Source organism: Aythya marila (assembly GCF_965140915.1).
Source record: "Aythya marila genome assembly, chromosome: Z".
Taxonomy (NCBI): domain Eukaryota; kingdom Metazoa; phylum Chordata; class Aves; order Anseriformes; family Anatidae; genus Aythya; species Aythya marila.
Genome location: NC_139080.1, coordinates 9198611 through 9764014, shown reverse-complemented (window position 1 = coordinate 9764014; position 565404 = coordinate 9198611). Strand labels below are relative to the sequence as shown.

The following is a 565404-nucleotide window of genomic DNA, read 5'->3' as shown; positions in this document are numbered from 1 at the left end:
CACAACCTCTCTGGGCAACCTGTTCCTGTGCTGTCAGCCTGACAGTAAAGCAATGCCCTCTCCTATTGCAGCGGAACCTCCTGTGCTTCAGTTGGTGTCCGTTGCCCCTCGTCCTGGCTTTAAATGGCGGCCTCCTGTACTGGATGAGACAGAAACAGCCCTTTTCAGCCCGGAGAATGTAATACACCGTAAATGTTTGTTTATTGTCTTTTGTAGTATAAAAGCAAGGAGTTCTGTTTGAGGAGGGGGAGCTGGGAAAGCTCCCTGCTGAAGGAAGGAGCTGTATAATGCTTGGCTAGAGACTATGAAACTTCTTTTGCTTAATGTAACAAAAAAGAGAAGCCCCTCCCCTTCTCTCTTTCTGCATCTCCGTTGCCTCTTTTGTTCAAAGACACTGTTGCAAAGCTCATGTAACCATCTCCTGATAAGTTGCTACACTAGGGTATCAACATCCTGCCTTCCTGTCTCATGCTGGGCCACCATGACCAAATAAAAAAAAAAAAGTTGAACCACAACACCGAGGAAGACTACGGCCTTCATCTTCACGACCACCAGAGGGACAGAGACGACCCACTAGCAACAGTGTGCACAGTCGCAGAACATACCAGGATGTGCTGCGTAATCCCGGAATTACCAAGATATAAAAAGGGACCCTGGCAGGGCTGAGGTGCGCGCCGTTGGCGGAGCCGAGACTCCCCGGCCGCCCAGCGCTGTTTTGCTTGCTGTTTGCTTACTCAGTAAATTCCTTTATAGGATTAATACAATGCTCTCTGAAAATTAATTACGGGGGCAAATTAGAACAAGAAGACCAACCAGCACAGCTTCTTTCGGAAGGATGAGGGGCAGGCAAGCAGAGAAGAGGAATTCCTGCAGCGTCATGCATTGTCCATGGCCTCTTCAGCTGGTCCTGGCATGGCCAAAGTGGCTGCAGGAACAGCAGCAGGAACACCTACAGTTGTGAGAAATGCTGAACATGGCATGACTGTGAGAAAACACAAATTACAGTCCCCCACTGACACCGACAGAAGCATGGGGAAACCAAGCATGGGGCTCTCTCTGCATACAGAACCAGTGCCCACAGAGCCTGAGACATGCAAAATATTCAAGATGGAGATTCAGGATTACAAGAAAGGAAAGAGCAATCAAGGGCCACATTCTGGGGTCAGCTCCTCCAGCCAGCCACCACAAAGACACTGAATTGTGCATGAGGGCATTCTCCACGCAGATGGAGGGCTGCCTGACAGGAGTGGGTTGTTGCAGAAACCTCCTGTACTTCAAAATAGAGAAACAGCCCTTTTCAGCCCTGAGAAGACAACAGCCACAGCTTCTTTTGGAAGGATGAGGGGCAGGCAAGCAGAGAAAAGGAATTACTATGGCCTTATGCATTGTCCATGGCCTCTTCAGCTCTTCTTGGCAAGGCCAAAGTGGCTTCAGGAACAGCAGCAGAACAAACAACAATCCCGACAAAGGCTGATCGTGGCATGTCTGTGAGAGACCACAAATTGCAGTCTTCCATTAGCACCACCAGAAGCATGGGGAAACCAGTAACACTCTCCATACAGAACCTCACACTTCCATAGAATCACAGAATATCCCAAGTTGGAGGGGACCCACCTGGAACATCGAGTCTAATTCCTGGCTCCAGAGAGGACCAAACAACCAAAGCCAATGTCTGAGAGCATTGTCTAAACACTGCATGAACTCTGAAAAGTTCAGTGCTGCAACCACAATCCCTGGGGACCCTATTCCAGTGCCCCCAGTACAAGAGGGACATAGAACTACCGCAGTGAGTCCAGAGGAATGCTACAAAGATGATTAAAGGACTGCAGCACCTGCTGTATGAGGATAGGCTGGTAGAATTTTGCCTCTTTATCCTGGAAAAGAGAAGACTGAAGAGATACCGCATCAATGTGTTTAAATTTCTAAGGGGAAGATGCCGAGAAGACGGAGCCCTTTTCCACACTCTGGGGTCAGCTCCATCATCAAGGGGGGTGATTGCTCATGAGAGGTTGCTTGAACAACAAGCAGGGCGATGTCACTGCGAGGAGGTGTCCATGGGGCAATGTCCAAAGATTGACCTATCCCTGCCACATCCTGGACAGTCCACAGCACACCCATTGCTTCCCAGCCCAGCCAACACAATTATGCACAAGGACCTGGGCTTCCAATCTGACTATGTTACCATCCTGGATCCATTTGTGCCTGATGCCAGGAATGGCAAAGAGCCCCCCACTGCAGAGCCTCTCAGGATCACGAAGCTGCAGCTGAAGGAAGAGCTCCGCAGCAAGCTCCGTGAGCACATAACAAAGAAGTGCCGGCAAGTACAGCTGCAACGCTTGCCTGGGCCAGTGCAGAGGTCCATGGAAATGAAGCGTCGAGCGCTGTCCAAAAATGCCCGTGCTGGGGCTTGCACCTTGCCACCACAAAGTCCCTCTGTACACTTCAGCAAGCCCAAGACCCTAATCCATCCGGACCAGGTTAAGCAGAAGAAGCGAGGGGCATGCATTGCCTGCCCTGAGGCCTCCAGGACAGCACGCTCCCAGCCCGTGCCTATTTTCACAGCCTTGAGGCCACGTTTATGCCTGAGGAGCAGCGTGAGGCCCTGGAGCTGCACATTCGTGCCAAGAAGCTGTAGATGCTTGAGAGACGTCTTGGCATGAAGCATCCATCTGAGTCAGCTGTGCCCCAGGAGGAGGGTGGCAGGGCAGAGATAAGGACTAGCGCCCTGCCAGCACACCCTGCAAAGCTACAAAGAAATCGAGCAGCTCCCGGAACCACGGATCCCAGCAGCCAGACTCCACTGAGGCAGTGCACAAGGACAAGTGGCAGAACCCAAAAGGTGGAAATCATCACCTTTATACGAGCTTTTGAGCTTGCAAACATTTAGACAGGTTTGCAATAGGGCTTTGTTGTGGTGTATGCACACAGGGCAATTTGGAAGGAGAGACGACTTTTACCTTCCTCAATTAAAGATGCAGAAGAGGCTGATAGCAGTTATTAGGGGACAAGGAAAAAGGAGGCCCAAACAGCAAGAGCCCTGGCTAGGCAAGGAGCAATGTGCCCTATGTAAGAAATTTGGGCATTGGAAAAACCAATGCGTGGAACAGAAAAGAAATGGCAAAGGGAACCGGGGAAGGGAGGTGGTGGTCTCACATGCAAAAGACAACTGAGGAAGAGCGCGGGAGTCTACCCCAGCAGATCCGTTGGCTGTAAAAATGAAGCTGGGGAAGGAGGGAAAAGAGGTGGAACTTATGGTGGATACGAGGGCAGCATATTCAGTTTTAAGGATAGCATCAGTACCAGTGGGGAAAGATTAAATTGTAGTGAAGGGGGCAACTGGCCAAACTGAAAGAGCATATTTCTGCAAAGCATTGAAATAGAAATATGGGAAACAGTGGGGCATTCGCAAGTTCCTATACGTGCCCATCTCTCCAGAGTCACTTCTAGGGAGAGATTTATTTGCAAAATTACAAGCAACCATTTGATTTAAAACTGGGGAGATTATTCTGGAGGGAAAGGATCAAAGGTATGTGGAAGTGTTGAGTCTGATGATGACGGCTACTGAAACTAACAAGGAAATCAGTGAAGAGGGAACTAGCCCAATAATGGAAAATTTCTTACAATTAGGCTTGCTAAAAGAGTGCCAGTCTGACTTCAACACTCCCATTTTACCTGTTTGAAAACCTGATGGATCATCTTCGGTCATGCAGCTGTACGAGCTGTTAATCTTTCCCCTGTGGTGGCAAACCCATATACTATATTAACATGCTTAACACCAGCGCGAACCTGGTTTATCATTTTAGACAGGAAGGATGCCTCCTTGTGCCTCCCTCTCCATTGAGCTAGCCAGAAAATATTTGTATTTGAGTGGGAAAGCCCTAAGCGTGGGCACAAAACACAGCTCAGGTGGACAAGGTTGCCTCAGGGCTTTAAGAACTCTCCCACCTTGTTTGGAGAACAACTTGCAAAGGACTTTATAGGGATCTTTTAAAGGGATCTTTAAAGATCTCTTTAAAGGCTGTTGCAGTACGTAGATGATGTGCTAATAGCCACCCAAACAAAAGAAGTATGTGCCCAGCTATTTTCACAGCCCTGAGGCCACGTCTATGCCTGAGGAGCAGCGTGAGGTCCTGGAGCTTCACATTCCTGCCTAGAAGCTGCAGATGCTTGAGAGACATCTGGGCATGAAGCTGGCAGGGCAGCCCTAAGGACCTGTGCCCTGCCCAGCACACCCTGCAAACCTACAAAGAAATCGAGCACCTCCCGGAACCACCGATCCCCGCAGCCAGACTCCGCTGAGGCAGTGCACAAGGGAAAGTGGCAGAACCTGCAGGAACTCTACTCTGCCCTGCAGGGCAAACCCACGGTCTTGGGTTGCAAGCTCTCCTCCTTCCTGTGCTATGATTATGTGCGTAAAATGGCAGCAGGCCATCACTCAGCAGAGGTAAAGCTGATGAAAATGCCCAAGAGAGAAAGAGGAGAGTGAAAGACAACTTTCAAAAGGAGAAGAGCCACTCTTTAGTGTACAAAGGCAGCCTGTAGAGTGAGGAAAAGCTGTAAGACAAGCAGCAGGACGAGTTGCAATGCCAAGGAAGAATGATCGTGGCATGTCTGGAAGAGAAGACAAATGGCTCTCCTCTACGAACACCAGTGAAAGAGTGGAAAAAACACGTGGGCTCTCCAGAAAGAATGAGCATCCACAAGGCCTGACAGACCTCAAACTTTCAATAACGGAGTGAAACCTGCTGCTGGTGGCCGGGGTGTGCGTGGAATGGCCCAAGTGGCTGCAGGGCTGGCAGCAGGACAAGCTGCGGTGCTGAGGCAGGGTGATCATGGCATCTGTGCCTCGCTAGCCCCTGGAGCTGCACTTTCAGAGCAAGAGGTCTGTGTGCAGCTCCAGGGACCATCCCCCTGCCCATCGTGTCCTGCAAACCTACAAAGACATCGAGCACCTCCCAGGACCAGGGATCCCTTTGCTGGGGGGCTGCCTGAGATGAACAGGGAGGTCCTGCGGCCTCTTGGGTTGCGCGTTGCCCCTTCAGCATTTCCCAGCTTAGCCAACAGGAAAAAAGGACTATCTTTGCCCCAGACAAATAGAAGACATGGCAGGTCTGCACCTGGCAGGGACACAGACTGTGCTCCTAGCGCCTAGGAATGTACAGGGAAACTGGGCGGGCTCACCAGGGAACAGCAGCAACCCAGGACTGAGATTTGGGGCTCCACGGGATGCAAGAACAATGTTCCATCAGCAAAGGGGATCATTGTTCACGAGAGGTTGCTTGACCCACAAGATGGATGGCGTCAGTGGCAGGAGGTGTCCATGTGGCAACATGCAGAGGATGACCAGCTGCCTCTGAAACTGTCCACGGCTGTTGCAGTCCTTCCCAGCCCGGCCAACACAGTTACATGCATGTAAAAAGACCAGGGCTGCCAAACTGACTATGTTATCATCCTGGATCCATTCGTGACTGATGCCAGGAATGGCAAAGAGCCCCCCACTGCAGCGCCTCTCAGGATCACGAAGCTGCAGCTGAAGAAAGAGCTCCGCAGCAAGCTCCGTGAGCACATAACAGAGAAGTGCCGGGAAGTACAGCTGCAACGCTTCCCTGGGCCAGTGCAGAGGTCCATGGAAATGAAGCATCGAGCGCTGCCCAAAAATGCCTGTACTGGGGCTGGCACCTTACCACCACAAAGACCCTGTGTATGCTTCAGCAAGCCCAAGACCCTTGTGTGTCCAGACCAGGTGAAGCAGAAGAAGCGTGGGGCATCCATTGCCTGCCCAGATGCCTCCAGACCACGCTCCCACCCCGTGCCTGTCTATTTTCACAGCCCTGAGGCCACGTTTATGCCTGAGGAGCAGCGTGAGGCCCTGGAGCTGCACATTCGAGTCAAGAAGCTGCAGATGCTTGTGAGAGATCTGTGCATGAAGCATCCATCTGAGTCAGCTGTGCCCCAGGAGGAGGGTGGCAGGGCAGCCCTAAGGACCAGCACCCTGCCCAGCACACCCTGCAAACCTACAAAGAAATCGAGCAGCTCCTGGAACCACGGATCGCAGCAGCCAGACTCCGCTGAGGCAGTGCACAAGGGCAAGTGGCAGAACCTGCGGGAACTCTGCTCTGCCCTGCAGGGCAAGGCCCACGGTCACAAGTGTCAAGCGAGAAAAGGAGTGTCAGAGGACCAGCGGCCAGGCAGCTCACTCCTCCGGTCCAAACAAATCCTCATCCTAGCCCCGGGGTGGGAGTGGTACCCACTTTGCATCCCTTGCTGTGGTGCAGGCTGTGCCCCTGACAGCAGGGCAAGACAGGGGTCATCATGGCCCACGCGTTAAGAGAAGGAAGCACAGAGGCTGAGGGGAGACCCCAACCCCACCGACAACTCCCACACCTTGCTGGTGCTGTGCCTCCCTGCCGCACTACTGCCTCCCCCAAACCTGCAGCTCACACGGCAGGGCAGGAATTGGGTGCTCAGTGCATGTGGAGCTGCAAGGGAGCCACATTGTGCCCAAGGCAGGGGCGCTGCCTGCAGGTTCAGATGGCAACTGAACCTGCCCTGACTGAGATTCAGGATCACAAGGCAGGAAACGGAGCTGAAATGATGTGCACGGTGGGCTGCTCCTCCAGCCAGCCACCAGCGCTGGGCAGCATGGTGCATGAGAGCCACCAGATGGGGTATGTCCCACCATCCAGCCAGGATCAACAGGGATGATCCTTCATGAGAGTCTTCCTGACGAGACAAAGGGTGATGTCGGTGGAAGGAGCTGTCCCAGCAGACTCTTGGATTGTCCACGGTCCATCCTGTCCTATGCCAAAAGGTACCTGTGCTCATGGCACTTGCGCCAAGCCTCTGGCACCCAGGGTACTGCAGCGGTACCAACCAGCAACAGCATCCACTCCATCTGGGCAGTACAGGAGGCCACGGTAATGATCCACTGATGTCGGGCAGGCGTCCATCAGGGCGGAGAATGCTCTCCTGCATAATGCAGTTCTTTTCTGCCTGCTGGCTGGAGGAGCTCACCTCAGAGCACAACTCTTCAGTCCTGTTTCCTGCCCTATGATCCTGAATCTCAGTTATTGAAAGTTTGAGGTCTGTCAGGCCATGCAAGGTTAGTGGCATTTTCCCCTGCAAAACCACATCTTTCATTCCCACAAAAGGGCACACGGCGACCCACAGATTACACAGCCTTCAATGCTGCCACAGCACTGGTCACTTTGTCTATTCCCAGGAGAACTGATAAAGTCTATTTTTCTGAGGAACAGGCCTTTCCACAGATGGACACAGTAGACCTGTAGGATGTGGTTTTTATGATTCCAATACTGGAGACAGAGAGCGAGGAATCTGCTTGTACCTGGCAGGGACTACAATATACGTTCACTTGCTTGCTGCAGGATTTTCGGCGTAGTCCTGCCACACTGGCTAGAGAGCTAGAAAGAGGAAAATTCCTTCAGGACATTTCTGTGGTTCATAATAAAACATAATCATTTTTGCCAAAATATGGAGCTTCCATTTTCAGGAACTAGAGGCCTACTTGTTTCTACATAACCAAAGCAAGGAAGAGCAGAAAACTGGTAAAGTAACTCAGCTCTTCAACACATACAGGCAGGTGCAACAGAAGGAAATCAAGCAGATTTCTGCCATTGTTTCCATGGCCCTACAAGTGGCAGGAAGATGTGATCATTGGGAAGCTATCCCCACCAACCTGAACTCCTAGGCATGAAACAGGGCAAGGGGTGCTTTAGGTTAGTTTACTGGCTTTCAAGAAGACAGGCCACCTTAGCTAGGCAAATTCAAAGGCCAGCACCCATCTGGCTGAAGACAAGAAACACAAACACAAATGCAAACAGCACTGACCCTCTGGTCAGTCTCCCAAGAAACTGGCACAGATTCACCAGAGGCCTCCTGCCACGGTTAGGAATAATGGCATGAGAAAAGGCAACGGCAAACCTATGAAGGGAAAGTATTATAAATGCTCCAGTAGAGTGCAGAAAAACTTCAGAAACAGAGATCACGTTGAGATTGCAAGTAACAATACAACACGCACTGGCATTAGACCACGTGTCAGGTGCCAAAAGAGCTCTTGGTGACCTTGTGAGCAGCAGGGCTTCCCATTATGTAGACCAAAAGAGGCAAAAGGAAAAGCACATGTAAAAAAAAAAAAAAATAAAATTAAAAGTGAAGGACCCTCAAAGGAAACACCTTCTTAGTGGTGGGGCAGCCAGGCACTGGTAGATGCTTTGAAAATGTTCTCAAGGTGTTGCTCGAATATGCATGCAGAGGGCTGGTGGCTGTAGCTGTAACCTGCATGTCTGCTCAACTAAACCCTGTCGGTGATTAGGCAGACTGCAGAGTGAGGAAATTCTCCAGTCTTGCCTGAAGTGCAGGCTTTGGAAAGGAAGCAGCCAGAAGGGGCTGCCTGAGTGTGTGGCACTCTGCAGTCTGCCTCTGTACACTGAAGAGCTGCTCTTCTCCTGTTGCAAGTTCTCTTTCACTCTGCTCTTCCTCTCTTGGCCATTTTCATCAGCTTTGCCTCTGCTGAGCGATGGCCTGCTGCCGTTTTACGCACGTAATCGTAGCACAGAGAGGAGGAGAGCTTGGGCTTGATGAAGCAGACACTCCACTGGCTGCAGGGGCACAGCCTGCTTCCCCATGGGCCTCACCACAGGCCGCAGGGGACTTCTGCTCCGGTGCCTGGAGCACCTCTCCCCCTCGGGGCCTTGGCGCCTGCAAGGCTGTTCCTCACTCCTCTCACTCTCCCAGCTGCTGTGTGGCACAGCCTTTTTATTTCTTCTGTCTTAAATATGCTCTCAGAGAGCTGGCAAACAATATCATTTCTTGGCTCTGCTCTGGGCAGCAGTGGGGTCCTTACCAAACATGGGGCAGCTTCTAGATCCTTCTCACAGGAGCCACGCCCATGACCCCTGCTACCCAAACCTTGCCATATAAACCCCCTACACTCTGTCACTCTCACAGTAAAGAAATGCCCTCTCCTATTGCAGCGGAACCTCCTGTGCTTCAGTTGGTGTCCGTTGCCCCTCGTCCTGGCTTTAAATGGCGGCCTCCTGTACTGGATGAGACAGAAACAGCCCTTTTCAGCCCTGAGAAGACCAGCCAGCACAGCTTCTTTCGGAGGGATGAGGGGCAGGCAAGCAGAGAAGAGGAATTCCTGCGACCTCATGCAATGTCCATGGCCTCTTCAGCTGGTCATGGCATGGCCAAAGCAGCTGCAGGAACAGTAGCAGGACCACGTACCATCCCAAGGAAGGCAGATTGTGGCATGACTGTGAGAAAACACAAATTAGAGTTGTGCACTGACACCGACAGAAACATGGGGAAACCAAGTGGGCTCTCTGTACAGAACCAGGGCCCAAAGGGCCTGAGGCATGCAAAATATTCAAGATGCAGATTCAGGAGTACAAGAAAGGAAAGATGATTCAAAGGCCACTCTCTGGGGTCAGCACCTGCAGCCTGCCACCACAAAGGGACTGCATTGTGCATGAGAGAATTCCCCACCCAGATGGAGGGCTGTGTCAGAGGAAGGGGGAGTTCTTGCGGCCCTATGGGTTGCCCATGCCCCCTTCAGCACTTCCTAGCTTGGCCAAGAGGGTAAAAGGATTATCTTTAGCCCAGACAAATAGATGAGATGGCAGGTCTGCAGCTAACAGGCACACAGTCTGTGCTCTTTGTGTTTGGCAGGCGGCAAGAGGCCTTACTGGTCAATTAGTCTGGACCACATTGTACACGAGTCCATCCTTTGCCCACATGGGGGGCTGCCTCACAGAGGGGTACAGCTCAGTCACCCCTTCAGTTTTCCCATGGACCCCCAGCTGTTCATTGTATGGCTAAAGTGGCTGCAGGACAAGCATCAGGACGACTTGAATGGGAAGGAAGGCTTCCAGGGACACTGAGAGAAGCATGTGGAAACCAAGTGGGATCTCCATACAGAACCAGTGCCTGCATGGCCTGAGGGTGCCCAAGGCATCCATGATGGAGATTCAGGATTGCAAGAAAGGAAAGGACACTGAAGGGCCACACTCTGAGGTTAGCTCCTCCAGGCAGCCTGCACTAATGGACTGCATCATGCGGGAGAGCATTCTCTGCCCTGATGGACAGCTGCCTGACAGGAACGTATTGTTAACTGCAGCCTTTTCTATTGCATGAGACAGAAACAGTCCTTTTCATCGGCAAGAGCTTCTATCCCAATGATGAGGACCAGAGAAGAAGAAAAAAGGAATTCCTGCAATGTCTGGGATTCTCCACGGCCTCTACAGCTGTTCCTGGCACAGCCAAAGTGCCTGCAGGAACAGCACCAGGACCACCTGCAGTACTGAGAAATGCTGGTCATGGCATGACTGTGACAAACCACAGGTCACAGTCTTCCACTGGCACCAACAGAAGCATGGGGAAACCAAGAGGGCCCTCCATACACACACAGTGCCCACATAGCCTGAGGCCTCCAAAAATATCTAAGATGGAGATTCTGGATTGCAAGGAAGGAAAGAGGAATCAAGAGCCTCACTCTGGGGTGAGCCCCTCCAGCCAGCCACCAGAAATGGACTGCATTGTGCATGAGAGCATTCTCCCCCCAGATGGAGGGCTGCGTCAGACAAACGGGGAGTTCCTGCAGGCCATGCCCCCTTCAGAATTTCCCAGCTTGGCTAGCAGGGATAAAGGACTATCTTTGCCCCAGACAAATAGAAGAGATGGTGGGTCTGCAGCTTGCAGGTGCTCAGACTGTGCTCTTAGTGACAAGGCATGCACAGGGAAACTGGGTGGGCTCCCCAGGGAACAGCAGATTGTTCATGAGAGGTTGCTTGAAGCACAAGAAGGGCTGTCCAAAAATGCCCATGCTGGGGATGGCACCTTGCCACAACAAAGTCCCTCAGTACGCTTTATCAAGCCCTAAGCCCCTCGTCCATCCGGACCAGGTGGAACAGAAGAAGCGTGGGGCATCCATTGCCTGCCCAGATGCCTCCAGGACACCACGCTCCCACCCCGTGCCTGTCTATTTTCACAGCCCTGAGGCCACGTTTATGCTCCCCAGGGGATCACCGGGGGGAGCAGTGCTGGCATGGGCAGCGGCAGCTTTCCTTCTGCCTCCTGCTGCTGGTGGCCGGGGTGTGCGTGGAATGGCCCAAGTGGCTGCAGGGCTGGCAGCAGGACAAGCTGCGGTGCTGAGGCAGGGTGATCATGGCATCTGTGCCTCGCTAGCCCCTGGAGCTGCACTTTCAGAGCAAGAGGTCTGTGTGCAGCTCCAGGGACCATCACCCTGCCCATCGTGTCCTGCACAGCTACAAAGACATCGAGCACCTCCCAGGACCAGGGATCCCCCCAGGCAGCTGGGCTGGAGGGCTGTCTGAGATGAACAGGGATGTCCTGCGGCCTCTTAGTTTGCCCATGCCCCCTTCAGCATTTCCCAGCTTGGCCAACAGGAAAAAAGGACTATCTTTGCCCCAGACAAATAGAAGACAAGGCAGGTCTGCACCTGGCAGGCACACAGACTGTGCTCTTAGCGACAAGGCATGCACAGGGAAACTGGACGGGCTCCCCAGGAAACAGCAGCATCCCAGGACTGACATTCGGGGCTCTACACGAATCAAAAATATTGTTCCATCATCAAGGGGGGTGATTGTTCACGAGAGGTTGCTTGAACCACAAGCAGGGCGATGTCACTGGGAGGAGGTGTCCATGCGGCAACATCCACAGGTTGGCCTATCCCAGCCACCTCATGGGCAGTCCATGGCACACCCAGTGCTTCCCAGCCCGGCCAACACAATTATGTATGTACAAGGACCAGGGCTGCCAAACTGACTATGTTACCATCCTGGATCCATTTGTGCCTGATGCCAGGAATGGCAAAGAGCCCCCCACTGCAGCGCCTCTCATGAACTAGAAGCTGCAGCTGAAGGAAGAGCTCCGCAGCAAGCTCCGTGAGCACATAACAAAGAAGTGCTGGCAAGTACAGCTGCAACGCTTGCCTGGGCCAGTGCAGAGGTCCATGGAAATGAAGCGTCGAGCGCTGCCCAAAAATGCCTGTACTGGGGCTGGCACCTGACCACCACAAAGACCCTCTGTACACTTCAGCAAGCCCAAGACCCTCGTGCATCCAGACCAGATCAAGCAGAAGAAGCGTGGGGCATGCATTGCCTGTCCAGATGCCTCCAGAACACCATGCTCCCACCCCGTGCCTGTCTATTTTCACAGCCCTGAGGCCACGTTTATGCTCCCAAAGAGATCACCGGGGGGAGCAGTGCTGGCATTGGCAGTGGCAGCTTTCCTTCTGCCTCCTGCTGCTGGTGACCGGGGTGTGCGTGGAATGGCCCAAGTGGCTGCAGGGCTGGCAGCAGGACAAGCTGCGGTGCTGAGGCAGGGTGATCATGGCATCTGTGCCTCGCTAGCCCCTGGAGCTGCACTTTCAGAGCAGGAGGAGGGTGGCTGGGCAGCCCCAAGCCCCGGCACAGTGTGCAGTGAGACTGGCTGCTCTGGCTTCAAAAGGGACCCAGTCGCACGGGCAAAACCCTGAGGACACCCTGGGGACTGGCAAAGGCCTGGGCAGGACCAGAGTCCAGCGTCGTCTCCCTGGTCCTCGGCACAGGGCTGCGAACTGCGAGCCTGAGGGCTGAGCAGCGGCAAGGGTCAGAAAAGCAGAAGCACCATGGACACTTTGTGGGACCAGCCCCAGGAGCCTGGCAAGGCCACTGGGGCAGCAGCACCGAGCAGGCCAGAGGCTCTCAGCTATGGAGGCTTGAAGGTCTTGGGGCTGGGAGACTCGGGGCTTTGGGAGTGGGGGCCAGGATGTGTTGGAAGGGGTCCCGTGGGTCCCTCCCCAGGTTGGTCACTGTGCTGTGCTTCTGTGCCCACAGGGTGATGGCCGACCCCGGCGATCTCTGAGACGACGACAGCAGCAACCACCGGTACTGAAGCCAGGTGAGTCCCCCGTGGGTCAGCCTCAGCAGTGAGCAGCCCGTCCCTATGGGCCTGAGGTGGCCCTGGTGCCTCTCTCCCACTGCAGCTCAGACTCCCTCCCTGTTTTGCAGGTGGAAAGAGGCGTTACAGGTCAATTAGTCTGGACGACATGGTACACGAGTCCATCCTTCGCCCACATGGGAGGCTGCCTCACAAAGGGGGGCAGCTCAGTCACCCTTTCAGTTTTCCCATGGCCCCCTGAGCTGTTCCTGACATGCCTAAAGTGGCTGCAGGACAAGCAGCAGGACGAGTTGCAATGCAAAGGAAGGATGAGTATGGCATCTCTGGAAGAGAAGACAAATTGCTCTCTTCTATCAACACCAGGAAAAGAACGGAAAAGAACACGTGGGCTCTCCAGAAAGAATGATCAGCCACAAGGCCTGACATACCTCAGACTTTCAATAACCGAGTGAAACCTGCTGCTGGTGGCCAGGGTGTGCCTGGAATGGCCCAAGTGGCTGCAGGGCTGGCAGCAGGACAAGCTGCGGTGCTGAGGCAGGGTGATCATGGCATCTGTGCCTCGCTAGCCCCTGGAGCTGCACTTTCAGAGCAAGAGGTCTGTGTGCAGCTCCAGGGACCATCACCCTGCCCATCGTGTCCTGCTCCACTACAAAGACATCGAGCACCTCCCAGGAACAGGGTTCCCCCCAGGCAGGCTGTGTCAGGCTGCTGTGCTGGAGCAGGAGCTGGAACCTGTGGGCCCTGGACTCTGCCCTGCAGGGCATTGCCCACAGCCTAGCCCGGCAGAGTTGTTTGTTGCCCCCCCATGTGGGATGGGAAAGAGAAGTGGGAGGGAAGAAAAGAAAAGAAAAAAAAAAAGTAAAAACTCGTGTTGAGCAGGAAGAAGTAATAATGGTGTTGATAATAAAACCTACAAAGCAAGTGCTGTTCAGTGAAATAATTGCTTGCCACCCACGGTCCGATGCCCAGCCTGTCCTCGAGCAGTGTTCCCCCAGGCCCAGATGCCACATGGTGTGGGACATCCCTTTGGGGTCAGCTGTCCTGGTTCTGTCCCCTCCCAGCTCCTTGTGCACCCCCTCAGTGTGAGGAGTCAAAAAGTCCTTGGCTCTCTGGAAGAGCTGCTCTGCGACCATTATCGCGGACAGAAGCATGGAGACCCTCCAGAGGCTGTCTCTCCAGACAGGCCCAGCACCTGCAGCTTATGATGGCACTCCATCTGTCAAGGACAGAGATTGAGAACTAAAAGATTTAGTCCAGCAATGGAGAGCAGTGTGCGCGAGAGCATTCTCTGTGCAGATGGAGGGCTGCGTCAGAGAAATGGGGAGTTCCTGCAGCCTCTTGTGTTGTCCCCGCAAAGCTGCAAGGCTTCCCTGGGCCAGTGCAGAGGTCCATGCAAAAGAAGCATGGGGCGCAGGCCAAAGATCCCTGTGCTGGGGCTGGCCCCCTACCACCACGAAGTCCCTGAATCCAGGCACCAGCTGGGCCTGAGGCCAAAGACTCTGCTGGCAGCTTCCACTTGTGGGCTGCAGCCGTCCCTCTGAGGGGAACCACCAGCACGGAGGGGACCACAGCATCTGAGAGAGCTGGGGCTGAGGCAGGCCCCAAAGGACACCCCATGACAAAGCCCTTGACGCTGGCCCTTCCAAAAGCCCTTTCTTAGCTGCTTCTTTCAGCACAAGTCCAGCCGTTGTGCTGAGGATTGTGCCATCAAGTGGCACCCAAAGTAATAAAGAGCTCCTTCCCAGCTTAGGGGGGGCTGAGAGGAGGCCTCGTGGCGGCCTGCAGCTTCCTCACAAGGGGAGCAGAGGGGCAGGCGCTGAGCTGCCAGAGGACAGCAACAGGGCCGAGGGAAGGCCACGGAGCTGGGACAGGGGAGGGTCAGGCTGGCTGTTTGGGACCACTTCTGCCCGGAGAGGGTGGTCCCAGAATGGCTGAGGTTGGAAGGGACCTCTGAGGATCATCCAGTCCAAAATGCCCTGCCGAGCAGGATCGCCCAGAGCACAGTGCGCAGGATGGCATCCAGGCGCCTCTTGTAGAATATCTCCAGAGAAGGAGACTCCACAACCTCTCTGGGCAACCTGTTCCTCTGCTGTCAGCCTGACAGTAAAGCAATGCCCTCTCCTATTGCAGCGGAACCTCCTGTGCTTCAGTTGGTGTCCATTGCCCCTCGTCCTGGCTTTAAATGGCGGCCTCCTGTACTGGATGAGACAGAAACAGCCCTTTTCAGCCCGGAGAATGTAATACACCGTAAATGTTTGTTTATTGTCTTTTGTAGTATAAAAGCAAGGAGTTCTGTTTGAGGAGGGGGAGCTGGGAAAGCTCCCTGCTGAAGGAAGGAGCTGTATAATGCTTGGCTAGAGACTATGAAACTTCTTTTGCTTAATGTAACAAAAAAGAGAAGCCCCTCCCCTTCTCCCTTTCTGCATCTCCGTTGCCTCTTTTGTTCAAAGACACTGTTGCAAAGCTCATGTAACCATCTCCTGATAAGTTGCTACACTAGGGTATCAACATCCTGCCTTCCTGTCTCATGCTGGGCCACCATGACCAAATAAAAAAAAAAAAGTTGAACCACAACGCCGAGGAAGACTACGGCCTTCATCTTCACGACCACCAGAGGGACAGAGACGACCCACTAGCAACAGTGTGCACAGTCGCAGAACATACCAGGATGTGCTGCGTAATCCCGGAATTACCAAGATATAAAAAGGGACCCTGGCAGGGCTGAGGTGCGCGCCGTTGGCGGAGCCGAGACTCCCCGGCCGCCCAGCGCTGTTTTGCTTGCTGTTTGCTTACTCAGTAAATTCCTTTATAGGATTAATACAATGCTCTCTGAAAATTAATTACGGGGGCAAATTAGAACAAGAAGACCAACCAGCACAGCTTCTTTCGGAAGGATGAGGGGCAGGCAAGCAGAGAAGAGGAATTCCTGCAGCGTCATGCATTGTCCATGGCCTCTTCAGCTGGTCCTGGCATGGCCAAAGTGGCTGCAGGAACAGCAGCAGGAACACCTACAGTTGTGAGAAATGCTGAACATGGCATGACTGTGAGAAAACACAAATTACAGTCCCCCACTGACACCGACAGAAGCATGGGGAAACCAAGCATGGGGCTCTCTCTGCATACAGAACCAGTGCCCACAGAGCCTGAGACATGCAAAATATTCAAGATGGAGATTCAGGATTACAAGAAAGGAAAGAGCAATCAAGGGCCACATTCTGGGGTCAGCTCCTCCAGCCAGCCACCACAAAGACACTGAATTGTGCATGAGGGCATTCTCCACGCAGATGGAGGGCTGCCTGACAGGAGTGGGTTGTTGCAGAAACCTCCTGTACTTCAAAATAGAGAAACAGCCCTTTTCAGCCCTGAGAAGACAACAGCCACAGCTTCTTTTGGAAGGATGAGGGGCAGGCAAGCAGAGAAAAGGAATTACTATGGCCTTATGCATTGTCCATGGCCTCTTCAGCTCTTCTTGGCAAGGCCAAAGTGGCTTCAGGAACAGCAGCAGAACAAACAACAATCCCGACAAAGGCTGATCGTGGCATGTCTGTGAGAGACCACAAATTGCAGTCTTCCATTAGCACCACCAGAAGCATGGGGAAACCAGTAACACTCTCCATACAGAACCTCACACTTCCATAGAATCACAGAATATCCCAAGTTGGAGGGGACCCACCTGGAACATCGAGTCTAATTCCTGGCTCCAGAGAGGACCAAACAACCAAAGCCAATGTCTGAGAGCATTGTCTAAACACTGCATGAACTCTGAAAAGTTCAGTGCTGCAACCACAATCCCTGGGGACCCTATTCCAGTGCCCCCAGTACAAGAGGGACATAGAACTACCGCAGTGAGTCCAGAGGAATGCTACAAAGATGATTAAAGGACTGCAGCACCTGCTGTATGAGGATAGGCTGGTAGAATTTTGCCTCTTTATCCTGGAAAAGAGAAGACTGAAGAGAGACCGCATCAATGTGTTTAAATTTCTAAGGGGAAGATGCCGAGAGGACGGAGCCCTTTTCCACACTCTGGGGTCAGCTCCATCATCAAGGGGGGTGATTGTTCATGAGAGGTTGCTTGAACAACAAGCAGGGCGATGTCACTGCGAGGAGGTGTCCATGGGGCAATGTCCAAAGATTGACCTATCCCTGCCACATCCTGGACAGTCCACGGCACACCCATTGCTTCCCAGCACAGCCAACACAATTATGCACAAGGACCTGGGCTTCCAATCTGACTATGTTACCATCCTGGATCCATTTGTGACTGATGCCAGGAATGGCAAAGAGCCCCCCACTGCAGAGCCTCTCAGGATCACGAAGCTGCAGCTGAAGGAAGAGCTCCACAGCAAGCTCCGTGAGCACATAACAAAGAAGTGCCGGGAAGTACAGCTGCAACGCTTGCCTGGGCCAGTGCAGAGGTCCATGGAAATGAAGCGTCGAGCGCTGTCCAAAAATGCCCGTGCTGGGGCTGGCACCGTACCACCACAAAGTCCCTCTGTACACGTCAGCAAGCCCCCAGACCCCCGTGCATCCAGACCAGATCAAGCAGAAGAAGCGAGGGGCATGCATTGCCTGCCCTGAGGCCTCCAGGACAGCACGCTCCCAGCCCGTGCCTGTCTATTTTCACAGCCTTGAGGCCACGTTTATGCCTGAGGAGCAGCGTGAGGCCCTGGAGCTGCACATTCCTGCCTAGAAGCTGCAGATGCTTGGAAGACATCTGGGCATGAAGCTGGCAGGGCAGCCCTAAGGAGCAGTGCCCTGCCTAGCACACCCTGCAAACCTACAAAGAAATCGAGCAGCTCCTGGAACCACGGATCCCAGCAGCCAGACTCAGCTGAGGCAGTGCAGAAGGACAAGTGGCAGAACCTGCAGGAAGTCTACTCTGCCCTGCAGGGCAAGGCCCATGGTCTTGGGTTGCAAGCTCTCCTCCTTCCTGTGCTATGATTATGTGCGTAAAATGGCAGCAGGCCATCACTCAGCAGAGGTAAAGCTGATGAAAATGGCCAAGAGAGAAAGAGGAGAGTGAAAGACAACTTTCAAAAGGAAAAGAGCCACTCTGTAGTGTACAAAGGCAGCCTGCAGAGTGAGGAAAAGCTGCAGTCTCGCCTGAAGAGCAAGCTTTGGAAAGGAAGCAGCAAGAAGGGGCTGCCTGAGTGTGTGGGTCGGTCCCGCCAGGCCTGCGGAGACGGCATTACTGGCCCATGACACCAACCCTTAATGAAGCCCTTCGTTAAGTGCTTATTTTAGCAAAAGTCAAGCTGTTGTGCTGAGGAATGTGCCATCAAGTGGCACCCAAAGTAATAAAGAGCTCCTTCCCAGCTTAGGGGGGGCTGAGAGGAGGCCTCGTGGCGGCCTGCAGCTTCCTCACAAGGGGAGCAGAGGGGCAGGCGCTGAGCTGCCAGAGGACAGCAACAGGGCCGAGGGAAGGCCACGGAGCTGGGACAGGGGAGGGTCAGGCTGGCTGTTTGGGACCACTTCTGCCCTGAGAGGGTGGTCCCAGCATCCCAGAATGGCTGAGGTTGGAAGGGACCTCTGAGGATCATCCAGTCCAAAACCCCCTGCCGAGTAGGATCGCCCAGAGCACACTGCGCAGGATGGCATCCAGGCGCCTCTTGTAGAATATCTCCAGAGAAGGAGACTCCACAACCTCTCTGGGCAACCTGTTCCTGTGCTGTCAGCCTGACAGTAAAGCAATGCCCTCTCCTATTGCAGCGGAACCTCCTGTGCTTCAGTTGGTGTCCGTTGCCCCTCGTCCTGGCTTTAAATGGCGGCCTCCTGTACTGGATGAGACGGAAACAGCCCTTTTCAGCCCTGAGAAGACCAACCAGCACATCTTCTTTCGGCAGGATGAGGGGCAGGCAAGCAGAGAAGAGCAATTCCTGCGACCTCATGCATTGTCCATGGCCTCTTCAGCTAGTCATGGCATGGCCAAAGTGGCTGCAGGAACAGCAGGACCATGTACAATCCCAAGGAAGGCAGATCGTGGCATGAATGTGAGAAAAAACAAATTAGAGTCTTGCACTGACACCGACAGAAACATGGGGAAACCAAGTGGGCTCTCCATACAGAACCAGTGCCAACAGAGTGTTAGGGTGCCCAAGGCCTCTGTATCGGAAATTCAGGATTACAAGAAAGGAAACAACACTGAAGGGCCACATTCTGGGGTCAGCTCGTGCAGCCAGCCACCAGAGAAGGACTGCATTGTCTGGGAGAGCATTCTCCACCCAAATGGAGGGCTGTGTCAGAGGAAGGGGGAGTTCCTGTGGCCCTATGGGTTGCCCATGCCCCCTTCAGCACTTCCTAGCTTGGCCAACAGAGTAAAAGGACTATCTTTGCCCCAGACAAATAGAAGAGATGGCAGGTCTGCACCTGGCAGGCACACAGACTGTGCTCTTTGTGTTTGGCAGGCGGCAAGTGGCCTTACTGGTCAATTAGTCTGGACCACATTGTACACGAGTCCATCCTTTGCCCACATGGGGGGCTACCTCACGGAGGGGTGCAGCTCAGTCGCCCTTTCAGTTTTCCCTTGGCCCCCTCAGCTGTTCCTGACATGCCTAAAGTGGATGCAGGAAAAGCATCAGCACGAGTTGCAAAGCAAAGGAAACATGATCGTGGCGTCTCTGGAAGAGAAGACAAATGGCTCTCTTCTACCAACACCGGTGAAAGTGTTGAAAAATCACGTGGGCTCTCCAGATAGAATGAGCAGCCACATGGCCTGACAGACCTCAACCTTTCAATAACCAAGATTCAGTATCATAGGGCAGGAAACAGGACTGAAGTGTTGCGCTCTGAGGTGAGCTCCTCCATCCAGCCTGCACAAACGGACTGCATTGTGCAGGAGAGCATTCTCCACCCTGATGGACGGCTGCCCAACATCAGTGGGTCATTACTGCAGCCTCCTGTACAGCCCAGAGCAGAATCAGCCCTATCCAGCCCTGAGAACACCATCCACAAGACCTTCTTCCAGAAGCATGAGGGGCAGGCAAGCAGAGAAAAGGAATTCCCACAGCCTAATGGATTGTCCGTGGCTTCTTCAGGTGTTCCTGGCATGGCCAAAGTGGCTGTGGGTCTAGCAGCAGGAACACCTACAGTAACGAAAAATGCTGAACATGGCATCACTTTGACAAACCAGAAGTTAGAGTCTTCCATGGACACTGAGAGAAGCATGCGGAAAACAAGTGGGATCTCCATACAGAACCAGTACCCGCATGGCCTGAGGGTGCCCAAGGCATCCATGATGGAGATTCAGGATTGCAAGAAAGGAAAGGACACTGAAGGGCCACACTCTGAGGTGAGCTCCTCCAGCCAGCCTGCACTAATGGACTGCATCATGCGGGAGAGCATTCTCTGCCCTGATGGACAGCTGCCTGACAGGAACTAATTGTTACTGCAGCGTTCTCTATTGCATGAGTCAGAAACAGTCCTTTTCATCCGCAAGAGCTTCTATTCCAATGATGAGGACCAGAGAAGAAAAAAGGAATTCCTGCGACCTCAGGGATTCTCCACGGCCTCTTCAGCTGTTCCTGGCATGGCCAAAGTGCCTGCAGGAACAGCAGCAGTAACACCTGCAGTACTGAGAAATGCTGTTCATGGCATGATTGTGACAAACCAAAGTTAGAGTCTTCCATGGGCACTGAAAGAAGCATGCAGAAACCAAGTGTAAGCTGATTATAATGGAAGGAATTGCTGGAAAAAATTGAATGCAAAAAGTTCTTTTGAACAAGGAAAAATGGAAATAGATTGAAAGGATGCCTTTTTCTGCCTGCCCATGGCAACGGAACGACAAAAATTCTTTGCCTTTGAATGGGAAAATCCTAAGAGAGGATCTTGGAGTTTGAAATACCCCTTTGGGAAAAGGGGACGCTGTTGCAATGTGCAAATGATAGCTACTGAAAAAGAAAAGAGGATGTGTATAATGGATGGACTGAAGTTCTCCAGCACTAGTTCTGTGAACCCAGCCTCTTTCCTTAGTCAGGATTGCATCAAGACCATGGACACGGTATACTCCAGCTGACCAGACTTCAAGGATACACCCCTAGAAGATGTGCAGGATTGGTATATAGACGGCAGCAGCTTTGTCTAAGAAATTCTGAGAAACAAAGTTATGCCTTACAATCAGGAGGAGAGCTAAGAAATATTGGGTTGTGCCTAATGATAGCCCTTTGGAAAGAATGATAAGGAATTGGAAAAACAATGCAGAAATTTGGGAAAAATAAAGGATTAAAAAAAAAAGGTTAGAAATTATGTAATTGTCTAGGCTAAAAAGCCAATAAACGAAACATCAGTATTTTGGCCAAAACACAGGTCTGATGAAAATTCAGCTTTTAAATTTATATGTAAACAATAAGACTCCTTCTTCAGAGGAGGAGTGGAGTTATGCTCCCTCTAATCCTAATACTGCACTGGAGGCAGCAGCAGATGCTGAAGGAAGGGAGACAGGGACTGCAATTGGCACTGACCATGCAGAAGGAGCTCACTCCAGGCTCTGGAAGAATTAGAGCCTTGTAGAAGAGATACTGAGAATTGTGCCTTCCCTGATACTAACAACACTAACACCAAATGTGTACCCTCTTAGGGAGGTTTGAGTGGGACGAGGACAAATAGGTTATGTGAACTACCCCTTACCAGCAGAGAGGTTAGGAGTTTTAAATGTGTTTTCTTTTTCTTTCTTTCTTTCTTTCTTTCTTTCTTTCTTTCTTTCTTTCTTTCTTTCTTTCTTTCTTTCTTTCTTTCTTTCTTTCTTTCTTTCTTTCTTTCTTTCTTTCTTTCTTTCTTTCTTTCTTTCTTTCTTTCTTTCTCTCTCTCTCTCTCTCTCTCTCTCTCTCTCTCTCTTTCTCTCTCTCTCTCTTTCTCTTCCTTCCTTCCTTCCTTCCTTCCTTCCTTCCTTCCTTCCTTCCTTCCTTCCTTCCTTCCTTCCTTCCTTCCTTCCTTCCTTCCTTCCTTCCTTCCTTCCTTCCTCCCTCCCTCCCTCCCTCCCTCCCTCCCTCCCTCCCTCCCTCCTTCTCTCTTCCTCCCTTCCTCCCTTCCTCCCTTCCTTTCTTTTTAAGAAACAGTCTTTAATTCAGGACCCTATATAACCAGCAGAACACTCAGATCCATTTCTAAGGCCTAATTTGTAGCAGTACAGATGCTACAGAACCAGCAGGACTGATGGACAGCTTTACCTCAGGGGTTTACAGAGTCAACAAATGTATTTGGGCAAGATCTAGACCAATTTTTGAGCAATTTGACCTCCAAGGGAGGCGTTGCTCTTACAGTATGTGGATGATCCTTTATGGTCAGGACAGGAGAAAGCAGTTGTGAAGGAAGCCACTAACAAGCTGTGCAACTTTCTGGGAAAATGGGCGTGAAAGGATTGGAAAATAAACTACAATAAGTAGAAAGAAAAGTCAAGTGTTTAGGGCACCTAATGTCTGAGGGAGAATGAAGAATGAATCCAGGGTGGATTCAGGGTACTGTTGAGCTCTGCAGCAAGCTCCGTGAGCACATAACAGAGAAGTGCCGGGAAGTACAGCTGCAACGCTTCCCTGGGCCAGTGCAGAGGTCCATGGAAATGAAGCGTCGAGCGCTGTCCAAAAATGCCTGTACTGGGGCTGGCACCTTGCCACCACAAAGTCCCTCTGTACACGTCAGCAAGCCCAAGACCCTCGTGCATCTGGACCTGGTGAAGCAAAAGAAGAGTGGGGCATCCATTGCCTGCCCTGAGGACTCCAGGACACCACGCTCCCACCCCGTGCCCGTCTATTTTCACAGCCCTGAGGCCACGTTTATGCCTGAGGAGCAGCGTGAGGACCTGGAGCTGCACATTCGAGCCAAGAAGCTGCAAATGCTTGGAAGACATCTGGGCAAGAAGCGTCCATCCCAGTCAGCTGTGCCCCAGGAGGAGGGTGGCAGGGAAGCCCTAAGGACCAGCGCCCTGCCCAGCACACCCTGCAAACCTACAAAGAAATCGAGCAGCTCCCGGAACCACGGATCCCAGCAGCCAGACTCAGCTGAGGCAGTGCACAAGCGCAAGTGGCAGAACCTGCGGGAACTCTCCTCTGCCCTGCAGGGCAAGGCCCACGGTCACAAGTGTCAAGCGAGGAAAGGAGTGACAGAGGACCAGGGGCCTGGCAGCTCACTGGTCTAGTCCAAATAAATCCTCATCCTAGCCCCGGGGTGGGAGTGGTACCCACTTTGTGAAGCGCCAGCAGACTTGCGCTGGGCTGTGCCTGCAGGCTGGAGGGGGGTGGCAGGGAAGGGGTGTCCCTGGGCAGGGGTTTCTTGCCCATTATTAGTCCAGTGTGAATTCTCCCACTCCTCTCTGAATTCAGGGGTATTCTGACACTGACTGATGGAATACCCTGGCGTACCATGGTAGAGCAGGGCTCCAAGCAGCAGCCCATGCAGGAGACCACTGTGGAGCAGGGGCAGAGAGGGACCGAGAAGGAGCGGCAGAGATAAAGTGCTACAGACTGACCGCAGCCCCCCGTTCCCCTGCGCTGCTCAGGGGAAGGAGGTGGGACGGGGCAGATGGGACAGGGAGAGGGAATCTTTCTCCCTGCTCTGAGTCTGCTTTGCCCATCATGATAATAGCTGAGAAATCTCCCCGTGCTTATCTCAGCTTTTGAGCCCTTTGCATGGTATTTTCTGCCCCCTTCCCTTTGGGGAGGGGGAGTGAGAGAGCACCCGTGGTGGAACTCAGCTGCCGACCCAAGTCAAACCACCACACTATACCACCTAAACTAAAGTCCCTTTGCTGCATCTGAAGTCCTTTCTTCCTTGTCTTAAGTGTACGGCCTGGGTGCTCAATACAGAACTAGGGCCCAAAGGGCCTGAGGCACGCAAAACATTCAAGATGCAGATTCAGGAGTACAAGAAAGGAAAGATGATTCAAAGGCCACTCTCTGGGGTCAGCACCTGCAGCCTGCCACCACAAAGGGACTGCATTGTGCATGAGAGAATTCCCCACCCAGATGGAGGGCTGTGTCAGAGGAAGGGGGAGTTCTTGCGGCCCTATGGGTTGCCCATGCCCCCTTCAGCACTTCCTAGCTTGGCCAAGAGGGTAAAAGGATTATCTTTAGCCCAGACAAATAGATGAGATGGCAGGTCTGCAGCTAACAGGCACACAGTCTGTGCTCTTTGTGTTTGGCAGGCGGCAAGAGGCCTTACAGTTCAATTAGTCTGGACCACATTGTACACGAGTCCATCCTTTGCCCACATGGGGGGCTGCCTCACAGAGGGGTACAGCTCAGTCACCCCTTCAGTTTTCCCATGGACCCCCAGCTGTTCATTGTATGGCTAAAGTGGCTGCAGGACAAGCATCAGGACGACTTGAATGGGAAGGAAGGCTTCCAGGGACACTGAGAGAAGCATGTGGAAACCAAGTGGGATCTCCATACAGAACCAGTGCCCGCATGGCCTGAGGGTGCCCAAGGCATCCATGATGGAGATTCAGGATTGCAAGAAAGGAAAGGACACTGAAGGGCCACACTCTGAGGTGAGCTCCTCCAGCCAGCCTGCACTAATGGACTGCATCATGCGGGAGAGCATTCTCCGCCCTGATGGACGGCTGCCTGACAGGAACGTATTGTTAACTGCAGCCTTCTGTGTTACATGAGACAGAAACAGTCCTTTTCATCGGCAAGAGCTTCTATCCCAATGATGAGAACCAGAGAAGAAGAGAAAAGGAATTCCTTCGACCTCAGGGATTCTCCACGGCCTCTTCAGCTGTTGCTGGCACGGCCAAAGTGCCTGCAGGAACAGCACCAGGACCACCTGCAGTACTGAGAAATGCTGTTCATGGCATGACTGTGACAAACCACAGGTCACAGTCTTCCACTGGCAACAACAGAGGCATGGGGAAATGAAGTGAGCCCTCCATACACAAACTGTGCCCCCATGGCCTTAGGCCACTAAAAATATCTAAGATGGAGATTCTGGATTGCAAGGAAGGAAAGAGGAATCAAGAGCCTCACTCTGGGGTGAGCCCCTCCAGCCAGCCACCAGAAATGGACTGCATTGTGCGGGAGAGCATTCTCCCCCCAGATGGAGGGCTGCGTCAGACAAACGGGGAGTTCCTGCAGGCCTTGCCCCCTTTAGCATTTCCCAGCTTAGCCAACAGGGAAAAAGGACTATCTTTGCCCCAGGCAAATAGAAGAGATGGCAGGTCTGCACCTGGCAGGCACACAGACTGTGCTCTTAGTGACAAGGCATGCACAGGAAAACTGGGCGGGCTCCCCAGGGGACAGCAGCCACCCAGGACTGACATTCAGGGCTCTACACGAGTCAAAAATGTTTTTCCACCATCAATCAAGGGGGGTGATTGTTCATGAGAGGTTGCTTGAAGCACAAGAAGGGCTGTCCAAAAATGCCCATGCTGGGGATGGCACTATGCCACAAGAAAGTCTGTAGCTTCATCAAGCCCAAGCCCCTCGTCCATCCGGACCAAGTGAAGCAGAAGAAGCGTGGGGCATCCATTGCCTGCACAGATGCCTCCAGGACACCACGCTCCCACCCCGTGCCTGTCTATTTTCACAGCCCTGAGGCCATGTTTATGCTCCCCAGGGGATCACCGGGGGGAGCAGTGCTGGCATGGGCAGCGGCAGCTTTCCTTCTGCCTCCTGCTGCTGGTGGCCGGGGTGTGCGTGGAATGGCCCAAGTGGCTGCAGGGCTGGCAGCAGGACAAGCTGCGGTGCTGAGGCAGGGTGATCATGGCATCTGTGCCTCGCTAGCCCCTGGAGCTGCACTTCACAGCAAGAGGTCTGTGTGCAGCTCCAGGGACCATCACCCTGCCCATCGTGTCCTGCACAGCTACAAAGACATCGAGCACCTCCCAGGACCAGGGATTCCCCCAGGCCGCTGGGCTTGGGGGCTGCCTGAGTTGAACGGGGAGGTCTTGCACCCTCTTGGGTTGCCCGTTGCCCCTTCAGCATTTCCCAGCCTGGCCAAAGGGGCAAAAGCACCATCTTTGGTGTAGACCAAGGAAAGGAAGGGCAGAGATGCACATGGCAGGCACATCGACTGTGCCCTGAGTTGCAAGAAAAGTGTAGGGAAACTGGGCAGGCTCCCCAGGAACAGGCAGCGCCTGCAGGCCCTGCTTGACCCAACCACCCAGGGACCCACATGCGGGGCTCCAACCCAGGCAGAGGAGCTGAATTGCTGCCAGCTGGGATATTTCCCAAAAGGAATCCATCAGCAATGGGGATGATCATTCATGATAGTCTCCTTGACCCGATGAGGGCCACTGTCAGCAGGAGAAGGCGTCCAAGGGGCGACATACACAGGAGGACCTGTTCTCACAGCATTTTGTATTGTCCATGGCACACCGAGTGCTTCCCAGCCCAGCCAACACGGTATTTTCACCGCCCTGAGGCCATGTTTATGCCTGAGGAGCAGCGTGAGGCCCTGGAGCTGCACGTTCGTGCCAAGAAGCTGCAGATGCTTGAGATATGTTTGGGCATGAAGTGTCCATCCCAGTCAGCTGTGCCCCAGGAGGAGGGTGGCAGGGGAGAGATAAGGACCAGTGCCCCAGGAGATCGGGTTCTGATGCGAATGTGGAGACAATCAAAGTTACAACCTGAGTGGGACGGAGCGTTCCAAGTGCTCCTGACTGGAACTGAAAGGGCAGCAAGAAGGGCTGCAAAAGGGTGGACTCATTACACCTGGTAAATGCATCATCTAACCCTGATACGTGAGAGACTGTCTTCACAGAGACTTTTAAGGTTAAAACAGTTTAATCTAACTCTTGTAAACCTTTATCTTCTCCTTTGAAGAATTCCTAACGAATTAATGAGTAAAAGGAATTGAATTACACAGAATTAGAGTGTTTCCAGGGAACACTCCCTGGAAGTGGGAGAAAAAGAAGGGTGAGGGGTGGGGTATTGGCATTGTGACCTTAAAGTCAGGAAAGTGTTACCGCTAGGATGGAAGGGAGCTTGCACCCTGGGGGCAATAATTCCAAACTTAACTCTTATTGAAGACCCACAAAGCCAACGCCCCCTTGAGAACCAATACAGAATTGAGAGGTCTCCTGATAGTCCTCTAGTAAAAAGAAACAGGGCATTGCACAGCTTTGCAAGGTGGTTTTCACCTTGGTTAGGGGGGAGTGAATTCGAAAAAAGCTATTTTGACTATCTCAGCTAGAACTGAAGAGCTAGAAAAGAACACTCTAGATGCAGTCCAGGCACTACAAGAGCTGGTAACAAGTTTGTCACAAAATTGTACTCCAGATTCAGATGGTAGTAGATTCGGGAGAAGCTAACTTTGTGGTTACCTGAATGGAATTGGCTCAAACAACTATTTGTTGGTGTTATAACAATAATGGCACTGTGTATCTGTCATCCCCTGGGACATCCAAAGAAGAATATTGCACCTTAACGTTGGAAAAACACAGGAGCAGAGTATATGAAGAGGTGCAAAAACAACAGGAGTAAGAAAAGGAGAGGGGAAATTCTAAGAAACAAAGTTATGCCTTACAATCAGGAGGATAGCTAAGAATAATTGGGTTGTGCCTAATGATAGCCCTTTGGAAAGAATGATAAGGAATTGGAAAAACAATGCAGAAATTTGGTAAAAAAAACTATATATGCTCTCTCTGGGAGAGCATTCTCCACCCAGATGGAGGGCTGCGTCAGACAAACGGGGAGTTCCTGCAGGCCATGCCTCCTTTAGCATTTCCCAGCTTAGCCAACAGGGAAAAAGGACAATCTTTGCCCCAGACAAATAGAAGAGATTGTGGGTCTGCACCTGGCAGGGGCGCAGACTGTGCTCTTAGCGACAAACGCATGCACAGAGAAATTGGGCGGGCTTCCCAGGATAGAGCAGCAACCCAGGACTGACATTCAGGGCTCTACACGAGTCAAAAATACTGTTCCATCATCAATCAAAGGGGGTGTTACCAATAGAGGATCGTGGAGTTTGAAATACCCCTTTGGGAAAAGGAGACGCTGTAGCAATGTGCAAATGGTAGCTACTGAAAAAGAAAAGAGGATGTGTATAATGGATGGACTGAAAAAGAAAAGAGGATGTGTATAATGGATGGACTGAAGTTTTCCAGTACTAGTTCTGTGAACCCAGCCTCTTTCCTTAGTCAGGATTGCATCAAGACCATGGACATGGTATACTGCAGCTGACCAGACTTCAAGGATACACCCCTAGAAGATGTGCAGGATTGGTATATGGACGGCAGCAGCTTTGCCCGCCAGGGATTTCACCTCACAGGATATGCAGTAACAAACATCAGCGCAAAAGGTGGAAATCATCACCTTGATAAGAGATTTTAAGCAGGCAAACATTTGGGCAGATCTGAAATAGGCCTTTGGTGTGGTGTATGCACCCAGGGCAACTTGGAAGGAGAGAGGACTTTAATCTTCCTCAATTAAAGATGCAGAAGAGGCTGATAGCAGTTATTAGCGGGAGAGCATTCTCCGCCCTGATGGACGGCTGCCCGACATCAGTGGATCATTACTGCAGCCTCCTGTCCTGCCCAGGGCAGAACCAGCCCTATCCAGCCCTGAGAACACCATCCACAAGACCTTCTTCCAGAAGCATGAGGGGCAGTCCAGCAGAGAAAAGGAATTCCCACAGCCTCACGGATCGTCCATGGCTTCTTCAGGTGTTCCTGGCATGGCCAAAGTGGCTGCAGGACCAACAGCAGGAACACCTACAGTTGTGAGAAATGCTGAACATGGCATGACTGTGACAAACCAGAAGTTAGAGTCTTCCATGGACACTGAGAGAAGCATGCGGAAACCAAGTGGTTCCCTCCATACACAAACAGTGCCCGCATGGCGCACAGACTGTGCTCTTAGTGACAAGGCATGCACAGGGAAACTGGGCGGGCTCCCCAGGAAACAGCAGCATCCCAGGACTGACATTCGGGGCTCTACACGAATCAAAAATATTGTTCCATCATCAAGGGGGGTGATTGTTCACGAGAGGTTGCTTGAACCACAAGCAGGGCGATGTCACTGGGAGGAGGTGTCCATGCGGCAACATCCACAGGTTGGCCTATCCCAGCCACCTCATGGGCAGTCCATGGCACACCCAGTGCTTCCCAGCCCGGCCAACACAATTATGTATGTACAAGGACCAGGGCTGCCAAACTGACTATGTTACCATCCTGGATCCATTTGTGCCTGATGCCAGGAATGGCAAAGAGCCCCCCACTGCAGCGCCTCTCAGGATCACGAAGCTGCAGCTGAAGGAAGAGCTCCGCAGCAAGCTCCATGAGCACATAACAAAGAAGTGCCGGGAAGTACAGCTGCAACGCTTCCCTGGGCCAGTGCAGAGGTCCATGGAAATGAAGCGTCAAGCGCTGTCCAATAATGCCCGTACTCTTGCTGCCACCTGACCACCACAAGGACCCTCTGTACACGTCAGCAAGCCCAAGACCCTCGTGCATCCAGACCAGATCAAGCAGAAGAAGCGTGGGGCAACCATTGCCTGCCCTGAGGACTCCAGGACACCACGCTCCCACCCCGTGCCCGTCTGTTTTCACAGCCCTGAGGCCACGTTTATGCCTGAGGAGCAGCGTGAGGACCTGGAGCTGCACATTCGTGCCAAGAAGCTGCAAAGGCTTGGAAGACATCTGGGCATGAAGCGTCCATCTGAGTCAGCTGTGCCCCAGGAGGAGGGTGGCAGGGCAGCCCTAAGGAGCAGCGCCCTGCCCAGCACACCCTGCAAAGCTACAAAGAAATCGAGCAGCTCCCGGAACCACGGATCCCAGCAGCCAGACTCAGCTGAGGCAGTGCACAAGGGCAAGTGGCAGAACCTGCGGGAACTCTCCTCTGCCCTGCAGGGCAAGGCCCACAGTCACAAGTGTCAAGCGAGGAAAGGAGTGACAGAGGACCAGGGGCCTGGCAGCTCACTGGTCTAGTCCAAATAAATCCTCATCCTAGCCCCGGGGTGGGAGTGGTACCCACTTTGTGAAGCGCCAGCAGACTTGCGCTGGGCTGTGCCTGCAGGCTGGAGGGGGGTGGCAGGGAAGGGGTGTCCCTGGGCAGGGGTTTCTTGCCCATTATTAGTCCAGTGTGAATTCTCCCACTCCTCTCTGAATTCAGGGGTATTCTGACACTGACTGATGGAATACCCTGGCGTACCATGGTAGAGCAGGGCTCCAAGCAGCAGCCCATGCAGGAGACCACTGTGGAGCAGGGGCAGAGAGGGACCGAGAAGGAGCGGCAGAGATAAAGTGCTACAGACTGACCGCAGCCCCCCGTTCCCCTGCGCTGCTCAGGGGAAGGAGGTGGGACGGGGCAGATGGGACAGGGAGAGGGAATCTTTCTCCCTGCTCTGAGTCTGCTTTGCCCATCATGATAATAGCTGAGAAATCTCCCCGTGCTTATCTCAGCTTTTGAGCCCTTTGCATGGTATTTTCTGCCCCCTTCCCTTTGGGGAGGGGGAGTGAGAGAGCACCCGTGGTGGAACTCAGCTGCCGACCCAAGTCAAACCACCACACAATACCACCTAAACTAAAGTCCCTTTGCTGCATCTGAAGTCCTTTCTTCCTTGTCTTAAGTGTACGGCCTGGGTGCTCAATACAGAACTAGGGCCCAAAGGGCCTGAGGCACGCAAAACATTAAAGATGCAGATTCAGGAGTACAAGAAAGGAAAGATGATTCAAAGGCCATTCTCTGGGGTCAGCACCTGCAGCCTGCCACCACAAAGGGACTGCATTGTGCATGAGAGAATTCCCCACCCAGATGGAGGGCTGTGTCAGAGGAAGGGGGAGTTCTTGCGGCCCTATGGGTTGCCCATGCCCCCTTCAGCACTTCCCAGCTTGGCCAAGAGGGTAAAAGGATTATCTTTAGCCCAGACAAATAGATGAGATGGCAGGTCTGCAGCTAACAGGCACACAGTCTGTGCTCTTTGTGTTTGGCAGGCGGCAAGAGGCCTTACTGGTCAATTAGTCTGGACCACATTGTACACGAGTCCATCCTTTGCCCACATGGGGGGCTGCCTCACAGAGGGGTACAGCTCAGTCACCCCTTCAGTTTTCCCATGGACCCCCAGCTGTTCATTGTATGGCTAAAGTGGCTGCAGGACAAGCATCAGGACGACTTGAATGGGAAGGAAGGCTTCCAGGGACACTGAGAGAAGCATGTGGAAACCAAGTGGGATCTCCATACAGAACCAGTGCCTGCATGGCCTGAGGGTGCCCAAGGCATCCATGATGGAGATTCAGGATTGCAAGAAAGGAAAGGACACTGAAGGGCCACACTCTGAGGTGAGCTCCTCCAGCCAGCCTGCACTAATGGACTGCATCATGCGGGAGAGCATTCTCTGCCCTGATGGACAGCTGCCTGACAGGAACGTATTGTTAACTGCAGCCTTTTCTATTGCATGAGACAGAAACAGTCCTTTTCATCGGCAAGAGCTTCTATCCCAATGATGAGGACCAGAGAAGAAGAAAAAAGGAATTCCTGCAATGTCTGGGATTCTCCACGGCCTCTACAGCTGTTCCTGGCACGGCCAAAGTGCCTGCAGGAACAGCACCAGGACCACCTGCAGTACTGAGAAATGCTGTTCATGGCATGACTGTGACAAACCACAGGTCACAGTCTTCCACTGGCACCAACAGAAGCATGGGGAAACCAAGAGGGCCCTCCATACACAAACAGTGCCCACATAGCCTGAGGCCTCCAAAAATATCTAAGATGGAGATTCTGGATTGCAAGGAAGGAAAGAGGAATCAAGAGCCTCACTCTGGGGTGAGCCCCTCCAGCCAGCCACCAGAAATGGACTGCATTGTGCGGGAGAGCATTCTCCCCCCAGATGGAGGGCTGCGTCAGACAAACGGGGAGTTCCTGCAGGCCTTGCCTCCTTTAGCATTTCCCAGCTTAGCCAACATGGAAAAAGGACTATCTTTGCCTCAGACAAATAGAAGAGATGGTGGGTCTGCAGCTTGCAGGTGCTCAGACTGTGCTCTTAGTGACAAGGCATGCACAGGGAAACTGGGTGGGCTCCCCAGGGAACAGCAGCCACCCAGGACAGACATTCAGGGCTCTACACAAAACAAAAATATTTTTCCATTATCAATCAAGGGGGGTGATTGTTCATGAGAGGTTGCTTGAAGCACAAGAAGGGCTGTCCAAAAATGCCCATGCTGGGGATGGCACCTTGCCACAACAAAGTCCCTCAGTACGCTTTATCAAGCCCTAAGCCCCTCGTCCATCCGGACCAGGTGGAACAGAAGAAGCGTGGGGCATCCATTGCCTGCCCAGATGCCTCCAGGACACCACGCTCCCACCCCGTGCCTGTCTATTTTCACAGCCCTGAGGCCACGTTTATGCTCCCCAGGGGATCACCGGGGGGAGCAGTGCTGGCATGGGCAGCGGCAGCTTTCCTTCTGCCTCCTGCTGCTGGTGGCCGGGGTGTGCGTGGAATGGCCCAAGTGGCTGCAGGGCTGGCAGCAGGACAAGCTGCGGTGCTGAGGCAGGGTGATCATGGCATCTGTGCCTCGCTAGCCCCTGGAGCTGCACTTTCAGAGCAAGAGGTCTGTGTGCAGCTCCAGGGACCATCACCCTGCCCATCGTGTCCTGCACAGCTACAAAGACATCGAGCACCTCCCAGGACCAGGGATTCCCCCAGGCAGCTGGGCTGGGGGGCTGCCTGAGATGAACGGGGAGGTCTTGCACCCTCTTGGTTTGCCCATGCCCCCTTCAGCATTTCCCAGCCTGGCCAACAGGAAAAAAGGACTATCTTTGCCCCAGACAAATAGAAGACAAGGCAGGTCTGCACCTGGCAGGCACACAGACTGTGCTCTTAGCGACAAGGCATGCACAGGGAAACTGGGCGGGCTCCCCAGGAAACAGCAGCATCCCAGGACTGACATTCGGGGCTCTACACGAATCAAAAATATTGTTCCATTATCAAGGGGGGTGATTGTTCACGAGAGGTTGCTTGAACCACAAGCAGGGCGATGTCACTGGGAGGAGGTGTCCATGCGGCAACATCCACAGGTTGGCCTATCCCAGCCACCTCATGGGCAGTCCATGGCACACCCAGTGCTTCCCAGCCCGGCCAACACAATTACATGCATTTACAAAGACCAGGGCTGCCAAACTGACTATGTTACCATCCTGGATCCATTTGTGCCTGATGCCAGGAATGGCAAAGAGCCCCCCACTGCAGCGCCTCTCAGGATCACGAAGCTGCAGCTGAAGGAAGAGCTCCGCAGCAAGCTCCGTGAGCACATAACAAAGAAGTGCCGGGAAGTACAGCTGCAACGCTTGCCTGGGCCAGTGCAGAGGTCCATGGAAATGAAGCGTCGAGCGCTGCCCAAAAATGCCTGTACTGGGGCTGGCACCGTACCACCACAAAGACCCTCTGTACACTTCAGCAAGCCCAAGACCCTCGTGCATCCAGACCAGATCAAGCAGAAGAAGCGTGGGGCATCCATTGCCTGCCTAGAGGACTCCAGGACACCACGCTCCCACCCCGTGCCTGTCTATTTTCACAGCCATGAGGCCACGTTTATGCCTGAGGAGCAGCGTGAGGCCCTGGAGCTGCACATTCGAGCCAAGAAGCTGCAAATGCTTGGAAGACATCTCGGCAAGAAGCGTCCATCCCAGTCAGCTGTGCCCCAGGAGGAGGGTGGCAGGGCAGCCCTAAGGAGCAGTGCCCTGCCCAGCACACCCTGCAAACCTACAAAGAAATCGAGCAGCTCCCGGAACCACGGATCCCAGCAGCCAGACTCAGCTGAGGCAGTGCAGAAGGGAAAGTGGCAGAACCTGCAGGAACTCTCCTCTGCCCTGCAGGGCAAGGCCCATGGTCTTGGGTTGCAAGCTCTCCTCCTTCCTGTGCTATGATTATGTGCGTAAAATGGCAGCAGGCCATCACTCAGCAGAGGTAAAGCTGATGAAAATGGCCAAGAGAGAAAGAGGAGAGTTAAAGAGAACTTTCAAAAGGAAAAGAGCCACTCTTTAGTGTACAAAGGCAGCCTGCAGAGTGAGGAAAAGCTGCAGTCTCGCCTGAAGAGCAAGCTTTGGAAAGGAAGCAGCAAGAAGGGGCTGCCTGAGTGTGTGGGTCGGTCCCGCCAGGCCTGCGGAGACGGCATTACTGGCCCATGACACCAACCCTTAATGAAGCCCTTCGTTAAGTGCTTATTTTAGCAAAAGTCAAGCTGTTGTGCTGAGGAATGTGCCATCAAGTGGCACCCAAAGTAATAAAGAGCTCCTTCCCAGCTTAGGGGGGGCTGAGAGGAGGCCTCGTGGCGGCCTGCAGCTTCCTCACAAGGGGAGCAGAGGGGCAGGCGCTGAGCTGCCAGAGGACAGCAACAGGGCCGAGGGAAGGCCACGGAGCTGGGACAGGGGAGGGTCAGGCTGGCTGTTTGGGACCACTTCTGCCCGGAGAGGGTGGTCCCAGCATCCCAGAATGGCTGAGGTTGGAAGGGACCTCTGAGGATCATCCAGTCCAAAACGCCCTGCCGAGCAGGATCGCCCAGAGCACAGTGCGCAGGATGGCATCCAGGCGCCTCTTGTAGAATATCTCCAGAGAAGGAGACTCCACAACCTCTCTGGGCAACCTGTTCCTGTGCTGTCAGCCTGACAGTAAAGCAATGCCCTCTCCTATTGCAGCGGAACCTCCTGTGCTTCAGTTGGTGTCCGTTGCCCCTCGTCCTGGCTTTAAATGGCGGCCTCCTGTACTGGATGAGACAGAAACAGCCCTTTTCAGCCCAGAGAATGTAATACACTATAAATGTTTGTTCATTGTCTTTTGTAGTATAAAAGCAAGGAGTTCTGTTTGAGGAGGGGGAGCTGGGAAAGCTCCCTGCTGAAGGAAGGAGCTGTATAATGCTTGGCTAGAGACTATGAAACTTCTTTTGCTTAATGTAACAAAAAAGAGAAGCCCCTCCCCTTCTCCCTTTCTGCATCTCCGTTGCCTCTTTTGTTCAAAGACACTGTTGCAAAGCTCATGTAACCATCTCCTGATAAGTTGCTACACTAGGGTATCAACATCCTGCCTTCCTGTCTCATGCTGGGCCACCATGACCAAATAAAAAAAAAAAAGTTGAACCACAACACCGAGGAAGACTACGGCCTTCATCTTCACGACCACCAGAGGGACAGAGACGACCCACTAGCAACAGTGTGCACAGTCGCAGAACATACCAGGATGTGCTGCGTAATCCCGGAATTACCAAGATATAAAAAGGGACCCTGGCAGGGCTGAGGTGCGCGCCGTTGGCGGAGCCGAGACTCCCCGGCCGCCCAGCGCTGTTTTGCTTGCTGTTTGCTTACTCAGTAAATTCCTTTATAGGATTAATACAATGCTCTCTGAAAATTAATTACGGGGGCAAATTAGAACAAGAAGACCAACCAGCACAGCTTCTTTCGGAAGGATGAGGGGCAGGCAAGCAGAGAAGAGGAATTCCTGCAGCGTCATGCATTGTCCATGGCCTCTTCAGCTGGTCCTGGCATGGCCAAAGTGGCTGCAGGAACAGCAGCAGGAACACCTACAGTTGTGAGAAATGCTGAACATGGCATGACTGTGAGAAAACACAAATTACAGTCCCCCACTGACACCGACAGAAGCATGGGGAAACCAAGCATGGGGCTCTCTCTGCATACAGAACCAGTGCCCACAGAGCCTGAGACATGCAAAATATTCAAGATGGAGATTCAGGATTACAAGAAAGGAAAGAGCAATCAAGGGCCACATTCTGGGGTCAGCTCCTCCAGCCAGCCACCACAAAGACACTGAATTGTGCATGAGGGCATTCTCCACGCAGATGGAGGGCTGCCTGACAGGAGTGGGTTGTTGCAGAAACCTCCTGTACTTCAAAATAGAGAAACAGCCCTTTTCAGCCCTGAGAAGACAACAGCCACAGCTTCTTTTGGAAGGATGAGGGGCAGGCAAGCAGAGAAAAGGAATTACTATGGCCTTATGCATTGTCCATGGCCTCTTCAGCTCTTCTTGGCAAGGCCAAAGTGGCTTCAGGAACAGCAGCAGAACAAACAACAATCCCGACAAAGGCTGATCGTGGCATGTCTGTGAGAGACCACAAATTGCAGTCTTCCATTAGCACCACCAGAAGCATGGGGAAACCAGTAACACTCTCCATACAGAACCTCACACTTCCATAGAATCACAGAATATCCCAAGTTGGAGGGGACCCACCTGGAACATCGAGTCTAATTCCTGGCTCCAGAGAGGACCAAACAACCAAAGCCAATGTCTGAGAGCATTGTCTAAACACTGCATGAACTCTGAAAAGTTCAGTGCTGCAACCACAATCCCTGGGGACCCTATTCCAGTGCCCCCAGTACAAGAGGGACATAGAACTACCGGAGTGAGTCCAGAAGAGTGCTACAAAGATGATTAAAGGACTGCAACACCTGCTGTACGAGGATAGGCTGGTAGAATTTTGCCTCTTTATCCTGGAAAAGAGAAGACTGAGGAGAGACCGCATCAATGTGTTTAAATTTCTAAGGGGAAGATGCCGAGAAGACGGAGCCCTTTTCCACACTCTGGGGTCAGCTCCATCATCAAGGGGGGTGATTGCTCATGAGAGGTTGCTTGAACAACAAGCAGGGCGATGTCACTGCGAGGAGGTGTCCATGGGGCAATGTCCAAAGATTGACCTATCCCTGCCACATCCTGGACAGTCCACAGCACACCCAGTGCTTCCCAGCCCGGCCAACACAATTATGTATGTACAAAGACCAGGGCTGCCAAACTGACTATGTTACCATCCTGGATCCATTTGTGACTGATGCCAGGAATGGCAAAGAGCCCCCCACTGCAGAGCCTCTCAGGATCACGAAGCTGCAGCTGAAGGAAGAGCTCCACAGCAAGCTCCGTGAGCACATAACAAAGAAGTGCCGGGAAGTACAGCTGCAACGCTTGCCTGGGCCAGTGCAGAGGTCCATGGAAATGAAGCGTCGAGCGCTGTCCAAAAATGCCCGTGCTGGGGCTGGCACCTTGCCACCACAAAGTCCCTCTGTACACTTCAGCAAGCCCAAGACCCTAATCCATCCGGACCAGGTTAAGCAGAAGAAGCGAGGGGCATGCATTGCCTGCCCTGAGGCCTCCAGGACAGCACGCTCCCAGCCCGTGCCTGTCTATTTTCACAGCCTTGAGGCCACGTTTATGCCTGAGGAGCAGCGTGAGGCCCTGGAGCTGCACATTCGTGCCAAGAAGCTGTAGATGCTTGAGAGACGTCTTGGCATGAAGCATCCATCTGAGTCAGCTGTGCCCCAGGAGGAGGGTGGCAGGGCAGAGATAAGGACTAGCGCCCTGCCAGCACACCCTGCAAAGCTACAAAGAAATCGAGCAGCTCCCGGAACCACAGATCCCAGCAGCCAGACTCAGCTGAGGCAGTGCACAAGGACAAGTGGCAGAACCCAAAAGGTGGAAATCATCACCTTTATACGAGCTTTTGAGCTTGCAAACATTTAGACAGGTTTGCAATAGGGCTTTGTTGTGGTGTATGCACACAGGGCAATTTGGAAGGAGAGACGACTTTTACCTTCCTCAATTAAAGATGCAGAAGAGGCTGATAGCAGTTATTAGGGGACAAGGAAAAAGGAGGCCCAAACAGCAAGAGCCCTGGCTAGGCAAGGAGCAATGTGCCCTATGTAAGAAATTTGGGCATTGGAAAAACCAATGCGTGGAACAGAAAAGAAATGGCAAAGGGAACCGGGGAAGGGAGGTGGTGGTCTCACATGCAAAAGACAACTGAGGAAGAGCGCGGGAGTCTACCCCAGCAGATCCGTTGGCTGTAAAAATGAAGCTGGGGAAGGAGGGAAAAGAGGTGGAACTTATGGTGGATACGAGGGCAGCATATTCAGTTTTAAGGATAGCATCAGTACCAGTGGGGAAAGATTAAATTGTAGTGAAGGGGGCAACTGGCCAAACTGAAAGAGCATATTTCTGCAAAGCATTGAAATAGAAATATGGGAAACAGTGGGGCATTCGCAAGTTCCTATACGTGCCCATCTCTCCAGAGTCACTTCTAGGGAGAGATTTATTTGCAAAATTACAAGCAACCATTTGATTTAAAACTGGGGAGATTATTCTGGAGGGAAAGGATCAAAGGTATGTGGAAGTGTTGAGTCTGATGATGACGGCTACTGAAACTAACAAGGAAATCAGTGAAGAGGGAACTAGCCCAATAATGGAAAATTTCTTACAATTAGGCTTGCTAAAAGAGTGCCAGTCTGACTTCAACACTCCCATTTTACCTGTTTGAAAACCTGATGGATCATCTTCGGTCATGCAGCTGTACGAGCTGTTAATCTTTCCCCTGTGGTGGCAAACCCATATACTATATTAACATGCTTAACACCAGCGCGAACCTGGTTTATCATTTTAGACAGGAAGGATGCCTCCTTGTGCCTCCCTCTCCATTGAGCTAGCCAGAAAATATTTGTATTTGAGTGGGAAAGCCCTAAGCGTGGGCACAAAACACAGCTCAGGTGGACAAGGGTACCTCAGGGCTTTAAGAACTCTCCCACCATGTTTGGAGAACAACTTGCAAAGGACTTTATAGGGATCTTTTAAAGGGATCTTTAAAGATCTCTTTAAAGGCTGTTGCAGTACGTAGATGATGTGCTAATAGCCACCCAAACAAAAGAAGCATGTGCCCAGCTATTTTCACAGCCCTGAGGCCACGTCTATGCCTGAGGAGCAGCGTGAGGTCCTGGAGCTTCACATTCCTGCCTAGAAGCTGCAGATGCTTGAGAGACATCTGGGCATGAAGCTGGCAGGGCAGCCCCAAGGACCTGTGCCCTGCCTAGCACACCCTGCAAACCTACAAAGAAATCGAGCAGCTCCTGGAACCACGGATCCCAGCAGCCAGACTCCGCTGAGGCAGTGCAGAAGGACAAGTGGCAGAACCTGCAGGAACTCTCCTCTGCCCTGCAGGGCAAGGCCCATGGTCTTGGGTTGCAAGCTCTCCTCCTTCCTGTGCTATGATTATGTGCGTAAAATGGCAGCAGGCCATCACTCAGCAGAGGTAAAGCTGATGAAAATGGCCAAGAGAGAAAGAGGAGAGTGAAAGACAACTTTCAAAAGGAGAAGAGCCACTCTTTAGTGTACAAAGGCAGCCTGCAGAGTGAGGAAAAGCTGCAGTCTCGCCTGAAGAGCAAGCTTTGGAAAGGAAGCAGCAAGAAGGGGCTGCCTGAGTGTGTGGGTCGGTCCCGCCAGGCCTGCGGAGATGGCATTACTGGCCCATGACACCAACCCTTAATGAAGCCCTTCGTTAAGTGCTTATTTTAGCAAAAGTCAAGCTGTTGTGCTGAGGAATGTGCCATCAAGTGGCACCCAACATAATAAAGAGCTCCTTCCCAGCTTAGGGGGGGCTGAGAGGAGGCCTCGTGGCGGCCTGCAGCTTCCTCACAAGGGGAGCAGAGGGGCAGGCGCTGAGCTGCCAGAGGACAGCAACAGGGCCGAGGGAAGGGCACGGAGCTGGGACAGGGGAGGGTCAGGCTGGCTGTTTGGGACCACTTCTGCCCTGAGAGGGTGGTCCCAGCATCCCAGAATGGCTGAGGTTGGAAGGGACCTCTGAGGATCATCCAGTCCAAAACGCCCTGCCGAGCAGGATCGCCCAGAGCACAGTGCGCAGGATGGCATCCAGGCGCCTCTTGTAGAATATCTCCAGAGAAGGAGACTCCACAACCTCTCTGGGCAACCTGTTCCTGTGCTGTCAGCCTGACAGTAAAGCAATGCCCTCTCCTATTGCAGCGGAACCTCCTGTGCTTCAGTTGGTGTCCGTTGCCCCTCGTCCTGGCTTTAAATGGCGGCCTCCTGTACTGGATGAGACAGAAACAGCCCTTTTCAGCCCTGAGAAGACCAACCAGCACAGCTTCTTTCGGCAGGATGAGGGGCAGGCAAGCAGAGAAGAGCAATTCCTGCGACCTCATGCATTGTCCATGGCCTCTTCAGCTAGTCATGGCATGGCCAAAGTGGCTGCAGGAACAGCAGCAGGACCACGTACCAACCCAAGGAAGGCAGATCGTGGCATGAATGTGAGAAAAAACAAATTAGAGTCTTGCACTGACACCGACAGAAACATGGGGAAACCAAGTGGGCTCTCCATACAGAACCAGTGCCAACAGAGTGTTAGGGTGCCCAAGGCCTCTGTATCGGAAATTCAGGATTACAAGAAAGGAAGCAACACTGAAGGGCCACACTCTGGGGTCAGCTCGTGCAGCCAGCCACCAGAGAAGGACTGCATTGTCTGGGAGAGCATTCTCCACCCAAATGGAGGGCTGTGTCAGAGGAAGGGGGAGTTCCTGTGGCCCTATGGGTTGCCCATGCCCCCTTCAGCACTTCCTAGCTTGGCCAACAGGGTAAAAGGACTATCTTTGCCCCAGACAAATAGAAGAGATGCCAGGTCTGCACCTGGCAGGCACACAGACTGTGCTCTTTGTGTTTGGCAGGCGGCAAGAGGCCTTACTGGTCAATTAGTCTGGACCACATTGTACACGAGTCCATCCTTTGCCCACATGGGGGGCTACCTCACGGAGGGGTGCAGCTCAGTCGCCCTTTCAGTTTTCCCTTGGCCCCCTCAGCTGTTCCTGACATGCCTAAAGTGGATGCAGGAAAAGCATCAGCACGAGTTGCAAAGCAAAGGAAACATGATCGTGGCGTCTCTGGAAGAGAAGACAAATGGCTCTCTTCTACCAACACCGGTGAAAGTGTTGAAAAATCACGTGGGCTCTCCAGATAGAATGAGCAGCCACATGGCCTGACAGACCTCAACCTTTCAATAACCAAGATTCAGTATCATAGGGCAGGAAACAGGACTGAAGTGTTGCGCTCTGAGGTGAGCTCCTCCATCCAGCCTGCACAAACGGACTGCATTGTGCAGGAGAGCATTCTCCACCCTGATGGACGGCTGCCCAACATCAGTGGGTCATTACTGCAGCCTCCTGTACAGCCCAGAGCAGAATCAGCCCTATCCAGCCCTGAGAACACCATCCACAAGACCTTCTTCCAGAAGCATGAGGGGCAGGCAAGCAGAGAAAAGGAATTCCCACAGCCTAATGGATTGTCCGTGGCTTCTTCAGGTGTTCCTGGCATGGCCAAAGTGGCTGTGGGTCTAGCAGCAGGAACACCTACAGTAACGAAAAATGCTGAACATGGCATCACTTTGACAAACCAGAAGTTAGAGTCTTCCACGGACACTGAGAGAAGCATGCGGAAAACAAGTGGGATCTCCATACAGAACCAGTGCCCGCATGGCCTGAGGCCAACGAAAATTTCTAAGATGGAGATTCTGGATTGCAAGGAAGGAAAGAGTTATCAAGAGCCTCACTCTGAGGTCAGCACCTCCAGCCAGCCACCACAAATGGACTGCATTGTCTGGGAGAGCATTCTCCCCCCAGATGGAGGGCTGCGTCAGACGAAGGGGGAGTTGCTGCGGCCTCTTGGGTTGCCCATGCCCCCTTAAGAACTTCCCAGCTTGGCCAACAGGAAAAAAGGATTATCTTTGCCCCAGACAAATAGAAGAGATGGTGGGTCTGCACCTGGCAGGCACACAGACTGTTCTCTTTGTCACAAGGAATGCACAGGGAAACTGGGCGGGCTCCCCAGGGAACAGCAGCAACCCAGGACTGACATTCAGGGCTCTACACAAATCAAAACTATTGATCCATTATCAATCAAGGGGGGTGATTGTTCATGAGAGGTTGCTTGAAGCACAAGAGGGGCTGTCCCAAAATGCCCGTGCTGGGGCTGGTACTATGCCTCAACAAAGTCCCTCTGTACACTTCATCAAGCCCAAGCCCTCCTCCATCCAGAGCAGGTGAAGCAGAATGAGCATGGTATATCCATTGCCTGTCCAGAGGCCTCCAGAACACCACGCTCCCACCCCGTGCCTGTCTATTTTCACAGCCCTGAGGCCACGGTTATGCTCCCAAAGAGATCACCGGGGGGAGCAGTGCTGGCATTGGCAGTGGCAGCTTTCCTTCTGCCTCCTGCTGCTGGTGGCCGGGGTGTGCGTGGAATGGCCCAAGTGGCTGCAGGGCTGGCAGCAGGACAAGCTGCGGTGCTGAGGCAGGGTGATCATGGCACCTGTGCCTCGCTAGCCCCTGGAGCTGCACTTTCAGAGCAAGAGGTCTGTGTGCAGCTCCAGGGACCATCACCCTGCCCATCGTGTCCTGCAAACCTACAAAGACATCGAGCACCTCCCAGGACCAGGGATCCCTTTGCTGGGGGGCTGTCTGAGATGAACAGGGAGGTCCTGCAGCCTCTTGGGTTGCCCTTTGCCCCTTCAGCATTTCCCAGCTTAGCCGACAGGAAAAAAGGACTATCTTTGCCCCAGACAAATAGAAGACATGGCAGGTCTGCACCTGGCAGGGACACGGACTGTGCTCCTAGCGCCTAGGAATGTACAGGGAAACTGGGCGGGCTCCCCAGGGAACAGCAGCAACCCAGGACTGACATTTGGGGCTCCACGGGATGCAACAACAATGTTCCATCAGCAAAGGGGATCATGGTTCACGAGAGGTTGCTTGACCTACCAGATGGATGGCGTCAGTGGCAGGAGGTGTCCATGCGGCAACATGCAGAGGATGACCAGCTGCCTCTGAAACTGTCCACGACTGTTCCACTGCTTCCCAACCCAGCCAACACAATTACGTACAAAGAGTCAGAGGTGTGCTTGCTTTGCAAAAGATCGCCAAGCGCCTGACTCTGAAGATTTATATAATTACTTATTGAAATAAAAGACCTTCATGTGGGTTCTGACTCAGTGTGCTTTTTGGTGCAACACTCTGCATACGAACGTACAGACCACACTGTCATCCTCTTTGTCATGTCTCAGGAGCCCTGGATTGTTAGCTCTAAGCCCACCCTTGGAAGCCCTGATGCATCTATTCCAAGCAGGAGATCGGGTTCTGATGCGAATGTGGAGACAATCAAAGTTACAACCTGAGTGGGACGGAGCGTTCCAAGTGCTCCTGATTGGAACTGAAAGGGCAGCAAGAAGGGCTGCCCTTAGATTCGGGAGAAACTAACTTTGTGGTTACCTGAATTGAATTGGCTCAAACAACTATTTGCTGGTGTTATAATAATAATGGCACTGTGTATCTGTCATCCCCTGGGACATCCAAAGAAAAATATTGCACCTTAACGTTGGAAAAACACAGGAGCAGAGTATATGAAGAGGTGCAAAAACAACAGGAGTAAGAAAAGGAGAGGGGAAATTCAAGAAACAAAGTTATGCCTTACTATCAGGAGGATAGCTAAGAATAATTGGGTTGTGCCTAATGATAGCCCTTTGGAAAGAATGATAAAGAATGGGAAAAACAATGCAGAAATTTGGGGAAAAAAAAAAAAAAAAAAACAACTATATATGCTCTCTCTGGGATAGCATTCTCCACCCAGATGGAGGGCTGTGTCAGACAAACGGGGAGTTCCTGCGACCCTATGGGTTGCCCATGCGCCCTTCAGCACTTCCCAGCTTGGCCAACAGGGAAAAAGGATTGTCTTTTGCCAAAGACAAATAGCAGAGATGGCAGGTCTGCACCTGGCAGGCACACAGACTGTGCTCTTAGCGACAAGGCATGCACAGGGAAACTGGGCGGGCTCACCAGGGAACAGCAGCATCCCAGGACTGACATTCGGGGCTCTACACGAATCAAAAATATTGTTCCATCATCAAGGGGGGTGATTGTTCACGAGAGGTTGCTTGAACCACAAGCAGGGCGATGTCACTGGGAGGAGGTGTCCATGCGGCAACATCCACAGGTTGGCCTATCCCAGCCACCTCATGGGCAGTCCATGGCACACCCAGTGCTTCTCAGCCCGGCCAACACAATTACATGCATTTACAAAGACCAGGGCTGCCAAACTGACTATGTTACCATCCTGGATCCATTTGTGCCTGATGCCAGGAATGGCAAAGAGCCCCCCACTGCAGCGCCTCTCAGGATCACGAAGCTGCAGCTGAAGGAAGAGCTCCGCAGCAAGCTCCGTGAGCACATAACAAAGAAGTGCCGGGAAGTACAGCTGCAACGCTTCCCTGGGCCAGTGCAGAGGTCCATGGAAATGAAGCGTCGAGCGCTGCCCAAAAATGCCCGTACTGTTGCTGCCACCTGACCACCACAAAGACCCTGTGTAAGCTTCATCAAGCCCAAGCCCCTCGTGCATCCAGACCAGGTGAAGCAGAAGCAGCGTGGGGCATCCATTGCCTGCCCAGAGGACTCCAGGACACCACGCTCCCACCCCGTGCCCATCTATTTTCACAGCCCTGAGGCCACGTTTATGCCTGAGGAGCAGCGTGAGGCCCTGGAGCTGCACATTCGTGCCAAGAAGCTGCAAATGCTTGGAAGACATCTGGGCATGAAGCGTCCATCCCAGTCAGCTGTGCCCCAGGAGGAGGGTGGCAGGGCAGCCCTAAGGAGCAGCGCCCTGCCCAGCACACCCTGCAAACCTACAAAGAAATCGAGCAGCTCCCGGAACCACGGATCCCAGCAGCCAGACTCAGCTGAGGCAGTGCAGAAGGACAAGTGGCAGAACCCAAAAGGTGGAAATCATCACCTTGATAAGAGCTTTTGAGCTGGCAAACATTTGGGCAGATCTGAAATAGGCCTTTGGTGTGGTGTATGCACACAGGGCAATTTGGAAGGAGAGAGGACTTTTATCTTCCTCAATTAAAGATGCAGAAGAGGCTGATAGCAGTTATTAGAGGACAAGGAAAAAGGAGGCCGAGACAGGAAGGGCCCTGGCTAGGCAAGGAGCAATGTGCCCTATGTAAGAACTTTGGGCACTGGAAAAACCAATGCGTGGAACAGAAAAGAAATGGCAAAGGGAACCGGGGAAGGGAGGTGGTGGTCTCACATGCAAAAGACAACTGAGGAAGAGCGTGGGACTCTACCCCAGCAGATCCATTGGCTATAAAAATGAAGCTGGGGAAGGAGGGTAAAGAGGTGGAACTTAGCTGGGAAGCCCCACCAGGAGAAGAAAGGCTGCTGCAGTACGTAGATGGCGTGCTAATAGCCACCAAGAGAAAAGAAGCATGTGCCCGTCTGTTTTCACAGCCCTGAGGCCACGTTTATGCCTGAGGAGCAGCGTGAGGTCCTGGAGCTGCACATTCGTGCCAAAAAGCTGCAGATGCTTGAGATATGTTTGGGCATGAAGCGTCCATCTGAGTCAGCTGTGCCCCAGGAGGAGGGTGGCAGGGCAGCCCTAAGGAGCAGCGCCCTGCCCAGCACACCCTGCAAAGCTACAAAGAAATCGAGCACCTCCCGGAACCACGGATCCCAGCAGCCAGACTCCGCTGAGGCAGTGCACAAGCGCAAGTGGCAGAACCTGCGGGAACTCTCCTCTGCCCTGCAGGGCAAGGCCCACGGTCACAAGTGTCAAGCGAGGAAAGGAGTGACAGAGGACCAGGGGCCTGGCAGCTCACTGGTCTAGTCCAAATAAATCCTCATCCTAGCCCCGGGGTGGGAGTGGTACCCACTTTGTGAAGCGCCAGCAGACTTGCGCTGGGCTGTGCCTGCAGGCTGGAGGGGGGTGGCAGGGAAGGGGTGTCCCTGGGCAGGGGTTTCTTGCCCATTATTAGTCCAGTGTGAATTCTCCCACTCCTCTCTGAATTCAGGGGTATTCTGACACTGACTGATGGAATACCCTGGCGTACCATGGTAGAGCAGGGCTCCAAGCAGCAGCCCATGCAGGAGACCACTGTGGAGCAGGGGCAGAGAGGGACCGAGAAGGAGCGGCAGAGATAAAGTGCTACAGACTGACCGCAGCCCCCCGTTCCCCTGCGCTGCTCAGGGGAAGGAGGTGGGACGGGGCAGATGGGACAGGGAGAGGGAATCTTTCTCCCTGCTCTGAGTCTGCTTTGCCCATCATGATAATAGCTGAGAAATCTCCCCGTGCTTATCTCAGCTTTTGAGCCCTTTGCATGGTATTTTCTGCCCCCTTCCCTTTGGGGAGGGGGAGTGAGAGAGCACCCGTGGTGGAACTCAGCTGCCGACCCAAGTCAAACCACCACACTATACCACCTAAACTAAAGTCCCTTTGCTGCATCTGAAGTCCTTTCTTCCTTGTCTTAAGTGTACGGCCTGGGGAGAAGTTTGTTCACTTCTTATTTGCAGCATCCTTATACACGCCTTGATTCTGCCTTCTCTTGACGTGAAAGAGTTCGTCCCTTAATCCAATGTTTAATCTCTCCTTAGAGACCATGTTTTCTCAAAGTCTGATCCTAAGAAGGCTCCTTCTTAGCATCAGACTGAGTGGGTTCTTTGGATGCTTTCTGCTTGGTGTTTGTGCTACTTGAAATACAATCCTCAGAAACGGTCACGGTTTCAGTGGAATTAATTCAGTGGAATAAATTCAGTGGAATTTCAGGGGAGTAGGCCCCAAGCTCTGGTTGGAGCAGTTTTCCGTCAGCCGTTCCCTCTAACCTTCTTCAGCCTGCTGATGGGAGCATGAGGTGGGAAGGCTTTAGGAAGGTGCTATATGGGTGTCTTCCCTGAGCAAGGTGTTACACTGTCAGAGGGAAATCACTGCACATAACCCATTGGATGATTTCTTTGAGTATTTTTGCAGGAATAGAAGTTTAACTCATGAGTTCAAAGAGTGAGATAATTTTCATGCCATTCGTTTAATTTTCAATTTAAGGTAGCTTTTCATACACTTTGCTCCCATTGGAGGGGCCCAGCCGTGACCGCTCTCCTCTTAAGGCACCTCCAGCGTTAAGGAGAAGTGCAAAGACTTTGGGAGTGCCTTTTGTGTCTTCCCAGTGGGATGCTGATGCTCGAAACTTTTCTTTCACAGACTGCGACCTGAATCTCCAAAAACAAACAACAAAACCAAAGCGAAAGGCTTTTGCTACTGTCTCCCATGACATCCTGCTAGCAAAGCTGAGGAAGTGTGGGATAGAGGAGTGGGCAGTAAGGTGGCTTGAGAACTGGCTGACTGGCCGAGCTCAGAGGGTGGTGGTCGGCGGTGCAGAGTCCGGCTGGAGACCTGTGAGTAGCGGTGTTCTGGGAGGGGTGGCTGACACGCCAGAAGGCCGTGCTGCCATTCAGCGAGAGCTGGACAGGCTGAGGAGCTGGGCAGGAAGAAACCAGATGATGTTTAAGAAGAGCAAGTGGAGAGTCCTGCACCTGGGAAGGAACAGCCCTATGTATCAGTACAGGCTGGGGGATGACCGGCAGGAGAGGCGCTCTGGGGAGAAGGACCTGGGGGTCCTGGTGGACGACAGCTTGGCCATGAGCCGTCAGCCTGGTGGTCAAGAAGGCTTGCAGTGCTTCCCTGGACCAGTGCTGCAGTCCACTGGAAGCAGCCGCATGGGTCCCTCCCATGGTTGCTCACTGTGTCGTGCTCCTGTGCCCACAGGGTGATGGCCAGCACTGGTGGTGGTGGAGATGGTGTTGGTGAGCGTTGGCACCAGGTCATCCCCTGTGGGTCGGCCTCAGCATCGAGGAGCCCGTCCCTATGGGCCTGAGGTGGCCCTGGTGCCTCTCTCCCACTGCAGCTCAGACTCCCTCCCTGTTTTGCAGGTGGAAAGCGGCGTTACCGGTCAATTAGTCTGGACGACATGGTACACGAGTCCATCCTTCGCCCACATGGGGGGCTGCCTCCCAAAGGGGAGCAGCTCAGTCACCCTTTCAGTTTTACCATGGCCCCCCCAGCTGCTCATTTTATGTCTAAAGTGGCTGCAGGAAGAGCAGCAGGACGAGTTGCAATGCCAAGGAAGGACGATCGTGGTGTCTCTGGAAGACAAGAAAAATTGCTCTCTTCTATCAACACCACTGAAAGAGTGGAAAAAATACGCGGGCTCTCCAGAAAGAATGAGCAGCCACATGGCCTGACAGACCTCAAACTTTCAATAACGGAGATTCAGTATCATAAAAATGATACTGAATTCTGGAAACAGGACTGAAGAGTTGCGCTCTGAGGTGAGCTCCTCCGGCCAGCCTGCACTAATGGACTGCATCATGCGGGAGAGCATTCACACAGAATCACAGAATCACAGAATTTTCTAGGTTGGAAGAGACCTCAAGGTCATCGAGTCCAACCTCCAACCTAACGCTAACAGCCCTCCACTAAACCATATCCCTAAGCTCTACATCATTCTCAGCCCTGATGGACGGCTGCCTGACAGGAACAGATTGTTACTGCAGCGTTCTCTATTGCATGAGTCAGAAACAGTCCCTTTCATCCGCAAGAGCTTCTATCCCAATGATGAGGACCAGAGAAGAAGAGAAAAGGAATTCCTATGACCTCAGGGATTCTCCACGGCCTCTTCAGCTGTTCCTGGCATACCCTGCCATGTTCCTTGCTAGCCCCTGGAGCTGCAGTTTCACAGCAAGAGGTCTGTGTGCGGCTCCAGGGACCATCACCCTGCCCATCGTGTCGTGCTCCACTACAAAGACATCGAGCACCTCCCAGGACCAGGGATCCCCCCAGGCAGGCTGTGTCAGGCTGCTGTGCTGGAGCAGGAGCTGGAACCTGTGGGCCCTGGACTCCGCCCTGCAGGGCATTGCCCACAGCCTAGCCCGGCAGAGGTGTTTGTTGCCCCCCCACATGGGATGGGAAAGGGAAGTGGGAGGGAAGAAAAGAAAAAGAAAATAAAAAAAAAAGTAAAAGCTCATGTGTTGAGCAGGAAGAAGTAATAATGCAGTTGATAATAAAACCTACAAAGCAAGTGCTGTTCAGTGAAATAATTGCTTGCCACCCACGGTTTGATGCCCAGCCTGTCCTCGAGCAGTGTTCCCCCCGGCCCAGATGCCACATGGTGTGGGACATCCCTTTGGGGTCAGCTGTTATTAGGGGAGAAATTAAAAGGAGGCCCAGACAGCAAGAGCCCTGGCTAGGCAAGGAGCAATGTGCCCTATGTAAGAAATTTGGGCATTGGAAAAACCAATGCGTGGAACAGAAACGAAATGGGAAAGGGAACTGTGGAAGGGAGGTGGTGGTTGCACATGCAAAAGACAACTGAGGAAGAGCGCGGGAGTCTACCCCAGCAGATCCGTTGGCTGTAAAAATGAAGCTGGGGAAGGAGGGAAAAGAGGTGGAACTTATGGTGGATACGAGGGCGACATACTCAGTTTTAATGAAAGCATCAGTACCAGTGGGGAAAGATTAAATTGTAGTGAAGGGGGCAACTGGCAAATCTGAAAAAGCATATTTCTGCAAAGAATTGAAATAGAAATATGGGAAACAGTGGGGCATTCGCAAGTTCCTACACATGCCCATCTCTCCAGAGTCACTTCTAGGGAGAGATTTGCATGCAGAGCTTGCTGTGCTGCTCTTGCCTCAGCTGCCTGCTGACAGGCGCTGCAATGTGGGGTTGGCTCCTGTCCTTGCTGTCAGCCACACACAATGCTGGGGTGGGGGTGAAGCCAGGTGAGTCCCCCGTGGGTCGGCCTCAGCATCGAGTAGCCCGTCCCTATGGGCCTGAGGTGGCCCTGGTGCCTCTCCCTCACTGCAGCTCAGACTCCCTCCCTGTTTTGCAGGTGGAAAGAGGCGTTACCGGTCAATTAGTCTGGACCACATTGTACACGAGTCCATCCTTCGCCCACATGGGGGGCTGCCTCAAAAAGGGGTGCAGCTCAGTCGCCCTTTCAGTTTTCCCATGGCCCCCCCAGTTGTTCATTGTATGGCTAAAGTGGCTACAAGACAAGCAGCAGGACGAGTTGCAATGCCAAGGAAGAATGATCGTGGCATGTCTGGAAGAGAAGACAAATGGCTCTCTTCTATCAACACCAGGGAAAGTGTGGAAAAAACACGTGGGCTCTCCAGAAAGAATGAGCAGCCACAAGGCCTGACAGACCTCAAACTTTCAATAACCGAGTGAAAGCTGCTGCTGGTGGCCGGGGTGTGCCTGGAATGGCCCAAGTGGCTGCAGGGCTGGCAGCAGGACAAGCTGCGGTGCTGAGGCAGGGTGATCATGGCATCTGTGCCTCGCTAGCCCCTGGAGCTGCACTTTCAGAGCAAGAGGTCTGTGTGCAGCTCCAGGGACCATCACCCTGCCCATCGTGTCCTGCACAGCTACAAAGACATCGAGCACCTTCCAGGACCAGGGATCCCCCCAGGCAGGCTGTGTCAGGCTGCTGTGCTGGAGCAGGAGCTGGAACCTGTGGGCCCTGGACTCTGCCCTGCAGGGCATTGCCCACAGCCTAGCCCGGCAGAGGTGTTTGTTGCCCCCCCATGTGGGATGGGAAAGAGAAGTGGGAGGGAAGAAAAGAAAAGAAAAGAAAAAAAAAAAGTAAACACTCGTGTTGAGCAGGAAGAAGTAATAATGGTGTTGATAATAAAACCTACAAAGCAAGTGCTGTTCAGTGAAATAATTGCTTGCCACCCACGGTCCCATGCTCAGCCTGTCCTCTAGCAGTGTTCCCCCAGGCCCAGATGCCACATGGTGTGGGACATCCCTTTGGGGTCAGCTGTCCTGGTTCTGTCCCCTCCCAGCTCCTTGTGCACCCCCTCAGTGTGAGGAGTCAAAAAGTCCTTGGCTCTCTGGAAGAGCTGCTCTGCGACCATTATCGCGGACAGAAGCATGGAGACCCTCCAGAGGCTGTCTCTCCAGAGAAGCCCAGCACCTGCAGCTTATGATGGCACTCCATCTGTCAAGGACAGAGATTGAGAACTAAAAGATTTAGTCCAGCAATGGAGAGCAGTGTGCGCGAGAGCATTCTCTGTGCAGATGGAGGGCTGCGTCAGAGAAATGGGGAGTTCCTGCAGCCTCTTGTGTTGTCCCCGCAAAGCTGCAAGGCTTCCCTGGGCCAGTGCAGAGGTCCATGCAAAAGAAGCATGGGGCGCAGGCCAAAGATCCCTGTGCTGGGGCTGGCCCCCTACCACCACGAAGTCCCTGAATCCAGGCACCAGCTGGGCCTGAGGCCAAAGACTCTGCTGGCAGCTTCCACTTGTGGGCTGCAGCCGTCCCTCTGAGGGGAACCACCAGCACGGAGGGGACCACAGCATCTGAGAGAGCTGGGGCTGAGGCAGGCCCCAAAGGACACCCCATGACAAAGCCCTTGACGCTGGCCCTTCCAAAAGCCCTTTCTTAGCTGCTCCTTTCAGCACAAGTCCAGCCGTTGTGCTGAGGATTGTGCCATCAAGTGGCACCCAACGTAATAAAGAGCTCCTTCCCAGCTTAGGGGGGGCTGAGAGGAGGCCTCGTGGCGGCCTGCAGCTTCCTCACAAGGGGAGCAGAGGGGCAGGCGCTGAGCTGCCAGAGGACAGCAACAGGGCCGAGGGAAGGGCACGGAGCTGGGACAGGGGAGGGTCAGGCTGGCTGTTTGGGACCACTTCTGCCCGGAGAGGGTGGTCCCAGCATCCCAGAATGGCTGAGGTTGGAAGGGACCTCTGAGGATCATCCAGTCCAAAACGCCCTGCCGAGCAGGATCGCCCAGAGCACAGTGCGCAGGATGGCATCCAGGCGCCTCTTGTAGAATATCTCCAGAGAAGGAGACTCCACAACCTCTCTGGGCAACCTGTTCCTGGGCTGCCAGCCTGACAGTAAAGCAATGCCCTCTCCTATTGCAGCGGAACCTCCTGTGCTTCAGTTGGTGTCCGTTGCCCCTCGTCCTGGCTTTAAATGGCGGCCTCCTGTACTGGATGAGACAGAAACAGCCCTTTTCAGCCCTGAGAAGACCAACCAGCACAGCTTCTTTCGGAGGGATGAGGGGCAGGCAAGCAGAGAAGAGGACTTCCCGCGACCTCATGCAATGTCCATGGCCTTTTCAGCTGTTCCTGGCATGGCCAAAGTGGCTGCAGGAACAGCAGCAGGACCACGTACCAACCCAAGGAAGGCAGATCGTGGCATGACTGTGAGAAAAAACAAATTAGAGTTGTGCACTGACACCGACAGAAACATGGGGAAACCAAGTGGGCTCTCTGTACAGAACCAGTGCCCACAGAGCCTGAGGCATGCAAAATATTCAAGATGCAGATTCAGGAGTACAAGAAAGGAAAGATGATTCAAAGGCCACTCTCTGGGGTCAGCACCTGCAGCCAGCCACCACAAAGGGACTGCATTGTGCATTAGAGAATTCCCCACCCAGATGGAGGGCTGTGTCAGAGGAAGGGGGAGTTCTTGCGGCCCTATGGGTTGCCCATGCCCCCTTCAGCACTTCCTAGCTTGGCCAAGAGGGTAAAAGGATTATCTTTAGCCCAGACAAATAGATGAGATGGCAGGTCTGCAGCTAACAGGCACACAGTCTGTGCTCTTTGTGTTTGGCAGGCGGCAAGAGGCCTTACTGGTCAATTAGTCTGGACCACATTGTACACGAGTCCATCCTTTGCCCACATGGGGGGCTGCCTCACAGAGGGGTACAGCTCAGTCACCCCTTCAGTTTTCCCATGGACCCCCAGCTGTTCATTGTATGGCTAAAGTGGCTGCAGGACAAGCATCAGGACGACTTGAATGGGAAGGAAGGCTTCCAGGGACACTGAGAGAAGCATGTGGAAACCAAGTGGGATCTCCATACAGAACCAGTGCCTGCATGGCCTGAGGGTGCCCAAGGCATCCATGATGGAGATTCAGGATTGCAAGAAAGGAAAGGACACTGAAGGACCACACTCTGAGGTGAGCTCCTCCAGCCAGCCTGCACTAATGGACTGCATCATGCGGGAGAGCATTCTCCGCCCTGATGGACGGCTGCCTGACAGGAACGTATTGTTAACTGCAGCCTTCTGTGTTACATGAGACAGAAACAGTCCTTTTCATCGGCAAGAGCTTCTATCCCAATGATGAGGACCAGAGAAGAAGAAAAAAGGAATTCCTGCAATGTCTGGGATTCTCCACGGCCTCTTCAGCTGTTCCTGGCACGGCCAAAGTGCCTGCAGGAACAGCACCAGGACCACCTGCAGTACTGAGAACTGCTGGTCATGGCATGACTGTGACAAACCACAGGTCACAGTCTTCCATTGGCACCAACAGAAGCATGGGGAAACCAAGTGGGCCCTCCATACACAAACAGTGCCCATATGGACTGAGGCCACCGAAAATATCTAAGATGGAGATTCTGGATTGCAAGGAAGGAAAGAGGAATCAAGAGCCTCACTCTGGGGTGAGCCCCTCCAGCCAGCCACCAGAAATGGACTGCATTGTGCATGAGAGCATTCTCCCCCCAGATGGAGGGCTGCGTCAGACAAACGGGGAGTTCCTGCAGGCCATGCCCCCTTCAGAATTTCCCAGCTTTGCTAGCAGGGAAAAAGGACTATCTTTGCCCCAGACAAATAGAAGACAAGGCAGGTCTGCAGCTTGCAGGCGCACAGACTGTGCTCCTAGTGACAAGGCATGCACAGGGAAACTGGGTGGGCTCCCCAGGGAACAAGAGCAACGCAGGACTGACATTCGGGGCTCTACACGAATCAAAAATATTGTTCCATCATCAAGGGTGGTGATTGTTCATGAGAGGTTGCTTGAAGCACAAGAAGGGCGATGTCACTGCGAGGAGGTGTCCATGCGGCAACATCCACAGGTTGGCCTATCCCTGCCACATCCTGGACAGTCCACGGCACAGCCAGTGCTTCCCAGCCCGGCCAACACAATTATGCACAAAGACCACGGCTGCCAGACTGACTATGTTATCATCCTGGATCCATTTGTGAATGATGTCAGGAATGGCAAAGAGCCCCCCACTGCAGCGCCTCTCATGAACAAGAAGCTGCAGCTGAAGGAAGAGCTCCGCAGCAAGCTCCGTGAGCACATAACAAAGAAGTGCCGGGAAGTACAGCTGCAACGCTTCCCTGGGCCAGTGCAGAGGTCCATGGAAATGAAGCGTCGAGCGCTGCCCAAAAATGCCTGTACTGGGGCTGGCACCGTACCACCACAAAGACCCTCTGTACACTTCAGCAAGCCCAAGACCCTTGTGCATCCAGACCAGGTGAAGCAGAAGACGAGTGGGGCATCCATTGCCTGCCCAGAGGCCTCCAGGACAGCACGCTCCCAGCCCGTGCCTGTCTATTTTCACAGCCCTGAGGCCACGTTTATGCCTGAGGAGCAGCGTGAGGCCATGGAGCTGCACATTCGAGCCAAGAAGCTGCAGATGCTTGGAAGACATCTGTGCATGAAGCATCCATCTGAGTCAGCTGTGCCCCAGGAGGAGGGTGGCAGGGCAGAGATAAGGAGCAGCGCCCTGCCCAGCACACCCTGCAAACCTACAAAGAAATCGAGCAGCTCCCCGAACCACGGATCCCAGCAGCCAGACTCCGCTGAGGCAGTGCAGAAGGGCAAGTGGCAGAACCTGCGGGAACTCTGCTCTGGCTTGTAGGGCAAGAATAGAACGTGTTTGTAAGTGTGGAAAGGAGTGACAGAGGACTAGGGGCCAGGCAGCTCACTCCTTTGGTCCAAATAAATCCTCATCCTAGCCCCGGGGTGGGAGTCATGGCCTGTTTGTGAAGCGCCAGCAGACTCGTAGTGGGCTGTGCCTGCAGTCTGGAGGGGGGTGGCAGGGAAGGGGTGTCCCTGGGCAGGGGGCTTGCCCATTATTAGTCCAGTGTGAATTCACCCATTCCTCTCTGAATTCAGGGGTATTCTAACGGGCACCTTCTCAAACTCCTAACTTGCAATTCCCAACTGGTAGCTCACAACTAGAGAATTCTAGAAGGTAATGGGGCATGTAGCAGTCATCTAACAGTTGACATGTGCAGCCAGGACATCAAAATACCTTCTTAGCATCAAAAGTGCAGCCCCACATGTTAGCCAATGCCCACGTGTGTAGGGTTCACTTCCTATGCCCCACTCAGATTGAGTACTCTAAAGCAGCAGCTGCTACATGCACTGAGGATGACGAATAGTCAAGCGATACGTGGCTCAATCCCGGTTCTCCTCATCCTCCTGACAGTGATGATTCAGATGATCTGGGCAAAGGCAATGACATGGAGCTGGCTGCTCCTGTGAAAGGGACTGAGCAAACCCAGACGCACCCCCTCAGACTACCGCAAGAGGCTTGACCTCCCTGGAGTTAACTCATCTCCAGCTATATCTGACGGACCGTGTGTGGGAAAAGGGGGCACATAAGGATACCCTTGTGAGAAGCAATCTGTAGGAAATAACACAGACTCAGGTGAGGATCTCACTGAACTACATTTTTTATTCAGGATTGTGGTGCCGGGCGTCCTGCAAGCAGGAGCGCGCAGCACAGGTATATCATAACCTTATATCCCCTATTAGCCGATGCTTGATTCCTCCCCTGTTTCCTCACTGGCTGAGTCCTACAGGTTCAGAACGTACTCAACACTTGTTACTATACCACATCTGTACAATTTTATTTGACTAACCTTTAATTTCTCCTTTTCCCTACTGTTTTCTTCCCTTGTGACTGGAGGGGCTAGTGACTTTTTGTTGTTGCTGAATCCACAACTCCTGGTGTTGTTTTTCTTGTCCATCCTCCTTGTTTTGGGACCCTGGGACCTTCCAACGCTCCTTTCAACAGCAATGTTCCTTGCAACAGCAATGTTCTTTGCAACAGCATCCACTCCATCTGGGGAGCGGAGGGGAAGGTGCTGATCTCTGCTCTGTGGGGAGAGCAACAGGACCTGAGGGAACAGCATGGAGCTGTGACAGGGGAGGGTCAGGCTGGGTGTTAGGAAAGGTTGTGCACCAAACAGGATGCTTAGGCACTGGAACAGGGTTCCCAAGGGACATGGTCACAGCAGTGAGCCTGTCAGAGTCCATGCAGTGTTTAGACAATGCTCTCAGACACTGGGTTTTGTTTTTTGGCCCTCTGTGGCCTCTTTTTTTTTTTTTTTTTTCCCTTCTTTTCTTCTGACTAGAGGGACTTCTTCTGCATAGACTAGAAAGTGGGACCTTCCACTGACCCCTTATCTTCTTAACATACTCGTCAGTGCTATATGCCTATAGTGGCTGCAGGACAAGCAGCAGGACGAGTTGGAATGCCAAGGAAGGATGATCGTGGCATCTCTGGAAGGAAAGACAAATGTCTCTCTTCTATCAACACCAGCGAAAGAATGGAAAAACACGTGGGCTCTCCAGAAAGAATGAGCAGCCACAAGGCCTGACAGACCTCAAACTTTCAATAACGGAGTGAAACCTGCTGCTGGTGGCCGGGGTGTGCGTGGAATGGCCCAAGTGGCTGCAGGGCTGGCAGCAGGACAAGCTGCGGTGCTGAGGCAGGGTGATCATGGCATCTGTGCCTCGCTAGCCCCTGGAGCTGCACTTTCAGAGCAAGAGGTCTGTGTGCAGCTCCAGGGACCATCACCCTGCCCATCGTGTCCTGCAAACCTACAAAGACATCGAGCACCTCCCAGAACCAGGGATCCCTTTGCTGGGGGGCTGCCTGAGATGAACAGGGAGGTCCTGCGGCCTCTTGGGTTGCGCGTTGCCCCTTCAGCATTTCCCAGCTTAGCCAACAGGAAAAAAGGACTATCTTTGCCCCAGACAAATAGAAGACATGGCAGGTCTGCACCTGGCAGGCACACAGACTGTGCTCCTAGCGCCTAGGAATGTACAGGGAAACTGGGCGGGCTCCCCAGGGAACAGCATCAACCCAGTACTGACATTCGGGGCTCCACGGGATGCAACAACAATGTTCCATCAGCAAAGGGGATCATTGTTCACGAGAGGTTGCTTGACCCACAAGATGGATGGCGTCAGTGGCAGGAGGTGTCCATGTGGCAACATGCAGAGGATGACCAGCTGCCTCTGAAACTGTCCACGGCTGTTGCAGTCCTTCCCAGCCCGGCCAACACAGTTACATGCATGTAAAAAGACCAGGGCTGCCAAACTGACTATGTTATCATCCTGGATCCATTTGTGACTGATGCCAGGAATGGCAAAGAGCCCCCCACTGCAGCGCCTCTCAGGATCACGAAGCTGCAGCTGAAGGAAGAGCTCCGCAGCAAGCTCCGTGAGCACATAACAAAGAAGTGCCGGGAAGTATAGCTGCAACGCTTGCCTGGGCCAGTGCAGAGGTCCATGGAAATGAAGCGTCGAGCGCTGCCCAAAAATGCCCGTGCTGGGGCTGGCACCTTACCACCACAAAGACCCTGTGTATGCTTCAGCAAGCCCAAGACCCTTGTGTGTCCAGACCAGATCAAGCAGAAGAAGCGTGGGGCATCCACTGCCTGCCCTGAGGCCTCCAGAACACCATGCTCCCACCCCGTGCCTGTCTATTTTCACAGCCCTGAGGCCACGTTTATGCCTGAGGAGCAGCGTGAGGACCTGGAGCTGCACATTCGTGCCAAGAAGCTGCAGATGCTTGGAAGACATCTGGGCATGAAGAGTCCATCCCAGTCAGCTGTGCCCCAGGAGGAGGGTGGCAGGGCAGCCCTAAGGACCAGCACCCTGCCCAGCACACCCTGCAAACCTACAAAGAAATCGAGCAGCTCCTGGAACCACGGATCGCAGCAGCCAGACTCCGCTGAGGCAGTGCACAAGGGCAAGTGGCAGAACCTGCGGGAACTCTGCTCTGCCCTGCAGGGCAAGGCCCACGGTCACAAGTGTCAAGCGAGAAAAGGAGTGTCAGAGGACCAGCGGCCAGGCAGCTCACTCCTCCGGTCCAAACAAATCCTCATCCTAGCCCCGGGGTGGGAGTGGTACCCACTTTGCATCCCTTGCTGTGGTGCAGGCTGTGCCCCTGACAGCAGGGCAAGACAGGGGTCATCATGGCCCACGCGTTAAGAGAAGGAAGCACAGAGGCTGAGGGGAGACCCCAACCCCACCGACAACTCCCACACCTTGCTGGTGCTGTGCCTCCCTGCCGCACTACTGCCTCCCCCAAAACTGCAGCTCACACGGCAGGGCAGGAATTGGGTGCTCAGTGCATGTGGAGCTGCAAGGGAGCCACATTGTGCCCAAGGCAGGGGCACTGCCTGCAGGTTCAGATGGCAACTGAACCTGCCCTGACTGAGATTCAGGATCACAAGGCAGGAAACGGAGCTGAAATGATGTGCACGGTGGGCTGCTCCTCCAGCCAGCCACCAGCGCTGGGCAGCATGGTGCATGAGAGCCACCAGATGGGGTATGTCCCACCATCCAGCCAGGATCAACAGGGATGATCCTTCATGAGAGTCTTCCTGACGAGACAAAGGGTGATGTCGGTGGAAGGAGCTGTCCCAGCAGACTCTTGGATTGTCCACGGTCCATCCTGTCCTATGCCAAAAGGTACCTGTGCTCATGGCACTTGCGCCAAGCCTCTGGCACCCAGGGTACTGCAGCGGTACCAACCAGCAACAGCATCCACTCCATCTGGGCAGTACAGGAGGCCACGGTAATGATCCACTGATGTCGGGCAGGCGTCCATCAGGGCGGAGAATGCTCTCCTGCATAATGCAGTTCTTTTCTGCCTGCTGGCTGGAGGAGCTCACCTCAGAGCACAACTCTTCAGTCCTGTTTCCTGCCCTATGATCCTGAATCTCAGTTATTGAAAGTTTGAGGTCTGTCAGGCCATGCAAGGTTAGTGGCATTTTCCCCTGCAAAACCACATCTTTCATTCCCACAAAAGGGCACACGGCGACCCACAGATTACACAGCCTTCAATGCTGCCACAGCACTGGTTACTTTGTCTATTCCCAGGAGAACTGATAAAGTCTATTTTTCTGAGGAACAGGCCTTTCCACAGATGGACACAGTAGACCTGTAGGATGTGGTTTTTATGATTCCAATACTGGAGACAGAGAGCGAGGAATCTGCTTGTACCTGGCAGGGACTACAATATACGTTCACTTGCTTGCTGCAGGATTTTCGGCGTAGTCCTGCCACACTGGCTAGAGAGCTAGAAAGAGGAAAATTCCTTCAGGACATTTCTGTGGTTCATAATAAAACATAATCATTTTTGCCAAAATATGGAGCTTCCATTTTCAGGAACTAGAGGCCTACTTGTTTCTACATACCCAAAGCAAGGAAGAGCAGAAAACTGGTAAAGTAACTCAGCTCTTCAACACATACAGGCAGGTGCAACAGAAGGAAATCAAGCAGATTTCTGCCATTGTTTCCATGGCCCTACAAGTGGCAGGAAGATGTGATCATTGGGAAGCTATCCCCACCAACCTGAACTCCTAGGCATGAAACAGGGCAAGGGGTGCTTTAGGTTAGTTTACTGGCTTTCAAGAAGACAGGCCACCTTAGCTAGGCAAATTCAAAGGCCAACAACCACCTGGCTGAAGACAAGAAACACAAACACAAATGCAAACAGCACTGACCCTCTGGTCAGTCTCCCAAGAAACTTGCACAGATTCACCAGAGCCCTCCTGCCACGGTTAGGAATAATGGCATGAGAAAAGGCAACGGCAAACCTATGAAGGGAAAGTATCATAAATGCTCCAGTAGAGTGCAGAAAAACTTCAGAAACAGAGATCACGTTGAGATTGCAAGTAACAATACAACACGCACTGGCATTAGACCACGTGTCAGGTGCCAAAAGAGCTCTTGGTGACCTTGTGAGCAGCAGGGCTTCCCATTATGTAGACCAAAAGAGGCAAAAGGAAAAGCACATGTAAAAAAAAAATAAATTAATTAATTAAAAGAGAAGGACCCTCAAAGGAAACACCTTCTTAGTGGTGGGGCAGCCAGGCACTGGTAGATGCTTTGAAAATGTTCTCAAGGTGTTGCTCGAATATGCATGCAGAGGGCTGGTGGCTGTAGCTGTAACCTGCATGTCTGCTCAACTAAACCCTGTCGGTGATTAGGCAGACTGCAGAGTGAGGAAATTCTCCAGTCTTGCCTGAAGTGCAGGCTTTGGAAAGGAAGCAGCCAGAAGGGGCTGCCTGAGTGTGTGGCACTCTGCAGTCTGCCTCTGTACACTGAAGAGCTGCTCTTCTCCTGTTGCAAGTTCTCTTTCACTCTGCTCTTCCTCTCTTGGCCATTTTCATCAGCTTTGCCTCTGCTGAGCGATGGCCTGCTGCCGTTTTACGCACGTAATCGTAGCACAGAGAGGAGGAGAGCTTGGGCTTGATGAAGCAGACACTCCACTGGCTGCAGGGGCACAGCCTGCTTCCCCATGGGCCTCACCACAGGCCGCAGGGGACTTCTGCTCCGGTGCCTGGAGCACCTCTCCCCCTCGGGGCCTTGGCGCCTGCAAGGCTGTTCCTCACTCCTCTCACTCTCCCAGCTGCTGTGTGGCACAGCCTTTTTATTTCTTCTGTCTTAAATATGCTCTCAGAGAGCTGGCAAACAATATCATTTCTTGGCTCTGCTCTGGGCAGCAGTGGGGTCCTTACCAAACATGGGGCAGCTTCTAGATCCTTCTCACAGGAGCCACGCCCATGGCCCCCTGCTACCCAAACCTTGCCATATAAACCCCCTACACTCTGTCACTCTCACAGTAAAGCAATGCCCTCTCCTATTGCAGCAGAACCTCCTGTGCTTCAGTTGGTGTCCGTTGCCCCTCGTCCTGGCTTTAAATGGCGGCCTCCTGTACTGGATGAGACAGAAACAGCCCTTTCAGCCCTGAGAAGACCAACCAGCACAGCTTCTTTCGGAGGGATGAGGGGCAGGCAAGCAGAGAAGAGGAATTCCTGCGACCTCATGCAATGTCCATGGCCTCTTCAGCTGGTCATGGCATGGCCAAAGCAGCTGCAGGAACAGCAGCAGGACCACGTACCATCCAAGGAAGGCAGATCGTGGCATGACTGTGAGAAAGCACAAATTAGAGTTGTGCACTGACACCGACAGAAACATGGGGAAACCAAGTGGGCTCTCTGTACAGAACCAGTGCCCACAGAGCCTGAGGCATGCAAAATATTCAAGATGCAGATTCAGGAGTACAAGAAAGGAAAGATGATTCAAAGGCCACTCTCTGGGGTCAGCACCTGCAGCCAGCCACCACAAAGGGACTGCATTGTGCACGAGAGAATTCCCCACCCAGATGGAGGGCTGTGTCAGAGGAAGGGGGAGTTCTTGCAGCCTTATGGGTTGCCCATGCCCCCTTCAGCACTTCCCAGCTGGTCCTGGCATGGCCAAAGTGGCTGTAGGAACAGCAGCAGGACCACGTACCATCCCAAGAAAGGCAGATCGTGGCATGTCTCTGATAAACCACAGATTAGAGTATTCCTTTGACGCTGACAGAAGCATTGGGAAACCAAGCGGGTGCTCAATAGAGAACCAGGGCCCAAAGGGCCTGAGGCCACTGAAAATGTGTAAAATACAGATTCTGGAGTACAAGAAAGGAAAGATGAATCAAAGGCCACACTCTGGTATAAGCCCCTCCAGCCAGCCACCAGAAATGGACTGCATTGTCCGGGAGAGCATTCCCCACCCAGATGGAGGGCTGCGTGAGAGGAAGGGGGAGTTCTTGCGGCCTTATGGGTTCCCCATGCTCCCTTCAGCACTTCCCAGCTGGTCCTGGCATGGCTAAAGTGGCTGCAGGAACAGTAGCAGCAGAACCACGTACCATCCCAAGAAAGGCAGATCGTGGCATGACTGTGAGAAAACACAAATTAGAGTCGTGCACTGACGCCGACAGAAGCATGGGGAAACCAAGTGGGCTCTCCATGCAGAACCAGTGCCCACACAGCCTGAGGATGCCCAAGGCCTCCGTATTGGAAATTTAGGATTGCAAGAAAGGAAACAACACTGAAGGGCCACACTCTGGGATCAGCTCCTCCAACTAGTCTGCACAAATGGACTGCAGCATTCTCTGCCCTGAAGGAGGGCTGTGTCAGAGGACGGGGGAGTTCCTGTGGCCCTATGGGTTGTCCATGCCCCCTTCAGCACTTCCTAGCTTGGCCAACAGGGTAAAAGGATTATCTTTAGCCCAGACAAATAGAAGAGATGCCAGGTCTGCACCTAACAGGCACACAGACTGTGCTCTTTCTGTTTGGCAGGCGGCAAGAGGCCTTACTGGTCAATTAGTCTGGACCATATTATACATGAGTCCATCCTTCGCCCACATCGGGGCCTGCCTCATGGAGGGGTGCAGCTCAGTCACCCTTTCAGTTTTCCCATGCCCCACCACCAGCTGTTCATTGTATGGCTAAAGTGGCTGCAGGACAAGCATCAGGACAACTTGGAATGGGAAGGAAGGCTTCCAGGGACACTGAGAGAAGCATGTGGAAACCAAGTGGGATCTCCATACAGAACCAGTGCCTGCATGGCCTGAGGGTGCCCAAGGCATCCATGATGGAGATTCAGGATTGCAAGAAAGGAAAGGACACTGAAGGGCCACACTCTGAGGTCAGCTCCTCCAGCCAGCCTGCAGAAATGGACTGCATCATGCGGGAGAGCATTCTCTGCCCTGATGGACAGCTGCCTGACAGGAACGTATTGTTAACTGCAGCCTTCTGTGTTACATGAGACAGAAACAGTCCTTTTCATCCGCAAGAGCTTCTATCCCAATGATGAGAACCAGAGAAGAAGAGAAAAGGAATTCCTTCGACCTCAGGGATTCTCCACGGCCTCTTCAGCTGTTCCTGGCATGGCCAAAGTGCCTGCAGGAACAGCACCAGGACCACCTGCAGTACTGAGAACTGCTGAACATGGCATGACTGTGACAAACCACAAGTCACAGTCTTCCATTGGCACCAACAGAAGCATTGGGAAACCAAGTGGGCCCTCCATACACAAACAGTGCCCGTATGGACTGAGGCCACCGAAAATATCTAAGATGGAGATTCTGGATTGCAAGGAAGGAAAGAGGAATCAAGAGCCTCACTCTGGGGTGAGCCCCTCCAGCCAGCCACCAGAAATGGACTGCATTGTCTGGGAGAGCATTCTCCACCCAGATGGAGGGCTGTGTCAGACGAAGGGGAAGTTCCTACAAACTTACAAAACTGCCCATGCTCCCTTCAGCACTTCCCAGCTTGGCCATCAGGGAAAAAGGACTATCTTTGCCCCAGACAAATAGAAGAGATTGTACGTGTGCAGCTTGCAGGCGCACAGACTGTGCTTTTAGCAACAACGCATGCACAGGGAAACTGGGTGGGCTCCCCAGGAAACAGCAGCCAGACAGGACTGACATTGAGGGCTCTACAGAAAACAAAACTATTGTTCCATTCTCAATCAAGGGGGGTGATTGTTCATGAGAGGTTGCTTGAAGCACAAGAAGGGCTGTCCAAAAATGCCCGTGCTGGGGCTGGCACCTTGCCACAACAAAGTCCCTCTGTACGCTTCAGCAAGGCAAAGCCCCTCGTCCATCTGGACCAGGTAAAGCAGAAGCAGCGTGGGGCATCCATTGCCTGTCCAGAGGCCTCCAGAACACCACGCTCCCACCCCGTGCCTGTCTATTTTCACAGCCCTGAGGCCACGGTTATGCTCCCCAGGGGATCACCAGGTGTAGCAGTGCTGGCATGGGCAGCGGCAGCTTTCCTTCTGCCTCCTGCTGCTGGTGGCCGGGGTGTGCGTGGAATGGCCCAAGTGGCTGCAGGGCTGGCAGCAGGACAAGCTGCGGTGCTGAGGCAGGGTGATCATGGCACCTGTGCCTCGCTAGCCCCTGGAGCTGCACTTTCAGAGCAAGAGGTCTGTGTGCAGCTCCAGGGACCATCACCCTGCCCATCGTGTCCTGCACAGCTACAAAGACATCGAGCACCTCCCAGGACCAGGGATCCCCCAGGCAGCTGGGCTGGGGGGCTGCCTGAGATGAACGGGGAGGTCCTGTGGCCTCTTGGGTTGCCCATTGCCCCTTCAGCATTTCCCAGCCTGGCCAAAGGGGCAAAAGCACCATCTTTGGTGTAGACCAAGGAAAGGAAGGGCAGAGATGCACATGGCAGGCACATTGACTGTGCCCTGAATTGCAAGAAAAGTTTGTGGCTCCAACCCAGGCAGAGGTGCTGAAGAGCTGCCAGTTGGGGTATTTCCCAAAAGGAATCCATGAGCAATGGGGATGATCATTCATGATAGTCTCCTTGACCCGATGAGGGCCACTGTCAGCAGGAGAAGCTGTCCAGAGGACAACATATACAGGAGCACCTGTTCTCACAGCTTCTTGTATTGTCCATGGCACACCCAGTGCTTCCAAGCCCGGCCAACACAGTATTTTCACAGCCCTGAGGCCACGTTTATGCCTGAGGAGCAGCGTGAGGCCCTGGAGCTGCACATTCGTGCCAAGAAGCTGCAGATGCTTGAGATATGTTTGGGCATGAAGCGTCCATCTGAGTCAGCTGTGCCCCAGGAGGAGGGTGGCAGGGCAGAGATAAGGACCTGTGTCCTGCCCAGCACACCCTGCAAACCTACAAAGAAATTGAGCACCTCCTGGAACCATGGATCCCCGCAGCCAGACTGTGCTGAGGCAGTGCACAAGGGCAAGTGGCAGAACCTGCGGGAACTCTACTCTGCCCTTCAGGGCAAGGCCCACGGTCGCAAGTGTCAAGCGAGGAAAGGAGGGACAGGGGACCAGGGGCCAGGCAGCTCACTGCTCTGGTCCAAATTAATCCTCATCCTAGCCCCGGGGTGGGAGTCATGATCTGTTTTTGAAGTGCCAGCAGACTTGCGTTGGGCTGTGCCTGCAGGCTGCAGGGGGGTGGCAGGGAAGGGGTGTCCCTGGGCAGGGGGATTGCCAATTAGTCCAGTGTGAATTCACCCATTCCTCTCTTAATTCAGGGGTATTCTGACACTCACCGATGGAATGGCTGCTAGTGATCATGGGAGCAGATTGAGCAAATCCAAGGTTACCGCTGCATCCCAGTATTGTGAGCCAGAACGGACCTGCTGATGACTGTATAAGAAGCAGGAGAAGGGTAAGAGGGCCTCTCACAATTTTGACAAGGTTCCCTGGGTAACATCTGCAGCTGCTGGAGGGATATTAATGGGAGTATTAATACATGGAATTGTATGTCTTATTTGTAGATGTCTGGGTGTCACATGTTGAAAGCATTTGTGTAAGTGTGTGTGTTTGAGACAAAGTCTTGTTGTGAAGTGAGTTAATCCACGAGGAACACGAATCCACGAGAGATGATACAGACAAGTTTGGTTATTGTATTAAGTGATATATTCTTGTGGTATGAATGAGAAGTGCAAGGGATCTCTCTGTGTGATTGCATGATTGTGCAATCGTCTTGGGCACAACTGAAAAAAGATAGGCTCTGTCCTCTCGGCATCCTTCCCTTAGAAATTTAAACACATTGATGAGGTATCTCCTCAGTCTTCTCTTTTCCAGGATAAGGAGGCCCAGTTCTATCAGCCTATCCTTGTAATGCAGGTGCTGCAGTCCTTTAATCGTCTTTGTAGCCCTCCTCTGGACTCACTCCAGTAGTTCTATGTCTCTGTTGTACTGGGGGCACTGGAATAGGGTCCCCAGGGATTGTGGTTGCAGCACTGAACATTTCAGAGTTCATGCAGTGTTTAGACAATGCTCTCAGACATTGGCTTTGGTTGTTTGGTCCTCTCTGGAGCCAAGAATTAGACTCGATGTTCCAGGTGGGTCCCCTCCAACTTGGGATATTCTGTGATTCTATGGAAGTGTGAGGTTCTGTATGGAGAGTGTTACTGGTTTCCCCATGCTTCTGGTTGTGCTAATGGAAGACTGTAATTTGTGGTCTCTCACAGACATGCCACGATCAGCCTTTGTCGGGATTGTTGTTTGTTCTGCTGCTGTTCCTGAAGCCACTTTGGCCTTGCCAAGAAGAGCTGAAGAGGCCATGGACAATGCATAAGGCCATAGTAATTCCTTTTCTCTGCTTGCCTGCCCCTCATCCTTCCAAAAGAAGCTGTGGCTGTTGTCTTCTCAGGGCTGAAAAGGGCTGTTTCTGTATTTTGAAGTACAGGAGGTTTCTGTAACAACCCACTCCTGTCAGGCAGTCCTCCATCTGTGTGGAGAATGCCCTCATGCACAATGCAGTCTGTTTGTGGTGGCTGGCTGGAGGAGCTGACCCCAGAATGTGGCCCTTGATTGCTCTTTCCTTTCTTGTAATCCTGAATCTCCATCTTGAATGTTTTGGGTGCCTCAGGCCCTGCGGTTCTGTGTGGAGAGTCCTATTGGTTTCATCAAGCCCAAGCTCTCCTCCTCCCTGTGCTATGATTATGTGCGTAAAATGGCAGCAGGCCATCACTCAGCAGAGGTAAAGCTGATGAAAATGGCCAAGAGAGAAAGAGGAGAGTGAAAGACAACTTTCAAAAGGAGAAGAGCCACTCTTTAGTGTACAAAGGCAGCCTGCAGAGTGAGGAAAAGCTGCAGTCTCGCCTGAAGTGCAAGCTTTGGAAAAGAAGCAGCAAGAAGGGGCTGCCTGAGTGTGTGGGTCGGTCCCGCCAGGCCTGCAGAGATGGCATTACTGGCCCGTGACACCAGCCCTTAATGAAGTCCTTCGTTAAGTGCTCATTTTAGCAGAAGTCGAGCAGTTGTGCTGAGGATTGTGCCATCAAGTGGCACCCGAAGTAATAAAGAGCTCCTTCCCAGCTTAGGGGGGGCTGAGAGGAGGCCTCGTGGTGGCCTGCAGCTCCCTCACGAGGGGAGCGGAGGGGCAGGCGCTGAACTCTGCTCTCTGGGGACAGCAACAGGACCCGAGGGAACAGCTTGGAGTTGTGACAGGGTTGTATAGGACAACAGGTTGTACAGGGTTGTGACAGTTGTGTGGTCAGGCTGTCTGTTTGGAAATTGGGGTTGGGAAGCAGGCTCCGTGGTTAGCAGTGGAATCCCTTCCTTATCACTGCAAGATGTGCACATCTTATTCTACTTCTTTCCAAAGGCAGAGTCCAAATGTCTGATTCTTGTGTGATTCACTGGGGCCTCATAATTGCCAGCTGTATAGGGACTACACTGTAATGGTTTCTGGTTTATGAGGGTTTCTCAAAAACAGCAGTTCAGCCTGAGACACCAGGACAAGCAGTGGGCTCAGGTGGTCTCACCAGAACGAGTGTCACTGTGCAAGGGACAGCTCCATCACTGAAAACAGGGTCTGGTGATAAGCAAAGTGGTTGGGGACAAAAAAAGTGCCTGAAAGCATGTGCTTTAGAAAGGTGTTAGAGGATGAATCCCAAACTGGTCCACGGAGAATTGGACACCACTGGTGGTTCAGCAGAGTATCCAGATGCAAGTGAGAAGGTGGGATGTATATAAAATTTTGGACTCTTGTGGGATATACGCATGGCTGACCACAGAAACGATGAGGAAGAAGACATACTTTATTACCAAAACACATCCTTTTAAGTCTTTTTTTTTTTTTTCCAGAAATGAATGAAAATCCTGTTGTGCAAAATACAGAAAGGGAGGCAATATCTGTATCCACTGCTTGGGAAGATGCAAGGAAGGCTCTAAAATGTTTTCCAGTTTATCAGGCATGAGAGAGGATGACATACGCTCAGGGCAAATATTTTAAAAGTAGCAGCCCAGATAAATTGTACCCAAGAGCCCTGAAAGAATGGGTTGAGGGATCTTAGCTGCAGTTGTATTTATTTCTTATACAACTGGAATTTCCCTGGATGGAGATGCTGTGGCAGACAAGCATCTGCTGGGTATCTCCCTGCTCAGGCATCCGCGTCCCCCTGAGCACGGAACATCCTTCATGAGAGTCAGGCACAGAGGGATGGCATGGCTCTCACTACAAGTGTCTTACAAGAAGAGTGCAAAAGCACTGCTTGTGCTTTCTAGGAAAAGCCAAAGCAAAGCAAAGCCTGTGCAACTCCCACGTGAGGTTTTAAAGGAGGAATGGGAGCACAATCCATGCAAAGGGGCCCCTCTCTGCTGTGCTCCCCACCTCTGCCTCCTCCTCCAACCCCAGGTTGGCAAATAAATGTGAGCTGCTGTGGAGAGAGATCACTTCTCCCCAGACAGAGGGTAGCCCCGGAGCTTGCTGCTGGAAGAGAGCATCTCCTTGTGGTGTGTATATGGACCTGACATTACACGGGTACAGTTTTCCTCTTGTTTGAGGCCATTCAGAGGGCACGTGCCGATCACCAGCCATCTAAACTGCCCTCCACAACGAGGACATTCTAATATTACTTACCTTCATTCTAATATTGCTTAGCTGCTGTTTCTTGACAATCTATCTCACAAAACCACGTGTTTTGTATAGCATAGCTTCCAAGTTGCTTTTCCCAGCCAGCAGCTTTTTGCATGTTCTTTGACATTCGCATAATCTAAACTCTGAGATCTCTCATAATCTTGTTTGCAAACTGTGCTTCCATTACTTGTTCTTCCCTTTGCTATGGGGAGGGTATTATGGATGCCCTAGGAAGTGTACCAGTGGCAGGGATCCCTGTGACAGTTTGGGGATTCCAAGTTGTCCTGGCTTGAATCGTGGCAGGGGGTGATTTGAGGAGGGCATGTGTACCCTGGGCAGCATCATCAACACCCATCAGCCTGTTCCTCTGGAACCAGTTCTGGGCATGATAACATTCAACATAATGGAAAATGAGTATTAAAGGGGTGAAGATGAAATCTGTAGGCACAAAGAGGCAAGGAAGGAGTTATAACGTTTAAAGGACGGGGCTGTCACACAGCTGCCAGCAAAGCTCCAGTCTGCGGTTATGCAGGAGGTGTGAAAAGCTGATCTGATGGCTCCCTCTGGCTGTAGGCTACGGGAATCTGTGGAAAATGCATCCTGGAGCTGCTCCATTCCTACAGACATCAAAATAGCTGGGGAATCTCTTTGTTTTCTGGATCTGTGATCTGCAAAAGGACTCCTCCAACTCTTCGTCCTAGCAGTTTTGGGGCAAAGCGCAACCAAGGGGGTGGTGCTGATCTGGGCATCATCCAGAAACTGAGGGCGCACAGGAGCTGTTGGATCCTCATTTCACACTGGTCTGAGCAATAGCCTCAGCAATGTGTTTGGCTTGCTAAAAGGCAGAAAGTCTCAGATCTTTCCTTTCAACCCAAGGGGGTAATCATCCTCCTTTTCCCAGCTCTCATTATACCACAGCTGGGTGCTGCATCAAAGTTTGGACTCCCACAGGAGAGACATTGAATAAGCAGGAGAGAGTTCAGTGGAGCTCACTGAGACGGTGGGTGCTGGAGCTAATGCCGTGTATGTGAGGAGCTGGGCTTGTCCTGCCTTGAGAAGGGATGGCTTTGAGGGGACCTGGGAGCAGACCCCAACACTTATGGGGAGATTATTGAGAAGGTGGAGCCAGGCTGTAAACGGAGGTGCACAACAGGGGGAGGAGAAAGTGGTCTAGCTTAAAACCTGGGGAGGTTTTTCACCACGGGGACAGTCAGCCGCCAGGAGAGGGACTCAGAGAGTTTATGTGATCTCTGACCTTGGAGGTTTTCAAGACCCAGATACACAAAGTCCTGAGCAGCCTGGTTTGATGCCACTGCTGCTTTGGGCAGGAGACAGGGCTAGAGACCTCTGTGCTGGATAGATATGTAATACTGTGAAAGGAGTGTGAGGAAGCAGGGGAAACCAGTAGCTGAAAATGGTTGTGGCCAAATGGAGCCTGAAAGAGGGATGGGGGAAGGCTGGAGAAAATGACTGCTGGTGCCTGGTGTGAGCCTGGAGGCAAGCTGGTCGTGGCAAGGGCCTGCCTGAGGCACAGGGCTGGTGAAGGAGAGCAGGACCAAATAGCCTGGGGAGACAAACACAGTCATGCAAGACATAAAGTTAAATCTGAGCATTTCTATCTAGATTCAAACTCATCCCAACCTGTGCTTCTGCTAGCTCCAAAGGAAAGGGGAAATTAACGGAGCTGTTTGGAAAGCATTTGTAAATGATTTGGGCTGGTGTGGCCACGAGCCCACGGGGAGGGCAGTGAGGAGGGGGTAGCTGCTGAGTTTGGATGAACTGACAAACATGCACAGGAAGGCCACCGAGTGCCTTGGCCCTCTGGCAGAGAGGAGCACTCTCACCCTTAGCCAGCACCACGATATCCTCTGGCCCTCAGGGACAGTCCCTGCCTCTCACCCCACCCCTGTGCATCTAGTTTGCCTCAGGCTGGTCTATCTCAAAAGCACACGAGGGAGTGTCTGTGTTATTTATCAGCCCATGCGGTGATGTTCCAGCAATGTCACTGCAGCCCAAGTGGTGCTCCAGGAGGATGCAGCCACTCCAGTGTCTCTGGTAATAAATCAGGAGATGCCAATGGGAGAGACCTTTCTGAAGCAATACACAGCCCCTGGTTTTGTGGTGGAGGTGGCAGGAGACCCGTGGCTGCAGCTTGGGAGAAACCAGAAGGAAAGGAACAAGCTGGAACTTGACTGCAGTTTCCCTCTGCTCAGCAGCGGCTGCTGCTGTCTCACAAAATTGAGAAATTGGCTGTGTGTGCTTTCCCCTTGCTCCTTTTATCTTCCCTTCCCGCTCATCCATCGACAGTCACCCAAAAAGTTTCTCTATCTGGTTATGTCCCTGTGATTTTCTGGGATGCTTTTCTCCTCATGACTAATGAGAAATACTCCCCCTCTCGTCAAGGTTGATGGCAAGGACATTGTCGGTGCTGCAGGTTCCTGGGGTCCCCTGCTCTGTGCTGGGCTCCCAGTGCTCCCCTGGCAGCTCCTCTGGCTGGAAAGCCCCTGCTTATCTCCCACCTGCTTTTCAGTAACATGCTCATTCCCCACTTCCCCCCTCAATCATCCATTCCTCCCCCCCCCCAAAAAAAAAAAAAGGAAAATTGAAAATACTTTTCCTATTTCTTCCTCCACTTGTGCTCCTCCGTAAAATTAATTGCGCTGTTTATTTGTTTCAAAATCTCCTCTCTGTAAGTCTGAGCAATCGTTCTGCTTTAACTGTCCTCGGATTTTGAGGACAAGCTGTCCTGTTTGTGTTATCGGCAAAAGCTCGAGGCTGTCGTGCCTGGAAGGCTTCGCCCTGGGAATGGCCCGCCGTGCCGAGAAAGGGATGGATGGGATCTTCTCTAGCGGGATGCCACAGACGGGACAGACAGCAGGCCCCCGCATCCAGGTCGTTCAGATCCCTGCTCCCACAGCTATCGCTGGCCCTCCTCACCCTGCGCCCTGCCAAAATCCAGGCGTGTTTAGCCTGAGCTTTTTGCTTTGCAGCAGTGCAAGCGTTGCCTGTTGCCTTCAAAATTGTGTGCTGGCAGGGGATGAGGTTCTGGTGTGGCTGCCGGTGTTGCCAAATGCCTGCAGCCATTTGAGCCTGCTGGTAAATCTCCCCAGCTTGTGTTGTGCTGGCTGTGGGGAGAATGAGGGAGCTGCTGGCAGGGAAGGGAAGGAGAGGGGGACAGACCACCCCATACAATTCACCTGGGGTGAATTCACCTGCCCAGGCTTGGTGGGTCTGTGCATGGCCAGGGAAATGGGCTGTGTGCTCTGCTCTGCTCCTGTCCCCATGCTGGTACATCTGGTGGGAGCCACCCTGTTTCCTCAGATCACACGAGCATCACAGCAGTGTGTTTTAGCCCCCTGCCATGCTCTTGCAGGTATAGTGTCTGAGAAAATCTCTTCCCTGCCTCAAAAGCAGTAATACTGGGGGACCTTCCCCACCACCAAACAGCACATTTCGGCCACGAGCCCCTTTTAGGGGAGCATTTGGCTTCTCTCTCAGCTCCCATCCCCTGGGACTCGGTGCTGAACTGCTGGGAAGGGTCATGTTTGTCAACTGCCCATCACTCACTGCAGTCAGCCAGGGCCTCCTTCTTTCCTAGTGCAGCCAGCTGCAAGCTGCTTGCTTTGTACGGGGCTGCAAATGGGCTGGGGGTTCAAAGCGATCCCTCAAGCTTGTTCGCCGAGGGAGGACGACCTGTTTACTTTGACAGGGACAGCGGCTTGCTCAGTGGGTGGCTGCAGAAACCTCAGCACACAGCTGGACAGACACAGGGTGGCTTATCTGGCTTATTTGTCATGTTGGCCTGGAGTCTCCCGGCCATGAGAGATCGAAGGATACAAAATCTGGAGTCAATCTGCTCGTGTACAGCTCCAGCCAGCATCTACTGCCTGCGGCCGTAGGGTTGGGAGGGACAACACGAGGACACAGGGCTCTGATGGGGCTCCTCTCTGCCCAGGCTGGCCTCTCAGCCTGGCTCTGCAGGCTTCTTGTGGACACAGGAGACAATGAAATCCAGGCTCTGTGCTGGGAAGCATCACAGATGTCAGTCTCCTCTCCAGCAGCTCCAGGTTTCTTTTTCCCACCCTCACTGCCCCCCTTAGTTTCCCCCTTGAGGGACCTGTACCCAGTGGCCCTGGGGCTTGCAGCATCCCTAAGCTGGTGGCTAGAAACATCTGGGTTAGCACTGAGCCCTTCCTGGGAATTCCCTGCATGGATGCCACAGGTTTGCTAGCTCGTGTGTTTTTGTGCCGGAGTGCTGACAAGAGCTGCTTGCAGAAACAGGCTGGAACTGTTTGCAAACCTTCCAGGCTGGGTCTTTGCCTTAATCTCTGTGATTAGCTCAAATGGAAAGGAACAGCTGGGCAGCTGGGGAGCCTGGGAAGTGGGACAAACACATGTGAAATCCAAAGCTTCCCAGAAATTGCTCTATATTGAATTTAGTGCTGAGAGACTGGAAGGTCAGCTTTTTAGGGGGATATCCTCTGAGTGGGAGAGAGGTGCAGACCTGGGTAGCAGCTCACGGTGTGCATATCCTGGCTATGCCATGAGGATGGAAGAAGGCATGGGTGCTGCATCTTCCCTCGTTTCTTCTTCCTCTGGGCCTCTGCTTACACTGTTTGGAGTTCGGGGCTGGAGAAACCACTGGGCAGTTCAGTCTTAGCCCTGTGCAGATCACAGAGATTGTAAGATGGCTCTGGTGGCAGGGAGGCATTGGTGCCTGTGTGGAGACTCATGAGGGATGCTGCTGATCCACCCAGTCCTCCCAGGCTCACTGTGGCCCGGGCTGCAGGTCCCCAGAGGTAGCTTTCTGCACCCAGCTCTTCCCGGGCAGCTTGGGGCCAGCTTGCTGGGACCTCTCATGGACAAGGAACCGTGTGTGTCCAGGGCTTGCACCTCTTCAGGGTTCTTCAAGATGCATCTCCTGTTGTACCTGTGAGGGCACCAGGGAGCTCCTGATGGGTTTGGGAATAGTGACAACCATGCAGAGGAAGACAAGCTGGAAACCTTTGCTGCAGGGTGGCCAGTGGCCACAGATCCTCCTGAGCACACAGATGAAGCCAGTGGGCAGCAGAGAGTGGGCGGATGCTGCATGTTGTTACAGGGAAGTCCTCGGAGGGAGCTCTGGGTCTACAATCTCCTAATCTGCACCCACCCCAGGAGAGCTCTTCTGATGTCCTGCTTGGTTCGCTTTAGTATATTTTAAATGCCTATTCCAGCAAAGTGTGCTGAACCCAGGCGGCAGCCAAGTCTCAGGACAGCGGGAATTTCCAAAAGATTTAGAAGAAAATGTTATGCCAATATTTGACAGGGGTATAGGGGCGGACCAGAAAGATGGTGCACGTGTCTGGGGGAACACTTAGTCACTAGCACATCCTCAAGCTGGAGGACATCTCTAGTAATAGAAAGTTTTTAAACGGGATAGTATTTTTTCCCGAAATCTTTATTAGACTAAGGAGCTCCCAAGGCAGATAACATCAAGTGGGAATGAAGGGCAGCTTGACCTCCAAGAGCTGCTTGGATGTTTGGAGAGTTATCCTTATCTCTGCAGTGTTGTAGCCAAAGTGGCTGTGTGTGATACTGGCTGGACGCAGAGCTCGGGCTCAGCAGCCCGGAGTTAATCTCTTCATTCCCAGTGACACACGAGCGACTGCAAACTTCAGCAGGTTCCAGAAGATCTATTAAATCACCCTGCATAACACGGCCAAAGCTTATGATGGGGCGGGGGGTGTTCCCCGAGCTGAGATGACTTGCATGAGAAGCTGCAGCCAGGCAGACACCAGGTCGGCCGTCCACCCCGGCCGTTCCGGCCTCCCCTTTCAGAGAGGAGAACATTTTGTGTGCTCTTTCAGTTGTAAACACATTTCCCAGCCTTTGTGTTGATCTCCAGACTCTCATCCCAAGCCTGCTCAGCCTGCTCTGCGTGCCTGCCGGTGCTGCCACGGCACGGGGTGTGCCAGCTGGTCGGGGGCACACAACCTCGGGGTCACCGCGGAGGGAGCAGGGGCAGGCGGGGGGCACTGACACCCCCCTGGCAGGGGCAGCGGTGGGGCTGGCAGGGTCCTATTGCTTGGAAGAGAAAATAGAGACGGTGCTTGCAGCCCCCCGTGGCCCTGCTCCCCTCAGGGGTGGGAGCAGACGGCAAAGACGAAGAGAGCAGGAGCATCCGCAGAGGTTTTGGCACTGGAATGGCACACAGTCCTCCGCTGCTGGCTCGAACATCTTCCCCCTCTCCCTCCAGCAAGGCTGTTGTTTTGCAATACTGGCAACTCTCACAGAGACCTTCGGGACTGGAGCAGAGCCCTGGACAGATGGGAATTAGGGCCATGGCCCTTGTGGTCTTCCTGGGGGTGCAAAATCCCCTTCCTGATTGCAACCACAGTTGATTACTGCTGGGCTACAGGGGGCACAATCTGGTCTGAATCTCTTCTTGGCAGCCCCGAGCTCCTCCAGACGTCTGTGACATGCGGGGTCTGCTCTGCTGCAGGGTGCTGGGACAGGACCAAAGAGGGAGGCAGGGATGGGACCCCTGGACCCTACAGCACAGAGCTGTACAGAGTGCACACACTGCAAGGCTTCCTGGTGTGTGCAGAGACATCCAGCAGCACAAACACCAGAGGCAGATCTGCTTTGAGTGCTCATGGATGCTGCTCTATCTGGTGTCTACATGCTGCAACAACCCTGGCTGTCCTAGGACCATCTTGCTGTCTCCTTCGCTCCCTTCAAAGGAGAAAGGGCCTCCTGAGCTACCATGAACTGGTCTCTAAGGGAAGAGAAGTGGGAAGGGACAGCCACCAGAGCACAGGGAACATAATATTTGGAAGTGGGGCTCTGCTTGAGATGCTCCAGCCGGCCGGCAAGCGTCGGAGCGCCTTGGTTCAGCGGGTGGCTGCAGGCGGTGTCCGGTGGGCTGGGAGCAGCGAGGGGTTGGAAATTCCCTTTGGGGCTGGGGATCAGGCGAGGCGGCTGCTTGCAGCGTGGGAGCAGCGGGGAAAAGCAGCAGGGGCAGAGCCGGGAGATCTCCCGGCAGCATCTGCCTGCCAAAGCTTTGGAGATTCATCACAAGGATGGAGATGAGGCACACCAGCCCGTCGGGACAGAGCAACTCTGGGCTGTGGGAAGTGCCAGGTGTGCCAAGGCAAATTGCTTGTTCACCTCCCCAGGTCAGGGAGGAAGGATTCAGCCTTTCTCCAGAAGAGATGTCAGCTTCAATGCTGCTTTCTGGCTGACATCCTTCTTCCAGGACAACTCAGTTTCGTGATGAACCTCACACAGTTTGGAAGCACAGAGGGAGCATGGGTATTTGGGTCCATGGCATCACCAGAGCAGCCTGGGGTTTGCTACAGACTTTGGAAATGCTCCACAGTCTCCCCAGCACCTCCAGCTCTGTGTAGCTGGAAAGACTGGGGGTTCCTTCTGCCCACTGTGGGATTGCCCTGTGGTGTATTGGGTGGAATTGTTGTTTCATGAGGTGTTCTTCATGGAAACTGGATGCTCTTTAGACACAGGAGAGCTCATCACTGCTGTCACTGTGGGGAACAGACTGTGGGCCGTGTCCAGACACAGTGGTGGAGGACTGCTTGCTGGTTTCTGGTCTTTTTCTGGCCCTGCAACTTGTGCTGGACAAGCACAGCTGTAGGGCAAATTTGGTGGGACACAAAGTGCTTGGGTGCTTGTGCAGGCTGCACACCAGCCTCCTGCTCCATTACAGACACCTACTAACACTTCCCCAGTGCCATAAAGGCAGGCTCTGTCTAGGTTACTCCATATCAGGCTCTTTTAAAAACTCTGTAACTCCTCATCTTTTCCTTAAAACCTTGTCATTTTTCTTCTGAAAGGCTGACTCCAGAACAGGCGGTGTGTAAGCAGCGGTCTGCTGATGGGTGTATAGACAGGCATCACCTCCAGTCTGTGATTCCCTGATGTTTGTGCCAGCCATGCATTTTGTAAGTAGAGGGTATTTTGGCAGCTGAAACTACTGAGATTAGATGTTTTGATAGACAGCGGGGCTATCTGAGCTGTGCTTACAGAAGGATGCTTGCCTTGATTGATCACGACCGTGGACTCAATGACAGCTCCTGGCCTGTGGTCAGACAGGACGAACATACCCATTGCTCCTGTCCTCCAAGTCCATTAAAACAAAACTCCCTAACTACTGCCTTTCAGCCTGGGGGACAGCCTGGCTCTTCCCAGATGCAAGGCAGGGGGTGATTTTCCCAGCGTGGAGCCAGGTGCTCCTGCTGCATGGTCTGAGGGGTTTTGGCAGGTGGATACTGCCGGGAGGTCTCCCAGCGCTGCCCCTGCAGCTCTTCCCTGCTGCTCCCACGCTGCAAGCAGCCGCCTCGCCTGATCCCCAGCCCCAAAGGGAATTTCCAGCCCCTCGCTGCTCCCAGCCCCTCGGACACCACCTGCAGCCACCCGCTGAACCAAAGGGCTCCGACGCTTGCCGGCCGGCTGGAGCATCTCAAGCAGAGCCCCGGCTCCAAACACTGCTCACCCTATGAACCAAAGGGCTCGGATGCTTGCCGGCCGGCTGGAGCATCTCAAGCAGAACCCCGGCTCCAAACACTGCTCACCCTATGCTTACCCCCGGCCTCCTTTGGAGACCAGTTTGGGGCCCAGGCCAAACGTCCCATCCCATCTCCCAAGGTCTTTGGTGTGCCTGGGTTAACCACGGCTCTGCGTGTGCCTGCAGGGAGATTGCTCTGCCTCATGCAGGACATTTTGGTGGAGCAGAGCATCCCTCCTGCGTTGCTCCTGGCTGCCAGAACCCCTCTCGGGCCACCCCTCGTGCCTTCAAGCATTGCCCTCACTACAGAGTCAGCTACGGCGGGCCTCCGACAGCTCCAGCGCTCTGCCCCGTACCGCTGCTAACGACCGGTCGAGTTTGGAGATGGAGCTCATAACTTCTTCCTATTGTTTAATTGTATCCGGGCTGGGCGAGGCCTGTGCATTGTGGAGCGGGGCTCCCTGAGCCCCCCCTGACCATTTCCTCCCCGTCCAGCAGCTGTTTCCTCTCCATACAGCTGCTGGGAAGTGCTCGGCCACTCCTCAGCCCCCTCGGCTGCAGGCTCCGGCTGGTGGCCCGCGGAGCTGCCCCTCCACCAGCCTGTGCCTGGCGCCAGTGCCTGGCAGCTCCTCACCCCGCGGGGCTTCACCTCCTGTCTCCTGGCTCTCTCTCCATCCCCAGGCACTTGTGTTTTGCACCGCTGCCAGGGCGTTGGGTTGCTTCTTCCCTGTTCGGGGCTGAAATGGGGGCAGAGCGTTTTCCACTCCTGGCTGAAGCACATCGAGTTCCCAGCTCACACGCTGCTCTAACACACTCTGCGAACCCTCCTGAGCCTTCCCAATGTTGTGCTTCATTTCCCTTTGGCTGTCTTCAGTTTCTCTGTCTCCGTCTCTCCCCTCCTGCCGAGCTTGCCACGGGTGCCAGCTCCTGTCTGCTGCGGGCGCTGGATCCGGCCCCTCCGGGCGAGATCTTTGGGGCCAGGCGGGTGCCAGGGGCGCGGGGCAGAGCGGGGCTGCCTGGCGGATGCTTGGGCGTCTGCAGCACGGCTCTGCCTGTTTTCAAGCACCGAGTCCCACGTCCCTGGGCACGGAGCCGTGAAATGGAGAAGGAGCGGTTTCCTTTCCGACAACACTCAGCCGCCTCATTTCCCAGCAGCTTCCTAAATCTCGCTGAATTCACACGCTAGGCGGGCCGGGCTGGGGCTGTGCCTTTGAGCCGAGTGTGCCCCTACCAGCGTCCCTGCTCGGACAGAGCCCAACTCAAACCTGGAGGCAGCCTTGCTGACTGCCTGGCTTGGCTGGCAGATACCTGGTGCCTTGCCTGGGGGATTTATGACTTGTTACCTCTCCATTTTCAACAAGAGGCTGGGCTGGCGCCAGCAGTTTCCACTCTGTTTTTACTCTGCTGCAGGGAGAACCGTGGGGTTTCTGGATGGAGGATCGCCGTGCTCCTTGCTGGGAGAGGAGCTGGGCCAGAGCTCGGTGGAAGGGGTGGGGACCAGCTGAGAGGGGCCCTGATTTTGGAGGGTTATGCAGACTCCAACTGGCACGCTCTTCCCTGCAGCACCCACTTCCTTCTGGCCTAGCATCTCTGCCGAGAGGAGGAGATGAACTGTGCCCCTTTACAGCGGGAACCTCGGCCACTGCACGAAGGTTTTCACCCTGCCATGGAGGGACCAGCAGCTCCCCTTCCAGCAGGCACCAAATTTTCTGGTCCAGTGGTGACAAACATGCAAGCTCACAACAGCCTGAGCCCAGAGGGTGAGAGCTGAGCACCCCAGCCCACCAGCTTCCCCTGGGGAGGGGGAAAAAAGGCAGAGCCAGCCCAGCCCCTTGCTTTTGGGTCAGGGGGAGTGCTACAAGCAGTGCTGCACACCACGCAGGCAGAGCTGGAGAAAGAGGGCATCGTGCTGCGCAGCAGGACTGCTCAGCTCCCTCTCAGCATTTCACCCATGGCAGATTTCTCAGCAGAGAGCCAGTGCTGCCCCAAAAGCCTCCCAGCATCTCTGTGGGTGTGCAGGCAACTGAAGAGTTAACCCCTTGCACCCACACCCAGCTGGGAAAACACTTTTCCTTGGGGTCAGAGTGCTTGGGGTGCAGGGGGGCCAAACCTGAGGATGTCAAAGCTCTGGTGTGCGGGGAGGGGGGTCCTGGGGTGCCCTTCCCAGCACCAAGTGCTCACCCTCTCTTCCCATCAGCCCTGCCACACGCTGGGGACAGGGAGGCAGCCGGCGTGTGTGCCGCGGGCTTCCAGCAATTCTTTCCCGTTTCCTGAGGACCGCCGCCGCGCTGCATGGCATTTCTGCACCGTGTGGCTGACAGGCAGCCCGCTCCCCTTCCCAGCGGCGGGGGCTTTCCAGGCTGCGGGCTCGGCGAGGTGTCTTAGTGGCTCGGTCCTGGGAATCGGGGGCCTCTGCAGGAAGGAATTTGCTGGTCAGCGGGCTGAGCGCAGCCGAGCGACCCCGTTCCTGTTAGCAGTGACTTTAACTTGGACGCGGCGTCCAGGAGGATTTGGAAATTCCCACCCCCGGGATGGATCCCCTGGATGCCCTCTGCCTGTGTGTGCACCCGAGGAGCCTCTGCTGCCGGCCCCGAGCACGCCGAGGAGCAGACCCTGCTGCAAGCCAGGGAAGCAATTCATAAGCAAACTCCAGGCTCTGGTGCTGGGGTGTGGGGTGCCAACACGGGAAGTGTTTGGGATGGAGGCTTGAGCGAGGCTCTGCAAGCTTCTGGGGTGATTTCAGTGCCTGGGAAAGTGCCAGAAGCAGGGTGGCTCTCACCACAGTCCCACTGCTTCTGCACACAGGGTGTGAGGGTCCCTGCCTAGGATCCTCTCCCCTCTTTCTGCAGTTTGAGACACGTGAAGGGGGGGAGCTGCCTGAGCTCGGGGGGAATGGAGAGCCTGGGTGGGGGGGTTCCAGTGCCTGGGACACCAGAGAGGGTCACCCTGCCTGCTTGCAGCCCCCTCATCCTGCACCTCTGAGCTCTGGTGGCTGCGGGAGCCCAAGCTGGTGAGAAATGGGTGTAAGTGGGCACATGCCCGAAATTGTGCCTGGCCAGGGCAGAGCAGAGAGGCTGCTGGAGGCTGCTGGTGTTGGAGAGCCCTTTTTAGGGCTTTGCCTCTGTCCTCACACCCCTGGCAGCTCCTCTGTTCCCCGAAGGTGAGGTCTGCCCGCAGACGGATGCTTATCCCACTCTCACTGCCAGAAGCTCCCTGCTTTCTCCCTTGGCTGGGGGGAAAGGTGGCAGAGCAGGGCACCTGGGCAGGACGGGGTGAACTGCGGGCTCTGGGAGGATGGGTGCAGGAGGGGAGATGTGCACAGACCCTCCATGGGCCCTGCAGGTACCTGTGGCCTCCCTGGGCTTGCCCAGCCCATGAGCATGCTGCTGGGTACCCCTGCCCTGAGCTTGTGTCCCTCCAAACCTCCTTCCCTGCAGGGACCGGAGCGAGGGTCCGCTCAGCTGGCTGTTTTCTTTGGGATGCAAATTGCAGTGACCAGAAACTTGCCAAAACTGATGCCTGCAAAAGGGGACACGTGCCCTGACCTTCCTCAGCAGCTTGGGCCTCGTTTGGGGCTGGCCTCCAGCCAGAGGATGCTGCTGCAGTGTCTTCAAAACACGCAGAAAGCCAGGGACTTTCCAGGAGTCTGCTGCTGCAGCCGGGGCTGAGACTGGGCAAAGAAGGCAGCGGGGCTCTGTGCTGGGCTGCAGAGCTCTCCTGGGTCTGACTGGTTTGTGCTGGGGGCCACTGGTGGCATCTCTCCCCTCTCCACATCACTTGCCTTTGTACCTTGTGCGCTCCAGGACTGGGTTGGCCAGGGTGGGTGGCCAGGGCTGGGGTTAAGGGCGCAGCGATGCCCTGGTTTCTCCAGCACACTCCTGTCCCTGCAGTGGGACAGGAGATGCTGTTGGTGTCCCAGCCGTGCCAAGGCTGTGGGGTTCACCTGGGTGCTCGGTGCCTGGGCACTGCTGCCTGCAGAGGTTACAGGATGAGGGCTGGGAATGCTGTAAGAGCTCTTTTTTCTCACCCTGTCCTGATGCCACCAACGCTTTGGGGTTGGAGGGATGCACGTGGAGACCCACACCCCCAGGGGATGCATCCACAGGCAACTTGCTGCTGCCCACAGCCCACTGCCTCCTCCCCAGTGAGGGGGCGAAAGCCAAGGCTCACTGCTCTGCTTTCTGCAGAAGTTGGGACTTCTCCCCTAGCTTACTCATTTTCCTCAATAGCTGCTTCTGAGGGTCCTTATCAGCAACTGGTGAAGAGTCCTGGGGCTGCAGGAGCAGCAGCCCAAAACGAGGGCAGTGGGGTGCTGCAGCCAGGGCTGGGGAGATGAAGGGGACTTCTTGCTGGTGGGGGCTGCCTGGGGAGAGCTGGGGAGATGCCAGGACTCAACTTTTCTCAGAGAGACCCTGGGACAGGGCATGATGCAGCAGCACAGGATGCACACAGGGAAATTCCGATTAAATAGTGGGGAAAATGCTTTCAACATGAGAACATTTTGAGCGTTGGAACAGGTTGCCCATAGTGGTTGTGAAATCTCCATCCCTGGCCGTGAAATCTTCATCTTTGGTCTCTTCCAGTCCATGGCCTGAAGCTGTGGAGGTCTCTGGCCATCCCCTGCTGACAGCAGGAGATGCTCTTAGGGTTGCCTTTGCCCTTGCAGCTCAGCTCCCCCAGACCCAGACCCAGCCAGCCGTGCCCAGCCTGGGGCTTTGCATTTCCTCATTTGTGTTGGACCTCAGGAGGAGCCCAGCAGCCCCTCCTCAGCTGGTTGTGGTCCCTGCTCATCCTCAGCTCCCCACAATCTGGTATCAGTAACAGGGAACATGCAGACACCCGGGGTTTTCACACTTACAAAAGGGGAGCGGGCTGTGCTGTCACCCCCAGCCCCATTTGCAGCTCAGCCCCGGCACACCCCAGCCCTACAGACGTGCTCAGAAATCTGAGGAGCCCCTGGGGGCTCGGGGGCAGGAATGCAGGGTCACCTTCTCACCCGCACGGGTGACTTGGCTCAGGAGCAGAGCGCAGGGTGGGGAAGTAGCAAAATTCACTCCTTGCTTTCCTGGATGGCTTGGCCACCCGCCAGGGTCCCTGCCGGGGGAGCAAACAGGCAAACAGCAGCGGCTGGGAGCTTGTAGAGGCAGGTTGTGGGGCCGGGGAGGAAACAGGAGCCCGCAAACACATCTGGACGTGGTGGGGGCCGCGTCTCGGGCATGCCCCCCGCCTGGCACCCCGCTCCGTGCTGGGCAGCTGGGGACAAGACAAGACACATCCGCAAAGCGGGGCTCGCTGCTTACAGGAAACATCCCCCCTCCCTCCCCTCCATCACCCAGCCTCCGGCCGGCTGGTGGGCGGCCTGCCAGGGGGGGGCCGAAAATGAAAGCAAAGTGTCCGGGGATAAATAGGAGCAGCCGAGGAGCGGGACAGCAGCGTGCACCCTGCTCCCAAACCCCCTGCAGCTCGCCATGGCTCTGCGCATCCTCCTGCCGCTGCTCCTGCTGGCCGCTGCCCTCCTGCTCCTCCCGGCTGAAGGTGAGGGGGGCGCAGGGGTCCGAGCCCCCCCCCGGGCTCCGTGCAGGGTGCTGGACCCACGGGTGGTGCAGCCTGGGGTGGGTGTTTGGGTGTTGGAGCCGGCTGGTGGGGTGGCAGCACCCTGAGATTTAGGGCATGGGCAGGAGGTTGAGGAGCAGCCCCTTGCAAGAGCTCCCACCCTCGCTTTGCTGCCCTGTGCTGGTCGGGAGGAGGAGGTAGAAGAGAGTGACTGGAGGGACGGTGTTTTATTTTGCTTTTATTTCTCACTGCTCTGTATAGCAACAGGCGATAAACTACATTAATCTACTGCATGCTGAGACTGTTTTCCCTCTAATGGTACCTGGGAGGGATCTCCCTGTCCTTATCGCAGCCCACGAGCTTTATTTCATCCTGTTCTCTCCCCCTGTTCTTCTGAGGAGGGGAAGTGAGAGAGCGGCGTGGTGGAGCTCAGCTGCCTGTCCACATGAAACCACCACAGCATCCTTCCCCAAAATGACATCGAGCAATCCCATGCCCTCAGCCCATCGTGCTGCACTCCCCCAGGCTGGGAAGGTGCCGAAAAGAGCTTGGAAGGGTCCGAAATCCCACATCTCCTCCTTTCTGCAGGTGTTGACAATGTGGCCTCAGACTGCTGCCTGAAGACCAGCAGGAAGACCATCCCCAGAGCCTGGGTGAAGTCCTACAGGATCCAGGGCCCCGAGTCGGGATGCCTGCTGCGTGCGGTCGTGTGAGTACCCTGCTGCAACCGGGGCCACCCGGCGTGGTTTGGCTTCACCCCAGCCCTCCCTGTGTGCTCCCCACATCCCTGCACACCCCAGCAGCAAACCTCTCTGCCCACCCCACAGGTTCACCACTAAGAAGGAGAAGAAAATCTGCTCCTCTCTCACCAGTCCAGCCGTCCAGAAGCTGATCCGCAGCCTGGAGGAGAAGCAGAAGACCCCCCCTCAGAAGCCCCAGGGCAGATCCAAGCGGCAGAAGCGGAAGCAGGCCTAAGCCAGGCCTGGAGAGGTAGGCGAGGAGCCGGGGGGACACGGGGTGGTGGGGCCACCATGCTGTCCCCCACCCCAACCCATCCCCTTGAGCAGCTCGGGGGCTGTCAGAGACATGTTTGGGGATGTGCAGGGCACGTCACGTCGTGCATGGCCCCCCAGCCACTTTGCTCCCGCTGAGACCCTCACCACCCCTTCCTTGCCATCCTCTCCCCCAGGACGGATGCTTTCCCCACCAATGACCGACCGCCTGGCAATGGACATCCACAGCACGCCTGCCTGCCGGCCCTAGGGGGGTGAGGAGGGGGTCTCTGGGGGGGGTTTGCCCTTCCCCACAGCCCCCTCCCCACCGCAGGCACCCCCACACCGGCTGGATGCTGCCGGTGGTGGGGGGCACTGGCTGCTTGCTCGCCCACGGCCACCCCAGCCGAGTGTGGCCCATGGAGGTGGGCAGCTTTGCCACGGTTCCGGGGCTTTCTGCGGGGCACCCGGTGGGATGGCAGCTTTGTTTTGGGGTTTTGTACATTTGTATTTATATTAAAGACTCTGCTTTCATTCAGTCTCACCCAGAGGGCCCTAATTCTGGCTCCTCATGCTTCACAGAGCACCCTTTATGCTGCAGGCTGGCTTGTCTGGAAGGTCGCTTTTATTTTTCTTACTGAATAAGCGATGGCTACGGTTCACTCCCTTCCGGCCCCTTTTGCTCCTTTCCAGCTTGCAGGGCTGCGGGGCGCCAGGCGGGTCCCACGTCCCACTGCTCACGGGCTGCTGGCTGGGAGCTGCCTCCACGGCCACTCGTGGGGCTGAGCAGCAGAGGGGGGCTGCACGGTGCCACGGCCCCACTTTTACAGCTGTTGCAGTGTAGTTTGCAGGAAGACAGGCTTTTTCAAAACATGTTTTGATTTTATTAAATCCTTTCTTTTCCCTTTTTTATTTTTTATTTTTTTTTTGGCATAAAATTGCAATGAAATCAGAGCAAGCTTTTCATTTCAGTGCAATTTTACCCCTTTATCCGCACATGGTTTTGCTGTATTCAGAGATTCAGAGATTAGTAAGCCAGGCGCTTTGCTTTCAGGAAGAAACTCTCTTACACTTTATTCTCCCAGATGAAAAGCTTGCATGGTGAAAATTGCGCGCAGGTGGGGGAATAGAAGAGTTTGCAAGATTCATTACAGACACGCTGCAGTTGCTTGTGAGCAGCTCTATCTCAAATCCTTAGTAAAATGAGAAATCTCTGCCCTGCGTGCGCTGGCAGGTGAGGCTGAAAGGGTGGGCATGGAAAGGTCCCAGGGAAACATCAGTTCCCTGTACTTGCAGACCCCTCTGGTGTGCCGAGGAGCGATGGAAGGGCTCTGCCACAGCTGCAGTGTTATTTGCTTGCAGAGATCTCAGACACGGACTTTGGTCAGTAAAGCTCTATTAAGCTGTATAATTGCAATAATTGGATTTGTGGGGCTTAGCAATATCAGCAAAGGCAGCGTTCTGGCTGGGGATAGCTTGTGGCTTAGTGCTTCTATTAAGCACGATTATCTGGCTTGATTGCTTTATCGGGCAGGCATCGAGGTGTATTCTTTTTAAGACTGTGTAAAGAAACTGTGAAGAACTCGACACCGGCCCCGGGCACCAAGCTGTCTCTGTGTCGCGACGGTGCGCGGCTGTCCGGGCTTCAGGCAGGATATAAAGCAATAAAATATATCCTTTAAACCCAAACCCAGTCCTTCTGCCTCTCTTGATGTCCTTTGGGAAGCGCTGCAGGGGTCGGGTGGGGGTGTCCTCGGTAGAGGGGCTGCTCTCCTGCCCCACAGATCGCCCCACTGGTCTTGGCTTTTGGTCTGAGCAGTTCTAGTAAAGGAGGTACTGGTGAGGCTCTGCTCTGGCCTGGGAGCTGCGGGACTGGCCCGGGCTTCTGCAGGGGTGGCTGTTGTGCTGGTGGCGTCAAGGGATTGTGAAATTGTGGTAAAAACCCCTGGAAAGGACGCTCAGCCAAATAGGTCTGCAACCACAAAGGGCAAAGCGTGAGGAAACAGCTGGAGCGAGCCAGCACGTGAAGCGCTGCCTGTTTTCTCTGAGGCTGCAAATATAAGCACTGCAGGGGATTTTCTTCCCTCAAGTGTGAGATGGCTTTTGGGCTAAGACGGGTTAAAAGCTCTGGCCTTGCGTGTGCTCTGTAGCAATTTACCCTAAAAGTAGTGCTTGTAGGGGAGCCGTGCTTGGGCACGGATACCCAGGCATCAAGGCACACGTGAGCACAGAAGACACAGATGCACAAACGCAGCCCCCATGTGCCACCTGCCTGCACGCACACGGGCATCAGCCCACCAGCCTCACTGCAGAGCTCTGCTTTTAGGGAAAATAAGGTGCAAGAGGTGGTGGGGCCCTGTGATGGGTGAGGAGGGTGGTGGAGGCACTGCTGTGATGCACGGTGGGGTGTGATGGCACCAGGGAGCGTCTCTGAGGGTGCTCCATGAAAAAGGAATGATGGCCTGGGTGGGCTTTCAGGGAACGCGGCCACCCCAGAGCAGAAAGGATTAGGTGACAGGCAGAAAGTAGCCAAGCAAGAGAGAAACCACACGCCGCAGCCAAAAGAAGGGAAGTCCTGAACCCGGGCCAGATAATGAGCTCAGCACTTACCCGGTGCAGACGGAGCTCCGTGCTCGCCCTGGCAGCGCAGCGGCGTGCTGGGCTGGGATGCTGGGCTGAGCTCCAGCGATGCTCAGCTGGGGACACGGGCACAGGATCTGTCCCTCCACACCCAAGAAACAGGAGCAGCATGCTAAAGGGGCTGTGGTCTCCCAAAACATCATCATCAGAACATGCAACGTGTGGGACAGTGATTGCATCTGGACCTTGTGCCCCTCTTAGATAGGGATGGGAGAGGGCTATGGGTATGAGTTATTAAATGGGACATGCAGGCATGGAGAGCCAGCATCTCCAGCCAAGCTGCTCTCCTGGGCTCTGCCAGGGTCTTGAGAGCAGCACAGAGGTGGAGGAGCAGCTGGTGAGTGATGGGGACTCCCACACTCCCTGGTCCATCCAGGTCCTGCAGGTCCCCAGCCCAGAGCCTCCTCCCAAACCTTTTTTCCCCTGAGAGATGGGTGCTGCCCTGTGGAGGTTGAGCAGCACCCAGCTGAGGGGGCCTCCTCTGCATCAGCGATGCACCTCATGCACTTGACCTCAGCATCCATGATGTTTTAGGGACAGACAGGCTCCAGCAGTGCAGGAGTGGCACCTTGGGCATCCCTCTTAACCAAGCCCTCAGGCCTATCTTTGCTGTCTTCTAGCCAAAGGCATGGCTTGTTCATAGTTTTTTCCTTAATTCCGCTTGATCACCTTGGCAAGGTTCCCTCGGCTGGAGGAGATCCAGCAGGGCCCTGTGTGCTGGCTGTGGCCGCAGTCCCTGTGCCACTGCAGGACTGGAATGCGATGGAAGTAGCGTGGGGGCCTCTCCCATGCTGGGCTGCCGTAGCAGAGACAGAGAAATTGAAACAGCTGTGATTCTGGCCCAGTATTTCCCAATGTGGTAAATGCAGCCAGGCCAGATCCTGCCCCAGGGACTGTCTGTGCCTGGAATACGCTGGAATTCCCCCTTTGCCCTTCCCAGCTCCACGTCTTGGAGGTGGGAAACGGAGCACCACAAGGCACCTCAGGGAGAGCCCAGGGGGGCTTGGGGAAGGTTGCAGCGGGGTCAGCGCTGCCTGAGCAGAGCCCAGGGATGCCGGCGATGCTCACACGGCCTGTTGGCATGTCAATGGGTTGGATTTCCCGTGAGGAGCCCCCTTCGCCTCCTGCACAGTTTATACTTAAATTAACAACTGCTTTACCCAGCCTTCTGCAGGGGTGAGCTCTGGGGGATGCTCGTGCTGCCTGCGGTGCCTGGTGCTGGAGGAGGCCTGGGTGGCCCAGCACACGCTGTGCCCTCCCCTCTTCCCAAGTTGCACCACAGGGGAATGGGGTGACCACCCTGCCTGTCACAGGGACGCGTTTGGTAGATGACCACGCTCTTCTTAGAAATCCCACTGACCCCAATGGAGGTCATGTCCCCCTTTCACAACGCGGAAAGCCCCTTTCCTCACTGTCCCATGCACCTCCTGGGGAGCGGGGGTGACTCAAGCCCAGCCATGCTTTCACCCCCTTGGCACCCGCACAGCTCGTGGGGAGAGGCAGAGCCTCTGTGTCCCTCAAGGCCTGGGGGCTGCCAGGGACAGTGCAGGACTTAACCCATATGTGTTCCTGGATCTCACATCCTCCTTTCTATCCACGGCCAGCCCTTCACCACGGGCCCCCCGCAGTGCCTCCCCGCAGGAGGGGACCCCCAACACCCCTCGCTTCTCCTGCAGGCCTGGCTGTCAGCATCCTGGCCAGGGGCCATCGTTCTCCCTGCTGTGGGGTCTCTTTGGGGATCAAGTGGAGACTTTGTCCTGGCACCAGCCTGCAGCCTCATGCCACCCGAATCTTTCTTCCGCCAGCCAAGATTTCTCTGTGATAAAGAGGGTTTGTAAGTGCTGAAAGCAGGCAGAACCACAGCTAAGCTGGCACATCCTGTTTGCACTGCTCTTCCTGCCTGCCTGTCCCCTCCAGCACGGAGCTGGGTGTGGGCACAGCCCGAGGCAGCACTCTCCTGATGGAGGACATCAGCCCAAGGTGCAGGCATGAGAAACCTTGGCTGGAGGCACAGCAGGAGTTGAGGCATCCCCCTTGCCACATGCCAGGGCTGGAGCAGGCTGGCTGAAGGACAACCACACGGTGGTGGCACTGGCCCAGTGGTGACCTCGAGGAGGAACAGCCCCTGTCCCTGCTCTGCTGTGAAGGTTTGCAGCATGAGCGCGATCTTTGCCCACGCATCCTTCCAGTGAGCTGCTGGCACCTCGAGCAGCACACACAATCTCCCTGGGGGATTTCTGCTCATGTACCAGTATAAGACATGTTCCCAGAAAGCTTGATTGCTGTTTTTGGCCATAAACCTGTTTGCTGGGTTGCCTGGAAGCCGTGCTGTCCTTCGGCATCTCAGCTCAGCCTCAGGGCAGAGCATGCCGGCTTGGCTGCCCTCCATCTGCCAGCACTGCACAGGGGCACCAAGGTTTTGGATGTGCCTGGTATTCTGGCAGTGGAGAGGGGAAAGGGGAAAGCCAGACTCCTGCAACCAGGTTGGGGGGCTTAGGGGGAGTCAGGCATCACCCTATTACTGACAAACACCCCAAGAATGGAGTGGAGGCAAGTTGTCCCCCTCAGCATCACCAGCTTGAGACTATGTGGTATCTCTGGATGTCCCAGAGAGGCTGTGGAGGATGAACTGGTAAATGCAGAGGATGAAACCCCACAAGTGCTTTCCCAGGGCTGCAGGGTGTTTTTGCAGGGTGAGGGTCCTGACTGGCAGCCCCCATGCCCTGGGAGCCAGCAGTGGGGAGGACAGAAGGGTGTTTGGCTCTGGGGATGCAGAGCAGCTGGCTTCAGGGAAAGCTGACAGTATATTCGGGAACTGCTCAAAGATCAAATCCTGCCTGTGGCAAGGCTTGTTATGACTTCCCACCCCTCTTCTCCAAAAGAAAGTGAAAGCCACGGGCCAGAAGGATAAATAGGCAGCGAGGAGCCCCAGCACCAGAGCTCAGGGAAGCAGTGCAGAGCTCACCTCTCCTGCCCAGAGCCCCGCTGCCTCCAGCCCATCCTCTGCCAGACTCAGCGACACAATGCAGCAGCTGCATCTTCTCTGCCTCGGTCTCCTGGTGCTGGGATGTATCCTGCACGGTAAGAGGGAATCTCTCAGGGTGCATTGCTTGTGGAAGGGCTAGGATCTGGTTTCTTGCCTGCTTTTGCATTTCCAGCAGACTTTTAGAGGGACCCATTGCTGGGGTTCAATAGCAGCCCTCCTGAGTCCTCTGCTTGTAACACGTCCCAGAGGGACTCTGTCCTGACCAAAGTCCAGGAAGGAACCCGCAGGGGCTGGAAATCTGCACTGGGGACAGGCTGTGGAGCACTCCTGCCTCCCAGTGCCCTAGCCCAGCCTGTGCACACCAGGCTGGGATCAGCTTTTCTCCACTTCCATCTTCCCCTGCCTGAGCAGCCCTCACCACACCAGGGGAGCATCCCTGGCACCGGAGTGGAAGGCAGCGCTTTGGTGCATCTGCTTGCAGGGTGGCAGCAAGGTGCAGCTCAGTGTGGGATGGGCTGGGGCATGTGTAGCTGCCAAAACAATAATTTTTTCAGCAAATACAGCCAAAGTCATGCCCAGACCCTTGGGAATGGTGTCTCCAGTGCCTGGACGGCAGCGCAATGAATCCACCAGGTGTCCCCTGGCCAGCGCTCACCCCAGGGATGAGGGAGGGAACCCGGGTGTGCAGAAGGGTTGCCCACTCCCCATCCTACTGCTCTTCTCCTCTTTGCTGAGATGTGAAAGAGGCAAAGGGCTGCCAGCACCTGGGAGCTGGGCCAGCCAAGCGTGTGCCTGCCTGTACGGGCTGGACTGTGTGCCAGGGCACGGCTCGGCACGCTGCCAGCGCGGGCACCATCCCGTGGAGCCCGGGAGTGACCTCAAGCCACGTGTTCCTTTCCTCCTCCAGTGCACGGCGGCAACAACGTCCTGGACTGCTGCCTGAGGACGAGCGATAATCCCATCCCACGGCGGATCGTGCAGAGATATCAGATACAGCTGGTGCAGGATGGCTGTGAAATCCCTGCCAACGTGTAAGGGCCATGGTGACGGGCAAGGGATGGAGCACGCAGCAGGGCAAGGAGGGAGGCAGGGCAGGGATGGCAAGCTGCATTTGGGAAATAGGGGGAGAGGTGGAAGGGGAGGGAAGGTGGAGGAGATCTGAGGCTCAGACAGAGCAGGACAGACCCGCTGGGAGGTGAAAACCTGGGGAAAACAGGGCTGAAAGTCATGGCAAGGAGCAGGTGGAGGAGGAGGGTGAGGGAGACAGTGTGAGAGCTGGGGCTGTACTGAAGCATCCCCAGGACATCCTGCTCAGCAGCTCCTGTCTTTCCCCCTGTGGGCCCAACAGGTTCATCACCGTGAGGGGCAAGCGCCTCTGCGCCCCGCTCGAATCCCCATGGGCGGTTCGCCTCCGGGAGAAGCTGGACTCTGGCTCTGCCAGGAAGGTAGGAGCTGGGCCGTGCTCGGTGTGGGTTCTGGGGAATGGGGGCGGCCTGGGGATGGCTCAAACCTGCCACCAAAAGGGATGTTCCCAGCCCGAATGGGACCGATGGATGCCACAGAAAAGGGTGCCCCTGCTTCTGCTCTGTGAGCTCGGGGTTGGCAACATCCACATGTGGCTCTGCTCAGACGGTCCAGGTGACCACCTTGACATCAGGGAAGGGGCCCCAGAGAGCTCCTTCCCCAGGACCATGCTCATTCCAGTTGTGTTTTTCATTTCCCCAGGTCCCAAATAAAGGCAATTAGGCCCTGAAGAAGCCCGTGGCTGGCCCCAGCACCCGGATCGGGGCCAGCTCTCAGCTGTGAATCTGAAGCTCATGAAGCCGACTTGCTTCCACCTCCTACTACAGGGCACGGGGCCAACCCTCCTCGGGACTCGTGTCAGTGCATGGGGCTCGTCACAGCCCTGCAGCTCTCTCTTCTCCCTTCTGCCACCAGTGTGACTCAAAAACCTGCGTCAGGCTGAGCCGGGGGCTGCTGGACCAGAGTCTCCGCTCCAAGGGTGCTTGGCATCTCCAGCACCCTTGCAGCCAGGAGGCTGGTTTGATGGACTGATCTGTGAGATGAGTTTTGGGGATCCCAGCCTTCCTCTGAGCGCCAGTCTGTTCCCTCGGGTTTCCATCATCAGCCTTGAGCCTGAGCGCCTTCTGCATCCCTGGGAAGGGCAGCGGGGATGGGACTGTGCAGGGATGGAGGGGAAGGGGTAGGGATGTTCGTCACCATCATGTCGGTCCCGTGAGGTCCTCCAGCTTTCCCCCTCCTGCCCTTCCCTGCCCAGGTGGAAATGGAGCCAGTGCCAGTATCCATGGTTTGTCCCAGCCTGGCACCACTGGCTGCTGTGGCATAACTCTGGTGTCCGCTTGGCCAGGGCCTTACTCACAGGATGGGAATGGTGGAGGGTCCCTGCCCTTGTCAGGGACATCGCCCTCCTTCTCGGTCCCCAAGCCTGCCACCGTGGTCAAAGCCTGCCTGGTGCTGCTGCCTGGGCAGGGATGCAAGAGCAGCGCTCGCGCTGTGCTCAGGTATTTGCTGCTAGATCTGCTCAGTGCAAAAATTACGGGTGTTAGCTGCTTCTTTCTTTTCTTTTTTTTTTTTTTTTTTTTTTATATTTTTTATTTTTTTTTCTCTGGATTTGTTAAATAAAAATAAAAGCCTATGAGTTGATGGCCTGCCTCGTTTTTGATCCTGAAGCTCAGCGTGGAGGGTGGGGGTGCTGTAGCACAAGGCAAGGGGCTGTGCTGGGTGCAGGGGGAGGAAAAGGGCTTTAGGGGGATGAAGGGTACAAGGGAGCATGCAAGTATTGCAGCATCCAGACCAAGCCATTTCAGTTCCACCAGCACCTTTGCTGGGAACGGGAGCTTTGCTTTTGCAGAAAAGGGAAACCGAGGCACAGTGAGGCTTGGGCTGCCCTAGCAGCTCAGTGCAAAAGCACAGCTGGGCTGCAGAACAGGAGAAAGAGCTCTGGGGGAAACGCAGGCAGGTGAAGAACCCAGTGTCCCTGCTCCTAAATGCATCCTTGGGTAAAACACAGGGTGGCACATCGGCTCCTGCCCATCGTCACCCATGATCTGTGAGTCCCTGGACGCTTTGTTCCCAGCTTTGTGCACCAGGGCTGTGGATGATCAGGTCCCTAAAACCGAGCCAGTCTGCCCTAAGGCTTGCTGGCCCAAAATGACCTCATGGAAACTTTCCCTTCACCCTGGCGACACGATGTTTGAATAAACCTGCTCCCTTCTGCCGAAGCATGGGAGAAACATGCAGAAGCAAGGCTTGGTGCAGCCAGCAGCCAGGCACAGCCAGCAGCAAGGCACTATGCTCCGGCATGCACCTGTACACAGGGTTAAATAATTTGCACTGGGCACAGGCTGGGAGTGGGATGGCCCAGAGACCCTTCCTGAGGATAGGAACATCATCCGTGGTGGTGCAGTGGCTGGGGATGCCCAGGCACTTGGTGGCTGTTGCTGAAACCTGTTGAAAGCAAGATGAGCTCCAGCCCTTTTCCTCTGCTGGTCTGCTTCTCCCTTGGTTGGTGGCTTCAGGTGTTCCCCCCAGGGTCCTCCTCCTGCTCTGTGTGCACTTGCCGTGCCCTGGGCTCGGCTGCCTCTTGCTGTGATTTTCCCAGAGCCCTCGCACCGGCTCTGTCTGCCCCAGCTCATTAAGCACAGTGACAGCTCCAGCAATATAATCCCGGGGAGGGGGAGGAAGAGGACGAAGGCTGGTATGAGAAGAGAGGCCAAGACAAACAATGTGAGTGGGAAGGGAGCTTAACCAGTGCTTGCTTTGGCAGAGCTTCGCTGCTGCTCGTTTGGTGACCTGCGAGGGGCCGCACCAAGGAGGAGGAGGAGGAGGAGGATGCTCGGCGCGGATCCGTGCCCAGGCTGAGCTGCTGTAGCTGGTGGGCAGGGGCTGCAAGAGGGACTTGGCCTCAGATGGACCAGGTCTGTCCTTAGCTAAAGGCTATCTTGCCAAGGAGCATGGTGCCTGGGCTCCCACCCCTTCCACCTCAAGGGAAGGGCAGGAGATGCCAGGCACTGTGTGTGCGTGGTCCTGGCAAGGAGGAGCCAGCCTGTCTGCACCCCCGAAGCAGCTCTCCCTGCTCCACAGCCCGTCTCTCGGGAATCTGTCCAAACCAGCAGGGCTCAGATCTTAGTAAACAGTACATAGAGTTTTTCTGATATAAAAGTCAATGACCTTTCTGGAGGGAAGTGGCCACTATCCTTGGAGAAAGCAGCAAATCATGGACGTGTCAAAACCTTGGGTCCCAGCCGAGAGCCAGTTTCAGTAAAAGTGCTCCAAGCCCTCTTGTTTGTCTCTCTCTCTCCAACTGTGTTTTTCCTGCCTACCCTTGCTGCATCCTCAAGTGTCAGCGTGGAAGATCAGGACCCAAAGCACAACAATGCAGACATAGCCTCAGCAGGACCAGGTTTTGGTGTGAGGTATTCTGGAGCATCAATTGAATCAGCCATGGTCCTTTATCAATGCCTAGGATCTGTATTTCTCATGTCATCGCAACTGAAAAGCTTTCCTAGGTATCTGGCAAAAGAGCCCTTCTTCTGGTGACTGTGCACAAGGCAAGGCTGTACCTATGCCAGCAAATTGAACGTGGGTTGTTCTCTGGCCCCAGGTCTCACAGCTGGCATTTTGAGATCTCTCCTGTTCCTTCCAGGCTTGGTGGAGGCTTTCTCTGATACCTTCCAAGTGGATGTAAGACAGAGCAGGCATGACCTTAGAGTCCAAGTGCAAGGACCAGTTGTCCCCTGTTCTGGTGGTCTCCTCTGCTTGGTGCCAAGGCAAGGGGCTGCTCTCCACAGGCACAGCTCCCTTGGCACCAGCACTGGACGTGGCTGGTAGGGGCTCAAGGACCTGCCTGGGCTATTTGGAGGAGATAGGATGTGGATGGATGGGCAGGGTGGGAAGCCAGGCAGGGAAAAGCCCCACTGCTCTCTTCCTGCTGTGCTCTAAACTCTTGCCTAACCAGTAACATGTGTGGGTGATGGAGAGGATCCAGGCCTGGCATCTCTCCTCCCCAAGCCCCTCCTGGTTTTTCATTCATTCCCAGCATGTCATCTCCGGTACTGCTTGTCCAGACACTTTCTGCTAAAGTTTGTCCTGTGGGAGGATGCCAGCACTCTTGGCCAGGCTGTGGGGCTCTGAGCAGAACTGCTCCTTCTGCAGCTACATCCCAGGAGCCTTCTCCTGCAGCTGGATGGTCCCTGGTGGCCTCACCCAGCCGAGCATCTGGGTACACAAGAGGAGCTCCCATCCTCCGGGCTGTGCTGGGTCCCTGGGGACCTGCTCAGATCATTGCACAAAGGCCACCCCCAGAGCACCCAATAAGCTGGTTTAGATACAGTTTTCTTGAGGGCCAGGGGGAATCTACTGCCCAGGCTCTATACCTTCTTTTCAGGTCCCCTTTGGGCTGATCTGCCCCGATAAGTGGGAGATTGCTTGTGGGGGCACAAGAGAGAGTGCATAGAGAAGGATGTGCCACGAGGGATATTAGTAGCTGAGTGATCCCACCACCAATGACCACAGTCTGCTTTTAGACACCCAGAGTCCTAGGAGCTCGCACCATCAGCAAATACAGAAATGTGGCTGAGTATCCCCCAACTCCTCCTGTGAGCAGATCTGGCTCTAATTACTCAGGATGGGTGCTACTTGGCTAAATCCCACTCACATTCTCTGAAATGCTGGGGCTTCCCTCCAGCCTCCTACCTTTCCTGCCCAGCATTTTCAGTTTTGTTTCTCCACTTTTTTGAGTTTTCCTCTGACATTCAGTGCCTGAATATTCAGTCAGACCTCTAAAATATATATATATACTACTTGAGCAAAGCGGGGAGGTGGGTTTCCAACAACCCTGGGGTCTGAGATTTGTCGTCCATGTTTTGCTGGTGGAATTTGGGGTTATCACCATTTCACAGGGGTTTTCTGAGACTAGGAAGATGTGGGGTGAACTTTGCCCATAGGAGAGGGAATGCAGGAGTTTTGGGGTGCCTGAAAGCTGATCTCTATTCCCCTAAAGGTTGACTCTAGGAGTCAGTCATGCTCAGAGAGAACAAGGTAAAGGAGCATTTACCAGAGGGCAGGAGCAGCAACAAAGCCCTGCAACCAAACCCCAAAAACCCCACAGCAGGAAACAAGCCGGGATGTCCCCTATTGTCCCATGCACCTGATGGCTTTGCTCCTTGCTTAGTGCCCTGGAGCCTCTCCCTGTCTCTCCGTGGTCTGTCTTCTTGGCTCTGATCCCTGGGACTGGAGCAGTGGGGCTGGATACTGTTCCTAATGCAGGTGAGAGGAATGAAACAGAGTCCAGAAGCTTTCTGACATGGGTACCTCATGACACAGGGACCTCATGCCCATGCTGGGCTTGACTTTTACACACAGTGGATGATGTGGCTCACGGCACTGTAGGCTCAGCCACCAGCCAGAAGCACCCTTGCCCTGCTCCCAGAGCACCCTTTGGAAAGGGAGGGGGGACCCATCCTCTCTGCCCTCAGGAGCACCCATCTTCTCTTCGTGCACAGTAGCAGTAAAAACTGGAGATAAAAGAGAAAACTGGGAGGACAAGCAAACAGACTTGTCCTGCTGCAAGAAGTCTCTGGAAAGTACCTTCCTCATTACCCATCCCTCCCTACAACCTGCTAGGCATCAACAGGAGGCTTAGTGACGTTTTCTGTGGCACTCCTCACCTCTCCCTCATGTTCTAGGAAAGGTGCTGGCTGGTATGTCCTCCCAGCGAGGGCTGGGGAAGGGAAAGAAGAGAAGGTTTTGGAGCTCCTTATGAATTTAGGAGAATAAATTAAACCTGTATGCGTGCAAAACCTTTCTACATCTGGGGTGGAAAGGGAGTTGGAAGATTTTCTCACAGTATGGCATGCTTGAGAGCTCTTGCTGCAATCCTGGCTTATCCCTAGCAAGAGAAAACATCTCATGCTGGGGTCTTCCTCTCTCAGCCCACCCGGCTCTGTGCTGCCCAGCTTCTGCCCCGCTCCCTCGGTCCCCTCTAACCCAGGTTTGCCCATGTGCTGGCTGTTTTGTGCCTGTCCAGAGGGATGTGGCAGCTGTGTTGTGTCAGCGGGAGGTTCACCCTCTGCAGCCCTCAGTCTTCAGCCTCTACTAAACGCATCTCTCTCTTCTCTGTTTTCCCACAGAAAGCGAAATTTTCTTTCTTGCAGATGTGTTGGCTGGGAAAATCCCTCCTCTGCTAGGCTGCGCACTGTCCCCACGCTGCAAACACACAACTGTGTTTACATGTGTGTTCCTTATTCTTGTTTAAACCACCAAGCCATGGCTTTCCACGGAAGATTCTGCTCCAAACAAGCAGCACTCGGCGGAGTCTCCTGAGCCTCTGAGGTGGTCTTTGGTGAAAAACTCAAGACTTTTCACTGAATTCCTCCACAGGTTGTAATTTCCCACCTTCCGTTTACTTGTTGTGGCTTTTGGAAAGCCACCAGTCAGCATTTAGACGGCAGCCGCCGCGTTGCAAAGAACAGAAGCAGAAGTGTCCCAGATGCAGCGACGGACTCGCCCTCCACCCGCAGCGCCTGGTTTCATTTCCCAGCTGCGGCGCAGCGCTCCAGCATCCTCCTCTGCCCCTGCCAAGGCCAGCTGCCTCCAGGGAATTCCCAGCGCTGGAGCCCATGGGGTTTCATTGCCTGCCTGGAGGGGGAAAGGCCGAAGGGCTGAAGTCCGCTGGGTTGAGCCCTGCTGTTTTTGAAGGCTGTGTCCATGCTGTGCCGTGGTTCTTGGCTGGGTTTGGCTGGCCCAGGCAAGGCAGCAGGGCCTGGAGCTCTGCAGTTCTCACCTGGGGTGGAGAAGCATTGCAGTGGAAGCAGGAGGCATGGGGAAATGGGGGATTGCGTTGTGGGTGCTGTGGTGAGGAAGGCCTGTGATGGCTGTGTGGTGTGGTTGGCATGCTGGAGGCATCCAGGGGGACCTGGGCAAGTTGAGAGGTGGGCCTGTGTGAACCTCATGGGGTTCAACAAGGCCAAGGGCAAGGTCCTGCACCTCAGTCGGGGCAATCCCAAATGGCAGTACAGACTGGGTACAGATGGATGGGGAAAAACCCTGTGGAGGACTTGATGTACAGGAGGACAAAAAACTGAACATGAGATGGCAACGTGCACCTGCAGCCCAGCAAGCCAACTGTACCCTGGGGTACACCAACACAGCGTAGGCAGCAGGGCAGGGAGGGGATTGTCCCCCTCTGCTCTGCTCTCGTGAGACTCCACTTGGAGCCCTGCACCCAGCTCTGGGGCCCACAGCACAAGATTAGAACAAGTCCAGAGGAGTCCACAAGGATGCTCAGAGGGCTGGAGCAGCTCTGCTGTGGAGACAGGCTGAGGGAGCTGGGGGTGTTCAGCCTGGAGGAGAGAAGGCTCCAGGGAGACCTTACAGCGGCCTGCCAGTGCCTAAAGGGGCCTACAGGCGGGGGAGAGGCTCTTTTTTAGCAGGTGGAGTGATAGGACAAGGAGATATGGCTTTAAAGTAAATGAAGGTGGGTTTAGATTAGATATTTGGAAGAAATTCTTCACCCAGAGGGTGGTGAGGCCCTGTCCCCGGCTGCCCAGAGGAGCTGTGGCTGCCCCATCCCTGGCAGTGCTCAAGGCCAGGCTGGATGGGGCTTGGGCACTGCCAAAGTACTGGCTGAAGGAACCTGGGTTTACCCTCCTTCCAGGAACAGAAGAGATGGCCTCCAAATGTACAGGAGGCTGCTGTTTCAAAGAGAAAGTGAAGAAACTGTTCCCTTAGTTCACTTCTGGTAGGACAAGAAGCCACAGAAAACCTTGGGGTCAGTTGTTGAAGGGAAATTCCACTTATCAAGAATGGTCAGTTGAGGAAATGCTGCCTCTCCACTGCTGCAGATTTTACGGTTAGACCATGGCCTGTTGGAAAGCTCTGAGTTGTGCTGGCCCTGGCTTGGCACAGGAGGGACTGGAAGACCTGTGACAGCCCTACCAAATCCTTTGTTTCCCATTATTCTGGTCTATCTGTGCCCCACTGGGTGAGGTGGGTTTTCTCTGCTTTATGTTATTTTTCTGAGGGCTGCATGAAGTCATGGGAACTGCAATTTGGTGTTCGTGCAAAATCTGAAGCATCTGAAGCAAGAGAAATTTAACCAAAATGGGCTCCAAAGTGTCCGTGCTCAGTGTTTTTGCTGAATGAGGAAGGTCTCAAGCAGAAAACATCTGGAATCGGACCAAGAGCCACACACACTCCTAAACAAAGGAGATACATGGACTTGGAAGAGAAAGCAGACATGTAAATGGAGATGGAGGGGGCCAGCAGCAGGTTGGGTTTCTCTGGGTCTCATTTGTCTTCCTTGTGCTTCAGCTGTCTCGAGTGAGAGCTGTGAGGCCGTGGTGTGCCAGGACATGCTGGGCCATCCATCACGGGCTGTGCTGGCTGCTGGGGCAAGCCCGTGCCGAGCAGAAGCTCCCAGCTGTCCAGAGGGGCTCTGCCTCATTTGCTTTATCAGTTCGGAGGCTGCAGCCTTTCCCATACTGCATGCAGGCACAGAACAACTTCTTCCAGAAGGGCATTGACCCCCTACAAATGTGACCCCAGGGGGCTTTTCTACAAGAGCTCTGGCTGGGTTTCAGGAGGGTCATTGCTCTCCTGCTACTAGAACCTCTTCATTTCTGCCTGGGAAGCATTCCTCCTGCGCTGGATCTTGGCCCTTGTAAGGTATGGCTGGTGGCACTCACACAAGGTTTCTGGGTTTCAGCCAGCTCATTCTGCTTTCTGGGCCAGTGCTTGAATGGTCTCAGCCTGCTCAGTATTGCTTCTTCTCTTCCAACAGAGTGCCAGACTGAGTGGGGAGATGAAGTAATTCTTCACCTTCACCAGTCCTGGCAATTCTGCAATGCTTTGATATGGATCTGCTACAAAGGGCTTTCTCTGAAAGTCAGGAGTGTGACAGTGGGTACCAGAGCTGGTCTGAAGAGTCTGCAGCTCTGTGTCCCTAATACATGGGTCACCAGGGACAGCACAGAGTACAACACAAAAATTCCCAAGCGAGCATTTTTCTCAGCTGCATGCAAAGGAGGAAGCCATGGTGGCTGGAACTGTGGGGGCTTCCCATGGGGCAAAAGGGTCTGCATCTTCCTTCCCAGCCTTCCTGTGGGATATTTGTGTCCAAGGATTTCCAGGCAGAGGGTGACAGGGCCAGCAAAATGTCATCAGAGAGAGCAGAGCTGCCAAGTGTGCAAAGGGAGCAGAGGACAGGGGAGCTGGGGAACTCTTCAAAGACAATCCGATGTACCAGGCTGGTAGTCCTATTTGGGCACAGCAGCAAAGAGTGGAAAGTCCCTGGCTGGCTCTTTTGTGCCTGATAAGGCAGACTGGCCCCATGCCCTGCTGAGGAGGGACATGCTTGCAGATCCCTTCCTTCCAGGAAAAGGAGGGGAGAGGAATCAGGGCATCAGAGTGATGGAAAACAAAGGCAGACAGGTCCTTCCTCCAGGCAGCCCCGAGCTGCATGAGTAGGGAACTGCTGGGAGGGCTGGGCAGCAGGTCCAGGGCTGCTGCTCACCTGCAGGCTGAAAGTATCACATCAGAGCCTGCCGGGCACCTGAGCTGCCCTCCTCTGTCCTTACAGTGCTGCAGTCCCCTTAGAAGTGCTCTGGACCCCTGGAAGACATGGAGGTCTTTTAAAGCGCCCTTCACTGCTGTTAGAAACATTTCTCCCTGTGTGCTGCTGCAGCGCTGCCAGAGCTCCAACCCAGCAGCTCCACAGCTCCTGTTGTCCCCAGGTCTGACATGAGCTATGTCCATCCCTGCGGTGACCAAGTGGCAAGCTTAAAGCAAGTGGAAGTGCCTCACCTGGGCAGAAAGCACCCGACTGAGAATGGGGAGCATTTAGGTGCAGATGGACACATTGCAGAGGGTAAGGCTGGGATGAGGGGTACTGGCAGCAGAGGTTTTTCCCTTCCCTTCATTCCTGGGAGACTGTCACCTACCAAGCCTTTGTCACGTCCCAAGGAAGTGGTTGCAGATGGGGATATACACACTGTCCGGGAGGGAGCGTGTCATGCCGATCCTTTGACCTTGTGTCCTGCGGGGCGAGAACTCTCCTGGCTCCTTGCCCTGCCCTAACAATGCTTAACCCAAGGTCCCTGCCTCCCTGAAAAATCCTGGCCAGCAGAAAAAGCCGGCCACCCACCGGGAAGGAGCAGGAAGGCACCACCGAGCCTCTTCTTGCCTTTGTTTGTGCAGAGTCCAAGGCCGGCCAGCACTCAGCACTGTCCCTGGCCACGTGTGTGCCAGCACATCCCAGAGACACGGGGGGACAGGCAGCAGATGAGGACAAGCTGGGAAGGGCTTTGTGTGAGGGTTTTTGGGCTGTGTGTGGGTGAACAGCAAGCCCCAGAGGTGTGCACAGAGCAGTGGGGTGCTCTGGGAGGTGTCTGCCCTCTACCCATAAAGATTGTCTTTGCAGGAGACTCTATCTCAAGCACTCTGTGAAGTGCTGGGATGGGTTCACAAGCCTTGCTACCTGCAGCTCCAGAGCTTTTCTTTTCCCTTCTCACACACAGGGCAAGACGAAAACACCTCCAAAACCTCCACCAGCACAAGAAGAACACAGGAGACCTCATGTGTGCACTGGTGCTCACAGTAAAAGAGCCTGCACCGCTCACAAAGAGCATGGAGGGAAGACACAAATTAACATCTGCTGGGGCTTTGCTGCTTTCTAACCTCCCAAGCTGGTACAATCCTGACAGCCCCAAGCCTTGCACAAATCTGTTGCTCTTCACGGATCCCTTCCCCTGCCGCTCAATGCCTCATCCTACCCCGTGCTGCAGCACGGTGGCAGCAAGGACCAGGACAGCGGGTGGCATCACACCAGTGCTCCATCCACATTTCCCAGTGCCATTCCCTGAAAACACCCTGCAAGCACCCACGCAGGCTGTGCAAGGCCCATTGAGCCCCTGTGAGGACAGGAAAGCCACCAGGTTTGCAGCCGCATGGGACAAGGCTGGCCGGCCTAGCCCGCCGCTTGTGCATGAACTGAATACAGCCCAAGGAAGTTTTTTAGCGAGCTCCGAGCCACTCACAGCAAACTTCTCACACCAATGCCATTTACCTCCGTGGCAAAATAAGCTGCTGATTGTGCAGCGGCAGATTAAAGGGCTCTTAATATCTTTATTGGGTACAAGATACACAAACTCGGCCTAGTAACTGTTCTCAAGTGGGAAAAAAAATGTGAAGGCAAAACTAAATGATCGAGAGAGAGCTCAGCACTTTATCAGCCTTTTTACAATGTGCTCAGGCTTGCAGATTACAGAGCCTTGCGTGCGTTTGTGTAAATATTCACAGCACTACGATATCCTTAAAGGGACACTTGCAGCCCTCCTCCCTCCCCATATTCCCCCCTCTGTTCTGGCACTGCACCAGCCAGGCTGTAACTCCGTGCCTGCATTTTGCAGAAAGGTGGCTTCCTCTTCTCCTCTGGAAGACCCTGAAATGTCACCCAAGCTTTTTCTGTTCTATGGGGAATGTCACCGGAGCTGGAGCTGGCAGCGCGAAGGTCGAGGCGAGGTGAACCTCACCCTTTGCGGAGGCTGATGATAATTTATCCTTTGCCACTGATGGATTGTTAGCATTTTATCACTCTGCGTCCTGCCTCCAGCATCAGGGGCATCAGGGGCATCAGGGCAGTGGGTGCTGGTCTTCTTGATACTCTCATAGGAGCAGAGGAGTACAGGGGAGGCGGGTGACACCAAAAGCCCAGATCCTAAAGACACCGAAGCCATACTGTTGGCTGGGCAGCATCCCCTTTGCGCACCGCTTTGGGTTTCTGCTGCCTCCCTCCACCACAATACCCATCCTCCTTGTGTGTAGCTGTCTTTCTGGCTTTTTCCTTATTTTCTGGCTTGCAGCTGTGTACTCTTCTTTGAGGAAGAGTACAGAGGTTGCTACTCTGGGGAATCACAGCTGCGGTTGCGGTGTGCTGGAGCCTGTGCTGGGAGCTTTCACTTCCCTTCATAGACATTACCCTGGTGAAGGCAGCAGGTCTTCATTTTTTTATTTATTTTTTTTGTTTTGTTTTCTTTTCTTTTGTTTTCTTCACATTTCTTGTCTTCAGGAGGAAATGAAAGCACGGCCCTTCTGGCACTGGTAGCTTTTCCTTTGGTCTCCAGACCTCGGTCAGCTCTTAGGTCTCCTGCAGGCTTCCAGGCAGCCCCACAGGGCAGGAAGCACTGCAGGGGTGAAGCAGGTCTGGAGGTCACCCATCAAATCTTTACCACAGCTTAAGAACTTCTGCATTTGTAGGATCGTGATGAAAAAGTACAGACAGAAAGGGCATCTACTGCAGAGCTTCATCCTGGAGCAGTGCCAAGCTGCTTATGAAGGGGAAGAAGCAGACACAGCTGAAATCCCACAGTCCCCACTTAGCTGGAGCAGCTTGGTGCAGCCCCGTGGGTATTTCTGAAGCTGCTTCATGCTGGAGGATGCTGGTCCAGATGACCTGAGAGGTCCCTTCCAACTTGAACCATTCCCTGATTGTATGTTCTCACCTGGCAGCAGCAAGTAAGGGACGTAGACGGTGTCACTGCTGCAGGCAGGAGGGGACTTGGGTGGGCTAAGATGTGGGGACCTAAGATGTGGTCCAAGCAAGGCCCATGGCAGCCCGTCACCTCTCACGGGTGCCATGCAGAGGCAGGTTGCATTTTCTTGGTGAAAACCACCCAGGAAGAAAATCCCAGAACCTTGAGCCCACAGGGAAGGGCCAGAGCTGCTCCCAGGACCTGGGTTGGAAGCTGAGGTCAGGAAAATGTCATGGCAGTGGGGGACATCCTCAGGCAAGGGGAATTGCCCATCCCTTGGTGCCCTCAGCTCGGAGGTCAACAGTCGGAGGTGATGGGGATGGGTTAGCAGAGCAGGGTAATAGTTAGCCTGGGGACACTGGGGAGTCTCTGATGCTGTGGCCCTGCAGGCACAGAGCCCACACAGCCAAACATTTCCCCCCTGGGCCAAACCCTCCTGGATCTGTAAACCTCACCATCCAGAGCGGCGCAGCCACGTCTGTGCCGAATTGCTGCTCCGCCGCCTTCGGGGACACTGACACCCAGGGCAAAGGGACGGGGAAGCCTCTGGCCACTCTTGTCACCGCCTCTGCCCCAATCCCAAAGCCCCAGGCACGTCCCCGGCCGTCAGCACGTGCCAACACAAGCACTGGCCAGGAGCCCAGCCCCGCTGCAGCGAGCCAGAAGGGCTTCTCGCCCGCCCCGCTTGTGGTCCAGTGGCCGCGGCGGCGGGTCAGCGGGTTTGGCCGAGGCGTGCTGCCCCGAGCTGCATGCTGCTCACCAGCTCCCGACAGCTCCCTCGGTTTCTGTTCCCCAGCCACCCTTCTTTCATTTTCTGTGTGTGCTTTTTTTTTTTTTTTTTTTTTTTTTTTTTTTTTTTTTAACTATAAATAGCCCCAAGAGGGACTTCCCATCCTCAAGGAGGAAGAGGCAATTAATCCTTCCCAAAGGAAGTCTCCAGGAAGCCTGGAGGACCCTTCTCACCCAAGAATAAACCGTGCCCAACAACAGCCCCGGACAGGAAACATCAGAGGCAGCAAATGGAGCTGATGCTGGCAGGAGCAAGGCTTTCAAGCACTTCATGGAGGAAAAGCAGCTGCTGTTAGTTCATTAACATGCCTGGCGGCTCCTTGCACAGCCCTGTTCTGGCTGTTTGCACACTTGGGCACATGCCTGGGGCTCTGGAGGGCTGGGTTTGCCCCAAGAGCAAGGTGGCAGGCCGCTGATGGGCTGCAGAGGTGCCAGAGCTGGTAGAAAACTCAGAAAACTTCTGCACAAGGTTAGTATAGAGACCGCGAGGTACTCTGGGGCTGAATTCAAGCAAGCACACACAAGCCTGGAAACACATCTGAGCTGGCAGAATACCTTAGCCGAGCGCACACATCCACCTGCACAGCCTCCATCCCTTCCTCCTTTACTCACACCCAGCACAAGGGCTTGCACGTGGAGCTGGGGGCTTGCCCTCCTGCTAGCAGGCACGAGGACACATCTGGCTCACACACACAGCGTGATTAATCCCCAGCAAAGCTTCTGGCTTTGGCTTCGTGGCCGCCCGCAGTTCAAGGTGCTTTGTGGGGTTATCCAGATGCCTCTCTCGCATTTATAGGGCGAGGGATGGGTCTCCTAGGATTGGGGCAAAACCAGACGGGTGGTAAAGAAGGGAAACCCAAAAAATGGCAAAAAAAAAAAAAAAGCAAGATGTCTGTGGCATGGAGGACCACTGTAGGCTGTCCACTGAGCAGGTTTGGCCAAGCTCCAACCCTCAGCCCCACATCAGGCAGCCCCAGGCCCTCAGCCCCCAGGCTTTCCTCTGAGGAAGGATTTTCGTTTCTTAGCCTCCTCTACTGGAGGAAGGCATGTAACTCCTCGGAAGGCTATTTTAAAGGCGTTGTTTGCCATCTAGTGGGAAAATAGTGTCTGGGCCTCCTTCTTGACTGCTCTGAGACAGGGGGAGGATGAAGTTTGGGGCCTTGGCCCCTGCAGGAGCTCTGGGGAGAAGGAAATGAGGAGAGGTGCTGCAGGCTCAGCTTCCTGCACAGCTTTGCCTCCCCCAGGCACTTTACTGGCCCTTTGCAGCCAGATGTAGATGCACAAATGCAGACCAACAGCGCAATCCCTTGGGGTTGCTCCTGGCTGTGCTGGTGCCCTGCATATCTGGGGAGCGAAAGAAAGGCACCATGACCTGTTGCCTTCCAGCCCAGCATCCTCCTGCAGCACAAGATGCAGCTGGTGGGAGGTGAGCAGGTCAGGATGCTCCCTGTCCCTCCCCAAAGGCTGCTCCCAGAAGTGTTTCCTGCTCTGCTTCAGTCCCCGTAGCTCAAGAAGCAGCTGGAGGAGAGATGTGAACTCTTGCTTGGACACCGGGCCTGCTTTCAGTGAAAAGAAAAAAGAAAAAAAAAAAAAAAAGCTGGCAGGGAAACCCACTGCTTGGCGAGCTCGTCCAAAGCGCTGCTGCTGGGCTGAGGAGGGAACAGGCATTTGCGGAGAGCATCATGAAGCAGCACTGCTTGGGTACAGCTAAGCTGCTGGTTTAGCCTCCCAGCACCTCTGTGTCCCTGCGTTTGGAATTTTTTGTCTTTCCATGAAAGACAAAAAGTGTCCTGGAGGCAGGGAGGGGGGCACCACAGCAAACAGGGAGAGAAACAAGCCTTTTGTGTAGGGAGAAGCCTATAACAGGGCAGCAAGAAGAGGCATGGCTCAGGCCTCTCCTCGCCCCACGTTTGGGTGCCAGCACATCTGGCCTGCCAGGTGATGCCCAGCCTTCTCCTTCAGGAAAGAGAGCTGGTGCTGGGCACAGAGTTTGCAGCTAAAGAGAAGCAATTTAAGAAAAAGCAGCATGGGTGACCTACAGGGTCTTGAGTGTGCTGGGGGCTTGGACCCTCTTGCAAGATCCCAGGCAGAGATATCCCACTGAGTTCAGATTTACTGCCAAGGTGAACGCCCAGCACTGGGTATTTAAATCATTTGTATCTGGATTCACTGTGCCCCTGGGGCAGGATCCCTGCCCTGCTCCCCCTACCTGGACAGCATGAGACCAGGAGGGTGGAGATGCCCCTCTCTGCCCAGCACAGGGGCTGACTTTCTGTTGATCCAGGCTCTGTCTCCTCATGCCAGCCGTGTTACCACTTTTTTGGGGACTGGGCACGTGGGTCGCACGGAGGAGCTGTGCCCAAATACTGTCCTCGCTCTGCCAACGGGCCTCCCACTGCCAGCCTTAAGCACTTGGCTTCCCAGCTGTCCTCACAAACCAGTCTCTGCACGAGCATCTTTGATGCTTAGGATAGTATTTGGGTGTCCCAATGGTTCACCTGCCTATCCATTCATACATCCATCCATCTGTCTGTTCCTCTGTCTGCCCAGTCCTTGCATCCCTCTATATATCAAGCTCCCTCCCCCAACCCATGCGTCCTTACCTCCCCATTGATTCCCTCTGTGTTTGTGTTCCTTCCTTTCTCCCTTGCCCCAGGATTCATTCCCTTGTATTTCCTAGGACCTACCAGGGCTGCTTCTTTCTCTTTCCTGGAGGAAAAGGGAAGAGAGCAGCAGGAGAGTGAAGGGATGGCTCTTTTGCAGACAACCTGCCTCCTGTGTGCACAGCACAGCCTGTCCTGGCAGCGACAGGGGAGAAAAGTCAGGGCTCGAGGGCCAGCCCAGACATTTGGGGCAGGATCCCTGCCACCCCAGTGACCTGGGCATCGCTGCACAGCCCGTGACCCATCACGGTGGCTGCAGCAAGGCAGGATTGGCAGCACCACTGCCTGCCCTGGGTGCATCCCGGCAGGGCTCCAGCCTCCTACAAGCTCAGCCGCGAGCCAGAGCCACCGAAGAGCCCGAGCCCTGAAGGAAGTGCCCTGGCCCGGCGGTGGGACAGGGAGGTGCCGGCACTGGGACTGCTCTCATGGTCCCTTCCTGTTTTTCTCCTCCGCAGCTTGGAGGCAAAGTTGACTTTGGCATCTGGAGGCCTCTCCTTTATCCCAGATTGCTGCTCACCCCAGCCTCACGCCTCGCTGCTCCGGAGGAGCTCTGCGCTCCCCGCGTCCAGCGCCAGCTCGAGCTCTCCGGGCACACAGCCCCCAGCAGTATAGCTATGCCCTATGCCTTCAGACCCCCAAACACTTTGCTTGATGCTTCCCTGGGCTCCCAGGCTGCCCGTGTGTCACATTTATGGGCTGCTGGGGGACGTGGGCATGGCTCTGGGCACCAGCAAGGTTCCTGTGGTCCCTGCCAGCTCCCCTGCTCCCCTCGCCAGCAGCAATTCCCTTTTATTTGGAGCAAGCCTGGACTCTCTGGAGGAGCTTTTAAGCAGGGCAGGATGTGGGGGCCAGAGCTGTTGGCTCACACTTTCCCATTTTCTGGCCATTGAGCTCCTGAGGCACAAGCAGGCGTCCGCCTCTAAACCAGCACCAGGTGCTGGCAACACGCAGCTCGCTTTGCAAACACTATGGGATGGGTGTTGTACATGTTCAGCAGCATCCTATGGACAACCACAGCCCTGATTCCCTCCCCAGGGGTATTCAAAGTGGGATCCTGTGGCGGCAAGAGCTGTTTTCAAGGCAGGGAGGGCTGTCCATGGGGTGCCAGGGACCAAGAGGAGATGAAGGTGGCTGTGGCACGTCAGGAAGAGGGGCACAGCTGGGCTGGGTGCTGCAGGCTTGGCTCCCAGCCCAGGATGGCACCATCCCAGCAGCGTACCAGAGATGGAGGTAGGCACATGCCTGGTGCTGCCACCAGCCCTTGCAAAGGGCACAGAGCTGCCCCCCACTCCCTTACCCCAGGATGCTGGGGTAAGATCCGAGCAGAGCCACCTCCCAGCCCTGCCTCGCATGGGGACCACGGTGGTGGGATGGATCCTGCCTCGGGCAGCCCCGGGTAACACAAGAGCCCCCAGACCCACCCCACGCTGCTGCTGGTTGCGTTTCCCCATCTGGATCTGGTTGGGCACGGAGCCGCTGGCGCCAAGCACCGGGGCTGGGAGGTGCCAACACATGGAAGCGATTATGGGGGCCGGGTCGAGGTGTGAGGAGGGGCCCGAGCAGCACTTGCCAAGCAGGGGGCTCTGCTCAGGGTTGTGTCCCCGCTGCGGGACAGTGGAGATGCCCCAGCCACCAGCCTGCAGCCTCTGCTGGCACTCAGCAAGGTCTGAGCAGGGCAGGGGGGCTCTGGCAGCAAGGTGCAAAGGGGTCTTGCCTGGGCAGCGCCAACGCTACCCCATTTATTGGGATCACAGAAAGGTGTGGGGGTCCCTTGTGCCTTCAGACGGCTGGTGGAGGGGGCTCAGCGACGCGCAGCACCCTTGGGAGCCTGTGCCCATGGTCCCCCTCGAGGTGGCACGGCGCAGTGGCGCGGGGCTGGCTCGGTGCCCCGTCCCCACGTTCTCAGCATGGCTCGTCGCCCTGAGTCCGAGGTGTCTCCAGCCGGCTCCTGGCGGGCACGGGCAGCCCAAAGCTCCTGGAAGCACAGCCTCCATCCTTAGGGTCCATCCTGCACCCAAAGGGTGCTGGGGGCAGTGTCCGAGGCTGTGCAGCGTGGGGCCCTTGGGGCCAACAGTGGTGTCACGGCCCCTACGTGGTGAGCGGGTGCACGGAGCGGGGTCGGACGGGGCTCATGGCAGGATTTGGGTCCCTGCAGAGAAAGAGGGAAGGGGGTCAGTCAGTGGCACTGCCTTGCCTCAGCCCTTCCCTGTGCCCCTGCCCCGGCACTCACTTGGCAGAGCCTTCAAGTGGGTGGCAGCAACCAAGAAGTTGTGGGGTTTGGTCTCGTCCTTGCTGTGCTTCCTCACTCGGAGCCTGGGGACGGAGAGGTGGTGGCTGAGGACCCCGAGCAGCCCTCCCTGGGCGCAGGGACTGCTCTGCACCCTTATCCAGCTGGGACCCCAGCACAGGGCCTGGGGGACATGGGGTGCCCGTGCTAGGGTATCAGGGGCCAGAGCGGGATGGGGACAGCATTCATGCAGCCAGAACCCTGCCTACCAGATGAGGATGGTGATGACGAGAACAGCAGCCAGGATGAAGAAGGCGAAGATCCCAAGGGAGACCAGGATGGCCATCTTCTCCAGAGGGTCGCTGCGGTCTGGGACAGGAAACTGTCACGGCCGAGGGACACCACGGACCCTGGCACTTGGCGAGGTCTTGGGACCTGCTCCCACCCCAGTCCCCAGCCTCGCCCGTGACCCCCAGCTCTACTCACTGATGGGCTCAGGGTTGGGAGCCTGCGAGGGCTCCTCTGCCAGGCTCTCCAGGCTGGCATCTGTAGTGGTTCCTTCACTCGCCGTGGTGGCCGGGTCTAGGAGGGCAGCAGGGTTGGGAATCAGTCACCCAGAAGTGGAAGTTCAGTCACCCAAAATCAGGGGTAGCATTGCAGGGAGGAGTAAAGAAGGTTGCCTTTGGGGTCCGGGAGCCCAAGGATGTCCTTGGGGTGCTCCTGGCAGCTCCAGTTTGCCCTGAGAGCCTTGGGGGACAGTTCCCAAAGTGCACCCTGCCATGGGGCAGCAGGAGATGGGAGCTGCTTTGCCCCCTTGCAGCTCTACCTCCCAACAGGGGGCCAGTTTTTGGGTGATGCGGGGCAACGTGAAGGGACCCCAGGAGCTGGGTCTTGCCCCGGTGACACTCGAGGGAGGGAGGTGACACGGGGAAGGGGCTGGGGGGGCTGTGGGAGGGATGGTGCAAGCCGTGAGGACCCCTGCCCCGCACCTCTGACCGGCGTGGCCCGTGCCTCCGCGCTCCACTCGCTCCAGTTCCCTGCGTCCAGGAAATCCTTCGCGCTCACTTGCACCACGTGCTCCAGCCCCGCGAAGGCGTCCGTGATCACCTCGGACAGGTTCACCGTCTCCACCTGGGCAGCGGGAGACGTCAGGCACGTGGGCACCCCCAAAACCTGAAGCCAGCATCCCAACCCCAGCACCCCTCGCCGTGCGCCCCCGCGGCCGCCGCTTACCACGGACCAGGAGCGGTGGATGACGGGGCGGTACTGGAGCCGAAAGCGGAGCTGGAAGTGGGGCTCCTTGGGCCAGGAGGCGGGGTACTTCCAGCTCACGTAGAGCCGCCGCGGGGCCAGGGGGACGGGCTCCACCACCAAGCCCTCCGGAGGGTCCGGCTTAACTGAGCGGGAGGGGACAGGGACACCCCGTCAGGCTGTGTCCCCACGCCACGAGTGGACGAATGGATGGACAAAGGGGATGGGCACTCACTGATGGCCTGCATGGTGATGTCCAGGAGGCGGAAGCTGGAGCCCAGCGGGTTCACCTCGGTGATGTTCAGCCGGTAGGAGCTCCAGAACTCCGAGCGGTGCACGGTGCAGGTCCCGGCGCGGGATGGGTCCTGCAGGCACGGCCCCACGTGCCCGCTCTTGTTCCTGCAGGATGGGGAGGAGGGGTGGTGATATGTCCCCCCATCCCTGTTGTACACAGCTCCCTGGTGCTGCTAAGGTGGGGGGCACATGGGGAGAACGCCACACCAGGAGCCCGATGGAGGAGGCAACCCCTGTTACAGCTCTGGAAGAGTCCAGGCTGCTCCTGTCACCCCCAGATCCCCAACACAGCCAAAGGGATCCCCCCATCCCAGCTCCATGGCTTGGGGAGCCTGTTTCTCCATGGAGTTATCGCCTCAGGGACCCTACTGAGGACAGGAGCAGAGCCTTTTGGATGGGGACCGGTCCCCAGGGCACGGGACTAGGGTGGGAGTGAGCCCTACCTCCGCTTCTCTTCTCCCGTCAGCGATTTCTTCCTGCCAAGGAGAGACAGAAAAGCAAACGGTGAGGACTGGGGGGCAGGGGGCAGCATGAAGACAACTCCACCGTAACCCAGCGTGAGGACACACCAGCCCTGGGGGGCTGCTCTGCTGCACCCCACTGCCCCCTTGCACCCCACTGCCCCCTTGCACCCCTTGGGCACCATGGCACAGGGGCTGGAGCTAACACCATACCCAGCACAGCCAGCAAGGAGCAGGGGCTGGGGGTCCCAGCCTAACCAGGATGTGCAGGAGGGTCCCCAGCACTGGAGGACACCCCCTGCCTGCTGCTCTTCAGTGCACAGCGGCAGCAAGCACGCTAATAAAAGCAGCCCTGGAGGGACGTGGTGTTATTTTCCACTCCCCAGCAGCTGGCTTGCTCTTGCCCTGCGCTCCAGCCCCAGAACCCGCTGCTTTCTGCTGCCAGCTCCACGTAGCTCCGGTTCTGACCGCCCTTTCCCCACTGTGCCCATGCACTCGGGGGTGCCCGGGGCAGGGGGGGGATCGAGGAGAGCCCTGCTCCCCTCCTGCGCCTGCACGGCTGTCAGCAGGGCCCCGCTGCAGGTTTTACAGGCTCCGGCTGACTTCAAAGCAGCCCCGTAATTTGGCCTGCCGTGATAATTAGAAGCAGCGGCAGCGCCGTTTCACCAGCTCCTTTCATCCTGGAGCACGATGAAGTGCTTGGAGGCTTGCAGATAACCCGCTTCTCTTGCCCACCCCCTCCGGCACCAGCAGGGAGGGAGGGAGCCTGTGCTGGACCCCAACGCTGCTCTGGAAAGCTGCTTGTGCATGTGCCCTAAAGCATGCTCTGCTCCAAGGAACAGCCCGGTCCTGGGACGTGATGCTCTGGGGCAGGTGGTGAACACAGGGTGCAGGCTGAGAGGTTGGGGTGCAGGCAGGATTTGGGGGTTACGCTTAGGAGGGCTCCCCCAAAACCCTGCCCTCACCTATAGGTGGTGATGTATCTGGTGGGGAGGAAGGTCTCCAGGCTGGATGTCCAGGAGCAGGAGAAGTTCTCATAGTCGGACGCTCTGCAGGACACAAAGGGGACCCCCGGCAGGTCTGGAGCCCGCGGGGAGGCGACGGTCAGCGAGGGGTCCCCTGCCCTGCAGCACAGCCAGCACGCGGGGACATGCGCACATCCCCTCTCGGCACCCCAGCCCACAGACACACTACTCACGCCCCAGCCGCAGGGACACGGTGTGCAGGAGGCTGCCATCCTCCCCGTGGCAGCTGTAGGTCCCCGCAGCAGCCAGGCTGGCGTGTGGCAGCACCAGGGCTCCCTGATGGACGGCCGAACCCTCTGGCAGCGCCGTGGCTCCCTCTCGTCTCCATTGCACCGGCGAGCTGGGGAGGAGAGAGATGGGGCGTTAGGGGATGGGGACAGCAGGGACACCCCGCAGGCTTTGGGGAGACAGGCACAGCTGGAGATGGAGACGTTGACTTTGCTCCCATGCTGTTGTTTTTTCTTTTTTTTTTTTTTTTTCTTTTTTTATTTTGGAGCCCTCCCGTTAAACCACCCCGTGGTGTGCACACAAAACACCTACCCGGCGTGGGCACCGGCGCACGACAGGGTCACGTCCGTCCCCACCTGGCCGTACTGCACACCTGGAGGGACACACAGAGGGGTGTCAGCCCCGCGTGCCACCCCTGGGGTCCTGCTGCACGCGGGGAACTGGGAAGGACTGGTCCCAGCTGGGGCTGGGCGATGGGCAGCTTTAGGAGCAGGCTGGCCAGGGGACACCCAATACTGTGGGGTTGCATTTCGGGAAGGGAAGGCATCTGTAGGGTAGGCACTGGTGTTGTTTGGTCTGTGCCCTTTTTGGGGGTTCCCCCGTGTCCCCATGCTGGGAGGGCTGTGCCTTGCTGTGACCAAGGGGACCGGGGGTGCTCACCTTCCTCTCCCCAGCCCTCGGGGACGGCGAGGGAAGCTGATGCCAGGGCTGCCGCGAGGAACACCATCACCCTGCCCAGGCCTCGGGTGGGACTGTGCATCTGGGGGGGCAGAGAGGGAAAGGAGAGTGAGTTATCCCAGCGCTGGGATCTGCATCCCTGCGGGACCATGCGCCCTGCCCCAGCACCTCACCCCCTCCTGTTGGGGACAGTAGGGTGACCGTGACACCATCACTCCTGTCCCCACTGAGGGCTGCTGAGGAATCCCCATGCCTGGAGTGGGGACACAATGTGAAAACACTGTCCAGGAGCTCAGAGCTGCGTGGGATGGAGGGATTGAGGGCTCTTTGCTGTTGCAGCCCTGTGCTGGGAGCCCTGGCTGGCTCCCAAGCCCTGCAAGCAAAGCAGGGTGGTCCAGAGCCCTGCACTGGTGCAGCTGGAGCAAAAAGAGATCAGTTCTGGCCTGGCTTTATGCAGCTGGAGGCAGCGTTTGGCTCTGAACAGGCTGATGCAGCAGGAGGAGCAGCTCCGTGAGAGCTCAGACTGCACCGAGAGCGGGGATGCCTGCGGGTCCCTTTCACTCCCCGTCCCTGCATGGCATCAGGGCTGGTCCATGCAGCCCGTGCCCTTCTGTGTCAGGGGCAGTAAACTTCCTGCAGACCCCAGGCACAGGGGCAGGTGCATGCTGCAGCCCCGTGGGTGTAAATCCCTGTCCTGCTGAGTCACCTGGACTTGAGAGCTCTGAGGGAAATATCCCAGCCCTGGAAAGCTGCCACGGAGCAGCTGGTGGTGTCCGTCCCGCAGGCAGGCGGCTGGTCTCCAGCCCGGCGAGCTGGGGCTGATGCTGCTCCCCCTGTGCTCAGCTGGTGCCCATGGTCCACACACCAAACCACGAGGATTGCAGGAAATGAGAGAAACGGGGTGATGTGCTAAAACCCAGAGAGGTGGGGAGCTGGGCTCTGGCTTCCCCTGTGCAAGGGGGAAAAGGAACGTGTCGCTCCTGCATCACACCACGGTGCTCCAGATACCTGCAGGAGCTGCTCTCCGCCCTCCTGCGCACGCCAGCCAGGCTCAACTGCAAGCCCCACACATAAATAATTTCATGAGACTGTCATAAGCTTTTCCTACTAAACCACACAGAGAAATGTTCCCAAGAAACATCAGTGAAAAGAGCCCTGCCAAAACTATGCTGGTAACTGATACTAACTGGGAATACTAGGCCTGAAAGTAAAATATTTCAGTGATGGAAAAAAAGACTTAAAATACACTCTAAAAGCAGACACCAAAAATAACTCCAAGCACCACACTGGCCAAAGTTAAGGGATGGTGCTCGGGGGGATCAGGGAGAAGGAGAGTGTGCTAGCGTGGACATAGTTTGAAAATCAAATAATTTCTTCTCCCGTCTGTCCTGCTCTGTGAAGTGTGGGCTGTGCAAACGCGAAAGCAGAGCTGCCTTGCTGCAGTCCCAGCCCAGCCACGGCGTTTTGCCCCCTGGATCTCCTCATTTTTTTCCCCAAAACTCAGGAAGGAGGGGGTGCTCCCGGTGACCTGCCCAACCGCTGCCAAAGCCCAGCTGCAGCCAAATATCACAGGACGGGACACGGGGTGATCCCTTCTGTGCCATCCTGACGGCCACAGACAGAAGCCCACGGGAGGGGTGGCAGCCACGGCACCGTCCCACCGGGCAGGAGCCGCAGGCCGGGGGAAGACCCGGGGACTTTGTGCTCCAGCAGTGCTGTGGCGTGGCCGGCGGCCAGCCACTCAGGGCCAGGCAGCCGCTCGGTGCAGGAAGGATGCCCTGGCTTTCTGCGCCCAAAATCCCTCACGGAGGGTAAAATACTTGTGAAAATGAATGCCCACACACGTGTATGGTTAGGATGTCTTCCTTAGCAGTGCTGCTTGCTCCCAAACCCCACACAGGCGGAGCCTGGCCCCGCTATGTCTGCACCGGTGGTGACGCACCCGGGGACAGGGAGTCCCGGCAGAGTGGCCTGGAGCCGAGCCGGGGCAGAGGGAACAATCAGAGCCTTTCTTCCTCCCCGCATGGCTGCTCCCTGCCTGGACGGGGTGACCTCCCCAGCCACGGCTGGGTCAGTGGGGACAGCCCGGGGCAAGTGGCTCAGCCCCAGGATGGTGGCAATGTCGGGCACGCCTGCCCTGGTGCGGGGTGCTCTCGTTGCACCCAGGCACCGGGTGAAAATGCAAGGTGCTGTCTTCCACCCCACACCACCCGGCCGTCCCTCTGTCCTGGTGTGGGATGGTGGGGACATGGCTAGCAGCTGCTGCTTTCCCCTCCAGGGCTGCACAGCACCAGTTCCCAGAGCCACGTTGGGAAAGGACAAGGGCTGGGATTGCACAGCAGCGAGCAGCGCGCTTCGTGACTCTTTAGCCCATCCAAAGATTTTCTGATTGAGGCTTTTGGGGAGCTGTGGGACGAGTCCTGCTGCGAGCCCCATCCTGCAGAAACCATCAGCATCAGCATCTTAAAACGCTACAAATCAAATTGTCCTGCCTCCCCCCCGCCCCCCAATCACAGCCACGTGCACCAGCACCGATGCACATGTGGGATGTGACAGTCCCCTCGGCATGGCCGTGCTGTGCCATGCCCCGCAGTGGCCTGGCAGAGCTCAGCGCAGATTCCTGGGGGAGGCCAACTTTCCATTGCACTCGCTGCTTTGAAAGACAGTGGTTTTGGTTTTTGTTTTTTTGCTTTGCTTCATTTGAAGTCACTCTTCAAAGAGGAAGAGACGCACACAGAGCCAGGGGTGGGGCGGGTGAGGGGGACACACGCAGACGATGCCACATTGGCACGGGGGAAACAAGAGCTGGGGGCACACACGAGTTGCTCCCCACCGAGTGCACAAAAGCCGTGGTGCCTCCCAACCCCTCCACAGGGTGGTCTGGGGCAGCATCACTGAAATGGAGATGTAGGGGGAGAAAAAAAAAAAAAAAAAAACAAAAAGCACACCACGAGCACTTGGCAGCCCTGCCCACCATGTGCTGGGTGCTTCTGGAGTCACCCACCTGCAGAATGCCACCCTGCAGCAGGCAAGGGGTGACACTGGCCAGCTCCAGCGCCCTGGCCGTGCCATCGTGCTGTGCCCCTGTGCTCGAGCATCCCCGGCCCCGCTGCCCAGTCCCTGCTCTCTGCCAGTGCCCGCTGTGGGAAACTGCTCCCGTGGCCAAGGGCGGTGGCGTTTTGAAGCAGCAGGAATGTCCCTCTTCAGCTCATTTTCCTTCGGGGTCGGGCGGGGAGCGCCCTGCTAAGCCCCCCTCCTCCTGGCCGCCCTGCAGGAGTGCTGTGCCCCGCTCTGAGGAGCCGCAGCGTGGCCTGAACCCCTGCCCGTGCTGCTGCCCTGCCCAGAAAGCTGGCAGCATCCCGGTCCCACAGCAAAGCTGGGGCAGGCAGGAGGAGGAATGGTGACCCCCAACCCTGCACGCCCTGACAGCGTCCCCTCTCCAGATGCGAGTGAAAGGCTGGAGGATTTTGTACCTGACAGCACGGCTCAGCGCGGAGGGGGCACAAACCTGCGGCACCCGCATGGCCCCCGCTGCCTCTTGCGTTGCCTTACCAAGCTGGAAGGGGCCGTATCCTGCACCAGGGCTCGCCCTCTGGGAAGCAGCTGCCGTGCCCTCATTTTCAGCGCTTTTTATTCGCATTCATCCTTTGCTTGCTTTTTGCCAAATCTGAGGACAAGGGGAGGCGGGGGAGAGGAGGAACCCGAGGCCCCCGGGGAGCGTGCCTCTGGCACCCACCAAGCTGCGGCATGCCTGGTGAAAGCCAAACAATGGGTGCCAATGGAGAGGGAGGGAGGGACGTTCCCCCTCCCTCCCCTCTTTTTGGAGCCACCAGGGCCATACTCAGCCCCCAGGACTGCTGGCAGTGCCCACAGCACCTCCTCACCCACAGCTCTCCGAGTCCAATGGGTAACCACTGCTTGCTGTCCCCTGCCTGTGCAGTGCCTTGGGGACCCCAAAAAGCGCTGCTTCCCTTTGCACCTCTTTGTGCACACAGGCAGCACAGCACCCGCTGCGGGAATAACCCCGAAAAGACCAGCAAAACCAGCTGCAGACTCTCCCTGGGGGGCTGGTGCAGTCCAGTAACCCCTATTTTAGCTCAAATGCGGGGTTCGAGCCAGCACAACCCAAAGGTGGGTTACGCAGCCCAAATGCGGGGCTAACCCCAGCACACCCCAAACGCGGGGTTAAACCCATCGCCGCCCAGGGAAGGGCTCTGCTCCACTCCCACCCCAAACACCCGTCCCCATCCAACCCATCACCACCACCCCAAACCCAGCCATGCCCCGTTGCCCACAGCCCCACGGTTACCCAAACCCAAGCCCCCCCGTGCCCCGGGGGCCACCCCTCGCACCTCGCTCCTCCGTGGGGCCAGCAGCTGCTAACGGGACCCGGTGCTGGGGGACCAGGGGGCCACCCCGTGCCTCAGCATCGCGGCGGCTTCGTTGCGGGACGGTTTCTGCTCTGACCCTGGGAAACTCCCACCCCAGCGCTGCGATTTCCGCCCGGCCCCTCGCCCGCGCCCTCCCCTGCCCCAGCCCGCGGAAGGAGAAGTCTCTGGCTCCCGGCTTGTAACCTGAAGCATCGGCAGGGGCCAAACAGCAAGGGCTCTGTTAGCAGCCAGCAGCCCCCGAGCCCTGCCAGCTGGCAGCCTTTTATTCGGGGGAGGGTTGGGGTGGAGGGGGGGGAGTGAGAGGAGCCCCCAGCATCAGGCTCCCCGCCTCGCCCTAAGTCGCACGCTGGAGAAATTCCTAAAAATAATCTGCTGGCCCTAAAGACAGCTGGCCGGCGGAGGGCAAGGGATGGAGAGGGGTCCCGTGGGAGGTGGCCGAGGGGCCCCATCCTTACTGTGCCTGCAGAGCCTGTGCCAGACCCAAGGGCAGGGGTGGGACCCGCTGGGCTTTTGCTCGCAGGGACCTTGGTGAGCTTGGGATAAACTCAGGGCAGGAAAGAATAAAACTCTCTGTCCCAGGAGAGTTTTGTATTTGGGGTGTTTTCCTGATCCCGAATGAAGCTGGGTGCTGGAGGCTGCATACAGGCTTGGTTTTGCCAAATCTGCTCTGCTTTTGGATGCTGAAGGGCTTCACCACGCAGTCCAGCCCTCGTGCTGCCCGGCTCTCCTGGGGCAGTGCAAGGAACCCACAACGGACCCAGAGGCAAGCGGTGCCTGGCCCTAATTAAAAACCCCCAGAGAGCATGCCGGAGGGGCAGAAGCTGAAGCTGTGATGAAGAGCATGCGCATCCACGTATGAACATCTACACGCACATGTGAGCATCCCATGCAAGACCAGCACCCGGCTGCTCCCGATGAATTTGAGCCTGGAGCCAGGTGAGAGGGGCCCCGCAGCGCATCCCTGCCCGGAGCAGCAGGCAGCACGGCCCCATCCCGCCCCGTGCCCGGGGGCTCGCTGGTGTCTGGGAGCAATCGGGCACAGCTCCATTTCCAAGGCACGAAGGCGCTCGGGTCAGCCAAAACGCCGCGGGGCGGCAGGTCCAAAATAAACATTTCGCCGTTACTGCCTGCTTTCAGGAGCTGGTAACGTTTCATTTCAACGGCACACATGCTCCCGCAGCTAGCAATTTGCTGTCACTCTTCTGCAAAACAAAATCCCTTTTGGGCTGGGGGAGGATTTCAGGTGTCACCGGGAGCCACCCGGGCAGCCAAATAAAGCCACCACCAAAGGACCATGAACTCTGCGTGCTGTGGCACCTGCATGGGGGGGTGACAGCAGCTGCAGACCCTCGTGCCCACAAGCTCTTTTTTTTTGCCCCTTTGCTCACGCTGCCACAGCAAAGGTTCCCCAATTCATTGCCACCTCCACCTGGGGCAAGCAGCCACGGCACAGGGTTTACACCAGGAGGTGTAAGAAGGGGAGGCCACCGCCACGTTCAGGGGACGGGGGCAGTGAGTTGAGAAGGTTGGAAAAACACCGGCTGGATCGTTTTGTGCTGGGGGAAAAGAAAAAAAAAAAAAAAAGAAAAAAAAAAAAAAAGAAAGTGCTCCTGAAAGATTAAGTGTGAGCGTATCCGAGCAGGGGGGAAAGCAGGGCAAAGTTGTGAGCGTGCTGACACATCTCCTTCCACGATGCTGGAGGGACGCCCCGGCCCTGCTCGGGGACAGCTCTGTTTACAAGCTCCCATTGTCTCCTTTTTTCCTTTTCTTCCCCCCCACCCCGCCCCTCCGATGTTATAGTTCAGAGTAAACAAAAGCAAGCAGCCTCTCTCTCCAAACATTTCAACCATCCCAAACTTTCTCTGGAGGGGGGCTGCCCGTGGAATTTTCCTCATCCAAAAGAATTTCGAAATGTTCCCATTTCAGCCTGCTTTGAATCAAGGCCAGGGCGGCTCTGAAATCCTTCGCGAAATGCTCGAGCTGCCCTCTGCGCAGCCCTGGCTCCGGCTGGGGGACCGAGGTCCCGTCAGCAGCCACGGCACCCCAAAAATCCCCACTTGGAGGGGGAATGTTGGCATGTCCCAGCCTGTGCAAACTCCTCATGCCCGGCCCATCACCTGCAGGGAGCCAGCAAGCTCCTGGTGGGGATGGATCTGGGTTTTTATAGTTTACTGATGGAGCACCTCGATTCCCCCAGCAGTTTGCAGCCCGCTCCGTGCCTGCTTGGGCAGGGTGAACAGGAGGGGATGACACGCTGTGGTCGGGGCCAGCGTCCTTCCCCGTGGATGGAGCAGGGACCCGGCCTCGTGCCCTGCACATCCCTGGGAGATGGCACCTGGAGAGGACGAGGAAAGCTCCTCCAGGATGAGCCGTGGTGGGTGCCACCCAGCGCACGGTCAGGGTGGGCACCCCAGGTGCTTGGCACCAAGTTTTAACACCACGAAGAAGAGGTGGGAGCCCGGGGTGGGCAAGCAAAGACCCCCACGAGCTGCCCTTGGCTCTGGCTAGCACAGACGTGCTGTGGGACCTGGCTGCGCTGCTCAGCCCCTGGGCAATGGGGGCACCGGGGTGGCCCCTGCACCAACTGCAGCGAGGAAAGCTGAGCTGGAAAGCCCACCCAAGAAAGGCAACGAAGCGGGGAATCGGAGCGCTAAACAAACACCCGACCTTCAGCCGGGCTGGGATTTGGCTGTCAATGCAAGCCATTGTGGTGGCCTGGCATGTTAATGTCCCCTGCTCGCTTTCCCGAATGGTCCCTGGATGGGTGTCACCGGGTAGGTGGCCCCGCAGCCCGACACACACCGGGGCACATCGGGGAGCCCTTAAACCCTCACCCTGCTGCCATAATCCCCCCGCAGTGGGACACACAGGGGGCTGGGGGGGGCTGCAACCCCTCGAAGCACACACGTGGAGGGTTGGCACCCGCTCCGTCCTCCCCCCAGGTGGGCACAGACCCCAGGTGGGGGGTACCTTGGCTCCAGGTGGGGTGGGGGTCATGCTGTGAAAGGGGGGTCCCCTGCCAGCTCTGCACCATCTCCTAGGCAGCCTCACCAGTGCAACGCCGTGCTGCCTTCTCCTCCTGTGCGGGGGCTTCTCCATGGTCCCCCCCCAAACCCAGCCCAGCAGCCCCCTCCCCTATAAAGGGGCCAGGCAGCGGCTGCGTGGGGAGCAGAGCCTCTGGCACAGCAGATGGGGGCTGCAAGGCAAGACTCCCTCAGGTGTGTTTGCCTTGGCCAGCGCTCAAGCCTGTCCAATTAGAGCTACAGAAAACATATATTAAAAAGGAGGGGGAAAAAATAATACTCTCTCCCGCGCTGGGGCCCTGGGCTTGGCCGGGGTTTCTCGGTCGGCCAAGCGCAGGCGATGCAGGCTCTGCTGGCAGCCGCCCGGGGAGGGAGGGGTGTTTGTGGATATTAAAACGCAGTCGTAAAGAAGAATAAAAGGGCAGCCTTGTTTCGGAACGAGTCTCCGAGGCTTTCCCCTCTCCCGGCATGCTCGGCACCTGGCCGGCTCCGCAGTGCTGCTCGCGAGCGGCTCGGGGGCAGCCAGCGTGCGGTCACAGCCCCAGCGTGTCCTGGGGAGGGCAGGGGCAGCAGCCTGCCCTTGGCATCCACCTATCCACCCTATGGCCACCCTATGGCCACCATCAGCTGCCCCACGGACCGGCGGTGCCTTGGCACAAGCCCCTGTGCTGATGCTCGAGGAGCGCAGCCAGCCCAGCACCTTTGGGCGGACACAGGTTTCGAAGCAAACCCCTGTGTGGGGTTAAAACTGCAGCTTGCCCTTGTGGTTAAACCACTCCTGCACATCCCAGCCCGCTGCTCACCGCCTGCCTTTTCTCCTGCCCCAAAGTCCCGCTCTGCCCACGGGAAAACTCTTGGTATCGGGTCCCCGGGGGTGAAGGAGAGGCCGGTCAGAGTTTCTGCTTGCACTGCCTGGCATCGGGCCGGGCTCCAGCATTTACCAGCAGGCAGGTCGGGAAGGAGGAGAGATATGGATGGGGGGTGGCAAGGTGTTACTGCCCCCACACAGCTCCCTTGGTGCAGAGCTGGGAGAGCAGCGGTGGCTGCCAGAGCACTGCAAGGGGCAGCTTCAACCCCACATCCATCCCCAATGGATGGATGCAGCTTCCCTGCAGCATCTCCTCCCCTGTGTGCTGACCTCCCCACCACCACTGCAAAAAGCAGCAGCCAGGCGGTGAAGGAGCAGCCCCAGCCAGGAAGGTGCCCCCATCCCATCCCATCCCGTCCCATTCCGTCCCGTCCCGTCCTGTCCCATCCCGTCCCCTCCCCACCTGCTCGCCGGGCGCACACCTGGCTTCTTGGCACAGCCGCTGCCCCTCTGCCCCCTCCCCGAGCGGCTCCCGGCCACGTGGCAGCGAGGAGGGGGACGATGGGCTGCAAGCCCAGCAGCCTCCCCCATCCCTCCCTCCTCCCCTCCGCCTTTTCCCTGGCAGCTCCCCAGAACCGCAGGGCTCACCGGGCCTCCCGTCCCCTCGCCGTGCCGCGGGGACCCCGGGCACACCCCGTCCCCCTCGCCACGGCTCGGCCCCAATGACTAACGCCCCGGGTGCCGCCGGGGCGAGCGGGGCCCGTCCCTTGGCCGTGCTCCCTCCCTGCGGCGGTGAAATCACGTCTGGAGAAAGCACGCGCGGTGCCGGCGGGTCCCCCCCCGCCTCCCCTTTGCTGCTCCCCGCGAGGCTCCCTCGCTCCCTGCCCGCTGGCTGCCTGCCCCGGCTCTGCAGAACCCCGCTCCCCACGGGACCCCGCCGGCCCCGCACGCAGCCCGGCGTTGCGGATGGACAGAGGGACGCTCCAGACGCACGGCCTGCGAGGGAGCTGGCGGCAGCCCCGGCGGCCTCCTCCGTAGGCGCGTGGGAGGGCGGCGGGGCCAGCAGGCTTCCTGAGCTCGTAAAAATGCTCCCAGGGAGCGGGCAGCAACCTCTGGCCTCCCTCTAACCTTCCTAACAGCAGCACAGCCCCTCTGGAGCCGGGGAGGGGGGGGGGGGACGGCGAGGGACAAGCCACCTCCGCTAGCCACCGGCCCCAGCCGGCACGTGGCACGCGGGTGACTAATTTGGCTCTTTAAACGCCTCCGCAGCACGGGAGCGTGGCTCCGGGTTAGGGTTTAATTATCTTCCTCTGCTGCCCGCGCGCTCTGCCTGCTGTAGCGCCGCAGGGACCATGGGGACGGTGTCCCTGCCACCGGCACGGCTGGCACCGACCAGGTCCCCCTTGGTGCCGGGGATCTGGTTGGGAACGCGGCGAGGCTGCAGCTCGGGGCTATAAAAAGCACCGCTGTGGTATGCAGCACGCCGCTTCGGGGAGGGGAGGGAAAAAATAAAAATAAAATCAGGTGCCGGATGAGTCAGGGAGTGACAGCGCGCACTTCTGGGTCAGGACTGGCTGCGGCGCAGCGCGCCTTCTTCCCTTCCACCCCGCTTCCCAGCCAGGCGCCTGGAGACGTCCCAGGGCAGCCGGGGAGTGCAGAGCTGAGATTTGGCGAGGCCCCGAGGGTGGAGGACGGCAGCGAGGCTGGGACAGCAGAGGAAGGACAGGGGACGATTGGCACCTCCTGCCAGCACCACAGCCTCCCCTCGCCCGGCCCAAAGGCGCTGGATCCGGGCACCCAGCCTCCTGGCAGCTCTCCTCCAGCAGCTGGCTTTGGGCAGTGCTCAGTGTTTGTCCGGAGGATTAACCGTGCCCTGCTTTACAGCCAGAGGCTCCCATCCCCGTGTGATGGCAGGGCTGGTGCCGCCACGGCAAGAGCGGGCACCCAGCACCCATGGGCACCCCAAGGGGGACCTCACCTGGAGACAGCAAAAGCCAGGGGAAAACACATCCGAAGGGAGCTCCCCGCCCCGGGACATGCAATGTTTGCACAAGCCTGAGCGGGGGAAGGTCAGATTAATTTTAAACCTGAATAAACAAGGGGAGAAGGCAATGCCAGAGCTCACCCTTCCCTGCGGCTCCCTGCATCCCTGCCAGCGGGGTTGCATCCAAGCACGGCTGCATCCAGCCCGGGGCTCAGCCCCGGGACTCTGCCCAGCCCCAGGGACCGCGGGGACAGCCCCACGCTGTCCCAAATCCTCCCCTGCCGCGGGGCCTCCCCGACTTCGAGGAGCTCCCGGCTGAGTCAGTGCTGGCAACGGGACGGCTGACAGCGCAGCGGCTCCCGCTCCCCATCCAAAAACCCCTCCAGCCGCAGCACCGGGTGCCCAACCCGGCTCCCACAGGGATGCCCCCACGCCGTGCCACCCCGTCCTGCTGGGGATGGCTGCAGGGCTGAGCTGCCCCCCCCCCCCAAACGCCCCAGCTCTGCCTCTTGGGAAATAACCAGGAGAGGAAAAAAATAAAATATTGTTTGTGGGTCAAGAGGAGAACGGAAAAAAAAAAAAAAAAGTTTGCATTTTTCGTGCCAAAAGGAAAATGAAAACCAAAACATTTTGTTCTAAATGATAGGCCTTGTTTAGTTTTCAGTGGTTTTACTTTTTTAAAATGGTTCAAATTAAATCGAGCTAAAATTGGCTTCCAAACATTACCTTGGGGTGGGGAATCAAATCAAATCAAAATCAAAACGTCTCATTTGGAAAATGTCAGAGCGAAACGCCGCGGCTTTTCCAGCCCGGCGAGAGCCGAAGCCAGGCGCTGAACCCAGCCTCAATTCACAACGTGTGCCGGCCTCCAAAAAACTGTCTTTATTTTTTTATTTATTTTTTTTTTCTCCAGCAAACGAAGCAGCTGCCCCCCGTAACCCCTGCCGGCTGTGCCAGTGGGCGGCCGCCAGCACCGGCGCTCCCGGTGCGTGGCTCCCAGCGGGGACGTCCCCGCGCCCTGCCGCTGCACGGACAGAGCACACTGCAGCCTTGCGCTCGAGTCTGACCCAAGCTGCTCTTTAAAACTTCTGTTTAAATGTCTTTTCTATTAGGTCAGCATTCCTCCTTCGCGCAGGGAAGGTGGTTACGGGCTGCAGCCCGGCACACAGGCTCCTCAGTGCCGGCTGCTGGCGCTCTGTCAGCGAGCAGCCTGCCCACGCGATTAAATTACCGAGAAAAATGGATCGTTTCTCCAAGCATTAGGTGCGTTAACCTCTCTCGCGGTGGCGAGGCCCGCTACAGGCGAGCTGTTAATTGGAAATTCATAGAGCTGGCCGCAAAAGTTTCCTTCGGCTCTGCTCCGCCCTGCCCTTGTTGAGGCGAGAGGGGTGGTGGGGAGGCGCTTGCTGCCCTCCCTGAAACACCGGGGAAAATAAGTGAGGAAAAACCCTCAGGGACCTTTCCGGGCAAATACACAGCTGGCACGGTCCAGCTCCAGACCTGCTCACTGCTAACCCCAGGTCCAGCGTGTGCCACCCCCCAGGTGGGGACATCACCTGGGGACACTGCCCCAGCACCTCTTCCAGCTACACCCCAGGGGACAAAAATAGATGCTACCTGCCCCTCAGACCTCGCTTACATCCTTTGCCCATCCCAGACACAGAGTGAGCACCACCAGTTATTTAAAAAGCTCCATCCCAGCCCAACCTGCATCTCAGCATCTTCCTCCTGGGCTGCTTTGAGACCAAACCTCTGCGCCTTGCTGGCTGAGCAGAGTCCCTGGAGGCATTTTCAGAGCAAAGTGCCCCCACGGTTGGAGTTGCAGGGATCCCATAGCTTGTCTGCAGCCTCCGGGGAGGGAGCAAAGGGGGGTTTGCAGCAGCCCAAGAGCTTTGTCAACAGGATGCTCCGGGAGCCTGTCCCCTCCTGGGTTCACACTCGGCGCCGCTGCGAGGGGCTCCATCCTGTTCCCGGTGTGCACCCTGCACTGCGGGGAGCTCCAAGGGGGGAAAAATGCAGCAGCCAGGGAGCCCCACGCTGCCAGGTTGCTTTTGGGTGCTGTGGGTGCAAGGACAACGGGCACGGCTCAGGCTGGAGATGGGGAAGAGAGCAGGGCATGGCATCAGGGATGGCCGAGGGAAAAGGGACGCTTCCCTGGTGCTGTCACGCTCCAGCCGTAATGCTGCAAAACTCAGACCCGGGATGCGGCCAAGCAGTCTCGGTGGAGCTGCAAAACAGCCTCCTGGGAGCCTCGCAGGAGCTACAAATCAAAAGCAGCCCACGGGCAGCCGAGTCCCCCAGGGTTGCGTGTTGGCCCTCGCGAGCCGAGGATGGAGCAACAGCTGGTCCAGCCCACCAGCTCCTCCTAACACTTCGCCTGGGGCAAAACTCATGGAAAGCGAAGGAAAGACTCCCGTGGACTTCCCCAGGGGTTCAGGGCCGGTCCCAGCTCTGCACGAAAGTCTGGGGAGATGCCAGCTGGCCCGGGCACCGTGCGTGACAGTGGCTTTCGCAAAGCAAAGCAGGGACACCGCAGCTGAGCCAGCCCCGGGGGACCTTTGCGGGGCTGTTTCGGCACAGCTGTCGGGAGCTGCAGCCCCTCTGTCGCAACCCTGGCACAGCGCTGTGCGATGCTCTGGCACAGCCACCCACCACCACCCCTTGCAGCAGCCCCCCGTGTCTCTCTCAACGTCACCGAGGCCCTTTTGTGTTTTGTTTTGTTTTGTTTTGTTTTGTTTTTCTTTTCCTTTTTCCAGTTAATTTTGCAGGAAGGAGCGGTCTGAATCACGCCTTTCATGGCATTATTGAATTCAGGAGGCATTGGTGCCCGCACCGACTTTCATCAAAGAGGGGCTGGCGAGATCCCGGCTCCAGCTATCGGTCTGGCCAGGATGAAGCGTGCGGGGTTTTGGTCCCAAAGGAAAGGGCTGGTGAAAGCACAGGAAGGGCGAAGGAAACAGCTGACCCGGCACCACCGTGCCAGCCCCACGGGGCACAGGGACTTGCTCTGCACGGAGCCACCGCCTCTCACGTGCTCTGCGAGCAAATCCAAACCCGCGTGCCAAAACCAGGCACTCACCCCTAGGGCTGCCCACAGGATGCTACGTGGCATCCCTACACGGGACGGGACCCGGGGGCAATCCATTGCTCTGGGCCCCCAGGAAGACCCCCCATGATGGCTGCAGAGCCGATGCCACCTGGCCATGCTCCCAAAAACGGTGCCAAGCCAGCACTGGGCCCCTCTGTGCCCCTGGCGTGGCGGGGAGCTCTGCTGGCTCATGGCTTCTGTCACTTGGTGCAGCTCCAGCATCATTGTTTTAACCAAGCTCACCATCCCTTGTTTTCACTTTAGGAGCTCGGGTAAAATAGAAAATGCCCAAATGACCTTCTTTCCACCATCAGGATTTCATTAGACGAAGGAGCCCTAAACTTTTCCACCCCTCCCTATAAGGAAATCTCTGCAGGGCCATAACCATTTTTATTATGCTGTTTCTATTTCTGCCCTCTCCGTATTGAGAGGAGGGGACCAGAGCCCAGCAGCCTCTGGGGAGCCCTGGAGTGATTTCCAAAACCCCACTAAATGCTTTCAGCATCAGCCCCTCTCCCCACGGCCAAGCATTTCGCTCGCACTTTTGCACAGCGCAGCAAACGCTTCCACCGAGTTGTCCGCAGCGAGGTCTGCATGGTCTTCCCGAGTGGCTACAGACCAACAAAAACCCGAGGACTTGCACGATTTTCCTAATCCCTGCTTACAGCGGGTGTTTTCTCACGCTGCTCAATGCACGATCTTACCTGAGGTTCCCCCAGCTGTCGCCACCCGCACGGTTCAGCCCCGCGTCCGACCACACCAGCTCCCACCCGAGGTCCATCCAGCCCGGCTGCCATCTCCAAAAGCATCTTCAGAAAACGTGTGCGAGCAGATGTGGCCTCCCCCCAGCCAGACCCTCCAGCAAACCCTTCCGAAATCCCTCGTAAGCTTTTTCAGCAATGACTGATCCCTTCTGGCCCGAGTCCAGGCTCCGCTGGTCAGATGTGACCACAGCACAAATCCCGCTAAGACAGAGGTGAATCAGGTCCTGCAGTGCCGTTCGCCTTCTTGCTCCTCTTCTCCCAGACCCCAAACACCAGATGCAGCAGAGAGGAGGAGACATTTGTCCCTTTTTTTCCCCATGTCTGAGACTCGTGCCCTGGAGGGGAGGCAGGATCTCACCCCTCAGCCCCGCTCACTCATCCATCCTCCCTCCAGCCGGTGCCTGTGAGCAGTGCCAACCGCATCAGAGCCCGATGCACACTTTAGGGGCTGCGAGTGCTGGGACAGCACGGCAGAGCCCAAAGCTCACCCCATTCCGTGGCCATGCCAGGGCTGCCTAAGTGACAGGGTGACTCAGAGACTTGGGGAGCAGCCAGTTTTGAGAGATAATTCCTATTAACATGCTGATCTCTGAGACGACAAACCTGCTTCTAATTTCTAGAGGAATTTTTCTTTTTTTTTTTCCACGGAGACAGCCCATGGGAATGTGACTGTTGGAGATGACGAGCAAGCCATGACTCTAATAAGACATCACCTCCCTTTCCCACCTTCGCAGCCTGGAAGGGAGGATGTGCTGGAGAACAACATCACTGGGAGGCGTGGAGATTTGCTGCTAAGAACTCGGGCCACGGGGTCACTAAATCCCCGTCCGGGGAGACTTGGTGATTTTCACACATGAGATGCTTTTGTAACCACAGGAACACTTAGAAAAACCAAAAACTCTCTAAACATCCCGGCGAGTCACCCCAGATATCCCAGGGCTAATTCCTGATGCTGGGTTTGCATCAGCATCCCGAATGCCAGTGAGGCCCCATCGCAGTGCCTGGGGGAAGAGCGCCCAGCCGAGCCAAGATCCATCCTCGGCTGCGGCTTCGGCATGGGCAGAGCCACCCTGTGCCACGACTGAACAAGAGGAGAGGAAATGAGAGGGGGGGAAAGTGCCCAAATAAGCATCTTGCAAGGGGTTTTCCTTTCCGTTTTCCTTCACAGCAAAACCCACAGGGAAAGCATGAAAGCATTGTACATGCGCAGGCACATCGCCAGGCTGGGCTCCATGCATGATCTGCCCAAACCCCCAGCACACATCCCCAGTGAGATATTTACAGCCCACTGGTCCCTGCACTCAGGCCAGCTGCCCTCCCGAATCCTGAGGCTCTGACGTGATGCTGGATGTAAAAAAAAATAAGCACCTTGCATCACCAGCCTCACCAAGGGACTGTGGCTGTCACCCGGCCAAGGGCGGATGGAGTGAGCTGGAGATGGAGAGAGAGGAAGATCAAGGCAGCCCACATCTGATCCGACACAAGGAGACAAGAATCTCTTGGCTTGCTCAGCCTAACAAAATAACGAAGATGCTATAAATACAGCGGGGTAAACACCGGAGAGGGAGAAGAGGTCTTGAACTAAAAGCACAATGTTGGCACAAAGCCATGTGGGAATAAACTATCCAGGAATATACTCGGGCAGGAAATCAGAAGAGGTTTAGCCCTGTGTGAGCAGGAAGAGCCTGGAGTCGCCTTTGAACATGACCGGAGCAGGAAGAAAGGGCTTGAACCGAGAGCTTGTGACAGGTGAGGATGTCACACTCCGTCCCTGGCTCCCTGTGGTTCCCCGCTAATGCTCGGGATGGTCCAGGTGAGGTGGGGGAGAAGGGGAGAGAACAGGGCTGGGTGGCACTTGGGTGCCTGCAGATGGGGGGACGCAGCAGCTTCTGATAAACCCTGCAGCCACAAAAGGGAACCGGCGCTGCCTCCAAGCTGAAGACGGCGGGGAGACTCGCGGCGCTGTGAGTCATTCATTCATCCTTCACAAACAGGGCCTGCGCCCGGCCAAGCATCCTCCTCCCCCCCTGCTGCCGTGACAGCCAGCCCGGAGACTTCTCCGGGACGGGGAAAAAATGGCTTATCAGACATGATGAAGTTTTCCCTTCCCCGTGAGGCTCCCAAAAGACCGAAGCAGCTCGCAGAGCAGGAGGCAGGGCGAACCCTGAGCCGTTCTTCTCCATGGAGCAGAGGGCACATGCGTGCTACAGGGTGGGGGACACGGTGGCTGCATCCCACCCCATTCCCATCCCAAGGAGGAGCCCTGCTGACCCGGCTTCCACCAGCAAGAAGCCCCACACAGGGCTGGGATGCCATGGGCTCCGTGCAGCCCTGAGCGTAACCCAGACGGTGACCTGCCCTCGCATAAATGCTGGCGGAGAGCAAACACCCCACCTCCTCCGGCAAACACCGCCGCCAGACGTGGCTGCAGCCGAGCAGAAGCAGGCAACTCCTGGCACCCCCTTGGCCACTGACACCGCAGGTTTCTCGCCGTGGAGATCGGATTAAAGAAAAATGAGGCTCTGGAAGCGGCCTCACGGAAGGGGCTGGGATTGCAGACAGCCAAATCCAAGCGAAACGCAGCCCCAAAGCCCCCTTTCGCACACTTTGCCAACTTGCTGCCAGAACTCAGGGGGGACCCGAGGAGAGGACGTGGCTGGGTTTGGGGGTGACACGGCCAGCGTGTGAGGGTGGCACCAGGGCTGGGCATCCACAGGGGCTGCCAGGGGTCTGAGGAGCAGTGATTGGGACCAGCGGCCAAGGGCAAGGAGGGCCAAGGCAGGCAGAGCCCTTGCGGTGCCTGCGCATGGGAAAGCGCCTCTCTCCGCGCCTCTCCTAATTGAGAGCAGCTTTTCCCTCCCCCGACCCCCCAGGAGAAGACAGGGCCCTGCCAGGGGGACCGGCGGCTTGCCTGGTATTGTTCGAGCCTTCCTCCAGAAAACTCTCCCCGGAGACGAGGAGAGCGGGGGTGGGGCTGAGGGGGGGAAGAGAAATCTGCGGATGATGGGGAAGGGGCTCAAAGCTTGCGCCCCCCCGACCTCTTCCCACCCCCCGAGCATCTGAGGCTCGCTGAGCCGGAAAGGGCAGCAGCACCGGGTACCCCCGTAGGCAGGCTGGAGGAGGGTCGTGGGGGGTGCGCTACTTTTCCCCGTACCTCCGGGGCAAGCGGCAAACCACCGGGATACACCGGCGCCGGGAGCCTGCCCGCAGCCGGGCGCCCCTCACCGCGGCGTCGGGGCGGCGGCGACGAGCCGGGATATAAGGGGAGGGGAAAAAAGAGGGGGATGTGTGGGGAGGGGGTGAAACGAGGAGGGGGTGTCCTACCTTCCTGCGCTCCTCCGCGGCTATGTGTCCATGGTGCTCGGCGGACCGGGACCGGGACCGGGACCGGGACGAGTGGCACCGGCGGCGGGGAGCCCGCTGCGGGCTGCTCGGGGCGGCAGCGGGCGGTCCGGTCCCGCCGCCTTCGCTGCACAATTGGAGCAGGGCGCTGCCAATCCTCCACCGCCTCCCCGGGACGCTTCCTGTGCCTCCGATCCGCACCCGGCTCCCGCAGCGGCTCCCGCAGCTCCGCACCCCCCGGGCGCACCGCTCGACCCCCGGCCCCCGGTGCGCGGCTCGCCCCCGGGCACCTCCAAGGGGCAGCGCCCCCGGCATCCCGGCGGGGGTCGGGGCTGAGGGAAAGGGTTTTTTGCCTCCTCACGGCTTTCAGGGAGCGTTTGCATTCCCCTTTTTCACGAAGCCTTGTTTGTTTTCCCCTTGGATTAGTTTTTATTTTTTATTTTTATGGTTTCGTCAGAGTGAAAATTATCGTGAGGAAGGAACACATTGGAAGTCTGCAGTGGGAAGCAGCTGGTGAAAACCCATTGGGAATTTCCCTTCTCCTGGCCCCCGGGGGCCAAGTGTGGTCTGGGGTCCCCCTGGGATGGGATGGAGACCCCAGGTGAGGACACTGGGGCCGTAGGTTTCCGTCTGCCTGGGCACGGTGCCCGTGTTGAGATAAGGGCCACATGCCTGGGTGTGTGCAGCACCCATGTGGCGTGACGCCAGCAATCCTGCAATAACAGACCTCTCTGCAGCCCTTCAGGGATAAATGGGGTACCTCCACATCGCAGCCCACCTCTGCAACCCTACAATAACAAACCGATCCTCGCCGGCATCCTCACATACCTCTGCAACCACACAACAGCACCCAGCTACCTGCTCGTGCTCTGCACCCCACAATAACAAACTCATGAGTCATCTCACCTCCTGTGTAACCCTGCAGTAACAAACTGGTGTTTTCCTTCACCCCAGCCCTCCTGTGCAACCCTACAATAACACAGCGCCCCGGGGCCAGCGCACGCTGCCATCGTTGCAGCAGCAGCGCTGGCGCAGGCGGCGTTCCCGGGAAGTGGTGTAACCAGCAGGGAAACCCCTCCCTGTCTGGAGTCTCCTCTGCCTCCTGCCCTGGGGTGTTAAGAAATTCGATGAGCGGGATATGGGGTGTTAAGGAATTCCGTGAGCAGCACATAGGGTGTTCAGGCATTCGGTGAGCGGGATCCGATGGGAAAACCGACCTGTCCCTTGGGGTGGCAGGGCTGGGGAATGACAGATCCGTACCCCTCGGCAGTGCCTGTGCTGCCACATGGGTTGGAGAAGTGAGGGCTTTGCTGCTATATGTAATCACAGTGGTTTTCCCCATCCGAAAAGGGGACGGCTGCCGTGCTCCTGGGGCTTTGGGAGAGGTGGGGCAAGATATGTGGCCGCACTGCGGGTACGGGTTCGGCTGTGGTTGAGGCTTGGTGCCCACATTGTGCTAGGCATGGCCCAGCTCGGGACATCTGCTCGTGGCCTGGGCTGCTGCCTCGCCAGCCACATGTGGCCGGGTCTGTCCCTCCCGTGTTACAAGAGCTGGGGCCCTGCCAGGGCTGGGGATGTCCCTCTCCGAGCTGGCCCCATGGCCTCTCCAGTGCTTTGCAGGAGCAGTTTGACCCCACCAGCCTGCTCACGTCTGCCCCAAACCAGTGGCTCACATGGATTTGGGGAGCCTGGGGATGTAGGAGGGCTGCTTCTGGGCAGGGAGAAGTCCCCTCCATCCAGCTCCTTGCTTTCCCCTTCCCACCCCCATGCTGCTCCGCACCCCAGTACCCTGCAATCTGCACGGTGCCGAGCATCCTCCTGGACCAGCCCCTTCGGAAAGGCCGGAGCTGGGTGGGTGGCAGCCAGCATTCAGCTGTGGGTCTCCCACCCCAGGAGCAGAGTTTGGGCTTTCCCCCACACTTCGTGGTGCTCACTGGGCGCCGGGAGCCGGGCTGCTCGGCGCCGGTGCTGGCAGGCGGCCACGCGCTGCTTTCCCTGCCGCCGCAGCGCTGGAGAGCCGAGCTGCTCTGCAGATGCGGGGAATCCCCCAGCTCCCCGGGCCTGAGGTTGGGAAAGCGAGAGGAGAGATTGATTTGGAGGAGTCCTGAGGGCAGATAGACACCTCACCAGGACACAGGGATGAGGGACACAGGGCTGTGGGGCTTGCTGGGGCTAAGCAGAGCCAGCAGGGGCGAGCAGAGCCTGAAATGTTGAGCGAAGCTCAGGAGAAGACTGCAACCTCCATGAGCATCCCAGCTCCTGCATCTTGCTCTGGCTCACTATAACATCTCCCAGGCTGCCGGTTTTCAGCAGCTGCTCCCCCACTCGGCACCCCAGGAGGGCTGAAGGTGGGGTCTGCAGGCTTTCTCTTCCCTCTCCCTCTCCTCTGAGCAGACACCAGGCCAGAGAGGAGCTGAGCTCTTGTCCAGGCAGGTCAAGGTGAGCAGATGGCCACGGCTTACATTACACTGTCACAAACCCATGCAGTGCCTGCTGACCTCCTGGGCTATGCGTGGCTCTGCCTTCCAGCCCACGGCTTCAGACCAAACTCAAAAGGAGATGTGTGATGCTGGCGTTCAGGTGCTGTGTCTCGATGATGTGCCAAGGGACAGGGACGCTGGTCCTCAGCCACGCTGGATGCATTCACAACAGCTGGGTCGCTGCCTGGAGTGAGCAGATGGATGGATGCAGATGAGAGAAGCTGGCGGCTGCAGTATCCTCCCGTGGAGCACACTGCAACCCTCATCCCTGAGCCCAGCCCTGGTGGCTGTTCCTGATGTCCCAGAGGTAAGTGTGGCTGTCCCAGGCAAGTCAAGGCTCTGCAGCCCTGCTCACGCTCGTGGGGCACGTGGCCAGTCTCTGGCCGACGTGCACAGGGCACGGTGCTGCTCAAAGCTCAGGCTTGCTGTGTGTTTACCCTGGCCAGCCCGAGGTGTACAGGAAACCAGAGAGCTCTGCTCCCTGGCTGTCGCTTTATTTATCATGGTCACAGCTCGGGCTGCTCGCACTGTTGAAAGGAGGTAGCAGAAACCCCAAGTGCTGCACCACAGCTCCCACCCTGCCAGCCCTGTGTTGCTCCATTCATCTTGCTGTCCTGTGGCCGAGAGCTGGAGCAGGACAGCACGATGCTCCATGCCATGCAATGCCCGTCCTGTCTCCGAGCAGCGAGACTTGTCCCAGATGTGGCCAGCCACACCATGCCAGGACAAATTGCTGACATGATGCCTGATGCCACACTGCAGACATTACCTGCGCTGGCACACGGGTCTCTCAACCTGGCTGCATCATCCCCAGCTCCTCACTCATTATATAAAATTGCAACGAGCATTGCTGTTGGTCTCCAGAGCTGTACCCTTGCTCCAGAGCTTTCTCTTCATCCGTCCCCATCATCCTAGGGCAAGAGGCACAAAGGACAGAGCCCAGCTGCCACCCTGATGTGGAGAGCCCAGGACTCACCACTCTTTGGGATCACGGGACCCAGCAGCTCACTGCCCATGGCCAGCAGCTCCATGCAGCCACCACCAGCCCTGCTGCCGTGGCAGGTCCACATCCTGGAGTGGACACAAGGGTTGCTTTAAGGATGGGGATAGATTTAAACCTGGCCCTTTCCTCTGGCAGCCCCAGCAGCTCCCACAGCCGTGCGCAGCAGCATGCCAAAGGCTGCATGCTGCAAGCCAGGGGCGAGCTTGCAGCCGAGGAGGGGAGGCAGAGAGAGGAGACATTATTATAACACCCCGCTATTTATAGGGGCTGCCCTTTGCCAGGGCTTGACTGGCAGCAGCAAGGGCTGGGCTGGCGCCGGGGGAGTCAGAAACAGCAGCCAGAAACCTGGGGACATGAGAGCGAACCTGCCAGCCCTCGGAGGGCTCCTCATCCCGGCTCGCAAGCGGAGCCACGTGGCTCGCCGAGCTGCCTGGCTATTAAAGGGAGAAAATGCCAGTGAGACGATAAACAGGGGGAAGCGAGCCAGCACCCAATATCCATGGGTGGCTGGCAGCTCTCTCCCCTCGCACAGCCACCAGCTCCTTTCCCCCTGCCCTTCCTTCATCTCCCCACGTTTTGCTGAAGGCTGTGTGCGTGCCCTCATGTCGGGGGGCAGAGGAGAGGTGTTGGGAAGGGGATGCTTGGCACCCCCCCCAAGTCCTTTGCACCTCTGTGAGTGTTGTGAGCAGCCTGGTGACACATTCAGGCCCTGATGGTGTTTAGGCTCTTGGTCTGAAATTACCAACGGGTTCGTTTGGGCTGCTGAGAGTTAAATATGTGGATGGCATGAAGAGCCTCTCGGAAAGAGGGTTTTTAGAGCTCCATACTAGTTTTGTTCTGTTTTGGCTTAGTATCTGTGTTTTTCACCAAAAAAAAGGCCAGGGAGGGATTCGCTGAAGGACCATGACACCAATTGATTCTGACTTTCTGAAGGCATGACATTTATAGCGTGAGATAGCGAGCAACAACCAAAGAGAAGTGGAACATGAGAAATTATTTCCAAAGGAAAACTTGAATGTTTCCTTCCAGAAAGGCTGGCCGTAATGCCTGGATGCTGCTGGACTCCACCTCGCCTCCCTCCTGTTGCTCAGGGTGTATTTCTCTGGCTCTGGGCAGCATCTCCCCTGCGCTGGACCTCAGTGGCTGCTGGATGCTGCCCACAGAGCTGCCCCAAGACACCCTGGCCCAAGAGTGAGACTTGGCTGCTTCCCAAAGCCACCAGCGATTACAAGTTGGATTTTGGTCATTCAGACACAGCGATATTTCACTCCTTGGTTGCTCAGCAGAATAACTCCCCATCTCCCCAGCAAATCTCAGCAGAACCAAAGGGATGCTGCTGTTCCTGAACTGCCTTCTCTGGCTGGGGATGCTCCTGCCCTGCCTCCCACATCAATTCCACTGATGTCCAAAAAAGACCCCCTTAATCCTCCCAGGTTGGTATAAAATCAGATCAGGGCCATCCCTGGGATCTGCTGGATAGGATAGGATAGGATAGGATAGGATAGGATAGGATAGGATAGGATAGGATAGGATAGGATAGGATAGGATAGGATAGGATAGTTCAGTTGTCAGGGACCTACCAAAACAGTTGAGTGCAAGTGCCTGAGCACCTGAAGACTAAGCAGAAGTCGAAGCCTGGAGATGAGGGCATGATCCAAATTTCCTCTTGCCCAGTGGGAGGCATGGGGCATCAGCCAGCTCTCTGCGGAGCCCCTTGCAGTTGTTGAGCACCATTGAAGAAAGGACATTTTTCCTGATGTCCCATCTGAATGTCCCCCGGCACAGCTCTGTGGCCTTCCCACACATCCTGTTGTGCATTATCCTATGCCTGATAATTGCTTTGTTCTTTAACTGCTTTCAGTATCCCTGAGGATAATGTTCTCTATAACTTTTTCAGGGACTAAGGATAAACTAATGGGTCTGTAGATTTTTTAGGGGTCTCACCACTACCTATTGCACTAGGCCATTGCTCATCCAGCCCTGAACTTCTTTTGACATCTTACTTGCTTTTGCAAAGATGGGACTGAAAAGGAATGAGATAAAGGAGCCAAAATGAAGAGATGGAGAAGACCGTGGGGGTTCCCCTGTGCAGGAAGCAATGTTTTATCGGCTAGCCCCAAATGCCATAAGGGGCTTTTCATAGAAGCATAGAAAGGTTTGGGTTGGAAATGGTCCTAAAGCCCACCCAGTGCCAGCCCCCTGCCATGGGCAAGGACACCTCCCCCCAGCCCAGGCTGCCCCCAGCCCCATCCAGCCTGGCCTTGAGCACTGCCAGGGATGGGGCAGCCACAGCTCCTCTGGGAAGCCTGGGCCAGGGCCTCACCACCCTCACAGTGAGGGATTTCCTCCTAATATCTAATCTAAATCTCCCCTCTTTTAGTTTAAAGCCTTAACCCCTTGTCCTATCACTATACTCTCCAACAAAGAGTCCCTCCCCAGCTTTCTTTGGGAAAAAAAAGCTTCTTTTGGTACAGCCAGGACTGTCTTTCTGGGCTACAAGCACACATTGCCAGTTCATGTTGAGCTTCTCATCAACCAACACCCCCAGATCCTTCTCTCAGCCCCTCACACACCCTCCCTGCACGCCGTGCTGACGTGAACTCTTCATCCCAATGAACCCCTCCGTTATATATGGAGTGGTAATTCGTGCTGAGAAAATGGTTGATTATAATAAAGAAGGGGGAGATTTGGGAGTGTGGCCATGGGGTCAGAAAGCCCCCAGGTTGATTATAACATCAGACTGTTAACGATGAGGCCATCAGGAATGTAAAGAGTTTAGAGGGAACAAAGAAGGGTGATTCAGGAGAATCCATGCAGTCTCAGGGTTGCTTGTTCTCCAGCCATTAAGGCATGGAAGTTTCTGGGTGTTGGCTGTTGCTGTTATTTGCAAAGCTGTTTGACCAATGAAAAGTTGTTTTGAAAAGAACTGCTGTGGGGAGAAGGGTATAAGAGGGGAGCCTGTCCTCAAGATTAAAAAAAAGGCAACACGATGTGATGAAGTTATGTCATCAGTAAAGAAGCAGAGAGAAGGAATGAAAAGGAACAGACTGGCAGAATGGAGACCAGGACGGGAACAGGCACATTGATCGCCTCATGAAGATACATGTAGGTTTGGCCAGACTCAGCAAACTGCTCAGAGAAGCTTGTACAGAAAGTCGCTGGAAATGGGTGAACTGGAGCTGGAGAGAAGCTCAAGCTGAGAGAAGCGGAGCCGGCACACAACTGCCCCTCGCTGGTCAGCAGCTGCACATTATGGGGAATCATACGTCCTTAGGAACAGAGACTGTCCTGGTAGCCTTACAGCTTATTCTCCTTATTAGCAATCAGACAGTTTATGAGCCTGAAATATGGGACCAAACTGAGGTCAAGGTGTGGGACTCTACAACTAAAAACAACAAGGTTGCGGTGGGATTGCTCGGCACCTGGCGAGCAGTCTCTGAGGCCTTAAAGAGCCGTGTGGGACCACAGTCAGAAACGTGTGGTTTGCCAGACACTGAGGGAGCTGCGGGCTCCTTTACTGATCCGACTGCTGCACCATCGCCATGGGCCCCTCTGCTGCTACAGGCATCAAAGGCCTTTGCTGTTACATAAGGCCTGACGGCCGAGTTGCTTGACAACTTAAAGCAAGACATATTGTTCAAAAGGAATGGAAAATGGAGACTTGTATGTAATCAAGAAAATAAATGGAAAATGGAGACTGTTCAGTCATGGAACTTAAAGGATTGTTTGTTACCTTTCCGGATTGTATGTATGTATAGGCATACTCGGGTTTAGTATGTAAAAGCAATGTTCTGTATATTTAGAATGTTTGATGTCCGTGTGTGCGTGTTGGTGGAGCATAGACTCCCCACACACCCAGTGCTGTTTATTTGCCTTTTATACCTTTTACAAGTATAAATATTACTAAATTCAGATTGAGTTGAGACTTCATTTAGAACACCTTGCTCCACCAGGCAGAGATATTGCTGCAGGAGGGGGCTTGACCCGGGGATGGGCAGGGGGCAGGCAGCAGCTCCCAAACTGTACCCGAGGAGGGATACTCAGGAAGGCTTCGAGGACCCTGGAAAGGGGAGCAGGGGCATCACCCCGGGATGCCCAAGCAAACGGCGGCTGCTTTGCTCGAGCTGCGGCTGCCATCTGCCGGCAGCTGCGGGGTGCTGAGCGCGGTCCCGACGGCTCCGAGCAAACAATAATCTGAAAAGACAAGATGGAAAAACAACAACAAAAAAAAAGTAAAAAACAACAGAAGAAAAAAAAAGAAAAAGAAAGAAAGAAAGAAAGAAAGAAAGAAAGAAAGAAAGAAAGAAAGAAAGAAAGAAAGAAAGAAAGAAAGAAAGAAAGAAAGAAAGAAAGAAAGAAAGAAAGAAAGAAAGAAAGAAAGAAAAAGGAAAATAAAAAAAAAAATCACAGTAACTATACTTGAAGAAAATAGAAGAAAAAAAGAGAAAAAAAAAAAAAGAAAAGAAAAAATAAATAAAAAATAAAAAAAGGAAGGAAAAAAAAAAGAGAGAAATAATGAGAGTTTATTCCCACCTGCACACCAGCAGGTGTGCTTTCCTAGCAAAACACCCACCTGGGATGCAGCAAACTCCAGGATGCTGGGGGTGCCCCTCTCTGAGCCCCTGCAAGCAGCCGTGGGGCGAGCAGAGATGGCAGCCCCACAGCACAGCTCTGTGCCCCATGGGACCCATGCCCCAAAGCTGTGTCCCTGATGGTGCAGAAAACCCACTTTGGGCAGCTGAAGCTGCTGGTTCCTCACCCCGCTGCTATCAGCAAGTGGATGCAGAGCCAGACCAAGTGAAAGTGCCATTCAGTGCCCGACAAGGCCCCTTTGAGCTCCCTCGGAGCCTCTGCCATGCAGGCACCCTGGGGCCGTGCCAGAGACTGATGTCTTCAGCGCTGGCAGGCTGACTGCTGTCCTTCCTGCCGCCCCGTGCTGAGCCCCCCGGCATCTCCCAGGGGTTGTGGCTGAGGCCGGGAGCAGGGCTGGGTGCTGCCCCGAGCTGGCATCACAGAGGATGCCTGTCAGACAGAGATGTCCCAAGAGGGGACAGGCTGTACTCCGTCGCCGTCCAAACTCCTTCTGGGTTTTGAATTTTGCAGGCACAGCCAAGGGATGGTGCTTTGGGCAACAGCTTTTTTTTGATCTGGAAAAGGGCGAAAGTGTCCAGCTGGAGCTGTGTTTTTCAGCAGCTCGGAGCAATGCTTCAGGCAGAGCCTGGCACCTAGGGGAGGAGTGGTGTGATCCAGGGGTGTCTGCCCATCACAAAAAGATGGACCTTGAGCTGAGAGGCAGCAGAGGAAATGAGGATAACGTAATTCACGGCAAGCACCTCTTGAGCAGGGCCAGGTATAAATGGAGAGCAGCCCACCTGTATATAAAGGGAGGGGGTGACAGCCACCCCCTGCACCAGAAAGAGATGTTGTGGTTGGAGCACAGCAAGGTAGATTTACGTGAGACATCAGGAAAAGCTGATGTCTACACCCAAACCGATCACCTGGAGCGAGGCATGGGTTTGTAGGACAAGCTCAGGATGTGTTAGTGCCCTGCTGCTGGAGGTGTGATTTTCTAAGGGCCGTGAGCAAGCTGCGGTTCAGAGACAGCCATAATATTTTCTGCTGGGGGTCACTGGGAAAGCACAGACTGGGGGCACCCCACCCGTCGGGTCTGGAGCACCTGTATCAACAGGAGAACAAACCGTGCACTGAGATCTGTTTTCCTGAGCACAACTGGGTTTTGTAACCCATCCATGAGAAAAAAAGCACCTGTGGAGCAGCGGGTGCCATTCACAGGGGCACAAGCAGCACGGAGAGTGTGTGCAGAGGGAGGAGGGGGGACGGGGCTGTCTGTGAGCAGAAATGAGGGATTTATGCACGGTGACATAAAACCATTATCTTCAGTCAAGCCCCTGGGATTTGCTGTCTGATTGGGTTAAAGCTGTTTGCTGGAAGCTGGTCTGAGGCTTTTTATTGGGGTCAGGATGAAAGGTTGGTGTGGGAGAAGGGGAAATATCCCCCCTTAAGGGATGTCTCTGTCCTTGGCTGTGGGACTGAGTGAGCTGCTCCTGTGCAGGGTCCCAGGGAGTGTCCCACAGGACATGTCACCAGTGCTGGCACGTCAGTAAATCCACGGGTGCTTGAGGCTGTCCTGCAGCCTTCGCAATACACCTCCAGCACGGACCAGATGTATGACTGCATATCATACATGAGGAATTTCCTTCTGCCGAGAAAGCTGGAAAAAAAAAACACTGCTGGGGAGACACATTTCAAGACAGGACCTTCCCCCCTCTGTGCAGGTGCTGCCGGCTGAGCTGGGAGCTGCAGACCCCATCCCCACGGCCACCCCAGGGCGCAGCCCTGCAGCACCCATCCAGTTCCGCAGCACAGCCATGCGATGGCAGCACAGACCGCTGCTGGAGCTGGAGCAGGGCAGGAATTGCACATCGCAGCCAATTTTGCTCCTGCAAACAGCTGCACGTCAGGCAAAGGCAGTCCGGAGAGAGCGACCTCCTGAGCAGGGTGAAGAGGATGGGCTGGGGAGAGACCTCAGGCATGGGGCAGGCAAAGGACCAGAGGAGGTGAAAGTCTGCAGCCAGAGCTGCTGCCTTGTCCCTGTCTCAGTGCCCCAGCAGGCAGCACCCTGCTTTGGGGATGCTCACACTGCAGCAGTCCTGCTGCCTCCCCCCAGCCTGCAAAGCCTCTCTGCCACAGCCTTTTGGGGGTCCCTGGCTGGTATCTCCATCCCACCACCTTGCTGGGGTAGGGAATGGGGTCAGCCCTGCCCACTGCCTGCACAGAGCCCCACAGGGAGCAAAGGCTCTCTGCTGAGATGGGAGACTGGTGCTGCTCCTGGAAGGGCTGGGGGTTGAGGCTGGGGCTGGGAGAGGTGGCAGCACAGGTTGTATGTGGGCTGTGAGCTGCTGGAGGGACCAGCAGGCTTTTGGGAGCAGCTGGCACTCAGTGGGGTGAGGAGATGGGGTGTTTTAGGAAGGACTCTGCTGCTAATCTGGCTTGCATCCCTCATCATGGACATTTGTTAGAGACAGAAAGGCACAGGAGGGGTTCCAACATCTCCCCAGGCACATGCTGCCCAGCCCAGCACAACCAGCTTCCAACAGACTGTGCTGGGACAGGCTCTGCTTTCTGCACCTGCATTTGCCAAAGGGCACTAAAAAAGTGCAAAGACAGTAAATTCGGGCATCAGACAACTTTTTCCTTGACCAAATAACTTGGAAGCATTTGAGAAAGACCCATCCTTCCCCAAGTAACAGCACACAGGGACACCAGGAAGCTGTCACACCCCAAGGATTCCCCTACACCAAGAATGTTGCACAGTCCTTGGAGCACAGGGAGAGCATCTACCCATGATAGATGGTATCAAGACAACCTTGATACCTGTTATAAAGCTATATTGAACATCAGCACCTGGATTCTTCCTTTACGATTCCTGCAAACACCCGCTCTCTTCGGAAAAGCTGCTCTTGGGAATGCAAAGTGCTGGGGGATGTGGGGCTGTGTGGATTTGAGCACCGTGGCAAACCCAGCATCACCCTGTCGCAGCGCGGCGCACAGATGGCAAATCGCCGGCTCCCCGCTGGGATGTGCCGCAGCAATCACACAGCAGCTCCTGCCCCAGCTGTTGGACTGAAGGCAAGCACCTCTGCAGCTTCAGGAAGCACCAGGGGGGCGAGAAAGGCAGGTCCGATGCTGCAGAGAAGCCTCAGGTGGGGCATAGCTGTGGGACCATATTTTGGCTGGGATCTGGAGATTTCTGGTGGTGCCCACGTGTGGATCCCGCTATTGCCATCACCCCTAAGCCCCAGCCCTGTCTGTGCTAAAAGCTTCTCGGCAACGTGCAAGAAGGCTTCTCTGCAGGACTGAGCAGCCAGTCATCCCAATAATCCCAGCAAAGCCAGTGTAGTGGTGCCAGTGAGCCATCCCCCTGCAGCTCAGGCATCACACCGCCTGGCACAGCCCATGGCCTGGGTCATCCCCAAGTCCTGCCATGCACCAGGCAGAGGGCATGGGCCTGTGGCAGGCAGGTCCTGCCGAGCTGGGACTCTCCTAAGTCTGTCCCCAAAATCTCTGCGGGTGGGGAAGCCGCGGACTGCCCTGGTGTCTCCTTCCAGGTGATTTGCGGGTTGTGATGATAGCAGGGACGATTTATTCCCAGCCATCTGACGCTTTCTCGCCCGAGCATACTCCCACACCGAGGGAGTGCTCAGCAAAACACAATTCTGGAGGAGAGTCCCCCGAGACTGCGAGAGTCCATGGGCTTCATCTCTGCAACTTATAAAAATTTTACTACAAATCTTCTGGCCCAACCGAGCCAAGAGTTTGCTCCATAAATTACAACCAAGCCAGGGATTAGGAGCACTAAAACAGACGTACTTCGCAGCTAAAAATAAGGCACGGCACAAGCTTGAAGATTTGTTCTGCCTAGAAGTTTTATTACACCCAAACTGTATGAGATAATGTGCAACAAAGAAATGCTTAGCGGATCCATCTGCTTTTGGACACTTTTGCCTGTGCAATCGCTTTGGAACGAGGCAATGAAACCGCATAAGAGAGTGGAGTTCGACGCTGTCACAGAGTGCAGAGAAACTTTCTCCAGACAAAGGAAAAGGCGACCCCGTGCCCTCCCAGCACTGCACCTACCCTAATCCTGCAACCCTGGAGAAAATGCATCCACTGTGCTCCCTGAACTTGGAAATGCCTCTTGTTTGCCCTAGCTTTGCAGCTGGAGAGCATCCAGCGAGCCTGGGTGGGGACCCTGCAGGGTCCCCTTGGGTGAGTGAGGCCATCTCCCATCCCCTCCAGGAGTTTGGACATGTAAGGCTCTTTGGAGAGGGGCGAACCTGCCAGCGCTGGTGCTGGGTGCTGTTGATGAAGGTGGATGAGCTCCCTAAACTCACAGAGATGAAAAGACTTCAAGAAAGATTTTCCTCTGGGTTAGGACCTGGCTGTATCTCCAGGGTGCCCAGCTCCCTGCCTGCTGGGTGACTGAACATACCCAAAAATCTGCAGTGCAAAAATTGCAATGTGAGCAAAATTGTTCTCTGTATACTTGGGTTAAATGCTGTCATGGCAGCCCTCCTAGCTCACTTCATGTCCGTCCCACAGACATCTGTGTCTGTGTGTGTGGCTGCTCCTTGCAGTGCCTCAGCTCAGCCATGTCCGAGGTTTTCTCCATACAACCCCAGTTTTCCCCACACTCCAGCTGCACAGAGGGCACACTGCCCCGTGCATTTTGTCCACTGCTCCCTTCTGCTGAAGCAATGAGGATGATCATTCCCAGACCATGATTTCTCCACCTACGTATGGCACTGCCATGAGAGCTTCATTACAGACGTGGAGGTAAACTGAGGCAAGGAGCAGTGGTGCATCCTGCAGGGGCTTCTGGAGCAGCTGTACGGTGCTGTGCACTGTCCATGGGTACAGGAGTGCTTCGCTCCCTCTGCTTTCCTGATGCCTGGCTGAGCATGCTGCTGGATGCACCTCCAGCACTGTGCTGGTGACCTCAAATGGGGTCCTGGCTGAGAACGGGACGCCTCAGATCACCTTCTCCCTGCTCTAGTGCTGAGATGGGCTGAGATGGGCTGAGATGTGTATCCTAGGGACAAGGCATGGGCCAACACACACTGGAAACTGCACTTACGGGGAGCATTTTGAGCACTAGCAGAGAGCAGTGTCTCCTGTTCTCTTCAGGGCAACATCCCTCTGGAGTCCCAGCACTCTGAACTGGTGGACATGGCAATACTGTCCACACAGGTCAGGATTTAGGATGGGGGTTCTGGAGGGATGCACAAGAGGGAGGAAAGCACCATTAGACCTGGAAGCATCCTGCTGCTCTCTAGAGCCTTGCAGGAAACTGATATGTCTTGGGGACACCAAGCTGTGGGGTGAGGATTGCCTTAATAAATGTTATGTCCCTTCTCTGCTTCTGGCACACCCCAGCAGGCTCACACTGCTGATATTGGGAGCAAAGCAGAGGGACCACGTGCAGCACCAGTGCAGCGTGAGATGCAGGGTCACACTGCGGTGGCACTCATCACAACTACGTGTGCTGGGATGTGGCATGTGTCCCTGCTCCAGCACCACGATTTGCTCTGGTGTTTGCAGAGTGAAGCCTTCTCCCATACAGCCTGTTGTGTGAGGTTTGTGCAGGGCACAGTGAGGGCTCCTGGGGGCTGCAGGCTGCTCCGACAGCAGGAGAGAGAAGATAAATCCCCCTGCACGGAGGGGCAGTGGGTGGAGAGACTCCGGAGCCAGCAAAGCAGGACATGAAGCCTTGGAGGCAGAATGTGAAGGAGGTCTTTGATGCCTCGAGACCTTCAGCACTGCAAGCCAAGGAAGTGCCAAAGGAGCTGGGAACAGCTGGGATGGCTTAGCCAGCAGGCCCAGCTGTGTAACAGGAGCAGAGCAGGGTACGTTCCTCGGGGGACACCCATCCAGGAGCAGGACGGAGCAGCACAGCAGCACAGTAAAGCTGGTGGGACGGCGTGAGCATCAGCATCACGTGCGAGGTGTGGGTCGGCACGAGCCTGGCATCCCTCAGAGATGGAGCCACGCTGGCTGGCTGTATATTAGAGAGCTGTATTTCTGTCAGAGAGTCCTCGGGTGACATTGAGAGCTCTGGGAGTGAAGCGCCTGTCATTTATCAGCCTCCCTGGAGTCCTTGTGGCAGGAGCAGACTCCTCGGCGCGTGCTTTGGGCCACAGAGATGTTGCCCCCGAGGCTTTGCAGAGCAGTGCTGGCTGGCAGCGAGGGTGGCCACGACAGAAAGAGCCTTTGTGGTCCACAAGGGCAGCAGTTTTGGTGTGCAAGTCCCAAGCCAGCACTGGGGCATGGGGAGGAATGTGACCTTGCAGCTGGCTGCTGGCTGGATGCTTTTCTAACCCAGCACCGCAGGGCTGCATGCTGCACCATAAGAGTCATCCCAGGCTGGTTAATCTTTGCGCTGTGGCCAGAATCACAGCACTGAGGAGTCCAAAATGTGGAGTCACCCATGTCAGGAGGCTTTTCTGGAGGGAAGCAGAAAATTGGGAAAGGCAGCACTGGATCAGTCAGCATCGACACGGTGAGCACAGCCAGGGGATGCACAGCCTAACAGAGCCAGGGATCACAGCCACCCTGTGACCCTGCAGCTCTCACCCTGTCCCCTGCCTGGGGCAGAAACAGCTCAGCACTCCCCTGCCTCCCAAACCACCTCAGCACCAGCTCCACAGCAGCCCCTGCTGCAGCTCAGCACCAGCCAGAGAATTTGCTGTGGACCCGCAGCCTCAGGTGTGCCCAGGTGGTCATCAGGGCCACCAGGAGAGGGCCAGCCCTGGGAACATACCCTGCTCTGAGACCAAGCTGTGGCGCACAGCGAAGCCATCTGTTTCCATCCCGCAGCTGCCGTCCTTCCCATTGCAATTTACTCTGCCTCCTATAATTTATTCATCCCAGGATGCAGCTTGTACATCTGCAGTATCATTACTGGAGACGCCATTAGCTTGAAAATTTTATAAACCTCTGTGCAGGTGATAAGTTGAAAAGTTAAAGAGGGTTATTGTGGCAGGAAAAAAAAAGGGGTATTTGCTCAGTGTTCATCTCACACCAGAGAGCTGGGCTCTGGGGGGCCGTGGAGGGAGATCAGCAGGTTGGTGTGAATGAGTAAACTGTTGCCAGCTCCCAGCCAGCTCAGCCAGCTGCAAATCCCTCCCTTCAGGATCCACGTGCTGGCCAAGGGGCCTAAAGGCATTTCCACATCTTTCTCCCCTCTTGCCTCTTCAGCTGCGCCGTTTCCTCAGGCCAGTGACAAGAGGGGCTGCAAACCCAGATGTGTGCGCCTGGACTCGTTGCCCCTGTTTCTGCCAGGGTCTGTGATGGGGCAGCCCCACCGTCGCTGCACGCCTGGGTCCGTCTGTCTGTCTGCTGACTTTCCACTGCCTGGTGAGGGTTAGCGTGATCCTGGACCATCTGCCTGCTGCCTGCTGGCTCGGATGCTGCAGGGCTGGATAACCCACCTTCCACCTCCCCTCTCTGTGCACCTTGTCACTCTGTCTCCTGCGGGTCACCATCCTGCAGTGTGGGTTCATCATGCATGGGTTAATTCCCTTATCCAAGCCCTGGGCTTTGCCATCAGTCAGTAGCAGCCCAAGCTCAAGCTTCAGCCACCATTTCCCACTCTCTCCGCCCTACTGGCATCTTGTGTCTCCTTCCAGAGCTGCCTTTCCCCAGGATGCTCCAGGACCAGCTTGGAAAGATACAGCTGGAGGGAATTCACAAACCCCAAGCAACAAGAGGAGAATGAAGCATGGGGAGATATGCAAGACACATCAGCCCAGCTGGGACTGAGCTGTTTCCAGCTTGTCCATCTCTTCCAGCACTGCCAGACTGTCTCATCTCTTTTCTTTCCCTCAGGGACACCAACCTATTAAGGTTCCTGTTCCCCATCCCTCTTTCTTCTCCGTGATTTTCTGTGTGTTTTATTGTGGGAGAAAGAAGTGAGAAGTCTGAAATGCTCCTTGGCAGGAAGACAGGCTCATTCTGCTGCCTGGCACAGGTAGCCCTTGCCTCCTGGGGTGGCTTTGCCCCGGGGTAGTTTCCCTGTGCTTTTTGGGGTGACAAGCTGTGAGAATCACCTCTCTCACATTCACAGACCCAATTCTGGTGATACCAGAATGGGCCAGGCTTCCCATCCCATCCGACTTCGGTGCATTGCTGACACCAGACACCATCCCCACACTCCTCCTCACAGATTCCTGGCTCCTCAGGAGCAGAGTTGCCTCCTAGCAAGTTCTGGTCATCTTCTGCAGACCACGGTGTCCGTGAGGACTTCATGACCCTCAGCAAGCCTTGAAGATCCTGGGTTGACTCCATGCATCATGGTGAGCTGGGATAGAAAAGACATCCCTAGACTGCTGCAGTCCATCACCAGATTTTGGGGACCTGCACTGCAGAGAGGTGTGTCTGGGGGTGCTGGCTGCCTGCCCAGATGCCGTGCACAGAGGGACACTTTGGGGACAGGTCACCACCTGCCAGGATGGGATGGAGCCAGCCAGCGGAGCAGAGGTGGCTGGAGGAGCTACATTGAGACTACAACCATGATGATTACTTCTGGAGAGCAGAGACCAAGCAAGACTGAGCCTGATGGCCAATGTTGGCAGCCAAAACGAGCTCCTCCTCGCTCTGCTGCTGCATTGGCTTTCTTCTCCCCATGCGGCACCACTTCCAGCCGCTGATATGCAAGGAAAGTCTTTTCTAATTGTTCCTGACTTCAGACTGCTGCCAGGTAAACAGCATGGAAATTAGTGGAGACAAGTAAATAATTTGTAAATAATCATTTATTTATTACTTTCCCCTCCTTTCCCTGTGCAAGCAGATTGCAGGATGCCTCAGAAGTGCTCGCAATTTGGAGCGAGTTCTCTTGTGAGGCATTTCCCACTCCCTATAAATAACTTATGAACAGATCAGAGTGAATATTAAAGGCCTGAAAATCCAGAGACTTGTGCTGCTGAGCTGAGTAAGTGCCGCTCCAGCTCCTCGAATAGACGAGCTATCCAGCGAAACAGCATGAGGAGCTTTCACAGTGCTGTAATTAAAGCGTACGCACATTTGTTAGTCAATGGCTTGCCCGTGGGGTAGGGTAGGTGGCAGGCAAGAAAGGAACGGTGCACCCTGAGAAAGGATGCTGCCTTGCTGCTGAGGGTCCATGAATGTCATCTGGACATTAATAAAAACGTTTGCTTTCGGGGCTGGTTCGTGCTATACCGTGTTCCTGCAGAGCTCTTCATGGGAAGCAAACACGGCTTGGCCAGCTGGGCCGGGCTGACACCGGAGGGTCACAGAGGAGCTCTCTGGATAGCCTTGCACATCCGTAAATTACCCGAGCAGAGGTAGAAGGCACGCATGGAGGGTTTGCGCCCCGAACCCGCTGACAGCACGAGGATGCACTGACTACAGAGCCCAAGGCCAGGCTCACACTTGTCTTCAGCCAGGTGCTCTGCGCTGGGCATTTATCCACCTTCAAGCTCAGCCACCTGCTTTGTGTTATTTTCTTTTAAGGATTATTATAATTCACTCAAAGAAAAGGCTCTCCACCCCCTACTTGGCTCCTGAGGCAAGGATTCAAGTCAGCACTACATGAAACAGGGGAGATGGAGGCGGGCTGACATCTCTGTTGCTCTTGCAAAGCCCCCAGCCAGCCCTGTGCTCAATGCTCTCCACCTCCCAGCCTGGCCAGACCTGCTGCCCGAGGTGATGCTGGCAGGATCAGGGGCTGGGTCTGATCCTGCATGTCTTTCCCAGTGCAGATCTCAATTGTCTCTTGGTGTTTGAAGGATGGACAGGGGTTCCTATGCCCAGGGACATGAGCTGAGGCAGGTGGCACAGGTTCTTTCTCATCCCCTGGGTGATGTGAAGGCTTTGGGATGGCAGCAGGGAGAGGGACTGTATGATCTTTCCCGATCCTGCTTGTTTCCTTCATTCCTGGGGCTAGGAGGTCTTGGTGGGACTCAAACCAGAGCCACACATCTATGGATCCAGATACCCACATGGTTATGGTACCCAGGGGATGCCAGCAGTCACCTGCTGTCCCCCTAAAGGGCATGAGCCCCCTCTGGGCATCCTGAAACACATCTACAAGTATGGTGCAGGTCTTTTGTCTCTCTGGGTCATCTCCCCAGCAGCATGTGTGTGGGCAATCCCGCTGAGAGCACCCACAGAGCAACTCAGCAGGCTCTGGAGCAGGTCCCTGCTCTGGAGCAGACATCCCTGCAGACACCTTTTGGTACCAGAGGGCTCCAGTCCAGCCCAGCAAAGCAGGGCCACCTCCACTGGCCGTGATGGATTTCCACGGATACGCTGTGTCCTACCCATCCCTCAGCTGTCCCAGTGCCCCCCTCCCCAATCTGGCTGCTTTTGCCGAGCCCCGCTCCGCTCTCCGGATGGAGGGGACCATTCCCACCGTAGGGATGGGCCCAAAGCCGCGTGCAGCTCCCCCTCGCCGGGTCCCCCACGCATCTGCAGTCCCTTCCTCTCTCCATCAGCCCCGTGCACCTGCACTCCAAGGCGGAGTGGGATTTGTCCTGCCCCAGGCGCTCGGTGCGAGGGGTCAGCCCTCATAAACCTCGCCGTCACCTCAGCCCGAGCCAGCTGCCTCGCTCATGCCCATGGGGACAGCATCAATGTCCCAGGCACATCAGGATGGTGCCCGGGACCACCCTTTGGACCAGCACCCATCCTGGTGGGTCCAGGGCATGGCGTGGTGGCAGTGGATGGGCTGAGCGCTCCCCTCCCTGCTCCGAGCCCTCCGGGTAACCCCGGTCCGTGGGAGGCGGTGTGAAGTCATTCTGGTCCTCCAGCAAGCCCCTCCAGCTGCCTGGAGCCAGCGCAGATTGTGGGACGTGTCTGGTGACTGACGGGGCCTGAAATCCACATTTATGCGAGATGATATCGGGAGTTTTAATTTTTTTATGAGTGAGGGGTTGGGGGGGAGGATTCCCAGGGCAGCTCGGAGGGGGAGCAAGGCTGGGGGCGGTGGGGGGTGTGTGTGTGAGACACGTTTCGTCCCGTTGACCCCCAGCTGCAGGAGTTCTCCACAGATAAAAACAACATCCCGTCGCATCCCAGCAGCGGGAGCAGGCGGGGAGGAGGTGGGACAACGGCTGCCAGCAGCCTGCCTGCAGCGGGGCTTGGAGCTGGCCCCCCGGACCAAATCCTCTGCTCAGCCCCTCCTGCACACTGCCAGGGTCCAGGCGATGCCCATCGGGCTGTGCCCGCGGGGTTGCTCCAGGCTCAGCATCTTCCCCAGCAAATAAGTCTATGGAAAGCACTACGGAGCTGGTCTCATCCTTTCCCTAAAGGGGAGCCCACTCAGCAGAGTGCCTTAGCATGACTTTTCCATAGCCTGGTGAGATGCTGTGGCCACTTTCAAATCCTGCCAGTCCTCCTGGAGAAGCTGCCCTACTGCTCTGCGTCCCCACAGACAGCATTGTGCAAGCTGGTGGTGTCCACACAGGTACACATCTGTACATTGTTCTGTCCTGGTTTAATCCCTGCAAACTGTTGATCCTAACCCAACCTAACATCTTACTGTGCCACTGAGGAGCAGGTCAGATCTACCACTGCTTTTTGTCTGCCCAGAAAATGGCTTTGTCCAATGTCAAGTAACAGAAAGACAGAAACTAAGCCAAGGTGGAGCCTGGATGCCAACTCCTGAGTGCCCTGTATTAGGTGGGATCCTGCTGGGAAAGATCTGGAGCCACCGTTTGGTCAAGAAGTTTTGGAAGAAGAGGGGAGCTGCCTGCCTCACACCTGGGACTGGTGGCTGAGCCTGTCCCCAGGGCCACGATGCCATCAGGCAACTTTTCCAAAGCAAAGAAGATGCCCACGGGGAGCTAAGAGCCACGTGCCATCAGCATCCCATGGTCTAGGCTGCAAGGTGGCCCCCAACATCACACAGTGCCAGCCCCAAAGGCGGGATGGGGACTTCCAGGAGGTACCCAGAGGGAAGATCCTGCGGATGGTGGGGATGGAGCAACCTCTCCCCACACCGGCCAGAGTGCCTGTGCGCAACGACTCCGGAAAGGAGGAGGGGGGCCGAGGCCTCTTTGTAACAGAATCTCGTCTGCATGGGCCCCTTTGTTGTTATTACATTTATTTATTGATCCCCCTTGGGAAAACCTTAGCGGTGCTGGACTTGCTGGGGCTTTATTAATGGGGGTGGGGGGTGAGGGAAGGGGAGGGGGCCGAGCAGAGCGCCCGGACCATCTGTTCCCACCAAAGGGATGGAGCAACAATAGCCATGTTTATAAAACTCCTCTGCAACACATTGTGTTTGCGAAAGGAGAGATTCTACATCAAAGGCTCCTTCCGCTCCCTCTGCTCGGGGCCCCTCCATTGCGGCCTCTTCTGACATCCTGCACGGATCGCCCCCTCCTGGTCCCCCCAGCCACGGGGCAAGGTGACCCCAACGGGATCGTGCACCAGCCCGCTCGTCTCTGGGGGATTTTCCAAGGGGAATCACTCAGAAGTGACAAATCTCTACCAAAAGGGCATTGGGTGTCTGCCGGTGGTGGGAATGCCGGTGTGTTAAGTAGGGGTGAACAGGAGACTCTCTCCTGGTCTGGTTTCATTCTGTCCGCTCAAACAGCAATATTCATGGAGTTGCTTTGGTTTTGCTCAAATTTCAGATGTGAAAAGAAAGGAAGAAAAACAAAAAACAAGGAAGGGAGTGGGGCTTGGCCACGTCAAAACCAGCTTATGGGATCCTTCTTCATGAAAGAACTTCATGTTTGGCTTTGCTGTAGGTTTGTATTAGATTATCTGTTACAATCAGACATAAAATAAAGACCGTTAAACAGCCATGAAATACTTTGACTGAACCAATATGTTGTTTTTTCCCCCAAAACTAATCTTTGTGGACAAGATGAGGGTTTTGGTCTGGCTCAGATCAAAGCTGAATGTCTCTGTGGAGACCTGGAGATGTCAGCCATGCCCTGGCCACCACCCGGCCCTGCAGAGTGGGGACAGCTGCCCTGGGCTGTGGGATGGAGGTCTGGGATGCATTCAGGCTGGGACACGTCCCCAGTGTCACCTGAATAATGGCATGTCACCTCTTGGGACTGCAGCTCCTTCCTTGTCTGCTGGTGCTTTCGGGCACTGTCTCTGTGGGATGTCAGTTGTGGGTCGGTGGCTCTGCGGGGGTTTGTGGTCACTGGGTTTGAAGCAGAGAAACCTCAGCCCTGGGGGTGTGGGAATGATTTTCCTCTGGGCTTGGGCAAAGCTGAACTTCTGGAGGATGCTGCTGGCCTGCAGCAGTGGCAGACCCAAACCTGGTAGCACTTTGTCACCTGTGGCAACTTCTCCTCTCTGCACTGTTGGATTCTGCAAGGAAACGATTTCACGCATACAGGAGTGGTGCTCTGACAGCAGGCTGGTGGCTGGGCAGGGAGAGGCTGCTCTCATGCCTTTGAACCATCCCTTCCATCCTGGATAGGGGAAAACTTCACAGAAACTACTTGACACCTTCTTGGGAAGCAGCACAAGCCAATGCTGGCTATGTCCCTTTGTCCTGTCCTCCTCCAGGTGCTGAGCACCTTCCCTGGTCGCTGCTGGCAGAGCACAGAAAACACGCTGCTCTCTCCCAGCACTTAGCATCTTCCCCAGGAGCTGTGCACAGAAGAAAAGGAGCCCAGACTTTTGGGAGGCACTTGCATTTTGTGCCTAAGCCACTGCTCCACTGCTCTGCCACACAGCTCCATTAAGTCCCCTCCTGGCTGTCTTCTTTCCATCAATCACCCCGTCTCTGTGAGCAGCCCAGACACCGGATCTGGGTTATAAATAAGACAATCAATCAGAGATGCTATTAGATAAACAGAGTGGCAGAAGCCAAATTAATGCTTGGCTTTTTCTTGAAAAGGAGGGAAAAAAAGAGAGTCAATTGCTTATTAGGGGACACTGGTATGGTCTGGTCTGTGTGCTGCAGTTGAGTTGTGTGGGCTGTGACCAGCTGCTGTGCTGTGTGTGGGGAGGTTTTGGGGTATGAAGCTGTCCCCAGTGATCGACAGGGTCATACAGTGCCAGGCTGGTGTGCCCAGCATGGAGATGAGGAAGAGGAGAGTCCTCTGGGGCTCTTTAAACAACAGACAGCCTCCTCTGGAGAAGAATCAGGTCCTAAAGTCCTGATCTGGAGCCACAGAGGACCGAGGTGGTCCAAGGCTGTCCTTGGCAGTGTGCTGTGACTGTCACCCCTTCCTGCTACAGGTCTTTGCCCTGTATCATTGTGGGGGTGCCCAGGGCTCTTGTTACCCCCAGGAACCCTACCTGCAGCTCTGTCTGCTATTCTGGAGGCAGTGGCTGAATCACTCAGAGATACATGGCTCATTTCTGCACCACCGGAGGTGACCAGGAGCCTTTCCTGACACCAGAACCCTCCTTCCTGAGCCAGCCCTCCTGCCACTGGGGAAAAAAAGCCCAGGGAGGAAGGCTACAGCCCACCAAGGGCATCCAGTGCTACCTCTCTGTCGGAATAGGCAGTTCCAGAACCAACATCCTATGGTTTGGGGAGGGATCTTGCATTTTGCTGGACTTGGCACCACTGCAGGATAGGGAATCCGGGCTCCTCCAAGTCGACTCCTTTTGCATCCTTGCCCCTCACAGATGCTGCCCTTCACCCCCTGACCCTGGGGACCACCTTTCCACCAGCTCCTGCTGCTCTCACCTCCTCCCACCTCTCCCTGGTGCTGTGAGGGGGGAGGATGCTTGCTCCTCGGGGACCAAAGCTGTGCCCGCACAGAGGAGCAGCAGCTCTCCTGTGCCAGCTGGCTCAGCAGCTCCCACCTGGCGCTGCTACCTGGCTCAGCAGGAGGCACGCACGCTGTGGAGCTATCTTGGTGTGCCTTCTGCTTTCACATCCCCCTGCCTCGCCACTCTCATCTGAGACTGGTGCTGTGCCAGGGCCAAAACGCACAGCACCGTGTCTGCTGCTCCTCCTCCGCCCACCAAAGTGTGGTACCCCATGGAAGCCCGAATTCGGCTGCTCAGCCATTCCTAGAAGTGAGGTGACTTTCTGCTTCCTATGGGGCCACATAGCAAGGATCCTGCTTCCCAGCCACCTCTTCCCGAGTCTATTTTCCTGGGAAGTGCAGCACGAGGCTGCTCTCCCTTCAGCCATGGCCAAAAACACCTCCTAAGGTGGGATTTACTGCCACGTATGTGCTGGGAAGACGCAGGGACCCGTTCCGCCTGGCTGATGTATTGGATTTCATGTTATACGATGCACAGGTCTCTCCGAGCGCTGTAATTCCCTCTTTCTTCCTGTATGGATTTATGCTGCTAAGTGGATGGATTTTCTGCTTGGCAGGGACGCTCCCCTGGGACCTCCCCGAGTTAGAAACATCTCCGCACATCTGTAGGCAATATCGCCGGGGCACCTCACGAGCGGGCTGTCATGACACCCCTTGCTTTATGGACTGCTGCTGGATCCGGAGGGGCTGACAAAAAGATCCTGCAGCTGGCAGCAGGACCCCAGGTGGCAGAGGGTGCCCAGAGCCGGGTTCAAAAGCTGCCGCTCCCCATCAGCTCCTCATTCAGTTACCCTGGGCAGCAGGAGCACTGCTCCCCTGGCCCCTAAAACATCTTGAGGGGGTGAGGTTTCCTCTGTTTAATGCCAGCAGCCAGCCCTAGGAAGGGCTGGGAGAGCCTGGTGGGTTTGAAGGCAATCTGTCTGTCTGGGATGCTTCCCCCAGGCAGGGGCTGGGCCTGACATTTTCTTCCCTGCTAAGAGATGTCCCTTCCCCCTGCCCCGAGAGCCATCTGCTATGGTAGATTAGCCTGGCTTTTAACGTTGTGAATCCATAATTAGTGCATAATTAATTACCAGATGTTTTTAACACTAATGAAACATTAATAAATGACGGAGGCATGTTGTCTGGTAATGGGACATTAACCAGTGAACCAAGGCAGCGCTGTCTGAGCCGGAGGCAGGGCTGCGTGGTGCTGAGCTCTCCTCTGATAAAGCCCCAGCACAGCAAAACCCACAGTGAGCACCTGGTGGGTGCTGGCAGCTGGCTTTGTGCTGCCTTCAGGCTTTGCAGATCCAGGGATGTGGTTATTTCAATTCACTCTGTCTGTCCATCTGCTCATCCATCCATCCATCCATCCATCCACCCATCCATCCATCCTTCCCTCTTGGGAGGTGTGAGATCTGGGGTCAGGCACCCCAGAACACAAAGGCAAGGCCAGGTGAGGGTAGCACACATCCCTCCCCATCCCTCCCTGCAGATCTGGAGAAATAGGAAGGTAAAGGGACTTGTGGTGTGCTCTGAGCCGGGACCAGCTGTGCACAAAGGTCCTGAGCCCCTGGGCATCTCCACCATAGGCTCAGTGCACAAAACCCTTGGCAGACACAGCTTTGCACTCCCGTGTGGCTGGTGGCCCAGGTGGAGAGCTGCTGTTGGGACACAGGGCATTAAAATTTGGCCACGCTGCAGGTGGTGCGAGCTGGTCCCTGCTTTGGTCTCAACTGTGTCTTGTGGTTCCCTCCCTTCCTTTGCAGCCCCCCAAAAGACACCGCTCCCCCCAGAAAATGCTGCTCCATATACTCACAGATACGTGTGCCCACCAGGCACCAAAGCAGAGGGAAACTGAGGCACAGCCCTTGTCCCCAGGGCTGCAGTGCTTGGGGAAATTTGGGTGCAGACCCATTGCACCCCACTCCACTCCTGATCCCAAGCCACCAGTGCAGGCTGTCCCCATACCCTGTCCTCGTCAGCCCTGCCCTTGATAGATTTTTAATTCAGAGCATCTGGGCCACTGCCGTTTTTCTGATGTCAAATTATTAATCAGACAAGGAAAGCGCATTAATTGGGACTGTGTCGTCTCCTGCCTCTGGAGATGCCTCCAGCCCTCCATCCTCCTGCCTCCCCAAAAGGTGACAGGGTACGGCCAGAGCTCAGGGACATGGGGGATCCCCCAAAACCCAGAAATGGGGACCGGTGGCACGCGGCCACCTCCCTGGCACAGCGTGGGTGCCACACCAGGTGGTGACAGCCATCCTCTTTTCATCACCAGGAGTTTCCAGGGGTGGGTACCCCCCCAAGCATCCTTACACCTTCTCGGGATGTCCTGGAGGCCAGGTTTTGGGTTCCTCCCGGGGAGGTGGTGCTGTCTCTGTCCCTCTCCCTACTGTCCCCACATCCTCCCCATCACAGCCAGGACCGTGCCTGCGTGTGGGGAGCCAAACCCACCCAGCCAGAAGGGAAATAACGCCCAGGGCTGCCAGTGGTCATGAAATGATCATTTAATGAAGACCGTCTCTCCTGGTGCATGTGTGTGTGCGTGTGTCTCTGTGGGCTTTTTTTTTTTTTTTCCTTCTTCTCTTTTTTGTTTCTTTTTCTTTTTTTTTTTATATATATACATCTATAAAAAATTCAAATACAGCATGTCAACAGTTGGAATACTAGGACGTACGGTATTAAATACTGCGCTTGGGTGCGGGCAGGGACAAGAGGAGCTGTCTTTACAAAACAGGGCCTGGGGTGGGGCAGGGAGGAGAGCAGAGCAGGACCGGGGACAGCTGGGGACAGCGGGGGACAGGTCTGCAGGGCACCAGCTCTAGTGGGGACAGCAGGGCTATTCTTATTTTCTCAAAGAATTAAGACAAAGACATCAATGGAGGTGACTCCCTGTATCCAACGTGGTTAAAAGAGCGTGGGGGTGTGGGGACGGGGGTGATGAAGGCTCCTCTGGGTGCTGCTAGGGGCTGTCTGGAGGGGCAGGCGCTGGGTTGCTCTTCCAGAGGGAGCTTGGGCTTTTATCATTTTTATCCCCATTTCAAACCCAATTTTTTTTTTTCCCATTAAGAACGAGCCAGCTCCCTACTCCTCACCGCACTTGTGAAAGCCACCAGTTCATCCTTCCACTATCCCCTGGGAGGGAACCGAGTCCCCACCCTGCACTCCTCTGGCTTTCCCGTGCGGTCAAGAGCTCGCGGTGATGAGTCCGGTCCTTGGGGCTCCCCCCATGGCCGTGGGCTGGGAGTGTCCCCCAGAAATGTCCCGTCCCCTCTTCCGAGCACGCTGTCACGTTGTCACCCGCGTCCCGGCGGCGCGGTGGCGTGGCGGTGGCACGTCTTTGGCGTGGCGGGTTAGCTGTATGAGCGATGGCGGGGCTGGCCCGCGGGGTCCCGGGGCTGCGGCACGGTGCCCGGGCTCGCTGCGCCTTGCTGGGAGCAGGGACAGGGCGGGTGGCAGGGGGACGAGTGCGTGTCCTCGCTCTGGGCTCGGCGAGGTTTTCAGGGCAGGTCCCCGGGGGCGGCGGCAGCGGCGGCGGCGGCGGCGGCTCTGTCCTCCTCCGCAGCGATGGCGAGAAGCGTGATACGTCCTCAATGTGTGCAAAATCGAAGAGATAAGAGACTCAAACCGGGAGGGAGGCGGAGGGGAGGGCGGTGGTGGCGGTGGCGGTGGCGGTGGGAGGTTGTCTCCGCTGGGCTGTGACGGACGGGGATCTGTGACGGGGAGGAGAGGGGTCACCGGTCTTGCTCCAGGCTCGGCTGTGTCCGGCCACCGACACTGGTGGCTCTGGGGACACGCCAAGAGGACTCTGACCTTTTCCCAAGAGGAAATTCACCTGTGCATCCAAAACCCCCATATCCTCCTCCCAGGGCCAGACTCCGCCTTTGCACCCCTGGCTGTGTGCCACCGCCTCTCCCACTGCCACCTCCAATGTCATGCCAGAGGGGAGCAAAAAACCCTGCGCCCATGGGTGCTCCTCTGTGGGCAAGTGACAGGCTGTGGCACTTCGTGGGTGGCACACACACACCCCCAGGGCAGTGGTGGCACATCATTTATGCCCCATCGCTGCTGAGCACGAGGGGTCTAAGCCCAACCCCTTTGCAGGCTTTGGGAAAAGAGTTTGAAAAGACATTTTGAGAAATTCCCATCAGAATGCCTGATTTGGAAAAGCGGCCAAATTCAGTGCGTTGACCAATAACTGCAAACACACCCCAAATGCCTCATACCCAATGCTCCTCACCCACAGCCTGCTTAGTGCCCCCTTCCCAACCATGTCAGAGCCCCTCAACCCTCCATGACCCCCCCAGCACCCCACCCCATCTCTCACCCCTCCGATTTGGGACATACTCACTAAATAAAGAGGACACCATAAGCAGCCAAGACCAGTCCAGCTGTCCAACACACTGCCACGGCCCCGCTGCCCACCACGGCCCCCTTGTCGCAGATTTTAGTGGTGGGGGGTGGCACGAAAGAGGAGGTGCTGGTGCTCGTCGTCTCTGTGGGGAGGGAGAGCAGATGGTGAGGGGAGGCAGGGCACCCCAGGATGCATCCCATGGGGATGTCCCCAAATTGCCCCTTGCTGAGCTGGGTGGCTGGGATGATGAGTCAGGGGATGGCATGGTCCATGGGACTTTCACTGCTCTCACACAGGACCCAGAGGGTCCCAGAGTGCCCCCGGTGCACCATGCCCATGCTGGCCCTTCCCTGGTCCTACATGGGACCTGCAGCCACCCTGCTAGCATTATCCTGAGCCCCGCTGGGATGCCAGCCAGCAGTGTGGCACACCCCTGGGTCCCCAAACTTGTGTGTTCCCTTCCAAGCTGCCTCATGCCCCGCAGCCACCTGCTGTTAATCTCATCCAAACCTTGCTGGGACCCAGCCCTATACTTGGACCAGGGACCCCCACCGCGTGCTCTTGGTGCCATCAGGGGTGGTATTTGCATTTTGCACACACACCCCCTCCCTGTGTGCACATCTGGCCAGCTGTGCACGCACTCCTGGCTGGGAAAACACCCTGTGTGTGCTCACACACGCACACACACACGCATGTTTCCCCGGCTCCTGGCGCTTCCCTGCCTGCCCCCAGTGCTTCCCAGCCAGCCTGCAGCTGGTGCCAGTGGGGGGAACCGGCGCAGGGCCTGCTCCCATCCTTCTGGGAAGCCGAGGGCTGATAACATGCATTTGGACACGGTCCCAGCCCTTTCCTAGAAACAGAGGCTTGTTAACTTCGTGGCTTTTATTTCTAATTGGCATCGCTCCGAGCCATTGTGCGGGGTCGGAGGTGTGGAGGGGAGAGGTAGGACTGGAGGGGGGGGGGGGGGGGCAGCGCTCCAGAGAATAATAATAAATCCCAAGCTTCGCCGTGGCTCTTGGAGCATCCCGGTGAGGAGGATGCCAGAGGCAGGAGAGCTGAGTCAGCACTTTGTGGGACACTGCCTGACCTGCTGCCGGGGCCGCAGAGGGGCTGAAGGCATGGGCTCCCCAGGGCTGGGGGGTCTCCATGGCCAGGACCCCTGGGATTTTGTGCCATATGGGGGTTTTACCTGTGATCTGGGCCTCCGTGGTGAGGTGCTTGGGCTCCTCCGTCCAGGGGGTGGCATGGACAGCCACGCTCCAGTCGCTCCACGTGCCGATGTCGTTGTCTTTGGCGGCCACCTGGATGATGTACTCCTTGCCCGCGTAGGCATCCGTGATGGTGTGAGACGTCCCGTCCGACAGCTCGACCTGCGGGCAGCGGTAAGGTGATCAATGGGTTTAGTCCTATGGGGTTATAAAGAGACCTCACAGCACTTTGGTGCCATCGTAAGGAGAGGGTATCAGGCTCTTCCAGCAAAAACGCAGAAGAAGGGTGTTAAGGGCTGGGCTTGAAGCTGGCTGTGCACAAAAGGCAAGAGGCAGGGAGTCAGCCCTTGCACCCTTACCCCCTGACATCCTCTGAGCCATCCTGAAGGCTTTTCTGGGGAGATTTTGGCCAGAGGCATGAGCACTGAGCCCAGCACAGGGGTGCAGGGGGAGATGCTCCAGCTGCAGCTAAGCCAAGGGTGCAGCGAGGCTCCATCCTGCTCCCGGATTTGCAGAGACAGAGTGGAGCTGCTTCCTCTAGAGGTCACCAGAAACTAGTAAATGCGCAGGCAGGCTCCGCTCGGACATGTTGGGACGCTGGGACCCACGCAGGAGGGACAGAGGAGGAAAGCTCCGCACCCACACGACCTGCTGGGGATGGAGCCGGGCTGCTCGGGCCTTATGGGGTCACCAAAGGGACCACTGTAGGATCACATTGCAGAGGCTGTGCTGCGTACCACCACGAACCCTTCTTTGAGATTAAAGCTTAATACCCTGCTGGCTTCGTTTCCCATTTGCCCTGCCCTTGCGTGGGGCATGGGGGGCACCCAACCCCTGAGTGGCCGTGGGCGCCCCTCTGCACAGCCCTTTCCTCCCCCCACACCCGGCTGATGCAAACCTCCTCCTCTGCAGACACGTGTTGGCAATAAACATGTCTGGGGATGAGGATGAAGGCTCAGATGCAGCCCATCTGCTGGGGGGGAGGGAGGGCACGGTGCTTGGCCTCACAACCTGCTGATGGCTTCTAGCCCAAGCGCGGTGTCGAGGTCCCAGTGTTTTTGGCCAGCTCTGGGGACGGGGACGTGGAGCAGGGCAGGTGCCACAGCAATTTTTGTGCCCAGTGAGCCCCAGCACCCAGCCAGGGCTTGCAACTGGAGTGCAGGAGCAGGAGCTGTTCCCACCTCACCTGCACAGCACGTCCAACACCCCAGCACAGATTTAACCCTTCTGACTTACAAACCTCACCCGCCAGCTTTCACAGCCACTTTGGGGATCCCCAACAGCGAGGGGGGGACCCCTTTGTCAGTGTCTCTCTGTAGGCAAAAGCCTTTCTGCCCCTGTTCCCTCCTCGAGCACCGCATCCATCCCTCCGTACGCCCGGCTCTGCGCTCCCAGCTGCTCGCACGGCCCGGCCGGCTCGGAGCCCCACATCTGCAGCACATCTGCCGGCACGGAGCAAAGGGCCTCCCGCCGCCCGCGAGGCGCGAAGCTGCTACCAAACCCACGGGGGAGCAGGGCGAAAGGCGTGCATCTGTCCCACCGATGCGTTTTTGGGGCTGTATATTGGGGACGCTGAGCCCTGCCTCTCCTTGAACCCGAGGCTCGGTGCTGGTGCAGTGCAAAGAGGGGGTGCTGGCAGCTATTTGGGGTGCCAGGCAGGGAGCTTGCAGGTTTTGGGTTCCTCCTGCAGGCTTTGGTGTTTGGCATCATTCAGCCATGCTCTGGGGGCTGAGCCACCGCGGGTGCCTTTAATGCTCCGATCATGATCCCGAGGCACGCAGCCCTAAAACCGCTCCAGCACAGCTGTTGCTACTCCTAGGCTGGGATCAGAGGTCAGAGCGTGCCATGGTGCCTGTCCCCTGTCCCCTGTCCCCCCATCACCCCGCTGCTTGATGTCGGGAAGAGCGGTTGGAGCCGTGCCACGGCAGCGCCGGGTGTCACCACTCATTTGGGATGCCGGCAAGATGAAAGGGGCCACGGCTGCGGGCTGCCGAGGGCCACCCCAGGGTGACACTGACCCCAGGGGTGGGCAGGAGGCAGCCCCAAAGGACCTAAGGGGCAGGGCGTGACTGCAGCCACCTGCACGGAGAGATGCCTGTACGGAGGGTGCTTTGCATAGGGCAGGGGCAGGCAAGTCCCCAGACCCCGGTGTGGCTCCGTGCTGGGTTTTCCCATTTCCAGCATGCTGGAGAGGCAAAACGCCAGCTCTGGGATCACACGTGCTGCTTCTCAACTCAGAAACACGGTCAGGCTTCTAGCAGCCCTCTTTAGTGGCTCATGGTCCCCAGCACTGTCCATGCCCAGCATTAGATACTCGCTTCCCAGAGTGGGCAGAGACATCCTGTCCTGAAAGAAAAGGGTTTTAGCCCATTTTACTTACAGGATAAGTGAAAAGGGAAATTCTGGGAAGTCTGGGAGGGTGGGGAAAAGAAGAGGAGGATGCCAATCCCTCCTGCAAGACACAGCTGAGCATCCTCCAAGTTGCACTGGGTCTTTGCTGAGACCCACACCAAACCCTCCCAGCTCCAGCCCTCCTCTGCCCCAAACCCAGTCTGGATCAGGGTGCCCAGCAGGGTCAGGCTCATCCTGAACAGAACATCCCACCAGGCTGGGAAGTAGGGGGCTTGTGAGGACGTGCTGGGGTTATCCAGCTGCCTTGTGGGTTTTTTAGGGCTTTTGGCACCCTCTGAGCTCTCCTGCCTGCTCTCTGACCAGGGTCACAGCAACCCTGCTGAGGTCCTGATGGTTGCTGCTCTGTAGGATTTTCTCCATCCTGAAGAGCCTCACAGCTCCCTTCCACTCGGGAGCAATTCCTGCTGCCCTCAGGGTGCAGCCAGTCTGCAGCCGAGTGTTTGCAGATGAGCATTGGTGGCACGATGGGGTCAAGGCTGTGCCTTGCCCGGGAGGATGCTCCCTGGGACCCAGGCTGGAGCATCTTGCTCGTGGGATCTGGGATGATGCTGCCCTCATTTTTTTAGACAACAGATGAAAAGGGAAGGCAGAGATTATGGTATCCATTTCTCCTGTATACAGGATGTCCGGAGCTGTAGCTCGTGATCTGCAAGTGGCATTTCTGAGCTGGGCAGCTGGAGGATGCATCCAAGAGGGGACAGCTTTGCTGTGGTGGCTGAGAAGTCCCTGGGTGGTTGAGCACAGAAACGCTGCTGCAGCAGATGGGAAAGCACGCAGGGAGCGGGTCCAACTGGACACAGACAGGGAGAGGTGGGGGGGATCGGACTGGGGAGGTCGTGGAGGGATGGATGGACACACAGCATCAAAGGGAGAGGGAGAAATTCCTTAATCCGCGTCCCTGCCACACAGAGACAAAAGTTGGAGGAAGGCTGTGCATGGTAATTTTTTTTGGATGGGGGGTCTGCATTTTGCAGCCTGCCTTTGTGCACCTGCCAAAAGTCACTCTGGCTGGCTGTGAAGCGCTGCCCAGATTAATGAGGGATCAGTAGCCAGTGCAATGCAGAGCTATTAGCATTGGAAAAAAGAGAGAGAGGGAGAGGGAGAGGGAGAGGGAGAGAAAGAAATGGAAAAAAAAAAAAAAAAAAAGCCCTTGAACACAGTAATTAAGCCGACAGCTTGCCTAGGACAGCATGGGCTGGCATCCCATCCCTTGCCATGGCCACAGACCCCCTGAGCCCATTCTGGGGTGTGTTGGGAAGCAGTGGAGGGGGTGATGGGAGGGGATCAGATGCATCTCTGAGCATCCCACATGAAAATGTGTTTGCAGCTCTGCTTTCCATTCCTTAACACCTCCTGCTCTCCTGTGTCACCCACAGGTGACAAGGATGCTGGCACCCCTCCGTCCCACAGTGTAATCCAGCACTGACCTGTGAGGCTGGGACTGAGCAAACCCCAAAACAGACTTTGAGCTCCTGCTGGATGATCCCCTGGGTGTCCTCCCGGCAGCACCACCTGCCCCAAAGCTAAGGGGATGTGCAAACTGTCCCCAGAAAGGATAGAAAGCCTAACTATTTCCCTTCCTCCGTGGAAGAAGAAATCCACTGCTCCACATCAAAGGACAATTCGCTTTGCTGCCATCTTCACCCCATCCTTTTAGACACGGAGAGGCAGCCTCTGTGCACGCCTGCAAGGCTGACAACCTGAGGCTGTCTCCTTCTATCATGTGCTGATGCACCACTGAACTTCCTAGATTTAGCTGGGATGGGTGGGCTTCAAGTCAGAAGGAAAAACAGATTTTTGGAGAGGAGAGAGTGTGGATACAGTGAGCACCAAACCCTCTGTGTATGCTAGTGCAGAGACCATGCACCTACCCCAGGTGTTACATTGATCCTGGGCGAGCCTGGCTTCCCCAAAACAAAAGAAGCACCCCGGCTCTTGCAGGACTGAAGGTTCTCTGCTCACCCAGCCTCCACGACTCACAAGCATGGGAATGCAGAAGGAAAAGCCACGAGTGACCATCCAGAGCACAGCCTGGGTCTGACAAGCACGGTGCCTCCTCGGGGGTCTCCCCAGGTTATCCGGGATAATGGGGGAGCCAGGACCAGGAGGAGGATGGTGTTGCCATCAAGCTGCGATGAGCTTTGTGGGATTTGTTCACATTATATGGGCAGCTGCTGGTTTAGGTGCCTTCATTCTGCAGAGCCCCAGGGGGACCTGCCCCTGGTGGGCTTTGCCCTTCCCCAAACCAGGGTTAACCTCCCCGAGCTGGGTCACAGCAAACAGACACTGGTGCCTGTGAAACGATGCAGCCAGTGGCAAAGACAGGTTTTGCTTTTCCCCTTCCACAGCCACGTCTGGAGATCAAATAGGTCTGACATTAATTACTCATAAAAGAGCCCCCAAATGCCTCCCTCCTTTTTCTGCAGCACTGTGGGAATCTGTTTGGCTAACTCCAGACAAAACTCTCTCCCCAGTCTCTGGAATAACTGAAAGGTTGGGAAAAGAGAAGGACCCTCCTTCCCCTCTGCTTCCCCTCCGCCAGCCGGGTAGCTGAGGAGCCCAGCGGGGTCTGAGCCATCGTCCCTGCTGTCACCCCACTGCAAAGGCTGCTGTAACACTGCTGCGCGCCGCCCAGCCCCAGCCATCAGCCTGGGAGGACGAGATATTGCAGGGCTCCTCCGCAGCCTGGCTTGTCTCACACCAGATGAGGCTGAATGGCTCCCTTCTGGCTTAAAATAAAGAGCATCTTTGAAAGCGCAGCTGTAATCTCGTTAATAATGGGACTCTTTCTCCGGATGCGCCTTCCCCTCCTGCCAAGTGACAACTGTCTGAGCTCGCCGCCGCAGGAGGATGGGGTCTGGGATGCTTGGGGCACTCGGCACCACTCTCCAGGCAGTGAGAGATGCATTTACCACGCAAAACCCTCCTCCTGCTGCTGGGGCTGATGCAGTGGCCTGGGGGAATACAGCAGACGTGCCTCCTACCCTCATCCTTCCCTGGAGCCCCCTCTAGCCCTGCTTATCCCATACCAAGCTGCAAGCAACAATTCCAGCCTCAATGTTTCACTCCCTCATATTAATTCCCCTCCTCTTTTTTTTTTTTTTTTTTTAATCAGTGACTTTGCAGCCAGGAGGGGAAGGGAGAGAAGTGCTGCAGTAAAAGCTACCAGGCGTGAAGCTGTAACGGCGCTGGGTCAGGGTGACCTCCCTGCCAAGGTTGCCTGGAGAGGAATGGAAGCACAGGCAAAGCAGCATGGCAGATGCAAACGGGCACAAAGAAGTGTGCCCGGTGCCAAGTGGCATTGCTGCCACCCCGGTGGGGATGTGGCTGCAGGTCACTCTGATTGCCTTCCCTCCCCTTGCCCGTCACGGGTTGCATTAGGACATACTAGTGGGTTATGTCAGTCTGTGAGATTCACACGTTTGACCAAAAATGTTGCTTTGCCTGGGGAGATGTCCCTAAACTTGCCCTGGCTGTCACCCTGCAGCAGTCCCTGCACAGACCCCTGCTTGTGGCCCCAGCTCCTTATGTCCCAGCATGGCGTGAGGGCCTCTGCTTGCTCTTCTAAAGAAGGATGTTTCCAGCCTTTGCAACTGCTCACGGACGTGGCTCTAATGCTTCCAAAACAGAAGAGGAAGGAGAGAACCCAACCACATTATTAGCTTTAAATATCTCATGACCTTTTACTGCAAATCTCAAGATCTGAGGCGCAGCCCGCCTCACGGTTCGTTAACATTTCATGTTGTCAGCACGACCAATGGGTTCAACTAGAATTCTCGACGGCATCTGCAAATTGCTGGCAACTCACCGGAGGAAATCCTCCCTTGGCCTGGCCGCCGGCTCAAGAAGTACCTCTGAGCACCGCCAGGTCCCCGGGCCATGCACTGAGCCCACCAGTGCTCAGCGCACGCTGTCTCTGTAAGAAACGGGAATGAGGAGGTCCTGACCCGGCTCCCAGCAGGAGCAGATCTGGTGCACGAGCCATCCCGGACTGCCCTAAAGTCCCCTGGGACATCCCTGGCCACGCAGCCACCTGTGGGGACGCGCGCACGGCCGGGGAGCCGCCTGCCCTCCTGCAGGGAGCTCGGCTGTGCGCGCGGAGATGGCTGCTGTTGTGAGTTAACCGAAGGAGCCTGTAAAACCAGAAACAGGCTATTAGCAATCCATTAGGAAAGGGTATCCAGTTCCAGCCTAGGTAATCCATTAGAGGAACATCTGAGAGCATTAGGAGAGCTCGCTTGGGGCCAGGATGGGGCTATAAAACAGAAGAGGAAACCATGCTAATCTGGCTTGAATTACAAACTTAAAAGCAGGAGAAAAATAAAGGATACCCTAAACATTTAATGTTTTATATTTAGGAGACAGAACGTGAGATTCTGCCAAAAAGAGAGAATAAAGAAACCTGTTTAGGCTACAAATATCCCATCTCTCTTCTGGCAGGAAGGAAACTGCCAGCCCCAATTCCAGAAAGGGAGGTTGCTCAGCTTTCTGGGCGAGCTCGGTGCCAGTGGGGCAGAGGGGAGTCAGCGTCCACCTGATCTGACACCAGGTCTTGTGCCACATTTGTGCCCTGAACAGAGAGGAAAAGCTGGTGGCCAGGTTCAGTGGTGTTTCTGCGAGGTGGTATGATGGTTCTGGTGCAAGGAGCATCCTGCACACGTGGACGCTCATCATCTCTCCGCGCTAATAAATCCCAGAGCGCACGCTAATAACTCCCAGAGCAAACTCCAACACGAGAGCTGCTAAGTGGTCTGAGCGGAAATGCGCTGCTGAGCCAGGGAAAGGGATGCTGAGGCTCAAATGCACCTTTGCAAGCTCTCTGCCATACCAGGGAGGGGACAGGGGTCCCCGCCGTGTCCCTTGCTCTGCACATCCTGGGTTGGACGCCCAAGCATCACCAGGCTGTCCCCGGGGGGGCTGCGGGTGCGTGCTGATGGCTAGCTGGCCCAGCAGTGCTCTCGATAAGATCCACTGCTCCCGCCACGGACGGCTTCATCTTCTGGTGCCAAGGCCTGGCATTATTAAAATCCTGAAAGGAAGAGCCTGGGAGAAAGCAGACGCTGATTGAATCAGGCCCTACGGTATTCGACAGCTCGACATCCATCTGATCCTATTAGTGCTCATTCAGTCCTGTCTGCCGAGGTGCTGTGCATAAATCAGCCCCTGTGCAGATAATGGGAGATGGAGGGGAGGAAGGAGAGCTGCTGCTTCTGCCAAGAAACACCACGTGCGAGCACGGATGGCTGTGGCTCTGGCCAGTCCCTGGTGCTCCCTAGTAGCTGTGCTCCCACAGGGATGCAGGACATCCCCACGTGGCACCCAGCCCGCCAGGAGAATTAAAACTGCGCTGTGCAAATATGAATCCTGCTGCATCCTATCTCAAGGCACCCATCTCACAGAGGAGAGACCACCACCTCAGGACACGTGGGGTGGCTGAGCCGGGCTTGGTCCCACCAAGCCATGCCCTTCCCTCTCCTGGGCTGGATTTTGGGGTATGGAGGTACCCTCAAGGTGCCAGTGAGCAATAGATTTAGAGAAGCAGAGCTCAGCATGGCTTGGCTGTGCTCACAGCATGCCAGCACCACAGGGGTCACTTCTGGGGGCAAATCCCTGCATTTGCAGAGTGCCCATGTGGGCTAAGCAGGGCTGTGTCTGCTTGCATCAAGGGGGCCCAGGGCTCCGGCTGCTGCAGCACTGCCATCCCCGGTGTTCAGGAGCTGATTGAATTAGGCTTCGCAAATAATTCATCTGATGAATAGTGGCAGTTTTCCTCAAATCATCCACAAATCAGATTTTTCATTACGCAGCCGGCAGGGTAGGGAGTCAGAAAGCAAGGCTGGTACCTCGCTCGTTGAATGTTTGCACTCGCTCACCGAGGAAATTATTCCCCAAACACACTTCTCCACCAGCCAGTGACTGGGAAAACGTGACTCACAAGGGGTCACAGATTACAAGTGGCACCAGAACCACCATGCCCTCATGGGATGCGGAGAGAGGAGCTCTTCCAGCTCTCCATGCACCCACCCAGAGGACTGCTCTCCCTCCCCAGCTCAGGGCATCTTTAGTAAGGAGAAACCAAGTTTTGACTGCCCTGAAGTTGCCTTTTGCAGCCAGGGTGCCTTGCCACCAGTGTCCCCAGTACCTCCCATGAATGCTGTGTGCCTGAGAGCACTGAGGGAGATGCCACGCTGTCCCCTCAGAGGCACAGCTCCCAGCACCTTCTGGTGGAGGCACCAGCCAGCCCGAAGGTGTCGAGGCAGGAGGTGGCTCGCTGGCACTCATCACGAGGACCAGGCTGTGGCAGGGGAAAACATCAGCTTAATTCCCCAGCAGTTTCACAAGATGAACAAATTGACATTGCATTTCATATTTCCCATGCGTTCTCCCCATTTTTCCACGATTTGAACGTCTACCCCCCCCAAATGGAAATACTGTCCCCAGCAAGCGAATATCCAAACTCCCCCATCGCTGCCTTACCCCAGCGGAGCGCTTGGCGGCTGCTCTCTCCCTCTCCATGAGAAGAGAAAGGCAAGGAGAGACAAGTGGGAGAAACCTCTCCCAGCCCCTGTCTGGTTTTCAAAGCTGTCAGCAAAACGCTTCAATCTGAAACAAGACCCATGTCGCTGCCTTATCAAAGGAAAACAACAGAAAGAGAAAAAGCCGCTGGGATGACGACGAATTACAGAGACACAAACATGGCACAAAGCCTCTCATCCCCTTTTTGAGGTATTTTTCTCCCTAAGAAGAGCTGCCTGGCAGAAAATCCCGCTTGGCTCCGCAGCGCAGGTGAGCTCCCCGGGGACCAGGTGTTGGCTCCTCTTTGTCTTTTGTTTGGTGGGGCAAAATGGTTCATCAAGCAAAAAACTGATACGCTTGCCTAATTGGCTTTCCTCTGGCCCAGCTCAGCAGAGAAGGGATGTTGGATGAGACATGCCAGCGCGGCAGCACCTCTCATCCAGAGGCAGATTGCTTTCCTTCACAAGTGGAGCATGCAAGCAGCGCACGGAAAAAAAAAAAAAAAAGCAAAAAGGAAAAAAAAAAAAAAGCCTGTTCGTTATCTTCCTGCAGCTAACAAATGAAATCTGTCCTCCGGGCTGCCAAGGATTTCACTGACATTTTTTTTTTTTTAAAGAAACAAGAAATAAAAGTAAGAGGGACGATAACATCACGGCAACTGCTCCGTTACCAACTGTGCTCTGAGTTACGGCGAGCGGTATTTTATCTTCAGTTCAAAATCTAAATGTGGCAGAGGCACATTTAAATGCAGTGACATTTATACTTTGAATGCCTTTTACATCTCGTTGGCAGGTTTTATATAGAACATATGTATGGAAAATAGATACAGGCCACGGATTAAAATGAGGAGAGGGGAGAGCCTGCAGAGCACATTTGTAGGCAGAATGTGACTTGAAAGAAGGAGGGAGAGAGGAGGGAGGAGGGAAAGGGAGAAGAAAAGGGGCTGTGCTGCCTGGGCAGTAAATAGACGTGTTTCAGTCCCTGACCACTCGTTGCCAGCACATCCCCATGTTGCCACTGCGCTGCCTCCTGCTCAGCATCACTTACGTGCTGCCACTGGTCCAGGATGAGGGGCCGATACCGCAGGAAGAACTTGAGTGGGAAGGACTCGGGGTCGGGCCAGGACGAGGGGTTTTGCCATGCCACCTCCAGCCGCCGGGGGTTATTGGGCACGGGCTTGGCCACCACGCTCTCTGGAGGGTCTGGCTTTACTGGAAGAGAAAAGATTGGGTGTTAAAGCCCAGGTGATGGCTGATGAGACACAGAAAAACACTTTTTGTGTCCACAGGCCAGGTCAGGGCCATGGCTGTCCTGGTGCAGAGTCACCACCACCACGGAGATGTCAGTGGTGGCTGGAGCAAACTGCAGCCCTCGTCCCCACTGGTACTGGGGTCACAGCAAGGAGCTCACCAAGCCCAAACCCTGTTTTTATCTTGCTTCTCCTGGCTGCTGGGAGTCTGACCCTGCTCATCTCACAGTAACAAGGCAGAGTTTGGCCCCTGATTTAGGGCCAGGGATCCCAGGTATTGGCACATTGTATCCACAGCAGGCAAAGGACTGATGCTCACCTTCCACCCCAGGTCTCTCTCACCCCTGCTCTGCTTTAGGAACAGGGGGGTATTTTCTCATTTCCTAGCATGGATTTCAAGAGAATATTAAATGACTGCTAGCTATGCAATGTGCTTCATTGTTGCTGCTACTTTAAAGTGCTGGGAGCAAACGCTGTGATGCACGGCATTGCCTGCTGCAGGGTGAGCCCTGCTCCTCACCAAAAGTCTGCTCAGCTCCCAGCAGCTCAAGCTCCCACTTTGTAATAGCAAAGCCCTAAAAAGCCCAAAATACGGGTTGTAAAGGGATCTGGCAGGCTGGCTGCAAAGCACATCCCTCCTGAGGAGCTGTGCATGGGGATGTCCTGCAGGCTCTGCTGTAGGCTTGGGGCAGCTGGGGTGAAGGGGGCTGTCTGTGTGCTCTGAGAGCAGTGGTGCACATGAGTCCTCGTGCTCCAGGCATGTTCTCAACATCCCCCAAATCCACACGAAGTATGCGTGAAGAAACTGTCACCCCTGGCCTTAAAATCCCTGGATTAAGCAATGTAGCCCCGTTCTGAGCACCTTGAGCAAAAGCTGGTGAAGGCACTAGCACCGATCTCCACTCCCAAGCATGGAGCAGGGATGCCAGGGCCAGGAGGAGCCCATCTCAGTGTGGTCACCCCAAAGAAGGTGCAGCAAGGGGGAACCCCACGAGGCAGGCAGGAGCTGCTGCGGAGGGATGATTTGCTGGGACTGCAGTGCTGAGCTACTCCAGATGGCTGTGTAATTCCCCCGCTTGCTTTGAATCCCTGGGCTTGGGCTGGACATCAGCTTCCATCGACAGGGCCTTGGAGTCCAAACACATACGGAAAAATATAAATCCAGCGCTGGCTCGGCGGGCTGGGTTTGCAAAACAAAAGTCTGCTTGGCTGAACGAATGCAGATGACTGCAAACTGCGGCTCCCCGGTAAGGCATGAAAGCACTGGGGTGGGGATGGCCGCGATGGGGTGTCAAAACTCTTGAGCTGGGCCCTGGTGTAAGGCAGGGGACTCAGTTTTGCTTTTTGGTGTGAAAACACAGAGCCCTGGCAGAGGGATGCTCAAACAGCCATGCCAGTGCCGTGGCGGGTTGGAGAAGAGCAAAAGACAGTGCCCTGATGCTGAGGGGGGAGCCAGCCCTACATTTTGCAGGGATGTGATCCCCTCACATGGGTCGGTGTCTGTCCCTGGCCATGAGGGAAGGCTGTCCTGGCTCTGAGTGTGCACAGCAGAGCTCCTGGCTGCAGCGAGAATTCAAACGGCGCCGTGTTGATGGGAAAACCAGCAGTCCCCAGCACGAGGGCTGCGGCAGCCTCCCCACGTGTCCCCCCCCCATCCGTGGGACTCCTGCCCAGGCTTGTGTGAGGCACAGCAGTGCCAGCCCCTCCAGGAGCACAACGCTGGAGCCGCTCCTGCCACGTCCCTCCAGCACAGCGGGGATGCCAGGATGTGGGGCCCCACATCACCTCTTGCACCTCATCCAGAGCTTGACCTTGAAGGAGTCCTTCATCCTCTGCAGCATCCCAGGTCCCTGCTCCCCACACAGGGACAAGCACTCTGCTTTCCCCCGGCCTTTGTCTGCCCAGTCCATTTAGAGAGCAAATTGCGAGGCAGGGGCTGTCTGGCTGTACATCAGTGAGCATAATAGAGCCCTGTCTTCAGTGCAGGCCTGCAGGCAGTAATGCAATATAAGCAATAATAGTAATAATAATAATGGACGATGGGCATTAGGCTGAGCATTGGTTAAGCGGCCACAAAACCAGATGTAACATTATCCCACAGAGCTGACAGAGCATCTCCAAACATTCCTGAGAAGGAGACACGGGATTTGGCCAGGCCGCAGCTCACAGCTTGTCCCGCTTCACTTTCAGGATGAGAAAGGGCCCAGCAGTTATCTCTGTGTTTTGCTGTCAGGCCAGGCTTTTCCTAAAGCTCTGCAGGCTCACACAGGACCACAAATATCTATGGAAGGAGGTGCTGCCTGAGCCCCCTCGACCACCGGGCACCCGTCCTCCCACCCCGCACTGAAATGAATGCCCTGCGGCCGTTAAATATCCCCTGGCATTTTCTCCGAGAAGAACGATATTAAACTCCATGTCTTAGCCAAATGTCAGTCTCGGTAATTTAATTCTGCCTCCCTAAGTAGTATGAATTGAACTGACCTTCTGCCTAGGCAACTGTATACCTGTGTTCAGGGACTGAATTCCTCACAGAGGCGGGCACATTCGTCCTCACGCAGCCCCTCTGTGATGCTCTGTGCTTTAATCACCCCAGAGCCACAGCTGGGAGCAACTTTCCCAAGGTGACATAGGGGACAGGGGTGGCAGATGTGGCAAGGCACCCATACCTGCATGGCCACCTTCCTCCTGTCCCGAGCACTGTCCCGTTTTTCTAAACCGCTCCATCCCATCAGGCTGGCATGAGGTAAGGCAGGAAACCCTGTTATTAACCCTTTGGCTCATTCACAAAGCCTCCCAGCTCCTTTGGGGTACAATTCCCCCTTGCAGGGTTTAGCACCCAGCAAACCTTTCTGCTCTGCCTTGCTCAGCTCTGCCCATGCTCCCAGGGCAGCTGCAGCCCTGCCTGCTCTCGCCATCTCGCCAGCCCAGAATGATCAATGCTACCAGGATGCTATATGTTTAATGATGTGTATCTCCTGCTGCTAATTTGCCCCAGGCTCTCATTAAGAGGAAGGCAGGCGTTGCCACCAAGGCAGGATGCTGGCCTCGTGGTGATTGTCCCTGCTTGGCTGCAGGATGCTCATGCCAGCTGTGTGGAAGGGGGGGATACATCCTGGAGGACCATTAATGTTCCAACAATGCCCCAGCCACGCTGCCTGGCACCTTCTTCTGCCTCCAACCCTGCCCTTCTCCTGCTCTTCCAGCCCCTCTCCCACCTCCTCCTGTCTTAGGGCCAGAGCCCTGATGCCTGCAGGGCTTTGCGCAGCCTTGCCCTCCCCACGCTCACCTTTATTAATATTGATACCTTTGCAGAAAACATAATTATGAAAAAAATTGCCAGCAGCGAGCCAGGGAGGAGGGCAGCCCGGATGTCCTCGAGATGAAAGATGGGGGCCAGAGGGCTAGAAACCCTCTTCCAGCCATCACTGGAAATGGAAACGCAGAGCAGCCCCTCGCAGCTGGCTGCTAATAACTGGCACCACGCGACCGCCAGCAAGGCATCGGCTCGGGATATCAAAAGAAAGCACCAGTCATTTTCCACTCAATTAGAGTCATCTTCTGAGCAGCTGGGGAAGGGATTTTCTGCTGGGGACTCTGGTGGGGGAGGAAGGAAGCAAAAGCAAAGGAGGTCACTTCTTCCCAAGGGTCTTTTTGTGACCGGTCGGCGGGTGGTCCCAGCGGGGAGCAGCCTCGGCTCTGCACTCACCCTGGCTCCAGGCTGGGCATGAGAGCAGGATTTGTGCCTGGCTTCGGATGCCTCTGTCCTTTGGCACCAGTGAGCCAGTGCAATGATTTTGTCCCGAGACATGGGTTTTTCTGCTCCTCCACCTAGCAGAGCAAAGCTCAGTGTAACCTTAAAGATGAGAGCTCAGCTTGGGTGATGCTGGTGGCATCTGCTGGGTGCCACTGGCTGTGCTGGGACACAGGCTCACCCCTGCACTATGCATTTGCAGCTATGGAGAGAAGACCCCAAAAAAAGGTGCAGACATGCTTGTGCAAGGAGAGCAGGCAGGCTGAGGCTCTCCTCCCACTCAAAGTCACCCAAGCAGAATTGCTTGGCAAAATGTACTAAGGCAGCGCGCTTGTTTTAATTGAAAACAACACCAGGAAGGCACAAGGAGAAGCTCGGTGACGGGTGAAGCTCGTGGTGGCTGAGTTCATCCTGAAACAACTCTGCTAAGCCTGTCAGCTGCCTGCTTAAATGCTTGCTCACCGCTGCCTCTGCTCTTCTTATGCACAGCAGCCGTAAAATATCCCAAGGAGGAGAATTTTGTAGCTGTGCAGAACGTGGAGATTTTAAGGCCAGAAGACAGCGAAGCTCTGTGCTGTCCCATCACCCCCTCCCCAAATGCCTTTAAGCATCTGCCACGGGGTGCTGGGGGTCTCATTCTGCTTCATCTGCCGGGACACATCTGGTTCCCCTTCATCCATCCCTCCGGGCTCTCTGGGTATAGGCAGCGATATTGCGCCCGTGCTAGCAGCCGGCCTTGCTCTCTGCTCCTCTGACCCAGCTGGGTTCAAGCTCCTGGTCCGAATCCGGCTTGTGCTGGTGCTGGGATGGGTGGGCTCGCAGCCAGACGTGCTTCCCCAGGGGGGCCGCCCTTGTGTGCTGGAGTGGGGACGGGCAGATTCCTCCTCCCGAGGTGGTGCCGGCTGTTTTGTTCAGGAGTGGCACCAGATGTTTGCAAAGCCAGGCAGGGCATGGGTGGGATGCAGATGTTACAGGAGGATGCCCTGAACTCCTGCAGGAGGGAATGCAAGGAACTCGGAAAATGCAGCTTAATTGCTGCCCTGGGCCTGCAGGCTGGAGGTTACCTTCGTTTAAGGAGTGTATCTTCCACAAAGACAACAGTTTCCATTTAAAGACACCCAAATAGCTGGAACTCCACGTTTCCCTGCTAAGCTCCTTGCCTTGTTACTAATATTTGTGCATCAAAGAATAGGAACTTTGGACATGGACCACAGCTGTGGGGACACAAAAAGACAGTCCCTGCTCCAAAATAATTTCCCCACTCCTGACACTCTGTTTTTTGTTTCATGTTTTCCAGCATTTGGGGTAGAAAGGGAAAATCTGGAACAGTGGTGGAGCTCCTCTTCTTGCACTCTGGCTCTTACAGCTGCTCAGGACTGGCACATGCAGCACATCCAAGGCGTTGACTGACTGCTGGCTGCACTTCAGGGATTCGTTTCTTTATTTCTCTGGTCCAGTAGTCGCCACATGTAACCAGAAAATTGTTTTTCAGCTTGTTCCTGAACTCCTCTCTCCCATTTTTCCTGTTCTTCGAGAATGGACAACCTTGTCACTGCACCGGCTGCAATCTGTCTTTGGCTGGTGGCAAAATCCCCGTGCCCAGCTCCCTGCTTTGTCACTCTCCTCACTGAATTGCTTGCTCCACGACCATCCATCACTGCTGGAGGAGCATCAGCAGCAGGGCTGAGCTCTCCCTGCCTCAGTCGGTGCCAGGCAGAGGCTTGGCCAGCACTGCTGCAGCCCTGCAAAAGGCTGGGAGATAAGGCAGGACACAGGCATGGCTGTTATCACACTTGGGTTTTTACAGCTGCCCTGCAGGACTCTGCTGGGTGCTTACATCCAGGGTGCCGTGGGGTGCTCTGAGGACCAGAGCAGCCATGCACGGTCAACCCTGCCACCACACCTGGGCTACACGAGCTATGCATGCACATGGGAGGGTTTGTTCTGCCTAGGGATGGGGAGAAGGGGATGGGATGCTGTAATTTTTCTTCCAGTTCTAATTCCTGTGACTCTGCTTCCAGCACAGAGAGCAAACCCCTATTTTAGGAATGCTCAGAGGAGCAAGAAAGGCAGTGCCAGGGACCACACAACTTTCTCAGTCCTCTGCCCCCATACACAGCAGTCCCCTATCAAGGAGGAGCACCAGCGGCCATAAGACACCTGGACCACAAGGGACAGGACTAGGCTAAACACCAGGCCACCAGTGGGACCACCATGTGCATCCTGCCCTGCTCCCCCAACCCTGCAGCCCCCAGGTGAGTGCAGCAGGAGGTGCTCCAGGCAGGCAGCAGCAGTTCCCCTGCAGCCTGTGGAGAGGCCCCTGCTGGAGCAGGCTGTCCCCCTGCAGCCCATGGGTCCCACATGGAGCAGATCTCCATGCTGCAGCCCCCCCATGGGTGGAGGAGCCCCCGGTGGAGCAGGTGGATGTGGCCTGGAGGAGGCTGCGGCCCATGGAGAGCCCCCGCAGGAGCAGGCCCCGGGCTGGAGCTGCAGCCCATGGAGAGGAGCCCACGCAGGAGCAGGGGGTCTGGGGGGAGCTGCCACCCGTGGGGGACCCGTGCTGGAGCTGTTTGCTCCTGGGGGATGGACCCTGTAGTATGGACAAATATCTGGAGCAGTTCTTGAAGAGCTGCTGCCTGAGGGCAGCCCCCGCAGGCTCAGTTTGGGAGGGACGGCATCCCACGGGAGGGACCCCATATGGGGCAGGGGCAGAGAGGGACCGTGAGGGAGAGGGACAGACCGCAGCCCCCATTGCCTGTTCCCTTGTGTTGCTCATGGAAAGGACATAGAAGAGGGTGAATATGGGGAGGGGAAGTGTTTTTAATTTGCTTTCAGTTTCTCACTGCTTTAGCTTGTTAACACCTTCTATTGCAAAAACACAATTTTGTTTCTCACAGCAATAAGCAATAAATTACATTAATCTCCCTACTCTGAGTCTGTTTTGCCCGTGATGATAACTGTTGAGCAACCTCCCTGTCCTCATTTCAACCCTTGAGACCTTTTCATCTTATTTTCTCCCCCTCTTCCTTTGAGGAGGGGGAGTGAGAGAGCAGTTGTGGCAGAGTTTGGCTGCCCAGCAGGGTGAAACCACCACAGGGAGGGCACCAGGAGGATGCCAGCGTGGCTCCATCTCACGCCCAGGTAGGCAGAGGCTCCACCTGGAAAGCCTGGCCCTTCCCTGGCCCATCGCTCCGGCAGGAGATGCTGTGCACGGAGCAAGCCAACCCCAACACTGGCTCGGAGAGGCCAGGTTCTGCCGCGGAAGTTACCTATGGCGAACTCGTCAAAGGTGAGAGAGGTGGAGTTTTTGCCCAGAGCATTCGTGACTGTCAGAGTCACCTTGTACTTCACCGTCGAGAAGAGCTGGAGGTATCTGATGTGACACCTGTTTTTGGGAAAGATATCCTTCTCGCAGACCATCTCTCTCGTGCCGTGTCTGGAAAGCAGGGATGAGAAGAGCTGTTAGCTACAGAACAACGCTTGGGATGGGGATGCACACCCACAGCTGGAGAGGAAGAGGAGGCAGCAGCAAAGCGGTGACCCCGCTCAGTCCACAGTTCCCACGTGCCATTTCCCCCACAGCCAAAGGTCTGCCTTCCTCCTGGAGGATGTGTTATCCTGGAAGCCTGCAGAGAGACCATGATGAAGGCCATCATGCTGGCCCCAAGCAATGCCTGCTGCTGCGCTTCCCCCACCGCACTGCAAGGATGAGACCCCACAGGGGATGATTTTGCCTCTCCTGTGGGAGGACCAGGCTCTCCTTTCTTCTGAAAAATAAGGCCCAAAAGCTAAGGCATGGCACTATAAGGGTTGTGCCAGGGTGGGGGTGATGCCATGCCATGGCCAAAACCAGCTTAGGGGCATTGCAGCTGCCTGGCCACAGCTGGCACACTGCAGAAGGGAGCATGGCTGTCCCAAACTTGCCAAAAAAAAAAAAAACATCAGGCACAACCTCCAGCATGGACAAGTGGTGGAGAGAAGATGGACTTTGGGGCACAGAAAGGGGATATGGGAGATGGAGGCTTTGGCAATCTCCTCTGGGCAAACGGGAATTTCTTGCGACTTTCTTTGAGAATTTGGATGTCCCTGCAGCACCATCCCCCAGGCCCATTTTTTGGATACCGACCCCATATGCTCAGCACAGGTGAGACCCATGGCACCTTTTGGGACCTGCTCCAGGCTGCAGGGGACAAGTGCTTCCATTGCTGCACCCTTCCCTGATGGGCACTTACATGACAGAGATGTTGAAGGAATTGGGGATGTAGGTGGGGCTGGGCAGGTGCCAGCTGCAGTAGAAACCCTTCGGGTAGTTGTTGGACCGGCACATCAGCACTGGCTCTTTCGGGGGAGCTGCAGAGGAAAGAGAAAGGGGAATTATTCATCAAGTTGGGCTTATCACCAGCTCCTAAATAAGGGGATGTCCCTCCTCTCCCAGCTGGAGGGGGACATACTTTTCAAGGAGAACCCTGGCGGTGTAAATCAGCTTGAAGCATGTCCCGTGTGTGCTGCTGAGATCCACCACGAGACCGTGCCTCGGACTGTGCAGAGCTGCTCACCTCCTCCCCCAGCAGGTCACCTGCTCTGATGAGATAAGGGGTGGCACAGGAGGTTGGCAGGTACGGGGAGAAATTATCTTCAAGGCAGCTACAGAGACATTTCTGATGGGGAGGAGGTGCTGCTCTCTTGACCCCATTAAGCTGCAGCGCTCACGGCTTTCTCTGCCACGTCCCTGGGGAGTGATAAACTTTGCGTTGAGGGATGATTCTCAGAAACCCCTGAGGTCCATAAAGGGATGGAGAAGGACCACGTCTGGCAAGATGCAGTGGAACAGCCTGAAGCCAGCAGGGAAGATCCATCTCTTCAGGAGGACTGGCTGTGTTAATGCTCGGCAGCAGCAGAGCATCCCAAGCCCATCACAGGGATGGAGGCTGGGTCCTGCATCCCAGGAGACACAGAGGCAGCCAGAAATGGGACAAGAGCACGCAGCAGGGAGCAGCTACCTCTGGCCTTGTCAGATGGTCCTAGAGATTAGAGGCAGAAGGTTTTAAACCCAACCACGTGCTCACACTGCACTCAGCTTGCCCGGACATACAAGCACGCTGTGATCTTTGCAGGAGCACAGCCAGAGCCACGGGAAGTCTCTGTGAAATGCTGAGGGCTGGTGCCCGCAGGAGGAAACCTTTTAGCTGATACATTTGGCCCTTGCAGGTTGGTAAAATCATCTGAACTGATGCCAAAGTCGACTCCTCTCAGTACCTGGACCCCTGTGTTGCTGAGAGCAGAGGCGGGCACAGCACCGTGCCATGAAGTACCCAGGGCTGGATGTCCTGGGGAAACGTGTCTCCTGTCCCCCAGGGGGAAACTGAGGCACAGGGCTTCACGTGCTCCATCACCTCAGGGCAGGGCTGGATGGAACAAGCAGGCAGCACAACAACAAGATGAAGGAGGGGGCAGCAGGGCGATGAGGCTGCTCTGATACGGGGTGCGTGTTCCTCCTAATGGCTGTTTCAGCCTTCAGATGGCAGACGAAGGCCAGAGCTTGGCTAATGAGCCTCACAGGTAAATTATTCAAGCAGACCCTCTGCAGCGAAGCAGAACAGCTAATCGCAAGGCCAGAGACAAGGGCCTGCTCCCCGCTCCGGCTCCATCCTCCTCCTCCTCCTCTTCCTCCCCTGCCAGACCTTTAACCCTTTCTCTGCCCCAGCGGATGCCCCCAGGGTGAGGCTGGAGCAAACACGGGACAGCATCACCCTTTGCAGGAGGCAACAGGAGGGCTCTGGGGAGGTTGTTTCGGAGGGGTGAAGGGGTGCAGGGGACTTCGGGACAGGCTTTGGTGTCCCAGCGGCCGCGTGGTGGCAGTGTGAGCTAACAGCACCCGCCTGGCACCCGGCGCACGGGGCTGGGGGCTGGAAATAAGGCATTGAGGAGGGTGCTGGGAGGGATGCCATGGGCCTCTGTCTGCTTGCTGCTGTGCTCAGCACTGGGCACAGCCTCCTGCATGACAGCAGGAGCCAGTGAGAGCCAGCCCAGGCTTTGGAGACAGGACCCCCCAAATCCTATCACGGTCCCATGCCCCACCTGCGTGCTGCACTGCTGCCGACCTGCAATTGGCCCCATTGTGAATAATTTATCTCTGTTGTCCCTTCTATTGTGCCGGATCCAGCTCTCAGCAATCTGTGCCGAGGAGCCTGGGTTGGCCTCGAGTCCCTGGTTTGTTTCAGTGGTGAAAGGGGCCACCCGTGCCACTTCCATCCCCGCTCCGCAGCAGCCTGCAGAGGTGCCGCATCTTCATGGGGAAAACCTTTAGGATCCTGGGTACTGCACTGGGATAGGAGGCCCAGATGCAAACCCCAGCCTCTGTGCTTGTGGCAGCTTACACTGGTCGGCTGTGGTGCCTCTAGCCAGCAAGAGGTGGAAAAGGAGGCCGGGAAGGGAGATGAAACTACCAAAGTGTCTCTGCCTCCATCGTGCCTAAGCAGCATCCTCAGCCCACAGCAGCCGAGGGGACACTGCCACACAAACCTGTCTCACCTCAGCTGTCACCCTCCCTTTCTGGGTGTCCCCCCACTGCCTGGGGACATTCCTGCAAGCTCTTTATTTCCAAAGAGCCATCCAGTCCTGAAGCAACAGGCGTCTTGGGGGGGGGCAATGCAGATGGTGGCCTGCAACCCCCCTCCTCAGCAAGGAAAGGTCCTCGCCAGCACAGCTCATCCTGCCCATCAAGGGCTCTTACAGACTGCAAATAAAATAGCAGGCTCCAATCGATCCTGCGCTCCGTAATGCTATCTTTGGAGGTGGGCCAGGCTGTCGGCCGATAGAGAGAGCAAGAAAGGCAGCGAAGGAAAACAAAGCCATCAAGGGAGCATTAGAGGCTTTTTCTGCCCTGAGGCCCACGGAGGGCTTTGGGCAGCGCCTCTGGGTGTGCAGAGCCCAGCTCCGACCTCTCGCATCCCACCAGGCTGATGTCCAGCTCTCAGTCCCCATTACCCCCAAATTCAGCCCCATTATCACATAGCCCCCTTGAGCCTGGGTGCTTACAGCCTCGGTGTCCCACAGCCACCCGGCACATGGGCACTTCTCCGGGGGACACGGGAGCGGCAGCACGCAGCATCCCTAATCCTGGCAAATATTTACTTCCCTGTCGCCTCGTGGAGCTGCTGAACTCTGTCAAGGCAGAGCTCCTTCCCTCTCGCTGCAAACATTGCCTGCCCTCTCTAATCTGTCTATTAACCTCTCGCATGGCAGGAAGCCACTTCTCCCACGTGCTCTGCTGACGTCCTCTCTGCAGGCCCAGGGTGGTTGATACCCAGTCCCTGGTTGCTTCCCGGTCCCCTTGCCCCCTCTGCACAGCAGCTTGGGCTCTTGCTGCAAAAATCTTGAAGGGGTGAAAGGGCTCATCCCTCTTGCAAGCCGTGCAATGCCCCTGCAAAATGCAGAGCTCTGCCAGGCAGTGAAATCTGCTCCATCAGGGTCACCGGCACTGCAAACCCCACAGAAGTCCCATGGCAGGGACGGGGTCGCCTTCCCCATCACGTGCTGCCCTGGGCTCTGCATCTCTTTGACTGCTGTGTCTGCAGCCCGTTGGGAATTGCTGCTGCCTGACCAGTGCCAGCACCTCTGCCTGGCTGGTGACAGCGCAAGGACAGCCCCTAGGATGAAAACAGCCCCGGATGCCCTGGCACAGACACAGGGTTTTGTCTCTCTCGTCACCTCTAAAGCCCAGTTGTCTTTGTACCCCGAGTCCCATGGTGCAGGGAAAAAGTGTAACTGATCCATTTTAGAAACCACTAAAAATGATCTACAATAGCTTTTGCTAGCCCTGCTAGGTCATGAGATAATGGACATTAAAATTGTGGCATTTTTATATATAGAAAAGTTATTTTAGGTCATTTTTAGAGGTTTCTGAAATGGATCAGTTATAATTTTCCTCTCCCGCTGAGGGCTGAATGTACTAAAGATGCCTTGTTCCACAGGTGGAGGGATACAAAAAAATAGTACCCATAAAACTTTTAAGAGGCCTCTAAAACACTTCTGTAGGAGGTATTTCTTCTCTTTCACTTGGGGCACATTCAGGCCCCGGGCTGCTGGGGGATACCGATGTTACATTGCGCTCGCGGGATGACCTGCATAACTCATCATCCCCAGCTCGTGCCAGCAAAACCTCCAGGGCCCATGACAGCATCGCGTGCTCGTGCCAGAGCTCCAGCCCTCACACAGCCCGCGTGCGTGCGTGCGCTCTGCCCCGTGCAGGGGACAGCTCCAGCACCAGGCTCGCTCCTGTGCCTCGTGCCCTGCTTGTGCCAAAAGCGATGGGAAGACCCCTCCTCGTCCTCACACAGAGAGGAATTTTGCACCGCTGCCACGACCAGCCCTGCCTTGCTGCTTTGCTCATTTGTGAGCCATAACCAGATAAGTGAAAATACACCCAGGTGGCCAAAAGCAAAGCTGCAGCAGCTGGGGGCATGGCGGGGACCCTAATGGGGTGGAGATGCCAGCCCGGAGCATGTGGGGAGCAGAGACATCACCATGCACGCGGGAGCAACACGCCTGCACGCACACCTGCCCAGCTCCTTTTGTTCCACACACACCAGCTGTAAACACAATGCATTATTTATCTAACGCCACTTTTCCAAAATCATATGTGTACAACAGGCTGGTATGAAACAACAAAGAAAACAGCGATGAATAAATCATGTTTCCACTGCCCGGCTGAGCCTCCATCAGCTGCACACCTTCTGCCTGTGTGTTCCCTGCAGCACGGCTATGGCTGGGACAGTCCCTTCTGTCACCACAAATGCTGGGGTATGGCTGTGTCCCATGGCTAGATCCAGGGAGGGAGGTAATGCTCTGACCGTGCTTCTCTTTGCTCTGATACCCCTCATCTGTGCTGCTCTTGGACATCCTCCCACTTGAAGTTACACACCAAAGAGAGATCCCTCTCTGGAGCTCAAACCGTCACAGGTTAGCACCAGAGAATGCCCACACTCAAACAGTGCCTGGCCCAGCCCTAAACCCTCCCAAGACAACACCAATGAAAATGAAAAACCTCCTGGCTGCTCTTCCCCAGGAGGTCCTGAAATGGGCCAGGGACACTGTGGCCCTGCATGTCCCCAGTGCAGGGACCCAGGTCTGTAACTGAAGTCCCCCAGCCCCATTGCCACCTAGAAGCCAGCTCCCCAGCCTCAAAGAGAGAGAATTTATTCCCTAGAAGGTGCCGAATAAAAGGGTAGACTCAGCAAAAGATAAATTTCTTAAAGGCGCTGTTTTACACTGATTAAGGCTCATAAACCAAGCTATGGATTTTCTCATTTCCCTTGCAGAAAATTCACACCGAGAGGCAGTGCTGTAAATTTGGGGAGGAGGCACGCGGCATTACTCACCCGTAACAGAGTTCAGAGCCCTGCTTAAGTGCAAATCGTGGTGCAAGCCCCAAGCCCTAAATGCTGCCCCTCAGCAGGGAGGTGTGATGGGTGAGAGCACCCCAACTCCTGCATGGGACCACTTTTGGGGTGCCGGGCTGGGTGCTTTTGGGACCATCACACCATGGGGGTGCTGGGCACCTCCAGCTGTCCCCTGGGACCCTGATGTCCCCTGAGGCCACCACAGTAGAGAGCTGCTCCCCATCAGCCCGTCCTCCAGCTGAAAGCACGGAGCAGCTTTGCTCCGAAGCAGTATTAAATATTGAACAAAGGCAAGCAAATCTGTTATCTGGGATAATTGGGAGTAAATAAAACATTTAACCAAACCAAATGCAGCTGTTTCTACTTGGAGCCGGCACAGCAGCGGGGAAGCCAGCTCAGCTACTCCGTGTCCTCGTTACGGCAGCTGATTATTGTTTTGTGTACAACAGTAGCACCGCCAGCCCTCGGACGGGGACGGGACCCGCAGTGCTGCATGCCCACGAGGGGCAGGGGCTGGTGGGGCCGGAGGGCAGGATGCGGCCCCTGGGAAGGACTCGGGGCACGGGAAGCCCTCAGCAGAGCTGGGATTTGCTCTCCAGCCCGGGGAGTTCACATCCAGGCCAGCTTTCCTCCCCCAACACCTCTGCGAGGAGATTTGCCTGTAACACAAACCATTTCAGAGCCAGGTCACTGGTTCGCACATAGCCCCGGGGCAGGAATGACCAAACCTCCTTACCAGCTGCTCGGCAGCCCCTGGGACACGGCGTGCCGGGACGCCAGCCAGCTCCTGCAGACCTGAGGAGTGGGGTGGGACGAGGGGCTGCGCTGATCCCATGGGAAGGTGCCGGCAAATAGGGCCATGGGCGGACAAGGGGGTGGAGAGCACATCCCTGGCCACAACGTGGGACTGGGGCATCCCGGGGTACCAGGCTGCTGTGCCCAGCATCAAGGGGCTGATGTGCTTTTGCTTGCTCACCTCTCGAGTCTTTTCACCTCTGGGGCTTGGGGAGCAGAGCTTGATGCATCTGCTGCAGCTCTCACCTAAATGCTGGGTTTATCCCCTCTAAAATGTCTGGGAAGGATGCCGGGCATGAAATCCATAGCGTTTTCCAGTCCCTGCCAAAATAAGCTCTGCTTCCAGGGGAGCTTTAACCATCTTTCCTCTCCTGGCCCTTCTCCTTGATGTGAGGTCAGATGCGTGGTGCTGAGGTGGTGCAGGGGCACGGTGATTCCTTGCACCCAGATGTGTCTTGCAGCACCTGCTCCTCACCCCAAAGAGCTTGTGGTTGGTGCACATGGGAAAATATCCCCGCTTGACCTCCCGAGTGGAGTAGCTGTCTCCCTTGGTACACTTCAGTAAAGGTCTTGGCAACTAGTACCCAAAACTGCCCCAAAGAGTTTGATTTCTGCCATGCCCGGTCCCACTGTGAGCCCCACAGAGTCCTGGAAACTGAACCTGTGCAGAGACCCATAAACTGCTCCCAGGAGCTCAGCTAGAAGCCCCAGCTCAGCTGTCTGGGGTCTGTGGGGTTCCCCCAGGGTTCCCGAGCTGGTACTGGGGAGCCTGAATGTCTATGCCACGTCCTCCAAGCCTGTGGGATCTGCCAGAGGGGATTCAGCATCCCCTTCTCCCTCTTTTCCTGGCTCCAGGCACAAAAACCCGCACAACCTACACCGTGCAATTCCCCTGCCCCTTCCTTCACCTTACTTAAAGTTTGCAAGCAAGCAATCCATCCTCCCTGCCTCTCCAGATGGAGAAGAGAGGGAAAATACCAGGTGTAATCAGACGCAACTGAGACCATCGGCAGTTGCGTATCCTCGGCAAAGCTGTCCCACCAGAACTCCTGGAAATTGTAAATTTATCCAGGAGGACCCTCTGGAGGGAAGCTACAAGCACTTTGTCATGTACCGAGCAGCAGGCTAGCCACAAATATTACCAGCTATCACTCCCAGCTGGGGAAGCGCAGGCTGCCTCCAACAGCCAGCAGCTCTCCAAAAATGCCTCTTCTCCCCTCATCCTGCCCAAGTGGCAGCTCCATGCATCCCCAGCTCCATGCTGCTCACCTCGGGATGCTCTCCTGCTAACCTGGGGATGGGGAGACCTGCTGGCAGAGAGGTATCTCACATGGCAGGGGATGGAGAGGAAGGAGTAAGAGGTTTCTGGTGCTTTGGAGGAGAGGCAGGGATGTTTTTGTGCTTCTCCTGCTCTGCTCAGCCTCAGCATCCCCAGAACACTGATTTGCATCCTCCCGTGCCCATTCCTCAGCCCCAGGGACCCCATAGCTCTTTGTGTGTGACAGCCCTGGCCCCTGCAGCGCTGGTGGCTTCCTCACCCTGCCAGCTGGGAAACTAGCTGCAGACACCTCGTGAAAATGGCTGGGCTGGAGCCAGAGGTCCCCCGAGAGGTGCTGGAGTCAGCTGTAGAGAGCTCACAGATGACCAAAATGTTCCTCATATGGCTTCTTTCTGTGTTGTTCCCACCCCAATACTTTGCATGTCCCTGCAGCAGCAGCCTGCCTCATGAGCATGGCTAGCAAAGCCTCCTGGCTCCTTCCCAGATGTCCTCTGTATAAAGCACCCCAGAAAATCTCAGCATGGACTCTGGTAGGGACGGGACCATGATGGATACCTTGGGACTGTGGGGATGGCTCCAGCTGTGCTGCTGCTAGAGGCTGCTCAGGGATGCTGCCATCCCATTAATGATGTGTACCTGGGAAAATGCTCAATTTGTCCCAGAAAATGAGGTCTCCACACCAGCCCCTTACTGCCACCTTCCTGCTTTGAGGAAAAACCAGTCAGACACATCACTAACAGCAGGAGGGTCTCCTAATCAAGCCTAAACCCTCCCCTGTGCTGATGGCACCGTGGGGTAGAAGCAGGCAGGAGGAGGGAGCTCATCTTCAGAGCCTCCCTGCAGCCCACCCAAAGGGGTGAGCTTCCCTTCTTTCAGGGGGATGAAAGCCAGGAGAGAGTTCATCAGTTCTGGAAGGTGTCAGCTGGTGAACCAGCTCAGCTAGCACCGCTGCTTGACACAGACCTGGCAATTTCACTTCTCCCCCATTTCTCAGGAGCCACACAGGGAAGTAGCTTTGGCTCTGCCAGCTCCAAGGGACAGAGACAAAGTTAAAATCCCTGGGTCTCCAGCATGGGAACACCAGCGGATTCTGCAGAGGAAATGGGAACAACCTCTCCCACGAGAAACATCTCCCCTTGCTTCTTCACAAAGCTTCAAGGCTAGCTCCTACCCTGAATTAGGCCCTGGCCTCATTCCTATCTTAGGGCACTGAGATCCTTGGGACGATGTAAGGCACAAACCCCAGACGTCACTGCATTTGGAAATAATAGCTGCATCCTCAACACAACCGACATCAAGGGAGGTCCTATTATTCAGCCCATCTGCAAGGGAACGGAGCTAAAAAAAGGCTCTTCGCTTTATGACAATGATGCTCAATTTCTTCAAATCCCATGTCAAATGGTTAAACCCCCGCAGCTGGCAACGAGCAAGCCCTATGGGATGATCCTGGCATGCATGGCCAGGGCAGTGAAAGCAGCTCGAGGGGCTTGGGGAGCCCCTTCCCACCCGCCTGAGAGCCAGCGCTCTGCAAAACAAAGCCAGAAGCACTAAGTGACTCGATTACTCCCGGTGACTGCTTTTGCTTGCTCTAATTGTCACCTGTGAAATCTCTGCAAAGTTGTCTTCATTTTTTTTCCCTCCTTCCTTCCCTCAGCTCAGCTCAGCTCCGCCACGAGCACCCCGCCAAATTCCCTTAATCTCCCCTTTAGGTCATACACCATCTTTTAAGCCTTTAATCAATTTTCCTCTGGAGCCCCTGCAATTTAGCAATGACCTTTTAATAGCGAGACAACCAGAAGCAAATGCAGTTCCCACAAGCTCTGCGCCACTGAGGCAGTGACACCGCTGCCACCCTGCCCCGGAGGTGACAGCCTGGGCACCTGGCACCGTCCATCCCTGCCACCTGCAGCATGTGGGCAGCAGCCCTGGGCACAGGCAGTCCCGAAATTACATTTTGTTTAAGGAGAAGCAGCTTCCCAAGCACCCTCTGGTCTGCTTCCAAAGAAGGGCAAATAAGACGCAATTATTTTGGATTTTTTTTAGCCTAACGCACCATTTTTTCTGCCAGCCCCTCCAGAGCAGTGGCACTGGATTGTTCACACTGAGCTGAATTGTTACAAGCTGGGAACAGACCCTGAGATGCAGGGACTGGGGTTGATTTTCCTTTCTGGAAAGCAGGAGTTTTGCAGAAAAGCCCAGGGCTTTCTTCCTTTGCCTTTTCCCCACACCCTCCAAGGTCAAACAGTCCTGGACTCTCAATAAACTGTCGCAGGGGCTCCAGAGGATTTCAGGAGGTATTTGATAGGATTTCTGCAGGCTTGAAGCGTGACTTCACAGGTACGGGGGGGAAATACCCAAGAGCTTTGGAGGGAAACATTATTAGAGCCACTGAAGGATTTTGCTGCACTCTCTGAAGCGTTGCACAGAAAATTGCAGGAGAAGAGCAAGTCCCACAGTCCGGAGCTGGCTCTGAGACCGGCTCAGAGCCTGTGGCAGAAGGATGCTGCAGTGCCCTGGCTCTGGTGACAAGGACAGGGCACAGAGTGCTGCTCCTTGCACTGCAAATGCCTTGTGCAGCAGGGAAGAGTCTCCCCTTGACTCAATCAGGTGGCTCAGCATCCTTCTGAGATCAGGGCAGCGGTGGGGATGGGTCTGAGGGCAGGGCGAGAGCTGCGAGGATGTGCTGGGGAACAACCCATGGTGCAGGGCAGTCCTGGATTTACCCCAATACTTTGCCATCCTCTCCTGGAGCAGAGAGAGCAGCTCTGGCTGGGTTAATGCCAAGCAGCTGGGTCTGTCCCATGCTGTATGTGCCACCAGCAGCACTGTGAGGAAGGCAGAACGCCTGGCGATAGGTGGGTAAGTGCTGTGACATGGGGTTGAACCTGCCAGGGCTGAAGCCCTGGATCTAGTACCAGAGGATTTGGGCTTTGTGCAAACAAAGATGCACAAGGGCATTTTCCAAGAGCCGTTCCCACAGCTCAGCCATATCCCGGCGTAATGAAATGCAAATGAATTTTGAGGTCATAGCTCACACACGCATCTCGGTGCCTGCATCTCCTGCTTTCTGCACTAATATGGGCTGGAAAGGCGAGAACTGGGGAACGACCCAGAGGGCAGAAGCGTGGTCTTTGTTTCTCCTCATCATCCCGATGCTTTACTTGGACCCTTGGGGAAGTTTTAGCTTGAACGCAGCCCTCTCTGTGAGCCAAATGGGTTGCAAATGTATTGGCATGTGTTGTGTCATCTGCAGCAGCAGTTAATAGGATCCATTTTTCCAAGGAAGGGGAAAGAAAAGGAAGAAGAGGGGGATGCTTAAATCTGCAAAACAAACGTCCATCACCCCTTCTGAAGCGATAAATCCGTGGCAATAGATTATATATGAAAGGTTGGTCTAGAGCAATAATCTGCCCGGGCTTCTCACAACAATGCAGCTGGATTCAGATGTCAAACTAAAATACTTAGCACTTAATACCCTCAAAACCTTGTACAAAGAATGGATGAAATGCAGGCCCCAGTGGGGTTATCGGGAGATTTGTCTCTGATTTCGCTGGCAACAGCCCCGTTAACTCCCTAATTTTCAGGAGAGGGCAAGGGACCACCCCGCCCGGTGGCACCTACTCGGTGACACTGCCTCCCACCCAGCATTTGCCAAAAAACTTGAGGGAGAAGTGATAAAAGGAAGGGAAGCACCCCGCGACACCTGACAGCTGAGGAAATAGAGGAGCTGAGCAGCCAGGGCTTGGCCAAGCAGGACAAGAGGGGTGAGATCCCCTGCGGGCATCCCCCGTGTGGGGCGGTGAAGCAGGGTGCTGGAGCCCTGTCCTCCCTCCTCGCCCGCATGCCTTCCCCTCCGCCCCAGCAGATGTTCTGGGTCCTGTTCCCCAGGACGGATCCCGGCTTGATTTATTACTGGACGTGACTTCTGGAGTTCGTCAAAGGCACCCGCCCCCCCTTCCCCTGCCTTTCCCCACACCCTTCCCATTTTGTTTTACGTTCACTTTGTGGTCTCCCCACCATCGCCTGCAATAAACAGAAACTCATTTCCAGTATAAACAACTGCACACTCTGCCCCAGCAAGCCGTGCGACCCTGCCTCTCCAGCTCCCCACCCCGCGCTGCTTCGGGCTCTGGGAAAACCGTTTCTTCCTTCTGTTTTTTTTCACCCCCCACCCTCCTGGCCCTTTGCACTTTTTTTTTTTTTTTTTTTTTTTTACCCCTAGATTTATAATGTGCCAGCCGGAGTCAGAGTGGTCAATCCCGCTCCACGTCACGTATGTGCCATTAGAAGTAATTCTACCGCTACGTCTCGGTGAGGAAATCCACCCGAAATCCCCGAAATCGCAGAGCACACACCGAGGAGCTGGGGATAGGAGCAAAGCTCTGCTCGAGGCTTAGCACTGAGGCGGGGGTGTTGTCATGGGGAAGGCCAAAAGCCTCTCAAGATGATTTTTGGCCTAGGACCTGTTTCTGCTCAACCATCCACCAGCTCGTGCTGCTTGTCAGACACAGTGACCCCCTCCTGGTGCTGCTACCCCAAGCGTGGGGCAGATCCTGCCCTCCTCAAGTCCCACACCGGGAGGAATCAGAGGGCAGCCAAGCCTGGGAGAGAGGCTTGGCATGGAGAGCTGGGATGGATTCACCTCTCCGAAGCACTCTCAGGGTTGCCTTTATCCACTTCTAATCACCTGGCAGGGAGGTGGCTGGGCCAAGCTGGTTGTCTCTGCTCGTGCTGTGCTCCATGGGGAGAGGCAGGCACCTCAGGGGGCAGATCACCAGGCGGCTTTCCAGTTGCTCCTCTCCAGGGAACACAGCTGTCTGCAGCATTTTTATGGATGTACGGGGAGCGCAACCAGCGCACTTGCACTAGAAATCCTCTTAACTTTGCAAATGCAATGCTCATTAATGCCTTCATCACCCAGAGTGGGCGTGATGTGCAAAGGCAGCACTGTGGATGGGAAGTGCTGCTTGGCCCAGCTCTCCTGACCCTCTGTCCAAAGCTTTGCTGATTCACCAATGGAAAAGGCAAACATTTTTGACATATGGGTAATTAAAACCTGGAGGATCTCACCAAAGGCTCTGGTGGATTCCCCGCCCCTGGAAGTCTATAAATCAGGCCTGAGTGTTCTCCTAGCTGCTCTGCTGCCTTTCAGTGACTTGCCCAGGCTATGCAGGAGAGCATCTGCTAGCAGCAGCCCCCCTTGCCTCCCTAACATCCCACTCTGGAGATGCACACACCTGCCCCTGCAAAGGTGTGAGGACATTTGCGTCACTCCCTGGGACAAACCAGCCCAGGACAACCAGTTTTTTAGGAGCTAGACATTTAATTCCAGGCAAGGAGCTAGTCAAAGCAGCCGATGGTTTCATTTCTGCTGGGAGACTAAAACAAACATGGAAATAAGGTGGGTTAGTTGAAACCTGAATCCAAAAGATTTGGCTGGTGGTTAAACCCAGCCCTGCAAACCGGCCCCTAAGAGTGCTGGTAATACCCACATCCCTGCCGTGGATGCTGTCTAATACCAGGCTCATGGCACTGTCTGCTGGGTCTCACTGACAGCAGGGCTAGTGCAGGACTCCAGACATCTGGGTTTTGGCTGCTTGTTCAGAATCTCTGTTGGTTCTGCCCCAGTGGGGACTTGTGAAGTTGAAATGAGCACCTCAAGGTGTCTGTGGAGCACCGGAGCCTCTGAATGCAAGTGGAGCATCTGAGTGCAAGTGGAGGCTGCAGTACCGTGGAGCAAGAACCCCACACGAAGCACCAGGCACCTCCCAGCCACAGCTCCTGAGCTTTGCCCTCTCCTAGTAGGGGCAAAATTTGCAGCTATAGCAAGCAGCAGGGAGGGGTTGCCCATCTTCCCAGCTCTGCAATCCTCCTGGGACAACCACGTGGGCAGGACCCCGGCTGAAGCAGGATCTCTGCTCACCCGCTGCAGTGAAGCCTGATGGCTCCCGGTGAGCCTTGCACGCGATGCAGGCTGCTGGCTGGCCCCGAGGAGGCTGTGTCCTCGCAGAGGGAGCTGCTCTGGGCATTGTAAGTCCCCCTGCCCAAGAGTTTTCTGGGTGGCAGAGGTCTGGTAATGCAGAGTGACCCTGGTGCGGGTGTGCTGCAGGTCCTGCAGATGGTCTGCCCATCGCATTTGATGGGAAAGCTGAAGGGCACAGGTGGCTTCCTCTGCAAAATGCCAGATTTCTATGCAGAGCGACTGGGAGAAAACAGTAATTTAGAGAAAAACACACACAGCCTGCAAGCAGAAAGATCCTCTGAGCGGAGAAAAAAATCTATTCTGTGCCGAGACTCATTTTATCTCAATGGTTTGGTTATGATCCCGCACCGTGCCCCCTTCCACTGGCAGCATGGTACGACATGACCCTGTATCACGACGAGAGCAGTTGATGTTGCAGCGGCTATACGACAGCATGAGAGTTACAGATGGCTACAAGGAGCTGTGCAGGCCTGCTGGCCTCTCTAACAACAAATCCATAGCCATGGATTATCTGTCTGCCGAGATAGCTGGTAGCATTTCATCAGCCCTTCACACCCCATTGATAAAGGGACTCCTGGTACGAGGGGCGGCCAAGAAACCACTCTTCCCCTTTCCCATGGATGAGCAGCTGAAGCTGTTCCCAGCCGGCTGGAGCCCCGTAGCCTTTGCTTTATCCACCCAAATCGAGCATCCTCAGCGTAGTTAATCACGGCAAGCACCGAGGCTGGAGGCAGCAGAGGCCACTGAAGCCCGCGCTATTCAGTGACCCTAGGGAGGAATGTGGCTGACTCACATCATGGGAATCCGACCTCCACCGTGGCCCCGCTGCTTGCTGAGATCATACACATCCATCTCCTGGCTCCACAGCTCCCGGCAGTGCTGGAAACGGGCCGGCTTGTGACCGCAGGTCGGGCCTCTAACCCCGATGCGATGCTCTTCAGGCATCCTGGTGTGCGGCGCACACCCTGCTGCAGCGCCTGCATCCCGGCCCCCATCCCTGTCCCTGCTCCTGTGTGCAGGCCTCTGCCTCTCTCCAGCATGGTATTTGCAGCTAGGAAATGCTCCACGTGTGCCAGCGCTGCAGCTCTGCTGCCTCTGATTCTCCTCCAAGTGACCCACAGGGTCCTGTTAGAGCTGCCGTTCCAGTGATTTTTATTTAAATCAATATCTTCCGTGCTATCCCTGAAGCGCTCGCTACCAATAACCTCTCTCCTCTCCCAGGATGACTTCAGCTGCAGGCAGATTTGCCTTGCTCTGCACAGGGCTACGGGCTCTCGGTGCTTCTCTGCGGCTGCCCCTCTCCATCCATCCCCTGCTTTTGGAGGTTTTGCTGGGTTTGGGGACACCATGGGGAAGGTGTCCCACTCCTCCAGCAGCACACCCCCAAGGGTTTTCATTGAGTAGCAGGTTTTCTGTAGGATCTGTGGCTTTTGAACTACACCTCTGCAACCCTTCTCATTATTACCGGCACATCCTAGACCTGCATTTTTGGCTGTGCGATCACGTGTGCCCCTCTGAGGAGAGCAGAGGTTTGTCTGCCTGGCATTCCTCATCGCAGAGCATGGAAGGAGTCTGGGTCACTTGGTCACCCGAGTCAGCAGAAAGGGGCAGGGTAAATCCCCCAGAGCTGATGAGCTTCTGCTAAACATGCAGCGCTGGAGAAACATCCTGTTTTCCCGACATCTCTGAATTTACAAGAACAAATCCCTTCCTCATTCATCTGAGCAAGTGAGGCTGCTTTCCTATCAGAGGTGGAAGGTTTGGCAGCTCCTTCCCTGGTACAAGCACGGCTCAGTGTGACAGCCTCAGGGGGACAGTCCTGGGGCTGGGGACCTGCTGGGAGAAATGACACAGCCCTGGGTCCCCGGGACATGGTGCAAAAGCATGATGCTGGGCATAGCCCCTGGCTCTGCCCCGACCCAGAGCCTGCAGCACCGGCTTCCCCCAGCTTGGTCAAAGCCAAAACCAACAGAGGAAAAAGCGAGGCATAAACCCGTCATCGCCGTGGCACATCAGCACGTTATGGATTTCCCATGTCAAAATAATGGATCCAAACTCACACTGCCACCCGGCCTCCAGAAGGGCAGCGCCGCTCCTGCCCATAGATTATGTTTGATGAAACCGAGTTAGTAGCGTTTTTATCTGTCAATTAGGAACCATGAAACAGTTATTAAATAGAGTCAGAGCCCTCCTTGCTGCTCTCTTGGGCAGTGCAGGAGACACATAACAGCCTGTAATGAAGCATTAAGCAGCAGCAGTTTTGTTTCTGATAGGATTGGAAATGATAAGCCAGCGAGGCATGGCCGGATGGGGGGAGCGGGTCCCCGGCTCAGCGGCCACATACCAGCAGCTGCTACGGGGAACATCAGGACTGAAATTTTTCCCCATTGCCCCCAAAAAGAAATCTTGGTGGGACCACTGCCTGGCTGTCTCTGCTTGCTCAGCCCAGGGACACTCCTCTTCTGGAGGTCACCAAATAAAGGGATGCTGTCACAGCCCTCTGGCACACCCTCTCCTTCCCACCTCTTTTGTCTTGGGGCCCTGCCCTGCAGCTCTGCACCACGCCAGCCCCAAGGTGCCCGGGAGGTTATTTGCTCATCCCCCCATCTCCTGCCCAGCTCCTGCAGTGCCCACTTGCAGCCCAGGGGACACCCCCAAAGGGAATGGAGCAAAACACCCTCCTGCAGGGAACGGCCCGGATCCGGCCACACAAAAGGGTTTCACACGCTCGTGTCTGTGCTGCTTGCTTTGCTCGCTTCCAACAGAGGCACAGCAGCAGCACTGTTTGTGCCCCTAGTGATTTTAAGCGAAGGGCCAAGTTTCCGGGGCTTTCCCATTCGGAGCTCACTTTGATTTCCATAAAACACAAACCTCTTCAAACAAGAATAAAACAATTGAAACCTTGAAACCAAGTACTTAAATCTCTAACTTCCTGATTCACCCAAAATTTTCAGCTGACTCTGACTTCTAGAGCATTTTCCAAAGATGACAGTGAACTACAAAACCTGTTCATTCCTTCTTTCCCCTGAGGGCAAAACCTTCAGGAATCCCTCCCCTAAAATTGTCATTTCAGTGCAATGAGGGTGCCCACCAGCTCCTTATCAGCTTTCAGAGAGCAGAAGGGAAATGCATCAGGGTGAGTTATGCTGTCTTACTGCAAGCCAGCACCATCCACAGCTCTTTTCCCAGGGATCTCGCAGAGTTTTGGTGTTTGCAAGCTATTGAGGGACTCCCAGCCAAATTGCATCACTGCACCTGAGTCTACAATCACAGCATCCCCACGGCACGGCCCGCAGCACCCGACCTCGAGGCTAAGCCCTCTCCTTTCCTTCCAGCCACGCAGAAATGACAGCGAGACCTCAGCCCCACGGAGATCTGAGCGTGGAGAAGTGTAGCTATAGTAACATACTGCTTGGGGCTGCCAGGGAGTGATGGACAGGGAGGTTTCAGCCCGGCAGCAGGAGGGACATCGGTACCCTGCACCCCACTCAAACATGGCCAGTGGGGTGCTGGGAGAGGGACATGGAGGGGATGGTGCTTTCCAGGGAAGGTGGGCTCCTGTAGGAAGCCTCCCCCTGAACCCTCTGACCCACAGGGAATGAGGCTACACCCCCAGCACAGGGTCCTGCTTGGCACACGTGGTGTACTGGGGAAGGATGGGCAAGGGAAACACAGGTCTAGCACAGGGAGGTTGCAAAATGAGGGAGAAACGTGGCTCAGCATCCTTACAAAGCACTTCCCCCCCCCCCCCCCCCGGCTGACCCTTTAGCCTTGGCCTTTGCAGTCCTGCAGCAGGAGGATGCTGCCCTTGCTGCACCTCTTCAGCAGATAAACGGAGACCCCAGGCTGCTCCTCGGGGATCAGCCTCTGCTTTCAGAAAGCAGCCAAGCGGCAAAACCACTCCAGAGCCCCCACAGCAGCACCACAGAGGGATGCAGGTTGGGAATCCTGCATGGGTTCTTCAGTCCCAGACTCAGTTTCCTGGCTGGCAGGAGGGGCTGCAGCCAGGCCAGCACTTCCCTGCCTGCTGTGTACCCCGGGGGGTGCTCCTCGAGGTGGGGGGAAGGCAGCTAAGCCCCCCTCCATGCACCTCCCTGTCCTGCCTGAAATCTGCCCGAGAACAAACTCTCAGGGATTAGCAGTGGCCACATCCTGGTGAGAACAATATTAAGGGATTATGAGATTAGAAATACCATTTACGCCGAGAGGAATAACTCTAATTCTTATCTGATTGTCTACAGATGTCAGCAATCAAAGTGCCTCTTTCATGCAAAGCAGGGAGCGCTGCAGGGAGGGAGGTGACCAGGGCTCGGCCCCCTCCCAGCCCGAGGAGAGCCAGCTCCTGCTGCCAGTGCTACACCCGCATCGCCTGCCTGCAGATTTCGTTCCCTTGCAGGGGAAACGATGCTCGGCAGCAGGCTGCATCTGCCTCTCCTTGTGTCCCCGGCACCCTGTGCAAGCTGCCGGGGCAGTGAGACCACCACAAGCAATGCCAGCCCGGTCCCCGCACATCCCCAGCTGAATCAGGGGGCGTCCTGATTCAATTTGCTGCCCTGGACTAAACCCTTCTGCCTTGGGCTGCATCCCCCTGCACCACCTCCACTGCTTTGCACAAGGATGTGGTGCGGCAGGGTGCATGGCTCCCTCTGGGTGACACGTAGCTCTTCTCCCTCCTGGAGGGGCCAGAGGGCTTGAAGAACAGACAAATAACCCCACTCTCACCCTACACCTTTGTGATGCCCCCCTGCACCCTCAGGGCTTGCCTTACACTGAATTGGGGTGCTGGAAGCACTGGGGCTCAAGGCGGTGCCATCGGCACGGCAGCTCCCCGGGCTCGCTGAGCACTTTGTGCCACCCAGATCCCAGTTGGGAGGGAGGCAGCTCCTCCTGGGGGGGCTGCGAGGCTGTGCCCAGCCGTTCCAGGAGGTAAGTGCGTCTGGGCACACTGTGCCAAGCTCCTGTCTGCACGCAGGGGCTGAGCTTCATGGGGAGCCGCTCCCGGCTTCCTCCCAGCGCCGTCTGACGGCACATTATCTCTGCCCGGCTCCTCATCTGAAGTCCTCTGTCAGCTCCTCCTTCGGAGAGGCACCCGCTATCTCAGAAGAGACTGTTCACCCGGGGCAGCACGTCAGCCCCATCCCGTGTCTGGGAGCGCAGCATCCTCCAAACATCCCTGCACCACCAAACCCCAGAGTCACATCATCGAGGCACCAACGGGAGAAACATCGGCCGTGAAGCTAAATCTGCAAGACAGGGACATGCAGCTTCCTTAACTCACAGGCTTGAAGGCCACGGGAGAAAATTAGTTCATCTCACCTGACCTCCTGGGTTGCACAGGCCATTACATCCCACCGTTACCCCTCCACTGAGCCCAATAACTCGTCTTTGACTGAGACATCTTTCAGAGAGGCAGCCAGCCTTGCTCTGCAGATAACAAGCAGCAGAGGAGCCACCACTGCTTTTGGCAGTTTGTTCCGATGCTTAATCATTTTTTCTATTAAAAATATGAGCTTCATTTCTAATTTGAACGTGGCTGCGCTCAGCTTCCAGTCATTGGCTCTAGTTATGGCTTTGCTTGCTAGTTTAGCACCCAGTGTCTTCTCCGGTTGGAGGCAATTACCAGCCGGAGTCAGGGCTTGTTTCCAGCTCCTTCTGAAGCCACTGAGCAGACTATTTTAAGTCTTCCTCCTTATGGTAGTTCCCCCTGCTCCCTCTGCATCTTTCTGCACTTTCTCTCATTTTCCAAGGTCCTTCTCAAATTACTCACCCCATAACAGATTAGAATGGGATAAAATAGTTCAGTCAGAAGGGAACCTTCAAAGATCATCTAGTGTGATTGCAAAGCACTGCAATAATGTCCTGGGTCTGATCTGCAGTGAGGTAAAATTGCCTCCTCCTTGAATATAGGCAGCATTTGGTAGAGTTGGCTCACCCTTGGCTCCAAATGCAGCCCCAGACTGGTCTTTCTGCCCAATCTGTCCCAGTGCAAGCCCACAGTTTGGGCTGCATCCATCCTAGCACTCTCACAAAGGAGGTATCTTCCTTGCCCTATGCAATTTTGCTTTCTTTCTCCTAATTAAGCCCTGGGGTGTGTGGCAGCAGAGTCCTCCCAACCCCTCCAGCCTGGGCAGCTGCTCTGCTTGCCCCTGAAGCCCAGGCAGAAGGAGGTGGGGCAGCAAGGGAAGGGAAAGCAGTGACGTTGAAGCAGTGACCTGATCTGGGACTTGATTTCACCATTATGTCTGGTGCAGCAGGTCAACTGGAGGGACAGAAAATCCTCCCTCCCCGTGCGTGCAGTTCTGTCTCCCTGCTGCAGACACAGCAGAGGCAACACAAGGCAGCTCGCCCCACTTCGGTGCATCTTACCCCAGCAGGGAAACCCCCTTTCTGCCAGCACACTGCATTTTCCTTGGGGAAAAATAGCTGTGGTCGTGCAGGGGGATGAAATGTGGAGCAGATTCCTGCAGCGTGCACCCTGCCCCAGTGCGCTCTGCTCACTGCAGGTGCTCGCCTTGGGCAGGCTGGGGAGCCCCGTGCGGGGCTGTGCTCCAAAGCAAAGCTGGAGGAAACCCCACGCACCTGTGCCCGGGCTGTTTGTGTTGGAGCCCGTGCAGGCTGGAGCTGCAGATGATTTGGAGACCTGCCTCTGTGCGAGAGCAGCAGATCAGCAGCTGTGCTGAGAGCCCCGGTGGGCTCCCTCCTGCAGGGAGCCAGTCCAGCACGAACACCACCCACGCACTCAATAGCGCCTTGAAAAGGGGCCAGCCCCTGCCTCTGGGACCCTCGTGCCACCCTGCCCGTGAGCCAGAGGCCACCCCTCGCAGGGCTTCTTGCAGCTGGGCCTGTGCTGTGCAGAGCATCCCCTGCAAATATAACAGCAGGCTTTGCTGGGTGATTGCACCTGGCTGGAGACTCAAGGAAGTCAGGGATGGAGGGACAAGTGGCTGGCATCTGAACTCAAGGCGGAGGCAAATCCTGCACTGGAGGCAAGCACATCCCTGTGGGCACTGCACACAACTGAGCTGGAGCATCACGGCCATGTGTAGACACACACCCCAGGACACACAGGACACAGCCAGCCCCAGCTTCCTGGAGGAAGGAAGGCACCCTGAGACCTGCGACAACACTGCCCAATCTGCTCTGATGGACATCTCCACCTCTCCCTGTCCCCGTTCCCAGGAGCTGTGCCTGGTGCTATGCACACGTGGGATGCTGTGTGCTCGTGCACAGGATGGAGCAAGGAAAATAGGCAGGGTCAGGAGTGCTCTGCCAAGGCAGCCTGACACGAGCTGCAACTTCAGCTGCAGTGAGCAAAACTGCACCAAGGACTCAGCTCAGGATCCTCACAGTTTCCTGGCACAGATCTGTGTTGGTGGCACAGCTGAGCAATCTCCTGGCCTTTGGAGACAGCCTCCAAAGGTTGCCTTTGGAGCATCCCTCTCCTCTCCCTACACACCTGAGCTCAGCTGTGCAAACCAAGCTTCCCTTTCAGACCTGACTCCCGTCCTGCCCTGTTTTTGTGGTCACTTTGTCACATTTGTCCTCCCGTCTCTGGGACGGGACTAATGGCCCCTGAACCACTGGCTGTCAGGCTGCCAATCTGGTACCCAGTGTGCCAGAGGGGAGAGGGACAAACAGCACGATGTTATCCACATCCTGCGCTCGGCAGGCCGTGCACAGCTCCCGTCGGTGCAGAGGAGACCATTCTGGAGAAAAAACAAGCAGCCGTCACCCCAGGGACAATATCATAAACCATTTTAATAAGGCATTCTGCTCCCCCCACCCGCACCATCCCAGCTCAAGCAAACACTGTCTTGTTTAGTTGGCAGCAAGCGATAAAGACCCCCAGGGAGCAGAGGAGGGGGAGAAAAGGGACATCTGTTTAGAGCATTTCTACTGCGTGGCTCTCCCAGGCTATTTCTATCTCTTCTTGTCAAAATTTATCAACTGCGTAATTGTTTAAACAGCATTAAAGTGCTTGGAGCAAGAGCAACTGGAAATTGTCCTGCAGTTGCCTCTGGTACCGATGCTGACAGCTCGGGAGGGGATTGGGAGAGAAGGGATCCATCGGGCATGGGAACCCTCTGACTCCTTTTCCTGGGGGGAGACACCACCCCGTCTTGCTAGCAGGAGGAAAATAATCTCACTTTACTCTCTTCTCTGCTTTCCAGACCCAAGACTCTCTTCCCTCTCCTCTCCTCCCCTCCCTGACCACACGGACATGCTGTTAGTGCACATTTAGTCTTTTAAATTATTTACAGCAGACTCACCAGCTCGGGAAACCATAGCTAATGACAATGTCTTTCACGCTGAAGTACACTGGGTGCTGCCTGCGCCTGCCCCGAGCCCCTGCGGGGTCTCAGCTGGGATCTCTCCGTGTGCCCAGGCCTCACCTGGGTTCCCAGCTGCCACCAGCAAATTTGGGGAGGGATGGAGAAGCACTGGGAGCTGGGGAAAATGAGGATTTAATGCCACCTTTCCTCCTCTGGGATTGGTTCAGTAGCATGGTTATCCCTCCTCCTGCCAAGCAGGAGGGATGGGGCTGTGGGGAAGGAAAAGGGTCCCCACCACGGGGTCTTTGTGCCTCTGGAGACATCCCCCAGTGGATGCCCACCACCACCCGGGTCTGTGCAGCCATACCCTGTGGCTGTGGGGACAGGAGGTGGCTGTGCCCCTGTCCCTCCCTTCCATCACCACCCAGAGCTGGGGAACCACCGCGGGCAGGCGGCAGGAAGCTCGCACTAAATATTTTGACAAGGGGCACTTAAGAGCAGCCGAGATTAAATCCTTCCCAGCGTGGAGTCCAGCATAAGCAGAGCCTTGTGCCTCAAGTGCGTGTCCCCCCGGCATGCATGTCCCCAGCCTGCAGCCTCTGTCCCTTGGCCAAGGCGTCAGGATGCTTCAGCCCTGCTGCACCACACATCCCTAATTCCTGGCACGGGGGAGCAGGGGCTGTGGGAAGCTGTTTAGACTGGCCTTGGGCTTTGCTAATTACTAGGCTGTTTTTGTTATCTTACCAAGGATAAACAAACCTCGGAAGAGATGAGGAGGCTGCACTGCCATCCTTCCTACATGGGACGATGGCATGCTGAGACCACGCTGCGTGCAGCCTTCGGTGCTTGTGCCGTGAGGGGACAGGACGGGTGTCCCTGCACGCTGCTGAGCCCCAGATCTCTTCCTTCTCTTCTCCTCCCACCCCATCCCAGGAGAAAGGGGTGCTGGGTGGGACAAGCGGGTTAGGATCAGAAACGGGCAGAGAAATATCCAAAGCCAGGCTCTGGGCTCCAGCAACATGACGCAGCGCTACGAGGTCCCAGGAGAAGCGCCGGCTTCTCGCTGCCCTCATGCCACGGGCTGCTCCTGCTGTGACTCCGGCCGAGGGCGCAGCTCTCCAGGGCAGCCGGCCGGCCATGAGCTCATCGGTCACTGCAGTCCAAGCACGGGGCCAGGTCCCTCCAGGCCCCGGGGACACACCGGCCCCAGCACCTCCTGGCTGTGCTCTGCCCCAGGGCGCTGCGAGCCCGCGCACCGACACCTAATAAATGCCACGTGCCGCTCCGCTCGTGCCGAGCCCCACCGCCCCCAGCTCCCCCATGTGCGCAGGGGGGCCGCAAGGATGGGAGAGGGGATATTTTTATTGTTTCTGACACCGGCTGCCCCAGATTATCGTATTTTACGCGGCGAGCCAAGGAAGCATCACTCTGCTATGCTGCAGCTGGGCAGGCTGCCGAGCCCGGCGAGGGGAAGGACGGGAGGAAGGCAGCGGGGTGTGGGTGCGTGCACGCGTGGGTGCGAGCGTGCAAGTGTGCATGTGTGTGTGTGTGTGTGCACCCACAGCCAGCAGGCACGGTTTTTGCCCAGCCTCTCCCACGGGGCCACGGCAGAGAGGTTGCCCGCTGCCTTCAAACGTGTTTGTTTTTCTACTCCGGCTCCTAATTCGATTAGGACTAATTGCATTTGGGAGCGTGGTTGGGCTTTTTGGTGGGGTGATTTTGGCCTGCTCCTTAAAAAGCTGGGATGGCAATTTGCATATCATTACCCAGCATGCCTTTCCAGCTCCCAGCCGGGCCAAGACCCGAAATCAGGGCATGGGCAGCAAAGTTCATCCCCTGAGTTTCCTTAGCCGCAAACAAACCTCAGCGTGGCAAAGCGGCGTGCAGAGAGCCTGCACGACCCATGAAATAAAGCTGAATTTCAATTAACGAGACACTCCTGCAACTCAGTCAACCCTGTCTGATGGTCCCTTGCCCAGGGCTCTCTGGGGAGCTGTGGGTAATGCTTGCCCAAGAGGACCCCCAGGGTCACTCCACTTGTGTCTCTTCCAGTGCCGCAGTGCAAAAATCCACAGCTATAAACCTGACAGCTTCAGGGTGTATCTCCTGATGCTGGAATCTCAGCAGCCACACTCTTTAATTTATTAGCACCATCTATCTAAATTTATTAGCTCCAAAACCCAGCATGGTTTTGGTCCAGTTTCATGTATTTCTGCCCCAGATACTCCCTGGGCATAGCTGAGAAGGTGACCTTGGACAGGGCTGTCCCCAAGGGGCAGAAGGGATGCGGATAGCTGTTTTGGAGGGCAAGAGGGATGGATCCTACGGGAGAGTGCTGCTGCTGCCAGCTGGCCCCGGTGCCCAGGAACAGCCGCCACCATGTTTAACTTGCTGCTCTCGAAATAGCCTCAGTTTACATGGCCGCGGGAAAGGATTGGATAAGTTCATGGGGGAAAAATCCATCAGAAAGGTTTTAAAAAAAACAATCGCTGCATCACAGATTGCTGGACACAAGCAAGAAAGTCTCTGCACACACTTTGCCTGGGCCCGCTCTTTGCTTTCTGCATCCCCACCAGCAGCAGGAGCAACGGGGGAGCCTGTGGATGCGCTGCTGCTGGGCACACGCACCCTCACCGCCGGCTGCTGGGGCAGCCCAACCTCTGTCCTTCCAAACCAGCATGTAAGCATTGCCCATGTGTGGTTTTTCACACCAAATCAACCCAAGGAGGACTCCAGACAGACAGCCGCCTCGCATCACGGGATGCTCACACCTGCCTGGTGCTCTGGCCCGCAGCTGTCTGGGGAGCTGGAGCTGGATGTCTTAAATTGTGAGCTTGTTACCTTCTTTGTTTCTTCAGATTGGATGGGTGAAAAAGAAAAAAAAAAAAAAAAAAAAAAAGCTATTTAAAAAAAAAATAAAAAAAGAAGATGCGAACTGCAGTCCGACCCTCCGGTCGCAGCTGGAGCCCAGCTGGGAGGAAAGGGACTTCTAAGGCAGAGAGAAGGGAGGCTCTGATTATTTATTAGTGGCCGATGTTTGATCGCTTGCTAATCAGGCCAGAGAACGCACTCGGGCTCTCCCGGCCTCCCTGCTCACATGTGGTTTCTGTTGCTTTGCCCCTTCCCCCCTCCTGCCCCCCCTCTGGTTTTGCTTTGTTTGTTTTTCTGTTAATTTGGTTGTTTTTCCATGTCGTTTTCTGTCAAACCGCATGTTTTTTCCCTTTCTCTCGCCAGCCACTGCAGTGACAGACACGGGAGGAAGGAGGCCAGCCCGGACCCTGCTCGCCCGCTGCCAGCCCACCTCCCTCCACCATGGGCAGCATTTAGGGTGGCACCTGGCCCTGCATCCCCATCCCATGGCCACCTCACAGCCTGCATCCCAACTTGCATCCCTGCCACCAGAAATTTGGCAGCGATGGGGCGAGCAGCACGGCCAGCAGCGCCCGGGCATCCCGGCACAGGGCAGAGGGGCAAGAGGAGAGGTGCAAATGCCAGGAGGTGGGCGGGCAGAGGATGAAGATAAGCAGGTTAGAAAGGGATGGGAGGATGGGAGCGGAAGGACGGACGCCCGCCCGGCTGGCTGCCTCCCTCCCCTGCTTGCACACAAGGCCTCCCCGCTCCCATGTGCGCTCTCCGGCTTCTGGCAGCCTCTCCGCCGCGCGTTTCCACTCCTCTCTGGCCCATTAGCAGTATTTTTATAACATTCTGTAATGCACGGAGCCGTGTGCCAAACCTCAAGAGCACATTATTTCCCAACGTCTTTGTTACATCCATCCCCAGGCCCTCGGGCCGCGCGTTTCCAAACGCCGAGCTGCGGCGCTGGGGGCAGCCGGGAGCCCGGTGCCCGGAGCTCAGCCCAGGCGTGCAAAACCCCCAGCCCCATCTCCTACTGCTCGGACAGCCCCCGTGCTCCAGGCTATGGGGTGGACAATCTGCTGGAGATATGCACGGTGCATTCTGGTTGCCCTCCTATGGCTCACCTCATGCTCTGCTGCTCACTTGAGGACAGGTTTCAGAGCAACACATGGCTGCTCAAAGCCCTCTGGAACAGACTGCCCTGCAGAAGTGCCCCCGGGCATTTTGTGCCAGGGTGCTTTGCATGCAGGAGATGGGTAACCTGGGACTCCCAGGGACAAGCACGCCTATGGGCCCTTCCTCCTCTCCCAGGTGGGATCTCCATCCCCCAGCCATCCCGTCCCTGGATGCACGCTGTCCCCACTGCTGTGTCCCCATCTCTGCAGGGAAGGGGATAGCATGGCTACACATGGCCATACACGCTCCCCTGAGTGCTGCTGAGCTCCTGGCCACGTCCCCCATGATTTACACCTGGGCATCAAAACCTCCCCTGAGGAACATCTGAGCCCCTCATGTCCTTCTGCCCGCCTGTTGAAGTGCATCAATGAGCCACCTCCATGCATTTTGTGGTGTGTTTTTTTTTTTTTTTTTTTTTTTTTTGCCCCAGTGTGCTGCATCCCAGTCCTTCCACGGTGAAACCCCCACCCCAGAAACCCCAGGGTCACCCTACAGCCACCAGCACGTCCCACCCCGGCTCCCTCCTCCTGGGCCAGAGCCACTGTGGAAAACACATCGGAGAGCGGTCTGAGCCTCATGCCGGAGCTCCCCCATCCCTCCCAGCAGCTCCCCTTTCAGCACAATCTGATCCCCTTTAGCCATTTCCTAAGCCGTGTTCCAACTCCCATACTAATCCACATTTTCTCTGGTTTAACTCATAATTTCCCATGTGGCATCATAGCAAATACTTCACTGAAGTCAAGACAGATTACATCGACCACATTTCTGGACCTAGAAAATCAGTTCCCTTATCAAAGAGAGCTATCAGGTTAATCTGGTGTGATATATCGCTGGCAAGCTCCCGTTATATTTTCTCCCATTTTCCATTTGTCTCCACATCTTTAATTGTTCTTTCTTCTGAGAGCACTGCGGGGCACAGGGGGGTCAGGCTGTCTGATGGGGATTTTTCCTTTTCTCAAGCACAGGAGGCACGCTGCCTCTCCCCACATTCCTGGGTACCACCAGTGAGCCCTCGGTCGCTAATGAGCCTGGCTAATGAACTAAAATCTCCTTACCTGGGGATGAGGTGGACTTCAGCACACCCTTTTCTTTGAGCTTGCTTGCACAGCAGAGGGCCGCCTTCAGGTTTTATCCTCCTCCATCTCCCCCAGTATCACCAGCTAGACCTGGAGGGGCTCAGACAGGGCTGGGAGCTGCCCCCGTTACGTTTCATCTCCCCTCCAGCCCGGCTGCACAGCTCATCTCTTCTCTCCTTGCTTTCTCTTTACGCATACAGCTAACCCTGCTTGAGCTTCCTCTGTAAGGTCCCACTCAGCTTGACTCCTGGCAGTTCTCCCTTCATCCCTGCACTCTCTGAACCCCGAGACAGAGCTAGATTTGCTAACTGACACCTCTCCTGCTCCTCCTCTGCTCTCTGATGTCTCCTTATGATTGTCTGCCCGTTTCCCCCCTCCCTGCCTTGCTCGGGATGCACGCTCCAGGTAGTGCTTTTTATTTAGCGAGACCTCTTTGCACGCAGCCCCCAGCCCTTCCGTCTTCTCGTTTTGCTGCTTTGCCCTGCTGAGATGGGAAAGTGCAGCCACAGGCCTGTTTTCACTTAACTCCCTGCCCAATTTAAGTGAAACGAGTCCAAGATCCTCAAACCACAGGTTTTCCTCTGCAGCCTTCATGTGCACTCACCCTGCTCGCCCGTGCCCAGCCGAACACAGCAAACATCCCCACTGCCACCAGCTGCCACTGGGTGCTGCACACCTCCCACCAGGGATGCTCCCAAACCCACTCCTCCACAGCATCCCGCTCACCTCGGGGCATTGACCACCTCCAGAGAGGCAGGGAAGTGCGGGGAGCAGGCAGGGGCCAGGGGCAGCAGCAGTGCTGCGAAAAGAAACCTCGCAGAGAACATTAAATTAAAATCCAGGCAATTAAATTAATTACCACTAAAAGCATCTCACCTGATTAGTTCCTTGCATAATTAATTGCATTATCAACACTGGGCACTCGCTTATTTATTTACTGCTTGCAGCCCCCGTGGTGTCTGAGCGTGCCCCTCAGCTGCTCAGTGCCCGGTGGGGCTGGAGCAGGCACTGGCCAGGAACACGCAGCAATAGGAAATCAGCGGGATTTTGGCTCTAATGCCAAGCAATTCCCATGGGTGCCCAAGCGGATTGACAGGGATTGCTCTAAGCGAGGAGTTTAGCAGAGGCAAGAGCCATGGCGAAGTCACGGTGATGCCACGGCTGCAAAGGAGACAGCTGGACCACAGACCCCCCTTCTCCTCGTGTCCTACAGATGTGGGCTGCAGCCCCTGTTCATTTTGCAGGGTGTTTGCAGGCACGGCCTGCTGTGCCCCTGGGTTCTGAACACCTCCTCGCCCCGATAACACAGCCAAGGGGTCGCTGACCACACGCTTACCAGCGACACACCATTCATTGCCACACTCCCAACCCTGCTACCTCCTCCATCCTCATGCCCTAGGCAGCCCACTCTGCCCTCGCTTGTTTTTCTCGTTGATTTCCAGCTTTGTCCAGCACCTCTTCCCCTTGGCCCACATGCCAACATCCCTCCCAGCAGTATCTGGTACCGTGAGATTGATGCCCTGCAGCATCACAGGCTTATGCAGCCCCTCCGCCTGACCCCGCTGTGATAGAAATGCACCTGCATGGTGCTGAAGGTGAGACAGGGAGCAGAGAAATGGGGACCTGGGGATGGCCAGCACATCCCTGGGGGGCTTCTGGCTCGTGCCTTGCAGCATCCTCCGTGGCAGCCTCAGCTCACTGCCAGCTGGTGCTCCTGGCACCCCCGGCTCTCGGTTACAAGCGCGAAACCCACAGTTGCTCTCAGCTGTACAAACACAGCAGCCCACGGAACACACAGCTGCTATCAGCTATCAGGGCGGTGTGAAATATAGCACAGCTCTTATCTCCCACGATGAGACCTGTGAATCAGCACATCTCTCACTTAAGATAAGCAAAATCCTGTGAAACGTGCAGCTGGCCTCCACCGCAGCCGTGCACGGGCTCTCCTGCAAACACACAGCAGCCTCCACCACTTTTTGGCTGTTCCTCTGATAGAAACACACTGCAGTAACCACGGCCAGCAATCTTCCTCCCTGGCTGCCCTAAAAGAGGGCTCAACTCTGACCTTTTCTACTTGCAGCCGTTGCCCCTCCTGCTGCACCATGTTGCTGGAGAAGCAACATCCCTTCCCAAACTGTTCGAGGGGCATCGTTACCATCTTTGACTCAAAGTTTGTGGCAGAATGGGCTAATTCCAGCATCCTGCTGCTGGGGTTTGTATGTCACGGGCAGCTTGCTCTGGCTCAAGAGACAGCATGGCTCTGTCCCCCCGTCCCCACAATGTCACACACCAGGGTACTCACTTCCCACCCGCAGGTAGGTCTGGTACTTGAGGTGCCAGGAGGAGCCCTCGTAGCAGGAGTACTGGCCGCTCTGCGTCAGGTCCACGTTCTTCAGGATCAGGTACGAGCCGTTCAGGTGGGAGTCGTCGATGTCGGTGCCGTTGGCCGTCCAGGTCACGGCCGCATCCCAGTCCATGGAGCCACACTTCATGGTCACGTCCGCACCTACCCGCTCATACTGGATGTGGCTGTCTGTGGAGGGGGGAGAAGAGAAAAGCAGGTGAGCTCGGAGCCCTGGGCTGCCTTGGAAATAGGATCTTACCGTAACTTGTACAGCAAGCGAGGGAAGGACTGAGCCATGGACAGACACGATGCTCAAGGAAGCACATGTTCTCCTCCTGACCCTAACAGTGGTTTACTGTGACCTTAGACCAGATAACAAACCACATCTATCTCATAGGATGCTTTCCCCCAACCTTTACCTTGGAGGAGACACATCAGGGCCACACGTATGGCTCATCAGCCAAACGCCCCACAGCATAGCCTGCTGCTCACACCACTAAGTCATTGCCACTCCTGCATCCACAAGGCTTGCTGCAGGAGGCAAATCAAGCACACACATCACAAATTCCCAGGGGAGAGAGGTGACAGACCCCAGGACGTGATACCAGCAAACTTTATTTCCTAGCGGAGGTGGGAAGTGGGCAGCTGCCCTTGCAGCTCCCTGCCTAGGAAATGAGGTGGGAGGATCGCAGCCTACCTGTGCCACACTTTGGAGAGGGGCAGCTGCTTGGCGCACGCTATGCTGTTTATCTCCCTGCTTGGTTTTTCTTCTCTCGCTACAATAACATGATGCCTTGCTGAGCTGTTTGATTTAGCATCTCGTGAGTGGGGCAGTACAGCTCATTGGGCACCAGCTGCCTAATTGAATTTTCTCAGGTTTCTGGACAGGAGTTCGAGCTGACATTCATTAATGATGCTTGGCAATTGAATCTTTCCCGTGTTGCTACACGGGCTGTGCTGAGCCGCGTGTGGCAAGAATAAAACCGTACGTGTGTGTGCATGATGCAGGGTGAAGCAGGACAGGGCGTGAGCAGGGGGTGAGCATCTCCCTCAAGGCTTCATCAAGCCTTTGTGCACAGGCAAGGGGTGTTTGATTCCCAAAGCAGTCCCAGGTTTCCAAAATGCTTTTGACAAGGTGCATCAGTAAAGGCTCCCAAGGAAACGAAGCAGCCCAGAAAAACAAGGAGGGTCCTCGCAGGGATTTATAGCAGCTAAAGGTCAGGAGACCAAAGGTGAGAGGAGGCGGTCAGGCTTGGCAGAGGAAGACGTCACCGGTGAGGTTTGACAGAGATCAGAGCTGGGCCGGAGCTGCCCAGCATGCTGTAACTCATGTGGAAGAGGGGGGCATGGCAGTGAGAGGAGGCAGCCGAGGCTGTAAGGGCAGCAAAATTAAAGCTGGGGGCAAAAGTGATACAGAAGGGTGTCACGGTACAGACCAGCTCTGTATCGATAAACACGCAGGGACACATGGGGTGAGGAAGGGCTTGTTTGCCTTGCTGTCCCTGCAGTCACGGCTCCAAATTAGCTGCAGCCTCCATGGAAACACATCTTGGAGTGTCACACTCAGTTCCCTGAAAACATCCGCTCGGTGGCAATCAAAAATGCAAACCCAATGATAGGAATTATTAAGCAAGGGCTTGAGAACAAAACAGAAAGTGCTGGACCCTACAAGCCGCACACAATGCTATGCCCGTGTCATTAAGAGCACAGTTTTCAGATGAAAAATCAGCAGAAGAAGGAAATGTGGAAAAGCAAAGGTCAGAAACAGCCCCTCTGTAAGGGATGGCATGGCAGACTCAATTTCTTCATCCCCATAAAGAGACAACTGGCTGGAGACCTAGATAACACCTAAACAGGCACCTAAATAACACTGAATGACATGGAGAGGATGAATAGAGAAGGACTGCTTCCTCTTTCTCCTAAGAAAATAATTAAGGGGCAGCAAATGAAACAAGGAAAATAAAGTGCTTCTTCTGCACAATGTGTAATGACATTTCCAAAACCCACATACTTCAGTTGCTGTGCATGTCTGAATTTTGGTGAAAAGCGTGATTAAACAAATCTATCAACCAAGGGTGGTAAAACACCGAGCTGCCCCAGCAAGCCCACAGTGGGGAGAGATAAGAAAAGCACCCCTGTGCCCATCCTGCTCTTTTCTCTCACTCTAGATTCCAGCTCCTGGGTCCTGCTGAGAGCTGGGACCAAGGGCTACATGATGTGGTATGGTCCAGCCATGCCTGCACCTTAGGGAGAAGTCCACAGCCTGAGCCCATCTGCAAAGGAGAGTGCCCTGGGATGAAGCTGGCCCTGAGGGATTCCTCCTGAAGACCCCCGGCAAGCAGCTGCATGTCAGTACACCTACTTCTGATAGGGAAATGATATCTTTGAGGATGCTGTCCTTGCTGGAAGGGGATGCTGAGAACAGTAGTGGAAATGGGCTGAAGGTAGTAAGATGCTGCTGAGATGTCTCAGGATCATCTCAGACACTGGCTAAAAGTGTTTTGAGTGCCTTAAAAGAGCTTACAGCATCCAGTGACAGGAAGAAAGAAGGAAGAGCATCCCAGCTGAGGAGTCTGTGGGGAGGGGCAGCTGGACTGGGTCCAGATAAATGGGCAGATTGGTGGAAATTTGGAAGACGGATGAGTGGGGAGATGAACGAGTGTGTGTGCCTGCAGACAGATGGATAGCTGGCTGGCTGGGCACAGCTGGGATGGGGGGAAGTGTATGAAGAAGAAAGGATAGATGACTATGGAAGTGGATGGATGGATGAGCGTATGTGAGGATGCAGAGCAACGTACGAGGATGGAGGATGGAGGACTAACATTTGAGCAGCAGGCTGGCTGGATCAGTATGTGGATGGAGGGACGGATGGGCAGATGGATGGAGGGATGGCTGGGTGGGTGGGTGTGCAGAGGGAGGGAAGGATCAATGAATGGCAGCAGGGGAGGGGGTGGTTGGCTGTTCAAATGGCTGGGCAGATGGATGGATTGACAGATGACTAGGCAGATGGGCAGATGGATCCACGTAGATAACAGACCTAAAGCATGGATCCCAGCATCTTACTCCAGTTCTGCTCTGATTTCTTCCCTTGCATAAGGTACTCCTTTGAATAGATTTTCCCTTGCCCTTTCCTGCTGGTTCCTGTAAGGCCATTGACCCTCCTGCCCTCACACCTGCGGGGCAGAGACTGTGGAGATGCAACATCACCCAGCAGTGCGTGGAGAAATGCCTGCTGCAGCAATTCAGGGAAGGATTGGGGCAGGGGAAAGCTCCGGGGTGCCCAGCTCTGCTTCTCAGGACTGCAGCTGAGGGCTTGCCTGTAGCTGGGGAGGCAGGGCTAGGCTGGGAAGGGGGAAAAGGCACCTTGAATTATTTCCTGTTGGTCCTCAAACACAGCACAAACACGCTGGCATGCATCCAGAAGGACGCAGGGAGCCATTCCTGGAAGACAGGTCTTTGAAAGCAATAGTCTTTCCCAGGGCAATGACTTAAGGCTCCTGACAAAGAAGAAACCCAAAGCACAGTGTCAGAGCAGGCATTTCCCCCAGATGGGTTTAATGACCCTCACGCTGGGGCTGAGCCAGGTCCCCATGTCACATCCAGCCACGTGGATGTGTGGCACCCCACTGCCCCCCCTGTGTCACCTCCCTTTGCCTGTCCTGAGCTGCAGCTACCAGCAGTGCTTTTGGGTGGGGACAGGTGAGGGCAACAAGAGCCTTTCCCATGGGAACACATTTAATGCTTCCCAAATCCAGCCTGCCCAGCTGGAGCTCCTCAGCTGAAACTTCCTCCTCGTTTCCCTTCTTAATGATTCTTGACCTGCAAGGGCAGCACCACTGAAACCTCTGCAGCTCCCACCCCCCCCCAGCACCCCAGTGGGGCTCCTTGTGCCAGGGTCCATCCCAAGCCAGCCCCTTGCAAGCACTCATGGGGGCCAAAACCATCCCAGTGATTTGCACACTGGAACAACTGCTCCCACCCATGGGCCTCTGTCCACATTCACTGTGGGGCTGCTGCTGGTGTAAGCACAGAGTGAGCAAAAGGAAGGCACCAAAGCATTTTTGGGAATGGGCACAACTGCTCTGCACCCTCCTGCACTCTTCTCATCTGCAGGTGGGGAAACTGAGGCAGCGAGAAAGGATACGTCCCCCTCTCCCCCATGGGACACGGAGCACTTCTGCAGCAGGAATCTGTCCTGAAGTATCTGTATCGCCCCACTAGCCTACGTACCTCTCGCCCAGAGCTGTGTGCTTGGCCATGAGTAATAATCCGAGCAGCTAATTAGATCTCTGTGTATGCATTCATAAATTATACATTTAATATTTACACAGTGCCGGGGGTACGCTGAGAGCTCTCCAAGCAGATGGAGCAGCGAGGTCTCACACCCTGCAACTTCCCGCTGTAAATGAGACTTGTAATGAGATCCAACGGGATCAGAGAGATGTTCCTGACCCTCTCTGGCCTTTGGCTGTGGGTCTCCCAGGGAACTGGCACAACCACGTAGCTTCTCTCGTGCTCCAGCACCCATGCTGGCCAGCCTGGGCATCACTGACCCTGCTCAAGGGGTGCTGTTGGCTCTGCTCCCAGCTGTAGCTTTGTGGTCCTGGGGGTTGCCTTTCTTGAGATGAAACAGCCTCTAGCACTGGAAAGGGTTTCCCTACACCATCTTCCTGAAGTGCACCCCATCCTTGATCTCCTCACGTCCATTCCCTCCAGTGCTGCTTGGTCTCTTGCACTGCTTTCGTTGCCAGCAGAAACCTTCCCTTCCAGAAGAAGGAATTTCATGCTTAAGGAGGCAGTTCTTCCGCAAGTGATTTAAAACTAAATACATCTTTGTAAGGAAACAGGCATAATTAAGTGTCATCGATGTAGCCAAAGATATGGACCGTTCCAAGTTAATTTTGTCCATTAATGAAGAATTGCAGCAAGCGGAGCCCACGTTTGTTTGCTCTACTTTGGTAAATCCCTGGAGTCAGCAGCTTTGCTTTCTTGACAAGAAAAAATAATTAGCAAGAAACTTTAATTAAGAGATAACAGATGGGTGCTAAAGGACTTGTACTCAATCACTCCACGATAGCCTGGAAGCAGATCTCGCTTTGCTTCAGGGGCATTGCAGAGGATGCACTTTCTCTCTCCACTGTGGTCGGCTCCTGGCCAGCTCTGGGGCAGGCGAGCCTCTTCCCTCGGCCTGGATGTGACCACAAAATGTTCTCCTGTGAGGGGTGGCACAGCCAGCTGCCCTCAGGGGAGCTCTCCTCCAGCAGCACACCCAGAACAACATCCCACCACTGCTCGGCGGTGGCAGGAGCCTGCTCCCCCCAAAACACAGCTGGGCAGCAAGCAAGCACCCTACTGGGGAGAAAACCCAGCACCAAGCCCATCTGGAAAGAGCAGGATGGAGACCAGAGACTGGTTTTGTTGGGAAGCAGCCTCTCCTGACCTGCCCGACCCCACCAGCCCAGAGCATGCCAGGGGCACTGCCCCTCGCAGGAAGGCTCTCTACCAGGGCCACCTCGTGTCCCCACCTGCCACCATGCCCAGCTCACGCTGTACAGCACCATGCTGCCCTGACACCAAATAGTTCCTGGCCACAAGGGACAAACAAGCCTGGGACTGAGCTCTTCCAGGGCTGCTAAGGCTGCTGTACCCATCTGCAATGATTGCACCTCTCTGGCACTGACGGTTTTGTGTTGCCATGCGCACGACCAGAAGATGAGCTGCTGCTGCTCCTGCTCTTCTGTCCTGCTGAGCCCATATGCCCTGGAGCAGGGATGGGAAGCCTGGATGCTGTTGGGCTGGTGACCTTGTTGTTTTGTTTTGCTTTGCTTTGTTTTGCTTTGCTTTGTTTTGTTTTGTTTTCTCCTAGGAGACTTTGGTCTCTCGTCCCAGGAAGGGACCTGAGCTCATGCGCTCATCTGTTTTCCTGCAGGAGGTCTTGGTAGGAGCTTCCCTTGGATGTCTTAGCTTTTCTGTTCCAAAAATGCCCATGCCCTGGGATCCCAAACACCCTCCTTGCTCGGACAGCCTGAGCTATGACTCTGGTTTCATCCTAAGGCTGGACTTGTCCTTGCAGATTTGGCTTTCTTGCAAAGCTGTGCCCCCTGAGATGATTTGTCCTGAGGCAGAGCAGTCACCTGGCGAAGCAGCAACTCCCCCAGCCCCCTGTATCTACACTGCAGCTGCCCCAACACATTAGTGGATGGCAAGAAAAGGAAGGTGTTCAAGGGCCAGAGAGAGATGAATGGCAATAAACAGAGCAAGCACATGGTGGAAAAATCCCACTGATAACCTCCAAGCTGTGCTTGCTTGAGCCTTCGCCCTTCGCTGCCAGGTGACTGGAGTTAGCACTGCGGGTGAATTACGGGCTTGTTTTCTGCTCCTGCTTTTTCATGCCGACAGGACAAATAACTTAGGCCACAAAAGAGTGCTTAGATCAGGCTTTTCAGCACCATTTAGGAGGAAATCGATAAGATTCGGAATTAGGTGCCCAAATCACAGCCGTAAAATGCAAGAAAAGCCCATTGCGGTTCCGCAGCAGCGCCGAGACGCCTGCATCTACCAGGCATGGGGAGGGGGCAGAGGCAGATAGAGACGTCAGGCACCCTGCACCACGAGCTGCCTTCCTCCCCATCACTTCTGGCCAGTGCCCATCATCCTCAAACAAAAACCTCCCTCCGAGCACAGCAGCACAGCCCTGCTCCTGCATGGCCCTGCTCAGGGCTGTGGGTTAGCATCAGGCATTGGGCAAGATTTTGTTATTATTAGCACAGAGTTATGGGCAAGATTTTGTTATTATTAGCACACAACTATGGAAGTCAGAGGCGTAAAAGACCTGTTGGGTCCCACTCAGTCCATCCTCCTTCTGCCAAGACAGTATTGGTCCCTGCAGCATATTTACTATTTCTCCGGTCTAATTTTACATACTGTACAATCTGCGCAGTGCCAAGTTACGATCCCTGTGTGAGAAGCACAGCTCTCAATTTCCAGGCTCTCGGGTGTGTAAAATCACAACCGCGATGTTAAATTAACTTTTTTTTTTTTTTTTGCATTTAATCATTTAATAGCTCTAAAATTCAGCCCCTCAGGCTCTTTCTGTCTGTCTGTTGGCGTGGGCTTTGCCTGCTGTAGGCCAGTGGCTTGTCGCTGACTGATGCAACGCTCACACCCCTGGGTGGATCGGCAGCAGCTGGGCTTGAAGCTGGGACCGCTGCAACTTAACACGTGAACTTCTGTGGCCCGAGCTTGAAAAACTCCTCCACTTCCTCAACCGCAGGTACAGGAGGCTAAGCCTCCTCCTCACGGCATAGCCCCTGAAGGGACAAGGCACAGGGCACAACTTGTGCTCGGGGCCAGGACTCAAAGGCAGCACACCGGATTAATTCAGGAATCGAAGCAGGGAGGTGATCTGCAGCATCAAGATGCGGGGGTACCCTGTGGCCATCCCCTGGTTTGTCACCTTGCTGTCACGATATGTCCTCCAGCACAGCAGAGCTCAGCAGTGCCTGCCAGCAGCTGGGGTGAAGGCAGTGAAATGGGAGCTACCTTGGAAAGGAAAAGTTCCCTGTGATGTCCCTGGAAACCCCCAGGAGGAACAGCAGCACTTCTCCCTCCATCCAGATACCCACTGGAGGAGAGACCCCAGAACTTGTTTCTACTCAAAAGAAGAATTCCTTCACCCTGCACCAGCACCAAGGCTTCCCCTTGTGTTCTTGGCCGTGGGATAACAGAGGAGCTGAGATGCAGGTGCACATGGGGAAGAATAGATGGCAATAAGAAGCAAGGCATTTTTGCAAGTCTTTTTCCTTTTTTTTTTTTTTTTTTTTTTTTTGATTCAGTCACCATCTCTCACATCTCTGAGCAACACTTGTACTCCCGTAGCCTAGCTGATTTCAAAGCAATATTAATAATAAAGCAACAATCTACTCTGCCCATCAGGGGCTGTATTAACAATTAAGCCAAGGCCTCAGGATTTGCCAGTGTAATAACAAGATATTACATTTGCATTTCATGCCTTTCACTCCGAAAGACCCTAAAGCAAAGCCAAGTGAGGGAGCGACGAGCAGCGCGTGCTGAGCTGTACTCAGCAGTCACGAGGAGCATCTTCTGGGTGCAGCCCTCCCACGGTGAAAAATGGCCACAAGTCACCTCCATGGTGTGCTGGAAAGTGCCCTGCTGCCCCCAGAGAGGTGAAGGTGAGGTGCACACCTTTGTATTGCATGAGGCAAGAGGAAACTGCAAGTGCCTGCTGCTGTGGGGCAGCCAGAGGCTCTGCAAGGCAGCTCGTGCAGATGTGCACACAGACGATTGCAAAACACAATGAAGAAGCACATGCAGAGTTATCCCCTGGAAAGATTAGGTTACGATTAAACGGGGACTTTTCATCTCGGTTTCCCATTCCTAGCAGCAGCACCAGCTGCTTTCAAGAGGAGGGTACATGCAGCCCCTCGGAGAAACGTGACCTCCTGCCTGGCCCTGCTCACGTGCTGCTGCCCCTAAGCACCACTGTCTGGAACACTTTTTAAAAATCTTTTAAAAAATGCTCCCCATTAAGCAACCATTTCCAAGCAGCCTCAGCAGCTGACTGGTGGCAGAGACCCCGCATTCATTGTGCAGAGCCCCAAACAGCCGAGCTGTAATTTCTGTTTGATGCTGGTCGCCTCTCCATTTCTGGAAACACCTCCTTCCCTGCAGAGCCTTTCCTGCTCATCTACCCACCGCTATTCCCTCTCCATACAGCTTTTATTACAATGCCTCTGACTAATCTCTCCGAAGGGAAGAGCAGGGCTGCTTTCAGGGAGCTCAGCTTGCCTTTGAGAGCTCCTCCTAACCTTCAATTACCGCCGCTGCTGCTTTGCACAGCCCTCAGCTTGGTGGTTGCTGGGCTTTTTTTCGTGGTGGTGGTGGGTTGTTTTGATTGTTTGTTTGTTTTTTCCTTCTGTGTTTGGGATGATGAGCAAATGTTAGTTCAGGAGCAGACATTCATTCAGCATGATTTGAACTAATTGCCCTTTTTTTTTTTCCGCCCTATATTTCAACGCTTGGAATATCCAAGTGTCTTGTTGCAAAACAAAAGTTAAAATGCCAAAGCATTCATTGAGTGAAACAAATGAACGTGCCCGGCTCTCTGGAGAACTCCTTGGGTTTGAAGTGGTAGAAGATTTTAGGGAAACTTTTTTTGCAAGTAAAAGTATACAGAAGCTCACGATGTCTAGGAGGAAGAGAGCTGCAGTTATATGAAGGCGCTACTGAATTACAACTATTATTAGCACAAGGTCCTTGAATTCTGGAATTTCTGCAAAATGTTTTGAATTCAGGTTCTGAAGCATTTAAAGGGCTCGAGAAAATATCTTTGGCTCCAAGTCAGCAAAGCACTTAGGCGAGCTCTTAACTTTCAGCATGTGTTTAAGTACCTTGCTGACTTGGGGCTTTTAACCCCGGCAAAAAGAAAGCAAGCAGGGAAGAAAAGCCAAAGGAAAAGTTTGTGTGCATGTGGAAATCTCCAGACAAGCTGAAAAAATATGGGAATCTCTTCTGGAAAGTAGGAGAACAAATAATAATAATGACATGCCTTAAAATTAAACACTAGGGAAAGCTTTCTATGGGGAGAAAGACTCCCAGAACAAATGGAGCATTTCGTTGTAGCCTAACGCTGACTTTGCTCTCCTGCTTCTTCAGCACGCTGAAATTATTTATTGCTGAAAAAAAAAAATAGTTCGGAAGTGGGAGGGGGAAGCTAAGCGTGATGGGGGAGAGAAAAATCTTGGCTCGAGCAGTGAAAAACATCTCTGAAATGAGTCGGCTGTGGGAGGCTGCCTGTCAGGAGGGAGGAAGAGGAGGGAGGAGGAAGCAATGAGTGGCAGTTGCAGGAGAGCCCAGGGCAGGAGCCTGCGTGTGTCCACGGGGCACAGGCTTGCAGCAGCTGCTTCCATGAGAAGGGAGGATCTGAAAAAGTCCAAAAGCAGATCCAAAGGGCACGGGGAGGCAGAAACTCTGCCTTCGATCAATGCAAATCTATGCACGCACAGGCAGAAAATGGCTTTTTCGCTACCTCATGCTGGAGGCCATGAATAGAAAACAATCTTTTCAGCTCCGCTGGTCACACCCCTCGCCGGCCGGTCGCAGCAGCATTGGGCTCTATGCATGTTTATTTTCTAAAGCAAAGAAAAAATAGGCTGCGTCTCCCGGTGGTGGGAGAGCACGGGCTGGCTGCAGCCCACACAGGGTGATGGGGCCGGAGGGATGCTCAAAGGCTCCACCAGGCTCAGTGCTCACAGCATCCCTCAGTTCCAGGTTTCAGGAATGGTGCAGGAAGGCTCAGGATAAGGCAGAGATGCACCTCAGGACCTGTTGGAGCAAAAGCCTTAACTTTGGAAAAAAAAATCTCAAAAGTTTTTTTTTTTTTTCCCTAAAAAAAAAAAAAGGCTTGATTCCTTCTGAAGGAAACCAAAGGGTTTCGTGTCTCTTAAACTGCCCCTGCTGTGTTGTACAAAAGGCTTTACAACCCTCTTTTTGGAGGAGGGAGAGTTGTCAATTCAAAGTGAAGTGTCAAACACCATTTCAGAAAAACACCAAAAAGACATGCCGCAGCCCTTCCCCTCTTTCCATTCCTCTTTTTCCCCTGCCAGTGAAATACAATTTTGTGAAACATTTGGACGTTGACGGCACTTCATTTTCCAATGGAAAGAAGGCTCCCCCGAGGTCAGAGCTCCCGAGGGGGATGCCCTGGCAGGGTGCGGGGGGCTCCTCCTCACTGCTCAGGCTGCGGCGCTGCCTGCAGACCCCTGGGACAGGCAGGCAGCGAGAGGTGGCTGGTGCCTTAATGAGCTGACAACTCAAGGAGATGAGACAAATGAGAGCAGTGTCTTACAGACGGGAACCCGAGTCCCGAATGGAGATGAACTGACTGGCCCAAGTATGTGCAAGTAGAGCCGTACTCTGATTTTCCTCCTCCTCTGTGATCCGATGGCACCTGGCACAACAACACCATGGGAACATCCAAAGCACAGCTCACGTTGGGGCCTGTGTTGCTTTACCCATCTGGAACCTCCAGGGTGCCAACACGTCCTGCCCTCAGCCCTACAAGCCACTAGTACAGCGTACACTGGTGATTCTCCCTGAAGTAGCAAGGCAAAAAGCCTCCTATAAATACTGGTTATGTGAAAAAGCTCCTCTGGGCTAAGCAAGTTAAGAAAAATGGTCCAAACTCACCAGAGGAAGGAAAACACAATTAAATCACCTAACAAACAGCCTGCATCCACTGATCCCCAGTGCTACACTCACATTGTTTGACTAGGCCACCTCTGCACTGCTAGCTGTGCATGTGTGCTGGGCAGCACGAAGCCCATCAGCACCCAGGGGTCCCTAGCACATAAACCCACTGGGAACCCCAGTGATGGCTTGTGCATGGAAATGCTTGGGACCTGCAGGTCCTGGCCACAGCACGAATTAAAGGGAGGTGGTGTTTGCAAGGACCCAATATCTACCTGGGAACAGGTCTGCACGCACTCCCTCCAAGCCCCTCTGTTTCCTTCCGACCCATGCAAAGGCTACCAGCCCTCATCGCTGCAACCCAGCCACGATCTGGGTCTCACCACTCACAGACGATGGGCTGCCTAGCTCCAGGTATCTGAATTAATTTTCAAAGAGATAGAGGAGCTTCATCCAGACTGTTCCTCAAAGCTCATGGCAGGAGCTTACCGCTGGGTCTATGACACGAAGCATCACACGACAGGTTAAAAGTGCTGCCATGTGCGCCTCCACTCTTGGTGTTTCTCACTATGGGGTCTTCACTCTGAAGCTATGATTTAGGGCAGGATAAACATTGTAACAGGATTAAATCCGCCACTTAAATCCTGAAATTCTCCTCCTGGGTTTACATCACAAAGTCCTACTCATGGATCAATAGAAAGACACCCACAGCTGTCTCTCTGGGGCTGCCAAGAATGTAATTGGAAAAACACAGAGAAAGAAATACAAAACGGCTAGAGAAGTACACGGACTCGCACGGCTCAGTGGACGAGACGTGTCCAGACCATGCAGTGAGATGGACAACTTCTCAGGGAGGGCAGGCTCACCAAGAGGGAGAGAGGCTGACCTCTGGCTGTCTTGCTGAGATTGGGAACACCTCCCTTCTCAAGAGATTGATCCAATGCCCAACCTTCCCCAAATTTCCTGGGGGACAAGGCACATCCTACATAGCACTTCTGGGCTGCCCAGGGGTCACTGCTGTGCTTAGACTGGGGGAACTGGGAGCAGAGGAGGACCCCTGCTGTGATGAGTGAATCTCCTGGTGGGCTGATGGATTCAACGACGCTGGCCCTGCTGCCACACATGGGACTTGAGCAGCACCTTCACAAAGTCTAAATCAAACTAAGCCAATGCCATAAACCAGAAGAAAACAACAACAACAACAACAACAACAAAACCCTGTGTCTATGTATAAACAAATGTTCATTTTGAAGCACCAGCTGTCAAAGTCCCGTGGTATCTCTGTTCTCCTGGGAGCTCCCTTTCTGTCTCCCTTGCAGCCATCGCAGCAGCAATGCAACTTCTGCAGAGCACCGACTGGCAGCACGAAAATGGCCGTGGTGATTGTATCGCAACACTTCGCTGCTTCCCTGAGCCGCAGCTCCCTCCTCCGCTGTTGGAAGTGAAGTCCAATCAATGCTAATTAATTAAGGGCCAGAACCCGCCAACCATGGTCACATCGAGTTCAGCGCTGTTCCTTGAATATTCAGGGCTCACTCTCTGCCAAAGCAAGAGACTTGGGTGGAAAACAACAGGAATTTGCCTTGCAAGCCAGGAAGGACAGATGGATATGTCCCTCTGCTCTCAGGGCTGATAGCTGGAGGAGCAGCCTGTGTGGGGCAGACCTGATGTACCCCAGCTACACCTCAGCAGAGCAGCATTGACACAATAGGAAGGGCACTGAGTCAGCCTGCAGATGTCCCTAAATGCTCTCCACAGAGCTGGCAGAGCAATTTTCCCTATCCAAGACCAAGTGGAGGATACTCGTGATGGGTCCAAGCATCTCTGCCAGCAAGGGGTGGCACATACTTTCCCTGACCACACAAAGGGCTGCATTCTGTGTTGGAGAGGGATGGGTGTTACTGGGAAAAGCTGGGGATGCTCCTCAGGAACAAAGCCCTGGAGATAGCTGTGCCATAGAAAAATCCTAGGAAGGTGAATGGACTTCCAAGAGGCAGCACCCATGGGAATGGCACGGTGGGTTACTACAGCAAGCAAGCCTGTGGCTGCTTCTGGGCCTTCCTCCCCCTGCCAAGGGCCTCGTGATGCTCTGACATCTGGGAGGCACCAGTGGGGACCCAAGTTCCTGAGCTCTTCCACTGCACCATGCAGCAGGGACCGTCACCAAAGGAAAAAGGAGACAGGCACACAGGCCAATCCCCCCGTGCTTTCCACCACGATGGTAAAACTAATTTTCTAGTCTGCTGAGCACAGAAGCTTGTGTGTGATCGCCAGTCAGGCACATCGTGCCTCATTGTGCACCTCCAACCCCTCCCAACAGCAGGCATCCTGCCGAGCTCAGCAGCACCTCTCCACTCCTGAGCAACACCACTGGGTTTTCCTGCTATGCCCCAAGCCTCCCCCGATGTCCCAGCAGCTGGCACAGGTTGTGGCAGGTCTCCAGGCTCCCATTGATGGCCAGGCACGGAGGCTTCCCATGGGAAATCACAGCGAGAGGGTTAGATTACCATCTGGATTCAATGCCCTCCATCCTGCGTGCCTCAGTTTCTCCCTTGCGCAGCGTGCTCTCAGCTGGAGCAACCACAGCACAGGCCAGGCACCGGCACAGCAGGATCTGACCCGCTGGGGTTTGCGGCTTGGCTGGAGCCAGAGGCTCTCCGTGACTCATCCTAAGGAGTCTGGAGTTCACGGCTCCGGCTGGAGGCTCCCCTCGGGAGTGCTCCGGGCTCAGTTTACCGTGCCCCTGGGAGCAGGCTCGTGCACAAACACGGATGGAGAGTATAGCTCGCCCGTCTGGTTGGAGACATTGACTTGGACTGAATCACTTGGGCTTGGGGGGTACCAGGACAGCCCCCACAGCAGACTCCTGCACACGATGCAGGCTTGCACTGGCCACTGCTGCCTGCAGCATCTGTGTTCCTGCCTCTCTGCAGATCAGAAGCACACTTCGGCATAGCAAAGCATCTTTTCCCAACCAGCTCTCCGCCAGCAAAGCTGTGTTACCCAGCAGTGCACGCTCCTTGCCCAGCACACGGACATCAGAAACACATGCACACACATGCAGACCTCATTATACCTTCGTAAATTCAGCAGGGGCCAAGGATGATGTGCTGCAATATACAGCTCTGCTTTAGCTCATGCAGCCCAGCCTACAAAGCACACAGCTCTTTGCTGGCAGAAGTCCTCCAGGCTTCCAGCTTTGCAGGTCAATGTTTTTCAGCTTGGGCTCTGCAGACCCCTGGCTGCTTTGTAACACTCCAGAATTGATAATTAAGCAGGTTTAAGCCATCCAGCTGGGCTCTTCTAACAGAAATCTGCACTGGGGGAAATTCTTCAGGCTTTGCAAACTAATAACGCTAGGAAGGACATGCCACAGTGTGCTGAACCTGGGACAAAGGGCACACGTGGCTCTGCCCCATCCAGGGGGAGTTTTGCACCATGGTGGATGCATCCTGCCTGGGTTTGTAGTCAGGGACTGACCCTACACACCGATGCACGCAGATGTGCAAGGAGAAGTTTTAGCCCCTTCCCCTTGTCTGCTGAATGAAGGTGGTTTCATCCCCCCACTGCAAGCCACATGCTCAAAACTCCCTCCCCAACACCAGCCTCCCCAACACATGCCCCTGAGCAAACGAAGGAGGTGCCATTAGCCTCCAGACTACCTTAGCTTCAATTAGGACCCAGTGGCAGCTGAGCCTAAACAATAATCTTTCAGCAAATCCAACGCCAAGAGATCAATGGTCCATACGCCGGACTAATACCGCCGTAACCCCTCCTGCTTCCATCACTGTCGATTGCTTTGCGGTTTCACTTCACTTCTCCACCTGATTGGCCTTGCTGCAGCACTCATTACAAGGTGACACGCATTGCTTTTCCCCTCTGTAACGAGCCTGCCACAGACCCAGCTCAATCCTTCCTCTTCTCCTCGTTTTCCTTTTAATATGCCACAATTATATTGGCTTCTCTGCATGGATCCGCTCCATTTAGCGCTGCCCAACACTGCTTATCCTGAAAGATGTTCTTTCCATCCACGGGGCAGACTGCACATCTTGCAAGTTGTTCTGCTGCTGCTGGTACGCGTTGTGTCCCAGCATCTGCTCTTCTGAGCACGCTTCATGGTTCCTTTGCTCTGCTCCTACCCTAGCAAAATCCTCCCCTCAGAGAGCAGAGATGAGGATGCTTAGTCTCAGTGTCTTGCTGTGGCTCTGCTCCTGTGTTTTTGGGCTTTGTCTGATCACCAATGCAGCCCCCTCTGCCACAGCCCTGGGCTCCTCCAGGAGGACCTTGCCCCTCCAGCCTGACCTGAGGTGGGGTTTGCAGTTCCAGGGCACAAACCACAACTCCAGGCATTGGAAGCCCTTCAAAGCAGACAAACCAAGTGTCACCTCCAGCCCAACTCCAGACAGATTCATGTCTCTGTGCTGGCAGGACCAGGCTGCTTTGGCAGTGCGAGGTGCTGGCTCCCTGGCCACGTGTGACTTCCAAGGCGAGACCTTTCCAAGCTTTCGGAGGCTAAGTCAAGCCAAGCCCCTGAAACGCTTAGTTTCCACTCCAACTGTCACAGCTTTACGAGATCTTCCACTCCTGGCAGCCTTCGCAAATGTAACAGGCATAAAAAACAACGGGCGTAACCCACGGACAGGGATTGCTTCCTCCCTCGCCAAGACAGGCCGCGGCCCTTCCTCGGCAGCCAGGGCTCATGGAAGGAGCAAAGAGCAGCCCCCAGCCCACCACAAGTCACCTCGTGGGCAAGCCCTCGGTGTCCCATATGGCTTCTCATGCCTTCCAAAGGGCCCTGGCAGCCAGGGGTGAACTCCCACACCAGCAGGAAGCCCTGGGATTTCGGCCTGGCCTCAATGCGCCAGAGCTCCTCTGGGGACCTGGCTGGACTGCAAACCCCAGCCCTCCCCTTCCAGCGCTTGTTGATATGTTTAATGAAGTCTAAGAGGTTACTGAGAGATGGTTTTCCTTGCCACTGGCAGAACTAATGAGCCCTGGCAGACTGCAATCCTCTCAGCATTTTCTTCTCATCACAGATGTCAACTATCTTCACCAGTTTTGAGGGACTGCAGATTCACTTGTCCAAAACCTGACAAATCCACACTTAAAAAAAATAAAATCTACAGCTTTGTGATCCACTTCAATACACCAGCTGACAGAGGGGTTCATTTGTTTGTTAGCAAAGCATATTTCTTAATATTTCCTTCCCAGCCGTCATCTGGCCCAGGGACAGATGCTTGCTTTGCTCCAGAACCTCATCTCCATGAGCTCCATTTCCAAAACCTCCTTCCATCTCCAGGAAGGGATACACTTGTATAGCAAACACAGGCAGCTTCTTGGTGACTTCTTCTGCACATCTCACAACTTTGGTAATCACAGGCACTCCCAAGAGCAGACCTTCAATGCCTTGGTGTGCCAAGATGTGCTCCCTCTCCCTTAAATGCCCTCTATTTTCCTCCCGTTCTTTTCCTCTCTCCCTTTTCTCTGCTTTAAGAGCAACCCTCCTTTTGAATCCAACAGCACTTTGCACAACAGGACATCCATCTTGCACAGACCTGCAGCTATTTCCAAGTGCATCCCTTGGACAGGAGCAGCGAGCCCACTGCTCCTGGCCCAACAGTCAAAGAGTAGAGCCGTCCTCCCAAAGCACATTGCAGCAGAAACCACCCTGCTCTGTGCACACAACCTCCTGCTGTACAAAATTCGCAGCCATCACATAGAAACCAACCCCCTGGATTTTCCAGAGGCTCTTGTTCCCAGCAGGGCTACCCTACAGTATGGGCCACGCTCCCGGGGCAGCCAGCTTGGGATCTGCAGGGCCACCGGGCCGGGCTGAGAGGCAGCGGGCAAGGAAACACAGGCACTAAAAATAGGCTGTCTGCGGTAGGGGCTGACCACATTTATTAGCAAGCCCGTGCCCTGGCTGACCACAAGGTCAGCCTCCGAGAGCTTGGCCATAATTCACTCCGTGTCTGGGCAGGAAGTCTACTGGAGCTCAGAGAGATGTCCAGTAATAGAAGGATGTTCCAGGAGCTGGGGCTATTTTCGCTGTTTTCTTTCCCTTTGCAGACAGGGAACCTTTCAGGAGATGCATTTTGTGCTGCAGAAGTAGCCAGGTGCTCTGGGACAGAGAGAAGGAGAGGAAGGAAATGGGGGTGCAGCTGGAGAAGACAGGAGGGAGTTTACGGCTGGGCTTCCTCTTATCAGACAGCCTCTTATTCACAGCAGGGCTAAAAGATAGCAGGGAAAAATCAGGGCAGTGGCAGTGGGGCCCCAGACCTTTGTGGGCTCCTTAACGCCCTAATGGCATGCAGCAGTGTTTAATGGGTTGCAGCTGGGGTGTCAGCCCAGCTGGGGGTGAGTTGTCCCTGCTGCTTCCCCACAGCTGTGGGCTAGCAGGAAAGACAGGGGTGCAATGGGAAAACTGTCATGGTAATGGATACCTAGGGATGCAGAGGAAGGGTTTTCCTTGCAAAGGCATCCCAGGGACACCAAGACCACCCGACATGAGTTGCAGCCAGCTCGTACCTCCGGCCAGCACGCGGTGGGCTAGCAGAGCAGCCCCCAGCAGATGCAGCAACCCCACTAGGATGATGCCAGCTCTGAGCCTGAGCCAGCTTAGCCCCAGGGGAGGAACAGCAAAGGAGACAAAGCCACAATGAGCAGATGCCTGCCTTTGAATGGCAGCCTGCAGAGTGGCTTAAGAAGTCTCTGCCTTGTGGTAGTGCTCCAATCCTGGTGGCTGCACATACATAATTGGTGCTGGAGCCTTTGTGTGAGGGGTAGTGTGTCCTTGCTGAGTCAGGCTGTCACCCACCGAGGTCCCCTACCTCTGGCAATGCTCTCTCCCATTGCCCTGCTGCTTGCACTTTCACCCTTGCAGTGGGGAGGAAGCAGTTCCAAGGCAGAAGCATCTCCTTATGGTACGCGCTGGGACCAAGGTCTACCAGGTACAGAAAACGTGAATACCACAAAAATACCACCACGCACTGACACTCATTTAGCCTGAGGACAGGCTGAGCTAAGACCCTTGCCTATACACTGAGCAAACCCTGATAACATCCTTCCAATGCCAAGACATGTCCTTTTATTGATCCAGCACCGTGCCTCTGTTCTGGCTCTCTGAGCTCTCCGTGAAGCCAATGTGAGCAGCCTTTTGGCTTCAGGATAGCTTGCAGAGAGTGAGGGATGTAGGGGCAGGTAGAGGCTGGGCCAAACCGTGCTTCCCAACCAGGAATGTTCTGCAACCAGCTCGTGTGCTGATCAGGGCTGCAGTTTGGATTGAGGCCGGTGCTTCAGCCAGCTGGATAATGAAAGTATCCAGAATTGTAACAGGAAGAATTAAAAAAATATAATTGCTAATGGGGAATTAATTGTTAATGTGGTATCACCATTGCAGGAGGGTGTGCCCAGTGTGGCCCTGCAGGGATCTGCTCTTGGCCCATTGCTAATCACTCGCCTTATCAATTACCTTGCAGGCAGCATAAAACTGGTGTTGGCAAAGTTTGCCAAAAACACAAATGCTGATGGATATCACAGAAAGGACAAGTCTATCTCCTGCAAGCCCATTCACAGAGCTGTGTCTTGAGGAGAATAACTCCACAATGGCCTTTCAGGTGCCATCTGGAGATGAAGTGGCAGAGCAAAAGTCGGCCTGAGACACATGGAGATGCCACGAGGTAGGAAAGCACTATGTAACGAGGAGGCAGAGCTGTCTCGGTGGGAAGCACGCACCATCGGCAGCCTCCTGCTCGGCACACACGTGCTGTCCTCCCGACCTTGCCTTCCCCAGCGTGAACAGTGAGCGGCTGTGTACAGGCAATTACAGAAATTCCAAAACACTCCGTTGCACACACATCTCACCCTGGGGAAAAGCACAGAAAAGCAAACAACACATGACAGATGTTAGTCATGTCACTTAATGCATGACTGAATGGCAGGCCAATAGTGTGGGAAGAGAAGAGAAGAGAAGAGAAGAGAAGAGAAGAGAAGAGAAGAGAAGAGAAGAGAAGAGAAGAGAAGAGAAGAGAAGAGAAGAGAAGAGAAGAGAAGAGAAGAGAAGAGAAGAGAAGAGAAGAGAAGAGAAGAGAAGAGAAGAGAAGAGAAGAGAAGAGAAGAGAGAGAAGAGAAGAGAAGAGAGAAGAAAGAGAAGAGAAGAGAAGAGAAGAGAAGAGAAGAGAAGAGAAGAGAAGAGAAGAGAAGAGAAGAGAAGAGAAGAGAAGAGAAGAGAAGAGAAGAGAAGAGAAGAGAAGAGAAGAGAAGAGAGAAAGAGAAGAAGAAGAGAAGAAGAGGAAGAGAAGAGAAGAGAAGAGAAGAGAAGAGAAGAGAAGAGAAGAGAAGAGAAGAGAAGAGAAGAGAAGAGAAGAGAAGAGAAGAGAAGAGAGAAGAGAAGAGAAGAGAAGAGAAGAGAAGAGAAGAGAAGAGAAGAGAAGAGAAGAGAAGAGAAGAGAAGAGAATGGCTATGACCACAAAACAGTTCAGGGAAGACTGATTTGAGCAATGGGGAAAAAACAAGAATTGATTTCATGTAAGAGTATGCTGTAGTCTGGCCTCTGGCATGGACATACACACTACTCCCTCCTAGCCTTGCATATGGGATCTTAAAGAGCAAAGAGGTGGGAAAAGTTCCAGGACAATCCCTAACCTCTGGGAACTGCAGGCTGGGATGGTGCAGGGCATCACTCTGTCTTGTACCGAGCTTCTTGGACCTAGCATAGTGATGCACCTCACCGCTGCAGCCACTTTGATAAAAGGGTTCTAAAAAACAGTTATATATAAGATGAACGATGCAGAGCAGATGCCTCAGAGCTGTCAGTCACTGGGACCAGCACTGTGCATGGCTCCAGCACCCAGGAAGCCTGTTCTGGGTTGAAATGAACACCAGCTGCTCCAGGGAAAAGCAAAGGGGAAAAACAGAGCACCGTCTGTCCCTTCACAGAGCAGAATCCAAAAACAAGGCAAGCATGAAAGATGCCTCTCCCAAACAACCATCCAGGCTCCAGGCACTGGTGCAGGACATCCCCAGGAATTACACACAGTAACTATACTTCTATTTCAAATTTTTATAATGGGGAATAATGGGACAAAATCAAGCAGAGAAAGGGGTTGGATGCCCCAGGCTTTGCAAACCCTGTTTGTGAAGTGATCAGTGGGAGCAAAGCTCTGCTCTTTCTCCTAGGGGGTACGGAAGGATCCTAAGATAGCCTAACCTGCTGAGCAGGCACTAGCAATAGATGGTAAAACCGGACGTGAGAAAAGCAGCAAGGGATGGAAGAGGGAAGAGGATCACAATCCATCTTTGAAAATTCAGCGATGTGCAAAAATAGAAATACTCCAGCTGTGAAACAGGGGGAAAAAAGGCAAGGAAAAATCATCCCACGGTTTCCTCTCTCCCATCCCATCTATACTGAAATACAGACATTTCAAAGAGTGAGACAATTTTGCAAAATTGCTATAGAAAAATATACCCTCCTCTCTCCCCAAACACGCCCAAGCTGCCAGAGGGTCTGTAGTGGTACCGTGTCTGTGGTGGGGACCCACCTGAATCCCAGCACCTTAACTGCACAGCATTTGAATGACTGCCAAAGACCTCTCGCATGTCTACAAACAAACCACGCGTCCCTGCATGAAACTAGAAACCACCTCCTACACAGAAAATGCAGGCAAAACCCAGGAAACTTCCCCAGAAGCAAAGCTACCAGTTTAACCCTGCCAGATTGATGCCCGTGGGACTTGCATGGGCTGACTGATATAGGAGGAGAGCCGGTTGCATCCCCGTCAGCTGTCATAAAATCTTGGACAATGCGGCAAAGGGCGAAAAGAAGGTACCCACAGATGGTTTTCTCGTGGAGAAGCCAATTTGCATGGCTTTGCTGTGCGTTTCGAAGGCTGTTTACCGGCCCAGACTTTGTCTTAGCTGAAATGTGGGCAGCATCTCTAACGAGGCGCGTGCGAACAGGAGCTCCTGGGAGGCTTTGCAGCAGAACCGATTGCAAAAGATTAGCGCCGGGGCTGAAGGGAGCAAGAGAGGAGGGAAAGTAATGAAACAAAATCTCTCTTTCTTTTCCTCAGTTGAGGAATGATGGGGGCTAATTGCTTGTTGCTGGTGAGAAAGAGAGGAGATAGCGGCGTCTCCGCTCATCGATAAATTAACCCCGGCATGTGGCATCTGAAACGCATTCATTTCCAGAGACGTTTATCTCTTTCTCTCCTCTCCCGGGTGAAAACATAATTATTGTTTAAACATGAGTTAATTCAGCAAGGTGAGGATCAATAAAGCAGAATTACTCCTCTTTTAAAAGCAGAGAAATCTCAGCCAGGGACAGACGTGGATATAACTCCAGTGCAGCTGACGGATGGGGAAAGGGCTCCGCTTGTGGCAGGAGCCCGGGAAGAGGAGCTGCCTCCTGCCTGGGCTGCTGCAGCACCCAGCCTGATGGGAACAGCAGAGCCCATCCATGGGCAGTCGCAGCAATGACTAGGAAGAGCTGGAATCACCCCTGCACATACACTTTATAGCCTGCCACATCTCCAACATGTAAACCCTTCCTATGTAGAGTTTTGGCAATGCCCCGGGGCTTCTCCCTTTCCTTTGACAGAGCCCAAGCTCTGCTATGGAGATGTCTGCCCTGCAGGGACCTCTGCCAGCCCTGCTGTCACACGCCTGAGCCCCTGGCCAACCACATGTGCAAGCCTTGCAGCAGGCAGCACCGCTTTTTGCTCTGCTGTGCTTTCCCTGTCCCTGTCCTCTGGGCAGAAGTAAATCAGGCACATGCCCACACCGTGCCATCACGCCAACCTGTTCCGACAGCTAGCTCCTGCAAACCTTATCTCTTTTTCTGTCCCCTTTCAAGTCTACCCCATGCATCCCTTTTTTCCTCTACTAAATTCAAGAGCACCCCAGTAGCTGTACAAAACCACCCTGGCTGGCCTGGGTCAGTGAGCTGAGCGCTGTGACAGCCTGCCAGAGCCACCCAGTGTGACGGATCAGCGGCGCGGAGAGATTGCTTTAGCAGCAATTGGATTAGGGCATGATGCTGCCTAGAGCAAGCACGGTGTGGGGCATCGCCAGGATCAAGCCATCCTCTGGAACAAGATTGTCCTTGGGCTCTGCTCAGGGAGGGATAGAGGAACCTGAGAAACTCCTGCAGATCCCCTCAGCTCTGACCTCCCTCACCTGAAAACCTTGGGGTTTGGGGAGCATTCCTGACTCCTGCATCCTAAAATGTGCCCTTCACTCCTCCAGCTCCAAGGAGAAGGACCGAAGATGAGCAGCAGAGGGGTTAACACATGAGCAACCTCACCAGCGCCGCACCCAATGCTGCTTTTATTAATTCATGTGGCACTTTGCAGGACGCTCCAGTAATCACCAGGGTGCACGTGAGAGCCAGGAGCGGGTGGCTGGCCTCACTGCGCCGTGCTCCTGCTCACTTAACAGCTTGTCACATCCTCCTCGCTCAAGTATTCAGTGCTAATGCATCTCTTAAAGTGCTTCATGAGCTATTAAAGTCGAGCGTGCCTCAAGAGCATGATAAATGGACTCTACGCCAGTATCTTCTCCCCACTCCAGCCAGTCCCTGCCATCAGTGGGATTAATCCAACCTCCCACCCCGCTCCCTCTGCCCAAGTGCCCAGCTGGCACGGGATGAGTCCAGGGGAGGAGGGGAGGCTGCAGCAGGGCACAGGGTGAGCTCTAGGCAGGGGAAACAAGCAAACCTATCGTGTGTCCAACTCAGTGCCTCCGGGGAACAGCCAGATTGAGCACAGACCTGCAGCTGCCCTGCTAGCCTTCCTCCAGCTCTTATACCCAATATTTCACCCTCTCTCTGTGGCCCCCGTCTCCTTTTCATGTCCCCCCGTGCAGAGCAGCCTCTCCGGCTCCTGCAGATGGAGAGAGCCCTGCCTCCCTCCACGCACTCCCTCCAGGTGCCTGTTGATGCAATCGGGTCTCAGCAGCTCCGGTTTCGAGCTGGTGCCCCAGACACCTCCCTGCCGGATGCAGCCGGGCAAGGGAAGGAGGAGGGGTGTGGGGACGGGGAGGATGTGCTGCCAAATCCCTGAATCCTGCCAGATCATGGAGCAGAAGGTGGGAATCGCTTCAGCTTGCCTGGAATTGCTGCCATAAGGACCCAGGACCATGCTCTCTGCACTGGAACGCTGCAGCCCGTGGCAAAAACTCATGGCCAGCACTGGCAGGGAGCAGCCGTTTGCTTCTGCCTAGACAACACATTTCCACTACACAGATTCCTGAAATACCTGGTGAGCATCTCCCCAGGTTTGGGCACACAGGTTTGGGCTGTCCCTGCAGCACAGAGGGAAATAACACAGTGCATCCAGGGGATGCTCGAGCAGCTCTGTGCTGGGTCCTTTGAGGTACCTGCTAGCATAGCAGGACCAAACAGCACTGCACACAGCTCAGCACCCAGACACTTTGGGCAGACACCCTGGGAAGGTGCTGAGAATACACCCCCGTGACATCTAGTGTGCTCCCTCTGTATCCAGAGCATGGCTGTCCCCATGCAACAGGGATGTGGCACCAAACTCCAGCTTCTTCACGTCCAGGCAATCAGGGCAGCATAAAGCCACCCAGCTGGATTTAGAGCAGCTCAGCAGGGTGCTCTGGCTGGGTTCATAAATCCCACCAAACCCACAGAAACACAGACATCTTCATCCGACAAATACAACTGCAGCCAGGTTTACTGCCAGGAAAACCAGGCAGTTTGTTTTTTTTTTGGGGGGGGGGCATTCTGTCCCACTTCTGCAGGGCTGCCATGGGTGACACACCGTGGCAGGACTCAACTGGCTACCCCAAAACTGTCCTGCTCCAATCTGGACCCAGGATTGCATGGGGTCCTCCAGCTCCCAATGACACCAGCAACTCTAGAATTCAGTCTTTCTAAAGCCCTACATCCCCTGCTCAGATGGAGAGGCATGAGCTAGTGATGGGTACACAGGGTGGGTGGCACGAGCGGTGAGGAGAAAGTCCCCACAAGGAGGTGAGAGCTGGATAGGACATCAGTGACAGTCACAGGGTCGGGTGACAGGCATTGGGGCTGCCAGGTTGCCACTTCTTCCCACCCTCCTTTCCCTTGATGGTGCAGAAAACGTGGAATAAAGGGAAGGCTGCAGGGCTGCCCTGGGACATGCAGGGGTCTGGGTGGGACGAGGCACATTGAGAGGGACCAGAGGGCACTGCTGGGATGCAGGATGCCCAAATCCTGCAGGAGGGGATGCACACATCAAGCAGAGGAGAAAATGATGACATCCACAAATATTTGATCAGGCAAACGAGACAGCATTCCCAATTCACTCTGGGAGAGAGGCCAGAGGAGCAGCACCCGCGTTTTTTGGGACCCCCCCCCCCATCCCGGTGGGAGAGCTGGCACAAGACTCACCCTGCTGGCTGTGCCTCTGAGCGTACACCACCACCACTGCGGCGAGCACCACGCAGCAGGCTGACGGGACGGGGTTAGCCATCTGTGGAAGCAAGCACAGGCAGGAGCAGTCAGGGTTTGCCCCGGGGGAGCTTGCAGGCAGCGCGCCCGGAGCCGCACCGTGCCGGGCAGGAGCAAGGGGACCGCAAGGAGATGCCACGCAGCAAGATTTCAGCTCAGCAACAGGGGGACTTATTGCAAAAGGAGGCATTTTGCCGGCGCACGCTTCGTCGTTCAATGGCCTGTGGCACTTTCCAGCAGAGCTGCCAGCAGACCCAGGTGCCTGCAGGCTACAATTCGCCTTGCACGACTGCTGCAGTTTCCTCCTCTCCTATCCAGCTTCTCCCTCAAGATGTCAAACCCTGGTGCTGCGATCCCTTTGGCAGCTGCAGCATCACCTCAGGAGAGCTGTGACCCGCTCAAGACCCTGCTCACCCTGAAGACGAGCCCGCAGGGTTAGGGTCCCAGGAGATGGGGCCATACCCAGGCTTTTCCAAGCAGCAGTCTGTGCGTAGGGTGTGCGAGATGCAGATCCCAGCCCGATACAACAGCAGCAGCATTTCTGGGTGTGCAAGAGGTGGCATGACCCCCACTTCTCACGCAGCACCTCCTCTTGCAGCTGGGGGCTGATGGAGGGGACCCGAGGCAGGAGGGAGCTGCTGGGGACGGCGATGGGGAAGGAAGGGCCCAGCTGCCAGCCCGCCTGCCAGGAGGTGAATAGCACCGCGTGAAAAGCAAATTACACCTTCAAAACCGTTTAAACCTCTCTAATCTACAGCGCCGTATCGGTAACGCGTGGAGGATTGCCTTTTAATCTGGAACATGAGTACGGGCTCGTTAGCCAGATGGCATCCATTTAGACCTAAATAAAGGGGGAGCTGTATCGGTCAGCAAAAAAAAAAAGGCAAAATATATCCCGTTACCTAACACGGCCCTTGCATGGAGCCCAGATGGCCCCGGGTTCGCAGCAGGACATGAGTGCCTTTGCAGGGCTGGAGGGGAAGGCGAGTGAGGCTGGCAGGGTTTTGGGGTCCAGCAGGTTTTGGGGTGCAGCTGGGTCAGCCTGGCCCCAAATGCCTCTCAGGGGTAGGGATGCTGGGAAGGATTAGGGTGCCGAAAATGGGAGCCCAGAGAAGGGACAGGGACATTGCGGTGGCCTCACTGCTGGATTTGTGGCTCTGGGTTTGCAGCGTGAAGGCTGCAGCAGCACAGCACAGATGCGCCAGCCCCAGCCCTCCCTGGTCACCTTGAGCAAATCGCTCAGCCCATGCCTCAGTTTCCCCGCCTGTAAAGCAGAGATAATGAAGGTGACCTTCCTTAGAAAGCTCCGAGCGAGGAGCACTAAGTGCTAATTACAACATCGTTATCATTCCCTCTGCTTCTCTCCTGCTCCTCCTCTGCCGTGCCTGCTCCCCGCTCTGCATCCTCCATGTGTCCCCTGCATCCACCGTGCTGCAGCCACCCCAGGGTCCCCATCCCGCTGGAGATGTCCCCAGGGGCTGCCACCTGTAGGACGGGACCCCCCCGGCTCCCTAAGCAATCACCCTGCTCTCTGAAGCATGAGGTCTGCTCGCTGTAGCCTTAAGCTTCAGTGCCAACGTGATCCCAAGCATCACGCTCCCCACCTACAGCTCCTCCTGGGGACCAAAGCCACTTTCCCTCCCCGCCTGCTCCTCCTCTTATCAGTCATTAAAATAATTGCTACTGCCTCTGTCTGCGTGCCTGGCAGCCTCACCCGAGGCCAGACCCGTGCAGAGACAGGCACCATGGGGAGGTGATACTCGAGGGTGATGCAGGTTGGCTACAAGGGGGAAAGAGAGAGCAAGGATGTGGCCAAAGTCATTTGGAAGCCCCCAAACCCTCAGTACTAGCACAAGAGATCTCACCACTCGGCTGCCTTCCCCCCTGCAAAACTTCATTTCTTCTCAGAGACAAGCCCTGCAGCCAGGCAGGAACCGGAGCTATTTCAGTGTGAAAAATCTAGACAGAAAACCAACTTTTTCTCACTTGAATCGCAATTTCCCATGCAGTATTTGCTTTGTTTGCCTGTTTTGCCCAAAGCCATTTTTTTTTTTTCTTTTTCCGAGCACATAACAAAACCTCCACAATTTCTGCAGATGCTTCTAATGCAAATTTCCATTTACTGCATGTGCTCATTTAATGGTTTCTCTAACAGAAGCCAGCACCCTGGCAAGCGGGTGCACGGGACAATGAGCAGCAGAGCCCCAGCCATGCTCAAACAGGTGGGTCCCCAGGCTGCGTCCCCGTTCTGGCAGGAAACATATGAAAGGTGACGGTGGGGAACCACATTTATTACACAGCAAGCCCAGCGGTGGGGAACTCAATCTTCTGCAGAAAAGCAGTTTGGACAATATTTGCTTTTGCCCCTGTAGTGAATCATTTCTTGGCAGGAGAGGGGAAAGTGGAGCTCTGATGGTCAGTCTTAGAAGCTGATTCAACGTGGGCATGAGCATGGTCCCCCTCCGGCAGCTCTCAGTCTACACCAAATGCATTTTTAGCAGTGCTTCCCCTGGGTCGGACCAGGCTTTGTGTAAGCAAGATGTGGCCATGTGAAGTCCAGAGGCCACCCCAGCAAGCAGGGTTGGGGGCACAGCGATGTGCCATTAACTGGGGTGGTGTGATGGGGTGGGGGCAGTCCTAGGGCTGGCAGCAAGAGGGAAGGGGATCGTGTAAACAGGCAGAAAGGAGGGTGCCACCCTCCGCTGCACAGCCCCAGGGTGCTCTTCTGTGTGGGCAGAGGGATGGATCCTTTCCATCTCCCCCTTAAAATGATCCCCAAAACCATGGGGACACTTGCTGGTACGCCCAGCTGAAAACCACTCAGCCAGCCTGAGCGCATCTGCCAGAGATGTGCAAAAAAAAAACAAAAAAAAACAAACAAAAAAACCCACCACCAACAAAAAAACAACCCAAACCCTAGTTTCTAAACCTCACATTTGCACGACAAAGCCTTCTGTAGGGAAATTCCCCCCGGCTCTGCTGTTACAGGGCCCGGCTCTGAAGTGGTGATCCAGGAGAGGAAAAAAAAAGCTCCATTAACTCATTTCCTCCCCGTGCGGCTCTGCTGCAGCCTTGCCAAGAGCCTTCCACGGGCTCTCCGCAGCGCCGGTGCTGCAGGCGCCGGCCGTAGCTGCTGCCCATGTACTGGGTCTGGCAAAACCACCACAGCCCGTCCTGCAGACACCAACCAGAGCTGCTGGGGACCTGGGGTGCCGCCAGCTCCCGTGAGAGCTGCGTGGGACAGGGAGGTGAGACGTCCCCAGCCCTGGTCCCCACGGGGGTTGCATCTCTCGTGGCAGCAACGCAAGGGAAAATAGAGAACAAAACCTTTGTGACTTAACAGCTTACATGAGAGGCTTGTTAACAGCCCTAAAACCTGGCCTCGCAATGCCCCATCAGCACTGAACCTCACTTTGTAGCTTAAGAGGAGAGACAAGATAGGCATTGTCATCTCCTTAATGCGTGCTTCAGGAAGCCTTACCTGCAGGGTCAGCCCTGCCACTTGAAAGGGCTTCTTAAACCTAATCTAAACCCCAGATACCAACAGGGTGACTGGTGGTGCCCCCCAGAACAAGGGTGGCACAGGGATTGCCGGGGCCAGCTGAAATTAATTCGCTCCCTGCTCTTGAAGACAGTGGCTTTCCTCCCTCCACCTCTCCCCTTTCCAGAAGGAAAGAGAGACGGGCAGAAAGTGAAGGGAAATCCTTCAAAAAACATCCCAGCTGCTTTGGTTGGATGCACACTGAGATAGCCACAGGCTTCCACCAGGTGCATTCTCAAGCTTGGAGCCTTGCTATGGTGGCTCAGAGAGAAAGGCAGCTACCAGAGCTTCCCACCACGGCCACGGAGGTGAAGGAGGAGGCTCTCCTGGAGGCTGAAGCCAGAGCAGCTTTCCAAGAGCTCCTGCAGAGCCCGCCAGCTGGGACCATCCACAGGGACCTGGGAGCATCCAGGGATGTGTGAGCATCCCTTGAAACACCTAAGACTGATGAGGGAACTGGATCTTGGTGAGCTGGCTTCAAGGACAGGTAATTTCTGGCTTGAGTGGATCACGGGCATGTGATGAGCAGGGACCCAAGACCTCCAGGGAGACCAATCTCAGCCATTACCCTGCACCTGGAGGGGGATTTCACCTCCAGGAACAAGGTGGGTGTCTCTCCCCTTAAACCAACCCTTGGAAAATGATGAAGCCAGCCCTAAGGCATCAGGACACTGCAGCCCACACCCCGTCCCGCGGGGGATCGTGCGTGCAGCGAGGCTCCCTGCCAGGCTCATCCTCGCTCCCCAAGCATCACACAAACATGTCCCCAAGATCATCTCCAGCAACCCTGCCTACGAATAGCCCCTGGATCCACAGCCACCATCCCAGCCTTGTGCACGGGCAGCTGCCTGCCACCGCCTGTCCCCTCGTCCTGCCCAGGGGGATGTTTCCTGCAGCCTGTACCTGTCCTCGCCGCTGCCGCCGCGCAGAGCAGCCTATCTGCAAGCACAGGGCAGCTGTCCAAGCCCAGCCATCTGTTCCAGCGGTGATAAAAGGCAGCAGAAAGCTCGGCATGCTAATAAGAGATGCACGTCTTTGCAACTGGGAGGGAGGGAGGGAGGAGGCTGAATCCTCGCAGGTATGGGTTGCAGAGAAACACTGCCCCCAAGCCCCTTCTTCACCAGCCCCAGCGCAAGGAAGCTCAGGTGAGCAGCCACACACGAGCCCCAGTCCTTCATTCCCAATAGGCTCAGGCAGCCTTTGAGATGGAGGAAACAACAGCAAAGGAAGTTTCTGTCGCTGTTCTGCGTTCTCCCCCTTTTTACCTAACTTTTCTCCACGCTGAGCATTTCCTGGCTCCCTGCAGGGAGACATCACAGGAATCAATCAGATGTCTGCTGCCATTAAAGAAGTGCCACAGACGTTTTTCTGGAGCCTCTGTTAGAGTGGGTTCTAGGGTTTTGTTTTACTTCTGCAAATGCTTCTCGTAGAAGCACCCCTCGGCCCCCCTTGCTAACAAGACCTTGCCATGTAAACCCACTACAATCTCACATCAGTGACAGGGTATGCTGGCAGTTCTGGCATTTCCCAGTTCCCCTGCTTAGAAGCTGGAGAAATCACCCAAGATCAATGAATTTTGGGGCAGGTCCTGCACATGTCACTTCTCCAGGCTATGAGTGCAGCAAGAATGAGCTCTTGGTGTTGCAGTGAAACTTAGCACTACGACTTCCAGTCTCTGGTCACAGAAACAGAAAATTCATGATGGGAAAAAAAAAATATAAAAGACAAAACAAAACCCCCAAACAAAACCCCCAAATGCCCCATCAAGCAAAAAGCTCCAAACTATTCAGAAAGGCCCTGCTGTTGTACTCTGGGTTCAGTTTGTGATTTCCAGGCAAACACTTGCAGCATTTCTTATTTTTTGCTTGTAAGGCAACATTGCTCTTCAATTTTGCCCATCGTTTTGCTCAAAGCCCTGCTTTTTGCCCTGAGGACAGTCTGTGGCCAGGCTGATTTATGAACTCCCAAATACACCTTAAAAAGCTCCGGGGCAGAGAAAGACATCACAGCGTTAAAGTCCAGCCTGTATCATAGTCACGCTGTCCTAAGCGAAACAGAGAGGAAAGGGAAAAGCAAAATTAGGGAAGGAGAGGGATGCCCAGAATGAAGCGTTAACTTTTCGCGTCAAAAAATCCTCACATCCTTGCCCTGGCATGGTCCTGCATGGAAAAGCAGAGCTTCAAAACGTCCTAATTTCTCCTGTGTTTGCTTTCTTAGTGCAGGTGGATCAGGCTGTCCCGTGCCTGGTGCAAAACAGAGCTCGGGAGCTGCAGGATGTGCGGCTCTGGTACCCCTGGGAAAGGCTCCTTGCTCACTGCCATGCTCCCGCTGCGCTGGCGGGCGTGAATTGGATTTGTGACGGGGATGTGGTGGTGCTGCTGGCCAAAATCCCAGCACAGCCGCAGCCTTGGAGAGAAGACAGCAGGAGGATGGACGAAGTTTGCCTTCCAGAGCTCCTCCATCAGCTGGCCGTGGCACAGGGCAGAGCGGCTGCTGCATGCACCCGTCCACCCATCCCCTGCACGATGGCACACGGGGGACAGCAAACAGCACCACGAGCCCCCCAGTCTCCTCCACACCCCAGCCCACCCTTAGGGTGCAAACAACCTCTCTTTCCATTTTGGGGGGTGCTGGAGGCCTGCTGACTGGTGACCCCTGGCATCCTCTGCAGCAAGGAGCTCACAGCCCACAAGCCACCATGGGGACAGACTCCATCCCAGGCAGATGGGGCTTGGGGACATTTGTCCGGCACCTGCTGCAGTTTCTTCACCCCATTGGCCTCACACTGTCTCTTGGGGGATGTACACAAATGTCACAACAACTCCCAGTTTTTGGAGCAGGCAAGTGAAGCGGTGAGCAGGGGGAAACTGAGGCACGGGGCTGCTCTGTGGTGCCCTGAGGGCGAGAAGAGTGGCAGCACAGGGGGGAATTATCCATACCTACATCGGGTCGGCGATGCCAGCAGCACCTTTGACAGACAGAGGGATGTGCCACAGAGCCAAAACCAGGGACAGCACGGGGAGTGGAGGAACGTTTCTGCCCCCCCTCCCCACTAAACCCTCCTGGGAGATCACAGGGAAGGAACCAGCCCCCTTTCTTCAAACCCCCAAGTGTCCCCACCTCACCATGCTCCTTGCCTGCAATGTGAGCAGGGTTTCCAGCAAGATCTGGCCCTGCAGAGCCCCCCCACTGCTCCCCAGCATCACTGCATGCAAGGGGCACATGCCAGAGCATGGGAGCTCCCCCGACCGGTGATGCCAAAAAGGCCGGGGGCTGATGCAGCTCACCTGGCTTCCAACATGTCTTTAGGGGGGGTCCCAACATCACACTCCCACAGGCACCCCCGAGCCCCGCTAGACCATCACTCTGGGGTCTTGCCACAGCCACACCAGCAGCGTTTGCTGGGAGCAAGCAGAGGATGAGGAGGATGAAGCAGGGCTGGCCCGAGGCAGCTGCGCCGAAATAAAAGGCACGAAAGTCTCTCGCCCAAAACTACAGGAAAATTTAATTACCAAGGACAAAACACCATCTGTTTGTGTGGACTGTGACCTCATGCTGGCCCCTGGCTTTAACAGCTCTTAAATTAGCATGTTTGTTAGGGGGTATTAGCTGTTTGACATCAGGGAAGCTGTTCCCAAGGGGGCGAGGAGGGGGGACGGGGCGGTCGCGCACCAAAACGCATGCCTGGGCAGCGTGGCAAGCTCGGAGGCGGTGGGGCAGCAAGGATCAGCCTGGAAATGCACATCCCCCGGGACCTCAGCTAGCACATGCTGATAGGAAACATCCCCCAGCACTGCTAAGAGCCACTTTGGAAGCAAGGGTCCCTTCTGAGCACAGCCTCGGGTAGAGGTGAAGAGCTTTGGCGATCCCAAAACCAGCCGCTGCCAGCTGAGCTTGGGCACCAGCCCCTGCTTGGGCGACAGCCTCAGCTCTCAGCCTCTTTCCAGATCCACAGCCAAAAGGGAAAGAGAGAACAAGATGTATGCTCCGAGGAAGATTTTGCAACTGGAAGCCAGCAATTAAATAAATACTCAATACGGGGGAAATTTGGTTAAAATCAAATTTGTTTCCAGCCCTGCAAGGGAGGGAAAATGCAAACACTGGTACCAAGCCCAGGAACAGATTTATTCCCCAAGTGATGCCAAATTGGGCATGTCCTTTATTTCTTCCTCATGGTTTACAGGGTTCAGTATCCATACTACCTTCCTACCTACCAACACAGGCTGCAGCAAGCATGGTCTGCAGTCAACTGGGTTATTTGGGAGAAAAAACAACCCATAAGGGAGAGGCCCCACTTAGTGAGATCCCAGCAGCTTTTTCCTTCAGCACCTTTTCCTTCAGTTCTGCAAGCTCTGCTCCTCTCTGCCAGCCTTCCTCTCCTACCTCTGTGCCCCCAGAGGGGGTTCGAGGAGCCTATGTTCAGCCACTTCCAGCTTTCCCAAGGAAATCAATCCCTTGGTGAAAAGGGGCCAGTGATACGCATACGGTGTCTGGAGGCTGACCAAGGGTCTCTCTGAGATGATGCCCCCCAAAACAAGACTTGTACCTATGTCTGCAAGCCCCAAACTCAGTGGCAAAATGCGTCAACCCAGGTCTAAGACTGTGTTAACCATGAGAAAACCAGAGCCACGTTTCTAACAGGAGCACACCCAGCTGCCTGCCCCACGCACTGTGCAACGCAGAGCTCGAGCTCCGGAGGAGAGCACGTATGGGGAGCAGCAGGGAGGAACTGGGAGACCTTGCAAAGAGAGGATGTGCAAGGAGAGCACGTTACACATCCCCCTGATATGGCACGGAGCCCACAGGACCTCATCCCTCCTAACCGAGAGCTCTTTCAGGAGTCTTCATCCAGGGCCAAGTCCTCTGCATCCATCACAACACAAATGACCGGGGCGCAGCTCTCACCGCCTCTCCCCGGGAGGAAGGAAAAAGGCAAAGCCCCAGCGTGAGGTGGAGGGGACGGGGCCTGATCCAGCCCTCTCCCTGCGGTGACCCCATCCCCTCGGCGGCCCCGCCACCGCATCCGGCCCCGGGGGCCGTCCCCTACCTGCGCCGCACTTCCAGCAGCTTCGTGGCCGGCCAGATGCAGACCATGTGTGCGCTTTATCTCCGGACCCTTCCTGCAGGCTCCAGAGCCTTCCACTGCAAAAAAATAAAAATAAAACCCAACCCCACAGCCGAGAGTCCCCGGTGGCCGCCAGCCCCTCTCCAAAACTCTGGCTCGACGCGATCCGCCTGGGTCGTGTTTGTTTTTTAATTAGAAAATATTCATCAGCGTTTAAAAATGAAATAATAATAATAATGAAAAAAAAAAAAAAAGTGTCAACCAGCTGGGGCTGCAAAAGCCGTGGCGTTTTGGCTCCCGACCGAGCACTTTGATAGAAAGGCTCCTTGGAAAACGCCATAGAAAATATTTAATTTCTCCCAAGGCCTGCATATGGGGCTCATCACTCGCGCATATTACACAGGAATATTCATGTGCGCTGGCCTCCTGTTACAGGATGACGAGGGTTCGCCGGTGCAGCATGCGAGAGGGGCTCCTTCCTTTCCCTTCTCTGTTCTGGAAGAGGAAAGTGCTGTGCTTCACCTTCAGTCCCCAGCCATTCCTCAACGGCAGGAAAAAAGGGAAAGGTGAGCCAGAGGCTGGTCCGCTCGCATCCATCAGCCTGCTGCGCTCGCTTCCACTGCCGCAGGGCAATGCCACGGATGGGCAGCAGACAAGGGGAGTGCATATTTCTGCCCTGGTTTTGCTCCTTTCTCATTGCCACTCATGTTCCCACCCTACCTGGATGGAGGGGCCCATCAAACCCCAGCTCTTGAGCACACACGTGAAAAGGAGTCATTAAAAAAATACTGAACTTTCCAAACAAAATTTCACAATGAGTAGTTTGTTCCCAAATAACACTGTACTCACACATGCACAGACACACTCATTATCATTTTTTTGTGTGTTTTTTGCAATCCTTCCCAACCTGAGATGAAGTTTGGTGCCAGGTACTTTCCTAGGCAGGGTCAGCTAGATCTCACTAGGAAAACAAATATTCCAGGAAAACAACCAAACAAACAGAAACCCTTAAAGCACATCTGGAACATTGTTATTGTTTTGCGGGCTCTGCTACAAGATGGACATTGGTGATTTCTAGCAAAAGGCCATCACAGCAGTCACAAAGCACATGGGGATGAGGAAAGGTTGAGAAACATGGCTTGGCCAGCCTGGAGAAGGGATGGATTTGGGGGGACCTAACAGCAGGCTGCCAGTGCTTGTGGGGAGGTAATGGAGATGATGAAGACAGACCCTTCCAGGCTTGCCACAAGGAAGACATTTCCCCATGGGGACAGTCACACACTGCTGTGGGATCTGTAAGAGGTTGTGGGATCTCCAGCCTTGGAGTTTTTCAAGACCTAGACGGGCAAAGCAAACCGGTCTGAAATCGGTATTCACCCTGCCTGCAGCAAGAAGCTGGGCTGGAGACCTCCCAAAGTCACCCCTAGCATGGATGGCTGTAGGAATACACCATCACCAGGAAAAATGAAACTTAAAAAGGTCTCCCATGAATTCTGGGAGAGGGACAGCTCAGCTCCATGCTCCTTTCAAACACGTGCTTCTGTCCAACAACCCAGCTAGGTCAGTTTGCATAAACCTGACTGTCTCTCTGAACGCCACCTTGGATGGAGACCGCGGTGCTGCACCACGGCAGGGCACAGCCCTGACCCTGTGGGGACGGCCGTCTTCCCCACCTCCAAACCTCCTCCTGTGGGGAAAGGCTCTTCTGACACCCGTAAGTGATTAACGAGCGGCCAGGCTCGTCAGCACGCACGCTGCGTGCATGGGTGCTTGCGTGCGTGCGCGCTGCTCAGAGAGACTTGGCAGGGGTGGGGAGGTGGGGGGAAGCGCGCTGACAAGCAGATGATTAATTGAAATGCAAGGGGGAGGAAAAGTAACGTCCGCTGAAACTATCAGCCGGCGTGAGCATGGGAAAGAAATTCGGAGACACCGTCCCCATCCCCTGCTCCGCACGCATCGCGCCTCCCAGCCCGGAGCTGCTCGCCAGTCCCTTCCTGGCTTCTATTTTTGCAGGTGCAATTTCATACTTGAAAATAACCATGCTGCACACGCACGTATATTTCTTCCTCCCCGGCCCCCCGGCTCATTGCATGCGGAAACGGCAGCGATGGGAGAGCGAACCTCCCGGCGCGCGGCGCGCGGCAGCAATTAGCCATCCGAGCGCTCGTTACCCTGCACTGCTGGGCGCAGGTGCCCGCAGCCAGGGCTCTCTGCTCCTCCTGCACCACTCGTGCCTTTCAAGTGGGCACGGGCTCGAAAACACACACGACTTTACTGCTTTGCACCAAAATAATAGTAATCGTAATAAAAAAGAGGTAAGTGATAAAAAAGGCTGAAAACTCAAGCCTGGCTCAGCTCCGAAACTCTGCTCAGAGTCTGTAAATTATATCCTAAGCAGAGCTGGCGCGACTGCACCATCAGCAAACAGGGAGACCGAGGTGGAGAAGGGGGAGCGAGCTTCTGTTCCTCGCCTCGTGCTAGCAGGCTCAGCTTGGGTCACCAAATAAATCGCATTAAGACATGCAAATGGGTGCACTCCGGTCCCCAGCATCACTGATGGGCAAAGCACAGAGGGGAGCCCACCAGGTACTGAAGGCAGGACATGTCACAGGAGAGGACCCTGAGCTTCAAAGCCCTGGGCTGAAAAGCCCGGGATGTGATCTCGCTAGTGGCCTCTAGATGCAACTGTAGCACAGACAGTAAATCACGGCAGTGGTGCCTTCTGCCAGCAAGCGGGCTCTTTGCTGCCGTGCCAGCTGGGCACTGAGCATGGCTTTATGGAGCAGAGAATACTCCGGGATGCCCATGGAAAGGAGATCCACGTTGGGATAAGCCAGGACCCAAATTTAGGCTAGCCTGCACTCAGGAAGCTGATCCCCAGTCGAGAAGACCAGTTTGGAGAATTGATCTGGGTGCGTTGTTCTGCATTTTGCTGCTCAGGTAATGACAGGAGCGGTGCGCGATTGCATCGGAGGGCTTCGTGAAACACTTGTACGATTGACATGGTTTAACAGACTGCTGTTTATGAGACAGAGCAGTATTTAAAAGACACATTTCTCTCAGAGCCGCACATAAAATTTGATAGCTAAATAGCTGTAAATGCTACTGAAGGCTGACAACTCGAAGAGGAATAGAGGGTCTGTCATGCGGAGTATCCGCCAATACACCCGGCCCCGCAGAGCCGACGAGACTTCCAGTCTCATAAAACCTTTTTTATATTGGAAGTGAGAATTTGTGCAGCGCATATGAACTCTCTTTTATTGGGCTGGTGTGATGCTGAGAAAATGCAGTTAAAGTTGTACGAGTCCTCCTTGGAGCGCTATTGGGGCGCCTATAAATCAAAAGCTTTATCCCGGAACGTGTTTACTAAATAAACCAGCTTTAACTCAGCTCGTGTGAGCCGGAGGGTGCCATTTGCACCCCCGTGCCCCCAGCTAGCAGCTGCAGCCTGGCTGCCTCCCCTGCGTCTGTCCAGCCCCCAGTGCCTCGGGGCACTCCCTGCAGCATCCCGGGCAGGATGGGCGCAGACGTGCCCTGGGTACCCGGTGGAAGCAGATTATTTCCCAGCCTCCACAAAGACCTGGCGCTCTCCGGCTGGGGATGAAGGTTTGGGCCAGCTCCCTTATCCCCCAAAGACTCCTAGATCTCCACTCTACAGCTGCATTAATTATTTCATCTCAGTCTGGCTTCCTCATTAAGCTAACCTAGACGTCCCGCGTCTGAGTGACAGCGAGCTAGTCTGCCAGGACCCAAGCCAGCAGCACTGGAAGCCATAGGTTTGATGTGATTTATGGGGACTAATATTACACATATCTCAAACACGCAAGCTTCAGAGGACCTGAGGCTGCCGAGCAGAGTGGGAGGACGGCAGAAAGCCCACGCAGAGCCGGCAGCGTGGAATTCAGACCAAGCCTGGATGTCGGCATCTCACCGGTGCTCGTCGGGGAGGGCCGAGCCTCACTGCTGGCCCATTTCCCTGGAAGATGCCCGTGAGCCACGGGAAGCCCCAGTGCTGCCCTATTCCACCTCTGGCAGCAGACCGCAGCGTGACAGCAAACATCTGTGTCTGAGCAGGGGCTGGCAGCGTGGCTGAGCCGCTGGACAGCCCCTTCGCCCCTCTCCACCGATGTGGCTGCGAGCTCAGCTAATTTCGGTATCAGGTTCCCCTTGGGATGTCTGGCATCTGTGGGCTATAACAACACTGCTTCAGGGCATTAGGCAGATCCTCTTTTTCCGACACCGCCAAATCCAAGGCTTTTGTGCGAATCCGCTGCATTTTGCCTGCTCTGCAAACAAGTGTGTATAAATGCAAGGCTTCAGCCCCCTGGAAGCCTCCAGGGAAAATTCAAAGCAATGAAGAAATATGAGTTGCTTTTCTATGAACCCATCAAAAAAGGAAAAAAAAACACCCTGAAAAAACCCACATTACTTTTCAGCCCAGTTTTGCCAGCAGTACAGGTCTTTTTCCCACAGTCTAAGGAATCAACACATTTTCAAATCACTCCTGCTTATGGTATTGAATATCAGAACATGATTGCCTTTCATTCAGCAGCTGTTTTGGGACACCGGGGGAAAAGGCAGGCAGTCCAAACTTTGCAAAACACAAGGAAAGGGCTTGATGCATTTAAAAACTAGTTGCAAGCAGTGGAGAGGGAATGGAGAGGTCTGCAAGGGGTGCGTGTGGTGAGGACGGTTTGGGGATGAGCAGGGTAGAGAGGAGCAGAGTTGGGAGCAAGTCCTGGAGGTGAGGAGCTGGGAAGAAGAGGGCTGCGACGGAGGGGTTGGATGAGAACCTCCCGTGGGTTCCTTCATGTGCCTCACACTGAAAAACAACCCAACATGGCCAGCAGCAAGTCAGATGAGAAAGGGATGGAGCAGCATAGCTGCTTTCCACAGAAAAATGAGCCTTTCTGGAAAAAAACAGCCCGGCACAGATGCCAGTGCCCTGGATGCTCTCCTGGGGCTGAGCAATGATGGGAAGGAAGCTCTCCTGTGTGCCTGCACAGGGCAGATGTTCCTAAATCCCTGCCTTGGTGCTGGCTGATCCCAGAGAGTCCCCCTTGGGCATGGGACACCCCAGTGGCACCCCAACCTGTGTCATGGTCCCACAGGGTTACCTGAGAGGTGCACACAGGATGAGGCAGTGCTGCCTCCAATCTCTCTCTCACCCAGCTGGTCCAACCCCCCCGAAATACAGGGGGTGCCAGCATCCTTCCACAGCCCCACCTTCCTACCACAGCACCGCTCGACTCCTTCAGCTCAGGCTCCTTAGAAGAATGCAGGGGTGCAGGCTCATTTTCCCATGAGAAACAGCATTATTGCCTGATTTACCCACCTCCAGCCTAATGTGTGGATGCCCAGCATCTCTGTGCTGCTGCTGGGGAGTGGGCAGCTCTGAAAATAAAACCAGCAGCTCTCTCCCCTTCCTCTCTGCCCAGCCTTGCCCTGGGGATAATTACACCACAGCAGTGCCAATGAACAGGGCACTTGCTGCTCTCTCTTCCCACTCTTCAAGGCAGTTATTTAACCTCGCTGAAGCAATGCTATTATCCCATTTCACAGACGGGGAGCTGCAGAAAAGAAATTCAACCCAGGCTCAAGGTGAAGGAGGGAACCTGCAGGGGAGGAAGGCACTGAACCCTCCCTTGGCTGGCAGCATCCTCTGCGTCCTCTGCACATCCCCGTACCCTCTGCACATCCTCTATCCATCCTGGTGCAGTCCCAGCAGAGGTGGGGGTTTGGCGCATTAAAACGATACCAAATGGAAGGAACAGCAACAGGCTATGGAGGATTGGCTAAAATAAGTTTGTTCTAAAGCACTGGAAGGAGAAAAGCTCTATTTTCCTACAGGCTTGTGCCATGTAATCCCTCCATGCTGTCAGCAATAGCTCTGACCTCCTGCTCATGCCACCTGGAGGTGAGGCAACCCAAATCCCAGGGCTTGCCAAAACGGGGGCACTAACTGGGGTCTGCCTGGTGTCCTTCTCTTGGAGATGCCTCCCTGGCTGTCAAAGCTGGCTATGTTCAGCTGCCAGGATCGTGAGCCTTTGTGGGGAAGGCTGACAGCCCAGCAGACCATAGGAAGGGGACAAAAAGGGAGGGGAGATGGGGAGAGCCAAGCCCAGCAGGTATCAGCACCGCATGGGGATTTGCAGCCATCAGCCTTGGCTGAATGTCCCCGGTGATGTCCCTGGGAGAGCCCTGCTGCCACCTGGGGAGAGGAACCAGAGCTGGGCACCTCGTCCCCATCCCAGCCAAGCTCTGATCTCCACCTGGCCCTGCAGAGTGGCAACAGAGCTGCCGTGCCACCAGGTAAGCAAAGAGGCAGGACGGCAGGGCTGCTCACAGAGACAAAGTGCCTCTCTCCTTCCTCCCAGATTGCAAGCAGATGTGTGCTTAAATTACCTGCTGCTGACTGCGACGCTTAGCAAAGAGCCATGGTCTAGGAGCAGAGCGAGGAAAAATGTGTGAAACGAATGAGGGGAGGATTAGCAGGAATTCAGGCGGCTCTGGAAGGGCAAAGTGTCGCTGTTGCAGAAAAATGTCACTTCCTTTGCAAAACCTGGCTGCCCTCGGAGGGAATAAACCTCGAGCCGAGCCTGTTGGACCCAGAGGGAAGCAGATCCCCTTTGGGAGATGAAATCCTGCCCCTGGTGAGAGTGGAGAGATTGGGAAGAGCACAACGCCACGGGGCACTACAGGAGCAGCCCTGGTTGCATTGCACAGGGTTTCTTCCTATTCCAAAGAAACCCTCCAAGCCTCAGCACCCATCTGCATGCGTGGCTGTGCACCCCAGCCCCAGGAGGCTTTGAACAGCCCCCAGAATGTGCTCCTGCAAGCATTCACCCATCCTCACACACCTTCTCCAACACCTCCTGGGCAGCTGCAAGCTTGCCCCATGCCTGGAAGAGCAGCCAAGTGGGGGGGGATGTCTTCCACCTCCCTGCAGCATCCCATGCAGCAAAGCAACATTTTGCAGGCTGAGCCAAGCAAATCTTGCTCTCGGCAAGACCTTGGGGGTCCCACGTGGCGTCCCGCTTCCCGGCACAGCTCGGCGGCTGGAGCAAAGAGCGGAGTCAGAGCCCGGCCTGCAGAGCACTGCGCCGGGTTCACGCACGGGAAACAGAGGATCGGAAATCTCCGAAGCGCACAGCTGGAATCCACACCCCTGACCATGTTTTTGTGAGATATCACGTACATTTTTTTAGAGCTATCTGGAGAGGGATCTGCTTTAGAGCTGCCTGGTCATGCTGACCGGGACCTTCAAGTGTTCCCTGTCCCCCCAGCCCGTGCTCATCTGTTGCCTTTGCCCTTAGACCATGAAATTATTTAAGGACAGGATTACACGTCCTGCCCCATGTCCGTTCAGCATCAGGGACATAGGGAGGGGGATAGAAAAGGATGTGCCACCCAGAAAACTCCCTGTGGGATACCATGCACCAACGCCCTGACACGGTGGTCCTCAGAAACCCTAGGGTTTCTCTCCCCATCCTATTTAGAGCCTCAGAAGATCACCGCAAGGGGAAAGCCCGTGAGCAGCCGTAAGATGCTGATGTGGTACCAAGAAGAATGGGAACCCCAGCAGTGCTCAGCTCCCTCCAGTACCACAAATCTGTTGTCTTCTCCTTTCAGAGCTCCTGCAACAGCAACTGTACATTTGTCAGCTGCTTAACTACAGGGTCTTTCTTTGCCCTGTTCCACACACTAGGCTCCTGAGCTAAAAACCTACCTTAAAGCCCAATTTGAAATTAAAGACCCAGCCTGTCATAGCATTACGTGTTGGCCAATGTTTTGCAGGCAGACCTTCCCCTCTTTGCGTTTCACAGATATTTGCAAGAGGGGTTTGGCCGCATCCATACCCACAGAACAGATGTTTTGGGAGCTTCCCTGGTAAAAAATGGTGCCAAAACCTAGCAGATCCCATGCCCAAAAACACACACATCAGTGACCACCCCCCCTTTCAGCAGCACTGGGGGGTGGTCGCTGATCTCAGCTCCCCCTCTTCACACCCCCTGGCCCTGCTCTGCCAGGCTCTGCGAGTATTTTGGGGAGAGCCCAGGAGCCCTCGCTGCCCAGCCTCCCTCCCACAACGAGATGGGAAACCCATTAAACGCTGCAAGCAACGAAGCCTCCGCTGCTGCTCCCCGGGGGCGCTTTCACAGTCAACTTGAGGAAATTGTTCCTGATATCCAGCCTAAATTTCCCTTTGTTGATTTTCAGTTCAGCAGCGGAAAGGTGGGAGCTTTAATGAGACAAGCGGGGCCGCTGCAGGGGAAGGAGCCGTCAGTTTGAGCGAGGCAATGCACAGAGCTGTGGTTTAAGTGGAGCAGCTATTGCGAAAATCCCAGAATCCTGCAAACTTGGGATGGAAAAGGTCTATTAGCTTTCCCAATGGACTAACGCGAGATTGTTCCCCCATTTTCTAATGCCTCTCCCAGTCCAGCTATTTGATTGGGACCAGAGCTCTGCAAAAATGTGACGGGCTGGCTCTTTTTAAAAAATAAAAAAATAAAAAAATGAATTGCTGCATGTGGAATAAAATTCTGGGCTTTATGGACAGATTTTGCAGCTTCATCCAAGGGCAATTTTTTTTGCTGGTTGTGAAGCCAATAACAGCCTTCACTCTTTTTTCCCCTTTACCTGGGGAAAAGGCTTTTCATCAGTGGTGTGCCTGGAATAATGAAGCTGGCAGGCTGCGCTGCACCAATGCAACTGGACTTCTTTGCCCAGCACAGAAACTGGGCTCCCTGCAGAAGAGCTCGACCGCGCGGAGCAAACCTACCACCGGCAGATGTTTGCCTTAATCGCATGCAGTTTTCTTAAATGTCAGGTGCCTGCATGGCAGCAGAAGGGCACTTTTTCCACTCTTGCTTTTACGGCTTGTAAAGGCAAAACGGCCGCACGCTCCCTGGAAATGTCAGCTCCGTTTTCCTGAGGACCTGCCATCTGTCGGCACGCTGCCTGCACCCGGAGAGGAGAGAAGAGAAGAGGAGAGGAGAGGACAGGACAGGACAGGACAGGGCAGGAGGAGGATGCACTTGGATGCTGAGGGTTTTGCTTCTGTGTCCCCAGCATCCCAGCAATACACTTGAGGGATAAAGCCTCAGCACAGCCCCAAGAACAAAATGCAGGCGGTGGCATGCAACAGTTTTGCCCCTGCCTTTCGTTTCCTGACACTGGAGCACTGATCTGAGGCAGGACCGAGCTTTTCACCCAAAGATGTATGGGAACTTTAAGACCATGTCTGTGCTGGGGTTTGTACAGCAGAAACAGCAAGGAAGGGGCCAGGGCAGAGGTGCAGCACCGCTCCCTGCCCTGCCTCTCTGCAGCTCCCCAGGTCTCTGCTGACCTTGAGGGAAAAGCTCGCTGCAGCTCCAATAATGACAGGCTGCAAAAGCTTAAATAAGAGCAAGCCGTACCACAGCATAAAACCCCCAAACCCTAACCCCCCTGACGTTGGTGCAGCAGGAAAAAGAGCAGAGCAGAGGGGAATGAAATAGAGACTTTCTCCATCTCCTTCCTAAACGCCCCGCGTTGCACGGTACATTGCAACTTTGGGATGTGGCAGGATACCAGCGGCAGTTTATGCGGTGCAAAACCACCTCCTCCGTGGCAGCTGAGATTTCAAGCGTAAGCTCCAACCTTGGTAATATTTTTTACATATTGAGTCACCACCAGCTCTGAAAATAACAGGGGAAAAGGGCTGGGATTTCAAAGACTTTAATGCCTGGCTGGATCCGCTGGGAGCCGGGACAGCCCAGCTGCCAGCCCACTGCCACTCTTCCTCGCAGCGAGTTTGAAAGGATGCAAGGCGATGTGAAGCTCTGGCATGGCAGCCCAAGAAAAAGAAGGATGAAGCTTTAAAAACCTGCCCTGATTTCCTCTCAGTGCTGGAGTGCCCAGGGCACAGTGGATGCAGCCCTCCTTTGGTAGGTTTTACTGTGCAGCCCCGAGGCAAGAGGACTTTTAACAATCCAGCCCTTTTTTTCCCCCTTATGGAAAAAAAAAAAAATCAGGTCAGGTTTTTGCCTGCAAACACCAACATCCCCAAAACTGCTGAGGGAAGAGGGGACCCAGCAGAGCCTTTTCCACTGGTGAGAGCAAAGAGGGGAGGACAGGTGGACGGGGAAGAGAAGGATTGCTCCTCACACACAACCCTGCTCCCTTCAGATCACCCTTCAGCCTGAAGGTCTACCTCCCCAAGATGCATTCCCAGATAAATTATTCAATTCCCTGCTCTTCCCTTTCTCACATCAAGGGAGTAACTGTCTCTGATAGCCCTGATTCGCTAAATAAAACACTCCTTTGAAGGCTCCCTGCAATAACATTTGCACAGAAAATTGACATTCTTCCTCCTTCCTCTCAGCCCGCCGCTGTTTGTTTGTGAGTTAATAACTTCGACGCTCGGCTGAGCTATTGATCCCTCCTCAGCACAATCGTTCTTTTGGGTGCGAAATACACAAAAATAAAATAATGAGCTGGCAACAGCAAAATGAACTCGGCACTTCCGCAGGGCCCCGGGGCGCTGGCCTTGCAGGGGACGTGGCTCTTCCCAGCCCCAGCTGGACAAGGCTGGATTTACTTCTCCATCCCTCTCCTGCCCTCCTCACCCTCAGGAAAGCCACATTTTCGCTTGCAGGTGGAAAGCTAGCTTTTATAACCCCAAATTAGTATTTAGCATTAAGTATTTGCCACCCAGCCAGGGCTTTGTGGCACGATGATGCTCTTTCCCCTCTCCCCCAGTAAAGCCCAGTGACATTTCCGATTTGACAGCTTTCTGCCGCAAAGTGTCACTTTGAACAAAATCAAACCGCTCTGCGGGACGGAGGTGATCCGGAGGAAATCCCAGAGGAAGCTATCCGAGCAGTTTGCTCCCACTTTGCTCTTTCAGCTGTGTGATATCGTCCTGGAACAAAGCCCCCAGGCTTCACCCGAGCCATCTTGATAGCGGTCGGTGGGGAGCAGCTCCCCCTGTGATACCCACCGTAATGAAAGCTGATGAAAGGAAACGTTTAACAGCCCTGCACTGCCCTCCTCGTCCTCCTAAACGGCTCCCTGGCTGCCAGGGCATTGCAACACCTCTCCCCGGGGATCCTCGCCCATGCACCGACTTTGTGTTTTCGCTTTGCAATCTGCTCACATGCCTTCAGCTAATTGTTCTTCAGACTGCTCTTTTCAGGGGCGATTTTCATGGCAAACAATCAATTTTCCCAAGTTGCATTTTCCTTCAAATCCTTTGATGTCTGGGAAAATAACAGGCAACCTCAACACACGGCTGAGTATCAGGCGAGGGCTGGGAAGCACTAAGCGGAAATGCATTTAGTTGTCTGGGTCAAAAACCATTTCCTTTGTTAAATGATTATTATTGTTCCAAGAGGATTTCAGTGGGAATTGAGGGTGCTTAGATAGATGGATTCACAGGTTTGCTGAGCTTCTATAAGGGTCTCTATATCCTCCACCATAATTCTACATCATAACTTCCAACACCAATAACTCTTCTATGACTCCCAACAGATATTCCTGTGCCTTCCAAAGCAATAACTTCTCAATGAACTCCAGACCTGCCAAATCGACTGTTTTTCCCCCGCGGACGCCTGCTTTTTGGCCCTTCTCACAGCCCCCCTGGGAATCCTGACCCATTTACCTCTCCTTCTGGTTCCAAGCTGAGCGCAGGGGGAGATGAGATCAGAAAGCGATCTGCATCGTATGTCAAGAAATAGCTCTGGCACTAAAAGGTTGCAGTCAGCTCCCATTTTCCTGACTGCTCTCAGCAGCCCGGGATGCAGCCCGCGCTCCCGACCTGCTCGCACAGGCGGCTCCCCCAGAACCCTGCCATCCCCGAAGCTCCTCGGGTCGCTCCTTTCTTCCCAGCCCTACCTGAACACGGGTCTGAGCCCTTCTCAGGCCTCCCCTGGAGAAATTACTTGGGTTACTCGCTGGGGCTAGAGAACAAACACTTAAATAAGAAGTAAATTGCAATGCATTTCTCAGGTCACCAAGCCTCCAGGTTCAGCGTAAGAGCACAGAGCCGCTACCTTTCTGGGCACTTGATCTTAACGATGTGTTAATTAAGCTAAGGTTAGAATCACTCGTTACCTTATTATTTTTGTTTCTATCACAGTAATGCTCAGAGGCCTCAATCAGGAACAGCTTTTTTTTTTTTTTTTTTTTCCCTTTTTTTTTTTCCTCTCCTTTAAAGTCACAAATTATTTCAAGATCTGGTAAAAATAAATGCACAAAAGCAGGCTCTGCTCTTTTCCAGGGGATTTTGCTCTGCGAGGGAAGAAAGGTCTCTACAGTGCGTTTGAATCAAAAATGAACATATGCAAGAGGGGAAGAATGATACGCTTCAGAAGTTCCCCTTTTTTTGTTGAAAGGATTTCTCTTAAACAAAGAAAAACCCCACAAGCCTAATCGCATTGCACTAGGTGCTGCACAGAGCCCATTCGTGTTGCAGAGTGAATATTGAGCAAGCTCCAAAGCTGCCCAAAGGAGGACAGAGGAAGGATAAGCGATTTGGCTCCGATTTCGGGCTCTCCGGTTGCTATCCCACTTGTCGACCTACAAAACTCCTCCAAAAGCTGGGGACAAGCACTGCCGGCTACTTTTGGGTCATCCCCATCCCCTGTGCCCTCTCCAGCCTGGGTGGGTGCAGAGCAGGGTCCCATCCTTGGGGGATGCTGCTGCCCTCCGGGGAGTATCATTCCCACCTCTCTTCCTTTCCAGACGGGGGAAAAACAACCCATAAAACCCCCTCAGCATTTCTGCAGGAGGGTGAAACCCTTCTAGCAGGGCGGACACCTCTGAGCATCGCGTCCAGACACGCATCTTGAGATGCTGAGGCCAAGGCGAGGAGCCCCGCTGGGAGCACAGGGCTTGCATTGCACCTCCCAGCTGCACCCTGGTGCCCCGCCAATGACCTGGGTTTTTAAAGATGCCATCACGCCCACGCTATCCAATTACTAGGAAACAATTAAGCTGACAGTGGACCTCACGATCACCATGGAAAAAGGGGAAAGGGAACCACCTGCTCAGCGCAGAGCCCGATTTCTGGGGATGATTTGTAGCCAAAAGGCACAGTTTTTGTCAAACAGGAGCCACGATTTGTTTTTCCTGTTGTTTTTTTTTTTTTCAACTAAAATCATCCTGTGCAGTTTCTGGCTCCCTTCTAAAACTGTTCGAAAATTTCATACTGAAACAAAAGTTCTAGAAGGCACTAACACTTCCCTGCCCTGCGCTGAAACTGTCAGTTCCCTTCACCTCCAGTGCTGCTATCCTCATTGGAAAAAGTTGGTTCTTTCCCAAAACTTAACCCTTAACTTTGGAAAACCTCTACGAAAAAAAAATAAAAAAATAAGCCATTTGTGGGAGATAATCCATAGGAAAAAAGCTTCAGAAAGACTCAGCAGTGGTTAAATGTCTATTGCTGCTGTACCGAGGGCAGAAAGGGCTCAGAAAAATGGGGTGAAAGGGGACTTTTCTGCAGAGCACGGTGTCCCCCATCTGAGCCTGTCCCACCTGCGCTCATTTTGCAGAGGTCTGGCGGCACGAGGCGACGCAGGCACACACGCAGTGATTTATTCGGGGGCTCTGGCGTGGAGGCTTTGAGCAGGAAAGCACTGCACAACTGCACTAATTGTCTGCTGAACATCTGTCTCTCCCCTACTACCGCGGGGCCGGATGAGTCCTCCTGCATAGCCGAGGATTAGCACGGGAAAAAGATTTTGTTGACTGCGTGATTTTGGATGGGAGGAGGGAGAAAAAAAAATCCTGCAGATTCCCCTGGAGTGAAGAGTTTTAGGGGAAACCACTCAGGGGCAGGAGGGGAATTTGCAGTTGAAGCCAGGGAACTTGTTGGAACCAGCAGCGGGCACTTACCATGGACTGCAGGCACAGGCAGATTGAGCACCTTGCTCCAAACCACAGCGAGCAGCAGCATCAATCCCCTGCTCCTCAAGTGACACAAGGACGTCTATTACCACCCGCAGGGTCCTGTCCTCCTCCCACCCAAGCCCCTCTCTCATTTCACCACAGCCATAAATGAAACTTGGGAAGATTAACAGAGCAAAACTGCGGGGAGGACTGGGGTGCAGCTGTGCTCTCCCCAGCCTCTCAGTCCACGTTTGGTGATAGGCACTGGGACTTGGAGCAGTGTCAGCAGGCACAGAACTTGTGCAGGTCTCCCTGCCTCTGGACTGCAGGTTTAAGGAGAGCTGAAGTGGCAAAGCCAACTCCATCGGTGGTTTTCCAGGGACTCCATTTACTCAGAAGGAAGGGGATTCCCTGATGGCACTGGAATTTACAGCTTTTATGGATAAACTGCTCAAAATAAACTTCAGGGAGGAGGAAAACAAGATGGAGCTTTACACTGACAACCCACACAGGTGGCAAGGGCAAATGATCTAATACCAACCACACTGTGGGCATGTAAGAAAGGAGAAAGAAAGTCCAGCCTCGCCTGGTCTGCTTCTCCTTGCCCAAAAGGCTAGGAAAGGCCAAAAAATCATAGGGCTACCAAGTGCAGAGTGGTCCCTAGGGGAGGGTCTGCAGCCTCTTGGAGGACACTGGCATCTCCCAAAGCTCCCTCCATGGCCAGGGACGGAGGCAGCAAGGGAAGGGACCAGGACAGACTCCTGAAATACTTCACCCCCACATAAACTGGAGAGCCTTCTTTCAGGACAGCCCGTGGAAGGGACCTTGAACTTGAGGCAAATGAACTGGGTGGTGAGGTTGTGTCCCTCGTCTTCGCTCTGCATCCCACTAACCTCATCTCATGGGCGAGAGGAAGAGTCCGTCCATCGTTGCATGACAGCTGCCAACTGTGCTAACAAGGTTTGTGGAAACCCGAGTGCAAAAAAAGCCTGACAGAAGCCGAAAAAACAAACCAGCAAAGAGCAACAAATTCCCTGCTGTTTAATTAGTGCAAATGTCTTGTGAGCTGGGAATCTTTCTTTTTTTTTTTTTTCTTTTTCCCCCTCCAAGAACATCAGGGGCCAGAAACTCACACTGTAACGCAAACAAAACGTCCCTTAAAATCAACTGGTGCTTTTGGCCAAGAGAAAACTGTTGGGATTTCCAAATATGGCCCCTGGGAACATCAGCCCAAGCATTCTTGGGAAGCATCTCGGAGCCTGAACTGTCTCCCAAGAATAAAAACGTTCAGTCCAGCACGACAAAAGAGCCATCACATGACAATAACTATCACACAGGCGCACAAATTAAGCAATCAATCAAAAGTGCAATACCCCAGAAAACAATAGCGAGCGGTGCACATCATACCGGCGACGGGTGAGCAGACCTGACCCGCGATTGCCTCCCTTCACGCATGGGCTATTGTGTTCCCTTCTCCACAGACATCACAGCAAGTGGGGGTTTCTTTAGTTTTGGCCTTTTTATCAAAGCGTGGGGAGCAGAAACCTTTCTTGGAGAGAATACAGGTATCCGTACTCCAGCGAGAAAGCATTTGGTCTGGGCTCGGCCATGATATAAATCAATGGTTATTCTGCGGGGATGTGACAGAGCAAAAATTAGACGTAAAATTTGCCAGACGGCGAGAAACGAACTCAAAATCATTGCCGTCTCTCTCAAGTCGGGGAAGGAATTCCTGCCTTAAAGGTTCAGGATCGCGTGCGTGTGCGTAGCTTAGCATAATGATGTCCCCTGGGCAAAAGGAGAAAGAAGAATATTTAAAGCCTCCCGCCACTTCTCCTCTTCCATCTATCTAATTGCACCCTGCTGCAAACAGACACCACCTCTGCCCCTCTGCACACTGAATTAGGGGCTTTGGGGACCGGCCACGGTGCCCTGATGGCACTGCCACCCCCACCCTGCAGCACCCGGGGGCCCCGATGCGTTCACGAGCAGCTCGGGCGTACGGCTGCGTGCTTGCAAGTGTATTTTAAAAATCAGACCCTGCTGGCAGGCAGCTCGCAGACAGCGAGCGGGGCCAAATCCCATGAATAAATTGCTTGGAGCGAGTGGTTTGACGCACCATTATTCATAACTAATGCAGTCCTAGTAAACAGAAAATGGAGGCCAAATCTGCCTGTATAGACGCCACTGACCTCATCTGTTTTCATCCTATTTGGTGAGTAAAATCAGAGCAGAGGAGAGCTACCGCCATCCTCTAAAAGGGGAAATGGATGAAAAGCACCTCCTGGTTTCCCTACAGCTAGGGGACGAGGTGGGAGTCTGGGCAGCGAGGATGTGAGCCAAAGTCATGGTTAGGGCAGAAACTTGGTCTCGCCACTACACGGACAACCAAAACCAAACCACCACCTCTCCAACCTCTTTCCTAGCATTACAAAAATCACCACTTGCATGACCCATGGATAAAACAGAACCAGTGGAGGAGATGTGACATCTACACCCTCCAAAGAAGGATGCTCTCCTCCCTTTTCCCAGGAAGCACCTCCAAGCCATCACAGCGGTCAGGGTGCTGAGCTCCCACCCAGCCAAATGCCCGTGTCCCCCAGTTCTCCTCAGCTCTGTGGAGGTGTTTCCCCCAGCTGTGCACACCAGGCAGCCAGAAGGAGTCGGGCCATCAGAAGATGAGGCATGGGCAGTGGCAGGGGAAGTCCTCATGGGCAAGCACAGACCCACCAGCCACAACAACTATGAGACACCTGCAGCAGCTCAAGCAGAATGAGATCAAGCTGACAAAGCACATGCTTTGGACACCTAATAGGGCCCCGAAAGCCTCCTCCTGCTCCAAAAGCAGGTTGCTCGCTTTTTGGAGAGCAGGCAAGCTGCAGTGCACTTCACTGCCTTTCCACAGCCCAGCTTGAGATAGACAGTGGAGTTAAAAGTAAAACAGAAAAAAAATAAATAAATAACAACAAGGAAGGGAAGAGGGAGCAAGCAGCCACTCTTCCACCAGCACAGCGATTGTGGGCTGCCCGGTACAAACATCAGCCAGCTGGTTAAAGCAAACACAACTCATGTGGTTTCACACAGCAATGACCAGCAGAGTCACTGCCAGGGCATATTCATGAGCAGAAAACCCAAGTGCAGAAGGGAAGAGAGAGCTCCAAGAAGCACGGCTTTGCTGATGCTGATGCAGCCTCCAGAGCAGAAACTGCTTGCATGAAGCTGAAGGCTACAAACTAGGACATGGTTGTGCTGTTTCTGCTGTTTCTTCTGCTCTTTAAAATTATATTTATTTCAATTTGGGCAATACATAGTAAAATGGTGAACTTGGTTGTGATCACTCTTCCTTTGCTTCCTTTCCCAAATAACACAAAGTTTAAAGACATTTCAGCTGCCAGCTGCTTCCACTGTGAAGATCCCAGCTCAGCTCCTCCAGAATTCACCTTCGGGGAGAACTGAGCCATTGACCTGCAGGCTGCAACATTCATCTTCAGTGCAAAGGGAAATACTTCTGTAAATGACAACAAAAATTTATTGCTCTGTTTAGAAGTTACAGCCCATTAAAAAATTGCCCTGATCTGAATCATTGACTTCTCAAAATAAATACTATTCTTTCATCAATAAGCTCAAAAAATAAGCTAACCACAAAACCCTTTGGAAAAAAAGAAACATAAAAATGATATCTTTACACATTAATAACATCTATTGATGTAACTGTAAGCATATGTCCACATACATAATTTCACCATATCGCTCATCAATAATACTCTACACTTTTCGTATTAAACTCTGCTATTCCCATGAAACCAAAATCCTAAGTATTTTACTAAAAAGTCCCTTGCCATTTAAATGCACAATAGCTGCATTTGAAAGTATTAGCACTAGAACCATATTTAGTCACGCAGACCAATATTAATCATTCATAATGTGAACGGGGCAGAGTTGTAGGAATGTCAGAAAATAAAAGTGTTTGTATCTGTAATAAAAGCAACAGCATTTTCTCTACTGCCTTTCACTGCGCTCTTAATTATGTCTGAGAACCTGAATTTCATAGATGGCCAAAATGACATTTCTGAAGAAAAGGTATTTCACTCTGGAGCAGCAGATGGGATTATAAAATGCTGGCATGGGCCAGTTTCTTGCAGAGTGACCCAATATTGCCTCTGCAAAGAAGCGGCGTGCGTCCCCAGCCTGTTGGAAAGGTCTGAATGCTTTCTGCACGGAGGCAGCCTGCTGGAGAAGCACCTCGGTGTTTTGGATGAGGATTAACGTACTCTAATCTGTTTATTAATGCTTTGAAGAGGGCTGAGCAATGAGGAGGAAAAACTGGCAGATGACAATATTATTTAGGCTAATCAAGAACATGATGGATGGCAGAGACCTTCAAAGCCAGCAGCAGCACGAGGCAGTGAGGAAGCCCGGCGTGTTGATAAATGCACGGCACCGCTCGCTGCAAGGAGTGTTTTGAACTAATCACACACATTGCTGCAGTCTAAATTAGCTGAAACCGGCCAGCAAAGTGATGTCAACCTTCGCTCTGCAGCCACTGCTCAAACAGCAAACAAAATGTTAGGTTATATATGAAGGCAGAGGATTATAAAATACGTGTTGGTGTAAATCAGCGGTGTGGCCTGACCTGGAATGCTCCAATCAATTCTGGATATCCTGCATAAAAAAGACAGAGGAAAAGGGTTTCTGCTCAGAGACAGGCAATAAAAGCAATGAGATGTAGAGAAAGAGCAGAGTGCGAGACGGAGAAGTCGGAGACTGTAATGAAAAGGAGGCGGGTAAACAGGAAGAGGAAGGAGGGGTAGGGAGCAATGAGAGACGGCCGGTGAACGTTTCTCCTTACCCTCAAATATCAGGAGGGTAGAGGAGTCCACAAAACTGAAAAGGAAAGGCACTTGGGGTGGATTTATTTACACACGTGGGCTGTGCTGCCTCGAGCATCGCGCAGACCCAAGGCAAGAGCACAACCAAAACGCTCTGAAGGTATCTCAGGTGACCTGATGGCGCACAGTGGTACCAACACATCCTGGGGAACAGAGCAGGAAAAGCAAGGGAAATGTCACCACCGTGGCCAGCACGAGGTCTTGCAGACTAAAGCCACATCCAGCCAGGAGAAAACAACCTGCTCCCCGCAGGAGACCGGTCCCAGCTGGGCACAGCCAAGGGTCAACCCATGCCCTGCAGCAGGCAGGCTCCCTGCTACACCTCTGAGCTGTATCTAGGTGGTTATTGACTTGGGTTCTCTCTCTTCCCATGCCTCCCTCAACCCTGGGTGGGGAGCGTGGCTTCCAGTGCATCTTTAAGGGCAGCCACAGCTTGGGGTGGGGAAACTGAGGCAGGACACCCTGCCGAGTGCAGGGCCATTGGGATGCTCCTCCACACCATGCTCCCCACATCCTCCCTCTGCAGCCTAAAGCCCTTGCACGTCTCTCCATCTCTCCCCTTCCCGTTTTTCCGAGGCCCGGTGATTTCCCAGCTGATGAACACATTACCACCTCATTCGGCAACGCCTTGGAGGCGCTCACGTTTCAGGCCCCGGCGAGAAAAAGATGAAGTATGAAAATCCCTTTCCTTTCCAATCCAGTCCTCCCCAGCACTGGCCAAGGAGCTGATGCAAAGCGCCTCGGAAAACACACAGAAAACACCGGATGCGAGAGGTCGTGCCGAAGTCGCACCATATGCAGGTGTCAGGGAAAAAGGTCTCCTGTCTCCCACGCCAGGCTGCTATCTCCATCCCACAAAGCCTGCCCGACAGGGGCCAGGACCAGGCAGGGAAGCAGTGCAGGATGCGACCTGGCCCCCAGCCTTGCCTGTTTTAAACCAAAAGTCACTTTTATCCCAGGCACGACTGGGGAAAGTGTGGTCCCCTCTGCCTGCCCTTGGAGATACAGGCACAGGGGCAAGGCAACAGCCCAAAAGCATCTCCTGGTGGCATGTCTGTCTGCAAACAGCTGTGTTTTTATCAGAAATGCTGCAGTTAAAACTCATGATGCACCAACAGCTTTCCCTGCTTCCACTGCCAGTGGCTCTGGATGCCCCATTTTGGGGCATTATTTAGGAAAGCACGAGACGAGCACCCACAGCCATTGGAGAGGACCAATGCTCCTTAGAAAGGGTCGCTCACTCCTTTGCCATTTCTCTGGTCCAGGATGAGCAGGCTCTGCCTTGCCCACAAATGACCAGATCTTCCAAAGACACTTGGTCAACCCAGTCTCACAGCCACACAACACTGGAATATAATCATGCAGGCACGGCTGGCGCAAAAGAAAACAGGACAGAGGTTTGTTTAGCAGCGGTGGCCCAGTCCCTGCCCATTTGACATTTGCTCCAAACCAGTGAACTGCACGGCGTTTGAACTTTTGTTTAGACAGATAGGCCTGTGTATTTAGAAATCCTTGAAACTCATCCATCTGCAAAGACAGCAACTCCCGATAATGCAAAAGCTCCAGCCGGGATGCTGAGCTCAGCAGATCTCTCTACAAATGATTCCTATTAAAGTAAAAAATTACAATGCAAGCGTCTATTAGACAATCCAAGTCTGACATAAAAAAGGAATTAAAAAAACATAATATATTCATGACAGCCATCTTTATAGACCACTGAGGAGCCCAGACAAGGCAACAGGACGTGCATTCTTCATCGCCTGCCTGGTTCCCCAACCCACCCAGAGCAATGCACTCTGCATCCTGCCTGGCACAGCCATCCTGACGGGGTCTGCCCTGCTCCTCACCACCTCTGGCGATGAGACCTCCACCTCCTCACCCAGCATCACCCCTCCTGTGAGGAACGGTGCTCCTGGAGTGCAGCTTGAACCTTCTTCACAGTGTGACACCCAGGGTTCATTGCCCCAGGGACACGAGGGAGGATTTTTCAGGGACCTCTTTGCATCTCTGAAAGCTTATGGCACCTTTTTATTTATTTCCTTTCCAGCCTCAATGCTCCTAAACCACTGCCTTAGGGATGTGGGATGTGCACAGGTCCTGAGCTGATTGGTCCAGCATTATCAGAGCACCAAGAAATTCATCCCGAGCAATGGGTTTAACTACTGGTCCTGGTCCCACCAGCATGAGCAATGAGATATGGCTATCGGGGCCAAAGGAAAAGCCACACCATCCCAACCAGGAGCCTGAAGATGGGCGGAGGGGAGAAAGCTGAAGGAGAGCCCTCCCTGAGATTTCTCCGGAGGGTGGGAATGCCAGGGGGAGCCTGTCATCATCGTGTCCTCTTCCCTCCTGGCACTTGGGCAGCAGAAACACGCTCAGCTCCCAGCCCCCAAAAGCCTAAACCAGCAGATTATCACGTTAACGCTTCAAATGTTTAATTTCCTGCTACGATTACATCGGGTTTGCAGCAGGAGAGGCGGGAGGGGGAACAATCTAAACCCCGAGCAGCTCCAGGAGCGCCGTCCTCCCCATGGGCTTCTGCCCCGCTCCCCGACCTGGGGGCTGGATGTGGCCAGGGAAGCCCCCTGACTGCCGACCTCTTGGGCCAGCAGCACGGTTGCCCTCCATCCCGCTGCTAAAATGAAAGGTCCCTTTGTTCGGCAGCTCCGGAGATCTCCACAGCGCTGCGGAAACATTTACCGCGATGCTAGAAAAACAAGGCAGCTGGTGTTTGCAGAGCAAAACGGTACCCGGTTGCAGAGAGGGGCCTGGGGGGAGCACGAGGAAGAGAAAGGAGAGAGAGGAGATGGGGTAGGAGGAGGATAAAAATAGTGGAAGCAGGGAGGAGAGTGGGTGAGAGTGCGGGGGAGTGATGGAGAGAGAGAAGGAGAGGTGAAAAGCGCAGGGGGGAACTGGGAGAGGTGGGGAGGGAAGGCGAGAGCACAGGAACGGTGGAAAGGCAGTGGGACAGAAAGTGAGGGCGTGGAAACGCAAAGCGGGAGGGAGAGCAGGAAAAAACTGCTCGGGAAGCTTCAAGTTGCGTGGCATGGAGCTGCCTCTGCCCCATCCATCAGTAGATGTGGCTGGCTGAACCTGGCAAGCTCATCCCGTGTGCAGGAGGTGGACGAACAAGGGAGCCCTGCAAGTGCGAGGTGGTTGCACAGCTCGGACCCATCCCTCCCCTTGCCCAAAGCCATACAAAAAAAGCACGGCGCTGGCTCCGTGGCATCCTGCTCATCCTGGGGAGGGGACAGGGCAGGGAGTGCCAGCTGCCCATGGGGCCAGGATGCTTTCTGTTCGGTGCCTTCCCCAGCAGCCACCCACAAGTGCCATTATTTATAGCTTGCTGCCTGCCTGCCCCCTCCACGCACCAAGCTCCGCTCGCCCTCGTGTGCAGGGAAGGAGAGGGAAAGGACCAAGCTTCAGGTCAGGGCCAGGAATAGCTGCCAGCGGCCAGAAATAGCTGGTGCCATGCTCGGCCCCGGTTCTTCGAGAGCCGCTGGATGGGAGCACAGTGTTTCCAAGATTTCAGCCCCAGCAAGGACGGGATTGATTTCTCCTTCGACTCATGTTCCGCCCCCGCTGCCCCCCTCAAGGCTTCTCTCCAGCTCCAAAAAAGCTGCCGGGTGGAAGGAGCAGGTGGGAAGGGCAGGAAAGCAATCCAGCGGCGGGGAGGGGACGACTGACCTCCGGAAAATGTGCTGGAAAAGCAAGCGAGGCAGGTCGCGAGGAGGGACGGGTTTCAGCACCTGCTGCCGCAGCCCCCGCCGCTGACCTGGGAAGGGGCGGCGCAGGGGAGCAGATTCCAGAGGATTTTGGCAGCGCACGGTGATCAGCACGCACTCGATGACTCCTTCGGGTGCCTGCGAGGAGCTCAGCACATGAGATCAACGTGGCCGGCGTGCAAGGCACGGATACCGTCACGTGCGCCCGGCCATGCCCCCGGGGAGGCTGCGAGCCTCCTCCGCGCCCCGGTGCGAGGTGCACCAGCCCGCGTGTCCGCTCACACGTACAGACAACTGGCGCATCCAGCTCCCACCTGCAGGGCTTCGCTGGCTGCCTGCAAACCTCCCCGTGCCCACCTTGGTCCTCGGCCCCGAGGCAGGAGGCCCTCACTCTGGGTTGGCCATAAGGTTTGAAGAACGCTCCTCCATCCTCCGTGCGCCTTTTCCTCCAGAGAAGGCTCTAAGAACCCTCTATCCAAACTGAAACCAGCGAACAGCCTGATGGGAGGAATACCCTACTGCCCTCCCCTGCTGTATTTGCTTATCTCAGGGCTGTCCTCCCTGGTCGCTTGCTGTTTTTGGGTGCCGAGGAGAGCTGTGTAACCGCACCAGCGAGGAGCAGTGCAGGGAGGCTGCTGGCCCCCAGGAAGCCTCCAAGCCCAGGATGTGCAGGTCGGGGCTGCGGTGGTGGGAGGTCGTGCTCGCACAGATGGGGAGTGGGGAAGGGCCAGAAAAGACAGAGAGAATAAACAGAAAAATAAAGGATGCCTGAAGCAAAGAGTGGAGTAGGAAACACGTGGCGCTGGTTCAGACCTTTCCACCGTATGCAAAAATACATACGCACGCAGGTATTTCTGGGGGTGCTGGCACAGGGCTGGTAGACGTGCTTTCTGCAGGTGTTCCCCATCACCTCCAGCTGTCCCATCCTCCTAAGGTGGCTTCATTGCACACAGTGTGCAGGGTGGCCCTGAAATTTGCTCACTACTGGTGCCCCAAAGAGCTGGGCACTGCTTTGAGCACGCAGCAATCTGCGGCATGCACTCAGGGTGGGGGCAATGTGTGTCCATCTGTCCATGCAACACCAAAGCTGGGCCCAGAGCCCATCTGCTCCCTCCCCGACCACATCCAGGGACTGCAGGAGCTCCTTGAATCTCCTGCTTGCAACACACCCCTAAGCTCAGCACGTGGCTGATTGAGGACCTGTAGAGCAAAGGCTGAGCAGCATCAGCGCGAGGAGAGCCACGTCCCCGCGGGGCTGGGATGAGAGCAGGGAAGCGCCCAGGTTTGTGCTAGCAGCCATCTGGGGCAGAGCCAGCCTCTCCTTCACCCCAGTGTGCAAACCTCAGCCTCTAGTTTCAGGGTGTTTTTTGTTTAGTAAGCTACACTCCAGCCTCGGAGGGCGAGTCCCTAAATAAGCCGAGTATTTTTGGCCGCTCTCCCTCCAGCCTAGGGCTGCCCTTTGGGAAGTGCACACCCCACAGCCCTCCCTGCCCTGGTAACTGAATAGGCTGCCGCTCCTCCGGGCCAGGAAAAGGATTACAGGACACACTTTAGGGCTTGAATTCACAACCTTCAGCCCTCTAGAGTGGCAGCAGCACCGTGGGGCCACGAGCTCTGCGAGCTCTGCCCTTTGCAGCACGGGCACCCCATGCTCAAGCTTCGGCTCTGATCCGGGGCAGAACCCAGCACCCCTCCGGGCCTCGGGCAGCTCACAATTAACTGCTTTGGAGGTGGCAAGGAGACAAATGACTATAATTTACAAATAGACTTTATCTCAAAACGAGCGCCTTACCAACACCTATTGATTTCCGCTCCCCCTCTGGAGAAGTCTCTGCAATTAAGTTGTCACATCCCTAATACCCACGTAAAAATGAGCCGGCACCAGCGGCTCCCAGAAAAACTCACCCGCGCAGGATTACGAAACCCAGCTGCTGAGCTTCCTTTTTACCCCAGAATTAGCAAGAGTTCAAATTTATCTCGCTGTCAGGTGGCAGAGCTTTTATCTCCATGGGCAACGCAAGGGGGAGAGCAAGTTTCTTGGGCTTGTTTCCTGCTGATGAGAGCACTGTAGCTGTTGCAGAGCTCAACCCCAGCTCCTGGCACAGAGGTGAGCTCGCCAGAGAGGGGATGCAACTGATAGCACCCCACCACCCTGGGAGTTTGCATGGGGATGCCATGAAAAACCTGAAAACCCTGAGCTTCTGCATTGACACCCAGCCCCAGCACAGGGGGGGGACAGCGGAGGGCAGACGAGGAGAGAGACAGCACCAAGAAAAACAGCAGCAGGTGGAAAAAAAAGCTCCAGGAGCGACTACGGTGCGGGAGATTAGGAGCGGATCTATGAGATTTAACAGAGATCGGGGAGCCAGACCCAATTACATGCCACACACTCCATCCACGAGTGCCTGGCTGCGGTTCACGTCACTGACACGGCGTATAGATTTGATAATTGCCGCCGTGCAGACGGGATAATCTCCCCCTTGCCACCTCCTGGCCCCGACGTCGCTGCAGCCGGCGCAGCAGAGCCCTGCACCGCTGTGTGGAGCTGGGAAGATGCACGCATCCAGCCGGGCACTCAGTGGTGGTGCTGGGCGCTGGGAGCATCCCACCCCTGTGCCTCCTTGCAAGGGAGAACCCTCCACCGTCCTCCCGGTGAAGCCCATGTCATTTATTGATAGTGTCCCCTTGAGGCAGGCAGGGGACTATGCATGAGAAACACTCTGCTAAGCATAATAAAAGCGAGGGGAAAAGCCACGCTCATAAAACACCACGGAGGAGAAGCTGAGAGGGGGCCACGGCTTGCTTTGTCACCTTTGTCACCCTCTGCCGCCCCAAAAGACCTCTCAGCACTGAGATTGTTTTACTCGTGGTGGGACACCTGGGTGCTTCTTGTCTGCTCCCCACGGGACAAAGTGTCCCCCAAACCCCGACCAGCCAGGCTGGGTCCCCACTGCAGAAGGAGGGTGGCAGGCGAGCTCCTTCCCCCTCGGGAGGTGGCAGGGAACGTCCATCAGGCACCTGCCAGCAGGGCCAATTCACTTCCATTTGGAAAATTAAAGAAATAAAATGAATCGTTTTCTTAATTTGAAAGGGTGGCAGGAAGCAAATACGCCTTGGGTCGCTGCCAGCGCTCGGAGGTCTGCTGCTGCTGGCTTGGCTGCGGGGTTTTGCTGGAGGAGATGCCAGCCACCTCTCCTCCTCTCCCTGCGGGGCCCAATGGTCCCTACCTGGGGGCTGGGAGGGCTCCCAGTATGCTTGCATTGCCCCCATTTTCCAAAACTGGTGTGGAGCCTGGAGGCTGGGGCAGCTGGAGTGGATGAAGCCAGGGGAGAAGGATGGCAAAGCCCCCTGTGCCCAGCTCCAGCCCCACTTGACTCCTGGACTTGGTAAGACCCCAAAGCATTGCCACATTTATCAGACATTTATCAGACATTTATCAGATTAGCCATGCAAAAATCTCCTCCAGCTGAAAACCCCTCAAGAATGCATAAAGGGGACACCTCGTGCCCATGCTCTGCCCTTTCGGGGTGCTGGTTCCCATGAACCGCACACCCCAAAAATGCATTTTTTCTGCCAGGGGCCAGCCAAAGTTGCATCCCTATGGGTTCAGCTCTAGAAATGTTTCCCCTTGCCATCATTTTCATGATTCTGGGGACACGTTGCCAATGCTCATTATCACTCCCCATCTCATCTGCCCTCAGCTTATACAAACTTCTCACAAGAGCTGGCCTCAGCCAGGCTCTGCAGCTCCTGACCCTAAAGGATCTGCTCCTGCTTGGTCCAGGGAAGTGAAAAGGAGCCAGCAGGAGAGGACCTGGCTCTGGGATGAGAGCTGCACCCGGGCTGCGTGCTCCCCCTCCCACAGATGCGTCTCCCTCTCCTGCAAGAGACAAACATCATCTCTCATTGCTTTTTTCCTCTTTCCCCCAGCCCGACCAAGGCGAATCCCCAAATCCCAGCTCCTTCCTGCCAAAGACATGTGCACCTGCAGAGCAGCTGGTGCCAACATCCCGAGCAGAGCCAAGCACAACAAACGGGCTAAAGAGCCCTCACTGCACAGAGACCAGCTTACAAAAACAGCCGTATTTCACCCCAACTCTATTAAACTGTCCTGGGTTATTGCTCCATTTCCTTTCCCACCACAGAGGATCAAATGAGATTTCTGTGGCCGCACAGAGATGCTCACACGTCTTCCCTTCAGCTGCCCCTTCTGTGCTCCGCGCGGGGTGAGACCCGCCTTGGGGCAGCATGGCTTTGCATGCAAATCGTTTCTGCTCAAAGAGGAGTTTTCACGTTGGGAAAACACAAGTGGGAGCACATTCCCATGCAGGGCTACCCGACGGGGCACCCAAACCCTTGCTAGAGCCTGAGCGAGTGCTGCAAGCCGTGGCCTCCTTGCAAAGCCCAGGAGGTGCCCGCAGGATCCAACCCATCTCAGCGCCAGGCTCTTTGAACAACAATTAGCACAATTGGTCGTTAGCAGAGGAACAGGGCAGAGCTGTGAGCATCGCTCCTTTTATCTGCAAACCCTGGGGTTTTCTTCTGGTGGGTCGAAAGCCCACTGCAAACCAGACTCCTTGTTTACAAGTCAGAGAATGTAGAAGCTGCAGAGGAGATTCAGGGCACGGCTCCCATTAATTTCACCAAGTTTTACACATCTAAGCCAAGAGTTTTCAAAAAATAAGAAAATAAAAAAGAGGCTTGCTTCAAGGTAAAAAATAGCCAAGAAAAATGAACTTAGCTTCCACAGGCTTTCAGGAACAGAAGTATCTGAAATGCAACAGTTCTTGCAGGCACTCTGTGGGCTTTGCAAATAGATAAGGGTGTTTGGAAACTGAAATCATGAAAATTGCCACCGCCTGTCTTGTCACACAGTATCTGCACACACACTCGGCTCAGCCACCAGCACTGTCTGGAGAGGAAACGCAGAGAAAAAGTCCGAGAAGTTTAATGAACTGTCGCAGCTTAACAAACTAATCCCTGCTTATGCTCACCTCATCCCAAATGAGAGACTGGGAAAAACAAGTGTGCAACATAAGGCATTTATCTCTTATCTGTATGGGCAAATAATTGAGCAGAGACTCCTGGGTCACCGCAAGGCACCGTGCGCTCCTCCGCCACACATGACCAGAGCTAAGCAAATACCTTAGAACAATTTCCCATGAAAACTTTGCATCTGTTTTCCAGAAACACTGCAGCTAAAGGTAAGAAATGTGCATGGGAGCAGCGCAGCTTGCAAAATGGTCCCAGAAAGGCAGCTTTGAACAAGGCAAGAGCATGCACACAGCGGATTTGGTGCAGGAAGCCACTGGCACCATGGGGACCTGGTGTTGCTCATCATTCGGGAGCTCTGAATGTCCCCGTACCCCAAAAAAACTCGTCCTCGGGTGGCAGGGCTGGGCACAGCCAGAAGTGAACAGACAGGTCCCTGCTGTAAAAGCGAGCTGCTCTGGAGCAATGTAAACACGTGCTGGCAGGAGGCACTGGGTAAATAGCTTGCAGCAGCACAAACACTGACCAGTAGCATTTTCTGGGCAAAGCAGCATCCAGGCTTTCAATCAAAGCTCAAGGCTTTATTTTCTTAGGCTCTTTATCATGCTGTCAGGAGGCTTTACCTCTCCCGTTTCTCTTATAAACACACACACACAGGCTGTCTGTCCCCAAATCCTCCCCTCTATATAAACTGCTTCCTGGCCGTTCCCAGAGCAGAAAGGGGAGAAATTCATTGTGTGAAACACCAGCCGCCCCGATCTTCATAAAAGCCAGTGTCAGAATGCAGCACCATATTCTCATAACGCAGACAAGTTTCAGAAGTGCCTTCAGGACACCTGGTACCTAACCAGAAATGAATGCAATGACACTGGGCTGCTGGCTTAGCTGAGAGATGAGGTCTGGGTGCGGATGCTAAATCAGCCATTAATCCCATATCCCAAAAAGAGGCATTTCTCTTGCATCTAGGCATTGCTTTTCTGATATTGCAAAGAAAAGCCTGGATCCAGCTGATGCTGGCTTGTTCTAAAGCAGTGCAAATACCGACTATGCTGCCTGTCTGTCCCGCAGGGTTGGCATTTCGCCTCCCTGTCCTGTACCAGTTTTCAGAAATACAAAAATGATTTGTGAGAAAAACTGAAGTGCACAGGACAGCAAAAAAAAAAAAAAAAAAAAAAAGGGAGGGAGCTGGGGAAGCGTGGTGGTGGTCCCCAGAGGAGCAGCAAGGAGGGAGAAGGCGCAGATTTGCTTTTAATGCCTTCCCTGAGAAGACATCCAGCAGCTTCGTCTCAGCCCCCCGTCGCCGCTAACACAACACCCCCAAGACGTGATCCTCTGCAGGAAAGCAAAGGGGGCGACAGGATCTGCTGCCAAACCCTCGCCTCTCAAAGAGGGGGGCGAGAGGAGAGAGCGGAAATGAAAAACAAATCCCGGAGCCGGGGATGTGCCGAGGGGCGGCTGCGCCGCGGCGTTATCCCTGTCGGCAGGGTGGGCTCCGCGGGAGAGGGGATTAACCGCTGGCATCCCGAGGAGCCGGCTGGGGGGAGAGGGGAGCAGCTCCAAAAGGCAGCAGAAGGGCAGGTCCTGCTGGGATGGCTTTATCCCGGGGATGGCAGGGTTGGCCGAAGCACCGGTGGGATCTGGAGGAGTTGAACCCCGCACCATGAGTCCGTGCCTGCCCCGTCCGGGGTAGGGGGAGTGAAAGTGATGCACGTGGAGGAAGGAAGAAAGAAGGAAGAAGGGAGATGATGGCATTGAAATATAGATGAGATGAGATGGCTGTGTAGACACTTTTAAACCTACCCAGATGGGAAGACACAAATAACCAGGTCCCCATGCGCCATTAGCACATCACTTATTAATCACCCATTAATGAGCAGGCCACAGATAGAGTCCCATCTTCTCCTACTACACTATTTTTTGGTGAATTTTCCTCCCCTCTCAAATTTTCTGCCAAGAAATCCCTCCTAAAGGCAACACCAGAGAGTTGTGCTTTCATTTCTCTTTTTCTTCCTTTCAACCGGAGCTTTAAAAGAAACAAACACAAGCAGAATCATCTCCACAGCAAGTTTCCCTCTGGTCCTTTTTTTACCATTTCCTCCACGTAGGACTCGCTGCACACCGATGAAAGCCCAGAGCCCCTTTGGAAACTTGCACACAGCTTCTCTCCGCAGCTTTGCCTACAAAAGCACATTCAAACCTTTAACCTTTTTTATTCCAGGCAAATTATTTGCAAAGTGAGCACAAGCCCCCAAGAACACATTACGGCTCTGTTACTATTTGCTGAATAGCTTCAATGGGCCAACAAGTTGCTTGCAAAATTATCTGTTTTTCACCCATAACCTCCACGGCTGACTGCTTCTCATGCCATGGGCAAGGCACCAAAAGAATAATTCTGCATCGGTGTTGAAAATAACAGTACCTCCTGCCAATGCTAATGGGTTGCAAGGTATGAGTAGCCACACAGCCCTTTGCTCAGGTCAGAGATACGGCTTGCTTTCTGGATTCAGTAATAATTTCAGCAAAATCATGGCCACAAGAGATGCAGTTTTGAAAGGAGTCAAGCAACTCATCACTCCGCTATTTATAAAACTTTAAAAACAGGCGTACAAATATAAAAACACCCCCCACACACACACACCACACACACTCATACACATACCACCTTATTTGATCAGACCTCATAAAAACCAGATGCTATCTTGGAAACTAACTTCCTTGGGAAAACAAACTGTCTGTAGTAAATCCCTGGGCCGGCACAGGCAGCTGCCCCGGTGCGCTGTCTGCATGAGGTTTGATGCTCTGCCTGTCTGAGGACACACAGGGGCAGCCTTAAAGCTCTCTGCAAAGCTCCTCGGAGCAGCAGGAAGCGGTGAGATGTCAAGTAACCGCTAACGGGGAGTTGGACTCGGTGCCGGGGTTCGGGGTGACGGGGGCAGCGGAGCAAAACTAAATAAAAATAAAATAAATGTGGATGTCAGCAGGTTGTCAGTGTCTCAGAGGCACCATAACAAAACGCATGCAGCGCAGGGCTGGCGGTCGAGCGAACAAAGGGCTGGGTGACGGCAGAGGCTCTGTGCCGCGGGCTGTCAGCACCCGGGGGTGGCAGGGCTGGGGCTGGAGCCGGTGAGAAGGAGGGGACATGGCCAAGGTGGGAGCACAGGGGCTGTGGGTCACTGGCGCACCCCAAAAAGCACAGCCCGGAGCCGCCGCGTGCTCCATCATGTTGCCATCAGGGATGTGGCCAGCATGGCATGAGCTGGGCTCCTGCATGCTTACCCAGGGTCGCCCCAAGAAATGGGTGCCCGCTCCCTCGGCGCAGAGGGATGCCTGACCTGGGTGTTTGGCAAAAGGGAAAGGTGGAGCTGTCGGAGCAATCATGAGCACCCACAGCTACGCAAACAGCTCGACGAGGATGTGACTTACCTTGGTCCCCTCCAAGATCCTCTCAGAAGCTTTTTCCCAGCCCAGAGACAAGGATGAGCACTGTCTCAGCAGGGCAGAGACTCGAGCTGCCGTCCCAGACCAGTGCGTTAAATGTGTCGGCTGGGGATAGGACCGAGCACCGACAGTCACCGTCAGCCCAGCCCAGCCCACAGAGTTTGCTCCTCTGTTTTAAATCTTGCATTTATCCGTGTGATCAAATCTAGCTTTCCTGCCAACAGAAAAGCTGCTGCAGGGACCGCGGGCCAGCGCAGCCCCACGTGGCACGGTGCAGGATGCTGCTGCGGCTTTGGTCTCGTCCCCCATCACGGCATCCCCCCAAAAAGCCACGCGAGCCCAGGCAGCAGCACACGGACCAGGACAGCAAGCCCAGACCCTTCTCCCACACCAAGCCCAGAGCTTCTAACAGAGGCACTGCAGGCTGCTGCCCTCTCTTAAATCACCCCGGGTGACAGAGAAGCCATCAACCAGCTCCGTCCCAAAGCAATCCCAGGGGCCTGGATGAGCGTCCGGCATTGCACAACCCAGAGCAGCAGCCTAGGAGGGGTCCAGCATCCAGTTGGACGCGCAGGAGGAATGCGAGGCCCCGATCCAGGAAAGCACATGCTGATCTTTCAGCACCCGAGTCCTCCTGACCCCTGTCATCTAGAGGAAACTAACTTCAGATGGTGAGGGAGAGAGGAAGGGAGAATTATCCGCGCCGGAGCTGGGGGGAGCGGGATGCCTCGGGGCAGGCTGGCCGGAGGTCGCACAGGAAAACGCCGTGTCGGAGCCTGGACGTGAACCCGAGTGTTGGCAGGTCCCAGCCCGGTCCCCAAAAGACCTTCCCTGGCGCTGCAGGCAGGAGAGGAAGAGAAAGCTCTGGCCAGTGACCTGGGAGGCGCGGGCTTTGCTCTGGGGCTCCGCAACAGTTTCCAGCCCGGGGAAGGGTGAAGGTGCTCCCAGCTCTGCCCTCCCCATCTCCAAATGCATGGAAAACTGTTTTTCTGCTAGTTTGCCTCCCCAGATTGTCCAGTGTGGGCGATGGAAGGAGTCTGTAGGCCCTACAGTAAATAAAGACAGAAGGGTTTATAATTCTGTATTTTTCAGAGGTGGGAGCAAAGAGGAGGAGGGGGGACCCATCGAGATCTCTAAACCTTTATTTCCGCAGCCTCCCTCAGACTGTTTCCTCCCATATTTTTGTGCTACTTCAATCAGCATTTATTTTCGGAGAAATAAACCAGAACTAATGACAATAAATCCAGGGGAACTGCTGGGCAATCTCTGGTTCCCGGCAGGGACCTCCTGACACCACCAAATCCCCGAGACCGTTCCTGTGCTGCAGGAGAGGGGGAACGGTGGCAGCAGCAGGGTCCTGGGCTCGGGGCGACTTCTCATCACATGCAGAGATTGGATCCAGATGCAGAGAGGGTATGGGGAACCACGGGAAATCCCCAGGCAGGGGGGAACACGCAGGGGAGACTGAATTCAACTGCTGCAGGGTTAGGACCAAGGATGCTATCGTAGGATGAAGCACTAAGCGCGTCAGTGAAGGCAGCACCCACAGCCACACAAAGTCCCAGCACTCTGAGGGTACTCATGTCACACATGGATGTGTTTTCAAGTGCACAGATCGTGTTTTCAAGAGTCTCAGCTTGGAGAGCCCTCTACTCCCTCCCCAAATAGGAGTTTGATGGGGATGGGAATCTCTGGCAACTAATGCAGGTGGGAAAAATTGCCTAAATATTTCAGTGAATCAGAAAAATTAAAAAAAAAAGAGAGAAGACCATGCAACATGTTATTTCCTGCCTATTTCCATTTCCTTCCCTATTTCCGTTAGGTGCACCATCTTAGAATGATCCAACAACCAAACCATCACAGGAAAACCCAGCAGCAATCACAGCAGCTTTTCTTTCCAAGCCATTTTGCAAGCTTTGGAGACACCATTCAATACAAAACGCTTTAAAGGGTCAGCTTGAGATGATGAAAACTGAAAAATAAAAAAAAGCCAACCCTCTAAAACATGAACTCTTTGCTCAACTGCAAATACAGCCATGAGAACATGGTTGACCCAAACCATCAATGCCAAGTGAGATGTGAGCTGATAGCTTCCCTTGATAACCACCAGAGGCTGAACATGTCTTTATTTTACCTCAGATCCCTAATGGAGTCTCCTAGGTTGTTTTGTCACCCAGGACTGTATAAAGTTTATTAAAAAAAATAAAATTAAATTAGAATAAAATAAAAAGACAAATACGTTGCAGTCACTATCCTGAGTCAAAGCTCCTGGCCACAGATCAAACGACACGAAACACACGTATTTCCTGAACAGGGCAAGACAAGTCAAAACAGCACAAAAGAGGGAGCCAGACCATGCAGAAGAGAAATGGGCAGGCAAAAACAAACAAACAAACAAATCTGTTTTCTTAGGACTGATTTCAGGAGACAGTTCTGACAAGCCATATATTACATCAAAGGCAGGGGACATCTCTTGCCAAATCTGAGCGGCCCTGACCCAGTGGCCCCCCAGACCGAGCCCTTGTTCTAGCAGAACAGAGGGTTAAAGTCCCGATTACAGAATTGGAAACACAGTTACCCAAGAGAAAAATAAACCAATTACAAAAAAAGCCAAAAACACAATTCCAGATTATATTTAACACTCAAATTCCTCTTTAATTGCTCCAGTGTCTCAGCCAGCTTGCAGGGGAGGAGCGGGGACTGGCAAATTAGCTCCCCCCCAGCGCCGCTTCCCCCTGGGGAGCTTTCCGAATTTACATTCCCATTGTGTTCTTTAATTAGTGCATTCCTGCAGCTTTTCTGAGAGTCCCAACACTTCCAGGGCCATGGCAGTACTTTATAAATAATACGGGAATATTCACTGTATGCGCCTTGCGCTCCTCCCAGCATCCCGGTGGCTGTCAGCTTTCACGGGGACCACACACGGTCCAGAGCAGCCCACCGCTGCCAGCCCCAGAGATGGCTTTTGTGGGGGATCCCAGTGACCTCCTCCTTCTTCTTCTCCCACCTAGCATCTTATTTGGGGTCCCACCATCCCAAGCAAGTGATGGTTTTCTCCCAGGCGAATTGTTCTGACTTGTGGCTGTCCCCACACCATGGTCCCCGTGACAAGGTGGGATGGCACCTCCAGAGAGGGTCCCATGGCCCTTTGGCTGTGCCATGGCTCAGGCACGTCCAGCCTGACCCCAGCAGCATCGTGCCATGTAATCCTGATTCCCTCACAGCCTGCTCCTCTGAACCAAGACCTGGGCAATGTCTTCCAGCCTGAGATTTCTGTTGCCCTACGGAGGCATGAGATACCTTTGTGGGGACAAAAAACATAGAAAAATGTATTTAGTCTTTAGTAAATAAGCCAACCATTGCCCAGAATTGGGGTGCAGGCAGAGCCCAGAACCACTCATTACCCAAAGTGGTGGGAAAGCCTCCAGCACCTCTAGCCACACCAAGGTTTCCCCCATAATAACCCTAAAAATCTGAAAGGGAACCAAGTCCGAAGCAAAGGAAAGACAACTCAGCCCAGCCGCACATCGCAGGCTCCAAACCAACGATTTCCCAAGCCTCATTAGGGATGATTTATGAAGGCTGACACCATCATTAACCTCTGACCATGTCCCCACTGCCTGCAGGGCACTTCGCAGCCTGCCCGGACCGTCCAGCGGCACAGTGGGTGGATGATTGCAGTTTTATCCACCCCGCCAGCACAGCTGGGTGCTCTGAGGGGGACTCGTGGCACTGCCAACCCGGCCGGGAGGAATGCACCTTCCCGAGTGCTGGCTCGGGGGACGAGCCCCGCAGGCAGGCACGGAGCAGCTTGGCATGGGCAGCGGGCACTAACAACCCAACATTTGCAACCCCATCTGGTTCTGACACGTCCATTATTCAAAGGCACTTGGCAAAGACCTTGGGCAACTCGTTGCCAGTGTCGGGGTCAGTTCACAAGCTCATGAATTCCCAAACTATTCTCTGTTTGTGCTCATAGCCGAGCAGTGAATAGGATTTTGGCAAATTTCAAGCGAGCTAGTGTTTTCTAAAAACACCTGCTTTGGAGCCTGCAAAATCCCCCAAATTTCCATCCCCATTTAAGGCACACATCTAGTCCTCCTGGAGGCTGGAATAAAATGAAAACTTGTCTGCAACTACACAGACTGACAGTACATAGCAGCCCAGTACATAAGAGTGGGAAAATTCCCTGCCTTTTAGCAATCTCCCAATTTCACGGGTGATCTTGTGCCATCACAGACCCTGTGCCAGGGGTGCAAGCTTCAACTCACCCGTCTCCAGTGGGGCATAAAGGCTGTCCCTAGCCCCACAGTGACACCCTGGGGCCACACTTGCTGGGCAGGATGACAAGTGGTCCCGCTGCCACCAAGGCAGCTCTCAGGAACCTCGGAGAAGGAGCAGGAGGAGGCGCACATGTGGGAACAGGAGATGGGGCTTGCTCAGAGACAGCTTTGCGCTTTTGGCAGGGCTCGAGGGCATTTGTTTTGAAGCTGTGTTTACATGCCTTTGATCAGACGTGTTTAACTTTCCTGGTGCGTGACAGCAGCAAAACAAGTTTGATACAGGGATAATGAAACACATTGTGCGACCGTACGTGTAAACGGCTCTAACGAGGCTGCACACACCGGCCACTCAAGCTGCAGGCAGAGAGGGGGATCTGGACACAGGGGAGATGCATCACCACGATGCCAACCCCACAAGGGAAAGCACTAACCCAGGGGTTGTCCATGTGCAGTGTGCCCCAAGGAGAGGCAAAACTCCCTGCAGCATCGCGGGGAGCTCTTCCTCACCAGCTAAAGCAGGGGCACCACGCAGGGCTCAAGGCTCGCCTGCAGCAGTGCCCGAGGGCACCGGTATTGAGCTGCCCCCGGTTTTTTCAACCTGTGAGGATTTCAGCAACTCCTGAAGTTGGAGCTGCCTTTTGAGAGATGCTCGGAGAGCAAAAAAGAAAAGACAGCTTTCAGCGATGCTCCTAAAATAGCCTCTCCCTGAAATGCTACGATACACCTGGCACAATTATCAAGGACGTTTGTGCATATGTTTAGACCAACTGGACCACTAAACACCCTGCCGGCATTTCAAGCCTCCCGAGGCACTAAAAGCTTCCTCCCAGCGCGCCAGGAAAGCGCACAGCGCTGCCGGCATCCTTCAGAGCAGGAGGATGGCACCGGGGCTGCGCACACAGCCGTAAGCAAAACAGCACGGGGAGCTGCTTTCCTGGCAGTGCAATGCAAAGGGCAATGCACTCTGAACTGTCCTTGGCATGGGGCAAAGCCCTAGTGCACACAGGGGCTGCTCCCACTGAGGGATCTGGAGGCAATCGTCCCGTTTTGGAGGTTAAAGGAGCTGTGGAGGAGCGTGGATGCTGAGCACGCACTGCCACCAGCTTCTGCTTGAGAGCAAACCCAAGCATATTAAATCTACCCGTGCAAATGCAGGCAGCGGGACTTTATAATACAGTCCCATGCTGACCATGCTTCAAGATGAGAGATGCCACCATTTCTCCGTGCTTAGCGCAGCAAATGACTGAAGCATGCTGGCACAAGAGGTTTCCTAATGGCATGCCACCTCGCTACGCAACCTGTCAAGCCAATGCAGGCTTGTGCAGCAGAGCTCAGTTGGCGATAGAGGGGGAAGTGAATACTCAGCTGTGATAAATATTTAACGTGCTTTTAGTCCTGAAGAAGTGTAGCACTGAGGCCATCATCCTGTAAGTGAAAACCAAGGCTGATTAATGGGGGAAGGTACTCCCATTTATGGGAGGTTAGGATCAATCCCAATTCTCAGCTATTTGTTGAATCTTTAATGCTCTTTTTCGAGAGCAGAGTTCCTTGGTGAAGGGCAGCATCCTAATAAGGCTGCTTTAACGGCACTGATGTTAAGGGGGTATAAATAAAGGCCCTCTGTGAACAAAATAATAAACAACGAGATGAAAAAGGAAGGTTTCACGTGGTCACTGCGTTTGTCTGGCTTGGAAAAACAGCTCTGAGAAGATGCTCTCTTTCCTGGAGGGTGGATTTGCCTCTTCCAGAGCCTGTCCTGCCATCACAGAGCTGAGCTCAGCATCACCCCCAGACCCTCCTGTGCCAGGCCAGAGGAGCCTGGCTGCCTGCGAAGCAAGGAAAGCTTCCCAGGCTTTCAGCAAGCAGGTGCATTAGCTATCAGCATGCCAGGAGAGAAAAAGCAGCCGAGTGACAGCAAGGAGAAGCTCACCAGCCAGGCAAGATGCACCCAGCCGGGTCCTCCTCCACCACTCCCTTGCGTTTCCAGCCCAACAGCCCGTGCTTGACCCTTCCACCTGCCTCCCTTCCTGCTGGGAAGATCTCCCCCACTTCTTCCACACCTCAGCCCTCTTCTCAGCCCAGCAGTTTCACCACCTCGTGCTCCACCTATTCCCTCTCTGCAGCAAGGTGGCCCTATGCCATCATCCATCTCAGCAGCCGAGACAAACCCCCCACCTCTGCCCTTTTACAGGTCTCAACCACATCCCCTCTCGTGCTCTCTCCAACATCCCCCTCCAGATGCTCTCTGTGCTCTCCAACATCCATCCCCCTTTCTGCAGATCACCCAGCACGAACAGACACCTTGCATTTACAAGGCACATCCTGAGGGCGCATCAGTGAGAGCATCCCCATTTGCCCCTTTTTAGGGGCAAATTTAGGGGCACCATCCCACATCTGTCTGCTCCCATGCCCATTTCCCCTAAGAAACTGACCCCTTCTGCTTGGCTCCACCTCACCACACAGCAGGGACCGACCTGCCACCGGCCAACAAAACCCTCCCTGTGCCCCCCTGCTCACTGACCATCTCTCCCTCACCAGCACAAGGCGCGGAGGCTAGGCCACAGCCACAAGCCTGGTAATGAAGATGAAGAGCCAGGCAGCCTGGCCACCCCTCCCCAGCTGCCCGTGCCTTTCCGCTTGCATTATTCCTCCTGCTGCCACTTGTCTGAATCAGCATCAGCTCCTTCCCAGCCACGAGCACCCACGCTGCTCCTCTTGCCTGCAGACCGTGTTCAGGGTGAAGAGGCCAAGGGAGGCACAGAAGGGATGAGGAGGTGAGCTAGGAAATGCACAAGAGAAGGGACAAAGGGTTCACTATAGAGGGGAGTCCAAAGATGCCCGGTGTAGGATCCCATGCTCACTGGGGGCTGGCACATCCCTGCTGAGCCCCACGGATCGGATCCAGTATCAGCTCAGTGATGGGAGCTGAGCAGCAGTGCTGGCTTCTCCCCAGGGTGCGGGGGACACATGGGTCCTGCCACCTCAAGGTGGGAGCCCAGAGCTTGCCCAGCTCTCAGAGCCTTGCATCCTCCTCCACCCTGCAAGGGGACCAAATTCAAAACCTCTTCAGGAGGAACAAGGTGATGAGGAAAGTGCCACACATCTGCCCTTGCTATTTGGCACACCTCAAACATAACTCCCCAGGTTATCACGAGACCTGCAGAGGGATGCTATGAGCTGTTCTCTGCTTGAGCTCAGCACACTGCCCTGGGCGTGCTCAGCACCTTCCTCCTCACCATCCCAGCAAAAGGCAGGGATGCTCACCTGCATCCCGCAGGCTGGCAGAGAGGAGCTGCCATGCAAACCAGTGCCACTAGGATGAAAATCCGAACTGGAGAGGAGCAGCTGCATCCCCAGAGGGACAGGATTACATCCAACTGCCCTGCAGGACTCCACATACCTGCTGCCAGGCCGGACAGACTGACCGCATAGCTCTGCCAAGCAGAAGGATGCTCCCAGCGCAGGGAAGGCACAACCAAGCCCTAGTCCTCAGCCAACCCACCCAGGTGCCCTGGCTTCTCTCCCCAAGCCAGGAGAGCCTCCAGCAGAGCCAGGCAGCCGGGAGGATGATGGAGACAGGACTGCTGTTGTTTACAGGCCGCTGGCAATGGCGCTGCGCACCCCGCATCCCTCCCCCAGCCAGGAGCCAGCTCCAAGAAAGGAAATTACACGAGCCAGAAGGTTTGATGGAATGAGCCCATTGGGCGGCTTGAAGATAGCTATTAATGGAGAGCTTTCTCTAATTGCTTTTGTATAATCTGGGGCTGCTAGGCGGAACTGGGTAATAAATGAAATCCAATTACATTTTCTCTCAGTATTTATTTTATTAAGTAGAATTCATCAGCTGATGAAGGGCCCCTCGAGGTAATGGCTCATGACCTAGTGGAAGGCACTTTTTTTTTTTTTTTAATTATTATTATTTTCCCCACTTGGGGAAGCAGATAATTCAGTTCCCCAGCAGAGACAGACTGCTCCCCCCCTACATCCTCGCAGGATGGGCAGGTCCCGGGGCAGGGGTCACCAGGCAGAATGGTCACAGGGTGCCCAGGACCCACACTGCCTCTCCAAGCAGCATCCCTGCTCCTACTGCTGGAGGCCTGATGAGCACAATAGACAATCAAACCTCACCTTCATAGCACTGGGCAAAAAAAGAGATGGATCAGTGGTGCACAGCTTGCATGGTGTGGTCCAGAGTGATGCAGCAAAGATTACTCCCTCTGGGATGGAGCAAGGTTCAGTGTCTTTTGGCCCGTGTCTGCTTTACTGGAGGCTGCAGATTTTGGTGCCAGCACCATTTCCCTTGGATCAATGTGCTGCACAGGGCAGTGCTTTAGCTTACAAACTTTGGGCTAATAGAGGATGCGCTTGGCTACAATCCAACAGGCTGTGAGCACCACAAGCTCAGCTCCATCAAACCCTGCTCTGTGCTCCAGCACGTCCATAAGGACCAGCCTCACGCTGCCCTGCAACAAGGGACCCAAACCATCCTTGGGAAAGGAGCAGTGCCTTAAGGACACCAAAAGCATTAGCCCTGCAGGGATGCACCCAGCCAAGCCTTGTGCCACTGCTCAGATGGTAATGCCAGAGGACAGGGCATGCTGGTGAGATTTAGTGGTGGCATCACTGTGATGCACTCTGAAAAGGATTTGGGGGAAGGCAGAGGTGGCACTGCTGGAGCACAAAACCCAGACACTCACACCAGGGTCCTTCTTTGGGGACAGGGCAGCAGAAAAACCCCAGCACAGCGCTGGTTGGGAGCAGAGCACGAGGTCTTTGCTCAGTTGTCCAAGCTCCAGCTGGCATCCCCATGGGGCCAGGGTGGTTGGTTTGGCACAAGCCCCTTCCTCCTCTTCTCGCAAGCAGAAACGTGGCTGTTGGCCTTTTCTTCACCCCTCTTCTCACCCAGGTACTGACTGGCGCTGGCCCCTGCTCCCAGCCCTCGCGCTGACATCAGCGGCTCGCCCAGCCCTCCCTGCCACCTTGTCATACAAGCGATTTATCACCCGCCAGTGAGCACTCGTTACAGACGACAGACTCCAGCCTCCATTAATTAATGGGAAATACAGAGGCATACACACACGCACAAATCTGTCTGAGCGATTTCCTACAGCACCTACCACGAGCGCAGGCGAGGGGAGCGGTGGCAGAGGTAGCAAAGCCCCAGGCGGGCACAATGCAAAAAATCGACACAGCCGGGCAAAAACGAGGCACGGAGGTGGCAGGGAGAGCAGGATTTATTTCCCTCAGCTAGTAAGAAAGTGGCCCTTGGCAGTCCAACATGGTTCAGCCCACAGATGAGTGTCACCGAACAAAACCCCAGGCTGAGCCCTCGCAGAAAATAAAAGCAGTGATGGTTCACGGCGAGCCCTGCAAGAAGTGCCAGGCTCCCCCGCGCCACTGCAGAAGCCACTCATGGAGGGTGAGGAAAAAAAAAAAAAAAGGGTTTTGGAGGGATCTTCTGAAGCCTGTCTGGCTTTTTGATTGTGGAAGAAAACCTAAAACCGGTTTGAAATGAGATCTAAACACTGTGTCAAAACCCAGCGCTTGATCTTTTTCACAAGTGGGCTTTTACTTTCTTCAGCTGAGGCTATTTGCCAAACACAACATAGAAACACAAGCTATTCCTGTTAATCCAAAGCTATTTTTCACCAAATATGCGATTCATCTGAAACCTTTCTGCCCAGCTCTGCTTTAGGAGAAGCTATCTGCTGAGCCGCCCAGGCAGGATTTATGCTCAAATGAGCATTCATGAGTAACAAACTGGATTCATAGAGAAACACATCATCAATAAATCTGTCAGTCACTTCTCCTGCCCTCAGCACGGGGCTGAAACCCCGAGTAACTACTCAGCACTTCGTCAACCTTTACTCCAGCAAAGTCTGGGCAGGAGACCTCAGGATTTAGCCTATTGATTGCTTACCATTGCTTGCGATGCCCCATGTAGGTTAGCGATGCTCCCTTCAAGCAAGATTAAATACCTGGCTTACAGCACTGGAATTCGGGGGAATAGATATACTTTTATTTTAACCAGCACAGGAATACACACATCAAATTGCCCCATGCAACAGCCCATGGTGGTGCAAGGGCAAGCCGAGCCCCTGCCTCACTGCCAGGCAGGGCAGCACGCAGCGATGCTCCCCCCTTGGGCTGTCGTAGCGTGCCCCTGGGCTGTAGCAGCACATTTCTGCCTGTTAAAAGCATTTTTGTCTCTGGCTCCAGAGCCTCTGCATCTCTCTCCTCGCCGCCGGTAGAGTTTTGTTGCAAGAACAATGGAGTGACAGCTTCCCGGCAGCACCGAGTCGCATCCCCGGCTCAAAGGCAGCCTTAATACCTCGCTGCTCCCGGGCCTTTCATTTTTCACGTTCGTTTGAAGTTAAGCTGATCTAACTTTGGGCGAGTGGGTGCAGACGGAGGCGCTGAACCGAAGCGTGGCGCAGCGGGGCTGCCGCGGGTGCTCAGCAGTGGGGCCGACACCGCTCCGGCCGAGGGACGACGTGCACCACCCGTCTTCCCCAGGCAGCAGTGAGCATATTAAAAATATTATAGGATATATAAGATAGACAGAAGCAAGCTTCCTATCCCATCAAAGGGCATGCCTGGGACGTTGCTGCCAATGCTTGAGCTGGGATTCAGCAGCCCTGGGCAGAAGGGAGCTTTGACAAAAGGAGGTCTGCTGCACACCTCGGAGGAGGCGGGTGGGTTTGCTCCATATGACAGCAGTTATGGGAGGTTTTTGCTGTTTGCTGGTGTATAGCTAAGTTCAAAGACCACCCCACAATACCCTTCAGGCTAGGGATGGAGCATACTTCAAAGGGAGACGAAGTCTTACTTCGTGAGGACGCTTCTCCCTGCAGTTACCAGCACCTAGGACAAGGAAAAAATGCCCTCACCTGCTAAAACCCTGCCATTCCCCCAGAAAAATGCACCCCACAGAAGCACACAGCAGCTCAGGAGGGGTGGAAATCTAGGTTTTACAGCATCTCCACCCAGACACGTGCCCGACCACCAGGCTGGGAGCGTGCCACTGCCCCGGCCCCGTGGCACACCCGTGCCGCTGGAGGTGCAGGCACACGTGTGGAGGTGGCACGCCGATTTCCCAGGCTTCGCCCACGCAGCTCGCTGGTTTCTGAAGCGTGCCCGCCTCCCGCCTCGCTTTATTTCTGCCTCGTGCCCAGCCTCCCCCCCCCTTCTCCTCTGGGTACTCCTCCTGCTGCCGTTTGTTCCTGTCCTTTATGGCCCTGCCTGCTGTCACTCGCGTAACCTTGCCTGTTTGGTAATTTGTGGCAATAAAGTGTCACTGTGGGGAAAAAATACAGCATCCCAGCGGCATATAAATCTCTGATCCATAAATTGTGCAGGCCCCACGTGCGTGCCCCTCCTTTTTTTTTTTTTTTTTTTTATGTAAGTGCAACGATTTAGGGCAAGGGGAAGAAAAAAAAAAAAAGAGCCAGCAATGTGATCTTAGTGAAGGGCAGCACTGAGCCGTCCTCGTTAGGGGCTGTAATGAATGCCGAGGGGCTGGTGTGTGTTGTAAATTGCCCTGGAGCAGAGTGGTCCCTGGCACAGGCTGCCTGGAGCTGTCCTGCTGTCAAAAAAAAAGAGTGGGTCCCCACCAGCGCCCCTTCCCCTTGCAGAAGAGGGAACCTGTGAGGACATGGGGCAATGCAGCGGGTCCCTGCTTTGCACAGAGCCCAGGCTCAATGGGCAGCTCCCACACCAGATGTGCCCCACATCTGTGTCACCACTGCTCTATGGGGCAGAGCATCCCACATTTACCTCCGGGAGCTGAGACCCTCAGCGGCTGTACACGTGTTTTCAGAGGGAGTGCTGCCCCTGCTGCTGATGGTTGCTTCTTTTAATTGGAAAACACTGTTTGCCTCCATTAGAGCCCTCATTTGCCGAATGATTGTCATGGTCACGCTGCAGCTGAGCAGTAAAAAGCCACCTCCAGCACTCCGGCTGCCTCTTGCCCCAGCTCCTGTGCCAGACCCCATAAGCCATCCCTCTGCCACAGCCATCAGGGTCTCACCTGCCACCCATCACACACAATAGCAGAACGCCTTGCATTAAAGCCTCCTCCTCACACTGACATCTTTCTGGACATCTATGGCCCACCTGAGCAGCTAAGTAACATGCCTGCGAATATAAACAACCCTGAGAATGAACATTCCCAAGACAGATAGCTTAGGGAAGTGTCATCACCAGTTGAAAGCCCATATGTGGTTTTGTTACAAAGGTATCTGCTTCCTGTCTTCCCCACTCGTCAAAGGAATATATGGGCAGAGCGAAGCAGCACCCTGGAGACAGGCTAACACCGAGCGGAGAGCAAGGGATGCTCGGAGCGCTCTGCAGAAACCGTGCAGGTGAACACATTATGGACACCGTGGGGAGGAGAAGCCTCCCTCCTCCCAGGCTCAGGAACAAGGCAGCTGATCAAGAGGATGGGTTGAAATACACAATCAGGTGTTGGCCCCCACACCTGCCCACAAGCCACTGAAGCTTGAAAAAAATAAAAAAAAAATTTAAAAAATAGCACTTGCTGCAAAAACTCCAGCCCACCACCATGGCATCATGTGTTGTGCCACCTTGTAATACTGCTCCTCATTCGGGGAGCCCCAGCACAAGATGCTAAGCAGAGAAAATCTAGCGGAGGTCGCTGAGTTGGCTGGGGGAGTTATTGAGAAGACTGAACTGGGCTCTTCACAGCGATGTGTGGCGACAGAAGGAGAGGCAGCGGGGTGAAGCTGAAAGAAAAGGCTCCCACTGGATGCAAGGAGAAGCTTCTCCCCATCTCGAGGGCCACAAGCAGGGGAACAGTGGCATTCTTCCCACCTTTTAGGCAGGTCCCTCTTCAGAGGAAGGACAAAGCCCACAGGCAACCGAGCCAGCAGAAGCAGCAGCATCGTGGGCTGCCGGAGGGATCCACCTCAGCCAGAAGGGAGAACAGATTCCTCTTCAAACCTCTGACAAGTGCCACTAAACACTCCCCAACTGCATAACCAAGCGACAGCACCAGAGCTTTGGCAAGACATCTGTCCATCTATAAATAGCGCTCCGCCGCCTGTCCTTATCGCGGGGCTTTGATGCGTTTGGGGAGAGCTTTTTTTTTTTCCCCTCTCTGCCGAGTCCCAGGCAGCACAGATAATGGGCTTGCATCGATCCAGCTCAAGTATTACTAAACTTCCTACTATCGTGGCAGCGTGCCAGCCCCAAAGAGGACAAGAGAACATGTGTCTGCTCAGAGCCAACCACAAGGAGCAGGCAGAAAATTGCTTTAGACTTGGAAAAAAAAAAAAAAAGAAAAAAAAAGAGGTGCTTTTTGCAGATTTGTAGATCAATCTACAATGTATTTTAGAGGTTTAAGAAAAGTCAATAGAAACAAGATATATCATTGCTGCACAAGAGCCCAAGAAGTATTTCTATTTACGCTGCCACGAGTGCTCTGCTGCAGGCTCACTTTCCTGCTGCTCCCTGACGTGGTCATGCATTGCTTCCCCAGCATCAACGACGAGGCCAGAGGCTCTTTTTTCCCTGCCGTGGGTTCCCCAGCCCTTCAGTTGTACCTGGTTGGGGTCTGATACACCCCACGAGCATCACAGCCATACCTTGTGCCTGTGAGCAGGCAGGCATGGGCAGCCTCACTGCCACGCTGACCTTGTGGGATTTTTGGGGGTACACCCTCAGTGACACCACATGTGCACGTGTGTATAAGCATGTACTTATGGTGCAATGGCCTACCCTCTGTAAATTCATCCCCAGGAATGTCACAGGCTTGTCCCTCCCACGGATCCATCTGTCGTGCACCCACCCTTGCACCAGGGTGGCACAGCACAGGGAAGCCTTGCACGAGCCTCCCTGCAAGCCCTCTGCCCTTCAGCTCCACCACAGAGCACTGTAAGGTACTCAGAGCTTTTTCTCCCTTGCTTTTATTATTATTAAATGAGCCACATGATGTGCCTTATTAAACCAGACCTAGATCACGGCTGCCCCTCCCTAGGCCCTCGGTAACACACTAGCCATTAAGCACGCAATTAGCGCGCATCCACAAATCCGCACGCGTCGCCCTAACGAGCCTCCAGGCAGCGGGTCCCGCTGGACCCGGCCACAGCCATTGCTGAGCCTCACGAGGCCCAAAAAGCCCTCTCTTTCAGAGAGGGGAGGATAATATGTGTCTGAACTGGAGGAGCTGCTCACGCGTCGGTGACAGACAGGGCATGCTGAGGATGCCAGGCTCAAGAGATGTGCCTGCCACGGAGCCCAGCCTGTGCCATGGGAAAATGGGTCAGCCCTCAGCCCTCCCTGCAGCCTGAAACACATGCGAAAATGCAAACAGCATTCCCATATCCCACCCGAGTCCCCTACCCGCTCCCCTGGGACCTGCATGCCTCCAAACCCCTTCCCATCCCTCTGCCAGGCACAAGCTGCTCCGACAGCACATCAGCAGGGCCGGGCTTTTATTCCTCCGCTGCCGCGTACGGGCGGGCGCCAGGGGACGTATCATTCAGCAAAGCCAAGGAAGCAACAAGCAGCGTTAACCATTAGCATGTGTGCACAGAGACCCCTAATAAACTCTTTTTTTTTTTTTTTTTTTCCCTCGCTCCCATCTGCTTTGCTCTGGGCCACTAAATCCAATTCAGCAGAGCTCGGAGCTTGTAACGATGCTGCGACACATTTGTCAGATCCCCGACTAGACCCATGGCTAATTTTACAACGCTAATTTATCTCACCATATTACATCGCTTTCATTTCATCCCCCCAGATCCCATTACTGCCAGCGTACCTTGTAGCCGGCGTGTAATAGTAATTGGTATTATTAGCGACGTACCCTCCTCGAGCTGCTCTCTATTTGCGAGCGGCACAGAGACCTGCTGGCAGGTCAAGGATGAGGAAGGGCTTCTTACCCCACACAGCTCCACCAGTGACACTCCCAGGCAATGCTTATGGCTGAGTTCTGCTGCCCACTCCCTGCTGTGATCCTTCAGGTGCTGTCTGCCCCTGGGGATTTTAACCTTGAGCTTGTTTCAGTGCCCACATCCAGCCTCGCACATATTTGCATTTGCGTCCTTGCCTGGGGCTCAGGGGACAGCGATTTGGCTGATTCAGAGCAAAAGGGGCTGCAAAACGTCCCTGGAAAATGGGATGCAGGGAAAAGGGTAGCGGAACCAGGCAATGAGGGCTCCTGACAATCTGTTTTGGTGAGGTTTCCCCTCCTCGGTGCGAGCTATTGCATTTCCAAGATCAGTGTAATTAAAACCACGCAGTTTTAGCTAAGTGGGAGGCTGCACTAGTCAAACGGTGACAATTTCCCATTTAAGACGTCCTTGCCTGGCATTTATGGACTTGTTAAATTTTAATTCATCATTCTCATTTTTCAAGCCCAGCAGCAGCAAGCACCAGCTTCCCAGCCCTTACAAGGCTCAGCGGGACATGGGTGCCCGAACATAGTTCCTCCCTGTGCTTAGGAGAAGACCCCAAGCCTGTCCAAACGTGATACTGGATTATCACAGCCCCACACAAAGCATGTATGTAAGATGGGACAACCCCTTGACCACAACCAGTGGCTGTGGTGCTTTCCTAAGGGGACACAGCCCTGCAGCACCGCTGGAGCAGAGCCAGGAAAGCTGGGCACACCGAGGATGCTGCACCCCTCCAATGCCTCTTACATGTGAACTGAGGACAGGTAACACAGGTAAGCAAGCGTTTTAATCCACCTCTCACCTCTCCACCGGTCCAGACTCCTGGGGACGTCCCCAATTTCTCATCAAAGTCCGTGGGATCCTTCTGGGTGCTCGCGACCAGCCAACCCTCGCCGCTCAGATCCGTGAGTTTCTGCAACAAAGCAGAAGAGAAAGGCTGTCAGGTCATCGGGTGCAGCTCTGTGCGTGCTTCAGGAAACCACCACGGGATGGAGGCATCTGATTCCCAGCCCTAGCAGCCACAGGTAACCAGTGTCAACACAAAGCCAGGTCAGATGTAGAGCCCTCCCTCGTGAGCATCCCAGCCCAGATCCAAAGCATGCATCTGCCTCATTATTTTGATTTACTTAATTATTTTGATTTAGAGGCATTAAATGGGAGGGGGGATGAATATGACAGCTTGGGGCATCTCTAATCATCCCTAAAGGAAGACAGCAAAAGTCTCTGGCCACAGCAGCGCAGCAGCACTCAAACATCAGCCCAGCACCCAGACATTTGCTCACAAGTTCCTGAGCCCTAATCCCACAAAGCCTCACACACAGAGGCCAGAGCTGCTGAGCCCAAGCCTGTGAAGAGGAAAAGCACGCACACCTTTGTGGCACAGACGCCCAGGAGCACAAACAGGCGAGAGACTTTGTGCTGCACCCGATGTGCTGCCTAGTGAGGTGGAGTCTGGGGCATTACTGTAACCACTGGTGCCTTGGGTGATGGCAGCAAATATGCTTTTTGTGTTAGACAAACAAATTATCAGCCGAGATCTGGGCTCATTATCTAGCTCTTGTGGCTGAGCTTGTTTTGTTTCCCCCCTCCTTTTTAAACACTTAAAGAAAAAAATAACAAACAAACAAAAAAAAGAGTCCTATGGTTCTGCATTATTAAAAATGAAAAATAGAAGGAGCCAAACTCCACTGGCAAGAGGAGAGTCTCAGAGTCGCTCCTGCGGAGACATTTTCCCATGGGCGACTGCAAGCCTGGAACACGACGTGCTTTAATTAGCACCCGAGCTGATGAGCTCCGCCAGAGCCCGCCGCGGGACCCCATCCAAACCAGGCAGGAGGATGCTGCAGAAACCCAAACTGCAGCCCCTACCCACCCCCAGCCAGCCATGAAACCCAAATAAACAAATAACACCCCCACCCAAAAAAAAAACCTCCGCTGGGCGCCTGATTGAGAAACCCTCATTTGCAAAGCGATGGGAAATAATTAAAAAGTTTTCCCAGAGCTTAAAGAGGAGGAAAACGGACCGTTTGTCACGGCGGCAGCGCGCAGCGCACCGCAATTTATCACGCTTGTCAGGTGTCAGCCACCGAGAAATTTAACTCCAGCTGCCCCGGGCCGGACCCCCGCGACACCCCATCACTCACAGACCGCCCTGCCTGCACCCCGAGCTGACAGGAGAACGGTGAGGAGGGGAGAGGGCCCCTCTCCGCTGAGCTTTTCTTGGTCTTCGCTGCCCACGCAACTTGTATTTCAATTTTTTCTTATGCCAGAGAAGGAGCAGAGCAGAGGAAGCCAGGGCAAAGCAAGCAGGGATGCTGCTGCATCGCTACCTGGGCTGTCTCTATCACTTGGCAGCGATGAGGACAAGGCTGTAGGACGGGGCACCCATGGGTGCTGCAGCCTCTGCTCAAGATGCAGGGATGCTCCTCGTGCAGGCACAGTGCATTACGCTGTTGGGAAGGTCAATTTCACAGCACCTTGGCTGAGAGATGCCCCTGGGATCTGTGTGCACCTTGAGAACGGACACCTCCTGGTGGGACAAGCAGGGCCCGCAGCCCAGCTTTCTCTATGGAAGAGCCTTTCAAGACCCCAATCAGGGCCTTTAAATTGGGGTCAAACTCAGGTTTTGGAGGAATCCAGCATGTCCAAAGCTGGTCTGCAACTGAAGAACCTGGCTCAGGGCACAAGCCCCTAAAAACAGGGGACAGCCCTGACCACAGCACAGGCAGTCTCATGTAGGGTGCAAACAGCAGCACAGAGCAGGGACAGTCCTGAGGTCCCCCCAGGTCACCCAGGACGCAGTGTCCCATGGTGAGGACACATCACCAAGGTGACACCTGCTGGATAGGGCTGGCAGGGCTGTCCCCAGCCTGTCCCCACAGCTCACACCCTTGCTTCGGCCACTGCCATAGAAATGAGATATGTTAGGAGGACACAGTGGAAAAGCAGTGATGCTAAACCAGGTCCCTCCTGCAAAACCCCCAAGGAAGGCCAGCACCCCTTGCACATACCTAGCTGCTGCTTTTAGGGAGAAACAAGAAAAAAAAAAAGCATTTTTACAAAAAAATGAAGTCTCTCCTATCCTCCCCATCACCAGCATAAATCAGGGCCATGTGGATCAGGCATCGACGAGTTGTTCACACCGCCAGGAGGACCCCCCAGTTTCCCATCCTCGGAGCATCCCACGCGGCAGGCAGAGCGCGGGCTTTGCGCTCCCCCTTGCTGGGAGGGGAGCGGATCCTGCCGGGGAGCGGAGCAGCGAGCTCCACAGACACGCTATATATAATACACCCACTCGCAGCTTGGCGCAGGGAAGGTGGATTTTCGTGGCGTCAGCAACAAGCAGATCCCCCACACCTGGCCGGGAGCGTTCCCGACAGCGATCCGGCCCGGTCTCATGGCGCAAAGGTACTAGAGTTTCTTCAGTACTAGAATTTTTTTTATTTTTTTTTTTAAGCTACGGATAAAGTAATGCCTTTTTCTCCCCCCAAAGCGCGTTCTGAGAGCAGCTTAAAACCCTTTTTGCTAAATTTTTCCAAAAAAAAAAAAAAAAAAAATCAGCCGGAGGCAGAGACATGCAAAGTTTCAGTCCAAATGGTTAAAGGCTGGCGTAGTTTCAAGCAACTGAAGACAGGGGCTTATAATCAGAAGTGTCAGGCAACCTTAATTATATTATTTCCTGAAGGAAATAGTTTTCCCTGCCGAAGTCCAGAAGTTATTAAAAAAAGTTGACCTCACTGGAACCAATCAAGATGGAGACAAGAAGCCTGTGATGGATTTTTAAGGCAGGCAAGTTCACGCATCTGTGTTTCTGGAGGCTGGGGGCGTCCAGGTTCTTTGGACAGGTGTTCCCAGACAAGCCCGGCCCTGTGAGATGCCCATGGCCAGCATACAGGATGCAGGCTCCAGGCAGGGCCACATGGGTGCCCCCCCTGCACCCCAGGGTGCTCGCCTGTGCCCCAGCAAGAGCTTTGCCGAGACAAGGGAAGAAAAACAGCCGGCCGCTTTGTAGCTGTCAGGAACACACAAGCTTTTTGTCCATCTCTTCCCCCATGCCCATAAGTAAAAGCGACAGCAGCTTTATTTAGGACTTCTCGCCCTCCCCTCTTAACTGGAAGAAGCAAAGAGCGAAATAGCTCAAAGGCAGCAGGGGAGGGAGATGCTGGAGGTGCAGCTGGGGTTGGTTTGGCTGTGGCAGCCCTCGTGCTCCTGAGACCTGCAGCTCCTCATCCCCTCAGCATGCCCTTCCCTGCCCCTCCAGGTGCAGAAACCCCATCCCCAACCCCGCTGCCCCCATCACCTCCCAGGAACTGGCGGGGAGGCTCACGCATCTGGAGGCAGTCAGAGGCGGAATAGCTGCTTCCCCTTTCCTGCCGAGACTGGGATGCACCCTCCAAATAATCCAGAGGAGAAAGTCACCTGCTTCCCCCAACACACAGTGTTCAGACGCATAGCACTGGCCCCAAAACACAGCTCAGCCCCACGTAGTTCCCTATCACTGCTGAGCGGTGGATGCAGCATCTCCACCAGCGTGCACCTGGAGCTGGCTGCTTCAGCTACAGCCTCCAAGGAGCCTCTTGCAACTCAGGAAAAGGCTCCTAAAACCATGGAAAGTCTCACAATAAGAGAAGGGGAGGCTGAGCTGGCCCCAGGCAGTGCCCCAGCCCACGGGAGCACAACCAGGGCTGGTTTTGGCAGGTCCCCCAGTTCCCCGCAGCATCTCCCAGCAGCACAGCACCTCGTGTATCACAGTGGTACTGCAACGGGCTGAACACACACACGCTCTTTTCAACCTGCATCCTGCTTGCACCGCTGCCGAACCAGAGCTGAGCCCCACGCAGGAATCCAGCCCCCAACAGGGGCTGCAGAGCTGATGCTGCCTGCACCACGGGGACAATTCCCAGGTGCTCAGGAGCTGTGCTGGAGCCGTGCTGTGCACCAAAACCCGCACACACCGGGCTGGTAGGAAGAGTGCTGCCCACCCGACGAGGCTCGGGGTGGAGGCTGCGTGCAGCTCCCCAGAGAGAGAGGCTGCGAGTGACCTCATGGGTTTCTTCCACCACTGCCGTGAGTCACAGAGCAGTGACAGGCCATTTGTCAGCACCGGTGGCATCATCGCCAATCTCATTTCTGAGCAGACATCTGACCTTGCTCGCATCCCCGAGACCCGCGTTACCGCACGGCTCAGGCAGCCTCCCGGCAGCTCCCAGGGGACGCAAAGCGAGGCCATCGGGGGCCAGGCTGTGACACAGCCTGATCCTGACTCGGGATGCACAAAGATGGAGCCTTCAGCTGTGGGATGAGTGCAGGGGGTTGTGGGCTTGTCCCCAGTGCTGTGTTTCCCCCAGCCAGCTCCCAAGCAGGGTCTCCCATCCCAAGCACGGAGCTCAGTTATGGAGAAGGGAGATGTGTCCCCAGAAAGGGAAGCCCAGGCTTTGTCTCAATCTCAAGAAAGGAAAAAAAAACACCCCTTTTTCCTATAGCATCCTGTGTTTCACCTCCATCTGTTGAACCCCCTCAGGTGTTGGGTGCAATCTGTGGTATGAACTGCTGCACCCAGACCTCCTCCACAGACAACCATGACCCCGGCTGAATTTCAGCCCAGATCTGCTCAACAAGATGAGACAAAATCCAAACACAGCTCAACCCTGCATTTCTGAGAAGAGCTAGACCTGTGTCCTGCAGAATAGATGAGCCATGCCCTGAGGCCAGCATCTCCCTGCCCCCAGCCAGAAGATGCTGCCACCGTGCAAATCTGCCACACGACTTACACTTGGACACCAGAGGCAGCTCCAGTCCTCATGCCCTGGAAAGGACGCTGAGTTTGCACGGGGAAACGCACACGGGCAGCCTGCCACTTGAAAGATGGCCATGGGAGAGGCAGGACACCCGAGCCAGTCTCATGCTCTTATTTCTCCTAAGAGCAACGAATTAAAATGACATGGGACTAGGAAAAGACATACTTGGTTAAGACGAAGAAATCATTGCCATTAAACATCATTAGAATAATATGCCCAGAAAGCTTCATAAAAGGAGATATCATATGATTGAATGCTCTCCAGACCCTCATTTCACACAGACCCAAAACACCAACCAAGAGTCTCTTGTAAAATCCAACTCTCACAACTTTCTGAAGGCTTTTTGTGGATTTTGTTTGGCTGTGGTTGTTGGTATTTTTTTTTTTTTTTATCCTGAGGAGCTTTTTGGGTTTGCAATTGAAACTACAATTCCTTTAGTTCCTGGGGAAAAAAAAAAAATCATTTTTCATTAAACCAAAGCAAATGGCATTTTTGCTTGTCAAAAATATTTGACACAACTCTGACAGACTCGACCAGACGTAAATAAAAGATTTAAACCCTCCTGCTTCAGAGCTTAAGGAAAACCCGCTGTCAGTCCCACGCTACGACACGCTCTCCCCTATGGACCACGCTGCCCAGGTGCTGCCCGCCCCATCCCAGTGCTGGTGACAGGAGGTTGAGCAAAGGGGGAGCAGCCCCCTCCTGCAAGTCAAACCCCACCAGCCCGTATTATCCCACTCATCAAGCAGAAAAACAGCCATGGTGGCAGGGAACAGCCACCCCTCCCTCTCCTTCCACCCGTATCTGATAACAGCAGGGACCGGGATGCTCCATTTCCTCGGCCACCCTGGTACCCACGTGCCATCAGCACCCGTCCACCTCCTGCATCAGCCATGCCAACATCACGGCCACACATGCCATGACAGAACGCAAAGTGGTGTCAAAACCCATTTCAAAATCCTTCTATCCTATTCAAGCCAGCAAGGCTTATCTGCATGGATTTATACTGTTTGCCCCAATATTTAGCTACTGAGCTGACTAATCTGTGTGTAAGAAAAACCCTGGTGGCTCAGAGGCTGAGCAATCTACATCATTCATCATTTAGATTAGCTATTGTCTTAATCCTCTTTAAACTACTGTATAATACATGAGAGGAATGGATGTCCTATCTGCTTGGGATACGTACAAAAAAAAAAAAAAAAAAAAAAAAAAAAAAAAAAAAAAAAAAACAGCCCAGGCTGGAGCTCAGAAACTTGGGCAGAAGCTAATGTGACAGCTCTTACTCCGGCACAGAGGAGAAAGGAAGCCTGTTGCACCTCCTGACAGCTGGCTTGCCTTCTCCTTGCTCTCTCCACCCCAGTGGCCTTTAATTATTTCAAAGCCAGCCTCCCACAGCAGCACACCGCATCCCTGCCCTCTCCCTTCATCACAGCCTCATTACACCCCAGGACCCCAATCCGTGCCAGCCTGCCTGATGTGGGCTTGCTAAACCCACAGGATGGCCCCTGCAAGCATCAGAAAAGCAGAAAGGGTTTCTGCTTTTTGGAGAAGTGGCTCCGTGTGGACAGCACCACACTTTGCAGGCTCAGGTCGAGGATGAAATCATTCTGCTCCCCGGGATCACACAGCACATCGCCACGGGAGGACAAACAAAGAACAGGTTTCTTTCTGGAAACACCAGAGTTTGGGGAGGAGAGGGAGGGGATGCAACAAGGCAGTAGCAAATGAGGCTTTAGTTCGTTGCTGCCAGAGCTGAGGGAGCTAATAAACAGACAGATGAGAGCTAAATTGTCTTCTGAACCTCTGTATCAGTATTCACATTACACAGGCTGCTTCCAGCAATTCCAGCGTATTAATAATAAATGCTACATAATTACAGCAGACTTGCTTTTGTCCTCTTCCTGTTTTCTGTCAATGTCTGCTTAACCCTCTGCAGCCCACAGCCAGCTCCATCCCCTCCACAAGCAGAGCCCTGGTCCCCCCGAGGGACAGACACCTCGCCGAGCTCCTGCCCAGGTGGGATGAGGCAGAGGGCGAAAGGCTGAGCACTGACACCGGCCTGAAGCCATCACCCATCCAAGCCATGCTGACAGTGCTGCAGGGTGTGAAATAGGAGCTTCTGGGGGCTCGGAAGCAGCCCTAGGCTGAGGTGAGTTGGGGCTGTACAAAAAGCATCCCCGGAGCACAGAGGAGTATCCCCAGAGGAAAGCAGCCATGGGAAGACAGGAGATGACCATCAACAGGTTGCAAGTCTGGCACTGGATAAGGGAGAACAGTTTGAGTAGTTATATTCCAGACCGAACTGAAAAACAGCATACCACCCCTTGCCCCCCTGACCCAGGTGGTTCCCAAAGCATCCCCCCCTTACAGGCAAGCTGTGCCGAAAACACCATGCCCTGCCAACCACTTCTGGAGCAGATTCAGGTGAGAGTTAGAAACCCTTTTCCCCAAAATTTAAAAGCATTTCATAACAATCAAGGTGCAAACTGAATTCTGGTGCCCGCCTCACTCCCCGCAGGACTGTCTCCAGGAGAACTTCCTCAGTTCCAGGCAAAGAGCATCAGAACTCTGTAAGAGGACCCCTGCGTTAGCAGTGCAATAGCTGTGCTTGCTTATAGCCGAGCACAGGTTTAATTTGCACCTTTCAGCCTAGCTCTCTCTTTTCCCAGCCTTGAGGGAGGCTGCCATGCCCCTTAACACAGCTTCAATAATAGAAGAGAACAAATACCTCAGATGGGATTTCTGCAAGGAGAAACCAACATGCAAAACAAAACACGCCTGCCTTCCGGTGCAAATTAACTCAGCTCCTGCCCCTACTGCAGACCTTTCCAGACACGAGACCCACTGCACAACAAACAAATGCCAAACAACTCAGACAAATCTTTCCCTGCACAGAAAGAGCCTCAAACACGACGTGAACACTTGGCTCAGGAAGCTGAGCATTAAAAAGCCTGGAAATGGGGGGGAAAAAAAGCAACTCAGACCCAGCTGCATTGCTCACGCAGTGAGAAGACGTGGCTGGGGTGAGAGCAGGTGGGCTGTCCTCAGATACCAGGGTCCCACCCGACCTGGGACAAGCAGAGCATCCCCCAGCACTGGCACCCTGCCACCTCTCCATCATTCCCATAGCTGTGCACGTTAGTACATGATCTTTATTCTGCCTCCTCCGCAAGGTGAGGCATGGAAAGATTTTCCTTCCCTGTCCAAGACATTCACTCTGACAGTTTTCACGAAGTGAAGCTACAACCGGTTTGGGAAAAATGAAGAAAACCACAGGCACAGCCCATGCAAGGGATGGGAGGAATGCACAGGGCAGGAGCGCTCTGGGCTGTTCACATGGAGTAAACATGCCAGAGAGGGATGGAGCAGAACAGGGAGCAGGAAAAAGGAGGACCATCACCTTGTAGGACAGCACCAGGAGGCTCCTGGCAACAGACAGCTGTGGGGTACGAGGAAGCCCTCTTTCATCCCTGCTGGGTGGCCCTGGGCCAGCTGCATCTCCATGGGCTGCCTCTCTCACTGCTAATCCTAGAAGGGCAATGCTGATTTCTCCACTGCATGGACCTTCTCTTGTTGTGCAAAAGGTGCTCAGCAGGCAAGGAATAACCCCACGCACTGCTGTGAGCTGGTGCAGCCAGGACGAGAAAAACCCACATGGAGAGGGAAGGGAAACCCACCAGGAGCTGCAAGGAGGATGACATACGTCAGCCACTGACATGGCTCCAGGACATACAACCACCCGGCCAAGCAACCTGAACTGCTGGAGCAGCTCCTGGGCGCAGAGGGAAGGCAGGGTCCTGCCAGCCCCTCGCAGAGCATGCCAGACACATGGACGGGCTCCAGAAGCATTGGGCTGGCTGTGACAGCAGGACTGCGGGCGTGGGAGGACAGCAGAGCACCCAGGCTGCTCCGCACGTGCCTCTCGACAGGACGCATCCACACCAAGCCAAAATCATCCCACACAGCTCCCTGCAACGTGCTGCCACGGAGTAAAGCAAGGTTTGCCCCGGGACAATCAGCCAGGTCTCCTAGATACGAAGGCAGGGAAGCTTTATGCATCACACCCACCTGTCAGGATGGCTCTCTGCTTTTCAACCAGCCTCCACATCCAACCTCACCCCCACATCTCAGGATGCTCCAGGTAGCCAGAAAGTGCCACGCAACACCCCCAGCCAGCACAAGACCCTGGAGCTGAAGCACCCCTTCCTGACACAAGTTTCCCAGCTCTGCCCTTTGGAAAACTCCAAAAAATAGCACAGGATTACCTCCTCAGTAATTAAATAGTAATATTAATAGGTAATGAGTTATAACAACTCCGTAACACAGCTGGACATCCAGCACGAGACATGAGCAAGCGCAGGAGGACTTGGCCACAGAGGTGCTGCACAAGCAGGGGGTGAATAAATAAAAGTGATTCAAGTGGACAGAAAACTGTGCAGTGAAACTCGTTGGGTGGTGGTAATTCGGTGGAAAAGATCCTGGAGCAAAAACATCTGCTTAGGTGACTTTGGCTCAAAAGGGAGCAAACTGAAAACTTGACAAAGGCCAATTCTACCTTAAAACAGGAAAAACTCCAGAAAAATAATTGTGCTATTTCAACACAAGTTAAAAAAAAAGTTTAACCGAGAAGATTGCTGAACATTTCCCACCTCCCACTCCTGTGGCAGGGTTTGACCTCCCTGGCAGGGAAGAGGAACCTCTCAGTGTCTGACAGGCAGCTGCCTGCTCCACACAGGGCTGTTGGCTCCCACCCCATTCCTGGGGGCTTCCAAAAACAAGCCTGGCTCCCACATCTCCTCACCCATCATGGGCTGCAAACATCAAGACCTCCCTGCTTCACCTCCCCTTCCCCAGGATACCCAGAGCTGCTGCTCCCAGCTCCTCCTCCAGCCTTCCTCCCCTCCACAAACCCAATTTTTCCCCAATGACAACTACCGATGAGTTTTGACATCACATCCCCCTGCGAAGCAATAGGGGGGGAAGTATTTTAAGCAACGACAGGTTGCACACACACCACCCAGAGGACAAGACAACCTTCCTCAAACCTAGACACTGCCACAGCTCTCCCTGCAGAAAACAAAGAAACCTGCTCCATGGCGAGGCAAAGAGCTGACGTTTCAACACGTTTTTTTCCTTCCGTTCCTTCAATCTGAAGTCAATTATGGCAAGGTTAATGGGGCAGAGAGGATGCCAGTCGGCTGGGTAATGATGTCAAAGCACCTGGCATTGCCTGGGCAACAGCAAGGCAGCAGGGATGCAAATGAAGGAGCAGGATCGCACTTGGGCCCTGGAAATGAGCTGATGCAATTGAGCGTATCAGCATTAATGAGCACAGAAAATAACGAGAGCACCCAGAGAAACAGGACACCAATGGGAGGGTGGCACCCACCAGGATGAGGGTACGTGCTCAAGGTGAGAGAGCTCCATGGTGCTGGGGGTTCACCCAGAGATGCTCCCCGTGGTTTAATGCTCCAGCCATGTGCACCCAAGACCAACTGCTTGGTCCTGCTGAAGTCTGTTCTCCATCAGGAGGGCACATCTCAGAGCAACACCATGAACACTGGCCCAAAGCACTAAGGAGTGCACGAGGAAAAAGGTGCTTGAGGGCATTCAGTGCGATGCCCAGCAGGAAGGCTGCCCAACAGAGCATCCCAGCTCTCCCCAGGGCTTGCAGTGCCCACATCACCCACAACAAGCATTCTGAAACCTGCTGCTACATGGGCTGGTGTCTGTCGGGTGGGCACTTGGCACAGCGTGCTTCCAGGACCATGGGGTAGCAGGTAAGTGTTGCCAGCCTCAAACACCAGCAGCCCATTTCCAGCTTTGGTCCCCCATCCAAATGCTGCATCTTCTCCCTCAGCCATAAGCTCCATCAGATCCTCCTCAGCACATTTACTACTCGAAAAGCCATCTCCCCTATGCTATAACAAATTCTTTTCCACCCCCGGGCCTTTAAGCCCCCTGTGGTGCCACTGCTCTCCCTCTTCTGACCCCACTCACACCCCAGCAGTTGCCTTCAGCCCCCAGAGCCCACCCTGACCTGCTGGTGTGGGTGGGCTGGTGCTCTCCGACTCCACAGCCCATCCCCAAATACCCAATGGGGCAGCCACAGGGTGCTCTCCTGGCCCAAGAAAAACTACACTAAATGGGCAGGGGGAAGGCTGTGGCATCCCTCCCCCCAGCGAGCAGAACAGCTCACCTTGGAGATCAGACAACAGCAATCCCCTGCAGGCATAAAGAGTGGTGCCAGGGACACAAAGCAGCCATCACCACAGAGCAGAGGTTGGGTCACAGCCATTTATAAGGTTATTTTACATCTCCTTAAAGCCCCTTGCTTTCGCCTGAGGTGAGTCAAGGTGACCAGAACAGGCACTGCTGCTCCTGCTCCCACTCCTACCCCTCCAAGCATCACTATCTGGAAACTGCCCAGCAAAGCAGCAACCTGTGCCATAAATAACAGAAATCTGGCACTGGCCAAGAGGGGAGCAGCCAGGGGCCATGCAGGGACCTGAGCATCCCCAGCCAGCCCATGCCCTGCAGGACACAGGGCTTGCCCCACTCAAACACCTTCCAGGCTCCCTCCCTGGCCACTGGAGCAGACCCAGACTCAAAGCAGTGCCATCCCCGTGTTTTGCTTTCAATGTCAGCAGTAAAGCCAGCTACGCAAGGGGAATTGAATAGAGGAGAAGGAAAAAGGGGGGAAAAAAAAAAAAAGGAAAGACGAAAGGGAGAAGAGACAGCTCTGCTAATAGCAAGTCAGCCAGGAGTCTCCGAATCCATTTGAAATGCGTAGGGCTTAATTTAACTTAATGGTTTTGTCAAACATTGGCACTCTGTTAAAAGCACGGGAGAACTGGTAATCCAAATGCCAGTGGCTCTGCCTTCGCTAGTGGCAGGAAGGCTGCTGCTGGAGTCCCCAGATGGATCCATCTGGCTTCACGCAGGCAGCAAGCGTGGCCCTGGCTACCGCAGCCTCTCATCAGGGCAGCTCTGTATTTACTTAGCACTGGCAGCGACCCTGCCTTTGCCCAGAACACAAAAACAAACACAGCCACTGCATTTCTGAGCTTGTACACGTCTGAGGCAGCTCCAGGCTTCTCCAGAAAACACAGCTCAGTCGGGTGGAGAGAGATTCGCCTCCTCCCATTGGGGAGCAAAGCAGTGAAGTCTCTAACCTGTGTGGACCTCAGAAAGAAGTTGGAAAGAAAAAAAGCAACAGCTTCACTCACAGGCAGGCAGAGGAAGCCACAGGATGAGCTGCTAAAGCCAGCTCCCCAGCCAGCCCTGTCCCCATCCTCCCTTCTCTGGCCATGAGCAGAGTGGGGCAGCCAGCTGCCACCAGCAGGGACAGGGCTGAACCCCTGCTGCCAGCCCCGCTGCCGTCAAAGCAAGAAAAACAGAAAAAAAAATATGAATATCAGCCTGCTGTTGAAGGCAGTCTTCCCTCTGCAGGCAGGAGATGGAGCCCGTCCCCATACAGGCTGAGGACAGAGGGATGCTCAGCATCCTCACCTGCCCCACCCCCTGTCTAGGGATCCAGGATGGCTCACACACCAGCCAGAGGTTTTCATCCCTCCAAGGGCTGGAAAAAGCAAAACAAACCCTAAACCCCAGGGCCACAGGCACATCCGTAGGGCAGACAGGGAGGGGGTCCAAGAAAATTCTGCAAGGGGCAGCGGCGGCTTTCAAGCCTCTGCATCCCCTTAACACCCCCCTCCTCCATCCCAGGAGCCGGGTTCCTGTTTAAGACACAAATGGGATCGAGTTTAAAGGTCTCAGCCTGGCCCTTGACTCCTTGGTGGGAGTCTTTCCCCATCACAAAACCACCAGACAATTCGGCGTGATTGACAGCCTTTCAGGCGGAGGGGCCCGGGGCCGGAGGGAGGGGAGGGGGCTGCGGGTCAGGGCCAGGGGGCAGCCGGAGCCATGCACGGGGCTGGGAGAGCAGGGGGCGGCTGCAAGGTGGGGAGGATGCTCGGCTTCGGGCTGCCGAGGGAAAAGGTTTCTGGGGAAGGGTGGGAGAGGTAGGAGCATCACCCATCAGGGATGCAGTTCTGCTGCTTAACACCGGCAAAAGCCAAATTGCTAATAGCACATTGGGGGGAAAAAAAGTGTTTTAGCGCAAAAAGTGTTTTTTTCCAGAGGTTAATGGATAGCAGAGGGGTGCAGAGGAGGGACTCCAGGCTCAGAGCAGAGAGGGGTCAGTGACAGGCAGGGGTGAGGGATGGGAAAGCAGGGGGGACAGAGCCAGCACTTGGTGATGCTGGGCACAGCCACTGAGACCCCAGGCACGGCTGAGGGCAGCAGGGAGGCACGCACACAGCAGATGCACGCTGCATGCCAGGTTCTGGCTCCAACCCCATATTCCTGCTCTCCAGCCCCAGTGAAACCCAGTCCCATGAAGAGAGGTCACCAAGTTCCCCTGCAGCAGCCAGGAGAAGAGGCTGAATGCTTCATCCCCGTCCCCTTATACCCTGTTTAGGGCTGTTACAACCCACGGCTCCCCTCCACCACCTCTCCCCCAGCACCAGGGCTGATGCTCAAACCCTCTGCAGCTCTGCAGAGCCCAACTCCAGCTGTACACGGCCACCCCCACCCAAACCCACCTTCAGGGTGGATTTGGGGAGTAGGCTCCCTTGAATGCACCCTCAGCTTAAGCCCAGGTCAAGCCCAGGTTTACCAGCCCATCCTCCCAGGAGCTCAGTGATGAGCTGAGTCATCAGCTGGGGGAGACAGGGCAAGGGAATGCAGAAAGGCCAGGGATACTTGTCACGCTGTCTTATTTATCCCCCTTTCTGCTCACAGGAAACCCTTTCACCTACCTTCTTTTTCCTTTAAATAAAAGAAAAATTTTAAGCTGGTGCTTTAAAGCACAGCAACTGCCAGCCCATCTCCATGGCTTGCCAAGAGAGCAATTCATCCTCTGCCTCTATTCTGCAGTAGGTAAGGCCCCCCCTCGCTTTTGTTCATCTCCCCGCTCTTTTGTCTGGCCCTGAAAGCGTTGATCACTCCTGCATGAGGAATGTGAAACTGATGTGATGTGATAGGAACAATGCTCCAGCCCTGCTCCTCGCAGCCACATCAAAGTCCCCATTTGCATGGCTTCCCCTTCCCTGCCTGTCCCCCTCTGCCCCCGGCCGCGCTCTGGCTGCTTCAGCGCCTTCATTGTCCTCCGGGCCTCGAGGAGCAGCCTCAGCCTCCTGATAAAAGGCACTCAGCAGCCTCTCCGAGCCTGATGCTGCTTCTGCTCGCCCAGGGGAGATGGCACCCACAGGTAGCATCTGCCCAGAGAGGTAGCACTGGCGTAGGCTCTGCCGGATGCTTCTCAAACAGTGCCTGGGGAGGTCCTGCCTGTCCCCCTGGGGCAGGAGGAGAGCAGGAGTCACGTACCAGGATGGCACAGCAGCAGGACACCCGTTCCTACCTTTTAACTAGCAGCCAGGACTCGGTCCCACATCAGCTGTGGCTCCACAGCCAGCCCCAACAACATGACAGCAGCTGGAAAGCTGTATCTCTTGCTCCAAGGCACCTCCTGCTGTGTGCCCCTGGCAGCACCGGGTCATCTAAGCTTCCCCCGGGATGCTGCCAGGCAGGGATGCGGGCAGCACCCAGCAGACAAGCAGAAAGCCAGACACCATGGCCCTTGGAGCACAAGGAGAGTCTGACATGGGACAAAGCCAGATGAAAACAGTGTCAGGACCATACAAAAGCACACAATAACAAGTTATGGTGGAAGCAGGAGGGACACTGACACCCCTGCAGAACTGAGGTTCTGCTGATACACCTCACCACTTCATTTTCAGACAATTATTCAGTTTATGCTTGACACTAGACCAGCAGAATACAGTTCCCTCCCGCCCCCATCACCCTCCTGAAGTATGAGGCTTCCCTTTCACCTTAACAGCAGCCATAACTCTGACCAACACAGAGGCAACCAGCATCTGTCTGCAGGGGAAACAAAAAAAAAAAAAAAAGGCTTCTAGGTCCAGCCACTTCCAAGAGAACAAGATCCAGGTAGCCAAGGCTTTGAGTCCACACACATCTCCAGTTTGCACCTCATACAGAAGGTCTGTGACCCAGAGGGATTCCAGTTGGTTTTGACTTCAAATGCACAGAAAATGCAAAACAACTGTCCAAGAGCCATTTCTGGATCATCAGCCCACATATCAAACACACATCGTGGGCTGCACTGCAGGACACACTGCTCTAATGGTAAACAGGCACTCCAGGCACTTCACAACCCACCTGTACCTGAGCAGCCTCGCAAGTTTTGAGAGCCCCTGCCTCTATTTTTATTTTCACCTGGCTACTGCAGCTCCCTGCTCGAGCTCTGCTCTGCTCTCCATCTCTAGCTCGGGCTCAGCAGTCTGCCAAGGGACACAGCACTGGCAAGTGTTCCGGATTCTTGCTGATGGAGAATATAACATCCCTTCAGAAAAGTAAATAAAGCCACTACCAAGACACAGAGCACCTTATTAGTATCAAAAAGTACATTTCTACCTCAGTGTGGAGGGGGGAGGCAGGACAGTTCCTGATGGGGAGGAATGAATCTCACCTTCCTAGAGCTCCCCGTCAGATTTGCTGCACAAAAGCCCTGTTGTGCACTGGACCTGGCCAATGTCACTCCTGGCTAGGAAACGGGAGCCTGTTGGAGAAGCACGTTGGGCTGTGATTAAGGAGACATTTCATTCTGGCATTTGGATTTTCCCCCCGCTGAGCTGGTTTACCTTAGGATAACACCAGAAAGGCTGTTCTGCTCGAGCTGTCCTCGCACACTAACCAGAGCCCGCAGCAGCTCGGGGGCTCCTTCACCAGCCTGGGGGGAGCACAGCTCACCCCACCGTGCTGCCCACTGCTCTGCTGGGCTCACACCTCACCACCCCGAGGGACTGAAACCCTCAGCATCCTCCACACCCCTTCTCCTTTGCTCTACCCCAGTGTCGCCCACTAGCTCCTCACCACCCCCAGCAGCCAATGCTGGGACCAAGGGATGCTGCTCCCCTGCACCCAAAAACAGCCCCTGTGACTCCTTTACACCAAACCCACCTGTGCCATTTGAGCAGACCCCAGGCAGGCACCCCAACCCCTCCGGCACACAGCAGCTAAGCAGAGCTGCCCTGCTTGCTGCACTCAATTGCCAGCAGAGGCATGCCACAGGTGAACGGGGCCCCGAACACAGCTAGACAGACAGATGTTATTTCAGGACTCGCTAATTCCCTGTCCCTAATTCATTCCTGGTTTCTGCAAGATGCAGTCAATTCTTGACCAGCCGCTGCACATGCATGTTGCTTTGCTTTCAATTCGGCCAGCAAAATCCATTTACCGTGCCTGTCTCATCCGGTTTCCGTCAAGCCTGCTGAATTCTCCCTCAGTGAAATAAGCAAGTTTACTGTAACACCCTCCTTTGTCAGAGCACAGCTAAAATGACAGTCTTTCTGGTGCCTGACTATTTCCCTTCACAGCAGGAGCTAAACACTGCTTGTTTTCAATTGTGAACTGTTCCGACTTCTTGAAATGCATGAAAGTACCAAGGGGGTCAATTTAACTGCAAAAAGAAGGAGTTTCTATAGGAGAATATTTATTTACCTTGCAAGTTTGCTGTGGAGAAGTTTAGGCTGGTAATTTACTAGCCAAAGACGCAGGGGTCTCTGGGCAAACACGAGGGAAGTGATACAGCTCCATGACTGCCTTTTCCAGTAGCAGGGTAGAGCTGGAGCCAGGTTGCAGGTTCGCATCCCTACTTGCTCACCACATCCCACCCAGCAGGTCAGGGTGGCAGGCATGAACCCAGCGTGGCCAGCCTTTGCAAGCCCCAGTAGTGTTCGTACAACACTCAGCCTTGATGCTTCCAGCACAGGAAATGTCCAAAGCCCTTATGATTTCAGGCTGAATTCCCCCCTGCCGTGTTCATTCCTCATCCTCTGTTTATAGTTTCCTTATTCTCCTTTTGCATCCTTGCTGTTTTTTTTTTTTTTTTCCTGGTGGCTCCTCAAGTTTCATCTCCTTTGCAAGTTACAAGAGCTGAATCTTTAAGGCTTCTGCTAGCGTTCCCTGCTCATCAGCAGACAAATTAAAAGCAGAATTATAGATTCCTTGCAGCATCACAAGACACTTTCAAGCCTTTTACTGCCTTACCATATACTGCAAGTTCTGACCCACCAAAGGGCTTTATGCCCAGCCCTTGACAAGTGTTTATCTGCATCATGCTATGCAGACTTCAGGAGGAGAGCACTCACCCATCTCCGAAGGCAGACAACCTAGAGGCTTCCCTGAAAGCTTTTGGTTCTTGCACCTTGCTTAAAAAAAAAAAAAAAAGTTTCTACTTGCTAAAAGTTTCCACCTGCTAAGGAGCTTATGACAGTAAACAGCTGATATGACCCACTCAAAAAGAAAACCTGCAACAAGTGATTATTTTTTCTCCTTTTACAGGATTTGGGTAGGATGTACCAGACCAGCACAGGAAACCAGGATGCTCCCTGCAGGGCCCTGGTCAGCTGCAGCCTCCCATGGAGACAGACCACAGCGAGCCAAGGAAAATCACCGTGCATCATCCTGCCAATTTCTAGGTATCTGGGAGCCAAACTACAGAGAACCTGCAAGTTTCCATTGCCAAGCTCTGCTGCAGTCCCATGTATCAGGCTGAGGGATGCCGGATGCTCACTGATCAGGACCCTACATGCTGATATGAGCACCTGGAAGCCCAGGGAGGTTGTCTGAGTGCAATCGAAGCTACATGTATTTGTGAAGTCTCACACAATGCTCACAAGTAAGGCCTCTACTGCTACAAGCTCAGCTGGCACAAAGCAGCAGCAGGGGGACAGGGCTTGTGGAGCTCCTGCCTGCTTCCCAGCACTGCTCACACCTCGGGAATCGCACACAAGCCTGGGAAGCTGAGCTCAGCACCCTGGGGAGGAAAGGCTTGGGGGCAGAGCACCCGCCTGCCTGCAGGAAAGGATCCGCACGGAGGGCTGAGGGCATGTCAGGAGAAATTAAAGCCCAGCTGGTCACCGGAAAGGGGCTGGGAGCAGAGAGGATGGAGCACAAAGCCAGCAGCTCAACAACTGCCAGCCCAGAGCACCAAGAGCACACGGGCCATCGCCGCTACTTGAGACACCACACGCCTTAATCCCTCCCTGGGGAGAGAGCTTCTTCCAGCCCAGACTGTTTGTGTATTCAGCTAATTTTGTTGCCTGACTTTCCACCTACTTGCTCAGCGGAAAGCTGATCCTCCCAAGTAATCATCACTATTTCATCCCTACCCTCAGACACCAGGGCTGTGGCATAAGCAAAACCCTGCTGCATCAGCTGCAAGCCCCCGTCACGAGGGCACCCAGCTCCCCTCCACACCTCGCTGCGTCCTCTCCTGGACCGAGCACAGCCAAATCCTGCAACCTGCTTGAGCCTCACGTATCCCAGAGCACAGTCCCAGGTCTCCTCTGTGGCTCCTACACGCAAGTCAGGCTGTTCAAGGGCAGCAGGATAATTAAAGGGGAAAATTACCTTGCGTACACCAGGGAGCATATCCCGAACAGCACGAGCATGGTATTAGCTATTGTTGCAGCATGGCAAGGCTACTCCTGGCTGCTACCTCCATGCTTGCAAAAAAAAAAAAAAAAAAAAAAAAAAAAAGGTTGTGGAAGTAGAACAGCATCCAAGACAAATTAGGAGAATGAGTCAGGATCTGGAAAGCCTGCTGTGCAGCCACAGGCTCCAGTGCTCAGTTGGTTCAGCTAAGCCAAGAGGCAATCAGGAGAAGACTTAATCACCGCATGCAGAAGTACCAGCGCAGGGAAGGGATTTCTGCTGGCAGCAGGGAACCTGCTCCAGGGCAGCCAAGGGGGAACAGGTCATGTCTGCCCTCATCCAAGGCTCCTGCTAAACACCGTGCCCATGGGGGGAGAAGAGGCCACAGCCACAAATATTGTCATTATCACTGGCCACAGGACACGTGGCATAAAAAGGGCAGGCTTGGAAAGGGCTCAGACCCTGCACCACAACAGCAAAAGAGACAACTCAGCAGGGAGGTCATTAACAGAGCAAACTAGCCTGGGGTTGGGAGTGTTTTGCCCATCTCTTGGGTCCACTTGCAAGCCATCCCACCCCAAGTCCCAAACACTGATCAGGGAGGGCAGGTGAGCAGCGCAGATGCCCTGGTCCCTCTCAGAGCAGCCACAAAGATGAGCCAGAAGCCCAACCATGCAGCAACACCCAAGGCATCCCCCAGCAGCCCAGCCTGAGGTGTCCCTGCACCTTCCATTAGATTGTCATTCCATATGACAGGCTTGCCAAAGACAACACAAGTCCTCACGAAAGAGGGCCAGGACAACGGGCCCTTGGAAGGAAGAAAAGCAGATTATGTTTTTAAAATGCCAGTCAGCTACCCTCAGCAGATCAGGGGGATAAATTAGGACAGACCAGCAACCTCACGAGAACAGAACAGGCATCCCATGCACTTCTCCAGCATTTTGAAGCCTCACGCGCCACATTCCTGCTCGTGCACTGAAACATCTTTCAGCAGGGAGGACCTGAAGCCTTTACTTCAGACACTGCCCTAAAACCCAGCTGCAACACCACCACCTGCACCGCCCTCCTCCCTCCCATCACTGCGCTCACCCTGCCTTCCAAACAAAGCTGCCCAGGATGCCTCCTGGAGCTGAGTAATACATGGCACAGATCCGCAGCTGCCAGGCTGGAGCTGTAATCCCATCAGAGCCGCATCCTGGGGAGTCACGCTGCCGGCAGACATCACGTTGCTCCCTCAGGGGAGCAGTGACCTACTGGGCAGCGCAGCCTGGGAGCCCTGCCTTGTCCCTCCGACCTGTGCCCACCCCTGGCACCGGGCTCCCCTCTTCCACAGGGAGGTGACACCCGCTATTTACATTCGGTCACTAACTCCCCACATGCCCTGAAATGTTCTTGCCAAGGTTAGCCAAGCGTTTGAGAGGCTTGCGAAGAACCCTCACGCTTTCCTCAATAGCTATTTCTGTGCTGTCATCTTTTGTTCCACTCCGCTCTCCCCTCCACCACTTTTGGCTCTTTTAATCTCGCTAAGGACGGATATAAAAAGATGTTCAAGATCTCAGTCATTTGAGGAGGGAGAAGAAATTGGTGAGAAACCAATTCTATTTAATAGACCTATTGTCTCCCTTGTATTTACTTCTCCCTGGCAGTACTGCGAAAAAGCCTTTCTGGCTAGGAGGACTGAGATCGTACAGCTCAGACATCTCCCCACCGTAACTTGCAGATTCATCCTGTTGCATTCATCAGCCCCATCCTGCACGCTCATCTGGCATCCAGCAGCATCCCTGCAGACATGACAAGGTTTTAAAGGGCTTGACCGTTCTTGCCAATCCTGCCAAAAAATGCATGAGCATCCTTCTGTTCTGGTCCATTTTAAATCCCACACTGCTTGATGCGTTTTGTCTTCTGAATTTCTTCCTCTCCCAATTATTTCTCCAATGCTATCCTCCAGGGTCTCTTCACACCTCCCAGGGCTTGCCATTTTTAAGTTCATTTCTACTCCACTTTCTCCAGGGACTGAATTATTGACCTTAAAACGCAGTTTGGGCAAGGCACTCCTGGGACACAGAGCTGCCCACAACATCACGGCCTTCCCAGCACCTTCAGAAGGCAGCTTGCACGCTGGCTAGGACTGACACAAACCCTTCAGCCCCCCAGAGCCCTACTGGCAATGCAGGCACCTCCCAGGCTCGCCCATAGCCAGGGCAGTGCCAAGCCATCGTGTCCTCGCCCCCCGTTTGTGCTGTCCCTGCAGCATGCCCAGAGCCTCCAGCTGAGACAGCAGCTCCGACAGCACGCATGCAGCAAGTGGCTCTGCCCTGAAAGATTTACAGCCTGCACAGACACAGCAGGGGAAGGGGAAAAGGTCCAGAGAGGAAAGCAACTGGTTGCAGGCAGATCACGCTGCACTCCCAGTCCTTCTCCCCGGCCTGATGTGCTCATTCACAGCAACTTCTGTAGGAGCAATGGAGGTCGGAGCAACCCCACTCCAGCATCTTCGTACAAGCACTGCTTCTGGGCATCAGCACAAAGAAATGCCTGCGTAAAGAGGGAGGGAACCAAACTTGAAGCACCAGCAGAGAAAAGGCTGTTTCTGCATGAACTCTACCCACTCTTCACCTTCAAGGGCACTTCCTCCCCTTGCCACAAGTAACAAGCGCAGATAATTGAAGGAAAATATCATTTCCCAAAGCACTTCTGATCCGTATTATCCATGCTCATTACAGGCCGTGAAGCTCATTCTGGTCTCCACCAGCCCCAAACAAACAGGAAAGATGCCAGAGCAGGGACAAGGGGCTACAAACCAAACCAAGCTGCTTAATAGCTCTTGAAGGATCTGCAGCCATCGACACATGGGCTTGTACTTTGGCCAGGACATCCAAAGCACAGCCTGCACAAAAGGTCACCTGCACAGCCTGCGTTGCTTCCCATAACTAACACAGAAGCGTGGTTTAACTGGGCAGAGCTGGAGCACCAAAGGCAGAATTCAATTCCCATTTGACTATTGACTTGTGTGGGTTTTGTCCTGCCTTACTCCATGCTTTCTCTTCATCTAGGTAACACTGCAGGTCAGTCCCAAAGAGAATTTGGACATGCACAAGTTTTTCATCTTTAGTCTTTTTAAAGCTTTTTTTTTTTCCCCCCCCCAGTTGCATGTGCACAGCCTGCTGCTGAGCTTTGGCTTCTTCCATCCTGCTGCTAAGGCTGGCTGGAGCTTCCCATGGGGTATCTGGAGAGATGTGCAGATCCCAGGTCACCCACCATCCCACACTGCATCTCATAATTCCCTCTCACTTAGAGGATCTCCAAGAAAATGCTCAGGGACCACAATCTTCTAGCTGGCTGCCAAAAGATCCTATGCTCAGCACTGTCAGAAGTTGTGTAGTACAAAGGGTATCAGTATAGATGCAGAAAAAAAAAAAAAACAAAAAAAAAAAACAGTTGAATGAGAAGACACAGGAAAATTGTTTCAGCAGCACAGCCCAGGTCCCTTTCTCCAGAAGAGCCCTGGGGTGCTAGATGCTACATGAGCTCCATGTGCTGAAACCAGAGAGCACTGTCCTATAGCATAAGCCTCTGTCACGGAAGCAGCAGAGGTCTGGATGACCTGGACTCAGGGTAGTACACACAGGACTGCCCCCAGCAGTGCTGTTTTCCCATGCCAAATGCTCATCCACTCACCATCACTCACCTCCGAGTCAGCTCCTGCAGCCCCTGCACCAAATGCTGAGCACTCGAGACAGGCAGGACACTGCAGCAAAACATCACCTTCCTTTCAAACTGCCTCACCACGTGCTGAGCAGGGCTTCTGCTCACTGAACATTCATGCTTACCCAGAACTCATCTCCCACTTACTCATGGCCTCAGCTCTCTCCCCTCTTCAGCCCTTCTTGTTCCTCTTCCCCCATCAGGGTCAGGAAACTCTCTGGTTCAGCATCTTCCGAGTGTGATTTATACCATCTCCGGCCTGGTAAACTGTAAGATAACTGGAAAGCATCCAGGACTGCAGGAAGCAGGTCTGCCTTGGCAAAGACAACAGACAGAGGAATAAACTGGATGGGAACTAGATGGGCTCTTCCTTCACTTGGCGCCTCCACCACTTCTCCAAACCTTGTGATTTATCTCTCCGCGGACCATCTCCGCAGGAACCAGGTCCATTACGGAAATTAAAATGAGCTATTGCCAGCAGCTGGCAAGATCAGCCCCTCAGCACGCCTGTCCCCTCCGAGTTTAGATGGCAGACACCGGATGGCTTGCAGCCAAGAGCCTGGGAGCAGGTGCCAAGAGATGCTCCTGCGCTGCGCCCTGATGGACCACCAGGTTTGGAGTCTACTGACTGGTGGCACGGCTCGGAGGACAAGCAGGAAACCAGCCCCGAAGCTGGAGTCTGGCACAGTTCAGCTTGCAGGAACAACCAAGGGCAACCAGGGACCTTCTGTGCCATGGCATGCAACACCTCAATGCCAGGGTGTCCAAGGTGTGAGATGTCACATAATTCAGGGGCTGAGTTTAGGGTAGGGAGAATAAAGCTTTCCTTGCTCTCTGCAGCTCTCCCTTATTTTCTCATTAAGAAAAAGAAAAAGAAAAAAAAGGTAATGAATCAGAGAAAGACTCATCTCCCAGAATAAACATCACATGAGGTTGGCAGCAGCAGGTAGCTCTAGAAGAGGCAATCATCCCAGAGATCCTTCCCTGAAAGGTTTCAGCTTCACACATACCCCAGAAGAGGGGGGTGTCGATGTTTCATTGACCCTGAATGTAATCAGGTCACTGTCACCCCCCAAAAATACTCATGTACTTCCAGATGATAACACAAGAGCATTCAGTCCTGAAGAGGTTTGTACTCCAGCCTTGTAACAGCTCTGAAAACCCACAAACAAGTGCATGAGGAAGCACAGCAAAGCAGCTCACAGCTAGAAAGGCAAGGACAAACCTCTCCCAGGCAAGATGAGCTCAGTCAAGCGTTACTGAGTGGCACAAGGAGATAGACACACAGCCCAGGAGAGGTTTTCCAGGTCCTACCCCTTCTTCCCAGCCCCGTGGAGTTCTCCACACTGGTATTTCTCAACCCAAGACTTCCAAGCCATCACAGAGTAGCTCAAGAACAACTGCAAAGAAAACGCCTCGGCACAGCAGCACTCGTGCACACAATATAGGAGAGAGAAAGCACGGAAGCATTTCAGCACTTCACAAAGCAGCCCATGGATGCTTGTCCGAAGAGGCAAAGTGGCCCTTATAAGTTAAGTACTGTTGCCCTGAAGGCTTTGATCTGTGTGGTCACAGCAAGACCAGGAGAAAAAGGAGTCTTAGAACCACAGGGGCCTTAAAATTCCCTTTGTCTCCCTGCTGCAGCAGGGATGTAGGTGAAGCACGGAACATGCCAGCAGTAGCAGCAGGACACTGTGTCCTTATGCATCTGAGCACCAAAACTGGAGCTTGTTCCACCAAGGGTTCTGCTGGCCTAAGCTCCTGTGCAGCCAAAGATCAGATGAGGAAAAAAAAAAAAAAAAAAACAGCTTGAGAAAAAGCCAGGCAATTATCTTTTTAAATTCATTTCCTGCAAGCAAAGTTCTCCTGATACTTTCCATTGCTAAAGACAAAAAAGTTGAAGCTATCCTCCAGTCACAGCTCTGCCACGCTGACAATCCTCTGATCAGAAGATGATTTGGAAACAGACATGAGGGGAAATTCCCTTCTTCTACAGCATTTGAGAAACCCATTTTGTGCTTTACCAGCCTGCCCCTAGCCTAGCCACAGGGCACCAAGCACTGCACCTAAAGCTCAAAAGCCTCTCTGAAAGCATCCTGTTAGAGGCCAGCAGAACCTGGGTCAGACTCCCCACACAACAGCAATGTTCTCCTCTAAGCACATCTCCTGGGAGAGCCACAGGCTGACCCTTTTCTGGATTTGAGCCTCAACCTCCCAGTCTCCTTGCTGACCTCCCCCACCCAGCTACCAGCTCCTTCACAGCCTTCACCATTTTCCTGGGCTTGCCATTTCTTTCCTAAGCTCCTTGACTCCTGTGCGTGGCACCAGTCCCCCAGGATTTAGGCGGTGCTGGAGAAACCCCTGCAGCTCACATTTGTGGGGAATAAGAGAAGGGAAAGCAAAACTGCCCCTTGGCAGCTCCCTGTCCCAAGGGCAGGGTGCTCGGGCCAGCAGATAGAGGAAGCTGGGCCCAGCAGGGCCATCTATCAGCTGTGACAGCCCTGACCCTTTGTCCTCCCCCTGACAGCCCCCACCACACTCGGGCAGCCCTGCACGAGGTCCTTGGGTACCCTGGACCAGCGCCGAGTGACAGCTCGTCCTCATCCTCCCACCCTTGCCAGCCTCCTGACCACGCACTCCCTAAATAGCTCAGGGCATTTCAAAGGCAGGGTGCAAGGAACCAGAGAGAGGAAAAAATAGCTGGCCTCCTCGCTCACCTGCCTGGGGGTCACGCAGCCTCCTTCAGCTTTAGGCGTGTGGGCAGCTGTGATTTAAGTGACCAACCACAACCTAGAGTTGTGGGATGGAGGGAGTGGGTGCAGACCCGCACATCTTAAGTAGATTAGAGATTGAATTGCATTTAAATGGAGAAAAATCCCCCTAACACGTCACGGCCAGCTGTCCTAGCAAGGTGTGAGACTGAACAGCAAGCAGGGAGCATGCTTTACACCAGCTGCAGGCTGGCTGCTCAGCCCCTGCCTCACCCTGCCAGCAGGTATTCACATCCTTCCAGAGGAAAGAACTAAATCCATGCAACTTTTGGTTAGCCAGGCACGCAGGCACACTGTGACCCAGCACATCCACAGGCTAGACCCAGGTGAGGGTCGCCCTAACCCAAAAGCACCCAGCAAGCATACCATGATCCACGTGGGAGCAGAAGACCGAACATCTTTCTGCTTGCAGCTCAGTGCCACAAGCCCGGAGCAGCTGGGGAAGGGGAGCAAAGTGCTCCCATCTGCCCGACCAGCAGCACTCCCAGCAAAGCACAACAGGCATGCGGTGCAGCTGGGAGCTCCCAGCATCTTTTCCTGCCAACACTCCCCCTCCAGACACGAGGCAGCCTGTCCCTGCTCTGCAAGCATCCTCACACATCCCTGCGGGGGCCACGAGCACCGCGGTGCATGGCAAGGGCAAGCAGATGGTGGAAAGCCACATTTGCAGCAGGAGCTGAGCAGGAAGCGTACAAATCAGGCTACAAATGCAATAAGGGTCAGGCTGCTCCAACTGGCAAGCCCTTTGACATGCATAAGCAGAGTCACTGCCTCCCAGGGACCCACACATTGCCTTCAATTCACAGCTGATGTGGCAGGAATGACAGTCAGCACCAGGATGGCTTGCACGAAGCTCAGAGGACGACAGGTCCCCCTGGTGCAAGTGTCACATTAACACACAAGGAAAGTAATTAACACACCACCAAAGGATTAAGAGTGGATGATCAATCTAGTGAGTGCAGCCTCCCTGCAGCTCCAGAACTCTTCACAATGCAGAAGTCACCCCAATCCTGCTCCCTCCTGACCAGAAGGGCACTGCCACTGGCACACCAGAACAGGTACTGCCAGCTTGCAGCTTCTCTTTCTTGAGATTAAAATGATATACAGTAATTTATGAGTTTTGTTTTTTTCAGGTTATTTGACATTTTGTTCTCCCAGTATTTGAGCTTTCAGCTGCTGCATTGCCAGAGCGTAACTGAGCAAAGTTCAGGAAGAGCCAGGCAAGATCTCCACACAATGCACCACCTCAGTGCACCACTCCAGCATGATCACACAGGCAGCTTGCACCCAGGATGCAGCCACAGCCTCCCTGCAGAAGCAAGCTGATCTTTCAGCCCTCATGTCAGCACTGGAGATGCAGGACTTGGTATCTGCATCACAACAGATGTGCTGGAGATGTGTGACAGGGCACGGCCGGGCAGGGAAGTGCTGCAGCATGAGGCTGGGGTGCACAGCATCATGCAAGACTCCTCGAAGCACTAAGCCAAAGGATGCCTGGCAGCTGTAGGGATGGAGCATGAGCACAAGGTCTTGCACTGGTGGGGCAGGAGGCTGAAGCCTTACACTCAGCCCCTCACAGCCCCCAAGCCCCCTCCAGCAGAAGCCAGATAAAGTCCCCAGGAGCAAACCCCTAGGCAAACCACCAGCTTTTCACAAGCACTGCAGCAGAGCCACAGGACCCCAGCTAGAGGATGCTGTGGGTGATCAAAGCTTGATTTCTTGAACCTACACGTTTCAAAAATTTATAGAAAAAAAAAGTCTCTCCATCCCCAGCTGAAGAATTGAGCCAGCAGCTGCCAAAGGCTGGAGCTGCCCCAGAGCCTGCTCACCCTGCCCTTACCCCTTCCCCTGCATACCCACTGCTGCCCACTGTCAGGGACGGGATGCCAGGAGACTTGGCTGCCCTGGATCAGGCCGTTCTCAAGGAATAAACCAGCCTGAAGCATGCAGCAGGGAGGCACTGGGGTAGATATTTTGATTCGCAGCTCCAAGGGCTTTTGACAGGAGCAGAGAAAGGACATTTTAAGCATTCCTTTCAGCCTGCACGCATGCCAGCCTGCGAGACCCCTCCTGGGGCAAGGCACAAGAACAATCCCGCTTTCAGATCAAGGGCTCTTTTGTCACCCTGCTGTGAGCCGCTTGACCTTCAGAGTCGGAAGCGAGCTGGTATCACGAGCGGTCTGATGGGCCCAGGCTGGGAGCAAGCCCAGGCACTCGAGAAGGACCGAGCCCGGCTGCCAGTCCCAGCATCCCAGCTGGGAGATCAGACCTCAGCCGGAGAGCTCGGCTCTAAAAATGCTTGTTTCAGCTCAGCACATTTCCCCCAGCAGCCAGACACAGAAGGGTCACCCAGGGCAGCGTTTCCATTTGCAAGAATATCCTTGCCAAGATGTAACAGACCTGGGCTATGCTACACCAGGGTATCCAGAGAGGGTTTAAGCCTTTGAAATTGAAGCTAGCTTTCATTTCGGCAACAGCATCATCACATTTTTTCAAAATGCATCAATTTCCCCCACACAGACTGCTCTGAGGACTGAGCCTACAATCACCTCCCCCTCCATTCTCAGCTCCCCCTCCAATTGCCCCACCTTGAAAATTTGGAGCTCTCTTCCCTATGCTTAATCACTGAGGTATTAATTACCAGACACTGCACTTCTGAATGACACATCAAGGAGGCAGCTGGCCCATACACAGGGAGAGCACAAGCAGAGCTTCTGCCTAAAAAACTCACCCGATTCCCTTGTGTGCGCCCTTCTGAGCACTGCTCCCTTGTGACAACACAAGCTGAGCCTCCCCCCGCCAGAGATGTCAGCTAATTAGAGTTAACCCCACTTGTTATTGCCATAACAAGTCACCTTAGGCACAGCCACACTGCCAGAGCTCTGTCCCTGCCACTCTTGCCTCCTGCCCCAAGACCACAGCACTGGAGGAGTCACCGCTTTGCCTAACCAGCCTCCAAAATGCTCCAACCAGGCATCTCAAACCAGCCCCAACTTCAAAATCACACCTTGTAGCAGTGTGTTTGTACACCAGGGATGCAGAAACACAGCCTGAGCCCTACACCATGGTTTGCCCTCTGGTCTCGCACCCACACACTCCCCACATTTCCACACCCCGCAGCACTGCATTTTGCATGGTGCCCAAAGGATGCTGGCTGACCCCAGTCAAGCCAACATCTTCCCTCAAACCTGACCTGCAGGGTCTGAAGCCCTGATAACAGCAGTCATTGCAAGGAGGCAGGAACACGTTCAGGTATTAACCTGGCCAGAAGGAAGCCATTGCTCTGCGGACAAAGCAGCAGGCTAACCTGCACAATGCCCAGGTCAGCGTGGGCGAGCTGAGCGCTGGCGCGGACACCGGCTTCCCCAGAAATGACAAACACAACAGATGCACCGAGCTCATGTAGCAGAACCACCGTTCTCCCTCCCGCAGAGCCCTTTCAGCATGTTTGCACACACGCGCTCCAGGTCCGCATGCGCAGCCTGCCCAGGCGCTGGGGTGTTACAGTACACATTTAACTAATTCAATAACAACAAAAAAAAATTAGGGCACACAGCCTGCGATTAAGGAGAATTTCTTTCCCAACACACTGGCAACATGCCTGCAATTAGCAAGCCCTTGATTCTCTATAAATCCCCTAGAGATCAAGAGCACCTGATACCAGAACGTCCTTAGGTCTTTCATAACCCGGAAAGTCCCCCCCCCCCCCAATCTCCGTTTCAACACTGGTGAGATTTTTCACACCTTACGGCTCAGAAACACTGAAAAACCCGGGACAGCTTGCTCCCAGCTCCGCAGGTCACACCAGATCCGCCGGGGTAATTGGCAGTGCAGGTGGGCTGCGGCTGATACAAGCCAGGGCAAAATTACTCTCATTAAAAGCAGCAAAGCCAGGCTCAGCACAACACAAGGAAAATTGCTTCCCGCAAGGGCTCTGTCGAGCCAGCCAGGAGGAGGCAAGAGCTAGAGCAGCCCTCGTGTTAATAAGATCCCCCAGAAACGTAAACCCCAGTCAGAGTTGCTGCATGGAGGCAGGACAGAGCCATATGGCTTTTCCCAGCAAACAGCCCCAGCTGCCATAGGGTTAAATCAATGCATGAAGCTATTAAAGGGGGTGGAAATGTTTTAACATGGTTGAGTGAAATTCCTCACACTTAAGTCTACAAGGAACCCCATTGGGGCTTAATAGGCTAACACAACCCATCCCATTACAGGTCGTTAACACACCCAGGAGCCTTGGGAAGAGAGGCAATTAGGGCTCCCCCTTCACCTCTGCAAGTGGGACCCCAGCTTTAAGCCTCAGTGATGAGGAGGAGGGATGCAGAAATTGGCCATCCTCTCCTCTCCCCCTGCACCTTCTCCACCCAAAAGAGCAAGAGCTTGCAGCAGGTTGAGCTCTTGCCAGGCTGAAGGAGCAGAAAGTTGGTCCCCAGGGCAAGGTGCAGCGCACAAAGCTCCCATTTGCAGGATGCCCTCGCTCCTCCCTGTAGCCCCTGTCCATCACAGGACAGCAAGAACCAGGAGATACCAGCACAACCGTGGCCTCGGGCACATTTCAGTCCCAGGGAAGCAGTCAGCTGCACCCCAGAGGCTTCAGTGCGATGCTGGAATTACTGCAGCCCTCAATTTTTGCCCTATGGAGCATGGTATTTCCAGCCGAAAAATAAGGCTAAGGCTCCTCAGGAACTTAAGAATAGGTATATACACTAGTTATTTTCCACTGACAAAAGCACAGCAACAAAAGCTCGGGTAGGAGGAGGGTCAGGGAAGCAGGACAGACTCATCCCATCACCCCTTGAACTACCAGGTCGGAGCACCTTGCCCTGCTCTCCTCCAAGCATCCCCGAGGAGGCAGCTGTGGCTGTTAGCGTGGTGTGGTCAGAGCCCAGCAATTGCAGGCCTGGAGCTGAAAATAAGGAAAGAAATGGCTCACAGAAGTGGCTGCTGGCTTCTTCCCTTCCTGCTGGCGGATCGATACAGCCAACAACTCCAGGGAGGGGCTGAAATGCCAAACTGCCGAATAAATCCTGCCAATACAAAAACAAGTCAGACCCAGAGCATTGATGCCTTGCTCGGCTGGGAGCAGAGACCAAGATACAAAGGGCTCTGGGTGGCTGCAGGAAGAACGGCTGGGGAGGGGATGGGCAGACAGACCACCCCTGTGGGAGGACACCTGATGCAGTCCCAAAAGAGCAAAATAAAATAAAATAAAATAATCCTTCATGGAGAGCACAGACAGCTCTGGAGGACGTGATTCAGCGTATTAGGACTTCACTGTGATGAAGCTGCTTTTTAACTACTCCCATAAAAGCATCCAAGGCTCCCATAGAAATTTAAGGAATAAGCCCCAAGGGTCTTTCCCCATGAAATACCTCTTCCTTTATGCATCCAGTCCTCATCAGTCTTAATATCTCTTTACACATACGGTCCATCAGGGCTCTCATGGATGAGGTTTTACCTCCTTGTCTGTCCCCAGCTGAGCGGGGCAGGAATCTACAGGACAAGGACACACTAAATGCAACTCTGGACTTGCACCAGCCTAGCCAGGACTCACTCCAGCCCTTTTTCCTCTGCTCTGTGGTGGGGCACCTGCCAAAGGCTCAACTCACAGCCCTTTGGGGGCCAGATGCAGGCTCTCAAACCATGGTGGTATCACTGACGCCTGTCTCTCCCATCCAGCCCCGCACAGGCTGCATTCTCAGTTCTCTCCAAGCACCTCCACAGCCACTAAACCCCCAACTGACCATCACCTGCTCATCACAGCACCCCCCTTGCCCCAAATTGGGCTGACACCCACTGGAACATCACCCCTCTGGCTGGCTGCAGCCTAGGGGCTCACAGCAGCACAGCCCCTCCTCTGGGCTCCCACTTTCCCACATGCCCATCACTGCACCCACCTTTCCTTGAGCAAACATGCCCTAATCCTGCCTGCCTCCAGCTGCAAATACTCCTCTGCATCCTCCTCCAAGCCCCCTTCCAGGCTCCCCTTTCCCTCCCAAAGGAAAACACTGTGCACTGCCTATAGCAAGGTGCCCATGTGAACTGTATGTTTATAGGCAAGCTGCTTCATGCTTTGCCCCTGTCATGCTGAGCAGCCCCAGGAACACCTACAGACACACAGCCCCCACCACCAGGTTTGCTCTGATGCCTCAGGAGCGAGCAGGCAGCTCCTGCACTGAAGCCACTTGCAGCCACCCCCAAGCATCAGGGCTGTAGCCAAAAGCTACCCATGCTTGTGCAAGGCAGACAGTGAGCAGCACAGCCCAGCAGGGTCAGGCCATGCCCCAAAACCAGAACACACTTCAAATCACTGGCTGTCCCCACATCAGGCAGAAGCAAGCTCCACAATAAAAAAAAAAAAAAATCAAATTGACTTCCTTGCTGTCCCCCTTACACAGGGAGAATACTAGGTGGAAGGGACCTCAGCCTCATTTTGGGTCCATGCCCCTAAAGAGGGGATCCCAACCCATCCACCCCCGACCAGGCAGGCATGAAGCAGCACAGGGAAGCGCTCAGCCCCTGCCAGAAGGTCAGAGAGGAGCAAGCACATAGCCAGGCAAGAGCCACATGCTGTGATGTTCCCTGCCTCACATCAGCACAGATGTTTTGCAGTGATAAAGACCAAGGCCAGGGTATGGGAGGGACCCTCCTGGAGAATTGGGGCACTGCCCTAACCCTATTTTGCCCTGCTTGCATGAGACGTGCTGCCAAGCAGACAGCAGCACACCCAGGTGTGCCCACCCTGCCGCATAGCCTAAAAAAGTAAAGACCATTTCCTCGCTCGCTCCACAACACATTTGTTTTGTGCTGCAGACACTGGCAGGTCTTATTTGTAAGATCATGAAATGGTCTGAAGCCTTACAAGAAGACGTCAATTAGATGCTCCAAGCCCTGCCATCAGCAGAAGGTCAAGCACACGGCGCGCCGTCTCGCCGGAGCTCAGCCCCGCGCCCCCCGCTTCCACCAGGCTGCTCCGAGGGGGGCTCTCTGCTTTCACAGTGCACCAGGAACTGGTGTGCAGCTGGGAGGGGGGGGGGGGGGGAATAAAAGACTTTTTTCCCTTTAAACAGGCAGGCTAGATGTGTAACAGCTTCCCAACTTCAAGCCGTTTTGATCCAGCCAGCCCCCTCTCTGTTAAGTTCTGGCAAGAGACAGGCACAAAGCACCAATTAAACAAAGACGAGTTATGCTTTTTCTGTCAGGCAAAAAGAAAGGGGGGGGGTAAAGCAAAGGGGGAAAAAAAAAAAAAAAAAGAATCCAGCCCTGAAGTCATTTTGCTTTCAAAACAAGCTGTCAAGGCAGCTCCTCTCCTCCCGTGGAGGAAGAGCAAGGAGCACCCACACACGCTGTGTGGCATCAGTTATCTGGCTGCACCACCAGGCACTTGGCACGTCAGGCCCAGCCGTGCCCCCGGTTTTCCCCAGGGCATCCATCAAAACCTTTGACAGGGCATGAGAGCAACAGATTCCTGGTGAAGATGGGCTGAGCACAGCCCCACCAGCTCCCTGACAGTCCCCGCTTATGGCCATTAGGCTGGAGGGAGAAAATACAAAACCCAGGAGCAGCACGTTTTCAGAGTACTAACTCATCTGGACACCTGAGGAACTCTCTTTTTCCAAGGCAAATATGCTCACAGGTGGCACAGCAAGCAAAGCCTGCCTTTTGTGGCATCCAGGTGACCCGTTTTGAAGCCTGCCTACACGGTCAGCAGCAACCCCGCCTCACAGCTGAGCTCAGGACAGCAAGCAGAGAGGTTCTCCCATGCACACCACATCACTGCTTTCTTCACCCAGCCCAGGGAAATCAGTGCTGCTGGGTGAAACCAAGCTACCTGCCGTCACGACGCACTGCTGAGGTGCCACAGAACCCATTCCAGGAGCACAGACACAGCAACCTCTTCATCACCTCAGCAATGAGCATCTCCCGAGCACCAGCAAGCTGTGCCCGAGTCTCACCCAGCAAGCACCAGTCCTGCAGAAGGCTGCATTACAGAGGTCCCTCCAGGCTTTATTTTTTTGCATGTCATTGAGGAAAATAAATAGCAAGTGTAACCACTTCGGGCTGGAAAAGGGCACGGATTTCAGCAGTGCACACAGACTGAGCCCAGCTTTAATATTGCATTTGCTACCACGGCTGAACCCCCTCTGCAGAGCCCGTTGGTACTGGATCAGAGGTGCACAGGCTCAGCATCGCTTCCAGTTCTCCCTCAGTGAGCAGCATCCAGCTACAGCTGCAAGGTCACCCCCAGGAGCAAACGTACAATCTCCTTCCAACTGGGCAGCACTCGTGCTGGGCTGACCTCTCCCAAGGAGGGGTTTGCTCTGCCACATTAGCAGGGAGCACCCCACAATTAGGAGAGAAGAGGACCCCTGCCCTGCTCTGGCTGCTGGGGCTGGCAGCACGCGCTCCTGCTCGCTACAAGTGCCCTGCTCATTAGCATGGGGTCACTCAGCTGCAGCAGGGCACAGGCTCCGCTCGGTTGTTGCAACACCACTCACGTCCACTGCCATGGAAGTGCTGAATTTCCTCTAAGAGCTCTGAAGCTTTCGGTTTGAATTTAAGGGAGAGAAAAAAAAAATCCCACATAAAGAAGAGCAGGATCTTTGTAAACATATCAGAGGAAGAAAAGAAAGTGAATCTTTGAGCCTCTTGACCTTGGCAATGTCCTTATAATTACAAGCCTATTTATTTTCAGTTAAACCCCAACTATTGAACAGACAGTGTCAAGTTGTTTTTTCTGAGCAGGTGATTACCCTGCCTGACTAATCTAATGAAAATTATCAGGAGGCTACTGACCTCTCACTACGCACACTAAATAATGCACAAAGCTTCAGGATCAGACAGGCAAATCATAGCCCTGCCTTATCTTATCACTTTCTATACAGCTCCAGGCTTGTTCTGCTCATGTTTGGCTGTGTTAGCCAAATGCTATCTCAGTGGAAACAACAGCGAAGCCAGCCCCGAGAATTGCACAGCAAAAAGTTACCTCCGTAAGATTTATTTTTATGGGAGACAAGAGCTGCAGCAGCAGATATATTTGGTCTTTTAGTTGCTGTCTGGCTCCTGGGCATGTTGGAAAAGGTGGTGGTCCCCTGGCATAGGGCTTTGGGAAGAAGCAGCATTGTCCTGGGACTTGGATGAAGGGTACAAGGCAAGGAGTAAAGAAAGCAGCACGCAGAGAAAGGAATATTTTAGGACAGGATATTTTGCAGACGGGAAAACCCACCCCTCCACCGTATCCTCTCAAAAAAAATATATTTCTAATCACTCCTGCAGGCAGGACTAGCCAGCCAGGTGCCACAACAGGGGAGCAAGACCACAGCAGGAGGGTGCCACTGGGGATGCTGCATACCCAGCCCCAGGTATGCTCCAAGAAATGGGGATCAGCAGCAGCTCTGCCCCACTCACTGCAACTCCCCTCTCCTTCAGGGAAAGGAGCAGCTAGAGCAGCAGCTGAAAGGGACAGGAACTACAGCTAGCAATTACAGAGACGAGACTTAAAAAGGGAGCCACAGAGAGGTTATCACACGCTCCCTGTGCAGCCTCAGCTTGAGCAGCATTCACAGCTAGAGAAATAGATTGCACAGGGGAGACTTCAGGCCTTAAACAAGTTTCCACCTGGGAAGCTACAGAGAACTGTGGAAAAAGCCCTGCTACAAAGGACAATTTAAGTTTAGCTTTTAAGCACCTCCCCAAGCATGAAACCCACACTACCAGAGAAGACACCCCTCCTGCCCAGACCCACCCTCACACACTCATTGCCTCGAGGTCCTTCAGACCCTCCAGGACTGAAGCCCATTGCTCACCGCCATCCAGAAGCTTCCGTACACAACTTTTGCAAACCCCCACCAGCCCCAGGAGTCCCTCCCAGCAGCCTGCCCTCTCCCAGCAGCACCTCCCCTTCCTCCAAAGCTCTCCCCATGCCCCAAGCACCTGATTTATCCTCCCACCCTGGCTATCGTGGGACTTGAGTCGCTTTGCTCCACTTGGGGAGGTGCTAAGCAAGACACAGGTGAGCAGGGTTCCTCACCTCTCAAATGGCCAGTTCCTCTCCTTTTGCAGGCTTTCTGAAGGAGAGGGGTGTGAGCAACCTCCTCCAAACTCAGCAGGAGCAACAAGCACCAAGGTGGGTTCAGGCACAACAGAAGAGGGAACAAGAGAAATTATAGAAAGATGGGCAGGAAATAGCTCAAGATTCAGCTTTGGGAAAATACCAGCTAACACATGCAAGGAAAATGATCCATGGCAGAAATATTCAAAGGGAAGCAGAAATCTGGGAAAAATTAATGTCCACAGCAGCAATTGAGGGGGGACAGCGAGCAGGCACGGCTCTGGAGCAGAGGCTCCCACCTCTGCAGGAGGGAGGAGGTGCTGGTGTCACTCTGGTGTGCCCATGCCCTTTTCCCAAGGTGTCTTCAAAGCCTGGCTGTGCTGTCTGGGCAGGGGATGGCTAAAAGGGTTAACTGGCCAGCACTCAGCAAAAGGAGGGTCCTTTGTTTTTCTTCTCCCCCCCCCCCACTCTGGGTTGTAGCAAGCTGTCTGTTGCTGTGGCATCCAAGCCCCTTCTGGAAGAAGTTAGAAGGATAATTAAATTCCTCCATCTCCTAGCCTGGGTGACAGGAGCAACCTCGGGCGTACTGCTCGTTGAAGCCAGCGCTGTAATTGCTTGTGTCACAGCCTTGCTCCAGCCACGTGTGTTGGTTCTGCCCTTGAAAAAGCCCAGGCACCGCTCCGTTTGTGCCTCCATGGAGCAGCCGCAGGGCACCTTCCTTCCCTGGGCATGGCAGCGAGCGCTGGGGCTGCGAGAGGGATGTGGGCTGGGTGAAAGCAGCACTGCTGCACTGAGTGATGTACCTCTGAACTGCCAGCCTTCCTGTTACATGCTGCCCTGGTGGGGCAGGGGGACCTGAGGAGGTGCTGTGCAGAGCCTGGAGGGTGTGAAATGGGAGGAAGGGGTGGATGTAAAACCGTAGGGCATAAATGGCAGGGCTGGCACTGTGTGGAATCTCCTGCTCCAGTGCCTGCAGCAGCTCCCAGCTCTTTGCACCAGTTGCTCCAGTGCTGGGGCAGTGTTTATCCCCTCCTGCTGCTGGTGCCCAGCCAGCTCCCCCTCTGCTCGCACGGTGGCAGGGGGTTGTGACACCCGGGAGGCACTGCAGTACACAGGCACTTGCAAACTTGTGTTCTGCGGAGGTTTCTCCTCTCCCAGGCCTGGCTTCCAGCTGGAGACACGTGTCTGTGCTTGTCCACAGCAGAGGCATCCTCCTGGGCTGCTCCCTGCCAGCAGAGCGTGGCAGAGCATCAGTGACAGCCGCCAGGGACAACGGCACAACTCACCGTGCACAGACAAGTGCTCGCCTTCCTTGCTGGAAGCTGGCAGACAAGCTGTTGTTAGTGTCCCTTGGCCTGGTTGAGCTGGAACCCAGCTCGTTGGATGTATGCTCACCAACAAAACCTGGGTCAGATGCCCCCTCCAGCCCCAGGAGGAGAAAGGGATTGCACTGAGCCCTTACCCTTGCACACCTCACCCCAGCACCTCTTCTCCAGTGCAATCCCTGGCTCTGCTGCTTCTCAGCACCCACTGCCAGCTGATCCCAGTGTGGCCCAAGCAACAGGGGGAAAAGGAAGCTGAAATCTGTTTCTCTTCATGCATCCAGCAGCAGAGCTGTTGCTCCGGCCCCCACGCCTTTCTGCCAGTGACAGCGGAGGCAGGAGGAGCCCAGCTGCTCTCCCCCAAGGCAGGGATGGAGCAGGGGGAGCTGCTGCAGGGCCAGCACTTAAGAAAAAAGCATCTTCAGGCTGACAACTCAGCAAATCTGATCTGGAACTGGCAAGAGAAAATGAATGTAAAGCCTTCAAATGTCATTTGAGGGGTTTGACTGCCAGAAGAGCTAGAGACAGACAGATAAGCGCACAGCGCTGAACAGAGGGACGGATGCTCTGCTTTTGTCTAGGCAAGGAGAATTTACTAATGTGTCCCGCAGCTGGCATGAGCTGTCAGCAACTCAAGAAATCTGGTTTTCTGCCACCAGCTCTGCTCTGGGACCTCCAGGAAATCCCAAAGCCATTCCAGGTTGCAGTTTCCTCTCTTTGCAGGCACTGATAGTTCCCCGCATCCCCAAGGCTGTGGCGAGGCTCAAGGCTGACCGTGGTAATGTGCCATGGCAAGCAGCCCCCAGGAGCCCCCCAGAACTACGTGCAGGTGTGGGTTTCATTGTGCAATAAGCCAAGACCCAGCCACTGGCCAGCCCATCCTGACTTCTTGTTGTGAGAGGCAAACTCAAAACCATCCTTCCTTTGCCATTGATGCCTCCTGACATGGGCAGGTGGCATTGTCTTCTGTCGTTGCCAGCTGCAGATAAAGATGTGCCAAAATTAGGAAGCACAAATCCTGTATGCTCTTGATGTCAGGGACCCACCTTGGGTGCTGAAGTTACCCTCCATCCCTATTTCTTGGAGGAGGAGGCTAGATGGACCTGAAGTCGCTGGTCCAGAGCAAAAAGGGATGAGGGGCCTGGGATGTGCCACAACATTTGGGTTCACAGAGCCCAGCCTGCACGTTCTGTAGGCAAAATATCTGCAGACAACAGAGGGAGCCCCCCAAAAATGCGCTGGGAGTGTGTCATGGCCAAAACTGTCGTCCAGCCCACATGCTCCCTGCTGCATCGCCTTCAGCGTTAGCCAGTGCTCCGTGCCTGCCACAGTCCCTGCTTTCATGAATGAGATTAAAAACTAGATGCACCAACATACCCAATGGGCCTGTCAAACTAATAACATTAGGAGGACTGGAGATACTGCAGCAGCAAGGGCCAGCCCTTGCTCCAGAGCCCTCGCAGAAATCACGCACGCAGGAGACAGAAAAGCCTCCGCCGTTCCCGGAACCAGGTCAATAAAAGCACAGACAACTCCATCCAGAGACGGAGACTTTTTATGAATCACAAGAAAGAGCAGCTTCAGCTCCCTCGGCTGCAGACAGGTGGGCAGGCACGGCAGGGCGAGCGGGGGAACGTGTCTGTGCAACACGTGTGTGGATGTGCAGCGAGAGGAAACAGTGCAGCAGAGCTGGGACAAACAGCGACCCCTCGTCCACCCCAACCCGGGTTCCCATATCAAACACCCTCCAGCACGCCAGCAAAATGTGCTTCTTTCAGGTGGTTCCAGAACAAACCCAGCCCCTCCCCAAATTAATAGGTATTCGTGGGTGCACCTTTGCTGTAGCGCTATTGTTTCCAGAGCTCCTGGCTACGTGAGAAGCCCGGAGGACTGGACAGAGCTTTTTTGATCAAATCTCAGAGCAACAGCGGCGTTTTGTTCTCTTTTCTTTTCCTTTTCTTTTTTTTTTTTTTTAATGCATTTATTTTTCAATCCGCCAGTTGAGAAGCCGAGGAAGCGATGCCCAAAGGAAAGTAAATCACACATCGGAGAAGCCTGGGACAAGCTGCCTGCCCTTTGCACCCCAGAGCCACGGTCTAACTGCAGGAGAGGATGTGTCCTCATTATCACCAGCCTTATTTTTAGTTCCTGGACAAAATGATCATGGAGTGAAGCCTGGCTGCTGTATTCCAGGCAGACACACTTGATTTCAGGAGCTGATGATCACGCCAGCCCCAAGGACCATAGCAGGGTCCTGCACGTTCCTGCGTCCAGCCTCCACGTTATTCTCACCCATGCTCCGGAGACTGGGAAAGCCACCAGAGACCACGAGATGTAGGACAAATACCAGGCTGCAACTTTGTGAACAAAATGCATTCACTGGCTTAACACCCACATAATTAAAAGCAGGCGCATCCCTTGGTAATTACCAGCACGGGGATGTGCCTGGCTCTGTGTTTGCTTTAGGGGGCCGCTGGTGCTACCTACAAAAGCAAAGCTGGTTGCCAGTCCCTCTGCAGAGCGAGGCTGCTCACAGTGCTGGGAAAACAAGGAGCTGAGCCTGCCTTGCCCCCAGGGTCCCCTTCTGCCCCCATCCGAGCAGGAGCACCAGTAGCTCCACCTGGCTCCTGCCGGCTCTGAGCACCGCGGCTGGAAATGGGCGACTCGTGCTGCTGGGGAGCGAACTGATGCAGCAAAGATGAAGTGACTCGAGGAATAAAAAGCAGGGAGCAGGAGCAGTCCTAGAGCTGCTCTGTCCCTTCTCTGAGAGGGGTGCCCAGCCCCTGGATAAGCCAGGTCTCAGTTGGTCCCGTGTCCCCTCCATCCCCCCGCCAGCTGTTGTGAATGCAACTAGCCCTCCTTCCCCATCCCATCTACTGCAGACCTCTCCAGCCTTCCTCGTCTGCCCTCCCCAAGCAGGGAGCAGCACAAACTCACCCTCTGAGGGAGAGGGAGGGGAGATTTCCCCCATCATGGTGCTGGGATTAATCTTTCTGTCTGCTGCAGCTTCCTTTCGCTCGGTGTCTCTACAGACATCGTTTGAAGCCAGCAAGTGCCCCAGAGGGCAATGCAAGTCACCTGAAGGGAAACAGCTTCCTCTGGTGCTGACATTTGGGCTGCCCCCGGGAGAGGGGGCATCGATGACATCTTTAGGGTGTCACGGCTAATTAGAGCCCTGACTATACCCTCTAATTAGGTAACACCTTCAGACAAACCACCCTCTCCCCTACAAACCACATCACCGCCTTCGGATACCATCCCTAATCGACTTAAAAGCGCTCCGTCCCAGCCCTCCTTCCACTTCACAGGGCAGCCCAAAAATCAATAAAGCCCCGAGCTGGCTGCAGGAGGCCAAGCACAGCCGGGGATGCAGCACCAGCAAGGATGCACACCCGCCTCTGGCTGGGGCAGAAGGCAAGCAGCAGTACATCGTCCTCTGCCCTCCCATCTCCAGTCCTCCCAGAACTACTGGAAGCACCCAGCACAGCCTGCTTCGGGAGAACGGGTATATTTGGGATGTGTCGGTGTCCTCCTTAAAATGCTGCCTGGGGGCTTGGGAAAGAAGCTGTGCTCAGGCTCCCCGTGTCTGGCAGCCAGAAGGCATTTGAGAACTGACCACTTAGAAATTACTGCGCCAGGCTGTTATCAAGCTTCAGCATTTCAGTCCAGAAGCTTGACTTCTGTTTTCATTAAGTGATGAATAAACTGAAAGTGTCTGGATGTTTTCAGTTTCCCACCAGTGCAAAATTTTTAGCAGATAACCAAAAAAAAAAAAAAAAAAAAAAAAGAAAACAACCCCAAGCCAAAAAAAAAAAAAAAAAAAAAAACACAAGCCAAAACAAAACAAAATAGAAAAACAACCTGCAAACACGCTGAGCAGAAACTATCAAAATTCATAGAAGATAAATATTGAATCCTTCCAAGCCTGCTATGAGAACAATGTCTCTTTATTTGCTTTTTCACGAGGTTTGTTATAACAAGAGAGATACTACAGCATGCAGTGCTTCAATATACACACACGCATTCACAGCTGGAATAATAGACTTTAAGGACAAAAGGCAATATTACAGTTGGATTTATGCAGAAATGCATAAGCACGCCTTCATCAACACGTTCTTTGCACCCTTCCCAGCTACACACGTGGACACAGATATTTCGTATGTCCACACACGCACACACCACGTTCCGGATCGATCCAAACCACTCATTAAATCAGCCTCTCTAAAGTTTCTGCTGCTTTGGGAAAACATGACCCCGAGGAGACATCACACGTGAACTTAACATCCAGCAGAAAATGAAACCATAACACGCTTCGTCTTGAAAGCGAACCCCCCCCCCGCCCCAGCCTAACTCAATCCCCGCTCTGGACAAAGCCTCTAGAGAGGAATTAAAACCATGCTAGGTGTTTCCTGGATTTCCCAAATTCCCTGGAGACTCTCTGGCTGCGTCCACCTCCTTCTCGCTTCGGAGATGTTTCCGGCTGAGCGCTCCCGTCCCCGCTCCTGCTGCGGAGAAATGCCGCGGGTCCTGCGGGGCTGCAGCCGGAGAGCTGTGTCCTGCCCACGCCGTGGTGACACGATGGGGACCGAGGACCAGTGGCCCGGGTCAGCCCCTGGCCCCCGCTGGGGTTTAATTCCTGCCAAACGTGCAGGGGAATTGTGCAAGGGGGTTGAATGGGTCAAGAGCAGCTTTTGCATCTCCCCATTCCCAACAAAGGGATTCCAGCAGATCTCGTGCCCCCTAGTGTCATCCTGGCGAAGGGACCGGCACCGGACCGGGACCAGGACCAGACCAGGACCACCCGCTGCCACCCCTCCGTGCTCTGCCCCAGACTGCACCAGGGACTTTGCTCATGTTATGGCCAGCGGTGGCCAAACTCTGGTGTCCTGCTGGTCCCCAGACCACAGCTACGCATCGTTTCCTCCAGGCATCCTGCCCTGGGGAAGGGCAGCGCAGCCACGCTCGCTGGCCCTGCCGAGTCCCCCAGGGCTGTGACATCCCCGCAGGTGTCCCTGTGCCCGGCACAGTGCCACCTCCCTGACAGTCCCGCAGAACCCCAGCAAAACCTTCCCCACCAGCAGATAGCCCGAGCGGTGTCCCTGGAGAGGGGCCAAGAGGAGGAGGCAGAGAGCATCTGCAGTGGCCACTGTCCAGAACACTACTCCTCCTAAAAATAGATGGTCCCTGGAAGGGCACGGCCCTCCCAGCTAACGGGGACAGGCAGAGTTAGGAGCTCAAGGTTTGGGATGATGAAACTTCAAAATGCACAACAGACTTCTGCATCAAGTCCCGTTCTCGTGCCTGCGCCAGGCCAGCACCTGTGGCACTGAGCTCTGTGTGTTAGCACGAGAAGCGATGCACAAAACCAGCCAAGGGCCAGCAGCCCTGTATGCCAGCTCCTGGGGAAATCCCAAATTTTTTGTGATGCTGATGGGTGTGAGTGGGACTGAAGCACCCAGCTGATCCCATACATGCAGCACCTAAATGAGAGGTGTGCGCTGGACGGGAGTGCAGGGAGTGTGCATCGAGAATACACACTGGCCTCAGTTTCCCCATTTGTCCTGCAGCCCCCATGCAGCTCTCCTTCCCTCATTTTGCTCCTCTTACCTTGCTGAACCATCAGGTTTTGTGGGGAGAGGCACAGTGGTCTCCTGACCCCCTCCCAAACAGCATTTGGAGCACCAGCCTCTTCCAGCATGTGCTAGCAGCACACAAACCAAGCTCGGCAACCCACCACCAAAATTTGGAGGAATTCTCCCCAGGGCACTGACCTGGGTATGCTGCTTCCTTCTGCAACACCGAGCAGGGACTATAGCTTAGAATAATGGGGAAGTAACTCAGTTCAATGCTGACAAAGCATCACAAGCCCCAGCGGGGTGGGAGGGGAGGAGGTGTCCTTCCCTCGCGCTGCCATGCCTGGTATACATCATGTTTAGGGCCAGGCATACGTCACCGACACAAAATGGACAAATTGGAGGGATTTCAGAAAAACGAGCGACAAAAATGATCAGGAGGCAGAAAGGATTGATTTACTAGGGGAGATTAAAAGAGCTGCGATCGGTCTAGCTGGGCTGAGCAAGTACTGACAGAGTGAGTTGGATGCTAATCTGCAAATGGGATGAAAACGATAGGAATAATTTAGCGTCTTCATTAGGAATGGGATGAAATCAAGGGGAACTCAGGGCTGAGTATGTTGGTGAGGCATAACAATAAATGAATAAAAATAAAAAGCAACAACCCCAAACAAAACTCCTTTCCTAGTTGCCCATGGTTTAGTTTCTAACAAAACACACAACGTCTGCAAAACTCCCTCTGCCAAGGGCAGCATCCCTGGGAGCAACCCTGCCTCTCAGCCCAAGGTGTGCGCACACACACGCGTGCACACTCACACACACGGACACACAGAGCCCTTTCCCACCCCGATTTGCACCCAGGAGAGCAGCAGGGCCCCGTGAGGACGGCAGCATGGTGCTTGCTGAGGGAAGAGCCATGCCGAGGGTGCCGTTGCTCACCCAGCTCTGCGCGGGGCGAGGTGCTGAGGCGGCTCCTGCAGACTCGCGGCCGTGAGCCTGGCGGCGAGCGCTCCGATATTTACGCACCAACAGCACATTACTCAGCAACTCCCGCCTGTCAGGCGTAATGGCAGCGGCAGCAATAACACATGACAGAGCCCAGTCAAGCTCCCCGGCCGCGCGCCCAGCCCCGGCAGGAGCAGGATGCGTCCCTCCAGCTCCACAGGGGATTACCTGAGGGTGGCCAGGAGTGCCGGCTTGCACCCACAGAGCTCCCACCGCCACTTTTGGAGAGACATCTCCGAAAGCTGAGGTCGACCGCAGTTATTTGCACTGCTATGTGTATCACAAGCTCTGTGGCTCTGTGGGGACCAGGGGCTGCTTCCTCCTCTGGTTCAGGAGGTGCTGGGCACCTTCCACAGGAGGGCTCAGCACCTCGGCAGGAGCGGCTCTGCTCAGGGCAAATCAGACCAAAGGCAAGGCACGATCGTCAGCTCATAGCTTGGCCTGCTCTGACAATAGGCTCGGATGAAGTTATCCGAAAGGGCTGTTGCAAAGAAGTCTGGCAGGCACGGGGCTCTCATTTCCAAAGCACAGCCCATCTCTGGACAGTCTGCCCTCCCCGGCAAGCCGTGGTCCCAGCACCTATTCCCAGTGAGATGTCTAGCCAGGCACGAGCATCTTTGCACATCCCCAGCCATCAAAGCAAAGCTCAACTACTCACGGCAGGGCAGGGAGCAAGAACAGCTGCCAGAGCTAAATTTGCAAAATCCTAGCAGAAGTCAGTGAGGTCTGGACCAAAAGGCAACCTGAGGAAAGGACCTCTGGGCTTATCCCACTAATAAAAACACAAAGAGACCCGAAAAAGCAACCGAAGTGCTCATCAGGCAATTCCCCTTCTGCAACCTGTGCTACAGACACGTGTATATGAGCATGGGGTGGGGAAGAAAGGGGAAGACTGTTTATCGGCTTTCTAAGAGGGAGAGGGAGAAATGCCAATCTTTATACCAAAAAGAAAAAAGAAAAAAAAAAAAAAAAAACTTTAGTGGATTAAGAAACAATGGCTGGAGGAACATGGGGAAGCCGAAACACGCAAAGCAGGTCCTGTCCCCGGTGAGGGCAGCGTGGAGTAGCTCACGCACCAGTTAGAGTCCCGATCTGGATTTAGGATTGCAGAGGGGAAGTCACCAAGATGTGGAGATGTCAGGGAGTTTGTGCAGCACAGGGAACGGTGTGTGTTATGCAATTCTGGAAAGCAGCCCTCGTCGCGCTTGGGGTGAGCTGCCGAGCCCGGGGAGAGCAGATCCAGAGGCACGCCAGATGATATTCTTATAAAATCAACACCACCCCCCCAACCCCAAATAAATAAAACACCAAAAAAAAAAAATAATAATAAAAATAAAAGAACAAAATGTAAAAATCAGCGCTGCCACGGCAGAGGAGAGGGCAGGTTGAGCTTTTGGAGAAAGGAGGCAAAACTCTTGCTCTCCCGCCCGGGAAATCCACAGGCTGCAGCTGACAAAGAGCCCCCCCGCAACCTCGGCTCCGGCACGGCTAATGCAATGCAGCAGGCGGCCGGGCTCATCCCCTCCCTGCCTGCAACCTGGTGCGGAGGCAGCGGCGGCAGCGCCGCGCTCCCGGCCGGGGGGACGCGGGGCCGGGGGGACGCGGTGGCGCTGGGGGGGGTGGTGGCGAGGACACGGGGACACACGGACACGGGGACACCCCACGGACACCCGGAGCGGGAAGTGAACTTGCCCTAAATTCTTTCCCCGTGGGTTTCGCCCCCCCCCCCCCCCCGCCTTGCCCCGCTGGCGGCGGCGGGGTCCACGGCGGGGCGCGGACACGCGTGGGAAGGTGCGTGGAGGGTTGGGGTGGGGGGTGAAGAGGAGGCGTGGAGAGGGGAAGGCAGCGATCCCGGCCGCCCCCATCGGCAGCAGAAAAGCAGCAGCGTTTCGGCGCAGGGCGGCTGGCACCGCGGACCCCCCGACCCAGCCTCTCCCTCCCCATCTCCCACCACCCACCTCCCCCCAACCCCAACCCCACCCCACACCCACCCCCATACACAACCCCCGGGCGCCCCCGTACTCACGGCTCCCTCCTCGCCGCCGCTCCCGGCTCTACCCCATGCAACCACCGGCTGCTTCTGCACCGGCTCGGGGGCTATAAGCTCTTTTAAACTCCACCACATAACCCATGTGACCGCAGAAGCCACTGGTAAGGAGCGCCGGGGAGCCAGCGATGAGCTCAGCCCGCACCCCCCGGCACAGCGCCGCGGCCGCGCTCCCGGCCCCGCCGCGCACGCCCGCCCCACGCCCGCACCCCCCCACCCACCCTTTGATTTATTTATTTCCCCCCCCTCCCCGTTTCTCTCCCCCCCATACCCACGCGTGAGCCTCTCCACGAGAGCCTTTGCGTGCGCCCCCGAGGGCCCCGCAGCCCCCTTTCCGCCCCCACGCCACGCCACGCACACGCGTGGGTGCTGCCCCGCGGATGCTGAGCAAGGGGAGAGGGGGGCACTGCATGCCCCCCCCTTGCACACGCACTCTGGTGGATGCACCGTGCATGCTTGCACACGCACCCCACACGCAGGAGCACCCCACGCACCCTCCGTGTGCACCCCACGTGCACCTCTCTGAGGCACAGACCCCACGCACCCACTCGCACACTGCCCACTGGTGGGTGGCATGGCACACTGTGGCCACACACGCCCCCTTGCACGCCCTCTCCGAGCACCGAAGTGCCACCAAAATGAAAAACCTGGGCGCACACACACACAGATGGCACCCACGGGTCCCTGCTCCCACACCCTCCTGCACACCCATTGCAAACCGCCCCCCGGCTGCGGGTTCACCCAGCTCCCCAGTGCACAGCTGTCCCACAGGCTGCAGGGCGAGGAGGACAGAGGTGCCATGCACCAGGCTGCTCCAGCAGCCGTGGCACTGTGTGATTTGGGAGTGCCAGGATTAATTGCACGGGGGGGGGAGGACGGGAGCCAGGCGTGAGGTTTGGGTGTGCAAGAGGCTGGGACAGGCAGGCCTGGCCGGGCAGGTGCAGGCGTGTGCTGCTGGGGCACGCCAGCAACACGTGGGAGAAGGCAGAGCTGGCAGGCAGAGGGCTCCGCAGCGAGCTGAGTTATGGAAAATGACTCTTTCCAAGGAATTGCTAAAATTAAAGCAGCGGTGAGGCCAAAGGAGCAGGAGCCAAAGGGGAGGGTGAGCAAGGACAGCCCCGGGGCAAGGAAGGGCAGCGGGCAGGAGGCGAGAAGCAGGCATCTTTGCAGGGCTCCCACGTTCCCTCACACCTGCCACCTCTGTGGGCAACTGCCAGCACCTGGGGGGGCTTGAGGCAGGCTGGTTGGCACCAAGGTGGCACCAGCTGCAGGTCCCATGGGACAGGGAATTGGGGGGAGCAGCCCTTCCCAGCCACATCCCCAGCTCGGCTGCTGCTGTGTGCATAGATGCCTTGGTTTCCCCACTCCTGCGAGAGACAGATGCCCATGCAGATGCAGCTCGCTCGCTGCCAGGGGCTCCGTGCCCACTGGGCATCGAGTGGAGATATTTCAGGAGCCCTGGGGAGTCCTACGGCAGCTGCAGCAGGGCTGGGGTGCTGCTGGCTGGACATCAGCCCTCGGGTCGGCAGCGAGGGCTGCTCCAGCTTCCAGATATCCAAACACTGCAGGCACAAATCCCCGTGACTCAGGAAGCAACGCACGCGAGAGAACTCCGCAGAGGGCTTGGGAGAAATACTCCCCTTGGCGTGTTCCCACCCTCCCTGGCATCCCAGGACTTCTCCTCAGCTGCACAAAACAACAGGAGCAACAAGAACAACAAAACTTTCTTCCTGGTCTTCCTGCTAAAGAAAAAAAAACATAAAAGGAAAAGCTAATCTTTGGGCAAACCTAGAAAAGTCGCTCTGTTTTATTCCAACTAGGTGTAAGCTGATGGAGTAAAGGATGCCACCCCTTCCTGCAGTCCTGGCCTCACCCAGGCACCGTGACACAGGCAGAGGAAGGGGGCTGGGTGGAAGCCAGGTTTCATCCAGTTTTTCATTGATGCTACTAAAAGCCACTATTAATTGGATGGAAATAATGATGTTTTGTCTCAGACAAAGGTCCGCATTAAATTATCCATTTATTTTTAGTGTTTTTATCCATGGAGAATAATCAACATGTAGGGGCTCTGGGGGGATTTGTGGTAGATAATGCCAGGTCCGGCATGTATGAAAGGCAGGAGGAAAAGCCGATAGATGAGTGGGACTATTCAACAGGTTGCAGCAGAGCTAGAGAAAGACGCTCCTGTGCAGAGGCTGTGGACCAAGTCACAAAATGGAAGAAGGGAAAAAAAAATCTCAGCCTTTTCCTCATCTCTTAAACCCCACTGTCAGCCGGGCTCAGGGCTGAAAAGAGGGAGGAAAGGCTCTGGGGGCAGCAGCATCTCTTGGATGCTGCTGGGAAATGTCTCAGGAGAAGAGGTGGCTTCATGGGGACAGGGATGGAAAGCTGCTGCAGCACCAGCAGGTCCAGGAGGAGAGCTGGGCCCAGGGAAATGATTCAGCCTTAGCTTATGAGACAGCATCAGGCCATCACCACAGGCTGCTTCTCCCATCCATCTCCCACTGGGAGCTGCTTGGAGAAAGCAGGGGCTCATCACAAGCCTGTACACTGACGTTTAGCCAGGAGACAGTCACCAAAAACACCACCGTGCCCCATTTCAGGCCCCTCGCCTGCCTCCAGCACTGCGGTACCCTGTGCAGGAGAGCGGCTGCTTCCCGGCTGCACAGTGAGGGTAGGATGGAGCCGAGTTCTGGTCGGATCCTGAACTTTCTGGGCCAGGCCTGGCCAGGTGTAAAGCAGTGCAGATCCCTCAGATACTTGGGACCAGAGTTCAGGGGATGGCACTCACCTGGTTGTACCCCAAAGCTGAGCGTATGTAAGGGGAAAACCCGGGCCGGTGCCTTTCCAAAACATTTATTTGATAATTCGTGGCAAACATCTGACTAAATTACTCACAGATTATTCAACCTTTGAGAGAGCTGATTGAGTGATTACTGGTGAATCATTTGTTCAAAGGAAAATGCCCAGATTCCTACTGTGAGCTACTGGCAGGCAACACAGGCGAGTTTCAGCACTCCAAAATCCCTGCTCCACCGAGTTCACATCGGCCCCTGGGTACACGCTCCTTGCTCACAGCTTCCCAGAAACATCCCCCGGGCTGAGCCCTCACCGTCACCAGGACCAAGGTGAATGGGGACGTGGGGAACCATTCCTTGAATTCCTGCTGGACTCAAGGCGAACAACAACACAGCAGGCTGAGCTGGGAGCCTTGTCTCTCGTCTGTGCACAAAAGAGATTCTCCAGAGGGGGAAAACTCTGCAACAATGGGGTGAGGAAACGTACAGGGTAGGCAAAGAAAGCAGCTAACCTGGCATGCCGCTGGCCAAAAAAAAAAAAAAAAAAAAAAAAAAAAAAAAAAAAAAAAGTAAAAATGATCTTGCAAGGAAGCAGGAAAATACAGGAGCTACAGAACCTGCGAGCTCTTTACCAGCCCGATTTAATCATCTTCCCAGCAAATGCTCCCCATGAGGAACGGGAGGGGAAAGCAGATCATGAAAAGATTGCAGGCAAAGGAATTCTGCCGGTACTCCTGGACTGATTAAAATTCCTCAGGACTCATGGCAGGAGAGATTATTTTATGTAAAGCTTCACCTTGCCTTTATTACATTTGCCAAACTTCTTCCTGTGGAGACAGAAGGGAACAGAGGGAGGTGCGTGCGAAAGACAAAGCCGGAGATAATAAGTGCAGGGCTTGGTGGTAGCTTGCCAGCCTGCACCTCATGTGCCTGGGCAGGCTGACTGATACTGGTGAGCATCTGGATGCATGCAGGCAGCAAGGTGAGACCCAGGAGTGGCCATGGGGGGGGGGTGTCCCAAAGCTGGGCAGGGTGTGCCACGGCCACACGGGTGTGCAAAAGTTTGCACAGGAGAAAATCCTGTTCTTGGTGCACCATGCTCATGGGCATCCAGTGTCCTGAATATGAATTTGGGATGCCTTGGGTGTCGTGCTGCTGGAAGAACAAGACCCCACCGTTCAGCTTAAATACGTGGGAGATGTTTCCGAGTGCACTGAGGATGCCGCGCTCAGTGCACACTGTTACCAGGCTGCTCCTGCAAAACGGTGATTGGCACACGGCGAGACCCCTCGCTGCTACTGCCGGGTAAGATTTCGATGACAAAGTGCCTCCTGACACCTGTTATAAATAACGCCCGTCCCAGCACCCTCGGCACATGGCCCACTGCTGCCAGCTCCTCGCTCGGGAGAGGCTCAGCGTGGGATGAAAGCCATATTTAACATACATTTTCACATATGTCCTTCTGAGCAAGGAGCAACAGGATAGGGATCTGGAAAAGGTTTCCCCCCACCCTTTTTTTTCCCCTCCATGCCCAAAGTGCAACCCCATGCTGTCTCAGGCAAGGACCAAAAAGTTACAGCCAACATTTTTGGCATTTCTGTTTCACGAATACCCTGAATCACAGGACAGCTGTTGTAATGTTCCTGGAACTGGGGAATCAGCACCATAATCCTGTGCATTATGGTTTTATTTTGTTATTTTTTTTTTCTCCCACCTGGATCTCAGCACATCCTAGGGTAGATGCTGTCCTGCTGCTGGGGACAGGGGCCGTGGAGGTGTCCAGAGGGATGTGGCTGACACAAAGCAAACACATCCAGTGTGCATCTTCAGGAAGGGACCCCCTCCAACAGGATCACACACAAACCAGCGATGTCTCCTGTCTTTTCCACATGGCCCAGGTACCCTCATTGCTGTGCAAAAAACACTGATGCCCTAACATTTGTAGCCCTTGCAAGGTTTGGGTACCTCTGCCACAAACCCTACCAGCCACCTCCCGTGAGAGCTGGCCCCAAGCCCTGCACCACACCGGCACAGCTGGCTCAGACGCTCCATCTCCCTGCAGATTAACACCTCGAGACAGGCCAGCATCTGCCACAGCGTGGCTCCTTCCTCCGCTAACACGAGTCCTTCCAGCACGAGTCGTCGTGCTCACACAGAAAGCAGAAGCCGGGGATTAGAGCAGCTTGAGGTTTTTAGCATGAAAAGGTCAGGTTAAAAGGAAAAGAGTGAAAGAGCAGCTTTTTGAAGGTCTTTCAGTGAGGAATTCTTGCAATCCCCTGCCCCTATCATTTTCAAAAGATTTTTCTTTTTTTTGGGGGGGGGGGAATATTCATTTTATTTCTCTCTCTTTTTTTTTTTTTTTCCTTTCTATTTTTTCCTTTAGCTGAAGAGCACAATTCCCTCAGAAAACCACATTTGGGGAAAATATAATACTGCTGTTAAAAAAAAAAATAATTCTGCGCAATATCAGGAAAAATCAAAGGTGACTCAGTTTCAGTCAGAAACACCTGGGAAACATCAGTGCCTTGGGGGGAGAGCAGGCAGAGAGAGGAGGGGGAGCTCCCCATCTCCCCAGCAGCCCCCACAAGGTCCCATTCGCTGCATTTGGAGAGGAGAGCCATGGTGTGAAAACTGCCACCCCAAATATGAAGCCTGGAAAGATGCCACCACCACCTCCTTCCCTGCATCCCTGGTCTCTCAGTAAGTATTTATCTTTCAGTGGTGCATTTCTCATAGTGATTTTTTTGGTTTCTTCTCCGTAGGGTTTACCCTCAGGGCTCAGAAGCTCACCCAAATGTGTGAGACCGCCTTGGGCTAAGCCCCATCCTAACCCCATATCTCCTTGGTGCCCCTGTATGAGGCATATTTATGCCATGAGGATGGCTGACTCCCTCCCGTTATTCTTAATGAAGGCAGTATGGGCACAGCAAGACACCATATAGCACCCACAAAGGAGAAATATATTGTCCTCTTTATAATCCTGCACCACCTTCCTCTTCCTCCATCTCCTCTCCTTCCATTACCCCTCCCTTCCTTTGGCCTCACCACTGCCAGCGCCAAAATTGGACAGATGTTTGCTTTTCTCTCCCACAACCTGGCAAAAATCACACAAAATTAAGCACATCTCTTTGCTTGACCCATGTTGAAATGTTTCAGTTACCACACTTAAACATTCCTTTTTTTTCCACTACAGATTTTTTTTTTTTTTTTTTTTTTTTTTTTGGCTCCTGCTTGGAACCAAGAAATTGATCATTTCTTTGAAAAAAAAAAAAAAAAAAAAAAAGCCAGAATAGGGCATTATGGTCAATTGCACAACTTTTCATCATCTCCTCTGAGCAGGAAGGGCACCAACATGTTCAAAACTAAATTTTTGCAAACTTCCACTTAAAAAAAAAAATCCCCTCACCCCCAAAAAAGTCTCCAACAGCCTCAGCTTGGAGCCTTTTATCACAGCCCAAACACATCTGTTTTCACAAGAGAATTAATGGGTTTCTTCTCACTGGGTGTGCTTGATAGTGCCTGTTTTGGGTAATCCTTGCTGCCTGGTACAATATACTGCTGCAGAGGCTGTCGAAACACTGGTACTGGAAGCATTCAACTGTCTACCGAGGAGACCTAATGGTGCAAATATTCTCCCCAAACTGCAAAACTTCCCCAGCCAACAGAGTTCAGCTGTGACTTCCCGAAAGGTGTTGAAAAATCTGGCAGGGCGTGGAAAAGCCCGTGAAGTTTCCTTGAGAAATTGGGCCCGCATCACAGAAGGTTGCCGAAATTTCTCAGTTTCATCCAGGTGGAGATTGGAGCTCTCACTTGAAACAGGAAAATCTGCACATCCCCAGGTACCTCAGTGCAAAAGAGCAAGTTAGCAAAACTTCAGGGGCTGTAAATTTTCATTCCCTGATAACCACTTTAGCAAAACTTCCCACCTAGAGTGGGAACCTCAGTATATTTGCTCAGCTTCTTTGTTTGAACAGGAAAAAAAACGAGCTCCCAGGGAAGTCTGGGGTTGTTTTGGGGCTGGAGGAGCCTGAAGCTGAAATATTGATGGTCTGTAGGGCTTGAGGCAGGGTGTGGGAGTGTGAACCCTGTGCTGGGAGAGTGGGGTTTGTCCCTATGGACAGAGAAAGACTTTTTCCCTTCTTTCCCTCTTTGCTCAGATGCTGCTGGGGATGCTCCCCCCTGCCTCCTTAGCAGCCAGTTTTGCTCGGCGTGAAAGGCAAAGAACTCAGCAACGAGGGTGCAGCCTCCACAGGTGGCAAGAGCAGGATTTTCCCATCAGGGTGTCAGGGGAAGGAGTGCACATACCGAGGAAAAGGGCTGCCTTTCCTCCCCGCCCGCCGCCGGGCTGCGCCGCGGGCTGGTTCTCCTTGCTCGCAGTGCCATCTCCCGGCAGGGGCTGCTCGGGGACCGCGGCCGATGCTCGGCCTCCGAGAGGCTGCGGGGACCCTTTTTGGGACGGCTGTGCTCGGCATGGGATGCTTCCCGGGGCTGGGCTGAGCACCGAGGGGCTGGGCTTGCACAGGAAATAAAAATAATAATAATAATAAAAATACGATTTTTTTTTTCACTGATCTAAGAGGTGTCCCACTCTTCTCGCAGCCCCTCAACAAGTCAAGATTCCTCTGAAGTGTCAGATGATGAGGACTTTGCTAGAGCTGATGTCTGGACAGATAGGGCGATGCTGGGCATTGCAGCATGCTGAAAACATAAGGCTCCAAGAGAGCCCAGCTGCAGGGTCAGTGCTCCCCCATGGATATGCAGTAAGGCAGGCAGAGGAGAGGCCGGGGCACAGAGAAGTAATCCCATTTCCTTGTGGGGCTGAAGCAGCCCAGATCTCAGTGTGATGAATTGATGTTCATCAGTGGTCCTAATTGGCTCTGGCTCTGCCTGGATCATCAATTTCCCGTGTGTGTCTCCCAGGCTGGATCCTTCCTATGGGATCCTGCCACCTCCAAGCCCCACTTTGGGATTTGGCCTCTCTCTGCCACTCCCAGCCCATGCTACAAACATGCAGCCGAGCACATTTGAGAAGGATTTGACACACACTGCACCCCATTTTTAACACAAGCTTAACCAAGCAACACATCGAGCTGTCAGCCTGAGGGATGCCAGAGATTTTGGGGCCAGGACAAATATGCTGGGGGAACCTTACCCAAAACTGTGTCTTCACCATCTCTGGGGCAAGTGTGGGGCATCCTCTTATTCAAAGTCTTGATAAATCAACTTAACACCCAGTTGTGGCCTGCAGAAGAGCGTGGGAGACTCATCTTTCTCTTTCCTGGATGCTAAGACAGGTTGTTTTCCCAAGAGGTACAAAAGCCCTGTGCTTGACGCAGGAGTCCTCAGGTTGTCAGGAGGGAGCAGGTTTGCACCAAGCAAGAAGTTAGACCAGACGATCAGATGGTCCCCCTGGCCTCTAAGTTTATGTGGCACTGCTTAAAGGGTTGGGAGCTCTGCTTCGGTCAGTTGGTTTAAGCAAAAAACCTTTGAATTTTGATTGCTTTCCCATTCAGCTAAATCCCAATTCAATTTTGCCTGGACAAGTTTATCGTCTCCCTCCTGCCAGCCAGGCACTTCAATCTTTAACAGTGTCTTCTGCTGCCCATTGAGTTCAGGCTGCTTCAGCCCTTTCCGGGCAGAGCCAAGGGGACGGGGCCATCCCAGGGCAGGCAGCTCCACCTGCCAGCTTGCCCCAAACCCTGTCACAAATCCACCAGAAACAGGCAGAGGCTGGGGCTTGAGGGGCTGGTTGGAATGATGTTCACAGCACTGGTCAATCCCTTGCATCCCCAGCATCCTTAAAGCTGAAGCAGGGAGGGGAAGGACTGACAGGTAGAACAGTGCTGGCTGCTGAGAGAGGCAAGAGAAAGAAGTGGGAAAAGGAGCAGGGTGAAATGGGAATGTATTCAGTGGTTCTTGTACCAGCAATGGACACAGCAACAAGAAAAGTCTTCAGACCTAAGCTTCAACCCCTAAAATCATTATACATAAGATTTGTTAAAACATGCTCCTGCTCCTGCAAAGGATGTGGTCAGCACAGTGCACACCAAAATCTTGACATTTCCTTAGAGATGATTGTGAATGAAGATCATTGAACAGTTTTCTCATGGAACAGAGCCTTCTCCTCTTGCAAAGCTGCTGAGAGCTTCTGCCAGCCTTGGGTGCAGAGCAGAGGTGAGGAAGGTACCATGGATGGAAGGTGAGACACCCTGCACTGGGTGTCCACAGATCCCACCGCATCCACAAGGCAGTTTTCCATGCTGGGCGAAGCACAGAGTGAGCTGAGCATGTGGGAAGTGATGCATTAAAGCCCTAATTCTTGTTTATCCACCACCCAGACAGCATGGGTGGGAAGAACACAGACACCACAAGCATTAAAGGTCTGTCTGCTGGGAGAGCCTTTCTTTGCTCAAGCTCCTCTCAGCAAGAAGTGGCTCTCGATAAAACTTTCAGCGGCGCTGATGGCAGACTGAAGCAGAGCAGCAAACGCAGTCCCAGCAGGAGGCTGTTTAGGTTATTATTTTAATTAATTGCACATGTAGCTTAACTGAAAGAAAAATAGAGACGTGACACCCAATTATTCAAATCAGTTCCTGCCAGTCGCACACCACCGCTGCTACCACTGCCCCGACACAAAGCTCTGCCCTCCGCTTCCTGCAGAAAGGCTGGGGGTTTGCATCTTCGGGCTGCAAGACTTTTCTTGCTGTGCAAAATGGATGAGGAATTGCGAATCTGCCCCAGCGTGTTCCCACAGGGGAAGGCATTTACCAGGGTTGGTGAATTAACCTTTCCCGTGGCAGCTGCCCCCCCAAAGTCTCGTTGTCCATGATACAGCACAGGCTGCTCCCGAAGAGCCTCCCAGGCACCAAGGGAGACAGCAGGAGATGCAGCCCCACAGCCAGAAGTGTTCCTGAAGGGGAGCTCCCCCAAAGCAAAGTCCAGCTCCACAGAGATCCTAAGCAGACTCCAGACACTCAGGATGAGTTCAGGAAGCTGGAGCAGAGTGCTTCATGCTGGGAAAGCCAGAAGTTTTCTTCTGTAGTGACCAAAAACATTAAAATTGGGCTGTTGGGCTTTTTGGGATTGGAGCTTTTGAACACAATTCCCCTCAGGAGCAGGTGTCCCCAGAGGCCCCCAATCGCTGCAGAGGACAGGTGAATGGGTAATTTGCCTGATAAAATGTGATTTTAAAAAATCATGGCTGCTTACAAAACTCAAGCTAAAACTGCAGATGTCTCCTCCTTTGTGATCTGGTGTTCATTAGCATTCTGCTTCGTTAGCTTGGTGGGGCAGGGGCCAGGCTCTCCCCCCGTCACTGCAGGTATCAGATACTTCTTTTCTCCAAAGGTCTAGCTGATTAACAAGTCCAATTAAACTCCCAACTGCTCTTCCCAATTTGCATTTCCCTTTGATGTTTGCTCCTTGTATCTGAGACCTGAAAAAGACCTGGTGTACCCCAAAACTATTTTTTTTTTCAACTACACTAGCTAGTCTGATAGAAGATGTCATATTTCCCTGAAATTCTGGCTTTGTCTGTGTGCTTAAATTGTCACAGCAACGAAGCCCCTGCCACCTTCTCCCTGTGTGTGCAGATAAATTTACTTGTCACGTTATTCCCAGTTATCCTCTGTCTGCTTTTGGTCCTCAGCCTGCAGCCACTGCATCTCACCCCACGGCTTCTTTCAAAGCACTTCAGAGCAGATGGTGCCCATGGTCTGCTCTGTGCAGAGATGGAGGAACCAATTTTAACCATCCTGGGTTGGGATGCAGCTAATTAATGTTGTTCCCTTTCTCCCCTTCTCCTCCATCCCAATGATGCTGCAGCCACAGCAGAGCAGCAGAAATTTCCTACACCCTTACAGGGTGCAGCTTGAGATCTGCACCTTGCTACCTGCTGGGTCCACCAGGAGGGGACAGGGACCTGAAGGGGAGGCATGTGTGGAGGTGATGGGGCTGTGTGCTACTACCCCAATAATGCCTCAGCAAAGCGTTATTTCTCAGTGAACAGCTGCCTAGGTGAGGCTTTGGTCCCAGACACTTTGCCCCAGGTTCAGATCTGTGCTGCAGCCTGCACCGTGTCCCTTCCCTGCAGACTGCCATCCTCCAAGCCCCAGTGTGATGCAAGGAGATGCAGAGCATCTCGTGAGCCTGGGGCAGACTCAGGGCAGTTATGGCTAATCTCATGAGCAGTCCCGTAAGAAGCTGCCATCTCTGGGTTTTCCTTCTGACTCCAAACCCCATGGGCACAGACAGAATCTCCATGAGTCTCCTTGATCCTGAGCCACTCCTGGGTGAGGTGGAGAGGAACCACTTTTCAGGGATGCTCTGGCATCCATAGCTGCATGCAGACACACACCTTCAACTCCCGTCTCTACAGTGCAAGGAAAGGATGCAGGAATGGGCACAGGATGTGTCCCAGACTGTACAGTGACACTTGGTGCCCCTGCAGATCCTCTGCATGCCATGTTCTTGTCCCCACATGGGATCCCACTGTGGTTTGGGCAGGGCACGCCAAGCTGCAGCTGGGTTATGTCGTGTTAATGAAGTCCTCACAGGCAGATTCATCAATCTCGTGGCTAACAGCCCAAGAAAGCCCAGCTCCCATCTTGAAGGAGGCAGGAATGTTTTCGCTTTTTTTTTTTTTTTTTTTTTTTTTTTAATGACAAAATCCAGAAGGGCTTGGGGAGCCAAGAACCGTGGATAAATGGTGCTGAGCTAGTGCCTCATACCCCAAACTCCAGAGACAGAGCAAGGGCTGACTTGCTGGGCCCCAGCTTGCTGAGCACCCATCAGGCATGCAAGGAGCTGGATCAGTTCCCACCAAGGCCACCAGCCTTTGCAGCCACACCAGCAACTGCCAGTCCAGACCCATCAGCCTTCCTCATCACCTTCATCCTCCTCAGCATCCAGGCATGCTTTGGTACATGAGCCGCAGCAACACTTCGCCTTGGGAGGGCTTAGAAAAAGCTGCCTTGCATCATTCCTCAAATAGAGAACAGCATGAAAAAAAAAATAAATAAAAATAAAAAATGTGGTTCTATTACAGAACTTGTTACAGACCTATTCCAGGAAAAAAAAAAAAAAAAAAAAAAAAAAAAAAAAGTTCTAGGTCAGGCCAATTTTCTTCTGCCTTCTCCAGAAAGAGGGTGACAGGTACCAAGATGAACCCAGAGCCCAGCAGACCAGGCAAAGCCCAGCTCCTGCCTCTGCCACTGGGAATCTGAGCCCCCTCCTTCCAGCTGAGGTGGCCCTGATGGAAATTCAGCCCCGAGGAAGGGCAGGCTTGGCGTGGGATGGTGCCTGCGGACAGCTCGGATTTATTTGCGACAGGGGAGTTTTCCAAAACAAAGGGAAAAGAGGCTGTTTCAGTAGAACCCAAACCTTTTGCCAGAAAGGTATAGTTTTGGTGGCACACTTAGAGGAAAACACTTGGTTCAAAGTTTAGATTTATACTTTATATGCTATTGCAATTCACTCACAATATGTTATGTAATATATATCACAGACCCAATTTGCATGCTGAATTTTAATATAACAAAAATGTTGAGAAAGTGTCACTTCAATTTTCCAGAACAGCCCTGAGGAATGTTTGCTTGACCAGAAATTTACATTTTTCATTCCTATTTGGAACAACAACAACAAGGAGGTCGATATTTCCCACGAAACAGGACTCTGGGACTCTGACCCGCTCTCCTGGACAGCTTGCTGAGAGCAGCTTTAAAGGCAGAGCAGGCGAAATGCTTTCACTGCTTTCTGTTCCCCGTCCTGTCCCGCACCGCAGCAGCCATCGCCTTCAAAAGAAAGAGCTCCTCGAAGTTGCAGGAAGAGCAAAAACCCTGAAACCGCCCCGCCGTGCCCCGAAACCATTCCTCTTCAGAGAGCACTCCCTCTGGGCAAATGAACTTCAAATAATTCCTCCCTCTCCCCCCCTCCAAAGGAGCCCTAATGACACCTTGTCCGTGAACTTAATGTGTTTTAAACTATCTCCATGCCTGGCCACATACTTGGAATGTCCCCTAAGGACTGCTAAAAAGTCACAAGCAGGAAAAAAGGCAAAAGCTTCAGCCGGGGTCCCTGGGCTCCCACCCCCGCGGAGGGGAGGGCTCGCCGGCACTGTGCTGCCTCCTGCGCTCCCGGGCAAGGCTCCTGGTAGGCACAGCAGCTCCAGGACACCAGGACACCAGGCAGGGTTTGAACTTTTCACCATTTCCCCCTGCTTCTCCCCCTCCTTCCCCGTCTTGAAGGGGAATTTTTTTTTCTCTTTTCGTTTTGCAAAAGCCCTTCAGGAAATGATTTAGGAGCGGAGAGCATGGTCAGCTAATGGGCTGCAGCTGAGGCGACGCGGGGCTCTGCTCGTGTCCCCGAAAGGGCTGCCTGCTCTCACATGCCTGCAGCCACGGGGGCTCTCCTCGTGCCCATGCACACAGGGCACAACCTAGCTCCTCCGGCCAGGCAGAGCTCAAAAACCTCCAGAAAATAACCAAACCCCCCAAATCTACAGAGCAGCAGCTCCCTTCCACGTGAGTTGTTGGGAAACAGGCACTGGGCATTTCATGCCCTTCCCCTCCTGCATTTGCTGTGTGTCCTTGTGCACATCACCTTGCTCCAGGAGACCCAACAGTAATAAACTAGCAATGCCTGCCTGACAGGCACCAAAGTGCCTGCCTGCATCCACCAGCTCTGGGCAGAGCTCTGGGTTGATCTCGGGGAGACTGTACGTGGGAAGGTTGATGGCTTCCCTTCTGTGGGCTGCTTAGAAAAGCAAGCCAGACTTCAGGCATTAGCAGTATGACAGCAAAGTGCCATCTGTCTGGGAGGCTCAAGGAGTTTTGGAGTTGCAGACTGCCCACCGCTCTCACCCCACCTCACCATCACCTGTACCTTGAGTTATCACCTTCATTTTCCTGCTGATTTAGGGAGGCAAAAAGCATCCTGCAGCAGGGCAGAGACAGCATCCCAGAGTCCTGGTGGTTCCACACCACAGGGCTGACGGCACAGCAGCCAGCCAGGGACATGGGGATCCTCACTCCTCACATTGCTCACTAACTGGTCATCTGGGGTCTCTTGCTCTGCTTATCTTTCCAGAGGAATAACTGTTGGAAAAAAGTTCCCAAGACAGCCCAACCTCTGCCTGTTTATTACAAAGACAGCTGCAGGTGACGGGCAGGATGCAGGGAGAAGGCACATCGCCGTGGGAAGGTTGGCACTCCTGGCCACAGGGCAGGAGACACCTGGTAGGTCCCCCTCCACCATGCTTCAGCAGTTGAAGGCATCTGCTGCAGGGAAGGGAACATTCCTCCCGGGTCTCTCCAGTGGTGCTTGGAACCCAACAAATGTGTGGACACTTCAAAGTGAGTGACTTGTTGTGCCTCACAGCCTGATCCTGGAAGTGGTTTATTTTGAGTCTCCGTAACAAAAAGCCCATGGGCCAAGGGAAGTGTCTGTAGTGCCTGGTCCGCGGAGTAAACCCCACCATGTCCCACCTGCATCTCCCTAGCCTTAGGTCAGCCTTGGCTGCACAGGATGCCCTCAAGCTTGGCAGCAGTTGGGGAAATGTGTCCCCAGCCCCAGCCAGGCTGTGCGTTGGCTCGGTGACCGTGCTATGGAGGATGTGAGGGGAAACGTGGCTGAAAAGAAGCAACAAGCCTGCTCTCCAAGGCCCATAACACCTCCATGTATAAAGCACCTGGAAGCGAGCTGCCCATAGGATAACTGAGCGCAAACAATGCAGGGAGCAGCACCCTGCAGTGCTTGCAGCATCTCAGAGCTGCCCAGACCTCCCTCCAGCCCCATCTCCTTCAACTTCCTACACTTACTGCAGAGCCAGCTCTCTAGACAAAGATTTCTGCTTTATTCACAATCTTTCAGGTTCCCAATTAAAAACTGCAAAATTCTTGAGATTAAAAAAAGCAACCACGCAAGCCCCAGGGTAATTTTACCATCCGCTTAAAAAAAAAAAATCTTGAAAATATTCATGAGAAAAAATGAAAACAATTCTTCCGCCCTTTAGAAAAGCCTTACAATTTCCCAGCCAGCCCAACCCAGATGCTGCAGGAATTGAATCGATATGCAGAGAAGGGCTGGGGCTGACCCTGGGGCAGGTGAACCTCCAGCCCCAAAGCACTGTGCTGGCAACAATGGGGCTTCTGCCAGCATGTTGTAGGGCAGCAGGCAGGGGAAAAGGACACATATGTCCTCCTCCCGTGGTCTTTTCCACCAAATTAAATTCACATTGCATCGCACTGGCTTGTCGTGGGCATATATTTGTTCCTTTGCTTCCAACACTCCAGCAGGGAACACTTCGTAAAGTTGTCCAGTTTGCTTCCCCGTGCCTCCACCCAACCCTGTGCTAATTAACAAAACATTCCTGTTAATGCATGTGACACCAGCAGCATCAGGGAGCAGTGACAGGCCCAGGGCCAGGCCTTGTGCCGATTCCTCCATCCCTCCTTTTTGGAGGATGAAGCCAGGTCTGGATGCAGAAGGATGAGCCAGCCATCCCATTCCCTCTGCACACTCAGGTCCTCAGACAGGTAGTCAGAGAGCTTCTTCTTGGGCTGCAGGAGAGCCATGGGAGAAAAAAAAATAAAATTAAAAAAAAAAAAAAAGTTTTTTTAATTTTAAAATTATGCTTTTAACTTTTTTTTTCTTTTTCAAACTAAAAATATCCTCTAGTTTTAAAGTTTCCAAGCACAATGCCCTGAAGAAGCAAGAATGACAGATGCTGCCGACTACAGATGTTTTGCTTTCTTTCTTTCTTTTTTTTTTTTTTATTTTAATTAGTAATATTTTCCACACCAAAATTCACAGATGGCTATTTGTGTCCCTGCCACTGGGTCAGGCCAGGACCAGAACGACCTGCTGGGGACATTGCCCAAGCGGTGGTTATATTTAGGCAGGACTTTGTCTCTGCCTTGTTAACCTGTTGGTTGCCGTTGGCTCACTGGGCACACCCAAAGTGCCCTGGTGCTCAGCTCTGAAGCCTCCTGCTCCTTTCCTCTAGGGACATTTTGGGCAAACAGCTCTGCACAACACCTTGGGAAGCTAAGCTGGCTCCATCATATGGCTCTGCCCATGGCCATACCTTGCTCCCATACACATCCATCCACACTGAGAGTTTTTTGGGGATATCACAATTCCAAGCCACCCCTTTGCATTTCATCCTTCAGGTGTCCCGTGCAGAGTTGGTTTACACAGCGTCACAGTGTAAAATCAGGCAGTAAGGGTGCACAGCCAGGCTCAGGACACCATGTGGTGAGATGCTACCACAAAATGAGCTTTTTCCCAAGAGCAACATCAGCTGATTTCAACCTTGTCTTTCCAGGAAGGTTTATGTTACCAGCCTGGAAAGGTGATGAGCTTATAGAGAGCACCACTGCCCATATGACACCTGGCAGGAGGAGAGGGCAGGCTCTGCACCACGTACTTCTGTATTTTATATGGCAAGTATTAGCCAAGAGTCCTTCTCACTGCCCCACTAGCCTGCTGGAAGAGTATTAAAAAGTTTCCCCAGGTTTTCAAAGCACTTTGCTCTGATGAAAGCTTTTGCTGTACAGGAACAAACTCTTGGAGCTACAGACACTTCTTCTTCTGCATTTCACCAAACTCCAGACATCAGCTTGGTGAACTGTGGTAGTGAAAACAGCAAAGTGAGAAGCAGGGATTGTTAGGAAGGATCAGAGAAGAAATCAGCCGATGTCATTATAGGAATGGACTGAGCCGTGTATCTCTCTGCCTGGGGCGTGGAGTGTGGTCTGCTCCTATTCCTTTGGCAAGGTGAAGGTGGAAAAGGTTTGGAGGCAACTGGCAGGGATGAGCAGAGGGCTGGTAATCAGGTGGGAGGCAGCTAATGAGGCTGGGACTGTTCCACAGCAGAAGGGGTGGCTGCAGGGGGAAACAGCATGGCAATATCTTGGGATGGGTGGCACATCTGAGCACAGTACCCTGTCTGTGCTGCTTGTGGGGCTGTGGCAGATCCCTGTGGGAAAACAAACCCAGATTCCCCAGGACAGGTCATTTCTGCTCTGGCAGCTTGTGTGTGCCTGGGGACTTGCCTTGCACTCCTGCATCTTCAATGGAAATGTCACGCTCCGTCAGCAACAGAGCCCACCCTCAGAGGGAGGGTGGTCAGAAGAGGAGAGATGCTCACAAAAGGCTGGGAAGGGAAAGAATGAAAGGTGTTGCTGATGGAAATGCTGAATGCCACAGTCTGTCAGAGCCCAGAGGTCTTGCAGCTCAGGAATGATACACGCTTAATGAATGCTAACGAATCAGCCCTAATTAGAGAACTCTGACTCTCGCTCTCTGTGTGACATGCATTACAAGACACCAAAGCAGAGGACAGAGGACAATCCATTTTCTTGGCTCAGGGCATGGAAGTTAGCTCCTGGTTCCCCTAACAAGCACATGCTGGTTAGCAAAGCTCAGCCATCTCCTGCACCAGGCTGTCAAGGAGTCAAACCAAGCAGAGCCATCAGCTTCTGCATAACCACAGCACCTAGAGCACCCAGGCTTGGGATGCACCATTCATTTTGGGAGCCACTGGGCTGGTGAAAAAATGCCAGAACCATGGAGAAAGGGGGACTTCAGGAGACACATGAAAAAAAAAAAAAAAAAAAAAAAAAAAAAAGACAGATTGGGAAAAAGGACTGGGCATGACCAGCGTGGCAGTTTCAGGAGCATCCCTCTCTCCTGGGTATGAGGGATATCTCAGGATGAGCTAGCTTGCAGGGGAGCCTGCCAAAAGTCTGTAACTGGGTGACCCTTTGCTAGCTACATTTCTGCTTCATGTCAGTCAATGCAGCTGAAATCCTTCACCTTCCCCAGGCCAGGAGGTTTCATCTAATAGATCCCGAGTGCTCCAAAGCCCAGCCAGGTTTGTGCTGCGGGGACACGGCTGTCTGCCTTTTATTGTATTTCGTTCGTCTATTCTGTTATACTGCACAATAAAACGCCAGCTTCCCCCTCTCATTAGCCACTTGCTTGTGCTTGAAGCGTGCTGAGTGCTCTCGCGTGCCTGAGCAGAGAGGGGTAATCTGCTCTCCGGGAGTCCCTCGCCTCCCCGCAGACCCCTGTGCATCGCCATTGTCACAAGTTCAGCCACCGCATTCATGTACCAGGTGTTGCACACAGCCACAGCAGCATCGTGGGGCATCCGCTCCAAAGCTGCCTTCTTTGGGCTGTGGGGCTGAGCCTGCAAAAACTAGGAAAAGGAAAATTCATGGTTATCTGGGTAACTTTAATTTGTCCTCTTTGTGCTCGCACCTCCTGCATTAAATGAGGAAGGGGGACGTATAAAAAGTAGTAAGTCTGTGTTGTTAAAGACAGCACTGTAATGTATATGTGGGAAGAGGCAGAAGAAATAATGTACTTGGGCAATAGCAAACCTGCTGTTTTTTACTTTTCTGCCTTATGGATTTTCACTTGTAGATTTTTGGTTTAGTCTTGTTGCTGTTTTTAGTATTTTTCTGATGTAAAAATGAGGAAATTCTGTGGGTGTGGTGGTGTAGCAAATTATTATGCTCCTAGGATGGTGGGAAGTGAGCAAAGCTAATGTGGGCTTTGGCATCAGACAGCAAATCCAGGCAGCGTTTGTGCCGGAGAGAGACAGAGCATCCATTTGTGCATGCAGAGAAGAAAGGAGAGGCAGGAGCTGCCATCACCCTACCTGCAGCCAGGCAGGTCTTGGACTCTGCTTCATGGACCCTAATTCAAAGGACTAAATGGGGCCATGAGCTCACAAACACCTCCTGCTCCCTCATCATACAGGCAGGGGTCTGTGTCCCCAGGGCCACCTGCAGCAACTCCTCTCATTGTGACCTGGAGATCTGCTAAACCTCCTGTCTCCAGCAAGGGCCAACAGTTCCCTCTCCTGGGAGGATGGTGGAGAAAAATTCCTTTGAGCTCCTTCTCCCATCTGGGGAGGACATGAAAGTCAGACGTCCCCATTCCTGGAGCGTCCTCCCCACAAGCCACATCCAGAAACGTCCTGTCCCCAGCACCACTGCCCTTTCCCTCACTCCTTGCTGTCCTGCTAGCTGTTCAAATGGAAAGACAATGCACAGTTTCTGTCTTTTAATTAGTTTATTTGTTACTGTTCACTTTTCTTTAGCCTTTCCCTGAGAAGGAAACAAGCTATTTCCAGGAAATTTCAGCTTGTTTTTGTTTAGTTTCTAAAGTAAAGTCTTTACTTTCCTTATTGTGGAGAAAAGCTGGGCAATGTATTCCTAAAATAGTGAAGAGCAAATGCTTCCCATTTTTTAGATCTTGTAATTCTTTTTCAAGCTGATCTCCAGAGTCTGAAAACTAAGGTTTTTTAGAAGTTGGATATTATTAACAACCAAATAGAGCATCCAGCAGCCCCTCATTTTGATCTCTGGTTCTCAACAGGTAATTCTTCATTAGTCTGAAGCATGTAGTTATGTTTCTCCCAATCAGATAAAATATCCCTTTTCTGAGTCCTTTCAGCCAGAAATCCCATTAATTTTATCTGGGGTGATAGGTGAGAATAAATGGGATGTTTCTCTTTTCTTGACCCAAGGAGTGAGGGACCAAATTAAGAGCACTGGGAGGAGGAAGCTGAAGATAGATTTTGATGATGAAGGAGGAGGAGGGAAAAAAAAAAAAAAAGGTGTTGCTGAGGAGGCACAGGCTTTGTGCCATCCAGGAGTGATAGCAGCAGGGTTTGCGAGAGGAGGGTGTATTAAGACATCCTTAAAAAGCAGCTCAGGATCCAGCAGAGACATTAATATTTTACCAACCTAAAGCAAGCCTTGTCCCCCCTTGCCCTGCCTGATTTGGGGTGCAGAAGCCCTGCGGCAGAATTAGGTTATTGTCTCCATACCGTGACTTGACTCCATGCTGAAGGTTGCAAGGAGCTGCCTGTAGCTCGGTTGTCTCCACGTGGCTTGTTTAAGTGCAAAGCAATGCACCTGGGGAAAAACCAAAGGATGCACACGGCCGTATCCAACAGAGATGTGCCAAGAACAAGCCATTATCCTTTCAAAAGTTGAGCTGGTGCAGACAGATTTACAAACGTCTTAGCCTCCTGTTCATTAGCAGTCAAAGAAGCAAGCAGAAAGCTGTGCTTTACCGGGAGAGGACTGGAGAAAACAGCCGTGCGATGGCACTGACCGTGCTGAAGAAGCACCTCTGACTCTGCGTGCGGCCTCGACCTCTGGCTCAGACAAGACATGGGGCTGGAAACAGCATGGGGAGAGGTGGCAGCACTGATCAGAGCCATGGAACAGCTCGGACACAAAGTGACGAAATGGGTTAGGATTTTGCAGCTGAGAAAAAAAAAAAAAAAAAAAGAAAGCTGAATGGAGATGTCAGGAAAAACCTGGCAGGTAAAAAATAGGAACCAAATGAAGTTTCTCTTTGCTGTTTCTTACAATGCAAGGGCAAAGAAGCACCCAGGGAATTCACCAGGCAATGGGCTTAAAATGAACACTAAAGGGTGATTTTTTTTTTCCAATATGTATTTAAATTGTGGGGCTCGTTTCCAGCAGATCTTGTAGATGACAAGGGTTTTGACTGTTTCCAAAAGCAACTAAACAAATTAGTGGAAAAAAAAAGATTCCCATCAAGAGCTATTAAGGGCAAAGATACCATCTTGAGAGGCCTGGGAGCAGAGAGGGTATGGCCATATGCGCCCTGTCTCTCATGCTTGTCTCCAAAACTTTCATTACTAGGAAGTGGCAGCAGGCAGATTTGGGAGGAGGAGAGTCATTCTGCCCCTCACCACCTGTCCTTGTGTTTTTTGGTAGAAATTCTGGGTAGGCTGGGGACAGGCCATGGGAAGAAGCAGGGGTAATTACTGTTTGGGCACAAACCCAGGGAGAGCTGGAGAAACTGGCAGGGAGTAGAAGAAAGCTAAGTCCAGCCTCATTCCCTCTACATTTCAGCTTGTCTCCTTAACAAGATGTGCCTTCCCTTTCAAACGTCTCTGTGGCCAGTAGGGATAGAGGCGCTGTCAGAGGGCAGATGATAAGAACAACTGTTCTGAGGCTCACCACAAGTCCCTGACAGCAGCGAGCAGTGTCCACCTCAGACAAATACATCAGGACAAGTGTACAGAGCTGCTTCCTCAGCATGTCCTCCAACTGCCAGCAATCTGCTGCTCTGGGACTTCCTCAGCAGTGAGCACTGCTCTCTTTGCCAACTCCATCACTAATTTTGTGACCGCAAAAGGCTGCAATGCCGCTAGCCAGTGACAGGCAGATGCCTATCTGCCTGGTGAATCTCCACATGCTGTAGATCACAGCTGATTTATTCCAGCTGAAGATCCAACTGGACAGAGCCAGGAGCAATGTGTGGTCTCATCTCCTGTTGCTCCATGTGAACATCAAGCACCGTGCACTTCCCAGGGGGTGGCACTTCTCTGTCTAGTCAGGTTACTGCTGCAGTATCAGCCCACGCATCCCCCAGTGCTGAAGGCATGGGTTAGAGCTCAGGAAGGCTCACACAGCAGCATGAGACCTATAACAGAAGCCCAAGGACAGGAAAGCACATTTAGCTTTGTTATTTGCTGAAAAGTGGCAGCTTGAGGGCTCAAGAGAGAGCTCCAGAATGCCAGGCAGGGACGAGGCAGTTGCTGGCTGGAGAAACTCAGTGACTATGAAGCATCCTCACTCCTCAGTCTGGGGAGAGGGACTGTGCCTGTCTCACAGCCAGAAGCTGTCCCACCCATACGTGGTCCCCAACCTACCCAAAACCATCTCAGGTCTGGTGCAGCTGGGTCTTCATAACCCATGCACACAAGTCTGGACTTTTAACAGGCTTTATTTGCTCAGATCGCGTCTAGGCACGAGAAGCTTCATGCCCTGCTGCCTCTCCCTGTGCTGAGCAAACCAGCTGGGCAGGAATTTGCAAGCTCAATCTGTTGTTGCAGAAGTGAACTTAAATTTGGCCAGCTGAACAAGAGAGGAAGAGAGAGACTGTCGTTTGGGAAAAGGGGCTCATTTCCCCCCACATCCCAGACACCCCAGCAGTGGGCTGACTCCCCACCAGCATGCAGGAGCACATAGCTAGACCCAATAGCAAGCAGACCCACTAGCCAGAGGGCAAGATAGATCCGTATTTTCCCTGCTGTCCCTGTCCCCTGCAATGTGATCAGGTTCCTGTGGTTGGAGCCAGGAAGGGAGGGAGCACCCGAGGCACCCCTCTTTGTACCGGGCAATGCCTTCCCCGTGAAAGGCGATTATTAGGTTGTTCTCGGCTGTGACGACAGCCTTGCTTCTCTGCTCTCACTTCTGCCTTTCCCATATTTCCAGGAGATAATGATCTCATCTCCTAACTGTTGAAGATCGCTTCTTCTCCGCTCATCCCCTCCCTGTCCCCCTCCTTTGTTCATTATGGGATAGAAATGTTATCGACCAACAATCACTAGATGTCAAAAAACCTTATCGCAGAATCCAGCTGCCAACATAGCCTAAACGTGCTTAGGAAATGCCAGTAAATTACAGGAGAGAGAGAAAGTGAGCGAGGGAGGAAACATTAGGATGAGCAGTGAACTGCAATTAACTGCTCCACATTCGGAAGGAGCAGGAAATGTATGGAGGAAAGCGGAGCTAAGGGGTCATTGATCTCAGTAATTAAAGGGAAACTGAGAAATTGATGGTTTAATGGGGTACAGCTGCAAAGAGAGTGTGCCTTGTGGGCCACACTCGCGCAGGCAGACCACTGCTGTTTGGCACCAGGCTTAGGGCTCATTCTGCTTGGGTCGCAGCACTAGAAATAACCTCCAAGCCTTCCTCCAAAGTATCTTGGCTGTGCTGTTGAGCTTGACACATCTCTTTGGAAAGGGCTTCTCCTCTCATGGCTATGTCTGGACTATGTTCCCACATTGGCATAGACCTGTGCCCTACCTTCTGCCCAAACTGATCGGATGCCAGTGCTTTGGGGTTGTCTTGGCAGCAAGGCAGACGGATCAGTCACCTCTAAGGGCATGTCCAAGTCCCAGGGCCACTTCATCCCCAGCCTCCTAATGCATGTTTCACCTCCCCAGGGGGGACCCAGCCCCTGCTTTCCACCCTCTTTCTGCCTTCATCTCACTCTCTTGCTCTTCCATGCCCATTTCCTCCTGAGTTTCCATCCTGCACACACCCTCCCCATGCTGTGAAGGATGTTGCAGTGAATGAAGCAGGGCTGGAATGGAAAACATGAGATGCTGCACTATCCACAAACATGCTGCCACGACCTGGCTGCTCCATGGGAACAGTCCGACCTTGGCTCCTATCCCATGGCAGAGGCACGATGTTTTAAGGCTGTTTGTACCCCTGAGGAAGAAACACTAATACACTTCCCAAGGACAACCCCAGGTCCTTTGCTGTGACTTCACTGTCATGCTGTAGACACCAGGTCCCCATCTGGGAACCATATTGTTCCTGCAAAGTCCTGCAAACATCACTACCCCTTACTGCATTAGGAAGATGTCCAGTTCAGACTTCTCATCACCTGCTAGATTAAATAATCACTTGCAAAACTCACAGGCCCCTTGGAGACGTCAGTGTCTGCTAGTACAAGATCATTGCTTGTCACTGCAGCTCTGCTCAGATCATGCTTTGCACAGCTGAAACAGGCACCAAGAGGCACTGACCTATGTTCCTCCATATGCTCTCCACTTGCCAGCAGCTGCTGCCACAGCCAGGAGCTGCACGGCTTGGAGATGCTGTGCCTCCGACCCTTCCCAGAGCATTTCATGGCTGAAAAAACATACTGTCAGGTCCAGGAATCCCTTTAAAACCTTTAAAATGATCCAGGTCAGATTAGGACAGGTCAAGACTTTTCCCTAAATGGAGTACAGGGTGAGCAGAGGATTGTTCTTTGTCCATGGGGTCAGTTCTCCACTCTTACCCTGCTGTTTAAGAAATAACAAATCACATCTATTTGGCCACTGAATGCTCTAAAACTGTCCAAGAAAGATGCTCAGGATTTGGAAAAAGATGCTCACCCTCCTCTAGGAGATGATGACATTTCAGTCTTTCTAATTAAGTTTATGTCCCAGGCCAGCGTAAAGTGAAAGATATAAATCTCATTTTCCCCTCCTTGTATTAAAGTGAATTTAATGTTTGTATAAGATAAAGAGCTTATAGCCCTGGGTGTCTTGGTTCCATCTCCCAGTGGACACTGCTCAGGGCAGCATGATCCTGTCCACTATGGCAGCTAGCCCTGGGCTTCTCAGCTGTGGCAGCTAATTTCTGACCTATGCTATGGTCACAGTATGTCCACCTCCTGCTGGGGAACGGGAGACGTAGCTTTCTCAAGGAGTTTTGGGCAGTGACTCCCAGCAGAAAAGGAATGAATGATAAGCACTATAGAAGTTTATCCTAGCCAGTGTGCCTACTTAGGAAAAACGGCCCTTGTTGCTGTGGCACCTGGGCTGCTGTGTAGGGCTGGAGAGTACTGCCAGAAGAAAAGCCTAAACTTTACAAACCAAATTCAACTTCATCTGAGACGGTTTCTATAAATGACCTGAAATAAGGCAAGAACCTAGACACCAACTACCACTGCAAAGCTCTCAAAGCCTGGACAGAACATCATGTCCCACCAAGTGTGAAGGTGCATCACAGAATCATAGGATGGGTTGGAAGGGACCTTAAAGATCATTCAGTTCCACCCCCCTGCCATGGGCAGGGACACCTCCCACCAGCCCAGGCTGCCCAAAGCCCCATCCAGCCTGGCCTTGAGCACTGCCAGGGATGGGGCAGCCACAGCTCCTCTGGGCAGCCTGTGCCAGGGCCTCACCCAGCTGGAGCCCTGGTGTTAACATTGCTTTATGCTACCACAGAGAGGCTGCATGACCACAGCAGCTCTCAAATCCTGTGAAGCACCTGATGTATTACAGCTGAGCTGGAAACCCAGATGCCACTTAGAAACTCCTCTATGCCTCCAGGGACCCCAGCGCTGCCTTATCTTTCATCTCCCTGGGCTCCTGTTGTAATAGTGGAAGGAATCAGGACCTGAGGGAGTGCACCATTCCCTCTCTGCCGTTTGCCTTCCCTCCCCTGTGCAATTACCAACGTGTCGCCGTTCATTTGGCCGAGCGTGCAGGGCCACAAACTCACATAGTCCTCAAGGGAGTCCAAAGTCAAGACAATTTTGGAGGGAAAGTAGAAACTTCCACTTGTAATTTTCTCATTCTTTCCCATCCTGTCTGCTGCAGTGATGGGAGGGTGACAGAAGGAACACACGATGTGGTTGAAATACATCAAACCCAGAAGCTTCATTAACCATGCTCCAGAGTTATTATTCAGACCTTCTCAGTGCTCCAAGGCTGCTTTTAGTTGGCTGAAAGCTTTTAAGTGCACAGCCGCTGGATATGGGCCAAACTGTGTGACTGTGATGCTGTCCATGACCTCCTTCAGGCTCCCTGGACTTTTTACCTCCGAGGTGTTCCAGCTGACCTGTAAAATCAATGTGCCAGGGGTGTATGTTGAACTGAGGCCTCCAAGAGGTAGATCACTGCAAGGTGTTTGTGGAACAAGAAAACTGGGAGACAAGACTGAAAAGGGTGTGAACATCAACACAAGGGGGAAATGGGCTTGTGTTACTGCATGGAAATAGTGTCCCTTCTTGCTCCAAGTAAGTTTGGAGATGACACCAAGTTGGGGGGAAGCAATGATCTGCCGCAGGGTAGGAAGGCCCTGCAGAGGGACCTGGACAGGTCGGATCGATGGGCAGAGGCCAGTGGGAGGACGTTCAATGTGGCTAAGTGCCGGCTCCTGCCTTCGGTCACAACAACCCTATCGTCCCCCTGCACTCTGGTTCCCAGCTGGATACGGTGATCGTCCCCCTGTACTCTGCCTTGAGTGCTGTGTTTGGGCCCCTCACAACAGGAAAGACCTCAAGGGCCTGGAGCGTGTCCAGAGAAGGGCTGTGAAGCTGATGAGGGGCCTGGAGCACAAGTCCTGTGAGAAGCAGCTGAGGGAACTGGCGGTGTTCAGTCTGGAGAAGAGGAGGCTCGGGACAGAGCTTCTACAGCAACCTGAAAAGCAGGTGTGGGGAGCTGGGGGTTGGCCTCTTCTCGCAGGTAACTAGTGATAGGACTACAGGGAATGGCCTCAAATAATGTCATGGGAGGTTCAGGTTGGAATTGAGGAGACATCTCAGAAAGAGTGGTCAGGCACTGGTCAGAGTGGTCAGTGTTCCTCCCCTCCCCTGGTATGTCCCCTCCCACCTTCCCCCTGGTCTCTTGCACATGCAAGATGTTTCCCCATGCAAGATATTTCCCCACCTGTGTTTTAACCCACGTGTGTTTTACCCACTTGTGTTTTACCCACTTGTGTTTTTACCCATGTGAGAGTTTTCCACGTGAGATTTTACCCAGGCTAGATTTTTCACCCATGCTAGATTTTCACCCACACATTTTTACTCATGTCTGTTTTGCCCACAAGTTCTTCCCCACTCAAATTTTTATATTCAAGTTTTCATCCATGCATGTTTTTTCCTGTGCATTATTTTTTTCCACCTGAGTTTTTGCCCATGCTAGTTTTTCACGGTGGCTTTTCCATGTTTTTGTTGTTACTGTCTCTGTTTGTCTCTGCTGAATTTCATTTTGTATTTTTCATGTCGGTGTTGGTTCTCTTGTTGAAAATCTTGGTGATTTTTTGTTTTATTTTTCTTGGAATTTTTGTAATTCAAACTTTTTTTTTTTTTTTAGTTGCCCTGTTTGTTCTGTTGGCCTTATTCTAGCTTTTGTTGTTGTTTCTGTTGATTTTTTTTTCCTGTTGGTTTGTGTTTTTTGTCTTTTTTTTTTTTGTCTTTTTTTTCTGTTGGTTGGGGTTTTCTAATGTTGTGGATTTTTCAGTTGTGTTTCTATTTTTTTTTTGTCTTTTTTGTTTGTTTGTTTGTTTGTTTTTTCTTCTAATTTTTGCCCTGTATTTTTCAGTTTTTATGCAGGAATTTCTTCAGGTTTTTGTAGATTTGGTATTAGTTTTCCTATTTCCTGTTGTTTTTTCCATTTTTGGTGCTGTTTTTCTCTGCAGTGTTCTCTAGTTTTGGTGTTGGGTTTTTAGCAGTGTGAGAATGTACCAGAAAGCATCTCTCCAAAAACAACTTAAGGCAGTACCTACATGTGTCTGCTCTAATTTTGTATTAATTACTGCTGTTATGGCAATGCCCACACGAAATCAAGACCCCTGAAAAACAACAAGACTTGTTCCAAGTCTCCATCCCCATTCATATATATTTATATATGTGTATATATATATACATATGTATTGTAATACATCCATATATGTATATATATATGTACATATATATATATGTACACGTATAAATATAAAGATATTTTATTTAAAAAAAAAATAAAAATGCAGAGGGCTCCAGCATGCCTTGGGACAAAAGGCAACCAGGAGTAATAATGCTGTAGGGGCTACATCAGTGAGAGGGGCAGCTCAGCATGGCCCCACATGCCTTTCTTTGCTGAAGGCATTTGGGATAGTGAAACACCATAGAAGCTGCTCTGTGAGCTTGTGCCTTCAACCTGATCCTTTCCCAATGGAGAAAATTTCATTTTCCACCACTAATTGATGCACAGAGCCACTCTGCTCACTGAAATTATGGAGAAGAAAGGATTTTTTTTTATTGGCCATCTATTAGCATTTTTAATTTGCTACATGAGGTAAGTTTCAAAAGGTGCCAGAGAGCAGTTTAAGAAATTAGCTGTTCTTAGCATTTTCTCTTCTTTCTGCCTGACTTGGGTCCTCAAAACCTTAATTAAAACCAGGGAGTGCTTCCAGTGCAATACACTGCAGAACACCACGCAGCAAAGCAAGTTGGAGCCCTCTGCAGAGCACCGTGCTCCTCCAGGGACCACTGATGGGGCTGGAAGCAGGAACAGGAAGGGAGTCCCTTATGAAGAGGGGGAGATTAAAGGGCAACAGGAGCCTTCCCTCCTCACTGCTGTCGGAGCTGGGGGAGCAAACACTTCCAGCCTCATCCCCAGATGCTGTTCCTGGAGTGGAGGAAGGAGGTGGGAGTGCTGGTCCATGGGACGGGAGTGAAGGGCATCTCAGGCCACCTTAGCTGCTGGAGCAACCCCCCAGGAGGTGCTGCAGGAAGCCCTGTTGGATCCAAGGCTGGGTGAGAGGGGTTTGCTTGTCCAGAGAAACAGGCAAAAATCATGCCCTTGGTGTGAGATTGTTGGGGTCTCTCTCCCACTCCCTGATACCAGTGAGCAGACATACACTTTCCTGGAGGACTTTCCCCACTCACTACTCATTACTGGGAAAGATTTATCCTCCTCCTGTATCCTGTTATATGCCATGCTGACAAGCAGCAGCAGCAACAGGCACTTTGGTGTGCCTGGAGGAAAGAAGGGGTCCTGCACAGCTCTTCAATCACATTGTGCCATGATGTGCCAAGCTTGTGGGAGAGAAGCTTGTTGTAAGTTGGGTCAGTCAAGGCTAAGAGCTGGGTTAAAGGGAGAACAAATACCAACCTGCAGTGATGAATAAGTTGCCAGAAAAATGGGAGGGCAGACTGTCAAGATTGTTCTTTTGTTTACGTTTCTCCTTAGCTTCCCCTCTCATTCTAGTAGGTCAAGTGGGATACATTCTTCACAGACTCACAATACATTTTCCTTGCCTCAGCTAAGCAGTGCCTTCCTCTTCCCAGTGGCCAGCCACGCTGGGCATCCAAGCTCACAGAGCAGGGAAGAAGCTGTGCTGCTGCCAGCACATGTCCCAGATGCAGCCTTGTTCTTATCTTCTTCCAAATGATTAAAGATAGCAAGCATATCTCCACCTGCTCACCACGGGCCTCAGCCCAACACTACCATCTGCACCAAGGCAGGAAAAGGGTGAGGAGGATGGAGGAGTGAAGGGCAAATCCTCCTTCCAGCAGTCAGGCAAAACTGTTGGTAGGCTCCGAGGCTAGGCTACAGCTCCCTGGAGCTTCTCCCTTGGCCTCTTCCCTACTGCTGGTTTATGTTGGAGAATAAAAATGCAGTGTGGAAGAAGGATGGGCACGGAAGTAAATGCTGGCTCAGCTGGGGACAGAAGAGGGCCCACCTGACTTCTGCATCATCAAACAGCCATGCACAGACGGGATGCTCGCCTTAAGACTGGCCATCATGACCTTGCAGGAAGGTTAAATGTGAATCGCTTTGAACCAGATGACTCCACCTGTTGAAATCCAAGGACAAAGAGTGTCTGGAACTGTTCACGATGTGGATTTACAGGCTCTGGATGGAAGCTGTCACAAGCTCTCTGTCTGGCAGCTACTGGCTGAGCAATCAACAAGAGCTGGGTCAGTGCCACCCAGGTCCATCACCCTTTGAGACTGGCTGCTCTAGCTGTAGCTGTAACAGCATCTTTAGTTTGTCTGCCATGAAAACCTCCAGAGCCAAGCTTTGTGTCCTCCCCCAGTTCCTGCCCCTCGACTGTTGCCGAAGAGCAGGGACGTGACTAGCCAGTAAGGGGGGAATCCTCATCCCATCATCAGCTGGCTGTGATCTGATCAGCAGCTACCACAGCAGATGAGACTGAAATTCTGTGCTGGACCACACTGGGTTCTTCATCTCCAAAGTGTCCTGAGTCCTTCAGAGCAACTGGTGCATCTTCTATTATGGGACAAATGTGGTGCATCCAGACATCGTGGCTCAAAAAAATGCTGGAGATTCTGCTTCTGGCTTCATGACAGGTTTTCACTCAGCCTTTCTCCTGCTCATGGGTACTGAATGAATGCAGAGTTGCCACTTTTACATTAGGTCTGCACCCCTCTGTCTTGCCATCAAAGAGGGCTCAGTGGCTTCTGGATGACTCCATGCTAGCTGCATGCAAGGGCTGCAGTAGGAGAGGTCGTCTTTGGGGTATCTCCTTGCTGCAGGGGTGAGAACACGAAGAGAAGGCTCTGCAGCAGCTGTGCCTGTGCTGCCATCAGGCACGGGGCAGGCAGCGCTGCGAGCAGGAGCTTCTGCACATCCCGCAGACCCCGGGCGTCGTGCTGCGTGTAGCTGGGTACCATCTGTTCCTGCCTCCCTCCCGACCGCTCATCCCTCTCACATCCATGGGGCTCTTGTTAACACAGCACTCCGCTGATCGAACCCTGCCGTCATGCTGGCTTCAGCTTTCCTCTCCCTCCTCCTCCTCTGAGGAGTCTTCAGGGGGTTACTCCACCCCTGCTTTAATTAGCACTGGGGAGAAAGTGACAACAGCTCTTAGCTGATCGTGGTGGGTAGGAGACCTAATAAACCCCAGGAGAGGATGAGCGACTGCAGAAATTGGGGTAGTAAAATCTGAAGCCTCTGAAGCAAGGCTGGGCTCTGCAGCCGGTTAGTATTCAGCTGGAACACCGTGCTGTTACAGACAATGCATTAACATCAAAGCCGCTGGGTCAGCGGTTTTAGTTAAGTGATATATTTGGTATTGTGTTTTTATTGTGTGTGTTTTTTACACCGTGTTTTTATTTTTATGTTTTCATGTTCGAGTTTTTTGCAGGAATTTAGTGCTGCCGAAAAGCACTCTATCGACAAAGCCGGAGATTGAAGACCTTTGTCTATATCCAGAGAAGGCATCATGTCAGAAGTGCGCTGGCACCACGCTGGCTCTCTGCCCTGCTCTCAGGTTCCACCTGTAGAGACGAGGCAGCAGTACCACCTTGTGCTGGCACTGCCAGCAGGGATGGAGGAGGATACGCATTTTGGGGGACCCGAGCTACGTTAAGACACTCTGAAGCACAGGTTCCCCAAGTTCTCATTCTCCTACACCCCACTGTGCCAGAGGGAGTCGGGCACACCACACCAGCATCTCATCTCAGGGCAGTGGGTGCTATGGATGTTTCATGGAGAGTAGCAAGTTTGGGGCATGCAAGCCAAAATCTCCTCCAAGAGTAGTGTTCAGGAAATCCCATCTGCTGGGGAAAAGCAGAGATTTCAGTCCCTCTCCTGTAGGACCAAGATCGGTGCTGGGATCAGGCCTGGCTGGGCGATGGGAAAGTGGCATGATGAAGTCCCCCACCTCCTCCAGCACCGGTCAAGGGCACAGGGTGAAGCAGGTCACTGGTGTCACTCGGTGCCTCTCTGCCCTCCCTCCTCTCCTCCCCCAGCACATCACCTTCCCCCGCGCTCATAAAAAGCTAAATTGACAGCAGAGGAGAGGATTAACCTTTGCCACCTGTGTAGGCTGCAGCGTACAAATACTTCTCTCCAAAGCATCAAGTAGTAAATGAGTCTTCATCTTTGTCAAACACCTTGGAGTCCATTTGCCATGCCTCCCCGAAGGCAGCACAGCGGGGCAAGGCAGTGTGTGAAATACGGGAGGACCATAAATTTCTCCAGCACTGTATGGGCATTTTACAGCTTGCAGTTTTCACTGAGAAGTGGCTGTAAATAATGGAGGGGGAAATCTGCCACCTGTCTCCAGGGGAGGATTTATTTGGGTGTAAGTGCCATAGATCTTCATGTGTATGCTGCTGCTGTAAATAAGCAAAGTTTAAGCAGTGACCGGAGTCTGTCTCCCTCTCTTTCGTACTCTCTGCTGTTTCACCTGTTTGTTCCCCTCAGTTTCCCTGCTGTTATAGACTACGGCTCACTCCTGAGGTGGGCATATGCCTGGAGAGTCACTCGAGGAGGAAGGAAGTGGGTTGCTGTGATTGATTATACATTTTGCTTTCACATTCAACCCATGCAAAGGATTCAAGGGGAAGAGAAGCTGATAGTTAGGATTCAGGACCCGCTGCTGTGTACTCTTCAAATGCTCCTTTGAGTTCTTGGTTCAGGATTTTAATGATGCTGTTATTCTTGTGCAGAAGCATATGGTTTGCTCTAGCCTTTGCTGTGTTGCTGCATGCCGGCCCTGTTTCAAGTCTCTGTGCTCAGGAAGCTGCTGAGAGTATCTGGAGGGAAGTTAACTCTTTGAAGACCTCTTGCAAGCATTAAAGCTGCCAGCCCATGGAGTGTGCTGGGGACATCTGAGTGTGCTGGGGACATCTTGCAAGGCATAACCAGGGCTATGCAGCTTTGCTAGTGGGGACAGCAAAGGACACAAAGGAGTCACTGGCAGTGGACATAGCAAAGCAACATTTGAAGAAATAAGTTTCCACCAGCATCCCACAATCCAGCTTGAGTCCTGTACAACCAAGACCCAAGCAGAAGGTGACCTTTTCCTTAGCTAAGTCTGGGAGTAGAGAAGCAGATGTTGGACATACCTTGCCGAGAGTTCGGGAGGCTGCCCCAGCCTGTACACACTGCATAGGAGGAAGAGAACACAGCCCGTGGGTTTTGTCACTAGGAGGCGGTGTCTGTTGCTGGCACTGCTGCAAGAAACCCACTTGCCATACGCTATCAGTCACTGTCAATTCAGAAGCATCCTTCTTCCACGCCTGGCTCCACATGTTCCTCCAGAGACTCCCTGAGCGCCTCTCAAACTCCAGAAGAGGAAATGCTGTTGTACGGCCAGAGCCTCCCAGACGTTCAGGGCCCCATTGGATCCATTTGCAGCTCTTGGCAAGCCAGAAACCAGAAATCATGATTGTAAGTATGTCACCCCACTGACGGGGGGTGAGAGGAGATCCTCATCCCCATCCCCATCAGCTTGTCACTGCACACATCTGCAGTAAAAAGGCAGACCCGATTCAAAACAGCTTGTAGTAATCTTTGTGATTCAATATTAAGCTCTGCCCTTCCCTTGCCCTTCAATATCTTTATAAATTCTACCTTCCCTTCCTGCCCATGCGGCATCTTATAGAAATCAGAAGAGAAAAAAAGAGCCGAGGACAACAAGACCTGGCGTCCTGCAACAAAGGGCTCTGCGATTTCTTCTGGAGATCCCCATAGCACGATTAGCATCTCTTTACAGCAACATCATCTCTCCTTCTTTTGTGTCCCCAGAGGAAGATGAAATTGTCACCAAGCGCCAGAGAATGGAACTTGATGAATAATGAAAAGATGCTCACCCGCGAACTGGATTGAGCGGGTCTCAGATGGGGACTGACGGGCAACTGCTCTTAATTAGAGTTTTCAGAAGCAGCCAAAGCGTGCTGGAGAAGGCTGGAGTGAGAAGAGGGAATACTGGGGGTTAGAGGCAAAAGGTAAGGGCAAGCACACAAGGCTGGTGTTAAGGAGGAATTACAAATGGCATGGTCTAAGGTGCTGACATGTATCCTACTCCCTCTGCTGCCACAATCTCAAAGCAAAAGTGGTCTCAGGCTGATGGACATGGGTGGTGGGACACAGCCCTGCCCCAAGGCTGTCCCTCTGGGCTCACACACCACAGGTTGCCCTAACCAGGAGCTGTGGCTTTACCCTGTGCTTCCCTAGAGGCAAGGAGCTCTTCTTCATCTTTGTTTCATGTTTCCTTCCACACATCTCCATGAACCAGAAGACACCTTGCAAAGGAGAGGAGAAAACTGCTGTTGCTAATTTTCTCCCTCCCTCCTCCCTTCTTTTTTTTTTCAACCAGCAACTGTCAAAAATTTGTTAAAGGAGGTTAATCCTCATATGTGATTTTGTGAAATGCTGTTGTTCTGATGAAATTTGCAGTCAATTTACAGGCTGCTTAGACTCTGCCTTGTCCCTTCCCAGCGACTTCTCACATTGATGTTTCCCATAGTGACTAGTTGTCCTCTGTATAAGCATCGCTGGGCAACTGGAGTGAAAAGACTCAATTAGAGAAGGGTTCCTCTATGGGTCCCCTGAAATTGCAGTGGTTTAAATTGCTGCCCGGCAACGAGGAGCTAAATTACAGTGCTTCAGCACTTGTGGCAATTGCTCATTCTCCATTCATATGCCAGCAACTGATGGGTCCAAACAAAGAGAGCTTCACCAATGGAAGGAGAGTGGGAGATGCGTAGGAGAGCCACAGACTTCCTTGGTAACAGCTTCCAGCCCTCTCACCACAAGGAGCTGTGTAACCCTAACTACACCATGCTCAGAGTCTGTTAGAGCCGAGTTTCGGCAGATCCATCTCTGACCCCAGAAAGAGGCAGCTTTAATGGGTTCTGGCCATCTCTCATGGGTGAGGAGATACAGACCCAGAACAAGTTTGTGAGGTCAATCTGGAGCCCCCCCAATGAAGGTGATCCTCCTGGTGGAATAAACTAGACTCAACATTTCCAAGCTGTTGGTCCACTGACTCCCCAGTCACCTCCTCTCTGGTCTCCATGACCTCAAATTCATTTTCTGTACAAATCTATGGCCTATAAATTCATTCTGTATGTCTTATGCTGCTGTGGGCTGGGGCTTTTTGGTGCTGTTGTGTTTAAATCCGTGATGCTCCCTCAGTGTGAGTAGTTTTGGAAAGGATTTGGAGAAGCGCAAAAATAGTAAGCAAAACACTAGAACTGCAGCTGTGTGAAGAATGACCAAATAGGCTAAGACTACACTCTGGCAAAGCAAACTGTGAGAACTGTCTGCAAAACTGTGAGTGGGAAGCAAGGGATGGAGAGGAGTTAGTCATTTGCTGTGCCTTACAATGGAGGAATTAGGAGGCATCAAATGAAAACTGTAGGTGGCAGATTGGAAATAAATTAAGGTATATTTCTTTAAACAACACATAATTTGCCTGTGGAACTCCTTAATGTGTGATATTGTTGATACAAAACATTTACATGGGTTCAAGAATATATGTCATGAAAGGTGCGTGGGGAAAATTTGTTGTGGTTGTTAGCTACAAGGATGCTGGCTTTGGTTTGGGGTGTCTGCAGAGTTTTATTCTTGTCATCATCTTCCTTAGACTTTATTGTTGGCCACGGTCTGAGCTGGAAGGGACTTCATCACGTCCCTGTGCAGATGTCAGCTTGTGCTCAGTGCTGAGTGGGGCTAGATCCTGGTGGGAACTAGCAGGTAAAAAGATGGGCTGGGGCAGAGCAGGAGGCTGGTCTGGGGACATGAACCAGAGTCTCTGATAAAAGGGATGATAAGAGGCTCTGATAAGAACCTCCCTGATAAGAGTGATGTTGAGACACTGGCAGAGAGGAGTTTGGTACAGAAATACAAGACAATCCTTTCCATCACCAAGTTACCCCTGGTGGGACAGGGATAGGTTTCCCTGCACAAAGCTGGGTGACCCCTCCTCAAACCAGCAGGCACAACCTGAGAGACGCCCCGTCCCTGTGCCCTCTTTGAGCCCTCAGGTTGGTGACTGTTCATCACATCCTCATTTCCTAGCTTCTCCTATCTGGACAGGACACCACACGCTGTCACAGCACTGGTAGGGAGGTGAGAGCTGGCTTTTCAACTTCTGTTTTCAACTCTTAAAAATATCTTGAAAAGTGCTCAAATACATTTTTCCAGCAACAGTTTATTTGCTTTCGCTCATAAAGCCATATTTATCTACAAAAAGAAGTCAAACCTCCCAAGTGCTTGAAACACAAGAACATGGGGCTGGCAGGGACTTCCAGACTTGCCAAATCCAATCCCTGCTGTTACAGCAACACATCACAACGCCCTTTTGGAGCTGGAGTCCGTGCTCTCTTAAAAGCTATTTGGATTTCTGCCCCCCTGGCTCCTGCTGGGTGGCTGCTCTAAACCTGATTTCTCTAATGGTTTGAAGCCCTCAACTAATTTCCAACCTAGTTTATTCATGGCCAGTTTATATCCATTTGTTCTCATGCCAGCACTGTCCTTTGGCTGAAATAGCTCTCCTCCCTCCATGGTGCTTACTCCCCGGATGTATTTATAGAAAACCATCCCCAGCCTTTGTCAATACACCAGTTGTTTCTGCCTGAATTTCTGCTGATGATATGGTCTCACACTTTCCCCATGCTTCAGGTCCACTGGTCCTCATACCACTGCAAGCTCACCCTCAGCATCTTCCCACCCTGGCTGGAAATGATGGAGTTTGCAAGAGACTGTGTTTTCCCTGGGAGTTGGAGCTTTAGTGTGGTCCTAAGAGAAATCCCATACCCCTCCTGGGCCTTTCTCCCTTCTGGCATGTTCCTGAAAGGAGAAACAGTCTCTGAGTGAGCGTCTTTTATAAAACCTTACACCAAAAGAACTCCAAGATCACTGCAGCTTCCGGCAATAGCAACAGTACGAGAAGCAGCGGAAGGGGGAATTAAAAATATTTGAAAATATGCAAATCTGCTCATTAAATAATTCACATGAATTGTCACATATGAAGGTGGAAAAAAATCTTGGCAGCTGTGTATATCCTTTCTCCATCAAAGCCACTCTGCACCAGCAGCTGCTGTCTTCTTTCATCTTCAGGTCTTTCTCTTTCCACACTCCACATTTGAACCTTCCTTTTCTACTCCATCACCTGATACTGGGATTTCCAGAGTGCCATCAGCAGCAGCCAACACCTTCCCCCTACTCCTCTTCTTTATGTTTTGGATCATTCCCTACGTTTTTTCCATCCTCCTTGGGCCCTGCCTTGGGATCACCAGGAAATGAGATTCCCATGCACCTTGGCTTTTCTGCATCAGCAAGGAAAAGGCAAAGACCCCATGTCCTGAGGGCTATTTTGCATCACTCTGCCCTTACAGGGTGAAGTGTCTGGTATAAACGTGCCTGGATAAACACCACCTCTGGCTGCAGCTGATGGGAAGGCTCCTGCAGGCTGCAGCTAAGGTTCACCCTGCACCTACCCTGTGGCATTCCCAGCACCGCCTGGGAACTATGTCAGGATGGAGAGTCAGGGCACGTGCAAAAGCAAAAGGTTCACACTTCCCTTGAAAAGAAGGATTCCTCCAGCAAGAACTAGGAGTTGGGGCTATATGTCTTGAATACCATCTTACTGCAAAGGAACTCAGGGAAACTTGAAAGCAAAGCACCAGTAAATACTCATTTTGGAAGCAAAGAGTTTAAGGGGAAAAGGGATGTGGGAAGGCAATGGGTTCTCATTTCTAGATGACAGATACTTGACATCAATTCCCCTAAGCTACCCCACACAAACGCTTTATACTTATTTTCAAGTCATTAAATCCCAACTCAGTGCTGGACCACCCCAACCAGGATGCACTTGGTTTAATACATATGTATTATTTCCATCTCTCCTGCTTCAGCCAGGGTTTTACCAAGTTTCCTGTCATTAGATTGAGAACTCTTCTGTAATGAGGTGATCCTTTGTGTCCAATCCTTTACCCCAGGATGGTTTCCTACTAGTAGCATATCCTCACAATGTCAGCACAGATCATGGGACTCCAACAGAACAGGAGCCTGGCCCACAGTTACTTTCCCATGCAGTGAACGTTTTTAAGATAGGAAAAAAAAAAAAAAAAAAAAAAGGAACAAAAAAAGGAAACAAACAAAATGTCTATTCCAGATTGGGCTAAAGCAGGAATAATAATCCTTCAAGACTGGTTTGGCAGAGTCAAAGTATTTCACTCCTGTCCTTGCAGGCTGTTCTGTTCTTGCCTCAAACATTTCTGTTACCCTGGGGTTGCATTTCTAAGTGAGCACTGAAAGAAGTCAGAGACCCTTAGTTTTACAATTCCAAAAGGTATTGGGAACGATTACCTTCGGAGTTGGGAAATCCATCAGACCCATCCATTTCCCAAGGCAAGATTTCATTTTGAGAAATCAAAATTTATTTATTTATTGGACAGAAGAAAAAATCATAAGATTTCCTGAACATCTCCACACCGATCCCCTTGAGCCAGCGGATTTCACGGTGCTGTTTCCTTGTCTTCTGGCAGTGAAAGGCAACCCTGGGTAATGAAATGGATAAGCAAAGTAAGAGACAGCTCTGGGATCTGATATCCCTTGTCTGGGCCACTCCAAACACACCAGATTTGTTTCTGTATGAGACCCGGTATAACCAGGCTATTCCTCTGCTGGCACTTGGCTCTGACAATATGTTATTTTCATACTCCAATCACCAAGGCATTGTTAACCTCATGGGGAATTGAGATAGATCTCTGTTTAGTAGATCTTCCTTCATTCTCAGCAGGTATTTTCCTATCTGCCCTTTTACCTGTCAGTTACGATGGCAGAGCCCAAAGTGAAGGGACTCAGGCACTTTTCTTTTCCTTTTTCTGGTGCCGTTTATAATTTTTACTGAGAAGAGGAAGACGTGCTCCATAAATCAGCCTGCAAGTTAGAGAGTCACACTGCGGAGTATGCAGCGGGATGAGGCGCCAGCTGCTCTTTGCAGATGATAAAGCTGTAAATATAACACTGCTTTAAGGAGGCAGCCTGCTAGGTGGTGACACTGCCTGCCTTTGCAGCCCTTGCAGGTATTTCACAAGAGGTTCTCCAAATTGCTCGAACAGCCCTGCTGGGACGAGCCCATCACCTGCTTGGGTATGCAGGGGCTTGAAATGTGCTCAGACCTTCCCGAAGGTCGGAGCAATCAGACATCGTGCCTGGATTCACTCAATATGCAGCAGGGAGCAGGAAGGGGCTCTGCTCTTCTTCTGTAGGACCTTGAGTTGTCTGTTGTAAGGCTGCATGCAAATCACTGCCCAAGGATGTGTTTGTCATATAATTAATATTAGCTTCCACCCCAGAGCACGCTTCTGTCAACACGGAATAAATATTCCCCGTCAGACTCAGGGCTGGGGAGATCAGGACTTCAAGCGCCGGAACAGCAGTGTGCTAGCCACCACGGAAAGCATCCTCTCATGCTTCAAGGCAACAAATGAGCTGGGAAATTGCTCATTTTCAGTTTTTTTAAAAAATAATGTAATGATTTAACCCAATTTTTCTCTTGGAAGTGGTCTTTCCCTTCCCCAGGTGGTGGTTGGAAGTCTGTCACCTGGAGATCTCCACGCACTTATGGACAGGCAGAGAGGCTGAGAGCAGGTCTGGCTCAGTACCCAAACACGAGCACAGTGGTCTGGCATCGCAGTGGGAAACAGATCTGATTTTTTTTTTTTTCTTTTGCATGGGGAGGGAGATAAATAGTTTATTCATTGGAAAACATACGTGGGGAGAAGGGGTAATGATCTTTCAGATGAAACTTGGCAAGTGTTTCCAAGCTAGAGCAGGGATGTTTAATCACATTTGCTTGCAGAGAAGACTGAACATTGGGTTTCAGCAAAATTTAGAAATGAAATGTCTCAATTTTTTTTTTCAGCGGTGCTTTTGTGTTTCTCAGCCTGACGATGTGCCGAAGGGGCTTAGCAAGGGATCTCAATAGCTGGTTGAAACGCTCTGGCACAGCCTTCCCTTGCAGCGTCTGGGATTCAGCACTTGCTGAGAAACACTGACTGAGCCAGAGCCCTGCAGATTTGGCTCTGCCCAGCACACTTCCACCTGCACGACATGGGACACATCCCCTGCCTGAACCCAGAACCCCCAGTTTTAAACCCAAAGAGACACATGCTGGCTCTGCAGGGATGAGAGGAGCTGTGGACAAGTGCAAGAGGCTGCCATGGGAGCTGGGGCTGGGATTTGCCAGGCAGGATTTGCTCCATGAGGAGCGTGGCTCTAGCTGGAGTGGGGACCTCCCCGTCCCCAGCTCGCCCGTCTTCTAAGGCTTTGGTTGTAATTGTGCAGCAGGGTCCCCAGTTATGGGAGCACAGTTTTTCTGATGAAAGCAAACACGGAATATTTTGCTGGTGCTCAAACAGAGGCTGCCAAGGTAGCAAAGACAAGTAAGGTCTCATTAAAAAAAAAAAATACCTAAGAAAAATAAAACATAACAAAACCCCAGAAAAAGAAAGAAAGAAAGAAAGAAAGAACAAAAAGAAATTATGCAAATACTTCAGAGAAGATGAAAAATTAAGCAAATTAAGCATTCCAAAATAGGAAATAATTCAGTCTTCCCAGTCTCTTTTTTCATCTTCCCCTGCCTGCGTGGGATCTGAAATTACATTTTACCACCTGCCTTGCTGAATTGTCCTTGTTCACTCACCTGCCATGTCCACCCTTCCAGGGGACACCAGCTCCCGCCCCCCTTAACTCACTTTCCGTGCCCGGGGCTGCTGTGCCTCTCATCACTTTGGAGTGCTCAGACCAGTTTCAAACCAAAAAAAAACAAACAGAGGAAAGTGGGAAGGGAGAAGTCTCTGGGATACTGCATCAGGCACTAGGTAGAGGAAATAAATCCTGCTAATGTTCCTGAGAACAACAGGGCTCTGGTGGTGCCTTGCGAGCAGCAGGAGGGTCATCCCACCAAAATGCAGGACCCCTGGGTGCTGATGTATCACCGACAGCACTGGGCTTTCAAAGGCTGGGGAGGAGGAAGGAAGACTGCATGCTCCCATTTTGCAGAAGGGAGATGAAGTCCCAGGTGGAAGTGAAATGTCAAACAGAGGCGCACAGTTCATAGCCTGCTAAACCCTCCACTGCCCTCTCCAAGCAGTAATTTTGGCTTAAGCACTTCTGTTACAGGGCAGCCTTCAGAGCACGGACTGTCTGCACCAGCAGGTAGGAGGAAGCAGCTGTTTAGCTCTTGGCTGAGGTTTTAACCCCTGTGCTTGCAGCTGAGCTCCCCGTGGCTCAGCTGGCACACAGAGCCCCAGCCAGGCACAGCACTGGTCCACACTGAGCATGATAAAATGCACACAGGAGAGCTGTGAGCAGCAGGAACAAGAACACAGCATCCTTGCATCTTTGGCCAAAAAGCTCACCTACATCTGTCTCTTAGTAATGCTTTTGGCAATGGAAAAAGGCGTTTAAACTAGGCGACCTTCAACACCTCTTGGCGGTCCCTGTTGACTTCAGACTGCTGGTACAAAGCTTTGTTCCTTGCCTTTAGCATCACTTTCCAGCCTTGCTGCAGATCATTTTGCTGAGCTTTGCCTCCTGGCACTCCTTTTCCTCCACTCTTCACACGTGTCTCCAGGGGTGCTCTCCAGTCTCCAGCTTGGCAGCCCAGCATGGGCTTCCCATCGTCAGCTCCTGCCCCTGCAATGAGAAAATTTTGGCAACTGCTGTATTTAAGTCCAAGAAGGTTTGTCTGAGAGCCACTGCAAATAAAACACCCATTATGCCCCAGCTCTCTTACATGAAGGGGGGATAAAAGCAGAGGGAGAAGTAAATTTATGCTGAAGATGAGGGAAGAGTGCTCTCAGAGAGAGATGTGTTTGGCTGTCAAATGCTCTCCATATGAAAGTGCCAGAAGAGCCACTGCCTAAGTGATTTAAGGTCAGGCTAGGCAGATCATGGTGGTTTTTCATGGAAAATGATGGAAATGACGGGAAAGTATCTTCTTGTCATGAAACCAAATGATGAACCTAGACAGGGAACTGACCAAAAGAAAGCTGCCAGAATAGGTATATGCACAGAAATACAGAAACACACTTGTGCAGCTACACGTAAACCAGATCAGCCCCCTTACCAGTCCATTATTGGCCTCACAACCAGCTGTGCAAACACATCTGGGGAAATGGTGCAGGGATGGGAGAGAGAACTGCTGGAGGCAGAGGAGCGGGTGAGAGATGTGTTCCCCCATACGGCTGCGAGAGAAATGTTCGCAGTCTGCAGCCTGGCTCACTCCATGCACATCCTGGGGACTTTTGGGCTGCTAGGTGCTTTGTTTTCTCAAAGCCGCTGGTGACTGGAGGCTCGTGAAAAAATTTAACCCATTTGTTTTATTTATAGCCCCTGTGATTTCATGGCTGAGCTGGAAAATGAGAACTGTGCAGACTGAAAGGCCAGTTCCCCCCACAAAGATGGGCTTCAGGGATGGGTAAGCAGGGAAAAGAAGGAAAGCTGCAGAAAACCCTCCTTGTTACATCTCCCTTTGAGCAGAAGCAAACGTAATCATTTAAATGCAGCCTTGGTGCCTACCTTGTGCCTACCTCAGCTGCAGAGGCTCAGTTTGACTCTGTTAAAAGCTTCATTGGCCATTGCCTTTTTACACTGATTTTCAAACCCCTCTACTGGTGTCCACTGGAGACCAGGCCTCTAAAAGTGTGTGAAAACCCAGCTGCCGACCAGCCAGGCGAGGCAGCAGGGGGAAGTTTACAACTTGCAAATTCTTCAGGTACAGCGTGCTTCTGCGTCTGTTTTATGTCAGCCCACACAGACCTGCAGGCCCCCAAAAAAGCGTCGCAGAGCCCTGCTTCAGAGGCAGCCCAGTGAGGCAGGGGGAATAACACAGCAGCTGGGGGCTGAGTTAAATGCAGCAGTAAAGGAGAAGCACGCTGGGGCAGGGATGGAGCATCCCACACACAGCAGGGCCTGGGGCAGTGCTGGTGGGCTTTCCTCTGGAGCTGGTGGCTGCATCCCCACCATGCTTTGTGCCACGGCAAGCTAAGGAAAGTCTCCTGCTTCCATCCTCCCAGCTGAAGCTGCTGCACACTCTGTGCCAGAGTTTGTTTTAGGCTCTTGAATACGTACAGCAGTGCCTTAAGATTCTCGCATTGCTAAATGATCTAGCTAGCAACAGTAGCATGCAAAAGCAGTGGTGATGCAGCAGTGATAGCAGCCGAGGGTTTTCAAGCAGGAGGTCTGGGCTGTGTTACTGCTGCAGAGTGGGGAAGAAATACATTCTTCTACTGCAGCATCTCCCCAGGAGGTAAAAGCTACGTACGGTGGCCAAAAGTGTCTGCTGAGCTCTGGACTGCAGGGAGCAGGACGGCTGCACTGGCTCACGCAGCAGGACAGAGGGATGCCTGCAGACAGCCCGGTGGCACTGACATGGAGCAGGCTCCTTGCTGCGGTGCACGTGTGGAGCAGCAGCAGCAGCACACACCAAGCTGTCCCTTCCCATCACAGCCTCCATGCAAACCTTCAGTCCTGCTCGCCCAGGCTAAGGAAGGCTAAACCATGCCACTGGCTTCGGTGGAAAAGCAGGAAAGAATACCCCAGTACAAGGAACAAGTAGGATGGGGGTGTTACAGGAGGCTTTGCTCTGTAGTTAAAAGCAGAGCAGTGAAGGTCGGAAATCACAGTGCAGTCCCCCTCGGCTGGGCTGATCCTGGTCCCTCTGATTCTGGTGCTGCTGGGACCAAGCAAAGCTGTGCGAGGGCCTCTCAGCACCCACAGGAGGCAGGGCATCTTGCTTCATGCGTGGTGGAGGATAGGAGAAAGAGTGGGGAAGGTCAGCCCAGAGCTGGTGGGCTTTGTCCCAAGTCCTCCCACAGCATGTCCCCAAGCTCCATGCTGCCACTGCTGCCCTTATTCTCCTGCCAGAGCTACCTCGTGCTGTGCCCACCCAGCCAACCTCATGGGCAAGGCTGGCAGGTCCAGGGGCAGTGCTTATCCCACTTTGGGAGCTGCTGAGAGCCCCTGGTGAGGCAGGGAATAAACTCACATCCACCCCTGTGGTCCTTCCTTTGTGGAAACAGCTCCTAAGGGCATAGGTAGGATTTATAGCATCTATTACAAGGTAGTTTCTTCCTAGGGGTAATTCTTGGGTACTTCTTTTGGCCTTGTTATTGCACGACACAGCAAGGACATTTCTGCCATCCCTCTCCAGAGTCTCTCTGGGTCCCCTCCTGCACCCCAAAGGAGGTGTCTCCTTTCACCCCATGCAGACAGATTTCCTCAGCATGCTTCCCTTTGGGAGCTCCTCGGGAAAGCAGCCCGGGTACGCCCAGGCTCCTTTGTACCACCTTGCCAGCTCCCCTCCCAGGTTACACCACCATATGGGCAGACTTCACTGGGTTTCTTTGCCAGCCTGGGAAGCAAACACAAAAAGCAAAGACAGAATTTATTACAATTTCAAGCCCCTGGGAAGGGTTGTTTGTTTCTTAATTTATTTTTTTTTTTCACCACAGAATCCACCCACTTCTATGATTTTCAGTTTACTATGCAATGCTGATCAGATATAAAAATACAAATACATCTTTACATTCGGGGATCAGAAGAACTCAATACTGCCAGAACAATTTTTATTAAGTCAGATCAAAGCCCAGATACCTCAGCTTCCTCACACAAGTGTATGCGCAGGGAAGACGTAATATCAGGGCAGGCAGGTATGATGCTTCTCTCCTGCGCTCTTCCCACTCTAATATTAGAGACTTAGGGGCTTGATCCTTGGTGGATATCACTTTCATGAACTTGTTCAGTCTTTCCTTGTACCCAGGTAGACTTTTAGCAGCCATAGCATCCTCTGACAAGAGTTCCCCAGCTAAATGAAGGCCCATCACCTCTGATTTGTTTTGAATCTGCTCTGTGCCAGCTTCATTTAATGCCCCACAGCTCTTGAGCTGTAAGAGATCTGCAGATAGAACCCATCTCTCCTATAGCCTCCTGTAAGGTTTGTCATTTCTGCTCTGTATAGAGCCTAGCACATTAGTGACCTCGGGCCATTCCCGTAATACAACAACCAAAGCAAAACGCTCTGCCTTTGTTCCTGTTCGCTGCAATAGACCCCATCTCTGCTGCTCATTGTTTTAAGACTCTTTTCTATTAATAGCAGAAACAGACATGCCATTTCAATAATTCTATTCAAATTAATGCCTTTCATTATACTCCAAACACAACATCAAAGGCTTAGATTGCACCCTGGCCCTTTGTGAGACAGAGAGTTCGGGTATAAAGATTTCCATCAGAATAGACGTTTGATGGGAGAAAGCTTTTTTGTCCATCAGGAAAGATAAGTTTCTTAATGGGATTAGAGTCTTTGGTTCTTGTGGATGAGTGACTGCAGCAGCCTAGGAGGTCCTTTCCAGTGGCAAATTTCATCCCACAATTAACTGTGAAGGAAACATTTAATTGTTGTACATGTTTTATTCTCACTCCGTCCTCGTCTGTGAGAGAAAGGTCTCCTCTCCTGGCAGCACTGGTTGCTGGTGTTGGCAGCCATGGCGCACAGATCTGCCTCTTGCAGGGAGCTGGTGAATGATTTGCATGGTCCCTTTGCTCCTTGGGTTAGGCACGGAGAGGCAGGGCTTGGTCAGCAGCTATATGTACATCTCCTCCTGCAGCACCTACAGCTGGGGAGCCGCTCATGTCAGGCTCAGATCTGGAAGCATCCAGATAAATGGCTCATTCTGCAAAGAGTCCAAAATGTGCACAGTGGGCTCCCCATGGCATGGCCAAGGCAGCATCTTATCCCTTTTGCATGTCCCTCACCCTCCCAGACCCCATGCTCCAGGTGCACCCATCACCCACCTATGTCATACTCACCTATAGGACAAGTGGGATTCCCTCCATCACCAGGCAGGACTGATCCCTTGGTTTCTGCCTCTTTGTGCATGTTTTTATTGTGCAAATTAGCACTAAATGTCCTTGGAGGTAGGAGAAGAAACTACATCTCAGTTCATTGCCAGAATGGGCTCACACATTCCTGGTATGCAGTAAACTGACTTTCCTGCTTTGTTTTTTTTTCTCCTCATTGGGAACCTTTGATTGGGTTACTCTTCCCCTTTTGGTCTATAAAGGCTCTTAATGAAGCTCTATTATTGAACTAAACAGAAACATCTACTCTTTAAAGGACTTCATTACACAATTGTAGCTAAGCAGAACCTGCTGAAATGCCTCTGCATGTTCCCACTTACAAAGTCTTGGCTATGTTTGGAAAATCAAAGAGGCCACGCGATCTCCCACTCTGGCACCCTGGTTACTGTCACCCAGGAGATGATCCCTCAACTCACATTGCCCATTTCTACCCTGCTTTGGATCCTTGTGGGATTGCTTAAGGTGTCTCAGTCAGACCAGTATGTGAGCAGGGAAAATGTATCCCTGGGAAAGAAGCCACTGCTTCCTTCATTTTTCATTCCAGTGGTTAATCAGGCTCACAGTGAAACACGTGTGCTTTCCTTCTGAATTGAATTTTGCTTGCCTTTAAAGTCTACTTGCTGCTTCTGGCTGGTACCATCCGCTAGATGAAAGAGAAGGTATTTATTCCTCATGAAAGTGTTTACACAGTTCATTTCCCCATCTCTCCATCTCTTTTTCGATCACCTTCATCTGACCAGGCTCTTTTTTTTCCCAGCCCTCCAGCTTTGCTGTTCCAAACCTTTCCAAAAAGCACTTGCTGGGTCCAGCTTCATCCCAGGACCACCCTGGGAACCCTACTCACAGCCAGGGCATTCATCCTGCAGTCTCCTACATCTTTGCCAGCAGCCAAAGAAGTGAATAGGAAAATTTATTTTCCTTTCCTCAGCCGAGGAACATTCATGAAAGCAAAGCTCGGTTAAAAGCTTACTGAAATAATGGAATGCTTCCCCCCAGTTTACACGGCCCTTATTGGTGGATCCTGTAGAAGCTGGCCTTTCTATTTTCTTTTTTTCCTTAACTTGAAATGAAGCTGTTTTTTATCTGTTTTTTGTTCCATTTTTTTTGCTCCAAAATCTTCTCATGGATCACCAAGAAACATTCAAGCAAACAGATAAGTTAAAGTTTGTCTTTTAAAGAACAGATGCTGTCCCTCATTCCCAAACGGCAAATTCTCTGCTGTGTCGTTATCTCATACTGTGGTACATGTGGAGGGCATTATATCTAGTCTCACAGAGGTAATGCAATGGTTTGTAGCCCTGGGAATCCAATTAAATAATCCAACACAACAAACAGCAGCCAGGAGAGCAAAGACACACCCCACAAAAATCTGCACCAGTCACATAACATCTGTGTGCACAAGACCACATCCCCAGTCTTCACTTAAAGATGAGTGAGAGACCCCTAATAAAGCCCCCTTGATCATCCCCTCAGTTTTTGCGCTCTTTTCCCAGCGAGACTGTATTTCTGTTTCTTACCAGTGGATATTTATCTGCCTTTTCCCAATAGATCAAAGCACCATTTATTTCCCCAGACCTCTTTTCAATGCCCAGACCCATAGGCCATGACCAAATTGCCTCTTAATCTTCTCCTGGATAAATAACATAAGTGAATTTCTCTCTAGAAGACAACCTTCCCCAAAATCAAGTCATTATAACAGCAATTTTCTCACCCTCTTCTAATTAATTAAAGCTCCTTTTTGAAAGTGGAAACCCAGAATTGGACACAATATTAAGTGAGAAGATAACAGCAATCTCCTAGTTCCTGCCTACCGTCTTGTTGCTGAAAGATTTGAAGATACCATTTATTCCCTTCCTTATAGCAGTGCAAAGACTCACTCAGTGAACTGAATATCTATTATGAACCTTCAGTCATTTCAAGAGTCACTGCTTTCTGAGATATAGTTCCCTGCCTTCATTTTAAGGTTTGCTGGCCTGGATGTGAAATTCCTCAATAGAGCTTGCAATAGAAGAGGGCTTATTAATGGGAGCAGCAGTGATGCCCGAGGAAAGAGCATTTCATTGTGTGAAATTAATATTACATCCTGACTATGGTGTAAGCCAGCTCCAAGCTGATGCAAATGAAAATTACTAAATACTTCTCAATGGACCTGTCCAACTGACACTCATTTTAGGTCTCAGAGCTGTCACTCAGGAAGATGACCTGGATATTGTGCATTCATTTATGCCAAGGCAGTGTGTTATTAGTGTCACTTGATACTGGGAGATGAGAGCAAACTGTTGCTGGCTTTGCCCTTCCTACATTTATCTGGAACTGGTGGTTCACAGCCCCCTAGATTGATAGATCCTTCTCACATGTCAAGGTTTCTTATCATCAGACCTACAATTGGGAACATGAAAGGTAGGTTTCATCTCCTCCCACTTTAGTTAGGTGTCTGGTCTGAACAAACCCTTTGGGCTTCTCTAATATCGGTGGAGAAAAGACATCTCCAGAGGGTGAGGTGACACAGATCAGACACTTCTATGAGGACGGGATGAACGGCTCCTTGAGATCTCATTGTGGGTTGTTAGACAACTGCCTTAGCTCAGACACATAGCTTTTAGCTGCCTGAAGCTGAATAACGTTTTGCCCCACTCCTCATGTTAATTTGATAACACATGTAAACTGGTGGCCCTGGATGCCCTGGCTTTGAACCATTCTAGCCCAGTTTTCCCAGTTCGGTTTTCTGTAGTCTTATTCTACGTCCCCAGACTTATGTCATGCCTGATCAGCATCACAAAGCTCACACTGCACCTCCAGCTACTTCTCTCTGAGCCCATGAAGGAGACTCAGGTCTGTGCTTTTCCGGGAACCTGAGCCCACGGAACCTTATGAGTTAAAGCAGATTCCAACCAGCAGCAGACACTGCACCTCGCTCTTGCTGTGATCAGCATCTGGCAAAGAGAAGACGCCTTAAACTAGACTCTGGAAAAATTAATTGCTGAAACCTTAGTGACAGAATAATAATTATTATAATTGCAATAATTGCAATAATAGATGGTAACAGTTCCTCTTACTGTGCCCCCAAGGAACTTGCATTACAGGCCGAATCTGCGGGCACTCTATAAAGACACAACGAGGAGAGTTTCCCAGAAACCAGAGGCACCAGAAGCAAGTCCCCTTCTTGTTCTTGCTCTTCACATTCACTGGTAGCTACTGCCAGAGACGTGTTGCAGGAGTAAGAAGATCTTTGGTTTGTCTCAACATGGCCAGTGGTGTTCATAGAATAGCCTGCTTTCCTCATGCAAGGCATGAAACACTAAAAAGGGGCAAACATGGGGTAAGTGCAGGAAAACAATGAAGCCACTTTCAGGCAGTGGTCTTAGGGCACAGACAAATGTGGTTTGTCAGGATTTGGGCTGAGCAACATGGTGAAGGGAACTCACAACCCCATGCAGGGTGGCTGGTCTGGAAAAAGCTTGGCTGGGATTGAGAGATGACAGCTGATTGGAATGCACTGTTGGATCACTGTGCGATCACCTTGTAAATGGAGCATTTCCATGTTTGTGTAGTCAAGGCAAGAGCTGTGGGGAAAGGAACCTTGGCTGATGGGCATCACTACAGCAGTCAGCACTACCTCTGCATTCCCAAAGGTTGAGGGTGAAGGAAAAGGACATAGTGATTATTCTTCTTGTATGTCTATTTTCAACCTAAAAAGAGTTTTCTGCTGTGTGGATGTTAACATGCATGTCTTAGAAGCACGGTGGAGAAAGGGCTGTGGAGATTCAGGGAATTTAAGTCAGACAGTGCAATTATGGTAATTGGTTTTGACCTCCTGCAGGATCTGATCCGTGGAATTACAGCAGTCCCGCATGGCACTCACAACTGGGCACTGACGTGGGATGTGCACTTCAGAAAGCCATCCAGTCTTGACTTCAAGACCTCAAGTGATGGATAATCTTTTCCATTCTTGTAAATTGCTGCAGTGGTTAATTGCTCTGCCTATTAAAAAAAAAAAAAAAAAAAAAAAAAAAAAAAAAAAAAAAAGCCGCACCTTATTTCCACCTTTAATTTTTCCAGCTTCAGCTTCCAGCCATTGGACCTCATTTTGCTTTGTCTGCTCAATTAAAGAGCACTGTAATATCAAATACCATCATCCTGTATGGATACCTACAGGTCAAATTGCTTTTTACCCTTCACTCTAGTAAGCTAAATAGAATAACTTCCTTCACACTCATTTTGGAGAGGTTTTTTTTTCCAGGCCTCCAATCATTTTTACAGCTCTTCTGTTCACATACTCAGTTTTTAACATCCTTCTAAAAGCTGAAATCCAACTTTAAGATAATGTTCAAATAAGGATCTTGCCAATATCTTACACACCAAGCAATTACAAAGCCTTGTTTCAATTCTAACTGCAACTCGATCCCATGACAGCAACTGAAAAGATCAGCTGGTTTTCAAAATAATAATACATTTTTCCCTTATTCTTTAATTTATTTTATATTTGTTTTCAAAACTGTGATATTGAAAAAAGTTTAGTTTTTTTAATTTTTTTTTTTTTTATAATTGCCTAAAGGATCCCAGGATGAAGCCTAACAAAAACATGAACATAACACAGAAACTTAAAAAGGAAACAAAAACAGCTAACTGAAGACATAGAGAACTAATCAAAATCTGAAAATAATGAAGGAAAGTAATTTTCTTCTTCTCAGTACAGTTTCCATGATGGAGATTCAAATTAATGAAAGTGCAAAACATCATCTGGACTCCACAGTTTTCCCCTTTTTATAAAACCCTTCCCTGTGTTTTTACACCATGCTCTAGGGTCCTTTAGGTTTGATGGGATGCTGAGGGATTCAGCAATGGGTGAGGGCATCAGAGTATCCCAGCCCTGCAAAAATCTGCTCAGGTCTGAATGGATGGTGCACAGGGAAGAGCATGAACATGGCAGAACCAGAAAACTGAGATTCCTGAGCCTGCCAAAACCTGGGAAAGAGTTAATACAGCAAATGGGATAAAGGGCACTTCTGGACATAATTTACTTGGATTTTTCTAAAGGCTTTTTGATGGAGTCCCTCACAGGAGACTCTTAAGGAAAATAAATATCCACAGGGTAAGGGGCAGCATCATGTTGTGGGTCAAAAACTGCTCAAGTGACAGGATACAAAGGGTTGGAATGAATGAATGGTTCTTGGAGCAGAGGGAGGTTAAATGGGAGGGACTTCAGGGAATGGCTTTGAGAGGGGTGTTACTGAAAATATTTATTAATGGTTTGGAGAAGTGAGAAATGGAGCAAGAGGTGAAGTCTGTCCAAGTGGCATCAGACTATTTAGGGTTTTGTTTGTTAATGGAAGAATGAAGGAATCCAATGAAAGGCAAGAAGAAATTTGAAGAATTATGTGAAACCCTAGAAAGATTTAGTCAAACTGAGAGATGAAACAGCTGGAGAATTTTAAGTGAGATAAATGCAAAACTGAGCAGCCATGGAAACCTGTCTGTACTTCACAGGGAAGAGCTCAAGCTAGCAGAGTCCTCCAAGGAGAAAACAAGCATTCTGCCACAGCATCCATCAGAATGAATAGCCAGCATTTCTCGATAGCTGCAAGAGTTGGGAAAAGAAAAATTAAAAGCAATCTCCCAAAATCTAACATCCTGCTGGAAGGTGAAGACCTTACCCCTGCTCCAGGAATGAATCTCTTCCCATTGCATCAGCAGAGGTGGGAAAGGATAGAGGGAGTGGAACATGTGGAGGGAAGTTGTGAGAGATGCTGATGCCATTCTACCCCCCTCCTAAGGGTGGGAGATAAGCAGGTGTGAGGCCCACAAGGGTTTTGGGTCCCTCATGCCACCATGGTTGAGGACAGCTTTACAAAAGGGTCTCAGGGAGAGGACAGTTCTGCCCCCAATTTGTACAAGTTGTTGGAAAAGAGATCAAAGGTTGGGCTCATAAAACCCATGGATATGTCATAGCATCTTGTCTGGGAAGAAAGAAGGGCTGTTACCCTCACTCTGCTGGATGCCCATGGGCATCCAATGACTTTAGCAATTCATTGAACAAGGGGCTTTGACATTGCTGAGAACACAACCCTGCTGTCCTGAATGCTATGGTAAACCTCAGAGCCTGAACTGGAGTCTTTGGTCAGTGAGGAAGGAGGCTGCAAAGTGAAAAAACAAACAAACAAACAACAACATTAGAGACACTGAAAATGCATCAGAGACACCAAAAAAATTAGTTTCAGGTGGTGTTACATGTGGTGCATGCACCTGTCTCCTGGCCATGTCATGTCTTCCGGCCACAGGATGACTTCTGGCCATGGCATGTCCCCTGGCCATTGCATGTCTCCTAGCCATGCTGTGTCTCCTGGCCATGGTCTGACTCCTGGCCATGGTGTATCTCCTGGTCATGGTGTGCCTGCTGGCATGGTGTGATGGCAGGCTGAAGCAAGGACAGGGAGCTGGCATTGCTGGACTAGCACTTTGCATGCCGTTTCACCGCATGGGTCATGCTCATGCAGGGGCCAACCTGCCCTGTCAGCAAACCAACAGCACCTTTGCTAAGATGAATTTTTGCTGTGTTGACCAGTGGACGTACACAAAGGCCTTGTTCCCTTGGCTGGAACCTCAGAACAATAGCTTCAAAGCTTGCAACAGGAAGAAATCCAAGGCTGCACTGGCATTTTTTCTACTACTGGGACCAAAGAAAATAATTTTTTCCTGAATTTCTTTCCCCCACTTGGCCTTTACAAATTAGTTTCCTCAATATTTAACATTTTGGGTTCTGCACCACCTAAGAAAGTAACTACATTTTCTTGGTGATGCCTGACTGGAAGGAAGTTTCTTTTCAGTGTCAAGACTCTCTCGAACATGCAGTGGCTTTTCCCAAGCCTTCTGTTGTCAGGCATGTTTTCTGCAACTGCTCATCATCCCTCACATTTTGCCGTTAGTTGAAATACGTATTGAGAGAAACCAGCAAAACTGCTGCTCATTGCTATCTAGGATGAAGATCTGTGCTGTCTCATGGCTGGAGCCTGCTTTTCAACAAATACATCACAAGTAGCAAATAACCACCTCACCTTGGCCTTCGGAACTGCTCTTCATCCATCAGTATGACTAGCAACACTTGCTCTTTCACAAGCGTTTTGAAGCCTGCTGCTAGGGATCCTTGCAGCATGGCATCCCTCACCTCCAGACCCATCGGCGCATCATTTACCGTTGTTGCTGAGTTTGCTTTGACACAAAACCTCTCGATGCAGTGAGTTTCCAGCTGGCAAATGGCTGCCTCTGGGCAACGATGAGGCCATCTAATTCAAGGGGACATGTAATTGCAATAGCATCTCAGCAGTTGCGAACACTTATCCTTGCAATGTGGACACCTACGTACAGCTGACCTCCTTTTATAGATGGGGAACTTAGCCCCCTCTCAAACCTGAAGTGCGTTGCTCACGGGTACCAGCAAAACTCCTGGCAGAGCAGGGACTTGAATTCAAACCTCATCCTTCCTTACTTCCTAGCTCCTCTTCACCCAAGTTCCTCGCAGGGCTCGAAACACTTCAAATCTGCTGATAAAAAGTAAATACTCCAGCTGCAGCACTGGAAAACATGTAATTAATTCTTCTGTTTTGCCTGTTGCTCTTTCCCATGTGACAACTTCCAGCCAGGGTGGGGGATGAAGGCAAACTTTCACCCATCCACTGCAATGCTTACAACATGTTGGCAGTCAGTTGTAAGCAGCCAGTTCATATCTCCAGCAAGACACGGAGTTTGCCTTTGAACAGTTTTTCCTGCTGCACCACAGCTTCTTTAACAAGTTGCACGAGCCTTGCTCTTTATCCTCCAAAAGCCTTCAAAGTATCCTCAGAAGAAACCATTTCTTCCATGACGTGCTGCAGCCAGGAGTGGCTTTCTGGGTTTAGCTGCCTTATGTGATAACTGAAAACAAGCAGTAACAAGATTATCTAAGCCACGGCCCCACTCTTCAGGTGAAGCTCCAGGGACTGGAGCTTTCAAAACTCCTTTCTCTCCTCGATCTCTGGATTTCATGAGTGAGCAAAAAATTCGGATCGCTTTTTTGGACATGACCTCTAGCAGCCAGGCTCAGCCCTCTGCAGCCTCCCACGTTGTACTGACCTTTTGGCCGTGGCAGAGCTGCCTTAAAGCACTGACAGTAATTCTGAAATCTTAAGGCCAGATGGGAACTCTGGATCGGTTCTGCTAGCCAGCAGTATAACACATACAACAGTTTCATCCAATTATGCCAGCACGGATCCTAGGAACATTTGATCGTTGCAGCTGGTTGAAAAAATACTAATTACTTTTCAGAGGATATATATATGATATATCAAATACATATGCTAACATATGCAAATCTTCTTGTGTGCAAAAAATAAAAATCCAGGGGGTTTCAAGATGTTTTTGCTGTCAGCATACACATCAGTTTAGAGCATTAGGAAAGAGTTCCCATAATGAAAGGCACTTCTTCCCTGGTGAAATTCCTGAAAAGGGCATCTAGGATATATTTCCTTAGGAAAATGCCCATTTTATTGAAAAGGTGGGAATGTAAACCAGCTCCAGCTGTCTTTCTGCTCTGTGACCTGGAGGGAGTGATTCCTTTATCTGTCCAGCCTCCAGGCAGATGTCCAGGGCATCCCAGCTGGCCTCCATCAGGGTGCTTGGGGCTGGGTTCCCTGTTGTGCCTGTCAGCCCTGTGCAGATGTTTGGGGTCCTTGGGGTGTCCCCAGGGGTGCCAGAGGTTATTCCTTCACTTGTAATGCTGTGTACACATTACTGAAGAAAACACAGAGCAGTTAAGAGATGTGCTGTGAAGAGACACTTGCAGATAGATGTCTCCATCCTTGGCTCACAACTAATCTGGAGACGGTGATTTCAATTCCTGTGACACCTTCTATCCTCAGCCACGCTGCTCCCCACAAGTCATCCAGACAGCAGCCTCTGCATGAGCCACATCAGCATTTAGCACCCTCCAAGGGAGCATGTTTGCACAAATCCTGCTTCTTTTCCCTGGGCACCCAGGGGCAGGGTGCTGCAGGGTGCCACCCTGCCTCGCATGGCAAACTCCCTACTAAATCTGCTGCGTGGCTGGACAGTGTGCAACTGCAATTTCAAGCACATGTAGGGGAGAAGGGAACTCCAGCATTTCCTGTCCCTTGTGTTTTAGGAGGCTGGGGCTTCTTCTTGTCTAAATCTGAAGCAGCCTCCATTAGACACTTTTTTTCCCAGTGAATAATGTAGGAGACTCCAATCCTATGTGGTCTCATCCCATGACCTCAATACAAAGACTAAGAATACAACAAGAAAGAAGCTGGGAACAGAGCCATCCTGTGAGGGTGAGGTTATCCTGTCAGGTTATTGCAACTGTGTCTTGTCCCTTACAAGGGAAAAACCTCATGAGACAGACAGTGCTCCCAGTCTGCACGTTGGAGGGACACAGGAGAGCTGCTGTGAGCAGGGTGGCCTGCCCGTGCTCTGGCCAGAGGGCAAGAGAAAGGGTCACTCACTGGGGGGGGCACAATAGGATGCCCAGAACAGACATGGCCCATCTCTCACAGAGCTGCCAACCCTGGGAGGCACCATGCCTCAAAAGACTAATAAGCACGTCGACATCATGCTGTGTGGTTTTAGTTCTTGGCCAAGACGTTGGAAGCCAGGAGGGACACCACGCTCACCGTGCCAGGTCTCCTCTGCTGTATGAAACAGGGACTTTTGGCAGATTGTGCTGGTTGTGATCCATCAGCCTGTGTTCATTATGGAAAGCTGGTGTCTTCTCGGGGTAGCAGCAGGCCAGTGGTTCTTTCATATAAATCTTCAGACACCACCACTTGAACACTGCAATGCCCTTGAACCCTTGCACACCAATGCCACTGAGTAGATCAATTTCTGATGTACAGCCAGCTCTACCTGGAGCAGAGGTGAGATGCCCTGCAAAAATGCCCTCTTCCAGCTGCAGCCTGGTGTGGTCCTTCCTCCACCACACAACCCAGCATGGTGCCTTCAGGGAAAGATGCACCTGCAGTGTCTGCGGAGGGGCCAGGGTCATGGATGGACATGCTTTTTTGCAGCAGATGGGATGAGGCACATGACACCATCCAAAGGTCTTCCAGCCTCCCTCAAGCTCTTCCAGCCTCCCTTTAGCACTTCCAAACCTAACTTGCAGGACCACTGGGATTTTCTTGCACCTGCGGTCCTTCTGGCTGCAGCTTGGATGCACAACAACATGCTGGTGGTAAAGCAGGCAACCCAGAGAACTCCTTCTTCCAAGTCATGTTTTCTGGTTTTCACATGCTTGGAGATTGTCTACAGCATCACACTGCTCACCCCAGTTCCCAAATACTCGCAGAAGTGGGCAGAGAGATGCTCCTACCTGGAGGCCTGGCCAGGAATACGGCCACTGTGGAACAGCATGGACCAGGTGGCTCCTCTCCTTCCAGGTCCCTGGGAATATCTCCATTAATGGGAACAGTGGACAGCAAATGATTTTTTTTTTTTTTTTTTTTTTTCTTGGCTTGCAGTGCTGCTGGATGACATTATTTTTATTAATAACATATTCTGCCATGCTGGAGCCCACGGGTCACAGCCTGCTCCAGCAGAGAGAGGCTCAGAGCTGATGGCAGGTGTCAGCAGACAGGGAGCCGGTGTGAATGAAGTCATCAAAGACTAAGAGAGAGGAAAAGCAGGCACAGCCAGGGCTGCAGGGGAAGGAAGGATTATTTTAGCAAGCAGGTGGGAGGGGAGGGAAGGGGGAAGCAGGACAGACTCCATCCTAAAGCATTGCAGCCTCCTTCCTCCATACCCAGCTGCCTCTTCAGCCTCAGCTGCTCTCAGCTGAACAATTCCCTCATTTGCAGCTCCCATTCACATTTACAAGGAGGTGCTTCCCCCTCATCACCCCTTTTCACTTCCCTGGTGTCCCTTGGATGTTCTTCCACCATCACCCACCCCTGGGGTCTCCCACTTCTCCGCCTGCCCCGTGCCTCAGCTTCCCCAGCCGTGCAGCAGCAGCGGCCGTGCACCCTCGCAGCCAGCCGCAGGGCTGGCCCAACCGATCCTTGCAAATTGCTTTCTAATCCCCGGAGAGAAAGGCAAAGTATGATTAATATGACTATTTATTTTGCAGGCGTGCGGGAGGTAAAGGTGGAAGTGCTGAGACATATATTTGATTTGGCAAATTAACACATCATAAGACATAACCATAAAAAATGCGCAGCCTCCTAAAATTGCTTTACTGCACCCCCATCCTTGCTGGATGAGCTGTAATGAGAGAATAAGGTAAGAGAGCTGTCAAGATAATCTTCCATGTTATACTCCACGCAGTTGCGGGGATGGAAGCTGCAAAAAATAACACATTTTGCAGCCGTTTGTCCAGACCTCTCCATTAGTGAGCGAGGCTGTACATCCCCAGCGTTTCCAGGCACTTGCTCCATGCAATAAGTGCCCCACTGTGGAGCGAGCTGTTCTCCATCCTGCTCTGCTCCCTGTGGGCTGATCACCATGCTCGGCAGAGACGTGCAGCAGGACAGGGACTTGGGGCAGGGAATCACCTCCCTGCTGAGCAAGGTTTGTCCTTGGAGACACCCACAGCCAACACATGGGGCTGGTGGGAATCCTGGTGCAGATATTGATTTGGGACAGCTCTTCTTCCCAGGGGTTTGATGGCCTCCTTCTCTCTGCTTCATTAGGTGTAAAGCTGGTGACAGGTTTTAGTGTTCAAGGTATTTTGCTGGACATGGTGGTAGCCCTCAGAGGGGCAGCTCCAGCACAGAGTCACAACAGGAGCATCTGCACATGCCAGCCAGGAGGTGCTGGGGTCACAACGCTGGGACAAGTCCCACCTCCTTGGATCTGGACACAGAAAAATGAGGAATTTAAACCAGAATCAGCCACCCCCACCTCTCTTTCTCCAGCTTGGAGGGCAAGTGTTGCCTGAGCTCCCAGTTGTAGGGTGAGGCTGATGATGGGGCATGAGAAGTTTATTTCTCTGCAAGGAAGAGGAAAGGAACCTGAGGTCAATTTTTGATGCTTATAAGCTGGAATTGCAGAGTTAGTGCCTACAGCAGGGGGAACTGCCAAAAGCAGGGCATCTCTCCATCCTGCTGGGCTGATGGTGGTGGTTGACAGTGGTTGGCACAAGGTTCTTTAGAGCCAGAAGGAGAAAGCTGGAAGCCAGCACCATGCCCCTGTCATGAGTTTTGGGACTCATCCCTAACAGGATGGCTCCCATCCAGAAGCAACAGGGTTGCCATGGCTTTCTGAGGAAGCCCTTCACATCCTCTCAGAAACTTCCACGGCTTCCCAGCTGGAGGTGGTCACAGCCCACTGGGGCTGGCAGGGGTCCTGCAGCAGGACCAAAGTCTGGCTGCGGTGGGCAAGAGCTGAGGACACATCTCTGGGTGAGTCTGCACTGGTCCAAACCCAGCACATGGCTTCACACTGCGGTTATCAGTGATACCACCGCCTGTTTTCTCATGTTCCAAATCAGATTGCCAACGTGGCTGTGCATTCGGGAGCTCAGCTGGCTCTCCCAGTTAACACTTGGCATTTCACATCCACCTTGCAGCTCACGGCTGGTGAGAACTGCCTTCAACCCCTATCAATTTTCCAAGTGCTGGTCAGGGCTGGGTGAGCAGCACCTTTCCTTAGTGATAACGTGGTATAAGCTTGGAATAAAATGTCAACTTAATTCTAAATCAAGGTTTTACCATTCACAGCCTGCTGCAGCTACACTAATAAATATATCCTACTGCATTTCAAGGCAGAGTGGGATATGTTTTCCTTTAGATGCCCTATGCCCAAGGCTATTCTCCTAATGCTGGTACACAGGAGGCAGCCAGATATTGCTCGCAGCCCTGGGAACACACAGGTGCCCAAAGGGGCTGGATGGCTTAGCCACCAAGGAAGGTTTTTGTAGGATCAGGGCAGCATTTGGCTTTATGCAGCAAATGCTACATTTCCAACTGGATGGGCAGGGTACCTTCCCCAGCTAACCCAGCATGGTCACTGTTGGAGAGGATGAGGCCCACTGGCATTCAGCTACCAGCTCTAGCTGTATGGATCCAATAAATGATTTTTTTTTTTTCCCATTCAGCCACACTGGGCTGCAACAACCCCAAACCAGGGAGAGGTCCCATCCTCATGCAAGCTGGGGACTGACCCTGGAACAAGGGAAAGGGAAGCACAATCAGAGTGAGATCTAGAGCCTGTCTGTAAGCACATGTGCTGCTGGCAGCAAGGAGGTGAAGCATTTTGAATTCAGTCAAGGCTTTCTCTGGCTCAGGGTGACCTTTAGAGCACCCACGTCTCAGTTTGCTGTTTCCAGCAGAGCTGGCGTTGCAGTCGGCTCTCATTTCTCATCGTAGTGGTGTTTTTTTTCTTTTTCAGCTGAAATATTTATGCAGGTTTTTGGGGATATAGCTTTCATCACTCCAAACCAAGAGGAAATGGTCAGATCACAAAGCAGGCTACAGTATATGGCCCTGGGGATAGCCCGGCCTTTGGTAACGCTCCTTCCCATGGCCTTTCTCCTAGGAAACCTAAGAGCAGGGAGGTTTATGAAGCCGATCCCATCAGACCCCACGGAGAGACTTAGCCTAAACATCTGAAGGATGAGAGTTTCAGGAAAAAGGGAGTGGAGGGAGAGGGTTTGTAGCAACAGCTTGAAATAGGAGTGAAGATTAGGACAAGAACATAAAGGAAGCCAGAGAAATAACACCGTCTCATTTACCACTCAAGCACGCAATGTTTGTCATATTGAAATAAAAGCAGTGGGGGATGATTCCCTAAGGAGGCCTCCTTATCTGGCTGCATTAATACAAGTTGGGCCCTTGTGTGCACGCAGGCACTAAGGCAGAGGTGCTCGCACAGACACACAAAGGCTTGCCTTGAGAATGGCAGGGCAGCAAGGCACAAGAGATTAGTCCATGCTTATGGAACAAAACACAAGTGCATCTGCACCTCTGTGCTACCCACGGGAGCAGACACCGTCCACCCCCCTGTAGGAAAGTGGCTCTGGGAGGAAAGAGAGCCTCGCAGCTCGTCCTTGCAATAGGTGGAACTCAGCAGGGTTTGGACTGGGAAAGCACCTCGCAAGGTGGTGGCAAGAGAAACCTCTGGCAGAACTGGCCCTTGGTTTGTCTGGTGTCCTGGGAGAGCCCATGGGGCTGCTGCGGGTGCAACAAATGCTGGTAAGGGAGATCCCCCTCCAAAATGCAGGGCTAGAACCTAAGCCAGGGGTTAGCAGCTCTGCCACCCCCGCAACAAGACCTGCGGCTCTTGGATTTGGCTCTGAGCACCCTGAGCCGATGCCCTGCCTTCCATCACCCCCCAAAATCCACTACTTTGTACTAATCCTGCAGCCCTGGATGGGCTGCAGCTGGGTCAGCCTGGGGCTTTTCCAAGCTGCCCCATCTCACCCTCATCTGAAAGCTGGGGAGAAGAGCGAGGTGTTCTCCATGGCATGCAAATACAGGACCCTACAGGAAGGATTTGCCAAGGTTGCCTGCATGCAACACCTGGCACAGAGCAGCACAGAGCCCCACTGCTGATTTAACCCAATGTAAACACAAAACTAGCTATAACCTTGATGATACAATGATGGATTTTTTTTTTATTTTTTTTAAACACAAGCCTTTAAAAAGCAAGAGAGACCAAGCAAACGGGTGCCCTGAGAGCCTGACAAAAACTCAAATCCTCTTCAGGGGGAGATTAGCAAGAGCTGCTGCTGGCTGGATCCAATTTATTTAGGTCTCGGAGCAGGCAATCATGAAGAAAAGAGATAAATAATCTTCAGAGAGAACAATTGCAGATCAGTTGTGACACAATCAGGAGACCAGTTTCTCAGGGCTGGGGAGAGGGGATGCCAGGCCTTTCCCTCATTAATCAGAAATAAAAGCCAGAAGTATGTGTCTATCTCCGCTCTACAGCGGTGCTGCAATTGATTGTTAATTGTTCTCTCTGAAGATTATTTATCTCTTTCCCCCAGGATCATTCCCTCCTCCCCTGGCTGCTTCTTCCCATAAAAAAGAATGACCCTAATGTATCTTGAAAGGCGGATTTGCAGAGCAGGAGACGCTTCACAGTGTCATTACCAGATCCCGAGCAGCTGGGTGGGGAAAGAAGTCACCCATTACGGTCACGATTTTGTCTGTATAGTGGGAAAGGGCAGGTTGTAGCTTTAAGAGATGCATCAGAGAGTTGATAGATGGGAAATCAAGCTGCGTTTTCTTTTCTCCAGTTCTCGGTGCTCCTGGGTTAGGCACTGTGTGATGCGTGGAGCAAAGTTTGGAGCCCTGAGAGCACTGATCCAGTAATGCTGGTAACAGCGGGGTCCTGGCAAAGACCTTCCCAAACCCCTTGCTGCTCAGCAGATTAAGCACAGCTGAGCCTGAGTGGGAGACTGGGGTGAGGGTTTATGTATTCTCGGGTTATCTTATTTCTTTAAGATAAAATACTCAGGAGTGTTTATTTCCAGAGCTTTATTGTTCTGCAAAAATCTTATTTTGGCTGAAGCACATCATTAGAGATGCCAATCCAGAAACTTTTAAACACTTTGCCGAGCAAGTGCTGGCAATGGGAGGATGCAGGATGTGAAATCACCGGTAGGCAGCATGCAGGATGTTGTACCTGCAGGGGTAAATACCTGCCTGTTAGCATGGGCTCCACAGCCTCGCTGCTGCATGGCGAGAGTGGGGTGATAAAATGTCACAAGATGGTCCCCCAAAGCCTTTGGGATGACATTCACACCCGTGTGAGATGTGGGATGAGTGGGACTGAGCTGAGGAAGGGCACAGCCTGGCTGGAGGAAGGGGAAGGAGCTGGAGAAGCTGCAGCTCTGCCCTGTGCTGGGTCAGGAGGATTTGTTCCCTGGCACAGCTTGTTTCTAAGCACGACTGCGTGATGGAGGGGAAATCACCTTGGAGCGCATCAGCTGATGCTCACCTCACCGTGAACAAGCTGGAGGGACCCAAGCTGTCCTAGGAGGGACCTGGAGAAGCCAGCAGTGATGGGAAGAAATGCCCGTTGCTTTTACCCAAGCTCATCTTCCCCGTCTGAAATGGAGATCGTCTGCCTGCCTGCCAAGAGTTGGCAAGGCAAGATCTATCACTGGTTGGAGACCTAGAGGTCTCCAACTAGAAGCAGATAGAGAAGGGCGAAGGAGGGTAATAATTATTACAGAAGAAATTCCCAACCGTGGAATCAGCGAGTCTCATTAGCCATTAAAAATGAGCGCTCCTGAAAAGGAGAGAACCCCTGGAAGAAGCCAGCTGTGAGGAGGGGCCTTCCCATCCCACCTGCTCCCGGCTGTGGAGAACTGCTTTCCCTGCCTTCAGCATCCACAGCCTGGGCCAGATTTGCTGGGGAAAAAAAAAAATAAAAATAAAAAAGTGCCACCTGCTCAGCACTCAGCATAGACACAACCTGTTGCATCCCTCCGAAAAATCTGCTTCCTTGCTCGGTGGCTAGCAGGAGCTGCTGGAAAGCGTCCATGCTCCAGCTCTCCCGCTTCATGTGCTACACAGAGAAATGTCAGTTTGCAGGGTGCAGTGCTTAAGGGAAGGACCTTGATCCTTCACTTCAAGCACAGAGCTCAGCCTGCTCACGGTAGTCTCTGCTGTTGGAAAAGGATGCTAACTTGATTTCTCTACTTGCTGCTTCCTGCCAAGATTTGGAAGAAGAGAAAACCCATTTAAAATGCCCCCCTTCTGCTTCTGTTTCTCTGCTTTAAAGGGTCATTAACTTTCTTGTTACTTGCAAAGGACATTTTCCATTATGTTTCCTAAACAAACAAACCAATCTAAACAAACAAATAAATAAATGAAATGTATTGAAGCCAAAACACACAGTGGCAATGTACCAATTCTGACAAAATTCATGATGAGAAGACTCAACAAGATCTTTGGTCAGGTTTGTAATCAAAACCAGAGTCACAACGTGGGCAGCAGCAGAGAATTCAGAGTGCTTGAGGTGGACAAGAGACAAAGAGCATGGTGAGGATTGAATTCAGCTCTTCTGCACCAAGAAATGGTTGCAGGTCTTTGGCCAACCTCTTGTTGCACTGCTATTCCCATTTAATTTCCCACGACCTAAAAATTTATTAAAAATAAAATGAAGAATCCTGGTTTCATTCCAGTTCAAGAGAAAGAAAGAAAAAACAACAACAACAAAAAAGAGCAAAGCCTTAACAAACTTATTTCCCTGTGAAATAAAACTGACTTTCCAGCTTTCTGACACAAGAGGTGTCAGGGTCCTTGCGACTGGGTGAAAAGGCATGTCAGCCCTGCCGCATGTCTGCTGTGTGCAGAACATTTCCCTGTAACATCATCTGGAGTGCTCTGTACCAGCAAATATTTGTCTTCTGCACAGCAGTTAAAGGGATTCTTCGGTGGCTGTTGCTGCACCGGGGTCATTTGAGTGCCGGTACAACAAATACTGCATCTAATGAGAGAGAGCCGTGCTTGATCTCTGGGTAAAGGCAATCACAATCCATTTGGCATGGCAAATTCAGAAAGGGAGGAGGAGAACAAGCAGGAGGAAAAAAAAAAGGAGCCTCAACAGCACATGGGTGCTGGAGAACAAATGCGGGTGAGACTTCAGAAAGCACTGCTGGGAAGAGCCAAAAATATCACAAATAACCAGCTCATAGCTCAGCTCATAGCTGAGGGTCAGGGGACACTGGAAAGTCCCCTTGTTCCACGTGTTTGAAAGGAAAGCTGGAGCATGGGCAAGAGGCCTTCACATCCACCAAGCATCCCCCCTTAGCCCCCACAGCTGCTTTGGCCCCACTGGGACCAGTCTTTATAGGGCAGAGTCAGGAGCAAGGCAAAGCCCCAGCACACATCAGATCAGGCTTTTGGGACCTGTTGCAGACCCTGTTTTGGACCTTTTTTTGGCTTCTTCTCTGTTGCGGACACAACCCTTTGCAGCTGCCCCTGGGCAAGGAAGCAGATTCCATCCAGGAGATGCTCTCAAGACTCTAGCATGAGCAGCAAAACCATGTTGGGATGCCTGGGAGGAAAAAAAAAAGCTTCAGGAATGGCTGAGCTCCCCTCCAGCACAGGAGCTCTGACCACAGCTCGCCAAAAAGACACGGTGGTTGAATTTCTGTGGAGTGGAGCTGCAGGGAGAGAGAAAAATAAAAACATCACAAGCCCCAAAACGCCTGCCGCAAGTGCATTGCCCCAGAATAAACTTTGACACCAGCCCTGCTGAGACTGCAACATCTCAGCATCCTGCAAGGGATGGCCAGGGAGGAAATAAATTCCTGTGAGAGCATGGTGTGGAGGCCTTGCGTGTGAGGCATCACAGGATCATTTGGTTCTGAAATGCCTTGAAGTCGCATTTCACAGCTTGCCCACATTTAATAAATTTGCACACACGGGTTTTATCACACTCGCACAGATCTTCTGGTGTGACTCCAGCCTGGGCACCTTCCAGTCCGTTAGCAAACATCTGCCTGACACGCTGCTTGCTTTCTCGCCCTCTTGCGACAGGGACGGGCCTGCTCAGGGAGGCTGTGTTTTGGTCAGGTTTGGTTTGTTTTGGAGAGGAGAACGGTGCTGGGTCACTGCTTCTCCCTCTCTGCTGGGACACTCATGATGAGAATTGACATCCCTGAGACGTGTCCTCCCTCTGAAGCTGTGCTTCTGCAGGCAGGGAAGGCTCCAGTCCAAGGGCCTTGATGTTCCTGCTGCCGTATGGGCGTGATGCTTCTCCATACAGCTTGAGAGAGCCACTTCCATGCCTCTCCCACCCACCTGGGCCTGAATCCTGAACCAAACTCTGTGTGGGGGCTCAGCCCTGCAGGCAGCTGGTTGCAGGGCACCAGCTTCCCCCGTGTGCTCCCTGCCCGAGGTGGGTACAGCACCAGGGGACTCGGTGCACAGCTCTGCCCTCACAGACCAGGCTCAGCTGTACAGTGTCACCGTGGCTCAGCTTAGCAAGCCCCAGGGACGTGGCTGTAGTCAGAGCTGGCTCTGGCTGCAGCATGGCTCCTGGGCCCATCCCTCTGGCCAAGAGCAAACATACAGGGTGCTTGCTGTCTACAGCCCTGCATCCCGACCGCCCTCCTAGGCAAGAGCTGTTTGTATCCGACACAGGTATTTGAGGTGCCCAGCCTGCTTTTTCCTCTTCATCCTCGTTGCTGGAGCTGCCCCTGCCCCACAGCCCTGCCTTCCTGGGCAGAGCAGCTGCCTGTTGCATGTGAAGTAACAGCACCATCCTCTTCTTAACCTACTGGCTACAGGAGCAAGGTAGAAGCAGGGCAGTGGAGATCCCAGAGGTGAGGAGGCCAGGAGCATAGGACAGCCACACACCTGGGCACAGGGGCCGAGAGACAGCCAGGGGACAGGGACAGGGGACAGACTGGGTCTGCAGGGCCATGGAAATAGTGATGGAGGTGAGATTCACCAAGCTGCCACAGTTTTGAACCAGACCCCATGGCTCCCTACTGATGAGACCCTCCACCTAGTCCTGCTGGCCAGGGCAAGCATTAGACATGGCCACATCAGCTGGAAACCTCCAGGAGCCCAACACTCCCTGCTGCTCTCCCCCTCTCTGGTCCCCAGCCAGCATCTGCCCTGACTTGTGTGCCCAGAAATTCATGGTACACTGATAACCCAATGCAAACAGAGAAATCCTGGTATGAAAGGTGTCCCTGAGCTCGTCAGGCACCTCCTCAGTGCTGTTTGTAATGAGGGAAAGAAATAATCCCATAATCAGTGCTGCCAAGGGCTTGAGGAAAGAGACCCACACTTCCCGCATGGAGACAGATGCTGTGTTGCTGGGGCGCAGAAGGGCAGGGAAGGGGCTTTTCTCTCCTGCTCCTTCTTATTCAATTATCATGTTTCTAATTTAGCAGGCAGCGGGACCGGGGACTTTCACAGCAGGCAGAGCTCTGTGTGCCTGGCCAGCCCTCCTGCCAGCACAGGACAAGCCCAGGCGCCTTCAGCTGTTTTTTGCTTTGAAAATGAATTCATCCGTGGTGGAAGGTGGGAGGCAGACCAAGTGCAGATGCTTTGGCACTGAAGCAGCAGGTACAGCGCTGTCCTGAGATGCCTTTTTCCCTTCTGACCTGCCCATGCCAAGCCAGGGGGTAGGAAGGGAGCACAGGCCTGAGAACAATTTTTTCATGAGCTCTCCAGATGCCCCCAGCCTGCATTTTCCTACACAAGTTCAGCTCCATCAGACCTTCTCACGGCATCAAAACACTTTGCTTCAGTCCAAACCTGTTGTTTCTGATTTTGTTTGTTTGTTTGTTTAATTGTCATTCCGTGGAAAATTTCAAAACGGCAACTGTTCCAGCTCTTTTGGGGAAAAACAAGCAGAGGCTGAAGTGTCGGGATTCCCCTTGGAGCAAAAATCCCATGTCTCGGTGGGAGAGGTCAGTGCCTCAATGCAGAAGGGTGGCATGGGACGGGGTCCTGCTATGGCATCACTGGGCCCCTCCTTAAAGGCTGGGAGGGGATTTTTGGTTCCCTTGGGCATCTCCTGCCCTCGTCCCTCAGAAAATAGCTGCCTGGCACTGCAGGGCAGTTGGGTTGCTGGCTCCAGGCAGATCACTTGCAGAATGAGACCTGTATCCAGGTTATTTCTCCAGGGCTCAGAAAGGAGTCCCTTGCCTCAGATGAAGCTTTTCTCACATCTGCCCTTTGCATGTCCTCCTGCTACTCCTGACTACCCATCACCCAAATACAGCACCTTTCTCTTCTTCCTCCATCTTTTCTGGGTTCCCAAATGACTTCTCTACTTTCTCAGGTCACTCTGCCCTTTTCCTGCTCCCAAGCTGCTTCTCTAGGCATTGGGTGGGATGAAATAAGGAGGAACAGGAGTGTCTTCTCCTGCCACTTTCCCTTCTGAAGCAAGAAAGAGCAAAGCAGAGAGCCTCTTGCAGTGCACAGTGCCAATTTTTTGTGCATCCTTGCCCTCCACCATGCTCTGACCAGCAGCAATGGATCTAACAGTGCCCATTGCCACTCGATATGAGATGGGCGCTCAGGTGCTGTTCACAGATAAGAAAAAGTGTCTGCCATCAAGGTTTCCTGTGGGAAATAGCACTAGGAACCAACTCCTTCAGGCTGCTTTTTTTCCTCTCAGCTTCACTGGGCTCCAGCATGCTGTCTTGCTTGGATGACTTGAGACTCTCTCTTTCTCCAGACCATTTCCATCCCCATGGAAGCCTCTAATGCCCATCTCCTTCTGCCATCCAGGGACAGTTTTTTACCCCCTGCTCTTATCAGTGTCACTTAGGGCTGGCCCTGCTGCAGTTTCGGCATGCAGGTGCTAGCCTGTAGCTCCATAACTGGCTGTCCTAGGACTCAGCAACTGCTCCTCCGAGAAGACAAATCGGTCATTATGCATCTGAACAAATAGATTTCATATTCCAAATGGAGAGATCTGTCAGCGGCCCCGTTCCTCTGGGAAGCAGAGAATGTCAAGCCATTTAAGAGCCCTTTCCTAATGATGCCCCTGGTGAGCAGCCATGAAGACGTATAGCCCCAGAGCTCAGCAAGAGTTTGCTGGAGACTATCAGGGGTAGAGGGGGAGATTAGGAGGCATTAGCACAGCACAGTGGCTCGTTCCAGCATGTCCTCTGGAGTCCTGTACAACAGAAAAGGAGCATGAGACATGGGCTCAGATTAATGGCTTCTTCACAAGCTGGTTTTGCCTTCTGACAGAGGAGAAAAATGATTTCACACACACACGCACATGAACGAGGGGAGATGGGCTGTTCTGCCTGACTTGTACATCTTGTAATGGAGAGCCTCGCTGGAAGAAGAAGGAGGAAAAGATGAAGTAGGGCAATGGGAATGCAGTCCCTCTCTGACCTGCCTTGGTGCTTATCGACTGCAGATCTTGCTTGCTATGTTTGTCCTGGTCTGAAAGCCTCTGCCAGCCATGTCCCCGTAAAGGGCAGCTCTCTGCAGGGTAGGGACAGGGTTACTGGGTATGGAGACCTCTCCCAGGTCAGCAGGACCTCCCCCAATGGCACAGAGAAGGACAAAGCTGGCCAGGAGCAGGTCCTTGCAGCCAGGACCATGTCCAGGTGGAACTAGGCTTTCTGCTCGCAGCCCAAAGACACGGAGATACAGCAAAATCTGAAGTCTGTCTGTACATCCAGTCTATCACTTGATATTCTCCCTCTGCCCACATAGGAGCTACGACCTGGAAATCCAACGTTTCACATTGGAAATAGCCAGGATGTACACGTAAGTCCCAAAAGAGACATCCCCTCTTAAGCCCTTCTTTTCTGAATTTGGGCCAAATCTGTGAGTGGCATCAGCCACTCCAAACCAAAGTTTTTGGGCAAAAAGGGGTTTGTCAGAAAATGCAGATGTGCTGAGCATTTCCAAGCAGTTTGGGAACTTGTCCCAGAGGAGTGGGATAAGGCAAGTCCTTAAAAAATATAGCTGCATTTAAAAACAAAACAAAACAAAGCAAACCTAGTGAATCAAAGTATTCACACCAGGTAAAGGTGACCAGAACCAAATGCCCTGCTGCAAGGAGCAGGGGCATTTTTAATCAGCATTCCCTGAACTCAAGCACCCACACTGATACCAACTCCCTGTACACAAAGCGGGGCCCTATCTTCTTCTAAATGTGTTTTCCAACCTGCGCGTTATCTCTTCAGATGAAGCCATTTATATTAAGAGAAGAAAAATGCAAGCGTCTAGAGGCCACCTTTAATAAAGTGTTTGATGCAGTGCCTTGCAAAATCTTACCTGGCAAATGAATTCAAATTGGAGCGGATACAAGCTGAGACACCTGACGGAAAATTGGCTTAAGGTGGGTAAACAGCGAGCCATGATAAAGTACGGGGGACCAGGCAAGGAGGGAGGTGTCCAGAAGGTGCCAGAGGGATCGATGTTAGAGCTGGTTTAGTTTAACATCTTTATTAATGATAGGGAGGGAGAGGTAAACAACACATTAATAATGTCCCGGGATGGAACTAAACAGTGCAACTCCACAGAGAGCCAAGAGTAGGAATTTGCGGAGCAAGGGCTGCTTGACTTTTGTTATCAAGGTCAAGGGATAGGATGGGGCTTCTGGAGGAAAGGGGTCTAGAAGAGGAACCCAGGCAGAAGACATGAGATGAATGCTCTGAGATACCAAGGGAAGCCCTTTTGGGGCAAATCCCATGCCATAGCCTTTGGAGAGTCTCTGTTTTAGTGAAGGGGCACTAAATGCTCACCCAAAAGGCAGCAGAAATCAGAAGCTGCACCAAACTAGATGCTTCCTTCAAGACATCATGCTCCCCCAAGGAAGCTTTAGGCAAGTGTTTAAAATTAGAGATGCTGTCTCTCCTGACCCTAGGTGTACAGCACAGGGTCCAGGGAATGCTGTGCCAACAGGAGGGACAGATAAGTAAGCGTGAAGTGATCAGCAAGATCACTGCTTTGGAAATTGGTGATTGCCTGATACCAGCAATCCTGGTTTGATGTCACTTGTGGCATCTTTCAGAGGACAGCCCTGACTGAGGAAGCACACACACACACAGTGCTTCAGAAAGACTAATTTTCCACATCTCGAGGAAATTATGAGCAAAACTGTTTGGGAGGAAGGTGAGGGCAGGTAAATGAGATGTTGAATGTTGAATAAGTGGAGACGGTGCAGGAAAGAACTGCAAAAATGACTGCGGAGCTGGAAGAAAAACAGCCTTGCAATGAGAGACTTAAAAACCTTGATCTGTTTAGCTCATCAAAAAGAAGATTGAGATATAACTGATTGCAGTGTGTAAGTACCTTCCCAGGAAGAAAATACAAGGTGCGAAAGGCTCTTCAATCACATGGGGAAAGGAATACAAGAGCCAGCAGCTGGAAATTAAGGTCAGACAAATTCCAGTAAGATTTGCAGCAGAAAATGTGACTGGCTGTTCAGTCAAAATCCCAGGGATGTGGTAACTTCTGGGACGTGGTGATTTCTTCACATCTTTGAGGCAAAGGGTGGTTTTCTGTAAGATGCTCCGGTCAGATCCATGCTGCTGGACTGCGTTCAGCAGAAACCAAATGCAACTCCTGACAAGAGGGCTGTGCTACAGAGGGGATTGTGGCAGACGACCTGTGGTTTATTTCCAGAATTATTTGGCTGTTTATTTGGATGTTTAAATGCCTTATGCTGAATCTCATTCCTTTCTGTTCCACAACTGCTGGCATATCCGCTAAGCAGTTTATTATATCCTCTCCACAGCCTTAATTCCTGGTCTTTGTTCGTCCTGTCCAGACACTGTGGGGTACTTGGGTTTGTGGTGCTTGCTATTCTGGTGTCTGCATTTACCCTACACTGATGTCTGTCATTTCAAAGCACAGTCCCTTGCTCCCCATGCATTTTCCACACCTGTGGTTAAGATCTTTATAGGACAGCTCCTGTTTTATTCCCAGACCTGCAGGAGCCTCTTATTGAAGGAAGCTTATGCTGTGCTCCCTTTTAGGAAAGCTTTACACTCCTCTGTGCTTGTTAAATGTCTTTTCAGTCATGAAGCTAGCATCCTTTTTGGCAGCACAGCCTCATCTTCTCTTAAGAGGAGGCAACCTAATATCAGGAGGTGTGTAAAGGAGCTGGCCAAGCGTGTCTCCTGCTTGTACACAGGTATTGTGCCATGATGTCTGGATCAGCCCTCTCCTGGGGACAGTGGCTGTGGGTCTGCCCAGGCACCCCAGAAACACGAAGGCACTTCAAAAATGGGCAGGAGTGGCAAAAGGGAAGGCCCTAAAGGAGCAGTATCTGGGGGACTCCCCTGCCTGTAGGAATTTGGAAGGAGGGGAGAGGTTATTTAGGGTCCCCTTGTGGCTTTGCTGGGAGGAAAGGAATGAAATCAAGCAAGAAAAAATGCGTCTGAACATCAGGAAATGCTTTCTGTCACAGAGACATATTAGGCTGGGGAATTGCCTCCGTGGGCATGGGCTGAGAACATGGTTGCTCAAGACAGACTTTGTGGGCCTGTGAGCTCAAAGGGAAATGTCCTGCGGAGGTGTCAGCATCTCGGAGCTGTGCCAGATGGAGACCATCTCAGCACTGCTGACATTCGTGCACATTCATGCTACTGGGTGTTCAGTGAGACCTCAAGGACCTCTTCCAGCATGGACTGGGAAGGGAGCGAGTGCTCCTTGTGATATTCGACCTGTGGCCTGTCTCCATCTCTCCTCCTCCCATGGGTTGACCCCTGGGTGGTTTCATCCCATCTGCACAGGTTGTAGAGATGGGCAGGAGGGAAAGGGCTTCCCAGGCATCCCAATCCTGATGTCCTCACCCATGTCCCTGCCTTGTGGTGGGTACCAAGGAGGGGAGGTCACAGCTAGCTAGGTTACACTGTGGGTGCAAACTCACCTCCAGCAGTAGTTCCCTCTGCTTTCCCCACCAGCTTTCTCCTGCAGGATGTTGTCTGCAGGCCTTCATGTCTTTCCTTTGCCTTCCCTCACTCACCAACCCAGCCTCTTGGGTTTGCTTTGGCCAGGGGTGACCATGTCCCCTGGGCGGATTGCTCCTACCAGACTGGCTGGCTCCCACAGAAATGCTGCCAGCACCATTTCTCTAGCAGATATATCTGTTTCCCAAAGAAGACCTATTGGTGGCCTGTCTCTTATCTACCTTTTCCTTCTTTGCAGTCGTTCCTCTCCTCCCTACTTCTCCCAGAGAGTTGTGTTGTTGCCATGGTTACACCTTTATCTTTAAAGATACATTTTTTCCCCCAGTGCAGGCTGAAATTCCTGAGCTTCACCCTCTGTAGAGAACTGCCTCCCTCTAAAGTGGCACTAATTGAGCATGAAATGCTATGCAGCTAAATTACACCGTAATTTATTCGGCGTTAAATGATTTAAGCAGTTGCTCAGGAGTGCTGCGGACAAGAATCACACCCCTCTTCCCATCTTCTTCACCTTGTCAGTGTGTTGCTGGCATCCAAGCATTGCCTCCTCCGAGGAACGGGGCAGCCAGAGTTTTGTTTTAGGATTTTTTGGGGAGCCGGTGGCTTGTGGATACTCATGGAAGCACCTGTAATCACAGCCTGATTGCTCCTAGGAGCACTTTGCTTGTGCTGGGCTGCTCTGCAACTCACCTCAATGCCGCAGTGTCCAGGGCATCACCTGCATCCCACAGGCAGCTGGTGCAGTTTTGCCTCTCAGACTGAGACCTGGGGGCTTGGGTTACCCCCTCCCAGTGGCTTTTCCTCTGTGCAGAGGAACAACTAAAGTGCAGGCAGTTTGGCCAGTTTGAAACCAGCCACTGAATTATCTTACATTGGTGATTTCTTCACAGCCAGACTGCAGATTGTTCTCCCAGCCTGACAAGTGCCCTCCAGTGCCATGCAATAGCAGGTCCCTTACATTATTTCTTCTCTATGGTAAGGCGGTGCATGCTGTCCTTAAGCAAATGAGAAATACTCTTTTTTCATTTTCCTTCTTTCTTTTTTTTTTTTTTTTTTTTTTTAATGAAGTACAATGTTGAGGAAAAATCCAAAGGTTTCACTTGGAACACACAAAACTGACAAGTTCCAACCTTTCTGAAAGGTTTTTCGGTGTCTTGTCAGACTGAAGCTATTTGGCAAAATTGATAAAAGTATCAGAACTACCCCCATCAGCCCAGGCTCTATTTTTGGAAGGAAAAGAGGAAAAAGTCACATTGAAAAAAAAAAAATCACCTACTTAAACTCAGAATGGAGGCAATTTTGGAATTGTGTAAGAGACTCCAGGAGACATGCATTCTCCTAAATAAGGAAGGAAGGAAAAAGTACCAGCATGATCAAAGGTACGGAGAGACAGAACAGATTCCCTTTTTTTCCAATATTTGAGAACTATGGTTAAGTGGGACTTCTTCAAGTTGAAGAGTAATTGGGTACAAGGAGCAATCATCCTGTAGAGCTGGAAGCATTGCTGCATGGACCAGCAGATTAGGGCTCTTCAGTCTGTGTAATGCTTCAGGGATGACTGAGGAGAGGGAGGTCAGGAGTCCAGCAAGCCTAAAACATCATTGGCAAGATGTCTGGGGAAGGATGCTCTTCTGCCTTTTCCAAGGCAGTAGAACCTTCTAGTAAAACTAGGAGGAAGTGGTTTCAAGGGATTTGGCTGTTCATACATGTGGGTTAACTTGTGTAACTTCTTACCACAGGATGTTGTGGGTGGTTAAAGTTTATGAGAGTTATTTAAAAAAAATAATACTTTGCAGTGAGATAATACATCAAAACCTGCATAATCCTAGAGCTATGTTTTGTTGTGAGCTTGAAGACTGTTCTGAGGAAAACTCATGATGCAATGGTCTTGGTTTGATACAGAAACTCGTGGACCTTTTGATGAGTAGTGCTGGCACAGATTATTTACAGAGATATTCGGTTTGACTCGTTGTGGTCTCATGGTCCTGTCTCAGGGCTGATGCCCGTCCTGCAAGAAGAGAGAGTGGAGGTGCCTCAGCCCCTTCCTCATAGAAGCAGGCACCAACAGCATGCCTGACCTCCTTCCAAATCATTCCTTCCCCATTTTTTCCATTTTTTTTCCAGGGGAAAAGTTTGATTTAGCAAAAGCAAAGCATTTCATTTAAAAGTCTTGCTTTCAGGACAAAACTTTTCTTAGAAAAAAAAAAATAAAAGCACTTTGATAAAGTTGAAACGCTTCATTTGGGTCTTTCTGGATTGCAATCTTTCAGGATGACTTCTTCCCCTGTTTCAAAAAGGGAAATGCATTGTAAAACCAAATGCAAAATGTAAAAAGCAGAAACTGAAGCAGAACCCTTCAACTGAGCCCCATATCTTCCCTTTTTCCCCTGCTGTTTTCCTTCAAGAACATTGTTAATCTCTCTGGCTTTTGTTCTATTCCATAACAGAAAACCTTAAAATATCCCCTGGTTCCTGCACAACTGCTTCCTTTTTCCTGGGGACGACCTCTGCAGTGCAAAGCCGAGGCATCAAAGCCCAGGACACCTATGACTCTCCAGCTGCCCCAGATAAACCTCCTAGCCCAAGTGAGCTGTGCTAAAAACAAGGCAGATCATTGGTTCTAAACTCGCACATCCCAAACTGGGCAGGAGCAGAAAACACCAGCTAAATGCCTTTCACTGCACTGAATTTCACTGTGTTGTTCATTCTGACAGATGCAGTGGGTGATAGAAGCTGTGACAGCGCTGCTTGCTCAGGAGCAGCAGGTGGACCATGCAGGGAGCCCAGGACATACATGGCCACCCCACCAGGACACCTGCATCCCCTGCAACCAGCTCTCCTTTGCTTCTGCTGTGGTTCTCGGACTTGTTTCTCCACCATCAGCACCTGCACGATGATAAGACACTTTTTCCAGGCCCTGGGTCAGATGGGTTGCATCTGCACTGGTGGCAGGCAGGTGAAGGACCATAGTTTTTGCTACCAACCTACCTTGTGAACTGAAGCAAGGTGTTTCTCATGTCTTCTACAGCATTTTAGAGCCCTCCAAGGCCATGCTTTTCACTTCATCCCACCTTGTTTCTTGAGGACCTCTTTAGCACCTCTGCCAGTGAGGCCGTGCTGCTGGTTATCATGCAAAGCCTCTGCCTGTATATAAATAATTACTTTAGAAGAGCTTGACTCAGAACTAGCTTGGGACAAACAAAACGTTTTTTTTCCTTTTTTTTTTTTTTTTTTTTTAAAGCTTGCTTCATCAACATCACTGAAAATGTCATGCAGTGGGGGAACAGGACCACAAAAAGGGGGGAAGAAGCAGCAGGCTAGGGGGGGGGTTGCAGCACATTGGGGCTTTTTCAGGCAAAAGAACAATCCTGTGAGCGTGTAAGTCCAGCTCTGGCAGAACAGATGTTGTAACTTATCGCATTTATGGTGGAAACTTGAGGGCCAAGAGGGAATTGAAAGAGCAAATAGTTAACAGCCTAAACCCAAATAACGGGAAATATATAACGTGTATCAGAAGGCTGCCGGGGCTGATTGGTCTGAGGGAGAGGCAGGGGGTGGGAAGGAACAATTAGAGAGCAAGAGGAGGAAGAGGAGGCGAAGAAGGGCACTGCGGAGGAGTCGAGGGATTCCTGTAAATCTACAGGGGAAAACCTTCAGTTTCTCTCATTAAAATCAGCTGCCATCCCAGCAGACCAAAGTGTAACACATTATCAAACTTCTCAAAATGACATGGCAAGCTGAGGGTAGCGTCACTGGTGCTGAGCTCTTCTCTAATTAACTGCCCCAAACTTTGTTAGCTCAGTGGGTTTGTCCTTGCACCCTTCCAGGGCACCAAAACAGGCAGAAGCCAGAGCCCTGAAGTGAAAGAGGTTGTCAGGTGGAGCAGGAACCGCGGGACACCCTGAAATAGGGTCCAATGCCTGCACAACATGAGACCATGGGCAGAAGCACATCTCCTTGCAAACCCCCCGTGCTGCCTTACTAACGGCATACAGCAGCTACACTCTCAAGTTTCAGCTCACTGGTTGCCTCCCCTTTCTCCCCCTTAAACGCTTTTGTTGTTGTGACAAATTGTTTGCCAGTTAAGCTATTACTTATCATACTGTTGGTTAGCCTCTTTATCAGCGGCGCTGCACGGGGGCCTGGTGATGTGACTCTGAATTTTGTGAGAGGCTGCAGCATGGGGCTGGGCAGAAGGGATGGGTATAGGAAGGTGTCAGGAGATTAAACCACTTCTGGCAAGCAAAGTGCACAACTGCCAAACCAAGGGAGCCCATAGTTAAGTGCTGGTATGATCCTGCCAGCCCCAGTCAGTGGCTCGCTCAGATCTAGTATTCATTGCATGCTATGCCTTATGATAAGAGGAGAATGCATTGTGCAGCTTTAATAAAGGTTGTAGCTCATAACGCTGCTTACCGAAGTCTTTCATCTTCCCTCTAATTAATTCATGCTAATTTCCTTGCCGGTTGGATACATCAATTTGGAGTTTAAAATAGAATCCTGGTTTGTTTGTGGAGTTCAGCGTGTTGCAAAATATAGGCCTCAAACTAGAAAAAAAAATGCTAAAAAGGAGGAAAAAAAAAAAAAGAGAGAGAAACTTATGGGCTGCCCACGAGCTGCTGCACAGCCTGCATTGGGAGATGCCATTTCTTTGGGTTAGAATGTGGAGGGTTTGGGTCATCTAAGTTCAACAAGTTTTTGTTTCATCTAACTCAGGCCCTGAGGGGCTGGGGACAAGGTGCAATGGGGATGGCCTTTAGGTTGCACTCAGAAGTTTTTCTTCAATGCCACCAACCATAACAACTCAGTTCCTGCTGTAGCCCATCAGACGTGGGGTCACAGCTGAGGGAACTGGAAAGGACACAGGGGGCTGGAAAGGACCCGGAGCACCGTCGGTCACCCCCTCCCCAAAACATGCCTTTTGCAAAGCCCTTTCTGGCAGACCTGTAATTCTTGATGATTCCCCAAAAAAGCAGGTCTGCTTCTCTCCAGGTAGTCAGTAAACACTTAACTCTTGTCACTTTGATTTACTTGTATCTTGCTTGACATCCCCTTCCTGCAGTTCCTCCTTTCCTGCCCATGGGCTGTGGATTGTTCCCTCCCTTGCTGCAGCCTTCTCCCTACACATCCTGTTGGAGTGACATGGGTAGACTCTCAGACACGAACACGAGAGCAGCAGACACCCAAGAGACACATTCCCATCCACTCACATACCCACACGTGTGTGCTTCCAAACCCGTGCACACCAGCCTTTTTCACTGCGAGCATCCTCGCAGTGCCTGCAGCAACACAGGTTTCAGAGCTGATGGAGAATTAACCAGATCTCTCAAAGCTGTGGTGCTATGGGTGTTCAGCTCTTGTGGAAAACCCTCTCAGCATTCGAGAGGGGAAATATTCGGTAAAAATGACTGGTGTGTCCCTGTTCCTAGCCTTTCTGCCCAGCAAAGGGACAGAAACGAGAGTGTCCATGTGACTCCAGGCATGACAATGCCTCGGGTGGATTCCAGGGAATCAGAGGAAATCTTGCTAGAAATGTGGCGTGCAAAGAGGTACCACGGGTTCCAGCTGGTTTGAATTTTCCCTGTATTTATAAAAAATAAATTGATACTTTATTAGCTAATCAAAGTAGCTACTCATGCATTTTTGCCTCCCCCTCCCTCCTCAAATTTAGCATGGTTGTTTCAGATGCAAATACACAGCATGCAAGAGAACAAGAGAGCCTTTCTGTGAGAGCTTTTTAAGACATCTTAGAGGATGCTTAATAAAGAGGCAGTGTGGGGTGGTGTCTGGGTCAAGAGCACGACAATCAGGATTGTTGGATTCATTCCCAGCTCTGGCACAGCTCCAGAGCAAACACTGCTGCTCTGTGACTCAGTTTCCCTCTTCACAGCATTATCTGCTTCCAAAGCCAGCTCTATTCCAGATTTTAGCAAACAAGGTGGTTAAAAAAAAAAAAAAAAAAAAAAAAAGATTTTGGCTTTACTGGTGTTGCCAGCATGAAAAAAAGGAAATGGTGAAAGTGGGTGACAAGGTCTGGTTTTGCTCACAGATCCCACCAGTGGCTGTGTGACACTGATGTGGGGGTGAATTGTGTTTTCTTCTCACATGGGTAAATGTAGTGGAGAATAATAATAATTATTATTATTATTTGCTTTTGGCAGAATTTGGACCATTCAGCTCCAAACCTGTTTGGAGCAGCTGTGCATTTGGGCTAGACAAAAACAAACAAACAAACAACAGACAACACTGACAATAAATAAACCTTTATTTCCAGCAAGAATAGCAAATTTGGCCAGCATCAAAGAGTAAAGATTGTGTAAAAGCAGACATAAACCCTGTGTTTTGTCTGGCTTCCCATGTAAAGCCAGCATGAGTGGGGACCCAGCAGCTGGCGTTTTCGTCACCAGTTGTGTCCTTGTCCCCACGTCACAGGAGCAGGAGGTGGCAGTGCCAGCAAGCAATGCCCCATGCTGCCAGCTCGGCGCACAGCACGGCACACACAGCTGCAGGCACAGTCCAGACCAGGCAAGTGTCAGTCCCCAGAAGATGTTTTGGCAGAGTTCTGTTTGGATTTTATAAAGAAAAAAAAAAAAAAAAAAGTGAGTCATCCTTATGCAGAATGAAAATCTGCAACAGTTCTGAAAGGAGCTTTGAGAGGAGCCAGACCAGGAGACTGTGGCATCTATCTCTTCATTCCCCACTGCAATATGATGTCCAGCTGGCTGGATACCCTTCTGTGTGCAGGGAAAGAGCAATTCTCACAGCCTGTGATGTTGCTCTGACTGCATTTGGTGGTCTGCAGGGAGGCCCCAAGGCCATACGGGTTGTCCTCATGGGATAGAGCAAACTTAAGGGAAAACTGGCTTTAACATCTATGGAATTGTGGAGGTGCTCACATACCCATGGATTTTCATCCCTATAAAATATATAGGACCAGGGAACACCACCGTGGTCATCACATAAATAAGTAACAAGGCACAGGAGATTTGGGGAAGCCATGTGAGAAATTTGTGCCTCAACCAGAGACGTGTGTTGATGGCTGGACCTCAGCTCCATCCAGACCTCGAGCTTTCATGGCTTGGGATGACAGACCAGAGCTAGGCACAGAGAGACCCTTCCTTGAGGAGACAGGAAAAGGCCAGGGCCCATCAAATTAATAAGAATAATAATAAAAACCTTCACTATTCCAGGTTTCTTTCCCTATCCTGTGAACTTATGAAACAAGTTGAACACTTTCAACACTCGTCTGAGCTTTGCGTTTCGTCTCACGTCAAATCTGCTGTCTGGAGACATTTTCTTTGCTTTCATTTATGCCAAAGTCCTGGCCTAAGCCATGGAAGGGGATTTTTCCTGTAGGTGCTTGTGTGGCAGGGGAAGAGGAACGCAGCCAGTGACTCAGCTTCATACTAACAAGGAGAAATTAAAACCTAACGTAGCTTCATGCAACCAAATGCAGTGAAACAGGCCCTTGATCTAATCAGTGCTTTCTAAAGGAATTAAATGCCAATCTATTTTAAAATGCATTTCACTGCAACTTAATGAGGGCAACGGGGAAAAATCAATTGGTCGTGTAATTTGGAATTTCAATAATATAAACAATAAATGCTAATTAGGAACATTCTTATTAATGTCATAAAATTCTTGGACAGATTGTAGTCACGTAATTAAAGTTTGGTGAAGACGCTTGAAGAGTTTGAGGGCTGACAGCAGCAGTGAGCATGGGGTGGTGGCACCCAGAGCTTCTTGCCCACCTTCAGAACAGCACGGTCCATGTTGAATCAGGATAGGAGTCTTCTCTCATGACATGCATCTAAAAATCAGTGGTGTGAACGTGAGCTGTCACCTAAGTTTGGGGTCCAGCAGCTCCCCCAGGTGCAGAGCTGACTCTCCTGAGGTGGTGAGATGTCCTCTCACTGAGACATCTCTGCCCTCGCTGCCTAAGAGAGATAAGCTCTAAGACAATTCACTTTTAATGTCTAAAGGGAGGTGAGATTATCTAGCACTGCTCAGGAATAATTCATTTCCTTCTGAAATACCCTGATGAAATACTTCAGATGACTAGATACCTCTGCACCAAAAACATGTGTTCCTGCAGCAAAGCCCTATTTCTTGCAGAAGGGGGACCAGGCTGATTTTCTCTCAGCAGACCCCAGCCCCATGGCTGAAGGTGCAGAAATTTCTTCATGCAGCATTAGAGGAGGGCCTTCATTGGTCCGTGCAGAGCAAGATGAACACACCTAGAGCAGAATCTTCATGCAACTGTCCCAAGACACAGTCTGCAGTGTGGGTGTCTCAGGGAAGCTGAGCAAACTGACTCCCTTTTGTCTCATCATGGATTTTCCTAGTACCTATTTTTCCTAATGCAAGTGGAAGAGTAAGTATCAACAGTGTGAGAGAAAAAAAAAAAAAAAAAAAAAAAGGCAGAATTTATTGTTTCAAAATTTCAAGCAACGGTGACCGTCTTCCTATCCACTCTCCTGGCTTTTATGCTCCCTTGAAAGTAGTGATTTTCCAAGTTTCAGAATCTAATTTCATGACTGACCTTATGCTATTACTCTTTCCTTTTTTCTTTTTTTCTTTTCTTTTCAAAGTCAAAGAAAAAGAGATAGAAAAAAAAGGAAAAAAATATAATCAAGATTGACTAAACCAGATTTTATTAATATTATTATTAGTGAGGCATGACAATAAACAAACAAACAAGCAAATATATTATAACAGGTTTTGGAAACTTCCAGGAAATAATGCATTGTTCAAAAGCTTGAATTTTACTTCTTCCCTCCCCAAATATTTTCTGTGCTCAGGCAGATGTACCAGTGCTGTCACCTCTGCAGCTCTCCTGCAGCCAGCAAGGACATTTCTTTGCTCATTCTCTAGCACAAGCTGCACACCCGCATTCATGGTGGGCAACCTCCTGCTGAGAGTCAGCCTTCTCCTATCAAAACTGCTTTTTCTTTATTACACACATCTTTGCCCATGCACTTGGGTTTGCAGGACCCAGCTTGTTCTGTGGTTGATTTGTTGTTGTTGTTCTCATCGTCCCAGAAACTGGGAGGGATCAGCACCTTGTGTGGTGTGGCATTTCCATCAGGGGCCATCCCCATCCCTGGGCATCGCTCCCCAAAGCACTGCTGCTCACCTGTGAGGGGCAGGCACCCCTCTGGAAGGGCAAATGGGTGATAGCAGGCATCGGTCCCCACCCCCAGCTCTGCTCCCTGCCTTCAGGACTGAGTTAAGGGACCAAAGTGTGCGGGAATTGGTACCATGTGCTCCCACCGCCTTCCCGGAGATTAGCCCCATATGGGGAGAGGGCCGCGTTCCCGTCCGTTTGGGATGGGGGTGGATCCGAATGTGCAGCAGGCATTTTTCAAATGCGTGTGACAACCCGGGACATAGATTTCAAATGTCACCAAAATGTGCCCTTTCTCATTGATCTTTGAAATACACAGCATGGATTATTACACTGTAAATATATTTTAATACACAGTGATATAGTCTTAAAATAAATTCGTACCTGACTGTAGACACTGCATTTCCTGACAATGAGCCTCTTTGGCTGTATTTTAAATGTCCACTGTGTAGGTCCAGGTCGGTTCACCATTAAGCCTGAGAATTGCCCCACAGATTTAGGAGGAGATGCTGCATAAGTTGTAGGACAGGACATTAAGCTGTGCAGCTCCTTGCCCCAAGAAGACACTGACAGCAGGAACCAAAGCCTGGTTGATGGGCTCCTGGTCTCATCCAGGGTTACTGGAACAGGTAATAAAACAAAAGCTCTTCTCAGTCTGTGGGACAACAGGTTTTGGGAAGGTCTTTGCACTTCTTGCTTTAGGCATCAGTGGGAACACAACAGGTCTTATCCACCAGCTCTAGTCTCATGTAATCCTCCAAAATGTCTACTAATGGCCAGGGAAGCCCAAACTGCCCTCTAATATATGGCAACAATAGTCTCAATGATGGAGGGGTTGACTGACAGCCCATGAGAAATGCATCCCATAATCCTTTTAATGGATTTTTCTGGACCAACCTTTGAAGCCAGTCAAGACTGTAGAGAGCAGGCAGATGGCAGATTTTTCTCCCAAATGCCTTGAGATATTACTGGCACAATGCTGTTTAAGATTTGTTCTTTGTTAAGTAATAATGATTACAATGAAATAATGAATAATGATAGTAAAAGAACAAGTTGTAGAAAATAGGCTGAGGTCAAACAATCATCATCACATTTGGTTTAAATTCAGACAACAGTAGGCAAAAACAACATGTCTGCAATTAAAGTTTTGAAAGACAAACATTATGATGTGATTTCTGTGGGGTAGGTGACTACCCTGATCAAGGCAATGCCTGGGTCTAGTTCCAATGAGCTGAAAAGGCCATCTAGAATTTTTTCATAGGAAGCAGGAAGCTCGGAGAGAAAAGCTCTGTGGTAGTAGGATGAATCCAATCTTCAAATGGATGCTCTGATCAGCAGAGCAAACTGCATTGCACAGTTCAGAAAGCAAGTCAATAATCTGAGTTCAAACTTCTATGTATTTTAAAAATTCTGGGAGTGGTGAGAAATTTGGTTTTCATCTAAGATTCCTGAAGTTTTGCTGAAATTCTACAAGAACAAGATGACACAGTTACCAAGAGACTCGAGGCAGACAGCACGACAAAGAGGGGCTACAAATTAACGTAGCTGTGATGGGATCAAATTCTCAACCTTCTACCATCCTTCATCATATGAATATCTCATCCTTTTGTCACACCAACAGTCATTTCACATAACATTTTCGTACTGTTAGCAAGGGAAAATCAGGGTAGAAGAGAGCACTGTACAGCTGTTTGCAGTTTTTGTGTATCGTGCTGCCCTTGGACAGGAGTGAGCTCATGGATTTGGCGACGTCTTGTCCTCAAACACGACAGTCAGGCCACGCAGGCAGCATGACACCGATTAAAAAAATTGTTATTTATTGAAAATGCAAGGTTCTTTCATTCATCTCAATATTCTGCAGGTCTTGCATGTGTTTTCTGCCCAATATACCTGATTCTACCTATCCCTCACATTGGGACAGGGACAACAGCAGCATGCTTTGTGCACATGGTGGAGTAGATGCACGGGGTTGCAGCGGGGAAGGACCCTTCCTCACAGCCTCTTGACCAGTGATTTAGCAACCACTTGCCTCTGCCATGGGCAGCCAGGAAAGGCAAAAGAGGAAGGTGGGAACCAGTTCTTAGCATGTGAGAGATCTGAGAAACTCTGGAGTCTTGCCAAGCTGTGCTTTCACACTCTTCTGCATAAAGGTGAAGTTGAGAAAGTGCTTTCCTTGCAATGATACATGAGATTCCCCCATATCATTTGACTCTCGGAGCTTTTTAGAAGAAAAACAGCGTAAGTGGATGTCTTCAGAATCCAAATCACACAGCCTGGTGAGACTGCAAGTAGAGAGGCACCTTCCTTTTGATTTGAGGAAGATTTGCCTGTCACTCAGCCACATGTTTCTGTCCTTAACCCAGTGACCAACCTAAATCAGCCCCAGGCTCAGCCGCGTATTTTGTACATGATGTTGCCTTGACAGAAATAGATCCAAACACTTCTCTTACCCCCCCAAAAAATCCCAGTCTATCTCAGCTAAGCGTGCTCAGAGGGGATCATTCAATTGCTGTTTTTCTTGTAGATGATTTCCCCAGCCCACCCCCAAGAAAAACTCAGCTTCCCTATCAGGAAAATGCCAGGCAGGTTAGGAAAAGGGCTTTTCTAGCCTTGTTAGTTGCCAAGAAGAAAAATACATTTTAAAAAGCCATAAAAGTGTAATTCTCCCCTACACACATTCCAATAAATCAAAGATAGCTAAAAGGATTTTCTTCAGTGAAAGAAAAATCATCATTTCTTGCCCTATACAAAGTGTGAAAGTTTTAGGCTGAACAGAGAAATTTTTCAGAGAATTATGATCATGTGAAACCAAAGGGTTAGAAAGAAAAGCTCAATGTAACCCAAGCACTGGCTTTTGCTATTATGAGAGCTATAATGTATGAAACACTACAGATCTATGGGAAATATATTCCTTTCCATGAGAGGAATAGTCAGAGCCCAGTGTCTCTGCACCAAGATTGATCACAGAGAAACTGTTTTTCCAGTTGACATTTATTTGCAGAGATATTAATGAGGAAACAATTTCTTTTCCTTACAGTTCAACCTGAGGTCATTCCCCAAGTCAGTTACCAGCCTAGGCAGCCCATCTGAATGGTTCTAATGCATGCACTGGAGAAACAAACAACAGGCATAGCTGGGGAATGGTGGTGAAGAACAATTTCAACTTATTCTAAACTACCGTGATTGAGTGAGAAAGTGTTTTCTGGGCAGTGATTTCATCTCCCGTCCACACTCCTACTAGCTGAAATGAGCCTGGGCGGGCAGTAAGGAGATGTTAGGCTGTGTGCTGTAGGGACTAAGGGGTGATTACAACTCACGTCCAGCCATCCCTGCCTGCATCAAGGCAGGTGTGGTGGTTTGGATAACTCTGAGATCAGCCACAAATTTGGTAACCTTGTGTCCTAAAAAGGTTACTGAAAATCTCAGTTTTGTCCCCTCTTTCTCTGTCAATCAGGCACCTGGGAGTGTTTCTATACTATAAAGTCACCAGTGCAACTCCTGGATCTGACTGTACCAGAACTATTCAACATTTCATTTTATAGAAAAATGGGTAGAAAGGGCATGCAGAAAGATACAGGGGTGACCTCCCATCTGACACAGAGAGTAGGACTCATCCCACCTATTTTTGGCTGTTTTAATGCTATGTTTCTGCTCTACAGTGCAGCTGTCATCTGTTCCTTTCACAGCCAGTGGAGAGAAATGAGAATCTCCGGGGAAAAACTCATCCCTTCTTCATACAAGGGTGTTAGACAGGTGAATCTGCATTGAGAGGTGTTCCACAAACAGGAGATATCCCAGATGACAAGTGCAAATTAGATGCTGAGCTTTCACGTAGCTGAATGTGGTGGAGAGAAGTCTCACACAGTAGCTACTTGTTCTTGCAGCCCCCAGGGGGGCTGTACAAAGATGTGGCTGGCTTCCTGGACCAAAATGGGATTTGGCTTCTGAGAGCTGGATGGTCCTGTTCCAGCATCAGCGAGTGCTGTGGTGACCACCTATGCGAGGCAGATGTGAAGCAGTAGCTGGCTGTGAAGCAAGAACCCAAATAGCCAGAGCTGCGTTTCCTCCAAAGTCTCCTTTTCCCAGAGGTGAGTTTTTCAGATGAGATGGGGTTTATACCTCTACCCCATAACCAGCATCTGACGAGGAGAGATGAGGGGTCAGGAAGGAACATCCCAATGGACATGCTCTACCACAGTGTCCCAATGCTGGGGTTTCTTGCCCTGCACCCTGCTCCTATGGACTGACCTGACAAACATGCTCAGTGGCTGGGAGCAGTCCCTGTGCACAGCACCTGCCCTCACCAGAGCCCTAGCTGTCTGCCACAAGTTCCCAGGGCACGTGGAAGAGTGTGGTCACCCAGCAGCTGGTGACAGACCTTGCTGGTTGGGATCTTACAGAAAATAGCTTGTTTCCATCCATAGCTGAATTTGTCCTCAATGGGGAGGGAAGAGAAGGAAAAAGCCCCAAACTGCACAAAGCACAGAGAAAATGGAGAGGAGATATCAGGTGAGTAAAGCTGACAAGTCCCAGAGGAACTGGCTGACACCCAGCTCTCTTCAGCTGTAAGCAAGGGCCTTGAGGATGCTGTCCGGAATGAAAACCTCTGCCTGGAGACAGGCTGTGGGAGGCCACGGAGTGCCCAGGTCCCATCCCTGGTGCCCTGTGAGGTATTTCTGGTCAGGGAGACAGGTTCAAAAGGAGGTAATTCAGGTCCAAGACATGCCAAAGAGAGGGGAATGGATCCAGCCTGTGATCCCTTGGCTGCAGACACTGCTTTGGAGCGAGAGGGTTGGGGAGTGCTCTCTGCTGTCTGTACAGAGGAGGCTCGAGGACGTTCAGCTGCTTATTGCTGCTGCTAGGCTGCATGGATAAGCAGCAGCCTCTGGCCCCCAGAGAGGCTAAGCCAGCCCTAAATCCACTTCAAAGCAGAAAAGAACATTATGGCCTGTGCGTGAGGGTCTTAGCTTCTCACACGGCTCTTCCAGCCTGGGTTTTATGGCGTGCAGCACACAGCCCTTCCGACGGCAGTTCAGCTGCATTTTTCTTGGCGCGCTCGTTCCCACCGGACATCATTCACGCGCTCTTTGGAGTGGAAACGAAAGGGAGCGAGAAGTGGCCCCCTTGAAGTTGTGCTCAGCTGGGCTGCTCACGTTCCTGAAAAACACATCTACCTTTTTATAACTCCCCGAGCTCGCATTCAGGGAGTCTGGCTGGCTGTTTTCACAGGGGGGTGTGCGGAGGGGGTGCACACCAGCGTTTGATGGTAGGAAAGGTGTGTTTGCAGGCTGCGCTCCTGCGGGGACATGGGGAAAGGTGAGGTGGGCGCAGGGGCTGCTTTACGATGTGCTTGCATTTGCTGGGAGGAGATGGAAAGCAGAGCTGCACGGAAGGAGGGAGATAGATGAAGACAGTATGTGAGGAGGCGAGTTAGCCCACAGCCAGATCCAGGGAGCACCCATTCCAGTCCCCACTGCCCCCTCCCTCTTCCAGCCCCATCACACATGGCTCTTCCACAGCTGAGCCTGCACTGGGTGCCCCTGGGGCTGTACAGGATCCCTGTCCCTTTCTGATGCCATGGCACACTGCATGGGGAAGCCAGGCTCAGGGTAAAAATAAGTGTTAGATTACAGAGGAGACATTATTCTATTTTTATCATAGGCTTTGGGTATCAATTGCTCATTAGGTTGAGGCTTTGTTCCAAGAAGTGTTCCAGCCGGGCTGCCTCCCAGACACCCAAGCCATGAATGAAGCAACATCTGTATCCTTCCCTGCGGTGAATGGTCCCCTGGATTACTGAAATAAGGCTGGATGAAGCTGAGAGAAATGCTCCCGCAGGGAACCATCCTGCCCCATTACTGGCAGCACGTGATCTAATGTACGTTTGCCAGCCATCATTTCTGTGGTTTTAAGATGATATCAATATCACCAGCAAATATTTGCCTTGCACTGAAGGGCTCGGATGAGAGAGATGCAAATGTCAACCCATTGCACTTCCCTGATTGCCTTTCAGGCTGACCTCCCAGGGCAGAGCTGCCTGGTTTTAGGGCTGCAACACAGAGCAGCAGCGCAGAGTAGGGACATTCTGTGTTACCCCCCTGCCCAGTAGCACTCATTTTGACATCCCTCCCCGCTGCAGCCTAGTCAGCATTGTGGCCAGCCTGATGTGCACAGAGATCATTTGCCTGCAGCTGGAGCGCAGCCACCTCTGGAGACAGCACAAGGCAGCTGCTTCGCTGCCTAGATCCGTTCCCCACCATTGCTGAGGAGAGGCAGGGAGAAAAGATGCTGCATCCAAGTGGATTTCCAGCGAGAATTTATTGAGGCAGGATGCAATTATCCAGCTGGAAGGCTTCCATGACAGAGAGACCAAGCCAGCAGTCTGTACTCAGACCCCATCACCCAGCAGCCCCTTTTGACTTCAGCAAGGCTGTTGGCATGAGAGCGGATAGCTGGAGTCTAATCCTCTGATCTGCTGCAGCCTAGTGAGATGCGGGGGGGGAAAAATAACACAAACCATCCTGCTCACTTTCTCTGAAAGCTCCCACTTGCTAAATGCACATGCTGCCCATATGCCAGAGGTAGAACTACCAAACCCATCAGGTCTCCTGCACCCCTTTCTCCATCTGCATAAACACCATCCACAGGGCCAGTGGCCCTCACTGATGCACCAGTACCTGATAGCACTCCCATCGGGGAGCAAAAAGGATGTGGGGAACACGAGGGCATGGGCTTGGGATCATTCTCTGCTCACCAGCTGAGCGAGGACACCAATTCCCCCTTCCCCGTTCACAATGAGCCCAGGTGTGGTGGAAACCCCACGTCACCATCGGATCCACAAGTCTCCGTGGTTCACCTTCTCTCCCACGGGGTGGGAACAGCCTTCAGCTAAGCTGAAGCAAGACCTGCTCTCCCCCGTGCCTGCTCGCATGAAATGTGAACATAATTGGCCGTAATTAAGAGATTTGCTCTAGGTTGCTAAGTGACCTGTTCTGAACACTGAGGTTGGGAGGCATCTCTGGAGATCACCTCATCCAAACCCCGGGTGCAGAGCAGAGTCAGCTGGAGCAGCTCATCTCTGTACTGATGGGGGAAATGTGAGAAACTGGAGCAAAGAGACTGCTTTCCTGAATAGCGGTTAATTAAAAGTAAAAAAAAAAAAAAAACAAAAAAAAAAAACAGCAGGGGAGTGGTGAGTTGGTGCATTTGTCATTTTGGAGTAAAAAAAGGGGAGGTAAAACTTAGCAACACCTTTTCCAATACGTTTTCACGGACAGGAGTTACTTTTTGCTTCAAAATCACTTTGCTATCTATGAAACTGAGCAAGCAAGAGGAAAATTGAAAAAAAAAAAAAAAAAAAAAGTAAAATAAAAGGTTTCCTAAAATATTGTTAAAAAGGTCAATATGAAATATTTACTTTGCTCTAAATCAATTTTTTCTGAGGTCACGATGTCACTGCATTTATCAAGGTCTTGACATCTCTCCTCAGTGCAGACAGGAAAAGATGACAAAATCTTGACACTTTTCCTGAGATGGGGAAAATGGCTTGTAGCCATTTGTAACTGAGCCTCTAGATCCCAGTTCTGATGCCCACTTTTTAAAAGGGACGTGGAAAATTTGAAAGAGAACAGAGAAAAAAAAATGAAGAACAATTTAAGCAATGGACAAAGATGTCTTGGAGAGAGAGATTTAAATCACCAAACCTATTCAGTGGATCAAAAAGAAGATGAAGAGGTGACTGGATAATAGTGCCTAAGCACTTTCAGAAGTAGCTCTGAGTACCAAAGAGATCTTTAATCTACCACTGAAGGCTGTAAGAAAGCCGCTCTGTTGGAAGTGGAAGCAAGAGGAATTCATATAAGAAAGGCAGTGATCTATCAAACGCCGGCACAGACTGGAGAGGTGAAAGGTGGATCCTCTGCCCATGACAGTCCCAGCACCTGCCCGGACAGACGTCCCCAGGATTAAGGCAGGAGCAAGGGAATGCCATGGGAGGGTGGCTTTTTAGCAGGGGACACATTGCATGGTGGAGCCCACTCACTCACAAAATTTACCTGGTTCTGGGAGCTCTAATTAATGAAATGGGTGTCTGTAAATTAAGGTAGCCCAGATGGAGCAGGTAATCCTTCAAACAAGCTCTCTGTACTCCTCCCCTGCTTTGCTTCAGCCTTTGCTTTCTTCAGCTCCTGTTTGTGCAAACTGAAGGCCTGGCAAACCTGAGGCATGATAAAGGCTGACAACCTGCAAATGGGCTGTGTGTGTGAGAAGAGAGAGTATAATTCTTCAAAGAAATGTGTGTTTAGCGTGGGACTTTTAGACTAATTTCCGAAAGAAAGAAGGCAGAATCTGTTTGTCTGCCTCCCAAACTCTTTGGGTAGTTTCACTCAAATCAGACACAGGTATAAAGCTCTCGGAGATGCCAGGTGCCTACAGGCTTAGTGGCCATCGACGACTCCCTAGGGAGGAGCAGCCCATACTGATGTCCCACAAAGGGGAAAAGTCACTTTGTGAATCATGAGGCAGTGGAGAACCCGCACATGAAAGAGCCCCAGGCAGCTTGGCACCGAGAGACCTGCCATCCTCGGACCTGCTGGGGGTGACAGCTACATGGCAGCAGGACGTAGCTGATTCTTCCTGTAAGCTCTGATCAAGTCTAGAGGCTCTTCTGATGAGCAGTGTGAGCTGTTCTGTGGATACAAGCAGTACAAAGCTCTCTCCAAAGATGTGAGAGCAAATCCCTCTGTCCTCCCTTGCTAACCTTTGTTCTTCCCCATTTCCAGAGACTGGCTTTCCCCCATCCGAGCACGGACATGAAAGCTGTGATGCTGGTAGCTAGCATGTGCGGAGCAGGTGTCTTCCTTGAGCTCACACAGCATATGGGACAAGGGGACCATGACCCCCATTAAACTCATTTGGCTCTACACACACACATCTAGCAAACACAAAGTGGGAGAAATGTTTGGTGATCGTAGAGCTGTGTCCCTCCCTTGCTCTGCTGCTGACTCACTGCATGGCAATGAACAAAAGATATTTTTTCTTCCCCTTTGTGTCCTGTTTTCCCTCTCTTCCCTGTAAAACCAGGAGAGTGGAATCAATGGCTCCTTTGCAAAGAAAGCTGGGGTCTGAGGTGTTAAAAACATGCTGTAAAAGTCCGCGCTGTTGTAATACAAGTAAGGGATCATTACAGCATCCCACATCATAGACCCATTTTCCTCTCAACCCAGATCTTACTTCAGAGAGCAGGGACAACATAAGGACTGCTCGGGTGAGCAGGGTTAGAAAATGAGCCTGCTGCAGGTGCAGAAAGATCACTTGATAAGAGGGGGGCAGGAGGGGCAATTCAAACCTTCCTATTTCAGTACTTCCCCCAACACAGAAACTCCACCTCACCAGCCCCAGCCATGAGCCAGCACTTGCTACATCGAAGATCAGCAGGCAGCTGGGCAGCAGCGGTGTGGACAATGGAGGAGACAGACTCCAAAATCCAGCTGGAATGAGATAGCCACAGCCAAACCCTCCATTACCTGCTTTTGTGCACCTCTGCTAGAAATTAACCTCAAAACCTCTTTCTGCAACCTGAGTTTGTCACCTTCCCTGGTGATTCAGCCTCGCTAGGTCCTGCTGCCCTCCTGGAGGTGTTCGTCACATTGCACTGGCAGCTCTGCTCCTAATTTATCTGCTTCAGTGAAATCTCTACAGCTTAGGTGGCATAAATCTAAGTCAAAGCATCTCCACTGCCTATTAGTAGATCATTAATCTGGTAGAGCACGATACTTGTTAATGACGGAGCATAGGCAAGGGAGAGGAGAGCACACAGCCGGAGTTACACAAACAAACTTAGTCCATTAGTGCACATGTTTAATCAAATGCACTTTTCAGACACACTTTAATTTAGAGTGGTAATTGCATTATTTTCCATGGGCTTAGCAACAGGAGCATGGAGACATCACGGAGGATGGGTCTTGGCACCACACTGGCTCTTCTGCAGCTGTATGGCTTGCTTCCCTCTGCAGGTACACAGGACATGAAATGCTCAAAATCAGCAACAAATAGTGCCCAGTGCTGGACTGATTGCAGCCCCATGAAACCCTCTGGAACCAGTGGAAAGCCTGGCACTGACTAATGTTATTTTCCTGAAATGCAGGTTTCTGACAACAGGGATTCAGCCCCTTATTTCCCCTGATAAATCCTACCCTGCAAGACAGTGTTGCAGGATAGACTTCTCTTGGGGGATGGGGTGAGCACTGACTCTGTCAGAAATAACTCTTTTAAGTATCAGATGTTTCATGCAATATTTTTCTTTCCAACTTGGCAATGTCCATTTAAGGCGGCTTAAATAAAACTTGACCTGATGCTGAAGCTGGGAGCTGATTTCAGAGGGAGATTTAGCTCTTCAAGTTACTGTTTAGTGGAAGAATGTTTTAAAAATAAGCTGAATGTCCAACATAGTGTTGTTGATTCTTTAAAAAAAATTATTATTATTATTCTGGTGGAGGAGATCAAATGTATCCAGAGGGATTCAATGCCATTCCCGTTTTCTGTTTGACATCTCAACATCAGGGCTTGCCAAGCCATTTCCGCTCAAGTTCCTCCCACATGAGTTTGGTGTAGATCTGAGTTAAGGCTGTTCTCTTCTGGGTGTGAGCTGCATGACTTTGCTCTACCTTTCTGAAAGGAAGACTCTTTGAAGCTTGCTGAAGCAGCCAGCCAAGGGTTGGCCACCCCAACCTTTCCCCTCCCCTGCTTTCCTGAGCCACCTTAGAATAACCCGTTAATATGTGCTTGCCTGAGCACTGGACAGAAAATGGATATGCATTAATACCTGACTGCATTGCCAATTTGTCCGAGCATTTGTCACAGGAAAGTCCTCTCCAAATATATTTGCCCACCAGCAGCCCAGGTCGCACACTCTCACAGCCTATATATAAGTACTCAAATTAATTTGCATGAGTATCAAATATTGTTTTCCTTCACTTCTTATTTGCATTCTCATTTGCTTGTGACTTGCTTTGCTCATCTATAAAAGCACAAGCATTCCTTCACCCTGTTGTACACGTAGGCATTGTAGCTCCAGGATTTACACGGGAATTTGCAGCTAATGTATTTGTGGACAAGCCTGTGAACAAGTATTTCCCTGCTAGGCTATCTCTGAATAAGAGCTCACACGAGTATTCTTTTGCCAACAAATTCTTAGATAAATCCTCATCAGTTCATATAAGTGCAAGTACTTGCTTTGGGATTTGCCTGTCAATACATATCTGAAGATACACTTGCCTGAAAATACATATCCACATGTGGCTCTGCATGCGAATGCAGGTTCAAAGCATCTCACCTCGTGCTTTCCTTTTTTACCCACACCTTTTCAGCCCGGATGCTGTTGCAATGAGTATTCACAAAAAGGCAAGCGATGGGGGAGGCAAAGGCCTTCAAAGGCTCTTATTCCGAAGAATAGTGCAGGAGTCTTTTTTTCTGATACTGTCCTTCCTGCTCTTGTGATATGCATATGACTCTATATGTTTCCATTTGAGGCCTGAGGAACTCTGCTGGTTCCCCCCTGCTGCCCATGAGCCAAAAAGACGATAAGGGAATATAATGAACACAAACAATGGTGGAGACTGAATTTGACTTTTTTTTCTCCAGGGACAGGCAGGACTCACAGATGTAGGAATATTATTGAATTCCTTTGGATACATTTGATCTCTCAGCCAAAAAAGTATGTGGGACATTTCCGCTTATTTTTAAAACATTCTGCCACAAAACAGTAATTCAATTAACGAAAGCTCCCACTGATGTCAGCCCTGAGCTTCAGCCTGGCTGAGCATTTTGCTCTGCTGCGAACACAAAAGCCACCTTAAAGGGGAGCGACCAATCTACATATGTTTGGAAAGGAAAAGCCTTCATGAAATCTTTTATGATTTAAAGCAAAGGCATTTAATGAGCAAAGCGTGTTGCTCATTAAATGCACCCGTGTGCAGACAGGCCATCACCAGCTGGGCTGGGGCATTTCAGCCCCGCTCCAGGTGAGTCTGAAGCCATGAGAGATGCCTGCATCCTGTGCTCAGGTACCGTGCCACGCTCCCTGCTTCCCTCTGCTTCATTCTCTCCCGGCAGAGAAAGCAGGAGAGCCAATACTGCTCCTCCAAGAAGTCAGGTTCATTTCCATGCGTTAACTGAGGGCTCCAAATTCTCCAGGACAGAGCTGTTTGAAAGACACGCTTTCCCTGGAATAACTCCCTCTTCCCCCCCTAAACCCAAACAATTACCTTGGCCATATGTTTTGCAAAAAGCACTTTTCACAAAAACAACATCTTCTGTGAAATAGAAACTGACAGTTCTCTTTTAATGCAACATTAAATGTGAGGTTTTAATCTCATAAACCTCAGGAAATTCAGAAGTTGATCTTCCCCCTGAAGCCTTCCCTCTGCCCCTCGTGCATTTTCCTTCCAATCGCAGCACTCGCCAGACGAGCACACAAAAATACCTTCCGCACCGTAACCTAAACACTACGTGCCCAATTCTGATGCCTCTCGGGTTGCAGAGGAAAGTGCAATTTAAACGCAAATCAAAATCAGACAATTAAGGTTACTTAAAAAGTAATATTGGAGACACATTATTCAATACCATTTGGGAATATGCAATAGGATACGGAGCTAAGCTGACACGCAGACGCTGCACTGGCGATGCATGCGAAATACCTAGGTAGGTGGATTAGAAAGTAAATCAGGCCTCCAGGACACTTGCTTAGATGCAGCCAGGCTGAGAGTGCTGGAAAGTTGTGTCTGCATCACAGCTGTTTGGAGCCATCCACGAAATGAGTTTCATGGATCTCTGTCTGTTCTCCTAACACAAACCTCTATGCTACAAAAAAAATGCCTATCCTATATAAACACCCCCCATCTCTGGCCACAAGAATAGGTCCTGCAGCCCCTGCTCTGCCAGCTCCTGACCCCTGCACACAATGCAGGATGCTCGACTATGGTGGATCAGTGAGGAGGAAATGTGGAAATGAACCTCAAAGCCTCTGGGGGCAACTGTGGGTGGTGGAAGAGAGGTCTGGGACTCACCTGCTGCCCAGGGGAGTGTGCCTTGCCATGGGAAAGGGGCAGGCTGCTCAGCTGAAGGAGAGCGGGTACAGCCTTCCAGTGCTTTGCTCTTTTTAGGAGCAGACTGCCAACCTGGGGAATGTTGGAGTCAGAATAGACCTTGAGGGATTTGTAAGGGGCTACAGTGGTTTTTACAGCCATGTGAAGTAAGGTCCAGAGGACAAATGCAGTGCTGATGTGGAAGAACTATTTAGCCTGTCTTATTAGGGACCCTGTTGGCACATCCTTTCCTCTGGCTCTGATGTTCTTGTGACCCATGGGGCTGCACAAGCAGTGGATCTGGGCACCCTTGTGTACCTTGTTGTGGTGGAGATGGATGGAGAAACAGCACCCACAGCCCTTCCTACTCAGCAGCCCCAGGACCCGAGGTTGCTCCTTGCAAGACTGGTGGGACACACATGTTCTTGTTGTAGCACTTCTCAGCCCATGCTGTGCAAAAGAGCGAGGACTGGAGCTGTATGAGGCTGGAGTGATTCCCACCATCTCCCCACCAGGCAGCTCCTGGCCCTGGGGAAGGAGCACAGTGATGGCTGGGGAGCAAAAGACATCTGCAGGTTTGAGAATGGGGCAAACAGGCTTCTGCCTTCATTGTCTGGAGACACCAAATCCACCCAGGCTCACAGCATCAGTCAGCAATGCCCTGTGGGGCACCATGAAAGATAGGAATGTGAAGATGAATATTATGGTCAAACTGTTAACTGTCGGATGCTGCAGGGCATTTGTGTATAACCTGGGGCAGCATTACCTCTATGCCCATCACCATGCACCGTAGCAGGATGACAGAGAGCCATCTGGGGAAGGAGCAGCATTTCCCCAGCTCTGTTCATCCTGCAGGGTGTGTACGACAGCATCTGCAGGTCGGTTCCCACTCCCTCTCCTGCCAGCACTGGAGCTGGTGACCCCAGGACTGTCTGAGCCCTCCCTGACCAGGAGCAAACGCCCAGCCCTTGGCCCTATGCTCGCCCAGGCAGCAGGATGGGAAGGACATGCCTCACACACTGAGCTGGCCCCTTCCAGCCTCCAGCATTTGATCCCTCCAAGCCGACACGGCAAAGCTGCATTTCAGGGGAAGGGATGGATGCTCATGCCAAGCGGCTTTGATCAAAGCCCTTGTTTAGTTATCCAAAGTAAGGGAAACAGCTGGACATACTCCTGCTGGGGAAAGGCTCTTTCCTCCCTTCTCCAAGCTCAGCCAACTCCAGCATGGCTGGGAGAGAGATCATTCTGAAAACTAAGGCTCGCTGGGGAGATGGATTCTTCTCTCCAGGTTACTAAAGGTCTAGACCAGGCCCTGAGGTAGCCCCATGTGTTGGGCAATCACTGTACGACCCTGGGAAATGCTTGAATCTTTGCTCTGGGGCAGAGGCAAGAGGTGCAGGTGCATGAGGGCACTTGGCGCACCACTGCCAGCCTCTGGCATGAGCAGCCCCAACTCTGGACCTCCAGGAGGCTGCCAAGGGCTGCCCAGCCATACCACAGAGCAGGAGATTCTCCCCACCAAAGCAGCTGGGAGGAATCATGTCCCTGCATTGAAATATCCAGAAACCTTTGTGCTGGGACACATAATGGGATCAGAAAAGTATCAGCTTAAGGGGTGAGGTATTGCTGAGGCTGAGCAGAGGCTGAGAGACGTTGGCTCAAGGAACAGGACAAAGCAGACACTGCCTGCTTTTCTGAAATCCAATCTCCCCCAGTTTCATGTCTCCCCACACTGAGGGCTCCTCTTCTCACCCTTTTCCTCCTCGTTTTTTTTCCCTTCCTTTAAAAAAAAAATAAGAAAAAGAAAAAAAAAAAAAAGAGAGAGAAAAAAAAAAGAAAGAAGAGAGAGAGGAAGGACAGAGCTGGTGCTGTTTTCCCAAAGTGTTTCCCCCAGGGCCCTTGTTGCAGCATCAAATTTCCTTTGAAATGGCTATGTGGGAAACACAGTTTCTTGGGTCACTTCCCAAATGAAAAAAAAAAAAAAAAAGACAATAAAAAAAATCAAATAGGAAAATAAAATTCAACATGTGAATAGCAGAAGCCAAATCACAGCAGCTCTCTGTCCCATTTAATCCTTGGTCATAGGGAGGAGACTGAAAATGCTGTTGGGAACAGTATTTTGCATTAGCACGTTCCTGCATCTAAATGTCTTCCTGGCTCCCTCCCTGGATTAGCCTTTTTGCCCTTTTTCCATTTAAATTCCACTAAGATTTGGGGCATCATCTACTCGCAAGCTGAGCGTAGGAACAGACGGCCGACTGGATGCAGTTCCTGGAGCCTATTCCAGACCACCAGAGCAATGCGGAGAGGAGGACGAGTTTCCCTTTAAACACTTGTGATTTGAGGAAGGACAAAGCTGATTACGGTTACAAGGACTGGTATTTCTGCCTTGCCATCTGCCCCTGCTCCTCACCAGCCCTGAGCTGTCATCTCCGCTCTGACCCCCTCGGGGAATAGCCGCTGTTCAGCCCCCATCCCACCCAGCTGCCTGCACCCTGACTCCTCGGCAGCTGCGCCTGGAGGTGCGGTGAACTCTTAAAAGCCTCAGCCTGAGATCTCCACGAAGACGTCAGCTGCCTGTAAATGCTTCCCGAACTTCTCCTAGTGCCTGTTGACATGTGAGAAGCTTTCTGCCACCTGGTCTTCTTGGCAGCCGACGCACGGTGTCTGTCCGGCTTTGATCTGTTGTGCGCAGTTTTTGACCGGGAGGAGACCGAAGTGCCTCAGATAGGCTGTTTCTGCCAAATCTGATACAATAAAGCAAAGGATTGAGTTGGCTGTGGTCAACACTCCAGACCTGTGCACATCTCTGCTCAAGCTCTGCAGACAGACCTGCAAAGTGTACAAGGTTTGACCGGCACCAAGGGCAAGGAAAGCATTTTGCTGCCGAAATCAGCCTTGCTTTCCCCACAACCATCCTTTCCCTCGTACAGAACCTGCATTCATAACCGTGCTGGCTGATACGACAAGAAGACACAAAAGACACCAGATGGACTATTCAGGACAGTTTTCCTTGGGCTTTGTTATATCATGGTTGAAAAATCCATTTTCTTACTGGTTGTCCAGCCAAGGAAATGTGCAAAACACACAGCCGTAGTGAAACTTGGAAGTCAATAGCTCTGCTGAGCTGGGTTTTCATGCACATAAAGTCAGCTCCGCTTGCTGTGCCTCACGGCTCCTTTGAGTGACTTTGTCACATCTGGGAACCTCATGGCTACCCTGAAGCTCGATTTTCTGGTCTGGCTGATCAGGGGCTCCCTTGACCCCACTGAATCCATTGATAGTCGTGTCAGAGTGAGCTCCCAGAGCCCCAATCCCAGATCACCTTGTGACCACTCACTCTGACTCAATTGATGTGCTGCAATCCCCTGGTATTGGCATCTTTGCTTGCGGTGCATGACCTCTTCATTTCACAGAAATCCCATCAGTACAGGCACAGTTTGTCCAAAGTGGCCATTTTTTATGTTTTTGTTTTTTTTTTTTTTTGTACATGCTGCTGATGTCATGGAAATAATTTGGTCACACTGACCACACCCATGTCCTGCAAACTGAAGTGAACCACTGCCCCAGACCTCCAAAAAAGACCTGGATGAAAGCTATTTGTTCCTTTAATACAGACTCAGCCTTTTGATATCTAAACGCTCTGAATATTGAAGCCAGCACCTCGGTTGAAATAATTTACTGCTTCTCCAGACAAGATTTCAAGCCCTGCAGGAATACCTTGAAAAAAAAAACTAACAAAGAATTTCATTCACTCATATATCTCCCTCTGGTACCTCAGTCTTGTTTGTAAAGAAAGGACGGATCTTTACGCCTCGTTGTTGACTGCATCAAATCGTGAAAAATAAATAATGATCAAAACCAAATGTCATCTGTCTTTAATTAATGAACTGTTGAAAAGGACAAAGAGTGCCAGTGTGTTTATGGAGTTGGGCTTGCATAGAGCTTGCAGCTTGGTGTGTATTTATGAAGGTGTTGACTAGAAGGTTTTAGTCTATGTAGAGCACATTTACTTTTAATATTTAGCTATGCTGCTTGGCCTATCACTGCTGGTGTCTTACATCAGCAACTTCGGTGTGGTTGTATCAGGATCAGTCCTGGTTGTCTGCTTGGAGAGTGCTGGTCTTCTCTAGCTGGTGTTTGAGAGAATGGACTGTATATAAACCGTGAAAAGTTCTCTGTGGTGCAAATCCTTGGATTTGTCATCTCCTCAGAGGGAATAACCATAAAACCAAACAGTTTCTGCCATTACTAGATGGGCTCCAAAAAAAAACCACCTGGGAGCTTCAGAGCACCTTTGGGTTCACCAATTTTTATGGGCATTTTAATGACAGCTTTTGCAAAAGTGATGTTTCTGATCATCCTTGAGGGGAAAAGCAGTGAATTCATGCAGCCACAAGAGACCCAGCTGGTTGAACAGCTAAAAATACATTTGGCTTGGCGTCTTTCCTTGTGCACCAAGACTTTGCATAAACCTTCCTACTTCAGAGAAACGCATGCAGCTATGAAATCAGAGCCGTTCTTTTGTGTCACTGTTGGCCCCCAAATGAAATCCATCCCTGTATGTGGTATTCTTGGAAGATCACAGGAATAAAATTATGAGATCATCAACAAGAATGTCACTGGCTATCAAAAGTACTTTCTATCTGTGGCATCATTGTCTGGGAGGTACACAAGTGTCAGGTCATTTATTCAGAGATCATAAGAAACCAGCGTGTCCACACTCCATGAAGGCCATGAACCAATGCTAAATCCCTTAATTCTTGTTATTCTTCTGTTGCAACTTCCTTCTGACATCTTGTCTGGGCTCTAAAAATGGCAAGCCCGATCGATAAACCATCCTATAACAGTGAGTATCCTGACCCTGAAGGCAATATCAAAGAATGTGCCATTATTTTACCACCCTGTCATTTTGTCAATGTCAGCTTGAATAATGACTGCTATCTTGCATCAAATGCAGTCTACCCTGAAGTTCGCTCACCATTAAGACTATGTCTGCCAAGGAGAGTGCAAGCTCAGCTATGAAATTCCAGATCAAGAAGGACATTTGTTTTGCTGTAGATGCAGTACTGCACTAAGTTATACATCAGCTCTTGTGACACTCTCAGATGAAGAGCTGCCATGACAAACCTTTAGGTATCCTCATCCCATTCCCAAGCCTGTTTTAATCATGGCCAGGTATTTCCACTGGATTTGATTAAGAATACAAGGATGGGTGCACTCAGTTAGACTGACGATCCATTATAGCACTAACACATCTCTGGCAGTGGCCAACAGCAGATGCCTACATGGAAAGTATAAGAGCATGGCAAGGACATAGTGATATTTCCCCTGGGTACTCTGCCTGGCTCCAGAAATCTCCATCTTACAGACATCCTGAGGCAGGTGAGGAAGTTGTGCTTAATAGCCAGTGCTAGCACATTCTTCCATGAATTTATCCAGTCACTTTTTAAACTCACAAAAACTCTTATCGTCCACAGCATCCTGAGGCAAGGAGTTCAGCAGCTTAATTATATGTTGTAAGAGGAATTGCTCCCTTCTGTTTGTTTTGAACAAGTGAAGCTCTTTGAATCTTCAGTGTGATTGACATGAGTTGGGTGCTATAGCTGGAACAAAATGGTTGTTGGAACAAAAATGTTCTACCTGTGTGAAAAGCATGATTGCTTGGGAAGGAGTGCATTTGTGCTCCAGTCATTTATTTTGAAATGTCACAGGTCAATGTTCTGCATTATTACTAGTGGTGAAACTCAATTTGATGCATTTTTGTGCGAACTATTTAAAATGTTGAAGAGGGATAGGCATATTGTACCTGTCTATCACACCAAGATGGAAAGCCAATTTGAATAAATTAACCATGACTTGAACCATCCATTCCAGACTCACAGAGTACTGCTGAGCTGACTGCGTTTTATTCCTTCTGTGTACTGAATTTTGCCTGTAACGATTCTTAGAGTGTGTCTATCAGCCACAAGCTGCTTTATGTCGGTTATTTCACCAACAATTTCATCTCACTTTGCCAAAGGTTTCTCATATTCCTGCAGTTTTAAGCCTGATAAACCATCTTCTGGCATCCTTACAGACCTTCAAGAACATACAGAGATTGCCAACAAGCAAAACTGGCTGTCATTATTGAATAGTCCTCAGACTCACAACAGGGGTAAAGTCATATTAACAGTACAAGGTCTGAATTCACAGCAGCTCTCATAGGAGCTGGTATTACCAACACCTAGGGTCATTATGAATCATTCAATAAACTGAATCAAGCAATCTTCAAGCAGGACTTAAACTAAGAAAATCCATCTTGTGTTTCTCATGTTGATAATATAAAAGAGCATTTTCCTCCAGCTATCTAGACTGTCTTGTCTCTTTGCAATGACATTACTACTTTCAGAATTCCTGGTCAAACAGATCTGGGGTTCGAAATGAATCTTATGAAATGGATGTGTTCAGTAAAGAGCAAATGATATGTATCAGCAGAACTGTCCTGGGAACTTCTATAAAATATCTATGACCCTGATAGGAGCATTTTAGACTTGAGATTTACTGTAAGCCTGGAAGTCACTTTGAGGAAGGTGGAATAAGCAAGAAAACATGAGGATTTGTATGTCTGATTACCCTGTGGGGACACCTTTTCCTGCTCCTGACCAGGCATATTCAGCCACATCCATCTCTACGAAGTACAAAAGCCCTTGCAGGGCACAGTGCAGCGTCTGCTTGGGTGCATCAACCATCCAGGCAGTTCTGTTCTTTGGACACTTGTTCATGATGCCTAATAAAGAAAAAATCCCTCTGAGAGATGTACTCTGTGACTTCAGGAAACAATTTCCCAAACTGAAAGAAAGTATGAGCACTACTAAGCAGAGGAAAAACATGTATACATGTATATGTATACATATGTACAGTAAGGAACATTTATCAGGAGAGTTTTGAGGAGGCTTTACAATGGCCTAAAAGCTATGATTTAATAAGAAAGAAAGAAAGAAAAAAAAAAAAAAAAGACAAAAAAAAGACAATTTTGGCCAAATGCCCGTTTCAGTTCAGCATTGACATGAAGGCAGCAATTAGCACTAGAATTGTAAAGTAAAACAAGGACATGAAGCAGAAATGCAAATCACTATAAATTTTAAGATAGGAAGTACAGAAAATGGAAAGGAGAAGCTAAAGATCGCAAGGAAGGATCCAAATTATTGAACAGGAAGGAGTTTTGCAGGCTAATTAAGGAAAAAAGAAATGCCAGTGATGTCATGGGCCAAACATGTGGAGACAGGAAAAAAAAATTTGAATAATGATTTAGAGAAGGCAGAAATGTTCAATAAATATGTTTGCTCTGAGTTTGGAAAGAAAGAAGAGGATGTGTTTATATCACACAAGGATGTCGAAATACTTTCCACTCTACTAGAAACCAAGAAGGAAGTTAAGCAACTTCTTCTAGGGATAAACACATTTTATACGAATAGGATCTGCAAACTTGCAGCCAAGAGTCTTCCTAGAACTGGCTGAGGAAATTTATGACCTCTTGACATCAGCCTTGGATAACTCCTGGAGCACTAGGGAAATTCCAGAGGAGTCGGAGAGCTCTCATAGTGTGCCAGTACTAGAAAAGAGAAAGTGGTCTAACCCAAGCAGCTCTAGGGTGGCAAGTCTGACTTAATCTCATCACAATAATGAAAAAAACTAATACAGAAGTCAATCAATACAGAATTAACGTGTGGGGACATAATTAGGGCCACTTAACACAGACTAATAGGAATAGGACTTGTCAAACACTCTTTGATGAGATAAAAAGTTGGAATGATAAAGGTGACTAACCAGATATAATATATTTAGACTTTTATAAAGCTTTGACTTTGCAGCTCATGACAGTTTGATTTAAAAAATAATGTGATGCAATGCCCATGAAGCGCTCCTTAAATGGATTAGGAAGTGCTTACTGATCTCATAAGAAGTAGTTGTTTATGAGGCATCAAGGGCAGATGGGGGTGTTTCCTGAGGAGGTAAGGTCTGTAGGAGTTGGAAGTCTGGCGTGACTGTGTCTTGTCATCTATAATCTGGGAGGAAAAACAGAATTGCTGCTAATGAAGTCCTTGGGTGACACACAGATTAGCAAGATGGTCAGTCCTTACAACGACAGAACATCTAGCCAGAGCTGAGCAGCTGGACCTATTAAACTGAGTGTTTTCCAACAGGAAAGAACAAAGTTGGACATCTTGGGCCAGGGTGTGTAGGAAGTACTTAGAGTATAACATGTTGTCTCAGAAAAGAAGAGACTTGGAGGAAAAAAAAAAGCAACAAGAACAACAACAAAAATGAGTTTGTAAAGGGCAAGCAACTCATCAACTCCCTCGTTTGATGGCAGATTTGTTGTGTGAGATTTGGACAGACAAACATGGCACAAGGTAGAAGTGAGAATAGAAGCAAGTAGCACAAACAGAAGCAAGAATAAAAGTAGGGTAAGTGTTTTAACTTTGGAAACAGGCTCAGTGAAACTGCTCCTGGAATGCTATACACAGAAATCACCCCACAATGGAAGGGAACAAATGCTCCTATGTGAGGAGCCTAGGGACAGACACAGAAGATGATCTTCCTTTGATGAGTGCCTCCTTTGGCACATGGCTAGCAGAGTTTTTCTCCAATGGTGGGTGAAACTGGAGAGCAAGTTTTCCGAATTATTGGCTCCAGTTTAAGGACACAAATTCTGTTTACTTTTCTTATGGCTCACCACATCAGGTGGTCTGAGTCTTGGCCTCAACCTCCCTAAGTTAGAGAAAACAAGATGCTTGTTGCAACAGCACATGCACATCTTAACAGGGACAATATCACTGTTTGATATCAGTGATATTTGATGTCACTGGTAGAGTTTTCCAGGAGCTGTTCAGTGTAGTGAGAAAGGCATGACAGGGAGCAGTGTCAAGAACCTAAAGTCAAATTCAAATTTGGAAATATATCCCAAGCTCTAATTCCAAAGATGATTGGAGAAAACACTAAAGAAAGGTGTTTGAGATTCTGTCTTCTGACGCTTTCAGGTCATAAGATACATAAGATATAAGATAGTAAGGTATTTTAACCAAGCAAAGTTATTGAGACAAACTCAATAAAGATGAATGTATAAGACTTATTGCTTTTTGATAGAGAACTCCTTAAACCATACGCATTTTTGAGTCTGCTTGTCCAGGAGAAGGTTCCTGGACTGTTATTACAGGGACCAGCTCAGATCTCCAGTCCTTCTGCAGTTTCAATTCTTCAGCTGATTGCATATTGTGACATGTGAGTAAGGTTCCACTCCATGAAGGTGAATAAGGGTGAAAGGAATAAAAAGGAAGGAAAGAAGGAAAGAAGGAAAGAAGGAAAGAAGGAAAGAAGGAAAGAAGGAAAGAAGGAAGGAAGGAAGGAAGGAAGGAAGGAAGGAAGGAAGGAAGGAAGGAAGGAAGGAAGGAAGGAAGGAAGGAAGGAAGGAAGGAAGGAAGGAAGGAAGGAAGGAAGGAAGGAAGGAAGGAAGGAAGGAAGGAAGGAAGGAAGGAAGGAAGGAAGGAAGGAAGGAAGGAAGGAAGGAAGGATGGATCAAAGGGTGGAGAGACTCAGTGGCTCAAGGAATGGATTATGAGTTTTTTAAAAAATCAGCTGTGAGAGAGACAAGGAGAGCAGTCAATGGTCTTTAAGTTGTCCTTGTTCAGTTGGACCATGTTTACTCATGTGGTACAAAACACAGCCTGCCATGTGTCTTGGGTCCCTGCTGTGCAGTGTTATCTTCCTTCTCCAAAACAGCATGAAATTAGTAAATGGAAGATGCTCAGGGCTTGGAAGGTGCTTACAGTCTCATTGCTTCCCTTGAGCGTTTGCTTCTAGCTCCATTTGGTAATGAGACTTGTAGCTGTTATTTTGCAGCCTATGTGAAATTTGTTGATAGGTTTTGGGGAATAGTTTGTCCGCATCCCACAGACAGGGGTCCCCACCCAGTCTTCCACAAAATGAAGTTTTTGTTAATAATGACAAGCCTGAATAATGACAAGCCTGAATATACTAGGAAGCCTGAACTGCCCTCCCTGCTCTTCACGTGGAGATTCAGTCAGGGATGAAAAATGCCCTGGGTGGGTTCAGCCACCTGAATTCAGCTGTCTGCATGCAGCCACCTGCCTTGGCCACTTGTGCTCCTGGGGAACAGAAGCTCAGCCCAGTTCCTAACCATAGGCATTCAGTGCTGTATAAGATACATCTGGATACCCAAAACATCCACACAGGGCTTGCAAATGCAGTGCAGGACCTATATAATGCTTTTCTTCCTGGGCCAGCAGGAAGCCCAAAGGGATCCTGCATGTCCCACATGGGTCTAGACTTCTGTGTGAGCAAACTGAGCCATGGTCAATATAGTCACTGGAAATGTGTGTGCAAGGGGAGATTCAGTCCCACAAAGGATGAGTATGCACCCAGCTCAAATGCAGACACCCACACCTTGAATGATGTTTGTGTTTAGGCAACAGAGTAGAGAGCAATCCAGCTGAGCAAATGTCGGTGTCTAAGTCCAGGTAGGAGAAATAGCTCTCTGGACTGCCACACAAGCACAGATGCCCAGTTCCTGTGTACATAAAAGACTTGTTGGAGGTTTACTTACCCCTTATGAGCTCGATCCCTGCTCTGCTCTCCCACTCTGGTCAGTGTCCTTGCTTTCCTGGGAAGAGGCTGGCCTGTGAGGGGAGCTGCGAAGCTTAAATCAGTGCACCAATTTGTCACACATAACAGGAATGAGAGAGAACAAATAGCTATCAGAGCCCTCCTGTGCCACTTCCCCATGTCAGCCTGGGAGGGGAGGCCCTAAACGCCACTAATACTAAAAAAGAAGGATGGGGGTGGGGGGAGAAATAGGAGGTGAGCTAAAAGGATGAGCAGTGATAAAAACTCCATTAGATATTCATTCCTCCCCAGCACATGCCTTAAGTGCTTTATTTACCTCTGGCGCAGAGGCACGAGAGTCAGAGAGCCACTGCGCCTCTTCAGGCTGGGACCAAGTATTTTAATGCATATGAACAGTGTGCTGACTTCATTAAAGCATTCGATTAATGCCAGAAAGGACCCACTCCAGCAGCCGCATTTATCACTGGGGCGACGGCATATTTAGAGAGAGTGATTTGGTAGGCCGTTAGCATAATCAGAATAGAGGAACATACCTTGAGAAAAAAAAAAATGTAGCTTTTAATAGACCTGTAAGTGCAAGCACGATGAATATTTATTGTGCCCATCCTTTCTGTGGGGGAACAACAAGGTAGCCAGCAGAAGTGGGACAGGAGCATTCAGCCCTTGTCCATAAGGTGCTTGCTACTGATGTCAATGAAAAGGGACTGGCACATCAGGCTCTCCATCAGCCCTGCAGACCCCATACACATCATCCTCAAGAGTGATGCATCCTTCTTACTCCTAGGAAGCCCAGTGGAGAGCCTGAAGCAGGACTCTCCTTGCTGACCTTCCTTCCAACACCATGGGACTGTAGATCTGCAGGCACTCCCTCTCTCCCTGTTGCTGACAGATAATGGTCCTGGTGTGTTCTCCTAAGCCAGGAGCCCACAGGTAGATGCCATGACTGCAGACACAAGCACTCCTGTGGGGCTCAGCAACCTGGGTCCAGCTCTTGTCACACCTAGGTCAGACCAAATTGCCCCTGTCCCATCCCCAGGGATGGCCAACCGCAGGTATTCAGATAAGGTTATCAGAACAAGTCAAGCCTACCGTGCCAGGCCTCAGCAATTTGTGAAGCAGGGACACCCTGAGCCACAAATGATATATCGGCAATTAATGATTCTCCACAGAACCATTCTTCCATGAATTTGCTCCATCCTTCTGTTTCATCCCCATCCTTCATCTCTCCCCTGGCTCACCACCACTCTCCAAAGCAGTGAGGAGTTTTCTTTCTTTTACTTTTATTTTTTAATGGCTTTGAGTTTTGGAACCTTCAAATTAATGGTCCTAAAAATAAGTGATTACTGGAAAGAGACTGAGAGAAGGGAAGAAGGGAGAAAAGAAAGAGAAAGAGAGTTAGAGGCAAGAGGTTGCCCTTTTGGGAACTGAAGAACTCAGTGCAGATGATCTGAGGGCCAGTTTAACAGCTGAGACATTAGTGTGTGCATCTGTGTGTGAAGCTGTGAGTTTACTGGAAACTAGGACAGTTGTGGTTTAGTTAGAAAATCCCTAATAAAGGAGGAATAACCAGGACCACATTTCCAAAATGGATATTTTTTTTAACAATCTCCTTAGGGAAGTGGGGGATGAAATAGTACTTCACTTGGAAAAATAATAAAATAAAATAAAAAATCTCTATATGGAAATCTTCATTCATCTCCAGAGGCTGTTCGGTCAAATTAGGAGATGAAACCTGATCACTAAAGTGTGAAGCTGAGGGATTTTAGCCCTGTTCTAAGAGCAAATCACAACTCAGCTTGCATATTGAAGCTTTCTACCAAAAGTTTCTGTGTGTACACGTCACTGTAACAAACACAACTTTGGTCTTTCTGCCTGTGTACAGAGGCAAATGTGTAGACGCAGGCAAAGATCAATTTTTTTTTTATTTAGTTGCACCACTAAAGATGTCAGTTTCTGTAATTCTTCCTGCCTCATTCTCTAATATGCATGACCTTTAATAAGCAGGACTTACAGTTTGACAGCAAGGACTATTGAAAAACACAAGGAAATCCTGGCTGGATTAAATTTTTAGTCCATTTCATTTCCATCCGCTGCTTACAGCCAAGTCGTACGTGGATCTCAAACTAAAGATGGCAATTTGGGAGGCAATTTTCTTGAATTGCAGGTACAGCAGGATGCAGAGGAAAGTAATGGCAGGATCAGGCAGTTAGACACGACATAAACATTTAAGCTACTGGGTAGGTTTAATGGATTTTCATTCATTCACTTTCTTTCCCTCTCTCATTTTTTTAAAGCATCTATGAATGAGGGGAACAAATAAAAAACAAAACCACAGGGCAACACCTTACTGATAAAGGGCAAAATCACTGCCTTTGCACTTCCCAGCTGAACTGGTTTCCTCCCCCTGAAAGAAACATCTCATTCAAGCATCTGTTAGTAGCATGTGAGAGCTCCCAGGGATGCTGAAGCCAGGTCACCCTCCTCCCCACCAGGAGGATGCACCCCAAGGGCAGCAGGGGAAGCAATGCACCAGGAGTGTGCAGGACTACTCGTTACTGAGGCTTTTCTACTCTGGCTGGAGTCTGTGATGCAGAGGAATAAATGCAGGGTTTCGTTTTTTTAATATATTTTTTTTCTCATCTTTCATGCTGCAAAAGAAAAGAGTACAGGCTGCACTGCTTTATTCTTAACAAGGATTCCATGGTTTCTGCGTTCTCCTGCTGAGGGTATGGTATGAAAATGGGTCTTGCAGGAAGTGGAGAATGTTGCATCCCTTGAAAATCACATCCCTGATTTGTCACCTCAGCATCACAGATCCCTTCCCCAGAGCAGGCAGTCAACGCATTTCAGAATACCCACAGGACAGCAGGATTTCACCCTCATCTGGGTTTGCTGACCAGCTGCCAGCTTGGCATTCTGTCCTGAACCATTCTGAGGCCGTGGATGGCTCAGCTGTGCAGGTACCTGCAGATGGAGACGCAGAGCCCCTCTGCCTGCAGGGAGGCTGGGGAAGTGCCAGGCAGGATGCCATGCACACAGAGGATGCCCTGACCAAGGTGATGCACAGGGAATGGAATTCAGCAGTACTCAGAGCAGCTCTGCTTGCCCAGGAACCAGCAGCATGCCTCATGAATAGTTCCCATCTGTTGAGCTCTCATCCTGGGCTGGGAGGAGAAAAACACCCAGGTGCCACAGGCTCAGGATCTCCCAGAGGACATTTCTCTGCTCACCTCTACCAGTCATTTCTGCAAACCTCAACCGCTGTGAACGTGACCTGAATTTGAAACAGATGCAATGGTCCAGAAACCTGGGCTTCCAGATAGAGGCAAAACTGTGTCCAAGGTGTGTGTGGTTTTTCAGGAGACAGATGGACCTTTTGGCTGCAGTCCAGAGGAAAGCATTGAAAACAATGTAAGAAAAGATCAAAGGCACTGGGGCTTTTTAGTCTTGTAAAGAGAAGCCCAAGACATGAGCATAGCTTTTAAACGTTTTAAAAAGCTGTTTCAAATAAGAAAGGAATTCTCCATGGACGCTGGGGACAGGACACGAAGTCCTACTCTAGGAGAGAGGTTCAGGTTAGATGTCAGCAAACCTCTAACACTGGGAATAATGAAGTCCTAGGACAAGTTGTGTGGGGAGAGGTGGAGTCTCCATTTGCTGAGGCATCTTCAACAAGGTTGAACCCATTCCTGTGTAGGAAGGAGACAGTCCTGCCTCGTGGCAAGGGATGTACAGTCTCTTCTCACTCTTTCTCCTCTTGGCATTTGACTTCTGCAAAGGACTGGGGAAGTGTGCCTTCCTGAAAGACACATCAGGGCCAAGGAGCAGCACTAGTACTGGCACTCCTCTTCCTCGGATGACTTCCACAGTAATGACTTTTCCCCACGGGGCTGGTTCCTTCTGTCATGCACATGAGCAGGGACTGCACCACTCACCACACAGCTTAGTGGTTTGGCAAAAAAATAAAAAATAAAAATCCTGGCTCCTCAGGATGCTGCTGACTTGCAGCCCCCTGCTTCCAGTCTGGCACAAGGCACTGACAGCCCGTGGTGGGTGCTGCACCCCCAGCTGAGCCCCAGCCCCCAGGTTGCAGCCTGTGCAGCAGCCGTCACTGCTGCAGCCAGCAGAAGCACAAAAAGCCCTGCAGAGCCCCTTCCAGCCAACAAGCTGCTGGGTGCTTGCGCCATTTATTCAAGGCACAGAGCAGCAGAGGCTGGAAATGAGATGGAGATGGGAGGAGGTGTGAGCAGCCAGCAGGAAAGCCCACAGCATGCAGGGAAAGGCAGGTGGGTCTGCCCGAGTGCACAGGCAGAGCACAGCACATGCAGACACCCCTCTGGTGGGCAGCAGGCACATGCAGGCAGGATGCCTGCACATCCCAGGAATGCACACACAGACACACATCCCGAGCATACACAATCAGTTGCTCACTTGTACACCAAGGTGCAGCACCCGGGTGCTGACCACGAGCACAGGCAAGTCACACGCATCAGCACAGGGGTATATCAGCAGGCAAACTGCAGGCACGTGCTCACACCCACCCTCATAACCCAGCTAAGCACATTCGGCACATCACAGACCTGCAGTGAAGATACCTCAGCCTTACACATATATCACAGACATGCATTCACGCATAAGCAAACACACATGCACTGTAACCATGTGTGGGTGCACCAAGCATCCTCTCTTCCCCTGTGCAGACTGTATTTGCAGACAAAATTGAGTATGTACAAAGACATTTTCCCTGCCCTGCCCTTGTTGGACATCTCTGCAAGACCCTCAGACATGATGGGCACACATCAACCTCTGCATTGCTGGGAAGAGGAGGATCCATGTCTTGTCCCCACTTGCCCACATGGTATCCTCTGTGCACCCAAAACGCCCACCTGGAGATGCAGCCTGTGGCTGGCAGCCTGATCCAGAGCCATCTTCCCTGTGACTTTAACAGGTTTTTGAAAAGTCCTGACATGTCAGATACAGGAAATTCCCAGGTGAGGCTTACAAGGGACAGCCCAAACTCTGCCTGCACATGAGCCCAGTGCAAGCAGGCAAAGGGGCTGGAGGTCACCAAATCTCTGACCTTGCCAAGGAACACCCCTCCCCCCCCCCCAGTGCTCCCAGGCTCTCTGGGATGCTCCTCACCAGCACAAGCACCATTTATTTTGTCTACACAAGAGCCCCACAGGCCCAGCTGCACTGGGAGATGGACCAGGCACTGCGCCAAAGTCTCCTGCCAGGTGATTGAGGACAGCCACCCCGATGGTGCTCTGTGCAGGAGGAGATTGCTGCAAAGGTGGGTTTTATCCTTGTCAGTATGAGCCCTGCTTCATTAGCCATGCAATGTCCAGCCTGCATGAAGCAGAGCCAAACAGCAATTTGCCACTGCAGCTCCCCTTGGCTTCCAATCAGACCATTTACCTGGGGCCAGAGCCGGCGTTTAAGTGCCTCCCTTCAGAAACCCTGCTTCCAGCGCTCTGCCGAAGCACTTCCATCACAGCCCTCTCCACAAGCTGCAGCCTCAGCAGTGGGGCCGAGGGCTGGATGAGTCACAGAGGCTCAATTTCCCTGCCGCCCTCCTGGGGAATAACATTTGCTTATCGACCCCTACCTGGGGCTTTGCAAGGATTAGTCATAAACACAGCCTGGCTGGGGACGGGATGCAGAGCCGCTGCAAGCTGACCCACTCCCCTGCTCTCGGGGAAGTTTGTTTTAAGCTTTGACCACAGTATTTATTTTTTTTTTCCCAGGTTTTCTCTCTGCAGCTCCATACAAGCAGCAGGCATTAGTACTTTTGTGTTAAGAAGGAGCATCCAGGTCAGGGAGGGATGAATTGTGCAGAAAGAAGGATTTGCCTTTGCTGCTGCGTCCTTTGCAGAGCAAGAGGCTCTGATTCCCCGGGGCTGGCTGTCAGTCTGCCTTCTTTCACCAGGACTGAAGTCAATCACGAGCATGTATGAGGAATAAACCTGCCAAGACAGGAGAAAACTAACAAAAAACAATCAGTGTTTGCTGAAAGGGAGAGCAGCTGAGCAGCGCCACATTAATTCCCACTTTCTAACACGGTGTCATGAGATTATGGGAAGCTTTATGAAAAATAACCAAAGAATAATTATTCTTGAACGGCTGGCATTTGGCGGGCGCATCACCTTTGCAAAATTCACCCTTCATTTAGATGTGGGTTAAATCTGACATGCTCGGAGGATAATCAGAGGTGCCATTAGTTACTCTTCTGGGGAGCAGAGAGGTGGAGCTTTGCTTAAAAGAGAGGATACTAAAACAAGAGTAAAGTGCCCCGTTCTGTCCGGGTTTGGAGGTGCATACCAGCACACACACCTCCTCTAAGGGCTCAGACACACTGTGAGAGCTCTCCTCCCTGAGCCAGGTACCCCAGGCACAGTGACCAAGGATGCTTCAATGGCATTTTGCCTCCATCTGCCCTTGCCATATGTACATTCAGCTGCGGTGACCCTGTGCTGCATGTCCCCGAGCAGAGGCATCAGGCACAATGTTCTGGCACCCAGCAGAGCTGACACAACCAACTCCCAGGGCACAGGAGAGCTTACAGGCACCCCCAGGATGGCCCAAGCCTGCCAAGATGCTCACATCAATGCAAGAGGCTTCATGAGCCATCGAGGACTTTATCCTCAGCTTTTCACATTGGTGGCCTGAAGTGGTTTAGTTTAATTATTCTGGAAAAACGCAAAGAATGGGATCTCAGGAGAGGCTTGATCAGTCTTAAGGAATTTACCCCAAAAACAAGAGGTGCTCTTAGCCTCAAGGAATTTACACCAAAATCATGCACTGAGCTCTCAGTTCTAATCCCTGGCAGGTCCCACCTCACTTTTTTGGGCTTGGTGTGGCAGCAAACCATGCACAGTGTCTGTCCTACCCATAGCTGATATAGCACCTACGCTCCTGGGGCACCCGTTGACCCCACAACACTTAGCTGTTCTGCAGCAGCTCTACACCAAGACACATTTCTCTGAGTGCAGGTGGTGCAGCACATCACATCCCTCTTCCAGAGAGGCATCAGAGACCTTGAATGACCTGAGCTTCCACCCGAGGCCTGAAAAGCAAGGGCTAAGCACAGGCTGCAACTCCTGCCACCATGGACGTGTTGATGTGGTTGTGGCGAGGGGTGACCTCCAACCAGCGCTGTCCCACGGGACATTCCTCCTTCATGGATGTAATCTGAGGAGCAGTGCCGTACTCTCCATGTGGAGCTCGTTTTGTAACAAAATCGCCGTTTTTCTAGGTGGAGCTGAAATATTGCTTGAGGTCAGCACTGCCTAAGGCTGGCCTGTCTGTGAGCTCTTATTCTGCAGACGTTCAGTCCCTGCACGGATCCGAGCCCCACTCGTAAATAGAGCCTCTGTTACCTACCCCTCCTCTGCTTGCCTTGGTACCTTTGCAGGAAGACCATTAAGCTCTTGGAGATGAGCCAGCAATTCAGAGCCAGCTCGAAGCCAGCAGCCCCAGACTGCAGCCGCACCGCCTTCCAGCGTAACAGGCTGCCTGCGGGCAAGTTCAAACAAATGCTGCTACGGTGCCAATCTTTCAGTGCAGGTACAAAACAGGCATCGTGGTCCAACGCCGCCGTACCTTACCCTGACACACAAATAACTGGTTTGTGACATGAAGGAACAAGCCCAAATAAATCCTTCGGGTGTAAAAATCAGACTGATTCAGGGAAGGAAGCTGCTTCAAAGTTTCAGTGCAACTTTGCAGGGAGCTGGGCTGGGCTGCCTGGGAAGGGGAAAGACATCAGGAGAGGAATTTGTGTGGCTATTAACAGCAACACAAGTTTGATGCTCATGTCTGCTCCTATTAACTAGTACAAGAGCTAAGAAGTGATAACGACATAGACCATTTAAATGTGTTTTGACTGATAAAAGCTAAGTACATCCGTGTGAGACAAGGCAGAAACAAGGGGTCTTAACCCCAAAGGCCAAATATTCTTGTCCATGTATTGCCAGTGAGGGTGAGTCAGTGCAGCTGGGGCAAAGGTGACATTTTGGGAGCACCGATCACATTTAGAGCTGGTGCTCGAGCCTGCATGGCTTGGGATTGACCCTGGAGGAGCTGAGCAGGAGGAAGGTGGGGATTTTCCTCTGTGGGCTGCAAGCCTGTGCACACCAGATCTGTATCACTGTGCTAACAAAGCTATCCGGAGCAGACTGCCCTGAAGGGATGGGATAGGAGGAAACATAACCGTGGCATTATCTGGTGGCTAGGGGAAACACAGGGGATGTCACTCTGCTGCCAGGTCCCTGCCACAAGGCTATTTCTGTCTCTGCCCTTTCCCCTCACGCTTTGTCTGTCTCATCCATGTAGGCTGGGAGCTGTGTGAAGCACTATCAAGCACTCTGTGAATAAACAAGAGCCACAACACAGCTTTGCATTTAGCTGGGTGCTTCACGGCCTACTGTTATAATAATTAAATATTTATATTATTCCCACAAACAAACAAACAAACAAAAAAACAACATAATAGCAATGCAGGCTTACAGGTGCATGTCTGAGCACTCCCAGCTGGACTGAGCCATCCACACACCGAGCACAAATAACAGAGACAGATAAGGAGCAGCCACTGTGGAGCAGGGATTATTAGCGGACAGGGTGCTCAGGAGACCCTTAACCTGCAGGAGGATAAGAGTCTTCCTGTTTTTTACAAACACCAGTGCCCCAGCTGGGAAACCTCATGTGCTCAGAAAAGAAAGCACCACACCAGGCACAGCACCCAAGGCTTTTATACTGCAACAGACAGCAGCCAGGAGAACCCCTGGATGATGGAAAGGTACAGCAGTGAGTGCTGGGGATGTCACAAATCCAAGGACCAGGTAGGAGGACAAGTGCCCTGAATGATTTTGTTACTGGAGGTGATGGGTGATGTTTCCTATACTCTCTCAAAGACACGTGCATGGGTGTCCAGCCTTGGTGTGGGCACAGCAGCCTCCTTGGAGCATTGAAAGCTGCATGTGGGAGCCTGGGGAAGAGTGCTGCAAAGACACAGCTTAGATATCAGTTCAGTTCCTTCCTGACACAGCAAAATCTACCAGGGAAAGGTGTGCCTGCTTACCTCATCCAGCCAGGCCAAGGAAGAGACATCTCAGCATCTTGCGGTGGCTGCTAAGCCACAGGGATGTTCCCTTTGGGCGTGGGGCCGACATGAATCACACAACTCTCCCAAACAATGGATTGGGTTTGGTTGTGCCCAGTTTCCTGGTGGGAGCAGAAGCCCCTCGGGATGACCCCAGTCTAAAACCCCTCTGGCCAGGGTGTCCCAGCCCAGCACACAGGTACCCAGAGACCCCCACACCCAGTGCAGAGCACAGAGAGCCACACGAATGGAGTAGCAAAGCGGTGATATTCAAGTGGGATGATAAAGCCTCGCCGTCTGAGATGATAAACACCATCAGTGGCTGCTTAATAGGTAGTGTGGGATTGGCACAGGCCCAGGGCAGAAGTAACACGCCTGCGAGTATGTATATGTGTGACTTCCCATAAATCCACGTCTGACACAAGGACCTTTGTGAACCGGGCTATAAATAATTAACTGGACGTGTCTGTATTTCTTTTTGCAGCACCACCATCACTGGGAGAGGAGCTCAGGTCCCCAGTTCTTACTATCCCTGTGGCCAGAAGGGGCAGGCGGTGGTTCGGGTGGCATAACCCCTCTGCAGCCTGCCCGGCCATCCTGCAATGACTCTGTCAGTTTGTCCTCGGCCAAGAAAAGCAGCTTCACGTCTTATGTGAAGAAATCCCTAGAAGGTGAATGCAATATAACCCTTGGCAGCTTCTTCCTGGGATAAATGAGGTCTTATTTGGGGGAATTTATGATTAAAGTGAATCAAGAACAGTCACCTTTCTGAATATAAGCTAAGGTAGCCCCTGATTTATTTCTCATGATGCATTTGGTCATGTTCTGTTGTCTTTGTAAATCTGTATTTTTATCGCAATGACAAGTTTCTCAGGTTTATGTTACATTTCTAATAAATATCCGATGCCATGTTGATTTCCTGTATTATATTTCATTAGTCTTAGAGAAGAAAGGAGTACCATTTTTATAAAAAACAGAAGTCTTAACTGGAGTTTCTAGCACAGGGCTTGCCTGCACTTAGCAAGTGATAGCCAGCTCTCCAACAGTGCTGGTATTGTTTAATGTGGTACAACCTGCCTTTGCATGGACTTGGTTATCTCAGGATAAAGGCGCCTTATTCCCATATAACTATTTCCATGTGTGAAGAGGAATAATTCCAAAACTATAAATCAAATTCACATCAAGGCTTTTAGTGGCACAGCTTTAACTGGTAAAAATCACACTGGTAATGGAGCCACAGCTGAAATGGGGAGAGAAATCTCAGTCTAGAGAGAGAAAATCCCAGTATGGAAGCCATCTGTGTAGGTAAAGAGCTTTTGGATGCTTGTGTGCAGACCTAAGATGCAGCAATATTGAATACTGGCATAATCTGGTCTGCTTTGGTCATCAGATTGAAGTAAGTATGGAGAAAATATTCTGCCTCGGGACCAAGCATGGTACAGTGAAGGAAAATGGACCCATTTACCCTGAGTGCTGGGGTGCTGGAGGAGGGCTCAGGAGTGGATCCCTTGTGTCTAGCTTGGGGCACAGCCTCCACGCAGGAGGGATGGGGCAGTGTGAGATGGGAAAGATGCGAAGGGAAAAGGCAGTGGTGGTGGCAGCCCCCCCAGTGGAATAATTCCCTGCAGAATGCACTCAGCTCAAGGCCTGAGCGTGTGTTTTTCTCACCACTGTGCATCTCCATCAATGCACTACAATGAGGGACTGAAATCTTTGTTATTCAAATATCCTCCTCGTGATAAACTCCATTATCCTCAGTATTTTCAAGGATCCCTCTCACAGACATCTCTCTTGTTTCATTAACTCAGTTGCTTGAGATGAAATCCCTGCTTCCTTAATTGCGCTGCACCAACCATCCCTGTTACTCCTCATGAAAGAAGCAGACAATAATCCTAATATCCTTCCCTTTTTGTCACTGTTGCTTAACAAGAAGAGCCTTGAAATCATTGCCCCTTATTTCCCAGCCCTAGCTGGCCGATAGGAAATAATTAACTCCTATCTGTGCTGACGGAGTGGTGGCTGGTGTGTTGCCAGCTCCAGGTAGTTTGTTATTCCTGCTTTATCGCCTGCTGCAGAAGTAAGGCTGCAAGATTATTTAGCAGAGCTTTGTCTGGGTGTTTATCACTACAAGTTTGAAGAAACCATGCTGGCAATGGTTCTATTCTATTTTATTATTTTCTTAAATAAAAGGTTTTGTTTAGTCTCGGTGATGCAAATGACAAATGCTCTTGGACTCGTTTCATTTAGCGAAGGGGATTGTCTCCGCTGCAGATGGCGCTACGGCAGAGGATCACACAGGGACTCCCAGGGGAGGCAGATATCTAGGAGCTGCTCGGCTGGAGCCACACGAGCTGCCCCACTGCTCCCCTTGGGGACAGGGCAGCGGGACACCTGGACTTCCACCAGCCTTCCCATCAGCTGCTGCAGGAAAGCAGCTCTGCCTGATCATCCCAAAGGGCCCCTTAGCTCGGCATCCAAGCGGCCAACAGATGCCAAGAGAGGAGCAAGAGCATGAGCCAGCATATCTAATCGATGTTTCTCCCTGCCTGGTGACTTGCGTCTCGGGGATTTTCTGCTGGAAGAGTGGCTTTCACCGATGTATCTAGCTGCTTCTCTGAACCTATTTGAGCCTTAGCACTCCTAACATCCCATAGCAAGGAGTTCACAGCTGAATCAGGTGCTTGTTTTGAACCTGCTACCTGCTAACCTCACTCGGTGCTCCCAGCCAGTACTTGTGTGTGGAAGGACAAAAAACAATTTTTCCCTGCATTTGCTCCCCCTGCCACTCAGGATTTATTATCTTCCTTCCCTCCAGCTGTGACTGGGAAATAATGTAGCTAAATCTCAGCTGAGGTAAAAATGCATTAATCACTTCCTTGATTAATTACTGAAGGATCATTTCCTCTCAGTGATACATGGAAACCCCCAAACTTCTTGAATCTGAAGTACACTCAAGGTGTTCGGTGTCACATCCATCATCTCTACGAACGTCACTGCTGACAGAGGCACATGTGGCAGCTCAGACATCCTCCTCGAGGTGATAAGAGAGTCATATGCAACCTTCTGGCGTGCTGTGCAGGGTGTGCAAGCAATGTGGCAGCAGCAAAACGTTTTGGGGAGATGTGTCTGCTTCTTGCAGCCAATACCAAACTGATCTCCACACCCGCAGCTTCCCTCCTAGGTGCTCTTGGAAGGAACTGTGTTTCCCTTCCTCTGTAGGGTGGTGGGAAGACAACCCATTTCCTAGTGTTTCCTGGAAATTTCAGCTACCAAATCACCCACTCTTTCAAAAAGTATGGATTTTCTGTCTCCTGCATTCCCCTTCAGATGTAGCTGAAGTTTTTGGTCTTTAGTTGCTATGTTTGTTGTGATGCAGCCCATGCACAGAATAGCCCACTGGGTTGGACTCAGAGCCATCACACATGGCAGCAGTGCTCAGCCTGAGTACATGTTTGGAGACCCATATCACAAGACAGAGGAGAGATGTTTCCCAAGCTTTCAGCAGCACAGAAATGCAATGAAAACACACCTCTATTTAGGAATGACTAACTCATTCCCTGCCCCATGGTTAGAGTCCCACCCTTGCTTATTTATCACAATGACGCCCCTGACATCCTCTGTCTGAATGCACATCAGACACTGTCCTAGGACATGTCCTCTGTCCTCAGGCATGTAGCACTCGGTTAGGTTTCTCCTAACCTGAAGGAGATGAGACTGCTTGCGCATCATCCCACTGATCACAGCCTGGAGCCCAGACCCATTGCATCTCTTTCCCCCTTCCAGAGCATGGCTGAAGCATCTCAGGATGGCGAGCTGTTCTCCTTTCCCCTCCCCTGCAGGGCAAGACAGAGGCTCTCTCTCTCTCCAGGTCTGTCAGACATCCGCTGACATAAAATTCACTCCAACAGGGGAGAGGAAGAGGAGGATGGTAAAGCAGCTGTCAGCATGATGCTCGCAGCTGCAGAGGAAGAGCTATGCTGTGTCAAGGGGAGGATTCATCTTTTATCTCCGACTCCTTCACGCAGCTTCTGACTCCATCCCCTGCAGTTTCCCAGCTTATCAGCTCTTCTGCCTGCTGGTCGGCCAAGTAGTATTTAGGGTGGGGGAGTGTGGTGGAGGCAGTACAATGTTTGATCAGAAAGACACCCTTGGCCTGGAGTAATTATCCTGCAGGGCTCAGTTCCTCTGCCCCATTGCAGAGGGCCCTTGGTTGCAATTTATTTTGCCCTCTGGCTGCCAGGCAAATACAGAATCTGATCCTCAAGGCCTGCGAAGTACCAAAACCATGTCCTGGGGCAAAATCCTTGTCGGGCTGGGAGTAGCAGCTTGTAAAAGGTGGCACAGGATCTGTGTGGATGTTGATGGCGTAAATGTCTCCGTAGTCACCGTGTTGGGAGCAGAACCCAGTGGAGCTGATCCTGGTGTCTCTGGGCTGTGCTCCCTGTGTTGTCTCGGTGCTAAGCCACTGGGGTTGGCACTGGTCACTCTGGGGAGAGGGAAGCAGAGGCTGGGCTGTTTGCAAAGGCAATGCCTGGCAAGGTTTCCATTCCCATAAAACAGAGGTGGGCTTCAGGTGGGTTTGCCTGTGCCCAGCACAGCACGAGGCATGACCAGCAAATCTGGGCAGAGCAGAGACAGGAAACAAGTGAAGCCTTCAGAGATGGAGCATGGTCACTGCCAGCTCCATTTCTAGGGCACAAACAAGGGAAACACAAGAAACCCTTTCAGCTCATCTCCCAAAAAACAGACCACAGCAATTTGGGGGCAGAATCCTTCCCTACTAGGGTAGCAGCCTTTTTCCTGCCAGTTTCTGAGCCTGAGGCTCCCAGGCTCGTGGCTGCTGGTGGCCCTCCAGGAGCTGCTCTGACAGCAAAGCCCAGAGGTGCTGCCTGGCTGCCAGACACGGCTTGGACATGGCGAGCACTTCGCCATCCCTGGGGCTGTTTGGGGATGCTCTGCCTCTCCAGCAGGCAGGAGGGAGGAGCAGAGCATTTCCAACTGGAGCCAAGAATGCTAATGGATACATTTCTTTTCCCAAGGCAGGCAAATTATTTCTGCTCCCAGCTGACCCCTCGACCACAAAAAACACCATAAAACAGCAAGAGTGTGTAAAAAATAAACACAGGCACGCATCGGCCTTCCGGATTCCCGTCCCCCGAGCCAGAGGAGCTCAGGCCGCGGGCAGGAGGAATGTGGTGCTGCGTCGGGGCAGGATCGGGGACAGGAACATTTTATAACCAGCCTCGGGACCCCAGCGAGGAGCAGAGGAAAGGAAGAAGAGCGTGAGTGATGACTACTCAAATTGCACGGGGGGGGAGGATTTGAATCTCGCCTGCCTGTTTTACGGGGACTGGGATTTACAGCGTGAGCTGCTCGCTCTGCTCCCTCTCCTCTCGCTGCCTTGGCTCACCCAGTTGAGTTTAAATCAGGGCTGTCCTCACCAGCCAGGAGCTCTGCGGAGGAGATGTAGCACGTGGGGCAAGATTCATGCTGCGGAGCCTCAAGGATCTGTAGGGAAGCGTGTGACAAGTGGAAGTAGTTTTTTTGTCCCTCCCCATCACCTTGCAGCCTGGCAGAGCCAGAGACAAGGGAGGGCAGAGGCCAAGTGGCTTTTCACCCTGCAAGAGGAGTCTGAAGGGATGCCAGGGCCAGGCCGTAGATTTCCACAGCAAGATGAGAAACACTGAAGTTCCCATCACAACAAGACATCCTGCACTAAAACTGGAGACCAGGAACATCTGAATCTAGAGAGATGCACACAGTCTGCTTAGCTCACTGACAGATGGGTTTGGGATTCACCAGGTGGGGCAAGGGACTGTGATGCCAAAAGTTTTGCTCCATCAGAGTGGGAGGAGGAGGAGGTGCCACATGCCTTTGGCTTCCACCTGGATACAGGAATATGAATGTCAAACCAACCAGCTTCAGTATGGAAAGGGGCCAAATTTCCCTAAATCTCTGCTCTTGGACTCTCAGACAAATGTACCCCACAAAGCTTGCAGGCATTGAGATGACACAGGAAGACTTGCCCTGCAATATCAGCCCTCATTTAGCCTCTACCACCATCTCTCTTCCTTTCCAAGGATGTGTTTTACCTTCAATAACTGGAGCTCTTGCTGATGCAGACAGCCGGCACAGAAAGTTGCTGACGGTCTCGTGATGACCTCAACTTTCCCTCTTACAGCCCACAGAGTAACACAATCCTTCTCTACCCAGTTTTCATACCCTGTCAGTAATACTTTTATTAAAATTCCTTTTTGGGAAAAATAATATTGCTTGTGCCTTGTTGTGGAGGGGACGCCAGCAGCAGCCTGAGGTAAGTCATTCTGAGAAATTCCCTGCAGAAAGTAACCTACATTTTTTTTTCCACCGCTGTATTTCTAATTGTACCGCTTCAGTGCATTTATTTTTCAAAAGGTCCAAAACAGGCAAACAAAAGCAACAAGTACGTTTCAAGCTCCAGCTCAGCCAGCTGGGATTAGGCATTAAATCTGGACATGATACAGATAAGCACGATGGTTTGTTTGCTGTCCATTTTGTGAAGCACTGCTGCCTCCGGCAGCATCTCCAGGCCCACTCCAGTGGCTGAGTCCCTCCTGTAGCTCCTGGCGCTCCTGGGTCCCACAGGACCCCTGGTCAAGCATGGTGGCACTTGTGGTACTGTGGTGTGTTTTGGAATCTGAGCCCACACTGTGCCCTTCCTCCCTTGCTGTCCTTTGGGGTGAGTTCAGACCAGACACATCCGTTTGGAAACTCTGATATAGAAAAGGGTATTTCCAATCCAAATGGGCTGCTCCCATGATGAGAAGCTTGCAGCAAGCCATTCCACATGCCATCACTCGATATCACTTTCCTCTTCTTAGCCATTTAACTGCAAAACTCATGCTGATTTAGACTGAGGTTTTAAAATCAGCTAAGGGCTTTACAGTCAGCTAGTCACAGCCCCCATGAAGCCAGACACTCCTTGTCCCTGACCACCTACTTGTGTTATGTGCACCACATTTTGAAATATTTTAAGCATTGCATTTCTTCGTTCGAAAAGCGAAGTGCTAAAGGCCACGGGGCCTGCCACAGAACCCAGGCTGTTGTGCAGAAAAAGGCTCTCTGAGCAAGAAGCTAAGCCCAGGTTTATGAAAAGCACTTGGAAGGAGCTCAGCGGCCCAAATCCCAGTGCTAACAGAGCAGTTCTGCGTCGGCTGCAAATAACAGGCTCTTACTGTCCAGCCGCAGCGTGATCCCGCTGAGCTTTGGCACGGGGTAATTCCGGTGTCAGATATTTTCACGAGACCCTACTTGACATTTTGGCCGGAAATCCTGTGGCATGTTTTGATATTCCATGACACACCGTGGTAACCACATGGCTTTCCTCTGCTGCTTTGACTGACAGTGCTCCCCGCTCAGGCAGAGAGGAGAGCCCCTGGGTGAGCCCTTCCCCCTGGGCCCCCTCCCAGCACACAACTCATCAGGCTGCTGAAAGCGTGCTGCTAGATCCAAAATCCCCTGGGAGGAATAACCACTGTTCTGGAGCCTGCACGGCTGTGTCTCCCAGACAGACGCACATGCAGTTTCCTAAGGCAAGGCAGACACCAAGTACAATACTTCTGGGAAGGCTTTTCTGGGGGGGCAGACACTTTTACCCCACTCCTGGCATCCCTCCACCACCTTAGTTTTCCTCTATCATGGCTCATGACACTGGGGTTTCTGTGAGTTGGCAATGCACTGCCAGCCCAGCTGGGTGATGCCTCCTGCCTGGCCAGGATCTCAGGCAAGTAAATCTCTGGTGCTGACTATCTCTAGCCGGACTGCCTCTCAGCTGGCCAATCAAGTCTGAAGAAAGCATCCACGGGATGGGAGAAGACATCTCCCTGGAGAGAAGCCCTTGTCCCAGCCACCACCCCTGTCCTAGGACCTGTCACACTCCATCACATGGCATGACACGGGGATGTGGAACGTGAATCATGAATGTGGGTCTCTGCTTATGGGTATGAGGATGCTGAGGGTGAAGTCTGTAAAGAAGGAAGAGCACAGATCATGTATTGGGATGGATGCAGCTGATTGCTTAGACACAAGTTCTGTCTGCTTGCCATCTACTCCACATACTGTGTGCTACCCACCAGCTCCTACCTGTTGCATGCACTGCTCCACATCCACATAATCTACTCCACAACAAGACCAGGGCCAAGTGAAGCTAAGAGGTTCCCAGGTCCTGTAGCAATGGTTGTTACCCCATTCCCCATACCATTTCCCTCTAGAGTGACAGAACAGCCTTCATGACAACAGGCAGGCTGCAGCTGACTGTCACCTTCAGAGCCAGCCACGAACAAAGGAGTGTCTACATGAACCAGGGGAGCACTGAGGCCTGGGACCCTGGCAGCACCGGGTCTGCGGTAAACCAGGTGGCTGCAGAGCCATTTCCCAATGGGGATGACAGATCTTCTCCAGGATTTGTCACATGTGGATGGTTTCCAGTAAGCCGAGGATGCTGAAGGCATTCAGGAAAACATACCTGAGACAGGGCACTGCTGTTGCATGCATCTAGGGATGAGGCTTGAAATCCTAAAGCATGCAAACCACCTACCTGCATCCATAACCCCATAACTTCATGTCCCCAAACACTCTCTTGAAGCTGGCATCTTTTATGGTCTCTAGGCATGAAGCTGTTTCAAAGGTGCCCCAAAACCATTTCAAAGCCCTGATGACCAGTTCAGACCCATTTGCTCCTGCAGTGGGAGCATGAGCATTTCCAGGGAGAGAGGGCAGCAAAGGGAGAGAAGGGATGCAGCATTCAACATGCTCCATGCAAATGCAATAAACCCCATCAAATCAGTGAGGAAGGTGGCCCAGGCAGCACCAGAGGCAGTAGGAGGAGAAGCAGAGGGCAGAATCCCAGGGACGGGAGGCAGAGGATTCATCATCAGCTGATGAGTAGGGTAGTAGGGAGCAGGCAGCCGCAAGGAGGCATGGAAAGACCAGACTGGGAGGCTGCCAAGGAAGAGAGAGAGTCACATTAAATCTTATTTGTCTTTAAACAAAGTGTTCTAATTGCTAACAAAGGGATTTCAAGCAAATTGTAGTAAAACTGAGTTATTCTGATCAATTACACAGTCAAGCAAATTACAGAAGGAGTCTGAAATATTGCCAGACACAAAAGAGAGATGGAGAAAGAGGAGGAGGAGTCCAAGAGAGGGTGGGGGAGGCAGTAATTTGAGGGAGGAAAATTACTTGATGGCTTGATAAGGAGAATTATTAAGCATAAATTTGAGATGCAGGTTGCTAAATCTGAATGTAAAATCAAGGCAAGAAATTGAAATTGTGTTTTAAGGATGGCAAAATCTAAGCAGGGGCAAAGAGGGAAAAAATGTGCAGAGAAGAATTAGAGACAGATGCTGTATAGGTGTCTGCAAAGATCATTGCTAACCACAGCAAGCTGAAAGCAAGGCGTGACCCAGAAAAGGATGGCTTTGTGGTGAGAACACTGGACTGGTGCTGAGCTGGCATCAAGCCACATTCCTGCCACAGACCTCCTACTTGACCCACAGCTCCTTCAAAGCACTTAGTTGTGACACGGTTTTGTCTCTGGCAGAGACAAACCTGCTGTAATTAGAGGAGAGACAGACCAGTGCTGACTCCTTAGCCTTGTCATGCCTTACCTGAAAACTGTGTTTGGTGCTTCTGCTGTCTGTTGTGCAGATTTAAACTGGAATCATTCGACGTGCATCCATGCAGCACCCAGAGCACACAAAGGGATGTTGCAGGGAGGACAAGCCAAGCCAAACCACTGCCTTAAAGGATGAAGAGTGGAAATCCTCCGCTGCACACTGTCCTGCTCAGTTCCTGGGGGTTTCCAGCAGCTCCGCTGGGGACTTCACAGCGCTCATGAAACACCCATCAGTTTGCAGCTGCTACAGTTTGCAGCCTAGCACACTGGGGCAAGTCACCCTAATTTCATTTTTCCATGAAGTATGATGGAATAGATTTGTAGTGGATCAGTCCTGCTGGCTGAGCTGCTGCCTGTCCCAAGTGGCATGCATGGAGCAGGCAGCAGGGCTAGGGAACACATCCTCACTGCTTTTGCATGGGAAGGCCAAGGACAAATCACATGAAGGTTTGGAAAAGAAGGGCTTGCATAAAAAAAAAAAATAAAAATAAAATAAAAAATAAAAATTGCTGGCTCTTAGGCTCTAGTCTGCTGCTAGAGCTGAGCTGCAGGGATGGAAAATCCAGTGCCTCTGCTGAGCCTGAGGGTCAGAAGGATGAGGTCCTTGTGTGGAGTACCTGCACAAAGCTGCTGCAGGGGTAGCCCAGCCCAAAACCACCATTCTCCTCAAGCCAATTACCATACGCAGTGCATAACTCTGCAGCTGAGAGGGTTAATGGGTTATTGGCATGGAGGGCTGCAGAGAGGTGTTTTCAGAAGAGGGAAAAGTGAAAGACCAGAGATTATTTTTAATGGTGTTTATTTGTCAGAGAACTCCAGAGCTTGTGGGCTTCTGTCGGGCTGGAAGTTCTGAGCCCAAACAGGAGATAAGAGAAAGGATTTAGGGTATTACTGTGGCGGTGGAGTTCATGTGTGTTGTATTATTAATGTTTGTAAAGCACTTTGAAAATGAAAAGCACCATAAAGGCTCTAAGTGCTGTATTTAGCAGGAGCTGCAGAAGAGGATCTTAAGTCTGAAAGAACACTTCTCAGTTATCAGTGCACAGAGAGCTTGCTTTTTTGAGAGGATCCCGCAGTCAGATGCAGCCTTAAGTGGCAGATGAGTTGTTCAAAAGCCAGTACAAGGAGGGCACAAGAACCAGGGTGCAAGGAAGGCTATCGTGCCGTGCATTAAAAAAAAAAAAAAAAAAAAAAAAAAAAAAAAAGAAAAGAAAAAAAAAAAGCCACTTTGCATTTTTAGTACAGGAAAGGCATTTATATAAACACAGAATAGGGGTGTTCTCTGCAAGGCACATGTTTCACCTAATTTTTCTAAGAAACCCTCCTGGACAAGAGACTTCCCCTGCATTGTTTAAGACACTTTCTGCAATGGGGGAAGGATTCTGACCAGGACTGAGTAAGGAAGGCAGCACTGAGGAGCCTCAGGTGGACCCATCCCCTCCAACATGCACCAGCCAGGTTACATGGTCTCAGGCTGCCTGTAAGCTACTACCAGGGCTCAGAGCCAGGATTTGTGTTCCTGACATTCCGTTTTTGATTCTATTGTTTCCACAAGGCTGTGACTCATGGACAGAACTCAGATGAAGCTGCTCTTCACACTGCTTATGTCCTGGCTCCAGAGCCCTCCACCCATACTGGCTGGTGGACCACAGCCAAGATCGTTTGTTCCTAGTAAATCCATAAATACGGATGTAATGTCCCCACTGACAACCCTGAGGAGCTTTCTGAGCCACTGCTGTCAGAGCAGGAGAACTTAAGGGCCAACAGAGGCTGGTATTGATGATACAGACAGGTATTGATGGCACACAGCATAGCCCCCCAGTGACAGACATGTGCTTGTTTCCCCACTGCTTGCCACTCTCTCTGACAAAACACAGCCTCTGGGGTTTTTACACAAGTCTTTCCTCTCACATCAGTCCCTGTGTCACAGCTTTTATTTGTCCCCAGATTGCCTTTTTTTACCCCAAAGTTAAGAATGTGTGCCTGACAAGGAGAGAGGCACCAGCCAGGTCTGTGCACCCATTTCCTTGGTTCAGCCTCTGTTTGCAGTCTATTTGACCTTCCCAATCTCAGCTCCTAGAGGTATCAGAGGCAAGTAGGGCATTTCCATTTTGGGGGTCCCAGCCTGCTCCAGGACCCTCCAGGGCCCTTCCCTGCTTCCCAGCTCCCTTCCTATCCTCCAGCCTCCAGGGGGGACTCAGAAACTTTTCCCCCTCCTCACAACTTTACAAGCAGCTCGTTCAGTCTCCAGGGAAGAGCAGGATGGAGATCTTGCAGCATCTGGCTGTGCTGGTTTTTATGGAATAGTATTTTATGGAAAAATAAAACTGGGGGTCACTTGCCCAAACATGCTAGGCTGCAAACTGCAGCAGTCCAGTGACTGTTTGATGGGTACCCTGAAGACCAGAGCAATGCTGCTGGGAACATCCAGCAATAATAACCATAAGTCATGGTGATAAACGTGGGTATTTCACCTTCCACCCTTCCCTCCTGTCTTTCAAAGAGTGGTGCTGAGGAGCATCCACACGAGCGCTGTTGCCTCCCTGACCTGCCATCTGACAGCTGCTAGGTGTACACAAAATGACACCCACACCACACATGATATCCCATCTCATATTTATAGCCCACTATCTGTTAGATTTATGTCCTTCAAGTATTTGTCCCACCCCCCCTGCACATCATTTCACTGAGCCTGACGTAGCTAGGCACATTTTATCTTTCCTAGCAAAGCAATTCCCCTTTCCCCAGGGCCTCTGATCATTTCTGTAGCTCTTCTTTAACACTGTGTCAGCTCATCGTTGCCTCTAGCACCACAGCTCAGCTCTCCTGTGTGCTACCCCTCCTAGAAGCACCTTCACATCTCTGGCTGAGCTAAAACCCCTCTCGTCTGTGCTGTCCACTGGTCTTTTCTAAAACTGGCTTGCTGTTCCTGCTTGTACTGGGTCTGGCTGGAATGTTAACTTTCCCTGCAGCAGCCCATGCAGTGCTGTGCTCTGCACTTGTAGCTGGAACAGCAGTGTTATCACACCAGTGTTGTGTCTACTGCTGAGCAGCAGTGGCACAGCGTTGGGCCTTTCTCTAACCCTCCTAGAGGGTGGGCAAAAAGTGAGGAGAGAAACATCACTAGGGCAGCTGACCTAAACCAACCAAAGGGATATTCCATACCATGTGGTGTCACACTCAGCAATAAAAGGTGGAAAAAGGAGGAAGAGGGGAGGGGTGGGCTCTCGTTGTGAAAACATCGGTCTTCCTCCCGAACACCAGCTACAGGCGTTGAGGCCTTGCTTCAAGGACGTGGTCAAGCATCGCTCATTTGTGGGAAGTAGACAGCAATTTCTTTCCTCTGCACTTCCACATAGCCTTTATTTGTTTTTGTTGTGTTTTTTTTTTTTTTTCTCCTTTTTTTCCCCTTTCCCCCTCTCTTTTCCCCTTTCTTTTTTTTTTTTTTCATTTAGTTAAATTGTTTGTTTATAATAATATTTCCTTAATAACTTATTTTTTTCCCTTTAATTAAATTATCCTTATCTCAACCCGTGAATTGTTCTTTACTTTACTTCTTCCCCTCCTCATCTAAGCAGGGGGAGTGAGAGAGTGGTTGTGGTGTTTAGCTGCCTGGCACGGTAAAACCACCACGCTGCCACACACCCCAGCCCTGGATTATTTCGCAGTTTGCCTGAGCCCAGGAGGGATTTCGTTGTCTTTCCTTTCTTTCTCTCTAACATCTCTGGTGTCTCTTTCTATTATTACCCAATCTGCGCTGGCATTCGCAACGCCTCCCAACTGAGGCAGGAGAATGTAATTAACAAGCTGTTTACCTCTCCTTCCAGATCATTAATAAATATGTTACACGAGACCGCTACCTCGCCGAGCAATGCAAAAACCAGATGAGGCACGAAGCTTGCTTTTTAACTTTGTGCTGCTTTCAACCCAACCTGGTGCCACTGAGACTCCTCCAGAGCAAATTTCCCCCAAAACCTGCAGCTGAACTGAAATTAATTTCCCTTTTCCTTGGCACATGCACTCCTTTGTGTCAGATCTCATGAATCTGGCAATGAGATGACAAAGCTGATGCCTGAAGGAGCTACAGGAGTTGGACATCTCACCACTGATGATGTGGAGCTAATTTGGGCAAAAATCTGGGGGTTAAAGGGGCAATCTGGGGTGTTCAGTTGGAAAAGGACCCGAGCTGCCCTCCCAGTGCAGCTGGAGGTAGATATCTGTGCAGTGCAGCAAGAGGCCCCATTGGAAGGACTTCGCTGCATTTATCAGCAGGAGCTGCAGAAGGCCACGGGGCAATGGACGACCTGCACAAATCAGGGATTTCAGGTGGATAGGAGGCATTTCTTTGGTAAACCTAGTTTTTATCTTGCTTTTAAATTTCTCTCTAACACAAAGGAGACTTTGATGAGCCTTGAAGAAAAAAGCTTTGTGCTGAGGGTTGCCTGAGGTCTGTAAGGACAATGTGAGAAGCACATGCTTGGTTTCAGAAGAGCTGCTTCTGCCCCTAGTCAGGAAACAGCCTAAAAAGCCCCTGATGGTGCCTCCCTGTTCCCTGGTTACACATTGCCCACAAACAGTCCTTCCAGGATCAGCCAAAAAAGCTGCAGTCAGTGTTACCTGCTTCTATCCCAGCTGCACACCTTTCCCTTTGCCTCACCTGCTGGAGGGAGATGGAGGGTCTGCTCTCCAGAGCCCAAGGACAAAGATGCACTGGTCTTCAATCAGCTTTCTTGGGGACTGCTGCCATAAGCTACAGAGACACCACTAAATATAGCTGCAGCACTGGTTTCCACTTAACATAGTGCTTGGTTGGATGGAAGACGAGAACTCTGCTCCTCATTGACAGATTTGGGTAATTCAACCTTGTTCTGGTTCAGAAGAAAAAGCAAACCACTCTTTGAGGCTCTGCAGGATGGAGCTTGGAAAACCCCTTAGGTGGTCTGCCCTGGCAGCCTGGTGCCAGGCAGCTGCGGGGTCTCAGCTAACATTATCCACCTTGACTGCATGCCCCCAGCCCACATATACCCAGGGAAAGGCAGGGGACAGGTGGCAAAGCCATGGAGGTTGTGGCAAGCACAGCCTGCCTCCTGCTGCTCTCGGCCATCATGGAAGGGTGTCTGCAAAATGCTGTGACATCCACAAGGTGGCAAGTGCAGCTGAAGGACGTTGTGACAGCATCTGATTTTTCTGTTGGGCTCTAATGAGGGTGAGGATGAAGAAGAAGAGGGCAAAAGCAAAGACAAATAGAAATATGCAAGAAGTCTGCAAAGGCTCAGAATGTCTCAACTTAAGTTAAAAGAAGAGCAGAGCCTGAAAGTTCATCCCTTGGATGATTTTTGCTCGTATATTTGAATTTATTGTACAATTCCTGCCAGCGATGGTGTGGGCATGGGCCAGGTTTATGTCCTCTTCCCTCTGCCAGACGCAGCAGAGCAGGTGAGAAGTGCTCCCCCAGCCTCCTCCTACCCTCTGAAGTCACCTTGGGCAGGGAGATGGGTTTGCTTGTTTGTTTTCCTAATGGGTAATTAACATTGCAGGCAGCAAGTGACCTGGGAGAGGAGAGGAGGTTTGCACACAGCTCAGCCTCCCAGATGGTCCCCTTGGGCCACAGCAGCAGCAGCTTGGGCACTTTGGTGACCTTGGCAGGCGAGGGCCTTTCAAGTGACTTCTGCTTTGCTGGTGCTTACTTTGCTGTCGGATGGTGCCCGCTGGATGCCAGAGGTGTGTCGCAGTGCTTCCCCACCACCCGTGTTTAAAGGCCAATTAGTGGGTGCTGGTTTTGTTTTGCAGCCAGCAAGTTAGCCACCCCAGCGATTTAACAACTGCAATTTTCATTTACAGTTGACTTTGAACAGCCAGTTTTATACACGCACAGTGAAATAATGGTATAATCAACCTAGGAAAATCCATTAAAAGGGTGCAGAAACATGGAGCTCACAATTAGAAAACCCCAGGACTGAGATTAGTGCCGCAATTTAATTCCTCCTTACATGGGTCATCTTTACACAGATGGGAGAGAGGAATGATTTTCTCTCCAAGGCTTTCTCACCAAAATTGTAGCCATTTTTCTAAATTTTACTTTTCTAAAGAAAAAAAAAAAAAAAGAGTGGAAAATTAACAGAAAAAAATGCTTTGAGTTCATGGGAATATTTGGAAATACCTCATTTTTATCCTTCTGGAAACATATTTAAATTGTTTCAGAATGGTTTAGGCTTTTCCTTTCTGGTTTCTTTTTAACCTCCAGTTAATTCTTTCTTCAAAAGGAGGAGCCATTTTGAAGCTTGGAATCTTTTCTGTCTGTCTTGGAAAAGACCAAAACCTTCCTTCCAGTTTCCAAACTCTTTTACGCATCTGTTTCTTAAATAAGGAAGTTTCTCAAGCAATTTGTGCCCAGGAAAAAAAAAAAAAAAAAAAGGACAAGAACAACAAATGAAACAACAAAAACACACAAATCTGCATTGCCTCCTGCAATACTGATTCTCAACTGGTTATCATAAACACTGTTTAATCAGGTGTCCATAGACTGCTTGCTCCACAGGGCTGTTTGCCGAGGATGGATAATATTCACTGAGTCAATAGTCAATATTCCTTTTTATGCTCAGCAGTGAGTTTTCTCAGATCTCTCCCTTGGACCCTGCTCACCCCTTAGGTGAATATTTGAATTCCTGAACTTGGCTTTTTCATGGCGTTCAGCACCGCAGTCCTGCCTGCTGGTGGGGGAGGAGGTGCCACCCATGTTTCCCATATGAAATACAGCAAATGCCCTTTGTATAGGTGGGTGTCACTGGGTCTTTGAAATGTGGATTTTGGGGCACTTATTCAGCTGGTGTAAATCAGTCCCACTGACCTAAAGGGATGTGTATTTTCTCTATTTTGATGTTGTCACTGCCTGGACCTTATTGTTCGCCCCTGCACTGGATGTGAGCTGTCTCCCATTGCCCTGGCCTTGCTGGCAGAGATGTGGGCACTGCTCTTCAGGACCCCTGCACATCCCACAGGTGGGCACCAGCTCAGAGAGCACCCCCAGTGCTGGCTGCATGTGCAGCATCACCCACCACCCACCCCATCCCACCCCACAACCAGCACCACGGGGCTCCTGCTGCACCTTGCCCCCATCCACCTTCACCGGGACCCATAGCAGTAACACCCACACTGGTCCCTTCCCATAAATAAATGTTCATAAATACACCAAACCATACAGCCCCTCGGGCGACCTCGGGGCTCTCCGCTATTAACCTTTCTACCCGCTGAGAATTGGCCATTTGCTCCTTCCCTTCCATCCCCACCTTATCTTGGTTTTAATCCATGCCTAGGCTTTTCCTCTCATCCTGTGGTTACCAAGTTTCCTTAATAGCCTCCTATGAGGGACTTTATCAAAAGCCTTTTGAAAGCTTAAATAAATTATAGCCCTGGCTCCACCATTCCCTGTTATCTTGTTAACCCTTCCGGAGGGCTCCCGGCTCGGCTGAGTCCCTGCCTTTCTCCATGCACCACGTCTGCAGAAAGATCCTGGGGCTCACCCATGCATTCCCCTCAGCCCAGGAGGACTTCCTGAGATGCTGAAGCATCTCCCAGCCCCACCTCAGGACAAAAAGCTATGCTTGGCAACTGAAAACCCACCGTCAACCCCCCTCACTTGAAAATATATCACTTCAGCTGGTGAATTTGCGAGTATTTGATGTGATTTCCCTTGCAATTTTGATTTGCAATTGTGATTATAAGTTGACAGGTATTGTATAGCGAAGGTATTTCCAAGCAAATAAAATATCCTGTTCCATGTAGATATTAAAGGAGAGATTTTGAGCAGTTTTTTAAAGTCTTTTTAGAAAAATTGTTGAAGCAGAAGGAATCCAGGTGAGACAAATCCAAACATCTGCTGGAAAAGCCCTTTCAGCAATCAGGAACATAACTCTTCCCCAGCTCCACAGCCTGAGCAGAACATCTGCACGTTCACCTCCTTCTCCACATAGCCCCTTGGACGAGCAGTGGTGGAGAGTGCTTCCTCTCAACGAGATGCCTCTCTGCCCTTCACTTTTCCTTGCAAACCTCTCGTAGAGGCTGTTCCTAGGTTGTTTAACACCCTGGAGAGCAAGGTGCTCGGTTTCTCTCATCTCCTCACCTCCCTTCACCCCTTGCCGGTTTTAAGAGCCATGCTCCATCCTCCTGGATTTCTTCCCTTCCCCTTGCACATCAAATTGTGTCTGAATCAGGGCAGCTCAATTACACTTTTGCTGAGATCTCCTGGGTAATTTCAGTGAGATTGGCTCAGCAGGAAGCGAAGTGCTGGCTCCAGCTCTGCCAAGCTCTGCTCAGACACTGTGTGCCGCCTCCGTGGCCATGCCAGAGCCCCGTAACTGCCCCCTGAGATATCAGGAGAGCAGGAAAATAGGTGCCATCCCTACACAGAGACTTGGGCTGTGACATCCACAAAGCCTCCACGTTATCCAGAACTGCCCCAGGGATCTGACCCGATCTCCTCTTCCCCTGGCTGCTTGGTGCAGGGCAGGCTGTCCACAATTCATACGTGCCCATGAGCAAGACAAGCTTTGCTATATCATCTATATCTATATCTTTACCCATATCTATATCCATATCTGATTTAACAACATCACGCTGGGTACAAGGTTAATGTCTCTCTCCATTTGCATACACGCGCTGCGGATCTCGGAGGGTTGCAGTTAATAACAAACAATGAGAGGAGCTCTGCCGCTTGTACGTACTTTCATGTCCCAGGTAGCCTGAGTGTGAATGCCTAATGCTCGCCTGATTATTATTCGCTTGGTATTCAATAGTTTGAAAAAATAAAAAGTCCTATAGTTAGAGAGTGAGATAGGACTGTTTAATTTCAGGCCATTATCTCCCGGTAATTGCTGGAAGAATTTCATTCTGTGCCAGTGCAATGGAAAAAAAAAAAAATCAATTTTTTCCCCCTTTATTGAAAAAAAAAAAAAAAAAAAAAAAAAAAAAAAAAGAAGAAGAGCCTGCTTTTCTCCAAGGGGTTCAGGGCTTTCAGGCCATGGCTGGGAGCAAGAGCCATGGCTGCTTTATCAAATTCACATTTCATTTCCAGCATGCACCCAAGCTGCATGTAAATTATAATGAGAAAAGGGGAAAAAACAAAGAGATAGGGCTCAAGAGATGGGAAATGATAATGAAATCAAATGAACTCAGGGCCTTTGAAGACTAACAGAGCCACAGACAGACAGATATGTACACAGTGACAAAGACAGAGATGAGCGAGGGACATGGATGAGGACACAGACAGAGAGGCAGGCAGATGGAGAGGGGGGGAATGGGAGATGTGCACCACGACGTGCGCAGGGACAAGATGAGTGAGTGGTCTCGGCGGGGTCCCTGCTCTGTGCAGACCCCCCAAACACACATTGGGATGTGCATCTTGCACGTACCTGTTTTTCCCAGCATCTCCCAGCCCTGCAATGTTGCTTTTGAAGTCCCACGGGTGTATGATTGGACCTGGCAGCATTTTCCCCTCTGGAAAGGATCCCCTCCAACACACCTCCTGGCACCTCCATCCTTCCCAGTGCAGCCAAGCCATTGAGCGCAGCATGATGGATCTATATACTGCATGAACAGATTTGGGGATAATTCACCCCATGAATGGGGGAGAAGCAAACAAGGAGAGGTCCCAGGAACATCTGCAGCTTCCCAGTCACCTGCTTGAAGGCAAAAGGGTTCAGCCCTCCACTGAGCCTGGGTTGTGGAAGGCAACCAAGCCCAGGGACCCAACCCCACCTACCTTCCTGGGGACCTGCAACTGGGTTTTGGGGAGCAGGAGCTTTTCTTCTGCTGGGTGCCAGATAAACCTCAAGACATCATTCCAATTCCACTGTGAGCTGAGATTTGGGTCACCTCTCATTAAGGAGAGCTCTGGCAAAGAACTCAGCGTGCTCCTGTGGTGGTGAGGGGGCAAAGAAAGGCTTGCTGCTCTATGACACAGGGCCAGATTCTTCACCAAAGGAGCATGAAGCCAGGCTGCCCTGTTTGCCTTGATCCACCAAGGCCAGGGAGACTCCTTGAGGGCAATTTTATGTAGCTTTAGGTAGCTTCAATTATTGGGCTACCTCCTGGGTCAGTTACTCCAACAGTGTATCCCCCCATGTCTGGCAACCTGTGGCTTGTTTCTAGGCACAAAGGGAAACAGAAGGAAAAAAGAAGAGAAGTCTGAGACTTCAAACAGTCCTACCACCGAACCCCAAATCTCTTGAAAGTAGCCAGGCAAATACCAGCACAGTGAAATCCCACAGTGCATCCAAGCCCTGGCACCGCAGGCAAGGTAATTTACCAGCTACCCATGAAAAGCACCTGTGCTTGTTTGAGTAACCTCTGAATCACTCGTGATGAATCACAACTTATTATAAATTGTCACAGATTAATTTAGTCACGCATAATTATTGTCTTTGCAATTACAGGAACGGCTAACAACCAGTGCCACTGGGCGAAGAGGGGGGGTGCTGGGACCTGTCAGGGCACAAGACACCACCTCAGGAAGATGCTGCCTGTGTCTGACAGCAGGATATGGGGGTGCCAGGGCTCAAATCTCACTGCCCCCAGCACCTCCAATGCTCATTTGGTCCAGACCAGCAGCGAGCATCCCCTGGGGAGTCAGGTAAGGAGCCTGCTGTGGGGATGCAAGATTATCTGAAGGAGTTCAGGTGATGCCTGGGGCTGCCCTGCTGGGACCCCACACTGCTGCAAATGGAGTGCAAAATTCTCACTTTCCACTCTGGCAGGAATGGCTTTGGGATGACAGGAAACGGAGCCAGCAGCAGCTTTCAGGAGCATGCTGCTGAAATCCCAGGGCACGGCAGAGCACGCCTGGCGTTGGGCCTCCTGGTGCTCTGCAGATCCCCTGAGCAGCCGGCTGGCTCCTACAGGGTCCACATTTGCACAAGAATAATTTGAAAATCCTTCAAAACTTGCTAAACTCTCTCAGCTCTAACGAAAGCAATACAGGAAAAGCAGGATGGAAAAAAAAAAAAAAAAAAAAAAAAAAAAGGAAAGAAAGAAAAAAGGAAGAAGAAGCCAGAGATTGATTCTTACCTCATATCATTAAAAAATAAATTGCTGTAGCGCTATAACATAAAGTAAGAATCAATCTTATTTTTTAACACCAGAAATAACCTAATGAAATACAAGATTGATTCTGAATATGGGCTTCTTGGTGGAGCCCCTGTGGGAATTGATTACAAAATTGAATGTCTCAGAGCTGATAAGATGAATTTGGAATAAATCTTACTTTTAACTACTCCCTTTTTATGCTCATAAAAAAAAAGAAAGATTGATTCCAATCAAAACTTCTTCTAAAAAGTGAGACAGTTTCGATTTGTCGAGGCAGTTTTTCAACAGAACAGCACTGAACTTCAGAGCCAATCTCACCCCTAGTTATACATTCCCCGGGGAGGAAAAATACGAGGCACAATATTTCTGATTTACAGCTCGAAATGAGACAGTAATGATCATAATAATCAGGACAAGAAGAAGGAGAGAGCCTCAAGTGGATGGCAGCTCCCTCGACTGATGATGCCAAGGGAGGCAGTGGTTTGGAAAGCAGGGGTGGAGGCGCAGGGACTGCTGAGGACACCTCCTGCTCTGCAAACCCCAGGGTCTAGTTACACTGCAAAAAAGCCTGCTGGAGATCCCACCAACTTTCCAGTGCTGTACCTCCTCCATCCCTACCAGCATCATCCCATCACCCCCTGCCCTAGCAGATGCTGGATTTCCCACAAGCCGATGAGCTTTTCCCCCAGGATGGAGGTTGCCCAGACCCACAAAGGTCAGAGCGTTGGGCTCTGCAGGCCTTGCTTCCAGATGGGCTGTGATAATTTCCATACCTTTGTTTCTAATTACTCTTCCTGCCTTTGCTCCCATGGACAACGGCACTGGTCTTACCAAAAAATGACGCAAGGTGCTCAAAGTCTTGGAGCTCTCTCTGTATTTCTTTTAATCTCTCTCTCCCCACCACTGCTTTGCAGAAGGCTGTTTCAGGACTCTTGTTGGTTGGATGGTTTCTTCTCGTCTCCAGCTTATATTTATTCATGGCTCATTTATACACGTTTGTTCTAGTGCCAGCATTTTATTTCAGCTTCAACTACTCTTGCACCTGGGCACCTCTGCAAGATGGTGGTTTGTTCCCATCTCTCCCACCAAATGCTTCTACACCAGAGATGTCTCATAAGGGATTTTTTTTTTTTTCACTTTCTGGAAGAAATGTTATTCTGATACATAACTTGTATCTGTTTTTCTGCTGTTTTTCAATGCCTGAAGAGAATGTGAAGACTAATTTTCTGTTTTTCTATTTCTCTGTTTTTCTCCTTTCTCTTTTCTCTTTCTCTTTCTGTCTCTATCTCTTTTTATTCCTCTCTCTTTTTTTCCTTTTCTTCCTCCTATCCAATCCCCCACAAAGACATACAAAAGAAGCACCAACCAAAAGACCTGCACCGACCAGGACAATTCTCTTGCACAGAACCCATGTTACGTGGTAGAAACGCAACCAGCTTCCCACTGGGATGGAGGGAACCACAAAACCAGCCTGTGCCTGACTTTCCCAAAGCCACACAGCCAGGACTGCTTGGACACAGCCCCATCCCCGCGCCGTGGGAGTCTCATCCAGCTTCCTCCTTCCTCCGCCAGTATCTCGCCACTTCTCCTGCTCCACAACCAGCAAACCAGCCCCAGCCGGGCGGGGAGCCGGGACGAGACGCCTTCACTCTGTGCCATATGGGGTCCTGGGTGTTCAAAGCCTCCTGAAGCAGAAGCAGAGCCCAGCTGTGCTGAGCACAGGGGCTCCTTCCCCGTCACGCGCCCGGCCGCGCCAGATGTGCTCCTGACGTCCTCCCGAGCCATGACGCACGAGGATGCTCAGCGTGCTCCCCGGTGTGCCACCATGCTCCACAATGTTCCCAGGGTGAGCCGTGGTGCCAGCGGGACAAGGGGACTCATCCTCCCTCTGCCCAGCTCTGGATGGGGTTTTGGAGGGGTTCCTGCAGCCGGGGAAGGCAGCTCGTGGCTGCGGATGGAGAGCCACTTCATTCTCTTACCCCAGCAAAATCTGGTCCGCATTAAAAATAGCAGAAACTCTCCCAAACCCACTGTGTTTAAATAATGTTAAAGATCTGACTGAAAGCATCGAGAGCAAATTCCAAGGCCTAATGAAGAAGGATTGTCTGGCATGGTAATAATAATAAACTCGGTGCACATATGTATGTATGCATGTACGTATAGAGAGACAATTCTGTCTGAGGAGCTGAAAGCCCCATAATTAGCAAGGTCTCGCGGCTGCTCTGGGGAGCACAGCAGGTAAGTGCTCTTGACTGGCTGTTTACAGCTTGGTAAAAGCAGGTGCTGAGAAAAGGGTCTTTCGGGGAGCCAGAGGAGAAAGGGAAAGGCGTGTCTCCTCCCTGGTCCCTGCTGCAGCCCTGGGATGCTTGCAGGCTCTGTTTTTCAGCCCTGGTTTCATAGCAGAGCCGAGGAGATCTGTGGTGCTGATTTACTGCAAAGTCCTGGTACCATGCAGACATGATGATCTGAGTCAGGAGATGATTGTTTTGCAGCCACGAGACCAAGGTGAGGTACCAGGAGTCACCAGTATGGGTCTGAGGCACACAGGAGGCACTGGACTGGTGGACAAGGAGGTGGCAGGGGGAGTATGTCGAGGCTGAACCTGTGCTGAGCACCCCAGGTCCCAGCTCCTGCAGCGAGGAGCCGTACTTGTCCCATCGGGTGGCTGCCAGACCATCCTTTCCTGCTGCAGGTGTGCTCAGCAGCTTTTTCACTGACTCAGGTGATGATGTTCCCAGTGCTCCCTAGGGAACTGTGTTCAGCAGTTCCTGTCATCCTCCTCCACTTCATTATGCTTAGCAGCTCTCCTCCTCTGCCTTCCCTTTCACGTCCTTCAGATACCTCTGTGCTGATGAGAGGGGAAGGAAGGAAGGACGAAAAAGGCACCTTCTGGTTCCTACCTGTGCAGGTGGATGCATGGTGAGAGCTGGAAGAGCAGCACTAATGAACCACATGCCATAGGAGCACGCAAAGCTTAGCAGGTACCCAGACACTACCACAAGGGGCATGGGATGGATACTGAATTGACCAGGGGTGCTGCACGGTAGGGGAACCCTTCAGTCCAGGGCATCAGCTGTGAGAAATCAGACCTGGGTTTGTCCCATGCTAGAGGTCCTCAGAGCAGAGCCTGCCCCAGACCCACTGGTCAACCTGGAGCCCCTTATCTCCTGGTTTCTCTCCTCCAAGCTGAGCTCACTTTGCATCCCCTGAGCATGTGAAATGTTCACAAGTGCAAATCTGGACAGACAACTAAGCAAGCAGAGATATGTACTTGCAGTCACCTCAGTCTGCTCCCAAGGCCCCCATGGCCCTGTTAATCACCTGGGCTTGCTTACGCGGTGCAATTTGCATGGTAATTACATTTAACAAGAACAGCAATAAAGGAAATAGAAAGTGTAATGTTGTTATCAAGACGTAATTATTCCTGAACAATTCGGTGATTACAGTTTGTTGTGGTTGGAACTAATTGTCACCAGCCCTCGTTGGTGTGGCATGCTCCCTCTGGCTCCTGCAGCTGTTCCCGCAGCAGCTCCTGGGTGTCTCCTGGACTTCTCCAGACACCACGAGGCTTTAGACACTGGGATGTGGCTCTTTGAGCTGTCTGAATCTGCACCTAGCAGAGCAGAAGTGGAGAAATGAGCATGATGAGCGTCTCCTTCAGCCTCTTCGCTCCTCCACTGGCACAGAGAGCTCAGGGCTGCGTGGTGCTGGAAAGGTTTGGGCAGAGCAGCAGGGATGCTGTGGAGGGGTTGGCTCCCTTTGGGACACGTGGGCAGGAGGGATGCAGATGGGCATCCTCGGTCCAGCCATGGGGGGACAGGACATGCAGAATCTCCCTGGGAGCCCCAGTGCCAAACCTTCTGCTCACCACCCTGGGGAGGTGAGTGGTGCTTCCTGCTGATTAAAATATGAGGTGCCTGTGTGGTTCTACCCCTCAGGAGTCTGTGTGCCCACTGAGATTGCACCCACACCTGAGGGTCTGCCTGGTTCTGCAGAGCAAAGCCTCTGCCCTTCTCTTCTCCTGCAAAAAAAAGGAGCAGGGAGCCACTTGGATAAAAGCCAGCCCCCTCCTCTCCCATAACACTGCATAGAGGGCTGTGCTTCAAGCCTTCCCCTTTTGGACCTTGGGAAATGAGGAAAATGTTTCCCTGTCCTCCTCTGAGCTGAGGAGAGGTCATAGAGACATCAAGGGGAAAAGAGTAGCCAAAGGACAGTGCCAAAAAGCCTGGAGCTGGGACTGATCTTCTCCTACAAAGAGACCTCATATTCAGGACTCCGAGTCCAGCCCGTCTTCTCAGCTCAAAACACTTATAGCTGGTTTGAGGAGCTCTCAGAAGTCCTTCAGCCCTCTGTAACCTGAAAAGGAGGAGAAAAAAGCAACTGCTCTGTTCTTTGCTCCCCAGAAGGTCTCCAAAAACATCAGATGAGGAAATCACTGGGGGCAGCGTGCTTTGTAAACCACTGCACACACCAACCCTCACGTGTTTGGTGGTGGCTAAGTTGGATCTCTTGTGAGACTGGTAATGAAGGAAGATGTGGGGTGGGAGGCAAGGAGGGCTGCAAGATGCTGCCTGGAGAGCAGGTGGGGTGAGAAGAAAGTGCTTCCAGGGGGAAGGTGTGGGAAGAGGTGAGTACAGAAGAGGCTGTGCTCCGCTGAACATCATGCAGGACCCTTCGGGTTCCATTTAGGAGACCCTCCGCAAGGGAAACTACCACAGGGAGCACTAGAAAAGGGCTGTATCCTCTTCATGCAGACTGAAGGGATCAGGCACACGGGAGATGATGGTGCTGGAGTCCAGAATCAACAGATGTCCCAACCCAGGTACCCTTCAGTCACCTCTTTCCCAGGCTGTAAGCAAGCAAAGTTACTCAGGTAGGGGACCCTTCCACACCTTTGATCGCCCTTCGTGATGACTTTTGCTGTCCTGCAATATCCCTCTGAGACGAAGGATTGGTGAGAGCTCTGTGCAGTATGGAAATGATGAACAAGCAGTGGGTTTTCACAGTGACTGCTCCTGACTTTGAAGCTGAGCTGAGCCCAGAGAGCAGAAAGGAGATGGAGGTGACTTACAGATATCCTTCCAGCCCAAAGCAAGACTTGCTCACATGGCAGGACTCCTTGGGGATAAAAAGGTTTGTTAAGGGGCATGGAGGAGGGCAGAGAAGTGCCTTGGCACTTTGATACCTCTGCAACCTGTGCAGGAGGACAGGACACCCTGTGTCACCCCTCTGGTGATGCTGGTTAACCCCCTGCTCCAGCCGTGTCCAGCATTTTGGGTTGGACAGGGGAGAGCCAGGAACAACTGAGACACAAAGACAAGACCCAGGGGAGGTCCCTCCACCAGTGCCCTTCCAGCCTTCTTGCTGAAGCTGAGCTGCTTTGCTAATCACCCCCGTGGATTAGCACCGCTTTCCGAGCTCCACCAGGAATCACAAATTGCATTTGCACCGCTTAGCCCAGGAACATCACCGGTGCTCAGTAGGCAGATGCAAAAGGAAACCTTTAGAGAGAACAAGGGGAATAACAAAGAGATTATCAGGACCGAGCCTGAAAATTAATAGACCAAATCACAATTAATTAATAGACTGAATTCAATTAATAGCCTAAATCCTCTTTGAACACGCGGTCACCTCCTTCGCTGATCATCTTCGCACCCTCCCACGAAGACAGTTTGGCTTCTCTGATAAATGGAGTTAAGAAATACAGGGTTGGGGGGGGATACTGGGGGGATTTGGGGATGAGGAGGGATTGGAGCAAGGGCAGTGCAGGGGTGTATCTGGCAGCAGGCACAGGGAAGCCCAAGGCCACCAAAACGCTGACTTCTCCTCTCTTTGATGAAAGCTGTGACGCTAGAAACACGGTGAGTATTAAGAGCAGTTGTGGTCCTGCTGTTTGGCTTGTATCTGGATTAGATTTGTGTTAAGGATGGAATAAGAGTCTGGCTAAGTATTACTTTCCACAAATATTTGGCTTTAAAAAAAAAAATAAAAGCCCAAATGTGGAGTTTATCACATTCAGACCCAAATAAATTGCAGTGGATGTGAAGAGCAATAAAAAGTAACAGGAGAGGCAAAGGAAGGGGCATGGGTGGGCATCGCCTGCCGAGGAGGGGATGCCCAATGTGTGACTGGTGGCTGGGGAGGCTGGGGCTGGGAGGGAGGCAGGAGCAGCCCTGAAAGAGAAAACACTGATGGAGAAAGGCTTGAGGACTTTAGAGGGTTGGCACAGGGAGTGCTCCTGAAGGAGCGTGCTGTCACCGTGTCAATGATGGTTTAGCTACTGTAAGTAAGGTCGTGATTTTGAGAGCTGAGTATGTTTCCAGCTGCCTGGTGAAGAGAAGGTTCCTCTCTTCACTGACTGGAAGATTCTTTTGGGATGCAAGGATCTCCAATTGTTCTTGAAATGGGTGGGAGAGGACTTTTTCCCCGTGTCCTCCAATGTGCAACTGCAGCACATCCTCAGGCAGTGCTGCATGAAGGCACAGCTGCAGCTTCCTGCATCCCATCCATGGAGCATCCCATGAGCAGCAGGTTTTTGGTGTTCACATCCCTCCCCTTGACCAACCTGCCTCAGGACCCCAATACAGCCAGCCCGAGGGCAAGTGACACTATTTACAGGACCATGTGAAATGAGATTTTCAGACAGAGGGTCTACCAGCCCAAAAATGCAGCTAAGAGGCAACTGTAACTATTCATAGATTCATGCTAAGGATGGCAAATAGTTTAATCAGGGTGGGGGAAGCAATAAAAGAAAAAAAAAAAAAAAAAAAAGAAAGTCACATTTGCAAGGCTCAAGTTTCCATTTCACAATGACACTTTGAAAGCCCATTTGCCTAAATGTATTCATTGCCATGCTCAACAGCAAACAGAAGAGAGCTCACAATGAGGAAACAGAAAGCAACATTTCTTTTAATGTAAAGCAAATTAATGAGTAATTAATCATAAAAAGCCAGCCTATCTTCCCTTGGCTGTGCTCAGAGATAGTCACTCGTTATCTCTGATTTACTCCAGACTTGCAAGCAGCGCATATCAAAGGAGGCTGGAGATGAACATGGTTTCATGCCCACCCTTGGAAGTGCCACCAGCACCACGGATGTGTCTGCGTTCAGCAAACAGCCCCTGAAATGCAGCAATGAGCTGGAGCTGCCAACAATGAGCAGGGCAAGGGGACGGTTTTGCCCTGCTAAAAGACCTTGGCGTGTGTTGCTCACCCCAAATTGCAGATGTGTTTTCCACCAACTCGTTTCCCAGTGGGAGCCACTGCTCATTGGGATGCCACCAGCTCATCCAGCATCTACAGGTCCCAGGAGGATGCATTTTGGCTGTACACCACTCAGCCCACCCAGCCTGCTTCAGCCTCTCACCCTTCTCCCAGGGCAGGTCTCTGCTGGGCTGCAGGTAGGTGCCATGCCTGCTTTCCCTGCAGGAATTCACCCCATCCTCTGCCCAGCTCCCTGCTGGACACCCCCAGGCCAATCTTTTTTCCTGGGAGGAAGCACAGCGTTCTCTCCTGGGGACAGTCCAGCTGGTCAAAAGAGTCCTCGATCCCAAAAGGAGCAAAACAAAGGCAGAGCTTTCCCTGTGAACTGGAATTGAATCATTTTGAGTCACTCAGCACAGTTGGATAAAATCAAAATGTTTTGTCCTGATTTTAATTACCCATTACTATTAAATTATTTTATATACATTACAGTATATTATGCACAAGCATTTTGATGTTTTGACCACTTCCTCCCCTTTTTCTTTCTGTGAGAATGAAGTTTCCTCACAATCCACGCATTTTCACAAGCTGTTTTGCTTTCAACAGTTTGGCATTTTCAACAGGGAAAAAAAAAAAAAAAAAAAAAAAAAAAAGAACGTCTGAAAACCAGCTGCACTTGCAAATGCTGCGGAAGGAGCTTCATTCATTCAAAATGCAATTTCCACTGGATCCTTCCCTTTGGTTTTAGGTCGACAACCCAGGGCTGCTTTCAAACACTACCATGGGGCTCCACATTAATTGCTTCCCCGTGACTTCGGATCCATTACCAAATCCCGGGAAGGGTTTCTCTTCCAAGCCTCCCGTTCTGGAGGCTTGCCCGTGGGTCAAGAGGTGGTTTTACTTCCTAGGCAATACTGCCAGTGCCAGCAGCCAGAGAATGCCTCCTTATTTCCGCAGTGTGGGTTTGGAGGTGGCTGGCTGGGTTTGGATGATGCAGCCCAAGCTGCTGCCCTGCTGCTGCCTCCTGCTCTGCAGAACAAGTTTTGCTCCAATTTCGTCCAGCTGGTGCAGGGCAAGCCAACACATAGCCCCTAGTGCAGCATCCTCTGCCCAGGCTGACTTAAAGGACCTTGCAGACATCAGATTTCCAAAAAAAATCCACCCCATCCCTCAGGATTTATCCTCAGGATTGCCCCCATTGCAGCACCACTCACTTCCCCAGTGGAAGATGTCCTTGCTGCTTCCCTCGCTTCGCACAGCACTGACCATGGAGGCAGAGAGCTCTTGCAGCTCCACAAGATGTTTTTCATCTTGATATTATTTTTAGGGGTGGAGGGAATAAAATATGCCTTCTTGACAACCAAGAAAAAAAAAAAAAAAAAAAAAAAAAGAGAGAGATTATTTCCCTGGGAAAAATTTTGTTTTGTTTAAAAATTTCCATTGGAGGATAGCTAAGAGTAAAAATGTCTGATTATTTTTTTTTAATGGAACAAAATGGATATTTTTACCAAAGAGTGTTCTCTGAAAAATCTGTCCCGTGTCTCCCTTTTCATCATGAAAATAATAATAATAATTTATTTATTTTAAAAAAGGAATAAACTCTTATATGGTTTGGGAAGTGAAGGGATGTATGTGTTTTAAGCAGCAGAGTGGTAAAAATTCTCCTTTTGGCCAATGAATCCAGTGGGTCCGTCGGGGAACAGCGCCTGTCCCCGCGCCAGCCCGGCTTGATGTATGGCTGCGGTGGTGGTTGCTGCGTGAGTCATTTAGCACCTCACTCCCTTGGAGCTGTGCAAATTGCTCTCATTGTTTATGCATCTGTGTCACTCAAATAACTTCATGGGTGGTAATTAATCCACACGGCCGCTCTCTGAAGCTTGCAGGCACCTGTACAGCCCTGCCCAGGGAAACTGAGGCACGGATAACGTGGCACATGAGCCCAAAAACGCCCTGATACCTTCCATCGGTGCCCCTGAGCTGCTTTGCTGGTTGATTTTGAGGGCAAAACGGTGAACCTTTGAGTGGTGGGATGGGGCTGGGGGAGGCAGGGATGCTCAGGGAGATGCCCACACCAGTGCATGTCTCCAAACCCCGACCAAATCTTGCCCAAATCACAACCGCTGGGAAAGAGTCGTGCTTCCAGATGGGGAACCAGCAGCTGGCGCAGGCACCAGAAACAAGAATCCCTCTTTCTATGCAAATGTCCCTCAGAAATAAAGCTGGGGGGGGGGGCGGGGGGGGAGGAGGATGAGAGCAGAAAGCGGGAGGTGGCGTCACGGCCTCGGCTGCTTCCTTCTCCCCCGAGCCCCCCGCCAGGCGTGAGCGGGTGGCACAGGCAGATGTTCGCCCATCAGATATGCTGATGATCGCGCCCGGGGGGAGCGGGGCTGGAAGCAAGGCAGTTTAGCCCAAATGAAATAATAACGCTTTCCAATTTCTGCCTCGGCTTTGGTTTCTAAAACAGTCAAAGGAATGAGAGATAATGATTAGAAGCGTCGAGAGGGTGAGCAGAGGCTTCGGAAGCTGCTTCTGCAGAAACAGGGGTTAGGTGGAGGGTTTTTCAATTCATTAAGAATTAATTGTCAGGAAACTCCCTGGTGGGGTTAATGAACAATGAGCCTTTCAGGTCCTCCAAACAAGGGCTGGCTTGCTTGGGCACTGGGGACCCGGTGGGTGCAAGGAGGGAATAACTTCTCTTTTTCCTGCCAAAATGCTCCTGAAAAGGAGGTCAGATGGGAACGGCGAGACATACAGAACAGCAAGATCCCTGGAGAGGCTGATTCCCACACGGCGATAGAGAGGACAGGATATTCTCCCTGACGGCAGGGGGGGAGAGGAGGCACCACAGTATGGGTATTTTGGAGGATCCCAACATGATGCATGGCCACATGAAGCCGAGGTCCCTGCTCTGAGGAACCAGAGAGCCACCTGATTTCCAGCTCTGAAGCACCCCAAATCCTGGCATGCAACAGGAAGAGCCTCCAGACACCCAGACTGCACATGGGGTGCACATTCCTGTGATTGCATCTCTGCATTCATGTATGTGAGCCTGTGGCCCCAAACCCATCCCCAGGCGTTCCTGTCCCCGCAGAGAGTCCCCGTGCTCAGGAAGGGAGCAGAGGGAAGCAGTGATGGGGGCAGGAAGGAGGGGAGGCCTTGGGGGCCAGCGGGAAGGGGTGACACTTAAGCTGGTGGCAGGGGAAACGTGAGACGGGGTCGGTCTGGAAATAATGCTCCTGCTAAATTTACAGCCCTCCAGGGGAGGGCTGTGAGAGCTGTGAGAGCAGGGGAAGGAAAGCCGGGGGATATTGCCAGGGCCTGGCTTTCTGTAGACATGTGCTGCTGTGTTACAAGTGTCAGGAGGGCACCTCAGGAGCCCCCGTAATGAGCCTGAGGGGCTGGGGAGGGGCTGCTCCAGAGCTCCAGGATGCTCCGAGCTCAGGGGCTCGGTGCAGGAGGTGCAACAGGTCAGCAGCAGTGCTGGCTCTCAGGACAGCATCCTCAATTTCTGAACCCTGCGAGGAGGCCACCAGCTGCACCCCAGGGTGCAACATCCCCAGCATCAGGGCTCATCACTCGGCTGCAAGACGGAGCAGGGAGAAGAGCAGGACGGAGAAAGCAGCAGCCACCTCGTCATTCAGGCGCAATTACCTGCCGTACCGGCAGCGGGGAGGTGGGAAAATGAGCTACGGGGGGGAAATTGCTTTGGGTAAAAATGATCTGCTTCTTGCTCCCAGGTTGCAGCTGCAGAATTTTGTCTTTTAACCCCTTCCCGGGCTCCGTCTTCCTCAGCGCCCACGTGCAATGTCCTCAGGAGATGACAACAGAGAGTGTCCCTGTGGGAAGGCTGAGAACCCTCTCATGATGGATCCTTCATGCCCGTGCACTTCGTGCTGCAGCAGCAGTGTGGGACTGATGGGGTGCAGGGGATTTTTTTTCCAGCTCTGCCCTCCAGAAGGCTGCGGGCTGGGAAGTCAGGCCGGCGGCACATCGCCTTCCCCGAGGAGGCTGACGTGAGGATTAATTAGGAAATGCTCGCAACGTGCCTCGGAGCTGGGAAGCGTTAATTAATCGGCACTGCGGAAAATACGAGGGGGCGGTGAGGAGAGGTGAACCACCTCGTGGTTTGGATGGAGATGGGGAGCACAGGGGGTGCAGGTCATCCTCTCCAGCAGGTGTGGGGCTGCCCTGAGGCAGCGTCTGTCCATCCATCCATCCATCCCCCCAGTGCCAAAACCGGCAAGTGAAAAAGTGGAGAAAAAGCAAAACCTCGCATCCCCTCCTCTGGACAGGACCCCCTTGCTCCCAGACAGTCTGCTCTGTCCCACCCAGCTGGAGCCAGAGGAAAAGGAGACCTCTGCTCCCATCTACGGGGAACTGGGAGAAGTACGGCTGGGACAGGACCCCCTCTGTCCCCACAGCCTCCCGGTGTCACCAGGAGCATGGAGACACCACAGTGACACAGAGGGTGGCACCAGCAGCAGAGTGCCAGTCCTGCAGGGCTACATGACACCTCCTGCCCTGCCCTGTGCCGCATGGTGACAGCCACATCAAGCCTGGGGTTGGGATGGGAACCTGCCTGGGCTCACTGGGAAGGGTTCCTGCAGCTCCAGGGCTGCAAACAGGGTCAGTGAGAGCAGCTCAGGGGCAGAGTGGAAGGGCTGAGCAGATGCAGACACCACCTGGCCCCACAGCTGACCTCAGCTGGGCAGAGGTTTCCCCCTAGAGCAGCCCGGAGGGCTACAAATAACCCTGCTGACCCTATAAAACCCTACACAGGGTCAGAGCACATGCAGGGAGCCTTGCAAAAACACGGAGCTCTGCGTGCCTGCCTCCAAATCCGCCTGCACACAAACACACACCCCTACACCAAACACTTCCCACACCCCTATGCAGAGGAGCAGAGTCAAAAACTCCCCACATAGAAAACCTGTCCTCCCATTTTCCTGCCTCGGGCATGTCTGGAAGTGGCTTGCAGGCCCCTCAGATGCAGATGGCAAGTTGTAATTATTTAACATGCTGTTAAAATCTGTGATTTTTCTAAAAACAGCCACCGTGAGGCTGGTCCCGGCAGCCCATGGCAGCAGGACGGCTGCTCGGGGCAGTTTGGAAGCAGCCAATTCATCTCGCTGCTAATTTGTGTGCACAGACGTGTGCTGCAACAGGCTCTGCCCGAGCGTCTGCGCAGGTACAACCCGAGGGCTGGGTATTTGCAGAAAGCAAACATGGGAGAGGGCGCAACCCAGGCCAAGCAAATTCATTCTTCTGGATAAGCAAATATTCAGGGAACTTTTTTTTCCCCCGTGTTTGCTCATTTCTATTTCAATGGCTTTTAGCATGTGGGAGGTCAGATCAGCTCTTCAGAAGTCTCCCTTCCAGCCTAGGAAGCCAGAGTCTTCCCTCCTTTTCCTTTTCCTTTTCCTTTTCCTTTTCCTTTTCCTTTTCCTTTTCCTTTTCCTTTTCCTTTTCCTTTTCCTTTTCCTTCTCCTTCTCCTTCTCCTTCTCCTTCTCCTTCTCCTTCTCCTTCTCCTTCTCCTTCTCCTTCTCCTTCTCCTTTTCCTTCTCCTTCTCCTTCTCCTTCTCCTTCTCCTTCTCCTTCTCCTTCTCCTTCTCCTTCTCCTTCTCCTTCTCCTTCCCCTTCCCCTTCCCTTTCCCCGTTCCCTTCCCCTTCCCCTTCCCCTTCCCCTTCCCTTTCCCCGTTCCCTTTCCCCTTTTCTCCCTTCTTCCCTTTCCCCTTTTCTCCCTTCTTCCCTTTCCCCTTTTCTCCCTTCTTCCCTTCTCTTCCCTTCTCTTCCCTTCTCTTCCCTTCTCTTCCCTTCTCTTCCCTTCTCTTCCCTTCTCTTCCCTTCTCTTCCCTTCTCTTCCCTTCTCTTCCCTTCTCTTCCCTTCTCTTCTCTTCTCTTCTCTTCTCTTCTCTTCTCTTCTCTTCTCTTCTCTTCTCTTCTCTTCTCTTCTCTTCTCTTCTCTTCTCTTCTCTTCTCTTCTCTTCTCTTCTCCTCCCAACTTTCTTCCTTTCTTATTTTCTTTCAATTTCTTCCTTATTGCTCCTTATTCCCTTCATTCTCTCTCACAATTCCTCTATCTTTTATTTTCTTTTCCCCCTTCCCTCTCTTTCCCTCTGAAGCCTGCCCAGCACAGACCTGCACAGCTTCATGCAGAGCCACCGGATCAGGAATTCACTTGAATTTGAGCTGACAATCTCCAGGCTTACCCCATCCAAGCAGGCAGGACTTAAAGCCCCTGTGCTACGCTTCCAGCAGCAAGTGGGAAATGCAAGAGCTGCCAGGGCCAGTGCTCTGCAGCCTGCCACAAGCTGCAGGTGCAGAGAGAGCCCCTGCATGTGCTTCAGCACCTGTGAATGAAGAGGAAAAGCTTGCAGATCATCTCTAGGACCCCATGGCTGTGCTGTTTCCGACCCCGTGCTCACTGCCTCCAGATGGCCAATGCACAGCTTGCAGTCACACCGAGCCTGGCCAGGGCAGCTGGGTGCTGCAGCAGGTCGGGGCCCTGGCAGCCTCCCTGCACACAGGCACCACCACCCTCTCCTCTGCCTGCAGCCTCCCTCTGATTTCCAGCCTTGTCCCCCCGCTGCTGCTCTGACATTTCTCTCTCAAAGATGGCACTTCCAGCTGATGTTGATTTTTCTTCCTCTGCAAGTGTTTTTAAGCACCAGCAAGGCAGCTGGAATAAAATTAGCATTATTTAGCATTACCCAGCACCAAAGGCACTTGACAGATGCAGAAGAACAAAGATTTGGGCTGGATGTTGGGAGAAAGCTTTCTAACGCTTCCAGCACCGAAACGTGGGAAGAGGCAAGCGGGGAGAGGCTGGGCCCCCCCCGGGGGCTGCACAGCCACAGCCAGGCTCTCTGCACCTTCAGCCTCGTGCTGCAGTTCCCTGCAGAGCCTCACCAACCTTATCAAAAGGGAAAAAGGTGTCAGGAGCTGCGGGTGGACTGTGGTTGCAGTGCCAGCACTGCTGCCCCATCACTTGTTGCACCAGCCTGGGGCATCCCCAGCAGTCAGCATTTGCAGACCCCTCGGTCCCTGCGCCAAAACAGGATGCCTTCTGGCATCCCGGTCACTAGCTCCTGCTGCCTGTGATGAAGGGGAGAGCAAGGAAGTGAAATAGGATGTCTCCTGCCCAGCTATTTTCCCCTCCGGCTGCAGGGCGCGGATGGAACCAAGCCCCTCTGCCACTAATGACTGTAACGAGGCTTCAGCCAGGCACGATGCTGCGGGAAGCACAGCCTGTCACCTTCCCCGTGGCTGCAGGCGATGTCAGGTTTTTCAGAAGCTCTAATGGCAAACTGTCAAACAAACCCGTCCCCCCCGGAGCCGCTCCGCTCAGCCCCGTGTTTGCACAGCCCCTTCCTAGCAGCGCGCGGAATTAGGAGCGGGATAAACAACCTCTCCCCGAAACCTCCCTCATTTGTGTGCTTGCTCTCCCGAGAACTTCGGTAATTGCATCTTTGCCTTTAAATACCACGCTGCTCCTTTGGCATTTCACTGTTTAAATGTCTCCCGCTTGGAAGATGACATTGTCGGGCGGATCGGCGCGGCGTCTCTGTGTCTCAGAGCAGGGACATTTTGGGCTGCTCCCCTGTGCTGGCTTCTCCAGCCACAGAAACCTGGGTTCAAGCTGGCAGTAAGGACGTCCTTGCTGAGCCCCTGTGCCCCAGCTCCATCCTGCATCTCCCCATCCTGCATCCCAAACCCACAGCCTCCCCATTGCCTGCACACTCCCATGGATGGACAAGGGGCATCCCGTAACACAGAGCCCACATATTGTGGGCAAACACACACAGAAATGCTTCCAGAGATCAAATTTTGCTTCCCAAAGGCTAGGCTTGGTTGCCCCCCATCCCCACTAACCTCACAGAATATTCTCAGGACCTGATGCTCACGCATTTTGTTTCCAGTTTTGCACGGAATGGGTGAGTTGAAATATTTTTGCAATTAGCATAACATTACGAGGGACTGCAGCTGGGAAATGTTGGGAAGTTATGGAAAGGGGGACCAACAGAAGTAACGTCTTGTCTTTTTTTCTTTTTTCTTTTTTTTTTTTTTTGGAGGGGGGGAAGTGTAATTATTACCCCTTCATCCTGTCTGCAAAAGGGATTAATAATGTCCAGCTTCACAGCTGTCAAAGCCCTGATTAATTGAGCTTGCTGTACTGAAACCTCATCTGTTTGTCTCGTGTCGATGTGCGAATTGAAAACACAACACAATAAATCTTCCTGGGCATCCTGCACCTCTCTGCTTATCGGCTGCCCCCCTCCCACCTCCCTTGCTCTCGAGCAGCCTGCAGGGGCTGAGCAGAGCCCTGGCAGCCACGCTCAGCCTGCAGACAGTGGCACAGCAGGATTAAAATCCCCGGGGATCCCAGGTGGCACAGCAGGGTTAAAATCCCCGGGGATCCCAGCGGGAGAAGCTGCAGGGACTGGGCTGCCAGGAGAGATCCCTCACTGGTGTGCAAGGCAGGGGAAAGGATGCTGTGGGTTTTGGGTGGGTTTACTTGTGATGCTTTGCACAAAACCATGAGGTTCACCTCACTCTCCATCCATCCAAAAGGCAGGATGTGCTTGAGCATCACCAGCTGCACCTTTAGGAGAGGGGCTCCCCAATACTACTGACACAAGGCAAAACCCTAAAAGATTTTGGCACAGATGCAAAACAGGAGCAGAGCAGCAGGTGGCAAAGGGGATTAGGAGCCCCTCTGCTCAGCCCCGCCACAGGATGAGGCCCTGGCTGCAGCCTCAGCACCAGCTCCTTGCTCGGGCTCTGGGCCACGATCTTGGTTTCGAGGTCTGTCAGCTTTCACCAGCACCACTGCGAGGACAGGGGGTTATTTTTGTCTGTGAGGCAGCACGTCTGCCCCGTACTGCTGAATAAATAAATTACTGTGATGATAAGGAAGATCATTATTAATTAGAGTGCGTAAAGAGCCTGAGAACCCTCCAGGGGAAGATGCTGCAATGCACCGAGAGCAAATCATAGGTAATTTTTCAGGGACATGCTGCTAAAGAGGGACAAGGCTATGAGGCAGGATTGTCTCAGAGGGGGAATCCGCCGGGATCAGACAGACCCTGGCGGGCTCTGCCCCAAGATCTGGCTCCTGCCCAGAAACAGCCCTGGAATGGGTTTGGGATTTCCTTGTCCTCTTCCAGGTGTGTCTGAGTGATAACCCCAGGGCACAGCTGGGCTGGGCAAGGTCAGGACACCATGGTGAGGTGTCCCCATCACTTTTTCAGTAAAGTCTGAACCTCACCAGGACTGGATCCCCCTGAAAGGACCCTACCGAGCCTAAAGGCAGGAGAAAGACAATGCTTTAATTAAATACCCCATCCTTGTGGCTTTAGCTGATGCTCACAGAAAGAAAAAATAAATAAATAAATAAAAATAAAAACAAGTGGAAAACGAGCAAGAAACCTGTGTTTACCATTTCTCATCCTATGATATGCAATGTTTTCTCTGTGTGCCTGCAGGAGACAAGCAGCTAGGAGCACAGGCAGAATGAAAAGAGAGACAAAACACGGTGTCAACATGGCAGGGAAAGGGGAGTGAGGTGTCCAACCCCCAGCCACTGCAAGGTGCACGGTGACATTCAGCCTTTTTTGGTCCCCCAGCACTCTGCACAGCCTGGATCAGCCCCAGCAGTACCAGTGCCCTCCCGGCAGCCCCAGCCCTGGTGCCAGTGAAGGCGTGGGGAAAAACCTGGCAGTCTGGCAGCATGAGGGTGGCACTGGGACGGCAGGGCACGGGCAGGAGGCTGGAAGGAGCCCGCTCGTGTGACAGAACCCAGGGCACTTGGGGATCCTCTCTGTCCCTGGCACCTCCAAGGAGACCCCTCCTCACGTGCTGCCTGTGCTGATCTGGCAGGGACCGCGCTGCATTGAAGCCATTACATCTATTTTTCTGTAGCTGAATAATTTTAATTTTCTAGTCAGTTACCTTTTAGGTCTCGCTTCCTTCTTTCTTTGGGTCTTAATTGCCTTTTCCATCTATCAGTGCTCCCTTGGCATTCCCTCCCCTCCTGTGTGCCCGCTCTCCTCCCCATCCCTTCCTCCCCCTGCCCATCTCCCCATCCCAACCCCCCTGCTTATTGCAGCCACCCCTCTGCTCCCTCCTGCAGTGGCTGCAACCCAAAGAGGTGCTGTATGGGTGAGCTTTGCCCTTCCTTGGCAGCAGATGGGGCCCAGGACCAGGATCAGGCCAGCCCCGGAGAGCAGCCTGCATGGAGCTGCTGCGGCTGAACCTGCCCAGACAGAGAAGAGGGGACAGAGGAGCATCCCCTGCCCCTGCCCCTCAGCTTCCCAAATCCCAGCTGGGCTGGTTAGCCCTACACTGGGGCTCAAAACCCAGGGGTTATCTGTGTCACCCACAGCACACCCTGCAACCTCCCATGGGGATTGTAGCACCCTCATACTGGGGTGGGAGCAGGCACGGTGCCCTCCAGCTCAGGGTGGCCCTGGGGGCAAGGGAGCATTCCCAGGCAGGACCCCTAGTTTCAATGCCTTCCCTACACTTAAATAAATCCTCTCCCTTCCCATCCTGATTTCCTTCCCATCAGATCTATCTGCCCAGAAGACACCAGTCTCCCTGGCATTGCTTGGGGCAGTGCCAGGAGGGACACCCGGTGCAGGCAGTGGCCAGCTCGAGCTCTCTGAGCTGGGTGATTTACCCTGCCCCAGAGGTGCTTCCCCTCCTTCCCTTTGAGGCAGCTTGGTTCTTCTTTGCTGCAGAAGCACAAGGCAAAGAGATCAAACCACAGACAAACACCATCCCTGCAGGGGATGCGCCAGGGTGGGAGGACAGGATGGAGGCGAGGGTGTGGGTGCGAGAAGCAGGGGCTGTCAGCAAGGCAGCTTCGGGGAGGCTGATTGTGCCTGGGCAATGGTGTACGAAGGCTGCGCTTCTTTCTGCATGCACTCTTCTGTTCGTTTGAAGAAATGCACGGGAGAGGTTATGTGGGAGCTGTAAGTACAGCTAAACATTCAGGCAACAGGCTTGAAATGGAAACGTGCGTTCAGGTGCAAAGGGATGCTCCGGCAAGGCGTTCAGTCGGTGACGGGGGAGGCGGATGATGCCTTTTGCACGCTGCATGTGTGTCAGAGGGTGTGCAAGGCGTTAGTGCCTATATGTGTGTGCCCGTGTGTGAGCCTGTGCACAGCTCCAGTGGCACACGGGTGACATCCACTCCCACAGGGCAGACAGGATGGGGCACCCCAGCAGCACCGCTGCTGAACAAGGCACCTGGCCTCCATTTCCAGTGCAAACCTACTCTCAAAAACAAGCAGCGTGTCATGCTCCAGCACCAGCCTCATTTCCAAACCTCTTAAAAAAAAAAAAATAGAAAGAAAGAAAAGAAAGAATAAAGGCAAGGAGGAATGAAAACCAGGCAGACAGCGGTGCACAGCCCTCTGAAGAGGACGTGTCTCATCTGAACACCGGCACTTCAGACGCCGCTCGCCAGACCCCTTAAGCACCGGGCATCTGAGTGCTGCAGTCTGTGCGAGAGCTGATTTGTATCAGCCCCTGCTGCGTGCCGGAGAGCGAATGCTTCACCCCATGCTGCTGGGAGAGGGCTCCTGGGGTGTGCCCACCAGCTCGGGTGCCCCCTGAGTGGTGTGAGAGGGAACTTGGCATCTCCCCAGCGTTTGGCAGGCATGCGGCAGCAGCAAGGAGGGAGAAGAGGGGAGGACTCAACGAGGCTGGCGTGGGACACAGGGATGTTCTCAGGGTGCTGGGACCCCAGAGCAGTGCACATGCGGGTGCCCAGCATACAGGAGTGGGGAGAGATGACCTCGGGCTCAGCCACAAGTCCCACAAAAATCCCTGCCCATGCCAGTGCCAGAGTCACAGCCCTGAGCGCACATCCCCAGAAGCCACGCAGCGGGAGGTGTTATTTAAATACCCTGGGCAGGACAGGTTCTGATTGCGTTTACTACCACGATAATCTATCCCTCTGATTTCAAGAGACCTCCCGCAGATTCCTCCTAATATCGCTGAAAGCAGAGCTTAATCCCGAGGCTGTATCACTGCCCTGGGGTACGCGTGGTGCTGGCATATTCCCCTGGTGTGTGCAGGCCTGCCTGAGCACTAATGTCACCCAGAACCACTACTCACAGAGCATCCCAAGCAGGATGGGGCCAGTGTGGAGATGTCTGCCCCTTGCTTTCATCAAGCAATCAGTAAGGGTTTGTGTCTTGCTGATGTGTCCTTGGGAGCCAGACACGGGTCCTGGGGCAGTGAGAGAGGGGTCTGCAGTCAGAAACATTGCCTGGACAAAAGGTGTGTGTCCCATACAAGCTGCTGGCCCAGGAGCCCTGCGTGTGCCCCTTCTACAAGTCCCTGGGCTCTTCCAGGGAGTAAAGCCAAGGGAAAGCCCAGAGCAGGAAGGCTGAAGCCAGGCTCCCTGCCCAGCCAAGGCACCCAGACCTCCTCGGGTGGACCCAAGAAATGCAGGTGGCGTGGAGATACCCTGTAGGAGATGGAGATGGGGATTGCTTCTTCCATGGGAGAAGACTTAGCCAAATAAAGCGGGTATGCGGAACGACCTGGGAGGAGGATCTGAGGGGTAGAAACAGTAGGACATGGGAAACCTCTTCCCGCAGACTCACTCAGAGGAGCCTGAGGTCTGTTGCAGAAGTGGGACGAGCCCTTTAGAAACCACCGCACTCCATTCCCCCCAAAAAAACACAGATGTTTTCACGGGAAGGAAAGGTTGATTCCTGGCCCACCTCAGTGTCTCTGAGCTCTAACACACCGCTGTTTTTCTCCGGTTCATCTGCAGATGCCTTCCGCTGCAGTGCCCAGTCCTGGACACAGCTCAGACCGAGCAGAATCGTGGCTCCGCCTGGCTCGCATCCAGCATCCAGCATTAATGCATCCCAGGAGGTGAGCTGCCCTTTCTGCTAAACCATCACACTATTGACTCATGCTAAGTCAGTGATCCGTCTCAACCCCCCGATCCTCTCCTGCCACCCCGCTGCCTCGCCGCGCTCCCCTGGCTCCACTCTCATGCATTCACTTATACCCCCCCCAGCCACGGCACCCCCTGCTCTCCTCGTTAAATTCCCTCTGGCTGCTTCCAGACACTCGTTCCCATCCATCCCCTTCATTTCGAATGCCGAGGCTGCCCTCCAAAGTTCTTGCAGTGTCCTCATTAATACACAGCCCCAGACTTATTTAGCAGGCGCTGATAGCAAAATGCGTATGATTATTTCCAGTTACCAAAGAATTGTATCTCTTTAGCCAGCAGGAATGGGTTTTTTGGAGATGCCTTGAAAAAAAAAAAAAAAACACCTTCAATTGCTATTGCTCGCACCGATAAAATCCCAAGTAATAACTATTGACTCTAGCACAGATACTTCACATTTATCCTGGTAAATATCTGTGAGCAGATTCAGGCCCATTCTTGTCATGCGCCCAGCGGTCGGTCACAACATCGGTGTGCAAAATGCCCAGCAATTTTATCCTCTCTTTCCGGAGAGGGATAACCGGTCTTCCTTTTTCTTCTTTTTTTGTTTGTTTGTTTTGTTTTTGTTTTTCAGACCTGTCCTATCTGAGCCCTTTGCAAGAAATCTCTCGGGAAAATAAATAAATAAATAAATAAAAATGTTTTAAAAGGAGTCAGATCTCTGGAGATGTCACCTGGTATATCACAACCAGCTGCTGCTTGGAAAAAAAAATGAGGCTGGTGAAAGCGCCGAGCTCAGTCTGGGTGCGCTGGCTGAGATAACACACACTCTAGGACTTCTCTTTTTATGTTGCGGCAGCTTTTAAATGTATTTCTTATTTTTTTCTAAGACCAAGTTGTTTATGTCAAACATGCCAGCTGTGCTGAGCAATGACTCTCCGTGTCTCAGGTGCTCTGCCTTGAGTCTGCAGCAAAGGGTTTGCTGAGAGGGGGGTGTCTGAGGGCAGAGGAGAAGAGGGATGCACTGAGGAGCATTTGTGCTCAGAGGAGCCTGGCTTAGCACCAAGTTTTCCTGACACCCCCTCTCTTTTGCCAGCATCTTTTGGGGGTATCAGCTGAAGATGCAGCTGCCTCTCGGCTCAGGGTCTCCACGAGCCAGATGTAATTGCCGTGTGTCCATGAACCTTTCTTTTTTATGAAATTGTCCAGACTTTCCTTCAGCCTGGGTAAGCTCAGCATCCATGTCAAGGATGCTGAGCCTCCCCTGCCTGCTGCTGGAAGGACTGCTTGCTTCCAAACCTGGAGACCCCGCTCCTCACACCAGAAGAGCCGCCTTGCCCACCATATCTTGAATTTATGAGGAATTCCCTTACCCATTTCCACCTCCTGAGAGTCTGCCCATGCTTGTTAGAAAGCGCAGGTAGGGACCAGTCCATCACACTTAAACTCCTGTCTCATAGGGTGGTGGTCCTGTAATTAGCAGGAATAGAGAGGTTCTTGCTGGAAACATGGTTAATTAGCAAGGGGAAGGAGGGGAGACACCAAGCAGCAGGCAGGAGCCAGAGAAACCCAGGGGAGTGTATGTCTAGACGCAAGGGGTTGTGTGCAGGCAAGGACAGGGATGCCCACAGTGCTGAGGTTGCTCAGGATGCTCAGGACGCCCGGGGTAACCAGGAAGCCAAAACTGGCCCACATGCAGGACCAGCCAAGGAGCATTTATTGCCAGCCCTGCTTTAGGGGCGAGGGAGGCAGAACTTCCAGGGCTGTGGTGTTGCAAGGTACCAGCAGCGAGCTCCCTCATCCCAGCCCCACAGAGTCCCTGTCAGCCTGGGGCAAACCCACCCTGACCCCACAGCTCAGCCCCACTCACCAGCCAGCACAAACCAAGGGGATACAAGGTTTTGGGGGACACGTGGAGGCTCGGACAAAGGGACACCAGCTGGGCTGCCATCACCTGCAAGGACAGGAGCTGCATCCCCACATGGTTCACAGCCATACCCTTCTCCCACGTCCCAGCTCGCTCTCCTCCTTCTCTCCTTGCTGACAGAGCCCAGGCACAAGGGGGGGTCCCCCTCAAACACAGACTCCAGAGAGCTCTTTTCGTTCTGCATTTGAAAGGGAAAGAAGAAAAGCCAGAGCGAACCTGTCTCGCACGTAATCTGCTGCACAAATGCCAGCTCTCAGCAATCGATAGCAAACGCTCCCGGAGGGCTGTTTTCATTTCATAATATTTATTGGGTTGCTTTATTGTCAGAATCATTACAGTTCAATGTACTGCATGGATTTTATGCCAGCTGCACTTAGTTTGTCTTGTTTTTAGCACTCCTCGTGCCTTGCACGGGGCCATGGGTTGGGACTGCTCCCCGCGCGGGGTCCTCTGTGTGACATGGGACAAGTTATCCAGCTCTCTGGTTCACTGCTTTTCCCACTCCAAGACAAACCACAGCTTGTGGAGCCAGCTGGTGGCTCCCAGGGCAGGGAGCAGCATCCCTGCTGGCACAGCATCTCACATTAACGTGCCCTGATCCTACTGGACCTACAAACTTCTGATGCAAACCCAGGGCTGCGCATGGAGAACACCCCCAGACCCCACTCCATCCCCACCCCGTGCGTCATGCCCTATGGACGAGAAGCCACCAGCACTGCAGAGGGACAGCAGCACCTCCCCTGCAGCAGTTGTTTAACACTCGTGCTCTACAACATCTCATAATTTGGGCTATAAAGTGAGCCCCCAGCCCTCACTCACCGACATTCAACAAACCCGGGAGCGATCCGAGCACGGCGAGGAACCGCTGCAGGCACAGCTCCCAGGCACTGACCCCAGCACGGGGACAGCAGGGACGTGGGACCCGGGGCATCTCTCATCCCTGCCCTGGCTGCCACTGCAGTTGTTTCGCTCCGTGGCTGCCTGCGTGCGGAGGGAGTTATTATGCCGGCGCATAAGCGGCTTGCTCGCGTCTCACTTTTTTCAATTACCGCCTGCACGCTGCCTTCCCGATTGCCTGGCGGGCCTTGGCTCACCTGCCTGCTGAGCATAATTTGTTTTTAATGTATGGCTCTGGCAAATTTTCTCTCTCTCCCCTCTCTCTCTCTTTTTTTTTTTTTTTTATTAAACAAAATGACTTTTTTTCCCAATTCACATTTATAATTAATTCCTAAACTGATGGCATCTCAGCAGAGCAGGAGGGCTGAACAAGGCGTCCTGAGGGAAGCAAGTACGTGGCGATCCTCCGCAAGTGCAATTCACCTCTCCTGCTCACGCATCCCCAGGGACCATCCAGGGCCAAACCGCTCGGAGGAGCCCCACCACGCGGAGCTATGTGCTCTATCAGCTTGCCTCTAGCCCAGGGCTGCCAAATCTCTACAAGCAGAGTGAGCTGTCGTGGCATCTCTGATGGGTTTCTCTAGGTGCAGCTCCGTTTTCCCCTGCCTGCCTTCTCCCCGGGGTTTCTCAGCCCTGCATGCTCTGCAGTCTGCTCTACACCATGCTTCCCTACACTTTGGTGTTGTGACTGGTCCCGGGCTCTGCAGGGTGGAAACGTGCTCTGGAGAGACCACCGATGGCTGGAGATGCAAAGGTTGCTTCCCCAAAACAACAGGACCTGGTGCAAGGCAAATCTTCTCTCTTTTAGCACTGCCAGGGCTGCATCACCTCTCCGAGCACACACGGGCTTCCCAAGCTGCGGCTCAGAAACCCCAAGGAGGCCAGGGAAAGGGGCAGGGCAGCAGGAGACGGGCTGGGAGCCTGCTCTGGGGTTTGTAACCAGCTCACTAATTGCTGGCAGCAGCTCGGTTCCTCCAGGGCAGGGGGGTATTTATGACCGCTGTGTTTATGCTCTTTCGCGTCGGTGGGTGGTAATTGCAGACGCTTCCCTGTCCTGGAGGAGCTGAGGTCTCATCTGGAAAACCACAGCTCGTCCTCGAGGAAGGTGGGTGATCCAGCACAGCATCCCAGCAGCCTGCAGTGAGTGGGCTGGGGGTGGCTGCAAGATGGGCAGCCCCAAAATTTTGTGCTTCTGAGAGGATGCAGCACCCCCAGGACCCCCCAAAACACCCTCCCAGGGCAGCAGGAAAAAGCCACGGCTCTTCAAAAGGCAAGGCAAGGCAGGAACAGCTGCTCCTAATGACCCAATCCATCACGCTAGCACTGGCCCTGTCACTTGCCTCCTAAAAGCTCCTGATCATCAGCGATTATCAAAGCTGGCCGTGCGCATTTTGATCAGGCACAATCAAAGCTGAGTGCAGCTGAACGAGTCGTAAAAGCCTGAGCAGAGCAATCGGTGCGGGGCCTGGCTGGGGTCAGGACGGGAGCTGCCGGCCACGGGCTGGGTTCCTGCACTTGCCAGCCTGCAAGCAAACAGCCTGCACCAGAGCTATGTGCAGGAGAGGAAAAATACCACCGATGCCCATAGAGCTGTGGTGTCAAGAAATGGAAAATGGTCTCAGGAGACAGCCTCAGGCAGGGTTCTCCCCTGGTACATGGGGATGCAAGACCTGCAGGAGGGAAAAAATGCATCGCAGGTGATGGAGCTGACTGTACATCATGCAGCACAGGTGGTGAGGCTGGCCACCCATCACGCATGCACGCAGGAGCAGGCAAAAGTCAGAAATACCTCCTCTCTGCCCACAAAAACATCCTGGGCAGCTCCCTTCTGCCTGACCTGAACTGCAGTAACTTGCTCCCAGTTGCTCTTTTCCTGCTGAAAACATCTCGGTTTCCAATCAGGAAGATTTTGCTGAAGAAAAGAAGGGCCAGCTTGCAGTCCAAACTTGCTGACGCTTTTCCTGAGGACTGGAGCTGGTGCAGCTGCAGGGAGATCCCCAGGGCAGTTGTTCAGAAAACATCCCACCCCTGACAGCAGTGGCTGCCAGGATGGCATGGGCTGCAAAACCCATGGGCTTGGCCACTGAATTTTTTGGTGCTAATGAGTTACTGTATTCACAATGTATTCAAAGCAAAAGCAATGCAAAGAACAAAATTTACTTGGAAAAGGAGATATGCAGCCGCTACACAAGAAAAAGATGGGCAAGAAGTGTGGCAGAATGAGCACGATGCTGTCTGGCATCTGTTTAGTGGTATAAATGCAAACACAAACAAGACCACAGTAATTAGCGATTCACAAAGAGATGAATACCAGGCAATTAGGTAAGTGTTTGAGGCTTGCTGGTTGAAATGAGGTGGCTGTGAATTGTGTGCTGGGGTTGAGAGCTGCTGAGGCGTGGGGTGCCCAGCTGCAGTGACGGGACACACAGTTGCTGCTTTCAGACAAAATTTCACGTTCCCAGTTTTAGCCCATTTTCTGCAGAAAGTTCAGGTTTGATATGAAAACCTGCCCCAGCGTGGGTCTGGAGCAACTGTGGGGAAAAAATGACAAAGATTTACTTCTTGCAGAGAGCTCTTTGCATTTCGGGAGGCATTTAGAGGCAGCTCAGAGGTCCTGTTTTCGGCAAGTCTTCTCATCACAGACTGCTCAGCAGGTGCTGCAGTGCTGAGTCCTGGGAGGCTGAGCAGAAATGCCAGTGGGATTCACACCTTTCGTCTGTTCCCATCACCTGGATGTGTGGTGCCATCAAACCATTGCCCTGCAGCTGCCCCTGTCCTGCACCAGTCTCTGATTCCCCATGCACTGCAACTGCAGCCAAGGAGGGATGGGGAAAGTTGCCCAAGGCCATGGCAGGAGGTAATGGGACAGTAATTCAGCAATACTTACAAAATTTCAGTTAATGCATCAGGATTTTCTTTGTGTTCCCAGACCCCAGAGCAGTGCAGAGCTCCTGGATAAAGATGTCTTTATTTTTACAAAATTTCCTCCCGGACCAGGGTTGTTTTTTTCACCCTCCAAAGGTTTATGAAAGTCTCTGGGACTAGGATTGTTCAAATGTCCCAGGAACAGGGGACTGCCGCTGGCCTGCTTGTGTCCTGGAGCACAAACCTGAAGGAAGGGCTTGCATAAGAAAACACCCAGGATGGAGAAAGTGCTGCAGAGAGAGCTCGAGTGGAAAACGTGGCAGGGACATGGCCAGAGGGATCCAAGGGGATAATCTCCACCAGTGGCCACGTACCCTGCACTTGATATTTCCCAGGTGCTGGCGCAGAGCAGCAGGAAAGCCAGGTTGCTCAAGAGAAGCATCCAACTTCTGGCATCCTCCCCACTGCAGTAAAATGCCCAGAGCACAGCCCCTGATCCAGAGCCATCCCAAAACATTAGAACTGTCATTAACGTGATTAAAGCTCTAACGAAATGAGATGAAACGAGATGAAATGCACAGACCTGGTCAGCATGCCACACCAGGCACCCAGTGATATGTAAAGCGCTCTCAGCTTCTCCTGAAAGAAGTAAATCTTTTTCTTTCTCTCCACATGTCCCTGGCCCCAGGAGGAAGTTGGAGCAGACTGAAATTTCAATCCTGTGTGCATTTACTTCCACTCAGAGCTTCCCAGAGCCGAGGAAACGGTGTCTAGTTGGGTAATGGCTGCATTTTTCATGCCGGGTTCCTGTTTTTATCTGTGGAGATGGGTTATCTCCTGTCGAAGGATATTAAATCACAGCAGCACAATAATATCCCTGTGTGGGTCTCTAATGTGCCCTGGCTGGCTCACGCCATTGCTCCTAGACCCATTTTGGTGGGGAAATTTTTAAGTAGGGGGTGAACATGGGCATCCTTTCTTGTTGTTTAGCTCAGCAATGCAGTCCTGCTCCTGCAGGGCACTGAAATGGATGTTTCATGGGGAGGGGTTGAGGTGGGCAGGAGCTTTGGGTCCCTCTGCTCCAACCCCTGCCCAAGCAGGGACACCCAGAGCAGGGTGCCCAGGCCCAGTCCAGGTGGCTTTTGAAGATCTCCAAGAAGGGAGACCCCACAGCCTCTGTGGGCAAACTGTTCCACACAGAAGTCATGCATCTCTGTGGGAAAATCACTTGAGAGCAACCACCACAGAGCGACCAACACAGAGCTGGCTTGCAAGGAGGATTAACAGCTCCCAGTCCCTTCTCCCCCCATGCAAGATGTGGGACACTTCTCCAGCATGTTGCCATCCATTTTCTGTTCGTTGACATTGTGCTGGATGCTGACAAAGCCCATGGCTTAGTGGTGCATCCCTACAGCAAAGGTTTTCACAATGCCTTGCTCCAGGGATGGCACTCTGAAAGTACATGGCCAGAGCCCGTGCCTTGCAGTGCCAGGCTTTGCAAGCTGACAGGCTGCCATTTCTAATTGCTGATTAATTAAGGTTTTCATATGCACTTTAAATCAGCTGGCTGCAGCCACTGAGGGGATCCAGACAGCTGACAAACCTCGCTGCCGTACCACAAAAACGTCCTGGCAGAAGCACCCACAGCAGATGAGACACTGTTAAAAAAAAAAAAAAAAAAAAAAAAAAAAGTATTTTCTGATGCATAGAAATATTTGATATTTAAGAAACGTTTCCTGTCTCATATCGAGACAAGAATGTGAGATCTTTTATCTTCCTACAAGCCGGCAGTTCAAGGGCGGAAGGACGGTAACTAATGTAGCTCGGTTTGATCATTTCAAGTAGTTTCATGCCATTCTCAACATATTTGTTTGTTTGTTTAAATTTACTCCAATTTTGAGACAGGCCCACTTTGATTCATCTGCAGCTTTCTGGTTTGAAAATACCTTGGCAGACAGCTTCACTTGAATAGTCACTGTTGCTCTTGCCCCCAAAAATTTCTGAGCTGGGAAGTTTTTCTGTAACTGACTCTGTTCTGCAAATAGTTTTGGTTTTGCTGAAGCAGCATTCTGGGCAAACACAACGTTTGAAACTCCAGATATGTGGCGTGTAAGCGTATCCCGGTCTGTGGATACATGCATATTTTTATGTCTTTGCTCAGTTGTGTTTATTTTAGGCGAGAGAGTGCGGATTTAATATCAACTAGTTGCACAAAACAAGCTGGGAAGTTTCCATTTTGGACCCTACGGCCTGATTGTGCTGCTAAACATCCCACGCCCAGCCCTTCTCCTGGCTCATACCCGTGGTCCAGGAGGTCCTGGAGCCCCTGAGCACCTCCGAGGGCTCCGAGGAGCCCATGTCCCATGCGCAGCCCATGGGGCACATCACCCCAGCCCATCTGCAGGCACATGGAGACCGAGATCCTCGCCTGGTCAAAATAAACCAGCAAAACAGATGGAGGAAAAGGGGCCGTGCTTGACACGGGGCAGTGCCTGAGCAGATCCAGCTGGAGATGCCTGCTCTTCACCCTGCTCCGGTGCATGGGTGGGAGATGGCCTGTGGCTACAGAAAAACACGTGTGAGTTGGCTCCACCTCGGGGGCCCCATCTGGGAGGTCCTTGCCATCACCCTGTGTCTGTCTGTTTGTCTGTCTGAGTTTATTTGGATGGAGTGATCTCTTGCCTGGCAGTTTTGTGATGCTCATCCCAAAACCCAACTCCATTCCCGGGCCAGTCACACTGTTTGGGGGCTCTGATATTTACCTGGATATGCAGGGAAAGCCCTGAGCCCATAAGCACTTAAAAATGTGCTTTTGCCTGGCTTGCTTCTGCTGCCCAGGGAACTGGAAATTCGGCGGAAGGAGCTGAGCACCCTGCTTGGCTGGGCAAGCACACAGGGAGCAGCACAAGGGATTCACATCCCCAAATGAGGATTTCAGCATCATGGCAGAAGTAAGAAATGCAGCTGAGGGCAGAGGCTGAGATATGTTCTTCAAGCTCCTCGCCAGGTTTGATGAGCAAAAAACGCCTCGGAGCAGCCCAGGGCACCCCTGCAGGAGCTGCGTGCAGCTCTGCTCCTCTTCCGCAGCACCCCAGAGCAGCTGCATGTCTTTGATGCCTGACCTGATGCCACCAGATCGCCTGGCCAAGAGGCAAATACTCCTCCAGACAAAAGGAGAGCCTTGTTCCAGCTCTACCCCGCTCCGTTTATAGCCCACAGAGTAGAAAGTGCCTTTTTTCACATGGAATTTTCTGACCGACTCCAACTGCCTCCTCCATTTGGCTGCAGCCAGCAGCGAGCTTGGAAATACCAGGTTTAATTAAAACAATCTTTTATGTTCCGATGCAAGCCTTATTCCCTCTACCTGGTGAGCAATGGCTCTCGCCTAGATCAGCAAAAGAAGCCTGAAATCGCACAACGGCTGCCACTCTCTGTTAATTAAAGCTCTGCTGGGAGAGCTGCGCTGGCCACCGAGGTTTGTCCCCGGCCTCAGCAAAGCAGCAAAGGGACACGGGCACTGCTGGGGTGCAGGAGGAACCCAGCCAGGTGCTGTCCTGCTATGGAGGTTATAATGAACCATATCGAGTAGTTAGGTCAGGCTTTTTTGCTCTTATAAGAGTGGATTTTTGATGTTTGGAGAGCCCCTGTGAAATGCATGGACCCTGTAAGCCTCAAGCACCACCGTGGTGCCACCAAAAATTCCTCGGTCGCTCCTCCAGTCCCACCAGGGCTTCTCTCCACCTGATGTCTGCTCTCCTGCTGGATGACACAGATTTTTCCTCCCTATCCTAGGAGCTTCCTGCCACCTGCCAGACACAGCACTGCCCCCCTGGTACCTGGGAGCAATATTTGGGGGCACAGGGGCATTTTTCAGCGTCTGGGGTGAGGGGAGGCAGGCAGGCATTTCTCCTGGCTGGCAGATGGCTCCTCCAGGCTATCTCTAAACAGGAGTTAAGGCTGAAATAATGAGATCACTAAAAACAGATTTACAGTGGTGGAATAAAGTTACCAGAAGACAAGCACAACACCATGCATTATTAAGGCTCTGCTTAACAATAAAGATCCCCCCTCGCTGCATCAACAGGACATTTGGATTCTTCCTTTATCTTACATTAAGCTGTAATCTCTCTCTATCAATGTAAGATCCAGTTTCTTTCTATTAAACATCTCCTTCTCTTCACCAGACTCCAGCAGGGGAAGGTGGGAAGAGCATCCCAGCGCCCTGAAGACCCCCTTCCTTAACATTTAGGACATTTAAGTGGTGGGGACAGTCAGAGGCTTTAAACCTGATGGGCTGCTGGTAATGAGCAGCGTTGCAGATATTGACAGTCCCCACCACCAGGTCCAAATCAGCTGGAGTTTCCCATAACTGAGGCACTGACAAGCCCACCCCACCTCCCACCAGCTCCCACCTCTTCCCATCCAGCCGTGGCCTTAGCTGCTTTGCCAGCATCTGCTCCATCCCCAGTGCCCCACAGCAGTGGTTCTGCACCACAGACTTCTCCCCGCAAGGCACCGAGCTGCGGCCAGCCCCCTGGCAATGTCATCTATCCCATCCTGCTGCTCCCAGAGAGGGTGAGAGGATGGTGCAGGGCTGGGGGTTTGGAGATGGCTGGACCCAAGGTGCAATCTCAGGAAGGGGAGTCTTAAAATACGGTTCTGGAAGCTGATGGGAGGTTATGTAGCAGCCACTGGCATTGCTGGCTTTTGCTTCGGGGTGGAGAGATCGCCTCCCATCACTGGAGCTGAAAACAGAGGTGAAGGAAGGCTCGGAGCTGTTAGCAGCTGGCCCCAAACAACGTGCCTTCACCCACTGGGTGTTGCAGGGTAGAGGTGCCAAGAAGCTGCCTGCTGTGCCCTGCTCCCAGCATGAAGCAATCCCCAGACTGCTGAAGGGAGAGGAGGTTTGCAGATCGCTGAGGACAGCAGTGCCACCTCCACACTTCTGGGCACAAGCTGCTTGGCAAGGTCATTTCATGACATGAATCCCCTGCTCCTGAGAGACCCTGAATGGAGCAGGACACCCTGCATTTGTCTCCCCTTCCTCTGTCCCAAAAGTACCCGGATATTTTCAAGGCTTCAGGTGCTTGTCCCTGGTGAGGCTGGACTCCTTCAGGCTGGGTTCGGGAAGAGCAGAAAAGATCAGAGCTTTTTGCAGCTGCAGTGAGAGAGTGTCAGCAATGCTCCCTGCAACATGCAGGGGAAGGCAAGGAGCTCACGGTGCCCCCGTTACCACCACCCAGGAGATGTCTCACTCCTTCAAGCCTCCATAACACACCTGTGGGCTGAAGAGGCTTCCTGGTCCACTGCACCTTTTTCTGACAATGTTTGGCCACTTCATTAGCTGCTCCTCATCTCCCCTTGCTCATTAGCTTTCTGAGCCCGTCAGAGTCTGTGTACATCTCCACCAAACTCAGGGTAACTCAGGACACTTCCATGCTCCTCCATCTCACCAAGGGTTAGCAGAAGCTTTTCCTACTGGATTTTCCCCAGCACAGCCCTGCAGGCAGTGCACATATCCCCTTCCCTGCAGCACCAAAGTGGCTCTGCACTGCGGACCCTGCAGGGACCTTCAAGCCAACGCCTCACCCTCCAATCCCAAATACACCTGGGAGGTCTGTGCTTGCCCCCACGTTCACCGGAAAGCCCTTGGAGGGCTTCTCCATCCCTAAATGTGCCCCAGTGGTCTCCTTGTCAAGCACAGGCCAGGTCTACCCTACTTAGTGAGCCGGAGCTGTTGTCAGAGCTGACACCGCTCAAGATTTACTCCATCCTGCATGGAAGGAAAGTCCAAACCCTCACATCTGAGTTAATGAAACAGTCTGAGGAGACAATAGTTCCTGGCGCTGCGAGAGCTTGCATTAGCGAGCTGGGGTTACGGAGAGCTCTGATCAATAAATATGTTGCCACGGCTTTCTGGAGCATCCATCACTTGTCAGGAAATGCATTTAGGCTAATACCTGCAGAGGGCATAAACCAGCCATAGGAATTAAAACCTGCCACATGCCAAATGGTAATGCACAATTTAATGATCACAGGATCTGATAAATAAGCAAAACTGTGAAATGAATAAATACACTCTGGCATCAACATCTGCAACCCAACCTGGCCGTGTTTAGAGTCTCGAGATTTAACCTGCAAGGTGATCCTTGGGGCTCATCTATTTGCAGCGCACGAGCTGCACGAGCAGCAGCCTGGAGAGCCCGCAGGACTTGCAGCTCCTCGTCACCCCAAGCCGCAGCACGGGCAGGCAGGGATGGATGCAGCAGGGATCAGGGCAACGAGCTCTTCTCCACAGCCACGCCAGGCAAAGGGGAACAGTGAGGGACTGGCTCTGCAGCAAAGGAAAGTTAGGCTGGGTATCAGAAAAGAGGGGAGTGGAGAATCATCTCTGAGTGTCTGGGGTGGGGGAGGAGGATGTTAGCAAGAGGTTAGAGGCAGGGCAGGCTAAGGAGAGCTGGTGCTGGGTCTGGAGCCCCTCTGCTTTGCCATGGGGTTTACCCTGTGCTTTGCCCACCTCCACCAGTGTAGCCCAGGGCTCTCGTTGTGTTACCTCAGGCAGACAGGAACAGGAGGCAGGGAGAGAGCTGGAAAGTAAAGAAATAACCCCTGGGAAAGCACTCCGGCACCTCTCCAGGTGCTCAGCACCGAGAAAGGAGGACAAATAGCATGAAATTAAGAAAGGGAAGATTTCAGGTCTGTAGCAAGAAAAAAACTTCCTGACAAGAAGATTTATGAGCCTGTGGAGAAGTTTCTCCCAAGGAAACCCTGGGACATTTGAAACCAGATTAAAGAGCGCATCCGGAGATGCAGACGGGGAGCACATTTGCACTGAAGGAGACTTGGGCTAGAGGGAGCTGGGTGAGGCACTGCCCATTGCTAATTTATTCCTGGCCCGTCCCGTTATCTATTCATGCTCTCCTATCACATCCATCATCAGGTGCTGGTCCTTGTGAACAGGGAAGGGGAACTCAGTGGCCAGCGTGGACTGCAGGGATCATTAAATATCCCTCTCTGCCAGAATCAGGACCAGCTAACCCTCCTTGGCAGCTGAAGCACAGCCCTGGGCATCCCATGTCAAGGCATGGAAAATGCTGCTCACCCCCACAAAGCAGCAGTGCTTAGGGTGATTCCAGGAGATGAGCTGGAGGGCAAATCTGGGCAAACCCCTACAGCCCTTGTAGGGCATCCTTGACCTTCATCAGAAAAGGGTCATAAAGCAAAACTGCTATAGCAGCACCCAGACCTCTCAGAGAGGAAGAAAAGGGCCGTGTGCTCACTGGGATTGGGGTCGGGCACCTGTTTCTCTAAACTATGCTGAAAGCATCACGTCATTTTAGAGTAGTAGATGGGCACCAGTGGCTGCACACTGTGATCTGCACCAGCTCCTTCTCCTGGTGCTGCCCACATCAGATCCTGCCCTGCAGCTGCCCTGGGCACAGCCTGGGGCTGGTCACAGCCAGCACAGGGAACAGAGAGCCGTGCCTCAGCTCTCTGCAGACCCCAGCCAGCAGCCCCAAGGCCTCTGCTTCCAGCCTCTGCTTCGAGCTCTGTCAGGAAACCCACACACAGGAGATGGAGGGGGAATTCAGCCCTTGGAGACCTCAGATGAGTGAGCCAAGCTCTTCATGCTGGGCAAGTGCAACCCATGGGCTCAGCACTCCAGGTTCTCTAACACTTGTGCTGGTGATGGAGGATGCACCAGGGCAGGCAGTGCACCGTGACCCTCGCCCAGTGTATGCTGCTGTGCTGCTGCAGCTTCATGAAGCAACACAGACCTGCTTTTCCTGAAGAGCCAATCAAATTGTTTACCAGGGTAGACAATTTCAGAAGAAAAAGCTTGAACCCCACCCAGAACATGTGCCCTTGAGCTGGGCTCTGCCAGCCAGGCTCACTGCCACTCTTTGGCTGCTCGCTTGCCTTCCTCCGGGCAGAACATCCCTCATTCTGCAAGCATCTCCCCCTCTGCAATGTCACAGCCGATTGTTGCAGCAGTCTCCCCCCAGACAGATTACACCACCAGCAGGCTGCTTTCTGATCGGCCCTCCAGCTGCCTGCTGCAGTCCCCAGGACAGTCCTCTTGCAGTTTTGGGTGGTTAACAGCTCTCCAGCCTGACCTCCATCACTATGTAGGTCTGCTTTGCAACCCTCCCTACCCACCCTGGGGGGACAGAGGGAGCCAAAACATGGGTAAAGTCATCTGGACCACAGCTTTACTCAAATTTCCAGGGGAGATTTGCCTTTTCCCATCCGGCTCATCCTAATATTGATTTTTGACTCCTGGGAGTGCCGGGATAGTCAAAGGAGTGGGCTCTCCACCTCCCAGCCCCCTCAGCATCCCCCACCACCAGGAGAGCTGCACGTGGCTCCCCGCCAAGTCCCCGTCCAGACAGTGCCACCTCCACGGTATAATTTTGGGTAGGCTCTTCTGACACCGTGTAATCAAACAGCGACATGTAAGAGGGAGCTCTCCTTCCTAGCTCCTCTGTCATGACAGGTGGGGAATTAGGGAAAATTATAACCCAGCAGAGATTCAAATGAGAAAATTGCCCCCTGCCTCCCCTCCAGCCTGAGTGTGTCACAGCAGGAGGGAGGTGGGTCTGTGGTGCACTGGTCCTGCATGGCCCCAAGGCACATAGAGCTCCTGCAGCACCCTCCACCATGCCTAAACTTCGAGGAAGGGTTTCCCCATGTCCCCATGTGCATTGCTCTGTGCACCCTTCTCGCCGTGCAACCCCAGAGTCCCAGCAGCGAAGGAAGGAACAAATCTAGAGATATTAGCGTCTCTTGCGCAAATGCAGAACAGATGTTCCAGCAAGGACCCGAAAAAATACATACTTCAGGAACAGATAGAGGAATTCTGTTCCTTTTTACTTTGTTTTCTTCCCTGGAAAGTTCTGTCATGAGCCTGAGGGCCGCGCCAATGGCTCCCTGCAATGTCTCAGCATGGGACGGGTGAAGGCTCCAGGATGCACCGACCCCCTTTGGGGATGAGTTATCCCAAAGACAGGCTCTTTTATTTGACATCTGCTGCAGGGGAAGCCAACCCAAGGAAAAGAGGATCTCTGCTGTTTCACCATCTTGCAATAATTCAGGATAATCGTGGGGAGAAAAAAAAAAAATAAGAAAAGAAAAAGAAACACAAAACAACCCCAAAACCCGAAGGAGCAGGGGAAGAGAGAACAACTCACAGAAGAAAAAGAATCAGCCATTCCTAAACACGGCACAGTGGCGCAGCCAAACCAAACAGTAATGATTCATTGACCTGTCTTCACCCTTCGTTTTTCCTATAATGAGCAAAGAAACCACAGAAATGCAGAGCCGAGGTCTCTCTCTGCTCCCAAGGAACAGGGAGGAGGATGTGCAAGCTGCCACTGCCCTTCGGCAGATTTTGCTGTGACCCAGCTCCTGTGTGCTCCATCCAGCCCCACCACCAGCCTCCCTGCCCATGGCATCTCAGCTCAGCTCACGCATCCTCCTTGCTGGCCCAAGTTTTCTTGCTTTCCCCCAGGGATTGCAACAGGGAGGTGGAAACAGGTTACAGCAGCCAGGTCGCTGCTCCTCCCTTTGGTGGGGCTGGCTGGACAGCAAGGACTTGTGTTCCTGAGCCAGCCCTGCTCACAGCTCAGCCTGCTGTCACCAAAGCCAGCAGCAGGGCCATCTCCATGCCAGGCTTGAGCCGTGCTGGCTTGGAGCAGATGCACACCCTGTTTGGATATCCCTGTGCATGGACCACAGGGCAGCACCAGCAGAAAGATAAAGAGACATGGATGGGGCCCCTGGAGAGGGAGGGGACTGCAGACCGTGGCTCAGCCAGTTTGTTGAACATGACAGAGAGCCCGAAAGTCATGGATGGGATTGTGCTCTGCAAACAGCTGCAAAAGCTCAAAAGGCTTCCGCCCCATCCCCAAGGTTTGGGAGCCTTTGTGCTTCCTGCCTGCCTGCAGCCAGGGAAGGGCCTGAGCTCAGGAGGAATAACAGCAGCAGGGCAGCAGGGAGCTCCTCCCTGAAAGAGACCTGGGGCACAGAGACACTGCAGGAGTATTATTTGAGCTTGGTATCGAGGCAGGTTTAATCTAAGCCTCTGTCCTTCTTCCAAATACCTGCACCACCTCCCACCTGGCAGCGCAGAGCTGGCCGTGCTACCCGCTCACTCAGCAGCCCCGGCCAGGCATCGCACGGATCTCGTGAGGACAAGGTCTGCCAACTGGCTAACGATGTCCTCCCTCGTTCAAAGCAGCACTCGTCACTGTGACCCTTCAGGGATATGGAAAAAAAAAAAAAATCAGTCAGCTCTAGCAGCTCAATAACACTTTGCCATGGACTTCTGCAGACGAGCAGCGGGGACCACAGGGAGCTGTAAGAGATGCAGGAGAACTGAAATGGGTATCCCTCCTGGTTATATTTCATTTTCATGCTGTCTCTGCAGCTTCTCCTTCAAGCCAGGAAGAAAAGAAGCAAATTGCCGAAGACAAGCTGCTTTGTGAGAGTTTCCATTCTGTGGCCCCTGGGAGTTCTTCCCGCGCTGCCCCCGGGGCTCCCAGCGAACAGCTCCACGTCTGTGGAGGTCACTCACCTCCTCCGAGTGCAAATACAACTGTTTGCTCAGCTTCCCGGGGGGCTGGTTATCTTGTTAGATTTGTAGGAGCATTTAACAGGTTGCTTAACCACGTGCCCTTGAAATATCTCAGGCAGCATCTTCCCAAAGCACTGGCAGCGTCACGCTGGGCTCAGGCTAATTACCTCCAGCTCGCAGCGGGGCGAGCGGATGGTCCTGCACAGCACTTGCCCAGCCACACAGCTGCCTTCGTGGGCACATCCACCTCTGCCTGCCTCAAATCTGGTCAGACACCACCCAAAAAATGTTCATTTCCCTTCTCTCTTTGCCGTGCCTGATGTGGAGGCCTGCCAAGCTAGGCACAAACATCCAGAGGACACCAAGGTCCAGGGGGCATCTCCAACCAGGCCAAATCTGGGGACAAAGCCAGCAGAGAGCCCCGGAAAAGCCGTCACAGCTGCTGGAGAAAGGGATCAGCAGGAGCCGGGATAACCACGTGGGACGGGGACTGTCACCCCTGCAGAGCAATAAATGTCACCAGCCCTAGCCACGCACCATTGCACCCCTGCTAGCACGTTCCAGCTCGCTGTGCCTCCTGCGTAATTCACAGCAGCTTAACAAGGCCACCGATGGCAAATTAGCCAAACATCAGTAAGCAGGGAATGTGGTCGTTACATTCATCCTGTTAACTGGTGGCTAATTATCTCATTGTGCCTCCCATGTACTAATTGCAAAATAACTGTTTCCCATAGCCTACCAGTTGCATTTTAACTTTCAGGAAGGATCCAGGCAGCAGATGCGTTTTGCCAGCCTTTTCCATGCACATACCCTCCAAGTGGGGACTGGCCCTCCTCGTTTTGGTGAGTGGCACTCCTGGTTCAGAAAGGAGCTCTCTGCATCCACACCACGTCCCTTTGCCCTCCCAGCTCCATCGGAGGGCTTGAAGATGTCACGGCTCAGGGAAGGACAAGGCGGCTGGACGTCCTGCCCCATGGAGAGCTGCTCACCCAAGGCTTGGGTTCAGCCTAGGAGCACAGGGCCAGAATTGTAGATGCTTTCTGAGCTGCTGTCAGGGGACTCCCCAGAGATATTTCATCACTGCATTTGGCTAGAGATGTGCAGCTTCCCTCTGGGACAGCCCAAAGGCAGCTCTGGGCAATGCAGCAGGGCCACAGGAGGATGGCAGTGCTCCTCAGCGTGCTTTGCCCAGCACTTTGTGGTGCCTGCAGCACGTCTCATGGGCAAAGGGTGCTCACTTCCCCACCAGCACCAAGAGAAGAAGATCTCTGCTGGGAATGCAGACAGTGACATGCTGGCAGGAAGAAGCCACGAGAGGAGATGCAGGACAGGGAGGACTCCTGAAAGCATCCTCGAGCACCAGGGATAATTAAGCGGGCTGCCTGCCAAATTCTCCAGATGTTTAATTAACACTGCAAGCCCCCCGCTCAGCTGGCTGATCCCAGTGCAAAAGGCTCCCCGGCTCAGCCTCCGCAGAGCCCTGAGGTGGGACAGAGGCAGCTATCGAGCTGCAGGGCTTGGAGCTCTGCCCACTGCCCTTCCTCACCCAGCACTGATGTGCTGTGCCTCCAGCTGGCACTGGGACAGGAATCTGGGCACAAGGAGACTCGGGAAGCCTCAGCAGGGCAGGGGGCAGCACCTGGGGTCTCCCATCCCATCCCATTCCCTAGACGTCCCCACAAGTGGTACGTTTCCAATGGAGTTGTGAGCATCAGCGACAGAGGAAACACCCCTGAGGAACAAACCAGTAAATCCCAGTGGTCATGATGAAGCTTGGCATGAAAACCTCCTCCTTTTGAGCTGTGGGTATGCTGCAAGCATGAAATAACACATCGGTGTTAGGGCACAGCTCCTGGCTGTTACACTCAAGCATGGGCAGCTGACATTGTGAGCTGCAAGGTTTTTAATTTTTATTTTATTTTAATGAAGAGGACAACTGGCTGTTGCACAAGTGGAGGTTGATACCACGAAAATTTTAAAAAGGCCTGGCATGTGCTTCCTCCACTGCTCACTAGTCATTTTTACAGAGTGGACAGATATTTTTCCCAAAATGACCATAGGAACATCTGGGTCCAGCCGGACACATCAGCTTTCTTCTGACCGAGCAGGGCTGTCTGCTGACTCCGCTATGGTGTAGGATCAGCCAGCCTCCGAGCTGTGGGTTCAGAGACAACTCTTGTAGAGGAGCAGCAGGGATGAGAAGTGGTGAGGCAACACTGCTGCCCATTTCCAGCTTGAAGGACACCTCCAGGGTCCCTCCCAGCTATGGCTTTGGTGACTCTTTGAAACCAAATTAGTATAGAGCTTTTCTCCGTGTGATGCTGAGATGAGGCTTTTGGCACCAGAGAGGTCTTTGTGCAGAGCAGCTGGTCTCTGAGCCCACAAAGGATCCATAACACCCTCCTGGGTCCTCCAAGGCAGCGGTACCCAAAGCCTGGCTGTGATGTGGCCATCAGATACGTGCAGGGACAGCGAAAATCCACCCTGCCAGTGTTTACTTGGAAAAAGGGAATGACATTGCAATGAGGGCGCTCATTAAAAAGGATCTAAAGAAGATAAAGAGCCAAAGGATGAAACGTGTGCGGGCAGCACGGGGCAGGTTTAAAGATGCCCTTTTGGAGGCCAAGCAGAGACACATTCCTCCTTGCAGAAAAAGGCATTTGAAAGGGCATCCTGGTTAAATAGCAGGGCAAAGGAGGCCGTGAAGGAAAGGGGATGGTCTTTGCATGCTGAAGGCTTGTCCAAGTGAGGAATTAAAAAAGAGAACAGGCAGATTAAACGTAAACACACAATAAAGCAGCCAGAAAAGAGTTTGAAGATGAATTTGCTGAAGACTTACAAAGGAAGGGTTCCTCTGTCGGCCACAGGAGCAGCAGGATCTGCAGCACCATGAGCTGGTCAGGTGAGGACAAAACAGGGCACCGCATCTATTCAAGCACACTGCCAGCAGCTTAGGGAAGGTTCCCACCCTGGAGGTGTTCCTTATGGCCCATCTCAAAACAAACCCAAGGGCAAGCAGCAAAATGTCATTAAAGGAGGGCAGCAGAAGAGCAGGGAGGTTTTCTCCCTGGTTAGAGATGGGCCAAGAGCCCAAGGCTAGTTTCTCAGGAAAACAAGCCCAACGTTTGCAACAGGCCAGGCTATTATTTGGGGAAGGAGCAGGCTTTGCTGGGCATGTGCTAGGCATGGGGTAGGCATGGGCCACTGGAGGAGCCCAGGGCGTGGGTTTGTCTCCTCTCCCAGCTGGATCTCTGTCCCAGTTTGGCTCCGATGAGCCCAGAGCACCCAAAAGCAGTGCACCTTTTTGCTTTATAAGAATAACTGCATCCTGAAGTCTGAGGGGCTGCAGGGAGCGGCTGGAGCAGGACCGCTGTCTCCAGCAGTCACCTCCCTGTCTGCAAAGGAAAGCAGATGCCCAATTTCACCAGGACTCAAGGTCCTGCTCTCCCCAGAGCAAGCAGGGTGAGAACTTCCTGGAAACCCAGAATCCATCCCTTCTCTGCAAGGGTTTGACCCCACACATCCCACAGGCATCCAGCAGCTTCCACAAATACCTGCTGAGTCCTTCCCAGCAGGGCAGGTGCCTCCATCACCCAAAGCACCACAGCTGAGACCCACAGCAGATGTCAGGCAAGTGCCATGATTTCTTTGCCCCCTGTCCATGAGGCAGGCAAACCTTTGGGTTTTGGAGGTAACGAGCTCATGGTGACCAGATGAAGTAGGAGAGCTGGCTGGCGTGGCTAGCCCAAGAGCTCAATTAAAATGAATTATAATGCAGCTCCTCTCAGCCCTGATGCTGGGCAGCTCACAGCAGCACGGCTGGTGATGTCTGCAATGAAATTTGTGCCAATTTTGCCTGGACAATAATGCCTGGATCAAAGGAGCTTGTGAAAGAAATTAAATGGAGTATGGATAGGTTCCCTGTGCCTGCCTGTTATAAATACACACCACAAATGTTAGCTTTTAGGCTTAAATTCCACCTCCTGAATGAGCTATTATTTCAGCACAGCCAAGCAGCCAGATGAGATTCTTGCTTTTGTATTTTGATGAGTAAAGAGGATCTGACATCTTGGATGCCTCTGATCCAGCCCAGAGCTTTCTTCTGTGCCTAATCAGCTACGGTCCCTGAACCTCAGCCCTAATACGGAGCAGCGGGAGGCTTCAGGTATTGATCAGGGAGTGCAAAACCTTCACTGAAAAGTGCCCAGCGTCCTCACAGAGCTGTTCTGGCTTTGTTAGGATGTCTGCAGTGCCAGAGGGGTGGAGAGGGTCATTTACAGAGGGACCAGGTGCAATACCCACCCCTTTCCTGGGCAGCACGTCCTTCCCAGACCAGGAGATAAACCTGGTGGTAGAAACCCAGAAATCCCCATTGAAATGCTGCAGAAACCTCCTTGTTCCCAGATGCTGCTGATGAGCAGAATCTCGGGAGCAGGATGTGACATTTCTGGGGTGCACCTTTACCTCCTGGGGTCAGGGTGTCCCTAGGGAGGAAGCAGTGAGAAGCTCCTGGCCTTGCTGAGCCCCATGGACAGCAGGCAGATGGCTCAGCCTTGCGTGGGAGCAGATGCCAGGAGCTGGTGTGATCTGCAGAGCCATCATCTCTTCTGGGCAGGGCAGGAACCAGCTGCAGCTCTAAGGAACCAGACTGCTGCACTGCTTGAGCTCCAGCTTTCTCAGCTCGTTTACCAGGAGCCAAACCCAGCTCTGACACAGACCAGAGACCGTAGATGGCAGAAACAAACCCTGGCAGCAGGACGTGTCCATGCAGGGCGTTTCAGCTCTTGGCCCCATACTTCAAGGAGACTGTCAGGGGACATAGCTTCTCTCCTGCTCCTTTGCAGCTGAAATGCAAACAGGAGCCATGTCCCGTGACAGCAACCTCTGCCTGCTGCTGACAAGAGCAGTCTCCTTGAGGGGCAGCCACAGGGGATGCTAGAAAAGCACCATTTAACCAGAAGCTGACCCAAGGACACATAGGGGCTGCAGCACAATGAGAGCAGCCTCTCCATCCAGTTATCAAGGCAGCAAGCCCTGCTTCAAGGTAGACGAGACATCAGGGAGGAGAAACGTTCCCAGAGCAGCGTCACAGCAGGCAGGCAGCAGCTGCAGTTGTTCCTATACTCATGAACAGCAAGGTGTCACAGAAAGAGGGGAAAACCCCTTCCCCAAAATTTGGGGGGCTGGACTCTGCCCGTGGAGTCACTGAGAGAACAGGCCTGGGTTCTGGGTTCGCTGTGGATTTGTTCCGGATTCACAGCACTGGAAGCAAGAGCAGGATGCAGCCACGCAGCCCTTTAAATATCAAAAAGAAACATCTGTTTCTTTGATTTTTTTTTCCTTTTTTCCTTTTTTCTTTTTTTTTTTTTTTCGTTTTTTTTGAAACAAACCTCAGACATCAGCCTGAGTGACTTCTTGAAGATTTGGATTCCTTTTCCTTTCCTTTTTTATTTATTTATATAATTTTTTCAAATGGTAATTTCAGGGTGATGAAGGGGGGGGTGGCAGCCTGACACGCTGACTACACAGGCTGCCACCGCAGAGGGAAGGGACTGGTGCCCAGCAGCCCCCAGCCCTCCCCACCACCGATGCCATCACCCCGTGCCTCAGTTTCCCCCCTCGTGCCAGAGGATGCTGTTTCCTGCAGAGGCACAGGCAGGCGGGGAGGTCACTGGCAGCCACCGCTGTGCCCCCGCGGCTCCCCGGGGATGTTTTACGAGGCAAGGCTTCCTCCTCGGCACCGCAGGACAAACCTCCGGCCTCACCCCTTGGCAAGGACATTTCCCTCTTATCCTGCCCATCGAGGCAGGAGGCCAATTTTAGCAGAGACCCTGCCTGTTGGGAGCCAGCAGAAGCCCACCGGTTCCATCTGGCCACCCCATTGTGCATGGGCCAGCAACAGCCCTTCGTGTCACCAGCTGCCACCCCTTTGTCCGCATCCTGCACCTGGGTGTCACCCGTCCTCTGCCACCAAAACCGAGGATCAGCCACACCAAGGCTTGTTTTCGCCTCCTCCTCGGTTCGGTTTGTTTTTCCATGGGCTATTTTTATTCGTGCCCTGATCCCAGTTGTACTGGGGATTTAATGTTTCAGCCAAAGCAATAAGAAATGAAGAGCAAAGAAAGTGAATCGGGATCCAGAGAATTTCAATAAATTAAAAGAAAAAAAAAAATAAAGGAGAAAAAAAAAAAAGGCAGAGCCCAGCTCAGAGGAAACAAAGCAACCAGAGCAAAAAGCTGTCGGCTTTGCCAGTTCCCGTTTGTTTGCAGATCAAGTTCTCTGCCTCCCTCATCCAAAAGTAACAGCTCCGAAGGCTCCTCGTGCTCCCGGTGGAGGTGTTTTCCAGACTGGAAACAAATCTGCTCTCACACTCCCAATGCTGTTTTACCCAAATTGCCCTCTGTCAGACCTCCTCCCTCGTTCCCACGTGCTCCACACCCTGTCCCCAGGAAAAACCCTGGGCCAAGGTGACCTCGAGCTGCCACCGGGTCCCTCTCCCACCCATCCTCTTGGGGTTTGGAGAGAACTACCCCAAGCCCTGCTAACAAAAGGATGGAGAAAAGACCTACTGCTAACTCCCCATGGCACCTTCACAGTTAAATACCTGACTAATTGCAATGGGAGCCCTCCAGGAGGGAATTTCGGGTGTTCCTCTGTATCTTTGTGCCTGAAGGTGTGGATCTATCTCCCAGGAGGCACATCCCAAAGTGTCTCTGCTGCAGAAGTGGCCTCGCTGTGCAGAGATGACATTTGGAGGAGGTCAGCAGGAACTGCTCCTGCAGCAGTGGTGATCTCAGGATGCTTGGGGGATGTTTTGCACGTGGCTGAGGTGTGCCAGTGGCATTGAATTATGCGTGTGCTGGGGCTCAGGTAGGGTGGTGGCCAGCTGGTTTGTACGAAAAGAGACATCATTTTGCAGTATTTCTCCTGGTTCAGACACCACAGTAAGAACCCCTGTGATGGAGACTCCCATCACCACCAGTGACTAACAGTCCTATCCAGTGGATTAATTTCCCCGTGCGAGTTTTATCCTATGCCAAGGTCCAAGTGAATGAATTTTGTGGGTTCCTTTAATGCTCTGAGTGTCTGTGCAATGCTGGAGGGATGGAGCATCAATGGGGCCTTTCTCCTGCACACACCTCTGGTCCCAAGCAGCCCCTCTGGATAGTTGCCTTTTGCAGATGCTGAACTCATAACCGAGGGCCTTTCTTCTAATCCTACTGCCCTGTTACAACCCCAGCCCTGCTAAGCTGTTGCCTAGCCTGGTCCTTGCTCCAAAAACCTCCAAAGTGTTGGGATCTTGATCCAGCCTCTGCACCTGATCTGCTTTCACCTGTGCCATCCTGTCTGCCAGAGGACTGTGCTCTCCTGATGGCTTGCTAATGGCCGAGGGATGAGGGGCGAGCAGAGAAGTCAGTTTAATATCATTTTCCTTGTTATTATCTCTCAGCTTCTCCCAGCAATTTGCTCGGATTTCTGTAAAACTCCTTGCCAAACAAGCCCCTGCCCAAATCAGCCTCCGTGACCACAGGACTCTATTTATAACTGAGATCCCATTTAGCAGATAAGTGAAGGGAATTTGAACAGGTTTTAAGCTAAGCAGTTATCTGTGACCGGCGGACGCATGAGCATCACGTTAGATTTATGGGGGGGGGGGAGGAAGGCAGGGGGAGAGGAGAGCAAACAGCAGCCAGAGCAGCCAGCCAGAAACCAGGGGATGCAATTACTGCACAGCTCCGTGAGGCTTTGGAAGCAGCCGAAAAGGGAGAAAGCCCTTACCTGGGATGTGGGGAGCATCCTACACATGCCAGGTACCATGCAAGTATCAGCATCACCTCTCCCTGCTCCCCCAGCCATGTATCACTTGCAAGGACTTCTCTTGTTCTTCCTGGCTGGATATTACTGCCTAAGACGATGCACTTAACAGGGTTGTGAAATCTGCCATAAAGTTTACTGCAGTACATCAATATAATGCCCTGCAAAGTTAATACGGAGATACCTGTTTTATAACAAGGACAAATAAAAACATCTCCCATTAGCCCCTGGCATTAGGAGCCGTATTTCTGAGGGCCAGGTGCTGCAATGAAATGGGTGGAGAATATTAATACGCATATGTATAAAGCTACACGCATATACATACCCATATATATACACCTATATAAAATGAGACTATTGGATTTGCTCAGCTATTCTGCAGCCTTCAGAGCGCTTTATTTCCGTGCCGCAGGAGAGATTGGCTGCAAATCCAGAGGCACTTCTCTGCTATTACACCATGTCAATTTTTCATCATCTCCGAGGCCCCTGTCATGGAAAATGGATAACTTTAAGCAAGAAATTGATCCAAGGTCAGAGTTAAACACCTGGACATAAATGTGGCGAGGAGTAAAACGCTGAGAGGAAGCATTTGGCTTCCTATGCAAAGCAACCGTGTCAGGGCCAGCCATTCCCGATGCTGAATTTGGGAATTCCTCCAGTCTCTGTAGGGAAGCAGGTGGCTGCTGGCCCCATCCCTGCAGCTCCCCAAGCCCACAAGCCCTCATCTGCCTCATCTCTGGCCATCCTGGGTGCTTGAAGCCAAAAATTTCAGCAGCCCTGCTCCTGACCTCTCCTCTTCCAGCTCCAGCATGGTTCTCTTGTTTCTTTGGCATTCAGCAAGGCAGCAGCTCCAGCAAGGAAAAATAGTGAATTTTCCCCAGGTCTGTCCCAGTCTCTCCCCCAGACGCCAACAGCTGGCCCCAAATCCACCCAGAAAGTGCTGGGTCAGGGCTCAGGGGCTGTTTGTCAACCCCAGAGGTGGGAGAGGGCATCCAAGCTTCGCAGCCCACCCATGCTCCTCTCTGCCCCCGTACCCCAAACAGTATCACCCCCACACTTCACAGCATCTCTCAGCACCCCAAACATCTCAGATGAAGCTCAAGTCCCCATATCCTGGGGGGGACACCATGAGGGGTGTTGAGCCCCCAGCAGCAAGCCCCCCACTGCCCCAGTGTCCCCCACGTCCCACGTCTAGCCTTCACCTGCCCTTTTCCTCCAGACACTGCCACCTCCACGCGTCTCTTCGGAGCAGGCGTTATGACAGATATTATGGCTTTCGGTCCTATTGTGAAGTGTTGAAAGATGTGAAATGAGAGGTATTAAATACAATCAGAGAGCGGAAAGACTGTGTCAACCGGACTCATGGGCGTGATAAGAGGTTTCGCCTGTTTTCCCTCCAGATGATTGCTGCTGTCTGGCACTGACATGGCCCAGAGAGCAGCAGAAGGGAAGCCAGTGCCTACACCCAGCTCAGGAAACGTTAAAGGGAATATCTTACAATGCAGCAGGTGCCCACAAGCGATGGGCAATGTCTCCCTGCCATCAAACACACCATTAAAGCCCTCCGATAAGAAAAGGCTGGGAGGAATTCGCTACACATGACCACCACCTGCTGGGTACCGCAGGAAGGGTCCCCAGCCACCACGGCCCCATGAGGAAGGGGACACACCAAAAAACACCCCCGGAGTTGTGTCACGCTGTGGGCAGCTTAAAAGCGTGTGTGCAGCCAGCCCAGCATCAATCCCAGGTAAAATCACAGGCAGCTGGTGAGGATGGGATTAATAGTTATAACAAAAGGTAAAATAATTAGTGCCCTGCTCACGGGGGCATAGGGAGAATAGGGCTTCTTAGATCCGCCTGCTCTAGTTTTTTTGTGGAGATTATGAATTCGGTGGCAAGGGATAATGGTGTTGCTGTGATGCACTTAGGCTCTTGTAAGCCATTTGGTCTGCCCCTGCCTGACACCCCAGTTAATAAACCCGAACCAACAGCGCGGTGACGTGGCACATGCAGCACATGGGGAAGCAGAAAATGAGGACGCCCAAATGCAATTAAAGAAGGGGGAGCTGCCCTTCAGGGAGCATTTCTTTCTCCATCTTTCTTTTCTCTTCCCTTTGTGGACTGGAGAGCAGCAGTGAGGTCTCCTGCAGCCTTCTCTCCTCCAGGCCGAACGCCCCCAGCTCCCTCAGCCTGTCCCCACAGCAGAGCTGCTCCAGCCCTCTGAGCATCCTCAGGGCCTCTGGATCTGCTCCTACAGCTCCATGTCCTCCTTGTGCTGAGGCTGGGTGCAGGGCTCCAGGTGGGGTCCCACGAGAGCAGAGCAGAGGGGGACAATCCCCTCCCTGCCCTGCTGCCCATGCTGGGTGGGTGCAGCCCAGGACATAGCTGGCTTGCTGGGCTGCAGGCACACATCACCACATCACATTCATTTTTTTGTCCCCCTGTACCCCAAGTCCTCCACAGGGCTTCTCTCCATCCATCCGTCACCCAGTCTGTGCTGCCACTTGGGATTGCCCCGACTGAGGTGCAGGACCTTGCCCTTGGCCTTGTTGAACCCCATGAGGTTCTCTCAGGCCCACCTCTCCAGCTTCTCAAGGTCCCTTGGGATGCCATCCCTTCCCTTCAAAGTATCACCTGCACCACTCAGCTTGGAGCCATCTGCAAACTGGCTGAGGGAACACCCACTCCCAGTGCCCATGTCACTGATGAAGACACTAAATAGTGTTGCCCCCAGCCTCCACTTGAGGGACACCATTTGTTACTGGTTCCCACCTGGACATTGAGCCGTAACTGTAACTTTGGCCATCCAGCCAATTCTTTGTCCACCTAAGAGTCCATCCATCAAACCCACACCTCCCCAATTTGGTGGAAAGAATCTCATGGGGGACCATACCACAGGCCTTGCACAAGTCCAGGTGGGTGACACCAGTAGCTCTTCCCTTGTCCACCGATGCGGCCACTCCATCATAGAAGGCCACTGGATTATTCAGGCATGACTTGCCTTTGGTGAAAGCAACCTACCTCCTTCCACGTGTTTCAACACAGCCTCCAGGGGGATCACCCTCTCCAAATGGCTGGAGAAATCCCAAAATCTGGCTCCTCCCTCCACCAGCCACTCTCCCCACAGCCCCAGGCCCCTCCGCTCCTGCCCTTTGCCTCAGAAACAACCAGGCACTTTGGACAGAAATGCTTTTTCATCCGAAAAGTGCCAGTTCATCAAAACACTTCCCAAGAAAAGGTCACTTTGGAGGAATTTCTCTTTCCAAAAACCTTGAGGGGGAAGAAAAAAAAAAAAAGAAAAGAAAAGACATGTGATGGTTTAACTATCCTGTTTCAACAGCTTTAAATGAAAAAATAAATCTTTTTTTTTCCCCCCATGGGTGCCAAATGACTTTTCATTTGGAAATGGAAGATCATTATCATCTTCAAACAAAATCAAACAGAAAAGGGTGAAATCAAAAGAAAACCTCTGGAAAACGTTAAAGTGAAACACTCGGCCGGGCCCGGAGCAGCAGGCTGTGCCCTGTGGGGTCCTGGGGTGCTCGGCATCCCCGCTCGGGGTGGGATGGGATTCCCAAATCCCAGCGAGCATCTCGGGACAGCAGAGCCGTGTCAGCTTTGGGCAGCTCATTTCTTCATGCTTTGGCCCACCCCCGGGTCGCCCCCATCTGGGGCACGTGCTGGCAGCCCCCGGCTGTCACCCCCAGCCCCCAGCTGTTACAGTTTAGGCTGCGTGGGGAGCGGGAATGCCAGCAATCCGGCATCCAGAAGGGGATCCAGGCCCCGCTCAATATTGAAAGAAGAAGGGCTTTGAAAGGCGTACGCTCATTTTCCCGTTTCGTCCTTTGCCAAGAAAACCGGGGGGATGGAGGAAGGGGCGAACGGCTCGGGGAGGGGGGGGAGCAGTGGAAAAAATGTCTTGGCTGGGCCCTCTGTGCCTTTTATCTCGTGGGCAGCCTGCCGAGACGGGGTCTTCCCCCCGCTGAGCCCGCTGGCAGATCAAACAGGAGCAGAGAAGAGTTATAGCCCCCCCGCAGCCCCCTCCCCGCCCGGAGGCGAGAAAAGGAGAGGAAGAAAGAGTGAGCGGCCCCGCGATGCCCGCCGTCCTGCCCCAGCCTGGGGGGCACCCGCTCAGCCCCAGGCATCCCCAGAGACCCAGGGGTGGCCAGAGGGGTGGTCCGTGCCCCCATGGAGGGGGCAGCGCTGTGGCATGACCTGCAGCAAAGGGGAAGGTCAGCGGTGGCCCCCCGAGCATTGCCCCCGTCCCGCCATGCCTGCTCCCCCGTCGTGCCAGACCCTTCAGAGCCGGCGTTGAGCAAACAGCCTAATTAAATGCCTTTATTCCAAGGACTCCCTCTGTGTGTTTGTGTACTTGTGGATTAGCAGTTAATACAGTAAGAGGCTTTATTGCAGCTAAATTGATTTCTTCTTTTTTCTTTCCCCTTCCTTCCTTCCCCTGTGTTTTCCTCTCCCCGCTCACCAGCCCGTCCTCCCACGGGGACCCATCGCCTGCACCCCCCATCGGGGCAGAAAAAGTTGTGATGGGGAGCAATCACAGCAAACCCTGGGGCAGGGAGAGCTGTGGGACTGATGCTGAGGGCTGATTTGAGGCTGATGAATGCCGTCTCTGCCAGGCTGAGACCCAAGCATTGCTCCAGGCTTCCCAGGATGGGCACAAAATGGTACTGCTCCTGCTTTCCTTCTCTCTTCTCTTCTCTTCTCTTCTCTTCTCTTCTCTTCTCTTCTCTTCTCTTCTCTTCTCTTCTCTTCTCTTCTCTTCTCTTCTCTTCTCTTCTCTTCTCTTCTCTTCTCTTCTCTTCTCTTCTCTTCTCTTCTCTTCTCTTCTCTTCTCTTCTCTTCTCTTCTCTTCTCTTCTCTTCTCTTCTCTTCTCTTCTCTTCTCTTCTCTTCTCTTCTCTTTTCTCTTCTCTTCTCTTCTCTTCTCTTCTCTTCTCTTCTCTTCTCTTCTCTTCTCCTCACTTCTCTCTTTCTCTTCCTTCCTTCTTTTCTTCCTTCCTTCCTCACCTCCATCCCTCCATCCCTCTCCCCTCTTTCCTTCCCAGCTTTTTCCCTCTCCTTCCCCAGGCAGTGAGAGCCGAGGCCATAATTAAACTTGGCTGGGAGGCACATGAAGCAAAAGGCTGTTAAAAAAAAGAGAAGAAACGAGGGTACCTGTGGGATTACACGAGCCAGAAAAATGCAAAGCCGGCTTCCAGCCGCCCGTAAAATAGATGCCGTCTCCTTTCCCATTGGCAGGATTTGGCTGCGCACAAAAAGGCTGGGAAGAGGATTTTATGGGAGTTATTTATAGCCTGGATGAGCAGCGGTGTGTCCGTCCTGGATTTCTGCCTCTCGCTGTGTGCATTGCCACACGGGGCTTGGGACAGCCCCGGGGACAAGCGAGGGGCTGGCCACCAAGCCAGGGCCACTTGTGGGACAGCCCTCGTCCCCTTCCCCAGCACTGCAGGGCCTTCGCTCCTGGCCCTCCTCTTCCTCTCTCACCAGGTCTCACGGATGTCCCCGTGGAAGTCTCCATGCACACCAGGGGCCAGCAAAGAGCTTCCTCTGCACCAACAAAATAAGTTTAAAAGCGTCACCAAACTCTGAGTCAGGCTCCACAGTTGGCACTTCGAGGAGCACGTTCATTAACTAAAGGGTGGGGGGAGAGGAAAGGGAGAGAGGAGGGAAAAAAAAAAAAAAAAAAAAAAAAAGATTACCTTGCTGAATTAATCAGGCTTCACTGTAATGTTCAGCCTCGGATTTTATTTCCTGTAATAAGCCCATTAATACGGGTGTCTATAGCGGGGGGCTTTTAGCAGCAGGCACCATTAGTGTAACGAGGAAGGGCTAATAGAGTTTTATTGGAATTTTTACTCCGACATCACAGCCTTTTAAAACAGCTGTCTCAATAGGCATTATTATTCTGATTAACATTTAGACAGCACAAATCATAGCGATGCCCTTGGTGTCCCACAGGTTTTATCACAATCACGGCGAGGCCCCGATGCGCCTGCTCGTCCCTGCCGGGGGGGACAGGGGACGGGTTACGGGCTGGGGGTCACCTCTTTCCTCCTGTGCCAGTATTTCGGGAACTTCTAAGGGTCTGGGATGAAGCAGGGTCCTGCTGTTACCGAAATGCTACGGGAGCAGCCAGAATCGGGCACTTGCTTTTTCAGCATCCCTGATCCCCGGGGGGATTTGCAGATGGGGTGGAAAGGGTCACAAAGCAAGCAGGGGGGGGATTTATGAGGGTGCCATCCCTGAGGGCTCCTGCCCATCCTCATCCTTGGGCACAGAGGAAATTTGGGGTGATCCACTGCTTACTGACCGTGCGGATGCTGCAGTGTGGTGCTGTTTGATCACCTGCATGTCTCAGGTGGTGACAAACGAGATCCCACGGGGCTGGGCTGCTGGAGCACACATGAAGCCTGGACACCCAGCTGCGGTCCCACGGTCCCCAAGTCTCTGGAAATCCCTTATGGGGAGGTCTCAGGGACCAGCAGCCCAGGAATAGACACCAGCTGGCGGAGACACGGGCAAGTCACCTCCGAAATTGCTCCAAAATGGTCTCAGCCCCTTGGCAAACCCCTGCCAAGGCAGCTGCCGAGCCTGGGGGTGATGCTCCATGCTGCCCAGCACAAGCTGGGTGCTGTACCAACAGCTGAAACAGAGTTGGTTTTTTTTTTTTTTTGCTTTTTTTTTTTTTTGCTTTTTTGCTTTTCATTCCCCTGGCATCCCAGGTCTCTCCCTAGCACAGAGCCGCCTGCTGCAGGGCAGGAGGATGTTTAGCATCTGCTTAAATCTTTTTAAATTGTTTTCCATGTTAAGCACCTGATGGTGCCTTTCAGATAGGAACACGGGGATTTGGGCTGCTCCCTTCCCCCCGGAGAAACAGGGCCTTCCTCCCTCCCTTCCTCCTCCTCTTCCTTCCTCTCCCCCTCCCCTCCTTCCTCCCCCAACCCCTGTCTCCATCAATCCAATCACAGGCAACAGGAGGCAAGGAGAAACTCGACAATAAGGGCAAAAACAACACTAAAACCGGAATGAAATGACTGCCATAAAGCCGGTACCAGGAGGGACAGTAAAAGTGCACTTGGCAGGAGCCAGCAGGCCTGCACTAATACATTTTTTTTTCTTTGATTAAAACGCTCCGGTCACAGATTAACTTCCCTTATTTATTGTCTCACCTGTGCCATGAGGAGATGGGGGGGGCAGCAGGATTTGGGGCTCGGGAGGTGGCACCAAAGGGATGAGCTGAGCCCTGGGGACACGGGGCTGTGGGATTTGGAGGGAGGTAGTGATGCTGGGGGTCTCCCCCGTCCCCAAGTCCCTACGAGCAGTCCCCACAGCCCCCAAGGGCAGCCAGCCACCCCTCAGCCCCGCACCCAGCTTCATCTCTTCCCCACAAATCACTTCTTTGCCTTTCTGATTACAACCAGACTGCAACTACCGAAACATAAAAAGGCTCCGGGGCTTTATAGTGCGGCAGTGATGGTTCCTACAAATTGCAGGGCATTTGCATCCCCGGCTGCACCAGCACCCCGCCTCCCTGCACCGCAAGAAAGGCTCCGTCTCTCCCTGCCAGGCTTCTCCACCCCCTCACACAACCTAAAAATACCGGGGTATTTGTACCAGGAGCATCCATGGGTACAAATACCCTGGGATATTTGCACCAGGAGCATCCCTACTTAGAGCTGACTTCCCCACTGAATTTTTCACATTTTGGGGGCGAAAAAAGATTGAAACCAAACCAAGGGAAGCCCATGCAGCGTCTCAGTGCTGTTCCAGCAGCCGCTACCTGCGAGCAGGGCTGTGCTCCTCAGCACGCCCCGGCTCCCATCCTAAATCACAACACAACAAACAGGCTGTTCATTAGGTGCTGTTTAATTAAGCAATACGGATCCTGCCTTGATATTTACAATCCCACTCGCTCTGATTTATTGGAGAAAGCGTCTCGCTTTTAAAGACGGCGACTGTAAAGTTTAATACCGCTTGACTTACTGCGAGTTTCATTTACGGCCCCGGGCTGACGCGCGGCGGCCCGGGCTGGGAGCCGGTGGGCTATTAAATCAGAGCTAACTGCGTGTGCAGGGGGATGACGAGCTTCGTTACAACCAGTTCAGCGGCTAATTACCCCAATCTGGATCGCCACACTTAAACCGATTCGTCGCCGCTTTGCCAGGGAAGAGCCGGGAAGGGGCGAGGTGGCTGCGGATGCACTTGTTGTGAGGAGGAGGAGAGGGGATGAAGGCGGTGGTGGGGTTACCCCAATCGCCTCCTCCCAAAAACCTTGGGGACCCGAGGGTCAGTGTGGGGGATGTGTCATGGGGTGGGGACAGCATCGGCACAGACAGGGCCGTGTCCCTTCCCACCAGCCGCTGCCTTGGAGGAAGCAAATCCATCCTGAGGAGGAGAACATCCCCCTGCTCACGGAAGATTTCTGGCCCCCACGGGACCACTCTCAGCCTTCACAACAATACGGGCCTCGTTAGGGAGTTATGAGAATGGCTCTTTGGTGATGATTTAAAAAAAAAAACATGTGAGGATGCGATGGCAGGTGGTGCTCGGCCCCATGCCATGGGGCAAACCCCAAAACCAGTCATGGGGCATCACAGGACCTGCTCCTGCACAGCCCCGGGGGCTTGCCTAGGGCAAGGGGCTGCAGGGGGGGAGCAAATTGCGTGGAGCTGCCTGAAGCATCCCCCAGCCCACCCCAGGCACCGGGTGCTGCTGCCCCACACTGAGCTGGCCCCCCAGCATCCCTGGTACCCAGGCAGGATGAGGGCTGCAGCCCGAGGTGGTGAGGAAGAGGAGGAAGAGGAGCAGCTCCTGGGCTCGGCAGCTGCAGGGAGGCATCCACGCAGAGAGTTTGCCATCCCTCAGCCCTGCCCTAAGAGGTGGATGCACCCTGGGCAGCACAAAACCTCCTCCTGCTTCCCACTCCTCCCAGCCTGCAGCGCTCAAACAGGCCCAGAGCTCCCCCCAGGGAGGAAGAGGAGGCAATGCAGAGACAGCAGCGAGCAGAACAGGGCTGCAGGCACTTCCCCCTGCAGACCCCAGCATTATCCCCAAAACAGCTGGGGTCCCCACCAGAGAGACCCCAAAAGCACCAGCGACACCCCACACAGCGCCAGGAGCCAGCAGGGCACAGGCAGAGGCACTTTGCTCTTTGGATTTATTGCAGATGCTCCGTGGCATCGTTCCCAGTCCCACCAGTGAGACTGGACTGGGAGGAGGGTGTGAGCCCTTCACTTTGGAAGCAGCAGGAGCTGCAGGATTGGGATTTGGGTAGCCAAACAGGCAAAAGCCACCCAGCAGCGCCAAAACCCAACGGAACCAGGCTCAGTAGGGAAAACAGAGGGCTCACAAGTGACACGAGCTCACCGGTCTCAGCTCCCACCACACCCAGCCGGCCTCAGACCCCGCACCCCTCCCCACCACGTCGTCTCTGCTTGTAGTGCACCTCGGGGAGGCTCCTCAGGCGCTCTGCAGCCTGCAGGGACCAAACGGGGGGGTTGTGCTCAGCGAGTGCCCGGTCCTGGGGACAGTCCCCATGGCAGGTCCCCTCCACCCTCACCTGCTCCGGGGTGAGGTCCCGCTGCGCCTGCGCCAGCATCTCGTAGCCCACCATGAACTTGCGGACGGTGGCGGAGCGGAGCAGCGGGGGGTAGTAGTGGGCATGGAGCTGCCAGTGCCCGCAGTCCTCCTGCAGGTGGGGGCCCGTGGGGGCTCCTGACGAGAAAAGGGGGTCAGCCGTGGTGCCAGGGGATGGGGGCGCAGGGGGATGAAGCCCCCCCGGGGGTGCAGAGGGATGGGGACGCTTACCGTGCCAGCCCATGGAGTAGGGGAAGGAGACTTGGAAGAGGTTGTCGTACTTGATGAGCAGCCTCTGCATGATGGAGGCCAGGCCTGGGGGGGGGTGGGCAGGGTGTCACACCCCCAGCTGGCCAGGACAACCCCCCCCCAGGCTGGGGGGACACCAGTGACAAGCAGGAGGGATGCACCAGCCACATCCCTGCTCCCCATCCATGCAGACAGCACCCCAAGAGCATGGAGCGCCGCGCCCCTCGTCACCCCAAAAAGGAGCACAGGCCCCCTGCCAGCACCCATGGGCCTTCCTCCCCAAAACCACCGAGCCCAGGGGACGTGGGGCAGGACGTCGGGGCCACTCACTGTCCCTCTCGCTGTCACACAGGTCCTGCAGGCGGAGGACGTGCCGGCGGGGCAGCAGCAGGGTCTGGAAGGGCCAGGTGGCCCAGTAGGGCACCACCACCAGCCAGTCCTCGTTCTCCACCACCAGCCGCTCCTGCGGGACACGGAGCTCCAGGGAGCCACCCGGGGACGGGGACATCCCACAGCAGGGGACAACGGGACGAGAGCCACCTCCTCACCTTGCGGCGAGCCTCCTGCTCGGCGTACTCCAGCAGCATGGGCACGCCGTGCCGGTCCCGGTACTGCCGCTGTGTCCGCTCCTCCAGGCGCGCCTCGTTGGGGAGGAAGCTGCTGGCCCACACCTGGCAGGGACATGGGGGATGCTGCGTCACCTGTCCCCAACGAGCCTGCTCCATCACCCCACCCGCAGACCCCAAAATATCCCCCCGGGGAACTCTGGGCTCACGCCTCCCCCCAGAGAAAAACCCAAACCCCGCTCATCCGCAGGTCCGTGCTGCCACCAGGTGGGCAGTGCGACGAGTGGCAGCAAGGGACGGTCCCCAAAGCAGAGGGGACAGGACGGGCACCGGCTGGGGGGCACCCCACTGCAGGGAGGATTCGCGGTCGCATATCCCAGGGGTTTGGTGAACGCCGTGGGGGCAGCCTCACCTGGCAGTGCGGGTGCGGGTTGGAGCAGCCCATCATCTCCCCCTTGTTCTCGAAGATCTGCAGGAGGAGGAGAGCAGGGGACAGATGCCAGCACCCGTGTCCCCGCTGCAAGCCACCTCGGTGTCCCCAGCACACCAGGATGAGCGTGGCAGGGGCATGGAGCCCTCAACCCACATGGAGGGACTCGGGGAGGGGTGGCAAAACAGGGACAAGGGACACACACCCAGCCACGGGGTCCCAACCCTGGGAGCTACCCGGGCACCCACCCACGGGGCAGGGAGAGGGGCACCCCGTCACCCACGGACCTGCACCCAGGGGTAGGAGGCCCCCAGCTCGGCCGCCAGCTCTGCCCAGGCGTCGATCACGGCGCGGATCTCCGCCAGCGACATGAGGGGCAGCGTCAGGTCGGACCAGGGGTGGAAGCACATCACCTTGCTGTGGAAAGGGACGCATGTGGGGCGCCTTGGGGACCCCCAGGGACCCCCGTGGCCCTGCTGGGGAAGCACAGCACCCCAAAAACCCGAGAAGATGTGTGCAGGAAAGCAAAAAGGGAGCGGGCTCCATCCTGCTCGTCCCAGGGATGTCACAGCCGTGTCCCCCCACCCCCGAGTACTCACCACACACCCCGGGCGGCTGCTGCTTGAAACAGGGGGTGGTCGCTGTCACCTGGGGGGGACAGAGAGCTGGGAGGGCCCATCCCCTAAGGACCAGGGGGTCCCCAACACCCCGCCGTCCCCCCAGGACTTACCGGGTGCGGGGGAATCAGGCTGCAGCGCAGGGAAGTCATTGGGGAAGACAAAAGTGCCCTCGTAGTGGGGGTTCACCTGCAGGAGGGGGAAGAAATTAGGGTCACGGGGGGGGGGGACACAAGGCAGAGGACGGGGTGCGGGTGTCGGGGTGCCCGGCAGTACCTCGCCGTTGGCCCGGGTGGCCCCGGGGCAGAGGGGGTTGGCGGGGTCCCATCGGGGCACGTCCTCGGTGGGGGGCTGCTCCAGCTGCCCCCGCCAGGGCCGCCTGACGCGGTGTGCGGACACCAGCACCCACTCGTCCCGCAGCGGGTTGTGGCGGCAGTGCTGGTGCTCTGCGGGGTGAGCGGGGGGCCGTGGGGTCACCCACGGTGACAGGGACACGAGTGGGGTGCCGGGGATGCACTTTGGGGCGTGGAGGATCACAAGCGGGGTGTAGGGGGGCATAAAGGGGGGATGCGAGGGGGCACGAGAGGGGTGCGGGGGGCACACGTGGGGATGCAGGGGAGCACGAGTGGGGCGCGGAGGGGCATGCACGGGGGGCAGGAGTGGGGCACAGAGGGACAAGAGTGGGACATGGGGGTGGAGGGGACACGCGTGGGGGTGGAGGGGACACGCGTGGGGCGCAGAAGGGCACAAGTGGGCGACGGGGGGACAGACGATTAGGGAGCGGGGGGACACGAGCAGGGTGCGGGGGGCCACGCGTGGAGCTCGCACGCCCCCTCCTTTCCCCCCGCCGTACCGCTGGCACTGAACCCCCGTCCCCCTCCGGCTTCCTCCATGCCTCCACCACCCCGGAAGCCTCCGTGGGCCCTTCCCCAGCCCTTCCTTCCCTTCCCTTCCCTTCCCCGTCCCCTCCCCGGTCCCTCCCCTCCGCGCCGGCGCAGGCGGGCGGGGGGCGGCGGAGCCTCGACGGGGCGGTCCCGGGGCGGAGCGGGGCCGCAGCCATGGGGGTGTCGGGGTCGTGGGCTCTGCGGGTCGGGCTGGCTTTGGGGGCTTTGGCCTTGCTGCTGCAGGGTCTGCGGGGCTGGCTGGCCTGCAAGAGGTACGAGTTCCAGCCCGCCGAGATCGCCCAGCTCGCCCGGCACCACGCGGGTAGGTTTGGGGGGGGCGGCAGGGGCTGGGTCCGTCGGGGATGGGGAGGGGGTGGTGGTGGTGGTATCGGTGGGGCAGGGTCGCTGGGGTCCCGCTGGCTGCCCTGTAGGTGGTGTGAGGATGGGTGCTGTGCCAAACAGCAGGGATGGGGGAGGGCTGGCACAGGGAGACCCCCCCCCCCCCCCACCGAGGGATGCGCTGGGATCCCACGGCTGGCTATGGGGTCGTAAGGGATTAGATGGGATCTAACCCATCTAGTCTGCTGCCGCAGGGCTGGACCATGAGCTGGCGTTCTCCAAGATCATCGTGGAGCTGCGGAAGAAGCACCCGGGCCACATCCTGCCCGACGAGGACCTGCAGTGGGTGTTCGTGAACGCGGGCGGCTGGATGGGCTCCATGTGCCTGCTGCATGCCTCCCTCACCGAGTACGTGCTGCTCTTCGGGACGGCCGTCGACACCGGGGGACACTCGGGTAGGTGGGGAAAGAAGGGTTTCTCCGAGGTCTGTGAGCCCTGCTCCTGCTGGCACCATCCTTCCCCCGGGGCTGGCATCCCTCCCGTCCTCATCAGGGATGCTCAGAGCCGGTGCTGTGCCCTCCGCAGGTCGGTACTGGGCGGATATCTCCGACACCGTCATCTCGGGCACCTTCCGGCAGTGGAAGGAGGGGACCACCAGGAGTGAGATCTACTATCCCGGTAAGCACACGGAGGGGGCCGTCACAGAGCTGCATCCATCCAGCTGGCACAGGCAGGAGCTCGGGATGAGGCACCCCAGGTCCCCAACACCTTCCTGGGTGCCAGTAGCCCTGGTGCAAAAGAATGGGGAGGGGCAGGGGTGTGTGGAGCAGGGCCTGGCCCCACACAGCTCCTCGTAGACGTGGGACGGCCGCCGGGAGCAATGCCACCCTCCTGTGTGTTTTGGCAGGGGACACCATCGTGCACCAGGCGGGAGAGGCCACGTCGGTGCAGTGGAGCGCGGGCACCTGGATGGTGGAGTACGGCCGGGGCTTCATCCCCTCCACGCTCGCCTTCGCCCTGGCTGACACCCTCTTCAGCACTCAGGACTTCCTCACCCTCTTCTACACCCTGCGCGTCTACGCCAAGGGCCTGCTCCTGGAAGCCAGCGCCTTCATCAGCACCTTAGGGTGCTGAGCCCGGCCGGCTGGGCTTCCCCGCCAGCCTTCCTCCCCCCTTCTCCTCCTCCTCCTCCTCCTCCTTCTTCCTCCTCTCCAGGCCGCAGGTCCCAAAACCTGGGGATGAGGATGCTGGTGCGAGCCGGGCTGCCCTGTGCCCCTCGGGGCAGGGTGCACGGGGAAAGCCGGCCCCAAACAGCCTCGGCAGAGGTCGGACGGGAGGTTGCTGGTGTCCTGGCTGGGCTGGCGAGCTGCCGTGGCTGCAGTCAGCACAGAGCACGGCGTCCAGCTGGCAGCTCCTGCCCTGGCTCTCATCCCCATGGACATGGGTTGGCAGCACGCAGTGTCCCCATGGCACCAGGGGGCTCTGCGCCGGGACCCCCAGGCAGCCAGGGGATACCCGGCCTCTGCGCTGGAGGTCTGTCCTGGGCTGGCCCCTAGCCCCAGTGTGTCGTCTTCCCCGGGGATATGGGGGCTGGAGGAGGGTCCCTTTCCCACCCACCCCCCGCTGTCCCCCCAGGGGGGACAGCCACCGTCTGTCGCCTTAACCGAGCGTGGCCTCCAGGCTGTGCACGTACCTAGTGTCTGCGGGTGCCCGAACCCCCAAATCAGCTCAGGATGGGACTTTGCCCCTCAAAATGCTTCCCCTGCCCGAGGCCCATCGGGTTCCCTGGCCGAGCTGGGGTACGGACCCTGCTCGCAGCCCCGTGCCTGACGCCGGACCCGCGCGGGCTCGCTGCTCGGTGGAGGGCTTTCACCTCCGTGCTGTTGCCAAAATCACGTGCGTGTGTGCGTGTGTGAGTGTGTCCTGGCCACCGGGCCTGTAGCATGTTCCTCCTCCCACTCCCCATACTGCCCTCGTCCTGCCGACCAGCAGCCCCACACGCGGGCTACGTCTTAATTTGCTACCCAAAAAGAGATGTCAGTAATAAACGTCTTCATCCCACCTGCCCGGGAAGTCTCTGGAGCATGCCATGGGGTATGGGGCAGTGTCTGGATGCCTGTAGGGACAGCTGGGTGTCCCCAGAGGGGCACAGCGGGACAGGGGTGAGTGTGTGGGGAGCAGGATAACGTGCATGGGTGTGAGACGGGCACAGCAGGTACTCGGTGGGTGCACAGGTGTGCGTGGGTTGGGCGTGCACAGGTGTGGGTGTACGGATAGGTAAATGCAGGGGGGTATGGCCAGGATGTGTGTGCACACACTGGGATATATGGAGAGCAATTGTGCACCAATCCATACGGTAAGAACAAGCGTGTGCACACACCTTGGGCACGTTTGCACAAATCTGTGCGTGTGCACATAGGAGAGCGCTGTGCGTGCCTCTGTAGGGTGCACGCATGCACAGCCCAAGAGCATAGGTGTGTGTCTGTGTGTGCACAGGGGTGTGTTGAGGTGTGTGTGCGTGCACAGGGGTGTGTTTGTGTGCGTGCCAGGGTTCCTGCGGGCCTGTCGGGGAGCATGAGTGATCCTGCGCCGGCCCGCGCGGGAAGGCGCTAACTCAGCAGCTCGTATCAATACCGCTCCACTTACAGCGAAGGCCGCGTAATGAAAATCCGATGGGCACGCTGGTGGGAGTAAATAAGTATGCCATTAAAATGAGAAAATCAAAGCTCTGGACAGGTCTTTTCTCTTGCCCATTGATTTCTTTTATTACGGAAATATTGCTGCTAAATAACATTAGTGTGAACAATCTCAGCAGTGTTTTCCGTAGCGCCCGTGTCAATAACTCCATCGCGGGCGGGGGTTCCCTCCTCAGCTCGGGGGGTCTGGGGCTGCTCTGGGGGTGCCCTCGTCCCTCCTTTATGTGCCTGGCAGAAGAAGTGGGCAGCTCGGGGGGCTTGGGCAAGTGGCACGGATATGGGGCTGGGCTGGGAGCCAGCAGCTCTGCTGCAGCAGGAGGGGTTGTCCCCATCCCAGTGCGGAGTGGGGACAGTGCCAGGAGTGCCAGGGCACCAAAAGCAGCCCCTTTCCTTCAGGGCAGCCTGTCACCGAGCAGCTGGATGTCCCCAGTGACCATCAGGAGAGAGGTGGGTGCTGGCCATGCTGTGTCCCACAGGCTCCTGCTGGGTCTGCTTCCTTGTCCCCATGTGTCCTCATCAGGACCTGTCTGTGCCAGCCTGACCCAGCTCCCCGCAGCCTGCCCCGATTTGGTTCACATGGGGAAACTGAGGCACAGTGTGGGATGGGCGTTCACCCATTGACACCCAGCTGCAGCACAGATTCTCTCTGGGTGGCCAGAGATGGACAAGGAAACTCGGCCACACAGGTCCAGCTCCAGCTGGAGCAGCATCTCCCCGGAGCCACGGCCAGGACAAATGCACTTCGCTGCCCACCCAACACCGTCCCCCCGCAGCCCGCTCTATCTTGCTGTCCCTCCGCACGCAGCAGGTATTGATCAGCCCGCAGGATCTATCTCCCGATTCCTCCTGCGGTATCTCTCTGCTCCGAGTATCTCTCAATCTGCTCTGCTGTCTGCCATGCCCGTCTATACCTACAGTATCTATCCGCGCCGCCTCCACCGCGCCCGTCGATACCCGTTTGTCTGGAGGATTTCTCTTTCTCTCCACCTAGGAGCATCACCGGGCCCCGGCAGCACAACGAGGCCGAGCAGGAGGGTTTTGGGGACACGGCCCTGCAGGGACAACTGGGTCAGGTCCCCGTGGTGGCCTCACCTGGGGTGAGGGGGATGCTGCACCCCACAAATTATCCCTGGCTCCTTATGCAGAGGGGATGGGTGCAACCCACCACCCTTGGGTGCAGCCCTGATCCACGGGGACCTGCAGAGTGAGCCCTGGGGGGCTGCTGGCCCTGTGGTCCCATTATCTCCCCCAAACAGGAGACTGGGGCGTAGCTCCCAGAGGCAGCTCGTGCAGGAGCCTCGGCCCATAAACTGATGCCTGGGGGGGCTGGCAAGTGCTGGGAGGTCGCTGCCACGGCAGGAGAGGATGGGTTGGGGCGAGCTCCAGCTGTCCAGCCCCGGCACGGGATGGCCGACAGCTGCTTTATCTCCTGTGCAAAGATAAACAGCGCCCGGGGGCCCTGCGGGGTCGGGTGCTGCCCTGCTCCTGCAGGAAGGGGCTGGTTTCCAGCAGAGCCACCACGGCACCGTGCTGTGCGAGCCCCAGGGGTGCACAGAGCTGGGTGGGCACCCAAAGCGGTGGCTTTTCCCTGCAAAGGGAAGCAGGGAGGGGGACGGAGGCTTGGAGCAGCCTGCGGAGCCCGAGAGCAAAATGTGGCTGCCTCCCGGGTGGCTTGCGTGGTGGGCAGGTGGCTCCGGAGGGGACAGAGCTCCTCTCACCCTGTGCCACCAACATCCAGCTCAGTGGGAAGCTTGAAGCTTTCCCTGGCTGCAGGGGGACAAAAGTCTCTGTTCCCTGTGTCCGGGTGCTGGGGACCCGTGCAAGCCGTGCTGCTGCTCCAGACAAAAAATCCCCAGGAAGGGCAGTCAGCTCCTCCACCTCCTGCCAGAACTGCCTCCAAAGAGGAGCTGGGCAGGAAAATCCTGGCAGGCAGGCAGGCAGCCTGGGGGAGCGTGGGGATGCCCCCAGCAGGGCTGAGCCCCCTGCTCTGTCACAGCCCTGACCCACCCAGGACATCGCAGTGCTGTGGAGATTTGCTCGATGCCCCCCCGTGCCTCAGTTTACCCACCAGCACGAGGGCCTCAGGACCAGGATCAGCCCCCGGCTGGATGCTGCACATACAGGTGCACGTGTGTGTGTAAGGGGGGGGCAGGTTTGTGCCAAAAATACTGTTCCTGCAGGGCTGGGGGATGCACGCAGCCCCCCTCATTGGGACCCCTCCGTGATCCTGGCCCCAGCCCGCGGGCAGGGCTTGCACAGAGGCCAGGGCTCCCTGCTTGCTGCTTGCTTCACCCTCCCCTTTGTACCCACCCAGGGACAAGCACTGCGGGTGCACACACCCCCTCTGATCCACACACGCGTGCACACACCTGCCTGTGCACACAGTGCACCCGCACCCAGCCCCGTCTGCACACACCTACAGGTAAGCACACAAAACGCACACGCCCAGCCCCGGCAGGCGCACGTAAACCCTTATTTCTGACCCCAGCAGTGTGCAAACGTGCACACACCCACACGCCTGGCCCCTCCAGCCGTGCACAGAGCTGCATGTGTGCGTGTGTGTGTGTGTGCAAGTGAATGCACGACGTGTGCACGGACTGTGCTCCCCAGGATAAACGTGTGCTGTAAACACAACGTGTGTGCATGCACACGTGCAGTGCACACCCATTGCATGCACACACACCCCCGCTGCATGCACTCAAACCCCCATTGCAATACATTTACACACCCGTTGCATGCACACACACCCCCGTTGCATGCACACACACCCATGCAAGGTGCTCGCCTCCCTCGCTGTGCACAAGCACACGTGTGCTCACACCCTGCGTGCACCCACGGAGCACACAACCTCCCCACAAGCAGCACACATGTGCGTGCAAGCGCAGTCCCCCTGCACACGCAGCCACACGCCTGCAACTTGCACCCCGTGCTCCCAGCGCCCACCCAGGCGTGCAGGCACCCCCACGCGTGCACACCCACTCGTGCACACACAGCTCCCACCCCCCCCTAACCCTCCAGACCCCGGGGCCCTCCCCGGATGCCTCCCTTCGCCGTGCGCTAGCAAATGGGAGCGGGGAGGGGGTGTTGCTGCCCGCCTGCCACTTGTTGCAAAGGAAAAAAAAAAAAAAAAAAAAAAAAAAAAAAAAAAGGAAGAAAGAGAGAAAGAAAGAAAAGAAGGGGAAGAAAAAAAAAAAAAAAATCCCTCCCACCTTCTCTCATCTGCTGCGGAATAAAAGAAATATCGGCGGGCGCGGCGCCATGTGAGCGGCGGGCCGGGGCCGGGCGGAGCAGCGGCCGTGCCCCCGGGACGGCGGGGGGAGCCCTGGGAGCCGGCGGCATGGTGGGGACCCCCAGCCTGGTGGCCAAAGCCGCCCCGGTGAGGGCCACCCCGCGACGGGACGGACCGCAGGGGCCCCGGGAGCAAGGGGGTCCCGCTGGGGACGGGATGGGGTCGCTGGGATTTGGGGGATCCCGGTGGGGAAAGGGGGTCCCCCCCTCGCTCTCCAGCGGTAGGACGCGGTGCCCCCTGGGGGGGGGGAAAGGGGGGAAAAGGGGGGGCTGGGGGTGGGATTATGGGGGTCCTGGGAAGACGCGGTCGCGGGTGGGAGCGGGGCGGGGGTCCCCGCACGGAGCCGTCTCGGGAGGGACCCCCAAAAGGGGGGTGGGGGGGTGCGGGGAGGGGTCCCGGTGGCTTCGCCCCCTCCCCAAACCGCGCAGCGCCGGCTCCTTCAACTTTTGGTGCACGGCCCCCGGGGTGGCTGGTGGGGGGGGGGTGGGGGGAGAGAGAGAGAGGGAGGGTGGGGGTGCTTCCTCCCTTCCCTCCTCCTCCTCCTCTTTCCTCCTCCTCCTCCTCCTCGTCCTCTGAGGCCGTGCCCTGTGCCCGCAGCCGGCCGCCCCACCGCGGGGGTCCGGGCCGCCGGGGGGGCTGCGGCTGGCGGCGGTGATGGAGAGCCTGCAGCGGCAGCAGGCGGCCCGCCTGGCCCGCAGCCCCGACGGCCCGGCCCGACGACCCCCGGCCGAGCCCGCTCCGGCCCCCGGCCCCGCTCCGCCGCCCCCCGCCGCCCCCCGCCGCCGCCCGGCCCCCGGCCCCGCTCCGCCGCCCCCCGCCACCGGGCAGAAGGAGGAGGAGGAGGAGGAGAAAGAGGAGGAGGAGGAAGAGGAGGAGGAGGAAGGGGAGCCCCGGGACCCGCCGCCCGCCCCGCATCACGAGTGGACCTACGAGGAGCAGTTCAAGCAGGTAAGCAGCGCCCGGCGCCACGACCCCCCAAACTGGCGTCCCCGCTGCCCCCTACCCCCATCCCCATCCTGCCCCGAGGGGACATCCCCCACACCCCCCTCGTTCCCTCAGACATCATCTCTGTGCCGCCCGAAACGGGACACCCCCCCCAAATCCCCTTCCACTGCCCCCAAACTGCATACCAGGCAGCCCGTGCGCCCCAGCACCCCCATCCCACCCCAAATTCTCTGCACCGCCCCTGTCCTTCATCCCACCCCAACAGGCATCCTCTTGTGCTCTCCATCTCCCCCCACCCTAAACCCTGTCGCACCCTGTCCCTGTCCCCCACCTGCCCCCCGTCCCCTCTGCCTGCCCCCAGGTCCCTGCGCTCGCCTCCGGCCCCATGGGGCTGGGAGGATGCCCTGGGGCACAACGGGGTGCCCAGCATCCAGGCACCTCCCCATGCCCACCCTGACTCATGGCAAGCTCTGTCCCCTGGGGTAAAACAGGGTGTCCCCTGTCCCTACAGGCTTTGAAAGGTCCCCAGGCAGAGATGGAGGGGGCAGCGGGGGCAGGTGGAGCAGCACCCCCAGGGACAGCCTTGGTTTCGAGACAGGATTCGGCTTTCCCCTCGTGTTTTGCTGCCAAGGGGATGTGACAAGGGTCCTGGTGCACGGTCACCCCAGGAGCTGAGCTCCCCTGTTTCTGTGAGGGCTGGGATGTGTTGTGGCTGCTGGATGCGTTCTCCGATTCGTCTTATTTGGGCTTCTGATAATTCTTATGTGGGCTGGCACCTTGACCCCATCCTTTTGCTCTCAGTGGGCGCAGGGGAGACCCTCGTGGCACAGACATCTCAGGGATCACTGGGCCTGTGGGGCTCGGATATAGGGCAGAGAAAAGGCCTCTGTATTTAATACCATGCCCCCTCGCATGGACACCTCCCTGCTGGGTTGTGCAAGCCCTGGTGTGCACGCCGCGGGTGCAGGGGTGCGAGCACAGGTCGCACAGCACCGCTCAGGTTTGCGCTCCCGGTGTGCTCCTTGGGGTTGTGGTGAGACGGAGCGGTGATGCTCACAGCAGGGAGGGTGCAGCGAAGGGACGGAGCGGGCAGAGATGTCCCCGTGTGTCTGCTGCAGGGCTTTTTAGGCTGGCACTGCTCAGGGGACAGCAGGACGTCCTCACATCCACCCGATGCTGCGGGGCGCGCAGGGACGGGGACACTTCCCGCGGTGCTCACCCCCAGCAGGAGGGGACGGGGACCAGACTTTCTGCCCAGACATCGCACGGCACAGCGAGGTCCCCAATTCCCCGGGACCTCAGCACCTCAGAGCCGTGGTGCCGGGGAGCCCGGCCACCTCCGGGGTGGGTGCGCTGCATAGGCTGAGTGTATCTGGGGGGGAAGTGTAACGTTACAGCCCGCTGCGCAGAAAAAGGCTGACTGTCCGGTTCCCAGGGTCAGGCAGGAGGTGGGACGCGGCTCCTCCCTCGCTCCCGGGGCCGGGGAGGCTTTGCAGAGAGAAGGCATCCCAGGCATTTCTTCTCCTTTGGTCCCACACCCTGCCCCTGGTCAGGGCAGGAGCGAAGCCGGCTGCTGCCGGGAGCAAATCGCGGTGTAAATGCGAGGGGACGGATCGAAGGGGGCTTCGGGGTGGGGGGATAAATCCTGACCAGGCTCCTGGGGTGAAGCTGGCTGCTTGCATGCTTCCTCCCTGTGCCCTGTGCGTGGATTTCCCAGCTGGGGGCTTGTCCCAGCCAGCCAGGGGACAGGGGACATGTCCCTGGTGCCCCCAGGTGCATAGGGACCAAGGGACTGATTGCTGCTGGATGGTTTATATGGGATGGGAGAATGGAAAGGAGATTTTCGTGGTGCTGCCCCATAAGGGTGGCAGTTTGGGGCAGGCTGCGGTGCCGGCTTGCCCCAGGGGCTGCGGGGTGGCTGTCACTTCTGTCCCACCCCTGTCACCTTCTTGGTGGGGGGGTACATGTCCCCTGTCCCTCCCCAGGCTGCGGGGCTGTGTCTGGCCCAGCCTGGAGAACAGGTTGGGAAGGGACAGACGAGGGGGTGGTGGAGGTTAAAAGGCAAACTGCAGGTCGCCCGGGGGAAATACGTGGGGACATTCCCTGGGGGATGAATTTGGGGGGCCAGCAGGACCTCTGCTCTGATCTGCGTGCGTTTTGGGGCACACGTTTGCCTTGGAGGTGGCTGGCAAGAGCCCGGCGTCGCTCGCCCTCTCCTTGCTCTCTCCTTGTTGCTTTCTCCATCGGGTTTGTCCCCACGGATGCAGCTCGCGGCGGATCCCCGTGGGGAGGAAGGAGGTGGTCGCCCTGCCCCATTCCTCCTCCTCCTCCTCCCGGCGCATCTTCCACCCAGGTGCAGCAACAACAACCGCAGGGCTCCCGGGGCTGAATTAGAGGGTCTCTGGTTACACTGCAGCGGGACGGGCGCCGTGTTTGTTCCTGGCCGCGGCTGCCGGCAGATTTCTCGACCACAGAGCTGCGGGCAGGGCTCATCCCGGGGTCGGGACCACCTGCGGCGAGGGGGCTGCGGGGGGAGCGGGGCTGAAGCTCTGAGGGTCAGGGCGGTAATCCCCGCTGAGCAGCAGCCCAGAGTGAGCAGCGGGGCTCCCGGGGTGCCCGCGGGGGTGTTATGGGTGTGGATGTGAGTGTGTGGATATATAAATGTCCCTGCGGGTGTGTGCTTGTGAGCCCGTGTGTTTGTGGACCCACACGAGCACCCACGTGTGCACAGACCCCTGCGAGACCCCATGTGTGTGCGTGTATGGAGCCATATGGACCCACGGGTGTTTTGGGTGGTTTGGGGCTGGCCCCCTCGACACTTCTTTCCCCATCCTTATGTGCCCAGGGGGTGCCAGCCCCATCCCCGCTGCGGTCTGGAGGGGCCGGGAGCCTCAGCAGCCACCGCAGCCCCAGCCCCCCGACCGCAGCTCCCTGGGGCTCTGTGCTGGGGCTCCGAGGAGGAGGTGTAAAAACTAATCAAGGGTGTGAGGAGACAGGCGCTGCGTGCAGGAGGGGAGCGACAGCAGCCCCGGCTGGTGTGGGAGCTGGGGACGAGCTCATGGAGAGATGGGGACAGCAGTGTCCCCCCCCCAGCAGCACCAAGTGTGGGGAGAGGAGGGGAGCTGGGGCTGGCAGGACCCCGTGCATCCCCTCTGGGGGTCCCCACCCCACAGCTGCCCCCAGCTCTGTCCCCAGCTGCCACCCTGTAATCGGATGTCAGCGATGGGTTTGGGGGTGTGTGTCCCTTCTCCAGCTCCTGCCCCCGGTAATCCACTAATTGGGTTAATGATGGAAGCAGAGCCCCTGTGCCTGCAGCGGGGTGGGCAGGGTGAGGCAGGGAGCGGGGATTCAGCCATGGGGAGGTGGGAGCTGGCCCCACTGGGACACCCACGGGGGTGTGCAGCTGCGTGGGGGTGAACCCCACGAGCCCCCCCTTCACCCCGGGGCCGGGGGCTGCCGTCCCAAGGCCGGCGCCACGAGCAAACAGTCCCTCACCTTGCCCCAAGCCGGGTTAATGTTTGCAGCAGGCAGCTCCCCAGGCAGGGACCGGCGGCGGCAGGGAGGGGGTTTTAATGGCCTGCCGGATCCGCCGTGCTATCAGCGCTGATTAAACCTGCTGCTCTATAAAGCCCCGTTAAATATTAAGCACGGAGAATGGTTTTGGGGAGGGGGCGCTGGGAACGGGCTGGGGACATCCGGCATGGGGGTGTCTGGCTGTGCCAAAGGGGTTAATGCTGAGGATGGGGACACCGGGGGGAGTGTGGCCCCTGTGGGGGCTGTGGGATCGGGGCAGAGCCCCCCCCCGTCAGCCAGCAGCATTTGCAAATGCAGCCGGCACCCGGGCAGAGCCGTCCCGTAACCATTAACTTATTAACGGCGCAAGGTCAGGGGTGGCTGGTGCCCGGCGGGGAGTGAGCTACAGGATGGGGGGGACCCCAGGAGGGGGGTCCCAGAGCCCCCAGCTCCTGTGCTCGCTCTTGGGGTGCATTCAGGCCGGGTGGTGGCAGGGCTGTGGGTAAATGGAGGCACTGGTGGCTCCCCAGTCCCACTGGGACACGGGGGGCACTCGGTGTGCGTGCACCTGGCCGTGCACCAGGGACACCCAGCTGGGAGGTGCAGTGATGCTCCAAAGGGGTGTGAGGTCCCCAAAAGAGCCCGAGGTCTCCAGAGGACCCCGTTGGTGCTCGGCCACCTGCAGCGTGCTGGGGGCCGGGGGGGGATGTGGGGAATTGCATCTCCTGGGCTCCCTGCGTGAGCAGCAGCCGGATGGAAAAATTAGCAGGGCGGCTAATCAATGCGGTGCATATTAAGTGGCTCGGGGTTGGGGGGGACGCGAGGCAGGGGGGAGCCGAGCAGGGTTCGGGATCGATGCAGCCCGTATTAAGTGGATTAAATCCTGGTTGCTGATCTGAGCCCTGGCTGCCGGCGGGAGGTGGCAGCCGAGCGGGGGCTGCGGGGGTCCCCGCTGCGATCGCTTCCCTTGGAAGTGCTCCTCGGGGCAGCCTGGAGGGGCTTTGCACCCCTTCCTTTTGGGATCAGCTGGGCCATGGGGGGCTGGAGACCCCAGCTCCACCCCTGCAAGCCCCCCAGAGCCAGGAGAAGCGCCTCCGGGGTTAGCAAGTGTGCTAACGATGTCATTTAATTGTGGCGAGGCGGCGGGGGAGGTATGAGGTCTATTCACATCCCGTTAATAAACCGTGTTCGACCCGCTGCCCTTTAACCTGCCCGGCCAGCCCCGTTATCCCCATCCCTTAAGGAATCAAGACGTCACCATGGCGATGGGATGCTGGCAGTGAGCAGGATGCCTGGGCATGGCCAGAGCTGCACCCGTGTTGGTTTGGGGCCGAGGACACCCCAAGTGGCTGCACCGGGCTGGCGCTGGGGATGCCGTGGTTTTTTGGGGGGCCAAGCCCCGCAGACGGGGTCCCCGAGGTCCGCAGAGCAGAGCAGAGCTGCGCACCGGCGGGGTATCGATCCCCGGGCTTGACAGTTTAATACTTGTGTTTATAGAGGAATATAGTTACATCGATGGCGTTAAATGAGTTACTAATTATATCAATACAAACACGATTAAAAGGGTCCTTGCTCATAGGTCACCGCAAGCAGGAGCCGCTGCTCGTGTTGCACAACTGCCCCCTGCTCGAGGTGCACGGTGCGGGCGTGCAGGGGGTGACCCTGGGATGGGGTGGCCCTCTAGGGGTCCACGTCCCCCCCCCCGGGGTCTGTGTCCCCACCTGAGGTGTGCACCCATGCAGGGCTGTGCGTGCTCATTTGGGGTTATGCATGCTAATAGGGAGTAGGTGTACCCGTGAAAGGGTAAGCGTGCCCATCTGGGGCTGTGCATGCCCATTTGGGGCTGTGTGTGTCCATTTGGGGCTGTGCGTGCCCATTTGGGATTGTACATTCCTGTATGAGGCCAGGCACATCCATACAACATTGCGTGTGCCCACATGGGGATGTGTGCTTGTAAGCTTTTTGCAAATGGGTTCGGGGCCGCGCACGCTCGTGCAGGTTGCGTGTGCACCGACGCAGGGTTGTGCACACTCGTGTGTGCCTTGGCCAGCCTGAGCGTGCTCCTGCAGGGATGTGCAGGGTGCCTTCCCCCCGGGGTGGCTGAATGTGCTCGCGTGGGGTTGTGCTCACCCTTGTGCGGGGTTGTGCACGCCTGTGGGAAAGGAATTCGCAGGTGGCTCCGCGCAGCTTCACATGTCCCTGAATTAGAGATAATGGGGAAACGAGCGGTAGAAGCAAAAACTTAGAGCGAGGCTGAGATAAAGTAAATTGGCTGCAGTGTTCGGGATGAGCTTTGGGCAGTGGCCAATTGCTGGCTGGCTCGAGGCGCGTGTCTGGGGGTCTCTAACCCACTGTGTGACAGATCCGGGCACGTGGGACTACAGGGAAAGTAGATGTAGTAGTGAGAAAGGGCAATAGACGTTCAAGAGCCATCAGGAGTCCATGTCTTGCATCCCTTCACAAGCCCATAAAGGGCTGTGCATGCTCGTGCAGGACTGTGTATGCCTGCGTGGGGCTGTGTGTCCCCGTCTGTGGTAGCGTGCACCTGTATGGGATTGTGCGTGGCCCTCTGGGGTTGTGCTCTGCTGCTCCAGTGGCTGGTCCCCAAAGGAGGCTGGGGGGGCACTGCAGTGCCCACCTGCAAGAGGAGGAGGAGGGTGAGTGGCAGGTGATGAAGATGGCACCTTTCTTGGGGCTGGGGGTGTCTGGGGGGACCCTCTTTGCCTGCAGGCCACTCCCATGCCACCCCTGAGCACCCACAGTGCCTGGATCCTATACCCTGCTTTGCCTGGGACCCAGCTCACCCACCAGCAGCAGAAATCCCCCAAACCCACCTCCTCTCCGGCCTGAGCATCCCCAAATCTCACGGGACACCCAGCGCATCCCCACGCGCCCGAGGGCCGTGCCAGCACATCCCCTGCTCCTCACTCATTTCTCGTCTCCTCTTAAAAGCCAACCTTTGCTCCCTGCTTGATGTAATGTGTTTTTGTGTCTCGCTGCCCCGCAGATAAAAGGTTAGAGGTTAATATATGGTGGAGAAGAGGTCCCAGCGCTTGGAGGTCACACCTGTTTGGGGGCTGCGGGCGCACGGTGGTGGGGAGCACGCCTGGGCTTTGTGGGAGCAGAAATACAGTGGGGGTCTTGCTGGACACCCCCACTGGGAGACCCCTGGGAGGGTCTTGGCTTGATGTCCCGCAGCAGGAGGGATGGTAGGGGCTGGGCTGGTGGCCAGGCAGGGAAACGTGGGCTCCCAGGGCGCTGCTCCCAGCGTGAGCTTCAGCTGGGGATGGGGAGGAGGGTGACAGGGACAGGGAGCTCGTGGGGAGGAAGGGACAGCAGCAGAGCACCACGGAGCACTCGAAAACGGTGCTGAGGGCTGTGCAGAAGTGTCTGCCCGGCGATGAGAACAGAGAGCAGAGTCACATCCCACATCCCCACATCCTCACATCCCCATCTTCTCACGTCCCCATGTCCTCACGTCCCTGTGTCCTCTTGTCCCCATGTCCCCGTGTCCTCTTGTCCTCATGTCCTCACATCCCCATCCCCACGTCCCTGTGTCCCCGCACCCCCACATCCTCACATCTCCCTTTATCTGCCCGTGAATTATGTGCCCTGTGGAGGGGGGGCCTCCCCTCCTATTGGTTTTTAACGGCCTTTCCCAGCACAATTGTTTTTTAAACGACTCTATTTTGTGCCTGACTTTGTTTTCCAGCTTGCATTTCTTTGTATATGTTTTGGAAATCCATTCTGGACTGCTGAGTTTTGTTTCTTTTCAATGGCTTTAAATTCTTGCCGGGCTCGCTGGGAGGAATCGGTGTCTATAGCGCCTTCGATTGGTGCTAATTTTTCCTTCATGTGCTCTGACTTTTACTGCTGGGCCATCGATCTGGCGGTCTCCAATTTGTCATGGTCACCGAGGCGCTGTGCTGGAATCAGCCGAGCCCCGGCTGCGAGCGCGGCGCGGCCGCATCCTGCCCTGCCACGGGGCTCCGCGCCTCCAGGAAAGGGAAACTGAGGCACGGAGGCAGCCAGGGTGCAGGGCAGGTGGGGAGCCCACGGCAGATCCGAGCCCGGGGATGTGTCGGGGAATCATTTTGGGGAGAGCTGGGGGGATTAAAGGGGTGATGCCAGGTGCCAGCAGGGTCCCTGTCCCCGGCACTGTCCCCTGCCATCCCCCTGCCTACGTGCCGGCGGTGCTGACACCTTTCCTTCCCCAGCTCTACGAACTGGACGAGGACCCGAAACGCAAGGAGTTCCTGGATGACCTCTTCAGCTTCATGCAGAAGAGAGGTAAAGGTGGGTGGCTCGGGTGGGTGCCGCCCAGCCGCCGGTTTGGGGCTCGTCTCTGCGAGCTGCACCCCACCAGGCTGGCCGAGCTGGCCACTGGCACGCACGTGGGGCTCAGCTCTGCCTCCATGCCCCGCATCTCCTGCACCCTGCACCCCACATCCCTCAAATCCACGCTTACACACACCCTCCTAGCAGGGTGCTGCCAGCCGGAGGGGCTGGGACCCCGAATTTGGGCTGGTGGTGGTGCCCCGTGCTGATGCCCACCAGCAGTGCCCACCGGAGAGGCGCGGTAGGGCTGCAGCAGAGCCCTTTGGCGAAGTCCGTTAGCAAAACCCATTAATTACGCCCATTAGCCATGCCCAGCAGTGTCACCCATCAGGGATGCCCGCTTGCAGTGCCTTACAGCGATGCCTGGTGGCGATGCCAATTAACAACGCCCGTTAGCAGCGCCCATGAGCAACCCCCATTAGCGATGCCAATTTTTGGGTGCTCAGAGCCATACCCGAGCGCTGCCAGGGGGCTGCAGGAGCAGCGCGGGGGCCCAGGGGTTAAGAGCCCTCCAGCCCACCCGGCCCCATCGGAAATCTTTGCTATCGGCACGGGGACGAGCCAGCTCCCGGGGACTCGATAAATGCTTTAACCTTCGCCCTCCCCATCCGGGCCCGCAACAATTAAAAGTTGCCGAGCGCGGGCGCGCGGCCGGCTGTATTAATTAGAGCCTTTTGCCGGTGTGTGGATTAATGAACACGCCGCTCGATAGCCAGTAAACCCCAGGCAGAGGTTAATGCCGAGCTAATTAACGGGGGAAGGCTTGCGGAGGGGGGCTGGAGCTGGCTGTGTGTGGGGCGAGGGCGGCTGGGAAGGGGCGGTCGGCCCCGAGCCTGCTTTTGGGAGTGTCAGTGAGGGTGGGTGCCCACCCACGGGGCAGCAGCACCCGGCTTTTGGGGGGCTGAGACCCCACAAATTTGTGCCATGTGGGGCTGCCGTGGCCATGGGGCTCCCAGCAGAGCGTGGCTGGAGGTGGACGGGGTCTGGGTGCTGCCCCGTGGGCTGTGGGTGCCCCCCAGCTGTGGGGCAGGTTGGGGGGAGCCGGGGGAGCACTGGCACTGCCCGACCCTCGTCTCCCCCCCTCAGCATCCATCGGGGCCACAAGATTCATGGGCTGCTCAGCGGCTTCATTATCTCTCTCTCCAGAGCTAATTAACTCCCTCACCATTGGGGCCGGGGCTAATTAAGCGAGCTGCCTGGCGGTGCGGGGAGGAAGGAGGGAGCCCGATGCTCCCCAGTCCCGCTCCTGTCCCCTCCCCGGGCCAGGTGACATCTCGGGGTGACCCCGGGGGGGTACAGCGGGTGGAGCTGGGTGCTGCAGCTCCAGGGACGGGCAAGGGGGGCACCCCCAGAGCTGGGTGCTGCCGAGAGCCGCTGTGGGTGCCCCTGTGGCACCCAGGGGCTCACGGGCAGGGGGCTGCGTCCCCAGGGTGGCAGCGGGTGAGGGATGGATGGCGAGCCCTAGGAAGGGGCTGCGCATCCCCCCACGCTTGCACCCTCCCCGTCCCCACGCCGAGCCGAGGGCCCTGCCGATAACGTGGCATCATTAATCAATCCCGGAGCTAATTGCAGCGGCACAATGGCCCCGCCACCTCCACGGGCTTTTGTGCCGCGCACCCCGGCCGCTGCCGGGGCCATCACTCTGCGGGACGCAGACAGGTCCCTTTGTCAGCGGGACGGGCACCGGCCGCCTGCTCCATGCGGCCCCGAGATTAATTGCCAGCAGCTTTCATTAGCCACCACGGCCAGGGAGGGGGGAGAGAAGAAGTCCGGAGGGCATCGATCTGGCTCTGGGACCCACAAACTCGTTCGCAGCTTTGGGGGTGATGGGGAGACCCCCGAATGGGAGCGATGGGGCCGGTGCTGAGCAGGGCTGGTGAGGGACCGCCAGCAGATATCAAGTCGATATCTCTGCTTTCTTCCCAGGAGGAAAAACTCCTCTCCCCCTTTCTGATCTAGCAAACAACGCAGACACACACACACACACACAAAAAAAAAAAAAAAAGTTAAATGAACTCAGTAAAGGAATAAAAAGAGCTCATTTTTCAGGCTTATGCGAAGAAGCCGAGCCAATATCGGGGCCATAAATTAGGGATGCTGGAGGACGGCGGTGAGTGACGGCTTCGTTTGAGGGGCGAAGCGCGGCCGTGACAGCCTCCCCTGGCGAAATGGATGGGTTTCCGATACCACCCGCACCCCGGCAGGGAATAAATACAGGGCGGGGTGGGACAGGAGGGGACGGGACGGGATGCTCATCCCTCCTCTGCCCTGCTGCAGCCCTGCCTGCCTGCCTGAAGCACTGCCCCCAGGCACCGCAGGGCTATTTTTGGGGTGCTGGGGAGGTGGGGAGGGGGCTCTGACAGCTCTGGGGACAGCCAGTGCCTGCGGTGGCCGTGGGGACAAGGTGGGGGCCGTGTCCCCAGAGGGTGAGGGTCCCCGTGGGCTCACCCCTCACCCTTCTCTCTCCCGACTCGCCCGGCCCGAAGGGACGCCCGTGAACCGCATCCCCATCATGGCCAAGCAAGTGCTGGACCTCTACACGCTGTACCGGCTGGTGACGGACAAGGGCGGGCTGGTGGAAGTCATCAACAAGAAGATCTGGCGGGAGATCACCAAGGGCCTCAACCTACCTACCTCCATCACCAGCGCTGCCTTCACCCTCCGCACGCAGTGAGCACCCAGGGTGTCCCCCAAGGGGGGACAGAGCGCTCCCACCGTGCCCGGGTGCTGTCCCCAGCCCGGTCCCTGCTCGTTTTGGGGCTGTCTGGGAGGTGCTCGGTGCTGGCTGTGATCCCGGCTGCCTTCCCCACGCAGATACATGAAGTACCTGTACCCCTACGAATGCGAGAAGCGGGCGCTCAGCTCGCCCGGGGAGCTGCAGGCTGCCATCGACAGCAACCGGCGGGAGGGACGGAGGCAGACGTTCGGCGCCGCGCTCTTCAACTACTCGCCCGCCGGCACCCCGACCCTGCTGGGCTCCCCCAAAATGCCCCTGCCGGCCCTCAGCATCTCCACGCACAGCTGCGGCCAGATGGGCCAAGCGCACGGCGTGAAGAAAGGTGGGTGAGGACCACGGCTGCCCCGCCTTGGGCATCCCCACCGGGGATGCTGCTTCTCCCAGGTGGGAAAAAAAAGAACGATTTTGTTCTTTTGGTCCCCTCTGGGGTGAGAGGGGACGGCTGTGGAGCTGGGCCCAAGCCCCGATGCGGAGCTGGCAGCCCCTTCTCCGTGCCCACCCTGCTCTGTGGTGCGGGGACGGTGAGGTGGGGCGGCGAGGATGGGGTCTGGCTGAGCTCTCCCCGTGTTTGCAGAGGACGGCGCGGTGCCGGGGCGCATCGCCATCCCGGTGGGGCTGGCCGGACACCACCTGGCCGCGGCGCAGGCGGCAGCAGCGGCCTCGCAGGCGGCGGTGCTGGAGCAGCTGCGGGAGAAGCTGGAGACGGGGGAGCCCCCGGAGAAGAAGGTGGCCCTGACGGCGGAGGAGCAGCAGCGGCTGATGCAGCAGGCTCTGCAGCACAACCTCCTGGCCGTGGCCTCGCAGTTCCCCATGAACATCAAGGTCTCCAACCGAGGTAGCGCCCTGCAGCCCCCTACCCTGACACCCTTGTGGGGGGGAACGCGGCTGCCCGGGGAGGACGGGGCCCCGTGGCTCCCTCCGGCAGGTCGCTTCTGTTTCTTCTGGTGCTCATATTGGTCTTTCCTTCCCCCAGATGACAGACAGGAGACCGCATTGAACCTGTCCACCAACGGCATTAGCAGTATCAACATGTCAATAGAAATAAATGGAGTTGTCTACACAGGTAAATAGAAGGGCCGCTTGCCCCGTGTAATTGCGGCCGGGAAATCCAATAACTTATAGCCACTGCCTGGCCAGCAAGTCCTTCCTTCAATCTGATGTCTTTACTATAAAATCCATCGTAATGAAGTGGCAGGGCCCGGGGAGAGGGGGCAGGAAAAGGAGGGGGGCAGCCAGGCCAGCAGCTGTCCCCCAGGAGGGGCTGGCAGCGAATGGCCAAATTGTGGGACAGACGGACAGCAGACGGACAGACTTGGGCTGAGAGGAGCTAAAAGCCCCCCCAGTTAAAGCAGACAGCTTTTCCTCCAGCAGATAAATATTTAACGAGCCAGAAAGGTCAGGGCTCAGCAGCACGCGAGGCCACCAGCCACAGGGTCCCGGGCCACCTCGGCGGGCTGTGTAAGGCAACAAGGGGATGGGTGGCAGCACAGGGAGACACCGAGGGCAATGGGGTTTGAAGCCCCCGGGGGTGCCAGTCCCTAACCCCATTTCTCTCACTCCCCAGGCGTCCTGTTTGCCCGCCGGCCCGCAGCCCCGCCGGCCCCCGGTGGAGGGAGCACCCAGAGCCGGCTGAACCCCACGGCCACCCCGAACCCACCGCCGCCGGCCCCCTCGCACAGCCACACTCCTGCCAGCGCCAAGCCGTAGGGGCGATGCTCCCCGAAGCACACGGGGTCCCTGGAGAGGGGTTGGGGGGGGCTGAACCCCCAGCCGTGGGGCAGGGATGTGCCCAGAGGAGTTTGGGGATATTGGGTGGCTCCTGGTGCTGAGCAGGGCTGTGGCCGTGCAAAGCCACGAGCACCCACGGGGCCCTTTTGTCCCTCACCCCCACATGTGGGGCCCCCTACCCGCATGCACCCCCAAAACACGCCTTCTGTGACCCCCCCCCCCCCCCCCCCAAACAGCTCCTGCTGGCCTGGGCTCCCCTGCACTCTGCAGCCCCTCTGGGCACCTCGATGCACTCACCACATCCCCCGTACACGCCTCGATGCACTCTGCAGCCCCTATACTCACCTCAAAGCACACGCTGTCCCCCCCCCACTGGCACACGTGGCATCCCCTGTACACCCTACACACACCTCATTGCACGCTGTGTTCCCTGTACACGCTGGCAATGCACGCACTGCATCCCCCCCACACACTGCCCCCACCCCACACATCACACCGTGTCCCCTACACACACCCTACACCCCCGTGCACACTCACTGCAATCACTGCAGACCCTTTATTTGCACCCCCCCACCCTTGCCCCCTGCTCTGTGCCACCCCAGGATCACCCCTCGGGTGTGTGTGGGATCACACTGGAGGACAAATACTGGGGAAACTGGTGGGACTGGTGGGGAGGGAGGGGGGACTATTCGGATGGGGATATGGGGGGGCTTACACACTGGGAGGGGTTTGCTGGAGGGCAGGGTGGGGAGGCCCAGCAGTGCCCCCAACCAAAGCCCACCCAGATGCTGGGGTCCCCAAGGGAATTAGAGGGTGGGTGGGCAGTGGGATTGGGGGGGAGGGCGGGGGGCTCCAAACTACCTCGTTGGGGCGGGGGGGTGGGCACCTCCTCCACCCGCCCGCACCCTTGGGTGCCAAAGCAGGCGAGCGCGGGGCGACGCTCACCTCTACCTCAGCGGGGGCCGGGGATCGGTGCCCCCACCCCGCGGCAGCGCGGCTCTGTGTAACTATTAAAGGAACTGAACTGCAGGACCGAGCCGGGGATGAGGGCGACACGGTGCCGTGGGGTGCGGATGTCAGGGTTGTGTGGGTGTGACACAGCTCAGCCCCGGCACACGGCTCCTGCAGCCCGCTGAGGGGATGAGAGTGGGATCGATGCAGCATTAATTGGGGTTTCACGTCCCCTGTCACTGCCGGGCAGCACCGGCCACAGTGCTCATCGAGCGCCAGGGCCCCAGGGGGCCGGCAGGGCGCAGTTGGTCCTGCGTCCCCCCTCGTTACGCAGCTCAGGGGGCGATGTGCGAAGCCACGCTCCCCGGGGGGCTCGGGGACACAGCTGCTGTCACCTGAGTAACCAGCCCGGATCGATGCCCGCTCCCCGCATCCCGCAGGGACTGTAATTGAGCGGGAGGGAGGAGATGGAGGGGTGCTGGGATGGAGCCGGGCTGGCAGGAGGAGCGCTGGGCTGCAGGCAGGTGGCCGTGGCATCGCTGTGCCACCACCAAGATGGGGACGGGGATGGAGGCCCCCTCTGAGCCCCCAGGAGCAGGGGCGGATTCGCTGCACACCATGCTGGGCTGCACAAAGCCATTGCGGTGGCTTCAGGCTCGTCCTGTGACCCCACAGCCCCAGTGCCCAAGCCCCAGGAACACCTGAATTCTTCCCCCTTTTGGGGTGGGTTATCAGACCCTGTAGCCCGGGGATTTTGGGCAATCCTGCACACCACCTGCCCTGCTGCACGGGCTGCAGGAGTGTTGGTCCCCTCTAAACACAGCCCAGCGCTGTGTGCACAGCCCCCAGCCCCTGCTGCAGCCCCCAGACACTCCTGCTAACGAGGCCGCTTCTAATTGTCGCCTTTGTGGAACAAAGCGCAGCTCTTCCCTCTGAAGATGCCTCTCCCACAGCCCAGCTATCGATCCCTGGGAAGAAAGGCAGAACGCACGGGGCCTCAGCCTGCTCCTCCAAGGAGATTTTGGGGTCACAGCGCTGCTGGGGCCATCCCACAGCTCCCCCCTACAGCCTGGTGGCCCCGTACAGACGCTCCCTGTAGGAGCACATGTAGACGGACCAAGGTTTCTCGGGGCACAGCGGGTTTTGCTCTCAGCAAGGGGCACGGGAAGGTCCCCAAAGCCATCCAGCTGATGAGGCGCTCACTGTTAGCAGACGGGTTTGAGCTGGGAGCCCAGCCTGGCATTAAATGGTGCCAATTGTGGTCTCCCAGCACGACACCCAGCGGGGCACACCTCAGGGTGCTGCGGGGGCCCCCAGGCTTCTCCCCTTGACCCCAGAAGGTGCCTGGGCTGCGTCGCCTGCCATGAACTCATCGAACCCCTATGAGGGACCCCAATAACCGAGTGCTGGCAGCCACCACTTCCACCGGTCCTGTGGGTCGATAGCGGGAAGGTGAGGGCGATGGGGGGCCGGGGGCAGCCCTGCGGCAGCCCCCCGCCCTTCACAGCCCCATCTTCCCCCCCTTCCACGCCGCCGAGCGCCTCTCGCCCGCAGCAAGGAGGCAGCTATCGACCTCCCTTGAAGGCAGAGCCTCCCTCTGCAGTGCAAATCAGCATCGAGAGGCCCCGGCTGCCCGCAGGGGGGCTGCGAGCCCCCAAAACTCCACAGCTCTGCTCCCCCCCCAGCATCCCCCGCCATAAGGCCGCCATTAAGGCCCGCCCGTTGCCATGGCAACGGCATCCGCCTAGCAACGCGCCGCCATGGCAACCGGACCGGAAGCGGATGTGCCAGAAAGCGGAAGAGAAGGCCGGGCTGCTTCCGGGCCGGGCGAGAAGATGGCGGCGGGGACGGTGGCGCTGGAGCGGCTGCGGTGGCGGCTGGAGGAGCTGGAGCAGCGCCTCGGCGGCGGCGCCTGCGAGCCTCGTAAGGTGCTGGGCCCCGCTCTGTCCCCTCCGGTTTTGTTTTTATTGCCCCCCGCCCATACCCCTTAGCCTTCCGCTGGCGGCAGGTAACGGGCCCGCCCCCTCCCTGTGCGCCCCCGCAGGTGGCGGACGAGCTGGTGAAGGTGCAGGTGGCGCTGAGCAACATCGCCGGCAAGAGGGAGCGCGTCAAGATCCTGTTCAAGAAGAGTGAGTGCTCCGGGAGGGGTCCGAGGCAGCTTGCGGGGCGTGCCTTGACCCCAAAATCCCTTCCTCGGACCCCAAAATCCCCTCCTCGGACCCCAAAATCCCCGTTTCGGTGCTCCCCAGATCCCAGAAGTCCCCCCCTCGGTGCCTCTGTGCTGTTGTTTGGTCCCCAGGTCACCCAGCAGGGGGTCGTCCTGTTTGTGCCTCTTCCCCAGAGCTGCTGAGGTGGGGACCGGGCTCCTTCGGTCTGGAACAGTGCACAGCTGTGCGCTCTGCCTGAAATACAGCTCTTGAAGGGGAGTTTTGCATGTTCAGGCTAGCCACGCCCTTGTGTCTGTTGCTGTTGTGTATGCTGGGGGTGGTGAGGAGCATGTACCACCACCTGTGGCCACATCTGAGGAGCCTTCTCCAAACCAGGGAGCATCAGCTGCAGGCGCTAGAGCTGTGCTTTGCCTCGTAAAGCCTCCTTGTGGCTGAGCTTCATGGCCCAGTAATGCAGAAGCAACATCAGGAGTGTTGGTGTGGTCCAAGGTTGCGGTGGCTGTTGAGTGTGAACATACAACCTGTGTACCTGTAAAGGACTTTAGGGATCAGGATGGAGGGCAGTTCTCTGGTTTTATTTCAAGGTTAGGAAGAGGCAGATTTCATTCACCTCTAGTGTCATTGGCCAACCGAAAAGCTAAGCATTGGAGGTGTCTGTAATAAAGCAGTTACTTCATTTGACTCATTCGTAAGTTCTCAGTTGTAGCCTTCTAAAGTCAGCTGTTTTCAAGTGTTGCAGAAACCCCTGAATCTGAGCAAAAGCAACCTTAAATGGGCAGGTTTGTTCCATAGCCCAGTGGGAAGTGCACTTGTCAAAGTGATAACATTTCTCCTACTTGCCTTAAAACATATTCTTTCTTCTAGTCGAAGATGTAATAAAATACCTTGACCCGCAGTACATTGACAGGATGGCTGTTCCAGACACCATGAAGCAGCAGTTCATCTTGGCAGGTACAGCATGACATGAGAAGGAACAGGTTTTTAGCACTGCAAAAGCTGTATTTTAATCAGGTTGATTGGGATGGAGTTATTTTTTTGCTTAGTCATAAACATTTGGAAGGATATCCTCTGTAGAGCTACCTGAAATGCGACTTATACAAGGATAGCCATCACCCTCAGTGCTCCATTGTGCATGTCTGTGCTGTAGTTTTATCAGTTCCGGTCCTAGCATTGATTGGTTTAACCGTAAATTAATAAAAGGTTGAAAAGAAACTGGAGCTTGAACAGTTTTCCTTACTCTACTTCCCATATTCTGAGGCCTGTCAAAAAAACAGAGTTTTGGATGTACATGAAACACCTTCTGGTGTTGTCCTCTTTTGCTTCCAAAGAACTTGGTTCAGCCTTGTTCTGGTATAGTCTGGGAATGAAACCTGGTGGAGATTCTCCTGACTTAAGTTACTGTGAATGAGAATCCAGGGGTGAGCGTCACAAAAGGCTAAATAAAATTACAAAAAAAAATCTTTTTTGTACAGCTGGGTCAGCTGGAACAGAGGAGCTGGAATACAAGTGTTCCAGCTGACGATCAGTTCAGAGTGGGACAAGCCCCTCTGTGAGGTGGGGGCTAAGACACTGCTCTGGCTTTTCCTGATGTTCCTTCTTGTCTCTCCCTGGTCAGAGGAGCAGGTCATTCCTTACCGAGCAGACCTCTTGGAGCAGGTGAAGAACCTCCAGCCCATCTTAGACAGTGCCTCCATCCAAGGTACGCCTGTTCCTCCGCAAGTTTGAGCTGCACGTGCCACCCCCAAGCTTTTGCCTGTGCTGTGACTTCTGCTGTGCCTTGTCCCTGGAGAAGGAATGCTCCTTGTCTTGGTAACTTACCCCACGTGATGCAAAACAAACAAAATGGATTTCTGTTCTGTGCTTCCAGCGGTTCCTGACCACGCAGCGAAACTGCAGCGACTCTCCCAGATCCAGATGCAGCAGCAGGTAGCGTGAGTGCTTGAGGCAGCCTTGACTAGCAGGGAGAAGGAACCATGTGTTGGTAACTGCACTGATGCCCCTGTATCTGCAGTTGTCTGAATTGCCTGTTTATACTGCTTACTTTCATTTGTCCAGGGTATTCGTGCTGCAGTTTTAAAGAGGTTTAAGCGTATTGCAGGGGGAGAGCTAGCCGGGATTTCTGGTAACTGAGTCTGAATTGGAAAAAATCTTTGCCTACAATAAGCCTACTCAAAACAAAGCCTTGAATGCAATACATTGCAGTGGTTTTAACCAACTCCTGTTCCCTCTTTCAGTGGGACACTGAAGTGGTGCACTTCTTCAGTCTCTGGAGGGGTTTTGATACTACCACGTTGTCTCTTTGCCCTTTCCTTCCCCATTTGAGCACTCCATGAGGTGGCAATGAGTAGCCTGGGCATTGCCCAATGCCTCCTTTCAGTGTCTCCCTGTGGGTTTTCATTCTGAGGCAAGCTGAGGATGCTGAGCAAAGGTAGACAGATGGCAAGCACAGCTTCTTTGGCACTTCCCAAATACGGGTGTTTCTTTGTAACCTTCCTCTTGTCTGCTGAAATGCTTTCAGCTGCACTGAGCAGCCATGGCCTGAGCTTTAGTCCCAGTATTGGCCCTGTACTGCCAGGGGCTGGAAGGACTGATGTCTTTTAATTTATTTACTGCTGACTTGCTGGGGCTCTCTTCTTTGCAGGATCAGTGCAAGCAGTTTTCTGACGGTGTCAAGGCGCTCCTCGAAGACTACAACAAAACGGTATCCTTCTTGCTGGTGCTCTGGGCCTGACAGAACCGAACTGTTGCCTGTCTCCTGGCCCACCTTACCCCGTCAGATGTTGGAAGCAGGCAATCCCCAGCCCCAGGCTTAATGGCCGGTGCCCTTTCTGGTGTGGTGGTGCTTGTGTCCCTGTCGTGCTGTAGAAAGCCCTTTGAGATGCAGCCTGTGCATTGTTCAGAAGTTGTTCAGGACTGCCATTAACGTGTGGCGCTGTGTGGTGGCTCCAGGCCTTGTCATTTTGTCTGAGTAGGTTTTGTACACCCTAGTTTCCCATACCCTGTTGTGTTTTTTTTTTTTTTTTTTTTTGTCTCCAAAGGAATCAGGATTGTAATGGTGCGCTCAGGCCGCCAGGGGTTCTTGGGTTGTACTCTGTGGTTTCCTCCCTGAAGTTTCCACGTCTCTTTCCTTAAGAGCATTGTCCAGACCCTGCTTCTGTCCAAGCAGTTCGTCCAGTGGAATGAGATACTGATGCAGCTGGAAGCAGCCAAGGAAGCGAAACCTGTGGCAGAGTGATGGCAGAGCCGGGAGTGCAGAGAACCGCAGCCGGGGCCTTGGGATTCTGCTGGCCTTGGGTCAGTCAGGAGATGCTGCAGCACGGCCTGCACTCTCTTGTCTCAGCATCTTCCCGCTCTGTGAATGTGCTGCGAGTGACACCGCAGGCTCCTGGGGGCACCCTGGCCTTGCAGCTGCACTGCGGTCACCCTGAATGAAAGCCACGCTCCTGCTGTTCTGTAATACGCCACTGTTTGTTGATCTTGCACTTCCTTATGTCTTGGTTTGTAACGTATTTAAAAATCCCTTCCTGCTGTTCCTGTGGACCGTAATAAAGCCCTGAAACACAACCTGCCTTGCCTCTGCTGGGTGCAGCCACGGCACAGACTGTGGCCAGGCTCAGGAGGGGAGATGTGCGTACTGCCCGTGCTTGATACTCCATGAGGAAATGTTACACCTCTGCATGAGAGGGAAGTGGTCAGCAGCAAGGTGGGTGAGCCCTGGAGACTGAGGCCCCGTCCACCACGTTAGGGTGGCTTTCCCTAAGCAGTGACTGGCACAGACATCTGCAGGGGGTGGCTGCTCACAGCCTATCTCTATCCCGTCACTAATTCATTGAGAATACATCATGTCTATAAATACATGTATATAGAACCCTATAATAAATAAGAAATAATAACTAAAACAAACAAAACAATAAAATCACAAACTGTTTCTCCCACTTCCAGGGAGTGCTGCCTGGAAACACACTAGTTCTGTGTAATTCAATCCCTTATACATATTAATTCATTAAAAATTGTTCTAAGGAGACATTAAAGGTTTACAATAGATAGTTTCAACAGTTTTAGCTTTGTTAATGTCTTTGTTAATACAGTCTGTCAGGTATCAGGGTTATGTGATACTTTTACCCAGGTATGAGTCCACCCTTTCTCAGCCACTCTTACTGTCATCTCAGTAATCAGGAGCACTTGCAATGCTCCATCGCGCTCAGGATGCAGCATTGATTCTCTCCATGTCTGTATCTGGGTGAGCAATTGGCTAACGGGCAGGGCCCAAAGGGTTATGGTAAATGGAGCTGCGTCAGGCTGGCGGGCGGTCACCAGTGGGGTCCCTCAAGGCTCCATTTTAGGACCGGTACTTTTCAATATTTTTATAAATGATCTGGATGTAGGAATAGAGGGTATTTTGAGCAAGTTTGCTGATGACACCAAACTTGGAGGAGTTGTGGACTCAAATGAGGGCGTAAAGGCCTTGCAGAGGGATCTGGACAGGTTGGAGAGCTGGGCGATCACCAACCGCATGAAGTTCAATAAGAGCAAGTGCCAGGTCCTGCACCTGGGACGGGGAAACCCTGGCTGCATGTACAGACTGGGCGATGAGACGCTGGAGAGCAGCCTAGAAGAGAGGGATCTGGGGGTCGTGGTAGACAGCAAGTTGAATATGAGCCAGCAGTGTGCCCTGGCAGCCAGGAGGGCCAATCGTATCCTGGGGTGCATCAAGAACGGCATCGCTAGTAGGTCAAGGGAGGTGATTGTCCCGCTCTACTCTGCGCTGGTGCGGCCTCACCTCGAGTACTGTGTGCAGTTCTGGGCACCACAGTATAAAAAGGACATGAAACTGTTGGAAAGTGTCCAGAGGAGGGCTACGAAGATGGTGAAAGGCCTGGAGGGGAAGACGTACGAGGAACGGCTGAGGTCACTGGGCCTGTTCAGCCTGGAGAAGAGGAGGCTGAGGGGAGACCTCATCGCAGTCTACAACTTCCTCGTAAGGGGTTGTCAAGAGGCAGGAGACCTTTTCTCCATTAACACTAGTGACAGGACCCGCGGGAACGGGGTTAAGCTGAGGCAGGGGAAATTTAGGCTGGACGTCAGGAGGGGGTTTTTCACAGAGAGGGTGGTTGCACACTGGAACAGGCTCCCCAGGGAAGTGGTCACTGCACCGAGCCTGTCTGAATTTAAGAAGAGATTGGACTGTGAACTTAGGCACATGGTCTGAACTTTTGGGTAGACCCGTGCGGTGTCGAGAGTTGGACTTGATGATCCTTAAGGGTCCCTTCCAACTCAGGATATTCTATGATTCTATGATTCTATCAGAGCCCAATCTCTTCACGGGCCCTCTAGTAATACCTTCTGTGAGCTGCTCACAAAAGGCCTCATCCATCTCTTCCTCCTGTTCAGGCGGTCTGTAACAAAACCCTACCAGCTCCTCCTGGTTGTTGCCCGTGCTGCGTGCAGAGGTGCAGATGCCCTTCAGATGAGACATCTGCCTCACCCCCAGCTTCAGCACTGTTCCCCGAGGCTCTCCTCTGCTGAGCCCTGTTTTATTCCCTTCCCCGTCCAAGCCAGTTGTCCTCTGGTGCAACAGCACACCTTGCCTGGTCTCCCTGAGCCCACCCTCCGTCTTCATCCCCAACAGACACGATGCAGGAAGGCTCCCAGAAAACACACCTGAGTTCAAGTAAATAATTGGATTTATTTCCAGTATTGGAGCTTGTGATTCTCACAAGCTCCATGGACGCTGGCCCTGCCCCTCCTGTGGCCTGCATGGCAGCAGTGCTCAGATGCAGAGCTCTGCGGCGATGCAGACGCCTTCTGCTGCCGATGGAAAATCCTGTCCCAGAAGGAGCGGATGTTGTTGCCGCTCGGTTGCGCTGCAGTGCCCTGGGGGCCACAGGAGTGGCGCAGGTGGCACGAGCACGGGTATCTGGTGGTAGGGGCACTGCAGGGCTCTGAAGAGGAGCTGGAGTAGCCGTGGGGCTCCTGGGCTCTTCTGGAAGCTGAGCTGGGAGCTGGCCTGGCCCAGGCATTTCCCCATGGGAGGTTGCTGCCCGTCGTCCACTGCTCTTGGCTGTCGCTGCTCTGGGCCCCGTAACCCAGGGAGCTCTCGACCTTGCCAGGGCTCTTCTTCCTCCAAGGCCACCACTTCGGTCCCCAGCTGCCTGCCTCAGCCCCAGCGGTTTCAGACGCCGTGGTCACCTCCGCGCTGGTGTTTCCTTTCTGAGGGACAGCCGCAGCCCGCAGGTGGAAGCTGCTGTCGGAGCACCCGGGCTGCGTGGTGCTGCTGCCCCAGTGGCCGTGCGGGGCTCCTGCGGCCGGTCCCACCAAGTGTCCGCGGTGCTTGCGACGGTGCTCAGCCCTCGGGCTTGGAGCTAGGAGCACGGGCCTGAGGGGTGGGTAGACTACGGTGGGCTCTTGTCCCGCCCAGCCATACGCCAGCCCAAAGGGCGTCCTCACAATTTCTCCCAAGGGAGCCGTGTCCATCCTGTGGCCAGAGTTCCTGGTGCAGTGCGTGTGAGCCCGTGGGGCTGCCCAGCCACCCTCCTCCCGGGGCACTGCTCGCTGGGATGGGCGCTCGGGGCCCAGCTGGTCTCCGCGGTGCTGCAGCTCCTTGCGCATGAACGTGGCCTCGGGCCCGTGGAAATGGACAGGCTCTGGGCGGGAGGGTGGTGCTCCAGAGGCTGCCGGGCAGACAACGGAGGCCCCGTGCTTCTTCCTCTTCCTCTTGGCCTGGTCTGGATGGAGGAGAGGCTTGGGTTTGAGGAAGGGGACAGAGGGACGTTGTGGTGGCAGGGAGCCAGAACTGGTGCTCTGGGGCAGTGCTTCGTGCTCCCCTTCAGGTGACTGCGGCACTGTCCCCGAGGAGCTTTCCAGCTTTTCTTCGCTTGCTGTCTCCATGCAGGCCTTGCTGCACTGCTCAGGCCTCGGCTGCAGCTCTGAGATGTCGACAGGGGCTGCAGATTGGGGCTGGTTCCCATTGCCCTCCTCAGCCCCCAGTGGTCTCAGGATGATGACAAAGTCGGTTTGGCAGCCCTGGTCTTTCCGTAGCGCTGTGTTGGTTGGGCCTGGAGGTGCTGGGAGGTCCTTGGAGAAGACGGGAGGTCGCTGGGACAACTCCACCCAGTGCTGTCGCACCTCATCTGGGTGAAGGAGACTCTCACGCATGATCACCCCCATTTCTGGTGGCTGGGTGGAGGAGGAGACCTCAGCCGGTAGCTCTTGAGCTCCTCTGCCCTGCTTCCCAAGCCCGGGGGCTCCGGGGGCTGTCAGACTCTGCAGGCGCTGCCTCTTGCCAGGGAGCCCGTCAGCCTCCTCTGCACTGCTGGTTGCGCTCAGGGCGGAGGCCAGAGGTTGGTGTTTTGCAGGGCTGTCAGTGGGATGTGCCTCCTGCCTGGGCTCTGCGGGGGCTCCTCCGTGGTGCTCCAGAGAGGCGTTGGTCCAGATCGCAGGGCAGCTCTTGCTCCTGGGGACGCCGTAGCCCCAGCAGGACAGGCTGCCCCGCTCCAGCAGCTGCTCCCGGTCCTTCCATGCCACTTGCCACCAGTCAGGCCTCAGCGCAGCAGCCTCACGCCCGGGCAGTGCTGGCAGCACCAGCTGCTGCAGCTCCTGCGGGGCCTCGAGGCACTTCCCACGGCCAGGGCTGCAGCGCCCCGACCCCCACAGCCGCTTGGTGCCTGCAAAACAGGGAGGGAGTCTGAGCTGCGCTGGCACGGAGGCAGCAGAGCCACCAGGGGCCCGGCGGGATGGGTGCTCGCTCCTCCAAAGGGCACTCACCAGGCTGCGGTGCTGCTGCTCGCCGCCGCCATCCCCACTTTCGCCGGCGCAGGCCGTCACCCTGTGGGCACAGGAGCACAGCACAGTGACCAACCTGGGCAGGGACCCGTGGGGCCGCTGCAGACAGCTCCCGGCCCCCCACCGGCATGCCAGCCTCGTGGCCCCCCACCCTCAAGCCCCCTGTACCTGTCGGCGCCGGCCCGTGGCGAGCACGGAGACCCCGGCCACCAGGAGCAGGAGGCCGGGGACAAGGAAAACGCTGCTGTCGTCAACCATCGCTCACAGCCAGGTACGACCGCACTGGCAGGCGTGGGGTGCTGGCCGCAGCTTTATAGGGACACGGCCCTGAGGTCACAGCCGGCAGCTGGGGACGACTCTGTGAGGTCACAGCCCCCAGCCCACGCTGAAGCAGGCCCCCGAGGGTGCCCCCGAGCTACATTTGTGGGGAGCTGGGGGGCCGGGATGGCTCCCCAGGCTCCTCGCTCGGGGCCAGGGTCACAGCCCATGGCCCAGCTCCAGCTGTGTCCGACAGCTGCTACTGTCCCTGACCCCAGGCTCTGCAATGTGCCACGCTACACGGATTCGCTCTCACAGCTGGGAAGGAACTCGTCATTGCTTCTGGTCCCAGTGATGGCACAGCTCGCAGCACAACCACCTGGCTTGTGAAAGGGGCTGTGAGTGCACGAAGGGCCCTGCACTTGGAGATGCCGACAGGCGCTGCAGCACGGGGCCGCTTCCTGTCCCCAGCACATCCACTCGGTGCTCACAGACACCGGTGTGAGAAGCAGAGCTGTGTTTTTGCAACAGGAGGTGTTTTTGTGGTGGAAAATGCACGAACCTTGCATGTTCAAAAGGGATTGTGCAGGCATGACAGCAGCACAGCAGTGGGGAGTATGTTAAGCAGAGAAGGGGAAGGTCCCGGTGTACCAAAGTAAGGGGGATAGCCAGGAGAAACAGGATGAGCAGTGCAAAATCAGTAAAAATCAGTAAAAACAAAAATCACGGGACCTGTAGTCATGAGAGGAGGAAAAAAAAAGAAAGGATAAGCAGTTGGTCAATTGAAAATGAAGGTATGTGGTATAGAAAGGTGTGGAGAAATTTTTTTCTCACAGGCTGTCGTCGTCTTTGTCATCTCTCAGGACCTGTGGATCATTAGCTCAAAGACTACCCTTGGAATCCCCAATCCATCCCTTCCATGCAGGAGATTGGGTTCTGGTACAGACATGGAGAGAATCAAAGCTGACACAATTGAAGATGACACTTCCTGCGGATTTAGAAATGTTTGGGAGAAACTACCTTCGTGGTTACTTGAATGGAATTGACTCAAACTAGTTGCTATTATAATAAGAATGGCATTGTGTATCTGTCATTTCCCGTGATAATAATATTGGAAAAACTCAGGAGTGGCGTATGGGAAGAGGTGCAAAAACAACAACAGGGGTAAGAAAAAAAAAGAGGAGGGAATTGTGAGAAACAAAGTTGTGTTTTTGCAATAGAAGTTGTTTTTGCAGTGGTAAGTTCCACTAACCCTGCATATTCAAAAGTGACTGTGTGGCACAGCAGTGGGAAGTATGTTAAGCAGATCAGGGGAAGGTCTCACTGTCCCAAAATAAGGAGGATAGCTAAGAAAAAAAAAAAAAGAAGAAAAAAAAAAAGAAAAAAAAAAAAGAAAAGATGAGCAGTATGAAATCAGTAAAAACAAAAATCACGGGCCCTCTAGTCATGAGAGAAGAAGGAAAAAAAAGGAATAGGATAAATTAACAGTTGCTCAAATTATATTGTACATATGTGGTATAAGAAAGCTGTTGAGAGGTTTGTGAACCTGTAGTACTTCATGTACTACCCCATGCGGAAATAGGAGGAATCAGGTGTCGGGTAGTTTGTATCAGCCACCAATGGCCCCAGGATGATGACAAAGTCAGTTTGGCAGCCCTGGTCTTTTTGTAACACTGTGTTGGCTGGGCTGGTGTCACTTTAAGGGATGTAGCCAATTAACTGTTACGGGTCCAGTCAGGTTCAGGGTACTGAACTATCACGGTCACAGATTCACCAATAATGCATTAACCAATATGGGTCTGGTTGGATTCAAAGCACTGAACTACCACGATCACGGATTCACTGATAACGTAACATACCCTTACCTTAGTCACGTTCAATGAGAACTATCACGGCTAAGAACAATGCAGATAAATGCAATTTATTACACCAACAGGTACACAGGTTCTTTGGATTGCTGGCAGTAACTTACTATCTTCAAAAGCAAGCTAGCTTGCATAAAATACACAAGTGCACAGCCTGGAAATAACACATTAAAAAGGCACAAAGACTCTATAGAGATTTCTAAGTTTCCATGATAACGCACAGTATAACCAAGTGTTCAAATCTCACCTAAAGTCATCCCAATGGAGGGGGAAGGTAGGGGGAGAGGCTCAGCCAGTCAACTGATCCCAGGAGTCAGGAGGTCCTCAGGATGGTGTATCCCCTTGTGATGGTATCTTCCCAGACGATGGCATCTTCCCTAACATCCCCTCTCTCTTAGGCCAATTTATATTATTTTCCATCTTTTTGGTGGAGCTTGAGTGACTCTAGTCAAACATATGTTTGTTATGATTGGTGAAAATTTTTCCCATCTCCATTTAATGGAATAGGCTCTGAGAAATTCAGAGCATGTGCTCAGTGAGGGGTGGTTGCACTTTGGAGGTGGGTAGCTTTTGGGATGGAGGTGTTTTTTGGTATTATAATGATATTATAATGAGAAAAAGTACACTAGAGTGCAGCATTTGTCAAATCATGACAGGTCATTGGCTCAGGGTAAAAAAGTGCAGCTTATTGGTCTCATTGTGCACAAGAACAATTGAGTCCCCACCTGGTACAGAGCCTAGCCGTGGTGTCTCCACTCCACTCTACACTCTGTACTGTTTCTTAGAGTCAGCACACCAGGTTCCCCCAGTGCAATAGCATCTAAGGTTGGAAGCCTCGGGAATGCTCAGGTAATGCAGCTACACCCTACCCTGAAAGCCTCTTCAATGCTGTACATTTTCTTTAAAATGTGAATATTAGTTTTATTTTCCTAGTTACTTTAGGCAATTATACCACATAATCCACCCTGTTGACTATAGTCACTCAAGCTTCATGACATTCGGAATATGTCAGGAATATCACATACATTCTCAGGATGAGGTTTATCACAGAATTGTGTCACAGAACTGTAGGGGTTGGAAGGGATCTTGAAAGATCAGCAGATCCAACCCCCCTACCAAAGCAGGTTCCTTAGAGCAGGCTGCCCAGGTAGGCGTCCAGACGGGCCTTGGATATCTCCAGAGAAGGAGACTCCACAACCCCCATGGACAGCCTGTTCCAGAGCTCAAATATTGTGTGTATGTACATTGTATGGGGATACTAAATGTTCCATCATGATCCAGAGTTTAACACACAAACTAAAAACATAATACAATGACTATTAACAAAACAACAACAGGGTGCAACATTTTGTTGAAGATTCCTGTGCCAGCTGGTGACCATCCAAAGTGTCCCACCAAGGGTGTTTTTCATCTCTCTTTACTCTTTCCATCACTTGATAGAGAATTTGTTGTCCCACATTTTTAATTATGTAAGGACCTGTGCTGAAGATGCAAGGAGTCAGATTCACATAAGGCCAAATTGGTATATCCTCTATTATCTGTGGGGGCAGAGGCTTCTTATCCTTTGCAGTTGATGAAGAAGTTTTAGTATTGATAATTCTGTGCCTCTGTAACCCCAAAAGACAGTACACAATTATAGGTTTGGTGAAAGTAAAATTGTGCCAGCAATCAGAATTTGGTTTGGTTATTTTGTTATAATCAGTCTTGATTTCAGGTGGCCTATTGTAAGTATATCCATTAGTTATTCAGCAACTGATTTGTATTGTCTGGCTAGAAGTGGCTTGAAGTTCAGCCATTCTTAGAGAATTGTTCCAACTCCATTCATCTTTGGAAAATATTTTGTTTCCAGTCCCAGCTCCTGCAGCCGCTCCAGTCCCAGCTCCTGCAGCCGCTCCAGTCCCAGCTCCTGCAGCCGCTCCAGTCCCAGCTCCTGCAGCCGCTCCAGCTCCAGCTCCTGCAGCCGCTCCAGTCCCAGCTCCTGCAGCCGCTCCAGTCCCAGCTCCTGCAGCTGCTCCAGTCCCAGTTCCTGCAGTCGCTCCAGTTCCAGCTCCGGCCGCTACTCCAGTCCCAGTTCCTGCAACTGCTCCAGTCCCAGCTCCTGAAGCCGCTCCAGCTCCAGCTCCTGAAGCCGCTCCAGCTCCAGCTCCTACTGCTGCTCCAGTCCCAGCTCCTGCAACTGCTCCAGCTCCAGCTCCAGCTCCTGTAGCCGCTACAGCTCCGGTTCCTGCAACTGCTCCAGCTCCTGTAGCCGCTCCAGCTCCTGTGGCCGTGTCAGAGAAACGAGCTGTAGCAGTGCAAGTTGACCCTGCAGAGGGCATTCCAACCCCTGTGGCAGACCCTGTAACAAAGTCAGAGAAACGAGCAGTAGCAGTGCAAGCTGCCCCTGTAGAGAAGGTGAAAATATGGTATAGAAATTCAAGTCGTTTAGAACGCAGAGAGTCTTCTGCCAATCCAGGTAAGGCTTCTGCCAAAACTAAGTATAGAGATGACGAAGATGATGACGACGCTGGGCCGTCAAGGATTCAGGAGGAGGAAGATGAGGATGCCGAAAGAGCAACAGTAACTACCCGAAGCCTAAACGAGCGCGAGCTACGAGATGTGCGAAAAGATTTTGGTCGCTGTATAGGTGAGCAGCTTGTCACCTGGCTGCTCCGGTGCTGGGACTCTGGAGCCAATTGTGTGGAATTAGACGGCAGGGAAGCCAAGCGGCTGGGATCCCTTGCTCGAGACGCCGGCATTGACAAAGCAATTGCAGATGGAGCACGACCCACCAGCCTCTGGAGGCGTCTCCTCTCAGCTGTGAGGGAAAGGTATCCCTTCAAGGAAGATATTTTATGTCTACCAGGCAAGTGGACCACTATGGAGAAGGGAATCCAGTACCTGAGGGAATTAGCCGTACGGGAAGTGATTTATGAGGATCCAGACCTCAAACAAACATCCACAGATCCAGATGAAGTCAAGTGTACACGACCCATGTGGCGGAAGTTTGTACGGAGTGCACCATCATCATATGCCAGCTCATTGGCAATAATGGCCTGGAAAGAGGATGAGGAACCCACAGTGGGTGAAGCGGCTAAACAACTCCGGCAGTACGAAGAAAGTCTCTCCTCTTCCTTACAGGCCTGCGTCTCAGCTGTGGAGAAACTTTCTGAAAAGGTTCACCAACTTGAAGAGAATCTATTGTCCTCCCCACCTGAACCAACCAGTGCCCACCGACCAAAGGAGAACACTTGGGAGAAACTTTCTGAAAAGGTTCACCAACTTGAAGAGAGATTATTCTCCTTCGCACCTGTACAAAGCAGTGTCTCAGCTGTCAGGGGTAGGCGTTCACCCACACAAGGAAGACGATATGGTGGGTACTCACCCCGTGCCACCCTGTGGTTTTACTTACGAGACCATGGAGAGGACATGAGAAAGTGGGATGGAAAATCTACCGCGACCCTAGAGGCACGGGTACGTGAGTTGCAAAAGAAAACAAGCAGGAAATAGTCCATGCAGTAGCCCTTGGGCCAGTTCGAACAGGACCAGATGTAAAGAATGTGCTCTACACTGCAGCCGGGGAGAACGGCCCCACCTGGAGCCTCTGGCAGAAAGAACCTGGGGAAACTCGAGGTCGGCCTCTGGGGTTTTGGAGTCGGGGATACAGAGGATCTGAGGCCCGCTATACTCCAACTGAAAAGGAGATATTGGCAGCATATGAAGGAGTTCGATCTGCTTCGGAGGTGGTCGGTACTGAAGCGCAGCTCCTCCTAGCACCCCGATTACCGGTACTAGGCTGGACGTTCAAGGGAAGGGTCCCCTCTACGCATCATGCAACTGATGCTACATGGAGCAAGTGGGTTGCACTGATTACTCAGCGGGCTCGAATAGGAAACCCCAGTCGCCCAGGAATATTGGAAGTGATCATGGACTGGCCAGAAGGCAAATACTTTGGGATATCATCAGAGGAGGAGGTGGGTCGTGCTGAAGAAGCCCCACTGTACAACCAGTTGCCAGAGAATGAAAAGAAATATGCCCTGTTCACTGATGGGTCCTGTCGTATTGTGGGGAAGCATCGGAGATGGAAGGCTGCTGTATGGAGTCCTACGCGACGAGTTGCAGAAGCTGCTGAGGGAGAAGGTGAATCGAGTCAGTTTGCAGAAGTGAAAGCCATTCAGCTGGCTTTAGACATTGCTGAACGAGAAAAATGGCCAGTTCTCTATCTCTACACCGATTCATGGATGGTAGCAAATGCCCTGTGGGGATGGTTACAGCAATGGAAGCAAAACAACTGGCAGCGTAGGGGCAAACCTATCTGGGCTGCTGCATTGTGGCAAGATATTGCTGCTCGGGTAGAGAACCTGGCTGTGAAAGTACGCCACGTAGATGCTCATGTGCCCAAGAATCGGGCTACTGAAGAACATCAAAACAACCAGCAGGTGGATCAGGCTGCTAAGATTGAAGTAGCTCAGGTGGACCTGGATTGGCAGCATAAAGGTGAATTATTTATAGCCCGATGGGCCCATGACACCTCAGGCCATCAAGGTAGAGATGCAACATACAGATGGGCTCGTGATCGAGGGGTGGACTTGACCATGGACGCTATAGCACAGGTTATTCATGACTGTGAAACATGTGCTGCAATCAAGCAAGCCAAACGGTCAAAGCCTCTTTGGTATGGAGGACGATGGCTGAAATATAAATATGGAGAGGCCTGGCAGATTGATTACATCACACTCCCTCAAACTTGCAATGGCAAGCGCCACGTACTTACAATGGTGGAAGCAACCACCGGATGGCTGGAAACATATCCTGTGCCTCATGCTACCGCCCGGAACACCATCCTGGGCCTTGAAAAGCAAGTCCTATGGCGACATGGCACCCCAGAAAGAATAGAATCAGACAATGGGACTCACTTCCGAAACAACCTTATAGACACTTGGGCCAAAGAACATGGTATTGAATGGGTGTATCACATCCCCTATCATGCACCAGCCTCCGGGAAAGTTGAACGATACAATGGCCTGTTAAAGACTACCTTGAAAGCAATGGGCGCTGGGACGTTCAAAAACTGGGATACGCATTTGGCAAAGGCCACCTGGTTAGTCAATACTAGGGGATCTACCAACCGAGCTGGACCTGCCCAATCAAACCTGTTACGTACTGTAGATGGGGATAAAGTTCCTGTAGTGCATGTAAAAAATATGCTGGGTAAAACAGTCTGGGCTACTCCTGCCTCAGGAAAAGGCAAACCTATTCGTGGAATTGTTTTCGCTCAGGGACCTGGATATACTTGGTGGGTGATGCAAAAGAACGGAGAGGTCCGGTGTGTACCTCAAGGAGATTTAATACTGGGTGAGAATAGCCCATGAACTGAATTGCACCATGTTAAATAGTATATTATACTGTATGTTATCACTACCATGATTACTATAGGTGACTAATTAGAATGTATGGAAAAGAGTGTAACCTGAGCATGACATAAATGGTATGGAATAAGGGGTGGATAGATGTCCTGGTTTCAGTTAGCACAGAATTAATTTTCTTCCTAGTAGCTGGTGGAATGCTGTGTTTTGGCTTAGAATGAGAAGAGTGCTGATAACACCCCGATGCTTTAATTGTTGCAGAGCAGTGCTTATACTAAGCCAAGGACATCTCAGCCTTTGCTCTGTCCTGCCAACGGGCAGGCTGGGGGGTGCAGTAAGAGCTGGGAGGGGACAGACCCAGGACAGGTGACCCAAACTAGCCAAAGGGGTATTCCATACCATCTGACGTCATGCTAAACAATATATAGGGGTGGCTAGCCGGGGGGAGGGGGCCGGACTGCTCGGGGTTAGGCTGGGCATCGGTCAGCGGGTGGTGAGCAATTGCATTGTGCATCACTTGTTTGTACATACTATTATTATTTTCGTATTATCACCATTGTATCATCATTATTATTATTGTTATTATTATTTTTGTTATTTTTTTTTTCCTGTCTTATTAAACTGTCTTTATCTCAACTCACGGGCTTCACTTTCCATTTCTCTCCCCCGTCCCAGAGAGGGAGGGGGGAGGGTGAGCGAACGGCTGCGTGGTGTTTAGCTGCCGGTCGGGTTAAACCACGACAATGTAGAACTAAAGTAGAGAGATTTCGGTCCTTTTTGTTTTGAGATGTTCCAGTGTTTGTGCTATACTGTGAGAATGCATGGTTAGATGCCACGGTGAAACACCTCAGCTCCATGCACAACCACAGTATCTAAGTTTAACTTTTCCTTGGTGGAATGTGTTTCCATAATTCAGTGTGTTTGACATACACTTGGGACCACAGCCATCCTGGGTCTCCTTGCTATAAACCAGAAGAGATTGCATCAAGGACAGGGTTAAGCATAGCATTATTAATCCAAACTGTTGGTTTGTGATTCTCCAGCTGTCCACATGCCATTCACTCAGGATTCCTGTGAACACAAAAGAAAATAAAAATATGTTCACTTGTATTCAACAGACAGGGTTAGAAAGAGGGTGAAAAAGCAATCTTTGACTTCCTGTGTGTAGAGATATCTGGGAGTAGTTAGCTCCATTGCTACTGTTGGATGCACAGAAGGCTTTCACTATCTCTGCCATGTTTGGAACTGCAGCAGTCAAAGGTGTGGTGTTAGCATTTAACTGTCTGTAATCCACTGTAAAATGCCATTGCCTGGTTGGTTTCTTTACTGGCCACACTGGTGAATTGTAAGGTGAATGAGTCCTTTTAATAATGCCTCTTTCTTCCAATTCTGTTACCACCCTGTCAATCCCCATAAGTGCTGCTGCTGGCAACAGATACTGCTGAACATTAGTGATTTTAGTGAGGGGTAAGGGTATGGATGTTTGTAACAGATTTAGTTTCACTAAGTCGGAATTCCTTTCATGTGTTGTGAAACTCCACACAGTTCCATCTGGGAGTTTCCACCCATGCCCATGCACTATGTCAAATCCTAAAATATTAGTATATGCAGCATCAACTAATACTTTTGCTGTGGTTTATTTTTGTTCCCCTGGCAGACAGAGTGAGTTTTTTTTTGTTGTGGGGCATTGTTTTTCCACACCATTGATTCCCATGAACTTAACCCTGCATCAACCAGGTGATATGCTCAGGGTTTGTGCAGTTTCATCTATAACTACTGACATTTGGGCCCTGGTGTCAATAAGAAAATTCACCAATATTTTTCGGGATCCAATGGGAACGGCAATGATAGGGTCAGAATGTTCATTAGAGAGCCATTGAACTGCTAATACCTGCTGAGCAGAGTGGCTTACTGCCCTACCCGGGGACAGGAGTTTTTTTGATTATATTCTGCATTGTCAATTAGGCTTGGTGCAGAAGGTGTACTTTCCTTATGGATTGGGTTTTTCCAGTTAGGCAGTTCTCCCCAGATGGAATATTTTTCTTGCCCAGAGATCGGACTAATGCAGAGAGGTCCTCCATAGAGGCACCATGCAAGATTGATTGGGGTGCACCCAAAGCTAGGGCCTTATGCCACAACTCACCCTGTTCTTTATTAAATTTGAACCTCTCTTTGAAGTTGGGGTATCTGGGATTTTGAGTGTGGATTTGGCGGACTCGATGAGGGTGGTCTTGGGACTTAATACTGGATGAACTAATCCAGCCCATTCAGCATCCGTACTTATCTATGTCTTGTACAAATTCACTCCAGGTGGGAATGGGGGAGTTCAGATTTCACCTACAACCACAATCACCATCCCTATGAGCAGCTTGTACACGATCCTGTCTATTTGCTAAAAACATCTTAAGACAGTCAAGGAGTCCACCGATGAGAGGAGTTAATTGAGCTAAGTCAATAGGAGCTAACATCGGAGATTTCCTGAATTCATCTCTTTCATATATCACCTGAATGCAGGCTGCTTTCTGTACTGCTGCAGCCAGGTCAAAATAGCTTGTGGCTCTAATTTCCAGGGGTTCCCCTCTCTCCTGGGGATCTATACCACCTGCCCAGTATGCCGCCCGTGCAGTTATAGAGTAATTATGGTCTCCTGGTGTGGTGGTTAAAAATACTCCAGGTCCCCCAAAACCTCCTGCCTCTTCCTCACTCAACATAATTCGATCTCTTCCTTCAAGAAAAACTCACCACACAAAATCAACTTCTGATTTTCCTGACCACCTTGAGAACTTCTGTATTTTAACCAGCTCTACTGGTGACCATGGAATTGTTCGCACAGTAGTGTGGATTTCATCATCATCATCAACAGTAGTCTCAGTTTTAACCAAAGGTCTTGAGGAAATCAATTGAGATTCAGAATTAGCAATCTCTTTGCCATCATCATCACTGTCAAACCAAAAATCACCATCCCAGCTTTCAGGGTCTGCAGTGTGCATCAATCTACGAACCTTTTTAACTGGAGCAGAAGGCCGTGCTTTATTTAACAGGTGAATAAACCTCTCCAGTAATTGTTTAAGACGACTAATCTCATTCACAAGTTTATCATTTTCAGCCACGAGTTTATCATTTTCAGCCACAAGTCTGTTATTCTCATTCATAAGTTCCTCACTTTCATTCAAAAGTTCATCATATTCAGCCACAAGTTTATCATTTTCAGCCACAAGTTTATCATTTTCAGCCACAAGTTTGTTATTCTCATTCAAAAGTTCATCGTTTTCATTCAAAAGTTGATCCACTCTGATTCCTAATGTTTTTCCTGTCTCCTTTTCAAAGCCCAATGATGACTTCAACATCTTAATCTCTGATTTCAAAGCTGTATATTCCACATCAGAAATTAGTCTAGGAGCAGAAGTTTTCCTAGCTTCTTGCTGAGCAAAAGACAAACGCCGAGGCTTCTGAGGGGGGGTCTTCTGCTTCTCCTCCAGGCTGCGGATCAGCTTCTGGACGGCTGGACTGGTGAGAGAGGAACACATTTTCTTCTCCTTCTTAGTGGTGAACCTGTGGGGTGGACAGAGAGGTTTGCTGCGGGGGTGTGCAGGGATGTGGGGAGCACACAGGGAGGGCTTGGGTGAAGCCGAACCGTGCCGGGTGGCCCCGGTTGCAGCAGGGTACTCACACGACCGCATGCAGCAGGCATCCCGACTCGGAGCCCTGGATCCTGTAGGACTTCACCCAGGCTCTGGGGATGGTCTTCCTGCTGGTCTTCAGGCAGCAGTCTGAGGCCACATTGTCAACACCTGCAGAAAGGAGGAGATGTGGGATTTCAGACCCTTCCAAGCCCTTTTCGGCACCTTCCCAGCCTGGGGAAACACGATGGGCTGAGGGCATGGGATTGCTCAATGTCGTTTTGGGGAAGGATGCTGTGGTGGTTTCATGCTGACGGGCAGCTGAGCTCCACCACGCCGCTCTCTCGCTTCCCCTCCTCAGAAGAACAGGGGGAGAGAACAGGATGAAAGAAAGCTCATGGGCTGCGATAAGGACAGGGAGATCCCTCCCAGGTACCATTAGAGGGAAAACAGTCTCAGCATGCAGTAGATTAATGTAGTTTATCGCCTGTTGCTATACAGAGCAGTGAGAAATAAAAGCAAAATAAAACACCGTCCCTCCAGTCACTCTCTTCTACCTCCTCCTCCTGACCAGCACAGGGCAGCAAAGACAGAATGGGAGCTCTGCACCCCAGTGCCCTGCCACAGGGATGTGTATTTGACCCCTGTGCAGCTGGAGGGGGAATCATAGAATATCCAAAGTTGGAAGGGACCCATAAAGATCATTAAGTCCAAGTCCTGGCACCGCACAGGTCTACCCAGAAGTTTAGACCATGTGACTAAGTGCACAGTCCAAGCACTTTTTAAATTCAGACAGGCTCGGTGCAGTGACTGCTTCCCTGGGGAGCCTGTTCCAGTGTGCAGCCAGCCTACCGGTACTTCCTGATGTCCAGCCTAAACTTCCCCTGCCTCAGTTTAACACCATTACCGAGGGTCCTATCACTGGTGTTTACAGAGAATAGGTCTCCTGCCTCTCCACTCCCCCTCACGAGGAAGTTGTAGACCGCAATGAGGTCCCCCCTCAGCCTTCTCTTTTTCAGGCTGAACAGGCCCAGTGCCCTCAGCCGCTCCTCATAGGTCTTCCCCTCTAGGTCCTTCACCATCTTTGTCGATCTCCTCTGGACACTCTCCAGCAGTTTAATGTCCTTCTTGTACTGTGGTGCCCAGAACTGCACACAGTACTTGAGGTGAGGCTGCACCAGCGCAGAGTAGAGCGGGACAATCACCTCTCTCAACCAACTAGTCATGCCGTGCTTGATGCATCCCAGGATAGGGTTGGCCCTCCTGGCTGCCAGGCCAGTCTGTACGTAAAGCCAGGGTTGCCCTGTCCCAGGTGCAAGTCCCGACACTTGCTTTTGTTAAACTTCGTGTGGTTGGTGATTGCCCAGCTCTCCAATCTGTCCAGATCTCTCTGCAAGGCCTTTCCAGCCTCATCCGAGTCCACAACTTCTCCAAGTTTGGTGTCGTCGGCAAATGTGCTCAAAACACCTTCTAGTCCTACATTCAAATCATTTATAAAGACTTTGAAGAGGACTGACCCTAAAATGGAGGCTTAAGGGACCTCACTAGTGACCATTCGCTAGCCAGATGTGGCCCCATTTACCACAACCCTTTGAGCCCTGCCCATCAGCCAATTGCTCACCCATCGTATGATGTTTTTGTTAAGTTGTATGCTGGACATTTCGTCCAGTAGGATCCTACGGGAAACCCTGCCTTGCTGAAGTCCAAAATGATCACATCAGCTGGTTTCCCTTGATCGACTAGATGGGTGATCTTGTCATAAAAGGAAATCAAATTTGTTAGGCAGGACCTACCCGTCATGAACCCATATTGGCTGGGACCAATGATCACATTGTCCCCCAGGTGCTCTTCACTAACTTCAAGAATCATCTTCTCCATAATTTTACCAGGCACTGACGTGAGACTGACAGGCCTGTAATTGCTAGGGTCTTCTTTCTTGACCTTCTTGGAAACTGGGGACAACATTTGCCATCTTCCAGTCTACTGGGACCTCTCCAGATTCCCAAGAGTGTTGAAAAAGTAATTGAGAGAGGTCCCACGATACCATCAACCAGCTCTTTAAGCACTCTGGGATGAATCCCATCCGGACCCGTGGACTTGTATGGATCCAGGTGGATCCAGGTGGAGCAGCAAATCCTGCACACTTTCAGTGTCAGTTGGAAGTTTGTCTTTCCCACCATCATGGTCCTCCAGCTCAGGGCACCCTGGGTCCCGAAGCCCATCATCAGCGTTGAAGACAGAGGCGAAGAAGGTATTAAATGTCTCTGCTTTGCCTGTGTCATTGTCTGTGAGGAGACCTTACCCATCAAGTAGTGGACCTACGTTTTCTTTGTTCCTCCTTTTTCTGTTAACATATCTAAAAAACCTTTCTATTGTCTCCCACAGACATGGCCAGCTTCAACTTTAGTTGGGCTTTGGCCCCACAAATTTTCTCCCTACAAACACAAACAGCATCCCTGTATTCCTTCCCCGTTCCTAACCCTCCTTCCAGCAGCCATACACTTTCTTTTTTTGCCTAAGCTCCAGTAGAAGATCCCTGGTCAGCCAGGCTGGCCTTCTGCCGCACCTGCCTGACTTCTCGTATTTTGGAATCACCTGATCTTGTGCTTTTCGGAGGCAGTGCTTAAAGACTGACCAGCACTGATGGATGCAGTGCCTTCAGAAGCAGTTTCTCGGGGGACCTTGCTGACTAGTTCCCTGAGCAGCCTGAAGCCTGCTTTCCCCATATCCAGGGCTGAAGTTTTGGTGTTAGTTTTCCTTCTGTCACCATAAATTCTAAACTCAACCACTTCATGGTCACTATGACTGAGACGGCCGCCAATTGCCACGTCTCCCACCAGACCCTCTCTATTCTCAAGCAACAGATCTAGGAGGGCACCTTTCCTAGTTGGCTCCCTTAGCACCTGCACCAAGAAGTTATCATCTAGGTGCTTTACAGACCTCCTGGATTTGTTCATGTCAGCCGTGTGGTGATTCCAGTTGATGTCTTGCAAGTTGAAATCCCCCATAAGGACAAGGGGAGTTGATCTCGAGACATCTCATAGTTCTGCAAAGAATAATTCATTGGCGCTGTTGTTCTGGCCAGGTGGTCTGTAATAGACTCCCACTATGACATTCCCTTTATTTGTTCATGCCTTAATCCTTACCTCAACTTTGCCATCTCCAACGCGAAGTTCCACACAGCCCAGCCCATGCTTCACATACATTGCCACCCCACCACCTCTCCTACCCTGCCTGTCCCTCCTGAGGAGCCTGTAACCATCTATTGCAGCACACCTGCCACAGGACTCATCCCACCAGGTTTCACTTTTGCCAATGATGTCATAGCTGTGGGACTGGGCCAAGACCTCTAGCTCATTCATTTTGTTCCTCATACCACTTGTGTTTGTGTAGAAGCACTTCAAATGGGCTTAAGTTGCGCCAGGGGAGTTTTAGGTTAGATGTTAGGAAGAACTTCTTTACTGAAAGGGTTGTGAGGCACCGGAACAGGCTGCCCAGGGAAGTGGTGGAGTCACCATCCCTGGAAGTCTTTAAAAGACGTTTAGACGTAGAGCTTAGGGATATGGTTTAGTGGGGATTGTTAGCGTTAGGTAGAGGTTGGACTCGATGATCTTGAGGTCTCTTCCAACCTAGAAATTCTGTGATTCTGTGATTCTGTGAAATGTGCCTCCCTACATGCAGCACCTTGTGGAGCTCACAGAAGGACCTCACAGGCACACAGTCCCTCTGATTCTAGAGCACCATCCTTTAGCTCATCACCGGCATGCCTGGTTTTATCCCCTTCCCCCTTCAACTCTAATTTAAAGCCCTATCTATCAGCCCTGCCAACTCCTGAGCCAAAATCCTTACCTCTCTCTGAGAGAGGCGCATCCCATCGGTGACAGCAGGCCTGGCGTCACGTAGACCTTCCCATGATAGAAAAACCCAAAGTTCTGTCGGTTGCACCAGTCCCAAAGCCATGTGTTAATGTGGTAAGCCTGCTCGTCAGCATCGATCCCCCCTACTGGAAGGACAGAGGCAAACTCAACCTGTGCCCCTGATCTTTTAAGTTGTCACCCTAAAGTCCCTTTTGATCACTCTCGGACTTCTCATTGCTACCTCATCATTACCAGCCTGAAAGACCAATAGTGGGTAGCAGTTGGTGGGCCGTACCAGGCACTTGACTTTCTTAGCTAAGTCTCTCACCCTAGTCCCGGGGAGAGAACATTCTGACTGTTGTGTTCTAGAGCCTCATACCTGTTTCATAAGTGTAGATGGGAAGCTGAGGTGGGCAGGGACAGGGCTCGCCTACCACCTTGAACAGGAACCTGCCTCCATTCGCCCCCTTGGCCTGGGTCTCCTTCTTCTGCCTGGTGGGATGAGGGAACTTTCGTCTTCTGCATGGCAGGAGACACTTGTGCTGTGGCAGGCTCCTGAGTCTGTCTCAGAGAGGGCAGAGTACACCTCCACCAGTCAATTTCCCTCTCTGACTCCCTGATGCTCCTGGGCCTGCTCACCTCCTCCCGAAGCTCCACTACCTGTTTGAGCAGCTCTTCAACCTGGGCACACCTCCCACAGGCATACCCCTCGCTGCTGCTGTCGGACAGGTACAGAAGACTCAGGCACACCCTGCAGACCAAGACCTGGATCATGGTGTTTCCCCGAGCCCTCCATCTGAGTAGCCACATCGGTGACTGCAGCTGGAGAGGCTGTAAGAGATGCAGAGGCCGTGTTTTTCTGCCTGGTTGATACCATGGCCAGGTGCCTCTCAAGCAGGCTACAAAAACAGATTGGAAAGACCACGGTGGAGGAGTGGCGAGGGGCCCTCCCTGCTCGCCCTGCCTGCATGCACTGCTGCACTAACTGCCATGCCCTGACCTGCCACACCACACCCTGTCTGCCCATCCTGGTCACTGCACTCCCTAGGGGCTGCCTTTGAACATCAGCCTAGAGGGCCGCTGCTGGCTCTGCCTATTCCCCATCAGCCTCCCTGAGTCAGGGAAACTGAGGCAGGGACAGGTTCCTTGCGAGGGG

The 565404-nt window shown here is 53.3% G+C and overlaps 10 protein-coding genes across 24 annotated transcripts in view; 6 read left to right on the top strand and 4 right to left on the bottom strand.

The window, feature by feature from the left end:
* Positions 1 to 81527: 81527 nt before the first annotated feature.
* On the top strand, positions 81528 to 84381 carry LOC309889657 (C-C motif chemokine 21-like). The gene is made up of 4 exons (XM_082782602.1): positions 81528 to 81682; positions 82289 to 82409; positions 82528 to 82690; positions 82890 to 84381. The coding sequence occupies exons 1-3, from the start codon at positions 81616 to 81618 to the stop codon at positions 82673 to 82675; spliced, it is 336 nt and encodes a 111-aa protein (XP_082638728.1). The 5' UTR covers positions 81528 to 81615; the 3' UTR covers positions 82676 to 82690; positions 82890 to 84381.
* A 3835-nt stretch (positions 84382 to 88216) lies between these two features.
* Positions 88217 to 90926, top strand: LOC309890429 (C-C motif chemokine 19-like). The gene is made up of 4 exons (XM_082784287.1): positions 88217 to 88413; positions 89226 to 89349; positions 89667 to 89763; positions 90044 to 90926. The coding sequence occupies exons 1-4, from the start codon at positions 88356 to 88358 to the stop codon at positions 90062 to 90064; spliced, it is 300 nt and encodes a 99-aa protein (XP_082640413.1). The 5' UTR covers positions 88217 to 88355; the 3' UTR covers positions 90065 to 90926.
* Positions 90927 to 107028: 16102 nt separating this feature from the next.
* On the bottom strand, positions 107029 to 129214 carry IL11RA (interleukin 11 receptor subunit alpha). 3 transcript variants are annotated; one of them, XM_082784158.1, is made up of 14 exons: positions 115837 to 116027; positions 115037 to 115235; positions 111467 to 111566; positions 111119 to 111179; positions 110752 to 110918; positions 110519 to 110633; positions 109536 to 109568; positions 109034 to 109197; positions 108781 to 108944; positions 108537 to 108678; positions 108034 to 108129; positions 107817 to 107916; positions 107551 to 107633; positions 107029 to 107469 (listed from the first exon to the last, which is right to left on the bottom strand). In XM_082784158.1, the coding sequence occupies exons 2-14, from the start codon at positions 115100 to 115102 to the stop codon at positions 107450 to 107452; spliced, it is 1311 nt and encodes a 436-aa protein (XP_082640284.1). In that variant the 5' UTR covers positions 115103 to 115235; positions 115837 to 116027; the 3' UTR covers positions 107029 to 107449. The 3 variants fall into 3 exon arrangements, with proteins under 3 accessions (XP_082640284.1, XP_082640283.1, XP_082640285.1); XM_082784157.1 differs by lacking the exons at positions 115037 to 115235; positions 115837 to 116027 and adding an exon at positions 128867 to 129214; XM_082784159.1 differs by lacking the exon at positions 115037 to 115235 and having other exon boundaries at positions 115837 to 116025.
* Positions 129215 to 154228: 25014 nt separating this feature from the next.
* On the bottom strand, positions 154229 to 329532 carry CNTFR (ciliary neurotrophic factor receptor; the record flags this gene model as incomplete). Of its 10 annotated transcripts, none has more annotated exons than XM_082784089.1 (10): positions 329482 to 329532; positions 284509 to 284619; positions 228926 to 229007; positions 204282 to 204512; positions 175373 to 175490; positions 174410 to 174576; positions 167188 to 167351; positions 157194 to 157374; positions 156002 to 156146; positions 154229 to 155363 (listed from the first exon to the last, which is right to left on the bottom strand). In XM_082784089.1, coding segments are annotated over exons 3-10 (1089 nt in total). In that variant the 5' UTR covers positions 284509 to 284619; positions 329482 to 329532. The 10 variants fall into 10 exon arrangements, with proteins under 10 accessions (XP_082640215.1, XP_082640210.1, XP_082640212.1 ...); XM_082784084.1 differs by lacking the exons at positions 284509 to 284619; positions 329482 to 329532 and adding exons at positions 260040 to 260215; positions 260435 to 260490; XM_082784086.1 differs by lacking the exon at positions 329482 to 329532 and having other exon boundaries at positions 284509 to 284613.
* A 181354-nt stretch (positions 329533 to 510886) lies between these two features.
* On the bottom strand, positions 510887 to 518870 carry GALT (galactose-1-phosphate uridylyltransferase). Of its 3 annotated transcripts, none has more exons than XM_082783738.1 (11): positions 518210 to 518760; positions 518047 to 518122; positions 517916 to 517964; positions 517604 to 517733; positions 517299 to 517355; positions 516869 to 516991; positions 516651 to 516783; positions 516303 to 516386; positions 516055 to 516209; positions 515862 to 515970; positions 510887 to 512126 (listed from the first exon to the last, which is right to left on the bottom strand). In XM_082783738.1, the coding sequence occupies exons 1-10, from the start codon at positions 518489 to 518491 to the stop codon at positions 515893 to 515895; spliced, it is 1167 nt and encodes a 388-aa protein (XP_082639864.1). In that variant the 5' UTR covers positions 518492 to 518760; the 3' UTR covers positions 510887 to 512126; positions 515862 to 515892. The 3 variants fall into 3 exon arrangements, with proteins under 3 accessions (XP_082639864.1, XP_082639865.1, XP_082639863.1); XM_082783739.1 differs by lacking the exon at positions 510887 to 512126 and adding an exon at positions 518787 to 518870 and having other exon boundaries at positions 514359 to 515970; positions 518210 to 518379; XM_082783737.1 differs by lacking the exon at positions 510887 to 512126 and having other exon boundaries at positions 514359 to 515970; positions 518210 to 518759.
* Positions 518871 to 518990: 120 nt separating this feature from the next.
* Positions 518991 to 521217, top strand: SIGMAR1 (sigma non-opioid intracellular receptor 1). The gene is made up of 4 exons (XM_082783736.1): positions 518991 to 519139; positions 519411 to 519611; positions 519742 to 519834; positions 520064 to 521217. The coding sequence occupies exons 1-4, from the start codon at positions 518992 to 518994 to the stop codon at positions 520288 to 520290; spliced, it is 669 nt and encodes a 222-aa protein (XP_082639862.1). The 5' UTR covers position 518991; the 3' UTR covers positions 520291 to 521217.
* Positions 521218 to 525140: 3923 nt separating this feature from the next.
* On the top strand, positions 525141 to 538572 carry ARID3C (AT-rich interaction domain 3C). The gene is made up of 8 exons (XM_082782620.1): positions 525141 to 525228; positions 525739 to 526089; positions 533817 to 533889; positions 536424 to 536607; positions 536752 to 536996; positions 537249 to 537509; positions 537648 to 537737; positions 538239 to 538572. The coding sequence occupies exons 1-8, from the start codon at positions 525190 to 525192 to the stop codon at positions 538379 to 538381; spliced, it is 1386 nt and encodes a 461-aa protein (XP_082638746.1). The 5' UTR covers positions 525141 to 525189; the 3' UTR covers positions 538382 to 538572.
* A 2596-nt stretch (positions 538573 to 541168) lies between these two features.
* DCTN3 (dynactin subunit 3) lies at positions 541169 to 545289 on the top strand. Its single transcript, XM_082782478.1, has 7 exons — positions 541169 to 541281; positions 541398 to 541482; positions 542386 to 542472; positions 543137 to 543220; positions 543389 to 543447; positions 544163 to 544222; positions 544667 to 545289. Exons 1-7 carry the CDS (start codon positions 541189 to 541191, stop codon positions 544754 to 544756), a joined length of 558 nt encoding a protein of 185 aa, XP_082638604.1. The 5' UTR covers positions 541169 to 541188; the 3' UTR covers positions 544757 to 545289.
* Positions 545290 to 549314: 4025 nt separating this feature from the next.
* FAM219A (family with sequence similarity 219 member A) overlaps positions 549315 to 565404 on the top strand; it is a 267457-nt gene continuing 251367 nt past the window's right edge. Inside the window, exon 1 of one of the 2 annotated variants that reach the window (XM_082783205.1) lies at positions 549315 to 549321. The gene's annotated coding sequence lies outside the window, so the exon portion shown is untranslated. The remainder of the gene's footprint in view (positions 549322 to 565404) is intronic. The other variant, XM_082783202.1, reaches the window with a different exon arrangement.
* Positions 557501 to 565404, bottom strand: part of LOC309890338 (uncharacterized protein) — an 8414-nt gene continuing 510 nt past the window's right edge. The window contains exons 2-4 of the mRNA XM_082784079.1: positions 560442 to 560562; positions 559774 to 560323; positions 557501 to 557842 (exon numbers count right to left, since the gene is read on the bottom strand). Of these exons, the coding sequence (XP_082640205.1) occupies positions 557834 to 557842; positions 559774 to 560323; positions 560442 to 560562 (680 nt within the window). The 3' untranslated portion in view covers positions 557501 to 557833. The remainder of the gene's footprint in view (positions 557843 to 559773; positions 560324 to 560441; positions 560563 to 565404) is intronic.

What these genes read in the sequence shown, in the direction of transcription:
- LOC309889657 (XM_082782602.1), top strand. Translation starts at nt 81,616, where the DNA reads ATGGCTCTGCGCATCCTCCTGCCGCTGCTCCTGCTGGCCGCTGCCCTC. An exon ending in CCTGCTCCTCCCGGCTGAAG is followed by an intron (nt 81,683 to 82,288) that starts GTGAGGGGGGCG and finishes TCCTTTCTGCAG; the next exon opens with GTGTTGACAATGTGGCCTCA. An exon ending in TGCCTGCTGCGTGCGGTCGT is followed by an intron (nt 82,410 to 82,527) that starts GTGAGTACCCTG and finishes CCCACCCCACAG; the next exon opens with GTTCACCACTAAGAAGGAGA.
- LOC309890429 (XM_082784287.1), top strand. Translation starts at nt 88,356, where the DNA reads ATGCAGCAGCTGCATCTTCTCTGCCTCGGTCTCCTGGTGCTGGGATGT. An exon ending in TGTGAAATCCCTGCCAACGT is followed by an intron (nt 89,350 to 89,666) that starts GTAAGGGCCATG and finishes TGGGCCCAACAG; the next exon opens with GTTCATCACCGTGAGGGGCA. An exon ending in ACTCTGGCTCTGCCAGGAAG is followed by an intron (nt 89,764 to 90,043) that starts GTAGGAGCTGGG and finishes TCATTTCCCCAG; the next exon opens with GTCCCAAATAAAGGCAATTA.
- IL11RA (XM_082784157.1), bottom strand. Translation starts at nt 129,199, where the DNA reads ATGCCGGGGGCGCTGCCCCTTGGAGGTGCCCGGGGGCGAGCCGCGCAC. An exon ending in CGAGGGCTGGGGAGAGGAAG is followed by an intron (nt 111,180 to 111,466) that starts GTGAGCACCCCC and finishes GTGTCCCTCCAG; the next exon opens with GTGTGCAGTACGGCCAGGTG. An exon ending in CCACTTGAAGGCTCTGCCAA is followed by an intron (nt 107,470 to 107,550) that starts GTGAGTGCCGGG and finishes CTTTCTCTGCAG; the next exon opens with GGACCCAAATCCTGCCATGA.
- GALT (XM_082783738.1), bottom strand. Translation starts at nt 518,491, where the DNA reads ATGCCCCCCTACACCCCGCTTGTGATCCTCCACGCCCCAAAGTGCATC. An exon ending in CCTCCTACCCCTGGGTGCAG is followed by an intron (nt 517,356 to 517,603) that starts GTCCGTGGGTGA and finishes CTCCTCCTGCAG; the next exon opens with ATCTTCGAGAACAAGGGGGA. An exon ending in CTACTCCATGGGCTGGCACG is followed by an intron (nt 516,210 to 516,302) that starts GTAAGCGTCCCC and finishes TTTTCTCGTCAG; the next exon opens with GAGCCCCCACGGGCCCCCAC.
- SIGMAR1 (XM_082783736.1), top strand. Translation starts at nt 518,992, where the DNA reads ATGGGGGTGTCGGGGTCGTGGGCTCTGCGGGTCGGGCTGGCTTTGGGG. An exon ending in CGACACCGGGGGACACTCGG is followed by an intron (nt 519,612 to 519,741) that starts GTAGGTGGGGAA and finishes TGCCCTCCGCAG; the next exon opens with GTCGGTACTGGGCGGATATC. An exon ending in GAGTGAGATCTACTATCCCG is followed by an intron (nt 519,835 to 520,063) that starts GTAAGCACACGG and finishes GTGTTTTGGCAG; the next exon opens with GGGACACCATCGTGCACCAG.
- ARID3C (XM_082782620.1), top strand. Translation starts at nt 525,190, where the DNA reads ATGGTGGGGACCCCCAGCCTGGTGGCCAAAGCCGCCCCG. An exon ending in TGGTGGCCAAAGCCGCCCCG is followed by an intron (nt 525,229 to 525,738) that starts GTGAGGGCCACC and finishes CTGTGCCCGCAG; the next exon opens with CCGGCCGCCCCACCGCGGGG. An exon ending in GCCTTCACCCTCCGCACGCA is followed by an intron (nt 536,608 to 536,751) that starts GTGAGCACCCAG and finishes TTCCCCACGCAG; the next exon opens with ATACATGAAGTACCTGTACC.
- DCTN3 (XM_082782478.1), top strand. Translation starts at nt 541,189, where the DNA reads ATGGCGGCGGGGACGGTGGCGCTGGAGCGGCTGCGGTGGCGGCTGGAG. An exon ending in GCGCCTGCGAGCCTCGTAAG is followed by an intron (nt 541,282 to 541,397) that starts GTGCTGGGCCCC and finishes GCGCCCCCGCAG; the next exon opens with GTGGCGGACGAGCTGGTGAA. An exon ending in TCGAAGACTACAACAAAACG is followed by an intron (nt 544,223 to 544,666) that starts GTATCCTTCTTG and finishes AGCATTGTCCAG; the next exon opens with ACCCTGCTTCTGTCCAAGCA.